Raw genomic sequence first — 562,691 nt, forward strand, 5'->3', positions numbered from 1 at the left:
GAAGGAAGCGTCGGAGGCCCTATAAAGTATATACATATATAAATGATCAGTATGTTGAACTGAGTCGATTTAACTATGTCCGTCTATCTGTCCGCCCGTCCGTCTGTCTGTATATATACGAACTAGTCCTTCAGTTTTTAAGATATCGTTTTGCATTTTTGCAGATGTTATTTTCTCTTCAAGAAGCTGCTCATTTGTCGGAACTGCCGATATCGGACCACTATACCATATAGCTGCCATACAAACCGAACGATCGGAATCAAGGGCTTGTATGGAAAATTTCCGCATTTTACTACATATCTTCACGAAATTTGGTGTGAGTTATTGCTCATAGAAATAATTTAATCTCCGAAAAAATTGTTCAGATCGATTCACTATAGCATTTAGCTGCCATACAAACCGAACGATCGGAATCAATGGCTTGTATGGAAAACTTCCGCATTTGACGTGGTATCTTCACGAAAATTGACATGGATTACTGCTTAAAGTAATAATATAATCTCCGAAGAAATTGTTCAGATCGGTTAACTATATAACCTTAATGTTTCTAGCAAACAACCCGACTAAAAAGAATTAGTAAAATGTTTTCTTTTTTTTTACTTACTTTTTCTTACGTCTTAAGATTTGCTTAAACACATAATTACTAAAAGAAATGCACCTGTGAAGGGTATATTAGCTTCGGTACAGCCGAAGTTAACGTTTTTTCTTGTTGGTACTGCCTTTGGTTCTTTTAGCCTCGTATGCCTGTAAAAGGATGGTTCTCTTTATTTGTGGAAATAGAAAAAAGTCACACGGAGTCATGGCTGACAATTGAACTCTACAAAACCGTGAATTTTTACAATTTATAATACTAAAATAAATAGACGAGTAAGAAGACTGGTCAATTAAGTGAGTATTTATTTTTTTAGTTAAAATTGTATAATATAAAAAAGCCTTCTATATTCACCGTCAGTCAGAAAAAATCATTTATTTGTAAAAGAATAAAAAAAAATTAAAATTAAAAATTAAATTAATAAAAAAATGGGAAGATTTTCCTACAGGGCATGACAGCGCTATATACTCATACACTCACTAATATAGAGTTTATTAATTTTAGTTGCCATAGTGAAATATGTCTTTGCACTTAAATTAACATAAATGTTGCCAAATTTTTTCTTACACGTGCCACGTGTTTCAACAGCCGATGTATTTAGAACGATATGCATATACTATATATATATATATCCACAAATTTTGCGCGTGTCATGCTACTCATGTAGAATCTTTTATTATTATTTTTATCTTTTTTTTAAGTTTTACATAGCGACAATTCTTTATGTGCAGTCATTTCACAAGTTCCCGCTTTTTAGTTGACGGAAAAACAGATATTTTCAAAGGTATATACATACATATTCATGCTATATGCTTTTAATGCCTGAAATATATAAATTTTTATTATTTGAAATATATTCAATGATCACAAGTTAGCCACAAACACTTTTAAAATTAATATATGTGCAGCTATCAAAGATTCTTGACCCTCACACGATGTGCCAAATTGCATTCAATATCAGCGTAAATGAAAGAAGGCGAAAGTAGTTGAGTAGTCATTAAGCCAATTAGCTTCAATGAATTTCTTTGGAATCGAAAGTCTAAAAAATTAGATGCAGACGTGACGTACTTGCTTATGATATACTTGGAATATGAGATATGTAAGGATGTTGTTTTATATAAGTATAATAATTAATGCATATTTCTGCACTTTATAGAACTGGATATAAGTTCAACTAATGCAATTGTCATTAATACGCAGTTATATATGCAACACTAAGAAATTGTATTTATCTATATAATGTGTAGGTGACTAGGTTCAGCAGTTTGTGCTTGCCTTGCCAAATTCAATTGACGCAAGAGACGTGCCTCCAAATTGTTGTTGTTGCAGCGCTGTGTTTTTGTGCTCTCTATTTTTAACTTTCAATACATATATTTCATTATTATATGTATTTCACATAAATTTGCGTATTGTTTCAATAATTTCGAAACCAAATTTGTACCACAACATCCCTCACTTGTTATTGTATATTTCGTTGTTTTTTTTGCGTAAAATTATTGTTTGGTAAAATGATTCTTAAGCAGATGATGGCGTGTTCTAGTTCGGGAAATACCGAAATACATAAATTTTGTTAGAAAATGATGTTCGAAAAATATTTTGAAAATATTTTTTGAAATCTAACATTAAAAATAAAATAATTTTCTTCAATGGTTATTGATCAAGTTTAAAGAATTATTGGTCATATTCAGATAATTGATTGATAAAGGTCTTCTTATGTACCATTGTGATGCAGTTAAATCGTATGTATATGTCGTTCTTGACTTATCTTGAATATTTAATAATCGATTAATGCTCATATTTATTTTGAAATGTATGCTGTCGATAACGGCAGTTCGCTCTTTGAAGAAAGATGCACGTTAAAGTAAACACGTACATATTTACTATATATACAAATATAAATATTTGGCTTCTTGCCCATTCTGAACATTTTGCCAACTCATAGTCATAGAGACACAAACAATCATGAATTATTAGCAAATAACAACATATGTTCAAAAAATAACGGGAATTTTAAGGAAAGGTAAGTTCGGGTGCAACTGAACATTTTATACTCTCGCAATTAATTGAAGAAATTTTATTAAGATAACACACAAATTTACCCATAAATTCGGCATAAAGTTACTTATACTACGAAAATCGTCATATATAGATAGAACCGATTTCATTAATTTTCACCAGCAAGGTAAACTATATCCAAGACTATACGCTCACTTAATTTTGCTGAGATAGCTCACATATTAACCATTACATATACATATGCGGAATAAAGCTCATCGTATTTTTGAAAAACCTATAATTAGGTATATGGGAACTAGGAGATGTTATGATCCGATTTTAATAATTTTTGAAACACAGACACACCATTAGAATAAACAATTTCCTCTGAATTACATTAAATTATCTGAGAGATTTACCCATATTTTCGGTTAAAATTTACCCTTAGGCTCTGAATTCAACATGTGGGGCCTTGAAAAGTTATAGTCCGTTTTCGACAATTTTTTCACAAGTGAAACCAGAGAGATGTGTAAAGTTTTATTTCGCTATCTTCATTGGTTCCTAATGTATATATTATAAAGTGAAGGAATCAGATGGAATTCAAAATTGAGTTATATGGGAAGTAGTCGTGGTTGTGAACCGATTTCGCCCATTTTTTATCCGTGTTATCAGGGTGTCAAAAAAATATTATATACCAAATTTCATAGAAATTTGTCGAGTAGTTCCTGAGATATTGTTGTTGAACCCATAAGTGGGCGATGCCACGCCCATTTGTCAATTTGTAAAAAACTCTGAGTGCCGTTTCATTCTGCTATTTCTTCTGTAAAATTTAGTGTTTCTGTGGTTTTTCGTTGGCAAGTTAACACAATTGTAGTAATTTTCAACATAACCTTTGTATGGGAGGTGGGCGTGGTTATTATCCGATTTCTTTCATTTTTGGGCTGTATAAGAAAATAGCTAAAAGAAACGACTACAGTTTGGTTTATATAGCTTAATTGGTTTGCAAGATATATACAAAAAACCACGCCCAATTGAAAAAAAATTACACCCAAATATGCCCCTCCATATTGATTCTCTGTTCCAAATTTTACTTCCGTAACTTGGCTTATGGCTTAGTTATGACACTTTATGTGTTTTCGGTTTTCGTCTGTGGGCGTGGCATCCATCCATCTTCGAAAGCAACCTCCTTAGGGCGCCAAGGAATATGTGTTCCAAGTTTCATTAAGATATCTCAATTTTTACTTGAACGGACAGAAAGACAGACAGACCGACGGACAGACATCCGGATTTGAACTTTTCTCGTCATCCTGATCATTTCTATATATATAACCCCATATCTAACTCTGGGTGATACAAACAACCGTTATGTAAACAAAACAATAATACTCTTGTGCAACATGTTGCGAGAGTATAAAAATAACGGGAATTTTAAAATTATTAAATTAAATTATTTTAAATTAATTAATATAATATTTTAAATTTTTAATTTATTTTAAATTAATTAATTTAATTTAAAAAATTATCCAAAATTCCAGCCTCTATATTCACCAGACATGACTCCGTGTGACTTTTTCCCATTTCCAAAAATAAAGTGATCTAAAGATCAAGAAATCACTGAAGAAGCCAATGGCTATTCCAAATATCGAATTGGAGAAGAGTTTTGACGATATGTGCATAATATCGAATGATGATTATTATGAAGTTTATTTTTCAAAAGCCAAAATTACCGTTATTTTTTGAACATTTTCTTATTCTCTTAGACACATACATATAAATCAGATGCAGGTAAATATAAGCGTAAAGAACAGGAAATCCATATATTCACTGACTTCTAATCTCTACATCTCTGAAAATATTTTGATTACAAATCTGAGGTTTCTACGAACTAATTTCGATAAGCATGTCTAATATGATTTATATAGTTTTAGCGCACTATTAATTACAACAAATGTTTAACTAAACCGTTATATACATTTAATCAGCTTATTGACATTTCTATCGTCGTTCCAAAACATTTGTGCTAAACACTTCCCTGTTTCCTTCTTTCTTTATTTATTTTTTCGTCATTTTATTTAATTGCTTATGCGCTTTTTTTGGTTTTATTTCTTGATTTGGCGTGTAATCCAGTATTTAAGCGTGTAATGTATTTAATTTCCAAGCGGATGAGAGTGAAATTTTTTGCACAACTATCTACTTATAGACAACAACAACAAAACTCGGCCCATAAACGTAACTACCAGAAGCATTGGTGTAAATGGAGGCCTATGTATGTGAGTAAGTGTGTCTCTGCAGCATATCAAGCTATGCGTCGTAATCACAACAAAAATTGAAAAAAAAAATGTGTTGAAAACTTTTATTTTCTTTTGGAAATGTTTAATTTTCATGGCTGAGAGCATCTGAGAGCTGCTGACTTTGAAAGTCGTACGCATTAAAATTTAAGTAATTCGAAAATAACGCCTTGGGAGCCCAAAGACTTTTATAGTGAGTGCGTGAAATAATGATTTTAATAAATACTAAATGCAACCTTGTTGTTGCTATTGGGAAATTCGAAAATACCTGAAATGGCAAACACGGCAGTTTACAACAAATATTTACACATTGGAGTGCCTAGAAATCATTTTTCTGATCAAATTTATATGGAACATGGCTGTGGAATGACGTTTGGACCAGTCTACAACCAAGTGAACTCTCCATTTGTGGGACTACGACAAGAGGGAGCTCATAAATTGTAAGAAAACTCCTTCTCATATATTGTTATTGTTGCTAATAATAAAATTTTCTATATATCAATTGCAGCTCTGACAAATCAAGTACCGTTTATCATCTTCAAATCGCACAATTTCCAAACACTGCTCTACCGCAATCCACAAAGTAGTCTAGTGTCAAATTCATAGTTTAGGTCGTCATACTTGAAAGCGCGTGCAGATGGCCCACAACCGAGGCAACCCATTACAGCCACCACACGCATGCGCACACACTAATCGCACACAATACACGTATTGTAAGCACGAGACCCTTGCTATGCACCAACTTATTTTGGAAGGCATTTAACAACATTTTTTTACGAGCGAATTTTTGAAAATTGCCGCAATTTTGGAAAAGCTCGAGGTTGCAGCGCCTACAACAACAACAACACTTATATGTAAACACTAAGCTTCCCACTAACTTAGCTTGGAGTGTCTCGCTGGCGTTTTGAGTGTTAAGCACTGAAGTGTGTCCATATCGCACACAACACTTGTAGACTAAGTTTGAAGACTGGCTCATTTGTGGCTCATTTTGTTTGCGGATTTCGTAAAAGCGGGAAGCCGCGCTGCACTAAAAACCATATGAAGACATGTATTCTTGTAATAATGGAAATGGAAAACGAAGCGTAAAAAGTGGAAGCTATCAAACACTCAGTTTCTTAGGCAATAACTGCGAAGAATTTCGAATCCATGGAACAGTCAGTGCGCGCAACTCAAACGTTGCAGTTGGAATTTTGTAAGTGAACTGAAAATAAGTGAAATAAGTGTCTAAACAAAGTTATAGAAGTGCTAAAAAAGGATATGTGACTGATGGAATGTGAAATAATATAAATAAAGTGAACTAACTGTGTTGCTGTAAAATAAAAAGTATTCAAATATGTGTTAAAAACTAACCTAAAATGCTGAAAGTGAAAGAAAAAATTTATGAGCTGTAAAATTTATGCAACCATATAATTATTACGATTTCTGTTGTAGTTTTCGCCTTTGTGACCTAAATAATTTTGTGTCTGCTGGTTTCATTAAGGAAAATGGAATATATAACTCCAAATGTGTGGGAGGGAAATTTTTGAATCCAGAAAGTGTTAAAAAAGTTGTTGGAATTGAAAATATAACATTTTTGTTTGAAAACTAATAATTTTAAAAATTTATTTTAAAAAGTGTTTTATAAGTTTAAGAGTTTTGAAATTAAGTAAGTTTCGAACTACTGCATCTAAAACTAAAAATTGAAGTTTCCAAAAGATACATCGGATTTGTGTGAATTTTTAAAATTTACCAGTGTTTATGAAAAGTAAGTTTTATGGTTTATAATTCAGCCAAAAAATTAAATTTAAAATTTGTCAACATATTTGTTTATAAATAATAAATAATAATGATAATGATATTTAAACAAAATGAAGAAAAAGGCAATTTGTTGGATATTAATCTAATAAAAATGGTGAATTCACTACAGTAAATCTTATAATAACAACAACAACAATAATAACAATAATGCAAGCTCCTTGATCCCTTTATCCTAATTGGTGAAGTGAATATTGACTCCGTTCAACTATAGCTCGTACTAAACTTAAAGTCAGCTCTAAACGGATGATATACGTGGTGTGTTCAAAAAATAACGGGAACTAAAATTCCACGAATTCGGAGAGTCCAATTGTAATTTTTATACTCTCGCAACAAAGTTGCTAAAGAGAGTATTACAGCAATAACCGAAAACATATAAAGAGCTATAACTAAGCCATAAATTAAGCTATTTAAGTAAAATTTGGTATGAACGATCGCATGATGAAGGGGCATATGTGAAAGTATTTTTTTTTTTGGAAGGGGGCGTGGTCCCGCCCACTACTAAGTTTTTTGTACATATCTCGCAAAATATTAAAGCTATACCAATGAAACTTTGTAGAGTCGTTTCTTTAAGGTACTACCTTATACAGTCTAAAAAATGGAAGAAATCGGATTATAATCACGCCCACCTCCCATACAAAGATTATGTTGAAAACTACTAAAAATACTTTAATTCAGTAAGGAAAACCACCAGAAATCTTAAATTTCATTATGAAGATGGTACAGAAGAGTCGCACTCAAAATGGTATACAAAATTTTAAAGAGGCGTGGTTCCGCCCACTTATGGGTCAAAAGCCATATCTCCGAAATTACTCGCTCAATTTCAATGAAATTCGGTTTATAATATCTTCATAGCTTTCCAGAAGCCAGAACTTTGAAGTCGATCTGAATCGTGAAGATATCGGAAATGAACTTTGCAAACTTACTGTATTTAAAGAGTGGCTTCGCCCTTCTAAATCGGTCAATAGGTTTTCAAGGCCCTATACATATATCGAATATGAGGACTTCAGCGCTTCTAACAAATTCTTTACAGAAAATATAGGAAAGTCCCTAAGATATTTTGAAGAAATTCAGAGGGAATATGTTTCTTCTAATAATACGTCTCCGTGCCAATCAGTCAAATCGGGTCATAACTTCCCCTATCCCCAAATATTCATTATATTAGGGTTTTCAAACTTTCAATGGACGGTTAAATTCAAGTGGACGTTTATTCCTTGCAGCCACTGACATATTGACCTCATTCTTCGATCGCTATTGATTTGTATACATTTGTTTATCTGCATCTATCTGTAGAAACTTATTTGCATGCATTCACTGCTTATTGAATCAATACCATCTACATTTACATACTTGCGAAACAATATACCACATACCATATCTCATACACACACACACATTCCAAGTCTTCAAGCAAAAATAAAAATGCGTTCAAATCGCTTATAACGTTTTCATCTAGTACAAACATATTGCCAACAGAGGAAGCTTAACTGATTGTGAAAGAGCTGGAAAATAACACACACACACATAAAAGTAGCAAAACAAAAACACATTGCCAACTGTGTGCAACAACAGTAAAAACTACAAGGCAACAAGGTACGCCTGCGCAATAATCGGTAGAAAAGCTAACAAAAAAAAAATAAACAACAACAAGCTTTACAAAAAAAAAAAAAACACAACAACATCAAGGCGTGCAACGAAACTGTTAACCGTTTTAGTTTTCCAAGATTTTGTAATAATTTTTTGAGCGTTTCCATTCACACATATTGCACCCCTTAGTCATGTATGTTTGCTATATGGCGTTTGTATGAGTGTGTGGTACATAAGCATGCATAATTGTTATGTTTTTAGTGACGCTTGTGGGTGAAATAGACACACGTACTTTGGGCTCAAGTAACGCACAGCCCCGCTTCATAGTCAAACACCTGCTTTGGTGTATGAAAACGCTATGATTGTGTTCATATACAAGCTCATCCATTAATATAGGAGCACTCGTACTATGTACGACAGCGATTACATCTAACGAACCTTGAAATTATTGTCGTCATATTCGCGTAATTTCTTCTGCAACGAAGTTTCTCCACACCGCTTTAAAGGGTTACACAATTACAGCTTTGGAATTAAAATGTTAATCAAAGTTATACCCTTGAGTTGTGTAGATGGTTTGTGTTTATATGAGAAGGTTCGGATATTACTTCAATTCATTTAGAGACTATGGTTCTTCTTCTTCTTCTTCTTGACTGGCATAGACACCACTTACGTGGTTATAGCCGAGTCCACAACAGCGCGCCACTCGCTCTTCCTTCTTGCTGTTTGGCGCCTATTGGTGATACCAAGTGAAGCCAGGTCCTTCCTTCTCCACCTGGTCTTTCCAACGAAGTGGAGGTTTTCCTCTTCCTCGGCTTCCACCAGCGGGTACTGCATCGAACACTTTCAGAGCTGGAGTGTTTTCGTCCATTCGGACAACATGAGCTAGCCAGCGTAGCCGCTGTCTTTTTATTCGCTGAACTATGTCAATGTCGTCGTATAAATCGTACAGCTCATCGTTTCATCGTCTGCGGTATTCGCCGTTGCCAATGTTCTGAGGACCATAAATCTTGCACAAAAAAATTTCACAAAAATTTACCGTCGTCCATCCAGTAGGAAGAGAATGATAAGGGACTCGTAGAGTTTGGTTTTTGTTCGTCGAGAGAGGACTTTGCTTTTCAATTGCCTACTCAGTCCAAAGTAGCACCAGTTGGCAAGAGTGATGCTGTATTGGATTTTCAGGCTGACATTGTTATTGGTCTTAATGCTGGTTCTCAGATAAACTATGGTTAGTTTCGTTAAAGTCGCTTAACATGAGCTACCATGTGTACTTATATACATGTGACAGCACTCCATCTGTTATCGCAAAGGACCAAAATCGGTATATGTGTGGGTCATTGGCCTACCGGATTATCCTAACCTAACCTAACCTACATACATATGAGACGATAAGGTCTCTCTTTATACGATTCGATAGGAAAAACTCATGAAAACATACTTAAGTATGTACATATATACATATAATATAGATATTCGGTATATTCACGCTGGAGAATACAGAAAATGGAATACTATTTTCATTTAATAATTGTTCAGAGTTCCGATAAGATCTCGTATATATAAAGATGTCCTTCAATGAATACATCTTAATCCGCACTAAAAGCCTATATATGGTTTAAGCCCTGCCTCATGAGATTCCAGCCTCGAAAAGTTCAATACATTTTTATGGGGACCTTTTTCTTCCCAGAAATACCTTTCTAAATATGAAATTATTTTTCAAGGATTCACATTGCGTCCGTACATCCTGAAGCCGATAATATTAGGTACGATATTTATTTCAAAAGAAAATTTCAAATCTCAAAATGTGAAACCCTGTATTTACTAAACCAAACTAAAGCCTTTTCTACAAAGATGATTATCAGTGCACCCGCAACCAAATGTAACTTATTGATGTAGCGTTTAAATGCCACAACGTCAATGCGCTTTAGCAGGTCGACAAAAAGTTCCGTAATAAAAATGTATCTGATACCTGAAACATTTAGAAAAAACCCGCATGTGTTTGTTGTTATGCTTACAACTGCTGCCAAATTCGGTACACTTAAATTCCACATATGAAGATTGTTATCAGCTCGACTGTCATTACTTTCTCGTCTTTCACCACTCTCTAACATTTTCTACGGTCTCCATTTTTATATAAAAACTAAATAAATTATGCCAATTAATTGCTTTAATTGTTTCATAAAACCGTTTTTCATATGCTTACTGAGCAATTTTAATTAGCGATTTACATAGATCTGTTTGTATATATGCTTATATAAAGCAAATATTTATTTCCATCTTTGCTTTTTAGTTTTATTCGTAACATGAACCTTTGTGGGTTATGGTTTTTGGAGAAGCTCGACTTTTTGTTGTTTAGCTAATCTCTAATTTTTGCCTGTTTCATCAATCTTATAGGACTATGAAGCCACAATAATTTGTATTTCTATATTCATGAAGCGATTCCTTAATGTAGCTATCTTATTCGGTAAAACTTTTAACCCAGTGACCTCACTAGATTTCCGGGTTTTCTCAGACATTGATCAGATCGTTACATTTTGCCTGAAATAGTAGACAAGACAGGCTTACTTCCAGACCTCCAGACCTCAAGTGATTCATTAGCCTACCGCTTTTGAATACATATGTGTCCTCCAAGAAAAATATCTTCCAGAACTTTGTCAGTTAATGAGTTCTGAGTTGAGAATATCCACCCAAATAGGTCCACATCGCATTACGGCCGCAACTTCTAGGTTATTTGCAAGGAAATTAATGTGAAGCAAAAATATAATTTTGGTTTCAGCTACATATTTCTAATTTCCATCCTTTTTTCTACGTTTTTCAAACTTCAGCATGTGACCTTTTGAACTCAACTCAAGCTGCATCTCCAACGCCATGAAGCGCAGACGTAGCATCAGAATACCGTGGACCGTTTTGGCGCCGCCGCAGAGAAAATATCTTAACTATAATTATACAACATATCGAAGTTTTAGCGTTAATCTAGTCCCCCTATTGCAACGCATGCTGCTATTATGGCTGATCATAGCCGCCGAAATGCTTGTGAGCGTGCAGTCCGAAGGTTGTCCGCCCTCAGAGGCCATATTGCCATGCCGTTGTTCGCTGCGCGGCAAAGAGATACAAATATGGTAAGGCAAAAGAGAATAATTGAAGAACTAACTAATCTTCAAAAATTTTCTATTTAACACTCCAGGTGCTCCCACAGCAATTTGCCGCAAATAATGGACGGCATTAAGGCGGTGGAACGTAACATTAAAAGTCCTATCGATGAGTTGGTGCTGGAGAATAATCAACTGCCCGCATTACCCGGCCGCTTTTTTGGCACACTGCAGATCGTGCGTCTTATGCTGCGCTATAACAGCATTGAACGCGTCTCCAACGGTTGGCTGAATGAGATGGAGAATCATTTGGTGGAAGTGTACATTGTGGAGCCACAACTGCGTAGCATACCGGTGGAGAGCTTGAATGGCATGATCAATATGATTGCGATCACTATACAATCCGATGAACTGAAGCATTTGCCAGACTTCTCGGGCCTGCTCAGTCTCACCTATTTGAGCGTGCAGAGTAAGTCGTTGACCGAGTTGCAGTCGCATTGGTTTCGCCATTTGCCGAAAGTACAAAATGTGCACATCAATGGTGGTCCGCATTTGACGCGGCTTGAGACGGGCACTTTCGATGGTTTGATCTCGCTGAAAAATATCGATCTTAGTCGCAATGCGTTGAATTGGATACATTTGCGCGCGCTCAGCCGTTTGCCGAACCTAGTGAGTCTAAAGATGTCTTACAACGATGTCAGCGATGTCGGTATGGTGGGAAGAATTGTCAAGGATTTGGAAAATCTGAAGAAATTACGTTTGGATCATAATATTATCAATATTGTGGAGGACGGTTCGTTCGTAGATCTGCCACACCTCTCAGAGTTGCATTTGAATGACAATCGTATCACGGAGATACAATATGGCGCCTTCCTACGCACACCTATGCTGAAGACAATATATCTGCATAATAACCATATAAGGCGCATACATCCTGAGTCATTTCTACAAGCCTCTGGCAGCGGTGTAGAGACGATTTACGCGTACAACAACGAAATCGAACAAGTCGGCGAGTTGCGTTCTTTGCTCGACGCTCTGCCATCGCTCAAATTTCTCGACATGAGCAACAACTATCTGACTGACATCCCCTTTGGCGCATTACGCGGTCACGGCACACTCGAACAACTGCATTTGAATAACAATCTGCTGCGCACACTCGAACGCGATGCGCTAATGGCAATGCCGGCTTTGCGTGAGCTGCGCATGCGCAACAACAGTTTATCCAACGAACTGCCAATGCCTTTTTGGAACTTACCCGGGCTTAAAGGGCTGGATTTGGCGGTAAACAATTTTCGTAGCGTTGACTCATTTCTACTAGCTGGCTTACCATCGCTACGACGTCTAGATCTAAGCGAGAATGGTTTAGTAAAATTGGAACCAAAAACCTTCATACACAACCCTATGCTGGAAACGCTGAATATTTCTTATAACGAGCTATCGAGCATACATACAGCGACACTTCGTAATTTGAATCGTCTCTTCGAGGTGGATGCAAGCTATAATCTACTCTCAAACATCATACCCGGTCTGCCGAAGATAGTCGAACGCGTCTCCATGCGCGGAAATGCTATTGCCACGCTACCTTTTTCCATTGGAAAGTCGCTGAGTCTGCCTAATTTACGTATGCTCGATCTGAGCGTGAATCGCTTGGAACAGCTACCGAAGTACAGTTTCCAGGGCATGCCACAACTGCGTGTGATCAGTTTGGCTAATAATCGACTGCGCTCGTTGGACGACACCGCTTTCATTGGTGCTACACGCTTGGAACTCTTACACCTGCAAGACAACGGCCTGTCACACCTCGATGAGCGTACGTTTCTACCACTTGCCGAATTGCGTAATCTCAACTTGCAAGGCAATAAGCTGGAAAGCGTTACCGACAATTTATTTTCAAACAATTCACGCTTGGAGCAACTCGACTTGTCTCGTAACCTAATACGCACTATAGCGCCATCGGCATTTGAGGCGCAGCGCTCTCTCGAGTACCTCGATTTGTCGAGCAATGCGTTGTCTGATATGTCGGTTAGTCTATCGAGTCTCGTAAATTTGCATGACATAGACTTGAGTTATAACCAGATCACACGCGTGCATGCAGATGTCGTCTCCTCATGGCGCAATGTTGTGGAAATACGTCTGGCCAATAACCTTATTGTCGAGTTGAAACATGGCACTTTCCGCAACTTGCCAAAACTACAGTATCTGGACTTGTCCAGCAATGAAATCAACTCGGTAGAGCCTGGTGCTTTGAAACACCTGCCAGATCTGCAGGAATTCGTTTTGGCCGACAACAAATTGGTGGAACTGAAGGATCATGTTTTCGAAGATCTGCCGAACTTGCTGGCCTCACATTTCCAATACAATACTTTACGGTACATATCACCAGACAGTTTCTTTAATTCGCCCTCCATGGTCTTCTTGAATTTGTCGAACAACAACTTCCACAACATGGAAAATATTGGACTGCGTGCAATGCGCAATCTGGAGGTATTGGATCTGTCTACAAACGGTGTGCGCATGGTCAATACGATGCCATTGAAATCGCTAAACTGGTTAGTGGAGCTCAAGATGGACAACAATCGCATATGCAAGATTCAAGTGAGTACAAATTGAATTTACTTAAATTCTCTGACTAAACTGTAGCGCTTTCTTTTTCCACTCTTAAGGGCGGCCCATTCGAAACCATGCCACGACTGCGTGTGCTCTCGATGCGCAACAACCAACTGCGCACCATCAAAGAGCGCACTTTCCGAAATTTACGCGGCAATATTGCCATTCTGGATGTGGATGGTAAGTGCATAAGTAAAGAAGATTCTGCAAAACCTTACTTCTTACTCCTTCTATTTCAGGCAACCCCATAAATTGCTCCTGTGAAATGCAGTGGCTCTCTGTGTGGCTGCAGGAGACGAATTTCCCATATCCCGGGCCGAAATGTCAAGATGGCCGTCTGCTGCGTGCGTCACGTATCGATCGCAGTCTCTGTGCCGGTTTTGAAGACACCAACCAACGCGGTGGCTCGGCGAGTGATAGCAGTTTCAGCAGCGATAATGCCAATCACTTGCCGCTCTTGAATGAGCATGGTGACATTTTCCAACGCGATTTGCAAGAGGAGTTCAGCGACGAATGTGAGGTTTATGACGTTTCGCCTGGAGAGCGTCCCTTGGCTGGTGAGAGTGAATATTTTTACGATCAATACGTCGACTATACACCCGCAAACGACACGAACTCGTATGTTAGTACCGATGCGCCGGTTTCACACACAAATATAGCAAGTAATGCAGTGCTAAGCACGCAGAAGAAACCGCCAATTAGCGCCAACATTGATCTGAACAACACCATATTGAACACTAATTACTTTAAAAGGCCACCGCCTTTGCCGGCGGGTGCGCAAACCAATTCCCCCTTCACATTCTTTGGCTACCCCATACCGTCGCTGAGTTTGGGACGCTTCTTCGGCGCTGGTCAGCGTGGACGTAAAGACCGTGGTGAGAAATCGAGCAGTGAGTCGACTACGCAAACGACTGCGAGCTCTACTGAAAGCGGCTTGGCACCAATGTCGGCCACACATCGCATGCACACGCCGCACGGCAAGGTGCGCATGTATCAACCGAACAGCGCCGAGTTCGAGAAGTATTTGAATCCGCCTGAATCGCAGTATCCCGATGTGTCGTCCAGAAATCGGCAAACTACCACGATGGCCGCAAGCGCTGACTCCAGTTCCGACGAGACGACGAGTAGTGAAACACCAATAAGCGTATTTAAAACCGCCTTCCGCGAGCCCACGAGTGTTGAACGTGGTGGTTTCCGCCCAATAATGCCAGAGCATGTCGGTGGCTTTATGCCCGTGCACGATCCGTCTAAGCGGCGCGGTGTAGTGGAACCCATACCAACGCCTACGAAATATGCGACGAAGCACACCGAGCGTGATTACATACCAATGGTACCGGTGCATGAAGATAGTAGCCATGGGCAATCTAGCAGGTTGAGCAATTTAAGACCCACAATTGCTTCCATACCCACCACAGCGTTAACAACTGAAGAGTCCGCCAGCGAGGAGTTTGAGTCGCAAACTTACTATGTGACCGAGAATCCAACGGAACTCACGACGACAGCACGTCGCATAACGCCACCGTACGTTGCAACAACTACACCAACAACCATTATGACTAAAATACCAACAACACCGAGCAGCACACGCAATTTGCCACGCACTGTAGCGACCATAGCCACCACACCCACACCTTTCCACACAACAACAATGCCAACTAGCATAACAACAACAACTACTACTACGACGCGCGCAACCACTGTAACCCAAGCGTCCACATATAATCTGGGCGAGAGTGACACTTTCGACACCGGCGAATACTACGATGACTTGGAGGCGCAATCGGTGGGCATGCTCAAGCCGCCACCACTCATACAAACCACCACAGCGGAGACTATACTATTAATACCACCGCCGGAGGAGCATGTCGAGCAGATTAAGCGTCACTCTTGGTTAATGAAGACCACAACAACAACGGAGGAAACACCAACTGCCAGTCACATTGATGCAACCGGTACAGGTAGTGGCAGCCTTGCCAGCGCAGAGCCACCCACTACACCACTAACCGCCACCAATGTTACACCACGTCAACCACGCCCATCAGGTGGTCGTTCCATAATCACCAAAGTCCAAACACCACAATCGCAGAATCAGTACCTACCCACAGCGGAGGAATATCATCGCACAACGCCGCATACACACAGCAGAGACCACACATTTTTGGACCCAAGCGCATTTGGTGATCAACAAGCTCTACAACAACAACAGCAACTGTTAACAGCTGTTCAGCAGAGTGACTACCACGGCGCCGAGGCTACGGACGCCGAATCGGTGGATACTGCGGCGAGCGCTTATCAGCAGGTGGAGCGTGCGAATCGAAAGGACGGCATGGATTGGTACTATGAGAGCTTCAAGAAACCGCGTCCGGACACAGCGGCCGGTAGTAGCTTGCGCAGCAGCGTGGACTTCGTTGCGAATGGTGGTTATGTAAGCAATGCGTGCAATTTCATGGTCTTATTAAGCTTGCTGGTGTTATTTTCGTGAGAACTATTTATTTTTCAATCCGTTTAAGGGGTCTCTTGTGTCGATATATTTAAAAACTATACATATATACCTTTCTAACTGTTATATTAAAGTATCTATAGTTACGCAAGTATATTGCAATATTGTATAGAAAAAGTTGTTACTTTATCCGCGGTTCGAATACTCACGCAAAAACTCTTAATTTTTAGCAATATTTATTTTAAAAACGGTTTTAAAAATGCACATATACTTAAAGTAATTTTAACATACAATAGTTTTAGTAAATAGTATAAGAAAATGAGAAAAATAATAAAATTATTAAAGGAAATAATTACGCATTAGGGTGTGTCGGTTTTTACACCAAATTCTTTTTTCGAAAAACTTTTTTTTAATTTTTTTTTTATTTTATTATTGAAAACTGTTGTATATCATAAGATTTAGCTCTTTCGTGATATTTACTTAGTATGTACAGTCATGTGAAGAAAAATCTACAGAACATTTTTATTTAAAACATGTATACTCATATTGCGTCACCCAAATTATCGAAAATATATTTTTAAAGATCTATCTATTGCTATAGTATGCCACGTAGTGTTGTAGCATCCTTTCCGTGAGAAATTATAGAAAAATATATTAAAAAAAAAAGAAGAAACGTTAACTTCGGCTGTAGCAAAGCTAATATACCCTTCACAGGTGCATTTCTTTTAGTAACTATGTGTTTAAGCAAATCTAAAGACGTAAGAAAAAGTAAGTAAAAAAAATTTCGTGAAGATATGTAGTAAAATGCGGAAGTTTTCCATACAAGCCCTTGATTCCGATCGTTCAGTTTGTATGGCAGCTATATGCTATAGTGAACCGATCTGAACAATTTTTTCGGAGATTAAATTATTTCTATGAGCAATAACTCACACAAAACTTCGTGAAGATATGTAGTAAAATGCGGAAGTTTTCCATACAAGCCCTTGATTCCGATCGTTCAGTTTGTATGGCAGCTATATGCTATAGTGAACCGATCTGAACAATTTTTTCGGAGATTAAATTATTTCTATGAACAATAACTCACACCAAATTTCTTGAAGATATGTAGTAAAATGCGGAAGTTTTCCATACAAGCCCTTGATTCCGATCGTTCAGTTTGTATGGCAGCTATATGCTATAGTGAACCGATCTGAACAATTTTTTCGGAGATTAAATTATTTCTATGAACAATAACTCACACCAAATTTCATGAAGATATGTACTAAAATGCGGAAGTTTTACATACAAGCCTTTGATTCCGATCGTTCAGTTTGTATGGCAGCTATATGATATAGTAAACCGATCTGAACAATTTTTTCGGAGATTAAATTATTTCTATGAACAATAACTCACACCAAATTTCATGAAGATATGTAGTAAAATGCGGAAGTTTTCCATACAAGCCCTTGATTCCGATCGTTCAGTTTGTATGGCAGCTATATGCTATAGTGAACCGATCTGAACAATTTTTTCGGAGATTAAATTATTTCTATGAGCAATAACTCACACCAAATTTCGTGAAGATATGTAGTAAAATGCGGAAGTTTTCCATACAAGCCCTTGATTCCGATCGTTCGGTTTGTATGGCAGCTATATGATATAGTGGTCCGATATCGGCAGTTCCGACAAATGAAAACGATATCTTAAAAACTGAAGGACTAGTTCGTATATATACAAACAGACAGACAGACAGGCGGACATGGCTAAATCGGCTCAGTTCAACATACTGATCATTTATATATATATACTTTATAGGGCCTCCGACGCTTCCTTCTGGGTGTTACAAACTTCGTGACAAACTTAATATACCCTGTTCGGAGTATAATCAATAGCAATCATCGTTCTTCGAAATTAAATGGCATTTCAAATAATTTGGATCACCCTAATAAGGAGACATTTTAACTAATTAAAAAATTAAAAGTCAGTTTTTATGTTTTCATTTCAATCATTATTTTCTCATTTTATTTTATATATATTTTTCATTAATTTTTTTCATACTTTCAATTTCATTTTCACCTTATCAACTATACATTTCAGTCCATTTTTTTTTCATGTTCATATACACTTTTCAGTCTTTCTAATTAATCAAAGTTTTTCATAATTTTAAAACAGCATTTTGCTGCTTTTTGGTTTAAATTCAAGTTAACCTAAAATTTAAACATTTAACATTTAGGAACAATACCGATTTTTCTACAACTAGCTTATAAAATACAAACAAAATATTAATATGCTGGATTTTAGGCTGAAAAGCAGCATTTTGTTGGATGTTTTCCACTAAGTGAAGATTTTGAAGATTTCCACGTCAATTCATGCATCAATTCTAGTGGAGTTTTTCGGATCAATCAGTGAAGTATTATTTGCTCATTTAGCACATTTTATCTGCAAAAAATTATAAAAAAAAATTATTTTTAATATTTTTTATGCAAAAAATGATAAATCATATTTTCTAAATCATTTCATATGAAAAACCGTTCAGATGGTAGTGCATGTGTATAAGAAATCAGCATTTTAGCTCAGTTTTGGGTATGAAAATGTCATCACTACAGTTTTTTCATATGATAAGTTTCTTTAAAAGTTTGGAAGTGCTTAGAAAATATATTACAGTTGAACTTCACTAACTCGAATCGGCATAATTCACAAAAAAACACGAGTTAGAGAGTCTTCAAGTTGTGGAATGTAGTTTGTATGAAATTTTACTTCTATTAGCAATTCAAGAGTTCGAGTTATGAAGAACTTCGAGTTATAGCAGTTCAACTATATATCTAGATACAAAAGTTAGCTTACCTTCATTTAGCAGCCTGAGCCGTAGTTAATAGTATTCATTGTGCAGCATCTGTAAGTAATATCAATTATTAATATATTTTATATTCATTAAATATGTATAAATCTCAAAATTAGCGTAATTAATATTTCAGATGGTAGTGCATGTGTATAAAAATTCAGCATTTTTGCTCAGTTGTGGGTATGAAATTGTCATCATATTAATTACGGGTTTTCTTAAAATTATGAAAAAACTATACTTTTAATTTTTAGCGAGATCTCAATTAAATTGTATTATTTATTAAATATTTAAAGCAATTTTCTGTAGTCAACAGAACACCCAGACACGCTTTGTTGTTTGCCTGCTACCTACCGACAAGTCTAACTAACACTCTAAAAATGTTGGAAATTTTAGGTTAGTGCCACACTAATGTGACGCTAGTGCCACGCATAAAGAGCTCTTTAATTGCATCTTTCCAATTTCTCTATTTCTCTTTACAATTTAAAATTATATTATGTTCTTAGCTATTGCTCTAATACTCGCTAATAAGCCACTCTAATTGATTTAACTTCCATTAATGCTAACTCTTAAGAAACCAATAATTGTTCACTAGTACTTACCTTAAATTTGAGTAAATTTATCCAGATTCGCTTAATATCTTCGTTTTTTTTTAACTATGCAGTATTTTATACGCTTTATTGTAAATTTATAGCAATTTTAAATCATTTTAGTAACTTTTATTCACGTAATTTGTCGGCGAAATTTGATGCGCGCCGCCCAATAGCTGATTAGTGAAAAGAAAATTATTTAGTAACCGGAAAGAAACGTGTAGGCAGGCAAAATTTGTAAAGAAAAATACTCACCACGTGGTTTAAATAGTGTGGTGTATTTAAGCTGAAATGCAACACTGTAGGGGATGAAATTAAGGCTTTGAGAACTAAATTACCCGCAATTAAAAAACAAATATTTTTTTTACAATTTAATCAACATTAAATAATTTATTATTAAAAAAGGAACAAAATTTTCTCTGTTTATGAAATTTCACTTCAGTTCAATATGGGTTCAATTAAAGTTCCATGGAAGTGTTCTTACAAGTTCATTCATAAAATTTGTCCAGTTCTTTGGCAAATATTTTTGAACATATTGAAATAATTTCCAGCACAGTTACAAGCCTTAAGGGGTTACATGGGTTTTGTCGCGTAAAAATGGCTTATTTTCAATATTTTTTTATGTGTGTAAACATTATTAAAAAAAAAAAAAATAAAAATGTCTGACAAATTTGCTTGACATTTTGTTTTTTTTTTTTAAATAGTTGTAATTGAAAAAAAAATCCTTCGTTCAAGCACGAGTAAATTGTATCTCGAACACCTGTGCAAAATCAATTACTTCAAGATCGGTTGAGTAGTTTTCGTGAAAATTTGACAACCGACTCTGAAAACAAGGTTCCGAGAAAAGGGCGTTTACAGTTTTGAGTAACAATAATACCAGACTTGAAGCGCACACCTTCCAAAGGCTGTAACTCCGAAACTATTATTCGAAACGAGTTGAAAATTTAGGATAATATTCTTGAAATGTTGTAGAAACAAAAAAAAAAACGATTTTTTTGAACCCACGAAACCCATGTAACCCCTTAAGCCCCCAGTATGTTTGTAGTATGAGAATTTGTCCCACAACAGTGCAGTTTTTGGAATCGATCGGAATTTATATTCGCCTAAAAACTGTTAGCATACCCAAAACTACTGATTTTAAATCTCTTTGGCGATAATACTGACAACAAACGCCCAACGTGTTCAGAATTATTTTCGAAAATCAAATTAGATTTCAAAAATTTAATATGAAGCTACTAAAGGCAGTAGTTTGCTTTACAGGCTTCAAAAAATCGATTTTTTTTGTTTTGTTTTAAATCTAAATCTCTTCCAAAACTATTCAAGAATATGTCTTTAAAATTCCAGAGGCCAATTCGACATATTTTCGAAGCTAGAGCAGTTTTAGTGGCCGAGCGTCGAGCAGGTGCGAATGCTCAGGCAGACCTTTAAAGCTCGATTTTTCATTTTCACAAGTGTTAGAAAACGGTGCCGGCGATAGCAAAAAGAATACATGTCCGATCGAAAAAAAAAACAAAATGATCTAGCTTCAGTATTAAATTATCTTCTATTTGAACTAGACAAAAGTAGTTGAAGTTGGACAAAAGTATTATTTAAACTACTCGTTTTGCAACTTAGTCATTTTTTTTTTCTTAAAAAAATGAATTTTTTTTCAAACTTCGAAAAAATTTGGAATTTTATAACTTCTTCGGTAATTTTTTAGTTCATGAACAAAAGAAACTTATAAAAATTAAAAAAAAAAATTTGGTTCGACTGACCTCCATCACCGGCACCGATTTACAAGTGCTGACTCCAGAAAGGCGCTCCAGAAAAATACTTAAAACTTTGAAAAAATTTCAATATTTTTTAATAATAAATATTGTTTTTTTAGCCTTAAATATAGTACACTATCGTCTTAAAATTCCGTTTACCGCAATCATTGCCTTCCCTTTCAAAAAAATTGAAATTTTTTCAGTTTCTAAAGCAGACTACTGCCTTAAAATGTTACCCGCATAGTCTATGGATACTAAGAATCTATGGGTAGAATGAGAACTATTCCCAAAACCGTGGAGTTTATAACCCATTTTACAACTAATTTCAGAATTTCCGGGTATTTATTTGACAGAATCTATTTATACAAGTATAACATACAAATGTTTTTTTTTTTTCAAAATTTCCAACGTTTTGGCACAAGAAATTTCGTCTGAAACACATATTTTTATCCATTTAAATCCGCCCAAGAACTCATAGCATTTTCGATACTATCGATTTGTGTTGTAGAACTGATCGAAAATGCAACTAGTTTACAAAATTATAACAATTAGTTAGTAAAATCCTTGAAATTTATCTCTCTTTTCTCTAAAATAATAATAATACTTTGCAAGCCTTCTCATTGGAACAAAATTGTCCATAAAAGTTTTCCCATAAAAAAATTCCACCAAAAGAATCAACAAAATTTAAATTAATTAAAATTGTAACATTTATTTAACTCTACAAACTTTCCAACTTAATTTATGGCGGCCATTTTTCTTTGTTTTTGAAACGACATCTATATATATAAATATTATTTTTTTTTTATTTGTTATCTACAATTAGCTGCAAGTTTTTATTTCCGAATTGCTTTAATAGGCCCCAAAGGATTTTATATAATATAAATTACAGGCGAGATAAGCTTATGAACTATTTTACAATTTTTGTTTGTTTGTTTGTTAAAACCCTAGTAACTTAAATGAGTTTATGTGCAAATTCTAAGTTTGTTAGAACAGAACATAACGGTTTTTTAGTGTACACACACATACAGTTTGAAGCATAAGATTAGAAAAAGCATACTTTTTATCCTTTTTACGAAAGTTGGTTGCAAAATTAAACACACAGACAGAATATCATCTTTACATATTACATATTTATGTACAATAAGTTCTCTTCTCTTGCTTTGCAAACTTTCATTAAAAAAAATAATAATTAAATAATGCACTTGTATATATGTAGCATATATATATGTGTTATGTACATTTACAAGAATCGTAGAGTGTAGTTACTTAATTAATGTTTACTAGATTGCATTATAAACTAAGTTTGCTAAAATTGATTATGTTTAAATAACGTTAAGTTTTTTTTGTTTTTCGATTTTTTGTTTTGTTTTTTACAAATGCCAATGCCGCTTTGAGTGTTTAAAATTTTTCACGCTTCTTAAAATTACGCTTCGATGCGCACCGCTGCAGTATGTCCGATATGTGCGATTTGTGGTCGAAAATTTTCATTATTTGACTTTGTGCTTCATGTATGCCGTCAACAATGATTTTGCTGCGCTGTATGTTGCCCTGTAGGGAGAGAATGGAGCGAAATCGAAAATTCATTAAAAATATTTATCGATAATCGAAATCGAAAATGCATTAAAAATATTTATCGATAATATTCGATTTTTCTTTTATTTGAAAGCAAACAAATTTACCTTCAGCAATTCGTTTATACGCTCAGTTTCGGGATTCTTTTCATGCGTCTCCATTTGCTTCAGCATATTATTCAGCTGATCCAGTCCGTGCGATTCGTTCTCACACTGTAAGAAAGAGTTAAAGAAAAGCAGAATGTAAATAACTAAAATAAACAACTGTTATTTAACATATACACTCACCAAATCCTCCATTTGCGAGCTCAAATGGTGTATTTTCCAGCCATTCAATTTGCCCATAACATTCGTCTGATTGGCCAAATCAATAACGGTGGGCCGGCGTTCTTCGCGCGGTTTAACATCTGAGTAACGCTGAAAATGATTGTTGGCCGTCTTCCAGCTTTGCTTATAGGTCTGTAAAGCAGGCACACAAAAAAAAAACATTTAAATTATCTATTTTCGAGAAATAATTTGATTTCAACTCACATGCAGCAGCGTAAAGTTACGCGGCCGTCGCAATGTAAACTCCGTCGGTTTGGCATTCTCCTTATTACCCGTGGTGGCTGGCAGATTGTTATTCTTATGATTGCTGGTGCTATTATGTGCAACATTGACATTGCCAGCAACATTGGCATTCGCATTGTTGCCGTCATATTGGTGTGCGGTCGTACCGCTAGCAGCGCCAGGCGCCATTGAGCCGTGTACTGGCGCTAATAGCATGCCACCGTTGCCAGTTGCGGAAGGCAATTCATAGTGACTATTGTTGCCGCTATTACTATTACTCATGTGACTGGCGGCGGCTGCGGCGGCAACCCCAGTTGCTGTTGGTGGTGGGAGCGTAAGTGAACTTTGACTGTGACTCGAAAGTTGACTGTCGTTGCTATAAGTATGACAAAAAGAAAAGAGAGGAGAATGAGAGAGAAAATTATTATCGTTTGCATTTTACGCCATTCTTCTACACATTCTTACGTTGAACGTCTGTTTCTTTTGCGCGACGAACATTCAGCGGGCGCACCATTGAGACGGGCAGTACTTGTTGCCACCGGCGCATGCAATTGCGGATGATGATCCAGCGAGGAAGTGCGTGAGCTGCTCGGTGTGACCGATATGCCGCTCATGAGTACGTTATGTTGCACGTTGACATTACCATGGTGGTTTACGTACATCTGTAAGGCATAAATAATAAAATTATTGCAAATTTTAGTTTATTATGTAAAATAAGAGACTTACCTCATTGATAGGATTAAAGTGTGTGGATTCGTTTGTACCCTGTGGCATATGATTTATCATCATCATATTGCCATCTTGCATCTGTTGCTCTACGCCCGGTGAAGAATTTGCCGACACCGTGGTGGAGCCATCCGACGAAGCGGGCGACTCGGCGCGCGCCACACGCTGTGCACCAATGGCACTACCAGACACTGATGCCTGCGCACGATCCTTCTTCGCCAATGCCTCCGTTGTGAGCGTTGACGACGTGGTCGTCTGTGACGAGGCCATTGAGGATGCGGATGAGGATGCCACCGACGTGATGCTGAATGCGCTACCCACCGAGGAGGCGGCTGGCGAGCACGTTACATTTGATAAAATGGCGGCACCGCCAACATTTCCACTACCGCTACCCATGGAGAGTAAGGTGGGTGCAAGATTTTTGGCAGCGCGTATAGGTGAACCATCTGCATCGCGTTTTCGTAAGAAATTAGAGACTACCGTTGAGCCAGCACCACCACCGGTCACTTTAATCGATGTCTGCAGCGGTATGACCACATGCTGACCCTGTGCGCCCGTTAGTGTTGCGGTGGTGGAGCTATTGCCAACATGATGTGCGCCCGATGCTACTGAAGCGGGTATTAGTAGCTGTTGGCCAGCTGTAACACCGCTGTGCTGCAACAATTGCTGCGTTGCCTGCGAGACGGAAATCGAATCCGCCGATATTGTATTGGTGGAACTGGCATTAACCACGCCCTGCGGCGCTGAAGGCAGTTGTGCGCTGAAACGCAGTGGCACCGCCTGTATTTGGGATCCTGTCGCGCTGGACACCGGTATTTGTAGTTGTCCAATCGAGCGCCCGCCTGTCGATGGCACTACCGTAAATGTGGCCGTTGAGTTGCCCGCGTGCGAAGCGGCGGATGCAGCGAAGGGCAATGATGAGATGGCCAAATTGGAGGCAGACACCGCATTCGCCAGCTGATTTTGCGTTATTGGCAAAGTGCTGCTCGTTGCAGTGGTGGTTGTGAGCGATAGCACGCCAGTGGACACTTGCACTGAGCTCGCCGGCACAGATTCATAATAAATAGTGCCGCCTGGTGGCAGAAAAGCACCACCTGAGGTGGGTATATTGCCACCACTACCACCACCACCGGTCGCTGTGAGCACCGTAGTATTGTTGCTTGACGCCGACGACGTCGCATGTAAATTGGTGGCACTTACGCTGACACTCGGTCCATGTGTGCGATGCGCTGTGTTCGCTTGATGTATGTACACACTCGGTGGTCCGGCGCTGCTTGTTATGATGCTAGCGCCACTTGGCACGCTATTGTTATCCAAATTGCTTGCATTCGATGCAGTCATCACTTTGCCCACTGTTATAGCGCCGGCATTTTTGAGTGGTGTTATGGTGCCCGTGAGAATATTGCTGCCGCGCGATGTTATGGCCAAGGGCAGTACAGTGGCGCCACCTCCAGCGCCAGATGACACTAAGTTCTGCGTGGTTAACAGTTGTCCAGCCTGTGAAACATTCACCAATTGTGCGGCGGACAGATTTGTAACACCGCCGCCACTTGATGTGGACGTACTCGTTGATAAAGCGGGCGAATTGTTACCACCACCACCGCCTAACGATGATTGTATGCTCGTCGTTACGTTCTGTTGTGGTGGTAAATTGACGCCCACTTGTGTTGCATTGCCGCCGCCGCCAGCGGGTAACTTACCCAAACCGAATGGTGTTATAGTCAGTGAGGGTTTGGCTGTCATCGAAACCGGTTGCCGTAGACCAGAAACTATTTAGAAAAACATTAAACACAAATGGAATTAGTTAAAGTGCTCTGTTACTATTTATGCTCGATTTACTTCATTAAAATAATAAACACTGCTTTGTTTTTGTTTTTGTAGTTATTGATATTACACACACATAAATTGAATTTGTTGCGATAAAAGTGCGAATAACAATTCACATTAACGTTACGTCTGGCAAATACAATATGTCACTAGTAATGCTGATTCAATGAAGTTATCTGTGTAACATACACCTCACACCGTCCGTAGTTTGTTGGTCAGACTACATTATTGCGACAGAATTTTATTAACGGCATAATACACACGCACAGAATAGACATTTGCAAATTCTATATTGTAAACACAGCCTTACATTTTAATTCACTTCAAATTAATCAACTTTTACTTTCATAATAGAGAAATATTGAACTTAAACCGAAAATTTGCGTGTCTCGTGTAACAATCAAAATAAGTATTTATTTTTGTTCAAAACCAGATTTAAATTCATTTAGTTACACATTTGAATTATTTCATCTCGTAAACTGCATTGAAATTGTGAAATTATTACAATAAAATATAAGATAATGTGCATATATGAGTTGTACAAACACACTCACCGAGTTTGCCCGTGCCTGATGTGTTGACAATAATGGGCTGGAACATGACATTGCCCGAAATGCGACCCGTTGAGCCAATAAGCGGTTGCGTAGAACTGCCCGGCTGTTGTTGCAGTTGTATTATACGGGTGGTGGGTAAATTCGATGTCGGCATGACATTGTTGCCAACACCTGTTGTTATGCCACTCATAGTTGTATTGCGTGGCGAATTATTAGAATTTGTATTGCCCTGGCCCACCACAGTATTAACACCGCTACCGACAACACCACCACCGACCGGTTGTATGGTTGATGTTATGTTTGGTGCACGTATACTTATGCTGGTCGTGTTCAACTTGGCGGCAGAGAAAGATTTCGGTATAGGTATAGGGCGTATTTGGCGTGATGTTGTACCTGCCACGGAAGTACCTGCGCCAGTTAGTTGTGTGGCCACAGCAAGTCGCTGGCCAGCTGCTAGTGTCGGATTGAATTGTTGCGTTTGCTGCGTAAGTGGCTGTGACGTTGCTGCCACATTCGATGAATAAACTAATGTGGCTTGATGTTGACGTGGTGGCAGCACAGTAGCTAAGGTTGCAACGTACGTTTGCTGTTGCTGTGACTGTGGCTGACTATGTGACACTCCAGCTGATGACACTGCTTGAATTGTAGCTATTGAAAAGTAAAAAAAAAAAGTTTAAATAAAAAAAAATTCTGAAATAATTTTTATGTTTAGACTTACATTGTTGCTGGTTTTGACCACCGCCTGCCGTCTGCACAACTGTCGGCGGCGTGGTAGCAAGCACTGTGCCGCTAACCGATGTTCCGAGACCACCGCCAATACCAGCGTTGTTGTAGGCGCCACTAGTTGTGGTCATGCCCTGTGCAGTGATTATACGTTTTTGTGCTGGCTGTGGTATGGTTCTTATAAGTTGTACTTGTCCGCCCGTGTTGGTTTGCATCCAAGTTGTACTAGTTGCCGGCGATATGACCGAAGTCGCTGGCGATGCTGTATTACGATTGACAGCGGCAGGACCACGCACAAAACTACCCGCTGTTGTTAGCCCCGTCACCGTTGCACCGGCACTCATTGTTCCGGTACCCGGGCCTGTACGTATTGGTGTTATAAGCCTTTGTCCAGCACCCACTGGTGTCATTTGTGTAGCCGTTACACCCGCACGCGGCAGATATGTGGTTTGTGTGACCGGTCTCGTTACAGTTATCGATGTATTGGATACAGTGCGCGAAGTGACGCCCGCAACGCCCGCTGGTAGTGCTGTGATCTGCGTACGGCCCACACCTGTGGCACCTTCGAATTGTTTGATCGGTATAATATTGGTGGGCATGACAACACGCACCTGTGTCGATTGTCCGCCCGCGCCAATAGTACGAATAGCTGAAGGCGATTGTGCTACATTAAGGGCAATAGGTGTGCCGCCAATAGATGTCGCTATAGCGCCACCAGCTGTAGTCATTTTTATAGCGCCAGCTGTTGAAACGCTGCTGGTCATTATAGTGCTAACGCCACTCACGACGTTATTTCCAATTTGTATATTTCCACCACCAGTTGAACTGGTGTTAATCATATTGCCGTGTGAAATTTTTGCTGAAACTGGATTAAAAGAATATGGATGGATTTGTGCTGTTTTAATAAACTGCAGGGGAGCATGATGAGTATGGTTTTGACTGTAAGAATGGGGCTGATTGTGTGAATGGGAATGTATATCACTGGTAGGTAGGTGTGCAGTGTGTACGGGTGAATGGATAGGGGGAGTTTGTAAATTATTTGCACTTGATGTTGTTGTATAGGGATTGGGTAAAATTGAAATATTGTGCGTTTGTTGTTGGTGTCTTGCAATTGAAGTTGTTGTAGTCGTAATAGTTGATGTCATTGGAGATTGGAGAGCGGACACTGTTGAATGCACTGTTGCCTGATGTTGTTCGTTTTGATGAATGAGGTTAGGTTGTATGAAATGGGTTTTTATGTTTTTTTGTGCTTCTGCGAAAGAATTATACAAGCAAAACAAAGATAACAAGTTGTAGAATTTGCGTGCTACTTTTAACAATACAACTACACTCATGGAACACTATATTTGGACATATATTATTTCGAATATCGAGTAATTCGAAATATGAAGAATTAATATGTGGAAAATGTCACACTTTAAATCTACATAATTATGATTTTTACAAGTTGTTGTTTTTATTATCAGAACAAGGATTACATACATATAACATGGGTACGCGGGAAATCAGTTTTTATGCTACAGTGAAGAAAAACATGTGAGCATTTCATTTAGAATACATAGCATTTTTGCTATCATATTTTTGTTAGTTTCGGAAAATTTTTATAACGCATATTTAAATTAATAAGTCGACAATAACAACAAGTATAACTATAATATACGTGTTTTTGTTACGCTCTATGAAGAAATTATATATATTTTTACATGACATTAGCCAAAATAATAAGAAATTTCAACGCCACGACAACACTGCAACGATAACACCAATTGGAATGGAGAGGAACGATGGGAATAAGTTTTGGTACAGAACGCGAATACATAAGCAAATGGAAAATAGCAAACGCACACACAAATATGCTATAAAAACTGCAATACATAAAGGCAATCGCAGTTCTTTATATACGTTGAGCGACGGATACAAATTATAACCAAACATGTGTAAGTTTGTGTCAAATACGTACATTTGGGGCTCTATTTTTTTAGATCCTAATATAAAATGTGTGAATTTTTGTCTGCACTCACCTCCCGTTGACTGCGTTGCTCCCATACCAGCCAAATTAGAGCCTAGAGTTCCACTTGAATTTCCACCTCCGGGTCCCCCGCCACTTCCTACACCACCGCCACCCCCTACACTGCTACCTCCTGGTCCAGGTGCTCCACCGCCACCAGTTCCACCACTCGCATCCACCGTACTCATTTTATTTAGAAACGCAGTATATTTATTGATAAAAATGCTAAAACAAATGTATTTTACTTAATTTATATTAATCGCACACACATTACGTTTATCAAAATTCGTATGTAGGTACATATATTTTTTTTACTAGTATCACTTTCAAATCACCACCCTATGGTTTATAAATGCGTACCAACCTTGCTTTTATTTAAACGTTTCAGAAAACGTTAATTTTACACTGTATTTGTTGAATTTTTTAATTTACACTGATTACTGAAATCTTAATTGGAAAATTTTTAGCTTTTCCCTCGTCTACATACGGTCACTTTTCTATGTGTGTACTTTGAAAATGTCTGCCGTATACTGAAACGAAACATACAAAGAGGAACGTGTGGTAAAAGTGGAATTTGCTAAAGAGTTGCCAGATTATGCATGCATAAGTATAAAAGTAAATTGAGTTCCTAACCTATGAAGTTGGGAGTCATTTTACAATGTTTACGTGAAAAGTAATATACAGCTATATATATGGTATTACAACTTCTTTATAAATTATTTAAAAACATATTTTTATGAAGGGTTTATATTAAATTATTCGCAATTGTAACCTTAAATGGCAATAAATGGCTTTGCAATTCCTGCTAACCCAAACAAACTATTGTGAATTATATTTGTAGTTGTTTACATTTTGTATAACCTCAGTACCCCATTCTATACATAAAATATTTATGTTTTGTTCTCTTTTTTATTGAAAATGTTAACGGTTCATTTATTAGACATCATTTTTATTAAACGTAGCTTAAAATTGTAAATGAATTGTTAACAACTTCCGTAGCAATCAACCATTTCCACTGCTGACGGGAGTTGTCTCCTCCTCTCACATGGGTGGTGGCGGTACCGGTAACACACCCATTGGCGGTGGTGGTGGTACTCCATTGAACATGTGGTGTGGGCGTGGTGGTCCGGGCATTGGGAAACCACCAGCAGGTCCAAGACCACGATGCATTTGTGGTGGCGGAGGTGGTATGATTTTTGGTTCAAATTTGAAGGAGAATTGTAAGAAGAATTGCTTTGTATCGCGATTCCAATGTGTCCAAAATTTACCCTCGGTTTTTTCAACTTCACGCGATGGCACCTTAAATGCAATAGTTTCATATGGCTCCGCAGCAAATAGCAAATATTGCCATTTACGATCTGGTGGTTCGATTTTTTGCTCATAAGCGGACATGAAACGATGACGAGGTATGATACCTTCGGTGATCTCAGGATAATCAATTTGGAAAAGTAAAGATTGTTGCCCATTACTGGGTTCACGTTGCTTAGTCACACGATAACCAGGGCGACCAATTTTAACGAATTTTTTCGGTTCAACTCGTGGTTTCTCCGGTGCTAGCATGGAGGGTGCTTCCTTGGCTTCCTTTGCAGCACGCCGCGCCAAGTTCTCTTGATGTTTTTTTCCCTGCGTATGTGCCAAATAACTGCCCTCATTGTTGTGAAGTGTTAGACAAAGTTTACATTCATATGAACCCAAATGATTTTTCATAAAATATGGATCCTTGTTCAAGTCAATTGTTTCCAACGCTACAGAAGAAAAAATAAAGTTGTAATTGATGAACTAGTAAAAGCATAAAAGAAATTGTCTCACCTAGTTGCCTTAGCCGCTCTTTGCGATCACGGTTTGTTTCCGACCATGATGCAACTCCACCGCTGCCGGTTTTTCCACCGGCTCTGTTTTGGAAATCCATTTTCTAAACTATTTCACACCAATAAGTAGACACTATAATATGTTTTCAAATACAGAAAAATTAATTCAATGTGCCTTCATATGTATAGTTTACAAAATTACAATGTCAAAAACTGATGTGGAACTGTCATTTATTATTTCGTTTCATTCCTGACACTTTAACAGCGTTGCCGAATGGAACTACAAACTTATGAATAATTGCTAAACGTTCAAAAATTCAAAATTTACACAGAAATTATAAAACAAAAATGAAAAAAAATAATTAAAATTTATATTTATATTTTAATTTGTTTCTTTGCATTTTATGATTCCTATATTATTATTTCTCGCATATGTGTAATTAAAATTTGTAACTGATTTTCGTTTATACACCCTGTGTTCTGGCCCATTCTCAAATACCTTCGCCGTAGTTTGTGACATTTGTAAGAATTTTTCTTCCGACAGTAGACAACGAGGTGCGCGTTAAAGCTTTAAAAATTAATTAATGAAGGTTTTTAAATATCATTGAGTACCTACTTAATATAATATAAAAGTGTTAAAAGTTTTCCATATATTTATGTGTTAAATTTGCGTGATTTCATAAGCACGTGCGTTTCATTTATTCGTGAATGTGCATATGCTCGTGTTTTTTTCGAAACCTCTATGAAATATTTCTGCAAGCGAAAAGATCAAAAAGGCGTAATTGTTTGAAGCATTTAGCTGATGTAATATATATGTATATAATGTAAAAATCAAAATTGCAAAACAAGTGGTTTAATAATTAAAGATGAGTGCTAGTGAGGCGTTAAATGTTGGTGTAACACCAAAAGTGTCTCTTACAGTGGACAATGTGATTACTATGAATAACCGAGCAGCAACAAATTTCAATGAGAGTGTCGATACTGCGGCTGATTGCGGTAGTGTTAATAATGCTCAATTATCTATCAGCTCAACTACAAATGATGTTGAATGTACGACAAATCCTGTGGACGAAAGTCAATCTCAAAATGCTAATATCGTTCAGCATTTGAACCAGACACAAGTTACGCATACTCCTACTACTTCAATGGATGCAACAGTCTCTAAGCAAAATCAAAATCCTAACGGTGGCAAACGTGTCATACGAAAAATTATGGTAATTGATCCGAAAAAATTGCAACAAGCTGGTTTAGATCGCAAATTGGCCGAAGCCATCGGTAGGCAAAAGCTAAAAGCATTGGCTAAGGAAAAGAAAAAGTCTACACAAACTAGTGTTGCTCCGAAATTGCAATTAAATAATACTTCAAATGAGTCCAAATCTCAGTTTAGTGCCAAACTGGCTAATACACCAATGCAAGCAGAAATTTCGTCATTAATTGCTACAACTGCACAAGCCGTCGTACCAGCAATCGCAACTACAACATACACTGCTACAAGCAATTCTACGCCAAATACAACTAATTCAACGCAACAAATATTTAATGCTATAAAACCGCTGGAATCATTGAAAAATTGTCTTTTAGTACCAGCTGCAACGGAAATAGTTGTTCCACCTATAATTAATGCTTCGCCAATGAATGCAACAATTGCAGCTCAAACGGGTAAGTAAGATCTTCATTATGACTAACAAAAACGTATATGTCCTAAACAAATTATGAGTCTTTAAATAATATATATCTAATATTCTGATTAAAAATCTATAGTATGGCAAACATTTATCCACAACATATTTCATGCACGCGTGGCTGAGTAGTTAGTGTTGTTGTTCGTTAAATTGTAGGTCGCGAGTTCGAGGCGTGGTTGCATTTGAGCACTTCATAGTTATATACAGTTTTTTTATTCGTTTTTTATACATCGTCATAAAACTTTTTTGCTCAAAAATAAAAAAATGCAATATGCGCTTGCTTTACTTTCTCTGCATAGTTGAGTCTGTGTCTAATTCCAGTGTCATTGTTATATGTATAATATTTTTAGTATATGTTTTATTTATAAACACTATTAGTATGCATTTTGTAGTTGTTGCTTAAAAATATGATTTATTGCACGTTGCATATTATTAGAGTGCTGCATTAGCTTAAATTCCAAAATTCTGTGAACTGTTTACATTCATAAATCCTTTGTGGATTTTTATTTTTGGAATTACGGACACAAGAAAATATTTTAAAATAGTTTTCTGTTGTTACAACACTAAAAACAAACACTTTTCAAACTGTTTTTAATATTTTGTCTTAAAAAAAAATCAATGCATTTTCGATGTAAATACATAGCTAAATTTTTGTTCCGAATTTGAAAAAAAAAAAAAATAATAATAATATGCATATAACCATGTTACCATATTAAGTGCTACATAAAATTTATGTTATGTTTAAAGCGTGCACCATAAAAGGGTAAATATTTTTTTTTATTACCTTTTTGTTAAAATAATTGCTAGATATGTGGCGTTTGTTCGGCATTTTTGGCATGCTTCGCTAGCTTAAGTATGAAATGCGGGGGTGTAATTAACGGTAGCTGTACTTAGGGTCATAGTTCGAATCCTGTTAATGGGTAGATAAATCTTCAAAATCTCAAGTTTATATTTTCAATAATATTTTTAAAAGGTAACAATTAAAAAAATGCGAAAAAAGAGTGAGAGTGAGGTTAAAAAATATGTATACAAATGTGTGCGAAAAAATGTAAAAAAAAAATAAAAAGAAAGCCTTTTAATATTTTTGAGACCATGCTTTATAAAATATATAATAGAATTCAAACAGAATTAACTCACTACTCACAAGTTAAATTCTGCTTAAAAGTGGTTTATAATATTTTTCTATATACAGAGAAGTGAATTAATCTAGTAATTTTTTTGCAGCTTCCAAGTCGCCTACAGTTGAACGGAAAGTTTTTGTTACACCAAAGATAACCATAACGCGACCCGGCGAAGAATCACCTACACTGCGTATAGTGCCCGAGCACCGCTTAGAAAATGTGAAATATATATTACAATGCAAGATTTTGAAACGACAGCAATTGGCAGCTATAAAGGCACCGCAATCACCAAGCGTTGCAAACGTCTCGAAGTCACCACATACTCCAACTACAACTGAAGTAATCTGTAATGAACCTAAGTCAGCAATGGAAGAGTTCATAAACATTTCGAAAGTGCAACAATCGAAGAAACCATCACCGGCTAAAACACCACAGGATATAGCACGTGTACTCGATTTTAGTGCTGATGCTGCTACTGCAAGTGCCACATCTTCCAATGCAAAAGAGAACAAAGTGGAAAAAGGGAACGCAAATAGTCCCTTACATATAAAGAACTACAGTTTCCATGCAGCCAAAGTGTCGTCCGTAAAGGAGGAAACTGCTGGCACACGTGCTGTTGATGTTGCGCGCTTAGTTGGACGCATTGGTAATGTAACAATGCGCAAAACCGTTGCACAGTCCCCAGACAAAGCGCTTAATACCACACAGTCAATGGAAATACCAAAAGCGACTATACGTTGCAAGAAACTACCAGTACAAAATAAGCAGAACCGAGCAGAGCTTATTCAAAAGGTCATAAAGCAAAGTCCAGAATCAAAAGAGAAAGCCAAAAGTGCGCCATTGATAACACATACAAATGTAGGTTTAACATCCGCAGAGAACACATCAAGCACGCTCTTTAAAGACCCACCAAAGAAGCCAACAGAAACGCTTCACGATACGGCCGCTACTGTTGCCACCACTGACAACCAAAACAATGAACATTCACAATTTAACAATTTCCCACTCTTTTCTCCGCTAAAACAACCATTTCCGGTGGTTACACACTCGCAAGATTTGCCTCTACCCACAATTTCAACATTCAAGACACCCTTCCCAACGACCCTGATTAAAGTCGGCCAAATGGGACAGCCGCAGAGCGATGCTGCAGAGAAAACAAACGAGAATTTCTTGAAAAACACCTATTTCGTAACACCTGCTGTTCCAATCCCCATTACACAAGCGCCAAAAAGTCTGATTGTATTGGAGAACAAAGTTCTATCACAAGATGAGAAGATTGATCTAACGGCTTTGGGTTTTGGTACACCGAAAATAGAGTCAACACCCGAAGTAACAATGGACACAAGTGAACCAAAGGCAACTACACAAAAAACGCAGGAAACAAGTTCAAGTCCAAGTTCCCAGACGAAAGTCTTGCCAAGCTCGTCTGTTTTGGTGAAAAATGTATTGCCACCAAAGGGGGCCAAATTTAATAATCGCACTATTGTCTCGATGGATAAATTGAAGTTGTCATCGGATAAGATAGCTGAGCTTGTCAAGGCCATACAGCTTAAGAATGCAAACTCAGCCAAACATTTTCTTGTCGTGCGTAAAACTGAAAATGCGACAAAGACCAGTGGAAATGCTGAGGAGTTGGGTAATGTAAGCATGAATGAAACCAGTAGTTCCCAAATTAATGTAGCAGCTCCAACCCTGATAAAACCACAAACAAATACAGCGAGTGTAGATTTCCCGGCACTTTACAATAATGCGGCGATTTCAATACAAAAACTAACCGAACCCCCCATAAACCAAACACCAAACATTCCCATGGCACCGTTATCAGAGTTTTACAAAGGTACTACAATACATAATGATAGTCCACAACAGCAGCTTTCAACAACAACAGTTGCCACGCCCTTCACAACCGATACCGCCACTGTAGTATACCCAGAAGCTAAAAATCTAGCGGTTCCACAATTCAAAAACCCCTTGCCGCCCAATCCGCAGAAGTTTGCTGATTCAGATCAAAATGCGCACAACAAATCTTCCGTTTGTCTGTTAGATAGTGGCGATGAATCGGATGCGCCGTTATCTGCTGTGGACTTCATTGCTTCGTTGGCGGCTGAGAATCCCATAACTGAGGATATGCAATTGGAACTCTCACCGGAAGAACTAAATTTGAATGCTTCGTTCGCAATGAATTTCTCACCTCTGCGTATTCCGTACCGCGATCGCACAGAGAGCGTGAAGAGTGAACTAATTGAGCAAGATATATATGATGCCTGTAATGTGCCAAATGCCGAAAACTTGCCCGAGTTATTTGAGCCCGAAATGGCTTCCGACGAAATGCAAATCGGTAAAATCATCACTATCAGCGAGGAGAATATTCTCAAGGCGGTTGCTGCTTCAAACAAATTGGAAATCAATAGTGAACAAACAAAAGTCGGCACTCAAGAAGTATTCAAACTCACAAAGAGCACCGAACGTCTTGACACGATACATGAGGAGACACAAGACGATAATATGGAAAATGTAAATAATCTAGATGTTGTAACAACGGATAGTTTAACGGAGTCAACAGTGGGTCCAATAATTGTTAAAAATATTGAAATTGGTGCAATCGATAGTTTTGAAGAAAGTAGCTCAACTGGAGTAATTGTGAAGAATATCGATAACGGTATGAGAGAATCTATTAGACAAATCGGTGAAACTGTTGGTGCTGTAGTTTCGGACACCAATCCAGTTCAAATACTACCCTTAGCGGATGCAGACTTGGCAAAAACAACTATCGTGACTGTGGAAGAAAATATTACCGATGCAGACAAAACTGAGAGCAAAACATCGGAGGAACCGTTAACTGTCAACGCAATAGAGACTAGTCAAGCAACAGCTTCAATACCGGATGTGGATCATAAACATACAGAAATCGTACCATCGGTCGAAGTCAACGCAAACGTTAACTCAGCAGCTGTGGAAGGAAAAAATATTGCTGAAGTACCTAGTCCTCATAAGCCCAAAATTTTAGGTGAAAGTGTGAAAGAGGTTGGTGGAACAACTAGCACCGAAGGTGACACTGGAAACACTCAAACGGAAGCTGAATGTCCAGGCGAGCCCACGGAAGTCTCCACATTGACTCCGGTTCCTAATAACCACTTGACTATTGAAAAGAATGTTGTATCCAGTGAAAATGTGAAGACTGCTGTTGGTGAAAATTCAAATGCTGCGCCAAGACGCCTACCACGCTTTAAGAAAGGCAAAATCAACTTGGTTCAACGCAAGAAGACAACCGCAAGTGTACCGGAAACGAAACGGGAAACAAAAGCGTTGCCTAAAAATACGAACGAGGCGTCTTCAGTTCAAAAATCAGATGAAAAAACTATCGAAGAGACAGTTATCACATCTGAATTGAACAGAGAGGCTAAGAAAGGCGAAGAAAAGCTGAATGAAGATTCAAAAGTAAATGAGAAAGAAGTTGTAAAGTCGGTATCCCAAGATATAAAAGAAGCGTCTTCCGACGGAATACTAAATGAGAAAGAAGTTGCTATCGAAGAGACTGTGGTCACATCTAAATTGAACAGAGAGACTAATGAAGATGTAGAAAAGGTGAATGAAGATCCAGAACTAAATGAGAATGATGCTCCTTCGATATCACAGAATATCAATGAGGTGTCTTCAGACGAAAAACTAAATGATAAAGTATCTAGTATAGAAGAGATAGATATCGCTGACCCATCTAGTCAGAACAGAGAGGCTAATGAAGGAGTTGAAAAGAAGAACGAAGATCTCAAAGTAAATGAGAAAGAAGCTACTATAGAAGCAAAGTCAGTATCTCAAAATATCAACGAAGCGTCGTCGGACCAAAAATTAAATAAGAATGAAGCTGTTGTAGAAGAGATCGCTATCCCATCTAGTCTGGACAAAGATACTAATGAGGAGGTAGAAAGTATTAATAAAAACACTGTACAAACTAAAGAAGTGAAAACCGTAGTCAAGGATTCAGAGACACTATCGCACACTTTGCCTGAAAATGTTGATGTAAACGTGAGTGCAGCTACCGGAGAAGTGCTAGTCGCCGAGAAGAATACTGTTTTACTTGCATCGGAAAGTGACCGATCAACTAGTGAAGCTGCCGCGTCTGACATTTCCGTACCAAATATGCCATCTAACAACGAAGCACCAATGAAATCAGGTGAATTAAAGCGTAAAACTGCGATAATATCCGAACTATTGCATCCACCTAAAATTCGCAAGCGAAAATCCATTGGTACGGATATCAAAGCTGATTTATTAGCTGACAAATCTTCTTCTACTGATAATCTACTTTTGAGTGCTGTAAAGGCAGCTGGAGAGGAAACTAAAGTAACTCCAGCCAAAAATCCATTTAAGAAGACCACAGTAGAGGCCATCGCTGATCAATTGTCTATAAAAGGAATAAATAATCTTTTGACTAAATTTAATAAAGATCAGAATACGAGTGAGCTTGAAAATGCTGATTCTGGTAAAACAAGTAAAGAGAAAGAAGAGGAAGTGGCGAGTGCAGAAGGAAATTTGAAGGAAAATAACACTGAAAAGAAGCTACCGGAAAATTGTGAGCAAAAGACTGACCGACTTGGCAATTTAGTACAACAGGAGGCACATGGTCCAAACATTGCGAACGGTAGTGAGTTGCAGTCCAATGCCAAGAATTCTGATGCTTCAGTAAGTTCTGCATTAACTGCGACAGCAGAAGTTCATGAGACTTCAAATAACTGTGATATTTTACATGTGATAACCGAAGAAAAGCCACAGGAACAAAATTCCACTGAAAAGGCGCCGAAAGCAGGCACTTCATTAGCTGAAGATGTTGCAAAACCTGGAAATGTGAAATCTGATTTTCTAGGTTTCAACCATAATTCGCCAAGTACACATAATATTGAGAATAATCTGCAGCATATACTCACAATAACCACCAGTGCTGAGAAGACGAAAACACGCGAAGTGAACTATAGCACTACGGAGCGTGAGAGCCCACACGTCTCACTAAGTGATAGCTCGGTGAAAAGCTCTTCCGCTACTGGCAAGACTACAACGAGAAAGTCAAAGCTTGCACAGGGACGAAAGTCAACGAACCGACGTGTGCCGTTAAAGAAGCGTTGGGGTGTGTTACATGAATCAGATGATGACATAAATATAACCGATGATACATCGCCGGCGGATGATGACGAGGAAGAAGACAATGAACCTGGTTTAACAGCATCAGATAAAGCTAAAGAGTCAGATATGAACAAAATTAAAAGTCCTAACAGTGATAGCGAAGGAAAAAACGTGGAAGTAGGGAAAGAAAAGGAAGGTTCAATAAAAGAAGCGATAGCCACAGCTACCAACGTAACAGATCAATTGTGTTCTGAGAGTAAGAAACGTAATAGATGCTCTGAAGATAGCACAGACACTGTAGAATATGCAGGTGATACTGTTATTGTTGCTGAGAGTACTACAACTGAAGATTCACAAGCGCCAAGTAAAAAGGTACGCTTGGATGTTAATTCTGAAAATGTAACTACATCGAAAACTGCTGAAAACCCAGATAGTGCTGCTGTAGAAACTGAAACAGAGGTATCCGAGAAGCCACAAGAAAATGTTTTGGAGCAAACCTTGCAAGACACTGCAGCAAATGAGGTCACACACGTTGTAAATAGTCCCAACACGAGTACACGTGCTTCGGTGGATTCTGTAATAAGTATTAAAGAAACAAAAGCAAGGCCTAGATCAAAGGGGGGACGTAAACATAAACCTAAAACACCCCTTATTGACTCAAGTCATGCGTCGGCTGTGGAAGAGAGCACAGAAACAACTAAATCTGTTGATAATAAAGATGTTTCCTTGCATGGAACTGCGACAGCAATTGAAGAAGATTTAACGAAGAAGAATGCAGTGGTTAATGAGAAATCTTCCGTGCGTGAAAGCCGTTCCAAAACACATGAAAACAAGAAAGCGGTAGCCAAAGAAGGCGAAACCGAGACTTTGCAAACTAAATCTGGTATAAAGAGCGGTAGGAAATTAAAAGTGAATGCTGCTGATACAACAACGCCAAAAGCAAGCCTGGTAGTTGAAAGTGAACTTGCCGAACCGACTGAAAACAGCATTGATTGTTCAATGAGCGAAAGTGTGAAAACGGCGACTAATGAAAGGAAAAAGCAGAAACGTGCCGTTCAACAAGAGTTTACAACCTCCACACCTACTATAGAACAGACACCGGAAGCAAGCACCAACAAGCGCGGTAGAAAGCGCAAGTTGGTAGAGGAACCAGTTGTGGAAGACAAAAACGAAACAGTGACAATTGCAGAAAGTACACCAGTGGTGCGTAAAAAGCGTGGACGCAAACCAAAATCATCGCTTCCTAATGACACCGAAGATGTGGTTTGTAACGGTGTTGCGGAAGCTGAGAAAACAATTGATATTACGCAGGAAAGCTGCCAGCAAGACTTGAACGAGACGCTATCTCAGACAAGTCTTAATATAACTGAAGCTGCGAATGCGACAACTGAGTTTGAGACACCTTTAAAAGTGCCAAAAAAACGTGGACGCAAGCCGAAAGCTCTACTGGCCACACCTCACATACCAGCGGACAGCGAATCGCCAAAACCAACTGAAAAATCGCAAGGCCGACGAGGAGAAGTGGTGGATCTTGAGACGCGCGGCACATTTAATGAACGCCTCCTGCTGATAACCAATCGCTCGCAGCTGGAGACAGACGAAGTGCTCACAGCAGAGTCCAAAGCAAAGAAGTCGAAAGCAAGTTGGATTAATTGTGGACTCTGCTTGCAAAAAATGGAACGCGATGCCTGGGCGAATCATTTGGCCACACATTACGGTGTTGGTTGGATAGTGGGCGAAATGACACCAATTGTGAGTACAACAAAAATAAATAAATTTTTAAAGATTTAAATTTTTAGTTTTAAATTTTTATCGTAAATTTTCCAGAATGTTACAATCCGCAACGAAGTCTTGAAAGCCATGACCGCTTTCTTGAAAGTAAACGCTGGCAAATATCCGCTGACCTGTCGCATGTGCCAGCGCACCTATCGCTCAGCTTTGGGCACCCTGTTGCACATTGAAGTTTGCGGTGCAACGGACGCGCGCGTACCCTGTGATTACTGCAAAAAAGAATACTCGAAGTTGAGTGTTGTTAGTCATATGCGTTTGTGCAGCAAGCGCGTGGAGGTTGAAGAACCTGCCGAAACTGCGACGGAGGCTAAAGAGGACGCAGATGTTAGCAAGAAAGCTGTTTTGAACAATGTGGGACGACTGAAGCGGGCTTCAGTGCAAAAGTAAGTTATTGTTGTTATTAAGGGTGTTTTGGTAGAGTGAGCGACTCTATATCATAGTCTGGGATATTTGAGATTTTAATACCGTTAGTTGTGGAACTTAGGTCCTTAAATCCATTTATGGTCGCCGGTACTTATCAAGGTTCTAATCCGACTTATATTTTTTTTATTCCAAAAAGGGCGGAGAAAATGCTGAAAGCTTTCGGTAGTGACTCGCAAAGTACGGGAATATTTTCGACCAAAGATGCCAAGAATGTGAGTACTGCTTGCTGTAAATACCTCGTATGTGTGCAGATTCTTATTTATTTCCATTTCGTAGCATGTTGAGTTCGTTGCCCCCGTGGAGCTGGAGAAATTGTTGGAAAAATGTGCGAAAGACTTAGAAACGACTGGATCGGCTAAATGTCCCGCACAGGGTTGTAAATTCACAGCCAAGGAGCTAAGCGCTATTAAAGCACACCTCGCAAGCTGTGAGTTAAAGGACACCATTACCAAAGGTGTTTATAACTGTAAGATTTGTGCGAAATCGTCAAAAACCTATCGTATCGCCAAATATGTGATAAAACACATTTTGCAACAGCATAAGAGCACAGTGGTCGATGAAGAGTTCGAAGCCGATGGCTCGGATTGCGGCATTAAAACCGATGATGAATCGAGCGGCGATGATGATGATGTGTCTTCAGGCGTAGATTCGAATGAGGAGAGTAATAATAATGATAATGAGAGTGATAATTCCTCGGAAGCGGGAGAAACGCGCAAAAATGTGAAGAAGAAGAAGACTGTGAAGAAGAGGGCAACAACAAGTGCGGTGTTGTCAAACGCCATAACGGCAGATAGACGTAAGTGTGGTTGATTTTTATGGTGAAATGTGGTGAATTCTTAATTTTTTTTTTATTATACAGTGCATCCACCGCGTGAATCGGATTATAGTGGCACCGCGCAACTGCTGTGGAAAGAATTGTAAGTTGCATTTGTTTTCTTTCTTGCAAACAATTTTCAATTTCATTACTTCTTATTATTATTATTTTTAGTTCTTCAGAGAATTATAGCGCGGTACCGTTATTTACCGATGTCGACGTGAAGTACAAGATTTGCGCACGCAGTGACTATGAGAGCTATATACCAGATATGGAAAGCTCCATGAAGTTCCATTATAAGTCCGACTTAAAGCTGAGCAAAGGCGCAACGAAAGTGTGTTTTGGCAAAGCAGCGGAACTGAATTGGTCGCAATTGCAGCTGCTTGAGACGATGTCCGTGAAGAGTAAGTAGTGAAGCGTTTCTTTTTGACTCCAATCCCTAACACACACAACATTTCAGATGAACAATTCACGTTTCTCGGTGAAGCCATAAACACCGTAACCTGGGTGCCCTTACCTGCGGATATCAAAGAGCAATATCTGCTCATAAGCACACGTCGCGCATATACACGCTTCAAGTGCCCGAAAGTAGACAACACCTTACTTTGGCTGTACAAAGTCACATCGGCAGAGCAGTCGAAATCATTCGACCTCCAACTACAATATGCCATCAATATACCGGATGGTCCCGTACACTGTTTGACTTTTCTGCCCAGTGGGGGTTATGATGCGCAGGCAAATCGTCTGGGTTTGGTGGCTGTGGGCACAGCAAAAAATACCATTGCAGTGTATGCGTTGCCTTTGTGTGTGGAAAATGAAATGTTAGATGAAGAAACTCCAGAGAATTCTACGCCTAAGTTCACAACGCTGCAATTGGAGCCAGCTTGGCGTTTGGCGTTAGATCTCTCCAAAAAAGACTTGAGCCAACATCCGTTTGTTGACACACAATGCACTGCGCTGTGTTGGTCTGAGGTGTGTAAATGCAATTCACCATTATTTTGAATTTTATTATACTTTTTTTTTCAAATATAATTTCAGTTTTCTGGCCATCTGCATATATTTGCGGGCTTCTCCAACGGCTGTGTCGCCTATTGGGATGTGAGCAATGATAGAAATCTAAATCGTTTGCTGATCGATGGCGTGCCACATTATGTACCGTTGAATTTCTTCTACACACGTGAGAAGAATGTGCGCGCCATGGCCTTGCATTATGACACCTCCGGTGTGCGTGTGATTGCAGTGATTGTTGCCCGACGCCTGCTGATTATGTACGATCTCTATCAGTTCACACAACCATTTGTTATGAAGGAGGAAATCACCAAAAACGAGGCGACAGACTTGGAATGGTCGCCCATTTGGCAGTCACTAGCGATCTCAATGGCCGATTCATTGCCCAACAGTGAGTACATACAAAGAAATATATATATATATGATGATATTTATAAATAATATCTATTCACAGATGGCCGCTGCATATATGCTGTAAACCCGACGAATATCGTCTTCAAGAATGAGACAATCGACAAAATGAACGCTGGCGTCAATAAGATACATTATAACCCCGTGCAGCATGTGCTCGCCAATGCCACCGACAATGGTGATGTGGTGTTGCTGGATATACGCGAGATGCACCTGAAAGATATTATGCGCGATTCGATGCGCAGTTCGCAAGCCGTTGCCATAATGGATATGAAATGCCTGAATGGCATGGATATACCGAAATTCGAGGCGAAGTCTGCAACGGCGGATTGGAGCTACAACGAGGAGGATTGCAATGAGAAATATGGACTCGTATTCGGTCCGGTGACAAGGGTGTGTATTATAGTTAATAAATAATAAATTTTTAGATATTATAATTGTTTCTTCTTCTACTTCTTATCTTCTTCTTCTTCTTTTTTTCTTTAGATTGATAAAACCCTCAAAGCGCAATATCTTAGCGAACAGCGTCGTGTGCCTGTACATTTGACGCCTTGCACGCGCATAAACACCATACATTGCAATATCAATAATCACGGCAAGCACTTGGTGGCCGCTGGCTATGAGAATGGTTTTCTGCGCGTATTCTACATCGATCGCAAGTCGTTTTTCTATTAATACTTAATATTAACTCATTAGTGTTTAGCTTGTATAGTAGTTATTGTTGTTGCGTGGATTTCTAATCTATACTTAGATCGATATGGAAGATGCATATGCAACCAGGTATCGATTCCTTATACAACAATCGTGTCGACAGAACTGTAACGTACCAAAATTTGTATTCGGTTAAGTATTGTAAACTCGTTAGTAGTCCTTAAAAGTACCTACAGCATGTTTTCTGCCGTTACAACAAAAACAACATGGATGCCTTTCACATTTCGACGAATATCAGTATCGTTTTTCTAAAAGCGACCGCACCTCAAAGGCGCATAAAATCCATTATTCGGCGAATTTATACAAAATGCGTGAAAAACCCCAAAAATACAGTTATGTAACTAACTTATAATTAAATTTACATATTGACATTAGTGCAGTGCAGCATCACGTGAGGCATGTAGATATAGATTTTTGAATATTATGTTATAACTATTAATCCTATATATGTATATGATATATGTATGTATGTAATATATTAAGGTTAGATTAGGTTAGTTTAGGTTACCTAACCTAATATATTAAATTAAATTAGAATTAATTGTTGAATTTCAAGTCATTAATCCTTGTTATGCCAAACTAATTTATAATATTTATTTTTAAATATTTCCTGTGTTAACGTGACCCTTTGAATTATTGCATTGAAAAGCTCTAGCTCTATGTATTTGGTTACATATTCAGCATAATTTATTCTATTTTTAAATACTGCTAATTACATTGTTAAGCTAAGCTAATTATTTAACGGGTATTGTGTATGCTTTTGCTTGAATTACTAAAGTGTATTTAATGCCGTAATCAAATATATATATGGTATATATAACTGTTTTATACACACTAACGGCTGTATAAATATTGTTTGAAATCAATTCCAAAAATTAATAAAATACAAAATAAATCACTAATTTAATTTAATTTGTTTGTGTGATTTCATTCGGCGGGCGGCGCTTCTTCTGTCGCTGCCTCTGCCGGCGCTTCAGCGTGTACTTCTGGTTCTGTTGGCGCTTCAGCGGTTGCTACTTCGCCACCCTCCGCTTCAGCGTGCTCTGCGGGCGGTGCTGGTGCCGCTTCCTCACCTGTTGCTGCTGCTGGTGGCGCTTCAGCGTCTGCCTGCGCCGCAATGCTGCCTTCCGGTAGTGCTTCACTGCCCTCCACAGCGGCTGACGCTTGTTCACCGTCTGCGGCGCTGTCGCCCAGTTGTGCGTCTGTGCCAAGGGTTTCGTCGCCATCGGGTGCAGTTGTTGGTCGACTCTCACCGCTCTCTTCAGCACTGGTGGCTGGTGCTTGATCGGCCTCGCCCTTGACGGAACGCTTTTGCTAGAGTGTTTATGAATGGAAAAATTAAGGTATTTAAAGCAAGAACAAATTTTGTCGCTTACCTTCTTCTTCTTTGGTTTCATAGATTCCCTTTCGGCTATTTCGACTGCCTCTTGTTCGGCGGTCTTATATGACTCGGGGAAGAATTTGAGCGCCTCCTCATGTCCGATCACAGCGTCCGGACTGACATAGCTCGGTCCATATGTGGCCAATGAGAGCATTGTGTGTGAGGTTTGCTTGTTAACCTTGAATACAATCTTGTCCGAGCTGTGTGGTGGAGGAAAATACAAATTACCGCACTTCAACCAAAAGTTGTACACAGTTTACTTACGGATTTTGTGGCAAGGCGGAATATTTCGATGCCGAATTGGCGATCAATTTAGCCTCATCGGCTTCGTCGCTTGTAAAGAAGCCGAAACGCGGCACATCGTCCTTCAGTCGCTCCATAACGCTTATTAGATCACGTTTCTTGTACGCGTCAAAGGCCATAATGATGTGTGGCGGTTCTGGCGGCGGATCGGGTGGTAGGAAACCGGATGTTTGTTGACGGAAGAAGACGTAAATGAGTGCCGCATGTGTGCGTGCATTGCCCGCTACCCAAATCGGTGGTATACGTATGATCTTCTTACGATAACGCTTCTGTACAATAATCTCAACCTCGGCCTCGGGTTCGGCTTCGTCTTCGCCCTCTTCACCGTCATCTAAATCAAAATCGAGATCGAATGGTTCCATTGGAAGATCTGGCATTTCGGGTCCTTCGCCCGCTTCGCCGCCTTCACCACCTTCATCGCCTTCGCTACCTTCTTCGCCTTCATCTTCTTCACCTTCAACGGGCTCGGGTGCAGCTGCAGCTGGTGCCGGCGATGGTGGTTCCTCTTTTTTGGCGTGCAACGTTTTCTTGTGCATCGGTGGGGGCTCCGGTTCCGGTTCTGGTTCATCCTCCCATTCTTCACCCTCTGCAAAAGGAGTATAAAGAAATTATATGTATATTGCGTCACTTAAGAAATGTTAGTGTTATTAACCTTGTAGCTCAATTTCAATTGTCAAATCCATCGGTACTATAATCGGCGGATGCACAATCTCCTCTTCAGTAAGATCGTCCACTTCATGTCGTTCCTTCGTCAGTTCGTGCGCATATTTATTCAACACCTCCGGTATGGGCCGACGATCATCTTCTGGCATTTTCCAAAAGCACATCATCAAATCCTTTTGATCCAATTGCTCGAGCACATCTTCGGACAGCGGGTTCGGGCAAGCATAGTTCACCACATCGAAATCGGCACGATTCACATTGATGACACGTCGATCTTTACACTGCAGTTTCATATTTTCCGCCGGCTCGATTAGCTTCTTATACATGTCGCGATTAACTTGCGGCCCAAAAACTGTCACACCCATATCGGGTATGTTCTCGATGATTATGTCTGTCATCATATTCAAATAATCATGTCGCTTCTTCTTCTTCGCCACCTTTTCTTTATTCACCGCTTCCGTCTGCGCGTCCAATTTCACTTTGCGACGGCGCTCCTCCTCCGGCTGTAGCTCGGTAATATCGTAGAATGTGCGCGGCTTGTTGAGCATGTCGAGCTCTTGGGCAATCAGTTTCATTAGCTTCGGTGTGTTGGAGCCGAATAGCAGATTGGTAGCTTTGCCTTTCTGTAAAATGAATATGAGAGTTATGACAGGAGATGGTCTAAAAGTTGAGCTCTCTCGTGGATAAGGGTATATTATTATCTTCTTTCTTTTTTTATAAATTAAACCGCTCACTTACAGTAACAAACATCCATGTTGGTTCGCTCTTCTTGCAGAAACGCTTCAAGTAAGAGATCGTATCCGATTTGCACTTTTGAGAATTAAAAAAAAAAATTAAAATTTATTTAATAATTTTTAATGTAGAGCTCCAACTCACAATCGCGAGATGTAAATTATCGCCACCGATTTCCAGTTTTATTTTACGCAAACTGCCAACCATACCAAGACACGGTCCACACCATTCTGAGTAGATATCCAACACTACACCAGCGAAGTAATCGAAAATGGAATGTGAAAAAAATATGAAAATTCTCTATTAGGCACCAATAACTGCTTACCCAATAGACCAGGTCGCTCGAGGAACTTCTCAAAGTCCTCATCGGTTTGTATGTCGGCCTGTAATTGTTGTACTCCACCCTTCTTCGCCATCTCGCGGCGTTATCACACCATTTAGCAATTTTATATTTCACTAAGATTTTATTGTTTTTTTTTTTCAAATACTGCGAATTTTTATCAAGAATTTTGCAAAGAAAGATTTTGCGATGGTTTAATATTATTATTTCTTTTTTTCTTATTTAAGTTTATGTTTTTTTTACGGAAAATTTTACACAAATTTAGAATTTTTTCAGACAATTTTTTTCTTAGTGTTTTTCTTATAAATATTAAAATATTTAAATTGTCATTTTCTAATTGCTTTCAATACTTTCAAGCATTGTTTTTGAATTTTTGTTTTGCTCTCAATATGGATTTGTTTATTTATCTGGAATGCCGTCTTGTCTCAATTATTATTTCGATCTGTTTAACCAATGTTTTATGACCATTGTTATCGATTTAACTTGTCTGGTTGCTAGAACAACATATTTTCTGGCGCTGCAAAAGAATTTATCAATTTATACTCTCGCAACATCACAGCTGATTCGTTCACTTCGTTCGGTAAGTTTCTATTGTTACATTATTATCTCGTTTGAGTTGAGTACACCAGTATTACAGTTGAGAAAATTCCCTTTCATATGACACCAAAATCTTCAAAATCGGTTGAGATTTACCGGAGTTATGAACAATCAACTCCACACTAGTCCTCTGGGGCACATATATGTATGGGTCAACGAATGCACCAAGGGCAACGGAAATGATCTTGGAGGATGTGATATCTCCGGAACCGTAAACCAATTCAAACTGTATATCGATTACCGAAAACGGAAATACCATAGCGAAAGCGAATATGTGACAAACGGATAAAGATAACACAATTCGACCATATATTCCATATATACGGCATAAAGTTCAATTGAATAACGAAAATCATCATAAATAGTATAAGGGGACTGAGGTAATTCCTAAACCGATTTCACTCGTTTTCACCGCCAAGATACAATATATCGAAGACTATACGCTCACTTAATTTTATATTACCTATAATTAGGTATATGTGATCTAGGGCAAGTTATGACCCGATTTTAAACATTTTTTGGTACAGAGACAAACTGTTATAAGAAAAAAAAATTAAAATATCTGAGAGATTTACCTATATTTTCGCTGAAAAAATATTCTTAGGCACTGAGTTCATCATGTTCGATATCTGGGGTTTTGAAAAGTTATAGTCCGATTTCAATTTTTCACAAGTGATGTCTCAGCTCAATTACAGTTTTTGTGTAAAGTTTTATTTCGCTATCTTCATTGGTTCCTAATGTATATATGTGACCTGGTCTACGGAAAGGGGGCTTAGGTGTCAAAAAATCAATTTTCACTTTTTAGTTGATTCGGATGGAAGATGAGATGCTTTTTCACGTGAGATGCTGTTTCCCAGAAAACTAGTTTTCGCACGTTAGCTCCCTTTTAGTCGACCAGGACACATATTATAAAGTGAAGGAATCAGATGAAATTCAAAATTGAGTTATATGGAAAGTAGACGTGATTGTGAACCTATTTCGCCCATTTTTTATGCGTGTTTGGTTTATACAGTTTTTTTTTTGTTTAACCGATTTGGGGGCGGGGCAATGGGCCGATTTCAAGGAATACGTGTTCGAAGTTTCGTTAAGATATCTCAATTTTTACTCAAGGAAATACTGTTTTTATTATAACTATTTTTAATAATTTTACTATTGTTGTTGTACTTCTGCAATACATACAAAGTTTATTGGATTTTTAAAATCTCATTTAAATTAAAATTATTATTATTATTTTTACACAAATTTACAAATTATATTTAATGCAAACAAAAAATTATAATAATGAAATTATTATTTCTTATATTAAAATCCAAAATGTTTAATGTCGATTTACTTAACGTTTGGCAATCATCATAAAGGAATGCATTTGGCGCTTTGTATTTGTGTTGTTATTACTAAGGAACGAAATGGTAATTGAAACTATAAAATAAGAATATTTTGTTATTGCAATGATATGCACTTACAGCCGCCTAGCTGGAATTGTAATCGCTGTTTACTTGGTACTGCTGATCGCCTGCACTCATGTGCGCCTGGTACTTCAGTGCAGTTTCGGTAGATTTTGTTTGTTTTTCTTTTTGCATACCGGGGGATCATCAGCTCTAATTTAATTTTTAAACTTAAACTTTTGGATAATTTCGCAAAATAAATAAATAAAAAATTAATTAAAAAAATAATGTTTGTACCTAGTTGCTCGGTATTAGCTAAGATCACTTATTGTTGATGTTGCTTGCTTTTACAGCGCGCTATACCTTATTTCATTAACGCCTAGTAATGTAAAATATTTTGTATACTGTATTTAGTATTAAATTATGCATTCATAACTATGTTTTTTCCTACATAATTGAGATAGGAAGATGAAAAAATAAAAACAACAATAATTGGTTTGCACAAGTATTTAATTAACAATTTATTTGGCATTTTAATATCTAATAATTTTCTGTATTTTGTCCTTCCTCATTACAGGGGGTTAAGTCTAATAATTTCTTATCAATAAACTTTTTTTTTATTTTTAAATAAAATAAACTAAATAAATATGTTACATACAACCACCTGCCATTGCACATATAATTTTTTGTTGCCATAAATCATAATATCACTGCTCAGGTGTCATATGTGCTACCACGATTTTTCATGAGCGCCTGGTAGTTCAGCGATCACTACGAAGCGATGTTGTTGTTCCCAGTGAAAATTTTTCAATAACTAATTGATATTTGGCAACCCTCGCTTGCATAGAAAGGAATGCAGGTCCCGTTTGCTATGCTAGTATATTTACTATAGAGACAATGTGGGAGAAACGAAACGAACTTCTGTTGTTGCCTACATTTAATGCAATGTGTGACGACGCCCACGTGCTTTTGTTGTTGCCCAACTTTATTTTCGTGACGTCAGCCACCGGCTGCTTGCTGCCTTCTGAGCAATTATGCGCGCCTGGTACATCAGGCCGCTGCAAGCATATGAAATTTTCGTAATTTTCACGGATTTTTTTATTTTGTTACAGGGGGACACGCATGCAATATTTTTTCTTCTTAAATTTTTTATAATTTCTAAATAATTGAACTAAATAATTATGTTTCATACAACCACCCTGTCATTGCAAATATAATTTGTATAATTTGTTGTTGCCATAAATCATAATATCACTGCTTAGGTGTCATATGTGCTACCTACTATTTTTCATGAGCGCCTGGTAGTTTAGCGATCACTTCGAAGCGATGTTGTTGTACCCTGTGTAAATTGTGCAATAATTTATTTATATTTGACAACTCTCGCTTGCATAGAAAGGAATGCAGGTCCCGTTTGCTATGTTAGTATGTTTACTATAGAGACAATGTGGGAGAAACGAAACGAACTTCTGTTGTTGCCTACATTTAATGCAAAGGGTGACTCCGCCCACGTGCTTTTGTTGTTGCCCAACTTTATTTTCGTGACGTCAGCCACCGGCTGCTTGCTGCCTTCTGAGCAATTATGCGTGCCTGGTGATTCAGTGCGCTGCACATATCATAAATTTTCCTCGTTTTCGCGGATTTTTTTTTGTTACAGGGGGACCCGTGTAAAATATTTTTCGTCGTTCGACTTTTTAGAAATTCTAAATAATTTAACTAAATGAATAATTTAATGAAATGAGTTAAAATAAATTAAAATAACTACTAAATTTAAATTAAAAATGCATTTTTATTATTGTCGTTGTCAATATTATTTAATATTTTATTAAATAAATAAAAATTATAAAAAACAAAACCCAAAGAAACCCACCTGTTTAAACAACATTTTCTTAAAGATTAAGATAAAGGTAAATTTGAAGAAAATGTATGCTCTAGCTGCTGATAAAATAAAACAATGCATTTTTTATTAGTTTTTTAAGTAAAATTGTAGTTTTGTTTATTTTTACTTAATATTTTTTATTTATTTTTATAAAAATTCATAATTAAACTTTATTAATAATAATAATGGAATTATTTTAATTTCATATTTTTTTATTTTTTTTTTTTCATTTATTTTTTTAATACAGTAATTTCTGAAATTATTAGGCATAGTTAAAAATATGTATATTGCAACATGTAGTGCAGAGTGTTGTCTTAAATAAATAATGTTGACAATCACTTCGAGCCGTATTCGAACCTGCGCTTTAAATGACTCTTACAAGTTTATAACCGTTGCGTTCCACTGCTTGACACGCACACTTACCCGCTCGTCCAAAACCGACTTGTGACGTCACGTGCCCTATGTGAAATTAGTGTTCTTCAGGGTTTTTTGCACCACGTATGTTTGTGTGTGGGAAGAATACACGCTCGGTTTTGGTTTCGGAAAAAAAAGTTTTACATATTCCATATTTTGATTTTTTTTTAGATTTTGAATTATTAAGTAAATTTTTTTTATAATTTTTTTTTTTTTTATTTTAGCACGACTAAAAACTCAAAAATTGGTCGTTTTTTGAGCGTAACAGTTTTTCCTGTATTTAGTTATAGAAACCTGTAGAATGGACTTCATATAAAAATAGCATTAGTTTTATCTGCTACAAGGTCCATAGTTGCTTACAGATCCTTTTTTCATGTAATCTTTTGGGAAGAAATTCAATTCATCCTATTGTACTGACTACCAAATGATGTGGTTTCGAAAGAAATGCGGTCGTAAATGCAACGGTAAAGAAGAGACTAGGACCTAGAATGTGAACGGAGTTGGATTACTTCGCGTCGAAACATTACTGAATGCGTAAATGTGTGACGCAGTATCTACTGGAAAGTAGTAGTACCTAAAAGAGCTATAAGACTACCAACTGATCTCAATAGAATGATTGTTTGTTTTCTTACGTGAAACGTCATCGCTTGAAGAATATCAGTTAGCAAAGTATATTTTATGTTTCTGTACACAATTTCTCTATTTTTTTAGACTTTGTTGAGAGATTTTATCGCAGTTCGTAAATCGTATAACAAGTGAACTTTCATGTAGAGTCGAAGAACTACAGGTCATAAAAGGGTTCTGTTATTTCTAATCTATTTAAATATCTGAGTATATTATTAGGTCTACAACTTTGCTTCCTCCGTTTCTTTGTAAATTTAAGGCTTTTTTCACTTAGGACAGCCTCACCGTACGTATCCGAAAGCATTCGATGAGCCTTAGCCGCACTTTTTTTGGAATCAAAAAAGAAGAAGCAAAATTTCCCGCAAATGTTGAGAACTCGGCTCAAAAAGTGACATTTTCAGTTGAGAATAAGTTTGGGATGCAAACAGATCTCTACAAAATTTTGTTGGGCTAATGTTGACACAAACGACCAAGATCGATATAAAACGATTTAATCGATTTAATCGACCAGTGCTTGACCCTAGAGACATCTATTGGAAAATGGCAGAAGCAAAGTTGTAGACCCAATATTAAAAAAATTCTAGCTATTCGTTAGGGGAACTCACGATATACTTACTTTAAAAACTTTAAAGTCTATTCAAGTTATACCGAAGGCTGTATGGATTTGCTGAAATCAACGTTATGCTCTTCAAAGGTGCTCTGTAATATATGGGCTGGTAAGAAGGAACTATTGTGAAGACATTCGTGTGACAAGTACGCTTATAGTTAGTTATCTACTTGCTGTTTTACTTACCACGCCATTAAAGTTCAATACAAACATTGTTTTTGTTGTTTTTAATTTTCATGTTTTTTATTTATTTTATTAATAGTTTTTTTGTTTTATTTATTTCATATTTAATACAGTTACAAGTACACATTTATCTCTGGCTAATTCTGCTTTTGCGGCAATTTGCTTCAACTAATGTTTTTTTTCATTTTATTTCATTTCTGCTCATCTTTTCTCTTTTATTCATTTTATTTTAATATATTTATATTCTGCATTATTTTTTGTTTTTGTTTTTTTTTGTTTTTGCCACTTAGAAACTAATTTTACTTCGTATGAAAAACAAAAAGTCGAAAGAATTGCTGAAAATATATATAAATTTGCTGTTTCGCTGCAAAAACAATGCGCTTGTGTAGCAAATACAAGTTGCTGCTTGCTTGTCGCGGCGTGAAATGAAAATTTTGCATTTATTTTTTTTTCAGATTTAGCACACAATTGCTATAAAGTGTTTTTTCGTTTTGTGTTTTTTTTTTCTTTTGCTTTGAAGTTGCTTACGCTTTATGAGTATGCGTGTGTTTATGCGCAATTTGCTTTAATATTAGTTTCTTCTTTTATGTGTTTCTTTCTTTCTTTTTCTTCATTTTCTTCCATTTTCCTTGTATCAGTCATAATTTTGGTATATTTTTTGCATTTTTTTTCTTTTGCGCATTTGCTTAATTTAATATTTGCTTATTTATTTTTTTTTGTTTATAACTAATTTTTTTTTATTCAAATTATTGCAATTTTTACAGTATAATTTTTGCTTAAATAACTAGTTTTTTTGTTTTTGTTTTTATAAGTAATATTAATTAATCTACAAGTTCTTGTTTTCTTTTAATTTACATTACACACCTTGTGGCATTTTTTGCTTTTCTATAATCTCAAACGTGGGGAACTGAGTTGCGCAAATGGATATCGTATATCTCAAACGCACTGCTCGGCCACTTTTGGTTCAAGGAAAAATTATTTTTTTTATTTTTATTATTTTAAGCAACTTCAACACACCTGTCTGTGTGTGTCTCCTCACCAATTGTCTTTTCTTAAAAAATATGCTTTTCATTTTGCTTGCTTGCAATTCGTTTTAAACAGTTTTGTAAATGATTTTGCTTCCATTTTTCTTTATTATTATTAAAATTACTAACATATTAGTCATTCACTATGTATTTTACACAGCAGTTTCACATCTTACATCTTCCTGGTTTACATGCAAATCTTCAATATATATACTATATATATGTATGTACGTACCACTTTTAATTTTTTATTTTTATTTTCATTTTTTATTTTTCATTTTCATTTATTGTTTTCCTTTATACTGGCAAATTGTTATGAATTTTGCATTTAACCTAAACACTTAGCACCTAATGGTAATCAAGTATATTTTTAGCGGGAGAGGGGGGAGGTGTTATATTTGTGCTATTTACAAAGTGTACTTATGTGCTAAATGTATGCATATATACTCGTATTATATATATGTATGTATGTATCTAAGTGTGTTTTATGTTTTTTTCTTCAATTTGATTCTCCTCTATACCTAATACCTAATAATTCCTTAATTGGATAACACTAGAGATGCGGTTAATCAATAGTCAATAATCATGTCATGCAATAATAATAATAATAATAAGAGCATTAATACAAAAATTTAAATATCGCAATAATTATCATACACATTGTAAACATAATTGTTAATAATTAATTAAAATTCGTTAATCATAAATACATATATGTAGATCGTTGAGAATATCGGTAGTAAGTATTGTATGTAGTTCGTTAGTTGTGAGCATAATTTATAATTTCATGAGTACATAAGTATTTTTTTTTATGAATTGAGGGAGTTAAATTGAAATATCTCGCTTGAAAAGTAATGTGTGCTTTCGCAAGCTTTTGTGCTTTCGTACGATTTGAGAAATGTAAGCATGCAAGGTTATGTTTGCTTTGAAAATCACTGAAGTGAGTTGAAATTTACTGAAATGAGTTGAGAAAGTGTTTGTGTGAAGTGATGAAAGCTTTAAAAAACTGTGAAAGTTTGCTTGAAGAGCTTTCATATGCTCAAAGAGCTTTTATATGCGCAAAGAGCTTTCACATGCCCAAAGAGCTTTCATATGCACAAAGAGCTTTCACATGTCTAGAGAGCTTTCATATACTCAAACAGCTTTCACATGCCCAAAGAGCTTTCATATGCTTGAAGAGCTTTCATATGCTCAAAGAGCTTTCACATGCCCAAAGAGCTTCAATATGTTCAAAGAGCTTTCATATGCACAAAGAGCTTTCACATCCACAAAGAACTTTCACATGTCCAGAGAGCTTTCATATGCTCAAAGAGCTTTCACATGTTCAGTTCAGCGAATTTTGTGACATATTAATTAAGGTAAATGCTTTATAAATGAAATTTTGACTTTATTATTTTTAAGTAATGCAACTTTCGTGGTTTTTAGAAACGCGTAAAGAAAGCTCTAAAAATTTGCAAAGGTTTTAAATGCTTTTAATCTAGTATAAAATATTGCGTTAATTTTCAATTAAAAAGCTTCATGTTTTATATAATAAAATGCAAAAAGTGAGAAAAAAATATATTTAAAGATAGTAAAAACAATAAAATAAGAATAAAAATAATTTTACTGTAATTTTATTTTAAAAATATTTATTAATACAAATGTTTAAAGCAAATATTTATACACTATTTATAACTATAATTTTCAAGTGTATTTAAATAAATAATCTACAATTTTAAACACTAATTATGCATTATAAAAATATGAAAAATTAAAAAAAATAAAAAACAATTAATAAAAAAAAAATAAACAAAAAAATTTAAAAAAATATTTAAAAAAATATAAAATTAAATAAAAAAAATTATGTAAAAAATTTGATTGTAAAAATTGTATGTGAAATTTGAAAAAATTATGCATAATTAACCAATACACTTGAAAATGCATATACAATCATACATACAAAAAATTAAAAATATTATTTAATTTTTATTTTTATATAGCGTTAAATATAATTAAAATATAAATGGCATTTGTCAGCGTTTAAACTATTTGTTTATTATTTTAGTTTTTTCTTAATAAAATAATTAATGTTTATTGCAAACCAATTTGAGAAAAAAAATTTAAAGCAAGTCTCAGTGTACAAATTAATGTCTGTCGTTTAATAAATGGTTTTTCCAATTGATTGTTGTATTCGATAAAATGTAGGTATATCACAATTTTTTTTAATATTCTTTTTTTTTTTAACGGTAACATGCAGTGTTTTTGTGAGTATTTGGCAAAGCGTCCATTTTGTGAGTCAATAATTGCATTGCGCGAGAGTCAGCAATTGAAATTGAGTTCAACAGTTTTAAAGCCACTATGTGCATGTCATTTAAGAATTGCTTAGGGAATGAGAGCGTTAATTTTGAGGTGAGAAGTGTTGAGAAGTAAGGTTTGATCGGTATACAGTTAGAAGTTTTGAACATTTTCTGTTAAAATTACTAGAAAGAAAGGGTTTTCAGTTGTCAAAAATGTGTAGAATCATGTATTACAGTCAGTATAACAGTTTAGCACAGTTCGTAGAAATATGATGAAAGCAAAATGCAATAAATTGTGTAATAATTGAAAAATTGAAATACAAAAATTCAAAAATTTTAAAATTTTGTTAAACATTAAAAAGATTATTTTAATTAAGATTAAAAAAAATTTTAATAATTTCGAAAAAAAAGCTCAAAAATATTTTGGTATAATTAAAAAAAAAAATACAAATAAAAACATTAATTAAATTTTAAAATTTAAATTTAAATTTAATTAATAATTAAAAAAAAATAAATTAATTAAATTAAAATTAAAAAAAAATAATTAAAAAAATTTAAAAAATTAATAATTTCGAAAAAACAAGCTCAAAAATATTTTAGTATAAATCAAAAAAAAATAAAAATAAATAAATTAAATTAAAATTAAAAAAAAATAATAATTTTAAAAATAAAAAAAAATAAATTAAATTAAAATTAAAAAAATATTATAATTTAAAAAAATTAAAAAAAAAAATAATTTTCCAAAAAACAAGCTCAAAAATAGTTTAGTATAATTTATAAAACAATAATAACACACTGCTAAGCAAAAAACAACAAAATTTCTACTACACAATGCCTGTTTATCAACATTTTTTCTTTTTTTTTCATTAAATTACATTTTTATTTGTTCTGCACCAAATAACTGTTAATTTCTTCTTAACCTTTCTTAACCTGCAATTATACAAAAACACTCAGTTTATACTAGGGTTCTTTCGTTTTTACTTCCACCTTTTTAATACTCATTTTCCTTACTGCTGCCTATTACAATACTTAATTAGCTAGTCTGTTATTACTGTATATGCACCACTTAAACGCTTAACGTTGTATGGCTTTCATTTAACTGTTTTTTTTCTTTTACTTTATACAAAAACTGAATATTCGTTGAAGTGTTGTATAACCTCAAAATGAAATATACAAGTGCTTGGCTTTTTCTCACTACTCTCTCTCTGTCTAACCTTACTTTTTCGCTGTGGCTTGCTGATTTCCAATTTCTTAACAATCATTTGCAGTTTGCTTTCACATGCTTTTATGTGTTCTTTCCTGTTTTTGAAATAACTTTTCGCACCAAATCTGACTACTTTCGCCGCTTAGCGCTTTCATTACTAAATACTTTTATTGTTTTTTTTATGCTAAATAATTTAGTTGACGTGTCTTCTTTCTCTTCTTCTTCTGCATTTACCCACACTTCTTAATTTTTTATAATTTTTTACAAATTTGCCATTTTCATGCATGCAAATATTGATTTTCAAATGTGTTTTTTTAGTTGTTGTTATTATGATTTTTTGTTTTTTTTTCTTTTGTTGTTTTCGTCACACATACCTACTCATAGTATTCTGTAATTAGTCGTACGTACTCACACATATTTTAATTTAATACCCACTAGATTCTTTAAATTTAATTTGCTTTTCAGTTTTTTTCTTCTTCTTATATATGTTTGTATGTAGTAGTATTGTTGTTGTTGGTTGTTTAATATAAGTCGTCTGTATCGGTGCCTTTGCTGCTGCGATAGTAGTGCTGATCGTAGTAGTTGTTATTATAATAGTATTCGTCGTGGTAGTACTCCACCTCCTCCTCCTCATTGCCGTTGCGGTTAGCTTCATTTACACCAATGAGTGCACGTACGTCCTTCGGCTGCGCGCCTTCAACTTCGTCATCGTCTTCGTCGTCGTCGTTGCTGTCGTTGTCGTCGTCCACACCATCATCACCGCTGCTATTGCTGTTGTTGTTGTCTAAATAGAGTGTGGTCTCAATGGTGTTCAGTTCATTTGCGTTTGCACCTGGTGCCCAGCTCGCGAGCCGTGCATAGGCATTAGCATAACTTCGTTTATTCTCCTCCTCTTCACTTTCACCATTTTCGATTTGCTCATTCACATTTGTCACAGTTGTTGCCACACGACTTCGCTTGTATGCTTCATCTTCGTTCGTCTCATCCACTCACGCACTCAAATCCATCACTCTCAATTGCTGTCGGCGCGATTTCGCTGTGCGGTGTCCGGCGCCGATCTTTCTTCGTTTGCGTTTGGCGTCACGCTGAAATGCTACATTGCCTGGATCGTCGGCCAGCTGTGGGTACTTGTGTATGCTGTGTATGTCGATGCCAATCCAGCCATCCACATCGCCGTGCGACACAAGCTCCTCCTTCTCCTCTTCAGTCCAGTCACCACGTCCTTGGAAGCCAGCGGCTACCAGCTGTTTCTCGAGCTCCCACGCGCGTTCGACGGCACGCTTGTGCGCATGTTTAAGTATGCGATGTCTTTCCTGCTCGGGATCGACACCATATTTGATTATCACCACAGCGTCGGGTCCGTGCAGGCGTAATTCCTTGGCAGCGCTGCCGCCATGATCGGTCACTTCGTGTGTTGATATGTTGAACATGCCACCGAGTCGTCGCAGTTCTTCGTTGTCGTCGCGCAGTTTGAGCACATTGTCCTTGACAAAGTAGAATACATCTTGATCGTGTATGCTAAAGTGCAGATCGAGGAAGTAGGAGTTGTTGAATACGGATGAGACCACATCCTGTACTACGCTATTCGAGCCGTCGACGACGCTGACTAATGCACGTCCGCCAATGCGCGAAAGCAGCACACCCTCGCCGAAGACGCCGCGTCGGTAGCTAATGCGTGGCAGCAGATTACGCATCTTTGGTTCCATCTTCAGCAGCGGTTTCGGCACGAAATCGAAATCACTGAATTTCTCATTGGTCTTTTCGACGATGCATTCCAAACCGGAAATCACACCGAATTCAGGTGCCAGCGTATTGGATTTAATGGAAATTTGTGGTACGTATTGTGCGTCTTTGGTGTACTTCGAGCTCTGCATGCTACGCAAATCATAGCCGAAGAGTTGCAACCACGACTCCAAGTCGATCATGTAGTTTTGTGGTTTGTTAGGATTGACAGGATCATTGTTGTGGTAACGGTAGATGAAGACGTCTGTTGGATTGGACATCTCGGTTGCCAACGTCTCCCATTTGGGTGTCATCCATTGTCCAACTGTGGGATCGTAGTGGCGTCCTTCGGTGTAGATTAATTTGGTGTTGGGATCTAGCAGACCACCATGGAAGTCGATCGGTATGAAGAAGTCTGGATTGGTATCCTTGATGATACGGCCGAATGGTGTGCGTCTTATATCTTTGATTATTATGCCGTTCGGGTCGAAGAAGGCCAATGGTGAACCATTTTGATCGGTGGCTACATAGTAACGCTGATCGCCGTTCTCCACAGCAATAAGCATATCACGATCGTCGTAGAAGAAGCGCAAAGTCTTGCCCACTTTGGGGAAGTGTACGTGTGTCAGCAGTTTTGGTGTTCTTGGGTTGGCATAGTAGTACTGTGTTACATTACCCTTACTATCGTGCCAAGCTATCAAACGGCTGCGGTCATCATAGTAATACCATGATTGGAAGCGATCTCTTTCGAAGGCGTGTATCAGCTGACCGCGATTGTTATAACGGTACTTCTGTTCACCACGTCGCACCACAAAACCGCGCGCATCGTAATTGTTGAATTCGATCTCACCGACTTGTATGACACGATCGCCAATATCATAACTGAGATTAATTTTCTCACCTTGATCTACAATGCCGACAGTGTTGCCATTCTCATCGTACAAGTACTTCCAATTGTTTGTGCCGAGCACTTCGATCACATGACCATCAGCGTTGTAATTGATTTTGTCGAAGGATGTTGAACGTCCCAGCGTGGTCTTCTGTGATTTGATGCGATTTCGCAGATCATAATCCAACTCAAGGCGGAATACATCGAAGCTCTTGATATTCATAAGCACACTCTTTACACGTCCATGCTGATCGTAATCGATGATCGTGAAGAATTGTTTAGCCGAGTCTTGTATAACGGTGCGATTGAAAGCGTTGCGTGTAATCTTCAGATCCTGTACGACTTCCAGTTGTCCTAGGTTTTGGCTGTACTTGTAACGTGCTGTGGGCACTTCCTTATCATCAATGGACATCTCAATGCTACTGAGACGCGCATTGCCATCGTAGAAGTACTTATAGTGTGCGGAAGCTAAAGAGTTCTTCGAGCCGAAACGTACCTTTTCATCCTTGAGAATGCCAGCGTGATACTTGAACTCGCGACGTAGCTCAAAGCCAGGCTCCTGCACCTCAACTGATTTGATGAGGCTCGTGGTGTCCTGATAAGTGTAGTGAGTGCTTGATAGCCCAGCCAGAATTGTCTCCAAACGGCCAGCGGAATCATGTACAAACGCCACTTTGCCTGACTGGTGTGGATGTATCTTGGCGAGTATCTGTCCTTCATCGTTGTACAGAATTTCGAATGGATGACGGTTGATCGGGGAGAAGTATTGGTATTTGAAGAAGCCGAGCGAGGTTTGCAGTGAGAATGAGTGTATATGGCCGCGTGGAGTAGTCAAACTTTGTAGCGCGCCAGCATCGTCGTACTGCAAGAGGTAGTCAGAACGACGTGGTGTGGTCACCTTCAGTGGCAGCGAGCCGAACATGTCTTTGAAGGCATAAACCATCGATGACCCGTCACCGTATTTAATTTCGTTTAAGCGTCCGTTGCGATCAAAGGTGTAAGCTTCTTGCAGCACACCCCACTTCCAGCTCACCAAACGACCAAAGCGATCGTATTCCAAGTCGACATCAGCATAGTCGCCCGATTGTGGACGGAAGCTTACGGGACGTGCTGTGCGGTCATAGGTCACATTCAGGAGTTCTTGTTTATCGTCCACGAGCACAACGACAGATTGCGCATCGCGGTCATACTCAAGCGTCAACACATTATCACCATTCACACGCAGCTTGCGTCCGACTTGTGAGACTGGGCGTGGTCCCTTACCTTGTTTGCCCTGTTGCATGCGACGCACGAAGTAACGCCATTCAAAGCGATTAGCCAGATCACCAGCGATTTCGGTGCGCTGCTTGGCGGGTACTGGATAGCTTTCACCAATGACAGGGTTGATTTCAGCCAAAATAGCGTACGGTACCACCTCCATTTGTACGGTGTGACCCCATGGTGTTAGACTTGTCATTGAACCGTCCATTTCTACAGATGTCTTCGATTCGGCGGCACCGTTGCGTACCATGACAGTTGAGCCTTGTATGAGCATCGATTGTTCCTTCTGTGCATTTTCGGATATCTTAACTTGTGCACCTTTAACGCTCAAATCGAACACCAAATCAATGACACGACCAGTTGGTGTAACAGCCGAAGTGAGACGACCAAATTCATCATAGTTGTAGACGTAAGAGCGACCAGTGGAATCGAGTTTCGTCTTTAGCAAGCCAGTTGGGCCGTGATATTCAAATGTCACATTGTAGTTGTCTGGTGTGCTCAGTTCGTGCAACATCTTCATGCGGGTCATGCGTAGACGACATTTCTGACCCTTCGTATTTTCAATCGAGTTCACCTGAGATGTGTAGTCGCGCAGTAGGAAGACCTTATTGCCCGCCGCATCGGTTACTGTACTCAATTTGCCGTTGGAAGTGTTGACATTGTAAGTGAAGACATACGTGGTTTCGCCGGTTAGAATATTCTTTGTGGAGACGTGTTGGCCGAATCGATTAAAGATGTAAATCTCTTGCATATCTGGTGCATAGATCTCATACTCGCGTGACACGCTGGCTTCGGGTATGCTGGACATAACCGAGCGTATGCGGTAATTCGCCTGATCAGCGATGTGCACATGACCATCGGGTGTAACTGAAAGTGCTGCAATAGTGTTAAACTTGGCGCTGGTTGCTAGGAAGTGCTCTGCCTCGAAACAGTCACAGCCACGTTCCAAACAATTGCATTTCGACTCGGCGCCGGCGAAAGGTGTAATGCGACCGTCGGTGCCAATGACGCGCACACGGTTGATGCGTTGCGAGTCGCTCTCTGCCACATAGAGCTCACCCATGGGACCAAAAGATATCGATTGTGGCATCACGAGCGTGGCATGTGTAGCCAAATCGGAGTCGTAAACAGTGGAGGTGGTGGCGCAATGTAGCGGACGTCCGGAGATGACGCGCACACGACCATCGGGTGTCATACGCAAAATCATATGATCATCGATGATATGCAGTGTATTGTCCAAGGGGCTAACGGCCAATTCGGTAGGCCAACGCAAATGCATCTCTTCCAACTTCAGTGTGCCCTCGCAAGGTATGGGCTTCCAGTGTGACTTGTGCATGTGATTGCCAATCAGCGTTGTGACGATGCCATCACGATCAACCATACGGATGTTTGTGCCATCTGCGAAGTATAAGATATTATCGCTGGAAATAGCGATGCCTTTGGGATATGCTAGTTTCGCGTCCTTCGCCAGTGCGCCATCACCACAATGTGCCTCATCGCCTGGTAGACAACGTTCACCTGAGCCTACAATGGGTTCCCAGTTCTTTTCCGGTTGCGAATAATCATTAGTGTCGCGTACGCGTATGATTTGATGTGACTCGGGATCGGATATATAAAGCGTGCCATCTAGTGGACTCAATGCCATGTGGTAGCGGTAGGAGACGCGTGTGGCATTCAACTTGACCACAGTGCGTATGGTGCCATCGGTCATAATGCGACGTATGTAGTTAAAATCGCCGACATATAAACTGCCATCGGGTGAGGCGGCTAAGGCGACAGGCGCAAGCAGACGTTGCTTGTATGCCAAACCCTCGCAATCGTTGCATTCGAGCGGACGTTGATGGCCATCACCCATGGTAGTGAGTATAACACGTGGTTTATTCTTCAGATAGATATTGGAGCCATCACCCTTCTGCAGTATGCCTTCATGGAAGTTGTAACGGTGGTGTATATCAAGATTCCAACCGCCGACCTCGGAGATGGACATGTCATGGCCAGAGAGCTTGGTGGTTTGTATATCCCAAATGATGTCCTTGCAGTCGGTGTACTGATAGCCAACCTTGACAATTGCTGTGGTCACGCCATAGACACGTTGACGGTAGATGTTCAAACGGTTCCATGCATAGGTGAATTTAATGCCCGGATCAGCCTCGAAAACACGCTCGAACAGTATACCCTCGATGGTTATGCGCAGATGTATCAGATGCAGTGAATCCGGTATAGTTTCAGGTGTCAACTGTAGTTTAATGGTTGAAAGATAGCCAGCGGCGCGTGAAGAGTGATACACCAAATTCAAACCAGTGCCAGGGATTTGCAGTGACTCCTGTATAACTTGAGATTCGGCTAAAATGGCGGAACGATCGGGGCAAGCGCCTTGGAAACCATGCTTCCACGAGGCCAACACAACCGGTTTCATGAGATCGTAGTCGTGTGAGAAGCACGTGTGCGGTATGGGTATCAAATTCTTCTCCTCCGACATGGACATAACCACCACATCGATGATGATCACCTCGTTCCAGGGTATTTGTACGATGCGTGACTGTGGACGGAATGGTGAGCGTCCGAATTGTAGTGTAACAGCGCCGCCACCATTTACCATCAGATCGAACCAACCGTCGTCGCGTGTAAGCGTGAAGCCTTCAAGTAGTGTCGTGGTGGAGACGCGCACACCCACCAAACCCATGCCGAGTGAGGTGACAACGCGACCGCGTATAACAGCGGAACGGCTGCAGGGGAAAGAGGCGGAAATGGTAGAGTATAAGTAAAGAGTTTGATAAAATGTTTTTGTGTGGCATAAAATACGAATTTCTTTATTTTTTCTGTAGAGAGTAAAATATATGCTAGCGAATAGTTAGGAAAAAACATAACTTACTAACAAGCAGTAGAAAAAACGTAAAATAAAAATTTATGCTAAAAAACGTATTGACATTTATAAATAAACTACTTAAACAAATAACGGTAAATTGCTAAATTAACGGCAAATAAGTTGAAATAAATTCATAAATTTACACACGCACATATAAACATAAATTAGACTTTCTTCATAACACATAAGACACAATTGAACGAAGTTTGAACGAGCGAAAGAGCGAACGAACGAACGAACGAACAAATGAACGAACGTACGTATGTTTACAAGGTGTTCGTAAGTTTTTTTTTTTTTTTTAGATGCTGCTCCTTTTTGGAGGTGTACATAACGGTAGTTTTTGAATTTTTTGAATTTTTTAAAAAAATTTTTTAATTTTTTTTAACTTTTGTTTTGGATTTTTTTGTATTTTTTTGCATTTTTTTTAATTTTTTTGTTATTTTTTTATTTTTTTTTTGTTTTTGCTATTGAAACTAAAACCTAAATTGTTTTGCAGTAGGGTTGCTACGGTTCATTTAATGCGCTTATATTTTGTAGAAGTGGCGCATCAATATTGTAACGGAAATCAAGTAATAATGAAGTGTTGTAAATTATGTGAGAGACAGCTGCACTGCTAAGCGCCTAAAATGGCGCTACATGGCGACACGAAGTCATTTCAAAATGATGATTTTATGTTAGACGTGAAGGGTTAAGTGAAAATGAAAATAAAAATTAACGAAAAAGGGTTAATGAAATGAAAAGTAAATGAAGTGATTGACGTGTAAGTAAGAAATTAGAAAAATTAACAGTTTAATTACGACAAATTAGTAAAATGAGCGAGTAAAAATATGTTAAATTATGAAAATGAATAGCTAACTAAGAAATCATTTTACCAAACAACCAACGAATCATTTTTTTTTTTCATTTTTTTCAAAAGAGTATTTAGGTTAGTTATTTTAGTTTGAGCGCTTTTGCTTTTGCTTACCTTGCATTGAAATAATTCCAAAAAATGCTGTTAGTGTTTAATGAATTTAGTTGTGATTTTTGATTTTTGCACGATTTGTTTGTTTTTGTAATGTTTTTTTGTGATTTTTTTCATTTTCGTATTTTTTTTGAACGAATTCAAAGTGCCGTAAGTTATGCATTTGGGCAAAATGTTAACATTTCGCAATCGTACAAATCGTATTAGATTAGTAATTATTGGTTATGTAACGCAGTGGTTGGTTATGTAGTAGTAGTGGTAGTGATGTTGGTAGTAGTAGTAGGTTAGTAGCAGTTTTAGGGCGCGCGTGTAAGAGAAGAGAAGAGAGTAGAGAAAATTAATTGCATTAGACGTTGAATACGTTGCATATATTCAAACTTATTTAAACTGTATTATTTTTTTAAATTTTCTTTCCAAAAAAAATGTCTTCAACGAAAGAAAAAAAAAAAAAACTGAAACTAAGACACGAGTCATTAGCTCATTACGAAAACTAGTTTTTGTTTGTTGTTGTAAGGCTGAGTAAATCTTAAATATTTTTTGTGTATTTTGCGTAGTCTCAGCACGCAGCGCACGCGCTTTTCATCATCAATTTGCTTCTCATAAAATTTTTTTTAATTTTCCTTTTTGTTTTGTTTTTCTGTTGCCTACATTTTGGGTGGTAGTTTTGGTGCAAAAACAAAGGACATATAGTGGGAGTTATATTTACATATGTTTTTTGGGGTTTTGTAGGGATATTTTTTTTTTTTTTTTGGGATGGGATATTTTTAGACGTGGGCACGATAACTTAAAAATATCAAAACGTAAGAACTTAAAAAAGGCAAACTAGTTGTCATTATGCATTATTAGTTTGTTGTTGCTTTTTTTGTTTTTCTCTTATTTTTTTGTAACAGGATATTTACATCCACTATACACACTAAAATATCAGCGTTTATGTAATGCAAAAAATTTTGTTGCTTTTTTTTATCAAATCAAAAAATTGTCTTTGTCACCAATTGTATGTTGCTTGTTTTGCTTTCAATATGCTTTTCAACATAGCTAAATTTTGTTCAAACTTAAAATATATACTAAAAAAAAGTGTAGGCATAAATTGGCAAACGCTTTGAACAAACCTTTCATTGAACGTCTCGAGTTTGGCGTAGTTCTGCAGACTGCTCTCGTCAATCAAGAATTTCATGCGTTCGAAGAACGAGGCCGTGATGGCTGGTGGTTGCTTGCGCAGCAAAACATCAATCGGTTTGGGTGCGGAGACGCACAGCTGTGATGTCTTGCACACATGACTGGCGCAGCACTCGGGATCCTCACAGTCGACGAGACCATCTGTTAAAAACCACAATTATTTATTATAAAATGTCAAAACTCAAATGTAGTGCCACCACTCACCCTTATCGTTGTCCTTGCTGTCGCCGCAATTCAACTCGAGCGCTATGCCGCAATCGGGCCCATCCCAGCCCTCGTAGCAGCGGCACTCCCACTGCCCCTCGCCGCTCACGCGACACTGTCCATGCGCCGAACAGCCATTCGGACAGCCCTCGATGGTGCAGTGCTTGCCATTCCAACCGGTCACGCAGAGACAGGTGCCATTCTTGCACTGACCATGCTCATTGCAGCGCGTATCGCAGAGTTTGGTGTTGCAGTATTCGCCGCCCCATTCGGCATCACAAGTGCAGGCATCGCCCACACAGCGTCCATGTTGTCCACAGTCCAAGTCGCAGAGCTCCTTCGAGCAGTCGTCGCCACTCCACTTCGGTTCGCAGGTGCAGGTCTGTGTGTCCACATCGAAGTTGCCGTGATTCGAGCAGTCTGGTAGGCATTGCAGCGCGTCTTTATCTACGGTCGCGCAATCGGTGCCCTTCCAGCCTTTCTTGCAGATGCAAGTGCCATCGGCGCAGAAGCCATGACCCGAGCAGTTGGGGTGTGGACAATCAACTGGGGTATAAAAGAAAAGTTATAAAATTAGTAAGTAATTTGGTTGGAGCTGTGATAATGTAAATATTTTTGGGACTCAGCACTTCCAAATCTAATTAATAATTCGTGAAAAAGCGCGCTTTCATTACCTTCCTCGCAGAATTTGCCTTTGTAGCCACGCATGCACTGGCACTTGCCGCTCACGCAGTGACCGTGTCCATTGCAGTCGGCCACTTCGCACTCATCGTGCCGCAACGAGCACTCTTTACCCTTCCAACCGGGATTACAAATACATTCGCCGTTAATATATTCACCATGCTGCGAGCACAGCACTGGGCAAACGCTCTCGCTGCAGTCGTCGCCACCAAAGCCGGGATTGCATTGACAATGCCCAAGCAGACACTGTCCGTTGCCGGAGCAACCATTCGGGCAATTCTGTGTCATATCCTCGGCAATGGCGGCATAGAAGGTGACCTCCTGTGCGTCACCATCGTCGTTATATAGCGAGACGAACCAGTGACCGGGTTCCATGTAACGTGTAACTTCGCGTGTTATCGATAACTGTACGAGTGATGGCCCGTAGAGCGATGAGAATGTGTCGTTGTGATGTTGATGTGTGTATGGAATGTGGAACATGGAATGCATAGTTGTGTGTATAGCGGTTTGTTTGATTTGATTTTGTGGTGTATTTGGGATGAGAAACAAGAAAAACACAGAGAAACAGTTCGGTTAATAAAGCATTAGTTGTACGTTAAACAGTTTGAAGCGACAAATAGTACGATATATATGATATACACTAACAATAACCACATATGATAAGCGTAATAACTTATAGCTACAACTACAAATACACGCTTAAGGCTTAGCAAAAATGAGAAAGCTACTCACGTGTGCCGCTCGCGCTGTCCTTGTGCTGGCGCTAAAGCCACTCAGCACCTCCTTAAAGTGATACTGTGTGTGTGTTGGCAATGCATTGCGACGTCCATAGACACCTATCGAGGCGCCGCGCGGTATAGTATAATCGAATTTCACATAAGCCGGTTCCGATTGATAGAATTGCATGTTCCAATAGCTATACGGTTGTATCTCCTTGGTAAGTTTCTGTCCCAATGTGATTTGTCCGAAGGTTGTGCCATCTGGTGGGAAACTGCGTGCCGGGAAAGTACGCGCTCCTACTCCATATCGTACGCATTGCATTTAAGAGTGCGCATCATGTTAAAGCAGGCATTCGATACGCAAGCGAGTTAATTTGTACGCGCAAAACGCAATGAGTGATGTGTGGTGGTGAGCGTGATGAGTGTACACAAAGAGAGCGTAACACAGACGCGAGTTGAGTGAGAAGAGAAAAAGGGAAAAAAGCGTACGGTTTTTAGACATGGAAATTAAATATTTTTTCTATTTAAACATTATTTATAAAACAAATTAGTTATACTAGAAAATTTACAAGTTCGTATGTAAATTTACAAGAGTCGAGTTTTTTTTCTTTACAGCCTGCAAATGCTTTACATTTTTGCAGTTTATAGTTTCAAAAATCAATGAGAAATGGAATGTTATGTTTTCTTATAATCGATCGTTTCTCTAATATACAGCATAATCCTGCAACACGGTTGTCAAAAAAGCAATCCAGCTATCTTATTGGTCACACAGTGTAATGCCTCCTAGCATTACTTCAGTAGAGAGAATAACACGTGCATTTGTTGCTGTTAATTTTATGTCGTTGAATAGGTGGGAGTGTCTCTCACACAGTACTCAGTTCACGCTGTTTAACATTTCGTTCAATCGCGCTTCTAATTCTCAACCGTATAGTTTTAAAAATTTCAGAGCGCTTTAGAAATCCATTTGATCGTTGTATGTAAAGTAGTATATTTTTTGTTGATGGCTTTGGAATGAGTTTTGAGTTGATGAATTAAATATTTAGAAAATATTTGTTTTCTAAAAATGGTATTTTTACAGCATTATTAACATAGAGTAAGAGTATCTTACATATTCTAATGATAATGAATTGTATTTTGCTTGTGATGTGATGTGTCTAAATTTTGCCCAGTGCCAAATTCTGTACTCAAGGTGATGTTGATGTTATTTATACAAGTTATGAAGAGGTTAGAATGATAATTTCTTATAAATATGATTATTTAATGAATATATAATTAATGGCTTAAGATAATTTGTCATTCATAGAGAATAATAGTATATTTATTCCAAAATGTTAGACTATTGTATTATTCTATAATTAGTATTCAAATACCATTCTTAATAAGTATATTTAAGTAAATATAAATATATTTATATATGCACAATTTACAAGCAATAGTTGCAGAAGTAACATAACACCTTTCAGGTTAGGACTTTACAGTCATGAGTGATGAGGTGTTAAAATTTCAACGGTTATATATGTATGAAGCTTTTTGTTGGTTAATTAAGTTTAATTCATAATTCAATTAATCAGTTTGTTAGTCTACCAGCAGGTCGAGGTGTGTGTGTGATGTTAGTACATTTTAGTCACCATAAACCATTTTAAAACAATCACCTTCAAGTATCAGAATAGGCATAACATCAGGACATGCAATTTTGCTGCCATCACCAGCAACAACAACATGATCATCAACACTGACAGCATGCGCTGCATCAACACCAAGCAAATTAGTAAATGTAGCAGTGGTAGTTGTTGAAATGAAAGATTCTTCAGTGGCATTAACAGTATTAGTTAGCAAAGATGCTGTGGTGGCAGCAATTGGTGAGTATGGTGGATGAATGAAATTGTCGGTAGTGTGCGGCGCGGTGGTCGTAGTGGTAGCGGCAGTGGCAGTGTCAATAAAGCTAGCTGTATCATCGCGATCCTCTAATGGCACGAAGTGTGCTTCGTTGTCAAAAGCGTCAACCGTTTCAGTTACCGTTAAGAAATCCGCGCACTTGCAAGGACACTCCGGTATGGGTGGCGGTGGTTCGGGTATGCAATAAGGACTCGGTTGTTCATCGGCATGTGTATTTGTTGGTGGCGCAGCCATTTCGTGCGACGGCGCTTTTATGCGTTCATGCGTAAGCACCTCTTGCACATCGTGCGACTGTCCACCGATGGGCACGGCCACATGTAGCGTATACACGGAGTTACTATCACCTTCGGTGGCTATTGAAACATTCACGAGTATGTGTTTGGTCGGCGCATCGTACGTTTCACTCACTATGGGCGGTTTCAGCGGATATGGCGGCAGCTTGTCGGCGTAACTGTTGGCGGTGTTTTCATCTACGCCACCTTTGAGCACTTCATTTTCTGCATGCGACGGATATCTGGGTGGCCGACTGGTGACAATTTCCTTACGCTTGCCATATGCATAACTCGGCTTCTCTTGCGCGCTGGTGTTGCGAACACCGTCACCAATGGTTTTATAGATCTCATCCTCACTCGAGTGTGTATTCTCCAGCTTGATGATATCAATGTCGTCCGCATTCGTTTCAGCAATGAAAGGCGGATAGTCATTAGTTGCGGCGTCAGCGTTGGAGTTTGTATTGAAATTACTATTGCTCTTGATTATGTTAGCGGGTGCGTTGTGGTTGCTGGCGTGTTTGTTGTTGTTGTGTTGGTGCGGCATTAAACCGTCATTAAGCATCAGCTCGTCTTCCGAGCTGCTTTCATCAACTACAGCTGTTGACGTATTTTTTTGCTTTCCGCTTAAATGGTTCGGTTGTATTGTTGTAGCATGCGCTGGCGCTTCATCTTCAGCAGACGCTTCCCTGGTTACATGATTGCTGTTTGGTTTTTGTGTTGCTTGTTCAAAGTCTGTTTCATCAGCTTGCTTGTCGCTCCTTTCTAGTGGCAGCAAATCTGCCACTGCTCCTTCCTTTTTACTTTCATAACCCAAAACCACTACATTACTTTTTTGTACATCTCTTCCGTCCGCTGCCGCTCTCAGTTGCTTGTCGCTTGCAACAGCTTCTTTGCTTGCCACTGACGCTCGCTCATTTATCTCCATCGTTTGTCGTTCATCAGCTGTTTTCATTAGTTTTGCTGTTGTTGTTGTTGTCTCAACACCAACTATTGCTGTGCTGTGTTTTTCAATCATTGCAGCACGTTCGTTTTGCATTTGACTTTCGTTTAGCTTAATTTCCAGTTCGCTTTCGCTCGCCGCACGCCCCGCTTGCCACGCGCCATCGCCAGCTCTTGTTGTCTCCGTGCGTGTCTCTACATCATCATATGCGGCGCGCTGCCACTCTTCTTGCTCATTCAATTCGGATTTATCAATTTTTATGACACTTGACGTGTCTGCGACCAGTGGTGTGGCTGGCGTTCGCGCGGTGTAGCCGACATCATCATAGCTGTCAACCAAATCACGCTCATTATTGTTATCATCAGTTGCAGCTTCGTCCGTATCGCTTTCACTATCACTCAACGCGTTGTCGCTTGTGCCATTATGACGATTGATTTGAGTATCATTTGCATCATCAAATTCTAGGTAGCGCGCTGTAGTTTCTTGCGCGTCCGCACTCAAATTATTTTTTGATTTTTTAGTCGCATTACCGTCCATTTTATTGTCATCACTTATGGCGTTGTTTTTGTCAATTGGCGCAGCGCCTATGACGGCGTTATTGCTGCTCAGTTTTTCCGGTTCGTTTCTTAGCACTGGTGGCCTGTCAATTTGATTATCATCATCAATAATCACATTGAGAAACTGCACTGCCGCTGACGCTGGCAAGACAGGTGCGTGTATTGGGCGCCCAAAGTGTTGTCTAAGCTTTTTAATATGTCTCGGCTCGTGCGCTTTACGTACACGCAAATTGCTTTTCAGCGGTTTATAGGCGGCCGTTTGTGCTTCTTCTTCAGCCACACCTTCGGCAGTCGCAGCGCGCGTTCTCGCTACATTTGCGCGCGGCGCCGCACCAGTTGTAATCGATATCTCATTAATTTCAGTCGCCGCTTTAAAAATATATTCCTCCGTGCCTTCGTCTTTGTTAAGAAACTCCGCATGCGAGTCACTTACTTCACGTTGCGTGTCACCTTCAACGTAATCAATATCACCATTAAATATATCACCAGCGTCGCTAGTCGTAAGGTCAACCTTTGGGTGCGACGCTGTGGGTGTTGGTGCTGTTGTAGACGCGTCTTCAATTGTATTCCCTTCCACCAACGCAGCAGAGTTTGCATCGCTAGCCGCGTGTGCGTTGCCACCATCATTTCCGTCGCTTGTCAAATTTACTACTTCATTATTTTTATCCCTAAAAGCCTTTGACAAAACTTTGGCAATTGTCGTCAATGTCGTCTCATACTGCTGCCCATCAGACACATCATCGGAGGTCTTCGCGGCAGCGACAATTTCAGCGTCAGACGTTTGTGCTGCCGCGCCTTCAACACCAGTCTCAGCGGCGTTGACGACGGCAGCGGCAGCCGTTTCTTTGTCATCATTAGAGTTTTGATTGAGATTTAATACGTTATTGATTTGCAAAGTTTGCGTCGCAGATACACTGTCGCGTCTTGGCATGCGGTTACTGTTGGGCGTGTTATTACCGTTATTCCTGTCATAATCAGTCGCAATATTTTCAAACTCCTTTGGCATTTCGAGCGCTTGATTGCCTAACGCGGCGGCAGCATTATTATTTGCCGGTTGTGTATTAGACAACGGCGGCGTTTGACATTTATGCAACGCGCTTGTTGCTGCGGTCTCAAGACAGCGCGTTTTGGGCTCCGTCGATTGTTTTGCTTCATTGGTCTCAACGCTTGTTGTAGGCCACGTTCGATGCGCAACCGTCGCTGTATTACTTTCCCTTAGCTCGTGCGCTTTCACCTCTTCAACCACCAAATTTGTTGGCTGCTCCTTTGTATCTAGCAGATTTCCCACACCTGCCGTTTGCGCCACCAACTCAATCACCTTGTCGTTAGTCAACTTCAACTCCATATCCTCCACATTTGCCATTGTCTTTTGAGTAACTTCAAAGCTGTCAGCGTTCGCGCTATTGCCAACAGTTAACAGTTCACTGTCGCCGCTGTCACTGTCGTCCTTTGCCTTATCAACACCGACGCCATTGCCATTCTCCAATTTATGTTCGCCATTATACTTGTTGTTTATAACATTGTCGTGCGCTTTCATTTCATCATCGCGCTTCGTATGCGCACTCGTAATTAAGTCGATGCTTTCGAAAGTTTGGTCTGTCATTAAACTTCGACGATAACGCTTCTTTCGTGCGCCATGTTGTTGCCAAATGGCGTTGAATGGCTTGTGGACTTTCAACAGCGTTTGCTGTTGGATTCGTTTTTGCTTTTGATATAACTTTTCCTGATAGTTCTTCCGCTGCCATTGTAGTTGTTGCTGTTTTTGTAGTTGTCGTCGTTTATACGCTTGTGTCTCGAATGACAGGCGCGTCCGCGCTGCAGCGCTATCCTTTGTTTGTTGTTGTCGCCATATTTGCTGTGTCCCGTATGTGTGGCCGCGCTCAAGGTATGAACCAGCGGCGGCTCTATCTAGCACCGATTGCACTTCGTTTCTAATGTCTGGAGACAACAGCGCATGGTTTTTTTAAACAATATTTCACAGTAATTAACCTAACATTTGCTTAATTCTCTACATTTATTACGATTTTTTTTTTTTTTAATTTTCTATTATGCTTTAAGTTGCGCTTTAATTAAATAAGAGCGCCTTTCTATATAACTTCTTATCGGCTTATGACACTAATGAATATTTCTTGTGCGCTCGCGCTTCGAATTACACAAATTATGCAAATGCTTTTAGACAGTGGTGGGGACGGAGGCGGGGGCTGCTGGCGCGTAAATTAAGTGTAAAATGTGTTTTTAATGCGATTTTACCAATGAGTGAATTGCCGCCGCCCACAAAATGGCGCGGTTGTAAGCATGAAAGGTGAAAGAAATCAAACGCGCGTCAAGGGAATCCAACGCGCCAGGGGTGGGCAAACGTTAAACGCACTAAATGTTGGCAATTGCTGACAGTGGCGCTTTTTTTTGGCTGAGAAAGAAAGCAATTTTTGTCTAATATGCTTAGACATTCATGCATTGTGGCTTAGGTTGTACTAATAATAATATATTCGTGATCTCTGTGTAACCAAGGGAGATTGTGGCTTTGCATATTCAATACGCGCTGATTGCACGCGTTTCAGTTTTGATTTAATTTGCTACGTTTTTACCTCTAATGACTTTGTCATTATAATTTATATTTTCGGCATTAATTTGAGTAATAACACGCGCGGGAGATAATATGCTGAATTTGAAAATTTCATTAAAAGCTTCTAAGTAACTGCGGTAGAGGGCGCTCTTGGTATAAATACTATAATTTATTAATTAAAGTTGAAAATTCTAGCACTAGGTAGGTATAAATAGCTCATAATCTACATCACTTTCAATCTCCTTTCAAATCTAACTATTTTCCAAAGCAAACTTTTGCGCTGCCCAACTACAATATATTTCCGCTATTGTGCTGTAATTACTTTTCCAATAGTGTGAACACGCCTTATACGCAAACATTTTCGCATGACTCACACAGTCATTACGTCAATGGGGGCGATTTGGCGAAATCTTCAATTAGCATTAAATTACGAAATTTCGGCGCTTTCAAATACAGAAAACTCATTTATTTTCAACACAGAAGAATTTAATTTCGAATTGGTGCAGAAGAAAACGTTAAGAAATGTGTAAGCAAAGTGCGTTCTCACTTTTGTCTACAGCTCAGCTCTTGCAGTCTCAACTTCCCGGCGTCAATTTCCGGCTAACAAAGTTGACCTGTAATTGCAGCGCTGCTGCATCCTGCCACATCCACAATATTTGTTGTATTTTGTACTTTACAACAACAACAATATATATTGCTTTTTTTTACTTTCTCCACTTTAGACGCCATTGTCGTGGTCTATTTATGGTTAAACAACTTTGTCGAAAGTGTCAACGGCAGACGGCGTTGAATAAATAAATAAAAATTAAAAGGCGAAAACAAATGAATCGAAGATTCAACGGTGGGGTATAAAACATAGAAAATAAGCATATTTTTTAAATTTTTTGGCTGCTGAATAACTGAAGCTTTGCCAACAATAATGAGAGTGTCAAGCGCGCTTTCAAACAGCAGACAGCGCCAGTCGGTTTGTAGCGCCGGGGTGAGCCGCACTCGGCGTTAGCTACCGACTCAAGCCAGCTCAAGTGACAATTTTATTCATTTGATTTTGCTTAAACTTTGAGCTGTCTGTGCCGTTTTTTGTTTTTGTTTTCACAACAGACAATGTCTACAAGCCCCCTACTCCACTCCTCACTGTCTATTGCTGTCTACTGCTATTCATTACACCGTTATTCGTTGATTTCTCTACACGCGACGCTTCAACGCCATACTTAGCGCCAGCAAGTGAAACTCATTTAAAAATAATTAAAACTTGAAAATAATTACCTCCATTATTGGCATTTGCCAGCGACGATGATGCGGGTGACGAGGCAACGGCTCCGGTCGTACCTATGGCAGCTACCGCCGATGACGCCGATGCTGGTGATTGGTAGGCAGTCGATGATGGTAAGGTGCCACCGCCACCGCCGTTGCCCAACAAGTCAGCGCTACCGCTGGCTGCCTGCGCCGCTGCCGCTTGTGATGCCGATATCGAGGAGAGTGATGAGGTTGCCGTTGATGCCGTGACCGTGGTGGGTTGTCCGAATTTCGTTAGATCTGTGTTAGTGCTTTTGGCGGCCGTCACTACGGATGCCTCGTTGCCGACTAGAATTGTGCGTGGTTCGTCCATGGATAAGTGTAATACACCGGATACTGTGTGAGGTTAGAGAGAACGAGAGTTAGAAAAAGAGAGTGAGAAGAAAAGTTGTAGTGAATGAATGCTTAGTAATTGAAGTTATTTTAATTAATGTACGATAAGTAAGTATAAGAAAAGCCTCAATGAAAATTAATTGATGCGCGTCTTACCATATAGAACTATGGAAATCAAGCCGAGTAACGCAAATACCGCCAAACAGATATTGAGCGCACATCGCCAGCGATGCCAGCGCGCCGCCAAACCCTTGCGGAAATTCATCGGTGTCGAGTAGTGATGCGCAGGCAGACCGCTCATAACGCTGCGCGGTGGAAGCACGGGTCCCATGCAATTATTCGTGCTGCGCTCGTAACCTTTGAGTGTGTCTTTTGTAGGTGTTGAGCAGGCTGAGCCGCTTTTATAATCGATGGGTGAACCTTTGTTGATATCTGCAAGTGAAAAATATTTCGAATGATTAATAAGGTGATTTATTACATTGGTAAGCTTTCGGATGAAAGCTTTTCAAAAAATAAAAATATTGAATGGCGAAATTCTTGTGGAAAATAAATAATAGAAAATAAATCGTGAAGCTTTCATCAGTATATGTAAGTAAAAGCTTTCGCTATTAAGCTTAAAGCTTTCAGGCGGTATCTCATACTTTTCGGTGGACTTAATTATGATTTTGATAGTTTTCAAACGGTGAACTGTCTTGTATGAAATCCTAAAACTGAATATTATTTTCTGGAATATATTTAAAGAATCTTTCAAAATTCCATCCTGTCTAAAATCGATCGATTTAAAGCTTTCATTAAATATACATTACGCTGCTATGCGATTACAATTTTTTATGGCATTAGCAATGCAAGTAGTGTCGTTTTACTTTGATGACGGGATTATAGTCAAACGCAAAAGAAACGAAATAAAAAAGGCATTAACTAAAATCAATTAAATCATTTGACCATGAAACACACCGTAAAAATGCCAACTTGTCGTAGTAATGCTAAAACCATAAAAAGTTGCCACACCAACAACAACGAAACAGCAAACAAAAGAGCCGAAAAATGTAGCAAATGTAATCAGAGGCCAGTGAAAAGTGAAGGGAGCCAAAAAAGGAAACTAAACGACAACTGTGGCGACCATTAAAATCACACCTAATTCGCCATTCTCGATTTCCTTAACGAACAAACTGGCCACAGCCACAGCCGAAACTGAATAGCCAAATAAGCAAAAAAAAAACTACTATAAAAAGGAAATACAAATGGCTGCAGAAAGAAAGTAAGGGATTAAAGGAAGTGAAAAAAATCGACTAAAGTCCTTGCGCTGCGTGTTAATGTCAGCGACAGGACAGCGTCCGCGTCAGCAGTTGGATTTGCAACTGATTTGCTTGCCTTGCCTTGTCATGAACTGCTGATTGAAGTTGTGCTTCTGGAACAAAAGGCAGCAGCAGCGGCGGAAGACAAGGCTGTGCGTTATAGATGTGTTACATTGGCTGCGTTTAGATGACAGCGACACTGCGTCAAACGGACCCCAAGCAAACGGCAGCGGGATTTTGGTATTCGTTTTTTCGGTGTGACATACCGACGACGACTGCTGCTGCTTATCGCCTTTTTGGCTCGAATTTCATTTGTATAAAAGGATTTGTGCAAAAGGATAAACGAACTGACAACGAACATAACCTCAACAGGAGAGTGTAGTGAGGGTGACATATACTCGTAAGTGTGTGTGTGTGTGTCGTATGTCAACTGGGTGTGCGTAAAAAGGCGAAATTGTATGCAAAAATTTGTCAAATGGAGCGCTCTATTTTTATGCGACCCCCACCCATACTCTAATATTATATATATATACTATATATACCACTACAAATCAAACGGATTTGCAATCAAACAAAAATCTCAACGGTGGTGGTGGAGCGTTGGTGGTGGAAAGCCACACTGGACACAGCTGTATAAAGCAAGAAAAAAATAAGAAAGTAAGGAGTGTCGGGCGATAGCAACAGAAAAAAAGAACCCCTGTATTCCCTGGATAATGTGGAAACAAATCATTTGTTGACGCCATGATGATAATTCGATTATGTGATGTATCCAACACTGCAAATCAAGCAGCACCAGCGCACTGGCTCGTGAGTTTGGCTGGCTGCGTGTAATGCCGACATTATGTTGGAGTAACCGACTAGCTATCTAACGGGTGATTTTTTTGAGGTTAGGATTTTCATTAGTATTTGACAGATCACGTGGGATTTCAGACATGGTGTCAAAGAGAAAGATGCTCAGTATGCTTTGACATTTCATCATGAATAGACTTACTAACGAGCAACGCTTGCAAATCATTGAATTTTATTACCAAAATCAGTGTTCGGTTCGAAATGTGTTTCGCGCTTTACGTCCGATTTATGGTCTACATAATCGACCAAGTGAGCAAACAATTAATGCGATTGTGACCAAGTTTCGCACTCAGTTTACTTTATTGGACATTAAACCAACCACACGAATGCGTACAGTGCGTACAGAAGAGAATATTGCGTCTGTTTCTGAGAGTGTGGCTGAAGACCGTGAAATGTCGATTCGTCGCCGTTCGCAGCAATTGGGTTTGTGTTATTCGACCACATGGAAGATTTTACGCAAAGATCTTGGTGTAAAACCGTATAAAATACAGCTCGTGCAAGAACTGAAGCCGAACGATCTGCCACAACGTCGAATTTTCAGTGAATGGGCCCTAGAAAAGTTGGCAGAAAATCCGCTTTTTTATCGACAAATTTTGTTCAGCGATGAGGCTCATTTCTGGTTGAATGGCTACGTAAATAAGCAAAATTGCCGCATTTGGGGTGAAGAGCAACCAGAAGCCGTTCAAGAACTGCCCATGCATCCCGAAAAATGCACTGTTTGGTGTGGTTTGTTCGCTGGTGGAATCATTGGACCGTATTTTTTCAAAGATGCTGTTGGACGCAACGTTACGGTGAATGGCGATCGCTATCGTTCGATGCTAACAAACTTTTTGTTGCCAAAAATGGAAGAACTGAACTTAGTTGACATGTGGTTTCAACAAGATGGCGCTACATGCCACACAGCTCGCGATTCTATGGCCATTTTGAGGGAAAACTTCGGAGAACAATTCATCTCAAGAAATGGACCCGTAAGTTGGCCACCAAGATCATGCGATTTAACGCCTTTAGACTATTTTTTGTGGGGCTACGTCAAGTCTAAAGTCTACAGAAATAAGCCAGCAACTATTCCAGCTTTGGAAGACAACATTTCCGAAGAAATTCGGGCTATTCCGGCCGAAATGCTCGAAAAAGTTGCCCAAAATTGGACTTTCCGAATGGACCACCTAAGACGCAGCCGCGGTCAACATTTAAATGAAATTATCTTCAAAAAGTAAATGTCATGAACCAATCTAACGTTTCAAATAAAGAACCGATGAAATTTTATGCGTTTTTTTTTTTTAAAAAGTTATCAAGCTCTTAAAAAATCACCCTTTATATAAAATACATACACATGTTAGTGACAAGCTGCTGGTTGGGCGGCGCTGTACACGCGCGCTGTCTGCCAATGTACAGACAAAAGACACGCAACACAACGGCAATCTGTCTGTCTGTCTGTCTGTCTCTACTGTCTTCAGCTTGTCTGCGTCTGTCTGTCTACTAGGCGTATGAGCGATCAAGTGGAAATTCAATATCGATAACATTTCATGCCAACTTATAATAGTTTAAATACATGTAATGTCGTGTGCAAGTCGTGGGGATGAGTGGACAGACACCAAGCGCATACACAATGGCTGTTTTATACTTGAATATGCCAAGCGCTGGTACTATTGTCTGTTGTGTGCGGTATGTGGCTACTGCTGGTTCATGGCAAGAGCAGTGATAGCAAAAGTTGCTGCTTATATGTATGTATGTACGAGTGAATGGTGTATGCGTGTTGCTATAAGCATAATTAAGTGTGGTTAATGAAATGAAAATGGCAATGCGTATGCGATGTTTAATAGCAGAAAAAAATGATAGTAAAAGTTTTTTTTTTGTTTTTTCGAGTGTTTTCATATAGTAGGCGGAGAGCTGTTAGTGGTTTGAAGTGATTGAAGTAAGCAAAGACAGTTGGTAAGGCAGAAAATATTATAATGCCAGACATTTAAAGGTTACAGATTGTTGTTAAGTAAGAGAAAATAAGGTGAAAATAAATAGGAAAGCTTTTTGAGTGCAGTATTCGAAAATATTAATATATTTCGAAAATATAAATATTAATATATTTTGTCTGACTGTCTCTCGGTAAATCAGAAGTTCAAATTCCAACTGAGAAAAGGCTTAAAATATTAAAGACAATTATTTCATAATATCAGTAGTACCCTAAAAAATAGGCAGGCACTGTTGAACTTTCAAAAAATACACTAATCCTCTAATCAAGCTCTAATAAGTTCGATAACAGTAGATTTTAGTACTTATAATCGACCTAGTGGTGGCCAAACTTAATGATTATTTAATTTTTGTGATTCTTTTTTATTATACACTGAACAGGGTATATTATGTTTGTCACGAAATTGTAACACCCAGAAGGAAGCGTCGGAGGCCCTATAAAGTATATATATAAATGATCAGTATGTTGTACTGAGTCGTTTTAGCCATGTCCGTCTGTCTGTATATATACGAACTAGTCCTTCAGTTTTTAAGATATCGTTTTGAAATTTTGCTGATGTTATTTTCTATTCAAGAAGCTACTCATTTGTCGGAACTGCCGATATCGGACCACTATATCATATAGCTGCCATACAAACCGAACGATCGGAATCAATGGCCTGTAGGGAAAACTTCCGCATTTTACAACATATCTTCACGAAATTTGGTGTGAGTTATTGCTCATAGAAATAATTTAATCTCCGAAAAAATTCTTCAGATCGGTTCACTATAGCATATAGCTGCCATACAAACTGAACGATCGAAATCAATGGCTTGTAGGGAAAACTTCCCCATTTTACTACATATCTTCACGAAATTTGGTGTGAGTTCTTTTTTCTTAATTTTCAAAAATGTTTGTATATTAATTAATACTTTCTGTGAACACATATAAAAATGTTACTCATACGTCATGGTGCCTCAACATTTTGTTATCAAGAATAATTAACAAATTTGTTTTAAATGTTTATTCAAAAACTATAATATTTAAAAGTAGAATTAAATATCACTATTAAAGCCACTGGAGTATAAAATATCAGTCGAAAATAATTATATTCTTCCTTTATAGTATATCATACCATCGCTGTGACAGCCAAACAATTGAGTGCTAGTAATATCTATAGCAATAAAGACAAAAGCAACTTAAGCTAGGGTTCAAAGCAGCCATTGACACACACATAATTCTATAAAAAAAAGAGCAAATACAATTTTTTTTTTTCACAATTTCATATGAATCATTTGCGTACTGACTCACACACATATATAGTTTACACAATATAAAAAATATAGACATATATGCATAGCTACATTTAAAGCAAGCAAATTTTCTATCAGCCAAATGCAATATCACCGCAATAACATGACTTTTACATTTACCAAAAAGCCACATTGCTATTGTATATATTTTGGGGGATTTTTACTGTCTGCTCAACATTATTGCCATTTTTGCTGCCAATGTCATGGTCTGCGGTCGCACTAAGCCCACAAATACAAGATATAACATATATATATATTATATATATTGCATAACTGCATTGCCAGACATTTAACTACTATTTTTTTCTATATACAAGTAATATATTTTATAGCATACACTGTATCATATTTTTTTCGATTTTTTTTTGTGTGAATTCATTGGCATACAAATAGTTTTTGGGTGCCGAGACAAAGTTTTATCGCACTTCGACCATAAGTCTACTCATATATTTCTATATGCAGCGCTTATATGCATATGTCGAGAGCGATAATACTTGATCCAAAATGCAAATAAAAAGTTCCTACATATTGTTGCTGCTGCTGTTGTTGTAGCGCTGGTGCGTCTTATTTGCCGTAGCAAGATTTTAAATAAGTGCAAAAGTGCGCATAAAATTCAAGTTGAGTTTCATTTAAGTGCAAACGCATTTGAATAGCTGTCTCACTGCCTCTCTGCCTCTCTGGCTGTCTGTCTGCTGTTTTCAGTAATTTTAAGCTTTTGTTCTTTTTTTTTGATTTTTGGGAGAAACTATGTATTTGCCTCTCATATCTATTTCGCACATTAAGTGTAGTGCCTTTTTTGTTTTTGTAACTTCTCAACTGTTGAAATTTTATTGCCGAAACGTGTTCAAGTTACTTATGCATGCGTGAATAATTAAAATCCTACAGCTTTGGCGCATTGCCACTGCAGTGGCTGTGTCTTTTTGTGTGCAACAGCGGTAGACGCACATACATATATATACATATACAGACATACATACATACATATATATATATACATATATAAATATACATATATATATATACACATATACTACATATATACTCATTCATGTATATATGCGTCTATAACTGTAAAATATACTAGCACTTCTGTCTACGCAATTACTTTGGTCTTCTCTGTGTCTGTGTGTGTGTGTAAGTGTGCGTTTCTGTGTCGGAATGTTGCATAGTTTTGGGCGCTCTTTAAAGTTCTAACGCTTACTTATGCACTATTTGTGTTTGCAAATAGTTCGGTAAGTACTTTTCACTTGAGGCTACATTTTTGCACTCGACAATTTTACACTTCAAAAATAAAAGGATTAGACAGCATAGCAGCGCTGCTTTTGAATATAAAATTTCTTTTTGTTGAAAATTAAAAACAAAAAATTAGAAAATATTTTTGGTTGAAATTAGGAAGAAATGCTAATAAACTGCTTAATAAAAAATAATTTAAAAAAAAATATATATATTTTTATAAAATATATTTTTTAAGATTAAAAAAAAATTAAAAAATAAAAAAATAAAAGAAATTTGAAAAATAAAAAGATATAAAAAATATAAAGAAATAAAAAGAATGTAAAAAAAATGTAAAAAGAATATATTTTTATAAAAATATTTTTTATAATATTTTATAATATATTTTTATAAAAATTTTTTATATTTTTATTTTTTATTTTTTTAAATTTTTTTATATTTTTATATTTTTATATTTTTATACTTTTTATTTTTTTAATTTTTGTTTATTTTTTTTTTAATTTTTTTATTTTTTTTTTATTTTTTTTTTAATTTTTTTATATATTTTAAATTAAAAAAAATTATATTTTTATTAACATTTATAAACATTTCTCTCTAATTTCCATTTATAAACATTTCTTTCTAATTTCCACCAAAAATGTTTTAATTTAATTTTTTTAATTTTCAAAAAAAAAAATATAATTAATAAAAAAATAATAATTTTATACTTTTTTGTACCTTTAATATATTTTTGGTTTAGAAAGAAATGGTAATAAATTGCTGAATAAAAAATATATTTTTATAAAAAATTGTTCTTATTTTATAATTTTTTTTATTTTTTATTTTTTTATATTTTTTTATAAAAATATATAATTTTTTTAACATTTATAAACATTTCTTTCTAATTTCCACAAAAAAATATATTAATTCAATTTTTTTTAATTTTCAACAAAAAAAATATATGTTTAAAAAAAATAAAAATTTTATACGTTTTTGTGTCTTTCGATTTTGGTAAGCCATGGCGTATGATTAACACGCAAGCAATCGATAACTTTCTTTCACAGTTAAAACTTTGCAAAAGTCAATTATTTCATAATTAACACTGTCATAATTTATTGCTTTAACACTCTCTCTCTCTTTTCTACTTCTTGGAAGAAGTGCAGCTTTCCAATCACACATTGCATGACCACTGTGGCCGGATCGCAATAATCAAAACTTTCACCAAGCACTGTTCGCACTGACACTTGGCACGCACGCAATAAGGTCAATCATTTTTTCATTGCAGCAGTCAATTAAAAACTTTTGAAAACTAATGACAAGTACCTGACTTCAAACGACAAACATTTGCTGTTGTTGTTCTTTTTTTTTCAAATATCAATATTTCATTTTCAAACACCGTCGCGATGAGTGAGAAGAAAGTTAGAGTTGTGAGAGAGACGTGCAAGTTTTTTAGCGACCAAAGCAGCAAGTGAAGAAAGAGTCAAGAAAATTGACAGCTGTCAGAATTTATGCAATTAACTTGGGTGCGAATGTAAAACCATTAAACTTGTTGTTGTTAGTCAGCAGTGTAGCGGTGTGTGGGTAATTAAAAACTATGATTGCGAAACCGCACTAAAAATATAAACTTTTCAAACTACAGTTAAGACAAAATCGCGGCAATATTTTCCACTTAACGCAGTACACACACACACACACACACATAAGCACTATAAGGTCTCATATAACTAACTTGAAATTATTTGTAGCGTGGCAAAAACAAAAAAAACTTTTTTTTCGCCTTAACTTTTGCAGCGAACACAACTTAAATTACTCATAAGTGTTGCTGGTGGGTGGTTGGTGAGCGGCAAGCGAAATTTGATTTACTACTTAGTCAGCAGTATTTGAGGCAGCCGCTTACTCGGCTGAATGCGCAATTTTGCAAGAATTGCAAGAAAATAAGGAGAATTTGTGGTTGTAACTCAACTTAACCGTTAAATGTTCGATTACCAGAAACCAAAAATACAAAAAAAAAAACAAGAAAACACTTGAGTTTTGCTTACTTTCGCTTAGTTTTGCTTGTTGTTGTAGCAAAGTTGTGCGAAAACTTTGCTGCGCCAGCAAATTAATTGCTCGATAACTGATAAAACGGCACTCAGTTGCGCTTAGATTGGCGGCAATTCACACTGCGAGCTTCTAAATAGTGGTGCTGGGCAGTGAAGCCTGAACTTTGGCGGTTTTGAAGGTCTAATTTCGGTAAAATATTTGCGAAATGAACATATGATGACTATTTGAATTTCACCCAGTTGGGAAAAAGCAGAAATTATTGCTTACAAGGCTTAAGCTAATCATATAAGGCATGTTCAAAAAATAACGGGAATTTTTTAATTTCGAATTTTTTGTGTTTTGGAGAGTGAATTTTCAGCTGTATCTTAAAAATAAAAATAAATTTAAAAAATAAAATTCCCGTTATTTTTTGAACACATGTCATATAGTGAAGAAGGCATGTTCAAAAAATAACGGGAATTTTTTAATTTCGAATTTTTTGTGTTTTGGAGAGTGAATTTTCAGCTGTATCTTAAAAATAAAAATAAATTGTAAAAATAAAATTCCCGTTATTTTTTGAACAAACGTCATATAGTGAAGAAGTGATGAAGAAATCATCTATGAAAATAAGGGTTAAAAAAATTACAAAATTTGCTGTTAATTAGTGCTCCTTTTCTCTTTGTTTCTTATAATTCACAGCTTTTTGCTTCACTCTATGCTCAGCCTTAATCTATTACTAAGGTAAACAAGATATGCTTCATTTATACACCTAAAATATTAATTTCCTTGCCTCAAAAATCACCAACAAACAGTACATCTAATAAAATATCACTTGGCAACCCTTTTAAAAATCCATCATTCTTCATAAAGCACCAAAACCCGCTCAGCACACTCACTTCGCTCGCTTGGCAATCCTACAGCTCGCCGTTATTTAATTGCAATTAAGGGCGTTTAGCAAACTCAATTGCACAGCAAAAGCAACAACAGCGCCACCAAATTATCTCGCTTTGAGCGCTAAAGACGTTTGCAGTGTGCAACGGAGCAGCTGACACTCAGACAACATCTGAGTAGTAGCGGTGGTAGCGATAGTAGTGGCAGTGGCAACACTCAGCCACAACTTTTCTGCCGCTAATGCTATCACTTCTAATGCCAGCGCTAATTGATGTGATTTGTGGTTAATTTCGAAACGATACGTTGCGATTCGATTGCTGCTGAGTTTTTGCTGGCAACTGCTTCCAGCTGTGACTGCAATGCCAAAAGAGAATCGCTAAATGGTGATGTTGTTGTTGCGGCTTGTGGCTGCGTTGCAATGCAATAACAGCATTAAATGTTCGATGCTTCGACGATTTGGCACTAATAAGGCGTTTAATTGAGCGACGCACATAATTTTCACTTTTACTATAGTTGCGTGCGCTTGAGGAGGTGGCTTGATGGTAATTAAATATCGTTAGACATTTTGTTGTTTATTTATTGATGTGCTGGCAGTTGTTTGGTGGTGTTTAAATGCAAGAAATATTTTTAGAAGTTTAAAAAAAATGTTTGAATAAAAAAAATATTAGATAAAAAAATTATTTCATAAAAAAATTTTTGAATCAAAAATAATTTTTTTTCTTAATTTTTAGCAAATATTTAAGTGTATAAACACAAAAAAAAATATTTTTTTCTTTTAATCTTATCTTCTGTTTCCTTTTTTATTAACTTCCTCCAATTCTCACTTTGTTTATTCTTCTCCTTCGAAATGTTCACCCATTAACAATAATTGCCTTTGCTGAGGCATCAAAATTTAAGCTGCTCATTCTTAAATATGGACCGAAAATGGGTAAATGCGGCAATAATCTTAATTAATTTGCTTTTGAGAACTGTTAGGAAAACACTTAGAGTGGGAAAAAGTGAAGCGAACCCACATTTTAATTAATTTTATGCCGCTTAGGCGCACAATTCTTATTGAATTCTTTCAAAGAAACGAAAAAAATATTTTTCATATTTTTCAAGCATTTTTTGTGGCAAAGTATGAGGCAAAAGCAATGAAATTTCAAACTTAGAACTGTTATTAAGCGCGCTGTCTTCGCTGAAATTTATATTAATTATAATTAATTAATAAATTTTGTGCTTGAAACAAATTTTTATGCAGTTGCCGCACTTGTGGTGCCATAAGCAAATTTTCGCCGCATAAGAAGTTTGCACTAAATACCGCAAGTTAAGCGCAAAACTTTGTAAATACTCGCGCTACTCGCTACTTTTATATGCGCTTGTTGCTGCTTGCCTGCTGTACTCACTCGTATAGTATTTGCTGAGGAAATAAAAATGCAGCGCCAACTTTAATGCGCTGCAAACTATTCGCAAGCGCTGCAGCAAAGATGAAAACTTAATGAAAAAGCGCAGAAAATGCGCTAACCAGAAAATAAAACTGAAATTAGTAATAGTTGTGCGAAATGATGAAATGAAATTGCGCTCGAAGCTGTTAAGCAGCGAACAGCAGCACTAGATGCCAAGCGCTTTGCTGGAAGAACGACGCGACGCGTCGCGCCGCGCCTCTCCTAGCAAGACTAATTAAATTAAAATCCTTACGCGCATTTGCCGCGCAAAATCAAGCGGGAAAATCGTAACAATTTTCCAAGTGCATGCTGGCATACGCGCTTTTATAAGTTTGCGTTTTCGGCTAAGTAACGCCGCAGAGAGAGGATGAAGTGTAGCGCCAAAGTGGTAGAAAAAAAAAGAATGAAAATGAAAATTTAACAAGCCGCGCGCAGAACAGCAAATCGCAATTAATTTCGACAGCAACGCGCTCGAAACTACACAAACACGCGCGCACACAAATCGCTCAACGCACAGCTGCGGCAATCAAATTGGCGAAGACTAACCAAATGGGCGCGCGCGCGCGGTAGTCAATAGTGAAGCGAAAACTATTTCGTGGTGCAACGGTTTAAGTACTTGGGCAAGTAGTATGGCAGTGGCAGACGAGGCGGTGCACATGTCGACAATAAAATCGCTGTCAAGCGTGCGAATAGTGATGATGAAGGAGGAGTAGTTAAGCGGAGTGAGAGTGCCAAGTGGTATGAGTTGGTAGTGGCAAGTAGTTAGGCGTACGCGCGCGCAGCTGTTGTGGGCGTGATCCGACACATACAAAGCCCATTACATGACGAATTAAAAGCACACTTTTAGGCGCTCAAGCAACAGACGCGAAACAGCAGCGAATGGCTGTGTGTGTGTGCTTGGCGCTCGTGTGCGCTCATGTATGCCGCGAATTGAGTTTTAATTTAATTTCCAATTGAATGCACATTTTTCTGTGCGCTTATGAAGAATAATTTCTACAAAATTTTACAAAAGCATAATGCCTGCTGCGCGCACACGCAACTGTAGCAAAAGAATTTCGAATATGCGCAAGAAGAAATTAAAAGCGCCGCACCAAGCAGCGCTAATTAAAGTAAGATTTTGAGGAGCGCTGGAGTGCGAAAGGTGTCTCTAAGAACAAAGCGCGGCAGACTGATATGCTTTTGCCACGGAAAACATTTGCTTTGTATAATCAATGAAGCTAACTGCCTGCCTGCCTGCCTTCCTGCCTGCCTCCCTGCCTGCCTCCCAGCTCGCTTGTGTTTGCTTGCGGCGCGCTGCTTCAATGGTGACATTATTATTTATTTTGCTCACTGAGCGCAAAATGTGTGAAAATTGTTATTAACATATTTTGTTGTAGCGCTGGCGGCTATGTGTTGCTACACGCATGTATATATACATATATATTTATATGTTTATATATATATACGTATATGTATGACAGTTGGTTAGGTGTTGGCAGTTATGCCAAGGTGTCTAGTTGTGTGGGAAAATTGTAAATTAAATGCCACAGGCGACAGTTGTTTCCAGCAAGTGTGAAATGAATTGTTGTATGCCTTTAGAAGCAGAAAAGCAGGAGGTGTCTTGTATATATTTAGAGCTTATATGCATATTTAATTAGCTATTTTTTCTTTAAAAATCCATAAAATACTTAATAAGAGGTATCTTTAGCAAAAGAATTGCGCAACTAAATATAAATGCGCCTGTGGATATGCTAAGTTTTTTATATTTTCTTGTTATTTAGTGAAATTTCTTTAAAGAAAAAAGTTCCATACATGAAAATATTTTTTGAAGTTGAACTCCAATTTCCTAATCAATTGCCTTGAAACACTTTCATCTCCGTTTTAGGAAAAAAATATACAAAAAAAGCAAAAAAAAAATTTTTTTTTTTTACCTAGTTCACCTTTATGAAAAAATTTAGGCAAAGCAATCAAAGCATCAAAGCTTTTCAACGGCACATTCACATAAAAAAATTTCAAAGCTTTGCCCTTTTGCTTATGCCACTAAATTTTTATGGCTCTGTTTGTGCTCGATATGAATTTACATGCTTCAACTCTCACTTTTCCAGCGTTACCGCGTGATTTTATGTACCGCTTTTATGTGAGTAGGCGCATAAATGTTTATCGTTTTAATGCAAAACAACAACAATAACAACATGAGCAGCGAAAAAAGTGTTAAATACAAGTATTGCTGTTAGAGCTCTTTACAATATCTTTTAGAACTATATATATACAAGTACTTGCAGCCTCTAACCGCTTCATACCGCTCAACTCGCCTTTACTTTTCTGCTGACGCGCGAAATTGCCACGACTAACTGTGAGTTGAGCTTTAGCTTGGCAATAAATTTAATTGATTTAAAGTGTTGTGCACATAATAATTTTGCACCCTTAAGGCAAGCGGGCGTACACGCTTTATGTGTCTGCGCCTACTATGCACATACACCAATACATACATACAAGCACCATATCGCCGCTCTGCGCTTTGACTGGCATTTTATGAGGCCATAAAACGCGTATGTGCCTCGCTATATTTTTCAATTAACCGCCGCCCGCTTATGTAAGTATTTTAAAATATTGCACTTTTACTGCTTCATAGCCCGGCAGTGAGTGTATGTTGCTGGGGGTGGCGGTAGTGTCTTTATGCTTATGACTTACTATGCGTTAATAAAACGTTAGATGCTTTGGTGTTAATATAGAGGCGATAATAAGTGTCTGGGAAATGTCTCATAAGCTTCATATTTAGTTGAGAAAATATTTTAAAATATTTTAATTTTTGTGTTGGAGTTGACTCCTTCAATTTTTCGTTAATTTTTTTTCTCTGAACTGTAATATTTGTGTTTAAATATTTCTTTTTAAAAATCTAATTTTCAACATAAACTCTAAAATTATTATTTTTTATGCTAAACTTGGCCACCTCGCTTCATTTTCAGTTAAACTGCTTATTTTTTTCTCTTAAGTGTTGTTTTTGTGTATAAATATTTCTTTTTAAAAATCTAATTTTCAACATAACCTCTAAAATTATTACTTTTCATGCTAAACTTGGCCATCTTGCTTTATTTTCAGTTAAAGTTCTTATTTTTTTCTCTTAAGTGTAGTTTTTGTGTTTAAATATTTCTTTTTTAAACACTACTTTTCAACATAACCTCTAAAATTATTACTTTTCATGCTAAACTTGGCCATCTCGCATCATTTTCAGTTTAACTTCTTATTTTTTTCTCTTAAGTGTAGTTTTTATAGTTTAAATAATTCTTTTTAAAAATCTAATTTTAAACATAACCTCTAAAATTATTTTTTTTCATGCCAAACTTTGCCATCTCGCTTCATTTTCAGTTGATGTTCTTTATATTTTCTCTCAAGTGTAGTTTTTTATTTAAATTCTTATTTGGTGTTTAACTTTTTCAACTTAACCTCAAAATTCCAGTTTCATTCAAGTCTCCTATCTATTTTTAAAATTTTCTCTCTAAAAATAACGTTTTTTGTCGCGCCAAGCGCTAAGCCCCTCATTAACATAACAACACTTTTGCAACACAATTTGATTTTTTTTTTTTTCATTTTATTTTGCAACAAATCACACCCATAGCTACCGCAACTGTCATTGATAGCCCAAAAACTCAGAGCTGGCTGTTAACCGCGCTCTGCTTACTACACCGAACTGAGCAGCGTCGGAGAAATATGAAGAAAAAAGTAAGAATATTAAGGTGAAATAAAATTTACATCAAAGTCTCAAGATTGATGAAAAGTCATTAAAAAGCACATAAATCAAGTGATTTCGTTAAGATCGCATACCGGAAAGTTTTTCTCCCAAAAAAAGGGCCGAATAAATGGCAATATAAAGGAGAAAAGCGAAAATGAGCTTAAAGTGCTGTGAGCATTGAGAAATGCCAAATAAAATAGTCGACAATCTAAATTACTCACAGACAGGAGGGTGCGGCAGGTGGCTAAAGAGGTGAACGATTGCTGAACGTAGCGCCAAAATGACTGCGAGAGACTTGTAAGCAGTAATGCTTTAAAGGCAAATGTGAGTGTGTATGAGAAAGAGAGTGTGAGAGAGTGTCTGCGCACAAAAAACTTTTCCACCTTTAGCGCGCTTTTTAGATTTCACAAAAACTTTGAAATGATTTGCATGCAAATTAATTGCCTGCTGTCTTAGGACTTCGACTGGCCTTAGCGGCAAGCGGCAAACAGCAACCGGCGCCAACACACAGCCAAGTGTGAGTAAGGTGCGAAGGCAGGGCGCTAAGTCGCACCGGAGGGCACAGCAAATACTTGCACACACTCCAGCTCCGCAGAGCCAGCGGCGGCGGGTGAAGCGGTGTTTAAGCGTTGCGGCAGCAAAAACCAAGGAGAAGTAGGAAAATTAAGCGCAAGAGATAAGTCGTATAAATTATAGCAATTTAATAAGTTCTAAATACACGCATCCGCCAACACACCACCCGCCACTAATGTCGGTTAGACAACACCAACCTCCCTGATAGCACAAGAAACTCGTCGCAAATGTTGCAGTGAAGATTGCGTACAAAGCGTGTAACAAATGCTGAACGCAGGAAGTTTAATGTTAACCTTTTTCATTTTGTGAATGGCAAAAACTTTGTGTGCATTTCCACAAGATTTCCACGCAGTGTCAATGATTTCTACGACTGTGCAACTTGCCATACTACAGATACAGCGAGCAAATTGGCTCCACTATAGCATATCTTAAGGCGCACGCAAGTAGAGAGTGTGTACACGTACACTGGGGAGCATAGAAAATCAAAAGTAAATGCACGAAGACACCAAGATACACAAGGGAATGTGCTGCTACCCCAAAAGAGTTTCCTAAGAGAAAAGCGCATTTAGTTGGGTCACCCTTTGCAGCAAACTTTCAAAAGTTCACTGGTGACTCTCGCTCAACTGTAGCTACTGGAAGCCAAACATTTTTCGACGATTAAAATTGTCGCTCGGACATTAATTTTATGTGTCATCGGTGGCCTTTGCAATAGCAACAATAGCAAAGACAACAACAATTGCGATAATAATAAACAACAAACAGGAAGCTGGCAATATGAATTAAGCGCACCGCTGAGGGGTATTAGAGTATGAGTCAATAACGGTTTTGGTTTGTGGAAACTGCAAGTTTCTTTGCGACAATTTCATTAGAGATTTGTGCAGGCAAGTGTAAAAATCGGCGTTAGTGTGAACTGGCTGCAATCATAATAAAGTGTGCTTGCAGTGTTCCTTTGAGTGTGAGTGCCGCTGAAGAGAAAAAAGTAAATCTTGAGTTTCGGCAGATTTTCCTAGCAACAACACTAGGAAAATATTTTGAAATTATTTGCCTTTGTTGCTGTTGTTGTTGCAACTACCTTTAACTTGTTTGTTTTTGTTTACCATTCAACGCGCCCCTTCAACCGCTTTGGGGTTACGCGGCTCATTAAGACGCACTGTATAAACAACGCTACATAATTACAAAGCACAGTTAATGAGAGTTGCAGGCAAGTGTTGGTCGATTGTCGAAGATTCACAATAACTCAAGCAGGCTTAATGAGTAGCACGGTTATTGGTAAATTAATAGTGAGAGGGTGGCGAATGTGTGTATGAGTTGCAGAAAGGAGGGTGGGCATAAGAGTGTGCAATTTGAAGTGAAGTATTTCCTTTCGTTTATATTTATATTGTTTAAATATGAAAATTATTACCTGAATTTCGCCAAAAATTAAAATTTTTTGATTTATTTGTTATATTTTTATCAGTTTGCTTACCTGTAAAGAGAAGAAAATATGAAAAAATTAGTGAATAGTTGAGTTATTGTATATGCTTTAAAAATATTTTTTTTTAATATTTTTTTTTTTTAATATTTTTTTTAAATAATTTTTTAAAATATTTTTTTTTTAATATTTTTTTTTATTATTTTTTTTTTTAAATTTTTTTTAAATAATTTTTTTTAATATCTCTTTAAATTATTTTTTTTTTAAATATGTTTTCTTAAATATTTTTTTTTCAAAATTTTTTTTAAATATTTAAAAAATAAATTTTTTTTTAAATATTTTTTTTTAAATATTTTTTTTTTAATTTTTTTTAATATTTTTTTTAAATATTTTTTTAAATTATTTTGTTTTTTTATTTTTTTAAATATTTTTTATATTTTTATTAAAATTATCTAAATTTTATTAAGAAAAAATTGATTGACGAAGTTCCGGGGTATGATTAGTTATGAAACCCCAAATTTTTTTTCTCACTAAGCTTGAAAATATAACAAAAAGTTGTTTCATATAACCACCATTACCACATTTTTTCTATTTTCCAAATGAAATTATTGCCAAAGAAACTAAATTTAGTGATTCAGTACATTTTTTAAGCTGAATGTGGGTTACTAAAATCTCTGGTATACGAACAAGGAATAATTATTTAATGCTCCTCAGCTCATTATACAGCTAAAGAGACACTTCCTTCAGTTTAAACAACATAATTTTTGTATAAGTAGTGAATTAAAAATTTACTCAAAATCACATTGCTTGAATTTTCAAACGAAAAATCATTCGAATATTGCCATAAAACCATTTGCGATTGTGAGAAAGTGTTAATATGATCTTTACGAATACATACACACTTGCCTTTTGGCATTTCTCACATATGACTGTCAGTAACAACAGCACCATTTATGGGAAATTGTATATAAATATTACTACAGTGAGTTGAATAAGTATGTAGACAACCAGGAATATGCTCGCAATCAATTTGAAACACATACAAATAAACATTGGTATATGTATGTATGTATATATGAAGCTGTTGAGCTCCTCACTGTAGCAACACACAACTGTGGTTGCCACTTTAATTTATTTATAAATACCAGCGCTTATTAGTACTGTATATAAATATAAAAGTTTGTAGATATGTTTGTATGTCTCTTGGTGTGCATTTAATTGCTAAAAATTGCAGATATCAAGCAAGAAGTGACTTGACAACATGACCCATAGCACAAATTAAACAGTTAATGCTTTGCCAACACACAGACATACACATAAATACTGGCATATATGTGAATGCTCACGTGCGTATGTGCGTTTGTCAGCCGGCTTGTGTCCACTGTGTGTCCTTTTGCGCTGACACTTAGGAAGGAGTGAATTTTTATTTAAAAAGTTTGTGCAACATTTCGGTTACATTTACGCTCTTTTTGTTGTTATTTGTATTTCCGTGCGCAAGTAAGTTTCCGCTTGTCACATACAAAAGGCAAGGAAACACACACACATAAATATATACAAATTCTTATATGTATGTATGTATATACGATTATATGTGGTTTTAAAAAATACTTATATTAAACGTGTGTGCTTTGCTTGTTTGCCTCTGTCCGTTTGCGGTTGATCTTGTTGCGATAGCCGTCGTATATTTATGTGCATGCATGTTGTTGTTGTTGCTGATTTTATTGAAAAACTTTCGCAAACAATTGTTTCACTACATTCTCATTCGTATTAAATTTTATTTTTATTTTTATTATATTTTGCCTTTATGCTTGTATAACAATTTATTTAAAAGTCGAAGTTTTCAGTTTCGATTTTTTCTTACTATATTTACTATTTAATTGCAGTGAAAATGTGTTTGTTGTTGTTTTTATGTTTGTATGCTTGTTAATAAACCCGTATTCACACACAATTTAGTGAAAAGTTAAAAAATAATGGAATTATAGTATATTAAAAGATGCTCAATGTAGTGACATGGCTTGCTTTTAGGCGCTTTGGAAATATTTATAAAGCTCAATGTAGTGATATGGTGTGCTTTTAGGCGCTTTGAAAATGTTTATAAAGCTTCAGATTTATAATTTTTTTTTAATTTGCATAATTTTTTCATATTTCATTTTAATTTAATTTAATTTTATTTTAATTTAATTTAATTTAATTTAATTTTATTTTAATTTTATTTAATTTTAATTTTAATTTTAATTCTAATTCTAATTCTAATTCTAATTCTAATTCTAATTCTAATTCTAATTCTAATTCTAATTCTAATTCTAATTCTAATTCTAATTCTGATTCTAATTCTGATTCTAATTTAATTTAATTTAATTTAATTTAATTTTTATTTTTTATTTTTGATTTTTAAATTTTTATTTTTATTTTTATTTTTATTTTTATTTTTATTTTTATTTTTATTTTAATTTTAATTTTAATTTTAATTTTAATTTTAATTTTAATTTTAATTTTAATTTTAATTTTAATTTTTATTTTTATTTTAATTTTAATTTTAATTTTAATTTTAATTTTAATTTTAATTTTAATTTTAATTTTAATTTTAATTTTAATTTTAATTTTAATTTTGATTTTAGTTTTAGTTTTAGTTTTAATTTTAATTTTAATTTTAATTTTAATTTTTATTTTAATTTTAATTTTTATTTTAATTTTAATTTTAATTTTAATTTGTATTTGATTTTGATTTTGAATTTGAATTTGAATTTGAATTTGAATTTGAATTTGAATTTGAATTGTAATTTTAATTTTAATTTTAATTTTAATTTTAATTTTAATTGTAATTTTAATTTTAATTTTAATTTTAATTTTAATTTTAAAAAATTGTATCAAATTTTTCTCATTTAACTCGCATCCTAATTCGAAAACTCTCTCTAAAAATCACTAAAAACTTCTTATTAATTTTTATATAATTTTTTTTTTAGTTACCAAAGTGATTATTTCCATATTTGTGCCGCCAAATTAAATTCGCACAAATTTTTTCCGCAACTATTTTGCCCAACTTTTGATAATCCTCAAAAATAGCAAAAAAATTCCCAAAAAATTTTGAGCATTTGCAGGGTTGCATTTAATGAAATTCTGACTTACTGAAATTCCATAAAACTACACCAACTTGCCGCGCGCTCCACATACGCGTACGGCTTCCATGAAAATCATTTAATAGCAAAATTTTAAATTAGTTTCCTATACATATATATTTAACAAGTAATAACAACAAAAATAAAACTTTTTAATTAACTCATTACAGTTGAGTGGCTACTATAGCATGCATTACGTAATTTTAGGTTTACAAAATTGCAAAAATTTCGCCACAAAATTGTTATGAATGCAACGCTGCAATAATTAACGCATGTCAGTCGTGTGTTTTTTTTTCTATTTGCTTTTTGTTTTATTGTTATTATTGTAATCATTATGTCATATTAATCATAGCGGTTTATAGGCGCGTAATTATGTAGCAAATATTTAATAATAATAGCACATTAAAATGTTAGCAACGCGAAAAATGCGCACAAGTGTCGCGCGCGCCTAAAAGTGCGCTACACACTTTTTATAATAAATATTTCACATGCGAAATGCTCGAAATGTCAATTAAGTCGATTGGTTGAATAATCACACATAATTGAATATGCGCATTAGTTAATTAAAGCCACAGCGGAAAAAAATGCCAAAATAAATAAATAAAAAATAAAAAGCAAATAAATTAAATATTAATTAGAAAATTAAACAAATACATTTTAGCGAAATTAGCTAATTTCTATTTATTTATTTTTTTGTGTAAATCATGCCTTTAATATCAAAATTGCACTGCTTTGTAATTAACTTTAGTGCAGTGTAAATTAAATGATTGCAAAGAGATGGCGAATGCGATGCGAATTAGCGAGATACGTACAAGTGAACTTTTGAAACAGCAGCGCGCTTAAGCGAATGAAAATCATACAACTGAACTTTTGAAACGCGCTTAAGTGGATGAAAATCATACAACTGTACTTTTGAAACAGCAACGCATCAAAGCTAATACTAATACAAATCGTACAAGTGAACTTTCGAAAACGCTTTTAATGCGCTGATCAGCACGTGAACTTGTGTAACTTCATTACGCAGAAATACGCTGGAAACTTGTGTAACATTCTCAATGCGCGCACAGTGAAATGCTGCTAATTAATTAACAGCTGTATGAAAGTTGAAACTAATCACATGAAGTTAGTTTTCTGTTTGATTCCAGCTAAATGCATTTATAAATGGCTACTAATTAATTAAATTAATGTGTTGATTTGCAGCATTTTTTTAGCGCGCTACTCGCTGGCGTTTTTTCAGATAGCGATAAATGCGCTACTTTTAATAGATTTTATGGAAATGCGTTTTTTCAAATATTATGTAACAAAAATTTTGTATTTTTTTCTTGAGCATTTGCGCATTTTGTTAGCAATATTTGGTTTTAATGGTGTTATGAAACTTTGTTAGTGTTGAAATTTGTTTTGTAAAATGATTGCATAAGCGTTTGTAATTAACATGGCTACAATGTATTGAACAAAAAACGAAAAATTACATGTTTTTTAGTTGAAAAAATTATCGTAATAGCCATAATATAAAAGATTTTTTTGTGAGGCGGAAAATTGCTAAATCTGCATTGATTATTTCTATATAGCGCATGAAATACTAGAAAGCAATTAATTTTTTTACTTTTTGACTGCTTTGTTTGCATAATAAATTAATGATTATAATCAATAAAATCATTATAACTATATAAATGACTGGCTAGCTTTGATGAAGGCAAGAGAAAATGGTAATGCAGGTGGGAGGTATCTTCTATTTATTGTGAAAGCTTTGGAAAATGGTTAAGCGAAATAAATTTTAGAAGTTCTCAGACTACAGAAAAGTCTATTTTGCTTAAAGATGCTCTAAATGGCTGTGAAATTACATGAAATTGATGCTGAAACTAATTCTAAGTGAAAGCTTGCTGGAAATTATGAAAGCTTATGCATCTAAGTGAAAGCTTTATGAAATACTATGCGAAACTTTATGGAAATTATGAAAGCTTGTGTTGCTAAGTGAAAGCTTTATGGAAATTATGAAAGCTTGTGTTGCTAAGTAAAAGCTTTTTGGCTGTTATGAAAGCTTATGGGTCTAAGTGAAAGCTTGTTGGAAATTATGAAAGCTTATGCGTCTAAGTGAAAGCTTTATGAAATACTATGCGAAAGCTTTATGCAAATTCTGAAACTTGTGTTGCTATGTGAAAGCTTTATTTAAACTATGAAAGCTTATGCGTCTAAGAGAGAACTTGATGGAAATTATGAAAGCTTGTGGTACTATGCGAAAGCTTTATGTAAATTTTGAAAGCTTTTGATTTCAAGTGAAAGCTTTATGGAAATTCTGGAAGATTATGCTTCTTATTAGAATTAGAAAAGCTTGTGATTGTGAAAGCTTTATGTAAATCATGAAAGCTTATAAGTCTTCTAAGTCAAAGCTTTGTGCAAATTAAGAAATTTATGGTTTTGAAAGTAAGTTTGGTGTAAATAGTGAAAACTTATGTATCTAAGTGAAAGCTTAATGAGAAATTATGAAAGCGTATGATAAAGTGAAAGCTTTATGGAAATTTAAAGGTTTTTGATGCGAAAATTTGTGGTTTTAGTCGAAAGCTGAGTAAAAATAAAAAAATATGGTTCTAAGGGTAAGCATGGTATAAATTATTAAAGCTTCATGCAAATTATCAAAGCTTTATGTAAATTGCGAAAGCTTTCAAATTTTTAAAAATATTTTTTTTTTCCAAAAGCGCATGCGCCGTCAATTATACAAAAAGTATGCAATAAAATCACAATAACAACCTCGGAGAAATACAAATGAAACCGTATGAATCTCGCGCCTGCGATTGACACCTTGTGAAGTAATTACAAATGTAAAATGCATAAACACTTAAGTAAGGAAATGTGCAACGATGCACGCAATCAGGACAATGAAGCACTCAGTGTGTGTGTGTGTGTGTGTGAGCAGCTATAAAGTGGCTGCGTAAGTGGGTGGCTTGAGAGGCACATTAAATGCGCGCGTACGCGTACCATTTAAGGCCCAAGCAGGCCGAGTCTGCACAGGCTTGTTGTGTGCGTGCGGTCAAGCTGTCATGAGCGACGCTGCAATCGGACGGACGGACGAACGAAACGCTTGCTGAGGGCAAAGTGCAGTGCCAGTTTTCACACGTTGCGTGTATGCTTGTGATTTTTGCACCTCGACGCAGCGCACGCACGCACGCACTCACGAAAGCTGACAGAAAGCTCACACTCACAAGCGAATAATAAACAAAAAGTTGCTGCGCAAGGCAAGGCTGCTGCTTCGACACTTGTGACAGCTGAATGGTCACTTTTTTTCGTTCGCCCACAATGCACGGAAGCTGTGCGTGTGTTGCTGCCTCTGTTGTTGTTTTGCGGCGGCAACAACTGTCAGTGTCATTTAAAATATTAAAATGTGTTGCGCTTTTAATGCAATTCAAATGCGAGCGGAAAAGTGGGGTCAGCAAAAAATGCGTGAAGTGTAATATATATTTGTGGGGCGTGCACTCAACTGACAGTTGTCATTTATGTCAGGCAATATGCGACGATGCGCTTTAATGAAATGAAAATTTGCGTGACAAATTCATGTGCGCGACATCTGCCCGCAAACGCTGCCTGCGACAGTAATTACGGCCTCATAAAAAGTAATTTATATTTAAATCAAACAGCTTATAATTTCATTATGTTAATAATAATAATACGTTTTTTGCGACCTGCCCAATTGCTATCGAAGTCAAGTGTTGATGCAGCACACTTTTTAAAGGCAATCACATATATATGGCGTGCCATTTTAATTTTATAGAAGTGTTTCATAAAAAAATTAAATGTAAAAATTCGTCATACATGCTGGCGACGACGCTGTCAACCAGCTGGTTAACTTTATGGCAATCACATGCCGGGAAAAACATTATACCAAATGGCAAAAACTGCAATTACTTGCCGCAAGCACCTGGCTGAAATGTGTTGGTGGAAAAGGATCGGCAGTAAGTCGAGTTAAAGTCAGAATAATAACGGAATATATGCAGCCAGATTGTCAACTGAACTTGTGAAACAGTTTGTTAGAAGAAAATAGTACAACTGAACTTGTGAAACAGTCTATAAAAGAATCAGTCAGATTATCAACTGAACTTGTGAAACAGTTTTTTAGAAGAAAAAAATATAGACGAGTGAAACAGTATTTATGAAGAAAATAGTACAGCTGAACTTGTGAAACAGTTTAATAACAAAACCGAATAGTAACGTATAGGTTCTTATGATCTGAAAATGTCGCCAGAAAGTTGAGTTACAATTAGAATAATAAAAAATATGCAGTCAGATAGTCAACTGAACTTGTGAAACAATCTGTAAGAAGAAATAAGCACAGCTGAACTTGTGAAACAGTCTTTATAAAGAAAATAGTACAGCTGAACTTGTGAAACTGTCTTAAAGTGGTTCAAAATACAGCTGAACTTGTGAAACTGTCTTAAAGTGTATAAAATTACAGTTGAACTTGTGAAACTGTCTTAAAGTGGATAAAAATACAGCTGAACTTGTGAAACAGTTTAATAACAAAACTGAATAGTAATCTATAGGTTAGAAAATTGAGTTAAAATCAAAATAATAAAAAAATTTGCAGTGAGATTATCACCTGAACTTGTGGAACAGTCTTTATCAAGAAACAAGTAAAGCTGAACTTGTGAAACAGTCTAAAAAAAAAGCATTCAGATTATCAACTGAACTTGTCAAACAGTTTTTATGGAGAAAAAGGTACAGTTGAACTTGTGAAACAGTTCTTAGAAAGAAATAAACACAGCTGAACTTGTTTTTATGGAGAAAAAGGTACAGCTGAACTTGTGAAACAGTCCGTGGAATGAATTAAACACAGCAGAACTTGTGAAACAGTTTCATAACAAAGCCGAATAGTACTCTAGCGGTTATTTTTCCTATACTATAAACATAATTTAAAGATCTAAGCATTAATATCATGTAAAATTGAACTTGTGAAACACTTAAATAAAACTTATTGTTATTAATATCACAATTTTTTGTACTTTGAACTTGTGAAACACCTGAAGCGCAGTGTATATATTACAAAATAGTTTTCATTACTCTTTTATCACAAAAGCTTTTGCTCATATTACCTTATCGCTGCTGTCGCTTTCAATGCTTTCATTACAAAAATGATTACCGGTTAGAGCAGGCACTTTTTCACAGCGTAATTAACTCATCTAGGCGTAACAGAAATTAACCGCAAAAAGCGTTTGTTTTTTGTCGCTCTCGCCCAATAATAAAGCGCGAGCATAAACATGCAGACAGGATATATGTACTGTATGCCACATAGGTGTTTTTAGTGTGTATTAATAACGGTTTTTCCCCGCAAACCAGTAGCTGCTTGTCAATTTACCGTGTGTGTTGCTAAATCAGGCATGCATTAAATTCAATTAAATTAACGCAGCAAATTTTATCATTTTTAATTAATTTTTATGACACAAAGCACAAATGAGTGGGTAAAAAAAAACTTTGCAATGTCAGATAGTTTTGTGTAAAAGTTGTTACTTGTTTTTTGTTGTTCCGCATTTATGTTAAATATTGTATTTTAATGCAATTATAGATAAGCACGACTGCAGTGGGCGTGGTAATTTTCAGCTGAGCGCCTATAATGGAGTGCATAAATTGTTGAAAATGCTGGCAAGTCTATAATTATAATGAGTGTTATGTGCTATGTGGCGGCATTGCGGGCGCGCGGTGTTGACTGTTGTTGAAGTTAAAATATTTATTTAACATTTTAATTACACACGTAGTTAAAATAGGCTTGTTATTTATTATTATTATTATATTTTTTTATTAACGCATTGTTGCTTATTGTATGTAATAAAGAGCTGCTTATTATGTTTTGAGTAATAATCAATTAAATTTTTTCGCAAAATTTTTGTGTAAATAATAAATAAAATTGCAATGAAATGCTGGCAAACACCTACCATTACTAAAAGGGTGCCTGTGGGTGTTAGTGGCTATATATTGCACAGATACACTTTAACGTAGTTATTTAATATTAAAAAGCGCGTTGAAGTATTAAAAATGCCTCGATTTGAATGAAAATTTTTCTATATTAAAAATTTTAATATTTTCATTAAAATGTTTATCCTCTTTTCTGCACTTCATTGCAAGTGTTAATTGCTTAATTGCTTTTCTAATCTATATACTCTAATCTGCATGCCACTTACAGACTAAACGCCCTGTGGCATGCAACACATTTGTGCAATTTTTATTTATTTTAACAAATTATCTGTGTTTAAGCTTTTTTTGATTGCCTTAAATGTATTAACGGTTGCATGTAAGTAATTAACATAATAAATTAGCAGTTAGTTGCATGTAATGTAGATTAGACACTTTGCTGATTATAATTAATATTTTAATCATATTAAAATACGGACATGAAGAGCTATAGGTACACAAAAAGTATAGTTAATCGAGGGGCATTCGATGGCGTCAAGGCATGAGTTACTGTCGGTGCAAATAATGAACTTGCCTCGGTGAAGCTTGGCATATGTGATGGCTTCGAGAATAGCGGAGACTTCAGCGGTAAACACGGAGCAAATCGGGTGGAGTAGGCCGTGCCGAATAATTTCTCCATTTTCTTTTGTTACTGCAAATGATGTGTTGTCGCGGGATTTAGAGCCATCCGTAAATAAGAAGTTCCATCCATTTTGGCTGTAAAAGTGCTTTTCTTTCGCATAAATTGCTCTGTATTTCTCTTGTGGTGTATTTGTTTTTGGAAATTGGAGTGTTTTAATTGTGTGAGGAATGTTGTTAATCAACCACTGTTGGCGGATAGTGGATACTCTAGGCCTTGAAGTATGCGGTATCTGAAGGTGTTTAAGGAATTTCAGTGGTCGACTGATTGCTGGCAAGAATCTTGGCTCCCGTTTTCTTGACATTGCGTTTTTTACGTCTCTTTTTAAAATATTGTTTGGAGTAAATAGCAGTTTAGGGAGTAAACGACGGCAGCTATCGATTGTTCTTTCAGCGATTGTAGGCAAGCCAGTTTCTGCAAAGAGGTTTTTTAGGGGTGTCGTAGGGAATGATCTTATGCTTCTCCGTATTGCTACGTGATAAGGCGTGGATATTTTGTTGATTGCAGATGCTGGACAGTTTCCATAGAGTGGAAGTGCGTATTCAACCTTTGAGAGTATTAAGGCTCTGGTTGCGTTGATAAGAGTGGCTGGGTGAATATGGCTTTTCTTAGATGTTAGATATTTTATTATATTTAATCTTGTCACAAGACAGTCTCTAACATATTTACAATGTGATTTAAAGTTATATTTAGAGTCTATTATTAATCCTAAAACTTTAAGTTCATTAACAATGCTAATATTAAGGTTAGTACAGAAGTTAGTTAGATTAGAGCAGTTCACTTTTTTGCAAATATGTAAAATTTTTGTTTTTTCTATTGATATTGTGATACCAGCAGTCAGGGACCATGAAGTTAACTCTGCTAGGACATTTTCGAAAATTTGAGTGACTTGAGCAAGATTGTTACACTTTGTGTAGAAGACTACATCATCGGCGTAGAGCTGACATTGGATGCCGCGGATATTTGTTGTTCGGAGAACAATTTCATCAAACGCGATTATGAAAAGAAATGCAGATAAGGGTGAACCTTGTGGGGTGCCATTATCTAAAGGAACACTGTTGGACAGAAATCTGTTTATTTTGACTCTACACTTTCTATGCTGGAGAAAATTTTTAACAAATTTTTTAATTTTTGGGCCCACTTTCCAAGCGTCAAGTTGTTTCAAAACTATGTGTATGCCGATTCTGTCGAATGCTTTTTGAAAGTCTATCGCTAATAAAGACACGTGGTTTTTGGAGGATAAAGCGTTTGAAATAAAGTAGTCTAGATGTAGGAGTGCATCCATGGTGCCAAATCCCTTTCTGTATGCAACTTGATTAGGGCTTATAAGGTTTTTCACTTCAGCATACCACGCTAAGCGATTGACAATAATCTTTTCTAATAATTTTCCAAGACATGATAGGAGCGAAATTGGTCTATAACTGTTTACATCAGAAGGGGGTTTGTTGGGTTTTAGTATTGGAACAATACATGCAGTTTTCCAAAATTGTGGGTAGGGTCCACTATCAAAAATGCAATTGTAAAGCTTGAGTAGTCTACTCCTGACTGAGTTTGGCAGGTTTTGAATTATGGGATATGTAATCTTGTCCAGGGATATTCATTTGTCAAATAATTTATTATTGTACAAATTTCTTAAAAATAAAAAAAAAAAAAAAATAAAATAAATAAATAGTTAATCGAAGAGTTAAACAGTTTTAATGTTGAGTATATAATACTGGGACTAAGAGCTATTTAATTCACTCTAAATATACCTTAAACTCAACAATTTATTTTTGAGTTTATGGTAGTAATTAATAGAATTATATGGATATATAAATAAAAAGATGGCAAATGCTTTAGAATCATGCTATAGAAGGTTCCACCATGTGCTTCTTAACTGCATCGTACACTTCTTACTCTTTCTTTAACTATGCAAATCATTCCAGACCTCACTTCAGTTAAATTTACCACTCTCAAGTATTGTCTCGCAACTTTAGGCAATCAAAAGCGTAATTACCTTAATAAATTAGGTGTGAATAAGTTCTAAAATTTCCAAAAATACATATTTATCACTGCCACACTGCAACAATTGCCACACTCATTACGCGGCGCGGTTATATGCTGGCCGTTAGCCATTTGATTGCCAGTTTTTACAACGTCACAGCTCATTATCTAACTGAAGGGGAAAAAACGTGCATATTATTACCTATAGCAATGGCGCTATCGCGCATTGTATGCGAGCTGCGAATTTCTCGATAATGGCCAAATTTATGGGCGCATACTTAATATTGGCGAGTCGAGAAACAATAAACGCCATTACACAATAATCAAAAGTGCCAAAAGAAACTGTATGACTTGTTATAAGAGAGTGTAAGTGAGAACGAGAGAGAGAGAGAGGAATAGTGTAAGTGAGAACGAGAGAGATAGAGGAAGAGAGTGAGAGAGTTAGAGGCAGAGTAGCGCAGCAATGGCTGTTTGACACATTATCGTGACTCCGCCGTCGTCTTGGCAATTTCATTGGCATGAAAATCGACTATCGAAAGCTATAACAAGCGGCACGTTGAGTAGCACCCAAAAAAGTTTGCGGTACTTCATTTTAACTTTTGAGCGCGACTCCAACCCGACTCGACGCAAATGGCCACAAAAATGTACTCGTATTGTATAAACAGTATGAAAGCGTTGAAGGAGCGGCGGCGCGCTTTGTGCCTTATCTACGAAATTGCGCTTTATTACCGGAATGACCCTTTTGCGAGCGTAGTAAAGCAATGGCGGAGCAGCGCGTCGAGGCGTTTGGCTCTTAGCGCCGTGCCTGAGCGCCAAGTGTGGGTGGTTTGCCATAAATGGGCTGTGCTAATGATAAGGCTAAGGAAAGTTATGGTCGTCGCAAGTAGTATCGTAAGTAGACTGTGCTAAGTGCTTCGCAGGTCATTCTTGAGCGTTTTTTCTGCTTTTTGTTTTATTTGCTGCCATAAAAGCGCTACTTTATTTATTTGTTTTGCGAGTGTTTACGGCAAGTATTTACGAAAATTTCTGTTTGATTTTCCCCACGTAAATTGTATAATATTTTGCTTTTTTTTTATACGCTCGCGATTGCTATATTTTTTTTTATGGCGCTAACTTAGCAAGGCGGCGTTGACCAAATGCATAAGCGACTGTAGTAAATTGTGGAATTGAACTTGTGAAACACAAAGCGGTGTGTGTAACTGTAGCAACAGCAGCCATGGTGGCATTGGTATTTGTAAACTTATGAAACAAAACAAAAACAGCAGCACATACATACAGCTGAACTTGTGAAACACTGCTTGTGTGCGTTTACTTGGCTGCTTTGTTTATGTGTTGTGTTGTTGTTTTGTTGTTCCGTTAGTTGTATTCGTTGAACTGTGCTTTGCTACCAAGCATTTTCATTCATTCATTCATACACTTCGCCGTTCATTCTTTGCTTTGCCTTAGTTTATTACTCAATTACAAAACCATCAAAATCTCAAAGATAAATGAAACTGATAAGTGTGTAATTTATGTTTGGATTTCGTTTTATTTTGTCATTAGCAACAAATGTATGGAATAGCGCAAAGCGCAAAACACAAAGCAAATGAAGTGAGTTGGTTGTGTGTATAGCAAAGAAAATGTGAAGAAGGTGGAAAGCAGGTTCTTGAAGCTACCAATCTAGTATAGAGTATACAATAAAAAGTGGTGTTGGTGGCACACTGAAGGGCTTGTATAATATTTATTTATGTTCAAATTTCGTTTTGTCTTAGATTTCGCATTTCATTTCACCAAATTTCTTTGTTGCCTTTAATTTATCAAATTGCAAAGTTTTACGAGCGTCAAAGGCCAAATCGCATGGGTGGCATATAAAATGTGGTGGAAAGGTATTACTACAGTGAATACTATAATATATACTATATTCTATACTATATAAATATACTTTTAATTTATTTTGTATTTGTTGCTTTTGTGTATTATGAAATTTGCCATGGGGAAATTATTTGCGATTTTGTAAATTAAATTTGACTCAGCAACTGTATTGATGACTGTGTCAATATTTTTAATTAAATTTCAGCTAAATGAAAGGACTAACGCATATGCAATTATTTGCAGAGCTTCACAGAAGCACTAGACCATGCCGCAGCGCTGTGTTTGAATCAGTATAAATATACTATATACATGTATATATAATAAGTAAATCTCTTTGGCGCTTACTGTCACATACACTACTGGCTCACACTACTTTGTGTGACACGCGCAAAAAATAAACGCTAAGTTCTCATTTGAGTTTACGGTTTAAAAGCGATGATTTTAATAGCATTAACCACTACAACGGCGGCCGCGGCACACACACACACACCGAATCGACCGACTGCATGCCGTTTGTTGCTGTTGGCGCTCAAGCGTTGCATTTGTCAAAACGGATATGAACGAGTCAATTTGTTGTTCTTTTGAAATGTGCGCCTAAAAATACGCTATTTAAATTAGATTTGTGCTTTTTTGATTGGTTAGGGCCGCAAGCGGAAATGAAATATATGTGCGTATATGTATAGCGTATATGAATGAGAAAGCGGTCGCAAGCGGTTGGCGCAAGTCACTCATACCACATGGCAGACGGAAACGGATATTACATTATGCGGTTGCGGTATGAAATTGACGTTTTACATTTTGCAGTTAATTTTTTTTGTTGTTTTAACTCGCGAAATATTATATGCTTTAGCGCTACTTTTGTTGTTGCTGTTTTTGCATTTTGCTCATTAACGCCATTTATTATTTTATATAATATGCAAGTCAATATTTTTTTCGTTTTTTTTTGTAATTTTAACTCCCTGTCATATATCATTTGCGCTGTCATAGTTATCGGAATTTTCTAATAAAATTCATGCAAATGCGTTTTTTTTTTTCATAAAAAAGCACAAGCCATTAAATACTGTCAGTGACATAAATTTTGCGATTAATCGAATTTGATAAGCACAATAACAACAACAAATAAGCGCTGCACTAGCATTTATTATTACTATTTTTAAGAGTGTGTGCGTGTGTGTTTGTGAAAATTTTTAAATTTATTTTCGTATTTATTTAATATTACCAAATATGTAGCTGGCATGGCCGGAAGTGAAAATTGAAAATGTCAGCAAATAATAGGCAGGAAATGCAATTAATGGCGGCAACATGTTGTTAGTGTGCAATGTTAGTGCGGCATAGAAAAGGCTTACGTTTGCAATTTGAGCACTAAAAAGGTAAGGTAATGGCCTAAAATGCATTTGAAGTTTATTTGGTTAAATTATTATTTTTTGAATAGCACATAAATTATTTTTGTTTTTTTGAGGGAAATGGTGCAAATTTAGTATTTTGATATATTCATATTTATGCGATATTTAATACTACAGTTAAATTTTTTTGATGCAGTAATATTTGGTAAATATTTTTTTTTTTTAATTTCCTTTAATATTTATAAAAAAATTGAAACAATTTTACAAAACTTTTTTTTTTTATTTTATATCAAAAGAAATTTAAAATATTTAGAAACAAAAAAAATATATATATATATACAAATTTGTTTCCAAATTAAAGAGTTATTAAAAAAATAATTAAATATTTTTTTTTAATTTTTATAATAAAGAATTTATAGAAAAAAATATTTTTATTAAACAAAATTAAAAAAAACATATTTTTTCGGTGCAGAAATATTTTGTAAATATTATTTTACTAATAATACCTATTTACTAAAAATTTTAAAAATTAAACAAAGTTTTTTTTATTTAATTAAAAAATTAAAAAAAAACTTTTTCTAGTTAACAAAATAATAAATAAAGAAATGTCTTAAAATATTTAGAAACAAAAATATATAATATAAAAAAATGTGTTTCCATAATAAAAAAATATATAAATTTTTTTTTTATTTTTATAATAAAGAATTTATAGAAAAAAATATTTTTATTAAACAAAATTTATAAAAAAAAATATTTTTTCGGTGCAGAAATATTTTGTAAATATTATTTTCTTTAATTTCTAATAATACCTATTTACTAAAAAATTTAAAACTTAAAAAATTTTTTTTTTATTTAATTAAAAAATTAAAAAAAAACTTTTTCTAGTTAACAAAATAATAAATAAAGAAATGTCTTAAAATATTTAGAAACAAAAATATATAATATAAAAAATGTGTTTCCATAATAAAAAAATATATAAATTTTTTTTTTATTTTTATAATAAAGAATTTATAGAAAAAAATATTTTTATTAAACAAAATTTATAAAAAAAAATATTTTTTCGGTGCAGAAATATTTTGTAAATATTATTTTCTTTAATTTCTAATAATACCTATTTACTAAAAAATTTAAAACTTAAAAATTTTTTTTTTTATTTAATTAAAAAAAAATTAGATAACTTTTTCTAGTTAACAAAATAATAAATAAAAAAAATTCCTAAAATATTTAGAAACAAAATTATATATGTATAAAAATTTGTTTCCAAATTAAAAAATTATTAAAATAATTATAAAAATATTTTTTTTTTATTTTTGTATTAAAGAATTTTTAGAAAAAAAAAAAATATTTTTATTAAACAAAATTTATTTAAAAAAATAATTAAAATTTTTTATATTATTTTTTATATTTTATTTAAAACAAAGTTAGGAAAAATATGTGTATTAAACAAAATAATAAACAAGTTTTTTATATTAATATCAATTTAAAATTAAAATTATTTAATTAAATTAAAAAAAAAATGTTTAAAAAGCTTATTGAGAGAAATTATATAATTTTTTTGTATTGAAAATATTTTTTATAAAAAAAATAGGAAAAATCATATTACTAAAGGAAATTAAACTTAAATTATATACATATTTTTTAATTTTATTTTTTATTAAAAAAATGGGGAAAAATGTTTGCAACAAAATGATAAAATAGTTTTTTATTAAAATTAATTTAAAAGTATAATTATTTAATTAAATTAAAAAAAATGTTTAAAAGGTTTATTAAAAAAAATATATAATTTTTGTTTATTACATATTTTTTATATTAAAAAAAATTAAAAATAAATCATTTTATTAAACTAAATTAAACGAAAATATTTGAATTTGTTTATAAAAAAAATTTTATTTTTATATAAAAAATATTTAATTTTTATATAAAAAATTATTTAATTTTTATATTAAAAAATAAGTTTTAATTTTTATAAAAAAAATATCTCAATTTTTAGACAAAAAATGCTTTTGTTTAATATAAAATTCTATAAAAACTTTTACATTAAGGTAAGTTCATCATTAAGCATAAAAATACCAAAAGTTTGACTGGCACAAAATCTATGAAACACTTAAAAACTGCACTAAAAATGGCCGCCATCGGCAAACTATAGCCGCCACAACACGGACACACTTACTTTAACGAACAATCACACAAACGTCTGCCATTAACAAGCCTGTATGCATTGATACTTCAGCCTTTGCATAAGCCTCAGATCGACTGAGTGTGTTTACAGTAGCAGCACAGCAGCAGCAGCAGTGGCAGCAGGCAGACATCATTAACAACTTCCGCAACTTTGCAATGAATGAATGAGAGACCGCCACACCACACACCGGCTGACCGTCTGCTGCCAAGCTGCCGAACTGCCAGAGTCTAGCGCAATAAACCAAATATGTGAAATATGTACTTGAGCACTTTTTTTTGCACATTATTTGATGTTGTTGTTGTTGTTGTGAACGCTGCAAAAATTGAACAAAATGAACAAACAAATGCGCGCTGCCACAACAAACCAGGCAGTCAAACAAGCAATTGAAGGCCAAAAGTAGTAGTGAAGTGCTTGTACAGTGTGGGAGAGGGGTATGCAATGCGGGATAATGTGGGATTGAAAGCGATAAAAGAGTGTTGCTACAATTTATTACATTACAAATTAATGTTGTCTGCTATCGTCGTACTGCACACACCCACCAGCCACTATTAAACCAAAAACAACAACAACATACAATATATATATACGCGTCAGGCATTTGCTAGAGTGCTTATAGAGCACAACCTTGCTTTATGGGGCTGTGTTGTTGGTGTGGGTCCTGAAAATTGTGGCGAATGCCAGTGCTGTGCTGTGCTACACTGACTGACTGACTACCGTGCGGCTTGAGTGTTGGTATGCCGTTGGCGCGCTTAATCCAAAAGCCAAAAGTAATTATATTAAGTAATTGATGAATGTGCAGCGCGCATGCAACAGTGCACGTGGATACAGGCAAACACACATACATATATATATACGCTGTGGCTTGCAACTATGAGCACTCAGTAGTTGAAATGATTACAAAGTGCTTGTTGTTGTTGTTGTTGGCGCTATCTTATTATTGCTATAACTACGTTTGTTGCTGTTGTTGGCATGTCAGCCATTAGTCGGATGTAAATTTTGCGTAATACGCCGCGCTGATCACTAAAATGCAAAGCGAAAAAAAATGTGTATGAAAAGTTGCGTATACGCCCTGTTGGCTGCCACCGTGTAATCACATGCGGACTAACGAGTTTCATTAATGCTAGCTGAGTGTGTGTGTGTGTGTGTTAGTAACAAATTTTCAAGTTCAAAGGCAGCAATATTCTGCCACTATAAATTCATGTTGCACGCGGCAAAAATATTGCCAACCGCGGCGTGGCTGTGAGTGTGAGTTGTGGCAGAAAATGGGCGCACTCGCTCGTTTTGTGTTTACATTTAGTGTTGTAAATTATCTATTTGCCGGCTGGCGCAAAGCAGCCGTTACGCACATGATGATATGTAAGCGTTGTTGTTGTTGTTGGAAATAAGTTGAAAAAAACAGCCGGCAAGTTGGCAACAGACTGGCAGCCGCCGACACTATAAATTTGCCGCTTACACACAATTTTAAATGTGAGCGGTTTTTATGCGTGGTTGGGGATATATAAGCATATAGAAGTGTATGTATAAGTGTATATATATACATAAATCTTAATTTATATATATATATTGGTGAAATGACCTTTTTGAAGTTGCATATGCGTGAATACCGTTACTCATATATGTATATATATATATAACGTAACGGCATTTACGCATATGCAACTTCAAAAAGGTCATTTCACCAACCAAAAGCATGGCAGCATGGCAAAGGCTAACAAAGTTAGTTGGATTGCAGCAAATGCGCGCGCTGTGTTGTTGTTGTTGGCTGTTGAAGTGCAAAATATGTTTTTTTTTTTCCTTAACATTATATATGAGTTGGCATACCACGCAGTTGCTGCTGCTGCAATATGCAATTTTAATTTTTTGCGCTTTTTAATGCATTGCGCTCGCTTCTGTGCGCTTATTTCTTATGTCTTTTGGCCACTTGGCGGTCATTGCACTTGGCAGTCTGTGAACTGAAGTGTGTAAAAAACACTGTAGATATGTATTTGAAGGATATATATGTGTGAGTGTATAGTGGTGGATGGGCGTAGGCTTTGCTGGGGCTTTTCAAACAGTTTTCACATACATATTATACTTGCCAGCGTAAACCATTTGTTTTTTATGTGGGTGCTTTTGCACATATAAACTCACATATTTTTTATATTCCCAACTGCTTCAGCAGCTCATTCCACGTTTGTGTTAAATTTGTTTTAAAATAAATTACTTGTTTAATGGATTTTTATGAATGGAAGCTGCATTTGCGTGCCGTGTGAATATAAAAAAGCAGCGCTCATAAGTGCAAAGTAAATATATTTAAATTTATTTCGTGAAATTTGCTTTGAAGCTTGCTTCTGTCTCTTAATTGGTAGTAGTAACTCGAGTTTAAAGTCTTGAGTTTATAATTTTTCTTGCAAGTGAGTATTGAAGGTGTTATTTAATACGAGTTAAATGAGCATTCTAAAGTAAAATCTGACTTTGTCGAGTGTTTAATACTAAACACAAAAAATTTAGAATAAACTCGAGTTTATGATGTTGAGTTGTGTTATAAATTCGAGTTTAAAATTTTGAGTTCATGATTTCGAATAAATATTAAACTCAAATTAATAATTTTGGATTGTTTTACAAACTCGAGTTTAAGGTTATGAGTTAATGCTTTTTGTTTCAACAAGCGAGTTAAATAATTTTTTTATATTAAACTCTGAGTTTAAGAAGTGTTTAACACTAAGCACTAACAATTTATAATAAACTCGAATTTAAGGTTATGAGTTAATGCTTTTTGTTTCAACAAGCGAGTTAAATAATTGTTTTATATTAAACTCTGAGTTTGAGAAGTGTTTAACAATAAACACTAAACATTTATAATAAACTCAAGTTTATAATTTCTGATAGTGTTACAAACTCGAGTTTATGTTTTTGGAATTTTTACAAACTCGAGTTTAAGGTTATGAGTTAATGCTTTTTGTTTCAACAAGCGAGTTAAATAATTTTTTTTATATTAAACTCTGAGTTTGAGAAGTGTTTAACACTAAGCACTAAAAATTTATAATATACTCGAATTTAAGGTTATGAGTTTATGCTTTTTGTTTCAACAGGCGAGTTCAATGATTTGTTTATATTAAACTCTGAGTTTGAGAAGTGTTTAACACTAAGCACTAAAAATTTATAAAAAACTCGAGTTTATAATTTTTTATAGTGTTACAAACTCGAGTTCATGCTTTCGAATTTTTAATGAACAATAAACTCGAGTTCATTATTTTAAATTATTTCGCAAACTCGAGTTTAAGGTTTTGAGTTTATGCTTTTTGTTTCAATAGGCGAGTTAAAGGGAAAGTTTTATAGTAAAGTAGGAGCTTGTAATGTTTTTAACACTAAACACTAAAAATTAATAATAAACTCGAGTTTAAGATTTTGAGTTTATACCTTTTGTTGCGAGTTAAATGATTTTTTTACATTAAACTCTGTCTTTGAGAAGTGTTTAACACTAACACAAAAATGAATAATAAACTCGAGTTTATGACTTTAGTAATTTCTAAAGCTTTTGACTAATTTTTCACTTAATTTGTTGTGCTTGCTTCTGATGGCGGATTATTCAAATTCATCATTATGATTTTGAGTTGTAACTAGTCTTGTCTAGGTTGAGTTGCGAGTGGATAAGTTGAAATTTAAAGCAATGGTATTTGAAATATTCCGGAATCTAGTAATTTTAAGATATATTTATATATAGATATATATAGACAATAAATTTACCACATCTTCATCTTCTTCGATTAAATGTAAGGTATTTAATATCCCAAAAAATCTACATAAAAACGTATATCATTTACCCTAATAAATTAGTGAATCTTTTTGCACCGAAAAAAAGAAAAAAGGAAAACAAAGAAGATTTCGCTTTTAAATTCGCATGAAACACAAGTAGACAGCATTATTTGACAGCTGAAAACGAGTGAGTATTTAGCGGCTGCCAGCAGGTGGTTGAAAGGTGCTTGAAGTGGTTGCTAATAAAGAAATACGAGCACCTGTGGGCCGACAGTGACTAAAAAGCTAGCTGATGAAAAAGGCAAGCAACACAGAGTGACTAGCTGACAGTGTGGGGTGACACGCATGTAATTAGCGTACACTTACTTAAGCAATAAGCCACTAATCCGATTCCACTGGGCTAAGATGAGAGTGCTATGGTGACGTACGGTGAGATTTATGCCATTCAAACGCGGCGGATTTACCACTGTGTGGAGCGGTGTGATTGCGTTCCTCGCCGACTTTTTGCGTATTTTAATTTGCAGACAATGTGGAGTTGCTGGCGTACATTTGCACGCATTTCACATATAAATAATCGTATTGCAGTGAAAAAAATAAGAATCTTAGAGGGGTTTGTACACAAGAAAAAAACGAAAGCTTTAAATGCAAATTTTTTTAAATTGAAAAGGCAGTAAGGTGGCGTGGGCGCAAGGTAGCTGAAGCGTAGTGAAAAATAAATGTAATTGAAAAATTGCGGGTGTGAGGCTGTAGAATTCGCAAAGCTGTTGAAGGCAGAGCAAGAGAAGGCAACTTCCGCCACAAAATAGCTCATTTACAGGTATACAAATACTAAGGAAAAGTATGAAGACTGCCTCCAAAGCTCAACCGCACACAGTTAAAGGTGCGTATATAAGCATTTGAGTATATAAATACGAATATTCCTGCTCGGGACATTGATGTGCGACAAAAAAATTAAACACCGCCTGCTAAAAGCAACTGAATACCGCTGACAATGGCTGTCAGCCTGAGTTAACTGTGTAATAATCAAACCAAAAGCCACGCGCTGTCGTTTACTTTCACCACACAAGCATATATATAAGTGTCTGCGTCTGTATTGTTGTGACTGACTGAAAAAAAAGCTCGTAAACCTGCAACAAATCGCTTTTAAATTAATCATTAGGCGCGTAAATGAAAGCTGGCAAAGAATGAAAATGAAAATAAATACAAAAAAACGCTGACAAACACTTGTGCGTGTGAATTTTTTAATTAAATTGAATTCTTTTTTGGTTACAGCACTTCACTAAGGTAACAAATCAAAGGCGCCTTGTGTTGGTGGCAGCGTAGTAGACTTGATTTTTTTATTTTTAACCAACGAAAAGTATTTGCTAAGAAAGCGTGTCAGGAGCTGAAAGTTAGCCAGAAATTAAGCGCTTAAGTGCGACTTAGACAACCGCGAGTCAACCTAATGTTGGTTGATAATATTTGAAAATTATTTAACGCTTACTCGAAGCTTACTTTTTGTATTATAGGCTTGTTAGACATATTTCAAAAGGATGCTGTTGACAAAAGAGGTGACAAATTATGGTTAAGGTATTTTTGGTGTGTTGTTAACTTGAGTTTAATTGCAAGTGAATTTCATAATTTATTGTTGCTTAATTATTATATTTTGCCTGTTTTTCTCTCCTTGTTAATTGTGAAAGTATTTTTTATATTTATTTTTGAGCACTGATTATACTTTGCATATCCATATTCCTTCATTTCTATACAAATTTTAACTTTAATAGTAAAATTTAAGTAACTTAAATTGGGTTCAATATGAAAAAGCCACAATTTTCTATGCCATACAATTAAAAAATCGCCTTTGCAAATATTTCTACGTAAAAATGCCTTTCCTTCCATGAAATATATGTATTTTTTCTCTTAAGTCATATTGCGCCTAAATGTATGCTGCGCAAATACACTTTTTTCCTTTCCATTCCGTTGCGTATTCTTAAAAGTTATTAATTTCGCTCATTTTTTTATTTGTGTTTGCGTATTTTTAATTAGATTTTAATTTCCGGTTCAAGCAGCAGCAATAATATATGTCTGTGAAATACGCCAACGCAATATTTCCGCCAAATTTGACAGCGCAAAAAAAGTAATTTCCCTTTTCAACAACCAAGGCAAGTCATTTGTATGCAAACAGCAAATAAAGAAATCAATAAAAAGAAAGAAAAGCAAGCAGGCAGGCACAGGTGAAATGCAGATATTGAAACTTTTATGAAAAAAAGATCAAGAAAAATTAAAATTTCTATAAAAGAAATTAATATTTTTTTCGCACAAATCCTTTCTATTTATTTATTTTTTTTTATTATTTTTATATTATTATTTTTTTATTATGAGTGTAGCGCTAAGAAAAGGATTACTGCTGCGTAGCTATTTATTCGCACAAAATAAATTTGACGAAATTAAAAATAAATTGCTATTGCTGTTGTTGGTGTGAGTATTTGTTTTACACATACCAATATGCATGCTTTTCCGCTCCATTTATTTTTAATTACCGTTTTAGAAAATTTGCCAAGAAGACAAATTAAAAAATTGAAATGAAATTCCTTATTTACACAAGCTTTGTTTGTCAAGCGCTTGCAGGCAAATCTTAATGACTTTGACGTCTTTGAAGAAGGTTGTATAAATATGTGTGTTTCTGAAGAATTTCATTTGAAAATGATTTTTTTTTTATTTTTGTTATTCAAAGAAAGACTTGTTGCAGCAATTTTGTGTTGATTTTGCCATAAAATTCTAATTTTTTGTATAGAAGGCTTATAATGTTTAACTGAACTACATATTGCACTCTATTGCTACCAATTTCTTGCTTCTTTTTGTGTTATTGATTTTAAAAAATATTCTAAAATAAATATGATCAATAAAATACTTTCTCTACGAGCGGAGATTTTGCTGCCACTTTCACTACCTTCAACCAGACACATAAATATTTCAAGTGATATCTCAAGTGGTCCATGGAGACTTTATGATTTGCATATACTATTTACATTTACACACACACATGGGTATTTTTAACTATTTATAACTACAAAAATATATTGAAATCGTTTTTGAGCTGTGTTTGACTTGCAGCCGCCATATGCGGTGTCAAATGACAGTAGGGGTGTACATAATGTGGCAGGATTTAATGTTAAATTTAGAAGCAAGGGTAAAAGAGATAATTTATGAAATTTAAATGGCTTGTGTGAAATTTTTGATGATAGAAAATTACGAAAATAGAAAAATTTCATATTAAAAAAAAATTCTTAATATTTCATATCAAATCGATATTGGTGAGAACAAAAAATCTTCGAATAATTTTTGTAAAATATAAGAAGGAGATTGTATTACATTTCCCAACCCTCTAAATTTTTCCAACCACAAAAATATTTATACTTATTTACATATTTCTCCCGCAAACTTCGCATTTCCATCAAATTCTAATAGAAATTTTGCATGTTCACTAAGCTGCCGAAATTCGACTGAGAAAACTAATTCCCACTTCCTACGCCACCGCTCACTCTACCCATTAGCTTTTCCACAACCCAAACTCATTGAAATAAAAAACTGTCTAATGACAGCAGTAAAGTTGGTGACCGTCACGCTTGCTAAACTAAAGTAGCTGAAATTATAAACGCTTGCAGCGAAATTTGCTGGCACTTACTTTTTTAAGACCCTAAAATTCTTGGATATTTTTTATTGCCACACAGCACTTTTATTTTTATTTAAATGCATTTTTTCTCGCTGGTTTTTATTTACCCAGCGCCAAACACGCAACACATTAGCGCCACAGAGTTGCATGCGAGCGGAGTGTACGCGTGTGGCAATGTAGTTATTATAATGACTATGGTAATTTTTTACGATATTTATTTTTGAAGTAGAAACACACACCGAAAACAACCTATGTGAACGAGGAAGTGGCGGAATGCACAAAAGTGTAATGAAATGTTGAGGAGAGTGAGTTAATAACAATAAATGTCGATAAGGCAGTGTTTGAGTGGGGAGAAGTTAGAGTAAAGAGTGGGAGAGAGCGCTGAAACGGGAGAGAGAGATCCAAAATGGCAGAGAGAGATCCAAAATGGGAGAGAGAGAGCCAAAATGAGAGAGTGAGAGTGTAAGAGAGCGGAAATTGAGTGCAATTCTCAATGGTGTGGTGAGTTTTGGGGAATTTCGGAGAAGTGTTAGTGCAAAAGTGAGCAGAGCGTGAGAAATTAAAAGAAAATGCTAAGACCGTTTTCACACAGGCAATTTTTGTCGCGGCAATTCTTAGTTTTATAGGAGAGGGGGCGACGAAGAGACGAGAATTTCTCTCTCTCTCGCTTCCCTTGGTCGCCCCCTCTCCTATAAAACTAAGAATTGCCGCGACAAAAATTGCCCGTGTGAAAACGGTCTAACAAATCTCTAGCAAGTTGATCTATACCTCTTGTATTGTAGCGGATTTTTTGAAGAATGCAGTACTAAAAACATATATTTCCCACATGTTGGTATTCTCCACATCAACTTATAAGCGGCGCCTTACTCACATAACCTTGAGACTGCTTTCTGCCGATTACAACGCGCTCTCAATCTATTTTCCACAACTATTTCAAGTATATGCGCTTCTAATGCACTCATTTTGCTCAAAACGAGTAGCTGCTGACAGGTAGAAGAACGTGCACCAGCAATAGTGATGGTGAAGAAATTGGTGCGGCCATTTAGCGGTGAGTTGAAACGGAAACGCGTTGTGAGGTCACTTCTTCAAGTTGTTTACCTACCTCAATAGCATTGCCCTTGCGTGGCTAGAAAAGCGACAAAGACACGCACACAACGCGCGAGCGTAAAAATAGTGTTAATAGGGAAATTATAATAAATATGAAATAAATTCGTGGTAACGACTTGACAGCGCAAATAGCAAACCAAAAGCGGTAAAGTAATGTAGTTAATTAAGGCAGGGAGTAAGGAAGTTTCATTTATATTTGCGGTAAATAAAGGGTGTTTAAGGAGTTGAGTTAACAATATTCATGCTAAGCAGATAATTTATATGGAAAGTATTTTTGGCAGCATTAGTTGTAGTTGATTTTAGTAGGAAAATTGGCGAAGAAAACTATTTTGTTTAATAAAATAAATATTATTTTTCATGAGCGTACACTTACTTCTACTTCTACGATTTGTATCATAATTGCGTCGCAGTTCGTAATATTCCGGAGACTCATAGTTTTGTATGCAATCGTAATTTTCATGTGTCTCATAGTTTTGTTGCGATTGATAGCTCCTGCGTGGATCATAATTCCTATGCACCTCGTAATTCAAGCGCGGCTCACGATTGCGTTGCATTTTGTATGCTTTTCTGTGTAATTTTAGGAACTATTTTTTTTTTATTTTATTTTTTTAGTACACTTATACTTATATTAATTGCCTATCACAGCCGTAATATTAATGTTGAGGCACTAAATGAAAACAAAACCAAATTTTTTCAAGCCAAATTGGCTGTCATGTCTTCACAATGAGATCAATATTATATGCAAATCAATGAGAAACATAAAAAATGTTGTTGAATCACATTTCTCTTGTAGTTGTTTTTATTATTGTAATTTTTTAATTCTTTTATTAATATTTTTAGTTTCAGTCACACGATTCCATGCATTCCAAAATGATTTTTTTTTTATATTTTAAAATTTTTTTTACTTTATCTTTCATTTTAGTCACACGATGCTATGCTTTCCATAATGTTTTTTTTATTTAAATTTTTTTTTTATTTTTAAATAATTTTTATTTTAATATTTCAAATATTTTTTTTTTTAATTTTGTCAATTTTTTTTTTATTTAAAAATATTTGTTTTTTAAATAATTTTATTTTTTATTTTTATTAATTCAAATATTTTTTTGAAATTTTGTCCAATTTTTTCTTTTCAAAATTCCTTCATCACTTGCTTGCAATCTTCATTTTTCACTTTTTCATATTTTTTCACCTTTTTCTCACACACTATTGTATCTTCACATGCGCCTGTGTTTGCATGTTTTAGCACATCGTCTTCAAACGCCTTCAACTTCTTCTTGCCAACTTGTGTGTGCGTGTTGCGCCTTTGTTAGGCCTCTTCAACAAACATTATTTGCATGCTAAATCACTTCTTTTGTACCAAACGCGCTAACACATACACCAACAACAAGCGCTTCTACGCTTGTACCTGCTACTCTATGCACCTATGCTGTCACACACACACCTCTGTATATGCGCGCTGAAGTGCTTATCGAATTCAGCATATCGCCTCAGCGACTCAACAACAACAAAAACAACGAGTCAAACGAGTCCATACACAGCACATATACGAACGACCGACCAAACGCACAAAACAACACTAACGCCAGCGACGGCGTTGGAAAACGATGCGAGCGCTTGGCTCGCAATAAGGATATTGGCATGATCAATGGCTCGAGAGAGCGGTGAGTGTAAGTGGTGGTGAGTTTTTAGAGTGGTGAGAGTCAATGCGGTGTTAGTTGACTCACTCAAATCGACTTGAGTTGCATGAGCAGGAGTATCTAGTGTGGCATGTTCTTTCAAAATTCTTATTTTTTCTTATTCTCCTTTATTTGTTTTTCTTTTTTTTATATTCCTCCGCATTTTCTTAGTGCAGCTAGTCTGCCTACCTGCTGCTCTAAGCACTGTTGCTTCACTGTATGTGCCGTGTGTTGTTGGAAAATTCTGCATTCGGCGCTTCATTCATTCATTCACTACCTTTTTGCCTTATTATTTTTAGAATTTTCTGTTTGTTTGTTTTGCTTTTAATTTTCATTTCAATTTTCCTCTCTAGCATATTGTCAACGTCGCTTTTCATATGCAATGCAATGCAGCAATTACTCAGCTTCATTATGGCAAAGTGTTGGACTGCGAATTGCTTTATGGCATTCAGTGCATATACTATTTCATGTCAGTGCTTTTATTGTTTTGAAAATGAAAAGGAAGTGGAACTCTTGTCTCTTATATCTCTACAATTTTCATAAATTTTTTTCACAACTTATTTTTTCCTGACTTTTTAAGCTTTTTTAAACAATTTTCAATTTTAATGCTATTTGAGGTACTTTTGTTGTACATCCACTAGAGACCAACCGATTAAGTGGCCTTGGTATCGGCATCGGCTACAAATTTGGTATCGCTCGAACACTAACTTCCACCTACATATCTACCAATGCAATCCTATGGCTTTCTAGTTAATTATGATGCTATTTTCAGTTATTTTAAATTAGAAAAATGAGTCCAGCAATACAAAAAAATATCAATCCCTCGCATCACACCTAATTAATCTCACTTTGCAAGCATAGTACGCAATTTATCAGCTTTAACAGCAACCCTTCTGTCTACTACTAAAAGTATTAGCGCCTTTTAAATTTGCTTATAATACACCCTTCGACAACACCCTTTAACGAACTGCGCAACACAAAGTTGAATAAAGCCTACTTGTGGCTTAGAAGTGGCATACTTTTTGGCGGATTTACTTAAAATCTGCGAAACACTGTCTTAAATGCAAATTTTTCTTCATTTCTATATTTTTAAAGATTTTTTTCGTTCTTCTTTTTAAAGTTCTGAATCTTTTTTGGGTTGTCTTCTCTTACCCAGTCGCTAAACATTTGACAAATCTCTTTGCAGGCCGCCATTTTCATTCCCAACGCCGCTTCATTAATGGTCTCCCCTTTTCTTGTGTTGTTACGTTCAAAGCATTTTTTTTTGTTGACACAACAACAAAGTAACAAAAGCTGCCCTCGCCAGTTGTTGATTCTATTCTTTACTGCTTTATTTCTTTTTTGGTAATTTTTCTTTATATTTTAAAATTTATGTGCATTTCTGTTTGTGTGTGTTTGTCTGTGTGCTTAGCCAACCCTCAAATCGCTTAATCTTTGTCAATCCTTTTCAGTCATTCAGTCATTTTTTCGCAAACAATTTAACTCGTACCATGACTTGTTGTAGCGACTGTTACTTTCTTTGTTTTCTATGCATTCTTTATGTGTATTGACAGGCGGCTTTTGTTTTTTGCTACTTCTTTTTTTGCTTAAAGAGTTCATTTTTTTCTGGTTCGCCTCATCACTTGCCCCTACAACATTTGACCAGTGCCATGTCGTTTGACCGCAAGTTCAAGGCGCTGTTGGTTGGGTAAAAAATGCAGAACTGTTGTATGTATTTTTTAGCTGAAATTAAAAATGCGCTAGTGGAGTGGGGTGGTGATCAATGCTCGTTTGTCATTTTTAATGAGTATGGTCTTTGGCATTTGTTTGAGGCAAGATTTTTGATAGTTTTGTGGGTGTGATTTGAAGGGTTTGCAAAGCGATGACTTGGTAAGTGATACATTTATGCTGAGTATAAATATCAAATTTCATTTTTTAAATATTTAAAAGTAGATTTTTGTATTAAAAAATAGATTTTTCTTTATCTTTCATTTCCTTAACCCTTATTTGACTTTTAATATTTTTTTTTTGATTTCTTTTTATTTTTTTATATTTTACTAATTTGTTTTTAAAAAAATTTAAATCTTGTTTAGATAATACTTTAATGCTATTAAAGCTTCAAATTGGCTTTCAAATTTGTTTAAAAAAATACTTAAATTTTCAAAAATCATATCCACATTAATAAATTCACTGCCAAATTGCCAAAAATCTTTAAATTAATTCCCGAAAATTGCTTATGAAAATGAAAATTATTGAAACAACAACAACAACAGCAATCATAAAATATGGCATAAATGTGCATTCAAATATGTAAATTTTGTGCAAAGTACCGTTATAGCGGCATTAAATATATTTGTACGCTTTAGAAACCCATATTTCTAAATTATTTGACTAAACTAACATAAATCACCAAAATTTAACTAAGTAAAAATGCACATAGCCAAAGTGTTGTGCAAAACGAAAAAAAACATAGAAATTTGGGAAAATTTACTTCAAAATATTTATAAAAGCCGAGCAGACAATAAATTGATGCAAATTTATGCAATGAGCGAAATATGAGAGGCGAAAGGCTGGAGCATAGATGCTTAACGTGCATACATATGTGGATATATATGGATTTGCGATATATAAAAAGGCAACAAAAGAGACCACTTGATTTATATCGAACAAGCTTCGGCTTTGTATATATACTTATATAGAATCAATATATTCAAATATATGTATATATATATGGATGCATGTATGTTTGTATGGCTTAGGCATTACCCTATCTAAATGTAGCTTTATGGTGTTTATTTTATATAACATTTATTTATAAATATATATGTAGGCAGGCATGCCTATGCACTTGCCAAACCAATTTTGTTTCTTGCAATGCAGTTTTGCTGCATATGCACAGTTTTGCATAAATTTGAGCGTTTCAATATAGAAATTGTTTTGAAGCGTTCATGAGCAAAGTGTTGCTGAATAGTGATGAACAAGCAGTGTATGTATTTTCATATAGATATAGGTATAATTAAATTCCAAATGAGTAAAATAAAAGTAACAAAAAATATATTGAAAAATTTCTATATGAGACTATATATATACACAGACATGCTTATACATATGTTAGACCTGCTTTCCCATAGACAATAAATTTAATATAAAAATTAACCTACATTTCGAATTATCAATAAAAAAGTGTAAAATTATATTTTAAATCGTCTAATAGACACTTTTCCATATAACGCGCCTTAAGGTATGCTACGATTTTTTTATATTAGAAGCTTAAGCAGAAAGCTGGTGATTGCAAAATTAACCTGCATTTCGAATTATCAATAAAAAAGTGTAAAATTATATTTTAAATCGTCTAATATAGACTTTACAATATAGCGCGCCTTAAGGTATGCTACGATTTTTTATATTAAAATTTTAAGCAGAAAGCTGGTGCTTGCAAAATTAGCCTGGATTTTGAATTATCAACAAAAAATTCTGGTATGCTGTTATAAGTAGTCTGATAGATAGTAGTCTTTCCAATATAAAGTATGTTACGATTTTTTATATAAGAAGCTTAAGCAGAAAACTGGTGCTTAAAAATTAGTCTGTATTACGAATTATCAACAAAACATACCGGTATGCTATTATAGATAGTCTAATAGACACTTTTCAATATAGCGCGCCTTGAGTTATGCTACGATTTTTTTTATACTAGAAGCTTAAGTAGAAAGCTGGTGCTTAAAAATTAGTCTGTATTACGAATTATCAACACAAGATTATACCATTATATTTTAAATAGTCTAATAAACACTTTTCAATACAACGCGCCTTAAGGTATGCTACAATTTTTTATATTTGGCACATAAGCGGCATTTGTTTTGAAATTTTTGAAATTTTTACACACAAATTCTAATTTTCTATACATTTTCACACATTGGAAATGGCCCACACCACGTAAAACCAGCTTTAAAAGCACAAATAAACACCTTCAGTTGTATGCCACCATATACCATTCAGTGAAATTTCTGCATAAAAGTTAAATTTTGTAAAATTTCTACACTTAAACAATTTGAAGTGCACATGTTTTGCGAGAGAAATGCAAATATGCGAAATTTACATATAAACACACACCAACATATAAGCGAGTCAAAATCTACTATGCAAACGCATATAATAACGCATATAATAATATAATAAGTAAGCAAGTTAGTATTTGCATGTGTGTAAATAGTCAACTTGTGTATTGGTAAATGGATGGATTTTGCGTTGACTGGGCGGTGGACCAGCATATATATTGTATATACAAATATATATCATATATGTATATGCTTATCAACACTAACGCTGTTCACTGCTGACTGCCTGACTGCTCGCAAATGTCAAATTGTCGAACTATTGCTTGGTTTGTACCACTACTTGTCTGCTACACGTTAGCCGTATCTGCTAATGCTCTATTTATATATGTATATATATATATGTTTATAGATATATATAATATTTGAACTTGTGTGCACTGTGTTGATCTGGCTGTCTTAGAGCATTTAACTCAACCAAACTACTATTAAACTGCCACTATTACTTACTTTACGGTCAGCACAGCCTACTGCCTACTGCCTGCTGCCATTTTAACTGTTTTTACTACTTGCCTGTTTGGTTATTGTTGGCATTCGATACACAGCATAATGCATATACATATAATTGTATATTAGTATATATGTATGTATATTTGAAGTTTGTGTGCCTGAGTGCTCGTATTTGCTTTGCATATGAAATCAAATGCAAATTGCATTAAGTGCTTGCAAATTTCCTGCAGTTGTGTGTGTGTGTGCAATCTGCATATTTAGCATTTAGCTTAGCATACATTTAGGCGCTACACATGTTTAATCTACGCTCTGTCGATTGTATTGGCAAACTGGAAAGCCACTAAATTAATATGTGTGTGTAGAATTTAGTGGAGAAATTAAATTTCAGAAAATACCTGCTAAATGAAGATTTTTTTCAACAAAAATAATTTATGGGATTAAGAAATTAATTGAGATTAATAAAAATTGAATTTTTTTTATAAATTAATTTTCGTTGAATTAAATCACACTTATGGAGAGATAAGAAATATTTTTGTGCATTTTCTAAATAAAAAATAGCTTAATTTCATAGACTTCTAGTGAATGTCAGGCATGTTGCAAGTTAAAATTTGTATAGAGGCATCAATGAAATGTATAATAGATGCCTCAGCAACGAATTTTATACCACCAAGTAAGCCTGAATATGCTTTACTATATGTATGTAAGCATACCGTTATACCTTTATATACCAGCAACAGCGTTTAAGTGCGAAACCGGAAGTAAACGACATGCTGCAAGCACAATGCAAGACAATTAAAGCAGCCAAAGTGTTGTGTATATATATTTCTGAGCATGTATATTGATATATGCGCTTGAATTTGCATTGCACTGCCGCATAGAGACGCATTTTAATGCGTCCCGTTAATGATAATGACGTAAACGCTGGCGCCTGTCATTCAGCCTGCTAGTGTGGTATATGCAACAATGCAACAACTCGTTGCACATACAAATGCACTCACTGTGGCACTTGCATTGCGTACGTGCAACAGCGTGGCAGCTTGGCAGCCATGACGGTTGTTGATGAGCGACGTGATTATTTTTATTAAAATGTACATAAATGCGTCAACTTGTTGCAAGTGCACTGGCATGCATACATACACATATCAAGAGAGTGGGGCATATGAGCGCTTGCGCTTAAAATAAATAATCTTTAGATGTGTGCAACTTGAGTGGTTTTGTGGCACTTTTTTGAAAGTTTTTTTCTTGTTGTTGCCGCTTTTGTATTGTCAGCTTTTCTTGGTAAGAATTTGCTGAATTTTATTGTATTTTACCCATCAAATCGAGAATTTTTAAATATTTTTGTAGCCAGATATATCATTTTACTGCAGACAAATGTCTAGTAAGTAGCTTGAAATCGTGTTGCAAGTATTTCATTGGTGCCACAATCGATTTTTTCTAATTTATACATTTTTTTTCAACAAATTTTCTACTTTTTTTCGAGCAAATGTAAAAAATTAAATACAACAACAACAAAAACATTTGACAACAACTTGCAACATTAGTTAATAATTTGTTGCAACAGCAAAAATATAATTATTCTACTGCTATGTTGTACACTTGTCTCTCTCTCTCTCTTTGCCCTTACTGGCATTTGTCAATGTTTGTCTGCCAACTTCTTGTTGTTGTTGTTGCTGTTGCTGTGCTGTGTGTGCAAGTAAATTTGGCATAATTGCTCATCTATTAACATAAATTAGCAAAAATATTTGTATGCGCACGATCAACAACACAGGCCAATTTGCATTTGCCACTTTAGGCTTAGCCCGAGTCGCAGCCAGAGCAGTCAAATGGTCAGCGCATGTGTTATGCTATATGCTGATGGAAAATTAATAAAAAAACAGCAACAACAACAACCAAATTATTCAATATTGCATATGTGTGTGTGTGTGCGTTTACCAATTTATACAATATGCATATTTACCAATGCAATTGTTTGTCATTGCTTGCATGTGTGTGTGTGTGTGTGTATTTGCATTGGCAATTTGTTGATTTTGCGCTTAAGCATACACATATACCTATGTATATATGCAAGTGTATTTGTTTTTATATACCTAAACATTTAGCGGGTCAATGTACACTTCCTAGCGTGTGCTGTCGCACGTTGCATGTCGCTGTTTTGTGGTTAGGCGTTCGGTTAGTCCATATATTTTGTTGCTAATTCTAGATTCACTAATTTATACTCGTACATGCACATGTGTGTGCGGCCGTGATTTATTTGATTGACATCGTAAAATTATCAGCGCGTTTAGCTAATTAGTCAAGCGGCGAATTTCGCATATAAAATATTTGTTGTTGTTTGGTTGGCGGTTGACGTTAAAAGCGAGAGCGGTTTTGTGGCATGTGTATACGCTTGAAATTGTGCTATTCAATGATTTTTGAAACGAACTTTATATTTTTTCGATCGAAATTTCAATTCAACTTCGAAATATTGTTATTTTTGTTTCGAAAAATTTATTTTTTCGAAAATATTTTCGAATTTGCAATATCAATTTTGAGGTTTCTAATATATTTTATGTCAAAAAGTCTTGCCGAGAGTATATTTCAAGCAAAAAAAAAAAAAAATTAGTATCCCTAAAGGTATGCTAAATTTTACTTATTTGCGCACAAATGTAGGCAAAATTATTTTTTAATTTTAATATTTTGGTACTGTTCTACTTTTGATAACTTCCTTTTATCATTCTTGACTCTTAACAAGCCTAAAAGTATGCTAACTTTTACTTATTTGCGCAGAAATGTAGGCAACAATATTAATTTATCAATGTTAATTTTAAAATTTTGTTTCGTTTACTTTCTTTTTTCTTTCTTTTTGTTGTTATTGATTAATTTTAATATTTTGGTACTGTTACGAGTTTTTACATTATTTTCTCTCTTTCTAGACTCTGATATACTCCTTTATAGTCTATTTTTTATAAAATTTAAAACTTAAAAATCCTGTGGTTTACAACGTTATTATGTAACTTTTCAAAGCATATTTTAAGGATTTTGAAAAATTGTTTTTTTGTTAAATAATTTTTAGTCGAAAAAATTTGCAACAATTTATCAATTGCTCACATATGTAGGCAACATATTTTTTCAATTTTAATATTTTGGTACTGTTATAGTTTTGATAACTTCCTGTTTTCTTTCTTGACACTTAGCAACCCTGAAAGTATGCTAAATTTGACATGTTTGCGCACAAATGTAGGCAACATAATTGTTTAATTTTAATATTTTGGTACTGTTATTGTTTTTACACTCGTTTATTCTCTTTCTAGACACTCATTTACTCCTTTATAGCCTATATTATATTTTATGCATAACCTAAAAGGTTTTCAGTATGCTTTACAAAGTTATTATGCAACTTCTCAAAGCGTATTTCAGAAAATTGAACAATTTTGTATTTGAACAATAATTCTTAGTAAAGAAATATTTGAAAATTCGTTAGAAAATATGCCTAATATATGTTTTCATACTTGCAACATTGCTTGTGCACAAATATTGCTTGAGCTGTCTTTGTTTGAGTATGAATGTGGTTACCTGCTTTATTTGCAGTATTTTTAATTAAAGTTGACTTACCTAGAAAGAGAAAAAGAAGAAGAAAATAGTTAATAAATATTGCAATAAACGCTCAGTGAGCATATGAATATATATTTGAGTGTCTCTTATGTCTCATATGTCTATTTTATAATAAAATATTGCCAGTAACGTTTTTGACACACCGCAAATTAAGTTTCGGCAAAATTACAATTTTAATAGATATTTATTAATAAATTGTCTTCGGCCAAAAATTCACACTAATCAATATTTATTATTTATTGAAATATTTTATTACAATTTCCACTTAGTTTCGCAGCAATAGCAATTTCTTAATAAACACGCCTATTAAAAGGTGCTACATTTTAAATTTTCTAATTGCCAATAATTTAATTTCGCTTAATTAATATGCTACACACACTCGCACGCACACATCTGCAGACATATGCTTTAATAGTTTTTTGGTAGCAATTTTCCAATTAAGCTGCACATCAAAGCTGAATTTCCTTGGAAATTCGAAATATTTGCTGAAATGCATATTAAAGAAATTTAATAAGCAAATATGCAACATTTCAATTAAATGCACGAGAAGACTACATTTGTGTGTCTGTAATATTTGTAAATTCTTATGAAATTTGACTTGTTGACACTTTTCTACAACAAAGATATATATAATAATAGATATTTGCACTGACTTAGCATACTTTGTGGCGCATTTGATAGGCAAATAGACACTGTGTGTGTACTGCAGTTGCAATGTATCTCTGATTACACTGTGTGTGTGTGTGTGTGTGGTAAGTGGTTGCAATTTGTTTTATTATGCAAAGGTAGACATCCTTTAGCTTTAAATGACTCCCAAAAGCCCACTAAGATATGTGTGTGTGCTGCGTATGTGTTGCATAACTGTCGGCATTTATGCAATTAAAAGCTTATTTGCGTATAACCAGCTTGGCCAGTCTGCTGTTGCATGGCTATATAAAATAATCGTTTCTAACCAAGCTAAGTACAGCAGGCTTAGTATGAATGTCTTCGTCTAGGCACGCTTAGCTGCTTAAATGAGTTGTCAATTGGCGATAAATTGACTCTTGCAGCCATGTCACTTGTCAGTTGCATTAAAATTTAGTTGTTAGTTTTGGCTTATGCGTGCTGCTAAGTACACACATTAAGCAGATTGTTGCATAATTTTGGGCTGTTAAGCTATATTTAGTTGGAAAAGCACACTGGCATACAAATATATTACGGTTCTCGAGGTAAATGGAGGCTGTGAACACTAAAGTGTTTACATAGCTAATATTTTTCTACTTACAGACTTTTAATGTGATATTTTAAGAATAATGCTAATTTTTTTATCAAAAGTGTACTAAGCTATTTTGAAAATTTGTGGTGTTAAGTAACTATTTTGCAATTAAAGTGCAGTAAGTATGTCTAGAATTGCTATATTCTGTTTATATAAGCATATTTATGAGATTTGTAGCATACCTTTAGGCGTAATATGAAAAAATTAAGATTTTGACTTAGTGAAGTAATCTTGAATGATAGCAAAAATACTAAAGTCTACTGTACTATCCAAAAAGCAATAAAAACTTTACATTATACATTTTTATTGCATATCTTTAGGCGTAATATGAAAAAAATCACGATTTTAACGTAGAAATTAATCTTGAATGATAGGAAATATACTGATGACTACTAAACTACCCAAAACGTATTAAAAACTTTACATTTAAAATTTTATTGCATATGTTTGGGCGTAATATGAAAAAAATCACGATTTTAACGTAGAAATTAATCTTGAATGATTGGAAATATACCAAAGACTAAATACGCTAAATACTATATACGCTAGTTAAATAATATTAAAAACTTTAAATTATACATTATTATAGCATACCTTTAGGCGCAATATGAAAAATTTAAGATATTAACTTAGAAACTCATTTTGAATGATAGGGAGTATACTAAAGATTACTAAGCTATTCAAATAATATTAAAAACTTTAATGTTTTCTTTTTTTATAGCATATCTTTAGGCGCAATATGAAAAAAATCAAGATTTTAACCTAGAAATTAGTTTTGATTGATATATAAATATGCTAAAGACTACTGAACTACCCAAAAAGCATTAAAAATTTCACATTATACATTTATATAGCATACCTTTAGGCGCAATACGAAAAAATCAAGATATTGACTTAGAAAGTAAACTTGAATGATAGGAAATATATTGAAGACTACTCAGCTACTCAAATAATATTAAAAACATACATATTTACATATTTCCTAACGGGAAACCTATTAGAAGTATCTCTTTTATTAAAATCACGTAGGAAAGTATTAATTTGAAGAAGAAGTTATGAAATGCAATTGCCGCCAATGAGCAGGCAATGATATTTCTGCAATTGCGTGGATAGAATCATAATAGAAGTGGTAGTTAGTCTATGTTAAAGCGCAGTAAAGTGTTAGAGTAACACTTTAAACTAACATAACCGTACAGATGTTAAGCAGCAAAGTCAAGTATCAATTTGGCCTGCAGCCAAACGAGTAATACCAAATACAAATCAAGCAACAACAACAAATGTGCAATAAATATATGCATATAAACGCGTGTTGCAAGTTGGTGAAGACACATTTACTTTGCATTAAAGTGCAATAAAAGCAACAGTAAACTAATAAACGATATGCATAACAGCAACAGCAGAAGCAACAACAATAAACAACTTGCCACACCAGCAAGGTAATAATAATAAATATGGAAATAAGCAAGAATTTAGTGCAACATTTAAGCCAAGGCTATGCGGTGGTGTTGTAACTATGGTAGTGAAGATGTGGAGACTGAAGTGTGAAGAAGGAGGTGAGTTGCAGTTGAAGGGAAATTGTTGCATTCATTGCAATAAAGAATGCTGCAATGGCCGACATTAAATGCACTAGAATGTGCATTGCTGCTGCAATTACAGACGCTTGAGAGGTTGAAGGGAAGAGAGAAGGAAGGAAGTCAGTGAGGCAATAACGAAAGCAATGTTGTTGTAATAATATGCATTATATTTGTTAGGTATTTTCTTGCAAATCGAAGGTGCCAGAGAAAATTGCTCAGCAAATCAGAGGTGAAAGGCAATTTGCGCTTGTGCGTTAGATAATTTGCAGGCAATGGTCAAGACAGGTACACCCACACACTCAAAGTATTAATGAAAACATGCAACTTGAAGCGCTGCCTGCCACTAAATTTGGTACTAAAGTGTGTATAGAGGCAGCAGCAAGTCTTTATCATACAGTAAATATGCATAGTTGAGTTCCTCTTTGCTTTGGTGCCGTTGTGCGTCGCCTTTTTCATTGGCATTTCGCACAATAGGCGATAATAATATTTGGAAAATGTGTAATGCAATATGCAAATTCATATTTAAATGCTACAATCACATGCTGGCAAGGACACACTGACATATGCCGGCTGGCATGTGTGTTTGCCTGTAATTATGCTTTGCTGGTTTATATAGCTGTTTACTTAAGCTGATGTTGCAAGCAATTTGTTGTTGTTGCAAGTTTATTTTACTGCATTTATATGCGCAGCCTTTATGAATGCAAGTGCATATTGCTTTGCTAATGTCTGTGTTTATACTTTTGTGCAGCGTAGCATACTAACAGGCGCACAAGTGGGTATATTTGAAGGGAGGAGGTATAGCAGTAAATTCCAAGCATTTCACTGGCAGTTATGAAAATTTATATTAGCAGAATATGTTATACACGTTTCAGTAATGTCACAACAGATATTTAGCTGAATATATTATTATATTATATATAATTGATATATATTGGTCTACAACTTTGCTTCCGCCGTTTTTTTTATAAATTTAAGTTTTGTTTTGTATAAAAACGGCTACAAATGTCGATGAGCCTCAGCCGCACATTTCTTGGAATTATAAAAGAAAAGCAAAATTTCCCGCAAATGTCGAGAATTTGGCTCAAAAAGTGATATTTTCAGTTGAGAATAAGTTTGGTATGCAAACAGCTCTCTACAAATATTTTGTTGCGTTAATGTTTTCACGTATGTCCAAGATCGATATAAAACGATTTAATCGATTTAATAGACGAGTGCTTGACCCGAGAGACATCTATTGGAAAACGGCGGAAGCAAAGTTGTAGGCCTAATATATTTTATAAAGTTACTTGATATCACTAAATAAAGTAAGTTGGAAGACTTTTATTAAAGAAAAATCAATAAAATTCAAGATTGAGTCTACGAAAAATAATTTTAATATTCAAATTGTCTGATTTTTTTTCGAAATATAAGCAATTTCTATAGCTTCATAGCTTTCTGAGTGACGTAATAGCAACAAAAAATGTTAAAGCTTCGCTACTCACTTCATTAAAGGTTTCAAAATAAATCACAGCGTATAAAAAATCACATTTCATCACCATTAAAGCCACTAAGAAAGTCAGCGTCGTACCGTTGACCATAGTGGCAGACTTAATTAAATAACTTCGAAGGTTCCACTGTATTTAATGATGTCCCAATGACCAGCAAAAACACAGAATTACTACTACTGAGACAGCCATAAGAACACACACACACACTTACACATACAATATCCATACAAACATGAGAGCAAGTAACCCGGTCTGCTTGTAAATCTCTTGCCAGGCATTCGAGAGGAGTGCCCCGCAAAGTGCCGGCGACACACACATAATAAGCTGGAAAATATTGCTGCTAATAAATTGCCAAACTACGAGCGCAACACATACCAACACATTTACCGTTACAATTGGTAGCGAGCGATACGTTCAAGGTAATAGGCTTGCTAAACCCTTTAGAGCACATGAACCTGCAATTTAGGCTGGACCAAAAGCAGAAATTGAATGCCAACACCGAAGCAAAATCCAAGCAAAAGCTGGCGAATGAGTATGCGATGGCGAAATGAATATCGATTTGCACTTCAAATTCGGACACAGACCGAGAATGAATTAAGCCATGGAATTGAAGAAGCACAAATTTGTGGCAAGGTAGAGAAGAAAAATTGCCGCCAAGGCGAGCTAATGAAAGCTGGCTAATGGAGAGAGCGAGGGAGTGAAAGGGTGTGAAAGGCTGAGTGAGAGTGTTATGAAGTGTTTGTTAGGTACTGTGTGTGATTGGGTGAGTGGGTGTAAGTGGCGTAAAGTAGCAGCAGAGTTACGTTTAAACTGCAAAATCACACCCATTTTACTACCCCTTAGTAAAACAACAACAATAGCAACAATAGCAAGCAATAGCTAGTTGCATACACACTAGTTGAGGATACGCAAAAGCAAATCGATTGCAATCGTCGTAATTTCATAAAGCTCATAACGGTATAAGTGTATATAACTTCAAATGCCAGTGTGTGTGTGTGTATGTAAGTGTGTTTGTTGGTGTGTGTGTGTGTGTTTGTCAAAACAACTGTAGCGCCTTTGCTTTATCAACGGGTAAATAATCTCGAAATGCTTGGCCTCAATTTAATGGCCTCGTTTCATTGTTTTAACGACAACAAACATGATGACGACGCTGACGCTGAGGCAACAGTAGCCAACACATCCTCAACATCCTCAACATCGTCGTCATTTTCGTTGTTGCTCGTTGCTTGTCGTCGTCGTCATCGTCATCGTCATCGTCATCGTCAATGCAATGCAATAACATTGTGCCAACAAAAATAACAAGCCAAACAATGGTGGCCTTCAAGCGTCTCCAAGCTACAACTATGAAATTTCGCCAGCCTCAGCTTGTGAAAACAAAGCAAGTCAACGAAAAGTAGCAGCGAGCTATACATACACAGACATATATATGTATGGGTGTATGTGTGTGAGAAGGTTGTATGTGTGTTTGTTTAGTGAAAAGTGAAAGGCAAGCAAAGCGAATCACAATACTTAAAAGCCTTTTGTTGAAGAAAATTAAATTTCTGGCGCTGCAAATTAATTGCAAGACGTTGGCTCGGCTTTATAAAGCACACTGTTTGAGCTGGTGTGTATGTGTTTGCTGTTGCTTTTCAAGCGTCCAAATCCATTTTCTCTTATTGCCCGCTTTGTTGGCATGGCTTTTGTGGCGCATACTCGTATGTTGGTTGGTTGGTTGTTCAAAAAAATTGTGTCAATATTTTGATTGACAAATACTGCACGAAAAGCGGAAATGTGTGCTCAAGCGCCAAGTGGCTTCAAGGACTGCCGCCGTGTGTTTTTTGTTGTAATCTTACTTGAGTGGTTGCAAATAGTGACTGGCAAACAAGAGTGTTGCATGTAAGCTTGCGCTAGCTGTATAAATTACTAGTGTTGCAGGCTTTATAAAAGCAGCTTTTAAGTGTTGTGGACATTATAGCTGAGTCCATAAGTGATAGTTTTCATTGCAGTGTGTACTGAAAATTAAATTTCGTGAAATTTATGCATATTGCTCTGTTGTTTTTAGTGCTGTTTATATAAATTTTCAACCTTAAAGCATCTTCTACAGACTGAGTTGGCATTTTAGTATTAAAATATTAAAATGTGAATATGCTTGTACCAGTAACTATAGCCTAACATATATATATATAGAAATAAGAAAACAATGAAAACGGTAATTAAAATAAATGTAGCTATATATTTTCGAAAATATTTGCTTTTCTTGTTATTTGAATTTAACGAAAGCTCATTAAGTTTAAGTATCTTCTTGCGGTAAGCGCAAAATTCCTTATAATAATAAATGTACTGCTTGTTGCTATAATTAGAAGCAAAACAGATAAATTTCGATGCGCTTTAATAAGAAAATTTGAATTTTCTAATGAAAAGCGCCTTACAGTAGACTTTAGACAAAGTGTTTAATTGGTTTTCTTGCAATGGAAGCCTCATAAGTGTAGAAATGCGCACAAAATAATATTGATAAAATTATAAAAGGTTTTTTTAGAGCGAGAAATGCACTAAAAGAAGTTGGACATTAAAAAAATTATATTTAAGTAAGTTGAGACTTTTTTGCGACTAGTCTGAAACTAGTTTATTTGTAACTAGTCACAAACAAAATATTAAAATTTACATGGTAAGCTGTAAAATTTAATTTCGGAACTTTAACTGAGACTTTTCTACGACTAGTGCGAAACTAGTCTCTTTGTAACTAGTCAAAAAAAAATGTTTAAATTTACTTGGTAAGCTTAAATATTTAATTTTTTAACTTTAAACGAGACTTTTGCGACTAGTCCGAAACTAGTTACTTTGTAACTAGTTACAGAAATAATGCTAAAATTTACTTGGTAAGCTTGAAAATTAAAGTTCTTAACTTTAACAGCTGTAACTAGTTACAAACTGGTACACAACTACGCCATTTGAAGCCAAATTAAAGTAGAAAAGTTAGTTACTTAAGCACAAAACATTTCAATTTAGTACAGAAAATCAGAAGTAGCGCAAAACACTTCCAACAAACCTTAAAACGTAAGCCATTTATCCCAGGAGCTTTGAATGCCAGCTCCAATTTTTTTTTTTTGCTTTACGCTAAATCAAACTTTGCTGGAAATTAAATGATTTTGAGGGACTAAAGGCGCCCAAATCGAGGCTTTAAGGGTTAAATACAACAAACAAGCATACATATGCACGTAGGGTATAACAAAAATAAACGCACACAAGCAAGAAGGTCACACTCCGTTTAGGGACACGCTGTGGATAGCAGTTATGGAGAGTGTCAAGGCAGCTTGGATAGTTTGAAAATCTCCAAGTAAATACTAGTCATTTAAAGCTCCGGTGATTTTTGAGATTTGTATTTGCTATGCGCACACACACAAAAGCTCTTGCTACAAAGAACACAAACCATTTTGGTGGCATAATTTTAGGGGCGCACAGCAATTTAGTTGCCTCCAAAACTGGCTAGTTGCGGTTAGGCTACAGCAATTTCATTTCAGTTGTTTTCTTGATTTCTGCGCTTTCGCTATACACAAAGTGTTACAGTTGAGCGGTTGGCAAGGCAGGGAGCTTGGCGATAACATGTTGTTGTATATTCTGTGTGTGTGTGGGTAGAGATATGCCGCGGTACATGAGCCTTGGCTGATGCTTATCGCTGTGACGGTCGTTATGCTCTGATTGTGCGGCTAAGCGCAATAATAGCGGATTTTCTGGTGATGCTGGCGGAATCGAAAAATCGTATAAGCTGTCACATACATATATATATACACACACATACTTATATAATATTTTTAGATATTTTTATATTTTTTTATATATTTTTTTTCTATATTTTAGAGACCTATTTATTGCGATTGACTTTCGTTTATGCGCCACGCTTTGTATATTTTCTACAAAATTTTATCATTTTTGTTGTTGTTGTTGCAATTTCCTTAGCAATTTCTGACTCTTTTTATTGCTTATATTCCGTTTGGCTTTTATATTGAAATGTGTGCGTTTGTGGTACATATAAATTTTTATGCAAATAACCAACGCTGCACTTTAAGCCTTTCTCCTCAAGCATGGCGTCATTGTTGTTAGCGCACTTGCTGAACAATCAACTTAATCTAAATGCTATCATTTAATAGTTAAACTTAACGATGCATTCGCCTACGCGACGCTACGTGCCACACCATGAGCCATACTTGTCGCTGACTACAGTGGCTTTTGTTGCTGCTTTTGTTGCTACTTTTCTTGCTTCCATTTTCTTTAGTTTTATTAAAATTTCTTTGCGAGTGCTGCGTACAACCGAAAACTGTTATAATAGTAAATTCAAATTTTACTGTTTTGCCAATTTGCTTGCGCAGCTTAGAAAGTTGCTTGTATTTGAGCTGGTATATCTGCCATATGCTTTCAAAGTTTTGCAGTTGAAACTTTTCATTTCATCTTCAACACATTTTCACCGATTTTTGTTGTTTTCATTTCATAATAATTTTACTCCCTCATTGTTGTTGTTGGCTTTTTATATGGGACAAGTGCGAAAATTGCGCAAAATTTCAGCAATTTCTTGCCGAAAAATATGCCAAACTCGCATAATTGACAGCAATCATTTGGGCAGGCAAGTCAAATGTGTTTACAGTTATTTGAATATGGTTGTAAAAAATATAATATTTGCTGTCGAAAATTTTAAAGCGACACACAGAGACATGTGTATATTAATGGAGGGAATTTTGTATTTTTTGTGCAGCTGTGTGTTTTTAGACTCAACTTTTAGTTGAAGTTGCCACAAATTACTTGAGGAAATTGCGCAATTTCTTAACATTTTTGAATATTTTTTCCTTATTTTTACAAAATTTTTTATTTTTTTGTCAAAATTTTCAATCAAATTTGTTGCAATTTTAGACAACAAATTTTATAAGCAGCGCCAGTTATTAAATAAATTGCAATTTTTAGCTCTCAAATGCTGTCAATTTGCAGTTTTTTTGGATGCAACTTGGCTGTGGTTGACACTTTATTATTAAAGAAATTGTAGTTTAAATCATTTTTGGGGAATATTGTCTTGAATATTGCCTAAAATTTTTATATTTAAACGTATATTGCTAAGAAATGACAGATTTAGCTGAAAATGTTAGGGTTAAATTGATAAAAAAAAACTTATTACAACAACAATTCTTAATTTTTTAATTAATTTTTTAATATTTTATTTTAGAATATTTTTTATAATATTTTATTTTTGAAAATACTTTTTTCCCATTTTTTTGTACCACAATTTTTTGAAGTTATACTTCTTATACGACTTCGGAAAAGGTTGCGACAATTGTTTTTGACGCTTCAGTAGAGCGGGAATAGCGTTGAACAATTAACGCGCGAGAGAGAGAGAGAGAGAGAGTGAATGAGAGTAGAGCAGAGAACTTAAAGCACTTGCCATGCTTATGCTATTTGAGCAATTCTTGTTTTTGTAGAACAATGTTTACATTTTTGGTTGGTGACATATTCACATGTGTACGCACATGTATGTTTGTATGCTTGTGCAATATTTGTTTTTCTTTCGTTTCTGTTTCATTTCTGCGAATTCTCAACTATTTTGTGTGACTTTTGGTTGAAATACTCTGCGTTGGCCGTTGAAAAGTTAAGACTATACTTCACAGGATCATTTCTGTAGTCAGCCTTCATTTACTTTCTTTGCAAATCGAAAGTATTAGCACCCGCGATGAGCAGGTATATCGTTTTATCTGACAGCGTGAGGTTTCTAATTTTCTCTTGTGGCATATTAGAAACGATGTCGGTACGCCTTGCGGGAGATTTCAATGTAAATTTCTCATTGCCAGCAGCTGAACCATTACTGGCATTGCTCAGAGAGAAATTTTCAGTTTTCATTTTCATTTCAAATGATTGATGGAAGAAATGATCCTACGACAAAAGGAGGCACGACTATTGATGCGCTATTCGCGAGAAATATAGATAAAATAGATGTAAGACATTTCATATCGTAATTTAGTTAACATAATCCAATTGTAAATATTATAGATATCAATCCGTCAGAAGCCAGAAATGATAATTGATTTGGACTTTGCTTTATAAAATGTGCATAATAAATTTATAAAATGTGAATTTAAGAAAGTGTTGGTCACTCCACTATATTTTTATCCTTCTCCTCTCGCTAGTTTTCTTTCATACAAAATGATATGCATTTTTTGGAATATCACTAAGAAGTATAACTTCTTCCGCGCGTAGGGACTCCACGCACTTTTTTTTGAATACAATTATTTTTTTTGTACCGAAATTTTTTTTTATATATTTTTTATATTATTTTTTTCCCAATTTTGCTTTTTTTTAGCAAAATCTACTTTGAATTCTATTTTGGATTAATTTCTCTCTTTGATATTAGTAACTAATTTTTTTGAGAATTTTGTTTCAATATATTTTTACCATTAAATATATTTTTTGAGCACTTTCTATAATATTTTCTATTTAAATGTCGTTCTACGCTTTTAAACACCGCTTTTAGTACCACAATCGAGCCAGATCAGCAACAATTTGCGCAAATTGCATTAAAAAATGGTGAAAAATTTCACCTTTAATACAACAAATTGAATGCTTTTAATGCCAACCCACTTCAAGCCAACTGTCAAATTGAGGTTATGTACACAGAAGTGCTGTAGTGCCAGCAAATACAAGCATACAAACGAGCATGCACTTTGAAAAATACAAAAAAAAAATTATATAAATGCACACACAGCTATATAATTATATACAAACACACATCTGGATACACAAAAAAAAAAAATCATGTGGACACACACACACAACCACACACAACAGTCACTTGTGAATGCACATGGCTCTTTGAGGTTACAACCGTCTGGTTGTGGAATGTCTGCATGCACCGCTTATAGCCAACGCCTCACACACACACAGACGCGCGCCGCTCACTGTTTGCACTACAGGCCGCTACAGATTTTTACATTAATTCCATTGCGAGATATAAGGATTTAACGATTTCATTGGCACTTTGTGTTTGAGCACTAACACACATACACGCATATGCTCATACATATGTACATATATATGTACAAACGCATATTGTTGTTGTTGTTGAATAAAAAAAATTATAAAAAAACGTTGGAAAAAGCTTATTGCAGCAGCGCGTAAAGGAAGTAAAGCAGTAAAGCCTTTTGGCCAAAAAGCAAATACGCATGAAATGCAGGTCTGAGAGGGTTTGAGTGGTGAGAGTGTGCTTGTGAAAAGGCTGGGAGTCTCATGCTGCTGTCCACACTACTGGTGTGAGGTTATACAACAAATACTTGCAGTTACAAATCGATCGAATTGGTTGCAAGTCATATATAGAGAAGTCTCTGTATATAGTTCTATACGTTCAAGTTGTTAAAAAAAAGTTATTTTTATCAGTATAAATATATATAAATAAATCTGTTTGTATTTGTTTCGACTTTGTCTTTCCATAAAGCGTATACTTCCGCTTACTGTCACAGTCGGCGACACACTCCACAGTCACTTAGTCACTCAGTCTCTCAGTCAGTCTCTCAGTCAGTCACTCAGTCAGTCAGTTATCCAGTCATCGAGTCACTCAGCGCTTAACATCCAGCGCTTCCTCGCGCTGAAATTGCCACTCGTCGACTGTCAGCATGCAATTGGTTGGTTTTAAGTAACCGAATCTACATATATAAAAAAGCGGTTACGGTGAAGTCAGCCGACTACATATACATATATACATGTACAGCCTACTTTTGTCACCCTTACGACGGCTTAAAGACACTTTTTTATTTGTATTTTCAAGGAATATGCCTACAATTAAAAATCGTTGCCTACTTTTAGGCGTTTAATATTATTTTTTTTTAACTTTACAGTTTTCGTAATAAACAAAAAATTTTAGAATTTCATTTGTCTTGCCTTCATTAAGCTCTCTTCTTCTTTGGACAAACACCAGATTTTAAAACGCAGAAAATTTTTTTTTAGTAAGTCGCTGAAATTGCTTACCAGCTATATTTCCGGTTTTCTTACTTTGTTAGGGGTAACTGCGTGAGTAAGCAACTACTAGACAAAGCTATTTAATGTTCTTAAGACAATTATTGTCCCTCTTATATTTTATTTTGTGCTATTTTCAATGAATATTCCAAAAACTAAAAATCGTTGCCTACTTTTAGGCGTTTAATATTAGTTTTTTTTTACTTTAAAGTTTTGTTTTTGAAACAAAAATATTTGAATTTCCTTTATCTTGCCTTCACTATGCGCTCTCCTTTTTCGATTCATATATATTTTCTTCATGGAAGCCTTGGCTTAGTAACCTTACTCAGTAGACCCAAACACACACACTCGAATACATGGCCATACAAGCAACCGAAATTCAGTATTTGACTTGCGGTGCTACAAAATCTTATTCAACTTCACTCTAATCTCCAGCGCTCCTACTCTGCCATCATACTACCACATACCCACCTGAGCTGCGGCATATACGCCACCACCCAACTTGAATACAGGCACACAACGGCAAACCTTCGGGGCTATATCCTTGGGGAACTGAACAAACATTTAACTGATTACATGATTGTATTGTAGTATTTGTATGCGTTCTATAGCATTGCTGAGCTGATTTGTATTTCGCCTCAAACTATGCACCAATGCGCAGTTGTTGGTTTGTATATATGTGTGTATAGCTGTGTGTGTTCGTGTATTATCGCATGGTTGATTTTTTGATTTGCAATACACCTGGGATTAGCTTTGTGGCAAGCAGCAGCAGCAGCAGCAGCACAATAGCATATATCTGAGTATACAGCTATATTTGCGCCAACCGACCGTTACGGCATTGAAGTGGCCGCCACAGTCAGTCGCAGCCTTCGGGAAAAGCAGCGCTCCTTAGCTGCCAAGGAAATAAATTGTCTGTGCGTGTAGTAATTGTAAATTACATTTATTTGTATATATGTATTGTGAATGTGTAGCTGAAAAGCAAGCGGGCGCCTGTAAGTATGCTACATGTTATACAAATAAGGGTTGCTATGGCATTTGGCATGCGCTAGATGTACGTCAAAGTTAATTGGTTGCATTGGGAAAACTCAAATTTAGCGGTTATCCATTGTACATATAGGTATATACCATCTATAAAATGTGAAATGTTATTGACACCTAAATGTATGCTAACTAATATGGCTGGTGTGTGCCGGCAATTGAGTAGGCCTCATGTCTGTTGCTGCAACTGAATTTTAAATCATGTCTAATGATTGTGGCATTGAAACAAAAGTTGTGGAAAACCGTTAATGCGCGCAGGCATGCGGCAACGGCGGAGTTGTGGCATAGCTATGCGGCATACCATCACAATGCTTACAGCCTTCGCTTTCACACTCTCCCTCACTCACTCTCTCTTGGTGTTTTTTGATGCGCTCATGATTTATGGCACACAATTTGCGTATAATTGATGCTCTTTGTGTTTTATGACTCCACACCGCCTATAAGTATGCTAGTTTAGATTTTCAAACCGCAAAAGAGGCTGGCGTTTTCTTCAAAAGCCGCAATTTCTTGTATTAACCTGCGAACTGAGCGGATAGTTTGCTTATTTGCTCTGCTCAGCCTGTCGGCCACGTGCTATATATTGTAGGCCATTAAAATATTTTATTTCATTTGTTGAAATTTAATGCCATTTTTGTGGTTTATATTTACTAATGTGTGTGTGTGTGTAACGTTGATTTATGGCACATAATTTTCTTGCACAAATTGTGGTTTTCAAATGTGTGTTTTATTGCTGGCAGGCAACGAAAAAGTGCGCACTGCATGCAGATTATGATGGAGATTTATAAAGCTTACTGTCTTGCATTGATAAAAATGTAATTTATGTTGCCTACATTTAGGCGCCTGAATGGAGATTAGCTTGAATTTTGTACTTTTCTTGATTTTCAGCAATAAAACAGTTCTTAAAATTAAACAAAAATGGCAACACAATCATACTAGCCATATTTGCAATAATTTTTTGCACGCCTTAAAGTATGCACCAACGGCAATAATTTAAATTTGCTACAATATATGGTTTAATATGGCTCTCTACACTTGTTTTATTTGTATTTTTCTTATATATATTTCCGTGTATATTATATTTTTCGTTTTACATATTATCTGAGAAACCCTAAAAGTATGCAATGCATAAATGACACTCGTAAATGTATACATATTACAGTAATATTGCATTGCCTACACTCAGCTCAATTCTTGGCAATAGCTTAAAAGTCATTTTGCGTTGACGCCTAAAAGCTTACTACATATCGATGTGCCTAAAAGTAGCACTCATCAAATGTTTGTGGCAAGTTACATGCAGACACACTCTCGTATCTACTACGTATGCAACGCATTGACTAGTCATGCCTTTACCTACATATTTACACAAATAACCAAAAATACATTTTCGAAATCACCTAAAAGTCGACCACATTTTTATCTGTGACAAATGCAAATATGTTCGCTGAGATTGTGAAAAATTGTTGTTTGCCTGTGTTGTTGTTGTGATTGTTGTTTGTTTTGTTAGCTTAGCAAAATTTGAGATTTAATAACAGTTCAACGTAAACACGCACATACATACAGACACACAGCGTATGTGAGCATATAGTAAACAAATACGCTTTGATTCATTGCTAAGCCTGCTTATAGATTTTTTTTGGTTGTTGTTGTTGTTTTGTGCTGAAAGCAAGTGTATTTGTCGTTGTGCATGCGTGCCTGCGATATTTCAAAGTCACCAAGCACATATGACATACTTAGTTTTTCAGGAAAATGAAAAATATTTTCGTAGCACACATATAGATACATACATACATACATATATCTATGTCTCTCATCTTATAAACATATATATACACATGTATTTATGCATATCGAACGCATATGGAGGCGAATTTTTGCATGACAGTAGCTGCTACAGCAAGGGTATATTGAAAAAACGTATATTCCTCCTGCGGAGAAGCATACTTTCAGGCGTTCTTAGCAGCATATACATGCCAAATGTTGATATGAAGTCATATTTCATTTTGCCTGCGCTTTATTTCGTACAAAGAGCGCTTGTATTGCCTTATTTTCATTTTCTGAGCATGCCTAGCTCGAAAGCGCCTAAAAGTAGGTAAAGTCAAAGCTATGCTTAATAAAAAAAGAAGAAAAAAAAAACAAGAAAAAAATCCAGTCGTATATGCAAAGCTCTGCATATGTAGTTTGTAAGGCAGCAACGAACAACATTAGCTATTTGGTGAACTGCCACAGGTGAGCTGCCACATTTTGTATACGCAGCTACTGGAAAGTGCGGCGTTATTGCGCGCGCTCAGTGATTTGACAGGCTGACTGATAGTCGCACACACACACACATGTATTCACTCACTTCAGTCACGCCGTTAGACGAGCATTCATTCACTCAATCATTCATTCCTTCAGTTATTCATTCATTCACTCTGGCAACCCAGCGTCATTCATATTGCCATTCCCATTCACATTGATTGCTGGCACGTTAGATTTGCTTTAGCGCTGCGTGATGGGCAACATTTCAGAAACCCGTTTGCAACCATTTTACTTGGCATGATTTCTCGTACGTGACGATCCCTTTCAATGTTGGCATTTTGAAGTGCAACAACAACAGCAACAACAACAATTCAAGCATATATACGAACCGCACGTCACGACACAGCGCTATCTGTTGGTGTGTGTGTGTTGGTTGTTGTTATGCTTGTTGTTGTTGCTACTTCCCTCGCCTGATTTAAGTCGTTTGCTGTGCGTACGCATAAATATCGGCACAATTCTAACGGTGCTTAGACGATATCTTCCGCTATACGCCTGCCTTTTCCTTCGTAGCTTCACCGCTGCTGTTGGTATGCGTGCTACTTTAAGGATTTTTATTACGTTGCTGCGTGACGTATGTGCCGTTATTCGCATTTATTTATCAACAAACACACACACACTTAAACACAGTAGCAAGTTGCTTGCATAGGCATGCCTATACCTGTCTCCGTGTGTGTTGTTGTTTGTATTGCGCTGTGGTTGCCATGCCAATAAAAGCATCGTTGCTGCTGCTGCCATCAGCTTTGGCAGCACGATTTTTATGTACTTGCCGTACCTGTAAACTTCACTTTCGTTACGCGCGCTGCGGCGCTTGTGTGGGTTCATCGATATGTGCGCGCCATAAATCAACCCTGATTCAGTGCTTCATCGGCGGTGCTACCGTTGAAATTTACGTTGCTCGCTTTCGCCAACGATTTTTTCGACATTGATTTCGATTGCCTTCTTTCAATACGGCGCTGTGTATGTAAGAAGTACCACACATTTCCTTTGATGTGTCTTCTTAATCAAAAAATCCATTTGTTGTTGTGAAAATTTGGCATTGCAATGAAGATTTGCCATTTTTTATTTAATATAATTCGTGGCAGGCGAGTTTTAAGTTTGAGATGCTCAAAAGAAAACCAACAACCCTAAAGGTATGCTTCAATTTTAGTATAACTCCTAAAGGTATGCTTTAATTTATGAGATTTCAAAGTTTTTATTGGCAAGTCTTACTGTTTAGTTCTTATTTTACTATCTCTGACCATGTGTATATAACTTTAATAATTTAAATGCAGAAAAATATTTTTTTTTTTTGGATCTTTGTGAACCACCCTAATGTCCATATAAGTGTTCTGGTAGTTATGTGTCAGTTGCATAGTGACGTTTGACATACAGCCAAGTTGGCAGGTGAATTTGGGGCAAAATAGTCGAGCATATGAGTGGTATATGTAGAACACTATATAGTGCGACTACACCAAAGTACCAAAATTTCAAATATATATTTCGGTAAAGCTTTAGTCATATAGGTTTAGGCATCAAATGTAGCATGTTCATAAGTACAAGTACTGCCAAAATCGACATTTCATTTAAGTTGCCAGGCGTCGTGCACTGTTGCGCTTAACTGCCTGCCACCAAACACGGGTACACAAGCACACATACACTCACACATATTCGAATACATCGCACAGTGTTACATTGTTGTTGTTGTTGGCTGTGCGCTATCCTCCAGCGAATTTCGACTGTTTCGGCAGTTTGTTGTTGTTTTCAATTGCGGTTGGCAATTTTGGCGCAAAACGTTGCGATTTTGCGATTTGCACCAATGCGCAGCTGACTTGCCAACACACACACCAACACACGCTGGTAGGCACTTTTGTATGTATGTAAGTTTGTGTCCAATTCCCGAAATACATAGTTACTCGCCCGCTCTTCGCGCTGCTGCATTTAATGGATTTGCCACATAGCTAGTTGGCTGACTGCGCTGCTGCTGTTGTTGTTGGCTTTCTGTTGAAAAAAAAAAAAATGGCGCAATATGCGAAAAATCGTGGATTTGCTTACGGCGTAAAGTTCGACATTTGGCTTTTTTCCTTCGCTTTTTCATCGCGTACTTTTTCTGCTACACCGCTTTATTTGGTCCCTGTTGTGTATTCGCCCACACACACGCACTCACACATACTCACATATATATGTGATAACTGTGCCCTGTGTTTTGCTTAGCAGCAGCTGTTATTGTAGCGCTACAGCTGGCGGGGTTCAGTAGACGCAGCAACGGCATTCAGCAGAAGTTGTGTTTGTGTAGCATGAGGGAGCTACCAAATTCCCGTCGGATTTGTTATGCTATGGTATGGAGCCAAGCAGTCAGCTTAGCACACACACACATACACTTAAGCGCCTAAAAGGCATACACACTCCCTCTTCTTTTGTTATTCCATATTTTTTTGCTGGCGGCTTCCATGTGTGTCTCTGTGTGTCGGCGTGCGCCAGTAACTGCAGTTGATGCAGTTAGCAGCGTTTTAGGCGGCGCTCAAATGTCACGCCTACGCTTTTATGATTTTTGGTTTGTATTATTTACTTTGAATGCCATGTTGTTGGTGTTGTTGTTTGTGATTTTTGTACTCTCTTATACGTATGTGTCGGTAGATAAAATAGAAATGCTAGTGAGTCACTATCTCAATTTTGCATTTATAAGAAAAAAGTGTTGCCTACATTTAGGCGTTCATGCTTTTTTGGATATTTTAATGCAATTTTATTTTTATTTTCTACTTCCTCGATGCATTTAAGTTCTTGAAAAGTATATATTAAAGCATATGCTTTTCCTTACAGTAAACATATTCCTCAAATCTCTATCCTTTCCCTACATTTTCATAATTTCTCACCGCATTCGGCTCATTATTCTCTCGCGCATTGTTGTTTGTGCCAACAGCATCTGCATTGACACTTCATAAATAACCCGAAATGCTATAATTTATTGCGCAAAATTACCAGACACAAAGGCTTGCCAAGTCATACCATACTCTCTAAGCATCCCTCCCTCAACCAGAGACAACAAAACTTACACAATCAGTTGCCATGACGTACAACAACCACATTCTTCTTACTCTAAAGTAACACCCACTAACTAAATCGTTGCTTTTCGCCGCTTCCGAGTGCCATTAGTGGCATGGTGTTGCCTACATTTGGGCACTATCATACTATTTTTAGGTTCCCATAGCGCGCTCGCACACACACTAATAAAAACGACCACCCAGCATATGCTGCTTACTCTTTCTTGGCGCTTGAGTGCCATTAGAGAATTGCGTTTTCTTTTTTTTTTTTTTTGGTACTAACTATAGTGTGCCAACAACAACAAGCAAATATCTCAATATTTTACGATTTCTGTAGTTTTGCAGTTCATTGAAATTGAGGTCAACAGTTTATTGCTTGACATTAATGTGCGAAATAATAACGGTAAATTACGTGCTGGCTCACAATCGTGTTGGGTGTGTGTGTGTGTTCTATTGTATTTTACTTGCAATTGAAGAGAAGCGTGCAATATTTCACTTTTATTCGTTTATCTATTAACAGTTAGTTGCTTTGATTCCCCTTTCGTAAATATGCGCCAAACGCCTTTTGTCGTAGCAGTTTCGTATTTCGTTGTAAGTAATTTGATTTCTTATTCGTTGCCTACATTTAGGTGCGCATGAAATTTATAACTTGGTTTTTGTATTTTCTACTACTCCGGTCGTTATTTATAGCATGCAGGCAGTTGATTGTGAGCATATTTTTCTGCATATTCCAATTCCTTTTTATAGTTCTTTACCTCTTATCCTCAATATCTCAACTTGAGCATTTGCGCCTAAACTCGATTCTGTCTAATTTGCTCTCCATATATACTGCAGGCTGTTAATTCAATTTATTAAAGTTTTAAAATCTATATTAAAGTATATTCCTACATAAATATTATAGTAGTGTTGCTGCGCTTAAATATACTCTATTGCAGAGACTCAGAAATCTCTAAAATTTTGGTTTACTTCTATAAAGTTTTACTTATTCCCCGATGCGTGCTGCTGACATTTTGACCCAATTAAATTGCGAACTTCAAGTTTTGCAAAATTAGTGCAAACTATAAGCTATCAGTATTATATATTTATATAGCTGCATGTGTATATTAACTTTTTGAACGAATTTTAGGAGTTTGAGTTTATTATTATTGGAATATATTATTGTATATGTAGTTAAAAGGCAAAATTCTACTATTATTTACCTTAATAAGTCGTAAAATAGCAGTAGGAACCGCACTAATATGAGTTTAGCACAATTTAAAGCAATATGCGCCTAAAGGTATGCTTCAGAAATTGATATTTTTGGCATATTAAGAGGAAATACGACAAAATTTTGATGACTCTCATTTTTTCTCTGTATAAAAAACATTTTCGGAGTGAGTTTAAATACTAAAAACAAACTATGTGTTATAAACACGGATATAACCTTACAAAGCAGACGCTTAACCAGCACAAAAAATTGATAAAATCTCATGACATACATAACAACTGACAATCAAAGAATTAAAAGCACGCAGAGTGCTGGCAAACAGCAGCAGGCTAATAACAACAACAACAATGACGGCAATCAAAAATGTAAACAAAAATCTACCAAAAATGATCTAGCATATGTGAGGGCTTCAACAGCAGCAACCCATCTGACTCACCTAAATTGGCCACTGTGGCGGCGGCGACATATGTGAGTAAGAAAGAAGAAGAACAAGACAGATATGAAACATGTGGCAACACACAAAATTTATCTAATGCGGGTTAATTTGTTACGCATATACAACAGTAACAAAAACAAAATGCCTGGTATCAGCAACAAAATGGCTACAAACAGAGCTACAAAATAACAGAGCGAAGAAATTTCGAGTTGGACTAATAAAAACAGTCGCAGGCAGCACGAAGTTGAGGCTGAGGCATTAACTTGAAGGTAGCAGACGACATGACATGAGCATAAATTTGTAGTTGTTGTTATTGGTGTGCGGGTAGACACAGCATAGACGACAAGACGACAAGACGGCAAGATGGTAAAGGGCAGAGCCAGCAAACGGCAAGCTGCAGGCGACAACCGACACGCGGTGCCAGACAGACAGTGAGCGACACAAAGAGTTTCACAGAACAGATGGTTAGACAGTGATAAGAGAAACTTTGGCTTTTTGGTTATGGAGGCTATGTGTGTCTACATGGAGGTGATTGGAGAGTTAGTTGAATTTCGAGCTTTGAAGGTATTCTTGAACTGTTGGTGGAGTTTAAGAGCATTTTAGATTTGTTGAATATTAAATTTGTGTTATGAATATACATTTTGGTTGATTTTGAAGACATTTTGTAGCATAGTTTTAGGGTTTATTGATTTTTTTTAATTTTTTCTATTAATAATTAAGCATTCTTGTTTAAAAAATTTAACCAACTCTATTACGCACCATTCTAAATTAGTTTTCGTCACAAAAAAAGAAAAAATTTAATATTTTTTGGTGAAGCATACTTTTAGGCGCCGAACATTTTTTCTTCTATTTAACTAGATTTTGTGCTAAATATTAAACTAAAATGCAAAAACAACAAAAATAACTGAAAATGCATATCTATACTATATATATTACACAAAATAAGTTTAAAAACTTGCAAAAAAATCCTCGAAATTCCCTTGTTTCAACATTTGTTTGCAATTAAATGTAAGCGCTTGTTTTTATAGCAGCACATGCTATTACGCGAATTTTCCAAATAACCAAAAATATTTACATAACCCAACTTTTGTTGCATTGTTAATACGCGATAAGCGCGCAGCAACACTCACGCATATTCTCTCTCACGCCCCAAAGGGATCATTTAAAACTCATTATTACAGCGAATGGGATTAGATAAATATTTTGCGTTTGCCAAATTACAAAACAAAGCAAAATTTAGTTAAAAGTTATAAGCGCAAAAATGTTGATATATGCGCGCTGCGCTGTTTATTAATGTTAATGCTGGCGCTTGCATGTTGTTTAGCCTCTTTTTTTTTTGGTGAAAATTGAAATTGTACATATGCAGTGTTTAAGCTAGCTGTGTGTTACTAATGGAAAAAATGCTTTTGTAGTAATAGTAATATAGTGTCGTAGCAATGTCTGGGGATTACATGCGCAATTTTTAGTAAAACAACACATTTATTAGTTATTAGCTAAGCACTAGTGCCATATTAATAAAATATGATTATAAATAGTGAAGTAGACACACAAATTATTGAAGGGATTAGAGGCATGTATGTATTTTAGAAAACCAATAAAATGTTCACTTTGCAGCTAGTAACCATATTAAATTATTTAAATAATATATTTCACTGTAATTGTAGTATATAATGGGTAGCCATGGCGTATGCGTAACATTTTTAGTGCTAACGAGCATGTGCTTATGTATACGATTTTTTTTTGAATTTTTTTAAATTAATTTCTGAAATATTTTTTGTCTCAAAACTCCTATTTTACAACACCAATTTCAGTTCTTTCCATGAAAATTTTTATATTTTGATTTATATATTTTCTTATGGACTCTTATATAGCATATAAAGGCGCTAATTGCTGATTTTTATAAGATTATCATAATTCATAAACTTGATTTTAGTGTCTGATATGATTTTCTATTTCAGTTATGTTAATATTCCAATTTTTTTTCTTAAAATATAGCTGAAACTTAAATTTTGTACTGACACCACTGCGTATACGTAACATTTTCATATGAATTAAAGTTTTAAATCGAGTCACTTACGCTAAAACATACTTCTTTATACTCATGATATGTATATATCTGAAATATTTCCTGTTTCCCATGTATGTGTGCGCTGTGGCGACAACTTTGCCTCAACACAAAGCATACAACACACTAATGAAGTTTATCATTGTTAACGAAGACACAAAGAATGCCTGTGTATGTGCGCGCGTGTGTGTGTGTGTGTGGCAACAAAACCACTTTTGTGTACGTTTATTCTTGCATTTTTTATGCCAAAACTATTTCGCACAAAGGCGTTGCCGTTGACGTACAAGCAACCATGGCAGCCATATGCAGTCGGCGTCAGCGACAGCCACCATGCCAATGGCAAAGTCAAAGCAATGCTAAAGTGCTGCTTAAACTATTGCAACAACAACAACAACAATGGCAGTTGTAAGAAAATACCATATAAATTACATAAAAGGCGAAAGAAAAAAGAAATAAAAAAATCATAGTTAATAGGTAAAGAAGAAGGTAAAATTGAAGCATGAAATGTGAGTGTGTACTAAAGTAGTTGAGAGCAGTTGAAGAGGGATTTGAGGAGGTGAGGTTGTTACTGATTTTAAAGTGACTTTATTATAAATAAACAAGAAAATTTTTGTGATTTTGAAAAATTTAAATAATATTGAAAAATTTAATAATTTTGAAAAATTTAAATAATTTTGAAAATTTTGAATAAATTTGAAAAATTTAATAATTTTGAAAATTTTTAATAATTTTAAAAAATTTAAAAGATTTTGAAATATTTAAATAATTTTTAAAAATTATTAAATTTTTCAAAATTTATTAAGTTTGAAAATACTAAATAATTTAAAAAAATTAAATAATTTTGAAAAATTTAATAATTTTTAAATATGTAATAAGTTTGAAAAATTTAAATAATTTTGAAAATACTAAATAATTTAAAAAAAATTAAATAATTTTGAAAAATTTAATAATTTTTAAATATTTAATAAGTTTGAAAAATTTAAATAATTTTGAAAATTGTTGAAAAATTTTTGAAAAATTTAAATAATTTAAAAAATTAAATAATTTTGAAAAATTTAACAATTTTGAAAAATTTAAATAATTTAAAAAAAAATAAATAATTTTGAAAAATTTAAATAATTTTAAAAAATTTAAATAATTTTGAAAATACTAAATAATTTTAAAAAAATTAAACAATTTTGAAAAATTTAATAATTTTGAAATTGAAATAATTTTGAAAATTTTTGAAAAATTTAACAATTTTGAAAAATTTAAATAATTTTAAAAAATTTAACAATTTTGAAAAATTTAATTAATTTAAAAAATTAAATAATTTTGCAAAATTTAAATAATTTTAAAAAATTTAAATAATTTTGAAAATATTAAATAATTTAAAAAAATTAAATAATTTTGAAAAATTTAATAATTTTTAAAAATTTAATAAGTTTGAAAAATTGAAATAATTTTGAAAATTTTTGCAAAATTTAACAATTATGAAAAATTTAAATAATTTAAAAAAATTAAATAATTTTGAAAAATTTATATAATTTTGAAAAAATTTAATAATTTTGAAAAATTTAATAATTCTGGAAAATTTAAAAATCTTGAAAAATTTAATGATTTTGAAAATTTAAATAATTTGGAAAAATTTTAATAATTTTGAAAAATTTTAATAATTTTGAGAAATTGAAATAATTTCGAAAAATTTAAATAATTTTGGAAAATTTAATAATTTTGAAAAGTTTAAATAATTTTAAAAATTTTAAATAATTTCGAAATTTCAAACCAAATTTTTGCTTTCCTTTTTTATATAATCTCAGAAGTCTCTCGTAGTACATACAAGTTTTGATATTTTTTGTTGATTATATGAGCATGTAAACCAGCATATATGCAACCATATGGTAACGCTCTACCTTTTACACTTTCATGTACATATATCTATAGTAAAGCGCGCATAAATTATATTAAAACGCTGCTGCAGACGGCGGCATGAAAACCGCAGCCGCTTCTACTACAGCCTTGCAGCCTTATATGCATACAATTTTAGTAGGAAAAAATTTCACAAAAACTTTTCATAATATTGTCGGTTGTATGTAGTTGTTGAGTTGTTGTTTTTGTGGCTGTCACATTTTGACATGTGTTTGCCAGCGGCTGCATTGTTGTTTAGTATAATTTCATTACTTGCAGCGCCATGTTGTTGCTGTGATTATTAAATACAAAGCTTTAAGCAAGAGAGAGCAAGCAAAAGTATTTATTTTAAAGTAATTGGAGGCTGAGAGCTTTAGAAAATTGTTAAAGTTTATGGAAAATATGAATTATAGACTTTAAATATACTATGCGCCTAAATGTATGCTACATTTTTTACATTTCTTGCAATTTCTTAATTTCGAGAATGAATGCTTAGAATGCTTTTATAACTAACTGTGCTTTATGTGCGTTAAAAACCGTTAGTTTTCGAAAAAATACATAATTGCTGCCTCCTCTGTTAGATTTAAAGCGCTTTTGGGGATATGCGAGCACTTTTACAGCTGTTGTAGACAACATCAACTGGTTTTCAACAACATTTTTTTACAGACAGATACATATATACAGTATATTTAGCTGCTGTTGTTGCCGCCCATGTGGGTGTTTTGCTATTGCTTCTGGCGGCATTTTGTTTATTTACATTTTCGGCTTAAGCTGTGGCGGGCGCGATCTTGCGTCGTCGCGTCAGGCTGTTGTGGTATGCGGCGTGAGTTGCAAAGTAAAAACAACACAATAATTTAAAAACAAAATTACCTAAAGCGTTTGGTGAAAAAGCGGATTTGCGCCACTTTTCGGCTGAAAGGCACAAAAGCAAAAAAAAAAAAAAACGAGAACGAAACTCTTTTGACTCCCTACAAACGGCAGCGACTCCAGCGTTTTTACAATTTTACACACATTTCCTTGTTGTTGTTGTTGCAGATTTGCGCTAACAATGCACGCCGGCGTTTGGGCGAGCGCCGCATTGCGAGCCTCAGGGAATTTAAGAACTTTTTCGACAGTAACATTTGTTTTAGAAAAGTGCTCTGCGTGTGTGTTGTTGCTGGTTTTTTATTTACATGCTGATTTCTTTGCAGTTAACGGTATACGCCCCAGCGCTGTAAAACTTTTGCTACCTTTATTTTGCTGTCACACCCCTTAGCGGTGGAGGTCTTCCCTTTAACGCAAAAGTTTATTTTGTTAGCGATTTTTTTTGTTGTTTTTGTTTTTTGTTAAATTTGTCCCCAACTGATAACAAAATTCGTGTGTAGTGTGTAAACAACGTATGGCATGTGGCATGTGGCACACACGATACAGGCAACTGCCTGTGTGTGGCGGCATGCCATCGCTTGTGTGTGTTTGTATTGCTGCTGTTGTATGCATTCGTGTATTTGCTGCGGATTTTCTACGCGTTTAAAATGCCGCGCTGGGAGTTGAACGAATTTAATTTTTAATTTTCGAAATAAAAGTTTTGTATTTGCACGAAGGTAAAAAGTTGCTACACTCATGTGAAATGTACGAAAATGCGTTATAGATTTTTTGAGGAGCAGCAGACAAGCTGGTTGGTAGCCTAAGTCTTCGTTTTTTATATAGACAGAAACATTTTTTAATTTTTTTTTTAATATTAAGGAGTTCGGTTTTCGAAAAAAAAATATTATTTCCTTATAATGTTTCAAATTTAATAATTTTTTTATATATTTCATTACATTTTGTATAAAAATTGTTCCAAGCAGTTTTCATCTTATTTATTATCTATCAAATAATTTTTGTGAGTCAAATCATCCATAATTTATTTACATATTCAATCGAAATCACTTCTAATACAATTTCAGTAGTCTACATTTAGGCGCTCGCTTGCTAACTTTGCGAAATTTTTGTTGTTATTCAACATTTGTTATGTCTTTTTATGCATATACATGCAGAAAACCACTTGAGACAGCGGCATACCATAACAGCCGCTTGCGAGTTGTTGTTGAACAAGCAGCAGCTACATGTCAAAGCATAAAAGGCGTAGCATACTGCTAGGCGCGCTTTGTATTTAATACAATGCAGCGCTATGCGTTTGTATATGGAAAAGTGATTTAAAAGCAAAGCCAATGATGAGCTACACAAGGCATAGAAAGCAGAAAAAGGAATGCAGGTCCTTGAGAGATTACATATATAGGTATAATGCATAGAGTATGTGTCATAGTGTATGTGTCAGTAGCAATACCGAAAATGAGGAAATGCATGAAATTGCATTTTTCATAATAATTTTGTTATTCGAATTCGGATTTTTTGAAATTGAGAAGGCGATAATACTAGAATAAACAGAAAATGATATTAAACGCCTAAAAGTGTGCAATTTATTTGACGTTTATTTGGAAAATATGCCACTTTTGGGCATCAAAAGCAGTAAAATTTAGAAATTATTCATGTAAATGAGTAAAAAATTAAGAAAATCCAAATACTATATTTATAGTCTACTAAATAGCATCTCGGGTTTATCGATAGCCTGTTTGATAAGAAATAATGAAAATAAGAAGTCTTTAGGACTAGCAGATTGCATTCCATTGATGTCAGAGCTTCTACATGCTACTCATAATTCAACAGCGCAACCATTTGTTGACACACACTGTATGTGCACCCCACACTCATCTACACCCCCTACTGCGCGCTCCAAAAAATTACCCTGCGACATAATTAAAATTGCAACGCATGCAGCCCGAGAGTGCGCGCCCACAATTGCAAGTTGTGGTATGCCTTCACGCTGCAACCTTTGCCATCACCACCACCCACATAGCATGCACAGTTATTTCACCTTGTGCCTTTGTGCTTTTCGCGCGCCGCTGTTGTTGTAATATGTTAATTAAAAGATGTCTTTACAGCAGTCGACAATTTTGTCGCACGCAGACAAAGGCACAATCATATATGTAGACGTAAGCGCAAGCAAGCATGCGACCAAATGCATTGGAAATCTTCATATGGCTTAAGATTATGTGACTTTTTGTGCAACAACAACAATAGCAACGCGTTCATTTGCACAGCTGGTCTTTTTTGTTGCATTGTGCTACGCGGCGACTTTGCTGTATTGGTTGCTTGGTGCGCTTGTGGCAAGTAGTCTGCGGTAGAATGACTTCCGTCAAGGGAAATGACTACCTGCCATGCATGAATTTCTTAAACAACAACGCACACAAGCTAAAGCATGTGGATTTATGTAAACGTGTGTGTATATATTTCTCCCTCTCACATCTACCAGCGCATTCGCGCATTATCCTTACTTTCATTAAATGCTCACCCTCAGCGGCGCGCTCACTTCATTGGTATGCTTATGCGTTGTCGACTCATTTGTGCACATAAAATAAATTAAAGATGATGAAAATGCATTTTCCGCCACAGAAGCGGGTTGGTATATATATATGATAAGTATAAGCCTTTAGTCCAATAGAAACATAGCATATATATACATATACATATATATATATTTATCTGTAAATAAATTTCTCCTCTTACACTAGCATGAGCATATCTAAGTATTTGTGCGCTTGTTTGCATAATTATGAACTTGAAAACTGCCGCTTACATGCATTCAACGCGTCCGCCGGGACGTATGAGTAACAGTGAAATCACTTCATATGTATATATATATATTGTATGAAAGCATAAAACAAAGCCGCAACGCTGCGCGCTCGTTGTGCAATGAAGCAGGAAGAAGTGAAAGAAGGAAGCACAACAGCAAAGGAAACAGGATAAGTAAAACCGGCGGTTGAGGGCGGAAAACGGAAAAGCATATTCACGGTTGCGTCTAAGTTAAGCTAAGCAAATAGAAAAATGCATGTGAAAGCATATATATTTTAAATATGTATTCATTATGTGTGCGCATAATGCAAATGAAAAGTAGTAGATTGCATAATTATTTAAATAAGGACACACAACATACATACATACATATGAGTCTTTTTTATATATTTTTTTTCAATGTCTCTTGCTGCTTTGTGTAGAGCTTTCATTATTTTACCTTATTATACTATATATATATATATATATATATATATGTATATGTAAATATGTCTGTAAACTTAGTAATTTTTTACGATTTTTGTCGAGACAGTGAAATGACTGCTAAATACAGGAAATGATGTAGCTTGATGTGGCATATGTGGTGGTGGATTTAATTAAAGCAGACTTTTGTTTGAGTGAAAGCTTAGTTTTTAAGATTTTAATGAAGCAAGTAAATGGTAATTGTGATATATAATGATAAAGCTAAAAATGTTATAATGCTAAATTTAGTAATCTTGCAGCAACAGACTGAAAATATTATGAAAAACGAGATTTTACAAAAGAAATTATTTTTAAAGCAACAAATGCTGTTGTAAGTACTAAGTATGATTTTTTCCTCTTTATGCAAGCTTTTCAAATCTTAAATAGTAATAAAAAAAAATTGAGAAGCCACAAAAAATGAATTTAAGCTTTTGTGGAGCTTTCGCAAAAAGCTTTGGTGAAAGCTTCAAGAGCTTTAAGGCTTTGGTGCTATAATAATAGCTTTCTATGCTATTCTCATGAAATTTAATAGCTGAAACCTTAAGGAGAAAACGTTCAGAAGCTTTAATGAAAGTTCTAAAAGTTTTTTGGTGAAAGCTCTGAAGGTTTTGAATCTCCGGAGCTGTAATAATAATTGAGTATGGTATTTCCAGCTCTTTTAAAATCTGAAAAATTAGGAAAAAGAGCATAACTTAAATAAATTATTTTTGAGGAAAAAATTGTAAGCTTTAGCATCACTTTGTACGATTTTTTGCTCATTGTGGAAGCATTTCAATTATAAAGAAGTAAACAACCATCAAAGCAAAACCACGCTAAATGCAATTGCAACTTTTCTAGAGCTTTCACAATAGAGTTTTGATGAAAACTCTAAAAGCTTTAAGGCTTTGAAGAAATAATAATTTCCAGCAAATTTAAGAGCTTTCACAAAAAGCTTTGGTGAAAGCTCTGAAAGCTTTGAATCTCTGTAGGTCTAATAATAACTTATTATGGTATTGTCAGCATATTTAAACGCTGAAAAAATGCGAAAGTGATTTTCTGAAGCTTTCAGAAAAAGTTTTGGTGAAAGCTACTAATGCTTTAAGGCTTTAAAGTTTTGAAGACATAATAATAGCTTTCTATGTTATTGCCAGTTTATTTAAAATCTAAAACCATGAAGAGCAGAAGCTCAGAAGCTTTAATGTAAGTTCTAAAAGCTTTTAATATGTTTAAATAATTGACAAGAAACCTTTTTGTTCTCAATTTACATGCAACTGTGTCTTTAAATTATTTTAAATCTATTTCTAACTCCATTTGGTTTTATTTGCTTTATCTAGAAGATTTATATAATACCTGAAGTGCACATAAATGTATCAATATTTGTAGATTGGGCTGTTGGGAAATAGTAGAGAGCAAATATTATATGAAATATTTTTTTTTAAGTGCAAAAAGGCCAAAAATATACACTCACATACACGAAGGCAATATAAAAAGCTTGAAATAGTAAATATATGTCTGCATTTATATATACGAAAAGTATATGCAAATACATCGGAATGCATTTAAGCATCAACTGGAGAGTATCACTGCATAAATAGCAGCGTGGCAATGCTTTTTAGCAAATGCAATTGTGTATGTATGAAATGCGCTTTCCGCCTATTAAAAAGAAAATAAATAAATAAAATGAAAATTATTTGACTCACAAACTATTGCGCCACAGCAGCAGCTGGGCGGCTTTTGTAGAAGCCGCCTCAGCTTCCATGCGCATTTCAAATATATTTTTGAAGTATTTTTTTTTTTTATTTTTTTGTTTATTTTTTTGTTTATAAAATTTCAATGCTCTTGAGCCTGACGGTATGCTACAAGTATTAGTAAATGCAAATACACACACACACACACACACACACATGCCACAGTGATCGCTGCTGCCTGCTGTGGCATGCATGTATGCTTGGCTGTTGACCTCAGCGCATGCTGTTGGTTGTTTGAGCGCAAAAGTCAAGCCTTTTGCAAACAAACTTCCGAGTGCCGTGTATGCAGTGAAATGCAGAGCGAATATTGGCATAAAATGAAATGCGAATTTTGTTGTCAGAAAAATATAAATAAATTGCGCATATTAAATAACGCAGCACAAACAACAACAATAACAACAACAACAACAGCAGTAGCGTATAAAGACAGCAAAGCTATGCAAATACAATTTTGCAGCTGCCAAATTTCACTGAATGTGCGCAAGTAAGAATACACACATGCTGGAGGAAAAAAAAATAGTGTAGCATACATCTGTGCGCGCCGTGCACTATAGTACTATGGTAAATGCGTTCCAAAGCGTTCCGACATGCATTTGGCACACAACAAATATGTAAGGCTGCACCAAAGTCGCCTGGCTGCCTGCCTGCCTGCCTGTCAGCTGTGTCTCACTCTGTTGGCTCGGCTCAGCGCTCAGGCTGTTGGCAGCTGTAATGCGCAACAAATACCAATGCAAATAAATATGATTACATGCATGATTATACACAAATACATCCATGTGCATATATAAGCCATATTTTTAGCAACAAATACATGTGTACATACATGTATGCCAACAGCTGTGGCTGCCAGTTTACAAGTATTGACTTTCACATTCATATATATCCAAAGCGTCTGGGGGTAAAAGACAAGCCTATATGCAGGCTGATAGCGCTGATAGACAGCTAGTCTGCGGCACTCTCTTGTGCAATAACTGGTGCGCAGACAAATATATATATATTTATAAAGACACACACATATGTATGTGAATGCAACAGCAATTGACGTTTGTTCGTGCGCACTTTGGTGCCAATATAGCCAATTTATAGCTGACAGACAAACGCCTATATATTCTCATACAAGTTATACATTCAAGCGCCTGCATATATGTATTTGCATGCGGCTCAGCGTGTGTTTATATTGGATATTTTTAAATATTTGTTGCTGCATTGACTCTGTGTGTGTGTGTAAATAGGCTTATTTGTGATTTAAGTGGCAGTGTGCGCCTGCAAATATGCAAAGCTGCGAATGTGCGGAGATGCGTATAAAAATGTGAACTTCAAAGAGTTCAAATATGTACTTTTTTAGTTTTTTTAATTTTTAGTTTATTTACGAAAAGCTTTCACAGAGCTTTCGAAAGTTTTCTCGATATTTAAAATACAATAAATATTTTAAACACATTTTGTATGGCTTTAAGCTGCAATACAAATAAAAAAATTATCTAAAATACTTTTCTAGACTTCGATTAGTGGAATGAGCGCCTACTGAGCTTTTTTGGTATTTTATGAATTCTATGGGTTATGTAAACTATATCAAAACTAATCAAGATTAAATATTATTCGTTGCTATATTAAGTCATAGCGCTATGAAATATTTTCTAGAACTTTTGAGAGCTTTTGGAAAGAGCCTTAAAGCTTTTTCGAGTTTCTGATTTTCATAACGAAGTTCGACATAGAATTTCAAAATGATTAATACTACTTGAGGCTATCTGTATTACCAGAGTGTAAAAGTTTTTTCAGCTTTTTTATTTTCTTCATTCCTACAAACAAACGATTTCCAAATGACTAATACTGTTTGAAAATCTATACAAAATATATTTTTGTAGCTCTAAAAGCTTTTTATAAGAGCTTGAAAGCTTTTTTGAGCTTTTTTTATTTTCATAATGAGGTTGGACATAGAATTTCAAAGTGATTAATACTACTTGAGACTCTCTACAAAATATTTTATTGTATTTTAAAAAGTTTTTAGAAGAACTTAAAAGCTTTTTTTGAGCTTTTTCATTTTCTGCATTCCGGCATACGATTTAAAATTACTAATACTCTTGAAACTCTCTACAAATTCTATTTAGTATCTTTAAAAGCTTTTACCAGAACTTGAAAGCTTTTTTGAACGTTTTCTTTTTATTTTACTAGCGACTAGTATTTTACTAGTAGTAGGTACTACAAAATATTTTTTGTAATTTTGAAAGCTTTTTACGAGAGCTTAAAGCTTTTTTGAGCTTTTTTTTATTTTTTCTAAAGAGGTTCGCCATACAATTTTCAAATTACTAATTTTTCATGAGACTTATTTTACTTAAATTGTTATCAAAATTTTTTACTTTGAATACTTCTGGGCGCCTAAAAGTATACCTTGCATTTAAAACTCACATAAAATGACATTAGTGTCTATGCGCTTTTTAAACTGATTTTCGAGGGAATCCAAGGAATAGTTGCACGCACATTTACTAATTGCTTGCTAACACTTAAACAACGCCAGCAGCAAATAAATGCGGGCGTGCAAATTTAATTAACAGCTCTATTTTGCAATTAATGAATATTTAAAATATAAAGTGAACTTTGAACTCAATGCTCACTATCTCACGCTCTCACGCTCTCTCACTATTGATCACATGCTTCTTACAACAAATTGCTTAGCGTAATTATTTACAACACTATATTGGAAGCAAATTTATTATTTATTGCTTACGTTAGCTACAACAACAACAATAGAGATATTGCTATACAAAAAGTAAGTCAATTTAATTTAGATTAATGTGTTTGCTAAATTTTAACAACTTTCCAGCAATTAAAAGCAACAGAACAACAAATCAAGCAGAGTTTGTGCTGTAAACTTCAATGACACGCCTTAAACTAGGCTGCCTTCCTCTCCGTCGCTGGCATATTCGTGTTTGCACTCGTGTTTGTGTGTTTTTGCATGCATTTAGCTAATTAGCAGCAAACATATCTGAACTAATTAATTCGCAACGAGGCGAAATGCAAAATTCTCTGCATACTTTCGCAGTGCCACACACACACACATATTACAATATTGATGAGTTTGATGTGCATTCTAATGTACGTAATACATATCGTGTGAACGTGGCGGCCCTGTGTGTTTGCGAAATTCATTGGAGAGAAGTTCAACAAAAGTGGTTCGAAATGGTAATAATCCACATGCACAACAACAAAACAAGCCAAAACAAACACACATACACCGGCGAACATATGCAGAAAAAGCATATACAGTTGTAAAATCAGTCAATCGAAGAAAGCAACATGCAAAAGGCAGTGACGCCTAACACTATGCAACGCCCATAAACACTGTGCGTTGGCTGCGTTGTTGCGTGCGTGTGTCGTTGTTGTTGTTTGGAATTTCGTGCATATGCAGGCAGAGAGAGCAAATTCAGTATCAATTTCGATTAGCATGACTATGCGTATGGCTGTTGTGGTGGGTCAATATACCAGCTAGAAAAGCATAAATACCTAAATGTATGCTTTGGCATGTGCTATTTCGCTGTGAAAATCAATATTTGTAGCTGCATATTGCAGAGTGTTGTTGCTCGTGTGTATATTTTCGAAGTATTTTTTATATGGAAATGCGAGCTTTTTCAAATTTGCGCTACTATTAGTGAAAAATCAGCTAAAAACTGACGACCCGACAAATTTGCTGCAATGCATGGTTATTAAGATATGTCGAATATGTTTGAAAATTGCGTTCAACTGGCGCTGAATACAAGTGAAGTGTGCTGAATTGAGTTATTTTGACTTTTACTGAAATTCAAATCAATAAAAATTGGCGCTGAATACAACTTGTGTTTGCTGAATGGAGCTGAATTAAATAATTTGGATTTTTACTGCTTTTTAGCCTTGAAAAACTGTCGCGGGGTATAGATAAAGTATGCTGAATGTAGCTGATTTGCATTATTTTGATTTTGGGTGCTTTCTAACTAAAAAAAATGTTGCTGAATATAAATAAAGTATATCGAATGAAGCTGAAATGCGTTATTTCGATGTAGGATGCTTTCGAACTCAAAATAAACTCTTGCTGACAAAACTTAAGTGTGCTGAATGGAGTTATTTTGACTTTAACTGAAATTCAAATCATTTAAAAATAGGCGCTGAATACAACTTAGGTGTGCTGAATTGAGCTGAATAGAGTTTTTTGGACTTGTACTGAATTTTAACGTAATAAAAATTGGCGTTGAATATAAATTAACATAATTCACGTGAGCTGAATGTAGTTGAATTGAATAATTTGGAATTTTACTGCTTTTTAGCCATGAAAAACTCTCGCTGAATATGATTAAAGTGTGCTGAATGCAGCTGAATTGCGTTATTTTGACGTAGGGTGCTTTCGAACTCAAAATAAGCTCTTGCTGACAAAATTGAAGTGTGCTGAATTGCGCTGAATTATAGCAAATGTAAATAAAAAAATGATTAAATCCTAAAAAAATGTTAAATAAATTAAATCAATCACGTGCTGACTAATTTTTATGATTTTTTACATAAGAGCTGGTTGTTTCTCAGGTTTCTATATAACTACGATAATATTCTATATATATTTTATAATATTGCCTCTTTACTTTTAACTAGCTGCTTTTTGGTGAGAAGTTTTCTAATTAATTTTACTTTTGCACTTTCTATTTTCCTCCCAAGTTTCTTATATTTCCAATTAATTTAGTCTTACACAACTTTCATTTTTTCTGCAGAACTTTTTACTCAGTTTTTAATTTAAAGAAATTTCACTCGAACTATCAAATTACAATTTCCTGCAGCTATGGCCTAATCGCATTCCAACAGTTATCTAAGTTCTTCCTCTGAATTATATCTTAAGCTTTTACACTACTTCTTTCTTCGTCTTTCTTCCTTCAGCCTTTATAGGTTTTACACTCGCAATATCCTTAGCTGGGCATTCAATTAAATATTTCAATTAACACTTTTAATTAACATTCGCTTCACCTACTTCATTGCTATATGGCACAGACACACATACACTCATACATACAGACACACAAACACATATTGCGCAACAGTCTGTAAAAGAAAACTCATAAAGTAATCGAATAATTGCCACAACAACAACAAGTGCATAGTTTGAGGCGCCAAGGCGTCGAAAGCAGCCTTCTTGCATTCTACAACTAACTTGCTAACTAAATTCGCTTGTACATGTGTGTGTGTGGTGGTACTTACTTAAATTTCCACTCGGAATGTAGACGTTGCCCGATGGTGTTCGCACCAAACACGATGGCTCGAAATCAACGCCCAAATCATTTGGGTTACCAGGGACTAAACGGCCATTATTCATGCGACTCATTGTTGGATTCCTTGGTGGGACATCCGGTGGTGCCGATGGCGTAACTCCTTCAAGGAGATAGCCTGTAAGTATGCAATGAAAAGAAACAAGAAGACAAAGTAAGAAAATTGAAATGAAATGAAATGAAGTTGGATATGAAAGCAAAGGCGACTAACAACTTTCGGAATTAAGGCACAAATTAAATGAGAAAAAACGAAAAAAAAAGAATGAAAAATGTAAAATGAAGGCAACGAATGAGAAATTAAAAGGAAAATGCAATGCAATTAAATTGTGAATACCAATGCGGCTCAAATAAAGCTGAACACCGAGGAAGTCAGTGTGTGGTGGGCGGAGGGAATACGTGGAGCTGGTACAAAGCATAATAGCGAGTGAGCGCAAAGTTTTGTAGGGAAAAGGCGGAGAGGCGTAGCAATAGCGTAAACAAAGCGAAAATTGCAATAATACAAAACAAAAAAACAAAAGCAAACACAAGAAACGCAAAAGTTAAACGCCGTTGAGGCGGTAAAGTTTAATTAAAAATGCTTTAAATAGTTGGCAAGGTGGCGCCCAGGCGACGGCACAAGACAGCGGTGCGCTGCAAAGGCGCTACATATGCGCCATATATTATACATAGCAGCCAACTGCCATTGGAGGTAAATGGCATCTTAATTACTTAATAATTATGCAGTTTTACGCCGCTAATGGCCGACGCGATAACACATTGTTATGACCCAGTAAGCGCTTTGTTTTTTTCCAGCAATATGTATATTTATATAGAGTCATATATAATTATTTGTATATGGAAAGGCAGCGCAAGACAGTTAAGATGGCATACGAGTAGATAGTCAAGCGACTATAAAGCATTAAAAGGCGCACAGAAGTCACTACACGACAAAAAGAAGAGTCCCACACCACACGACAAGCGCTGTACCTCCACTAAGTCATTTACCTCAAACAAAAGCAGTTAATAATAATTATTGCAGCAAACAATTTACACATTTGCTTGGCTGCCTCGGCAGAGGCAACACACGACAAGAGCAGGCACTTATTATTGCTTGCATATCGGCTTAATGCGCCAGCACGCCATAAAGTATGCAATACATATGCATAAGTACTCGCTTGACACATTTGCGCCCAACAATATGCAATGCTTTTCGTGATTGCAGTTATTTTTTGCCGTAATACTAGCAATTATAAATGAATTTCCTCATAGAGGGGGGAGAGCAGGTAAACACACTCGCGATAAAATGCCATTGGCGCAAATTGTGCAAGCTGGCAGCTGCTTTAGCGCCTAGAAGTAGGCAAGGAGTGTGCAAGAAAATATATACTTATAAATAAGTCACTGTGGCACGAAGCCAAATGTCGTGCAATGACCTTTCTTTCAAGATTGATTGACGTGTAGTAGTCGATTGCACACGTGGTTTAATTGTACAGTATATTATAAAGAGCCTTAAGCTGTCTGGCGACGGCTTAATTAAGACGTTGTTCGCAGGCGTTATAATTATAGAGCTTAGTATTGTTGAATTGCATAAATATTTTAGTATTTAGGAGCAGATTTTAAAGTTTTTTTGAGAAAATATTTTTATTTCATAGAATTTCTGGCGCTTGTTAAGGTTACAGTAATGATGAAGAATAAATTTCTAATTTTTGAAAACAGCGCCAAATAACTGCTGTGCGCTACACCATTTGCCATTAACTGACCTCCAACATTTTCTTCCCACCCACTTTGCTTCTAAATAATATTTAATGAAGCTGTGGTGGCGGAAAATTGAAATATACATACTAACAGCGCGCTCTTTAAACGCCAACTCACCCACACTACACTTTTCTGTTATTTCTGGAAATTCTGTGCAATAAAAGGGGCTAGTTTCGTCGCCGCCGCCCCTTGCAGCTATTTGCCTCAGCTGTTTTGCGCGCGCGCGCTTTAATGGCTATACTGTGCCGCCACATGCCATTCCAGCGCGCGGCACAAGCAAGCGCGTTGGGGTGACCGAAAATGTCATTTCGTTTACGCGCAACACTATTACAATGCGGTCGCCGCTATTCTTATTAAAACTACCGTTGCCACTGCTGTTGCCATTTGCTTTTGTTATTGCGCTGTGCTGTGTTGTCCTACTGTCCTGCGGCTTTGCTTCCGAAATGAAGATAAGCAGCTTATCGCGCCAGCATTTGGCTGCGCGCATTCGTCGCACCGTCAGCTGTGGGTACGGCGCTAATGTTGCAGGGACGCGCTGTGTGTGTATTAGTGCGAGCGCGCGTTTGTATTAGTCTATACATGTGTGTGTGTGGCCATTAGTAGTGGCGCTCGGACATTAAAGCGTAAAAGTGGCGCATTTGCTCGCTTGTCGCTGCGGTAGCTTTGGTATTTGTATTGCTTGTATTGGCTTCAGCTTTGCGTCCAGGCGCTTTGCATGTGCAGTTTAGTTGTGGTTCATTTGTTTGTTTGTTTTTGTGTAATTTTGCTTTCTTATATATAGTACACTATTTAATTTTTTTATTATTCGCTTTGGTTACTTGTTTCTTTTTATGATTTCTTACATGCCGCGCGCTGTGTGCTGTGACTGGCATTTCACGTTGCGCTTGCCACTTAAAATTTAGTGCTTGTTATTATTATGACTATTTTAGCTACTTTGTTGCAGCTGAGTCAATTTTTGCGGCTACACAGTGTAGCGCTTGAATACATAGAAGTTGCTGGAAGTTTTTACTGTTTACACAAACTTTGAATTTCTAAACTGAATTGATTTTATTTAGATTTTTATTATTTTCATTTAAATTTTTTTCTTCTAAATGCTTGAAAGCATGTTGAAACCTCAAAAATGTTGAAGTTTTCCTCGAAAATAGTGAAGCCACCTACCGATTGCTTTAGCAGAGACAACTACCACTCTTCTAACACTAGAAATTAATACAAATTTTCTGTAAATCTACGCTTTTAAAGTACTTTCGATCTGTTTCACCAATCAATATCTTCATTTTAGCATTAATATTACAAAAACACTTAACAGCGCACCCCAGCGTTGCAACAAATGGTCTCTCTTAAAAGGGGTACTTATGTAAATGCCTGCAAATAGCATGTGAGAGCAGTTACTAAAGTTTAAATGTGTGCGCCAAAGTATATACTTCAACAAAAACCTAACCCCACTGTTGTTGAAAGAGTTCTCAATAGCGACTTAACTACACTACACTACTATAGAAAGTGCCAGCTCAAATTTTATTTCGTATGCATTAAAATATACTTAGAATATATGGCAGCTAATGTGCGCCAAACGCAAGGGGGAAACTTTTTCCGCATTATAATGTAGTGAAATTGTGATTTCAACAAAAGCATGACCTACATTTAGGCGCATAATGTAATAATACAAATAGAAAGCGCACTAGCAATTTCATTGAAGCAACTCAACACAACTCATTAGTTATTCCCAAGCAATTTGTTAGCACTGACCTTGGTTTCACTAATTTTCGCTTACAACGCACCATATCCATATACTTTTAGGCGCTGCAAATTGCAGGCAATCGTGCGCGAAATGCCGGCACTACACTTTTAATGAATCAATTTAATTTCTATGCCGTGGGGAATTTCAACATTTATTATTACACAAAGGCAAGTTGGCGTACTGATTGCACAAGGCGCAAAGAAAGCGCGAGTGTTCGCAATGTGTATGCCGCGCCAAAAATTATGTGACGAAATTTCATTTGTGTCCATTTTCTTTATTTCTTTTTGTGCTGTGTTAGTCAGCAGTTAGCGCATGCCAAGAATTTGATGATGCTGACATTTGAAATTGGCAGCGCTACATACAGTTTGTTAGTTGGAACTATGGAATTTGTATACCAGGAGGGTACGTGCGCCTAAGCGTATGCAATGAAATAAATTAAGTTGAGAAAAAATGTAGATTTCTGCCGAAAAATATCATTACAAAAATTAGAATTGAACGCGAACGTAACAATTGAAGTGGAAAATTGAAAAAAAAAAAAACGAATCAGCAGTGAACTGAGGTGTGAATGCTGGAGAAGCGATAAATGCGCGTCGCATGCAAATCGGCCTAGCGCAGTTGGGCGCAAAATTAAAGAAGGCCAACGAAGACAGTGCCAGCATAATTCGGTGTAATATGTAGGCGGCGCGAATGACAAAAATGCCAATGCATGAAATGGAAACTGGAGAACTTGATATTGCTGCTGTTGTTGTGTGAGAGTGTGCGGCAATTCAATGCGCATATAAATTTTAACAACTCTATTTGATATTCAAATGCCGCTGCGGCAGACAGATGCTGATGCAGCCACAACTCGAATTTCTCAGCGGTCGAAGGCAGACATTTGTGGCATGAGAAATTCATATATGCGCCCGAAAGATACACAAAGTGCTGGTTGAAATTAAGAAAAGGCAGAAGCTGCAAGAAAAATGGCCAGCCAGCAAATTTGTTGGCTCAAATCACAATCAGTGTGAAATAATTTCACAGGCCACAACCGAATAATAACGAAAAAAGATTGGAGAAGGAAATAAGAAAGCGAAATGAAAATTAAAAAAATGAAAATAGAAGCCGACGAAACAAAAAAAATAATAAAAACGGCGCAGAATACGCCGGATAATAAATTCGACAAGCATTCACATAGAAAATTGTAAGCTCATTTATGGGCTTAAAAATTTCCTGCCTACGCGGCGAATAACTTTTTTTCATACAGAGCAAAAAAGGCACAGGCAAATAAGGTTGCATGCAAACGCCATAGGCGCGTCGCTGTGCCCGTTGAGGCGCGCTAAGCAATGATGAGAAGAAAGTGAGATTACTGACTGTGGCGGAAGCGTAATGAAAGATGAGATTTCACTTTGATGACAAGGACGACGGCGGTGGCCGCACACATAATGACTAGCGCAATGATTACGCTGCCTTTGATGATAATGACGTTGTGCGCGCCACATTATCACACACACACACACTCTCAAGCATATAGAAATACAAGCATTCCGTTAGCGCACATTTTCCATAGCGGCTTAGTAAGCAATCCGCTACCCTGGCAATCTGCAACAACAACCAACGTTCTTTTACTCATCCACCAGCTGCTTAATCGCATTGCCGTCAAACTTAAGCCGTCTTGTGGTTGATTATAGAGCGCCATAGATATATATACATATATATAAGAGTGTTTGCGCTACGCTTACGGTCAGTTTGCCGCGATCGCGCGCCTAAAAGGTGGCAATTTAAAGTTTTCCATTGTTGAAATGGAAACGTTGCAGCATTAAGCTGTGTAATGGTTTGCCGCGGTTGGTTTGAGGTTGGCTTAGAAAATGTGCAAATTCCGAAGTGCGCCGAAAACGAAATAATATATATATATATATATAAATATATTAGAAAATTGTAGCTGGAGCGAAAAAGAAGTCTGCGGAAATGACAGAGATTTGTGCAACTAAATACTATATGCGGTGTGATATAGCTGACTGTGAGACGGACTGTGTGGTATAAATATGTTTCTCTAAGGGATATTGAATATATAAACCTGTGCTCTCTTTAGTATTTAATATTTCTCTCTCAAAATTTAGTCGAACAATAAGTAGAAAAATTTCGCTAAAATGAAAATATTAAATTCCATGCCGTTCTGTTCCATTTCATTTCTTCTCATTTTACTTCCAGCCATTAAAAAATATTAATTTTCCGAATTTCATTAAAAATAATTTTTCATATATTCCATTCTCGTTCGTTCCATTCTCGTTCGTTCCATTGTTTTATTAAACTTTTTCGGTATCACTTTATACTATTCCATTCCACTTCATTTCGCAGGCATATTTGTTCTACATATTTCTCAAATTCCATTCGTTTCTTTACACCCGTTTCATTTCCACTTCATTCCATTAAGTTTTATATAATAAGATGTTCTCTCAGCAACTTTCAAAGATAAAATTATATTATTTATAATAGTTCCTTCGAAAAATATTTTCTTTTGTTCCTTGCATTTTAATTTATTGTTCCCCTTCCATTTCATGCCTCTAATTCCCTACAAAAATGTTTCATTTTTTCCTTTAATTTGAATTTATTGTTCCACTTCCATTTCATGCCTCTAATTCCCTACTATTTTTTCACATTTTGTTAATTTTTTTTTGCTTTGTTACCATTTAGTTCCATTTTAATTAATATTCCTTCACAGACACCAACAAATTTTCTTTTTATTGCAGAAATTAGAAACTTCTTTTTCCTGTCCACAGTCATGTATGCCACACTGTATAATCATCTATCTTTCCCACTCACTCTGCTGTTTCATCCAAAAAAAAATATTTTGTACTTGCTACAACAATCTGCTTTGCGTCACAAACACTTACCATACGCTTGAGTAAGAAGACTCAAACACTTGAAAGGCATTTGCACAACCCTTCTCCCTCACTGCGCTCTTTTTCCCACAAAAGCCATAGACAATGCCTTCAACCTTCTGCGTATATCTCTCTGAGAGTATGTGTGTGTTTGCTCGCACGATTTTCTGGCTTTTTCGGCATTTAAATTGTGTGTAATTATGAAATTTAATTCATTTTCGTAGGTCGTCGTCGTCGGAATGACATTCAGCAATTGAAATTTTACACCAGCCGCAATGCGAAGTATTTCGAGCGAATTTACAAGGATAAATAGCAGACATTTGTTTGTCGGTTTGTTGGCGTGTGGAAAGTGTGTCACATTGCCGAAATATTTGTGAAACTTGAGGTTTCTTCGCTGTGGATAATTGCGGTGAATTTGAAGCAGACCGTGCCAAGGATTTGTGTGGAAGTGAGATGAGTGATTGTTTGAGTATTTATGTGTGGCAGGCATACTTTTTTGGGTACAAATTGAACACACGGTTTAATAAATTGGATTTTTGAACATGAGAAAAATGTCACAACAATTATTATTTAAAATTTTTTTTATTTTTTTTTTAATTTTTTTTTTCGAAAATATTTTTTTGAAATTTTTTTATATTTTTTATATTTTTTTTAATATTTTATTTATTTTAATTTTTTATTTTTTATATTTTTTTTTAATCTTTTATTTATTTTAATATATTTTTTAAATTCAGTTTCAATTTAATTTCGCTTTACTTCCTTCTAATTTATCCCACCCGCCGTTCTTTTCAAAGCACCCTCGTTTCAATCACTTAAATTTGCACATTCACCCGGACGTTGCAAGCAAAATTGCTTGCTTGCAACAGCGCTCAACTTTGGCGGCTGTCAGTTGAAGTTGTATGTCAATATTTGGCGTGCGATACATCAGTGGCAGCAACAGTAATCACAACAACATTACTGTGAGGCATAAACAGTTATTCGTGTTGTTGTCGTTGTTATTGTTGGCGTTATTGTTGCAACGCTAACATTTGCGATTTCATTTGCAGTAATGAAAAGCCAATATGTGACGTCAGGCGTAACGTAAACAGCAACAGCAAGAGCGCGGGGGAGGGCATACAGACACTAATACACATACAAAAACAAATACAAACACACTCACACATATATGCCTGCATGTATGTGCATGACAACAATACAATATCAACACTGAAGTGTGACAACAATAATAATAATAACAATAATAATTGCGTATGTGTAACAACAACAACAACAACAACAGCACCAGCAAACGCTAAATAGCAAACAAACAAATAAACAGCGAGCGAGCGCAAGACAGTCAGGCAAGCTGGCTGCATGAAGATGTGTGAAGTAAGGTACTATTAGAGGGAAAGAATGAAGAAGAAACGCGCTTTTCAGCACAACGAATTGCAATTTATTGCGCCTGTATGTATGCAATACCACCTCGCTGGTGAGCATATGAGGAGTGAGGAGTGCTTTCGCTATTTATTCCATTGCTGCTTACTGCTTGCTGCCAGCGCGTGTGTTGGATATGTCAAAAATGTTTACAAAACCTTTTGACAAAGCAATCAATGAGCGCATGAATGAGTGAGTACAAACACCAACACACACACACACACACTTACATGTATAAGAAATAAGTAGGAAAGTGTATGAGTGCTTGTGAGAATGTGAGAATGTGTCAGTGATGGACTGCCTGCCTGTGTGAGTGTGCACCAAGCATTTCGCAAATGAAAATCACTCATGCCAGTCAAGTTGCCGTCATATAGTAGAAGCGCAAAAAGTGTTTTAAACAGCAATTCTGAATGTATATGTATGTATATATATGTGTATGTGTGTGTGTGTTCGTAATAATGCCGTCTTTGGCTGGCCACTATGGAGTGACGCGCTTCATTTCAGCTGTTGGTGCTGCGAGCAAATTCTCGTGTTTTGTATTAGAAATTTTATGGTTTTGTATATTTTATAGTTCTTCTATGTATGTGACTTGCAATTCCAGAGCTTTTACTTCCATTTTTTACATTTCCAAGTATGAGTTCTTCTTTTGCAATGTATACAAGCTGTCACTTGTTTGAAGTATTTAGCCATAAGTTGAGTGATTGCTTATAACTGTTTGTTTATATCTCTAAATATATACATATATATACAAATCTATGTATGTCTGCAATTTATAAGTAAAGCTTTAATTGTAAATATGCTGTCAAAATTGACAGCGTTAAGTTGGAAGTGAGACTGAGACTGTTGAAGTGTTGGCATTTGACTTGAAAATCGAAAAAATATTTAAGCAAAATTTTGAGTAATTTCTTTAAATATTTTTCTAAAAACTACATATTTGAAATTAAATTTTGTAATTAATTAACTAATTTTAATTAAAAATTAATAATTCAATTTTATATTGAAATAAAATCAATTAAAAATCTGCTTGCTAATAGAGAAAGCTTTCAAAAAGATATGAGGTGTGTTCAAAAAATAACGGGAATTTTCATTTTTTTTAATATTTCTTCATTCGTAAATTTTCAAAAAAAAAAAAAAAATGAAATGTGTTCAAAAAATAACGGGAATTTGCGTTTTCTAAAAATATATTTCTTCATTCGTCTCTAATAAGAGTAAATTTTCAAAAAACAAAAAAAAAAATTAAATGTGTTCAAAAAATAACGGGAATTTTCGTTTTCTAAAAATATATTTCTTCATTCGTCTCTAATAAAAGTAAATTAAAAAAATGAAATGTGTTCAAAAAATAACGGGAATTTGCGTTTTCTGAAGAAAATGGTAGATATTCATTCGTCCACATTAATGTTGTTGTCTTTAAAATAATTCGCAGTCGATATTATGCACTTATGCCAGCGTTTCTTCTAATCATCAAAAAAATTCTCAAACTCCATATTTGAGATAGAATTTGGCATTTTCAGCGATTTTTCGTATTGGGCTCTTCAAACTTGTGAAATTCCAATTTTTACAATTCCCGTTATTTTTTTAACACTTTTTAAAAACACGTGAAATTTTAATTTTTAGAAAATCCCGTTATTTTTGAACACTTTTCAAACTTGTGAAATTTTAATTTTCACAATTCCCGTTATTTTTTTAACACTCTTCAAACTCGTGAAATTTTAAATTTTACAATTCCCGTTATTTTTTGAACACACCACATAGTATATATTTTACAATATTTTTTTTTTGGATTTTAAATTTGTTAATAAATCGAAATTTCTATAATTTTTTAAGTATATATATGCACAACAACATTTTGACGGCCTAATCTCAGTTATACTTCCTTGTATACAACGTCTAGAAGCAAATACTTTAGCACAGAAGCCTTAAAGCTTAGCTCTCAAGTGTATGCTATAGTCATATTTCTCAACACACTTGCAATCGAGCATGTTTTAGCTTTTCTATGTGTGTTGTTATTTATGTATGTTATGTAAATTGTTGCAAATATTTTGCACACACTGTAGTTGACACTAACACTAACTAACAGTAAGCACTATAAACACAGCCAGAAACATCAACCAAAGCCTACATTAAGGCGCTATACGTGTATACTAAGTAGTAGAGAGCGAATTATGCAGCATATGAGCGGCAATGTAAGCACGCAACAACAACAACAGTAAACGGCTGTAAACAATATTTTGTATTATTAACAACAGAATTTCACACCACAATAACCGAAACATCGAAATACCGCAACTAATGCAGTCAACACCGCATTGATGCTGGTTTAGACGTACGGCCAGCCAAATGGGCTGCTAGGCTGACTGGCTGTTTGGCTATTTGGCTGTTCGGGCAACCGTAAATGGAACGAATTCAATTGTCTGCCATTACTAGTAGTATGGGTGTGTACCTGATGTGTTTTTGTTGTTGTAAGGCTGGTTGGTTGGTGGTAGACGGAGATGGAAGAGGAGGGTGTGCACAAGCTGTTTGGTGAACTATTCGGTTGGACGTGGCAGTTATGGTGGTGGCGAACTAAGCGCTTTGTCGGGCCAAACAAGCGTAAGCGCTGACATGTATTGTGCAGTTTATTAAATTTCGCAAGGCAAACAAACACATATATATGTATATCGGTATTGTTATATATACACAAGCATATATACTCTCATAGCTGATATTTGTATGTGTGTCTTTTATCATAAGCTTTGGCATATTTGTTATTGCAACAGGGAGAGTATTTTGTTGTATATTTTATGACAATCAATGGCAGCAGCTGACAGCCAGCTGACACCAATACCACCAACATTGGCCGTACAAGCAGCGTAGAATAGAGGTGGGCAGCGGCAGCGCAGCATGCAGCAAATACCGGCCGCATTATTTATTATGTGTCGAATGCCAGGCTAAATGTCATTTGTCATTTGCCGCAACGCAAAGCCACTGTGCGTTAGCAGTTGTGGATTGCGGCTGGCGGTGGGAGCACATTAGTATCAACACACACACAGACACTTACGTATATGTTTAACTGAAATTATGTAATTGCGCACAGTTATGAATGCATATTTAGCAAAGCGTTGGCTGGAATGAGCAGTTCACGCACATTGTTGTTGCATTAACGGCCAACAATAGCAACTTGCAACCAATAACTGTTTAAAGGTAGCTTTGGGTTGCATTAACTCCAAGCTTTAGTTGCTGTGTAGGTGTGTGAAATTATATTTTTATACTCTCGCAACAAAGTTGCTAAAGAGAGTATTATAGTTTTGTTCACATAACGATTGTTTGTAACACTCAAAACTAAACGAGTTAGATATAGGGTTATATATACCAAAGTGATCAGGGTGAATAGTGGAGCTTAAATCCGGATGTCTGTCCGTCCGTCCGTCCGTGCAACGGATAACTTGGGTCAAAATTGAGATATCGTAATGAACTTGGCACACTTTTTTTTGACACCATAGGAAGGTTGCTTTCGAAAATGGGCAAAATCGGACCACTGCCACGCCCACAAAATGGCGAAAACAGAAAACACTTTAGTGGCATAACTAAGCCATAAATAAAGCTACGGAAATAAAATTTTTACAAAGGATCGCGCTATGTAGGAGCATATGTGGATGTATTTTTTTTTTGGAAAAGTGGGCGTGGCGCCGCCTCTTACTAAGTTTTTTGTACACATCTCGTAAACTACTTAAGCTATATGAACCAAACTTTCTGGAATCGTTTCTAGAAAGGTACTACCTTGTACAGTCCAAAAATGGAGAAAATCGGATTATAACCACTCCCACCTCACATACAAAGGTTATGTTGAAAACGACTAAAAATGCTTAAATTCAGTAAGGGAAAACAGCAGAAACCTTAAATTTCATTAGAAAGAAGGTACAGAAGTTTAAGTGGGTCAAAAACCATATCTACAAAACTACTCGACCAATATCAATGAAACTTGGTTTGTAATATTTTCCTTGCATCCCAATAATATGTTGTATAAATAGACCAAATCGGTTAACTCCTATATACCTACTTCCTATATACAAGATCTTTGAAGTCTAATCAGATGGACAAATATGTAAAGTAAGCACTAGTGAAGATATCGGCGCAGAACTTTGCATAAATACAGCATTTAAAGAGTGGCATCGCCCTTCTAAAAATTGCCGAAATCGGACCATAGGTTTTTAAGACGCCATATATCGAACTAGAGGACCTCGGTGCTTCTAACCTAATATTAAGGTTTCCAACTATCAATGGACTTTATACCATATATAGTATATGACGAATATGTGGGTCAAATTGTCTATTATATAATATTAATAAAATTAAATCAATAAATTGCGAGAGTATAAAATGTGCGTTCACAACCGAACTTAGCCCTTCCTTACTTGTTGTTATTGTTGTTGTTGCACGCAAAAGTTAACTTTTTCATTGCATACTTTGTGGCGTTGGGCGGCGGTATTTGACTGACCAGCCAGCTAACAATATTATTTACGCGCATCTGTGTATGATTATTTATTAGCGAATTTGGCTGTCAGCGAAAAACAACAACAACAAAATTAGTAGCAACAACATAAAACATGCTTGCAACACATGACCGCAACATAATAAAGCAGCGTAAATTGTCAAACTATGCGCTGTCGCAAGCTGAATTTAAGCAAGCACAACAACAACAAACAACAACAACCATGAAAATAACATGACAACAACAACAACAAAACTTATAACTATGCGACGGCTTAAATATTTATGTCACGTTTATGTTATTATTATTTTTTTTTGTTTTTATTGTTGTTGTTGTTGTTGCTGCTGATTTTGTATGCCTTTGTTGTATTTTTTTGTTGCTTATTGCTTGTTAAAATTTGCTACGCTGCTTGTTAAGCACGCAGCGTATGTGATTTTCAGAGCTCATTTTGTTGCTTTTGTTGTTGGCTGCTGTGTGGCACAAACACATTATTTGACATGCCACACGAGCGCGCTACAAAGTTGGTCCACACCCATGCTGGCCAGGTGAACACAGTGCACAAAGTGAGTAATAGAAAGAAAGAAAAAAGTGTCGCCAACTAAGTTGCACAGTGCGGCATGTGGCAGCAATACAATGTGTGATTGTGAGTGTGTGCGTGTGGCATGTATTGAAATAATGTCAAACTGCCACAAAACAACACATATTTGCTCGCCAATAAGTTTATACAAAGTCATGCTGTTATTTGTTTGTTGCAATTGTTGTTGTTGCCGGCGTCATTGTGTTGCACACGACAGCGTACAACAAATGCTGTGCGGAATGTCAAACAGTTCATAAATAAGCGAAAATTGCAAAGAAAGAATTAAATAAAGCAGTGAAGTAGAGCAGAGCGGAGGGGGGAGGTGGTTAGTGCGCATGTGACACCTATATATGTATGTATGTGTGTGTGTGTGCGTGAAAAGTTTTTGCAAATAATCACGCTTCTCACTACATTGTCTCCTCTATACACTTAGTACTTTATTTATTTATTTTGCAGCGCTTTAATGTGGCCTGCATTTAGGCGCTAATCAAATTTAATGCGACCGCAATCCGACAAGCTTACACACACACACACACACACACATACCTTTTTCTATACTCTGCCGTTATTTACAAGGCTCTTACCTCAACCGCGACAAATCTCGTTAAAGCCATACGTCAGCGTTCGGTATAAATTCGCAAGCAAGCAGCTGGTGTGGCAAGCGCGTGTATGTCGACAAGTAATTACGTAGAAGAGATGGTGAGTGTGAATTAGAAAGCAAATAAATCAAAACAGTCAACAGTTTTAAATTAAGCCACAGCTTTTTGTATGTACTGTGTGTGATTTGAGGCGCCGACAGGCGTTTGCTCGCTAAGACGCTTAATTGATTTTGCGGTTGACATTTGGTGGCGCTCAAAAGTATGCTACGTGCTTGGGTGGAACTTTGCAAATAGTTGGATAGTGTCAAAAAAAAGTAATAAAATTAAGAGTGTAGGGTTTAAATAAGTATTATGTAACAAAATTTATAGAATTGACATTAAAATAAAACAGAAATTGTTGGTAGTTAAGGACTCAGAAAACCTTTGTAGACTAACCAAGACGAAAGCATGGAATTTTATATGAAAATTACTCAAATTATTTGAGGTGAAGGTATTAAAGAACATATTTATTTTAAAGCGGATGAAGATTTATCAGAAATTTATATATTTTGTACCAAAAAATTTTTATTTTTTTTTAAACCATCCGAGAATTACAGCTGAACTTGCGAAATGAAAGAAATACGCTTCAAATTATAAAAGAATGGCTTTAACAGCTGCAGTAGTTATTAACACCTTGACGTATATCCACGAGTCTGACTCGTGGTACAATTACTGTGCCTAACATGATAACCCCGACGATAATATAGAATTTTATATGAAAATAACTGATATTATTTGTGGTGACGGTCTTTAAAAACATATTTAGTCTAAAGCGGAAATCATGATCATTTATCAAAAATGTATATATTTTGTACCAAAAAAAATTTACTTTGCTTTTTTAAACTGTCTGAGAAGTACAGCTGAACTTGCGAAATGAAAGAAATACGCTTCAAATTATAACATAGTGTACAATTTCTGTGCCTAACATGACGAATCTGACTCGTGTTGTGTAGAAGTGTACATTTGATGAAAAGAGAATTAAAATTTTCCCGTTATTTCCGTGCACAACATCTAATCTAAAATAAATAGTTTTATTACATGCATTCACATTTCGTAAGTGATCAAAATTGGTTTGTTTAGTGCAAGTTGGAAGCGAGTTTCGTTGCGCTATTTGATACGTCAAGGGGTTTAAAAACCCTTTCCATGCAATTCACTGTTATATCAGTTTAAATACCGTTATGCAATCACCGACACTACTCACTTTTCCAAGCGCTTTATGCAAGCTTTCAAGTTATGAGACACTCTTCTTTTGGCAGCTTCCTTCGAAATCCACACAATTTGCCGAAATTTATTCTTAAGCACAACTTTCCCATTGACCCAGTTTTTCGGCGAATTCGAAAATTTTGCTTGTTTATGCCAACTTTCCTTCCATGTCATTTGCGTCGCACCATTTCCGTAGCATACGAACACACAAAATATCTTGAGAATTGCGCAAACAATTTGAGTTTTGAAATTTCATTCGTTATTTGTTTTTGGCGTTTTTTTTCTCATATTGCTGCCTTGCAGTGGCCAAGAAAATTATATAAGTGGGTGGCAAATAAAATCGAGCAAATAATGTGTTTTGTTTTTAGCAACAGCAACAACAACACTAGCAGCTTCGAAATAGTTCGGTACTTATCTGTCAGACACTCATAGCTGGCATATTTGTAGTGTTGCTATGCAAATAAGTTAGCGCTTGCCTGCCTGCCTGCCTGCCAATGCACATTTGGTTCGCATTTGTTAAGAATTTCGCTCAAAAGCTGTACAAATTTAGTTTTGCTGCAAAAGTTTTGCGAATGTGACGCAAATGGTGCGCGCGCGCCAGCAAATTTGTGGCGCGACCGTGGTTTGCTGTGGTGTGGTGTGTGGCAATGAATTGGCATGAAAATATGATGATTGTTGGGAAGTAGGCTAAAAGATGACAGGCATTCCGGTAGTAAATTAGTGTGTGGAAAATGAAGTTGGTACACTTTAGAAGTTGTAGCATTGCGTTAGAAGTGAGTTTATGTGTATGCGCCTAAAAGTGTGCTACATAATTTCAGTGGGCTTAAGTATAAATATGAAATTTGTATTTAGAATGTGAGCGCATGTGCTTATTTGGCATTTTCTGAGCTTAAAAAAATTTCTGAAAATCCAAAAATATACAAAAAATATTTTTTTTCATGCCTGAAAGTATTCTAAAATATTTTTAAATTATGCAAATTGAGATTATGTTAAGTATAAGTGGGAATTGTATTATAATTGACAATAATTATTGCATTAAAATATTAGTTTTTGAAGTGTCCTGCGACTTTTTATGATTTTAGCGCCTAAAAGTATGTTATGTTTTTAGAATTTTGCAAGTTTGGGGTATGTAAAATGTAAGCATGAAATTTTATACTAATTTTAGTATCAACATAATATTTTTTGAAGCGCTGTGTCGGTTTTTAAGAAACTGGCGCCTAAAACTGTGCTATTATTTTTTCAAAAATGCAAATAAGACACATATATGTAATATTAAATATGCTATAGCCTTATATAGATCATTTATAGTAATTTATAGGTATATAGGAGGACAGACTGAATCTGAGCTGAAGCATTTTCATTGAAGAAGCTGCTCATTTCGACTTTTTATAACAGTTTAAAATACAATAATTGTAAAAACCTCTCAGTTTGCAAGATTTTGTCAGCTCCATGGCAAACAGCAGGTGATTATTAGTTAGTGACACCGCATTTAATTTACAAGTAGCATTCCAGTAGCATACTTTGTGGCGACTAAGCGTAATCCTATTATATGAGGTTGATACTAAGAAACGAGTATAATGTGAAAATACACTGACACAACAACTCAAAATATTGAAATAAATTCAAGATAACAAGTAATCAAGCTTCACATTACAACAACAATAACTATACAATATATGAAACAACGCCACCGTTTGTTGCCTACTTACCGGCGTTGGAAATATTTGCGGTTTTTCGGTTGAACGAAGATTATTCACCCCTTTTTTGCATGGCTTAAACAAGCAAATATGGCAATATGTTTGTTTTAAACCATACACACCACCCACCCACCGCATGCTTATCATTATGCTTGCTTGTACTTATGTGTATCTATGTCAGGGCATATCTTAAGCGGAAACGCGCAATATGATATTGCGCCAAAGCAAAATATCAGCGCGCTTAATGAAAGACACAGCAAAGTCCAGCAAAACAATGAGTTGAAGTGTGACGAATAACGGCAGGTTAAGAATGAAGCTGGTGGTGGTGGCACAAAAACCGCTTTTTACTCGCTTAAACTGCCACTCTGAGGGGGCAACAAACTTGTAGACTGTTGTTGTTGCTGTTGCTTTTTCGCTTACTATGCAAATAAGCGACGCAAGAAAATGCCAAGCAGCGACCGGTGCGCCGTGCACAGCGTGTGTTTACATAAGTTACAGCCACAGATTTAATCACCGTTGGCAAACATGCAACACAGAGACACTCTTACATATGGTATGTAGAAGCATGTCTATGCCTGTTTTTCAGCTGAAGTGTCATGGCGAGCGGTTGATATTTGTAATCACATGAAGTTCTTCTGCGGTTGATACATAAATACATATTTTAAATTATTTATTTATTTATGCGCTTGTGTGTCTATGTGTGTGTGTAGGTTAGTCGGTCGTTGAACGCGCATTTTAAGATTAAAGCTCGGCACTTCACTTCCGTGTTTAAACTTATGTGTCTCCATATATAATATATACTAGATACACAGAGACAACTTATTTATAACTACTCAGCCAGTTTAAATACATTTCATGTATGTGTTGTTGTTGTTGTGTATGTGTGAAGACGCTTCATATACCCTTGCTTACCGCTGCTTGTATGCGTTCATGTAAACAGCGCATTATCACCTTAAGGTGCTCGGCTGGCTTTTTTGTTTTGCGTTAAGTTTCTTTGAACACGCGTTGATTTAAAGTTTAGCCCGCAGCTAACAGGAGTGAGTGTGAGGGAAGGTGATTAAGAAGAGCTTGAGTGGGGTGTTATGGGTTATATGTGTGTGCAGTTGTGCTAAGGTGACTGTACTCACAAAATAACACGCTGATAAATATTGCATTTTCTGCTTAAAAGGCTTAACGTTTGCTTGTGGTGGCGCAAAAGTTTTCGGTTTTTGATTATAAGTTGGGATTTGAGACATTGTTTGTCTTTTATTAAAAGATTAAGGTGGAGATAGGTAAGTTGTAATTATGGTTTGTACGATGTTTGTTGGAATTTTAGGGCGGGAAGTGAAGTCAGAAATTTAGTGAAATGCTTTGAAAAGAGTTTAAAATTTAAAAAAAATCAAAACATTTATTTTCAAAAAAAAAAAAATTAAATTAAATTAACCAGGTGGCAACTTTATAATAAAAATTTTGTTGCAAAAGCTTTAGCTTAAAACACGTATTGGGCTGATTGTGATGTAATTTCAAAATATAAATTAAATTTTTTTTAAATAAAATTTTGCCAGGTGGCAACTCTGTAACATAATTTTTGTTGCAAGTAAAATAGCTTCAATATTTTTTTGTCTGCTTGTAATGTTATTTCAAAAATAAAATTTTTAATTTTTTTTAATATAATTTTGCCAAGTGGCAACTCTGTAACTTAATTTTTGATGCAAGATTAATAGTTTCATCAAATAGCTGTATGTGGTGTAATATCAAAATATTAATTTTAAAATTTTTTAAATTAAAAATCAGATGGCAACTCTATAACATAAATTTTGTTGCAAAAACACTGGACAAATTTGAAATTTTAGCTGCTTGCGTTGTAATTTATCATAAATCTTTTATATTTGTATATTATTTATAGACCACGTAAATAGTAAATAGTTATTCTACAAATAGTTCAAAAAAATATTTCCAGCCTTAAATCGCGCGAGCTATCACTTCAACTGCAAAATATAGGCTAACTGCAATTTCACTGCAACTTTCGTCAAATTTTCATGCCAATTTGCTGGCTTTGCCACAACTTTCACGCCCTCAACTGAGTTGTGAATTTCACAAAACCAACTAAAAGTTTGCTGCCCGTGTCTGTGCTTTCACTTAAATTAGGTTAATTTATTTTACAAACAACTTGTTGTTGTTGTTGTTCTGGTAGCGCAAAGTAGGAAAGTTGCTGCCTAACGTTGAGTGTCAAAATGATGTCAGAGTAATTCTTTTTAGCACAACTCCTAATGCCAGTGCACAAAAGCGGGTGGAGGCAGGTACATATGTATACACATAACTGTAAATTTCCCGAATGCGGCAAGCGCATTGCATTGCAGCGCTGTGCCACTTCCAACAAACATACCTGCCTGCCTGCCACTTGAGGCACAGCAGTGTAACTTGGCGCGCTTTGTTATGGCGCTTGTAATGAGCGCGCGCAAAAGTAGGCAACACAAGCAAGCGCGCAAGTTAGCGCGCATCCGAAATGTAGGCAATGCATTTTTGTGCAACTTTTGTTGCATATTATTTTCTTTAGTGTGTCGCTAACGCTCATTATTTTGCGAAATTTCGCTGGCTGACTTACAGTTAGCGGCGGGTTCAACGAATTGTGTGCGGCGCTAACACAGATACTCCACTTTTTTGCACAATCATAATTTCGCTGCTTACCTTTGCCTTTGTCTAAATTTATGCTCCTCATTTCGCTTGCGGCGCCTGCTGCCTTACTATTGTTTAGCGTGCGCGTGCGGCGCCTAAAAATATGTGTTGAAATTCACACACTTAGTTATGCGAGTGTTTGTCGCGCGCCCACGTTATCACACCGACTATGACTACTTTCACTAACGGCTTCGCACCTTCCAAGTAGGCGCTGGAAAATGTAAATGGTGCCGCGCGCCTAAAACGCTGCTACAAGCATACTACTTGGCATGCCATAATTCACGTGGGTGGCAAGTGTTTGTGCGAAAAATATGACAGCCTCAAGCAGTTGGCGCGTTTGACTGTATCCAAAGCAGTGGCAATGGTTGAGGTATTACTGCGTTGACTATGAAACTATGACAACCAGCGTAGCTGCAACATGAGCAGCGTCTACTAATCTCAAGCAGTCACACCAACGTCTACTGCTGTACGCCGCACTGCAACAAAGTGTCAAGCGTACTTAACCTTCTTTGCCGGTGAAGAGGGCACAAAGTGGTTGTGTGTGTTTGAAAGTCTTAAGCTTGGAATTGTAATTTTTTGCTTGGCGTATATGTATGGGTATGTGTTTGTTAAGCGGCTTGACATTTTTGCGCCAAAACACGGAAGAAGGCAGTGGTTTAAGCAGATATTTCACCATTCAAAGGCACAATAATCATAGCCGAAGCCATTTTTTTTGCTATTCTAATACACACTAAGCTTTTGTGTTCATTTTCAGCAGTTAAAAAAACTCTAAAAATAAATAAATAAAAGTGAAAAACTGATTTATGCGCTTTAAACACCACATTCATTGCGCTGGCTAAACGTTTTTATCTCTCATGATCATTTCCATTATTTTAACTGAATTCACTATTTTACTGCCTCAACTCGTTCGCTGACTATTATTACGCTTCAGCTTATATAACAGTTCATACTGAGCACGATTGCTATTAATTTCCTGCTACAGCAGCAATAAAAGAAAAATTCTTAGTCTACTTCCAGGCGTTAAGCAGTTTAGTGTCTCTATTATCACTATTCCCAACTCGACTGTCGGCCATATTTATGCGCAGAATGGCAAGTGCAAGTGCAAACGAGCTAAGAGTCAAGCACTCGTGGGCATTGCACACATACACACACCCACACACGGTTGCATTTATATATGCATTTGTCGGTGCGCGCTTGTGCTTAACGCTTTGTTTGCACATTGCCTATTAATGAGCCGTAGGCCAAGTGCAAGCTTACTAGCATTTCGCAACTATTTTGCTGAACTTAGCACTAGCAACTAACACAGATACAATAACAAAGAGTCTATATGTATATGTATATGTAAGTAAATGAAAAAGTATAGAAAAATATAGCAAAGTTGGCGGCCTTCTGTGGAAATTAGAAAAATCAAGGCATTGTTCCGCAATCCCGTTGGTGCTCGAACTGTTTGCTATTGTTGTTGCTGCTTCTTTTCATTACTAACAAACCTCTACTTTGCTGCGCTGTGTGACTCAGTTTCTATTCATGCTTGTCTGCTTGCTGCAAATCACTTCCTCTCATGCGCTTCCTCGAACAAACCCCTGAGCCAATCCTCCAGCACACGCTCTATTCTTCACGCTAACCTACAAATAAGTTCTTTAGCTGCACTTGAAAGTGTTCGTCGGCTGTAAATATTTGCTGCCTTATCCTTTTGTGCGACGGCTTCAAACTCGATTGCATTCTCAAGCGCTCACAACTAAATAGCTAAACTATACAAATACTTATGCTATTTTTCACTTCGTTCGATTTACTACACACTTTGACTGCCGTTGGCGCTTATTGCTGCGACCTACAAGGCAAATCGATGATTTTTAAAAGCTTTGAGTTTACAAGTGGCTTAGTTGTTGTTGTGTGTGTGTATGCGCTAGAAATGCCACTTGAGCTGCTTTAGTTGCGCTCGAGTGCACTAGTCAGCGTCTGAGCGGTTGTAGAGGAGATTCTATAGAATATATAGAAAAGTATACTATAGAAAAGTAGTATTCGGTAGCTAGTTATTGGTATAGAAGAAGTTTGAAAGTAGTGAGTTCTATTTAAATATTTTTTATAATTTTCTTAAATTTTTTTTTTTTGGGAAAAATATGGTGTTTTATTAGAAAATTAATTATTAGAAGCCTCAACCAGTCCATTTTTATACAAATAAATTTAATCTGTAGCAAAATACGGATTTTAGTTCAGTTTTGACACTCAGCGCCTAAAGGTAGGCACCACTTTTTAAACTTATTTAGTTTCACTGAGCATTGCGGCCTTATTAGTGATATTTTAGGGAACATCCTCGACAAGATATAAGTCTAATGCGTAAGCGTTTAATAATTCGAAATGTTTCAAAAATTAGATACAGACTTTAGCTCATTTTGGATACTAAACACCTAAAGGTAGGCAACGCTTTTTTAATTTTTTTTTTTGGTTTCACGGATCGTTGTGAGTTTATTGGTGATATTTAGGGCATATTCTCGACAAGATATATGTGTAAGAGGTATAGCCTTTAATAATTCGAAATGTTTTAAATATAAAATACAGATTTTAGCTCATTTTGGTTACTCAGCGCCTAAAGGTAGGCAACGCTTTTTTAAACTTCTTTGGTTTCACTGATTATTGCTGCTTTATTAGGGATATTTTAGGTATTATACTCGCTAAGACATGTTTATAATGTGTATTACGCTTGATATTTTGAAATATTTTCAAAATAAAGAAAATTTTCGTAAGCAAAAATAAAAAAAATGTTTATTTATATAATACATTAGGGTAACATTTTAGACACTCGAAACATTTCAACAAAAAAGCAATGTTTTCACCAGCAAAAGCACGTAATTTCAATTTCATTAGCGCACTTCGTACAAAGAAAGCACTTAAACATACCGCTGCTGCAAACTACAAAGCACTAACTACCCCCTTAAAGTAGAAGAGCAAAAACAAAACTCACATCTTTGAGTCTCAAGCGCTTGGAGTTGAATTTAAAGCCAGCTGCAGGAGCAAAGGTATAATAGTAAAATGGAAGCACAAACAAATGAAAACAGCGATCAAAAGTTTTGTTTGTTTGAAAATACCACTAAAAGGGAGACGGCAAAAAAAGGCCGCACTCAAGTACTTGCTATATAACAACTAAGTGGGGAAGAAAATCTTAAAAAAGTTGTTACAAGAAAGAAAGAAAAAAATCTAAATTAAAGAAACGGAGTGAAACATTTCGTTTGTAATTGGATTTCTTATTAGGGAAGAAATGTTTTTTTTTTATATTTTTTTGTTGAATTTTAGTGGGCTGGCAACCTTGTTGCAGCTTTGTTATTTTTAGCAACAGTAAGTAGTGCTTTGTTTTAAAGCGCTGTGTAGATTTTTATAGTAAAATGCCGTTTCAGTCATTTATCATGTTGGGTTGTCTCAGTTGAGTTTTCACCGTGGTGTAGTTTTTGAGGCGGTTCATTAAGCAGAAGCTTACTTTTATAGCTGCTGTTGGTCTAAAATGTTGCACAAAGCGAGCCTGTATGCTGTGCTGAAGTTTAGATTTTATTATATTTTTTGTTTAACTAACTAATAACTAAACTTCAAATTTTGAAGCATACTTTTAGGCGGTTTATGTGTTTTTATGGTTTGAAAGCGCTTTTTTGTTAAGTTTATGTAAGTAATGTTGGAATATGTGCTTAGATAGAAAAATTTAATAATTTCAAAGGTAGTATTGGACATAAAAAATTTATTTTGGACCTATATCTCATATTTTTATATAGAAAAAATTTCCACTATTTACTTTCATATTTCACTTATTTCAACTAATTTACATTTTTTACTTTTTTTGCTTCTTTTTATTGTTAATTTTTTCCTTTTTTGGTATTTTTTTGATTTTGTTTTCTTTTTTTTTTTTTTGTTTTTAACTTATTGACTCATTCTTCTTTACTACCCAATGGAGTGTCGTAAAAGTCGCTGAAAAGTTATAAGAGTTTTTCAAGTGCGTAACTGAAGCTACAACTTACTATTCCAACAACTTGGTGCAGTGTTTCTAGAAAATGAAATAAAAAAGAGAAAACACCTCAAAAGAAGCGCTGCATAACTTTTTTTTTTGCCCGACAACTGCTTTTGCATATAGAAATACGCTTTAAAAGCGGGTAGTTACTTGTCATACACTTGCCACATACTTGCAACTCTATATGAACGACACAAACTTTCATTTTCTCACATTTTATTTGCCAGCAGCGGCTCTCAAAGGCCTTGTCTGCTCAACAACTACTTCACCCACGCGCTTTCCTTACCACACATACTGCTGCCTTGCCTCAGCGCTGTCATTATTATTGGTTAGAGAGTATGCGTAGCACTTTTTTCGAGAGTAAAAGTTATTTGCATAAATGCAAACGCACTTGTGGCACAAACACACACCTATACGAGAGTATTCATATGAAGGCACATACACTGTGTGTGAGCAAACAGTCATTCATATCTTCAGCGGCTGCAGTGACTTCAAGTAGTGCGCCAGCAAGTTTTTGTAATACAGCTGCGCTGCCACACATTTCTTTATATTTGCTCAGGCAAATAACAACACTCGAGTGCAAAAGAAATGTAGTAGTTTCTTCTTACAACTCCCTTGGGGTAACAAGTGTCTTGGTAACATATAACCAACACACACACATAATAAGAATTATTTTACAATTTGAAGGAAAAGTTTCTTTTATTTAGTGGCAGGCTCCCCAACCGCTGCCTGGCAGTAAAATATTTGCATTTGTGGAGCGTGAGTGCTGAAAAATGTAGGTTTGTTTGCTCGCTAATTATGTAGCCAAATTAAAGAAGTTTTCCTGCTAGCTGGTAGAAACTGTTTTTGAGGCAAACAAAAGCGAAAGAAAAAGTAGTTGAAAGGAAAAAAAAATTAATAAAAAAAATACAAAAAAAAATATTCGAACTTTTTTGAGGTTAAAATAAGTGAATATGAAGTTGAAGTGAAATTTTGAGAAAAAAATTCAGAATATTCAGAGAATAAAAAAAATAATTTTTTTTATTTTGCATGTGCCACAAATGTTGGGTTACATTAAATTTAAAAATTTTTTTCAGTTTAAAAATAAAAAAAATATTGAAATTTTTTGAGGTTAAAATAGGTTAAATATGCCACTGAAGTGAAATTTTGAAGGAAAAAGTGTAAAGAAAATTTAAGAAGAAAATATTCAAAAAAAAAAAAACATAATAATTTTTATGTTGCATGTGCCACAAATGTTTGGTTACTTTAAAGAAATATTAAAAAAAAAATAGAAATTCTCGCTGCATTTAAAAAATGATAAGAAATTTTCTGTGAAGGCTCTTTATTAATTAAAAAATAACAATAAAAAATAAAATCTCTTCATTCTTCATCAAAACCAAAAAAGAAAAAATCCCAACAACCACCCACAATTCCTTTGCGCTCCCGAAAACTTTTCACTTTTCGACATGCAACCTTGAGCTCATTTCAGCTTTGTTTCCACAGCCACATATACACATATGCACCGAGTTGCATTTGTTAAGTGTAAGCGGCAAGTTGTTGCTGCTGTTTAATTAAAAAGTTTTATTTTATTGAGTGTTGCATGCCACACAAAAGCAACTAACAAAAAAATTGGTTTACATGCTTGCACCCGCATACACAAGCAAACGCGCCTTCAGGCAAACTATTTGCCGCGCTACCAAACTTGGCAAGGTCACATTAATGCAACGCATGTACAGTGCGTCATAAAAGTAATCACTTCAGCTCAAAAAAAAAAAAAAGAAAAAATGGTGGCAAACAATACAAGGCGCTGCGCAACAAACATCGATTAAACAACTAAAAACGCCTATAAAGCGCAAATATTAATTTCAGTGCACAACTTGACCAACAAATGAGCGCCATTAAGTTGCAGTTACGCAAGTGTTACAAGGTTGCATTCAACACATAGCCTTGTGGCGCTCGTTCATTTGACGCGTAGGCAAATTGACTTTGCGAAATTTTTAAAATGCACATTGCAATTAAATTGTATGGCCGACACATTATTGTGTGGCGAACAAGAATACAAGAATTGTAATGAATATGCATGAGTGGCAGCAGGAACATGTAAAGTTATTGTTGAGCAAGCCACAACGACCCGAGGCGATGTTGAAAGTGGAAGAAGAAAGTTGCGCTAGTTGAAGTGGAGCAATGCATTGTTGACGATTTCGCTTGGGGGAGAGTCAACTTAGTTGTGCCTACTTTGGTGGAATGCTTGACTTTTGTGAGAGAACTTGAGCTTAGAGGCTATAGGCTAAGTTTTGGAGAAGAACTGTATAGAAGCACGGGAAATAAATATAAGCGCATAGTAAAATAAAGCTTTAGAACTTGAAACTTGCAATATAAAAGTGTGATATAAAAGCAAGTGAAACCTAATTATATGGTTTAAAAAAAATACTAACTACATACATATATCCGCCTAAAATATCACAAAATCGATAATTATTAAGCACATAACTGTTAACGGTCGATAACGGCTAAAAACTGATAAAACTATAGATTTGATATTAAAAAAGTCGAAATTAAAAATTAAAAGTCGATAACAATTTTAATCGATAGTTTTCAATAATCGATATTTATAAAGTATATAATTAGGAAAAGTCGATGATCACGCAAAACTGATAACTAACAAATAAATATCGATACATTTTAAAATCGATAACAATTTTAATCGATAATTTCCAACAATAATTTAATTTTTTTAATTTTCTGCCCAAAAATATACTTAAAAATCTTTCCGTAAAAATTTACCGCTTACAATACACAGCTGATATTTAAAAATTAAAAAAAATCGATAACAATTTTAATCGATAATTATAAAATATATAAACCGGAAAAATCTACGATCGCGCAAAACTGATAACATTATGAAATTTATCGTGAAAAATATCGACATTTTTCCGCAATCGATAACAATTTTAATCGATATTTTTTAGATATAATTTAATTTTTTTTTAATTTTCTGCACAAAAATGTACTTCAGAATCTTTCAGTAAAAATTTACCGCTTACAATACAGAGCTGATATTCAAAAATTACAAAAAAATTGATATAAATTTTAGTCGATAAATTTCGAAAATCGATAATTAAAAAGTATACTAGAAAAAATCGACGATCGCGCAAAACTGATAATATTATGAAATTTATAATAAAAGTTATCGATAAATTTTAAAATCGATAAAAAATTTAGTCGATATTTTTCAAATATAATTTAATTTTTTTAATTTTCTGCCCAAAAATATCCTTAAAAATATTTCGGTAAAAATGTAGCTCTAATATATTGCATTAAAATAGCGTTTACCAACACTGAAAATTACTCAGAAATTCAATTTCCAAGAATTTGTCGTCGTATAATTTTAGTTTTCGCTTTCTAATAACAAATAATTCACTATTCAACTTCTAAGCTTTCCTTATTTTGTTGTACCTTCCAAACAACACTATGTTTTACTAGCTGAGCTACAAAATTATTGTTTACCAACACTGCATTTTCACCTACACCACCGCCAGCTGACTTTAAGCACACAAGCTTCACTTCCCACAATTTTCAAATTTCTCAAATTGATGAAAGTCAACACTTTTGTCACTCTTCCACTTTGCTTTTCTCAAGAAATCCCTTAACAACACTGTATGCGCCAACAAAACTTAAATGCCACAGCAGCTGCTGACCACAATGTTAATAATAATAGAAAATTTCTCATTTTTTACTTCAGTGCATAGCATAATTTCTAGTTTTGTGCACCACAAAATGTAAACTTCTCAACCTTTTTTTTTGTGGAAATTTATTTTGCAGGAAATTGAATTCCTTACTGTGCCAAGTCCCAAAGGGACATGTTGTGCGGCCAACATTTACCCGCCGAAAGCGCAAGCCGGAAAAAATCATTGAACGCGCGCATTGTGCGGACAGTCAGCTGTAGCGTACAGCTGTTGGCCGACGGACAAGGGCTGAGTCGACAGTGTAGTGGCGATTTATTTTTAGAAATATTTTTTTAGGTTAGTTCAATTAATTTTGTTTGCAGTTTTTGCAACATTTTTGTGGCACATATTGAACGGCTGGCGGTGGTGGGGCAAATGCTCTAGAGACTAAAGTACAGCAGTTATTCTGGTCGTTGGCACAAATATTATACTACATGTGTCGTTGGGAGCAGCTGCTGGCTGACTGCTGACGCGTAAAAAATCGACAAATGTCAGTGTTGAGAAAGGGGCAGGAATTTGATTAGATGTTGAGGGAATAGTAGCGGCAGTCTGCTGGATATAGAAGAGTTTTGTTATACTTGGAGCTGTGGCTTACAAGTAGTTGTGGTATATGAGTTGTAGTTATCGATTATTGATTTTTTCAATATTTTTTTGTATGTTTTTGTATATATAGTACAGTACTTCACGAACGCATTATTTCAATAAGGAAACTATTTAACGGAAATAGAAAAGAAATAATGTTGAATATGTGAGTTAAGACAGCTTTTGGCGTTTCATAGTTAACAAAACTTGTCTTTTTAGTGAAAATTATTTTTATTACAACATTTGACGAACGCATTTTTGAACACTAAATGTGTTGCAATTAAATTTTTGAGTACTAGCAGCAGTTTAAAGCATTATTATGGTTATCGAGGTACTATAAAAATTAGAGGATTACACTTTGTATTAAAAATAGGGAACGATTACATCAAAAACTCGAACGCAGCACACTTAAATGATCACTGTACTAGCTCAGCTGTTAATTGCTAATCTATTCACTGACTATACTCTTTTGGAATGCCAAATTCAATGTCACATCCAGCCAATCCTCCGCTCAATTCACTCCACAAAATATTACATCAAAATCACGAACGCAACTCCACTCTCAATCCTTCGTAAAATTCGAAAATTTTAATCAATTGTCAATTTATTAATTTAAAATACACAAATACATGCCGTATTTGCACGCCACTCAGTTAATGCCGCACATTATCAAAATTGGAGCATCTCATCTATGTATGTATATTGTGAAGGGTTCAATGGATTTTCCAATTAATATTTATTCATGTGCGCATGCAATGACAATATTGACAACAAAATCAACACATTAAATGTGTTATAAGCCAAACATAATTGGATTTCGATAAACAGTTACATGTGCATTAATAACATAAATGTGTTATGATTATATAAATTATATGCAATGGACCTACTTAAATATGTATGTCTCCATATATATTTCTATATGTTTGTCGAATAATTATTGCAGCAAAGGTAAATTCAATGGCGTGACAGTGGCGGGACTGTATACAAAATGAAATAATATTAAATTCTATGAGTGTATATTCATTGCAAATAAACAGTGAATATATTGAAGGTAGACGCTCGAGCGCTTGAGCGCAATTAGCGCGTGGATGAGTAGGGTAGACAGTTGAGTGGATATTTTGAGTATATATAGATGCTTTAGATGGCTATTTTTACATGGCATTGATGTAAAATCAAGCTATACGCTAATACTTATGACGCTAAGTTGACTTAGTATGTACTGCCTAGAGACGCTTGACCGCTAAGCGCGCGGTTGAAAGGATAAATGCGCAATAATTAAAAGAAAAACTTGCAGTTAAGTAGCCAAGCCGCAGCTTGTGGGCACTAGTAGGTACTTATAGTAAGCTTAAGTACAGAAAAACATAGCACAACACAACATAGCATTGCATAGCACAGTACCATAGCCCATCACAGCTGCCACACCCGCATCAGCGTGCAGCAAGCTAAACTTATCTGATTTGCAAATCACAAAATGGAATTCATTTGCATTTTTAAGTGGCCTCCTGTACTGCCTGCTGCTTGTAGTATTGGCGCACGGCGAGAACGCGCATAGTCAGACTAACCGGGCTACTTAACCGCTAATCGCATACAAACTTAAGCAATTAATTAAGGACAATTAAAGGAAATCGCATTTGTTAAATACAAAATAAATGCAATAACAAAACAGTGTAAGTAAAAAATCAAAGCACTTCGAGGAGGAGCATGTAAATAAGCCAGCGGTAAGAATGAAGGAAGCAAAAGGAGAGAAGAAAAAAAATGAATCAAGCAGGCAAATTGCAAGCGATAAGAGGTAAAATGGCAATGAAGCAGCAACGGATGGGGCACAAACATATATGCTCTGAGTAAGCGCCATGACTTGTGGCAAGTATATATGTAAGCGCAAGTTGAAGGAAGTTGGTGCATAGTAAAGCTAAGACAAATTAAAAATTTTACCTTAATAAAGTGGCACTCGAGTGCTGTGTAAGTGGGTAAGTTAAGATTGCGCGAGTAGTCGTTGAATGAATTGAACGGAATGCTTGAGTGGATGGACGGATGGTTGGATAGCTGGATGAAATGAGTGGCAAGGAGTCAATGCAGCGCGGTGAAGACGTAGCTTTCTGGTTGTGCAGACGCCGCTGAGTGCTTAAGTGCATAACGTCCGATATCAAGTATGCAGACGATAGCCATTTTCATATGCCAAACATGTGCTTGAGTGCGAGGCAAACTATTGCAAAGCGCTGCTCGAAGGTGGTGGCTCTGTGTAGGTGGTGGCACATAAAAAAGGAAGCATTTAGACGATTTAGTAGCGGTAAATGCAATCAAAAATAGTGCATGGACAACAACAGCGGCAAGCAAGCGAAGTGTAGGGGCACGTCGGCAGCGCTGCCACACTGTGGTGATTTGTTGAAGTTGTGGGCACATAAACTGCAAACTAATTCATAGCCAGCAATTTCATTGCATTTCATTGCGATATATATTTTTTTTGTTGTTGTTATTGCATTGCGTTAGTTGTAGGTGTTGCTTCACAGTATAGTAAAAGCATGAGTCATGCTATCAAATGAGTGGCGCAGGATATGTGAGCAGCGTGTGTATTTGCAAACTACAGTTAGTTAAAGCGTAGGTGTTGGCTGCCCATGAAAGCGGGCGGAAGTGCTGCTTTTGTGGGTAAAAACACTGCAAAAATAGCTAAAAAATAAAATCTAAAAAATCTAAAAAAAAAAATAAAAATAAAAATCTGAAAAAAAAAATCTAAAAAATTTATTGCTGACCATTTCGCTTTTTACGTAGCCATTACTGCGCCAAACTTTATCTTAGCATAATGAGTTGGAGTAGCTATAAACTGCTAGCTGACTGACAATCAAATTGTATGCATTGAAAGCCACTTGCGCTACATGTAGAGCGCTTTTATGCAACATGATGCACTTGAGTTATGTGGCTTGATTGCCAATAAACGTAAATCATGTCAAAAGCAAGGCTCTACTTCCGAGGAAAATGGAAATAAAAATAAAAATCTGAAATGAAAATAAATAAGCTACACCTACGTACTTGCTAGAAGCTTGAGACTTATATATGCTTGCTACAACTTGTGTGTGTGTGGCATATGAATGTTGCTTTTGTTGCACATAAATTTTAAGCACTCCTATAATATCATATATATGTCTCTATAGCGTATGTGAAGCATGTGCAGATACTTATCGCAATGAAGGCGATTATTTTATTAGTACATTTAACGTGCAACATGCAACACACAACAGCTTATGGCAAAATAGAAGTTTACACGCCTTATCGCTACTCCCACATCGCCAGGCTATATGCTTGATTGCTTACAAGTAAACTTAAATAATAAGCATAGCTGCCATCATGTTGCCTATGGGCTGCATAGAGCCACAACGCACGAGCAAGAGTTAAATCTGTTCAACTTCATTTAATCCATTGAATTGTGACAGTAGATGGGCGCGTAAACAAGCTGATGGCAGTTAAAGCAATGATAAGCATAAAAGCAAGTATATATGTATGAATGTGAAGGTGATGAAGACGATGGTGAAGACGCTGGTGGCGTGAAGTTCGAGGCAAGCGCGCGGCGCTGCATTGAAACTTGGCAGTTGCAGTCAAGTAGATAGTGAAGTTAGCGAAGTTGTGCGCATTTGCCTTTTATCATATATAAATACATAAATGCTGCTTGTTGCACGCTAAATTAGCTAGAGCGCGTGATACGCACACATACACATGAACTCAATTATAGAAAGATATACACATAATAAACGTGCAACTGAAGTTAATAACAATAATAACCGGCGGCAACAACACTGAACACTGACAATCACTGGCAATAATGCATGCAACTGCCGCAACAACAACAATGAGCGCGCAACAATTGGCTGCCGCCATTCATTAAGATACGAAAAACGCCAGAAATTATATGAAATCAGAAAATTTGCATGTTAAACGAGTGCAAAGCACAATGCCACAGCCGAAAAGGATTGCAGTAAGAAAACAGAAAAAAAAAACAACAACAATAACAAAATTGCGAAAGATAGTTAACTGCGCACGTGTATGCTGTGTAGGTGGCGGAGGAAGATGAAGTAAGAATGCAAGACAATCAAGTCGCACCGTCGCGCCGCGTTGCGGCAGACATGTAGACCATGCCGCCGCCAAGCACAAGCGGTGAGCGCGTTCTTCGTAATCAGACAGAAACAATAAATTAAACTGTAGCCACGTACGTGTGTGTATAACGACGCTGAGATAAGCCAAACGAAATGTGCGCTATATTGCGGAACACGCTTGCCGCATGCAAAACATGCCACACACACAATACGCGCAGGCGCAAATGACGACGCGCTGAACGCTACACAGTCGCCAACGGTTGAAGGTGAAGGCAAGTGGCAGGAAATTGCAGACACAGTTGCCCCCCACGCGGAAGCGACGCAACGCTTTGCATACAAGACACACTCAAAACAAACGCGTAAGGCAAGACACAACACGAGCAACTACGGACAGGCGCGCAGTGAATGCAATTGTACCATTGCTTGGCTGCTGATTGCAAGTGTATCAACTGTTGCAAGCATGCAACTGCAACAACAACAATGATAACAGACAGTCACTGCTTCAAGAAAGTGTCTGCGGTTGAAACGTGTGGCCGCGCTGCGCGTTCTTCGCCGATTTTTTGATTACATTGTTTGCGGAGTTACGTGCCACCACCGACGCGCGCTGCCGCAAGTAGCAAGCGCGGACACACGTGCGTTGTTCGGTGTATTTGTGCTGCGGTCTGCTTTGGATTCAAAGATTTTTTATTTAATTTTTTGGCTTGCAAGTGTCTGCCTCACTGTATGTACATGTGTGTGCTTTTGTGCCACAATCGCGCGCGCGCGCTCACTTGTTGGCTGTCTTTGTGGCATGGCGCAATTTATGCGGCGGAGTTGAGCTCACCTACGGCTTGCGGCGACAGCAGCAACAATAACTGAAATTTCACATACTCAGTTTGTGGCATATACACATACGCGCACACATAAATACTATAATAATAAACAATCAACGAAAATATAAAGGAATTTTAAATATTATGCGATTGTAAAGCAGCACAATAACAACAACAACAACACAATGTATGACACAACAGCGCCGTGACTTTGCGCGCAACGAAAATTACAATAAAATGAAATAAAGTGGCATATATGAGATTGTTGCAAGCAGCAAAAATAATAAATATTAAAGTACAACAAGCGAGCATGCCACAAACCAACACACTTGCCACAACACTGTGTATGCGCGCGTTTGTTTATTATTACTGCATTAAGTTGCACACACACACTCACAATACACAGCCAGTCGACAAACAACACGCATGTTGCATGCAACATTTTTGTTGGCTTTATAGCGAATATGTTTTTTTTTCAGCTGAATTTTAACTCTCTCTCATCGTGCTTGTGCGCCTGCCTCAAAAGCCGCCGCAACTCATTATATTCTTTATCTGTTTGCATACATCTGTAGCGAAAATAAACAACGCGCGTTGAATGGTTGCTGCTGTTGCATTAGCCGCATATGCAACAAGCTAGCGCGCTTCTTTATTGTTGTTGTTTGCCTGCTTGAGTGATGCTGCAGTTTTGCCAATGCTACCGGGCATTGGCGCGCCGCTTAATTTGGTCACCGCGTAGGTGGACATGCAAATTGGCTGACTGCCTCTGCTGTCCGCGCGCTGCATTGCCACTTATTAAACAAAGTTTGCAATTTACTCTTGGCGAGAGTTGAAAATTGCTCGCGTAGTCTACGGCGTGCGGCGGCAGTTAAGGACTTACATTTACATATGTTGCAATTACCTGAACAAATGGAATTGGATTTCTTAAATTGCACTGCGGCATTACTCACCTGGAAGGAGAAGAAAGGGAAATGTGATTTATATTAAAAATTTTGTATTTATTTGTTTTTTAAGGTTATGGTAAGATAGATAATGTGAAATTTAAGCAATTTCTAGTATGATTTTTAAAATTAGTTATTTGTTTAAATTGAATGTTGTGACAACATATTTTTGTATGAAAAACTTTTTTAATTTTTTATAAAAAAATGAAATTTGTTTTATAAAAAATAACAGAAAATTAAGAAAAAAATTAAAAAAAATAAAAAACAAAATTTTTTTATGAAAAACTTTTTATAAAAAATGAAATTTTTTTTATAAAAAGTAAGAGAAAATTAAGAAGAAATTTATAAGAAATAAAAATAAAATATATTTTTATGAAAAAATCGTACAAAAACATAAAAAAGTATGAAAAAATAATTTTTTTATAAAAAATTCTTATAAAAATTATATCAAAAAACTTAATACGAAATTTAAAGTTAAAAAAAGAAAATTGAGAAATAATATATTACAAGTATTTTTTTTTTTAAATTCTAATAAAAATATAAAAAAAAATTTAAAAAATAAAATTATAATAAAAATTTTTTTTTTTATATAATAAATGCTTGTAAAAATTAAATAAAAAATTGTATAAGAAATTTAAAATTAAAAAAAAAAAAAATGTTTAAATAAAAAATAAAGAAGAAATTATAAAAAAAATTTTAAAAATATAATAAATTTTGTTTATAATAAAATTTTTTATAAAAAATTATTATTGATTTTATAAATAAATATAAAATTTTTTTAAACAAATATTGTTTTTTAAATTAATAATTATAACCATTCCTTTAATCTATTCTGCTATGCCAATCTTAACTATTTATTTATTTTTTATTGACAGTTTTTATTCACAAAGTACCGTTGTCAGCTTATGTAACGCCTTCCAATATGTAAAATTATATTTTCGTTGTCTACTCATTAACTGTACGGTAGAGAATTACATAAGCAGTTAATTTCATGCTAATTGCACACGGTTGCAACTTACCCCGCAGCTATACTAAATACAACAACTACTACTACTATGTGTTTATGAGTAGACATGCCAATAAAACTTACAACCATTGTAGAAGGAATTTTAAAGAGCTAATATTAATAATAATAAAAGTTTTAACAACCAGTAATTTTTCTTTAATATAAGCAAATGGTTAAACATGTTAATTTCACCAATTTTAAAGTACTGTATAAATTTAAATTAAAAAAAAACTTAAGAAGTCACTCTATGAAAATAATTAATTTTTTATTTGTTAAAATAATATTTCAAAAATATCTTTCATATTTTATTGATAATTAAAAATTTATTTAAATTATAAAAAAATGTAATTGAATTTAAAATTAAAAACTATTTTAATTTTAATTAAAAAAATGTTTTTGGAATTTTATTGATAATTAAAAATTTAAATAATGTATTAAAAATTTAATGGAGTTTATAATTAAAAATTATTTTAATTTTAAAAATTATTTCAATAAAAAAAAATTTAACAAAAATAATAATTTTTAAAAGTTTTAGAAATAAAAAATTTCACATGCTATTTTTTAAAATATTGTAACAATAAAAATGTAGTTCAATTAAAAAATAATTTGTTCATTTTTTTCAATGTTTTTGAGATAAAAAAAAATTTCATGAAATATTTTTTTATTTTTTTTTTTAAATCTCATGATATATTTATGAATTATTTCCTATATTAATTTTCCTAACTTTCAAAAAAATTAAAAAAAAAAATCTCATAATATATTTATTATTTCTTATATCAATTTTCCTAACTTAAAGAAGATAATATTAGAAGAATGTGATAGTATGGGAGTTACTTCCATCAAGATATAAATATTTTTTCAAATTAAATTCAGGGAATATACATATACTAATTTCACTATAAACACGATGTAATCTAACTTTACTTTAAGATTACAATAATTTCATTAGCTATTAAAATTTTTATTACAACAACTGCCAGTTATAAACTGAGCAAATTATTGTTATGAAGTCAAAAAGCAAGCATAATCGAAGCAAGATTAATGAAAACGGTCAAAAATTTAAAGCTGGTTTTAATGTCAGCGAACGCGCTAAGCTTATTAGACAAGAAAATTATACTTTGATATATTTTATAGATATATTGCATAATGTTAGCGACTTTCCCACAGCAGTTGCATGTAACAAAAATTTATAAAAAAATATTATTAAAATGAGAAAGTTACATCGTTAAGTAATATGTGTCTAAGCCCTTTTGTCCAGCTAAATTTGCATAGATTTAGACACTTCGATTTTTAGCTGATTTAAATGAAATGCAACGCTGACATTTAACAAAAAGCAGCTAGCGACTCGCCGCTTATCATATTTCACATTTAGTTTGTTATAATGCATAGAAATCTATATTTTATACTTTTGTATGTGAATATGTACGCTTGGTGCATGTTACTGCGAGTCCGCACATTTCAGCGCTGCTTAATTAGCGCATTGCATATGCAACATAACGCTCCGCACAATATTATACGACTGTCACCTGTCAGCTGTCATGTACGCTGACAACACTTGCGGCGCTGTTGGTGGTGCTGTTGCTGTTGCGGCACACTGAAGCTGTTGCAATTTAGCTAAGCTCAGTTTATAAATCAAATGCATACAAACAAACAACAACAACAATTTCATATAAACACGAATTTGGCTGTCTAACTGCATTGTTTGTTGCATATTTGTCCAAATCACTTTTAAATGAGCTGATAAAATTTTAATTTTGTTGCATTCAAACACTAACTACTACGTTGTTTCATTAGCATACGCTGGTATTTTTCTGCCGTCGCTTTCCACTACTTTCTTTCTAATCTTTCTTATTTTCCAACTAATTTGTAAGCAGTCACTCAGCGCGTTGTACTAATCAGCCAAACAAAATATTTAAATCAGTTAATATTGCTATTTGATATGACAGCGGCGGCGGCGGCGGCTGCATGCAACCATTGTTCAATTTCGATTTTTATGTAAGCAAATACAATAACAACATTTATGGTTTGTTGTCATTAATTTTTCGGGTTTTACATATGTGAAATGCAAGCGCAGCCAAACAATAGCCAGCTTATGAGCCGAGCGCGTGAGTGACATGCACAGCAGGGCGGCGCGCTCCCACTTTCACTTGCCGCCTAGTGTTAACAGGTGCCAAAAAAACAGTTTCAGTTTTAGGTGTGAAAATGCATATGTTTATTGCTGTTTATAGCTGTTTATCTGTGTGTTTTAGCGGCTCATTTCTAATCATCACAACATGAAAAATGAAACAACGGTACATGTTAGCTGCATATCATTTCAGCGTGTGATTTGATATGCAATTATGCTCGTTTAAATATACATACTTATACATATTAATGCACTTTTATTGCCGTTATTGTGTTGCGCTTGTGTAATAGCCGTCGTAAACAAGCTTAAACTGTTGTTAATGAATCGCTTGTGTTTTGGTCGCAATCAAAAATGCATAGCTAATAAGTGAAAATATGCGGGGAAATGGCCGCTGAATAACAGTGAAATTCATTTGTGATTTGCTGTTTAAATGGCATATGATGGCAGTAAAATTATTTTATTCCTTTATAATGATCTACATATATATGCTTAGTATGCGGTTTGTCAGTCAAACGCTTTGTGGCTTATATAATGACATGTTTGCTGACAACAAATCATATTTCATCATTTTGTGTGATTTTTAGAGTATTTTAAATATTTTAGTATCATATTTTAGGCTTCTTGTCATATTATGTTTGATATTTTTAATAAGTTCCATATAAAGCTTCACTCTTTAGTATGAATAGACACATTTTAGATCTAAAGAATGTGTTGATCATGCTAATTATAACTGCTTGACAGTCAATTTGACAGATTTCGTTGCTATAGTGACGTCACAATAGCCAATATTAATCAAAAAATCAGGTTTAGTACTCAAGGACTGTTGTAGTTAGCCATTATTGGTATATATATCAACCATTATGTCAGTTTTCTCTGAAAGGAGAGCTAGTCTGACGTCATAAAATGTTTATCAATATGAATAAAATCGGTCGCCGGTCCATTTGACAGATTTCGTTGCTATAGTGACGTCATAATAGTCACTATTAATGAAAAATAGGGTTTAGTCCTTAAACATTGTTGTATTTGACCATTTTTTTTTTGATATAGTTAGTTAATTAGTTTTCTCTGAGAGCAGCGCTAGCCTGACGTCATAAAAAGTGTGTCGAGTTGAAGCAAATCGACCTAATTTACCTTATAGGATAACTAATTATTTGAATTTTGCAGAAGAGCTGGGTTTTCAGAGGTTATATAAGGTCAGAGATTTGATATTGAGGTTTTAAAATTGTAAAAAAAAATAATCCGAGGAGCTTTTGCAGTGACCTTTAGATGACTCGGGATTGGTTTTTTAAAGTGGCTCCGAAAAAACCTTTATCATTCATCATTTTAGCCTTAGGCTCTCGATGTTATCGGAAATACTTCAGCTTTTTAGAAGAAAAATCTATTCTCTCAACTCAATTTGTTCAATTAAGCGCACTACTTTAAGATAGCCTTATACCAAATTTCCCATAATTCCACTCAACAAATATAGCTTAAGTTATCGATCAATTGAATATAACTGTATTATACATGCTCACCAAGTAAATAATTTACTTATTCTATTAAAAGTACTTTTAGAACTTATTAAACGCAGCAGCTTGAGTCAGCAAAAGTAGAATTTAGCAAAGCAGCTTGCGGTTGTTGTTGTGCTATATATGTATGAAGCACATATGTAATATTTGGGGGCAAAAAAAGTTAAGCTTACTATATTGGATGCGTGCAGAAATTGTTTTTGACAGCTGCAGAGTGAGTGAGTGTTAGTGGAATAAAGTGAGCGGAAAAAAGTTGGAGAAAAGCTGCAGCAAATAAAAGAAATCTCAAGCACCACACAATATGTTTGGGTCGGGAAGAAGTAAAGCAAAAACAAAAAAGAAAATCGAAATAAATATATATAGATAGAGTAACAAGAGGGTGCTGGCATGCGCCGCGTCTGCCTGTAATGCCTATAAATACTTTGCGTCTGGTAAATGCCACATAATACCTTCTAATGAGATGTCAGCTTTAGTCATAACTCAAATTGTGCGGTGCGCAGAGAGTCAGTCAGCTGACCGCATATAAGTCAGCGCTAGCTATCGAACATATTTATAAGAAAATATTTTTGGACATGAGACATACATATACAATGACTTATCTAACGAACAAAGCGTCCAATAAAAATATATGAGCAGCAATGCAAAAGCTCAAATACCGGCGCTTAGTAAAGAATCTATTAACGCTGCGGCAAAACTAATAGGGAAAATCAGACAGCCTGTGACTTACAAGCTTACATAAATGCGTAGAAAAAAGAGCGCAACATTAAATATGACAGACATTTATGAGATTTATGTGTGCGCTTGGGGGCAGAGAACCGGCGGGTCTGCGTTGAACATACATACACGTACTTGGCTGTCTATTTGGCAGCCTAGTTCCAAAAAAAGAAGAAAAGAAAATCAAGTGACAAGCGCATAAAATTGATAAGAACTTATTTTTGTTTAGTCCAACAACAGCTAGCTGAGTATACCGCCCCCTACCGTAGCTATCTTAAAGCTAAAATTACCAAAAGTGGATTTGCACAAGTTAAACTTAACTTTCGCTAATATTTCATGAATTTCCGTTGCTTATGGCATTTGACATGTGGAGTGCTGGTCGGCGCTCACTCGCTCTCTCACTCTATCTCTTTCACTTACACTCACTCACTCCCTTATTTCAGCGCACGCTTGCTGCTGCTATTGACAGTAAATGCAAGCATATTGGCTGCTATTCAAGTGACAGCCGCAGCACAAGCAATATATTATAGAGGGCAAACACTTCGAGCATATTCTTAATAGAATGCTGCATTGTTGTGTAAACTTTTTCGCATTTCTTTTGTCTATTTCTAGGGCACTTAAAGATAAATGGATGCTACGGCGAGCGGTCAAAACGATTGATGGTATTTTGAATGACTTGAAGAATTTTTTTTTGACTGCAAGCAGCGGGAGAGACACAAGGTTAAATGGCAAGCAAGTTTCTAACAACTTTTGAAAAATAATATTTTTTTTATTTCTTAGTATTTGAGCAAAATAAGCAGGTTTCAAGTTCTTTTTTTTTCAGAGAAACTGCTTCTCCATATTTTTGCACTTGAAAACTTGTAATGAGCGCGCCAAAATGTATATCATTAACAGCGCGGCCTTACATTTTTCTGCATATTTGATTGATGAAATGATAAATAGCTGCATATATTGGGTTGGGGGCGCTTCCTTTTTAGGCAGGCGTTGATCAAAAACTGGCGCCATTAAGCATAGCGGAAGTTTGGAGCTGAGTGCTATAGATATTTTTCGTGCAAAGCTGAACGAAATATTTAAATCCAAGACATTATGCTAGCTTTCAGTGCTGTTTAAGACAGCTAGTAGGGTTGCTTGCCACACACAGGCAATCGTGGCTTGCTGCAAAGCTGGTAAGGAAGGTAGTGGCATAGTAGTAAATCCCACTTAAAATCCTACGAAAAGTAATGATGATTAATTACCGCACAGTATCTAAATGTCTACGTATGTATGTGGTGCAGCAATAGAAACATCACTAAGTGGCAGTAAAGTTTATCCAACTGCCTAACCAAGCGCCGCAACTGCCACCCACACAGCTTGCCAACGAAGGATTTGTGTAGCTGCTGCTATACAGCCAGCTATCGTTGCTATTTTGCTTATCTCTTCGACGTTTATTACCCACCAACAACAACTTCACTCACCCACAGCGCCGCCTCGCCGCCTTGAGTGTGCATGTGTTGTTGGCAGTTGTTGTTTTTTTGGGTGCAGACGCTGCCATTGACATGCCATGCAGCGCTAAACTCATTAATATTATGCCTTTTTTCGATTTGCTTTGTAATTGAAGTTGGCTGCGGTAGCTTTGGTAGTGAGTACAAGCGTTCTATCGCAATGCTACAAAGCTGTTGTGCGCGCTGGAGGTGAGCGGTGTGAGCGTTGGTTGCTGTGTCAGTAACCGCATCTTTTCACAAGTATTTATTTAAATGTAATTACTATTTTAGCGCTAGTGCATACATTTGGTAATTTGTCATTTAATTTCAATATTTTTTTCTAATTCTAATTTCATTTTTAACTGTCTACCCTTTGCTGGCGTCTAATTTGCCGCCGACGCAGTCAGCGGGTTAATGTTGTAGTCGAAGTGACAATGACATAATGAGAAATAAATAGCGAAAATATAACTATTAGCGTGTAAGTGTGTCAAAAGTCGACAAATGACTCAGAGTGTTAATGAGTAATAAAGAGAGAGACAGATAGACAATTTGAAGTGGTAAGTAATAGCTAATTGAACTGTCAGTAGCTGTGGTTGGTTTGGTGGCTATTTGGTAGTTTACCATAACTAAATTTATAGAAATATTTAATTCAGAAGACCGTTTCTGGGCACAGTAGATAGATGAGTCCAACAGTAAAAGCTTTAGAGCGCTCTAACTCTATAAAAAATTCAAAAAAATTCAAAAACTAATTTTCTTAATTGTTATGTGTCTCAACTAAAAAAATCAAAATTGCGCCTGAATGTAGGCAACGTTTCAGTTTTATTTTTCGTTACTAGGGCTTTCCACAATATAGTGGCAATGGTAATACTAAATTTATAAAAATATTTAATTTAGAAGACTGTTTCGGGGTAGTGTGGATAGATGTGTTTCTAAAAATTCTATCATGAATTTTTTCTTAATTGGTATGAGTCTCAACTAAAAGATCAAAATTGCGCCTGTATGTAGGCAACATTTCAGTTTTATTCGCGACTCTTGATATTTTACTATACATAGACTATTATTATAATGATAACTAGTATTAGTTGACGAGTTTTTAAACTCTAACTCTCTAAAAATGCTACCATGAACTATTTTATTAATTGGTACGTGTCTCGATTAAAAAAAATCAGAACTGCGCCTGGATGTAGGCAACGTTTCAGTTATATTTTTCGTTACTAGAGCTTTTCACAATATAGTGGCAATGGTAATATTAAATTTATATAAATATTTAATTTAGAAGACTGTTTCTGGACAGAGTAGATAGATGAGTCCAACAGTAAAAGCTTTAGAGCGCTCTAACTCTCTAAAAATGCTATCATGAACTATTTTTTCTTAATTGCTATGTGTCTGAACTAAAAAAATTGAAATTGCGCCTGGATGTAGGCAACGTTTCAGTTATATTTTTCGTTAGTAGTGCGTTTCGCAATACAGTGACCATTGTTAGAATGGTTATTAGTAATATTTAAAGAGTTTTCAAATTGGAGAGGCATAGTAATGCCTAAAAATATTTTTTCTGTCGAAATTGGTTTGATTTTAGCTGTAAAATAGTTTCTTGTTGTACACAGCAGCTTTGAGTTTATACAAGAGCGAGTAATTTTAAGCTAATTTTATACTAAGAGCAAGAAATATTCCCTCAAAGCAAAAAAAAGTACTTTTAACTCTTTCCAGTTAATAAATAAATTTTAATTGCTCTACTCCTTACAGCTCGCCTTAAACCCATTATGAGTGAAATTGCCATTATTTTCAAATTCATTGTTTCTTTAGCGCGGAAAAAAGGCTTTTTATTATTAATTTATTTATTACACATATTTTTCAACGACTCACTTAAGCAGCGCTAATGCGATTTGTAACGCTTATGCTGGCGCGCAGCAAGTATTGGCTGCCGCTAATGCCGTACCGCAACAAATTGCGCGTGTGCGTGGTTGCCTTGGTTATATACTCACACATAGACACACAAAAATATATATAAACGAGTGTAGTTTATTGCTAATTTATTATTAATAAGCAACTTGAGGGCAGTCTGCGCCCGCAAGCTCCACCAAAAGTCGTGAATTTAAGTAAGCAATTTGATTGTTGCGAAGAGAGACAGCAGTGGTCAGCGCTTCAGTCGTACTTATTGAACTGCAGTTAACAGCCACGCGGCGCATAAAAATTCTATGCATAGTTAACTATATAACAACAATAGCAATTGGGGAAAAGCTTATAGAACCGCTTGCTTGTTTGTTGTGACTCTCCTTTCACCTTTCACCTACTCAGCGACTTCAACTGATATATTTTCAATTTATATTGTTTTCTGCTTATATCTTTCTACTGCCCTTTCTTTCCCTGCTTTCCGACGCACTTAAGCGCCTTACCCACTTCAACTCAGTCATCTTGCGTCTTCTGCTTGCCATCTTCAACTCATTTAGCCGGCAATTTAAGTCATTAATATTAATTTTAATAACATTTTTCGATTACTCTTATGCCATTCATGATTATTTATTTATTTGCTTGTTTTTGTCTGTTTGTTTCTACGCTATATTACAATGCTATTGTGTGTGGTTGTTGTTGTTGTTCTACTGCTTATTATTGCGGCCAATAGATACTTGAGTTGAATGTGTGTCTGAGCGAGTGTGTCGTTTGGATGCTATTCATATGCCAGCAGCGCCTTTGGATTATGCATAGTACACCCACTTTTGGCTTTTGTGCGTATTCTTTTCTTCGATTTTTTCTTTTTCTTTTCTATTTCATATTTGTTATTCTTTCTACACTTTAATTATATTTTTTTTTATTTTTGCTTTTGCTGCTACTTTTCTTGTTTTTTTTTTGGTATTTGTTGTATAGTAATTAACGTCCCCTTTTGTTGTTGTTGCTGCTGTTGTCATGTGTTAAAGTGTTAAGCTCTCTGTTCCATATTAAAAAGGCATTATCCGCACATTTTAGCTCGCAGTGCATACATACATATGTACATATATATGAAATATACTTTACATGCCACATAGTTTGCTTGTGTGTTTGTTGTGTTGCCTGTACTCAATTTTTGTTGTTTTTGCTATTTTTTTGGTCAACCAAAAATTTGGTAAAATTGTAGTTTCGTAAAATTGCATTACAAGCATGTCTTATTGTTGTTGCAAGTATATTTTATTGTTTTTGTTATTGTTGTTGCGGCAATTAGCGTAAAATGGTATTTTAATTGACAGCTGTGGTCTATGCTCATGCGCTCATGCAGCCCTTTTAGCTTTTTTTTTGGCTTACCATTGTAGCTTTTGTTAGTATGTCGCTTTTCTAAACATCGCTTTACAGCTACAGGCATACATATAGAACCACACAGTACACTTCAAATGAAGTAAATGTAAATGTATGTGTGGCGATAAACTGCTGTCTGTTTGCATTTCTGACAAGTCAATTTGTAGCAGCTGTACTACATGGCTGTATTATATATGTTGCATGCTTTAGGGCTATTGTTGTTGTGGTTGTTGCTTTTACATTTTGTTTTGCATTTAGCAAATTGTTAAATTTTTCTAAGAAATAAGAAATATAACAACCGAAACAAGTAAGGTCGCACACATACATACAAGCCTACATATGTACTACAGCCACTCAAGACCTGCAGGCTAACAAGCTGTTGCCAGCATCTTCATTACACGCTGAAGCTCTGAATGTGTGTGTGTTTAATTTATTTTTGCTTATAAAACTCTTTTGTAACGGAATTTTTGGTTTTTTTGGTTATTTATGTATGTCTATATGTCTCTGTGTGTCTGTGTCTGTGTGGCCTGCAGTTATTGTAACCATTCATTTGAAGCTTTTTGAAGTGATTGCTAAATGTTTTTTATGTACTTTACTTGCCTTTACTTGCGCACCAAGCAAGTCGAAATTCGATTTTCGTAAAAGCTTCGCTACACAATTTGTACGATTACTTTTATTGGTCGCTTTTGCATATTTCGTTCTTGCGCAAAATTTTAATTGCAATTGCATATTTGTTGCCTGCGGCCTGCTTGATTTGGCAAATTAAATTTCTTTTTGATATCGAAAAATGCCTCAAAGCTCAGTTGTATAATTATAAAGTAGCCAAAATGCTTTGTGTGTATGGAGCTTTTTTTGGTAGTTGTTAGTTTTGAAGAGCTGCTGAGATGAAGAAAATACATTTTAAAATACATACATACTATTCTACACATAAAAAAGAATTGCAAATAGTCGAGAAACCAAAAAAGAAATTTCGACGTTTGAGACTTTGAATTAATTTTTTTTACAATTTGAGCTTAAAGTTCACCAAAACAGTGCTTTAAAGCTCTTGTGTTCGTTATTGTGCTTTAAAACTAATAAAATAATTTATTTTGTGCTTAAGAGACAATCAGACTTCGTACGCTTGACTAAAACTCATATTTTAGCAACCAGCCTGAATGTATGCTACAGAATTTTTTTAGCATTTTCACTTTAATGTTATGAATACTCGTGAGTATAAGTTCTAATTACTCAAAGCAGCAAAGTTCTAGCTTATATATTTGCTTTAAAGTTTAGTTTCAAAGTTTCAATTTGCTTTTAGTATGCAGAAAACAACTAACTAGCTAAAGCATACATTTAGGAGCGAACATCAATAATTTTAGAAATTTTAGTAAAGTTGCTCCAAAGTTATGGAGATGCTTGAGAATCAACTTTTTAACTTTTTTTCATCAAAATTAAACTCTCAGGAAAATATGAGCTTTCAAGCTTCTCAAGTACAAAATATGGGTCTCAAGGTTGTTTAGAGACTTGGTTAATAAGCAAAGAAAGAACACCCAAGACAAGTTGCAATAAAATTTCACTTTCTTCTGGAATAAAAATATTAAAATATTGCCATGGAAAGCTTATTGATTCAATCGAAAGCTGCTGCGACGTTAAATTAGGCAAGCGAAATTAGAAATGTATTATATATAATTAACTCGGCAGCACTAATGCAAGAAAACAGAGGAGACAACTACCAAGGTAAATAAGTTGCGAAAGCCATAAGTATAATCGATTTTTTTCGAAGACACACACAAATAATTGAGATTAAATGAGAATGAGAAAATTGAAGCTATAATTAGCCAGCAATATATGGAGGCGATTATTTATAAATATATTTCCACATATAATTGCGTTTATTGACAAGGAAAGTCGCTTAACTTAATACCAGGCGGCAGATTGTTTTTGTCAGCTGAAAGCTTAGATTCCGAAGACACATGCACGGTACTTAGAAGGACTCATATATGGATGTGGGTGTACTTGGCAGCTGCGTGACCATATTTGCGGCTGACAACGGTTGACTGCCACAGATTGCTGTTTACGAATTTTCGGCGTTGCCATTCCCTTTGTTGCGCGCTACAACGCGGCGCGCTCTCGCATGTTGTGCGGGCGCGTCGCGCGCTACATGACACGCACGAAAAATCTACAACACGCGACACGAGATTTGCGTGCGTGCGTATGAGTGACATGCAGAAACGCGCAGACAGCGTACATGTGTGGCATACATTTAGGCGCACCAACCGACAATATATAATAAATAAATATATTATACTTTCTGCTTTCAATCGCATTCGTTTTTTTATTGAAAGCTGAATTATTAAAGCGCCACACAAATTGAAAACGCTAAGTCTTTCAATTCAATTTTATTATATAAAAGTACACAGAAATGTGAATAAGTCAAAATTGATAATAAGCAGTTGCCGTGTAGGCGGTGTGAGCATAAATGGCATGAAGTGGCAATGCTGATTGGCAGAGGAAGCGTTGGAGACAGTTGAAAATGTCGTGCTTTTTTTTGTAGTTTTGGTGATTGGGAATTGAGCAATGAAGTGTAGCATACATCCAGGCGAGTAGCATACATTTAGGAGCTGTGAAATTTAGAAAGGATACCAGTAGTAATACTAAAACAGAATTGCTTTGCTTTTGGCGGTATTTTGCAATGGTCTCAGTGCTTAGAAAGGATTTTTAATACCTAGAATTATTTGAGAAGATTTTCGATTGAAATTTTTCTCTGAAAAGAAGCTTCAAATCATTTTAAAAAAATTCTAAAATTTATATATTTTTATTTTATGTTTTAGATTCTGAAAAGGCACGGTATTTTCATCTGTAAAGAAAGATAACGCTTTTCTCTGCAGTAATTGATGCAAACTGTCGAATCTTCACGAATATCTCCACAAATTATTATATAAAAATCTTGAAAATATATATGAGTGTGGATATATTCCTACAGGGCGCTACTGATACACATTTTTTGTGTGTGTGAAGACATTTATCTCTGTCTGCTGAGCAAGCTTCCCACAATTTGGAAGACGCGTAACTGTTAATATACAATAAATGCCATTTAGAGGGCAAATATACACTGTGAGAAAGGAACTGGTAGGAGAAAAGTAAAGATATACTAGAGTATATAGAAAAAGACACTCGAAATCTTTAATATTTTTGAAGACAAAATTTAAAAAAAAATATATTCATAATGTCTGAACAACTGAAAAAAATGATTTCAAAATATATTTTTAACTGTTGAAAAGCTTTCTTCACCGTGTATATGAGTAATTTCAATGCCATAAACACCACAACCAAATAGCTGCACCTGCATATACAGACATATGTATACTCGTATGATAACATATGAGCGCTTTTAACAGACTCACGCGTAATAAAATATTTGAAAATATTTCCATATATCTATCTATATATAACAAACTTATATGTAGTATAGAGAATGAATAAGCTGAAGCAGATTAATCGACGGCAGCAACGCAAGGAGTTCGAGAGGAAATACAGCATAGTAGAAGATGCCATTAAACATACAAATTTACACATTTACAGACATATGAGGATACATACAGCACACAGTCTAAGGAGAGCACAGCATATGAGTACCAGCACAGCTAAGCGTCTGCTGCGCATTGACTTGGCGCGCGGCATAAGGCAGCACCATGAAGCGGCAAGAATTATGGTAGTCATAAGTAGTTGGTATTGATGTAAGGATATCGAAAATGTGCTTGTAGTTGTTCTTACTGTTGTTGCTACTCTACGCTACACAAGAGGATATAGAAAATTCTTTGAATATAATAAATAAGTGAAAATTCCAGCTAAATAACTGCTATTCATTGATAGTAATAATTTTGTGTTACCACGCGAGCAGCAGCAGCGCAGCATATACTGTTTAATAGAAAAATGTTGCTGTTGTTGCACCAAAGTAATCTGCTACGCTACACTTTTCCAGTAAATTGGGTATGCGTATTGATTGTAGAGCTGGTCTGCTTTTTTATTATAGATTTTTGTTGTTGCATTTATTCATTTTCCCAGCTATACACACGCACACCTCACACTCTGTTATAGCAAATATTAAGTTTGCTTGTCTGCGCGCCTGTATTGCTGCTACGTCAAGGTTGAAAATCGATTTTTATGATTGTATTTCAATTTGTAGCACGCAGCCGTTGGGTGGCAGCAAGGAATTGAGGCGTGTAACTGGAATCTGCTTCATGCCGCCAAAGCTGCTGGTATATGATTTTGTATATTATTGCAAATGTATGCGTGTCGTTGGGTGGTTGGGGGAGGAGGTGTACCAGCTAAGGTGTGTGTGGGGAAAAGAGATTAGATGAAGTACTTTAATGCTAAATTGAAATATATGAGCAGCAGTATGTTGCACGAATTCATATTTAGTGCTTTGAGCGTTTGGTTTAATAAATATGAAGTGAAATAACTGTCGATGGTTTGATTAAATTATTAGCTGGATTCAGTTTAAGCAGAGAAAATTTAATTTGGTAGCATTTTTTTAATAATTGCTAGAATACCTAGAAATTCTCGGCACTAATTTAATAAAAAAATTAATTAATTTAAATATTTATATTCTATTGAGATATTAGTTGAAGAAATAAATTAAATTGCAACTAAAATCGAAAAAATTATAAAAAGATATGTATATTTGAAATAAAAAAAAATTAAATTTTTTTATAAATAAAAAAAAATTAAATTTTTGTATAAATAAAATTTTTTTTTGAATATATTAAAATTAAATAAAATAAAAAAAATTTTAAGAATATATTACAATTTTTTTATAATTTTATATTCTATTGAGATATTAGTTGAAGATATTTTTTTTCTGAAATAAATTAAATTGAAACAAGATTCGAAAAAGTTATTAAAAAATATTAAAAATAAATTATAAAAAATTTATGCATATTTGGTAGAAAAAAAATCACAATTTTTTATAAAAAAAAAGAAATATTAAAAATATATTTTCATTTTTTTATAATTTTAAAAAATATCAATTTTTTTTTTGATATTGTAAAAATTTCTTATATTTGGTTTTAAAATTTATATCCAATTTATGTATTTAAAATTTTTTTCATAATATTAAAATACATTTAAAATTTTTTTTCAGTTGATTTTAATAAAATTTCTTAAAAAAAAATGAATTAAAATTTTTGTTAAATTTTTTTTTGATATGTATAAAATTTTTTTATCTTTTGGTTTAAAATTTATTTTAAATTTTGGTATTTAAAATTTTTTTTAATAATTTTAAAATATATTTCAAATTTTTTTGAGTTGATACAATTTCTTATTTTTAGTTAAAAAAATCCTCAATTTCACAATTAAGGTCGCAATAAGTTCTTCTAAGATTCTCAGAATAAACCCTGTCGTAACAAATATAAATAAAAAAATATAAAAGCCGTTCTCTCACTATAGCTATACGAATCTATTCATCTCCTCATCCTTCCTTTAATCAAATATAGCACACTAATGAGTTCCTTATTTACAGCAAATTACCTTTATTACTTATGCATTCAATCACACAATACCTACAACACAACCCTCCACTCCCAACGCAATCAATACATAATATGCTGTAATAATATCCTGTCAATGGCAGTATTATTGCGCTTGTAAAATGAAATGAAATCTACAAAAAGAAATTTGATTTACCGCTCCGCATTTGACTTCATTATCTGCATACACGAGTCTCCACATACACCTATTTATACAAATACAACGAGATTTTTGTAAAAGCGCTGGCTTTAACCTGCCTTTTGCATACACACACTCACGCACATGTGTGTGTACGCCTTTCATCCCAAACAATTTCGATTTAATAGCTTTTTTTTATGCATTATCCGATTTTGTCTCGATAGCGCTCAGAAAATACACACACAAGAAAGTTTTTTTTTTATATATTTTTGTTGTAGCCTGCATTTCCTTTTTAGCAAAGAAAAAAAATAAGAACTCTATTCATTTATACTTTCATCAAACAACACATCACCATCAACGTCAACATGTGCTTGACCATGCAACCCTCTCTCGTGCATGTACATATGTACTCCAGTCTTATAAAATAGTATTGACATTATTTTTGTGTACCTTTCGTAGCTTGTGCTGCAGCCGGAATGCTTATTTTCTTATTTTGAAAGAATTTGCAATTTTTTTCAACTAACTCTCATACAAGCCCTGAAGGAAATTTTTGGGTGAAATTGTAAATTATTGATTATTCTGCACTTACTCTCTATCTAGCGGCTTAATTTTCTAATTTTGAAAGAATTTGCAATCGTTTCACTGAAATCTCATACATGCCCTGTAAGAAATTTTTGAATTAAAATGAAAATTTTTATTTATATTGCATTTACTTGCTTATTTTTTAAATTTTAAAGAATTTACAATTTTTTCAAATAAATCTCATACATACCCTGTAGGAACTTTTTTGAAGAAATTGATTTTTTTTTAATTATTCTGCATTTAATCGCTATTTATCTGCTTATTTTCCAAATTTTCAAGAATTTAAAATTTTTTTTCAACTAAATCTTATACATGCCCTGTAGGAAATTTTTGGATGAAATTGAATTTTTTTAATTATTCTGCCACTAATCTCTATTTAGCTGCTTATTTACTGTTTTGAAAAAAAAAAAAAAATTATTTAAATCTCATACATGCCCTGTAGGAAATTTTTGGTGGAAATCGAATATTTTTGAATCATTTCGATTTACTCATTTTTATTGGCATTTTTTACTTTGCCGCACTTTTTTCCTAAAATATCAAATTTTTCCTACAGGGTTCACATATTCAAGTTGCATACAATAGCATAACACATAACAACCGTGTCAATTACTACACAACACACACACGCATACAAGCGCTCAAGTATTTGTGAATGGACATACGGTCACTTCAACATATTTATTGTGTCACCCTGTCTTGCATACATAGATGGTCCTGTAAAGCTTTTCAAACTCTTTACTTGCTAACAAAAATGTGATATTTGTTCATTTCATTGAAAATCAACCAGCCAAGCAAGCGTCTACCCACACTCATATAAATACACAAAGGTGCCATAAGCAAGCGACTGACCGGTAAGAAGTTGCATACACCAGCGGGCGAGCGGGTGGTTGGTGTGCGTCGGTTACATTTCATTGTCACAACAATAGACATTCAATTACCGGCTCACACCCCGCTGCCCACCATGTAAGTATATATAATAATCAGTGTTATAACAGCAGTAGTAGCAGCAGCTGCACACTTCAGCTGATTCCCTGACAACAACAATAAGAACAACTCTTGCCTCAATAAATAGCAGCACCCACACTCAGCTCAAATAAGTATACTCGTAAGTGTGTTCCTGTGTGTGTGTGTCTGTAAATACAATCAAAATCAGTCTTTCATTGAAAAGAATGTCATCAAAGCCTTCCTTTTATATGTGTGCCATTGCCACCCAGTCCATTATCAGCTGCTTACAATGGCTACATGGCTCACTGGTTAAGCTGGTTTTCGTATGTACGTTGAATGTGCTCTTAATGCTGCCATTTGTCCGTGCCACACGCGTGTCTATTGCGTGTGTATTGCTTGTGTATGATTTTGTTGTTAGCTTTTAGGCGCTTTTGATAAATACAATATATGGTACGTGTAGACTCATAGACAGGGGCTTGACAATACATATGAAGTGTATAGAAAACGAATAGAATGTGAGTGTGTGTTGTTGTTGAAGGACAAGCTAAGTTCCTTGGCCTTCGTTGAAGATACTTGCAATGTCTTCCTCTCACTCTCTCTTTTTTTTTTGTCTCCTTAGCTTCTTTACTTAGTTTGAGACAGTAAAACTTCAATTAGTTTGTATTTATTTTATATTATTTGTCATTTCTAAGCTTTAATCTTCAATTTCCTTGGAGCTTTTGCCGAAAGCTCTTAAGCATTTCTTCATTAATTAATCATTTTTAAAACTTTGTGAGTAGAAGTTCTTTACAAGTGTTTTACTATATTTTCTATATTTTTAATCTAAACGATCTCATCCTGTTCTCTACTAAAACTATATAAGTTACTTCTACGGAAGCTTTGCTATTTTCGAGCTTTTAATCAACAGTTACTTCCTATTTTCTTCCACCGACTACTGCGACTATTTATTTTCTTACTCTGCTGTCTATAAATATCTCTTCTTCATCCTATAACTACATTCCTGTTCCTTGCATTGCCCTCTCCTCATATTGTCCACCTCCCAGCCAAGTCACGTACACATAATTGCCCGTTCGTTGACCAGTTGTGCCCCACACACATTAACGGCAATAATCATGCGAATATGACGCGTACATGTGACGGCATGTCTTCGTGCAACAGTACCGAGCGCTATCGTGTCATTCAGTTATTGAGACAACAGCTGCTGGACGCTCTCACTCCACACCCACTCCGAAGTAACTGTGCTTGCTTTTACTGCCTTCCTTTCTTTCTCTTCCACACATTATCCTCTCCGTGTCTTCGCCGATGCGCCGCTATTTATTTGTCACAAAGTGTTAATGCAACGCCTGCTTGATTCAGTTTACTTTGCTGCCCACACCACACCTTCCCACGATCCCACGTCTGTTAAGCTATAGCTTTTATCTCTCTGAGCTTTATAATGCTCACTTTCTTACTTTTTTTTGTCTTTCTTGTTGCCTTCTCACATGCGTACGCGTCTTTTTAGCGCCCTCAGGGGTATTGTCTAAGTAACATTTAATAATAAAGCACCATTGTAGTTGGCCATTTTCTATAGTCCTTGCTGTTATTTATACGCTTGTAATCGCATTTGTTGTTGTTTTTTTTTAAGACTGTGTCATTGCTGGCTGCTTGTCTGCCGGGCTATTAGTAGCTGCGTTGCCATTTAGTTAGTCAGTGTGGGGGTATCTTTAGGTCAGGCTGGCCGTGTAATGTTTGAGAATTAACAGGCTCAGCTGGGGTTGATAGTTTTTTTAGCAGCTTAGCTTATTTTAGCAAGGATTTATATCAAGCACATGTGAGGGAATCTCTCATCATGTCTCTCTTTTTGTCAAGCTTAAGGCATCTAAAATGTGAGCTAAGCTCTCTAGTGTAACTATTTTTTACTTGAAACTAAAACGCTCATTTGTCGTGGCAACCTTCTTACAAATATTGAAATAACTAGTACCGTTATTTCTATAAATTTACCATTACTTTGAATTAAGCTTAACAATCTTACCAACTAAAACCGCTTTTAAATCGCTATGCTTGTTTAGATAATTCAGCTTACCTGCAAAGAGAGAAGAGAAGACGAAAAACGTTTAATTTATATAAGCTCAAATCACTTATTTTATATTGTTATTAACCTAATCAAATTACTTAATCTATACACTTCAAAAATTAAAAGTCAATTTCTTGCTGATTTTAGTGCTAAGCAATTTAGTTTCAAGCTATTATTAAAACAATGCTATTTAGCTGCACTTTAACGTCTTAATCTGCGACGCGACGTAGTCAAATTAAGAAAATTTTATGTTTTTGCTACGAGGTATGCCAACATAAAATTATATTCAACGTTTAATTGTCACTAACTAAGCGCTTAAAGCAAATTTTAGCGCGCTTTTATATAATTTAAGTGGCATAAAGCTTTTATGGCTTTGTGAAAAAACGATGAAAATACTTAAAAGCTACTTGGCAGCTAGTTTTTTATGAGCGTAAGCACTTAGCAATAAATATTTATATGCATATTATAAGGTAGCTGGTAGTTTGTTGAATAAATATTGTCAGAAAATATTTGAAGTTAAAGCTGCTAAGATTTTAGAAGCTTAAAAGCTCCAAAAAGCTTTAAAAAGCTTTAAAAGTACAGAAGACTTTTGTTTGAAAGCTTTCACATCTCTTTGGATATAAAATTTTTTTAATCACGATGATAAGTCATTCGTTTATAGGCCAATGAAGCTTAAAAGCTACTTGGGAGCTAGTTTTTTATGGACGTAACCGGTTAGCAACAAATGGCAAGTTATTGTTTAAATAAATATTTTTAAAAGATTTGATATTTTTTTGAAGTTAAAGCTCCTAAGATTTCAGCAGCTTAAAAAGCTCTAAAAAGCTTTAAAGCCTCGGAAGACATTTTTGTGTTATCTTTCTTATCTGTTTTGATTTAAGTATTAATGTCTATCTGTGACTATAAATTAATCTTCTAAAGGTCAATGAGGCTTAAAGCTACTTGGAAAATAGTTTTTTCTGAAATTCATCTGTTAAAATATATTTAAAATTGAAGCTCCTAAGATTTCAGAAGCTAAAAAAGCTTTAAAGCTTGAGAAAACTTTTGTGTATGATCTCTGAAAGCTTTTTTGTGATCAACATATTCTTCTAACGGTCCATTAAGCTTGAATTATTTATCGCCAGCATTAAAATCGCTTTACTGCAACTCGTACTGCATTTTAACGATTGCGACGACGTCTTCCGAAGCGCGCATCAATTATTTATTCAGCGCATTTTTGGACAAGCAATTCTCAATAGCTTTATGCCGTAGTTAAACAGTTAAGCGCGCATTAAGTGAATGAGCAAAAGTTTAAAATAAACTATTAATCTTAGTTTATTGCAAATAAATATGCAATTGTGATGCTACAATAAAGATAAGTTACAAATATTTGAGTATAAATTGTAGAAAAAAATATAAAAAAAATCTAAAAAATCATCTCAAGGCAAATAGAATTCCGGTAATTGCAGATTTAAGCTGCAATGACAATGACTTTTAGCGCTACATTTGGCGAAAGTAAGCGCGGCGTCGTGGCGCTATTTGCTAGAAAATGTCATAAAATAGCATGGCGACTGCAGTATGAAATGCATTGGAGCGCCACAAAGGCGAAAGAGATAAATGTATGATTTAAATTGTAATGCCAATCATAAAGTAAGGCAATCGATGGCGGATGGAGACAAGCGTACTTTCATTGAAGAATCAAGGTTTTAACGTCACTGTGCCATTAGATAAACGAGGTTGTTAGAGAAATGTTATTAAAATCCAAATTACGAGAGATAATGATGGGAGAAAATAGTGCTGGAAAATCTACAAGAGCATAATGATCATAAAAAATGTCGAATCAAAGAGTTGAAGGAGAAAATAAGAAGGCTTGCAGTGCTTTAGGGTGTTTTTCAAAGTAGAACTGCTGACAAGCTGGTACCAAAGCATTGCATTTGGCATAAATCTATTTGAAAAGTGAAGATAATAAAAATAAGAAATCATAATTTCTGCACAAGTTTTCATTTTCACACACTTGACTGCTCGCTTCACCACTCACCCCAGCAAATCTACTTGCTGTCTTGATAGTTGCGACAGTTATGCAAACAATTGTTGAAAATATGACGCCGCCATCGCCTCTGATAAACATTTGTTTTATGCCATTTGGCAATCGAATGCTTGCTGCGCCAGCGAACACTTGGCAGCAATTTGTAGCGTTTTTTCAATTTTCTTTTTTTGCTCTTTGCTGCCAAAGTTGTGGCAAGTGTTAGTTTTGCAATATTGTTTTACCGTTATGTTGAGTGTATTCATTTCCACTTCACTTGCCGGTTAGCACAAATTTGGGGCGCATTTGCTCAGTGCAAAGTTTTCGAGTTCTACATTTCTTCACTTATTATTATTATTGCTGGTATTTTTGGCATATTTCCTGAAAATCGCAAATCTTTGGCGCAGCGACAATGAGACACAAAACGTGAATTGTGCGGCAGTTCAAGTTGGCAAAGTGAAGAGTAGTAGTAAGTAGATATTTTATATTAAAAAATGGCAAGAGAGTGTAAAAGCTGTAAGGACTTATGCTTTGAAAGTAGAAAGAAGAAGAATGAAATGGCATGACAAATACTTAATAGTGTTATAATATGTAATTGCGCCTGAATGTAGGCAACATTATACTTATAAGTTGGAAATAAACTAAAACGTTGCCTACCTTTAGGCGCAATTTGCTTTAATTCTACTCTAGAACCTTTAACTGATACATAATGCATTTCAGATTTGTAGATGATTGTCGAAAACTCTCGAAAGGTCAACTCAAATCTTCAATTACGAGTAGTTAGCATATCTAAAAGCTCTAATAGGTCCACTTACAAGCATATATCACTCGTACAGCCCATTAAACCTCCTCAAAATGTTCATAACATAAACTCTAACTAACTGTATACTCTCTGGTTAACTCTCAAATGTACTCGCTCAGCTGCTGCCATATGCTTCTAATTACATTTTCGTAGTTCATTCAACGTTTGACTGCAAAGCTCTTAAAGCCATTGAAGTGCACTCTCGAACTCATATTATGCGCACATTAATATCTTTTTGATATCTGCTATATATCTATATCTGCTGCGTTTAAATGTATGCTACACTAAATGTGATCATCATCATTAACAACAACAGTCGCATTGAATGCAAATCCTACAACAACAACACTTCACGCGCATACAAATTTCAGCAATAATTCTACAGTTCTCCAGTAAGCTTCCTATAAGAGTATTGACTGTTGTATACTTTATATTTGTATACTGTATAACTGTATTTCTTTGTGTGTGTTGTGTAACCCACTTTGGCGTGCATAATCCGCATACGATTTTCCGATACGCCCCTCTCATAATAAGTACACATGCATGCATACACACACACCGTTATTTATACCGTTACGTGTATTTGAGTGTCTGCTCTTCTGTTGCTTTCTGCATTTGCCGTTGCATATTTTTACGCTCATCAACTGTTTGCAAAATTTATAAAATTTTCTACAAAATTCATCGAACAATTTTTCACTGCATTGCGCGAGTGCACTCGAGCTTTTGTCGGATCATCCGGTGCGCTGCACACCCAGTCACCGACCGCCCCGCGTTGCTTTTTGCGCGCATTTCTCGTCGGCAACAATGCGCATTTGCATTTTCCGCTGCTCGTTGCCCTGTCAATTCCCCACACACTGATAGTTTTTGGCGCTCGTATGCTATTGAGAGTGTTTGGGTGTGTGTATCATAGAGCTTTGGCGCTTTGGCGTTAGTGTTAGTGCAGTTTGCATTTGCTTATATGTGTGTGTGTGTGTGTGTGTGTTTTGTGCCATATTTGCTGCATCATCTATCAATTTTTATTATACACCAGAGTGTATCAATAACGGCGCACAATTTTAGAGTAAATTTTTTGTAGCACATACAACGCACAACAAAAGCAACAACAAGAACAGCAGCAAAGATGTGTATAAAAAATGCTAAATAAATAAAATGGCGAAACAAGTGTATTTTAGAAATATTTGTGAAGTGGGCGTTTGCGAATGTTTATATGTATGTGAATATAAATATATATCTAAATTGAAAAATATATATGTCTATATGTCTGTGAGTGCTTATAATCCCACTGCTTTAGCTCTTCGCCCTTTTCACTGCATTTTTTTGTACTTTCTACAAACGATTTTTGTTTTTGTTTTTATTGTTGTTATTGTTATTATTACTGTTGTTGCTCTTATTATTGTTGTTGCTATTATTATTGTTGTTGCTATTATTATTGTTGTTGCTATTATTATTGTTGTTGTTTTGTTGTTATTGTTTTGCTCTCTCTCTCTCTCTCTTTGGTATTAGCATATTTACAATTCGCATATCGTTTTTGCATAGTTTTTTTAGCAATAGCAACATGATGCATAGTCAGCAAACAGCTGGCAGAGTTGCCACATATACACACACGTGGCTCACACACACAATCAAGGCAACCCTGTGACACACACATATGAAAATTATAGAATTTATGCTAAATAAAGACATGCACGACAATTTTTGTTGTTGTAATATTTATACCCTGAACAGGGTATATTAAGTTTGTCACGAAGTTTGTAACACCCAGAAGGAAGCGTCGCAGGCCCTATAAAGTATATATATAAATGATCATTATGTTGAACTGAGTCGATTTAGCCATGTCCGTCTGTCCGTCTGTCTGTCTGTATACGAACTAGTCCTTCAGTTTTTCAGATATCGTTTTGAAATTTTGCAGATGTTATTTTCTCTTCAAGAAGCTGCTCATTTGTCGGAACTGCCGATATCGGACCACTATAGCATATAGCTGCCATACAAACTGAACGATCGGAATCAAGGGCTTGTATGGAAAACTTCCGCATTTTACTACATATCTTCACGAAATTTGGTGTGAGTTATTGCAGTTAAAAATAATTTAATTTCCGAAAAAATTGTTCAGATCGGTTCACTATAGTATATAGCTGCCATACAAACCGAACGATCGGAATCAAGGGCTTGTATGGAAAACTTCCGCATTTTAATACATATCTTCACGAAATTTGGTGTGAGTTATTGTTCATAGAAATAATTTTATCTCCGAAAAAATTGTTCAGATCGGTTCACTATAGCATATAGCTGCCATACAAACTGAACGATCGGAATCAAGGGCTTGTATGGAAAACTTCCGCATTTTACTACATATCTTCACGAAATTTGGTGTGAGTTATTGCAGATAGAAATAATTTAATCTCCGAAAAAATTGATCAGATCGGTTCACTATAGCATATAGCTGTCATACAAACCGAACGATCGGAATCAAGGGCTTGTATGGAAAACTTCCGCATTTTAATACATATCTACACGATATTTGACATGGATTACTGCTTAAGGTAATAATATAATCTCCAAAGAAATTGTTCAGATCGGTTAACTATATAACCTTAATGTTTCTAGCAAACAACCCGGCTAAAAAGAATTAGTAAAATGTTTACTTTTTTTACGTACTTTTTCTAACGTCTTTAGATTTGCTTAAACACATAAATACTAAATGAAATGCACCTGTGAAGGGTATATTAGCTACGGTACAGCCGAAGTTAACGTTTTTACATTTGTTATTGTTGTATTTTTCTCAAAATTTTTTGTTGTTAAATTTTATTTAACATTTGTTGTTGTTGCATTAAATACATATGTACGTATTTGCTTTAAATTCCAGCACACATACACATTGCTGCCACCAGCTGTCGCCAAAACTTATTTACAAACAAACAATAACAACAATTTCACTTGCTCAATATGTATAGCTTGTTTGTTGTTGTTTTCGACTAACTTGAATTATTGGCAATTTTACAGCGCATACATTCATATATTTATGTTTGTATGTGTGTATTCACAAGTATCGCTTGAAAAAAAAAGTTGCTTGCAAAGTCTCGTTGCAAGGACTTGTTGTTATTGTTATTGTCCGTTTATTCGTATGCATAAAGTCAATAGTCCGTAAAATGTCATAACGCAAATATTTATATATATTTACATACAAGCATCATAATATATCACCTATATGCAATTGGTGAGCATAAAAGTTTATTTAGCGCGAACAAATGTTGTGATTTATCGATGGAGCAAGCAAAAGTCTAAGTGGACGTATGAAATGCAATTTGTTGTATTTTTTGTTGTAATTTTTATTTGAAAAAAAAAAAAATGTTGTATATAGTATAAACATATATACTTCACTTTATCACGACCACAGCGTGGTTCAATGATGACTCGATAGTGTGGGGGATCTCAGTCCCAGTCGTATCATAATGGGTCTCTCAAAGTCCTAGTTGCATGGTTTGACAGCCACTTAACCTAACCTAAATATATGCCCATAGTTTCTAGCTGGAATATAGGCTCTATATAGTATACTGATGCATATTATGTAAGGCGTCTAGCAAACAGTTACATAATGTGAAGAGATTGTCAGGTTGTGGACATGAAATTACACGGAAGCGATGCTTTTTGTTGTCAAAAATGAGAATTTGAGTGTTTTTGAGTATAAATTTTTCAGCGTTGCCACCTTGTGATGTTGTCTGAATTAAAAAAAAAAAATTTCAATGATTCCTTCTCTTAAACGCTACTTTGGCTTTTATACCTTTATTTCTCTTGAATATTAAACCGTTGAGTGACCTTATAGAACCACTCACAGACATTCAAATATCAAATTGCTTAAAAAATACACTGAAAACAAAGAAAAAAACTTGTTTTCGCACGCATAATATATCTACCGGAGATCCATCAAAATTTTATAACCATAAATCCCGGCGTACAATGGCAAATAAAATCACAAAAACAACAGCAACAACAACAATGCGCCATAAACATGCAATAACATCGATCAAATGTCAAAGTGACAATTGTGGCAACAGCAAATCTGCTATAAGTTTACAGTAGAGCAAGCAAGTTGCAAGCATATAGAATCAAGAATCAAGAAAGCTTGAAGCGCTACAAAATGCTCACACGCTTCAGTCATGCGAGTTTGAGTGACGCACAAAAGAAATGATAAGCAGTAGATGAAGTGAAAAAAAGAATCAATAGCCACTACAACAACAAACAACGGCAACTGAAGAAGCTGCTGTCAGTTGAAGTTTTAAAAATTTGAAGTTACTTGCAACAACAACAACAATAGAGTAAGTGCTGTCAAATTTCGTAAATGACAATTAATTGCTGACCATTATGATGATGGACGGGCAGACAAAGCGGGCATTTTGGGTAAGAAAGAAAGTGAGACAAAGCATGGAATTATAAATGTTGGGGAAAGAATATTCGAGGAAAAAAGTTGTGAGGCGAAAAATAATGAACCGAAATTTATAGGCGGGTAGGCTAAACTCGCTTATGTTTCTTGTTTGTTGTTGGTTTTTTTTTTACATTTCGGCTTTTTAGTGGGTGAGTGCGTGACTCTACGGAAAGTTTGTAGGAGATTTTGTTAACAACTTGTAGTTTTGTAATTTACATGTGGAAACATAGATGAGTGGGTATTCATGGAGGCGGCTGTAGAAGCATAAAACAGTGTAACTGTTGAACTACATAACTTAAGGTGGTGTTCACACGTTGGATAATGTTTTCGAGACCATTATTTAAAAAGTTTATGTTACTATACTCACTATCTTTCTTATTATTTCTTGTAAAGAACGACGAATTGTCACGCCCTTCTAATGAAAATACGAACATTTACTGATTGAAGTGTGAACCCAGCATTATATTGAGTACTATTATGCTTCACGTTACCTCTGTGATGCCATTTTTTATATTCACCCAAGCATTTGCCGGCATTCAAGCCATGCAAACGCTGCCACGGTCATATAAAATAGCGGTACATGAAAAGGGCTGTTAGTTAAAAGAAAAAAAAATTAAAAGAAAAAAGGAAAATATAAAAACTGAAAAATAACTTCTAGCTGTTAAAGTAATGGCTAAAACTTGCTACTACCGTTAACGCTTCATTAAATTTTACTGTGAAACACGTTAGCCGAATTACGTTGAAAGAAAATTGAAAAAATCACAAAGCAACAAAAGCAAAAGAAAATTAAATGAAATTGCGTGCTAAGACAATGGCACAAAAGCACTGAGACAAGTAAAATGTTGAGGCTATCAACTATTAGTGTTGTGCAAAGCGGAAAATTTATTAAAAAGAAGTAATAAAAAAATTTTGGTTCATAAATTTTGAGAGGAAATTACAAAGAAAATTATTAAAAATTGGAAAAAATCACTAAAAAAATGTGGGAGGAGTTCTTGAGGAAAATGAGCGATTTGAAAAGGTGGGAACAGATTTGTAAGAATGGGAACAGTATATAGTTGCTTTTAAATTTCAATGAAAATCAGAAAAAATAAGTAAAAAGTCGGGGGAGGAGTTTTTGAGGAAAGGGAACGATTTGATAAGGTGGGTACAGATTTGTAATGCTGGGAACAGTTTCGAAAAATACAAAATTGTTATATATTTTCAATGCTCAGTCAGTTGGAATGCAAAATAACAGAAAATTCGAATAAATTGCATGTATTTTAAAGTGGGAACAGTTTTTTTTTCTTCAACATTTTTCAAACTTGTGTAGAAAAAACTTGTTTAAGTCTATAATATAATATGATAAGACATACATATTTGAAAATACCAGTGGTACTTGATGCGCGCCTCAGCGGTTCACTATATACTTGGCTTTCAACGGAAGTGATATAAATTTAACATTTTTTCAACGAAATTAATCATAAATTTATAAAGTCACTACTTAATTTTCCAAACGGCAAGCAGCAAATCACCGCTGCCACTTATAAAATGTATGAAAAAACTCATATGCGCTTCAAATTACCAGCATAAATAACACAAGTAATGCCATTTTTACACGCCACTCAGCGCCTAGGCGGCTAACGATCTACCGGCGGGCAATGCAGTCAACACAACACAGGTGGCGGCCGCAGCGCAGTGGCATGTAAGCACTCACTGCTGCATGGGTGTAAGTCAACGCAGCAGCCAGTAGTCAACAATCAACACTTGCTGCTTGTGTAGTATAGCGCTGCCTTCGGGAAGCTTATGTAATAGTTAGCTATCGAATTGCCCAACTGCACGCGCGCACCTCATGTTGTTGGCTGCCGGTTGCAGTGGCGCTCAAAGTCACGCTTAAATAAGCGGCAACGCGCAACAAATGGCAACAAATGCGCGCGACTCTATTACATGTGGGCATTAAGCGTGAAACTGCTACTTAAAAATATATATTTTTATACTTAAATATGTGTATTGCAACAACAACATAAGCGCGCTGTTGTTGTTGTGGTGTGAGCAGGCGCGCAATTTTAAAGCGCCCGCTTCAATGCCGTTTAATGAGCATTAAGGAAATTATATTTATTGTGTTGACATTGGCGGCGGTGGTGATGCTGATGGTGATGGTGGCGACAGCGACAGTAAGCGCAAGTGGTGTTAATTTCAATCGTTAACTGTGTGCGCGCCCGCTTATTTCGTAGAGTTTTCTAGGCTTTTTCGCGTCTTAAAGCCGTAATGAAAAGGCATTTAGTGGCAATTTATTATGTTGCAACATCTCGTGTGTGTCTGTGCTTGTGCGCGCTTGTCTATCGTGTGTTATAGGCTGTTATAGTCTGCAAAAATTCGCCTTAAGCACTGGCGCAGCAGCTCAGCCACTTAAATAGTACAAATGTGTGGGCTGCTACTAGTCTGCCATGCCAGCAGGCAGCTAAGCTATGCTCTGCCATGTAGTTATTGCACTCGTAAATCTCGATCAAGTTGACATTACCGTTTTTTAACTGAATTTAATTACTTGGCGAAATTTTTAGCGCGCACCCGCTTCACTAGCTACTAGTACTACATATTGTTGTTGTTGTTATCTGGGCGCTTAACGTTGGTATGTTTAAGTAGCAAGACGTGCGCCGTCTATACCGTTAAGTGTTACGGTTTCGGTTGATGGTAATTTAGTGCAGGGATTTGGGGTCGACGACTTAAAATTAATTTCAGCTAAGCTAGTTGTTAAGCGGAGAATTTATTACGGTAAGCTTTAAAATTAAAAAAAAAAATTGAATAACGTTTGTGAGTGTGTCTTAGTTGCAATAGAAGTGCTTTTAATGTGTAGAATTTTGTGTAATTTGATGGTGATTACTATAAAGTAAAGTACTAAGTTAATTTTTTTTGCGGGAAAACATAAATTATTTTTATTCTTCGTTAGTAAAAATAATTTTTTTCCCCTTCTCCACCTGTTTTTCTTATCGCCAGAAATCTCAAAGCATAATATTTTAAGCAGTCTTAAGTAACTAGAATATTTTTATTACATATTTTCGGCTTCTAGAAGAGCTTTTTAAGCGAGTTCAGGTAGCTAAAGTATTTTTAGAATATTTTATTTTTTCATATTTTTCGGGTACTAGAAGAGCTTTTTAAGCGAGTTCAGGTAGCTAAAGCACTTTTAGAATTTTTTTTTTCATATTTTTCGGGTACTAGAAGAGCTTTTTAAGCGAGTTTAGGTAGCTAAAGTATTTTTAGATTTTTTTTTTTCATATTTTTTGCTTACTAGAATAAATTTTCTAACTAAATACCAGTTTTGTAGATCAAAAAAGCTTTAAATTTGCCACTGAAGTTGAGTAAAAAAAATAATAATTCATTTTGAGCCACGTTTTCTATAATTTTTTGCCATTTTTTCGCTAATTTAAAGCTCTCATTACAATATTTATGCATTTTTCAAAATTTCATGAAATCAACTTATGCACTTTTTGCCAGAAACACCTCAAAAATAACTATAAATCAGCAAAATTACAGATCTTTTATTTACTGTGCATCTTCTAAGCCTCAACAGCGATAACTTAATCGTGTAGCATTTCCACGAAAACCCCCTACAACATAATTGCCCATAAAATTGAGCAGTTAAATCTACCTTCCATACAATTATTGCTCAAATCGCGTTGATATTTCACTTACACACAACAACTTTCTATGCTTTAATGCGTATATATAGCATATAAAACACACTTTTTTGCTGCGTCCGATATTGATCGGCCCCGAAAATGGAGTTTCTTTTGCTTTTGTCGAAGCGAACAGCGCTGAAAACCACACGGAAATGACGCGTTTGCTGTTGCCACAGGCCACAACGACAAACAATTACGGCAACCACAGACATTTTTCAAATATTATTTTACAATACAACAACAACTACAATGACAACAAAAACAAAGTACAACAACAACCAAGCGCGTGCAGACAACCAAACTTATCAGCAGCGATCTCCAGCTACACACCCAGCGCGTTGCTGTGAGTGCGGAGGAAGTCAAGTAGGCAAGCCAAAGCGCAATTGTAAGGAAACAACAACACCGAAAAGCAGTCGAAGGAAATACTATACAATGCCAGTTCGTAAAAGCAGTGTACAGTTTAACTGTCTCGAAAACTTGGCCTTTTGGCGTTTCGTTTGAGCGCCCGTCGTCTTCATTTCGTCGGTTTGGAGCGCTGTGCAACCACTACAGTGGTATATCAAATTCGCTGCTGCACAATGACATAGCAGCCAACAACTGCTGATTCTATTACAACAACAACTGTGCAACAACACTTTTTCCTTCGGTGTTCTTACATTTATTCTTTTTCATTTTGTGGTCACTTTGCTGACCGTTGCTGCACAGCGTTGACTTGAGTGGCAGCGCTGCAGACGAGTGTGGGTTCACGCGGTGTACAATATCAAGGCGTCGTGTTGCATTCAGCGGCCTAAAGTGTGTGTTTGACGCGTGCGCGCACACGAATATGTAGTTGTTGTTGTTATTTTTTTTTTTATTTTATTTACCTTACATTGCGCATTCATCGTGTAAATTGCATTTGGCATTGCGTTTAAAAAGCGTGAGATAGTAATTTAGAAATCTTAAAATAGCCACAGGCCACAGGAAGGTGATGAGCAGTCCACAGTGTGTGCGTGTCCAGCGCATTACAGCAGCTAAAATTACAGTTGCTGGTGTGGAAAGCAGAATTCTTTATTGCATTAGAAGAGCTGTAGACGCGTGTGTTATAAGACATTGGGTGTTATGTGTTGAGGTAAGCGGAGTTTAGCAGAGTAATGAGCTCATATGGCTTGAAATTTGTTTGGAAATTTGGTAGAAGGTAGTATAACGGTACTCGGCACTTAAAAAAAAAAAATATTAGAATTTGCTATGAAATCACTTTTATAACACCAACGCTTTTTTTATATGCTTCAAAGTTGTTTTAATTTTGAGATTTCGTTCAAAGGCTAAAATAGCTTATAATTCTCAATTGGTTTATAAAAAATATTTTATAAGTAATATGATATTTTATAAGCTGACATATTAGAGAGCTTGTTTAAAGCACTTTTCTAAAAAAAAAATTCAAATATTTAGTTTACAGTACTGTGCAAAATTTTGGCATACCAAAATTTTTTTTGCCAAATTCGATATAGTTTAATTATTTATCTTTTATTTAGCAGTTTTAATTTTAAAAATACTTGTTGTAATTTGTTTTCACATAAAACTATTCAGGCATAACTTTATGCTCATCACACAAAATACTTTACAACTGCGCTGCTTTAATTATATACGAACTATTTTTAAAACTATTCATTGAAAATCACAAATACATTTTTTCCAGCTCTCGCACATTTCCATTGTTATTTTAGCAACAATAGAAATCATTTTAATCACATCAACAATTTGTGTTGTTGCAACAAATTTGAATGCGCGCATTTCGATTAATTAAAATCTGTTGCTTCATTTCACTTTTCATAAGCCAATTAAATTTCGCTTTTAACACAATTTATATTTTCAATTTCCACGTCGACAAAAAAAAACTTTGCCCGGCAACCCTTTTCAATTAACAGCCAAACACACACACACAAAACAGCGCCATATTAATATGCGGAGTGTGGAAAACTGCAAAAAAATTGCAAATAATCAACAGCGTGTTGCATAAATTTTGGCGCTACAGCGTAATCAAAACTGCATTTTCACTCGCAGTACGCGCGCTGCTAACTTGAGCGCCATCGAGACCGCCAAAAATTAATTAAAACGCTGCATAATTTTTCTGAGCGCCAGCAGACGACGACAGCGTTGCCATATTTGCATATAAAAAAAAAAAAAAATTAAATGCAAACTTTTTGCGGCACTTGTGTATTGAACTATTACGTAAGCTAAAAAAAAAAGCAAAAACAACAAAAAAAAAATTATTAAATAATACAGCTACACAGCTGCTTTGTGGTCTGGGCTAGCACAAGCTACAATCCAGCGCAGCAACAACAACAACTGCAGTTGTTGGCAAAACGCTCCCCAGCTGTTGGCTGCTGCCTGCTGCATGCTGCTGCTGACCTCACTTAAAACATAAGTCAGAAATAATTTTGCGGTGCAGCAAAGTTTAACCAACGCCAGTTGGTCACACACATACAGACACATACAGACACAAACTTTTTGTATCATTTGCATTTCAGTCTATCCGCTATCAACTTAAAATATTTTTGCAGTCAGCGTAATCCAACATTTTCCAGTCACTATTATGTATGAATTATGTGTGTTGTTGTTGTAAAGTGAGTGAGTAGTTGGTTTCAGAGTAAAATATGTAGCAGGTGGTGCTGGAGTTTGTGGGAGAGTTAAATGTTTGTCTGCAGTTAGAGACAGTGGCAATGTCAGACGACAAGGACAAGCGGAAACGGATGTGCATGTGATATATATACATATAATCATATGTGGCTGTCTCTATATATAACAGAGTGACAGAGAGTTGCAATTGTGTTGGTTCTTCTGGTTCCAACACACACATAGGTCACTGTAGCGCAGTTTGCGACTGCTGTTGAGGCAAATTACTTGTAGAGTGGGTAGTGGAGAGGATTAATAAGAGTACAAAAAAGTAGTTGAGGACAATTTGAATGAGTAAATTTATTTTTGAAATAATTTTGAAAAGTAAATATGCATTTTGAGGTTAGAAAATATGATTTTTTTTTATATTAATTTTATTATATATTTTTTTATATTAAGATTTTATTTATATTAAGATTTCCATAATTTAAGAATATCCGTCGTATTTTTCAACAAATTATGGTTCTATTCGAAAAATTCCGGAGAAATTATACATCAAAAATTGAGTTATCAAAAAATATACCGTTAGCGACACAAGCTTCAAAGCAACACTGTAATAAAATCAGCTGTTAGCCGAAGTAGTAGTCAAAAGTACTGTAAAAACGAACGCGTATGCTATGCCGAGGTCTCTTGCCTACTCAAGGCTTACTTAGTTGAAATCAAAGTGGGGTCTAAAGGTTCTCAAGTGTCATACATAAGTTAAATAAAGTATATGGCAACTCCATTCGTACATATAACTCACACATACACCCTTAAAATAATATAATTTTCTTCTCTCATTTATTTTCCAACTCATTGTTTACACAGTTGCTGTTATTTATGCGCTTTCAAAGACTTCTTTAAGAGAAGTTGCATGCTTTTTCAATGCATTCAAATTGTTTTTACAAGCCCCATCGCTTCCTTTCAGAATGAATGCAGTTTGTCAATCAAAATGAAAGTGTCTGTCAGAGATTTTTCACTCACTTTCAGCTTTAAGCTTAAAATAATAGCAATAAATATGTATGCAGGCGCAATAATAATAAAATCTTGGAATTTGTGGCATGACAAGCAAACTTGAAATGAAGACAAGAAATTGAAAGTTGAATATAAAAACAAAAATTTCTAAATTTTAAGCTGAATGTTGTGTGTGGCATAAATTTGTTGGCCAAAGTTGTTGTTTGAGAATATTAATTAACAATAATTTTATGCAACTTTGTTGTATATATAATACATATATTTGCTTGCGGCACATATTTCCACATTCACAGCATATTTCTCTGTCTTTAATATATTAGTTCGATACAACTAATTATTAATATTTTTGTTTTTAATTTTTATTTTATTTCTACATATTTCTCTGTCTTTAATATATTAGTTCGATACAACTAATTATTAATATTTTTGTTTTTAATTTTTATTTTATTTAAATTTTTTTTTAATATTTTTATTTTTAGTTTTTTTTTATTTAATTTTATTTTAATTTATTTTTTTTTTTAATTTTATTTATATTTTTTTAATTTAATATTTTTTTTAAATATTTTTATTTTTGGTTTTTTGATTTAATTTTTAATTTTTTTTAATTTTATTTTTTTTTAATTTTTTTTTATTTAATTTAAAACTTTTTTTAAATATTTTTATTTTTGGTTTTTTTTTTAATTTTATTTTTACTTATTTTTTAATATATTTTTAAAATATTTTTTTTTTTAATTTTCTTTCTAATTTTTTTAATTTTATTTTAGTTTTTTTGTAATGTTTTTTAATTTTTATTCATTTTTTTTCATTAAAGAATTTTTCTTTTATTATTTCTTTCCCTACAATCTCTGACACATGACAAGCCATTGCTGTTGCAGTGACATTAGCAAGCACCGGGAGACATTAAGAGGCAAAACAAATAGCAGCCAAAGATCACAAGCATAAGCATAGTACTCTTATACACAAAAAAATGTCAGCTTATAGCGCATTCACAACGCCTGTAGCATTGTTGTTGCTGCCGCATTTGGTGGAAAATTAATTGTGGTTTTTATTGTGTGACATATTGAAATATCTCCACAGGCAAGCAAGTTTTTCTTTTATATTTTTATTTCGAAAATGCATTTAAAGTAGTCAGTTGTGCAGCAGAAACATTCATACGATGAATACAAATGCAAGTGATCAATTGCTTTCCATCTGCTTTAAGGAATGTAGGGCGTGCTGAGGTAAGATTTTTAGTAAAAAATAGTGGGGCGCAATAGCAACACTGTGTCAGCTACTGAGGCGATGCTTACTCCCTCCCTCTTCACTTTCTATTAAATAGTCGCTCTCTCTCTACCTTCTGTTATACACTCACATCATCTTTGTTTTGAAAGCCCGCTAGTATATTTTATCCCTCCTGCCACCAATTCCTCCTTTACAGCTACCCACCCACCCTCACTAATAGATTTTAGCTTTTATTTTTACAGTTGTCAACACAACACAACAAATGACAACAAACAGCCCAAATGGAAGTCATCGAATTGACACATAAAATGACTTTATTGACTTTACGTGCCTCAGCTCCCCACCGCACTTCAAGCGTACATAAAATGTATTCAATGCAATGCTGAATGGTGGGCAATAGCACTCAGCTTTTTCATGTCAGGCGACACATTAATACAATTTGACAATTAAAAGGAATTTGTTAATTAGCTGTTTAAGTCAATTACGCGCCTGTTTTGTTGGCGTTGCGACAGTCGATAACTTTGCCGAGGCGTAATATTTTAGGATTTGACAGATTGCATAATATATTTTAGAGGGGAGGTGGGAATCAGAGAGCGAAAAAAAATTTTAAATTTCTTATTATAATTTTTGGCGCATTTTTTAGCATTTTTTTATAAAAATAAAATTTATAAATAACTTTTTCATAATTTCTTTTTTTTAAATTTAATAAAAAAAATTTAATAAAAAAAATTTTATAAAAAAAAATTTAATAAAAAAAATTTTATAAAAAAAAAATTTATAAAAAAATTTTTATAAAGAAAAAATTTTTTTTCCTAATTTGGTATTAGTTTCAATAAATTCAAATATAAAAAATATTTTTTTTTATAAAATTTTTTCGCCTTCTCCACCATTTATTTTTAACAAAAACTATTTTTATCTCTCTTATATATCTCTCTCATGCCCCTCAATTGCACAAACAAAAACCCTTTCCACAGTGTTGTTCGCATTCCGCCAACTCTCATTGCTTATCGCACAAACTGTCAAAGTGTGTCGCCTGTCAGCCAACGCGCCACCAGAGTTGGCATGAACTTTAACGCTTTAACTTTTCCGTATGACTATCTCGTTCTAACGCGCCATAACTTTATATGGAATTTGGACACTCTTTTATTTTGGCCATGATAGAGAAATGTTTTTGCATACTTTTCAGCGCTGACCGTATGACAAAAACTCATTCCACGCTTTAAAGTTTGTCATTTGGTTTGGAAAATCAAAAAAAAAAAAAATAGAAAAGAGAAGAAACTTTTTTATTTTCGTGCACTATATTTTTGGTATGACAATTTTTGCAAATGTCAAAGTGACAACAATACTTTAATCTGCAACAAATTAACGGTATTAAAAAGTTTGCACTTTCGGGTTAGTGTGGACAGTCACAGCTATGATATATATACATAGTATAGTTTTAGTAGTGTGTGAATATGAGAATTGATTATATGGTTTTGGGTTGGAATTTTTGGGTGCTTTCACTCAAAAAGTTTATGAGCTTTTGTTGGGATTTTATTTGTAGTTCCAGTAATTTTGGAAACTTTCACTCAAAAAGCTCAAGTTGGTTAAGGGAGGTATTCTATTTACTGTTCTACCAAGCTTTCGATTTCATTACTGAAATTATTCGATCTTTTTCTTTGAATTCAAATAAATTTTTAATTCTCTTACTCTCAGTTAGCACTCTCATTCATCTTATATAACTCTCTCTCACTCTCTTTCTCTCTCACTATCACTGCTGCTCTCTTTTCTAACGTGTCACTCTTCATTTTTATCAAAAAAACTAGCTTACGATCTCCGTTATTTTTTTAGAAATACCTCTGCTGATTGGAAAAAAAAAGTTCTAAATTTTCCATCCAAAAGCTCTGCCCCTTGCATTTCATTCTCTCTTTTTGTAATTGACATGCAGGGTTGCATGCTTCGGTTTGCCACAACTTTTTTCCAGCTCATCCCTGACTATTTCATGCATTTTTTTCGTTTATTTGCTAGTTTTAATTTTCTCTGTGTCCACTACTTTTCGCAGCTTTAACACATATTTCACTTAACTGTGCGGCATTAAAAGTTCAGTTCAAACCAAAACATTAATCACTTTACAACAGACACACACACACACACATGGAAGCCAATAGCTCGGCTTTCGGGTCTTTGCTGGAGACATACTAGATCTTTTTTTGCTCGACAGTTAGCCTTGAGTGCTTGTCCAAAGTTCGAATTTGCTATTTCGGCCATTTTAGTTGCCCTGCAATTTTTTCTATTGTTGTTGCTATTATTGCAAGTTGCTGGCAGTGGCTTAAATTTTGTTTTCGTTGTGCTTTTTTTGTTGTATTTTCAAAAGATACTGCATTGTGTTGTGCATGGCGTGCGTTTGATAGTGTTGTGTGGATTTTGTGGAACTTTGATTTTAACTTAATTTGCATAAACCGAAATTAGTTTGGAGATTTGCTGAAATTTTTACAGGCATTGTTCATTAGTCGAGCTGGGAATGGCATTTCGGAGCGGTAAATAGTCGGTAGTAGAAGCTTAAAGCTTTACAAGGAGTGTGCTGTACAAAAGCTCGATATACCAAAGCACATCAAGCCTAAATGTAGGCAACGAAATAGAAAATTTTTTCGATTCGACTCAAAATTTTCCATAGATCGAGCTGTCTCAAGATTTATTTATAATTTAAGACTCTTCCACAATTAAATATAACTTTATTAGCTAGTTGATAATAGAAGCTTAGTACTGTACAAAAGCTCGATATACCAATTGACGTCACGCCAAAATGTAGGCAACGAAATAGCAAATTATTTCGCTTAAACTCAAAATTTTCCATAGATCGAGCTGTCACAACATTACTTTTAAATTAAGACTCTTCTACAATTAAATATAACTTTATTAGCTAGTTCATAATAGAAGCTTAGTACTGTACAAAAGCTCGAAATAACGAAGCACGTCACGCCAAAATGTAGGCAACGAAATGGAAAATTATTTCAATTAAACTCAAAAATTTCCATAGATCGAGCTGTCTCAACATTTATTTATAATTTAAGACTCTTCCACAATTAAATATAACTTGATTAGCATGGAGAAAGCTTTGACTCTATATAAAAATCACTCGCCACATGCCACACGTGAGTCCGGCAACCATATTAGCTGTTAGCTGTCAGCGGCGACGAGTGACAGCTTGGCAAATGCCGGGCGACAGGCGTGAAAATGTCAATTAGCAAGCTTCGCATATGTAGACATATAATTTATTTATTACCGTTAAGCTTTTAAATATGGAAATGTTTATGCAAACACATATCCGTTTTACCTTTTTACTTAGCGCCGGAGAAAAATAAAATAACAGACCGCAATTAACTTTGACTGGTGCAATTTCCTCTAACCGTTATACAGCTGTCAATTTTAATTAGAAACAAAATAAAAGCACACAAAATGCAGTTAGAAAAAACTTATTTTTGCGCTTTTGTTTTGGCACTTCTCTTCTCGCAACCTTCTACGATCACACAACTTGCATGTGGCATGAGTTTGATTCAGGGTCCATTTATAGTGCTAAATTTATTAACTTCCTGTGCCAGTATTGGGCGGTTGGTAGTTTGAGCGGCGTTAAGCGTGCGGCCATCAACACCTTTCCGGCTATTCATAGACGCTGTAACGGTAAACTCATTTTTCGCGTGTTGCCACATGCTCGCTAATATTTGCTTAGAATTTTGCGTGTTCCATGATGAGTTCTCAAAAGTGGAATTTGTGGTGTTTTGGCGGCGGCGGCTTTTATATATGCCATGGTTACCGTTAAAATGAAATAACAAAAATAGCATTAGCAACAGTGTGCGCGGTTAGTGATGGTAGAGCGGTATTTGTAGGTGTGCTGGTAGGTGGCATTGGCAAACAAATCACTCATAATGACAGTTAATGAACGCACCTGCCTTAATGGCGTTTAAAAGCGTTTTAGTGGTGCGCAAAAAGTGTAGGAAATAAAGTGAAAAATTGCTGACAATGAAAAGTGGCTAACAAAAAACATGCAACAAATTGTGGCAACAATAAGTCAAAATAACTACTTTTAGTGGAGTTTAATTAATTTGGTTTGGAAGTAATTTATATTTGGAGGTGTAGTGGAAAAATGTGTCTATAGAATAGGAGAGAGCTTTTTAAAGCTTTTCAAAAATTATGCTTTAGCAAAAAAACAAATTTAATAAGACATTTTTTATAATTATTGAATTCTGTACGAAAATAATTTATATTTTGAAGTTTATGCAAAAAAGCTTTCACGGAGCTTTTGCGAAAGCTTTTCAAAAAATTGTATTTCACAAAAAATATGTTTATTTCATGATTTGTACTCGAAAATAATTTATATTTTGAACTTTATGCAAAAAAGCTTTCATGGAGCTTTTGCGAAAGCTTTTCAAAAAATTATATTTCACAAAAAATATGTTTATTTCAAGATTTGTGCTCGAAAATAATTTATATTTTGAAGTTCATGCAAAAAAGCTTTCAGTGAGCTTTAGCGAAAGCTTTCCAAAAAAATTAATTTGACAAAAAATATGTTAATTTAATTAATTTCAGTCGAAAATTATTTTCATTTTGAATTAAATGCAAAAGAGCTTTCGGAGAGCTTTTATGAAAGCTTTTCAAAAAATTGTATTTCGCTAAAAACATGTTTATATTATGAATTATAGTCGAAAATCATTAAAATTTTGAAGTTTATGCGAAAGAGCTTTCAGAGAGCTTTAATGAAAGCTTTTCAAAAAATCTTGTTTTACAAAAAAGAATGTATTTTATTCATAATTCTGTTATTTTTCAAAATTTCTATTGAAATATTCTTAAAAAATATCATCCTGTGCCACTCTACTTCTAACTACCCACTCTATTCTATTTGGACTTCCCTTCAGTTATGCCGTACTCAACATCAACACGCTTAAATTTCGTGATGTAGCAATAATTTCTGGACACTTCGTCGACTCAACACACAGTCTGCGTGTGTGTGAATGTGCGTAGAAGAAGCCAAATTGAAAATTTACACAAAATATAATATAAAAAAACAAAAGCGAAAAAGCAAAGCATGAAAACTAAAAGTCACAATAGCAGTAGCCAACAAAGCTGCCCGTAATAGTGCTGCTGGTGGGTGTTGAGATTGTTTGTTGCAACATCAGCATGTTGGCTATAGTGTTGACGGTGACGCTTGATTTGTTGAAAATAGAGTTTCGAAACTTGTTTTTTATTTTTGTTTTTGTTTTGCTTTTTCTACTATTATTATTACTCTCTGTTGTGCGTACAACTTTTTCAACTCGTGCTTTCTTCGGCATGTCAGTCAAACAACACATTTAGCTTGTAATAATAATGTTGGTTGTTTGCTGTTGGTTGTTGTATTTGTGCTGACTGTTGCGGCAGCGACAATGAGTTGTTAGAAAAATATGCGCTGTCATAAATATGCATGGCATAGCAGTTTATATGTACTTATATAAAAGCGGTGTAATTGTAAAGTGTGGCAACAACAGTCTGTGGCGCAGCACAGCTCAGTTAAGCGTCGCAGTGCGAAGGTGTTCATTAAAAAATTTCAAATTCAATAGCAGATTGTTGTTATTATTAGAAATTTTAAGTTACACAAATTGCTGTGGCATGCAGCTAGTGCTCTTGTTGTTGTAGTTAATAATTGTAAATAATTGTAAATGGTGGGCGGACAGGCTAAATATGTGCGGCAGCATTTAAGTGCGCCGGCATATTTTTTTTTTTGTTTTTGCTGCATTGCTTTTTATAATTTGTGGACGCTATGTTCAATATTGCAGTTGTTGTTTCCTTAGAAATATTTTTTTTTTTAATTTTTTGATACCCATTTTCTATATTATTATAATTTACCACTTAGTAGTTGTTGTAGTTGATTTATTGTTGTTGTTGTATATGTGTTCTTATGAAACAACGCCTCCATTTTAAGTTGTTGCACCTTAATTATCATGCCACATATCAATTACATTGTATGTGAGGAAAGATTTCTATGAGAATTGAAAGCTGTTGCTTTTTTAACTGGGTCACTAAATAACGGTTATTAAGGTAGTAAATTTATAAGAAGATGGTTTATAGCTAACAGAATGTATGTTTCAGAAAAACCTTTTCATTTTATAAATTAAAAAAAAAAAATAATAATTTTAAAAAGCTTGAAGACGAAATTTGTCTATCAAGAATTATTTTATGAAATTTTTGAATTAAGTTATATGCAATAAAATAAATTTTTATTTTATTATTAAATATTAATTCAAATATAAATTTAATTTATTTTATTTTTTTTTATTTTAATTTATTTTATTTTATTTTATTTTATTTTATTTTATTTTATTTTATTTTTTTTTATTTTAATTTATTTTATTTTATTTTATTTTATTTTATTTTATTTTATTTTATTTTATTTTATTTTATTTTATTTTATTTTATTCTATTTTATTCTATTTTATTTTATTTTATTTTATTTTATTTTATTTTATTTTATTTTATTTTATTTTATTTTATTTTATTTTATTTTATTTTATTTTATTTTATTTTATTTTATTTTATTTTATTTTATTTTATTTTATTTTATTTTATTTTATTTTATTTTATTTTATTTTATTTTATTTTATTTTATTTTATTTTATTTTATTTTATTTTATTTTATTTTATTTTATTTTATTTTATTTTATTTTATTTTATTTTATTTTATTTTATTTTATTTTATTTTATTTTATTTTATTTTATTTTATTTTATTTTATTCTATTTTATTTTATTTTATTTTATTTTATTTTATTTTATTTTATTTTATTTTATTTTATTTTATTTTATTTTATTCTATTTTATTTTATTTTATTTTATTTTATTTTATTTTATTTTATTTTATTTTATTTTATTTTATTTTGTTTTGTTTAGGTTTATTTAATTTTATTATATTTTATTTTATTAATTTCAAATATTTTAGTTTTTGATTCAGTGTTGAAAACAATAAAATGCAGAGGACTCCCTACTAAATGCGGAAGTAGTCGCCATAAACATGTCATCTTACTGAAAGCAACAACCTAGCCGTAAAAAAGCAACAACTACTCAACAACAACACTCAAACACATAAACATTTATATATTTATTTATATTATATAAGACAGCGCTTCTAAACACCAAAACGCTTCCCTTGACTGACCGCAAGCTATGACTGACATAAATTGCTGCAAGACAATACAAATTTCCGACGTTTTATTGTTGTTTTATTTTTTAATTATCAACACGAAATGCAGTTAGAATGCCATGAAGGCGAAGCCGGTCTTCTGACTAAGCAGAAGACGCTAATAAAAAATACATAAAGGTAAAATGCTAATGTCTTCTCTACACTCTTTTTATTTTTGTTGTTGTACGAAGAAGAAAGGAATCGTCATTACAAAAATAAACAACAAAAAACACGAGGTAAAAGTAATAAAAATAGAAATCAGCAAATGAAAAATGTTAATGGTAAACGTATGCGTTATTCGACTGTTAAGGCTAAGTGGGTACTTGGTGAACAGAAACTGGAATTAAAATTTAATATAAAAATACACAAAAATAACGTTTGCGCAAGAAATTTCACGCTTGACATGCCACATTGTTGAATGCTTGTTTATTTACCTGCCAAAGTAAGGCAGTGTGACTATCAGACGGCTCTACAAACACACACTTACGCTTAGAGCGCGCAAATAGCGGAAAGTAGCAGAGAGAAGGTACTTGAGTGTGTGTTGCTTGTGTGCTCGCACGTCAAAGCGCGTATTTGACAGGCAACTGACATTTGACAAAACTGTCAAAGCGTTGGTCAACGCTGAGCGCTGTCAATGTGTGAATGTGTGGTCAGTCGGAGAGGATACAAGTATCATGGCTACTCAATATATATATATATATATATATATATATATATATATATACGAGTATCAAAGTATATATATGAGTACCAAAGAGGTGGAGAGACTACGCTAAACTAACAGAACAGACAAATAAGCACACTCACGCGTAAAAAGAAAACCAACGTGCCACAATGAGTGACATGTATATATCTCACAGGTAAATGTGTGTCTTTTGACCCCTATCTTTGACTACATATCTCTCTCTCCCCCCTCTACACTGCCAGCAAGTGTTGGCCAGTGAACAAGCTAATAATTTGACAGTAGTAGCATCAGCGGCTACTTTGTCTTTCGAAACTAATTATAGGTTAGCATAAGTGGCTTGATACCAAAAATAAAAAAAATAACAATAACAACAACAAATACAAGAGTACACAAGAATTTGTGGGTGTGCACTTGGCAACCCTCATTGTCGCAAGCAAATATATGCATAAGTTTTATTTCCAAAGCGTTTTATTACAACTAATTTCGCTTAGCGCTAGTTCTAGTCGCCGAGTATGTGACGACGTATAAATAGACACCCTCTATGCACACACACACACACACACCTGTATGTATGTATGTATGTGAGTGCATGTGAAATTAGCGCTAGCTCACATAAAAGGCAGCCACGCGTTAAGCGCTTGCGTGTAATAGACTAGAAAAACACTGGAAAATTTATGAGTCGCTGATACCGTGAATGTGTGGCAGCGAGCAAATAGAGGAAAAAAGGCTGGTAAAATAATAGTAGAAAAAAGAAACTGAGTAAATTAAACAAAAAAGCGTGTGCACACCTATTTATTCAATTTTCGTCATCGATATCACATGCCACAATCGCACACTTATCAATGTTGCAGCATAGCCAACCGGTTGGTTGCTTGGTGGCACGCAAACTGGACACGAATTGTGAACGAAAGTGGACAAATTCGATTAAATTTGCACTCACACTTACACTTGTTATTAATACTATGTGTGCTAACAAATATGAAATAAATGCTGAAACAACAACAACAATGGGCACAACATATGACAGTGACTTGCCACGATGACATGACTAATTCTGTTGGCACTCAGCCGCATTAACTGCAACATAACTGTTTGTTTTTTTTTTCGCTTTTATTTTGTTTAATAATTGTCTATTTGGCTTGACCAACTTGTGAACATGACTGATACGCGTATGTGGCAGCAATTATACGGTTATGCAAGGCAATTAGGTGTGGAGTTAAGCTTGCAGAGGAGTGAGTAGTGAAAGTGGGTAATTAGTTGCATGAGTGGAGCGTACTTGACTTCCTTTTGTTGCTGTTATTGTTAGTGATTGGTTAAATAACATTAAATAAAATAAATTAAATTAAATTAAATTAAATTAAATTAAATTAAATTAAATTAAATTAAATTAAATTAAATTAAATTAAATTAAATTAAATTAAATTAAATTAAATTAAATTAAATTAAAGTAAATTAAATTAAATTAAATTAAATTAAATTAAATTAAATTAAATTAAATTAAATTAAATTAAAGTAAATTAAATTAAATTAAATTAAATTAAATTAAATAACATAAAATAAAATAAAATAAAATAAAATAAAATAAAATAAAATAAAATAAAATAAAATAAAATAAAATAAAATAAAATAAAATTAAATTAAATTAAATAAAAAATAAAATAGAATACAATGAAATTAAATAAAATAATAAATTAAAATAAAATAATATAGAATAAAATAAAATAAAATAAAATAAATTAAATAATAAGCAAATAATATATAATAATTAATTTAAAAAAATTGAAATTATAAAAAATTAAATAAAATAAAAATGAAAATAATAATGAAAAATGAAAAAGAAAGAAAAGATAAAAAAATAAATTAAATAATTAAACAAATTAAAAAATATAAAAATAAAATAAAATAAAATAAAAGATTTAAATAATATATAAAAATTAAATTAAAAAAAAAATTAAAATTATAAAAAATAAAATAAAGTAATATCTAAAAATTAAATTTAAAAAAATTAAAATTATACAAAATAAAATAAAATGAATTAAATAAAAAATTAAAATAAATAATTTAAAAAAAATTAAGAAAATTAATTTAAATGAATTTAATTTAAATAATAGTAAATAATAATTGGATATTTAATTTAAAAAAAAATAAATTAAAATAAATAACAAAAATAAAATACAATAAATAAATAAAATGAACAAATACATAAAAAAATTAAGAAATTAATAAGAAAATTAATGTAAGTGAATTTAAAAATAAAAAAAAAATATATTTGTGAATTTGAATATATAAAAATTATATTTATTTTTTTAATTAAATAAAATTAATAAGAAAATTAATTTAAAAAATTAAAATTATAATTATTATAAAATAAAATAAAATTTCTTTCAAATGAGTTCTTGTGTTGCATAATGCAACTGCAAGACAGAGTCCTAACCAAATATGACTCCCAAAGTCACAAACTAAAAATCTAATTTTTCAATTTGAAGGAATTTTATAACGATCAATATCACTCAAGCATTCCAGAGACAGCGATATGAAATTACATGAACACATACAACAACAACAAGAAGAGCAAGCGACGACTGCTAATGAAAATTTAATGAACAAAAGGCGTCTGTTATGCGACTACAAGAAGAAGGTAACCAGAGCGGGAGAAAGAGAAAGAGGGGCAGTGAGACAGCAATTAAAAAATAAATGTCCAGTAAAATATAAAAATATTGATTACAGACAAGTTTTGACAAAGGCGAAAAATATTTTTGATATTTCTTTATATAGAATACTTGATTACTACGAAGAATTGACGCGCAAAGAAATGCTGGTGGTCATTTGGTGGTGGTGTGTAAGGATAATCGTGTTATACCCTCGTATATATGTATGTAACCGTAGTAGTTGGCGAAGCAATCAAGTGTGCAACCGCTGCCATGGACACTTAGCTGCCACAAAAAATAAGGACTAGATCGAATTACCGCCAGGCTTGGTGTGCTAACGAGCACAATCTACAACTACTTTTCGGGCTTACTTGTGCTTATAACCATAACTACGATTAATTTGCGGCAACCCTTGTGGCATATTTGGATTTGAAAATGGAGTCGGCTGCATTATTATTTGAGTAATCAAAAGAAAAAAACAACGAAGCAACGAGGCAACGCTGCGGGTAGTCTCGCTTTTTTAACCACGTGTGACACGCACGCAAAAATTTCATACATATATATATAGCAGCAACAACAACAAATATGGTATCCTTGAAGTAGAGGGGAATGTGTAAAAAGTGGTCTCATATCGGTTTCACTTTCAAGCCTCGCAAGAATTTCATATTTTTTTGAGCTTCACTTTTTTCATTCTTCTGCTTCGTCTTCTTCTTCTCTTTTAGTAGAACACAAGGAACTTTTCTATAGCGACAATATGATTATATCATGTTACACAATTATTAACACACACAGAGTGAGAGAGAGAGAGTGGGGTTATGTTGACTAAAACAACAATAACAAGCGTTCAGAATAGGCCACACAGCTCAAAATGTGGGTTAAAGCATAAACAGCGAGCGGAAAGGATCTCAAAGAGGGGTGACCAGCCGCTAGAGTGCGGCGAAAGTAAGCAAAATATAACCTAAAAATATAATAATATCAACTAAAGTGCTTTAAAGCAGTCACATATGCGTGAATGTGTGGCATATGTGGTATATACACTGCACGGCGCATAACACATTGTGTGTTGTTGCATATCGCAAATGACATATCACACACTTTTTTGTTCTTGCTTAAACCTTTTCAACACTGAAGAATTGTTGTTGTTGTTGTTGCAGTAGTGTGTTGTTGCACTCTATGCCATTGTCTGCTGGTCTGTCATGCTGTCAGTATCACTTTTCCCCAGCAGAGACTGAAGTGTAAGCAATTGTGTCAGTTGGATAACAAAGCCAACAACAACAACAATAATAACAACAACTCCAGCTAATGAAAATAATAATAAATGGTAAAAAAAATAAAAAATTGAAACGAACAAAGTGTGTTTTTAACTAAACAATAGCCAGCAGTACTAACAGCAACAACAACAACAAAGCGACCTACAACAGCTGCGTCTAAAGCTCGACGTCTGTAATCGAGCTCACAGCACTGAGTGATATCGGTCCGTTCGCACACACAGACACATACGCTGATTATCAGCAACTGTTTTATTGTGTCTGTTGTTGCTAATATTGAACAACAAGAATGTGTACAACAACACGACAGCAAGTAGACTACAGTATAACGCCCGTAGGTAGGCAGCTCATTATGTTATGATTTGATGTTGATATGACATGTCACCGCTGCTTGGTTGGCGGTGTGTTGACAACAATGGCAACAACAACAATAATGATAATATATAATGAAGGCAAAAAATTATTAGCAGCAAATCTGAAGGAATAAAAAAAGGCAGCAAAAATTGCAAACGAAAAATTGCATAACAGTAAATTAAAATTTATTTTTTTTATAAAATGTACGTTACAATTCGAGCTTAGCTTTAAACTGTATTTTCTATACATATTTAGAATTTGTAGCAGTTGATAAAAGTAAAGCAGTCAATAAAAAGTAAAAAAAATATAAAAAAATTTGAGTGATTTTACTTTTTTGAGTCAAAATTTTGAGTGATTTTTTAGTTTGTTCATTTAGAACTACTGTTTAATTATGAAAGTCGAGTTTATTGTTAATTTTACATAAATTAGTTGTTTGGAGATAACTCCGTAACTGAGTACGTTCATAAAAAATTGAGTGGAATCTCAGCTGCCAAGAAAATGTTCGTCTTTTCATTATACTTTTAGTTGTTGTGGTTTGTATAGTAAAAAATTTCAGCACTTTTCAAAAATCTGAAATTTTAGTTTGACTGAATTCGTAATTATTGAGTAAAATTTTGTGATTTCTCAATTACTTTATTTGGAACGTCCGTATTTTCTAAAAACTCAAGTTTATAGTTTATTTTACATAAAATAGTTGTTTGGAGACAACTCCGTAACTCAGAACGTTCATAAAAAATTGAGTGAAATCTCAGCTGCTAAGAAAATTTTCAAATTTTAGTTATATTTTTTAGTTTTTGCGATTTTGTAGACAAACAATTTCAGCGCTATGCAAAAATAAAAAATTTAAGTTTGAGTGAATTCATAATTATTGAGTAAAAATTGAGTGATTTCATAAATTCTGCATTTAGAACAACCATATTTTTAAAAACTCAAGTTTATAGTTTATTTTACATAAAATAGTTATTTGGAGATAACTCTGTAACTCAGAACGTTCATAAAAAATTGAGTGAAATCTCAGCTGCTAAGAAAATTTTCAAATTTTAGTTATATTTTTTAGTTTTTGCGATTTTGTAGACAAAAAATTTCAGCGCTATGCAAAAATTAAAAATTTAAGTTTGAGTGAATTCATAATTATTGAGTAAAAATTGAGTGATTTCTCAATTGTTTTATTTAAAACTACCGTTTAATTATGAACGTCGAGTTTATAGTTTCTTTTAAAGAAATTAGTTGTTTGGAGATAACTCCGTAACTCAGAACGTTCATAAAAAATTGAGTGAAATCTCAGCTGTTAAGTAAATTTTTACATTTTAGTTATATTTTTAATTTTTGTGGTTTTTATAGTCAAAAATTTCAACACTATGCAAAAGTTCAAAACTTAGGTTTGAGTGAATTCATAATTATTGAGTAAAAATTGAGTGATTTCTCAATTTCCTCATTTGGAACTGCCATAAATTATGAATAATTTAGTTTATAGTTTATTTTACGTAAATTTGTTCTATATAGACAATTCGGTAACTGAGGAAAAGCATAAAATGTTTGAGTGAATTTGAAAAAATGAGTGATTTTATTATGTTGGTTGAGTGGGTGTGAATGTTCATTTATTTTAGAAATCCTGTGATGTTGCTGTTGGTGTTGTTGTCAATTTTGTGACTGAGTAGCTGATTTTTATCATTTTTCGTAGCCATGGAATGAGTAATATGAATAATATGGAATATATTTTCTTACTAATAAAAAACATATATGTAATTCACATATGCCTCTCTAAATGTAATAATTACCATATATTTATATGTGAAACGCTTTTAAAAATCACCGCTTTGTTGACTAATCGCTGGCATGTGAATGTCACATCCGTTGGTATAGAAAATCTATAGGGAATCTGTGTGTGCTCAGTTGAAGTGTTTGCTACTAAGAGGAAATAATAATATAAATAAATATGTATAGGTGTATATACACAAATATTATGTGATATTATTAAATTTTATATCAACATTTACGTTAAAATTGACGGATATTTGTGCGCGAGCGAACAACAACAGCAAACCAGCGACGTGCTACATGCGAGCCAGCATCCTGTATGCACACACAAACACACAAGAGCTGATAAATGTTTATATATATTATAAATGCGTGATTAAAAACGCAGAAAAAGCACCAAACAAAAAAATATTTATTTTCATATGAATTCACTTGATAACCTACACAAATATGAATTTCCTGATTTACACAGGCGCATTTCAAATATGCGCTTTTAAATAAAAAATGCGGTGAAATTGTGGCGAAGAATGCTCTAGAAATGGTAAATATGCTGGAAATGCATGGCAAATATGTGTGCGTGTGTGTGTGTATGTGTGTGGCTTGTGTAAATACGCTGCATATGCGCTTGGTTGCCGCCGCATATCACTTGCAACCTAAAACAACAATGCCTGCAAACATTTGTGCATTTCCAAATATTTATAAATACGTATTTAGTTGTCACAAAAACAAAAAAAAAAAACAAATACATATATACGCTTGTAAATAATAACGCTGTCAAACTTTCCAGAAAAATTTGTTTTGAAAAAACTTTTTTTTTTTTTTGGATTTCATGAATTGTGGCAGTTGCAAATTTCACTGTCGCTTGTAAATTCGTGTGCGCGCGCTCACATTGACCTATTGACCTTCAGCGCATTTTCGTTGACTGCCAAAATTTTGCATAGTTGCATGCAATAGCTAAATTGGGCGACACACACACGCACACACAGAAATCAGTTGTGAGCGCTTGGAAAATGTAATCAAAATATTTTCGGTGAACTTCGTGGCGTTTGCGACTCTTGTAGGCACCGAAAAATGGCGCGCGGCAGTGGTGGCAAGTGTATGTTGAGTGCTGTTGCAACATGGATATTTCAGAGATGAAGAAGGAAAGTGGAAGCAAATGTAAGGCAACATTTTGAGGCAGCTACCTTAGTATGTGCAACGAGAGCGGCGCGCAATGCAAATGAGTTATCGCCGTATTGACTTTAGTCAACGCCAGATTGAGTTTGAGTTGCCATAGAACATATATACTTTACATCTTTGGCTGTGTGTAAACAAGGCATTTATTTATTTATTTTCATATTTTCAATGCTGCCACACACACAGGCACACAGACACTCGCGCGTTCAACAAATTTGTTTACATTTGTGCCACAAAAGCAATTCCCCACTGACACACATATGCATGCAACTATGGCATTTAGCTCTTGCCACATGCAGCGTTTAATATTTGTTTATATAGGCTGCAGCACACAATTTACATTTGCTTTGCTGCCACACTGACTGCCTACGCTGCGACTAACTGTAGGCTATGTGGCGGTGTGGCAGCAACCGTCAACTACCTGTTCTGCCATTAGCGCTTATTTGGTGGCATGTCCATGTGTGTGTGTGTGTGTTGCATGCATGCCGTTTGCATTCATGTGGCAAGTTCGTGTTGTCTTTATTTTGCATGCAAATATAACGTTTTTTTTCACAGCGCTCATTTTACATTTAGTTGTTGTTGTTGTTGGCTTGTGTGCGCCTACAGGCAAACCGTTTGTTGCAATTGAAAAATGTCAAGTGGCTTTTTAGGCGCACGACACGCTGTGGCAGCTGATGAGGGTGGCAGCGGTGGGTGACAAGCGGTTATTTGATGCGCGCCACTATTGCACCGATGGTGTTGCTGATTGCAACGTATGCTTGTTGCACGTTTACGTGGATGTGTGTCTGTTTTTATGACATTTTTTATAGTACAGACAAATAATTGCGGGTGTCGCGCACAAGTGCAGCGCTTGGGTTGCAAGTAGCAGATTTTTTTGTTGTTGTTGAAAAAATTGCCATTTAATAAGTGAAAGTAGAAAAAATGTACTGCTTGCATTGTATTTAAATGCTGTTCAACAGCTGCCACATGCATATTGAGTGCTTTTGTGGCAAGTTTTTTTGAAAAAATTTTATTTGCTGAGAATGGAAGTGGATTTTTGGGAATTTTTTTTTTTTTTTAAAAAATTTTTTTGGAAAAAAAATAGAATGAAAAAGAAAATAAAATAAATACAAATAAAATGGATTTTCGTGAAAATTTTTTTTGGAATTTTTCTTTTTTAAAAAATAGTGTTATTACACGTACTCAAAACAACTTTGAAATAAATTAAATTTTTTTTAAATAGTGTAAAAAAATATAAAGAAAAAGAAAATAAAATGCAAGTGGATTTTTGCGAAATTTTTTTTTTTTTTAATTTTTTTTTATGAAATTTTTTTTTTTTCGAAAAAAATTGTGTTTTTGCACGTACTCATAACTACTTTGACATGAAATTTAAGTCAAAAGACTATATTTCAACAAAAAAAAAATTAATTTATATTTAAAAAAATCTCAATATAAACTCATATATTTTATATAAAATGCCTTCTTTCTGACTTGTTCTTATCTCTAAGAAACGCCATCTTAATAAATAATTCAGTTCTCTAACTCGAAAATTTATAAAAAAAGCCTACTTCTTTGTCTTCTAAATAAGCTTATTCAATTTGAGACTATTATTTTATGAATAATATAAAATATGTTTCTGTTATTGTCTCACACTCAACACCGCTGCGCAGTGACCTTAAGCTTCTAAAAAACATTTGTTATAATTATATATATTGGAGCATAGCGTGTGGCCCGACCATCAGCAGCGCAACAACTGATGAGCTAATTTTTGGTGCTCAATGAGTTTGAGTTTGCGTAAGAGTGTATAAGCAACAAATTACAATTGTTACAAAATAAAACAGAAACAAAAAATCTAAAAAACTAAAAAAAAAATTAAAAAAAAAAATAAATTTAAAAATTTATAATAAACCTTAAAAAACAACAAAAATTAAAAAAAGTATATTAAAACAAAAAAAAGATAAATTAGTTCCGTTTTGTTATTTGGCTCTTCACGCACTATACATATATCCACTTAGTGCGCACAGTTTTTTGAAGCTTAATTCGAAGCCTAAGCTACTACGCACCCTTCACACATGACAGCTAATTTATGTCAAAAGCGTGAATTGTCATAAATGTCTGACTGGAGTTGAAGTGAAAAAATTCGATGATTTATGAGTTTTTTCTTTTGAAAGTAAATTTGACTGTAATAAATAAATAATTACTAAAAAAATAATCAGCGCTTTTCAAGCTAAGATTTCCTGCTATTTATATTTATTTATTCTGTGGTTTTATTAGAAATTTTTCTGGGTTCACTTTCGAGATGAAACAAATTGTGGTGAAATACACAGCAAAAATCACACTTTTGTTTTATATATTTTTAAAATTATTTCAAGTAAGAGCCGCATCAGCTTCAATAAAGCGTCATTTGAAGCCAAAAGCTTTTTTTCATAATACAATATTTTTTCCACAATAAAAATATTATGATTTTTTATTGTAATCTCGCTATAAGCCTTCATTCGACGCATGACGACATACCCTCGTAGGGTCACTTTGCTGAACTGTCGCTTATTTTTCTAATTAATAAGTATACAGTATTTGTTTTTGTTTTCGTTCTCCAGCACTATAAATAATTGGTGATTCGTAATTGGTTTGAGTATGACTGATTGTGCTGCTTTGTATTTCACTGTTTTGCTCGCGCTTTCCTGCTTATCTCTCTTTAATTTATTTGTATAAAATCGTATTTGGAAAGCGTTCGCATGTGACTTTTCAGAAAGCTTGTGCTAGTGCTCTACTCAATTGGGTTTAGAGGGCAAACTGATTGCTGCGCCCGAAATTAGGTCATCATCTAAGTATTTTAATAAAAAATATTAAAAATTATTTGTTGTCAGAAGCGCGTATAAAAATTTAGAGTAATGTCTGGGGAGATGCTATACTTGTGCAAAATCTACTCGAAGTTAGCATTGATACTATCAATAGACTGTCTATAATTGATATTTTATTTTATATTTTTTTTTATTTTTATTATAATTATTTTTTTAGTGTTTTGAACCGTTGATTTTGTTAAATATTTGCTGGAGTTTACGTGAGTACTATTCATTGTACGCAAATTAATATTATAATACTTTACCCTTCCTTATAAAAATTAATTTTAAAGTTCAAAGACATACCTGAAATGAGAAGAAGAAGAAATAAATTAGTTCTGATTTACATATTGGCATATTTGAACTAATTTAAACTGAACTCTAAAAATATTATATAATATATAGTTTAAAAAAAAAATAAAAAAAAATATTTTTGTTGCTGAAAATTGTTGTTGTAAATTTATAAAATTCTGTTTGCTATTTCATTGAAGAACACACTTAAAATTTAGCTGTTAAAATCATTTCAAATAACTCATTTGTTGCCATTTATATGATATGATACTTGTTAACAGAATATCATAAATCAGTTGAGTATTGCAGGTGATCAATATAAACGAACGAAATGATAGAAATTTAGTTATTAGAAAGCCAATAATTTTAAGGATTTTTGGGACTTTAAATCCTAAAAATGATTGGCTTACTTAGTAATATGAAAGTTTAAGGTCAAAGTTCAAATATTAAAAAAAATTAATACGAAAAATTTAAAAATTTGAGTTAAATTTTCAAAAATGTGTTTTATGGGTGTAAGGCGTTGGATTTTTTATAAAAATATTGACTGTTAAAACCTTTTAAAAAAATTTGAAGCCAATTTACATTATAAAAACTATAAATTTAAAGCCAGAAATTACTTAAAATTCGAAATTTACAACCAAATCACGTTTTCGAAAGTAAATTCAGGTCATTCTGAATGAAAAGCAACATTCAAGCAGCACACTAGGGACTCATTAGTCACGAATATCTTTCTGACAATAAACAACTACTTATAGTTAAGGAAAATATGAGGCAATTAATTAACGAGAGAGCAATGCATTAAGTGATCTTTAGACAGAGGGCGCTACATTTCGCCAGTGTCAAAGAAAGCGAGCGCGATAGTTGCAACACAAACTGACTAAGAGGTGACTATATGCCACTAATAAAAATTTAAAAATTATATTAACTTGAATTGCACAACATGTGGCGACATGATCACCGCCACCACCACTCCATCAGCGCGTAATGAGCGCATTGTCTGCGGGGTCGTCGCCTCCTCGTCTACTAGTTAATAGCGTTGACATAAAAAGAGTCTCTTAAATACAAAGTAGTGTAGCGAGCGCGGCAAGTGTTTGTAGAAACAAAAGTATTTTAATTAACATTTTTAGACTTCGTGCTTGAGTCAGATTTTAGTGTGTGTTATGAGTAGAGGAGTGCAAGAAGCTGCGTGTGTTGAAAGGTGTTGTGAAAAATCTGTTTTTTCATTTTTATTTTTTTGTTGTTGTTTTTCGTTTTTTTTTTATTGTGCCACACGCATGTGGATTGTAGGGACACCAATTTCTCAACAAGCACACATAAAAATTTAAATTAATTTAATACAAACATTTTCATTAATTGCTGCACGACACGCATTCCACTTAACAACTTAATAGGGGACAAGCGTGTACTCATAGTACCGAAGAGGCATTATAATGATATTATGTTTTATTGTTGTAATTTTTTTGTTTTAATTTTTTTTATTTTTCGGATTTTTTGTTGAATTTTTTTTTGTAATTTTTTTTATTTTTTTTTTGTAATGTTTTTTGTGTTTTTATTTTTTATTTATTTTTTATTTTTTTTTTTATTTTTTGGTTGTTTTTTTATTGAGTGCCTACAGTTGCATTTGACTGCCTTTGGCGCGCAATAACGCTGTTCTCACACAATATTAAAAGTTGCAGACATGGAAATATTATGTTTCTTACATCTATCTGTAAGTATGTATATATACATTTTTATTTATTTCCTAATTTGAGCATATTTTCGAAAGTGTAGAAAAAGCAATAAAGCTATCGAAAGAAACACGCCTCATCTTGCCTTAATTCGACAATATCATATAACACAGGCTGTCGCGACCTGTGTCTCGCTCTCCCTGGCTGTCTGTGCAACCTACGCGTGCGTCGCTTAATTTTCTTTTATTTCGAAATTGACACCGCTCGGGGCGTTGTGTATGTAAAGCATTGAATTGGAATGAATTTATTGAAATCGAGTAGCTCATCTGTGTGTTAAGGTGTGTGTTTTTGAGTTGGAGCAGTGCTCTTGCCACACGTATAGCACACTTTGCGCGCTGTGCGAGTGAGATTCTTCTTAAAGACTACATATTTTTACAGCTGTTTCATTTATCGCACGAAATATTTCTACAAAAGTGAGCAGAAAAACTTATGACTGCTGTGTGTGGCCAGGCGTCAGCAGCAAAGAAACAGCAAGAAGCAACAAATAAACACATGTGCCACATTGGTTATCGGTAACTTTTGTTTTTAAAATAAATGCAGTCAAAGTAAAAATAAAATAAAATTGCAACAACAACAACAAACAGCCATAAGTTTTTAGCTTTTCGTGGCGCACACTTACTTTTGTTGTAGTGTTGTTGTTGGTACAGCATATAGCTTCCGGTGGCGCGTCTGATAAACGCGCAATGTAATTTGTTGCAATTTCTCAAGCGCACCCGCGCGCATAAGAGCGCACATATGTTACAGCAAGTGCTTTCCAGATATATGTATATACTGTTATATATATATATATATATTTGTATTTATCGGCGCTTGTGATCGTGGAAAATATTCCACTTCGGTACAAATTGTAGTCGCAAGTTCAACTTCGGAAATAAATAGGCAGAGAAAGGAAGGAAGAAAGGCAAGCAAGACACAGGTCTTTCAAGGTAAAGCGGAAATTTGTGAGGGTGCGGTTTTAGGAAGATACAAACAACAGCAAACGAAAAATAGATATTTATCTAAAAAAAATAAAAAAAAAATAAATTAAAATATTTTTTTTTTTTTTTCAAATTTATTTATAAAATTATAGACCGGAAATAGACAGTGGATTGCTCTCTCTTCGTTATACCAGAGGAATGGCTACGAAATTTATTATAGAAAAAGCTTGGAAACTTTGTTTTGGAGAAAAACTATAACTATGTTGCACATCCCTAATCCAAAACTCCATAGAGATGATCTTTGAGTATTGAATTTTGTGAGTTAATCGAGTTTATTGTTCATTTTGGAGTTTTTAAAGTTAAACTCCACCCAAAAATATTGAGTTTATGAAACAAAATAACTTCATTTAATCTATCTCAAGTCTACACAAAAAAATAAACTCGAGTTTAAGACTAAATATGACAACGTGAGTCTCGATATTCTTTTCAATTTGCAGTGATCCTCAGGAGAACAAAATAAATTAAAAAAATATCACCTTTTATATGCAGTTTTGAGATTGTAAACTCGAGTTTACTATGGTGAACTTAATTAAATGAACATTAGGCGACGCAATTAACTAATTGACTCAATTAAAAATAATTCGTTTATCAATAAACATATATTTTCAATTATTCTAACTGAAGTCTACACAAAAGAATAAACTCGAGTTTAAGATTAAATATTACATCAGGAGTTACACAGATTCTTTACAATCTGAGCTGCTACTCAGGAGAACAACGTAAATTCAAACAATATTACTTTTTAAATACAATTTTGAGCTTGTAAACTCGAGTTTACTATGGCGAACTTAATTGAGTATCAATTAGTGTACGCAATTAACTAATTGACTCAATTAAAAATATTTCTGATACACTTACAACAAGTTTTCGCTAGTTAAGAAACATATAGGGAAGTACAAACACAAACTAGTGACCACACAAAATTTGGTTTCTACAGGTGACTCTACATTTTTAGGCAATAAAAAATTAATTTTCTACAAAAATTTGTAATATAATTGCCTCAAATTTTAAAGCAACTCATGCTACTAGCGTAAAATTAAAATTTTCAAACTCCCAAATCTTTTGTCATTATTTTCGCATTAACATTCTATTATGTGCCATATTAATGTGTTTATATTATTTTTTCGTCCATCTTTCATATTCATTAGGCATTTTTTCGGTTTAATTTTCGAGTCTTATTACTTTGCACAGACATGCTACAATGTCTGCAAGCTATCTTGAGTTCCCTCGCATAGTCGCTGCTATCATTTTGTCTTATTAAGCGCAATTATTATTTATTGTTTTATTGTTTGTTTTTAACTTTTTGTTGTAGATTATGCCGAGCAATGTTATTGATTTTTCGTCAAGTCGCCTATTTAATAAGGCGATATTACATATTTATGCAGTTTTTTGTATTATTTTTTCATTATTTTTGTTTTTTTGTTATTTCTGTTTTTTATATTGTCTGTTGCATTAGCTTGCCTTGTTATTTCGCAGACAAATTCATTTATTGGAATTTTATTTGTGTTTTTGTCTTGTTGTTGAGCTCGTCGAACAAACGCTTGGCCAAGCTGAAAGGCTCAATAAGACAACACGCAGTAGCCGCTGTCAGTTGATGGTGGTGGAGTAGGTTAGTGATGTTCTGGCCCAATTAATTTCGCATTTCTTAGTAAAGTAATTTAGTAGGTCTGTGTAATTCATTAGTGAGTCGGCTGCCATGTTGATTGAGTAAAAATATTTTTGTTGTTTTAATATATTTGTATTGAGAGTAAAGGACAAAGTGAAGATGGTTGGGTTGATTGTCTGACATTTGAGTTGGAATGGATTTTTTAAAATTAATTTTCTGATATTTTTGTATTTATTGAATTTTGAAAATTTTCTTTCATTTGGATTAATTGAAATTTCCATTTAAAGCTTCTAAAAGTTATTAATACCATATATAATTCGAGTATCTACTGTGCAGAACATTTAAATATACATCTCTTCAAGCATTTAAGTATCTGGGTTCCACTAAATACATACATCCCTGCTTCTCCTCCTTACACCCACACTAATCTTTATACAACAATATGGCCTGATATCTTCTAAAATATAACACCAAAGTCAATTTACTGTCTCCTCTCAACGTCTTCATTGTTTTGTGGCACACTACAATAGCTGGCCATGCAACAACACTCAAGCAATGACCTCAAGAACAATCAACAATACATCAAATATAAATGTTCATATGCAATATTTATCCCCACAACAACAACAAAAAATGACAAAATCAAGTGGCGTTGCTCTCGAGTACAAGGCATAGTAAATAAATATGCAGAGAGACTGAGACTTATGCCCAAAGAGACACTAGAGCAGTAAGTAACCAAGAAAACTGGGTAACCGGCCAATTTGCTTCTTCAACCCGCGCACTACAAGTATATGCACCACTGAGAGGAGGACAATTGATGCAATAAAAATGCCGTTACATGCATGTTGCATGCATGAGTAGAGTAGAGTAGAGCGCTGAAGTGGCAGGAGGGGTAGAGGGGTGGCATGCAACAATGCAAATAAAATAGTATGCAAAACAATGGCGCATAAGAAAGGCATGCACTGCACTTGGTGGCCTAGTCTCAGGCATGCATGAAGAGGCAGCTAAGAACTAAGAGCTTTGAACTTTATTGTTTTATTGCGGGCATTGTTTATGTACAATTTTTTTATTTTTATTTTTAAGTGAAATGTATGTGAAATGTATGAAAATAAAGAAAAATGTTAGGAAGTGCATGACAATAAGCGCTGAATGCTGAGAAAGTCATAAAAAGTAGAAGTAAAATAAAGCCGTTAGAATGTCAGCGCACAGCAAAGTAGCTTATAAAAGCTTTGCAGCGACGAGAGACAAAATTTAAATTTAAATTGCAAGGCAATAACAGTAAAGCAAAATTTATTTTCTTTCAACATTTTCGGGACCCTTCCGCCACTAAGGAACAACCGGCAGGTAGCCACTGAACACCTGACGCTTGACGACATTGGTTACATGCAACATTGATGAGTTTGGTTGGTGTTTTGGCGAAGCGTAGAAGCAGCTTGTGGCATAAAGAAGGGTAGTAAGCAGCACAAATGTTGAATAAGATAAGAAATGAAGGAAAAATTATAAAAAAATTTGGTAAAATTCTTATAAATTTGGTTGTTGTTTGTTTAAGTTTCTTTTCAAGTGTTCAAGAAGAATTAAAAACTGTAAAAAGAATATATATTTAAAGATTTCATGTCCGCTTTATGCCCATTGCAAGTGGCAATCATGCTTTTAGGCGCCGAAAAGTGGCCTCCCCCACAGCTTGTGGCACAGCAGGCAGCAACCGAAAATGTTTTATGGCAGCGCGCAGCAAATTCACACTGCCTCCACAAATATATATGAGTATTGTTTATTTATTTATTAAGCATTTAGCTTGACAACGCTGGCATGTGGTATTTATAGTCGTTTTGATTTTTATGTGATTTTTTTGAGTTTCTTGTAGCTTTAAGGCGATAGAAAGCGAAGAATATTGATTTTTTGCGTTGAAAATGGACTTTTTGAATAACATTTTGTTACACTTTGAGCTTTTTTGCGAGATTTTAGGCATTTTGAGCCACTTAGAGCCTTTTTGCGAGCTTTTAGGCATTTTGCGCCACTTTGAGCTTTTTTGCGAGCTTAGCATGTCCATATGTCGCTTATGGGCTGCTTCTGTAATTTATATATCTTCATCTTTAGTTCATCTCAGCTTTCATAGCGCTATTTAATTACTACTAAGCATTCTTGAGCTTTTTAAACCAATTTACTTGGCCTCAGCTGCTTACCGCCAAGCAAGTAGCTTTATTTTATAACCTAAAAACTGCCAAATCACTATTCTTCCGCCTTTTTATACTATTATATGCCTACTTCAGACCTGCCAAATCACTTTTCTATTTTATAAATGTACTTATAACATTATTTTCCTGCACAGACAGCTCACCAGCTTTACGACTTATTTATTTCATTAGCAAACTACATGAGTTTTAAATTAGACGGCACTACTTGCATACATACATTTAAAGACACATAGTGGAGGAGTACAAAGAGTACCAGCCCATGCTGTACAATGTCAATGTGACAGTTGTAGTGAAACGTCAACGGCAGTCACACAGACAGCCAAGCAGGCAGACAGATGACAGCCATTTGATGTAACTAAAATGTCATTCATCATTTTTTCCTTTGTTCATCATTAGGCCGCTGGCTGTGTGTGTGTGTGCGTGGCAGGGTTGCATACAATAATATTTTCCTGCGCTGTCTTCAAGCCAACATTTGTATGTGCCACATGTGAAAATGACATTTGTTTGTGTAGTGATACATATAAATATTTAAGTATGTATATATTTATGTATATTTTTTTATGCACTAAACGCCATTTGGTTAGACTCCTTTGTCAAAAATTTTTGTAAATAGCAGCTTATCACTTTTTTCCCGACAGCTTTTCTAGCGGAAGTGTCACTAGCAAAATGATGAACTACTTTTTTCGGCGGCTTCTAACAGGCATTTTGGTAGACATATGTGGATATAGAAGTAACAGCTGCTTAAAATTGCCAAAAATGCGCTTTAAAGCGCACCAATGCGGATATAACCACACTTTTTTTCTTTGGACAACCTTTGTAAGCAGCCGCAATTTCGCTTTCGGGACTACTTCACAAGCACTCCATCATTATTATTACTTTTGTTATAGAAAAAATCTATTTTTTCACTGCCCAAATTGTCTAGTTGCCGTCACCGCGTTGATTAATTGATTGATGAGCCCAAAATACTCGTCTATTAAGCAGCCTTAACCCTTAACACTGATTACATGCAAAAGTTTTGCCATATAAACTACAAAACTGCTGTCTCAATTCGCTATTGATTTCCCCTCCCGGCTTATTGTTATACTTTCTGCCTAACAAAGTGTCATTATCGCTCATTTTATTTTATTTTTTTTTTTCGATTTGATTAACACCAATAACCAGTCTGTTTCGCAATGAAATATTCATAAGGGTGGCAGGCAAGCAAGGTTGCCTTGCCGGTGGCGACGACGTAATGTCTCACTTGCCAGGGAAAAAATTTGCTGTAAAGCCGGGGCGAATTACGCCAGCGGCAACTCATTTGTTAGCACACAATACCGAGTTTATATATATATTTTATGTATCTAGATTCATTTATATCGCCATTGTTTGGCTACCAACCAACTACCTGTCATTAATATTTTGAAGGGCACACTTTCACTTGCCGGCACATATTTTTTTCATGACGATAATTAAAAGTGACTTTATTACGTATGTGTGTTTGGTTTGATTAAAGCAAAAACAACAACAATAAAACCGCAAGCAACAAGCCACTGGCAGGCCTCATACATTACACTGTCCGAGGGACAGACAGTTAGTTGGCCGGTTCTTTAACACTAGTGAGCGCAATTTTAGTTCAACACTCATATAAGTAACGTCAGCTGCTTTACGGACTGCCATTAACGTAACCATATGACAACTAATAACGCCACTTGCGATATCAATCGCTAGAGTTGACATTTGTGTGAAGCGCTGTTGACAGTTATTTTTTGTTGTTGTATTGTAGTTGATGTATTAGTTAACAACAATAATTACTCATCACTGCAGACATACAGACAAACATACATACATACATACATACACATATACATATATACTTCAGTAATAAAATGTGAAAGAATTTGGAAGCAACCGATTGCTGTCAAAGCCGTTGACAAAAATAATCAAAAAAAAAAACAGCTCTTTATTGTCGTAATGTATTGCCTATTATGAGCTGTTATACTTAGTTTTATGCTGTCAATTTTGATTATTTTGTAAAGTAGCGCAAAATGAAGGCGACAGTTTCGAAGGCAGCGGTTGGGTGTTGTAGTCATGCGGGTGCCCCTTTAGCATAATTAGAAGTAGTAAATGTCTATAAATGTGTGTGCGTTGATAAGTATATCGGGTAAGTAGCAGACTGGGACTCATGCATAATTGAAATGGAATTGCTGTGACAAGGTTAATGCGCGACGGCTGAGTAATGATAGGGCATTAAGGGTGAGCTCAGAGGCAAATTGGATAGTTTTTATTGGATTTTCTTGCGAAAAATGTGAGAAGTTTGAAAATGTAACATTTTTTAGACGCAAAATTAAAAAAAAAAATTTTAAAATAAATGAAATAAGTATAAATATGAAATATTATATAATAAAAAAATAATAATATTCAAAATTACAAAAAAAAAAAAAATAATAATAATAAAAATAATAAAAAATAAAAATTATAAAAAAAGAAAAAATAAAAAAATATAATTAAAAAAAATAAAAAAAAATATTAAAAAAAAACTTAACTTTATAAAATTATTTTAACAAAATTAATAATAAAAATAAATAAATAATAATAATAAAAGTATTAAAAAACTAATAAAAAAAAAAAATTTAAAAAATAAATAAAAAAAAAATATTTTAAAATAATAAAAGAAAAATAAAAAAATTTATTTAAAAAATAAAGAAATAATTAATTTTATTTTTCATTTTCTGTAATATTTTGAAACACTTTCCATTTCCAAATGAATATTATTTAAATTAAAAAAAAAATAAATAAATAATAATAATAAATATAATAAAAAATAAAAATAATAAAAAAATAAATAAAAAAAATTAACAATAAAATTAAAAAAAAAATAAATAAATTTATTTTAAAAAAATTATAAGAAATAAAAAAAAATATTTAATAATTTTTATTTTTAATTTTCTGTAATATTTTGAAACACTTTCCATTTGCATAAAATTAAACGAATATTACTTAAATTATTAAAAAAAAAAAAAATAAATAATAATAATGAAATTAATAAAAAAAAAAATTAATGACAACAATAAAAGTATTATAAAAATTATAAAAAAGTAAAAATAAATAATTTAAAAAAATAAATAAAAAAAATATTTCAAAATAATAAAATAAAAATTAAAAATTTATTAAAAATATAATTATTTTTATTTTTAATTTTCTGTAATATTTTGAAACATATTCCATTTGCATAAAATTAAACAAATATTATTTAAATAAAAAATAATAATAATAATAAAAAATAAAAGTAAAATAAAATTAAAAAAAGTATAAAAATTTATTTTTAATAAAGAAAAAATATTAAAAAGAAATAAAAAAAGAAACAAAATATTTAAAAAAAAATAATTTAATTTTTAATTTATTTTTAAAATTTTGAAACATTTTCCATTTGAACAAAATTAAACGAAACCATTTATTCAACTGGACCACACTAAAAAATATTTATAGAAGCAATATATTATGAACTCAGCTTTATGAAAAATATGTATATAATATGTGGAGAAATCCACTTATTTAATCATTAATATTAATAAAAACAGTAAATTATTTATGATTAGAAAGTGTTGAAAATTATGGCATCATTAAATGACGAGTTTTATTAGATAAACTCACACGAGATATCAGCACACCATATCAGCTTTCTCAACACCAAATCAAATCAATTTCATATGAATTATTATATTATTTGCTATTATTTCGTTTAGCACACAGACATATATTCACACACGCATAAAAATAAATTACACAAAATTCTCATATTTTCTCTCAGAAAATAATTGCCGACCGAAATCTATAATTGAGCTAAATTATCGTAAAAGCACAACTAAATTTGGACACATACTAAAGTAAATTTTTCAATGAAGACACACACATACAAATACACTCTGAGTTCCCAAGTGAGCGCTATTAAATTATTTACAGCCAGAAATCTGTCTATTTACCATATAGTAGTTGTGTAAAATATGAAACTGCGTAATTATTGAGCCGCAGCGTGTATATTTTCATTAATATTTTCTTTGTTTAGCAGCTGAAATTAATGAAGAGTCCAACAAATAAAAATTCCGAAAAAAATCATGATATCAAATTACATGGCCAAGCCTTGAAAATAGAAGAACCTAAGACAGAAATTACTAAGTGCAAATGTGAGCATAAATTATAAAGAAATATGAAAACATATTTAAAAAAATTGAAGAAAAACTGTAGAAACGCATTAAGCAGGAAGAAAGAGTGGAAAATGTGAAGGCTGGTGAAATGCGGCGCTGCAAATGGCAAGTCTAAGGGGAATGCATACATATTTTTTTTATATACGTGTGTATGTCTGCTGCTATTTTTGTTTGTGTATGCCATAGTATACATTACAGGCCTGCGTGCGTGATTAATTTTTTGAAATTTATATTTTGTTCCGCTTTTCCAAATATATGCATTACTGCCTTTTGGGATACGCTTGTTTAGTTTTCGTTAAATTTTCTTGCAACCAAGCATTTAAATTCCACTTGCTGGTAATTTGATATTTTTGGTGGTGCTAGGAGGAGGAGATATGTGTGTAAGTAAGTGCGTTTGGAAAAAAAAATATTTTGTTTGCGCTTGGTGTGACTTTGGAAAAATGTTTACTTTGAAAAATATTATAAACTAATATTATTAAAAAAAAACATTTTTTTATGAAATTGAAAAATATTTTATTTAATTTTAATTTAATTTAATTTAATTTGATTTAATTTAATTTTATTTTATTTTTTATTCTATTTTATTTAATTTTATTTTATTTTATTTAATTTTATTTTATTTTATTTTATTTTATTTTATTTTATTTTATTTTATTTTATTTTATTTTATTTTATTTTATTTTATTTTATTTTATTTTATTTTATTTTATTTTATTTTATTTTATTTTATTTTATTTTATTTTATTTTATTTCATTTTATTTTATTTTATTTTATTTTATTTTAATTTAATTTAATTTAATTTAATTTAATTTGATTCAATTTGATTTAATTTGATTAAATTTGATTTAATGTGATTTAATGTGATTTATTTTAATTTTAATTTTAATTTTAATTTTAATTTTAATTTTAATTTTAATTTTAATTTTAATTTTAATTTTAATTTTAATTTTAATTTTAATTTTAATTTTAATTTTAATTTTAATTTTAATTTTAATTTTAATTTTAATTTTAATTTTAATTTTAATTTTAATTTTAATTTTAATTTTAATTTTAATTTTAATTTTAATTTTAATTTTAATTTTAATTTTAATTTTAATTTTAATTTTAATTTTAATTTTAATTTTAATTTTAATTTTAATTTTAATTTTAATTTTAATTTTAATTTTAATTTTAATTTTAATTTTAATTTTAATTTTAATTTTAATTTTAATTTTAATTTTAATTTTAATTTTAATTTTAATTTTAATTTTAATTTTAATTTTAATTTTAATTTTAATTTTAATTTTAATTTTAATTTTAATTTTAATTTTAATTTTAATTTTAATTTTAATTTTAATTTTAATTTTAATTTTAATTTTAATTTTAATTTTAATTTTAATTTTAATTTTAATTTTAATTTTAATTTTAATTTTAATTTTAATTTTAATTTTAACTTTAACTTTAATTTTAATTTTAATTTTAATTTTAATTTTAATTTTAATTTTAATTTTAATTTTAATTTTAATTTTAATTTTAATTTTAATTTTAATTTTAATTTTAATTTTAATTTTAATTTTAATTGTAATTTTAATTTTAATTTTAATTTTAATTTTAATTTTAATTTTAACTTTAACTTTAATTTTAATTTTAATTTTAATTTTAATTTTAATTTTAATTTTAATTTTAATTTTAATTTTAATTTTAATTTTAATTTTAATTTTAATTTTAATTTTAATTTTAATTTTAATTTTAATTTTAATTTTTTTTTTTATTTTATTTTATTTTATTTAAAAAAAAAACAAAAATTATTTATAAATACACATAATTACAACTACAAAATTGTCCGCCTTGTAACTAATAAATTTCCAACTGTCAATAACTCAACAGCAAATACTCACATACACACTCTGAGGCAAACATTGAAGCATTATAAATAATAGCTTTTCAATTAAACGTCACAGTGCCGCGCCTACATGCGACTTGCCAGCACAAAATGCCACATGGAAAGCAAAAACAAAAATAAATAAATTACACAAAAATATGCATGTTAGCCGCACAAAAGCAAATAAATAAAGCTTGTGAGGCGAAGCCACGAAAAAAAACACAAATAAATTGCGCTAATGGTAAACCCTTTAAAGAAGCCATCAGTGTCAATTTAAAGCGGCATTTAGCTGCATATATTAGCAATTTTTAATATTTAAAGCAAATTAAGAAAATAAAAAAGACACAAAAAAGCAATGTATTTGCATAAATACATATGTATGTATGTCTAACTGTTTGTATATTAGCTTGTATGTATGTATGCATTGAGGTGTGTGCTTTGCAACGTCAAAAATATCCCACGCAAAAATGTAAATGAAATTGACGAGACAATGGCAGCCATTAAACGGCAGAGGTAAAATAGTTACAAAAAGCACTTAAAAATTAAAAAAAAAAATAGATTTAAAAATAAGAAAAAAATTTAAAACAAAATTTAAAATATAAAAAATCAATATTTTTCATACTAGAAAAATAATAAAATGCATTTAATGGGGAAAAAATGATAATTATGTTGGCTTAGCGCATAAGCTAAATAATGACAGTTAAGTGAGATTTATGAGCGTGTGAAACTAAATAAAAATGGTTATGACAAATTGCGGACATTTTAAAAAATTATAATAAAAAAAAATAAAAAATAATAAGAAAAAATATTTAAAAAAAATATTTAAAAAAATATGAAAAAATATATTTAATGAAAAATCAAAAAAACCAAAATTTAAAAAAATATTTCAAAAAATTAAAAAAAAAAAATATTTAATGAAAAATCATAAAAAAACAAAATTTAAAAAAATATTTAAAAAATTAAAAAAAAATATATTTAAAAAAAAATTATAAAAATATTTAATGAAAACTCATAAATTAAAAAAAAAAATTAAATAAAAAATAAATTTAAAAAAATTTGTCGCATCAAAGAACAAATTTGTATGCATAACTAATTTCATTTGATGTCACAGCTAGCAAAGCGGAAACAGCACGCTTAATTTTATCGCAATATTTTTTTTCAATTATTTTCAAAAAAATATTAAAAAAATATATTTCATAAACTCTGCTACATTTCGCATACATTCCACGTTTATCTAACTAAATACCGCAGAGATTATATTTTTTTATATATATTTTTTTTTTTTGCAAAAGCATGCCATAAAAGCACAAAAAACCCGCTGAAAAGCACAAATCCGAAAGGCGTTGATTGCATGACGAGCTAAGCTTATTGAACTAAAGCGAGTAAAAAATTGGCTAATGAGCGTGGAATTAGTGGCATAAATGAAAAAAAAGAAATAAAAAATGAACTAATTTATGAAGACATATACAGAAAAATTAAAGCAGCAACCAAGCTGAAGCGCTGAAAAATATGAAAAATGGAGCAAAGTAGACACGTCAATGAATAGGCAGCAAAACACGCATTATTTTAATTATATACATTTACATATGTACACAAGCATGTGCTGCAACTGCTTATGTGTTTATCTTTACATTATATACAAGCAAATGTGTGCTATCTATCTCCAAGCAGGCAGCAAAGGGTAAACGCCCAGGCCTCTGCTGAGATTGCCAACAAGCAATGAACTCAGTGTGTGTGTGTATGCAACAACTACTTGCAGCTAGTCTACTAGTGTACTACAAACTAAAATCTTCAAAACATATGTAGTTATGTATGTATATATGTATCTGAGGCATGGGCTTGCCCGGCAGCATACTGGAAGTGGAACTAATGAAGGGCGTTAATCAACTGTCAAATTTTCTGTGTTCAATACAAAATTTATGAGCTATAGAAGGCAGGCAGAAAACAATAACAAGTAAATGACTAAAAAAGCAACAACAACAAGTAAATGAGTAAACAACAACAAAAATACAAAAAAAACAAATTTGAAGTGAATTTTTTTTCGTTTGAAGTCTAAAAAAATCAAAAAAATATATGTGTATATAGCACTATACATATGCATGTCTCTGTATGTCTATGTATGTATGTATCCATGTAAATAAATCTAAAAAAAATTTCGTTCGACATTTAGCTGTACAGCTTACAATTCTATTTGAATTTTTCAGCTACTTTGCCATTGAGCTGGGATTTAAATTTTTGCTGCCTTTTCGTTTGTTTGTCGTAGAAATTCGAATTTCGAAATTTTATTTCACTCGTTGGTCGTTGGGAATTCAGTGGCGCGCAACAAATATGCACTAAGCGGATACTAGTTTTGAGGTGAAGGTTAGAGTAACTCATATGGTAGAAATTGTGTATATATAATGCAGCAAAAATGTTTGAAAAGCCAAAAAAGAACTAAAAATATAAAAGTAAAAAATAAAAAAATAAAAAAAAATAAAAATAAAAAAAAAAATAAAAAAAATATAAAAAAAAATTTAAAAAAATGTATAAAGCGCGTTATTGCCACAGCGGGACATAACTGTCTGACTCAGTTATACATTAGTACCGCTATTTAATTAATTTGAATTTTGACAGAAATAGTGCAAAATTTGTATGCAAATGTATACAAAAGAAAAACTGTTGTTGAAGACATTAGAAATATTTTTGTGCATTTGGCAAAGTAAATGTGCGAATTTCGAAAATTTTGGGTTCATATTTTTAATTATTTTTTATATATTTTTTTTTTAATTTTTTCTTTAATTTTTTTTCTTCTCTTTTACACGCCTTTACCGCTCTAAAAGCGCACAAAATGTAGTTCAATGCCATTTCTTACCAAAATTGGAGACCAACCCAGCGTTAATGACTTATATTATATAAGCTAAGTAACCATTCACATCAAACATTCACCAAGTCAAAGTTCATAGAGTTCAAACTAATTTCGAATTCCCGATTTAAATTATTTTTTCAGAATCAGAAGAATTAGAAAGTAGCGCCACTGCGCTACTTAGTTCACTAACTAATTTGCAAGAAAAAAAATATATTTTTCTTATAAGACAAAATCTAATTTGGACCATTGAATTGTAATTAGCGATTTTAGCACAAATGGCCTAAACTAGAGTGAAAGGTGCACAGCAGTTCCAGCTGCGTTATAGAGAGCAAAGTTCTTTATAATCATTAAAAACAGGGTAGGTGAAGGGATAACAGTAAAATAATTGAACTTTTAGAAAGAAGTCTTTGTAAAAAATATGACTTCTCAAAGGTTTTACAAAGTTGTTGAACTCTACAACACTAGTTATCATCCTAAGGACGTAAATAAAAAAAAAATAAATTAAAGTCGAACAAGAAAAATTATTTTAAGGTTATATTCATTACATCTTCCTCTATAAGACAAGTCGCTAAAGTAGAACATTTTCAGTTAGACTGAGTCTCTAACACCTTATATAACCTTATTCTTTAATATCTATAGTTCAAATTATTACTCTCAAACTCAAAAAATATACACCCAAAAACCACTTAGTACCTCACAAAGTGTCGCTCCGAAAACCCAGTTTAACGAGCGCCATTTCGGTCACCAGCTCGTAATATCAAAAGCACACAATAGCCAACTGCTGCTGCTGCTAGCTTTTTTATTGCTCGCGCGCGCGCTCTATTATTCACCAATGGCCCCAATGAGTTAACCCTCAAAGTGGCGCGCTTTAGCGGCGGTGGCAACAAAACTGCCAACAGCAATGGCAGCAGCAGTGCGCCAAATGCCTCAGCAACAACAACAAAAGTGGCTGATCCAACAGCAAAACAACAATAAAACGCGCAAGAGCCAGCTGTAGCGCCTGGGCAAACGGGCAAACAGGCAAGTGCGACGCGGTGCGGTGTAAGTGACGCAGGCGCTTTTGATGCAACAGCGCGCGCATTAATATTTCAATGAAAGCCATCAGCGGCAGCAAGTTGCCAAACAGCCAAGAAGACAAAAGTTATGCAAGCAACAATGAAAGCAAAGTGCAGCGCTCTCTTTATGGTGTGTGTTTGTTGCAATTGGCTGCCCCGCTGTGTTGTCGCAAGTTGCACATCAGCGAGTATAAACAAACTGCAGCAGACGAAAGCGGCGAGGCGACCAGAGGAAAACTGGGTGTAAAGAAGAAAATGTAAATAATAATAAAAAACAATAAAAACAACAACAACTGCGCTAAAAATGCAAAACATGAATGGAGGCAGCTTGCGTAGTATGCATGAGGGCGTGAGGTGGCTGTTGGGGCAGCGCGCTTTTATACTTTTACCACTCTTCTTGCGCGACTCACGGCTGTTGTCGACGCTTTCGCTAACACTTAGTGGCATAGATAATTTTAGTTGTCGCCGCCTGGTGTTGTTGCCGCTGTTGCTTAATCGCGCGCCATATTTATTGTTGCTTTTTGGCTTGCGCTTGGCCGCGTTGGCCAGCGCACCGGATGTTTATATTTTTATTGGCCACTAGTGCCGCGCCACAACCAATCCAAGCAAACCGAGCTGCCAGTATGTCACTCAGTCGCCTCAGTCGTCAGTCAGTCCGTTAAGTATTTCGCCACCACAAAAAGCAACTGGCTGGCATTTCTCCGTCAACTTCTTGGGCGATTGACCGCCGGCAACACTTTAACTACAGATATATATGTGCGCCGCGCTAAAAGTCTGATTACGAAATTGCACTACTTTTTCTGCCACTCAACTTTCCTCTTGCCTTATTTGCATTTCTCTCTGCATTCTAATGTACAGCGTGTTCTTATTTTAACGCAACTAACAGCAGCGCTGTATATGACCTCTACTTGCACTCCGCACGCGCCTCGCCGCTTGGCGGAATTTATATTTTTAGTCACTGTCAGCCGGCGCTATTCACTTCCGCCAACACAGCGTGTGTCTGCACTTTGTCGTCTACAGTGGCCGCATAGCCATGACTACACCCGTCCAGTTGGCGCAGGTCAAGCGACTGCTAAACATATTTCGCCGCGTCGTTGGTAGTTGTTGGCGGCGTTGGCGAGGCGAAGTGCTGAAAACAGCTGAGAATTTATATGCGCCAGCATAAATAGCTCTGTTGATATCTAGATTATTGAAAATTATTCAAGCGCTGCGCTGTGTCTGCTGGTGGCGTCTGCGGGTGGCGGGTACTTGGGGCGGCTGTTGGCCAGTGGCAGAAGGCGGAAATGAATGGCGCGCTGATATTGCGAATGGCAAAAGCGTTGTAAATAAAAATTGAAGGATTGAGCGCGTACGTAGTCTGATTGGCAAGTTTAAGTGGTGAATAAAAAATGTTGAAGTGTGAATGCTGGAGGGCATGTAATTAAGTAGTAAGGTCAATAGAGATGGATGGATGAAGAATACACAAATGTTGAAAATGGACTTTAGCATTGATTGAAAAATAAAGGAAAACACATTCTAGGAGTATTAATATTTTGTTTTTTCAGATTTTTTTAAATAAAAAAAAATTAAAAAAAAAATTAATTCATAAAAATAAAATTTTCTTTAGAAAAGTTATAAAAAAAATATAAAAAATAAATTTAGGTTTTTGATACAGTAAATGAGCCACGTAGCTTAGTCGAACGCGCCTTCCATAGATGTTAAAAAATATTAGTGGTTAGTTACTGGTTATCGGCTGACGCTAATGTTGCAACAACATTTCCTAACCGCGCGAACTAGCACACATTTAAAGAAAAAAAGAGAAAAATTAGAAGAACTAAAAATGAACACAAAACAAATGACGCGTCGGGCAAAGGAATTGCCTCCTTCACCACAGCGTAGCATACAAGCAGGCGCTACAACCCATCTCCTCAACTACTACAGGTGACATGCTGCTTTGTGCTGTTGTGTTGCACAGCAGGTGTTAAGTAGGCTATCGCGCTGCAGCGTTGTGTTGTCGCAGAAATTTATGTGGCGCGCGGCGCATGCAAATGAGGCAGAACGTCAAGCGCACAAGTCAAGCCAATGTAACGCGCGTTTATTTATATAATAGTTTGTGTGCTTTTACTTTAAGTTGGTGTATGTGTGTGCTTGTTGGAACATGCAGCAAATGTTAAGAGCTGACATAAATTAAAGCGCTGTGTTAGTTTGAAAATGTAAAAAGCTAGCGAGCGCGTTTAAAGAGAGGGTTGAAATTATAGGAAATTAAAGCTATTTTTGAGCGCGCTATATTTTTGACTTAATTATTATATAATAAACAAAATGAAGTCATTTGACATAGCTGAAAGCTTCAATTGCAATTTGACGAGTGAAAGCTCGCATGAGCTTTCAAGTTACTCATACGCAGCGTTGGTCAAAAATTAAAATTTTATATTATTTATTTGAACAAAAAATTAAAAGTAAAAACTTAAATTAATAAATAACATTATCTTAACTCAAATGCTCCTAAATTTATTAAAATTTTACTAAAAAATTCCAACAAAAAAATATTTAATTGCATAGCTGGCCTATATTGCAACAAAACGCTTACGAAAATAATTACTTTCAAGTGTTCCAGAGAGCGCACAAACACTAAATAATTAGAAAAAGGGCACATATCTACAAAATCTGCACGTCTGAAGTGCTTAAAAGTAGTGACACCAAGTGCTAGTGCACCCATAAATGGCACAAATATCATGTGGCAAGCTTTTATTTAAACTCAAAAATCTGTAAGTAAGCTGGCGTCCCTCTTTCAGTGTGCCCGGCAAGCATTTATAGAATTTTAGTTGCAGCAGAAATTCATGTTAAATGAATGAATGAACTCTTGAAGCAAAGAAAGAATTGCGCACAGGTATATATATATATATATATATATAACTACAAGAGTAGTTGCAGAAGTGTAAGTAATTGCAGAGTATGTGTGTGCTTTGTTTTTGTTGAATTGAGGAGCTTTTCAGAAACACATACATACATATATATACATATGTTTATATGAATGCTGCCTGCTTGCTTTAATGAAAGCTAGTTGTGGGGAGAGTATGAGTGCACCCTCTAGTAAATATAGTAAAAATATATATAACTGTGAAAATAGTATATGCTTGTGGTTATTTGCCTCCTCTCCAAATATGTAGTGGTGTGTGTGTACATTTGCATGTCAGCTTGAGTTCCAACATAGTTGGCATGAAAAGTTTGCACAAGTGGTGCGCCTTTGACTGCAGCACGTCATTTATAATATATATGAGAGTACCGTTATATATATATCTAGAACTAACTATGTATGGATGCTTAGTATAGTTGTTGCCCCAACAAATGCAACAACTTGCAGCAAACTCTACTAATAGCCACGTTAGCGCACAGCTTCAGCTTCAGCCGGCCTGCTTGTTGCACCAACAAATTATTTACTCACTACAAAACACATACAATTTACTTGCCACAAACACACACATATATATATATATATATATATATATATGTATACGCAACCTGATTGTGCGCGCATGTGTGCCTACTTGTCTTGCTCATAATTCGATTGAAATGCTGTCAGGCGCGTCCTTACACACTACACACTACACTCCAAACTATCCAAACGTCCTGTTTGCCGCACAACCTGCCACTCGCCTAATGGTAATCTGTTGGCTGGCTGGTGGCTGTGTGCTTTACATACAATCATCTATACTCCCATGCCGCACAGTTCTTGCATGCCACAACACTTGAAACTGCCGTGCCATTCATACTTTTCCGTGCCGAGCAATCTCAAACCTCAAGCTCAACCTCATTTTTCCGGCTGTGGCTGCTTTTCCGCTTGTTGCACAAATACAACTACACTTCAAGTACTTACATAAACACATATATACCGTTAGCTATAACTGTATATAGACTATAGTAGACACAGCTGCTGCTGCTTTACATACCTGCAATGAGAAGAAGAAGAAGAGAAGAAATGTCATTTGAGTAAACGATTATATGTATATATATACACATGTGTATTTATATATAGTTAGTGCTTGCAACTAGGTAAATGAGCACAAAAGCGCAATGCAAAAGCAACAACAAAAAATATATAAATATTTTTCTTTTTTCAATTCTACCCTCGCTTGCGCTGGCTTAAGTGCATATAAGTGTGTTGTAGTTGCAATTTTTATAGTTTAACATTCTCTTTTTTTTTTTGCTTAATTCATCTCTTTACCGTTATTTTCATTTTTTCCCTGCTTAACAAGAAATTGCAGCGCAAAGAATAAAAAGCAATGGTTTTTTTAGTTTAAATACCGCAAACATGTGCAAAAGCTTAAGTACACATGGTGGCGCATTAAGTTTTTCCCTACTTACATATATGCCGTTATGTGTGTGTAGAGTTTTTCTACAAAATTTAATTAAAGCGTAGCTTATATGAAGATAATAAACAGCAATGTGTATAACGGGAATGTTGCAATTGAGCTTAAGACTATGAGTTGAGTACTTAAAGTGAAATAGCAGCGAAAATTTGAATTTAAAATTGAATAAAGCTTTCACAAGAGCTTTCACATTTTTTATAAAGCTTTAATAACATTTTTAGGCATATTTTGATAGGCTTAATAATAATTCTACAGAAATTGACATGTTGATGTGTGATTAGGAAAGCTTTATTTATTATTTAAACTTTTGAAAGTGATTTGAGCTTTCACTTATTAGAATATACAACAAATACAATAGCAGAAACATTTAAAACGCCTTTATTGCACTAAAAATATAGAGAAGCTTCACTCGCGGAATATAAATATATAAAAGTATAAGCTTTCACTTATTCGGTAAGCTTTCCTACTTTTCCTTTGAAAAAAAATTTTGTATTTCAACAAAAATTGTTTTTAAAAATGCATGTCAGCGGAAAGTAGCGCTACATACATTTTTTCGTACATCGAGCTTTCGTTTTGTAGAATGAGCTTTCACAAAAAAATTATAATAATGAACAATATGTACTATTTGTAATGAAAATATATTTCAAATTTATTTTGAATAAATTAAGCTTTCATATTTCAGAGAGAGCTTTCACAAAAAAATTATTATGAATAATATGTGTTAATTATAATGTAAGTATACTTCAAATATAATTCTAATTTCTCTTACATCGAGTTTTCATATGGTAGAGTGAGCTTTCAGCTTTTAAACAGTAAGCTTTCACCAAAAACAAAGCTTTCATGCAAAAAAAAAATTGCATTTGAACAAAAATTGTTTTTAAAAATGTATACCAGCAGAATCTAGCGCTAAATGTATTTTTCCTTACATCGAGGTTTAATTTTTTAGAATGAGCTTTCACAAAAAAAAAATAAAATAGTGAGCAATATATATTTTTTGTAATAAAAATCTAACGAAAATATATTACTAATTTATTTTGAACTAAGCTTTCATATTTCAGAGAGAGCTTTCACAAAAATTTTTATGAGCAATATGTGTTGTTTGTAATGAAAGTATTCTTTGAATATACTACTAATTCCTCTTACATCGAGCTTTCATATAGTAGAGTGAGCTTTCAGCTTTTCAACAGTAAGCTTTCAACTTATAGAGTAAGCTTTCACCAAAAAAAGTTAAAAAATATTATTTCTGACTCTTTAAAAATTAATTTCACTTTAAATTTCACTACTTTTAAATAATACATATTCATTTCGTATTTATAAATGCAACGAAACACGCCTTTGTTTATTTCCAATCACCCGAGTGTGCTTTAATTTGTGTTTGACAAATGCATACAAACACGCTCAAGCGCACACAGTCAAAAAAAAAAAAAACGACCAAGCACAAAGGAGAAAATGCGGCAAAAGAGTGTAAGAGAGCGAAAAAATTAAATAAAAACATTAAAAGAGATTAATAAATAAATAAAGTTGTATAAATAGAGCAGCTTTTAAAAAGCCACACGCACTCATACAACAAAATGAACAAAATAAGCTCGAAAACAAGAATTGTTGCAGGTGATTTTCACGCAACACAAACAAAATGAAATTAAATCAACTCACAGCGTACAGGCCACATTAGGGCCGAAGCGGGAGCTATATACACACCCGCTCATTCATGAATTCATTTATGCATGTGTGTGTGTGTGTGTGTGTGTGAGCAAATACTGTGTGAAAAGCAGCAAAAATTACAGTCAACTGCCCGGCAGTCCGCAAAAAGGTCAACAGCTGACACACAATTCAGCAAGCACTCCACATCCGCACTCCGCACGTACCAACGCTTGAGGGCTTACGCATACAAACGCAGTGTTGAATACAACCCTGTATGCATGCGAGAGTGTGTGTGTTTGTACGAGTGTAAGTGAAAGCACTCACGCCAAAATTTAATTAAATTTATTTGGTTTGAGCTTTTTGTTTGTATCTACTTTACACTACTCACAGTGTTTCCATGCGTGTGTGTGCGGACCCAGCTGCTCGACGCTGCTCGGCACTTGTTATATAGGGTACTTTTCATACTTTTTTTTCTTTTGTTTTTGTGTTTTTTTACGAAGATTTAGTTATTATTGCTTTAGTGTGGCAAGCTGGTGTTGTTGTTGTTTCTTTTTTTGTTGTTATGCCCGAATTTTCCCATTCAGTCATTTAATTTAATTCAACTACAAATAACCTCAACGCATAACCCCACAAGCCTTTTCCACTCGTCGAAATATCCACCTTCACACACACCCACAGAGCTTTCACTTGTTTACGGCACACTACTGCTCGCTTTGTTTGCTTCTTCATTAAAGTTTTATGTTAATTGTTTTTGTTTTTTAAACAATTTTTGGAGGCATCTCCGACACCCCCTGGAAACTTGTTTGCCTATCCTTCGCTTCCTGTATGTGTCTTCCCCTTCACTCCACTCTCTTGGTTAACTCGATTTCTTTCACTTCCATTATTTGTGTGCTCGTATTTTCGTTGCCACAAAATTAGATTTGACCTTCGATTGTTTATAGCGCATGTGGCCGGCGGTTGTGGGCGTTGTGGGTCGGTTATTTATTGTAGTTGCTTTAGCTAGAGCTATTCTTGTAGCTTCTTTCCATTGTAAACTATTTATTTCTATTTTAGTTGTTGTACACCTTTTTCTCAATTTATTTTTGTATGAAATTGTCTTTCATTACTTTACAGTTATTGCCTGTAACTTGTTACCGTTGCAGCTGTGGTTCTACGATTGTATTGAAGCTTCTTCTTATCAGGTGTGTAAGAGTATTTATGTGTTAGATTTTCATGTGAAATTGAATTTGTGAATCATAAGTTGCGCTGTTGAGTTTTGGCGTTATAGAATACACTTTAGAGCAATGAAAGCTCTTAAGGTCACTGAAAATGTCTCGAAAGCTTTTGTTCAAAAACATGCGTAAAGATTCATATTCCTATTTAAAAAGATTTGTAGTTTTTGTAAAGCAGCTTTTTGTTTTAAAATCGGAGCTTTCACACGTAAATCGAGCTTTCACTGTTTTTCGAAAAAAATTAATGTAAAAAACTATGCATTCTTTATTGTTTTACATGCATATTAATTAGTTAGTTTTTGTAAAGCAACTTTTAGCTTAAAAATCACCGGAGCTTTCACACATCACCCGAGCTTTCACTGTTTTTCCTAAAACTGAATACAAAAAACTTTAAATTCTTTATAATTTTACTTGTGAATTTAATATTTTTATATTTTTTAGAGAAAGCTTTTTTAAAAGCTTTTGCTTTCCGAAAGAGCTTTTTAGAATTTTTTTTTTTAAACAAAGGTTAAAGCTTTCACTATTTTATGAAAAATTTCGAAATTGCTTGTTTGAACTTAAAGAGCTTTCATGATTGAAAGACTGATATGAAAAAACAAAGCTTTAAAGTCTTGAAACTGGAAAACTTTAGAATTCTATTTGAAGTAAATACCAAATGCCAAGTAATTACCAATTATAACTGCCAAACCCTGGCAATGTTGCCGTTTCCAGCTCCATGACCTAACTCAATATCAATGAACTTTCCTGAGCTTTTTTGACGTCTAACAACTACCAACGATGTGTGACGGTACGGCCAATTATTGGTCTACGAAATGGAAACAAAAAAGAAACGCCAAACATTAATTGCCACGCATCAAGCTGACTACACCGAATACGCCTGGGAACAAAGGGTGGGTTAACATTGTAAATGCCTGACAACAACAACGCCAAAACAAAAGCTTTGGCAAATGGAAAAAACGAAGTTGTTGTTCAGAAAAAACCGAATTAAATGCTATTCAATTATTTTACAATTCTATTACACAAAAGAATTGCAGCGGTAAAATAAATACATACAATGTTGCATGTTGCAACAAACCGCAAACATCGAGTTGCAGACACAAAATACAATAAAAAAAAAAAACAGAAAAAACGCTTAGAAAAAGTGCAGCGCGACGCGGATAGATAAACGACAAAAACCAAACAACAAATTGCCAGCAAGAAGGTTTTCGTTAGCGCGGCAGCAACAATCGATTGCCGTTGGAGGCACCGAATGCGAAGCGAGCATTGAACCACTCAGCAATGAGAATTGAGAATTGAACGTTTTGCCGCCGCAGCGCGACCATGTATACACAGGAGAATTTATGTTTGCCACAAATGTACGATTGTACGAGAACATGTGTCACTTATGCGCTGAGGGCCGTCGCTGAGTTGAGGACACGCGCGGCGGCGACGACGCTGAGCTGTGTGGACGTGCTGTTGACATGACCACAAATCGCGAGCGCGCTACTAACCGCATCCGCATGAAAACCAATGCGCGCACGCTTTGAGATTCTAGCCACAGAATAGTGGACACCAGCGGACGGACGGACGCTGCGGAGCTGCGCAAATCACAAGCAACAAATAACTAAGTGCTGCTGCCGGGGCTGTTGCTGTTGTCCTCGAACATGCACAATAATCACTCACGACAACGCCGCGGCAACAACAACAGCCAGTAAAACAATGCGTACGTGCGCTGTAGGAAATAAATAAATTATTGACATTAATGTCGGGTAACGCGCGAACACCTAAAGAGCCCGAGGACAGCGCGACGCCGCAAGCGCGTATAAAGTGCCGCGTTCAAGAAGGCTGCGTAGCATTGAAATCCATAAAAATCAAAATGACCAAGCTAATAATTGATTTCTGTAGCAAACATGTAGAAATATATAAATAAATATATATCTATATGGAGCTTTGTCGGAGCAGCTGTAGGAAGTCTTTGGAGCTCAGCGCTGCGAAAAAGCAATGACATTTAACTGGAGACAACTGGACAACTGTTTAAGGTAGCGCTGTTGGGAAAAAAGGCGGCATTGTGGCAGAAACACATGTGAAACAGCTGGATGTGGCAAGCGCCTGAGAACGAAGTCGGCACTAAAGCAGTTAGAGGGAGCGAGGATGGCAGAGGATGCCTGCGCACGGCGTAACAGGACAGATACTCATGTCATATCACTTGTGAACATGAAAGTAAACAAAAAGCTATTGTAATTGCAAACGAGCTAAGCGCAAAAAAAAAAAAGAAGAAACAAGAAACAATATACAAAGAGGAGAACGCAAAGCTGAAGTGGCATAAAAGCGCACGAACGTTAAGCACCTAAGTCATGTGATATAGAGGGCAGTTTAAGTGGACAATGTGTGTGAAGGAGCAATGGAAATTAAAGGATGCCGAAGACAAAAATACTGTTGATGAAAAGGAAAATGTTTTATAGAAGGCATGAGTGAAAGGGATAGGGACTGAGAAGTAGCGCGGAATATAGAAGAGTAGATGAGTAAATTTGTATGTAAAGTATGGTGAGGAATTTGAAGTAGCTGTGGAGATATCAAGCAGAAAAATCCGATTAAGTAAGCGCTTTGATAAACTTGAAGCCATCTCTCAAAACTCACCGCTTTTTATACGACTTAAAACTAGTATTGCATACATAGATCTGCGGAGGAGTTCAGGTGGTGTTTCTAGGTCATGTCTAAGAGGCTTAATATATGTCCTTAGACCTCAAGTTAAGTTTCTTGATGTTATTTGAGACTAATGAGGTCCTTAATTGGAGTTACTTACTATCAGTACTTCGAGATAATTTGACATAAGAACTTGAACTACGCCAAAAATGGTTCAAAGCGTTCTAAAAGAGAACCAGTTCTAGAACTAGATACCTTTAATGCCGAGTATACCTAGCTCAGGCGCATACTTCTACTTCAAAATGAAGCGCTAACCGTTTACTTTACTTCGTAGATATGAAGCCAGCCAGAAATCAACGAAGTTTACAAAAGTGAAAATCCGATGAAAGAAACAAGAACAGAGGGGAAAAAAATCTAGCAAATGCCAGGCGAACACTTCAAATTCCCATGTTCAATGTCAGTTTTCTATCACATGCCATTGCTGATGACAGCCTTGGCAGATTTGCGAAGAAGCAAAAAAAAAAAAATATTGCACCAAAAAGTTGATTGTTGTACATGCCACTGAAAGAGAGCGAATCCCGGACAGGCGGATGTGATTATGATTGTCGATAATGATGTTCGTACCAACCAATCGATGGTCATAAATTGAGTGGCTGATAGATAGGCTGTTAAACGCAGCAGTGGCACGTTTGCCTTGAAATGTAAAGTTGAAGTGAAGTCCAACGGAGAGAAGAGCAGAGAGAAGTGGTAAAAAAAAAGGATTTACGCTTTAAGGTGTTGAAGTGATTGGAGTGTATGTAATAAGAGTATCGCAAATGAGCGATACTTTTACTTAAGTTATTGCTAAGTAGATTTGAGCAGCTAAAGACATTAAGTGTCTCAAGTTTTTTGCACTTGAAATCAACTGAGTCAAGTATGAGGTCAAGCGTTATCGATGTTATCACGTTTCGGGCGAGATTGCTCTCATTCTAGACTTATTTCAATGAAGTTGCAAGTGAAATTACAAGTATCCGCTTAAAATTCGATGAAGGTAATGTGAACCTCGAAGTCGTTACTTGGTCTCATTCGGATTTTCGCCCCCAAGGGTTTTCATATGCTTCAGAAACTGGCAGCTTTCTTCGAGAGTTCTGTAACCTCACCATGATAGCTGTATGTAGAAGCGTCTTCATACTCTAAGCACTAGGAGACACTCTCTAGCATAGACAGATCATCCACAGGCCTTAACCACGCCCACACTTTTAACAAAAGCAAAAATCTAAAGTCATGTGGCAGCTTTAAATGACTGAATAACTTGCAACAAATAAAAAAAACTAGCGAAACTCAATCGCGCTTGAGCCTATTGTAAATCACAAGGAGTGCGTCCTACATGGCTTGGCCGCCGCGCTGTCGCTTATAGACTCACTGCTGTCAGGCATCATTTATGTGAGCAGCTGTCAAAGTTGTTGCATACGTGAGGCAAGCAGCAATAGCAATAATTGAAGGAATTAAATAAAGGCAAAGAAATAACGATTTTTAACGAACAAAAAGCGCTTAAGGCAATGCGCCACGAATAAATGGGCTGAAAACTGCATGCAACTCTGTGTTTGTGTGTGTGTGTGTTGCCAACAATAATAAAAAAGACGGCAAAGGGATCAACGAGCAATCACTTAAGAAAATCATCTGATAAAAATCTTAAAAAGGAAAATAATATTTATTTGCTGGCTGCACTTGCAACTTGCAACAAAAGGCAACAACAACAACTATGAGCTATTGTAGATATATTGTTGTTGTTGTGTGAAGAAAATCGTAGAACTGCAGAGCAGCAACAGCGCTGGTGCACTAACGCAGGCAGCCTCTAGCCATGCAGGGAAACATGTGGCAGCACAGAAAGTGCTTGCAACATATGGATTCTCTATATATTACTTGCGTACTTTTATTTGCTGGCCACTCCAAATGGCAAACATAATAAAAGAAATATACGAAAAATACAAAAAAAATACAACAATAACAAAAAAATCAAATTAAAGACGGACAGCCAGCATCACTGGCGGCAATTGAGTAGCATTGACGATTGCTGCAACTCGGCATATATGGTTGCAAGTTTTTGGCATTGCTACGAATGCGTGTATTCGCATAGAATGGATGCGCTCATTCCTCATGGCCATTATCAGTTGGACATTTATGGATGTGCTGCCGCAGCGCACAGTTACACAGTTACATAGTAGGTACCGGTACTCTTGTAGGCTGAGACATTGAGGCAGATGGAAGTCACAGACAGATAGAGATGCAAGCATGAAAGGCTAGCTAGGCGAACTGCGGCGCGTTGCAAGCACAACACAATGTGGCACATAAGCATAAGCCAGCCAGCCACAAAAGTACAGAAAAGGCCAAGATAAAATAGCAAAGCAAAAAAGAATGAGTGGAGAACAAATAAAAAATGAAAACCGGCAATAATAACATGTACATGCCACATGCCGCATGTATTCAGCATGAGCATGCCATAGGCCAAATGGGAGTTGCATGCTATAGAAACGAAACTCACATGTTTGTATGTTGCAGCAGGCAGTCGTACAAAAGGCCGAGCGTATAAACGTATTAGACATTGATCGGACAGTTTTTAAGTTATTTGAACGTTTTGTAGTCACAAGCGTACGCCGCGCCGCACTGCACTACAACACAAGACAACCAACCAACAATGTGGCAAGCAAGCAAGACGATTGCAGCAATTGCTGGCTGGCTGACTGAAGATGTTGTACACAGCACAGCACATTTCTTCGGCTTTATTGTTTTTGTTGTAGGCTTGATTGGTTTGATGACTCTGACTGCGAGGGGCTTCCATCGAGCGCTTAGCATGCATGCAACACAAAGGTCATCAACGGAAACTGATTATGCTGAGCTGTGCTAAAAACTGCTGCTGACAACACAAAATGCATACAACGGACGATGAAAATGATCGACAACAACAACAGCAACAACAACGACAACAGCAATAAATAGTAATACATTCTCATAGCAGTTAAAGGATTGTGGAAAATTGATTGACCAAGGAAGTGCTTAATGGTAGAAGAGAAATGGCCAAGAGATTGGCAAAAACAGATGCGCTGTGTTGCAAGTACAATTGATTGGCTGCATTTTCGATTGCTGAAAGATGAAGTTGGGCGGAAGAGCGAGAGGGGAAGGAAGAAGGGCGGAAGGTAGTTGAGAGGCTATGTTCGATGGTTGAGGTTGTGGGTCGAACGTTTAACAGCGCTTGTGCTGTTCAGCGATAATGAATTATTAAAAGCTGTGAAATTACATTTTTGCATTTGTTGTTGGAGGAAGCTGTTGAGGCAGGTTGTGTTTTTGAAAGTTATTTCTACAAAATAATCTTTTTTAAAAAGCTTTTTAGACTTGAAAGCGGTGTCTTTCACGAGCAATAAGCTTAAAGCTCAAGGGTCATTTTCAAAAGCTGTGCTTAAGTAACATTTTAGTTAAAAGTTCAGATAATATAAGGGACCACTAATACCATGGTCTCTCAATAGTTAGATTTTAGATATTTTTGGCATAAAATTGCTAAGTCATAACAAAAAAAAAGCTCAAAAACTTTCGAAAGCTCCTAAAAAGCTTAATGGTATTAGAAAAAATAGTTGATTTCTAGTAATTTTTGACTTACAATAGCAAATTCATTACAAAAAAGCTCAAAAGCTTTCGAAAGCTCTTAAAAAGCTCAACTAGTCTCTCAGTAGTTGTTTTCTATTAGTTTGTTATATATAAATGCTAAGTCATAACAAAAAAACTCAAAAGCTTTCGAAAACTCCTAAAAAGCTTAACTGTATTAGAAAAAGTAGTTTATTTATATTAAAAAATTTATATTCATTTTTGATATACAATAGCAAATTCATTTCAAGAAAGCTAAAAATCTTTCGAAAGCTCGTAAAAAGCTTAACTGCATTAGAAAAACTAATTGATTTCTCGTTATTTTTGGCATTTGGGCTCTCAGTAGTTAATTTCCAGTCATTTTTGACATACACTAGCAAAATCATCATAAAAAAGCTCAAAAGCTTTCGAAAGCTCCAAAAAAGCTTTACTGGCATAAAAAAACCAGTTGATTTCCAGTAATTTTTGGCATACAATTGCGTAAACATAAAAAAAAATATACTTTTGCAAGTTTGTTTTGCGAAAGCTTTTTTTCCGAAAGCTCCCCGAACAGCTTAACTAGATTAGAAAAACTTTCTGCAAAACTAGCAAAGACAATATCTTCCAATTAACTTTGCAAAACGAAATATCACAAAAAATGTTGCTCGTAACTGTCAAAAAAAGCTGAGTGACTGCTTGACAGTCAACTACAAACGAAAAATAAGTAAAATGTGAAAAGCTTCAAGCTGCAAAACTTTTCTATGAAAAAACATAACGGAAAGCAAAAATTTGCATAAAGCGAAATTGTGGAAAAATAGGATTTTTCAGTGAAAGTGAAGTGACATAGCGGTGAAATAGGGCATGACATGGCGTTCTCGCACTCGTTCTCTCTTTCTGCGTGTGTTTGTGTGAAAGCTATGCTTTGTATGCGATTGTTTGCGTCACGGATAACAAATGAAAGTAGGTGCAGTAAGCTGCTGCAGCAACAAAAACAACACAATTGTTAGCTAACAACTACAACAACAAAACTAGAATAACAACAACATACAGTATATGCAGTAGCAATAAACTAAGCAAACTGTTGTTAGCGCGCTAAATTCAGCAAAAACAACAGCAATAACAATAAGAAAGTGAATGAAATGCAAATCCAACAACAACAACAACAACAAATTCTAGCAGCGTAAGCCAAAGCTAACAACGCAAATTGTAATAAGCAAAGTACGCGCGCGCACGACTCACTCAGATTCCAAACTGTCTACAAAAAACAATAACAACAACAACAACAACACGTAGTAATAAAAGTTTAGCGCTAAAGTAAACGTGCAACGGCACGAGCGGGCAGCTGCGCTGAGCGACAGCCAGCAACTTCCGTACGTCAACATTTTGAAAAGTGGAGCAAAGCGTGTTTTTTGCTGATTTTATGTGTGATTCCATGTGGGAGTGTGTGGTGTGCGTGGGTGGTGCTGTTTTGGTTGTTTGTGTGCGCAAGCATGCGTGCCGCTGCATTGCTTTATACGCTACTTGGCCATAAGCAAATGTGGCATAAGCGTATGGGTGAAAAAAAGAAAAAAAAAATAATTTGTGGCAAGCAAAAAATAGCGGGATTTTGATAAATAGCATAGTTGCAGTTGTTGCAGGAGCTATAGTTTTCAAATGTAGGTTAGTTTTGTAGTTTTCTAAAGCCAGCAATTGCGATTGAAGTTGAGAAAACTCTTGTTGCAGCGCTTTTTTAACAAAATAAAAAATTTGAAGCATACTTTTAGGCGCACAATTGGTTATAAAGCAGCAATAATGCATAGAATTTACGTTTTTGTATAAAAAATAAGCTACTTATTTGATATTTTACTTCAAAAAAAATTTTAAAAATTTTGAAATCAGCATTTCTAGGTTAAAAAGTGTGCCTGCGCCTAGCAGTATGCAACTATTTTAGTTTAGTTTTCTAAAATAGTGTATCAAAACTAGCAATTAAACTAATTTCCACTGTATTTTGCTTAAAAAACGTTTCAAACACGCCATGCGCCTAAAAGTATGCTACGATTATTTTTATTTTGCCTTAAAATATTGTAAAAAAATCCAAAAAATAATCGTCAAAATGCACATTTTCACAGCTATTTAAAAGCTTTTAAGCCAGCAAGTACTTCAGCTATAGCAGTCGCTTTCTAGTGGCCAGAAAAATGGTAACCAACAACAAGCCACCGTGCATCAGGCACTAACATATGTAGGTTGCTCTGCACTTTTATTGCCACTCAGGCATTTCCATGCAATTTTAATTTCTGTTTGCACAACTCACATGTTTATTTTTCACATTTTCCATACAACTTGCTCGTTTGAGCGCGTATTTTTGTATATATTTATGCTCCTGTGTGATTGCGTGAAATATGAGTGCATATTTTTTTTTGTTGCATCTGAACAATTGCGTGCTTTATCGTCTTTGACTTGTTATTTGCGACAATGGAAATGTGAATCACGCATATATATATATATATAAAATTTATAAATACACACATTGGCTGCTACAAATACATGTAAATAAAATAAAATTGTGTGTGTGTGTGTGGCCTTTCAATTGCTGCACAAGTAATGGAAAATTGCATAAAATAAACAACGTTGCCATGCCACTGCACGCACGCACACACAGTAGTATAGTTGTTGTTGTAGTTACTGTGTACTCACACATACAAACACAGATGGAAAGCAAGTGCATTGTACAGATAAATTGTGCGCTCTTGGCCACAAGCAAATCAGTGTGTGTGATAAAGGTCATGAAAAAATATTGCAATAACGGTAAAAATATAAATATATATAACTGTGCATCTTCAACGGGCTTCATGCTTCACGTATTGTTGGCTTTATTGCAACTGTAAATGTTGTATTAACTGCCTAGTTGCACTTAAGCATAAATGTATAGTAGAGGAGTTCATTGATTTCTTAGAAAATTATATAATAGAAAGATAAAAACTGTGCTGATTTGAAATCATACAAGTTGAAATCATAAAATATCAATTTCGAAAGCTTAAAAGCTGGATATTAGAAAGTAATATGTTAATGCGCCTAAAAGTATGCAACATTTTTTGGCATGTCTTAAAAATTATTGAAAAATAATATATTTTTCTAAAAATTTAGTCATTATAGACACTCAAAACAGTTTTCTAAAATTTAGAAACTGCTTAACTAGCCCCTAATAAAATATTGAAAAATTCTTAGCATACTTTTAGGCCCATAAACCATATAATTTTAAAATTACGTGAAATATTTATAAGTTATTACTTATTTTGAGTCAAATCTTTTCAATAATAGCATAAAAAAACATGAAAAACAAAACAAAAAAATATAGCATACCTTTAGGCGCACGAAACATTATTTCTAAAATACCGAAAATATGTTGCAAGTGCGTAAACATTATTAAACGCGCTGTAAGTGTGTTAGAAATTCATATTTTACACAAAATGTAGTATACCATTAGGCGCCTGAAACAGTTATTGATTAAAAAAAGAGCTTTTCTTAGTTCAATTGCAACTTTTTATTCCTCCGCCAATGAACACACATATTTGTTGCTGCAATAATTTTTATTAGACAAAATATTAGCGACTAAAGTCAGCAGCGATTGCTGCAATATACGCTCACACTTTATTTATAGCGATTTTCTGCTTGCACCTACACATACAACACATTTTTTTTATGAATTCGAAATTCGCAAAGCCATAAAAAATATAAGTGAAATAGCATTTGCTATAGCTTATTTATGGCTTTGTATGCAACAGCAGCGGCAATTGTGTTCCGTTTGTTGGCAATTTTATATCTCCACTGCTGCCTTTCTCTTCGAGCTGCTGCTCAGGGAAGCTGCGCTGAGCTTACCTCGGCTGCTATTTGGCAAAGCTGTTATTTATTTGTGGATTCCTTGTTTTGTGTTTTTTCCTTTGCCTTGCGTTGCGTCTTAACCTGTCTATTTTATGTTATTTATGCATTTCTACAATACAAACAACAACAACACTATATAAGGAGGTGCTTTATATACCGCTACTATGTAGATATGTTTGTGTGTGTGTGGCAAGTCCGCTTACATATGCTTGTATTCACCTACATTTTACGCTGGCAGCTTGTGGTAATAGATTTTTCGCTAGAGCGCAATTTTTTTGGTTTTTTTTTCTCAGCTAGCTGTCGCTACTTTCTTCCGCTTTGGCAATTTTTAGCAATTTTCTCTCATTTTCAATTTTTTTCTGCTTCCCCTGCTTCTTCTTCGCTTGCAACAATTCCAATCTCTTTTATATTTTTCAATACTTTTTTTTTGTTTTCAACCAGAAAATATTACCGTTTCACCTCTTCGCACACACACACGCGCGGTTTTTATGGCAAACGCCATTTTCCTATACACATAAATTCGTAGTGATAGCATGCGCTGTTTTTGTTGTTGTTGCTGTGTGGGTGTTGTTGGATGCGCGCAAATAAAAATAAATTGAACGAGCAGCAAATTTCACAACAAATTCCGTTTGGCGAATTTTTATTGCAATTTGGAATTTAAAACCGAAAAATTTGTTTGCACAACAGCAAAGGGGGGGAAGGGGGGAATTGATAGCAATAATTGTTGTTGCTTGATTTTTGACTATTCACCTGGCGCTTGATGGCAGCAGAGTGAGTGAGAGAGAGAGAGAGAGGGGGCAGAGTTATAAAGTGGCGAGCAGTGTAGTTCATGGCAGCTGGTTTGCAGTTTTATAGCAACAACAATCAGCGTATAGCGCATCATAAGTTACTCTATATGTATGTGTGGATTACCGTTATATAAGCAAGCGCACTTTGTATATGCGTATATCTACTTTTATATATCTTAAATTTTAACTACACATTTTACACAGCCGTTTGTTAGTGCTTTTTATTTGATTTATTTGACTGTGTTTCGACATTTCTCTTTTATGGCTTGCCAATATTCATTTTAATTGAACGACTTTGCTTGCCACGAGTGGCACTGCTGAGGAAATTTTCGTTATACAAGAAGCAGTAAATTGGAGAGATGTTGGCAATAAATACCAATTGAAATCGACAATTTATTTTTGAATTTACAAAACCAAAAACAAAAAACGAAACAGCAGTTGAAAATCTGAGCAAAATATTTTTCGAAAAAATTTCTTCGAAAAATCAGGAAAAAGCGATTGAAAATCTGTGGAAAATTGCATAAGAAAAATTTCTTTAAAAAATTGCGCTTATTGTGGCAGCTGACTTGAGAATATAAGACAAGCCTAAAATCGCATAGTGACCAACAGTCCTTACATAAATATTTTCACTTCTCTTCATATAAACTCCTGCCTACATAGTGTATTTCCGCTGCTTAACAGCACTCATACCAATTTAACTCCCACTCCAGCGCAAAAGCTTTGTTCATAATAGCCGCCATTATCACCGTTATTATGGCAAACGATGTCGGCTGCAATACATTCTGTTGCAAAATGAAGATAAGTAGCGAGTAGTCTTTGCGCTAATGTAAGGCATACAGAGAGATGGAAATTTATGTGACGCCAGCAACGCCTAGAAATGTGCTAAGGATGTGTTTATATGGCTATTAAGCGCTGGCCGCTTAGTATAGTGTAGTGAAAGCTCTTATGTATACAAAATGTAGCAGAATATATTCAATTTAGTTTATAAATAAATGAATTTGCTGTAAAATTATGTGAGCTTTCGTGTTTTTGAAGCTTTCATCCAAGAAGCTTTTACGTTTTTAAGTTTAAAAACCATTATTTTAAATTGTAAATCGGAAAACTTCACTTTAGAAAAAATTTAAGCTTTCACACCAAAAATCTTTTGAGCTTTCATATAAAAAAGCTTTAGAGCTTTCATAAAACGAAGTTTTTGAGCATATTTTTTTGAGCATTTTAAATTGTTAATCGGAAAACGTCACAATAGGAAAATTTGAAGTTTTCATATCAAAAAGCTTTTGAGCTTTCATATAAAAAAGCTTTAGAGCTTTCATAAAACGAAGTTTAAATTGTTAATCGGAAAACTTCACTATAGGAAAATTTTAAGCTTTCATACCAAAAAGTTTTTGAGCTTTCATCTCTTTTAAATCAGAGCGATTTTATAAATTTTTGGACTTTCAGCAGCTTTTAGCTCTTAGCAAAAGTTACAAATATTATCAAAAAATATTTAATTTACTTTATAAGTAATAGAATTGGCTGTAAAATTATGTAAGCTTTCATTTTTTGAAGCTTTCGTCTAACGAAATTGTCCAGTTTTTAAGTTTAAAAATAATTTTTCGAACTGTTTTGTCAAAACACAACACTTTTGAAAATTTTAAGCTTTCGTACGAAAAAGCTTTTGAGCTTTCACATAAAAAAGCTTTAGAGCTTTCATAAAAAGAAGCTTTTGAGCTTTCACGTTTTTAAGATCTGCGATATTTTCAGCGTTTTTGAACTTTTCACTTCAGATTTGGTTATTCTAAGCGCTTACACTTTCAACAGCTTTGAGCTTTCAACTGCAAAAGTTATAAGCTTTCATCAAGGAATGAAGTTTTGAAAATGTTATTTAGGAAAGTGAGGAAAGTATGAAGTATTTGATGTAATATTTTTTATAATAATTGTTTAAACTAATCTTGATCAAATTTAAAGCTTTAAGCTTTTCATATTTCTACAAGAGTCAAGTAGACTCATGCCTACAATATCCCACACACTTGTTGAACGTACAAAAAAAATATATATATTGCCACATTGTTGCCTGCCACACTCCACATTAATGTTGCAACATCATTATGCTCACAAATTATGGCTTATTTGACCTGCAAGGCACAATTGTGTTAAGACAAGAGAACACGGAAAATGTCGAAAATAAACGAACAGCACAATGAATTTATGGAGATAAATAAAATACGTGAAACAACGCAATTCTTAAAGCGAAATAAAGGCATTTGCTATAGCAGCTGCATAGAGCTCCACATAGTAGTAGGAGCATAAAGCACTAAGAATTCTTTAAAAAAATATAAAAATAATTTGTTTTCATTTTTTTTTTTTGGCGTTGCACATATAGATACAACACCGCGTTTAATACACACGCACATCAAGTTACACATGAGTGTATGTATGTATGTATGTATGTACATACAGGCGGACAATCCTAAACATTTTCGTGTTGCCATTGGCGATTGACATGAGGAAAAAAATTACTGCAAAAATAACAACTCAAATTGACGCAAATACTCAACAGCAAAACAACGGCAAAAAAAGTATAAAATGAAGCAAGCGACACGATGACTCCTAACGCACGGCAGCGCAGCACCAAGAGGAGGACCAAACAACGCGTCAACGCGGCAACTCCACAGCGCCTTCACTTCCTAACTTTGCTGCCTTGCTGCATTTGGCGAACTCTACGTTGGCCGGCCTCTTTGTGCATACAAGCACGCATATGCTGCGGCAACCAAATGTGGCAGTGGCACCAACTTGGGGCATTTGTTGCAAAGCCAAATACGAGTATATGAGCGCAGATAGCGGACCCAACTTTGTTGCCGTATGTGCGCGCGTATGTTGCCACGCCAATTTGGTATCTACAACTAAATATGTTGTTGCTGCCACACAAACACACGCACACACTCACATGAAGCGCTGCTTGTGGAGTTCGCAACAAATGAGATTGCCATCATCATGCGGCATACGGTTTATATTCGTTATTTTTTTCAACTTCTTTTTCTCCTCTAAAACCATTTTGCGTTTTGGTCATTGCTTAGAGCAGCGGCTGCGACTCGTATTTCACATGCAAGTACCATGTGAAGGAGTGTGTGAGTCTGTATGGCTCGCATAGCGCACAGCATATTTGGTATGAGCGAATCCGTTAACTGATAAAAATCACCTTAAAGAGCTGAAATTTATCTATGACCCAGGTGAGTAGCCATTAAATGTTGCTTAGTTGAAAATGAGGCGGAAAGGTGGAAAGGTGGTAGAAATGGCACAGGCACTCGAGGGTTGCTGTGTTGCATACATGTGTAATAGATATGTGTGGTTGCCACGCAGTTTGACTTGATGGTCGGTAATTGGCGGGAATATATAATACTCAAGTGCTTACAGTTAAACATACACCATGGAAGTATTGCTTTCGAAGACACACAAATAGCAATAGCAATATGAGATATACGGTTGTGCATTTTATACCAAGATGTACAGACGTGATTTAGATTGCTAAGATACTAACGGTGTGCTTGACTGTAAGGAATTACTTTGAAAAATATTTTTTATAACGGTTTTTAGAAAAGGTACGCGCAATATTTGCACGAATAAAGAAAAAATATGAAAGCTCAAATGCTTAGAGCTTTCACTTAAAAAAGCTTTATGCCTAAAAAGCTTAATTGAATTTAAAATAATTAGAAAAATTACGTGCTCGCGCTCTGTTTACTATTAAAATGTGAGTTAGTGATTTTTTGAGCTTTCATTTGTAAGTATTACGTATAAAAGCTTTAGAATTATTTACAAAACCGAAACTAAAATCAATGTTTAATAATATGAAGTTTGGAATATATAAAGTACACTTTCATGCTTTTGGAAAGCTCAGTACTTCAAAGCTTTTATTTGTAAAAGCTTTCATCTAAAGCTTAGGTTAAAATAATTAGAAGCATTACCAAATCGCGTTCTGTTTACTATTAAAATGTGAGTTAGTGATTTTTTGAGCATTCATTTGTGAGTGTTACTTTTATAAGCTTTTGAATTATTTCATTTGTAAGTGTTACTTTTATAAAAGCTTTAGAATAATAGCTATCAAGCTAAAAATTAAATCGATGTTTAATTAAATGAACTTTTGCATATTTGTTTAGCTTTAACATTCATTAAAGCGCTGAACTTTTGAGCTTTCACTTGCGAAAGCTTTCACCTACGTTAGCTTATAAGCTTTCGCGCTTTTATTTAGTAGAAATTTGTAAAGATGAACAGAATTCAAAGCAAATTTTATTTTTTAAGCTCGGAAAGAAATCATATATGTGAAAGCTCAGTAAGAAGACTTTCAAAATAGAGCTTTCTGATTTTTTTCACTTATAAAAAACTTCTAGCTAAATAAAACACATGAGGTTTAAAACAGCTTTTAATTTCTCTTGAAATGCAATCCACTCTAACACTTCGTTCGACCTTTGCCCCCCTCGGAGGCGTTCACCATTTGCTAATACGTTCACCTATGCAGAATTTATCAACGTTTGCATGCGAAATTAGTGCAGCGCCATAAATAGAACTTAGAAAGCACCAATAGCTCAACGTCAGCAAAAGTTCCACGAACGCCAACAACAGCAACAACGATAAGGCGCGGCAGGTACACGTAAGTAAATGCAGCAAATAACTTTTCCAACTAATTTTGCATTGCATTTCACATGGAGTTCGGCGCGTGTGTGTGTTTGTGGCAAATACATTTGCAGGCGAGTTTACAAATTAAATGTTAAATTTAGAATTAATTTATGCAGTCGCACATGACGCACTTCCATATTCAACTTGCCACTTACGATTGCAAATGCAAACGTAAATACGGTAAACAGGCAGTGACTCCACGTGAGTGCCTGTGTATGTGTGTGGCGACATATTATGGTGACTGCATGCGATTTGCAAATATATTACGCGCATTGCATACAATTAACACACACACAGGCGCTCACATGCGGCATAACATACTTCGAGTAACACTTTTATTGATGGACGCTATTTGCATTTTGGGTCGCTTGCAAATTTCCGAAAACTCCACCTACAATCCATATTAACAACAAAAAACAGCAACAACCACACTAACTAAACTGCCCACCCGGCCAGCGAGGCGATAATTCCTTTTACGCCTGAAATATTTAAGTACAGCCTGGCCTTTTAGGCATTGTGCGGCAGCGTGTGGCACGAATTTATGTGGCAGTGGCATGTATGTGTGCGGCATGCAGTTTGACTGCAACAAATTGACGCGGCTGTAGGCGTTCGAGCGGCAGCGTGCAAACGAGCGCTAATGCAACCTGGCTGGATGGCTGAATGCCATCAATTCGCAAGTTGTCAGCGCATATGAAATGGCTGTTAAATTTAGCCAACGAATGGGCGAACTAACGAACCGGCGAATGCGCGAAATACTGGTTCAAACGAATGATGGTGGCGACACCTACGCGCGTCACGGCCTTGCAACGAACTAGCGAACTTAGCTGTAGCGCGCAATAAGCGTTGTAATGGCTGTTTATGTGCTATTTTGAGTGCGGCGCAATGGCAATGGGTAGGCTGAGGCGGTACAGAGTTGCCAGGGTTTTCAAAAATATGTATGACAATAATCAGAGCTGTTTGGATTAAGTATGAAAGCTCTAAAGTTCAAATGAAAGCTCTTAAGCTTAAGTGAAAGCTCAGAAGTTCAAATGAAAACTCTAAAATTCACATGAAAGCTTTAAAGTTGAAATGAAAGCTCAGATGTATTAAGCTTTCACTTTTAAAAGCTTTCAGCTTCGTTTAAGTGAGTTTAAAATAATTAGTAATATTACTAATTCGTTCTCAGCGGTTATTAAATAGTGAGCTGATGCCTTTTGGAGCTTTCATTTATAAGTGTTACTTTCACAAAAGCTTTAGATATTTGAATTATATGACAATAATCTATCTTGATTAAATAAGAAATCATGCTTAATGTGTTTATGCAACGTAAAAGCTCCTTAGCCTGCTTGAAACTTCTCTTTTCTGAAAGATATTGTATTATATGGCAACACTGCTCCTCACAACTACTCCGTTTTACTGCGTGTCCACTGCCAAATGTGTACTCCGCTTGTTGTTGACGTCAAATGGCGGCGCTATTGTTGTCGGCATTGTTGCATTTTCACTTCCAATGTCGTGTTTATTGCCATTGCATTTGCGCCAATACTTGTTTCCTATTTCTATTTTTATTATTATTAACTCGCACTACTATTTTTTTGATATTTATTGTGCGCATACCAATGCGTTGCCACGCTTTTTATTGCTGTTTTGATTTTTGCTACACGCAAATCAATTTGTCAAGATTTTTATGCGAATTTAAGTTGATGCTTTTTATAGCGCCAGCGATGGCGACGCAGATCCTCGGCGAAGGTGTTTGTTGTGAGTTTTTTATGAGGGATACTCATATATAGAAGTATTTTTGGACGCTTTATGGTGAAGTAAAGTGAAAGAAAGGAGCGGAAATGTTTTATTTGCGAAATATAATAACGGGAATATGCAATAAATCTGCAATAAATAATACATTTTATTTTAGTTTCACTTCTTTTTATTAAAGACGACGTTTGTTGTTTGGCAACACTGGCGAGGGAGAGTAAGAGAGGGAAGGCAGATTTTTGTGTTCTATTTTTTGAGAGTGTTTGTAAACAGCTGAGCGTTGTTTTTTGAGCTATTTCAAGTCGAATATTTCAGGAAAATAATAACAAAAATATTTTTAAATTTTTGAGAAATTATTTGACTCTTGAAATGAGAGAACGATGATTACCTTGGTATCAGTTCTAATGTGACTCTTAAAAATAAATATTATTTATGGCTTTTCCTGAGCTATTACTACTCTTTCAGGATTAAAAATATATAATTTATAACAGTCTTGAATTGGAAAAAATCCATGAAATCTGGAGGCATCAATCTCCCATAATTACTGACGCTCCTGAAGATTCTAATGAGGTCTTGAGAGGCCAATAAATATCAGAAATCAACTAAAAATCTCTTTATAATATAACTCAGCAAGAAATTGAAGAAAAAATCTGAAATTTAATGAAAGATAGAAAGCAGACCTGCCACCGCTTGCTGCCACTGGAAGGGGTGATTAGTTTGAATGACATAAAATCGAGAATATGTTGCAATTTATTTGTGGCAATCGGCCATGACTTTGCATATGTGAAAGCAGGCAAAAAGAGAACTGCAAAAACAACAACAAAAACAACTACAACAACAACAAACAGTAATGACAGACCAGCCGAGTAATGACAATATTTGCCTTCAGCAACGAAGTGCCGCTGAAAACATACAGCGACAAATTGTCAAAAAGAAACTTACAAGCAAAGAACTACCAAAGAAGAACGCTGGGGCAAAGAAATTAACGGTAACGCAAACAGCATGAATTTTGTATCAAGCCATGGCAATGAGGAACTGCTGAATATTGGCAAACTGACTGACTGCCTGACTGCCTGTTAGGCGAATGATGAAGGCAGTGTCTACATTTTGAGCGTTGCTGCCCTTGCGGTTAATTGAAGGAAATTAATTATTTATTTAAATTACGCAGCGCAACAACGCAATTTCGCCAAAGTAGCGTTATGTTGCACGCACGAGGAGAACGTGCAACATGCCAGCGGGCAGTAGCAGGAGACACATAAAAACCGTATAAAAATACTACATATGTTGTTGTACGAGTGGGTAAACAGTGAGTTTGTGGCAGGCAGGTGAAGTGTAGTGAAAGGCGGCAGTCGTAGTAGTAAGACAGTAGTGGAAGACTTTTTGTGGCTAAGCAACTACTTGCGGCATAATCACTGTTGTTCTTGTGGTTTTTGGCAATATATATTGTTTTTGTGTACAAGCAACATGCGTGCGGCTGCTGTGGCGTGCGAATTTTATGGTGTGGAACGGTAGACTGTGCCCATAGGGGCGCTGAGGTTGAAAGCCTGCAGAATTCAAAAGCAAATTTATAGAGATTTATATATGTATACAATATGTGGCAAGTAAGTGTGTAGCTTACTTTGCATGTGGCACAAACACTCTACACAGCAACTACTCAAACTGAGATTTTTATGTTCTTGCAACAAAACGCAAGTCGACTTGACCGCCATTCTATTTAATTATTCTGTTGTTCTTTTAATGTCTTGCCGAGATTTGTGCTAAAAACAGACAAAAAAATCGCGTGTGCTCAAGCAAATTGCGAAGAGTTGCGTCGGTGCGGCATGCAAATGGCGAGGCAAGTCGATCTACTAAGCTCCACGAGTGTAGACAATTAGTGCTACATATAGTAGTTAGAAGACGAGCAACACATAAGAATACATGTCTACAATTGTGTGGCTGCCAGGCGTGTGGGCGCGGCAAGTCGCGCTGCTAAAGGGTTTCCCATCTTTCGTCTTCACTTGCCACATACATATTATCTATCTTGCGCCTACGGCCGGTTTTACTCTATTGGTCAGCATGCACGCGATGCTGCCGTTTATCTTGGTAAACAGCTTGGCGCGCTGTCCATTCATTGCTTGCCTTATATGTTTCATTTTCTTTACTTTTTGCTTGTTATTTTATTGCTCAACACGCGTCGTCGGTTTTTTTTTGTTTTTGCTCCAACTCGACTGTGATTGTCTGCGGCCGCTGTGATTGCCATTGTTTTCGCTTGTTATCTGCGTTGTTTTCAAGCAGTTTAGTATGCTTAAGCGTCTACGTTTCATTGCGACTTGCACAAGCTTCATCCTTTGGAAGACTGCTTTTTTACTTTTTTCGCAGTTTCTTGTTGTGCCTTGTTTACTTGGGTTTGTATTTTTTTATTTTATTTTTGTTTTGTATGCTGTTTTATCTGTCTTGCTGCGTGTTTGCCTCCCACAGCAATTCACAGCCGCCATAGCTGCAGTTGGCAACGCTACAACGTTGCCGTTTCACAAGTTCACTGTACGTATGCTCATATAATGGCATTGCGTTGTGGTCGCGCATGCGTGGGCGTTCATGTATTGTATTTTCTGTTGCGTTGCATGTACAAATGTCGTATGTTGCAATTTGACATGACATGCAGTGGAGGAAAAATAAAAATACAGTGCAGGGAACAGCTTTTTCGCATGAGAAAAACATTTTTAAGATGCGCGCTAATTGAAAAGAGAAGAAATGGTTGAAGGAAATATGTGCGCACGTGGGTTAAAATCGATTGCATTAACTGGAAAAGGTGAAAATCTAAAAATTAAGATGTTTAAAGGTAAAATTTTCAAGATCTTCTGTGTCTGGAAAGCAAAATATTGATCGAACTATTGTAGAATTTCGGTTTACAAGCGACTTTTGAGAAGTTTTTTTTAAATATTATCCAGTATTTTTATAATATTTATAAGATTTTGTCTTGATAATGCATTTTTGCAATTATTTTCGAGTCACTCTTCCACACTACTTCCTTAAAAGATTTTCACTTTTCGCCCTCAACACGCAACATCAATTTACCATCACCTTGTCGTTAACGCTTAAGAGCTATGCGTAGGTGTGTTCTCTCTGTAGCATGCAACAATTTTTTAATGCATGCCACAGCGTAATAAACATGAAAACGAAGGGCAAGGCAAATTAACTAAACAACATGGCACTAATGTAGCTATACATATGTTGCTGCAACACGAAGAAAAATTTGTACGCTGATCTTGCGTGGCGATCGTCGCTGTTGCACGTACGTGAGGTGTGGCCAGCAACAGCCACAAGTCATTAAGTGAATTTAATACGGCTATCGAAGTAGTTAATTGATAAAGTTTCATTGAAAAATTGTTAAAAGCACTTCATTGCAAAAGGGTTAAATAAAATGCATATAAAAATTAAATTAATTGCAGAAATTATTTAATTTTTTTCCATACACAAGTTGCTTGAACTCAAGCCAAGCTTTTGTTGTAAATTTACAGCGCTATACGCCCACTTTTTAATTAAAGTTAAAGCCAAACGGTAAGACACAGCATCCATTCTGGCGCCAAGCATGCCAAGTCATAAGCGGCAACGCATAATCATCGCTGCTTAAGACATTGGGAAATTAAATGCATTACCATTTCCATATTAATGCAGCGATTTCTTAACAGCGCGGCGTTAACAAATGTCGACGATTTGTTGGCTGTACGTTGAGTCAAAGGAGGCGCAACAAGCCAAGCGTTAACTCGTTGGCGACGCACCCACCCGTAGCGACTGCGAGGAGAGATCAATGCAAACATGTTTGTGAAGTTTTGTAGTTTCTTCTACATCTACAGTGTGCCTCTGGTATGCATGGGTGCTGTCGCGCCATACCTGCACGCCGGCACTTGCGGATCTGCGATGCCAAAAACATGTTGGCTGGCAAAAGGGCACAGCGAAAATAGGCACAGTTCATTCTTGAGTATTTATTGAGTATGCACGCTTGGGTGCATGTGTGTCGCCGACGATGAAAAAAATTATGCTGAGACGCATCAACAGAGAAGCGCTCCAGCACGGGCAGACACAAATGAACACAAATGCACACAGTCGCCACACTGATAATGCGTGCGTTGCATTTAAAATTAGCCGCCAGTCAACAATTGTCAAACGAGCGACGACTCGCCAGCCGCGCGGTCACAAAGCAATGCCAAACGCGCGTTCAGTACGCCAAGCGATGACAAAAAGTCACAGCGCGCGTTTCGTGGAGTGAAGCGCCGCACCGCGCCGCGCGTTGTACAGACAGACGCGGCGCGCGTACGTTGCATATTAATGACAGCGGTAATGATGATGAGTAGTGTCATGGCAGAGTCAGAGTTGCAACAAATGAAGGCGCAGAGAGCAAAAACATGCAAAAGTGTTTATAAAAAGTCGTTCGCTAAAAAACTTAAGTAGCAGCAGCGCGCATAATAAAATAAGGCAGAAACGCGCAAAAATTAGAAAATGCGAATTTTAGCGCAGCTAGACGCCGCCAGCAAACAGCAGTGATTTTTTTGCACGGATTCTTGCAATCGCAATGTGCGAAGCGCGGACACGTTTTGCATGCCTAAGTACGTGTAAGCGATTTGTTGCTGCGGTTTTGCTTGCCGCTTCATTTTTTATTGCGCTCCGCATGTATTTCATTTTAAAAGCTATGCGGGCATTTTGTGTGCGAATTGCGGCAATTAATGTGCATGTCAATTGCTTAACTGACAGTTATTGACAATTGTAGTCGCCACAAAGTGCTGGTAGCGCTGTTGAGCGGTGGTGTGAGCGAGACCGCTTAAGTGGCGCGCATAAACTGAGTTAAAACTACTAGTTTTTCGTGTGATTGACGTTGCTGTAAGTATTCTTAATGTGCTGATTAAGTGTGCGCTGACAAGTGACAATGGCGGAAAAAATTTATAAAATTTATTACAATATTTTAAAGTAGTGTAAATGTTACTTAAGTGGCAGCGCCGCTATTTACGTGTGTGGGTGAAGCTTATAATTTGCAATTTATAAATATATAAAGAATGCGCATTAAAGCTGACAGTTGAGAGGTGTCAAGTTGAGTTGTTTTATGACAAAAAAAAAATGTGTAGAATAAAAGTGACAAAGAACTGCGAGCGCCAGTATATCAATGTGGCATTTTAATTGAAAAAATATGCTGATTATACATGATTATGCAGTTAATAATATTGCAGAGTTTCATTTTTATGAAAATTTATTTTTTAAGCGATTATATGTACTTAAACCAGTTGATAACTCAAAAAATAACCAAAATTCCAACAGTTTCCTTGAGCCCACACTTTGAGTCACGATTCCTCGAATCCACACACATCAGATCCACACGCACATCATCGGATCTGAAGCGCTTCACTGCTCTCAAGCCTTGATCCAAACGCGTTTGCTCACACACGCTTTATGCCTCTACTGTGCCGAGCATAGTGCGCCTGCCGCTTTAATCCAGTCGAGTTATTAATAATCATTTAAAATTCATAGCTTTATTTCAGCGTTGGTTTTTAATCTTTTCAGCCATTTTTTTCCAACTTTTCTACATTTCTGACTACTGGATATTACTCATGCGCCTTTTCAGTTGATTTTTAGCAATTCTTTTGTGTTGGCGCAGCAGCTCCCCAAAGTCTTTTACGACAAAGCATTGCATAGACGTGGAAAAATAGCATGGCAGTAATGGAATAGACTGCAGCTCCACTACATTCTCACGAACACACATTGTAGAATATGGCAGTAAATGCGGTAGTGAGGAAGAAATAATAAAGCGCTGAATAAATATCGCTCCCAAGTTGAAAATTTCAGCCACAAAAAGTGAAATAAAAAAATGAAAAAGAAAAATCGAAAAAATTGTAGAAACACGAAAGCCGTGTCGCTACTGGCGGTGGCAGTAGAGAAAGAAAGCAAAGGATTAAAATTAGAGGTCGTCCGCTGGCACTGAACCGCAACGAGTGCAGCACTGAACTTCACATTGACGCAGCCGCAGGGCAAAGAAAATGAACTCGGGAGCAAAAAGAAAGAAAAATCAACAAATGAAAAGTAAGAGAAATGAAGCAAAGAAAGTAAGTAGGAAATGCGCTGCGCTTACATACACGAAGTTTTGCTTTTTCACGAGACGTCGGCTGCTGAGGTAAGTGGTGAGGTAAGTGGCGCACCAACAGCCAGTTAATAATGAAATGTGTACGCTTGAGAGCGGCGACGGTATTGGTAGCTGTCGAAACGCTATCAACAAGGCCATATAAGCAATGAGTAGTCGCGTCTAAGCAGAGTGTGGCGGTGGCGCGCAAAAGTAGACTACAGTTTGCTATGCGGCAGCCTATGGAAATGCAATGCTGAATATTCTTTTTTATTGTATGCATGTATTTCTGTATATTTTTGACTTATTTTACTTTCAAGCATTTCATTCTAGTTTGCATTTTTATTTATTTTAAACTCAAAGTGCGCCAATTGAGCGTCTGGCAACAAACGGAGTTCAAGCAGCAAACGATTTTCTTGCATATGCCCAGCGACTTTACTATTTTCTAGGTGCATATATTTATATACCACTCATATCCTTTTTGTGCTGGGAATTGTGGCGCGCCAGACTACTTAAGGGGTAAGCGTTGGCGCGACCAAGAAAAAACTTACTTGTGTGTATATGGCAAGCAGTATGACGCATGAACTGCTGTGAACCGCTGCCATTGCTAAACTTAGTTTTTGGCATTTTAAAGCCAGTAAGTAGTTTTTAAATTTATTTCTACTCGCAATATTTTCATTTCAGTTTGCATTTCGCTGCTGTATTTGGCATGAATTTATTTTTAGCAATTTTTCGCAACGCCAACGCCCCGACGCCGCGCGCGCTGTGCACACTTTTTCCACCGCAGTTGTAAACTATAAGCTAAGAAAAGTGCAAAACAAAAACAAATTTGAGTAATGTTATATACTAATGAGTTGTTCTTGCCAAGCGCCAAGTGGCATTACAACGCCCATAAAAAAGTTGCAGCGAAATGTACGCTTACTTAAGCGTCTACTTATTACTTTTCTTAAGTTTTTTTATTGCACCTTTCGTGTTGTTGCGGTTGTTGTTGGCAGGCAATGTAAATAAATTCCCCACCTAATTTCGCGCGTTCACCGACTGCAATACGGCTGTGCATATATGCGCTGAATATGGAGTAAGCTGGCGCGGCGGTGTGTGCGCATAAAAGTGGATTTACGACTTGAGTGTATGCGCGCCGCTCACCGTGCGTTGCGCGCTCGGCGTTGTAGCGCTGCTTATGGAAGTGCATAAAATAATTTTTAAAGTGTTTAAGTGCGTGCCATAAAAATGTACAAAAGAAAGTCAAAAGTGTGTGCGTTTATGCTAATGCGGATTGATGTGTGTTAGAGGAATATAACATTAATGGTGGCTATATAGTGCGCGGGGAGGCGCGTTATAATTAAAGCTACTTTTAAATAAAATTTTTTTAAATAAGTTAGGAGCACGAATTTAATGTAACCCTAAAGCCAACATAGTATTGAACGCTTGCAGCTATTCTAGAATATCTGTAAGGTGTTGTAGGCTGCCAATACTTATTATTATAATATAATTAACCGTTTGAGAACTGTAGATTTTTGTGTCAAATGAACGAAATCGCTAGGTATTATGTTCTAGTATTTAAATTGTTCACATTTTTAATTCAATTCAACTCTTTATTAAGATTTTCATAATAATTAATGCAACAATAGACAAGTGTGATACCGCGCAGCCCCTCCTATATAGTTTTCAACAGATGCGCCGCGCCTTATTGCCGCTTTAAAGCGCGTCATAATTTGCAAGCAAATATAAATGAATTTATAATCTACCACTAGACTTAAGAGCATACTTAGGCAAATTAAGGGTACTAAAATGTTATACAAAATCCGTTCAACTTTCAAATGAGCGCAAATGGCACACATGGCGCGCGCTGCAAAAATCACGCACTACCACCGTAGACACCCAAAGTAGTAACTGAATTTTAAAATTGCGGCCTTTCGCCTGTTGTTTTTGAAACCACAGTTGTTGTTAATCGCGCGAGCTGTCACTTTGCGCTGAAATAAATCTAACTGTCTATTGTCTGTGCGCGCAGCAGAAATTTCAATTTGTCAACGCTTAAGCTGCGCTACAATTTTTATTATCCCTACTACCCCACACCCCTATTGATGCCACATTAATACATTTTTGTTGGTTTTTGAATTTTTGTTTGTGGCTTTAAGCCGCTCAAATTGTCATAATAATAAAAAGTATAATAGCAATAATGTTTATAATAATAACGCCTAGCGGTAGCATTATCCACTGACAACTGTCAACTGTCATTATATTACTTTTCTGACCACATGTCTTCATAATTAGTGCGCGCGCGCAAGTAATTCAATAAGAATTTTACAAATTCACTTATTATTGCACCCTCTTTCCACACATATTCACCCCTACTTGCAACAAGCGCAATGACATTTCACCACACCCCATAATGCGTGCAGCATCCGTGCTGTCATTGGGTATTATACACATATGGCGCTGTGTCAGTAGTGTCACCCCTTAGTAGCTGGTCGCTAGAGCGCTAAGCATTTGACAATAGTTTTGCCCTCCTACGAATTGCTTTTGTGTATGTCCCTCGTCAATTTATTTTTGCAACAACGCACTTTTCGTACTATTGACTTCAGCGCGGGCGCGCTTGTCATTTTAAATTTCCGTACAATAGCAACGTTTATTAATTGTTTTGTGAAATTTTTGTTGTACTACGGTGGCACACATAGCGGTTTGTGTATATGTAGCGCGTTGCATGTGAGGTCATCATCACATATGTTGCAATCTGTGCGCACCGTAATCGCATTGCGAAATGTGTCAAATGCAATTGTCACACGACTTTTGCGCGCCAGCGATGCTAGTTATTTTTATTGCAATTGCAATCTTTTTTATTGCTTTTAATGGTACTACAACACTCCCCGCGTTCGTGTTGCACTTTCGCTTGTCATTGCCTTGCATGTTGCATTGCCTTCCGTTGCACGCGCAAATGCAGCGCCGCGCTTCCGATACTGTCAAGCGATAATGTTACATATTCGAGTATATTTGTGTGCGGCAAAGTGCAGCGCCCCTGCCACCACGACCCTCTCCGCCTCGCTGGCAATTCGATACGAAAATTAACTTGCAGCATAATTTTTCTTTTTGACACTTGGCGCATTTTTTGACATAATTTCGCAATCGAGAGTGCCAACATTACAGCAGACAGCTGACAGTTGGCAAATGTGCGCCGCAATGTAAGTGAGAGTCGGTGTGCGAGCGCGTTGGAAAATAGTGCAAGTTGGCGTTTTTTTTTTTTTGTACACTTTTTACCACTTAACGTGGCACTTGGCAATCTGTGCGAGTGTCGTTGACAAATCATGGCACATTTTTATTATTGCCGCCCTGGACGCGTTGCGCGCGCGTTTGCTGAAGCGCATCCAATCACCGGCACTGCACGCCAGCCAACAATAAACACTCACTGCAGCGTGTTGTTGATGAGTTGAGCGGTGCCGTTACACACTATCAGCGCTGTCATACCGTAATCTGTTTACTATTTTACCCATTTTTCTGCGGCTAATGAACTGTAATGCCAGCGCTCTGCCAGTGCTTGTGGGCGCATAATTTTCTATTCTAACTCAGGCGCGGCGCGTAGTGTTGGTTATGACAATCGTATAAAGTGCGCTTACATTCATTTTTTACAGTCTTTTTTTTTTTTGTTTTCAAACGCCACAGGGTTGCTTCCTGTCACGCCAGACATTGTTTAGTGATTTAATAAGGCACAAAAAATATACTCAATTTAATAGAAAGTGATAGTTGACCATTAAACTGGAGCGTTATTGCGCCAGCTGCTTGGCTACCTTTTCGAGGCGATAATGTATTGAAAAAGCGTATATGTAACTGTTGTAAAACTGTCAATTGATTGCCTGTCATTAATAAAAATGTTGCACGCTAGCCAATGAGGCGTGTGCGGCCGAAAATGCTGTGAGTTATTGATTTCGGCGTGCATGTCCGAAAAAGGGTTGGCTCACAGGCGCATGTCTCTAATGTCATGTCATTATATAATGTTTAGTTGGTAATTGAATTGGGCCATTTAATGGTTGTACAAATTTATAAAATTGTATTTTAATGGTGGAATTTATTATTTTTGGTGTCAAGGAAATGAAGAAAAAAATTTAATTTTTTGTGATCTAATTAAATTTTTCTATTAATGCGAGTGTTATTAGAAATGTATTGATTAATGTGGCAGGCGGTTATTGGTGATTTGAGTGTAATGTTGAGAAAAATTGTATGGATTATAGAGCTGCTTTCGTGAATTTTGAAATAAATCTCAATTTTTTTTAATAATTATTCAACTTCTTCAATATTCTTCAATTTTTAAAATATTTTTAATATTTTTCGGCGCTTTATCAACTAGAAAAACTTACCGAATATAATATTTTCATTAAATTTTATAACCATTTTCCAAAAATATTGTCGAAATTGCTTACCTGCAAGAGAAAAAAAATATTTTATTTTAATAAAAATTATTTTTAAATTTTAATTTAATAAAAATTATTTTTTCAATAAATTTTTTTACTAAAATAAATATTATACCAATATTATTCCGAAGAAAAATGTTAAAAAAATTAATATTATATTTTTGACTAATTTTTAATCAATTTAAATTTTTTTCAAGAAGATCTGCGCTTGAAGCTATTGAATGTTTTGATTTAAACCAAAAAAATTATATTAAATAAATCCGAAATCTTTTAAAGCTCAAAAAATTCTATCTGAAAAAAAATCTAACCAACAGCTTTAATAAAAAATTCCTTTAATTTGGACAAAATTCCACAGCAGACAGTCGAATAGTCCGTCAGTCAGTCAATCTGCTCACTCAGCGGTAAATCAAAGTCGCCTCTAATTAAAAATAATTCGCTTTGATTATGCCTAAAAAAAGGAGGCAGCGCAACAAATTGGTCGCTAAAAAAGTAATGCCATAGTCCTGCTGCATTTTTTTCAGCAAACAACTTGTTTGTATGTGATTTGAGTGCTTAATAGCAAAAAAAAAAAAAGAACGAAAAAACCAAAATAACGGTACAGAGTTGATGAAATCACGGTTGTCTGCGCATCAAACAGGAGTTTCACTTTTATCTGCAGACTTGACTGATGAATATTTCACTATTGTGTAGGTAAGAGAGAGACTGCATAGAGACAGGAGAAGGACATAGAGTAGAATAAAGTATAGAAAAAAGATGTGAATGAAGTTGAATAAGACGAAAATGGAGCGTGAAAGAAAGAACAAGAAAATTTGCTGTAAAAATTGGAAGAAATTGCAGAGAAGCAAGGAATAGTGATATGAAGACGTGTAAGGTAAGTGGAGTACATAGCAGAGGTAGTAAAGAGATGAGATAAATAAGATACGAGATTTAGTATATATAGAGCGAGAAGAAGATAAAAAAGTGTAGAATTTAGAGCAGCAAAAGACTACTGTGGGTATAAAGCAAGAAAGTGAAGCAAGAATAATAGAAAATGGAACGCGATAGTGTATGTCAAGCTGTCAGCTGTTTGAGGAATGCAGATATGCGAAGAAACTATTTTGAAATGAAGGCAAGGAAACAGGAAACAAGAAGCGCAAAAAGATAGGAAAATGAAAATAAAAAATTACAAAATAAAATATATAAATTTCAATGAACTCATTATATGGCAGACTTGGCCGAAATAGAAAGGTCAGACTTGACCATCATTCAAAAACATCAAAAAATATAATAAATAAAGTTTATTAAAAAAAAAATAGTTATGCTTAACCAAGGTTCAATCAATATTAAAGACATCCTGAAATAACCGAAAATAAACAGTTTGCTCCCATATATTTAATAACTCTGCACTAAAAAAATCTATATATAAAACTAGATACATATATTTCTATATTGAGAGTATATCTCAACTCAACGCTTCCAAACCGCCGCCTTCACCCACAAAACTTTGCGCATAAACCTAACAAGCAATGTCATTAAAAGTTTCGCCACTGAATTTGGCACTAGTAAATTATCGCTTCCTTACCAACAACAACAGCAAATGGCAATGACTGCGCCCAAGTGTCAACGACATAATCGATGACATGCAGCAACAACAACAGACAGTCAGCAGGCGGCGCCCTAAAACTAACCTCGGCCAACGCAAAACCGCACTCAATCGTTTCGAGCTGCCAAATTTATTATATTTTACTCGAAAATCTATGCCTATGACTGCGACTTATGATTTGCATTATTATTATTATTTTTCTTCTTCTTCTTCAATTTATACTTTACACGCTGCCTATATTACTCGTTTTTGGGAACTTTATTGTTAATGACAATGCACATAAATCATTTTGCGTTTGTCATATTTGACAGCAACTTGCTAAGGCCGCCAGCGCACACATATACATACACATACACAGCTATGCTCAATCCAGTGTTATGCTTCGCTTTGTTGAAAACCCAACTAAAACGCTCGCTTCAAAAATTCATTTGCTCTGCATAATCATTCATTATCCATCCATCCTTGTGGCAGACAGGCGTACAGACGTGTAGGCGGGGTGCCTTTGTTGTTGTTGCGGTGGTGCATGTTTTAGTGTGGTCCAGCGTTATTGTAAATCAATATGTGTGTGTGTGTGTCTAGTAATATATAAAACCGCACGATTTCGCACATAAATTTTGGCAAATATTTTAAGAGCTCAACTTGTCCCAGTTGTCATTGCCATAGTTTCGTTGTAATCCATTTATATTAATACAAATTTCAACAGCTTGGCTTGAAATGCTGGTGTTGATGAGAAAAAAATTATCAAAGAAATTTTAATGATATTTATTTTTTTATTAAAAAAATTTTCTATCATCAATCAACTTAACAAAATTTATAAAAAGTAAAAAAAAATTTAAAAAATTCGAAAAAATTTTCATAAAAATAAAAAATTTTGAAAATAAATTTCGAAAAATTAAAAATAAAATATAAATTTTTTTTTATCTACACCAGAAAATATGTAAATAACAATTAATATAAAAACTAAAAAAAAATCGAAAAAATTAGAAAATAAATTTCGAAAAAATAAGAAAAAATATTAAAAAAAATTCATCTACACCAGATATCTATAAAAAATATATTGAAAATTTAAAAATTTTTCTATCATCAATCAACTTAACAAAATATATAAAAAGTAAAAAAATTTAAAACAAAGTTTAAAATAAATTTTGAAAAAATAAAAAAAAATATTTGAAATTTGTTCAACTACAACAAAAAACATGAAAATAAAAAAAATTAGAAAAAGTACCAAACAATTTTTTTAATAACAAAATATATTAAAAGTAAAAAAAAATCAAAAAGAAAATGCGAAAAAAATTTGAAAATAAATTTCGAAAAATTAAAAAAATTTTTCATCTGCACCAGAAAATATGAAAATAACAAAATATATAAAAAGAAAAAAAAAATCAAAAAAATTTCAAAAAAAATCGAAAAAAATTTTAAAATAAATTTCGAAATTTAAAATTTTTCTATCATCAATCAACTTAACAAAATATATAAAAAGTGAAAAAAATTCGAAAAATTAAAAAAAAAAATCAAAAATAAATTTCGAAAACATAAATTAAAAAAAATATTAAAATTTTTTTCATATACAACAGAAAAATTAAAATTAAAAAAAAAAATCGACAAAATTTCAAAAAAAATTCGAAAAAAATTTGAAAATAAATTTCGAAAATTCGAATTCGAAAAAAAATATTACAATTTTTTTCATCTACACCAGAAAATATATATGAAAAGTAAAAAAAAAAATCGAAAAGAATTTAAAAAAAATCGTAAAAAATTTGAAAATAATTTCGTAAATTAATAAAAAAAAATTCAAATTTTTCTATATATAAAAAGTATGAGTAAAAAAAATTGAAAATAAATTTCGAAAAATTAAAAATTTTTCATCTACATCAGAGAATATGAAAATATTTGCCTTAAAACCAACACTCAGCTAAGTGCTGACCTAATTCATGTGATTGCCTTGACTTGAAACACAGAAATTAAGGCAAATATTGTATCAACCAATTACACCACACAAAAGAAAGGCCTACTTCTGTGGCTGCAAATATACACGAGCAAACATATTTGGCTAATATTTGCCGCCTTAATTAGGTCATGACCTGGTCAAAATGCTGCCATACTTTATAATGTCAAAGCACAAACAAACACACCCAAAGCGAAAAAAGGACTAAACAACAACAAACACAATTTCCATTTTTGTGTTTCGCATTTTGTTGACTTGACGCTACCAAATCACTGCGGTCAATGCTTAGTTGCACAGCCAACACTTTCAGCTAGCGTACGCACACAACACTTGCCGCAAATGTCTAAGCAGTGAGTGAGTATAAGTCATTGAACTTGTGGAACACATAGGCAAATTTGAGCAAATTTGATAAAAACGCCAGCGTGCTGTCATAAACTGTACGCTGTGTGATGTGTTTGTGCGCTGTGAGAAATTGAAAGTGGCACGAGTAAGCATTTTGTAATTTGTAGCTGACATTCACTGGCCGGCAGTGCAGTCCCTCCTGCTGTGCTCATTTAATTAGCAAAGCAATTAAATTTGGCCCACTTCCATAATTTTTGCATTTTTCTTTCACTTTGCGGCAATTTTCTCCACTGCTACTGCCATACTTGACTACACCTTACTTACAACGCTGAGCTTTCATGCTTTTAAGCGTTTCTTCTACACTTCACTTCGTAGAACGTTGAAATTAGTTTACCATTTGAACATAATGTCCAGTCGCAGCAATCACTGCCAGGCGACGGCAAACTTGAAGGCGAGCGAGTACTTTTGTGTGTGTGTGTGTGGCATGTGGCAGCAAATGTAGCTGATGAAATTAGTACTTAGTAAGGGCGCTGTTGGCGTTGGCGCGCCATAAATGGCAGCAGCCAGTAGTTGGTAGTTGGCAGTGGCTGAATTTCCGCTGCCAGCTTGAAAATGTGGCAGAGCAATGTGCCGACATTTTTCATTTTTTTGCCACAATTTTTTTCTCAATTTTTCTTTTGCTTTTTGCTTTTGTTATTGTCAAATTTCATTACGGACTGCTGTCGTGAAAACACAAAGCTTTTGTTGTGCAAGTTGATTTGCTCTCCTTCTTGTTGTTGTTGTGATTATTTGTTGTAAGCTTGATTTTTGTGATATTTTCCGGCGCTGCTGCCTTGACTTGCCACATGAATGGTGTCGTCTGAAATGGTGGTTCAGTTATAAATGGTGAAGGGCAGTGAATGAGCGCGGAAGTTTGAAGCGACAAGGCAACAACAAAAACAACAGCAACAACAACAACAATGTATGTGTTTGTGTGTGCGCGCTCGAGTGTCATATAAAAATGTGAAATTTATGCGTAGTAAAAGAATTTTTTAATTAAAAACATTGCTGCTGCCACACACACACACACAAAGCGTAGGCAAAAATAACAACAACAACAATAACAACAAAAACCAAATTCTATAAAATCAAATAAAGTAGTGAAAAGAGCTTTTGTTGTCAGACGCATGTACCAGTGTCGCTGCGGCGTAGCCTTCAAATAACTGTATTTTGTTGTTGTAATGCTTTTTATTGTAATCCATAATAGTTTGTAAGTTGTTGTTGTTGTTGGCAGCAAACATATTTTTTATGAAAAATAAAAAATAAATTTAATTCTGACAAGTCATGTTTTTCCCAGCGCTTTCAGCCGCTGCTCCGCTATTGAGGTTATGTAGCGCCGCAGCAGGGTCTAATGAAAAATCGAGCGGGAGATGGATGACTGTGGCAACACATGTACAGCGCTGAGACGCTTGACAGCAACGGCACAACAACACAAAAATCAAGAGGAAAAAATTTAAAAAATCGAAAACAAAAAAAAAAACAACAACAACAAAAAAACATAACAAAAACAACAAAAATATTACAAAAACAAAAAATAAATAAAATTGAAAAAATGTGGCAAGTTGGAGTTATGCGATTTCAAATTGCCGATAAAACGCATAATTTTCGGTTACAACAACAAAAACAATGCATGTGACTATACAGACTTTATTAAAAAAAAGCATGTGCCACATGACTCACTTGGTGTTGCAAAAACAACACCAAAAAATATACAATAATTCACAGCTCATCATTTGTTTGCCGGCGATCACTACAAAAAGGGCGAGCGAGCGCTGGCTTGAAAAGCGATCTGTCTTTTTTGACATTTACATACAAGCAAGCATGTACAGTTGTTTCCATACATATGTGGCAAGCTTGCAATGTGGTACCGCCATGTATCTTCCGCTTAATTAGCCAACACCCTACCACCAACGCACATAAAGCGCTGCTGCTGCACACATTGTCATTTAGCATGCAACACATTTTGTTGCAAGTACAGCGCGTCTGCATTTGATTAAGCAAATCTGCTACAGTCGGGTAAATAGCATAAATCAAAAGCAGCTTCACTTGCATTTTTTTGAAAAAAAAAAAAAAAAACTTTACTTGCCACATTTGACATGCAACAAAATGTTGCAAGCATTGCGACTGTCAGTTGTTTTGTATGCTTTTGATTAACTAGCACATTTTGATTGTCTCCTCATATGCTTGCCACACTGCATCAAACAACATTACGCATTAAACGAAATAATGTGCTTGCAACATTGAGCGAGGGTGCAGCTAACTAACACCAAACCCATAAGCGTTATATTATTTGCTTTCAAGGCTAACACAGTATATGCATTGCCAAGGTGTGTTATTTTGAGTGACAGTCGCGTTCTTGCTACATTTGCATATGTTGCAAGTTACCCCCCAGCTATATGCAACATGCATAATATGTGACTTAATATGTGCAACGGTGTGCATTGGCGCATTTTGGTGCGTGACAAAATGCAAGTGATTCATCACGAACGCACACGCATGCCAGCGATTTTATTTTAATTTTTTTTTTGATTAACCTTTATCATTACTCTTCTGTGGCACAAACGCAGGCGCATTTCATTTAACCCCCACATAATGCAATTGCTCAACTGTAGTCTCATTTATAGTTACATCTGTTATGCATTTTTTGTATTTTGTATTTGTATTTTCTCAATAATCACGCTGTTGCACACATGAATAGTTCGGCTTTTGTTGCAATTCCGCAACGTCATTTTGTAAGTGGTTCCCTTCTGTGTCTCTTGAGTGAATGCTGTCATACGAAAAATTGATTTGTTTGCTTAGTCATTGCCAGCGCGCACGTTTCCTTTGTAGCTCCTTCCTGCAATTATTATTTGAGTTGATATCCGAAATTTATTACAGATTATCTATTACTCACGCCATTATCTTAATCTCATTCGATTATGGCTTTACTTTCAATGATAAATGTTGTAGAAACACGTATTTCACAACAAATAATGAAAGCTCTAAAAAAATATGAAAGCTCTATCAGAATTATGAAAGCTTTAAAGTTTTTGTGAAAGCTCCGAGTATATTATATTTTAATAATAAATATTGCAAAAAAGCATGTTCCGCTCTAAATAATGAAAGCTTTATTAAAATGATGAAAGCTCTATCAAAATTATGAAAGCTCCATCAAAATTATGAAAGTTTTAAAGCTTTTGTGAAAGCTCGGAATAAAATGATTCATTTAATAATAAATATTGCATTGGGAAAACATTTTCGACAATAAATTGTGAAAGCTCCATGAGAGCTTAAAAGCTTTTGTGAAAGCTCCAAATCAAATTAAGCAAGTAAAAAGCGTGGAATTAAAAAATAAATGAAAATAAACTTGTACCACAAGTTCATTAAAGTGTTTTACTCTTTATATCTCTTAATATAGACTTTCTAAGTTCACATAATTGTTTTCCTAACTTTTGAATATATTTTTCATTACCTCGAGACTTTGGTCCAATTCAATTTTGTAGTAAATTTTTTCTCAATGGTTCACAGAAATCTTCTTATACTCAAAAATTGAGTTGGAGCTTTACCGATGAACTTTTTTCAAAGCTTTCATAGCAGAATCGACCTAATATATAGCTTTCATTAGTCTCAACCTGCTGTTTTTTGTCGTTTTGTCGTCAATTCGCTCTTTAAAGTTCACTAAAATATTCTTCAGCTCCAAACTGGAGTTAAAGCTTTTTCTAATGACTTCTTCAAAGCTTTCATACTATAAATATGCAGCTTTCATCTTACTCAATCCGCTGTCCTTTCATAACACATTCATTTACCAGCTCATTTACCATCGTTTAATTTTAATCAACTTTAATATCAGCGCCAACACTAACAAACCGCATGTGAAATTCGTCATTCGCTAGTCGCCAAGTCATCAAAATGCCAGAGTTGCTTGCTGCTTCACAGTTTTACAGCTTGTGGCATTTATAATTTCTGTATATGTATGTATTTTTTTCTCGCGCGCTTTATCGTTTTAATTCACAGCGTCACGGTCATCGATCATTGTGTAATTTCTTCAATCGCGTAACGGAGCGAAATTTGTTACCCCTTCATTTGTGGCACAAAAAAAAAAAGAAAAAAACTTAAAGGTGGTAAGTAGCTATCCTCTTGCATATGAGAATAATTTTTAACGCTGCATTATTTGTTGTTGTTTTTCATTATTATTTTCTTGCTTTTTATCGCTACAACATTTACAATCAAGCGTAAAAGATGTGTTCTCTGCCAAAGTAATTGAAGAAACAAGAAGTGGCACAGGCAAATATTATTTTTTTATTTTTCTTGCTGTTTTTCAATTGCTGCTTTGGATATGCGCTGTTCACGCTTTAATCGCACTCTGACACAGCGTTGTATTGATGAGTACTCAAGTATTGATTACTTTGCCTCAATACTTCAAAATGTGATTTTTTCCGATTTTTTCAATTTTTTTTGGAATTTTTCTTGAATTTTTTTTGGAAAATTTTCTTTTAGATTTTTTTTTTCGAATTTTTCTTGAATTTTTTTTAATTCTTTTTTTAATTTCTTAAATTTTTTTTTTTAATTTTTCTTGATTTTTTTTAAATTTTTCTTGAATTTTTTTTTTTAATTTTCTTTTAGAATTTTTTTTTCGAATTTTTCTTGAATTTTTTTTAATTCTTTTTTTAGTTTTTTAATTTTTTTTTCGAATTTTTCTTGATTTTTTTTCAAATTTTTCTTGAATTTTTTGTATTTTTTTTTGAGTTTTTTTGTAATTTTTTCTTCTTCTTCATATAATCCACTAGCGTTTAAATATTCCTTTCTTGTTCACATGCTGGCTGCTCCATCCCTCAATGTTCATCATTTCTTTACTCTCCCGCTAGACGTGTTTCCTTTCAGCAGTCAATTGCCTGTGCTAAGCGGTGATCAATCACTGCTCCGCTGTCACTTCTGACACTTTAAACTGAGAATATATGCATTCATGTTTTCGGTTGAGCATGAATTTACCGATTTTCAATCCTTTTTAAGCGCAGCACAAGTATTTTTCGGCGAAAAAAAATTAATTATTTTCACTTTGATGAGTTCAACTTAAATTTTTTCCTTCGATTTTCAGCGAACAAATACACTTCAAACCGCAATTTGCACACTAAAGCATTTAATTAAATTTAAAATTTGCATAACCAACTACGATGAACTCTCACACGAGTATTGAAAAAATAGTGAATTTCGGTCATCCAGCAATAATGGCAAGCCAAAAAAATGTGCATACCCAAACGAAATTGCCGAACAAATTGTGGGCGCAAACAGTTGAATGAAAACCCAAAAAAATCATAAACATTTGCCACACGCTGTCATTGGCGCGGTGAAATGTCAACTGTCAAAAATGACAGATGGCAGATGGTAACCTAGGGAGCACATACACGTAAATAATAAAATAAATATGCACACATGTCGGACGAGTTAACCGACGAGCGGGAGTGGTTTGAGCATTTGGACACACCTTTCGAGAAAGAAATATGAAGACGAAGCGGCCAAAAAATATATTCACATGCTTGCCAATAAAATACAGTTAAAGTGTAATAAATGCCAAATATTGCCACAACAATGGCAAGACAATGTGCCAAATAGCGGTAGTTAACCTCTGTCGATGCGATAGGTTGGCGCGATAAATGTAAAACTAAATGGTGCAAAGCAAATATTTTCAGGGGTTAAAAGCCGCAAACGAAAACTACAAGACTTGCAACAAAGCGCGCACCTTGCCACAAAACAATAAATGGATAAATATAAATTTGTAAAAACAAAAAAAAATTGGCGCTGTCAATTTAATTTCCCCCAAATGCAACTCTAATTGACGCTGTCACCTGTGCGCCACTTGGCATTAACATTTCGTGCAGTGCGCATAATTTTACATAAATACCGTTTGCAGTTCAGTTCTGTTTTTTTTTGCCGTTACTTCATATTTGCTGTGCTGTTTTTTACGTCATGCTTTCATTTTTGTTGCAAGTGTAACGCGGCAAGTGGCTTTGGTGTTTTTTGTGGCGTTGACATATGCAACTGTCATGCTTGACGTTGACAGCTGTCAGCTGGCTTACCTTATACGCATGCACATAGTGCTATTAGTGCAAAATATGGGTTGCTCGCATTTATGTGTGCTTTTGCGGGGCGCACTACTTTCATTTTTCACTTGACCATATTTGGTTGCGTTGCATTTTGTATTACGAAAATATGAAATTCCTGCATAATTTATGTGCGACATTTTCGCAGAAATTGCGCAAATGTGTGTGTTACATGAAATCGATGTGAGTTTATGTGCTGGAAAGTGAGAGTTTTTGTTGAAGGAAATGTGCTTAAAGTGGGAGGATTACGTAAGAGACGGAAGAAGTAATGGATTAAGCTAAAAATTTCTTTACTAAAATAATTGAGAAGTTTTTAAAGCGGTTTTGTCAAGAATTTAAGCAAAATAATGAAAGCTCTGCAATATGATGAAAGTTGAAAGATTTTGTGAAAGCTCAAAATTAAAATAAAACACATAAAAAGCGTGAAATTGGACAAGAGTAAAAAAGAGTGAAAGCTCTTTCCAACTTATGAAAGCTTCAAAGCTTTTTTGAGAGTTCAAAACTAAAAAAAATATAAAAACCGTTTTACGTGTTTTTAAAGCAATTTTGTCACAAAATTATAAAAATAGTGAAAGCTCTGCAAAATTATGAAAGCTCTAAAGCTTTTGTGGAAGCTCAAAATTAAAAAAAAAATAAAAAAAACACGTTAAACCCGTGAAAGTAAAAAAAAATATAAAACAAATGTGAAGCTCTCTCGAATTCATGAAAGCTTTAAAGCTTTTGTGAAAGCCGCAAATTAAATTCAATACAAATATAAAATTGAAACTAAAATAAATAAATGCAAACAACCGTTAATTTAAATTTTCTTGAAAGCTCCACTCACATATAGAAATCACATAAATTAAATTAATACATTTAGTATGCATAAATTTCATCAGATATATGCTTTGCTTCACGCAAAATATACAATGCTTCAGCATTTGCTAAGCTTTCCTTGATTTTCGCACAAATTATTGGAAACAAAAAATTCACACGCAAGACCAACTTGACGCACAAATCTTAGAAGCCTCGCGGCAATGACCAACTACTACAACACTGCAACATGAAATTATGCATGCATGCAGAGTATGTATGTACGTGCAACATTTTCCCACAACGCTTGACTGGCCGCTGGACCAACGCCCGCAAGCCTTTAGCTCGCAGCCATTTTCATTAATACGAAAAATGCGTTTTGACGCAACGCAACGCGACGCGCCAAGTGTTGTTTAATTTATTATTTTACTACAAGCAACACGGTCGAACACACTGTCATATACAATGCAATGCTGCAACTGCATGTTAGGCAAAATATGTTTGCGCTTAGCTTAACGCACGCACACCCGCCACGCTGCAACGCAAGCGCAAGTTCATATCCGCTAATCGAGATGCGGCCACGCAAAATGCAATTACTATGGAAAATGTTGTTTATGCGCTCGTCTATGCCGCACTCGGGGGCATTAGTGACGCCAACAATGAGTTTGTGAAATACAACCAGGCGCATATGAGTTGACCGTAAAATTGCTGGTGCATCAGTTGGGGTAAAATTAAAAAAAAAAATGAAATTTGTGTGTGAAATATGCAACGATAGCGCCGCCGCCACAAGCTGACCATGAGCTATTGCAGCGAAGTTGGCTGCATGACATGGCTCGGCTTGGCGCTTTAATCACATGTTTAGACATTTGAGTTTTACCGTAGTGATGTGCGGTGCATACAGGTTAGAAAGCGACACACAAAACACATTTTCGAATACTGTTAGGTGGAGGCAATAAATTTGATGAAAAAAGCAACAAAAAAAAAAAAAAATTAGAAAAAAATAGCGGTAAACAAAGCTTAATAAAAATGTATTTGCTCTTGAGTGTAGCGCTAACGTTTTAATGTGCTTTTGTGCTGTTGTTGCGAGCGTTGTATTATTCTTACATGCCACATGAGGTCATGCCAAGGGTCAAGCATCATCATCATCAACATCAACAGCCAAAGTGAAACAGCATTTACAATTATAAAAAACAACAGCAACAACATGCGGCACAAGTCGCATTAGTTTTATTTGCTTGTGGGCAGCAAACAGCCAACAACACCAACCATCAGCAGCACCAACCCAACAGCGCGCTTAGTGTTCACTTGCCATTAACTCAAACACTGCAAATTTACAACAAGCAATTTTTCATTTTTCTGCAGTTAAAGCAACGCTGTTTTTTATGATTTTCCATTTTTAGCTACAAGTATTTATGCGCTTTGCCATGGCTAAACTTGCGCGCATAGCTGTTGTTTTAGCTATGCGCCAAGTAGTTGTAGTTAGCATATGTTTAGCCGTTCTGTTAGCAACGGTATTTATTATGCTCGTAAATAAGGACATATTTATATTTTGGCTCAAGCTTTAGTATGCTGATTTATGGCAGACGAAAAACATAAGGAAAATAGTTGTAATCCTTTTTTGGGTTGCTGCAGCGTTACGGTTTTGCAGTAAATTCTATAACCGTTAAGTGCTGAAAATTAATTAAGAAAGTTTCTGAATTTCATGGTCGTAAATTTGCTCATGGTTAGTTTGCAAGACAGCTCGAGAGTTCACAGAGTGAAGTTTTAAACAAATTTTTGAAAATTTTTAAATGTTTGAATGAAAGCTTTAAGTCATTTTTGATGAAAGCTCATCAAAATTTTTGTAAAATAAATAATACTTGTAGAATATGTGTTAGCGTTAAATAAAAACAAAATATTTGATGAAAGCTCTACAAAATTGGTGAAAGCTCGAAGGCTTTTATGAAAGCTCTACAGAATTGATGAAAGCTCGAAAGCTTTTATGAAAGCTTTCATGAATTTATTAATTTATATAACTTACTGAGTCGCTTAAAAATGCTGAAGCTAATAAAATCTTTCGAAGCTTTCAAAAATCTCAAGTCTTAGCTTTTATGAAAATTTAATTTCAAAGAAAATAAAAATGAAATGGCCAATAATAATTCCAAACCTTTTCTATTAAAGATTTTAATAGATTTCAAATTTTGTAAAATTTAAAATTGATGAAAGCTCAGGAAGAATTTATGAAAGCTTTAGGGGAATATTTGAAAGTTATTGTTTTGCGTATATACTTAAGTAAATAATTTTGTGTAATTTATCAGTAACTTCGAAGACCACCTCCGGCTACTTCTAGTCACTTCCACTGCATCACTTAGCTTCCGAGCACCTCAAGCGCTTTTGTAAGTTTCACCAAAATACAACAACAAAATTCACAACTACCAGGCTACAACAAATTAGTTTGCACTGCAAAAGTTTCAGCCACTGCGGCTAAGCGCACATTAATTTCCAGGCTGCACTACTTGCAACATGCAACATTTACTTCCATAGCGAAAAGCATAAATCCTTCGTAGTCTTGCAACAACCGCGAAAATGCTATGAGTTGCAAGTTTATAGTTTAGTTGCAAGTAGTTGCAGCACATTTTAAAGTACAAATGTGGCATGCAACATGCTTGTGGCATGACTTTAACCTACTATTAGCGACGTACATACAACAAGCCGCAGTTAGGTAAGCGCCGCGCGCCGATGGCGTTCAACTCATCTGCCAGCCAACGGCTGCTGACTAGTTGCTCCTTATCATGCGCATATATAATTTGTTGTTGAGTTATATATACCGCGCAAATGTTGCTGGTAGTAAGCGCAATGCGATGCCCCAAAATCGCGCTCCCTCCATGATTTCCTGCGCTGTTGCTGTTACCGGCTGCCGCTTCACCACCACTTAGTCACTGTCAATGCGTCAATGCCGCATGTTAGCCGGCCACATTATGGATGTGCCTCATCGGCAACCAACAGCAGCCGCAGTATCTTGAGAGCGCTGCCACTTACGCGCACAAACGCCATTGTTGCGACCGGAGCCGCAGCCGCAGCCAGAGCACTTGAGCGTCTGCCACTTTTCTGGCCGCTTGACTTCGCTATTTTTGGCTAATGATGTTGCTCGTAATGTCCATCATTCATTTTCATGTTTATTGACCGGCAATGGACACGCGTCAGCAGTGAGCGCGCACACACATTTGATGCCACATGCGGACAACAATGTATGAGAGTTATGCCGGTTGGCAAAGCGGCTGCCGCCGTGTGTTTATAAGCGCAGCTGCTTGTCTGCTTTCCCATACACACATTTGTTGTTGTTGTTTACTGCTTCCTTCACTGTATTTTGCTTACCAAACTGTCTGTCCATCTATTTGCGCTTCTGTCACTGCCACTTCTGTGTCCGGGTTCCCAGTGGCATTATGCGGCGCTGTATTTGTTGTTTGTGTTGTTGTTGGTTCGTTTATTTGGTCAAAACATTGACAGGCGTTTATTTGCAGCGTTCATTGTGCTGCTGCTGGTTGGTGCTTGCCTCTGCATACATAGGTGCGCTTGCAACACACATGCAACCGTGTGCCGCTCATCCGTGCGTTTGTACTCATCGCTACGCTGGTGCTCGGCTCTTTGTCGCTTGGCGCATATTATTTGCTTAAGTGCATTTACCATTTGCTAAATGACATTTACTGCTGATTAGCTGTCAGTTGCGTTTGCATTTGACAGTTTGAGCAATTGTCAGTGGTGCTGCCGCCGCCGCATCACATGACGTTTGTGGGGCGCGCTGTCTCGCTCTCTCTCTGTCTCGCTTTCTCTCAATATTTGACAGCAAATATTGGCTTAGCAGCGCTTAATGAGACACAAAGCAGTCGAGTTGAGCGCGCCACAAGATTGTGCGTTAATTGGAAATGTGGTAGGTGGTGCCGGTTATTAGCTGTTGTAGAGGTAGAGTTGCCAGTTGGTTTTTTATAGGTTTCATTGTAAAACTCTTTCAGTTCTGAATTTTTTATATTTTTTAGTGTTGAAAAAATTTTTTTTTCTAATAAAATTCTTTAGAAAGAGTATCAAATTAAATTCAATTTAAAAATTTATTAAATGCAAAACCCTTCCCTCACCAAAGCTCACCTTACAAACAGCAGTGTAATAAAATTATTTCAATAAAGTTATGCTTTCCAATTAACAATGCTAAACATAGAATGCTAGAAAAATGTCATAAAATGCCACAAAAACAACAATAACAACAACAAATGACACTTGAAAATCACGCTGTGAAAAGCATATTCTAATAAAAACAAGCTTTATGTAAATCATTCAATAGACAAATAAAATTAAAGTGCAACTGCATAAATAAATATGAATGAGACTGCATTGTTTCGCTTTTATTGTTGTAGTTGCTGGCAGCAAATGCATTTTTATATGCGCTCACATACATACAAACAAACACTGAAGGCGCTGCCAGCGCTTTAGTAGGAAGCCGAAATGATTGTGTGCAATAAAAAGCTCAGCGGGCGGCAATAAAAAATTTAACAAATAAGAAATTCAACAAATAAAAGAAAATTTAACGCATATAAAAATTTGATGGTATACAAAAATTTATTGAAAAAAAAAATTTGATAAAAAATGTATTGAATAAAAATTTTATTAAACAAAAAATTTTTTGAAACAAATTATTATTATAAATAATTATTATAAATAATTTTTTTTGAGAAAAAATTCTCAAATTGACTAAAAATTCTATTGTAAAAAAATCAAAAAAAAAAATATTAAATAAAGAATTGTATTGAAAAAAAAATTAAAAAAAAAAATTTTATTGAATAAAAATTTTACTAAGAAATGTCATGAAATAAATAATAATAAAATGTAAAAAAAAATTCTAGAAAAAATTAACTTTTTGCCCACAAGAGTGTATATTAAACTATGCGCTTATAATTTTCTAGCGAAAAAAATCCACACAATTTTTAAATTAAATTAAATATTAAAATAAGCTTTGAATACATCTATATCAAACCAAAAAATTCAGCTTTTTGCGGCTGCTGCAATGGCCAACAAAATAGCAGCGCTTTATTTAAATTTGCTCAATACAAATAAGTTTTATTTTCTTAAATATTTTTTATTAACTTGAAAGTCACTAAAAATCCGATAAATCGATGAAAATAAAATTTTATATTAAAAATATGTCAGCGCGCTAACGATGACTTTGAAAAACATGCAATTAAGTTTGACAAAAATTTATAAAGCCAAACAAATGGAAAGAAATGAATAAATATATACATATATAGATGTATATTTGTGTGCTTTTATTATTGCATTGCGTCGAAAAAAACTGTCAGATTATTAAGTCAAATTTTTAAATGCCAACGAAGCGTGTCGGCTTCACGTTTCAGCGATTTTAATCTTTAAAATAATAATTATTTTTTCAATCAAAAATATGTCATATTGCGCATATGCAAGTTTATTGCTAGCTTTTATAATTATTGGCGGCTGAAGAGCTTTCATGTTTTTTAAAAAGAAAATATAAATTTTTGTGAACAGAAAATATTAAACACTATTTTGCTTTTATTGAACGAAAAGTCATTTTGAAATACTGTAGATTTCATTGTTGTGAAAGCTCTTTGTGAAAGCTTTCGGTCAACTTTTAATGTTTTAATGGATTGTTCTTTTAAATTTTTAATTTAAGATAAAATAATGGTAACGCTAACAGAGCTCTCGCAACTATCAAAGCTTATTTAAGTAATATGAAAGCTGCTGGAATCACTTTTTTTCATTTTGAAATGCTGTTTACGAGTAGCTTTCATTTCTGTGAAAGCTCTTTGTGAAAGCTTTCGGTCAACTTCGAATTAATGTATTGTTTTTTTTTAAATTATCACTTAACTTAAAATAATAGTAACGCTAACAGAGCTTTCGCAACTATGAAAGCTTATTTAAGCAATAGGAAAGATGCTGAAATCACTTGTCGAAATTGCTATAGCATAAAGTTTAAACTATTTTCGATACAAGTGAAAGCTTACTGGAAGATCGCAGAGGCTATCGAAAGCTTTCACGAAAAATATATGAAAGCTTTTAATACAAAATGTGCGAGAGTATGGATATTGCGCTTTGCAAGCATGATTTCTCCTTAAAGCTGCAATTTATTGCCTAAAATTTACCAACGCACCAAAAAAGGCTGCAGATAAGTAGTTGAAATTACGTATGCTGATACCTAATACGCAATCAGTGTGGCAAAATAAGGAACGGGAGCGGCAATAAGCACTGTAAGCCGAATCTGAGCTTAGAAAGTATTAAATAAATGCAATTTATTGCAGAAAAAATTTTTGTTGTAAGCAGAAATTTACAGAATTTGGGCAAAAGACATTATCATACTAGAAAGGAGGGTAGACAAATTCCAGCTATTAAAATTAGAAAAGGCTTTAAGCTTGAAAAAAGACTGGAGCTTGGCAAAAAGCTTAAGAGAAAGACATTTCAAGCAGAGCAAATAATTCGATTTGGGTATTGCTACAAATGAGGCAATGTTGCCGTGGACTACGTAATCTACTAGACTCTCGATAAATGGCATACGATTTCCACTATGAATACGCTACGAATTCGCTTTGAATTCGCCTTATGTGTGTTGCGCACCGTTTGGATTTAAATGACTACGTTAGACGATTTACATTGTTATTGTTGTATGGTGGTGGGCATATTTTGTGTTTTTTTTTTCATTTGTGTTTTCCTTTTAATTTTATTAACGCTGCAGTTGGGCATGTAACGACATCGTTTGCCGTTGTTTTTGGTCAAAGGCTAATCAAATGCACAAATGCGTATCCGGCGCGCAAGCTCAATCGCCTTATATGGCGGCGCGGCGACATAAATACATGAGAATATATTGGGCGCTCAAGAAGGCAATTGCTATGCGGTGCAACAGCAATAGCAACAACAGTTGCTATAATAACAATTGCAACGAATGCCACAAAACAATTACAACAAATCGTGAACAACATAAACAAAGCAGGCAAGCCAAGCCGATCCAAGCCAATATATTGTTTGTTGCATTGCCGACGATGACTAGTTTTGCTGCTGCTGCTTGTTGTTGTAATGAGTCTACTTATCCATTTATGCACAACGATCGGCTCGCATGGCCTTTTATGTTCGTTTTCCAGCCAGCAATGAATGCGCTGTGGCACGCACATGCAGCTGCAACTATTTCACCAGCGAAGACGGCAACTTGGACTAGAAAGAGAGAGAGAGAGTGGAATGCAAGGGGGATGTGTAGCAAGCGCTGCATTGGGAGATGCGCTAAAAGTTGTTGCGAATCATTGTTGTTATTGCTATTGATTGTTGCTGTTTTTGTTGTTGTTGTTCTCAGCATTTAATAGCAAAAGGAAATGGGCTTTAGCGGCTGCTGTTGTGTATGTGTGCGTGTGCGAGTGGTCGTCACTGACATTAGTTTGACCGCATATGGGCATAAGTATAAAAATAACAACAACAACAATGGAGTTTTATATGCAATTGCCTACGTTGTGTAATATATTGCCGCTATGAGGTTGTAAAAAGTAGATGCATAAAATTCTCAAATAAAACAAATTACATTTGAGCGAGCGCTGAGAGACGAGCGCTACGGCTTAATTGGGGCAATGACCCAGGGTGCTGTACATATGCAGATATTTTTTTTTTATTAATAATTTTATTGTTAACTGTACTCAAATGTGTCAAAAATAATGGGAAGAAAAAATTTTTGATGAAAAAATATTACTTATTTTTTAAACAAAAAAAAAAAATAAAAAAAAATTAATTTTTTTACTTTGTTTTTGTTATTTTTATTAAGAATGGTAAATTTAAGTTTCTTTTATGATATTTTAAAAGATTGAAGTGAAAAAATTAAGAAATTCGCTATTTATGCTTAAAAGAGGGTATCTGCAATGCTATTGGTCAGTAGCTTTTGCGCTCTTTTTCTAGCTATACACGTCTCTAAGAGCGCGCAGAGTATGAGAGCGCACTAAGCGAAATTTATTAAAATAAATGGGATTGAAGTGGGTAATTTTAAATGATTCCTTAATACCTCTTGTGGGAAATCCGCGCTCCCTAAAAAATTATGGATTTAACAGTTTATTGAAATAAATATATGTATAAGTATTCACATTTATTTTTGATCGAAGGGCAAAACTAATCAACAAATCACAAGTAGAATCATCAACATTCAATAGGTAACCGAACTGGAGTGGAAATGAAATCGAAAAAAATGTGAAAAAAATTAAAAATTGATTAGCAGCAGCCGCAAAGGTTGTAAAACAACACAATACCGGCTACTAAGTGCTTGGGAAAGCGGTTGCTTGCAGCAAAGCGTGTCCAAAAAGAGATCGACAAGTCATTACAGCGAGTTCAAGAGCACACACACAAACGCACGCACGCGCGGCGGCAGCAAGTGCAACGCGCCGAATGAGACATACAAAAGCGAACAACGAATGATTGCCTATAACAAAAGCAACAAATCAAATCAATAAGCGAACAAAAACAACAATAATAATCAATGCGAAGTGATCAAAGCGGAGAGTACAACGATTGCGGCCGCACTGAGGTCAATGAAGCAAAAAAGTCATAAAAAATATAAAAAAGGCAACAAATTGAAGGAAAATTAAGCAGAAAAGGGAGTAAAAAATAGCAAGGGTACAAAAATAATAACAAAAAAGCGACGCGCCCAACAGCAAAATTCAATGAAATGAAGATTTTTTTGCAATTTGAAAAATTACGTTTTATCGTTCGATCGTTGTGTGCAATTGGCCAACGCAGGGCATGGCAATAAGAATAACAACAACAAAATTACCGCCATAGTAGCGGCGCATTGGAAATGTTAGCAACTTGTTGTTGCTGCTGTTGTTGCGCTTTGTGTTGTTGTTGTGCGAGTTCAATACAGGTCTGTCCATCAGCGACCAGCACTTTACAATTTAATAGCAAACAACAAGTAAAATAATAGTAATAATAAGTGCAGAGAATGCGGCTCAACCGCTGGACCAGACCGGACCCGTACGATCGAACCACAATAGAGCAAAGGGAAACAAATCGAAACACAGCAATAACAATAACAATACAAAAGCACAGCTCGCGCTTCGTTTGTTACTGCAACTCTTTGTATAGATCACTAGCTGTAGCTTCAAACGTCCATCCATCCAACGATCGATCGATCGAAAGCTCCGGCCAACGACACCGATCGCGCTTCGATTTCGCGCGGCTTCATTGTTTTATGGCGTTTTTTTCTTCTTTTATGCTTAGTAAATTCTTCTTGTTTTTTTTTATGAGGTTCTCGCTTGCTTCAATGCACAATTGCGCTGGGAAGCTTCAATGACGAGTTATCAGCCTGACAGTGGTGATTCTTATAGTTAGTATTCTTTTATTATTTCTTTTGCTTTTGTTGCTTTTCAATTATATTGTTTTAGCTTTTGTAATCATCAATTGTGTTTTTGTTGTTCCTTTTCTTAATTTTCTGTTGCGGTTTATTAGCAGCAAGCTTTATTATGTTGACGCTTCATCAGCTGCCACCGCTGGTTGCCGCTGTGGAGACTCCACTGCATTATAGCCACAGCGCTGTTCATTGATTTCAGTAAATGATTTCTTTTGCCAGCAATTTGTTGGTATTTTATGAAATTTATGCGCATTTGCCGCATGCCACAGACTTTTTGTCACTCCGCGCATTGTTTTAAATTTAATTTTAGCTTTTAATTTGTGTTTTAATATTTTTTTGTTTTTCGTTTCACTGCAACTATTCGCTTTTGCTTTTCATTGCGCTTTTGTGGTAAAAATTATATTTTTTTAATCGAAGAAGATTTGTGGTATCTCGCAACCGCGTTGCGTCCATCACTAGCGCTTGAAGCATATTTTTCTGCTACTCAAAAAGTAAAAAATCTTAAAAATTTTTTTATCCCCACATTACTTCGTTTTTCAAGATCGCATCGCCTTATTCGATGTTGATTGATGTTTTATTGATGTGCTAATTGACGCTCTTTTAAGGTATGGAAGCCATAAATAATAGTTTTTTTTGGGCGCAAATGATGAAGTGGCTAACGTTAAGCGCGTTTTCATATAAATTTTATTTTAGCTCTTCAGTAAATGATCCTCACTTAAGCGTAGGAACATAAAAACAGGCAGCCCTTCAATCTCGCCAGTCAGGAGAGTTAGTCGTTCAAACCGACTAATGCAACCCTCGCTCAACTACTCACCGTTTTTGTTTATGAGCGAGAAGTGAGAGCTACAGTTATTGAGAGTATAATTTCAACTCAACAGTTCAATGTAAGCAAGGTCATAATTTCATTCGCGCTGCTTACTAATTCTCAACCAGCTTATAAAATCGAATTTAAATGTTTCCGAAGGCGAGAAAAATGTTTTTCATCATTAAAATTGGAATTTATCTTCATATTAATGTCAATTTCACAGTTTGAAACAAAAAAATCTTTATTTTATCACTAAAACCTGAAATAAATTTTATACCTGAAATAAATTTTTCTTTTGAATTTTAAGTCTCTAAACCTTTTTTGAAAATAACTACAAGCGAATTTCAATAATTTTAAAGATTTTTAATAATCCCCTTTAATATTTTTCAAAACAAAAAGCTTTCAATATTAGCAAAAATCACAATAAATTCGACGAAATTAATTTTTAATAACAAATAAACCGAAAAACTAATGGAAAAATTGCCAAAAAATCTACTTAAATAATGTAAACAAATAATCTTCGAAAATAAAACGAAACAGAGGTGTGGAAAACAAAGAAAGATCAATCAAATCCAATTAACAAAACATATAATAGAAAATTAAAAAGAAAAAAATAAAAAAAACAACCGTCTACAAGCGCCAGCGAATTACTTAAATAAACTTAAGCAAAGCACCGTGAAGTGTGTTAAATCAGACAGAGGCGCGAAGAAGTGTTGAGCAATCGTGGCAAAAAAGTATAAAAAATCAGAAGAAAAATATAATAAATAATTCTAAAAAATAGAAAAAATAATAGAAAAATTGAAAAAAGTATAAAAGACAGGAAAAATATAAAAAAATGGGAAAAATTAAAAAAATATAGAAAAAAACTCAAAATGAATACACAAAAATGATGAATGTGAGAACATATTTCCGATTTTTAGCATTTCGTAAGAGATAATAATAATGTCTCAAGCGCTTGAGTTAACTAAAGAATTATGAACGGCAGATATCAAAGGCCACAGCAAAGTGTCGAGTAGAGATACATATGTAGAAGTGAGTGGCGAAAGAGCTGCCGTAGAAATTTATGCGTCACAGTGGCCGTGATGAGGGTGACAAAAATATATTTCAGATGTCTTCTGAAGCTTTTTGTTGCCTCTGCTATATAGAGTGCGGCACTTTGAGCGCGCCGCTTTCATAATTTCATAAAACAAGCAAGCAAATTACATTAAATCACAGCTGGTTAAGTGGTGGGCAGCGCAAGTGGAATAAAATTGAAAAAAGAGAAAAAAAAAATAAAGAAAAATAAAGAAAGAAAAGAATAAAAAATAAATAAAAATAGAAAAAAGAAAAGAATGAATAAAAAATAATAAAAATTAAAAAACAATATGGAAGCGCAATCATAAAACCCATAAACAAGCGCGTTCCAGTAGCGCGCGCGGCAATTGTTGATTGCGCGCGGGCGTCAAATAAATAAACCGTTGCGCGCAAGCCGATTGGGAAAAGTGTGAAGAAACATTGAACGCTGCTTGATTGTAAGGCAAACATATTGCGCGCTGCTTGCTGCTTATTTTCATTGAAAATTTTTCGTTTTTCTTGAAAACTATGCGCTGCAATAAAGAATTTACAAGCGCTTATGAAATTGAGTGCAATTAGCGGCAGTCGCGCGCGCATAAACTCAATAGGTTTATATGTATGTATGTATGTTTGTGTTTAGCATTGCAATAATAACAATTAAAGCCATTTATGCGTTCGGCAATTATTGACTTTTGCTACTGATGCATGCGATATGGCAGCGCGCTGACATAAGTGGGTGAGCGGTGGCTAAGCGCGCGCTGAGTGACGCTCAAGTTTTCAATGAGCGCGCTGCCTCGAAAGCATAGTTTCAATGAGATTTTCAACAAAGATGCACTATTTATAGCATTTCAACAATTATAGTTGTTGTTATTTTTATTTATATTTTTTAATTTTGAAAATTTTAATTCTGATTTTTTTTTATATAAAAATTCTTTTTCTAATAAAATTTTCGAAAAATATTTTTTTTTCAAAATAAAACATTGTTGTTGTTTTTTATTTTTATTTTTTTTTTACTTTTGAAAATTTAAATTTTGAAATTTTTTTTTTTTAACTTTTAAAAATTTTATTTTAATTTTTTTTTTAATTTTCAAATTTATTACAGACAAAACAAAAATAAAAATTAGTTTCAAAATAAAATAAAGCACTCACTTTTATGTGCTTCGCTTTCAATTTCCTGTTATTTTTTGTACAAGTATGGCATTGTTATTGTAAGACACATGTTCGGCCGCCACAATTTACACACAGATTTGTTTATTTATACAAGGCTTTTTCGCTACTAATTTTTTCAGACGCACTTTTTGATGCTTTTTGTAGTTTTTGTTGCTTTTTGGGCCAACAAAAATGATGTTTTGTTAATTTTGCGGTCTGCGCAGTTTTGTTGCTTGCCGGCCTGGCTGGCTGGCCAGCGGCACTTTAACAGGCGTTTTCACACTTCAATAAGCGCGCGGTGTGTAAATATACAAGAAAAAGTGCGGAGTACATATGTAGGTGTGTGTGTGTGTGTGGCACTACATATGAATGTGTTTATAGAAATTAAAAAGCGGCATGCATGATTGCGTGCAAATATCAACCCATGAAGCGCGCGGCGGCTGGCAAAATGTGTGATGCGTGATGCCAAATGATTAATTATTGCTAGAGCACATACATATGTGAGTATGTGTGTATGTATGACTATGTATCTACAGACACTTGCGGGCGCCTACAAACAGCTTATTTATAAGCACAAAATCAAATCAACCAGCGAGCGACCATAGCGAATGCGCGCAACACATATACATACATACTCATGTGCATAACTGTATTAGCACTCACATGTGGCAAATAAAGACATATCGCGCTGCCAGCTACACTTAATACTTAGCATTTATGCGATTTACTTTAGCCGCTGATTACTACAATTACTGGCCGTTGATAGCTGACAGTGTTGTTGTTCTTGTTATTATTGTTGGTTGCTGTGCTCATCATCAGCACATCATGCGCATCATCATCATCAGTGACAGACAGCAGTCGAGTTGCTTCAAATATGATGTGGCGTGGCAGCAATGTGACTTAGAACCAGTGTATGTGTGTGTTGTTGTTGTTGTAACAAGCATCTTCATTTGTGGCAGCTAATGCTTGCTGTGAGGCAGCTTTTGATTGCCGGAATGGCAGATTTTCCAACGAAATCGTCGACGAAATCTTTGGCAGCGCTAAACAGCTGTGCGTACTACACTTTGAGAGGGGGATTTTGGAGGGCGCGCAGACATATAAACATATATGCAAACATGTGAGCATACTAACGAGTAACACACTCGGTGGTTGTTACAAACAGTCTTGATGTTGAGTGGGTGTGTAAAAAAGTTAGAATATAGAAGTATGTAGAAGAGATATAGAAGTGTTAGAAGCACTGATTGAGTGCTCAAGTCAGAATGGTTTCAAAGCAGCTAAAAAAATTAATGACTTCTCACTTCTTTTCGCCATTAAATATTTTTATCTAAAATATTAATTTGGAATTTCTCCACACACACACACACACACAATAATAATTGCCAATTCAAACACTTTCCACATTTGTACTGTTTATCCAATGCTTATATCCATCTATGCGCTTAACTACTCAATGATTTATTGCTTGCCAATGTGTTACAGCTCAGTTTAATTCTTAAATTAGACAAACACGAAGATTCTTTAAATCGACTATGCCCGCTGGCGTGGCAATGACACAAAGCGCTTGCGTTTGCGTTTGCGTCTTCATTGATGTCAGTTTTTGATGGCTTAAAGCTCGTTGGCTAGAGACACACATACATATATAGATATAGACACACACATTTGTAGTTGTGCATGAAGCTTGAAGCCTAATCGTCTGGCTTAAGTGTTTATTCAACACGAGCATTAGTTGATTTTATTTCAACTTAATTCACAGCTTGAGGTTTATTTTCACTGCTAATTGCGATTTTAATCACTTACCATTTGAGAAATTTAATTAAGACGAACATTTTACTTGGAATGTTTTAGATTATATGGTTGGAAATAACACATACCTGCAAAGAGAAGAAGTTAAGAGAAGATTAGTAAGAAGAATTTTAGATCAGATTTAAAACGGATAAATCTTTGTATTTTTAGTTGTAAAATAACATTATTTATAGAAAACGTAATTTAAATTAAGTATTATGATCTTATTTGTGCATAATCTCTCAATTTGTTTGCCTATAGACTTATTGTGAGGTGCTAGATTGTCGTTTTTGCAGAATTTTACCTCGATTCATCAGTAATTATAACCATTTAGTATAAAAGGAGTAATTAATCTCAATTAATCTTAACTCGACTGAATAAAAAAAAATCATTGATTAATCGAAATACTTATGAATTAATCCGATTAATAAGTAATCTTCATTTAAATAATAAAAAACATCGTTTCATCAGAAATGTCAAAATTTCGTTCCAACGGTGTACATAATCTCAATTGAATTCGACTAATCTTTGATTTAACTAAATAAAAAATTATCAACTATTCAAATTGAATAAGCAAATTAATCCGATGAATCAGTAATCTTCCATTTAAGTAATAATTCATCAGTAATTATCACCATTTAACATAAACTGAATAATTAATCTAAATTAAACTCGATTAATCTTAACTCGACTAAATAAAGAATCATTGATTAATCGAAATTAACATTTAAATTAATCCAATTAATCATTTAATCATTTGAATAATAAAAAATATCAAATCATCAGAAATATCAGCAATTAGTCCCATTTGAGTTAATTTCAATTGTATTCGATTAACCTTTAATCAAACTAAATAAAAAATTATCAGCTGTTCAAAATTTATATGCAAATTAATCCGATTAATCATTAATCTTCGATTCAATTAATAAAATTTTTCGATTCATCAGAAATATCATAAATTAGTTCCAATTAAGTAATTAATTTCAATTGAAGTCGATAATCTTTAATTTAACTAACTAAAAAAGTATCTGTTAAAAGAAATTAATCAACAAATTAATCCGATTAATCATTCATTTTCGATTTGAGTAATAAAAAATGTCGACTCATCAGATATATTAGCAATTATTCGCAACTGAGTTGTTAATTACGATTAATTCGATTAATATGGAAATTAAATAGTTGAATAAAAATTATTCGATTAATCGAAATTAACATACAAATTAAACCGATTATACATTTATTCTCTAAACCTTTTAAAATTAAATAATAAAAATGTCGATTCATCAGATATGAGATCCAACTAAGTAATTAATCTCAAATAAATTTGTCTAATTAAATAAAACAATTGGATTAATTGTAATTCAAATACAAATTAATCCGATTAATCATTAATTTTAGATTTAAATTATAAAAATATAACGATTAATCAAAATTAATATACAGATTAATGTGGTTAATCATTAATCTTCGATTTAACTAATAAAAATAAAATATTCAAAATAAAAATTTTTTGCAAATGATTAATGAAATGTGAAACAAATTTCTATTTAAATAAATTTCTTTAAAAGTTAAAGCAACTTTCAATAAAAATATGAATTAATCTTAATATTTAGTAATCAAGTTAAATGATTTTTGAGGGACTTTATTTTATGGAGAGTATTATGAAAGCAATTGTAACTGTACTACTCTATTCTTAAAACAGAGTTCCGACTATTTAACGGTATTTCTAAGAAAAGAAATTTTGATTCAAAATCACAATGACTTTCATCCATTTATTTGGTGTGAAAAGAAAGCAAGCGCGGGCAATAATGAGTTTTATCTTCTTCTACTAAATAACCGCTTGTTACACTTCCGCAACACAAACACCCTACACTAGAACTGTTTACACCTCCTACCCCGCGCGCACAAACTGTTTTGCATACTTAAGTAAGACACAGATTTCTGGCCATTAATCAAATAACTCTTTGACGCGACAAACAACAATTTGACAGACTTTATATGCCTCAATGAATAGAGACCACACACACACACACTCGCATACACATACAAGGCGAGGCACTGCGAAGCTCACCCTCTCGTTGGCGGGAAATTGTATTTTAATGCCAAACTTTGGCAACTAAATTAAAATTCACTCAGTTCAGGAGTAAAAAGCGCGCAAGTGACACCACAGCGCTCTGGTAGAGAAAGGGGAGTGGAAGGCACATTAGAATTGCGTTACGCAGATTTGAAGATTTTGATAAAAGCAAGCGAGCAGCAACAACAACAACAGCACAGCGACAAGCATACTGTCAGCTTAGCTTAGCAATAAAGATAAAGTCTAATAACGAAGACACTTAAAAGTCAAATGAATGGCAAATGCAGCAGCAGCCGCAGCTCATCAAAATGCCAATACTTGAAGTGTAAAGCACACAGCAGTGCCCCATACAGCAACAGTAATACACTTGCTAACGGTATGTGGATGTAAGTAAGTGAGGCAAATGTATAAAAATTGGAGTAGAGAAAGCAAAAGCAAAGCAAACAACAACAACAAGAGCGGCGCTTGAGTTGAGCCGAAATTTTAAATTCTTAGCAACGACACATACAGCGCGTGTATGACACATATATATTCAACAAATACATTAGCAGCGCCGAGGAACAACAACAACCAGGATATCAGTATAGCACTTGCGCCCAATACATGCTTCTATATATACGAATATATGTAAGTGCAGCGTGGGTGTGAGTAAATCAGCAGCTTTCTGTGGCATCATCATTATAAACCCCTCCACCTCTTTGGGGTACATTTTAAAGCGACTTTCCGTTTGCCAACATCATCTCATCAGCGGTAACAACTTATTTGTCGATAGCATCAGGGGAATCAAGCAAAGTCAGTCAGTGAAGCCGACGCACGTAGCGCCGCAACAACAACCCCAAAATGCAAGTGAATCCTTGATTGCCACGTCAACACAGCACAGCCAGCCAGCGACGCAGCTAAAGTGTTTTCACTCACGATACACGCGACGCACAACACAAATTTGCACACGTCTCAGACAGCATGCATTGAATTGGTGTTGTTGTTGTGTTTTTATTGTTTTTTTTTTTTGTAAAATTTTTTCTTGTGGCAACAACGGCTTTAAAACGCTTGAGTGCAAAGCAATTTATAAGCAAAAATCTTTATTGAACGTGTTTGACAAACGCAATAACCCCATTGAGGGGGCGGGGAAGAAATACTCTTGTAGAAACAGAAACAGTAAAGGGTGCGTGGCAGCTGCTACCCCTTTTGTGCCACGCACACAGCAGCCTTTGCTACAGCGGCATCCCATGTAAAGACACGTTAATATCTTGACAAACTCATTGTGTAGGATTTTGCTTGATTTGTTTATCTGCGTCGGCGTTCAAGGTGTGAAAGCTCAAAAAAATATATATATTTATAGAGGTAACCATGCAAAGCTGGCACTTTAACGCAGCCTAAATATGTAAATCCAAAGACAAATGCCAGCAAACCTCGTGGAAATGGCGCTATCGAGTAGAGAAGGTGAGCAGAAAGGCATCAAAGTGGTAGTAAAGCACAAGTGGTGGATAAGAGAAATGTTTCTAAGAAGTGGTATGAAGATTACAACTGAAATAAAGTAAAATAAATATTTAAAAATAATGTTATACCATGCCGCAAGGTGGCGCTGTTGTCGATTTAGTTAGAAAAAGTTAATTTACAGCTCTATTTGGCGCATATTCTTAATCAAAAGTAACTAAATAGTTAGATAAGGTTTTATAGAGGCTTTTTAGAGCATATACTTCATAATAAACCGGATACTCGCCATAGCGTCCATATGGAGTGTTTTCCTTTACTTCATCGAGCAGAACTTCATTTTAAACTTTTTATTTTTTGTCCGTCTTTAAAGTCAACCCAGAGCAGGAGGAGGGTAGCACTGTCTAGCTGACAGTGTGGCCCCACTGGAGCACTTAACGCGCATATTTATGTATGTACGTGCAGCAATTGTCAGCGTCTGGCATCATGGCAAAGGTCTCATGCGTGCGCGCCTGAAATTATGCTGCTACATATTGCCGTTTATTTTATTTTATTGTTTTATTTTCTGGCTGGCGTTATTATTACAATCCCGTATTAAAATTTGCGACAAATAAAAATAGCACAGCAGGGAAATGAGGTGTCGCCAACAAAATGAAAGGAAATAAAGTGTTAGCTGGCAGACATACACTATTTTTTTGTTGTAACACTGGAAGGAGTGAGTTTTGAGCAGCGAAGCTAGTAAATTTTTATACAGAATGTACAAATATACTTCAATATAGTACGCGTTCTCATATTCACCAAAAAAAAAAAGAAAAAATAAATAAAATCCCGCGCGTTACCTGCCACGCCGCGTCCAATGCGTCAGCACAACTCAAAACGTATGTATTTGTTATTGGCTCAGCGCGACTCACATTGTTTACACAAGTGCATAATGAACGCCCACAACGCGCGGCTGTGCCAAGCTGTCTGTCGGCCGTTTAACGCGGTATTTGCAACATTTTCAATCTTACTTTCTGCGCGGCTTTTTTATTTTCGTTTTTCACCATTATCTCTACCTTTTTCATAAGACACAGCGTTGAGTTTTTCTTTCATGCGCTTTACATTTACCTGCGCTTCCTTTTCTGTGCAACGCGCTGCGCCTGTCGAGCCTGCGAATGTAAGGAAGACGAGTGAGAGGCGCAAAAGTAGAGCGGATGCCGCCATATTGGCTATTGTTTGTTTTCCTTTCAATGCGCCTTTCGTCAGCCTTTTTCAATACGCAGATATACCTATATTACATATCTACAGCTCACGCGCCTGTCAGCGCCTTCTTGTGGCAGCAACACTTCGTGTTTTATTGCTTGCTGTGCTGGCAGGCGCTTGTCTCTTTCTCCCACTCCCTTGCACACACACAATATCAATTTGCGCTAATGCCGCCCTTTTTGCATAAGCTCGGCCAACTAATAACGCCACTCACGCAGACGTTGCCATTCAATTGTGGATATATATATATATATATGTATGTGTGTGACGACATTTTCTTCTTGCCACAGTATACCGTTATATTCATATTTACAAAATTGTTTGTTTCGATTGTTTTTATAGCATTCACTGCTGTCATTGTTTACTTGCCACCCCACGAACAGCGTCGCGCCACACCCACTGCCGCCTGCCGGTTGGCGTTTCGAGAACGCACCATTAGTCTTCGAAAATGGCTTAGAGCAAAATTTACATTATTAAGCTTTACTTTACTTTGCTTTGCGTTTGTTTTTTCAGCGCTTACCAGGCCGCCAACGACGCGGCACAGCGCTGTGGCTCCGCTTATGCGCGCCCTCTCTTGCTGCCTCTACCTCGCTACTCTCCACCTCAGCCTCATTTCTGTCTACCTTCTTGTATGTGACACTGTTACGCGCCGCCTCAATAACGGTTTCACTTGTTTCCCTGCTGTCTGTCTGCGCGACTTCGAGTCTGCCAGTCGGCATTCAAGCCAAATCAAATGGCCTGGCAATTCATATTGTGTCAATTTATTTGCCGCCACAGCTTTGGCTGCCGCTGCCACTGTTGCGGCATTATTGCCAGCGCCCAGTGTAAATATTTCCTCTTGACAATTTGCCATTGCAAGGCAAAAATGGAAATAAAAAAATTGCCTGCCAGGTATGCAGAGCGCGAACGAGCTGCTGACTGCTTAAATCGTTGCTTAACAAATGCAAAGTCAGCGGCAATGGCTTTCGAATCGAAGTAATCTTCAATATTTAACTTTGCTGCTTGCATTTGAATGAGTGCGAAAGAGAGAGAAAGAGTGAGAGCTATTGCTTCCTCTCAAGTTTACTTAACATCTTAAAAGCATAAGCCACTGAAAGTTTGCTTTAATGAATTTGTATAAGTTTCCTCATTTTGTTGCGCGCGGCCGCCTCCTCTTCCTTCCTCTTCTTTTCTTCTTCTTCTTCATGTTCTTCATGCCGCGCAATGTCAATATTTTGACAAGATAATGATTTTTTTTCGACTTTCAATATTTTTATTTATTCTGCGCTCACCTGCGGCCTTTTCTTTCTTTTGCGCTTGTGCGTAATAATGTGGCAACGCTTAGACATAAGCAATCAAAAAGTTTGTTTACGCAAGCTTAGCACTTAAGCGAGCATAATTAGACGTGTAATTTGTGTTTGACTTATGTCATTTAAGTTGTTGCAATGTTTTCTTTAAACATTTTTGTTTTTTCACTTTGGAGCTTTCGGAAGGTAAACAAATTCACAGGAAAGTGAAAGAATGTGGCATAAAATGAAAGAAAATGTATGAAATGAATTTCAAATAAAAGTTAAAAGACTTTTTTATGTAAGATTCGGTATTTTTTGACGAAAATCACTCTAAAAGTGAATATGAAGTAAGCTTTCACTAAAAGCTCTGTAGCCATTGAATAACTTTTATATTAACCTGTAAATATAAGACACTTTTTGTGCTGTAAATCACTCAAACAAATGATTTTTTAGCAAGCTTTCACTTAAACCTCTGTAGCCATTATTTACCGTTAATCTTAATTTATAAATTTTTGATATTTTTTGTGGTCTAAACCACTCAAGTGCATTTTAAGCAAGCTTTCACTAAAAGCTCTGTAGCCATTATGTACCTTTTATATTAATTTAGATATTATATATTATTTATGCTGCAAATCACTCTAACAATGCATTCTGAGCAAGCTTTCACTAAAAGCTCTGTAGCCATTATTTACCGTTACTGAAAGTTTAGTGTAAGCTTTAAAGCTTCAACTGCAAACATCATGTAAGTGGTAAATTTGATCGATTTTCATTACTTCTAATACAATTGCTGTTTTTGAAAGCTTTTTAAGCACAGTAACTAGAACGCACTTATTTTCTTATGTGCATTTCTTGGAACTCGTTAAACGTAAACAAATATAAATACTGCGAACGAATGCTTAAAATTTAACTAATCACTTGTTAACGGCACTTCCAAGAACTCAAGCTACACCTTAATAATAAATATTGAAATTGAGGGCTTCCAAGAACGAGCAACGAGCACATAAGGTATTGAGCACAAATCGGCATAAAATAATTACACTGCATTGACATGCAAGTCAACGCCTTGACAAATGTGAATTAGGACGTACAACTGGCACATAGAATATGGTAGATGGCAGACAGAAGAGAGCGAGGAGAAAGCTTATGTAGGCATGTTGCATATGAATATGGGTTGTTTACATTATTGATTACTAAAAATACAGTTAGAGTTGAAAAATATTTTTTATGTTATGATATGAAAAATGAGAAGTAAAGAGCAATATAATCAGTTCTCTCTTAAGGTGAAAAGAGAGAGATGTGGTTAAGTATTGAAATATTGATCAATAAAAATATCACCGAAGTCTCAAGGGCAACTATTACCGATAAATACCACCCAAAAAACCTCAAAAAGTCACTCTCAAGTGAACCACCTCCAAACAAGCCTCCAAAACGTTACAAACTATAGCAAAACTGCATGCAACATGACAAAAAGTAGCCTTGCAACAAAAAAATTATACATGCCACAACAAGATAAGACAGCAAAAAGTGCAAAATAAGCACAATCACTTCATTTACTTTACTTGCCACATCGTACATAAGCACGTTGGTGGCGTTGGCGGTGGCATGTTGCAACAAGCAGTTGTTTCGTGAAAATTGTCTGCAAATTGTTGACGGCATAAAAATCAAAAACCTTACTAACAGACACTTTTCGACTGCCACAAATGACATGCCATGTACCGTTACAAGTACAGCGAAGAGGTGAGTAGAAAGCGGCCGAGAAATTGTAGACTTGCCACAACGACCGACAGTGGCATTACATGAAAATGTCTGTATATATGTATGTCGAGTGCCCATGAGCAGCACTTAGCTGTTGCTGTTGTTGTTGTTGCCAAGTTTTGTGTGGCATAGAAATCAAAATTGCAATAGACTTACGGAAGTCAAGAAGTTGGCAAATACCGTAAACGAAATGAAATCTGGGTGAAGATGAGTGGCTGCCACTCATACATATACAGAAGTATATGTGTGTTGCAAGCTGCTTGCAGTAAACGTTGTCGTTCGTGGGTGGTCAGCAGCGGCAGTAGCAATGGTGGTGGTGTTGCAGCATTGGCTGAATGACAGCGTTAGTGTGGTGCTACTGAAATTGCTAGCGCTTGAATGGTACTTGCCACCGCTACTGAGTTGCCATTACACTCAGTGCTGAGGTACTATTAATAGGCGTTATTTGCGCGCTGTAGTAGTACATGCAACACACACACATATGCACGAATGTGGCATGTCAACTGCCTGACTTACTTACTAGCTGACTGTTGCTGCAACATGCAACACTTAAGCACAAGGCTAGTATGTTGCAGCCTACATAAGAAAAAAATTGAAAAAAATACATTTTGTGGCACTTGCAACAAAAAAAAAATTTTACAACAAAAATGTGGCATGTAAGGAAATGGCAACAGTTTGCTACCGAAATGGGCGTTACGTAGCAGGCATTTAGTGCGCCAACACAACGACCATGGAATGCGGCCTAACTAACACGCGTGGCAAGCACTGCTTCTTGTGTTGCACATACAAACACCCATATACTTGCCACTTGCTTCTTTCTTCATAATAATGTCGTTGTTTGAGCTCAACTTTGCGTGCCTACTTCCACAAAGGCCCTTCGTTGGCGACGCTTCAGTTTCGTGACAAAGTAAAATTTGCTGCTTCACTGCCACAAGTTGCAAATTATCGCAATGACAGTGCTGTGTTGTTGGCTAATGGAAGGTGGTGTTGCTATGTGGTGGTAGAGGTAAATGAAGAAAAAACGACTTGCCGCAACAACAAAGTGGTGGACTGAGAGCTAAGCAACGTGTTGTTGCATGCATACGTGTGTGTTGCAAAGAGTTATTCATGTTGCATATGTGTGTGTTGCATATTTAAGTGCACTCTTTCTCTGCTTAATGCCTTACTATTTGCTAATATCTAGTTGTTAGAGTGAAAGTATGTCAATCAAGGCTAATGTTGCAACTTGTATAGAACTTTCACTTAGGCGGCCATTTTTCGTGCACAAGAACTTCATTTGCTCGCAAAGGTGTCTTAGAGCGCGCTTTAAGTGTACATGTGGAACAACTCTTGGCTTAAAAAGTGCCGAAAAGTAACGGTATTATGCTACTTTCATGTATGTTGCACATAAGTTGTAGTATAAAGCGCCTAAAAGCTTACTTAAATATTATAAAACTCATATTTTTAGTGTCAATCTGCATTCGAAGCTTTGTAAATATTTATTTAAGCCTTTATTTGCTTCTATATTTATCAGAAATCAGCACCCTTTATTAACACAAATTGTGGCGCTTGCTTTACACGCTTATTTGCCACACTTTTTTTATTGACAAACACACATATTTACATATTTACCTGACCGCTATTTACATACGCGTATGTGCTCACGCGTGTTTACTCAAAGCTTGTAATTGTCAATATTGTTAATGAATTTTATGACAGCTGACAATTAGCCGCACATATACATACGTATATACATATGCATACGCGGCGCTGATGTTTCAATTATTCTTTAGCTATATACGAGTTCACACATATGTGTAAGTATGTTTGTATGTATTTATGTTGTTTATCTGATAAATTATCATACCACGCTTGGATTTATTTGTTTATACGCGTGTTTATTTTGTTTAGTGTCGACTTTTTGTGTGGGCCAGTGGCACTTCAACGTTGTTTACCAATGATTTTTTTTCATATTTTCCATATTCTAAGATTCAGGTGTGCTTTTTGAAGGGGTATAAGTTACTAAGGATTGATTGAGCAGTTAAGATTATGTTGTTGTAGTAGTGTTAATATATCATTTTCGAGTTTAATTAATAATGGAAATATGCTAGATTGATTAAGATTTATGAAGAAGTTAGCGAGAAACTAACAATTTAATTAATAGAAAATTTAATTTAACTTAATTTAATTTAATTTAATTTAATTTAAAATATTTTAATTTATTTTAATTTTATTATTTTTTTATTTTTTTTTTTAATTAATTTTTTTTTTATTTTGTTTTGTTTTATTTTATTTTATTTTCTTTTCTTTTCTTTTAATTTACATTTTCATTTTATTCTGTTTTATTTTATTTTATTTTATTTTTTTATTTACATTTTTATTTTTTTTTTATTTTTTTTTATTTACATTTTTATTTTATTCTATTTTATTTTGTTTTGTTTTGTTTTGTTTTATTTTATTTTATTTTATTTTATTTTATTTTCTTTTATTTTATTTTCTTTTATTTTATTTTATTTTTTTTATTTACATTTTTATTTTATTCTATTTTATTTTATTTTATTTTTTTTATTTACATTTTTATTTTATTTTATTTTATTTTATTTTTTTTATTTACATTTTTATTTTATTTTATTTTATTTTATTTTATTTTATTTTATTTTATTTTTTTATTTACATTTTTTTTATTTACATTTTTATTTTATTCTATTTTATTTTGTTTTGTTTTGTTTTGTTTTGTTTTATTTTATTTTAATTTATTTTCTTTTATTTTATTTTTTTTATTTACATTTTTATTTTATTTTATTTTATTTTATTTTATTTTTATTTTTATTTACATTTTTATTTTATTCTATTTTATTTTGTTTTGTTTTGTTTTGTTTTATTTTATTTTATTTTATTTTATTTTCTTTTATTTTATTTTCTTTTATTTTATTTTATTTTTTTTTTATTTACATTTTTATTTTATTTTATTTATTTTTTATTTACATTTTTTTATTTACATTTTTATTTTATTCTATTCTATTTTATTTTATTCTATTTTATTTTATTTTTTTTATTTTTTTTATTTACATTTTTATTTTATTTTATTTTTTTTTTATTTACATTTTTATTTTATTCTATTTTATTTTATTTTATTTTTTTTATTTACATTTTTATTTTATTTTATTTTATTTTATTTTATTTTATTTTTTTTATTTACATTTTTATTTTATTTTATTTTATTTTATTTTATTTTATTTTTTTATTTACATTTTTTTTATTTACATTTTTATTTTATTCTATTTTATTTTGTTTTGTTTTGTTTTGTTTTATTTTATTTTATTTTATTTTCTTTTATTTTATTTTTTTTATTTACATTTTTATTTTATTCTATTTTATTTAATTTTTTTATTTACATTTTTATTTTATTTTATTTTTTTTATTTACATTTTTATTTTATTTTATTTTATTTTATTTTATTTTCTTTTATTTTATTTTTTTTTATTTACATTTTTATTTTATTTTATTTTCTTTTCTTTTCTTTTATTTTATTTTCTTTTATTTTATTTTATTTTTTTATTTACATTTTTATTTTATTTTATTTATTTTTTATTTACATTTTTTTATTTACATTTTTATTTTATTCTATTTTATTTTATTTTATTTTTTTTATTTACATTTTTATTTTATTTTATTTTATTTTATTTTTTTTATTTACATTTTTCTTTTATTTTATTTTATTTTGTTTTGTTTTATTTTATTTTATTTTTTTTTTATTTACATTTTTATTGTATTCTATTTTATTTTGTTTTGTTTTATTTTATTTTTTTTATTTACATTTTTATTTTATTTTCTTTTATTTTATTTTCTTTTATTTTATTTTATTATTAAAGCAGCTCACAATGTTGCAAGAACGAAATGTGGCAGCAACGTGGGCGTTATACATACTCTTGTACACATAACTCATAGCAGAGTTTGGGGAAACAACAAATTTTGTATCCGAAGTAGGCGGTTTTCGTAAGCATTTTTCGAATTCGGCTTTTTTAAGAAAATTAATGTGCACACACACGCCCAAACGCTGTTGCATGGCATAGCCACATATTGCTCAGCTGATGCTACAAGGCTAAACAGCAACAACAACTACAACAAGAGCCAGAATGCGTCACAGACAGCGCGGCGTGGAGTTTCATAAACAATGTTGTCGTAATTTTTCCACAACTGAGTGGTTGTTGTTGCTGTTGATGTTGCTTTTGCTGGCGCTGACAACGTTGTGGCCTCACTTTGATTTTATTTATGTGTCTTAAAGTTCAAGTATGCGAGGCAGCCATACATATGTATACTCATAAGTAAGTGTTTATTAATAACCAGTGTTGCTTGTGTGTGTTGCGCTGCCGCTCGGGGAGGTCCTCAGCGCAATGTGTAGAAAATCTAATTTTGTGCCACTTTTGTGAGTATTTGTTGTTATGTGTTTGTGTGTGTGTGTCACTTTTCGTGCTTTCTTAGCTATTCTACATGTTGTTCTTGTTTTGTTGTCGCCACTGTTTTGCTAGATTTGCTTTGTTTCAACAATATTTGTCGCCTTCCACATATATATTTTTCTAAATTTACACGCGCGTTGACATTCGGAATACAATTTTTTTCTGCTTGCAACAAAAACTTTGCCGCCACAGACACACATGCTTGTAGCGGTATTTATGTAACTAAATGCAAATAAATTTACATTTCTTTTATTTACAAATAAATATTTTCCGCTGTCTTGCGCGCGCTTTACGCGCCTACACATGCGTATGCTACGTCTATTCTACTTCGGCGCTGCTGCCGGCGCTGGTGCCGCGCCGCCCACTCTTACCACTTTTCAGCGCGCGCTTACTTGACAATGAAAATATTTGTTTACACGCTGTCGTCGTCGTCTTCGTCGGCGAAATGAAAGGATAATGTTTGAGAAAGTAATTTCACTCAACTGCCTGCCGACGGCCTAGTCTACTTCAAGGCGCACGGCGCATGTAGGCATATGATAAGTGAATTGCGGATTAGCTCTGCTTGTGTGTGTCTTCCTGCTCAGCATAACTGTCGCTTATTTGCACAGCTTTTGACTGTCTGTGTGTTTGGCGCCTACTTGCCACATCACAATTATTCAGCGCGCCTAACAAACTCCTTCTCTTACTCACTCACTTCCCACTTTTTTAAGCATATTTGCTGAGTTTGCTTGCTTGCTCGCTGTGATTCGTTTTGTTTAACATGTCAAAATCATAATATTTTCATAAAGTACCATTTATTATTTTGTTAAGCAGTCTGACAGTTTATTTGCCATTGAAATTGGATTAGTTCTTTTTTCTTTTTGGCTTTTCGCTCATTTTTCTCATTTCTACCGTCGGTATTTCCATGTAATCACATGCGCAAACAGTTATACCATGCCGCAGTGATTTTAATAGAAATGTTTTGTTGTAATTCGCATTGTGATTGCCGCTTGAGTTGGCATAAATGTCATTGGCTTGTCAATCGTTTGCCATACTTACACATCTCTTGAAGAGAGAGTGAGTGTCGACTTGTGTTGGTGGCAAGGCGCAGAAAGTCAGCGCTGGAGTGGAGTGGCTAGCGAAAAAGCAATTTACCATTAATCGCTTCGCTTGTGGTTCGTTCTTCCTTTTGGCCCGAGAATTTCTTTCTTTTCTTATGATTATTTATTGGAAATTAATTTTTATGGTTTTTCGTGGAAGTGTAGCAAGTAGTAGTTATAAGAAATAATAATATTTTGTGGCAGTTAATGGGATTTCTTGTGTACCGTTAGCTGTGGTATGAGTGATTGAGTGTCACTGTAATTGCTATTGAGTAATTATATTGAGTCGCATATGCTTACGGTGCATGCTTGAGCGGCGACAGCATAACGAGTAGCTGACGTCGGCAGCGCAGAGGCCACCTGTCTCTCTGGCGAGAAGTGGCGTAGCGCTTAGCATCGTTCAGTTGCTGTTTAGCGGTGTGGGTGTGAGGTTGAATTGAGTTTTGGGAACGCGAGTGCTGGTGTAAAGCAAAGCAAAGTGAAACCACATGCACATTTGAGGTTAGTATCGTTTTCTTGAGAAAAAATTCGAATTGCTGTTATGTTTTCTTTAATTAATTACTGATTTATTATTCAGGTTATGTTTATTATGAAGACATGGAGGCATTTGAAGGAAGAACAATCAAAAATTTTATTGAAAATGCTGAATCCAAAAATAAATGAAATAAAAAGAAAAAAATCTACGTGTTGTGTGTGAAGTATTAGAAGGTAAGGAACGAAAATATTTACAAAAAAAAGAAAAAGTAACCTTGAAAATAAAAATTTTGAGAAAAATTGAGACACACTTTTAGATAGTTGAATTTTTAAGAGAAGTGCATATTTTTTAAGATTTATTATTTGGTAAGTACATAGCATAATGAACAATTTAAGCTTAAATATTTTACTGAATTCTCTACTTTGTATCAACAAAAAGCTATGAACCCATCTGCAAGGTTGTTGAACTCCATTCAAGCGCTGTGTGGCAACAAAAAATCGCTACTTCAACCAACCGTACCTCATTCAAACCCTCCACAAGGCAAGTGGAATAAGTGAATTGTACAATAAAATCAATTTAATATTTATTAAAACGCCGTTATAGCTGCCACTGCAACAATCAATGAACTTTAAGCACAATAAGCAACTTGCAACATGTTGGCATTTTGTACTTTTTGCTTATATTTATTGTCTACTTTCATATTTAGTCTGCGCTTTTTCAATTTTCAGCACTCATGAAAAAGCAACGACCTTATAACGCAGCCAAAACAACTTTAATTAATGCTGAATTGTTAAGTAAAATCAATAATCCACAAACTTGAGGCAGGCGCCGCGGCAAGGATGTTGCAGCAAAAGGAAGCAGCGAGAATAAACCAATAACAAATATGCTTGCTGCTGCCTCGGCGTTTTTACGTTTATTAATATACAAGGAAATAAAATGAAACAAAAAGAAAAAAGTTACTCTTTTAGGGTGGCAGGCGTTGCAGGGTGCACAAGTTTATATGAAAAAAGAAATCGTAATAACCTAAACTTAATTTTTCTGCTGACAACACGCAAGCAACTTCAGCACAACCAGCTGGCGATGGTGGCGGCGCTGGCAGTTGGTCAACACGGAGTGGCGAAGCTTTATTGCCAGCGCGACGCAGCGCAATTTATGCGCGCTACCGTGTTTCGCATTATGGCAAGCCAATAAAATACAACAGTGGAAATAAGCCAAAAAGGAAAAAAGCATAAAAATAACAGTACACTGCACTGCTGCTGCTGCGCGCCTTATGGACGCAAGCGAGAAGTTTATACAATAAAAATTATGTCGAAGCGAGAATAGATGGCCGTGATTGGTGGCGCACTGCAGAGCGGGACGTGCGCGCACAAATTGCGTATAAAACTTAGCGAAACGCAAGACGCAAGTAATAACCGAAATAGAGTCGCGGCAGCAGCTGCACAAGTACTAAGTGCAGCGCACACATAAAAGTAGTGTGGCAAGAGCGTGAGAGTGTATGTATGTGCAACTTAAGACCAAATTGTACGCTACGTGTTTGTGGTGCAAATAAAGCAAATACTCTTAGTTATTGGACGAAAACAAAAGTTTTATATTACACTTGAAAAAGCAAGCAGTTAATGTGCAGTATTAGTTGCATGCAACGCCACACAGCTACTCATTAGAAAATTATTGTGGCGCTGGTGGTGGTAGCAAAGTTGACATTGCTCAAGAGTATTGCAGCGCTATTTGCGGAAGAAATTATATACTTTTCGCCAAGTGCCACAAACACTAGCGTGTCTTTTTTTCGATTTTCGTGGCACACAAGGCTGCATGCAATGACATAAACAAGGCAAGAATGCTGAGAAGAAATAGAAAAAAACAGAAAAACGCAAGAAAAGCTTTTCGAAATAAGAAAACGTGGCAACATCGCGTGCGCACATACTGCAACTTGCCACAGCGCCATGCAACATGAACATGCAACATATATTTGTGTGTGTGTTTTAAGCCAAATGAACTGTGTGGCGCGCAAACTATTTGACATTTTATTATTGTACGAGTGCAAGCTGCCACAAAGCAGGCAAATACTTGAAAATTGTACATTTATGAAAAAAAGCATAATAAAAACAGTCAATTGTTGTCAAAATAAATGCTTGCCAAGTTGAAGATGATTTGCTGACATTTGTGCCGTTTTTTTTTTCACTTGCGTTTGTTTTCATTTCATTTGTCAGTTTGTATGGGAAAACGTAATGAGAAATCTATTTTTCCACGTTTCGTTTTTTTTTTTTTTTGTTGCAACACAAACGTAATTCACAGAAGTTTTCATTTACTTTTATTATTTGCCTCTTCATCGAGACAAGTGCACGAAAACTTCGGTTTGTTTATATTTGCTTGGCCACTTTTGCCGTTGGCCATTGGCAAAAAGAAAAATTTTCAATTTCTATTTGATTTGTGCAACGTGTTTATTTAGACAGGCGTACATATCTACGCTATTGCTATTGGCACTAGATGTTATCGGAAAAGGGAGTTAGTGCAAAAAAAGATGGTGTGTTGGAGGGTGGCATGCCAAAAAATGCACAGAACTGGGTTAGCAATTTCAAGATAACAGTAAAAAATGATTTGTGGCAAGTATGCTAGATGTGGCTTAGGGGCGCGCTAGTAGCTAAAATTCAGAAAAAGGGAGTAGCAACTAATGCAGTGTGAATATTAGTAGCTTTTGAAGCAATTTAAGTAGAAACACATAAAATTAGGAATATATATTTTGGAAATTTTAAACCGGAAATTATGATTTTAAAATTATTTTATTTTAAAATTATTTTTTTTATTTTATTTTATTTTATTTTATTTTTTTTATGTTTTTAATATTTTTTTATTTTTTTTTTTTAATATTTTATTTTAATATATTTTAATATATTTTATTTTATTTTATTTTATTTTATTTTATTTTATTTTATTTTATTTTATTTTATTTTATTTTATTTTATTTTATTTTATTTTATTTTATATTTATTTTATTTTATTTTATTTTATTTTATTTTATTTTATTTTATTTTATTTTTTTTATTTTAATCTATATTTATTTTATTTTATTTTATTTTATTTTATTTTATTTTATTTTATTTTATTTTTTTTTATTTTATTTTATTTTATTTTATTTTATTTTATTTTATTTTATTTTATTTTATTTTATTTTATTTTATTTTATTTTATTTTATTTTATTTTATTTTATTTTATTTGCTTTTATTTTTGCTTTTGCATTCTTATTTTCATATTTCTATTATTTTCCACAATTTGCTGCTGCCCTGCATGCACAAGCTCTAACGGCAATTGTTATTCTAAAATTCTATTTTGTGTTTATTTTACTGTTTCAATTTATTTTTTGGCTGCAGCAATTGTTATTGCAAAGCGCAGTGCCAACTTCAAGTCAAATGCGGCAAAAGCAGGGTGTATGTGGCATGCAACACACACACATGGTTGCATTTGTGTGAGGAAGCTAGTAAAAAATGCTAGTCATTGCTGGCAGAAAAAGCTGTGAATTGTGAAAAATGCTGCATAGCGTCATTCCGAAAATATGTCGTTTACACGTTTTTCAAACGTTGCCACACGTAGCGTTCTGCACATGGAGTGTTGCCAATTGCCAATTTTCACAAGTTTGTCAAACAAACAAATGCATGCATTGCGATTGGTGTGTGTGTGTGTGGCAAGTTCTGCGTTGATTTTTTGGCTCATACGTTTTTTGCTGAAATCTTTTTTCACACACTCAACAACAACAATATACAAGTTTTGTTGTTGTTTGGTTTTTATTTCGTTTTGTGGAGTTTATTGTCTGCGTGTGAGTGTTTTTTTCTTAACAGGGTGGTATTCTAATATATTCGAAATTCATTTCTCATATACATTTCAGTTATTGATTGAAATATTGATTTAATCGCGCTTTTACCGTTATTTACTTTTGAGTTTAATGAAATCTAGAAATTATTATTATTAAAATTTATTTAAAATTTAAGAAAAATATTTATTTTTAATAAAACTGCTGTAAACTAACAAAAATGAAATTTTTCATTGGTTCATTTGCAATTCTCATACAGTTTATATAAATTTTATAATAAACTTTATGTCAACCAAGCAAATTTTTGTTGTCTAAATTGCATTTTGAGCGCACGTTGAGCATTAAATTCGCATTGTCATAAAAAATCTTCAAGAATTTCTAAGATTTTAGGTTTCATTTCGAATTTCTTATACAATTTATTGAACTAACCTCACTTTTGGCTTAGATAACCCTTAAATCCTCACAAAACGCCTATTAAAGTTGCCATAACTCAAGCAACCACACCTAATCCTAGCTGTATTCCTCATCCAACCTAAAGTGCTGACAACATGCCACACGCGCTTACCTCCACATATCTTCAATTTCCATATCAACATAAATCAACCCATCCCCTAAGCCCTGGCATTAGTGTGACCTGCGGCAAAGCAATTTCAATAATTTTTAAATATTAAATTGAATTTCATAACATAACCCACATTTCAATACAGCTTTGAAGGCATTTAATGTAGTAAAGCACACACACACTTGAACAAATATTGTCTACCACGCGGCAAGCTAGCGACTCAACGCTCCATGCTTAAGCACGAGCCGCCTGTACTAGAAATATTCCCATAAAATTCAAGACAACACTTTCAATTTCATTTCATTTTATAACCCCAAAGGTAATAAAAAAGTCTGCCAGAGTAACAACCGCAATGATGGTTAGAAGAGTGCAAAAACAAAGTCAAACGATGAGAGAGTAAAGCGTACTGGATGGAAACCAAGAAAATACAGCTAAGACTACAACATAACTGTAAATTCACACACCCATTTTGCGGCTAGGCGTTGAAGGCAAGGATTTCATAATGCAGCGATATTAAATAAACGTGCCACACACACACAGAGAGAGAGATATACAGTGAGGATAGGCAAAGTGGCAAGTGAGTGTGGCAAGCATATAGACGCTGCACGGATCATATGGCGAAATCCGTTAGAAGTATAGAAGGCAATCAAAACGACAAGTCTACTGTTAAATTACAACAAAACGGCGGTAACGGTATATGAAATGCAAGCATAAATATGGAGTTGAGAGTGAAAAGAGCAAAAACGAACACTGAAGAAAAAGAAAAAAGACTGAAGAAAGTGCAAAAAAGCTGAAAAAATGAAGAAACTCAAAAGTGGAAAAAATCAAAAAATATGAAAAATACTAGACCAAATCGCGCTATTGAGCCACCATCGACGCTAGGTGGCAAGGATGTCGCTCGACATTTAATGAGCGCAAACTTAACAGCTGGCAATAGACGGCGCAGATTGAAGCACAGCAACAGCGCTGGGGTCTTTCACGGCGCAAAAATTAAGAAAAAAGAAAATACACACATAGACTTCATAGGCTACAACAACACAAACAAACACATATTTTATTACAGCAAAGAAATTATGAATTCTGTACCAGTCAAGATGTCTGGAAGTTTGTACATAAACATTCCAACACACTCAGAGAAACACTTGTGCCACACAGAGGGGACTGCTACGACAAGTCTATATATACATGCACCTTGTATATGTATAACCTCAAAGTACGCACTCAAAATGACTCGACAAGTTGTAAAGTCTGCAAAAGGCTGTGAGTTATGCGAGAAGTTATGATGAAGGCTTGTGGCTTTCAAGGTAAACTTAAACAAATAGCAGAATTTTTATGAAAAAAACCGAAAAAAATAGAAAGAATGCCGACGGCAATGATTGTAAAAATATACGAGTACATTGCACAATGAAGTAGAAAAAGTTGTAAAGTAGAAAAGTTTTGAAGAGTCAATGAAGGCGCATAACGGTGCGGCTGGTAATGAAAAACTTGAGTGGGGACTGTATTAGTAGAGACTATTATTGGAGATTGATCAGATCGGTGGTGCTCAATTTGAGATCGTCTAGCATAACAGGCTTTTTAAATGACCTTATGAGAGGCTTAGTGTACAAGTGATGTACTCAAACCAAAGAATTGAAGTGAAGAGAGGTTAGGTGATGCCATAAAGATCAGTTTCGATCATTTAAAGATCATCGTTCATCGTTTAACGGGTTAGACCAAAGCATTGTAAGCATTTCGACAATCTTATTGTTGGTTAGTATGCAAGAGATGCTCTCAAACCTGAGAACTGATGTCATGGAACAAAATATGTACTCGCTGGCCTCTTAAAGATCAGTGTCGTTCGCTTCACGGGTTAAATGATCACATCACTCTCACTCTCAAAACTGATGTCAAGAGAACTTAAGTGAACCGAATAACTTCGATGAATATAAATATATACTCGCTGACTACTTAAAGATAAGTGTAGATCGTTTAAAGATCAATGTTGATCATTGGATAGGTTAGACGATCGCATTGTAAGCATGTCTACAACCTTATTGGGAACAAGAGATGCTCTCAAATATGAGAACTGATGTTGAGAGAGATTATGTGAGACCAATAGCCTGGATAAGTAAAAGTACGAACTCGATGTGTGGGTGGAAAGATCATCAAGATCAGTGCTGATCATTTGAGAGTCTTTTTTGAATTCGCGAAACCCCAACAACTACACTTCCGGGGCTATTAACAACCCTTTCTTCACAAATAATTATGTTTTACCCGTGTCAGTTTTAAATATTTGCTGTCGAGCATATGTTTAGCCTCAGAAGGATCTGGTGGCACAAGTGCGAATTCCTTGAATGTCTGCACCTGCCGAAAATGCCGCAAAATTAGTTGGTATTTGCGTAAGAGCGACACGGGCAGGGTTAAGACGACGCGCGCGAGGCGAAGAGTCAGTGAGACGCATGATGACTTGCTTCTGAAATTATGACGAAGTATGCAGACGACAAGGCACCAGCAGTATGAAATGAATGAATTCATAAAGGTGAGAGACAGCATATTTCACAGAGCTATACACACACACACACAACGAGCGAGCGCCGAGTAGCTGTTGTAAGACGAAGGTGCGCTGGCAGTCAGCCTGTCAAGCAGGCATTTAAGGAAAAATCCTGGTAAGAAATACCACTTGAACGCGCGCCTCAACTGACAGTCGCCCGAAGACTTTGTTTTATTGGCATGCTGTAGTATATTTTACTAGGAGGAGAGAGCGCGCCTTAGTCATCTACGCGGCTGGAGCGCCAACGACGCGCTGACAACGGCAAGCGGCACGTTGAAATTACAAAATCCACTGAACAAGCAAATGGAGGTGTTAAGCAATGAAAACGATTTCGTCGACGTACGGCAGACGGCGCTCGGTGGGTCGCTTGTTTGTCGGCTGTGGCGCGCACCTGTAGGTGAGTGAAGGAGTTGGCGTGGTAAGGCGTGGAGCGCGTTTGGGAAACGGAAAACAGAAAACGGCAAACGGAAAGAAAGCACAATAAGGAAAAAAACAACAACAATAACAAAAGCAAGGTAGCGCTGTCTTTAAGACGCCTACCTAAACTAAGCGACGGCTGAGCACAAGTGAAATGTGCAAAAGTTGTCGGAAATTATGAAAGTTTGAGTTGGAGTTTCGTGCACGGGAATGTGCACGTTTGGAAAAAGGTGTTGCTGGAATTTCATTAATATTTTATTACTTTCAGTTATTTTGGGTCGCTTGTGCATAATAAATGCCGGTGCCTAGGTGTTGCTGTTGTTGTTGTTGCAACACAAAAATACATAAACGTGAAAAAATGGCAACGGACATGCAACCCTTTAAGGATGTGTTAAGTATGCTGCTACTTTACAAGAAGATTTATCATATTTTTTACGACTTAATGCTATTTGAAGGATTATTAAATTATGCATAACCGTGTCGGGGTCAATGCTTGTAAGGCGCGCGCTCACTTTGGACATATATAAACAAAAATGGGTTAGATGGAAGGTGGGCGCAACTATGCGGCTGTTTTGGGGGCTTGAAATATGCAATCAATGTTATGAGTTTATTTCATTATGGAGTGTCGGATGATTGAGCGGCCGAGCAGTTGAAGCAAAACACTTGTTTTTGACATTGAAGATGGATTGCGGGTGTATCTAGGCCATTTTTGTTGCATGTTGCAGGTGAGTTGTTGAGAATTTACTTTTGAAAACTGTTTTGAACTTAATATTTTGCAGAATTTCTAATGAACTCTGAGACACCAAGCAGGGTTAGCGACGTACGATTTATCATTTCGACAACATACAACTGGCAAAAATGGCAAATGGCAGCACATTCTGGTGTGTGTTGCAAGTTGGCGCTGGCACACTTTTAAGCAATTTGTCAAAATGTTCAGTTGCTGCTGCCAAATGTAAGTCACGTCGCGGCCATGTGTACGCTAGGTATTAGAGAAATCTAAGAAGCGCGACACTTAACTTAAAAATTGCAAGCGGACGCTGAGTGGCAAGCGGCATGCGTTGCATAAATGTGGAAATGTGAAAATGTGAAAATGTTGAAATGTGGCAATGTGTATGAAATGTAATAAAAGCACAAACTGGCGCTCTCGAATATAAAAGAAATGTAGTTGAAATAAAAGAAAGTGGCAGCAAAAAGTTTATGAAGAGCGCGCTTGAAGGGGGAAAAAAGAACTCAAGAACTCATTTGCCAAATTTCAAAGTAAGAAAGCAAGAAAAGAAAGATAAATCTACACTTTTGTGTCACGCCGTATGCACCAAACTACCGTAATTGCGCGCTGTGCCAACATAAAAAAAAAAAAAACAAAAAAAGTGGCGTGTAGCGGCCATAAAAACTAAGAACTGTAGTAAAACACTGGCAAACGCAATGCAGTCGGCGGCCATTTATTACCGTTAGCAAACGCATACACACACACAAGTCGGCAAAGTGGCGAAACGAACAGGCACAACTGGGCAATTTGCACGCGCAATTGTTGCAACATGCCACAAATGCACGGCGCTAACACTTATAAAGCGCGTTGCTCTGCTTGTGGCACCGAAATGACAGCGGTGCGGTTTGTTGCGTGCGTCAAAATGTCAGCCACTTAGATTTTATGCGAGGTTTTAGTATAGTTTTGTTGTTGCTTTTTTCCGAAATAGTTTTTGGTTTTAATTGTTTTTGTTATTTGCTTACTTTTATTATGTTTGTTGTTGTTTTTATTATTTTTATTTTTTTGTTTTTGTTTTTTTTTTAATTTTGTTTTTATTTTTTAGTTTGTTTTTATTTTTTTCTTTTATTTATTTTTTTTTTTGATTTTTAGTGGCACGTTTAGTTGCCAAAGATTGCAGTGTGCCACAACATTGACTTGGCGTTGAGTGCTTGCAACATTTCTAGCACACAAACATGCATATGTGTACTTGCCACAGTAGTAACAACAACAATAACTGCGTAAAAAGCAAAAAAAAAAAATCAGCAAATATGAACTTTAATAGTGACAGCAGCGTCAGTAACCGTAATAGCAACTTGCCACATTATTGCCACTAAAGGGTGATTTTTTAAGAGCTTGATAACTTTTTAAAAAAAAAAACGCATAAAATTTGCAAAATCTCATCGGTTCTTTATTTGAAACGTTAGATTGGTTCATGACATTTACTTTTTGAAGATAATTTCATTTAAATGTTGACCGCGGCTGCGTCTTAGGTGGTCCATTCGGAAAGTCCAATTTTGGGCAACTTTTTCGAGCATTTCGGCCGGAATAGCCCGAATTTCTTCGGAAATGTTGTCTTCCAAAGCTGGAATAGTTGCTGGCTTATTTCTGTAGACTTTAGACTTGACGTAGCCCCACAAAAAATAGTCTAAAGGCGTTAAATCGCATGATCTTGGTGGCCAACTTACGGGTCCATTTCTTGAGATGAATTGTTCTCCGAAGTTTTCCCTCAAAATGGCCATAGAATCGCGAGCTGTGTGGCATGTAGCGCCATCTTGTTGAAACCACATGTCAACCAAGTTCAGTTCTTCCATTTTTGGCAACAAAAAGTTTGTTAGCATCGAACGATAGCGATCGCCATTCACCGTAACGTTGCGTCCAACAGCATCTTTGAAAAAATACGGTCCAATGATTCCACCAGCGTACAAACCACACCAAACAGTGCATTTTTCGGGATGCATGGGCAGTTCTTGAACGGCTTCTGGTTGCTCTTCACCCCAAATGCGGCAATTTTGCTTATTTACGTAGCCATTCAACCAGAAATGAGCCTCATCGCTGAACAAAATTTGTCGATAAAAAAGCGCGAAACACATTTCGAACCGAACACTGATTTTGGTAATAAAATTCAATAATTTGCAAGCGTTGCTCGTTAGTAAGTCTATTCATGATGAAATGTCAAAGCATACTGAGCATCTTTCTCTTTGACACCATGTCTGAAATCCCACGTGATCTGTCAAATACTAATGCATGAAAATCCTAACCTCAAAAAAATCACCCGTTACAACTGCTGCACCATTACTACTATAGAACGGCGCGCTTTGGCGACAACTACCACCACTACTACAACTCCTCAGCTTGCAGTCGCTTTTTGTGGCACGTGACGTGGACACCAGCCAAGCTTGCCTCGCTTACTGCTGACTTGCTGGCACGTCGTAATGAAAGTATGACCATTTCTAACTCAATATTATGAGCAACGTTTTACTGCAGTTTTCTTGCGTATTTCGCCAACAACAACAACAACAGCAGCAGCAGCAAAAAAAACATAACTTTTTTCCGCACTTACAACTCATGCTCGTAGTTTAATCAAAAAAAAAAAAGCAGCTCAAAGCGCACCAGTTGTGCATGCCAAAGCAGTGTGGCAAGCATAAAATATACCAAAGTTTCTTCATCGCCTACAACATAAATAACAATTCTTATGAAAAATTTATAGAAAACGTATTGATTTTTTCGAAAACTTCAGCACGCCCACACGCGCGCCTCACTATAGCGACAGCGCCGGCACAAAAACTTTGGTTTCACAAATTTACACACTTTGTTAAAGAATGTGAAAAGTTTGCATGATTTTTTTCTTGTTTTTGTTGTTTTTATATTAGTTTTCTTCTACTACTACTTTATTATATACAGTTATACTACAACTTTTTTGTACGTTTTGTTGCGGTAGTACTCGTATCTATTAAACCCTGGTCAGTGGCATCGCATATCCTACGGCTGGTCGTTCACTTGCCTGCCACAATGTACTGTTACTTTTTTTCTATGTAGCGCGTGCGAAGTGTCTTATGCCTCCGCCAATGCGGCACTACTTGGGCTTAATATTTAAAGTGTGAAACACGTACGCACATTTTTCTAGTGTATTAGTTGTGTGCCACTTTGGTGTATATTCTCATTTTTGCTCAGTAAATTTTCGGTTACGGTTGCTTAGCCGCCATGATTTAGTTTCGTGCAGGAAGGACAGACGAAATATATTGTAGACGGGTAAAAATTAAAAAAAGTTGGTGCGGACGAATTTTCAATATTTTGGGAAGTAGAATTAACCGTTAGCTGGTAAAATATGCCTCAAAGACTACTTGAAAGAATTCAAAGACAACTTGAACGAATTCAAAACATTTAAAAGTTATAGACTTCGAAAATGTATGAAAATAAGCTAGTATGACGTCACATTAGCGCTACTGGTTGACAATAATTAGATCAGGGTTATCTTTCATTAACAAATATTCAATTGAAGCTATATTTATGAGTTTGAATTATCAAATAACCGAAGTTCCAGCTTTTTGAAACAAAAAAATCAATAGTGAACTTGTGGAACAGTCGCTAAAATGACATCAACAACACAGTTTTTGATACAAATTTGAATGAAAAGTGCCGTTAAGGCATCTTGCAAGTCTTTTTGTGAGTTAAGTGTTGTTGTAGAAACGTTAAGAGACTGATACAGCTTGAATTGAAGATTATAACTCAAAGCTGAGTTGTATAGGTTGCTCTGGGAAGCAATGGAATTGCATACATAAGTTATTTCGAGCCTTATAGCGTTTTTAGACAGAAGCTAATTTATCAAACCACAGACCGCTGCTCGATTTAAACGTTTATTAAGAACGTTTTACCATACAAAATGAAAATCTACATTTATTTAAATTGAATTTCAAACGACTTGAAAATCAAATGCAACTCTGCGTCAAAGACGTACGATATAAGTGCTTTGTCTGCGCTTGGCTGAATTTTTTGTTAAAAAAAAGCTACGGTAGATGTCGCTGCTGAAAATAATAATCAGCTGATGAAACTTACCAACTTCTTATGAAAAGCAAAAACAAAAATTTATAACAGCTGATCGGTTATCGAGTAGCCGCAGTATAAAAGGCAAAAAAGGATTTTTCTATACAAATTTTGAGTGATCATTTAATTTGGCTATTAAAGTAATGTCAAAGGTGCATTTCCAATCCGATTAAGTCAAACTATGATAAAAATATTGTCAGGTAGGTTCGAGACTTACACAAATTGACTAAAATTTTGGGGGTTTCAAAGAAAATTATTTAATTTTTACAGCTTATATTCTCGAACTTACTTAAATATGATTGACGAAGGCTTCACAGTCTTATTTTAAAGTATTATTTGCACAATAGACTCACCAGCAAATATAATGAGAATTTTTTCCAAGAATATTGATAATAATTTTACATACCTGCAAATAGAAGAACATAATATTGTTTAATATAAAATTACCATTAAATAACACAATTTTACATAACAAGTGTGCTGCAGCGCCTAATCGCCAAGCCATACAAAGCTAATTATAAACGCAAGATTATGCCACACAATCAAGCAGTGCGCCATGCTAAGCTGCAGCTACAGCTACAACTTCAATTAAACGGAATTGTATAACCCGACAAACGGTACATATACAGTGTAATTGAATGACCTCATTTATAGCAGCGAAAGGAAGCAACAAAAGAATGCCATAGTGCTATAGTGCCAGGCAGTTATCGGCAATAGAGTTAGATAGAGGAGCTAGCTTATAAAATGTGTATATTTGTTTGTGTTGTTGTAAAAATATATATATATATAATATAGCTTGCTATCGCCCAACACCCTTGCCACCCGCTCCACACAGCAGCCATATGCTGATGCAACACTGCAGCGCTGCATTTTAGACGCGAGACCTCATAAATGCATGTAACAAAGCGCATTTATATGCAACTACAACTACAACAACAACTAGCAGCGCATCGACATCAATTTCAATTTGAGCTGTAATCAGCTGTAATGTAGGTTTTATTGCACTCAGCGCCATACATCTTAAAGAAATATATGTGTGTGTGTGTGTAGAGGCAGCGGCAACAATGCGCTAGTACTGTTCGCAGGCCCAGCAATGCAACGCTGGCCTCAGTGTGGTGTGGTGTATTGCACTGGTAGTGGTGCTGCTGGTGAATTTTAAAATGTCGCATTAAAATTTTATCAGTAACGGAAATGCGCAAACGAATGAATGCATGTAATTTACAGCTATGTAGTGGCTATGAATGGCTGGGCGTTGTGGCTGGGCTAAAAGTTGGCTGTTACTACTTTTTGTGGCATATAAAGCAGCCGCATTGTAGGTCATAACTCATAGACGCATGCGGCATGAGTACATATATTTTTCACATTTTTGTTTTTGTGCGTTTAACGGTATGCTAAAGCTATTGCTATTTAGCGAGCAAAAATATGCGGCTTTTGCCAAAAGTTGATGCCACAAATGCACACATAACAATAATACTTGCAACATGCGTCAAAAAGTGTTGTTGCAGCGCCTTTTCAGCCAAAAAAACTAAAAAACAAAGCGTTGCAAGTCGCTTTATGCCACATGCAACATGGCAAGTGTTGTAAAATGGCACAGCAATGTATTTAAAAAGCATAAATTCACAATGCATATATTACTTTTTGTGCTCTATTTCACTTTATATATGTATAAATATATATAATTTTTGTATAACGGTACTTTGTGCAACACAGCGAATTTTTACAAGCACTTTGTTATTTTACTTTGCAAGATTGCTTTTCCTTTATTTATTTTCACTATGTTTTTGTGCACAATATTTATTTATTGTTTACCCCGCAGCGCCTGCCGGTATGCAACACACACGCATACATGCCACACACATATACATATGCATGCAACAATAGCAGTAAGTGCAACACATTTCGACAATGCGCTCATGTTTATTTTTCATTCACTCGCTTATATGTTTGTGAGCGCTTTTGTTTCGCTCGCATTTACAAATTTATGAGGTCAACGAGTCGCGCTTGCCACCCACTCTTAGTGGCAGGAGCACTCACACACACACAACGACATTTTCGTACCGTTGTGCATGGTTTTTGCTCACTTCCGCTTGCCGCTATATATAGGTCACCAGTTCAATAGTTTGTTTTCCGAAAGTGAGTTCCTCCGCAGGCGGTTTCGGCATTGTTTTGTGTTGCCAGCGTTGCCACGTTTGCATTATGTGGCGTGAAAAAGTGTTTATAGCACACATACACTGCTTTTAAATATGTGTATATATGGTAGTGTGTGTGCCACATTCATCCAAACGGAACTTCGGTCAGTGTCGCTGGCATGTTGCCGCACACAAATGATTAATTGTCTGCAGTGTCAAAGTTCAGTAAAAATTAGTCAACAACAGTTAAAAAATGTGTTGTGGAACATAACAAGCACGTATTGACTGATAAAATGTTTGTTGTAAAAGTGTAGTGAAAATGTGGGCAGCGCGTGTTGTGGCTTTGTAAGCGGAAGAGGCAGTTGAATTTGTGTGGAAATTTTTTTAAGGTAAATTTTTATATATTTTTTGCGAAAATTGGAAATTATATATATTTATGCAGTTATTTACAACAACAACAACTGAAAATGTGCTTAAAATGCTAACAATTGTTAAAAAAATTAATGGAATCGCTTATATTAAATTTTTATATAAACCAGTTGAGAATTACAATTGAAAACGAACGAAATATACTCAAAATTTATAATAAATGTTGGTAAAAGACACTGTGCTGATTAACTTGCTTAAATTAAAGGAAAATAGAATGATTTTCATAAAAAACCAGAAATAAGTAGCTGGTTCTCTAACGAAGGGCTACTGGAGAAACCTCAACAGAGAGACGAAATGAGTGATATAATAACTTGTGATAGATTTTAATGCATTTTTTTAACGAAAAAGTTAAATAAAAGTAAATTAGGAAGCCCTAAGTCTTGGAAATAATTCACATGGTCAAATGGAGAGTTATTGGCAAGCAATTCCGAGAAAATTGATTAAGCAACCAAAGCTAAACTTGAGTTGAAGACATTCTTGAAACTGAAATCTCATATTTTTTAGAGCTTAATTCTAATATTTCCCGGAATTTCATAAATCCTAAATCCCAAACTTATCGCACACTTCAATTTCAGCACGCGTCGCCGAGAATCACCAAACGTCAACCGCCATGCCAAAAGTTAATCTGCAAAAATTTCACCACATTTCCGCTTAACAAGCATTAACAGCAAATTCCAGATTAAAAGCTTGAAAAAGTAAATAAAAACTGTTTATGCATCAAATCCACATTAAGCGACACAACAACACAACAGCATTGCGCTGAAGATGATAACAAGAGGAGAGCGCCTGGCAACGTAGCGACATACTCGTAGAGTTGCATGTCGGTAGATATGTGGGCCTCTCAGCTGGTTGGCAACGCCGAAAACAGTAACAGTAAATAGCTGCTGACATTACACAGCAAATGTGTGGAGGTGGCGTACGGAAAGTGACGATGCTTTAGAGGAACAAGGAAATGGCAATGAAAGGCGGTGAGAAAAAGGAGTATATATATGCCGAAAGGAGCGGAGGGTGAGCGACAAGATATGCGGTTAAAGTATGTAGGAGCGAAATGCGGTGCAAAGGTAAATTTGGCGACACAACGTGGAAGATAAAAGAAGGAGAAAGAATGAATTTGATAAGAAAAATGGTATGAGAAATTTATACAGTGTATTTAGGAGTTTGGGGTAAGTATAGCTGAGAGTAGAAACTGTGAGAAAAATCTAAAAAAATTAAGTGAGTCACGAAATATACGAAAATGCAAAGCGAAAAACGAAGCTGCAAGGAGTAGTGTTAGGAATCCATACACTAATATATGTATATACATATGTATGAAGTGGACAGTGGTAAAAGCTTATTGGTCAATTGAGAGAGGGTGCATACTAAAAAGGCACTTTCAGCATCAAATGCCAGCTGTTAAAAGGACATATGGCATGCGGAATATATATATTTCTAAGAGCCAAACACTCAACAATCATAACATAAGAATGAAATTCCAGCAAAAGCTGACACAAAAAGAGTCAACACCAAGGCACCAGCTCCACATACACCAACAGCTGGCAAGGATGTGCCTGCGAGCGCCTTTTCCTGCTTTTCTTTGTATGAGTGTATGTGTGTAGGTGTCAAGGCAACCAAACAAAATAATTTACGATATTCATATAAACACCAAATACATATGTATGAGCATTTGAACGGTGCTGGAGCGTCGGAGGCGAGCGTGGGTTGACCCAAAAAATCAGAATAATCATAGCGCACATAAAAAAAAATGGCGAAACAAATGTGTGAGTGCAAATGTAGCAAAATGCGTTAATGGAAGTTTTTATGATAGACGATGTGCATAAATTCCATTTCGTTTTTGATGGCCTTACGCAAAGTAACCCAAACACACAAAAAACGCACTAAGTGGTAAAGAGCTCTAGTAAAGGCGGCGGCGGCGGCGACAAAAAAACGTTGAAGGCAAACGAATTATTTGATGAAATTTTTGCACATTAAAGCAAAGTATGTGTTTTTTAATGCATTTGCTGATGGCTGGGAAGTCGTACTAAAGCTTAATGGGCGGGGAGTGTATGAAACGGTTAATGGCGTCAAAAAAACGACAACTATGATAAATAACTGAAATAATATTATTTTACAAGTCAATATACGTGTGAAGAGAGGTGGGGGTGAAGCGGTAATGCTTTTTCAGGTTACTATTTGACACATTTTTTCCAATTTTTTCTTGTGCGAAATTATTTTATTCGAATTTTTTATGTTCAAAAATTTTTTGTTTGAAATTTGTTTCTGTTTAAAGAAAGTTTTTTGTAGAAAACTTTTTTGTTCGAAAATTTTTTTAAGTTCGAAATTTTTTCTTTGAAAATTTTTTATGTTCGAAAATTTTTTGTTCCAAATTTTTTTCTGTTTAAAGACAGTTTTTTTTGTAGAAAATTTTTTTATGTTCGAAATTTTTTCTTTGAAAATTTTTTCATGTTCGAAATTTTTTTGTTCGAAATTTTTTCCTTATTCGAAATTTTTTTTTGTTCGAATCTTTTCTAATTTCAGATTTTTAGCTTCAAAAAAATTTCAATAGTGCGCATATCATTCAACTTCCAGCACTATATGCTTAATAATCACACTTTTTCATGCTGTTTCTTTACACTTTTTTGGGGCAACGCATCGTATTACCTCCATTGCAGGCATATAAGCTTAATATTAAGCAAATATTTTTTTATGTACACAAAACACACGCATATCGAATGTCGTGTTTTTAGAGCGAAATATAGTTGAATGCACGTGAGTAAGCCCACCCACGCCGGCTGTTGCTCCTGCTGCTAATGAAAGGGCGCATACACAACTCCGGTAGCAGCCTGTCTTTAGCGCAGCAAACAGCCTGCCTCCGCTCCTGCTCGGGTATTAGTAGAGCTGAACGTATGCATAGCCACAGGCACTATTCAACACCCTCTGTGTGTGTTTGTGGCATGTCCTTTGTCGTCCTGCAGAAGCGACTGTGCTTCCGTGTTGCTGTTTTGCCTACTTCATATTACCACTTCAAATCACTGCAGGAAATGTTTGTTGTTGTTGTTTCAGCTTATATTTTTTATGCATAACGCATTTCTATTTTAATTATTTTTTCCATTTTTTGTCAAAAGCCATTGTCGCAGGTGTTTGTGGCACCCGCGGAAATAGTCTGTTCTGAGAGATTACAGGCACTGAAAATAGTTATATGTGTAGTGTGGCATGCTAAATGAAAAGGCAACGCTTGAAATATATGCTTGTTGCACGCTCATAATAGACATTGAGCGCTTGGTCTCAAAACACAGCAGGTAGTCAGCGTTGCATTGCCGGCAGTTCAATGTACGCGCTCTCTGCCGCTTGGAAAGCAAGTGTTGCTTCATTATCTTTTCACGCTGTTCTGTGCGTGTGTGTGTGTGTAGTTGAAACTTAGCTTTGTTGTGCTGCAGTTGCTTGACCTACCCTCCGTCAGTGCTGCGGGGCAACTGATGACGTAAAGGTAAAGTATTTGAATAAGCCGCGCTGTGCAGCAACTAATCTCATTTCTTTGATTTGAGCTGCTGCGGCATCTGTGGCTTTGAACTTTTTTAAGCCGCTTCTGAGAAATTAAAGAAGAAACTAATTTGTTGCTATTTATTTTACTATTTCAGGGTAAGATTATGCTTGAGGAGAATAAGCAAAAGTGAGGCCAGTGAAGTTATAGAACAAGCTTTGTTGTGATTAAATAACAAAACAAATATTTATTGAAAGCTAGTTTCAATTCTAAAAATTTTCGAAACAACTAGTTACGAACTAGTATTTTTCGGACTAGTTTGTAAACAGCTTCTTAAGTTGTAAAAATCATGATTTCGATAAATTTGTATTTTTCAAACAACTAGTTACCAACTAGTGTCAAATGTAACTAGTTACAAACTAGTCATGCCTAAATATCATAAAAAAATTAAACACCGCTCAAATTTCCCTAATTTAAAACTAAAAATTTTCCCATTTTTCATTTAACACCAATAGTATTCCCCGCTAAATTATTACCTATGTGTGTCTACTCGTCAAAAATTAATGATTTTTCCTCGCTGATTAGCAGCGCACGCGTGGAAAATTTAAACACAAATTTTTGATTGAAATTTAATTAACAATTTATGTACAATTTGTAGTTTTTTTTTTTTTTTTTTGAGCTCCATAATATTTTTTCCAACACATTTTTAATGAGCTTGTTGTACAACGACAGTTATTTTGTGTGATACTCCTTCGGCAGTTCGTTTATTTTTCGACAATTTTCAACGGTGGCGGTGCGATTTGTGATTTATTAATGAGCATTCTAGTGCAATGAACTGCGTGTGAAGGCATAACGGTGTAACGTGAGCGGTATGTGAAGGCGCATATTGTTGAACAACAGTAGTAGCAGTCATTAATTATATGTTGTGTGGCAGCAATGAGCTGAGGAAAAAAATGCACACAAAGTTCAAGTTCAACAAGAAGCATTGTGTATGTGAAGTAATTAACAAGTAGGTGAGAGCGAAAAGGATCAAAGCGCGCGAGAAACGAAGAATTTAGAATAGAACACAGTGTGAAGTGAAAACAATAGAAATTAATTTAAGAAAATTGGAGAAATATTTGATTAAAAAAGAATTTGGAGACTGGAGAGTCTTACTGGAGCAGATATCTATCCACATATTGTTGATATTTCAGGTTAGTTCAGTATTTTAGACATATTTTTTCGAAACCAAGTGCCGTTAGTTATAATTTTGGAGCCTAGAATATCTTAGTTGTGAAGATATCGCAGATTTTTGAGATTTTTTCAGAAATTTAGGTAAATTTTTTCGAAACAAAGTACCGTTAGTTATAATTTGTGGAGCGGAGAACCATAGTTCAGAATATATCATTAATATTTGAGGTTAGTTCAGAATCTTAGACATATTTTTTTAAAACCATGTACCGTTATTTAGAATTTTAGAGACTAGAGGAACTTAGTTGAGAATATACCCTTGATATTTGAGGTTAGTTCAAAGCTTAGATATATTTTTTTCGAAACCAAGTACCGTAATTTAGAATTTGGAGACTTTAGAATATTTGTTGAGGTAATATCGTTGTTTTTCGACGATAGTTCGGAACCTTAGATATATTTTTTCGAAACCAAGTACCGTTATTTATAATTTTGGAGACTCGAGGATCTTATTGAGCATATATCGCTGATATTTGAGGTTAGTTCAGTATTTTAAACATATTTTTTCGAAACCAAGTACCGATATTTATAATTTTGGAGACTCGAGGATCTTATTGACAATATATCGCTGATATTTGAGGTTAGTTCAGTAATTTAGATTTATAATTTCGAAAACATGTACCGTTATTTAGAATTTTAGTGCTTAGTTGTGAACATATCGTTGATATTGGAGTTTAATTTAGAAACTTAGACAATTTTTTTGAAACCAAGTACCGTTATTTCATATTAAATGATAATTATAGAGCTTATAGTTGTATTTTGTCTACAATTAGACCATTCTTTCATTAAATTGCTGTGTAGAGTCCCCCAAAACAGCCAAAGAACGCTCAAAATGCCACACAAAAGTCACACTAACAACTTCAAGCCATCAAAAAGCTTACACAAATCATTTTGACACAAATTATCACTTGTTCGTCGGCACAAAAGGTGACCGACTGTCATTTTGTATTAAACGACGCTATTAAGAAACTAAATTGCCACATAACGCGTTTATTAAAAGTTGAACATATGTTCACAAATACACAATTTAAAATATGACGGTAAATGTATGGGGGTACAACACTCAAATCAGACTAAAAAGGATCTCACAACTGCATATGTCTGCTTATAATCATAATAAAGAAATTACCAATTCCACTACACACAGAGAGAGAGACACACAGTCAAACAAAAGGATGCTCATAAATCACACATATTTAATGTAAAGGTCACACTAATTTTGTACGTGGGCTGGCAACTCCTTTTCGAATATTTTTTGTTTTCGTGTGTCTCCTTTCATAATTTTGTCTTTGAGGCGCAGCATACAAAACGTAATATGGACTTAATGGATAATTTCGTTTACAAAATGCGCTATATCAAAATAACAAAAACAACAACAACAATAAGCGATGGAGGCTGTTTAGTGCAAAGGAAATGCATGAAGACCCTGAATGAGCCACATATAACCTCAATATATGCACACACACATACACACATACAAATGACATTAATGACACCATCAGCTGCGCTGACGCATATTTAATGTCACAACAACATGAATGCCACGCAACGGAATACTGAGTATGAGAAATGTTTAGTGAAGCGATAAAGGTTGTGAGGATGCAATCTTACAGGGAGGCTGCTGCTGGCAAGATAAATGCTGAATTACCTAATCTCTTTATAATATGTTTGTTTTGTTGTTTTTTGTGAGTTCCCAAGAATTTTTACTTTGCTACATGACAACAACAACAATGCATGGTTACATGGCAGTGAGTTGAAAGTAAGGAAAACAGTGAATTAGAGCAGGTCAGGTCAATACACTGCATTTTTTATAGGGTTACTGCGTGCAACATTAGCTGAAAACAACAACAACAAATTGATTGTAAGTATTTTATGTGTAACATTTTGCCTTTGTAGCGCAGTTGTAATGGCGCATAGTTTATAGTCGATTAGCGCGCTTTACATGTTTTCCTATGAAATTCTCGGGAATGACTGCATTTTGTGGCACATACAAGCGCAGGTTAGGTTATGCAACAACTGCTAATGGCATTTGCTGGTTGATTGGACTTGGTGTTGTTAATAAATTTTATTTTTATAACTATGTTGCATAGTATACTTGCACTTGGCGATTGCCATTTTTCAGAGTTTAATGTGAGTGTGTGTGTTTTTGTGACATTTTCCCGTGCGCACTGACGTGCAACATGCCGCACTTCCGCTATGCAAACGTTGCAACAAAGTGTGTGCGCGGAGATGCGCCCTTCGCTTCATGTGAGTGCCTCGCTTCTTTACTTTGTCTACCCAGGGGTGCCACAACTGTCAGTTTTTCTATATGTGCAACATAAGTGACCGTTTTTCTTTCATTTACGACAATTTTATCACTAAACTGACACACATGAAAATATAAAATATAAAAAAATATAAAAATAAATGTCAAGTATAGCTTTGATTTGCGTAGATTTTTACTACTGTCGATTTTCATTTCATTTCAACTTTTTTTTACCTTTCTGCGTTGCTTGCACTTTTTCGCGTGGCGTGCGTAGTGCGTTTTGACGCCTTACGTAGCATAGTTTTGACAGCTGTCAGTTGCGCAATAAGTCGCAATTTCGTATTCTTTGTAGAGCAAGTAAAGTAGCAACTGTGATTTTGTGTCTATTCAGTGCGCAACGCTGAGATTTTATGACAACTGCAGAAGGTGACGCGATTTTGCTGTTCGCAAGTTGCAATGTTGCCAAATTTCATGCCTAAGCATACTCAGAGGGGGCGTAAGGTGCCTGAATAGAGCTAACGATGCAATTTTGCTAATATATTTACAAATTTGTTTCATTTTTAATCGAACTCGTAAGAAATTATGAAAATAAAGCTGATTTATTGATTTTTATAAACCAGTTGAGAATTACAGATGTGATTGAATGAAATGATTGGTTATTAGACTGTTTATGACAGTGTGTATCTATCAGCATACATATAATTCTCTTTAAATGAGTTACATGAAGTATTTTCCTTTAAATTATGAAAGCAAACCAAGAGCGCTATGGTCTTTGGGGCCTCTACGCATCATATACAAATCTTTGATTGCAAAATTTAAACCCACATGCTTTCTAAAACAAAAGCTAAAAGCGCATATCATAAAACTGCGCTAAAGCTTTGGTGATTTTCAGTTTTATTTACCCCAGAATGACCATCTCCATTTAACCCACACTCTTACGCGCTACTTTCACAATTTGTTGCACTTCTCTATGTGTATACTTAAACTAACACCAACAATAAAAATCAAAACACAAATTTGTCATCATGCAGCACTTGTTTGTGCCACAAGCGCTTGCTAAGCTCCATTTTTACTATGCACTCTAAACTCTACTGATGTTATCTCTCTCTGGCGCGCGCATAGAGATTTGCTTTTACGAGTTTACCCTCTTAGAAAACTACTCAAATGTGTAGATTTATACTTTATCCTACTTCCGTCATTCCACAGCGGCCACTTCAATTTTTTGATAAGAAATTTTATTTTTATTTGACAAGCATGCGAGTCCATAATAAAAGAACAATGAAAGTTGTTGAGTTGAGGGAAGCGTAGAGTGATAGGAATTTAAACGAAAATCTTGCGATAAAAGTGGCAGTGCTGTGGAGCTGGCAAGGCTAGTGGTCACACAGTGTGTGGACGCCACTTATGTAGCAAAAAAAATAATTTTATTACTTTTCTAAAGCAATAAAAATGACAAAATGAAGAATTTTTTCGTTGGTGCAGAGTAGATTTGTTGCGGTTTTGCCCCAAAATATATTAACACAGTGTTGCTTTTGTAAAATAAATAAAAAAAATTTTACGTTTAAAAATATAAACAATGCCAGAAAATAATTTAATGCAAAAGTATAAAATTTCTAGTTTGCTTTATGGCATTTTAATTTCATTTTATGTCGCTTTAAGTATGCAAATCACGTGCGCAAAGGCTTGAATGGTTGATTGCTGAGGCAAATATAATATTTGTTGGACCGCTTAAGCTATTTCGTAACAAAATTTGCTATGCAAAAAAATTAGAATACTGTCTACCATATATACTCTCATATACATAGGTATATCTGTATCCATATACAGTATACTTGCCTTACCTAATTGACATGGGTTGACAAGCAAACTGGACACTCTCGCAGGTTTGCAAAAATACATTGTTGACAAAATTTTATGGCAAGTTTGTTGGCGCTTAAGGCCTCTAACACTTTCTTTCTTTCACACCTGCTGCAGTTCCAAAAATGGCAAACATTTGACAAATGTCAGCGGCACATGTGTGCTAGACATGCTAAAGTACGTATATTATAATAAAATAGATATTTTAATATTTCACTTTCTGTATTGTCTATGTAAATTAAGTTACAACGAAACTGCTTTAGATCGCTTTGAGCTAAGTATAACATTTCATTTGACATATGTCAGCAATGACAGAATTGTGAGATGAGGAAGTGTCCTTTTGAAGGAGAGCAGTGTTAATGCAATTTGAAATACGAGGTTGAGAAGTTTAAGTATTTTTCAGGTCAAGGAAGGAAAATTTCATCAGCGTTCGAGGTAAAATGGCTTCGATAACATTTCCGGTCGAAAAACTAGTAATTTTATCAAGTAAATCTAGCAAAAACTTAGAGCAAAGTCTCACCAATTATTCGAATGAGTTTTGGAGTCGGAAATCCAACAAATAATAACAAAATTCGTCAACTGAACTTGTGAAACACTTTCAAACAGTAACTAATACAATACAATTTCAGCTTTACTCTAACTACAAATAGTATAGTAGTAGTTTCTACCTTTTAAGATAATAACAAAGGGTTTTTAAGACAACTCTAATAAAAAAGACGTGAAGAAGGATCATTTTTATATAGAAAAGTACCATAAGTTCCTCTAAAATGGCTTATTTAAACCAAAATTTTCTTAATATGCGCATAAAATCTACACATTTTCGAATTCCAGCCACAACAAACGCGCCTGCAATCAATCATTTGCAATGCATGCCACAAATAATGACCTCACCCAATTGCAATGCGCACTTCCACGAAGCGTTTCGCCGCAATTCAATTATTGTTGTTTAATAAAAACTCAGAAAAAGAAGGCAAAAGTAATGAATGACTCACTTTCATTGATGCATAGAAGGTAATCAACGCAAAAGCAATAAACAGTATCCACACACAACCGCGCGCGCCCTCCGCTAAACTGAATCGACAGCGAGCGAATTGTCTAAAAATAGCGGCGAAAATTATTTATGAACGCTTCTTCGATTAAAGTTTACCAAATGGTTGTTTTTGTTTAGAAAATTAATGTTGTTGTTGTTTGGAAAATCATGCAGTCAGCCAGCCAACGCCAGCAGCTAAGTTAGTGAACAAAATTTATGCGGCGAAGGTGCGCGGCAAGCAATAACAGGCGAAGGATTTTGCAAAGTAAGCGTGGAAATTGGGAAATTTCTTTTTTTTTTTTTGTAAAACTTTTCATGATTTAATTGCAACAGTAACTCGGCGGAATGTTTCAGCTGGTTGCAAGTTGTTAGTTGTCTGAGCGCGTGTGGGTGTAGCATGATTGCTTTGAGTAGTGCGGTCTGGCATCAACGAAAAGTGGCAACGATTGCTGGCATTATGGGTCATAAATTAAGCTGAAATAACAAAACAAATGCCGTTAGCGTTGTAAACTAATCGCGCGCGCAATATGCAAACAACGAAATGCCAAAATGAGAAGGCGGAGCGCGAGCGCGAGCGCAGAGGGGGCACAAACAATGTGGCGTTGTGAATTGTAAGCGCACGCGGTTGAAGGCGCTGAATGCGCATGAAATTTAGGGGCGCGCAGAAGGTGACCTTGGCGTATTGGACTGCATGAGTAAGCGAGAGTGTTTGTTGGCAGCAAGTAAAATGTAAAATTTATATTGTATTGAATTATGCGCGCAGTGAAAATGAATTTTACAGCAAGCAATAGAAAGGAAGAAGAGTGGCGGAATGTAAATTGAAATAAAAGCGCTGAAAATAAACAAATAACAAATGAAATATCTAAACTAAACAAAGCAGCCAATATAAGTGACGCAAATTGCGCGGCGAAATATTACCGCGCGTCAGTATATACACAGGAAGCAAGTAGGTGGGCCAACGCAGGTGGCAACATGTACGCCAAAACGGATGCTTGCCGGTGTGGCGCGCAAGCAATTGCCACTCCGACTGACTTTTATGAGGTGTGAAGTGGCGTTTGCGTATTAAAAATCGCGCAGCGCGCGCACATACATACAAACACACGAGTGCGCGCGGCAACTACGCGCTGTAAGCAAATGTACGAAATTACCAAGCGCGCTTGTTGTTGTTGCTATTATGTTATTGTAGTGGAGCACACACAGCCATTGCTCAAGGGCAGCTGGCGCGTAAGTTAGCCCAGCAGCTGTGCTCATTGCCCCGTTACTTTTGCCAATTGTGCAGCGCGCGGTAGCCATTTGCAGCCACAATGCGTATGTTGCCACAAAGCTGACGTGCTGAGGTGTGTACGCCAGGCGTTGTTAAGTGTTGTATTAGGTGCGCTACCGCGCGCAGGCATACGTATGCAGTCTCTTAATATTATTGTTCGCAATTTTTACAAAATTTATTTTTAAGGCAACACTATGTGGCGCGCACTTGCCACTTACCACTTGCTAATGTTGCGCGCATATTTTGTTGTAATTGCTGTTGTTATTGTTTTTTTTTTTTGTTTTTTTGCTCACTTTTATTGATGTAATATTCTCTTGGCTGCCTACCGCAGCAACTTTTATGGACTCATGTGGCCAAATATTTGGTGAGTGTGTGGAGCGAGGGTGCTACATATACATAGTGGAGCCTGACGTACATACAGACATTTATATTTACAGACACATATGGAAAAAAAATAAATATATATGTAAATCATATTTGCATATTGCCACAAATTGTGTGCTTGCCACAACGCGCTTCACTTGCGCTCCAAACAATTTGTTTCTTACGGCTACTGCTGCTTCTTCCGCCTCATGTTGCCTGTTTAATACTTTGATGTAGTTGTTGTTATTTGTGTTTTTTTTTTGCCTCAATTTTCGACAATAAAATCGCATACTGCCATCTAATTTAGCTGGCCGCCAAAGTGCCAAACAAATGTGTGGCTTGTGGCTTTAGTGTTGTGTTGTACGCAGCGTCAGGTGCGGCGGCGGCGGCGGCGGCGGTAGGGGGCAACTCGCTTTTTATGTTGTAAATTTGTGCGCTTATTTTATTTTCAAAGTGTTTTTATATTGCTCGCTGGCGATGGCTTTGAGTGTGGCTATACGTTTTTGGCTGAAATTTACGAGCGTAACGAGATTTTTATGCGATTTTTTTTTGTTTTTATTTTTGTTGAATTTTTCTTTTTGGCAACAAATTTTCATTGCTGCGCCTTTGTAAGGTGGCAAGCTTGTTATTGTTGTTTTGTTTTTATAAAATGTGGATATGTGTTGGTTCGCTTAATTTCTGTTTTTATTATTTTATTTCGACTTTTGTACGCTTCAGCGGCAGTTATTGCGGAAGTTACGCTTTGTTGTTGTTTGCATATATTTTTTTGTTTTTGTTTTTTGTTTTCTTTTTTTCAATTTGACACATTGCGTCCCTGGCTTTCGTTTTATCGTGTGCCGTGCTTTTGTTAAGTGTTGCTTGTGCCTCTGCGCCTCATTTTGTTCGATTCGCTTTGTAACTGTATTTGGTAACTGTTTGCTGTTGTTGTCGTTGTTGCGTATTTTGCCAAATTTATTGCATTGAGTTTGTAAATTTATTGCCTTTTTTCCAGCGTCAGTCAGCGCGCTGTGTTTTGTCTTTGCAGCATTTCAAGTTCAGCTGCTCGATTTTGTCTGTCGCGTCGCTTCGTTTCTTGTTTTCGTACTCGGTTTTACAGTTGTAGTTGCGTATTCTACGTTGTTGTTTTTCACGTTTCAATTGCTTTGTGTCGTTTCGGATTGCGGGGGATGGGCGTCAATTCTTTCGTCTGTTTCATTTCTTATTGGAGACTCGAATTCAAACTAATTTATTAGCTTCGAGTTTTTGGGGGTGCGCTCTTTTGATTTGAATGTCAAATATAGAGGGTGAGGAAGGCAGTTTTGAAACTCAAAATTGATAAAAAAAAATAATCTTAAATTTCATTAAACTTAAGAAAATGCAAACTTTTTATACAAAGAGAGCAGCTATGTAAGAGAAAATCCAAAATTTTGAGGTTGGGTTAGTCTGGTAGGCCAATAGGTCACGCATAGAACAAGTATGGTCCCTAGCGAGGTTATGTCGTTCGAAAATATTTCGAAATTCTTCAATGCTGCCTGACTTAAATGAATAATTTCAAAATAGTTGTTGTAAAAATGACAGATCTTTCATAGAAATATATTGTTCTTATATTAATATGACAATTATCCAATCTAACCAAGAAACAGTCAGTCAAATTTGAAATCCAAACAACAACAAATCTTATAATTAGTCAGCTTATGACTCTCTCTTTTCTCTATCTCAACAATTCTTCAAAATCCAACTTCATAACAGCTAACTTCAAGCAAAACGCTTACGCAATGCCAGCTAACTAAAGAACTAAAGCAATTTAAGCTGTTTTTGACCTGAATTGCGCTCGTGTACCAATTTGTACGCTCATATTTTGACAGCTGAGCTGTCAGTACGCTTTTTTTTAAGTCAATGCACTCACTCAAATGCCATGACATATCAAAAAGATCATCTTAATAACTCTTTTTTGAACCTTTAAGCGCAAGCAGAGGCAGAGGACCTACAAAGTACCTACACAATCCATGTAATCTAACCTAATTTCCTTTAACAATGCAATAAGAGAAGAAACAACAACAACAGCAAATGAAAGGTAAGCCGGACAGCAGCGTGAAAGGGATGTTCAATCAAAAAATATGAGGAAAAACATTTTGAAAAAAAAAAAACAAAAAAAAAGTAAGAAAAGGGACACACTTCAAACTAATCAGTTTAGCCGTAACAATGCGCATTTTCGTTAGCCAGATTGACGCTGCTGAGACTGCTGCTAAAGGTTGCTTTTGTAGCCGCCTGTTTGGCTTGTCATAAGTCCGACGTCCTTTTTTGTTGGCGAAATTCATCGAAAATCCGACTTGTCAAATTTGGCTGTCAAAGTTAAAGCTGATTGCTTTCACTTGCAAGGTTCTTTCGTCGTTTGTTTGTTTGTGTGTGATTATAATAAGAAATACAAAATAAGCAACACAAAATAAAGAGTAAAAATATACAAGAGAAAAAAGGAAACAGAAAAAGGTCAAAAACGTCGTGAAAATCTGTAAAAGAAAGTGCCAACGAGTTGTTGATTGTACAGGAAAATCCTATCATACAAGCCTTGCACTGCTTGTGCGCCTGTCTACTCGAGCCGCACAGCAGGTTAAATTCAATTTTCTCAGACGCCAATTGAACGCGATCACAAAAGAATCGGCAGTGACGCGCCGAAGACGCTTGTGTGGATTCGTTAATTGCAATCTTTTTTGTGCAGATTTTGTGCGAATTTATATTACAGCGAAAATGCTATGAAAAAGTGAGAGAAAGAAAGCAAGCGCAGCGCAGGCATAATGAATGGGTGTCTTTTACCGACAATTGAAAAATTTGTCCTCAAGGCTTAAGCAAACGCAAGGCGCGCATACAGGATAAGGAGGAGGGAAGGAGGAAAGGCGCAGTTAAGCAGTTCCAGCAGCTGTAGGTTGAAAAGAATACTCATTTTCGGCTGAAAGAAAATGAAAATGCGCGCGCTGGCAGGCAGGATGAAGAGCTGTGCGCGGCGTAACGCGGTGGTAAATTGCTATGTGACACACAGCGGCGACTGGCAAATTTGTCAATGCGGCGCAGAAAAAAAATTAAAAAACATTGATGTAAGCGACTTGCCGCGGGCGATTTCAGTCGTCTTACAGGATTTTACGTCTTACGCGAGACAATTTGAAGAAGCGGTGATGCTGAAGGAGACGTTGATATATAGTATGATGAGGTGAGGCGGAGTGAGACAAAATGTTAAAGGATATAGTGAGAGCAGACTACATGAAAGCGCAGAATGAAATGTTGATGAAGATGAGGCAGTGAAAAATAAAAGTAAACGGTTATTGGTGGCAAGTGTACATGCAACATCGCTTATTAACATCAACTTTTGCTCTTCATTGACATCTTGAAGGCTGTCTCCACCGCCGCGTAGTCAACCTAACTGTCCGAAAAATGCTGAAAATTTGCAGCTATTACTTTGCTGTCTCTCCTTTACCTACTACAAGCGCCATGTTGCACGTTGCACATATGTGTAACCGCCGCAGCTGCAACAGCGCGTTATTAATAAAGCAAATAATGAAATGTTTGACTTTTCTGCGCACATTCTCCCCTTTCGCCCGGGCAACACTTTCACATCGGACGCATTGTCCTGCGGCTCACAGACATACATATATGCTTCAACTCGGGGTGCATTGTCGCCACATAATGAGGCTGTGTTGTGTTTTGTTGTTGTTGTTGTCTAAAGTCGACATTGTTTGCTGGCTGCTGCCGCTTTTTAGTACGATTTTGTTATATAATAATTTTTTTTTGGATTTTTTGATATGGCCTTTTTGTCTGATGGGCGCCCTCTGTATGTATGTGTGTGTTGTTGTTGGTGCAGCCAACTGGAAAAATCACAATTTAAAGTACGAAAACAATGGCAACAACAACACACAAAAGCAACTGAAATCGAAAATATTTCGGCAAGCAGTCACTATATACCGTTAGTTGTATAAAGTTCAGTTTGGTGGCAGCCATCAAGCGCTCAGCTGGCTAATTCTTTCAATCGAGCAAAAATTTTCGGTAATAGACACTCGGGCAAACATACAAATGAACATTTACTTGCCTACAATAGCAAGCTTTGACCGTGACTGGACCCTGAGCGGCTTAATTGTGAAATAAAAAAGTTTTTTGGGATTTATTTTGGAAGTTGCTATTTTTTCTACACACATTTGAGAGCGTGGCTGCGTGAGGGCATTTTTGTGCATTTGAGATTTACTGAATTGGAAGCGATTTTTGACTGTGAGCTTAGTAGTCTTTAGGATCATCAACACACAAACTCATCATATTCATCATCATCATCATCATCATCATCATCGTCGTGTACTACATTATTTCTACTCATCATGGCTTTAGCCTTTCACTGTTGTTCAAGTAGCCAGGGGTGAGTTATGGCAAGCGCTTTAAGCTTGCAACATATACATTTTCTAACATTCATAGGGTTGTTGCAAGCTACAGTATATATATATATCGAGTTTTCTATAGATTTTAATTTATGCAAAACGCAAAATTTGTACAAAAGTGAGATAAGCATAAATTCTCGGATTTTCAGCTAATTTTCAGCGCGTCTTCCGTACACTACTTCGCAGTTCAACTGCTGACTCAAGTAGCGAGAGTCAGTGGCGGTCTGATGACTTTTTAATTAAGCGCAAATCGGCTGCTGGTGGTATTAGTTAGTGCAAAGGGGTGTGAAATGTTGGGATTTATAACTGCAGGGTTGCAAACAAGACGATGCGAGGGGTTAACATATAATATAATATTGAATATTTGTGTATTGTGAATTATTGATGAATAAATTAGTTGGTGTTTTACATACACGAAAATTTAAGGTAGTTGTGGTATCGATCATGGATCGGAATTTTATGAAAAAAAAATAATAAGAATAAAAAAAAAATTTTGTTTTTTTTTATTTTCAATTAAAAAAAATAAAATTTTCCTTGTTAAAATTTAATTTTTTTAAATTGTCCAAAATGAATATTAAAAAAGAATTAAAAATCTATTTTTGTGCTAAAATCACTCGAAATTTTATAAAATTCAAGAGTAATTTATTTTTTATTCAGCCTAAAATTTTGCCTGACTCACTATTCACTTAATTCCCAAAAATTTCACGGTTTAATTTAAGAAAAAAAAAATCGGTTTTCTTATAACAACTAATTTTTCTCAAATTTCATGCGCATTGTTGTTGAATTACGTTCGAATACGAGCCACGCTGACTGTCAGCTCAGTCAAATATTGACTCAGCTGCTTTTTTTCTGTAGTTCCATGCATTCTCTTGCAATGCAACATTGCATACGGCCGCTACGCGTATCATATGACAACATGCAACGCACGCAAACACAGATGTTTGTGGCAAGCCGAGAATAGTGTACCTTTTTCTGCTGTTGTAGGTGGAAATATGAAATTTAATATGGAGAAGTGTTGGAAATGTGAAATAGAAGGGGAGATAGAATGAAGTTGAATATTGGAGAGGAATAAAAATGAGAAAAAAATTATAAAAAAGAAAAAAATTTAAATTTTTTAAAAAATTTAAGGTTAAGTGGTTGTGTCAAAAATTAGTAAAAAATTAATTTATATTTTATAAAAAAATAAAAATTGTTAATTAATGAAAAGGAAACACTAAAAAAGTTGATAGAAGCAAATTTTTTGGGTAGAAATAACACAAAATTTGTCATAAAAATGATTTTTTAAATTTTTAAACTGAACAGTGAAAGCTTTATTCATGAGTAAAAGCGCAGAAATATTAAAAAATTAAATTCTGATGACTTATATATATGCACATGCATATATTTATGTACTCATATCCAGTATAGGCAGTAGAATAATTAATGAAAATGTTTATGAATGCAATAAAAATAGAAAATGCTTTGATTTTCTGTGAATTATTTAAAAATGCATGCTTATTGTGACAAAAGCAAGGCAGGAAAACGAAAATTAGAATTCAATGCAACTGCATATATTAAAATAACAGTAAAAGTGGAAGAAAAATCGAACAAATTGAAAAGAGAAATGCAAAAAATACGAAATTTAAATTCAGTTGTGATTTTTAAAGTAAATATTATGCAATTTTAATTTTAAAATTTTTTTTCTAAAAATATTCAAAAAATCCAAAAAAAAAATTATTTAAAAAAATTTAAAAAAAATTCCAAAATATTTTATTTTATTTTTTAAAAATATTAAAAATAATTCAGGGTGCATTTCTTTATTTTTGGAAAATTGAAAAATATATAAATTTTTTTTTTTATTTTTTTTTTTTTGAAAAATTTAAATTGCTTTAAAAAACACAAATTTCCTCATATTTACATTCACTCAACTCATCGCTTAGTCCACTTACGCTCGAACAAAGCATAATATTTGCCACATTATCACATATTACTATTATTAATTTTGATTTGTGTGTGTTGCAACACACTTAAAAGGCAAACAAAAGCGCGCACAAACGAGCCAAAAACACCAAAATGGTGCAAATAAATAAATATAAATGAAACAAAAGCGCGAACAAAGACCACTTGAAGTATTGAAGACTGCGCAAAAAAGGACAACAATGTGCATGGCGAGCGTCCCGACAAAGGTGCCGAACGAATGAGTGTACAAGCAGACAGGTTGGCATGCGGACACGTACAACAGCAAGCTGCATGGCAAATGGCACTGGTGAGAAATATGGCAGGACACACTGCAGCAACACCTTTGGGTTTATAGACACTTGTATGTGTGTTTGTGTTTTTGTATTTATGTGGTTTGCAATCATGTGCCCGCCACAACAGGCCAATTAAGTGAAGAGGTCAACACTGTGTAACAAACGGTGGCGTTTGTAAAAGCCAAACGTTGTTGGTGTTGTTGTTAGTGTTCTGTTGGTATCAACGGTATCAACGCTGATTAAAACCGTACTCGAGAGTGTATATATATCTACTATATATAAATGTAGTGGAGTAGTTGCTGCGTTGCAAGTGTTAGAGAGTGAATCTACTGCAGACAGACCTTGTCTACCTGCCTTGGAGCGAGTCTGTGTGTGTGTGAGACAGGACGTGTTTTATTAGACACTACAGCTACGTGCGGCTGCTAGTTCCAGACTATTATCTAGTAGGATAGCAAGAGTAGTAGAGAAAAATCAAAACAAATAGTGCGAAAATTAAGCAGGAAGAGTTGGAGATTATGCGGGTATAGCATATAATTTAAGTTTAGAACATAAATTATATGGAGAGTTGAGGGTATACTTGTGTCAAAATGCCGTTATTTAAGGCATAACACCGCCAAATCTCAATAATTTTAACAAAAATTAAAATTTAATACAATTTTCGCCTAAAAGTATGCCTCAAGAAAAAATGTTGCATCTTCAGAACATGCAACACAGCTGTTTGTTGCAAGTACTTGATACAATTTTTAATGAAATGTACTCAGCTTGAGCTAGACAGAATAAATAAGAGGCAAATGCCTATAAAAGACAATCTAGTCATAGTTGAAGTCACAGCTTTGAACCACTATTTTAAACATTTCCCAGTCAAAAAAAATATAATAATTTAAAGAAAAAAATCACTTCAACTACTTGCCTGGTCTGCCGTGTGTATTACGCTGTGCCGTTGACATTCCAACGCTGTTGTTCGCTGCCGCTGCTGCTGCTGCTGCTGCGGCCAATTCACCAGCGCGATGTGGCAAATGTTGATATTCATAATCGTATGGTGATTGCTGTTGTTGCAGTTGATGTTGCTGTTGCAATTGTAAATTCTGTTGATTCTGATGTTGCAACGTATTCTGATGTGAATGTGTCGATGTTGGATTGTGACGCAGACTCATCATGCCACCAGCTATACCACCGCCACCATTTAGACCACCGCCGCCGCCGCCGCCGCCGCCACCACCGCTGACGGCGCGTGTATCCACATCGCGACAGTCCAGTGTCGTTTCATATTCATACGGATTCATCGTGGTGGACTCCAACGGGCATTCGTCGTCGTCAGTGTCGGTGCCACCGTCGTAGATGTTCTCGGTGTGACGGTATGCGTGATGATTTTGCTTTGAGAACTTAATTTTGATGGCTTTTTATACAAACAGCGGGACGAAGAAGTAGAAGTAGAAAGAAGTAAGCGTTGCTACCGCTGTTTGTATGTTGGGTGGTTGGTTGTTTGCTTGATTGCTGTTTCTTTAATTTGTTTGTTTGTTGGATTTCCTTAGAAAGTTTTGTTGTTAAATTTTTGTTTTGCTTGCGAAATTTCGCTAACTTTTAACATTTTTGTTGTTTGCACATTGTGGTTGTTTTGTAACTTTTTTTCAGCACTTCGTTGTTTCGTTATTACTTTTTCACTGTTTTATTCTGCTTCTTCTTTTTAAAATTTTATTATTTTTACTTTTTTTGTTTTAACACAGTCCTTTATTAATTTTTAACACTTTAAAATGGCTTCTCTTCGTTGAATGTGTGCGTAGTACTTTAAAAATCACTAACTGTAAGTATGGAATTTTGAAATTAATTTTTTACTATTTTTTTATTTGCTTCAAATTGAATACATTTAACTGTATATAAATCCGGCAATCGAAACTTGCATCAAAATTTTCAAAACATAAACTTTTTAGGCTAGAAATTTTGAAAACTTTGCACTACAGCTTGATTTTGACCTTTTTGCAGATTTTAAAATTTTGTATGTGCTTCAGAAATATAGTTTGATCAATTTTCTACCAAAATCTTGTCTGATACATATTTCAGAAAAAAATTAATGCGGAAACTGAACTCGTGAAACATATTTTTAAAGTCTAACATATCTTATTTTTTGTTTTTGGTATTATTTTTAGTCAATCAAGAATTTAAAATTAAAAAAAAACGAGTTTAGTTATTTTGAAATTTATAAAATTTCCAAAAAAAAATCTTAATTGAGTTTAATTTTATTTTTAATATATTTTTTTCAAGTCTTTCAAAAACAAATATTTCTTTGAAGCCGCATACAAATTTCAAGTATTCAATTTTCTAAAATTTCCATTGAGTATTTTTGAAATTAGTATAGTAACTAAATTTTTTTTGTTCTATAATTATTTGTAAACCCTTTTTCGAGACACTTAATTTTTCAAATATTTTTTTTTTTATTTTTTTCAAAGTTTTTAATTTTTTTTTGCATTTGAGCTGTTTTTTAATTTGCGAAGAAGTTTCAAATTTTTATTATTTTTTTATATTATATTAAATTATTGCATTTCTTGAATTTGCGTAGAAGTTTAAAATTTTTATCATTTTTTTATATAATATTAAACTTTTTTCATAAGTCAATTTCACTGTCTCTCTTAGTAAATTAAATTTTCATTTTTTTTTTCTAATTTTTCCAACCAATATTTTGAGTTTTCTGCATTAAACGCAAATGACTCTGCTTTAAAACATTTTATTTTCCATATAAGCTGCGCCTTCTCCTTGTTTGCCTACCGCGATACCCTTGCTTCTATACCCTAAGGCTGGCAATAAAATTTATTTAAAGTGCCTTTAGCCAACTTGCACCATACATACAGTATATTGAGGGCTTTGCCTATATATTTTATTTCATTTGCCTTCTATCGCGGCCGCTTGTTGTTGCTATTTTTTTTACAGCAGCTTTGCGTAAGTTGCGGCCTTTTGGCGTCTTTTTCGCTACTTTACGCATTAAATCCGTTTTTCCCATTGACCGCCTCGGTCATAAATTCCACACAGCCGAAAGGCTTTCCCAACCAACGTTTAATGCTTTCTTTTTTTTGGAAGGTTTTGCCTTGCCTGGTTTGCGTGCGGCTCAAAGTTTTATTTCTACTTCAGCGATTGCAATTTTTGCTTGAAGAACTTTTGCGCTAGCAAAGCGTTTTACTTGCTTGCTTTCCGGTGGAGCTGGTTTTATATACTTATATTCAGAGATATAAAGGAAGTTTGCTGTGAAAAGTTAAAGTATTTGACTTTTCATTTTTATAGTCCTCACTTTTAATGATTGTGATACTCCTGAATTTCTTGGAGGCTTTCAGTATTTTTCTGATTTTCTATTTTTTTAATATTTCTTCACTCCTCTTTGCTTCATATCATGCCTCCACTTGTTTTTGGTATCGCTTAAAGTATTTGCGGCACTTAAGCTTATCAGCATCCGCTTACTTAGTCACCAAGTGAATAGATTCCAATTGTAAGTGAATCTTAAAGTCCAGTCCTCTCATGATTTTCTTTCATATTGCCTCAACACTTTACTAATTTTTTGGGCGTTTCACAATATTTTGTATTTACTACTGCACTTCTGTCTTCCCAAATTCACTCAAAAAAAATTCGGTTCAACCAAATATTTACTAAAAAAACTAACCATTTGCCATTCACACTCCTTTTTCACGGCGTGCCTTAAACACTCCCATTAGACGATTTGATAAACAAATAAACAAATCTGCAAATCTCAGCGCGTAGGTTGGATAAATCACAAAGTTTCGCGTTCGTTTGCATACACGCATTCGTTGCTGCCTACGCTACGTTCGTGTGACTGTGCGTGTGCGTTTAGGTGCGAGCGTGAGTATTTTCTTAATGCTTTTAGCGAGTTCTGCTGCCGGCAGTAAACGCTGACTAGCCTGCTTGCCGCTTGCACAGCCTCACAGCCACAGCGATTTGTAGTACAACTACTGCTGGCACTTAAATAGCGAATTTTCAAACAATTTCGACATTTCTTCTTGCTCAATAACACAACACAGAATTTTCCAATTTTCCACTCACCACTATGTTTGCAAGTGTTTGCACATTGATTTTTTTCGGCTAAATTCGTGATTTCAATGTGATTTGCTACACAAACTCACACAACTATTACTTGCCAATTTTGCTATTTGATTTACTATTTTCGTTTGCTTTTACACACAAATTTCGTTGCTTTGTATTTGTATTGCTATTTTCTAGCTGGAATTTATTCAATACTATTTTCTTGCACTTCAGCACTCGCGCGTTTCGTATCGACTGGCTTTTGCTCGAATCAGAAAATATTTTTCTTATTTTTTTCCACGTCGTGTGTGTTGTGCAGCAGCACACGAGCTAACGTTATTGCACGGCGTATATATACAAGCGCTAATTCCGTCCGGTATCCGCACGTAATTTCCCAACGATTTCATTAGAGCGAGCGACCTTTAGAGACTGAATTTGAGTGTGTATCGCTGGTGACAAACCAGTCCAGTTCAGCCAGCCAGCAGCAGGCAGGCGAGCCAAAGCGCACAGCGGCGACGTCGGCAGCAGAGCGCGCGCTAGCGAGCTGATATACACAATTGAGCAAGAGAGCGCGCACTCGTATAATGAAAAGAGTTGGGGTGAGCGCACGCATAACTCTGTACTGGGAGTACTGGAGCGCGCTCACGCATGTAGCGCGAACAGTTTCTATGTTTGCTTGAGTGTTTGTGTGCAGACTGAACGAAAGGTTGCCTATGCTAGCAAGCGGAAGTGGAAGTCAGCAAGCGCGCTGCAAAATCCGCTAGGCAGCTGGTATGTATGAGTTTATTGCTGCTGCTGCTGTTGGCAGGACAATAATGAGAGCGCGCTGATTAGCAAGTGCTATAAAGCTAAAGCGCTGCTGCATGCCATACATTCAAGCGCACGCATTGTTATCAGCGCTAAGCTGCAGCACCTCAGTGGTGCGTTGCAGTAACGCAGAGCACAACGTTTGTTAGTAAACTTGCGCTCCACTAAGTCAATGCGCGCTCACTGTACATGCAGCAAAGCTTACAAACTTCATGTTTTTGGCCCCAGGGCGGCACTGGTCGAACGCGCGCTCATTGTTTTCCAACTCAGTGGCCCGCTGTTTCCTAACGCTTGCAGCGTCAAAAGTGCGTATGCGCATAATCTCTCAATAAACGTAAACTTGTGCAGCGCTAATCTGCATAGCACACCAAATAGCAAATTACTCAATTGGAGCGCCAGCGACTAGTTGGCAAGTTGGCGAGTAGTCAACGCAGCAGTTAGCGCTGCTGCTGAGGCATATTCTGGCCGCGGCAGCAGCTTGTGCGGGTGGTCAACAACAGCGCGCATGTGCCGGCAAACAACATATGCACGCTCTCGGCATATAAACATTGGCGCTCACAGCGCGCTCTGTTAGCAGCGCTGAGTGGTGCAGCGCGCTCTCTTGCAGCATATTTTCGTTAAGTTTATCTATATGTTTGTTGTTAATATATTTGGATATGTTATGCTCAGGTATTTATGCAACATTTCACTTAACGAGTGTTAACGTCTGACTTCCTGTTGACTTTTAAAGGTTAAATACCTTCAGACGCTGTAGATTACATGGACTGCTATTTATATAAATAATTTCTGTTATAGAAATAAATTTTAACAGCAGGAGAAATATTGTTGTTTGGACAGTCTTTCGTTAAGTTAACAGACCTACTTAGTGGGATAACGGCACTTAAGCGTCTTCGATTGCGCTGTTCAGGGTAACATGGAGCGGAAAAGCAAGTTTGCAGTAAACTTTTTACTTTGGTCAATTAGGGGAAAGTTAACAGGGGTACATTTATCTAAGGAAGAGTAAGAATTTGATTTTCTTTGATTTCCTTTACATTTTCTGTATCTTATATTCAAGGATTTCTATAAGGAAAATGTTTAGTTTAGGTACTTATACCCTTTAGGTTATCGTTTCCTTGTGGGTTTTACTTAGTTGTTGACAACTTTTGCTAAATTTTTGCTCATGACAAATGACAGCTATGACATAATAAGACTTGAGATGTGATTAAAGAGAAATATATTAATTTTCGTATAAAAAATATACTCCACATTCAAGATTAATGGGTCTGTTGTTAAAAATCGGATTGAATATTCGCGTGATAATATCAGAATACATTTAGGTTGACAATATATGTGACAAAACTATGACAGCCAGCTTGACAGATAAAAATTTAATAGCATAAATGTAAATTAGCGAGAGAATATCGACGAAAACCGGATGATTACGCGACAATGTCAGCAATCATCGAAAAAAAAGCTGCATTACTGACTCATCAATCGATTCATTCAATCACTCAATCAAAAATCAGATATTTTCTCAACAATGTACGTGGCAATTAAAGGCTTTATCTTGTTCACAACATTTTATGAATTCTATAATTTTTTTTCAGCATTTTAATTATGAAATAAGTCTATAAACTATACGAAATATATAAATAAAAATATAAAAAAAATATAGAAAATAAATCAAGTCCACAGTCAACCACACTACCCCTCTAACTGCCAAAAGCTCCTCCGAAAAATTTATGAAAACTCAATTTCCTTGCAACACGAGACAGTTGCAAGAAAAGTTAACGCTACGCGTTGGTGGATATGGCATCTGCAGATGACACTAACTCAACGCACTGCAACAACAACAACAACAAGGTAGACGTCGCAACGGCAAAAGCTAAAAAATCACTGTCAAAATTATATACAAGATTTTTAAAGTTTTTGAATTACTAGAAATATGGTGGGGCTGGAGTTACGGTACGCACTCAGTGACATGCACAAGATTATTGCATTACTTCTTTGCGTAAAATAGCTACCAGCGCTGCAAAAGCAAAAGCAAACGCAGCTTCAAGGAAATCTGCATACGCTGTCATGCAATTGCAACCCTGCCTTGTACTCGAGCACTTTTTTTTTTGGGGAAAATATGCGTTGACAGCTGTTATAAAAGTTGCAAACCAATTCATGACATTTATATGAAGGGAAAGCGTTGCAGGCAGGTGAAAGTTGCGGACGGCTAAAGGTGGTGGAACGGTGAAGGTGATTATAGATGAAGGAAAAAAATCTGAAAAAAGAGTTATGGACTAATGGATGAAAAAAAACATTGCTGTGTACAAGCTAGTGATAAGCCAATGAGCAGAGTTCACTGATGGGCCAGAACTGGGATCTATATGGAAAATTTTTAAGTAGTACAGACAGTTTTCAAATTTTCTATGGACATTTTTGTCTATTTAAGTAATTAAGGATGAAGAAAACCTCAATCTCTTTCACTCTCATTTCATCCATGAGTCGAAATATCGTATCTCGTGGTTCAGATTTGTATTGCTGTGTCCTTTTTCAGTGCCGAAAAGCTAAATATTGATACAGAGTGGTTCGTATAAATTATTTTCACCTTGAAAGGAGTATCTTAGGACTAATACAGAGCATACTTTTAACAAGAGAAAACTAGTCACACCATCTTTCTCCAAAATATGTGTGACGTCACCATACAAAAATTCTTAAAAGGAAAAATATCATTCTCAGCTTTTTTGTTGTTGGAAGAATTATTGCAATAAAACTTGACTTTAATTTGTATTTTTTTTTGTTGTTGTTGCTTTACATATATTTTCCACAACTTTAATTTGTAGCTGTTGCATGCCACTTGTGGTTTTCATGCCCTTTATTGCATGTTGCACATACACTTATAGATATATTTATATCTACCGTTAGAGCATGCTCGTGTCCGAATAATTACGAAATTAAAACTGTGTTTTGTATCGGCATGGAGCAAGTGAGAGTGAGTGAATGACGGCACCACGCAACGAGACAAAGGATGTTGCAGCAACGAAAATGAACAGCAAGTGAATGCAAGAAAAATTAAAAAAAAAAACAAATTTTTGCATGCAATAAGCTAGTTGTGACAATAACAACAACAAAAATAAAGAAATATTCTTGCTACACCAGTTGCACGTTGCAACACAGAGACATTCGTTTCGAAGTGTTTTCTAGCTGCTGTCTGTCTGCCTTACTGGCTTGCCGCTCGACCAGCACACAGCCGCAGTGTTGCAAGTTGGCATATGTAGTAGCACTAGCACAGTTATCGCTCTAATAGTTTTGTTGTTGTTGTTGCTGCACTGCCATGACGATTTATTATTGCATGCCAGCAACTACAATAACAACAATAATAACAAAAACAGCAGTAGACTCAGAGTCAGCAGCAAAGTTGAGTGTTGCACGAGCATTGGACAACGCCAGCGGTGATCTTAACACGAACAAAGTCATCCTCATACATATCTACATATACAGTTATATTGCAGTAAGTGTATGTGTGTCTGTGCCATCACTCGGTTATGCACAATTGTCCCGGTGGCTTGTAGGTAGCGATATGAAATTTAATTTTTCCTTCTTAACATTTATTTCTGCCAATGTATGCACAAGTGGCACTGCTTGTGTCCTCCTCTGTTGCATGCCACACTTCATATACATACATATATGCGGCCAACACACACAGCGTGCGTTACCTTTTGTCTGTGGCGCTATGCTCCTGTGTTGTGTTGTGCTGTTGCACTCGTATTGGTTGCTGTTTGTCAGCGCCTGTTTGTCACTTAAATCGAAGTTAATTTGTAGGGTTTTGTATACGTCGGTCATTTTGCCTTCGCCTCGCCCATTGTCTCGTGTACGCGAGTGTGTGTGCAACTCTCGTTTACTTTATACTGCACTGACGTCATTCTTTGTTGTTGTTGTTGCTGTTATCATTGTTCTTATTGTTGTTGTTGTTGCTGTTGCATGCCTTCATTGTATGTGTGAATTTTGTTGACAATTTGTAATTAATTTTTCGTACCACCCACTGCTCAATTTCGGTTTGGTTGCGCTGTTCATCGCCAGCGCGCTCACTCACTCTCTTTCTTTTGGTCTTATCCTGTGGTTTCCATGTTCACCAATTTTTGCGCTTTATCTTTGTTGTATTGCTGTTGTTGCATTGAGTTTGTGTAAGTATTTTGCATGCTGTATATTGTTGTTGTACATGTGTACAGTTAAAGTGAATTAAATTTTTGACATATGAAGGAATATATGGATGTCTGTGAGAGCACTCAAGTTTGTGGAATATGAAATTGGACTTTAACTCACTTTAAAGGGAAACGCTTAAACTGTATTTTTTATATATAAAAGTTGGACACCTCGACGGGACTGAACGTGAGTGTTGAGCCACGGAGTCAATCATAAATGAAAAGTTCCAGCCGAACTTCAATCTAACCTCGGCTTAACTGAAAATGTCAGTAGATTAAAAAAGACCATTATAGATCCCGCTTGTAATTTATCTACTAACTGTTCCTGCCTTAACCAGAATAAAAAAAAACTGGAATCTGGAACGAGTAAGGATTATGAAAGGAACCTCCGTTCTTCTAGCTGTGTTAGTATTGGTCTATGTAAGAGATGTATAAAATCCAAACTCTAGAAGCACCTTATAATTCCCGTCCTACTTTACGGTGCAGAAGCGTGGACGATGTCAATTGTTCAATTGTTAGGAATTTCCGAGAGAAAGGTTTTGCGGTCCCTTAAAAATTGGCAACGGCGAATACCGCAGACGATTGAATGATGAGCTCTACGATTTATACGACGACATCGACATACGCTGGCTAGGTCATGTTGTCAAATGGACGAGAGCGCTCCAGCTCTGAAAGAGTTCACTCGCTGGTGGAAGCCGAGGAAGCGGGAGACCTGCACTTCGATGGAAGGACCAGGTGAAGAAGGACCTGACTTCGCTTAGTATAACCAATTGATGCCAAACTGCCAAAAGGAGGGATGCGTGGCGCGCTGTTGTGGACCCGCGTAAGTGGTGTCTACGCGTGTCCAGAAGTAGAAGAAGAGATGTAATGAGGATGGTATGACTCTCGGATACCCATGAGACTGTCGGAGCTCTGCTACTCTAACATTCTCCATACTTTAGCTCTCTCAAGAGTTGTAACACTAAATTTGATTGAATATCCTAACTACTCAGAATGAATGTTACTTCAAAAAAGAATATTCCGCTGATTTTTTTGATAGAAAGAAACCCTGGAACCCAAACTGTGGAATTCGATGCGATTGAGGGTTGAAGTAGCGTAGTGAAGCAATCTTAGTCTTAGATTCTTAGATGGAAAGTATATTCGTCTTCGTATTGTCTATGGATTCCTTCAAGATTTGGAATCGTTCAGCAGAATTCACTTAACTTTGTTTAAGATGATGTTCGAATTGAGAAATGTATACTTGAAGGATTCTCACGACCGTAAAGGGTTGACAGAAGGTTCAAAAGAACGGATTGTAGTCTTGAAAGTCCTTTGGGAGCTCTCTTTTATTACTGGGATTTTTTTATTATCTGTTCCCACGACAACGACAGTCGGATCTACGTAATCGGAACGGACCCAGATTTTAACTCGGACAACGGTTGTCATCTCGATAGCATTACTCAAATCAATGGTAGAAAAATCTTATGTTTCGAGTCATCAGTTTCTTTAATCTCTTAAAAGAGGAAGAAATCGATGGAAGACTTCGATTTCTAGAATTTGGTCTGTAATTCTATAAAGCGGCATATATAGTACTTAAAGGGAAAGCGAGCTTTAAGTGTCAAGTTTGGAGTTAGGCGACAGGAAACGCCTGGGAAAGAGAGGCCTGGACCATAATATGAAGTATAGTATTTAAAAGGTATGGATCAGAAGTTCGAAAGCACTCTTTAACTATTTTTTGGCGTTATATCTATTACAAAAAGCCAACAAATCACAATCTCTTTATTACGGTTCTACTCCCATGTCTTTTACATATGGTTTTTTAAACTTAATCACATCATTCACTTTCACTACGCACAAATATTCAAATGAGATTGAAAATTTATTTCGTTAAACAAGCTGTTGAACAACAGCAAATTAATCTCTTTCACACTTCCTCACATGCCGCTCTGCCAGCACTCACATACATACATATGTACATCTGTATGTAAGTGAAGGTGTCTACAACTGCATATCGGTGCGGATTAATATGCATAAATGATTGATTGCGCTGCAAGTGAATGCAATTATTTTGAAATGAAATGAGCTTTGTTAACACGAAAAGCGCTTATTGTGAAGCTAGAAAGCCAAAAAAGAATTCAAAAATTCAAAAACACGAAAATCACTTTTTCAACGAAAAACGCTGGCAACAAAACAATTTGACTAACAAATAAATCTCAGCTACCGATAAAGCTGGAGACAATTTAATTTTTGTTGCTTTAAGAAGCAAGTGAAAATTTAAGTGAAAAAATGCGCTCAAACTTTCACTCAACTGTTTGACAACTGTATTTGGAGAATGAATGCAGGCCAGGCTATGCGGGCGCAGAGAGGCATGTGTGGAAGCTGGCTTGGGTTTATCAACAATCGATGGCAAACAATGCGACATTTTTTTTGTTATTGTTTTTTTTTGTTGTTTCTTTGGGGGTTAAGCCATGTTGCTGTGATATAAGAATGCTAGTTAGATAACAAAAAAAAAAACAACAAACAATAAAAGCGTGTTTTCCAAGCGTGAGTAGCGCAAATGCTATGCAACACGAAACAGCTGTGCGCCATAGTAGCAGCAACAATAACCAGCTTGCAACAGCGCAAAGCAGACAACAATTGAATATAAATATAAAATTAAAAAAAAAAACCACAACACTACAATAGTGCACAACAACAACAACAATTGCGGGCGAGAAGTGTTCAAGAAATTTATGCGCGCGTACATATGAGAATGTTGCAACAGCACAACAATAAATTGCATGCAATTCCAGTTGCAATCGCGTCACAAAAATCAGAAAAATAAAAATCTAACAAACAACAACAAAAATCTAACGGAAAAAATGCGAAACAAATAAATTTGAAATCATTTGTCATTGCTTGTGCAGCGTTTGTCCACTCAGCAACAACAACATAAAAAAACAGACATGCAGTCAAAGCGCTTGCCACAACGCGCAACCTCAGCGCGCCGCTGCAATATCGCTGTTATATATATAGAAATATGTCTGCCTTTTGAGCGCCACAAAATTTGTTTCGGTTCACAGCGGTCAGCGTTACAATTTCGTTTCGAGCTCCACTTTTACACCAAACACACACACACCGACACACACTTGCCACATACAAGTACATATCGACTCCCAAAATTGTTATCCAGCGCCGATTTTTTTCGGCTTCCTATTCATTATTTTTAGCTTCCAAAAACAATGGCGCTGGCGTTGGTTGTTAGATAAATTGACAAATCTCGACGCGATAATGTTGTTGTTTTGTGTGCTTTATTCGGGCTTAAGAGGAAATAGCTGTGACGGCAAAATGTTGCACGATAAAAATGTCAGAGCATTTAGTGTGGCGCTTTTTTGTTGTTGTATTTTTTTCTTATTTTTTATTTTCGTTTTTTTGGTCATACAAGGGTGTGGTGTCTCACATTGCAACTGACTGGTATGACAACTGAATTACTTTTGGTGGCAGAGAGCAATGTTTTTCGATGTCAACACATATAGTAATTGAAGTTTTTTGGATTCAAAAATCTGTTCAAAGCTGCGAAAGTCAACCGAGGTTTTGTTAGATTAAACCAAAATGAAGAGTGTAGTGTTGAAATATACAGGGGTTTCGAAAGAGTTTGGTAAAAAATTCTAAAAATAGTCAAGAACAGTTGCATTATTAGCCATAAATAAGCAATATTCAGTTGAAAAATATTTTTATGGAGACCATATACACCACTTCTTCAAATTATTCAACCAATTGTTGCTGGAAGACGTAATCGTATCGTATTAACTTCAAATCTGTTCAAATTGGTATAAAGAACTTAACTGTATAACACTGTGATCTAATATGGGATCACTTCAATATGAATACCAGGCTTTTGTACAAGTTCCGGATTCTTCCAGAAAGTATGACCTCATAATCCAGAAGTATATATTTATGATCTCTTAAATAGACTCATTTTGAATTTTGAGCTGAAAAATGAGATATATAAGGATGTCAAATATCTCCCTTCTGCCTTTTTGTCTTTTAAATTTCGCGACTATGTATAAAGCGCTACAGAGCTCGTATCTGGCAATACCATACATCTTTGAAAGGTCTTAGCATAACCTATGCATGATTAGTTTGGATATTGCGTTCAACAGTTATAGACGTGTAAACATGGAGTTCACAAACGCCGGAATTCGCGTTTTTTTTTTTTTTAGTTTTCCTACGTCATAGGCAAATCCGCTAGAGAAACGTTCCATGAGATTAATGGTGTTTTGGGAGATGGTACTCTATCACTTCAAACTGCGGAGGAATGGTTTCGACGATGCAGAGCGGCTGAAAACGACACTATGGATAAGCCAGCCGGCGGAAGACCAGTGACGACGAATACCGATCAAATCATGGAAAACGTCGAGTTAGACCGGCATGTGGCATCTCGTGACATCGCCTAGGAGATGGGAGTTAATCACCAAACCATTTTAAACCATGTGCAGAAGGCTGAATACACAAAAAAGCTTAATGTTTAGGTGCCGCATGATTGGACGCAAAAAAACCTTCTGGACCAAATCAACGCCTACGATATGCTGCTGAAACGGAACGAACTCGACCCATTTTTGAAGCGGATGGTGACTGGCGACGAAAAATGGATCACATACGACAATATCAAGCGAAAACGGTGGTGGTCGAAGGCCGGTGAATCGTCCCACACAGTGGCCAAGCCTGGATTGACTGCCAGTAAGACTGTTTGCTCTGTGTTTGGTGGGATTGGAAGGGAATCATCCACTACGAGCTGCTCCCATATGGTCAGACGCTTAATTCTACCATCTACTGCGAACAACTGGACCGCTTGAAGCAGGCGATCGACCAGAAGCGTACAGAATTGGCCAACAGGAAGGGTGTAGTGTTCCACCAGGACAACGATAGACCATACACTTCGTTGATGACTCGTCAGAAGCTAGGGGAGCTCGAATGGGAGGTTTTATCGCATCCACCATATAGTCCGGACATAGCGCCAAGTGATTACCACCTGCTCCTGTCCATGGCGAACGCCCTTGGTGGTGTAAAGTTGAACTCAAAAGAGGGTTGTGAAAAGTGGCTGTCCGAGTCCGGTGTCGGTTTTTTTCAAAATTCAAAATGACGGATAGAATATGGCACATTTTTTTAAATATGTCCACCACATTGGTGCGCAATTTTGAATTTTAGAAAAGTAACGTCAATTTCGTAATCAGCGACCCCTAAAGCATAAGGTATACATAGGTCAGGACAAACTTTTTGTTTTGGTGTGCCTATGTTATCTACCTTGATTCGAAGAAGCGTTGTTGAGATCGCGAGATCAAATAACAGATATCTTTGTATTTTGGTTCAATAAAGAAATTTTATTAATGGAAATTAAATGAAAATTCCTGATCGTTTGTGTTCTGTGATCTCTTGGTATATACCTTGATTCGAAAAATCGTTGTAAAGGTTATGAGATCTAATAAGAGATACCTTCGTATTTTTTATTTAATATATACATATTATTAATAGAAATTAAATGAAATTTCCTGCTTTAAGCCGATTTGTTCGTTCAGTGGTGCTTTGCTCCATCAAACCGAGTTTAGGAATGATTTTTAATAGGACTGATTCTATTCTAACTGGATCTATTCAAATTTATGAAAACGTATGATGCATACAATTTCAGTGAGTCACTAGAGAATCTAAGCTCAGCTCAGTGCACTACATCTTTTGAACTTTAACAACATGTGTTGAACAAAGCCATTTTCAGACAAGCTATGATAAATGGTAAGTCACTCATAGCTACAATAGGTATATGCTTATATGTGAGTAACTATAATGGCCTGTATGTTTGTATCTATATGCACCTTAAGACCCCCACTCGCTAATAGTTTAACGATTAGCGCAATAATTTGAAAAAAATGTCACTTTAAACAATGAAAGACCACTTTTGTTTAGTAAAAAATATAACAAAAGCGAACAAAGCATGATTATTAACAAATTTGGAGCAGTAATTGGGCGCACATGTGAGACAAGCAACAATTTGAAGTACTTAAAGCATTAAGGTAAGTGAATGTTAGGCGGATTTTGGGTGAGGAAAAAGAGCAAGATTTTTTTAATAGTAAGCGGAAAACAATGTGAATTTATATATAGAAAATGTATAGTATATAGATGATATACAGCTATGTGGGTATGCAAATGGGTATGATTACCAAACAATGTGGTTAGCCACTGGTTAGTGTATACAATTTTTGCTTTTGTTGTGCCGCTGCTTTATTATCTTGTTTTATTTATTTATTTTATTGATTTATCACGATTTTTAGCGGCGCTTAATTACTTAAATTTAAATTTTAATACAATTTGTTTACACATTTAATGCGCTTAATATAGTCGAAGAGCCACACAGACTGCCTATTTTTTGTATTTAAGCCAAAACTAACTAAATCCATTACTGTGAGCTCATAACGCTCTAAGCATTTGTACACTCGAGTTTTATTAACTAAATTCAATTTCGGTAAGCGCTTAGGCGATTTATGACACAACGCCACGCATTTATTACGGATTTATATGCAATTTGCGTTCGACGCGATAATTTGTCTGCGCGAAGTTTTTTGGTCGAACAAATCGATAGCGGCATAAATCAAAAAGAAAGAAGAAAATATTTGAAAAAAAAAAAAATTGAAAACAAAAAAAAACAACAACAACAATATGCCAACAAAAACATCATTAATACGGCGACGAGTGGCAATAAACAAAAATTGTTAACTTCGAACTATCAAAATCGCCGATAAAAAACTAAAAAAAAAAAATAAAATAAAATAAACAAAAACAACAAGAATGCAACGCATAAAAAATAAATTGAAAAAAACAACAAAAATTCAAAAAAAAATATTATAATATTGCTAGACGCGCGCCAAAGCTTTCATTTATATATAGCTGGCATGCATTTTGTTGTTGTTGCTTTTAAATACAATTTTGTTGTTGTTGTTATTGCATTTAATATTGTGACATGCATAATAAACGCGCATTGGCACAGCTGAATCACGACGAGTCACCAGCGCAGGCGCTGCACAGTCTATAAATCGTGGCCAAAGCAAAAAACAACAACAACACACACACACATACATATATGTATATTAGCTCTATATATATTAAAATCACATATGTATCTATGTATGCATATGTAATTGTGTGTGTGTGCTGCTAACTGAGCGCTACTTTGTCATGTCATTTCAGAGATAATTTATTCACAGCATAATATAACGGTGCATTGTTTGTTGTTATCACTAAAACTCCATTGGCCGGTTGATTGTTATTTATCGGCGAATTTTGTTATTGTTTACGAGTGCTTATGGTCATAAGAGGGCTCATATACAGGCATACAAACATATACATACATATATATACAGATACATATATGTATATATAGAGATCCAAATATTTGTTTGTTTGTGTGTTTGTGTGTAATCATGCCAAAAATCATATGCAAATGCGTGTGTATATGTATGTGTGTGTGTACGTCAAACGTGAAATGGCAAATGTCGCAAATGTTGTTTGTCAAATGAAAACAGTGGCAACAGTGGCATAATATTTGCAAAAACAATAACAACAACAACATGAAGTTGAAACCGAATGTGACTGATGCTAACTCGCAACACAGCAAAAAACAACAAAGTTCACGATACAGTACCTTGCTTATATACGCGCTGATATAAAGTAGACTGTGTATCATCAACTAACCCCACTTTTTAACTTAAATTGAACAGAGTGGCGCTTATTTGCGCTTTCCTTTCTAGTCCTAACTGAGCTATTGTTGAGTGAAAATGCTGGAGTAACTGTTTAAGGCTTCGTACAGTCTAGGATTTATCTCTTTAGTATGTATCTAGATTAACATAGATATAGCTCCTCCCCAATCCGGTCCCAATCACATAATTCATTCAAGGGTCATCTTGGGGTCCTTTCCGAAGGGACCTCTCTGAGAGATCTGTCATATCATCTCTAGTTCAGCTATCAAGATTACAGGTTTTAATAGTTCGAAATCTTATATAGGTTGGACTGAGATTGTCTGAGAGTAACTACGAATTCGATTCTGTGAGGATCGGGTCTAGATAGAATACGTTATCCCATACCCGGTTCCGGTAACATAACTTCTGATTCTGGTAACATCATTATCCTATATCCGGTTACCACACTTCCGGTTCCGGTTGTCTATATTCGGTCCCTGATGCCACCGGCCACCTCATTTCGTTAACATCATTTCCGGTCCAGGTGGCCCACATCCAGTCAGTCTATTCATAGTCCATATCCTGTCATCCCATGTCCGGTTACGGTAACATCTTATCCGGTTCCCATGCCACAGTTCCGACCAACTCATTTTCCAGTTCCGGTAGCACCATTTCCGGCTCCGGTTGTCCATATCCGGTCAGCCCATTTCCGGTTACCCGTACCATTACCCGTACTGGTCATCTCATTTCCGGCTCCTTTAACCCTATCCGGTTCCATAACATCATTTCCGGTAACCCGGCAGAGCAGAGAAGAACTTTAGTGTGGAGCACCACAACACTTTGAATAGTCATAACTCCGATTCCGATGGTCCGTACACGGATCAATAACCGATCAAGGACTTTCAACTTAGTAGGGTTCCTCAAAATTATTCGTTACAACAACAAAAAACACTGGGCGTTATACACTGACTGTAAAAGCTTTCGATTACTCAGAGAAGTTAAAACTTGAATGGTATACTGGAACAAAGTCGTTTTAATCTTCTTTTCCGAAGATCTGGTTACTTTTATTTGAATTAGTAAAACTATAGTATAGGGATCTGATTAGATCTGCTTACTTTTATTTGAATTAGTAAAACTATAGTATAGGGACCCCAATAATAGATCTCAGGATAATCGGTTATATACTAAGGTTCAGCCAAAAAGCCATTTCCGAAGCATGGCAAAACGATTAATATTGTACATATTGAACAGTGTTCGACCCCACAGAAAACGCTAAGCAGCCGCGAACTATCTTGACCAGGCTTTGACCGAACTCAGTTCTCAGAGCTAGTGGTCTTCAACAATATTTATGAAAAAGTATGTTAAGCGGAGGGAAAGCGCACATTACCAATGACAACCTAAAGTTTCCAGATGACTTTAGGACTGCAGAAAAACACATACCTCACACCTTTAGCTCACTGAGTAGATATTACCAATTTAACGAAGGAGATCTGCCACATTCCTGCCTATTTTTAGTTTTCTATATTTAATCTATTCTACAAGAAACAACAAAAAATGTTGCCAAGTGTCACCAAATTACAACGAAAGTCCAGATAATTTTCGCATTCGAATGAAACGCACTTAATTTGCCTTGGCTATCAAGCGAATTTCCACGCCGTTGGGCATGTGATAGGTATAAAAGTCAATTAGTAGACAGCTTTAATGCGAACATTTTATTAAACGAATTACCAGGATAATTTTAATAATGTCCTTTCTCGTGCGCTGTCACTTGACGGGCCTGCGCTTGACCGACAGCCAGCAGCGAGCAGACAATTAGAGTCACACACACACCCCCTCTCACCTACTACGCGCTACTGAGCGGCACAAAAGCGAATTGAGTGAAGACAAAGAAGCAGAAAATGTAAATGAAGAGTGAAGATAAAATTATGCTGAAGAAAATAGGAAGAAAAAAGCGCCAAATAAGAAGCACAAAATTAGTCGAAGACAAGTAGAATGAAGAGCGCGCAATGTCGCGTCGTTTGAAAAATGCAAATTTTAATTCAATTTCACTGCGCCGCTGCCGCTGCTTGTTGAAGGCACAAAGCGTTAGCTGAAGGATGTGGCAGCAAGGACAACACAAAATACTAGAGACGCGCTGAGGATTGCTGGTGCTTCGTGCAAAAAAATGTATAGCATAGCGCGACAAATGATGCGACGGTGCATGCAACAAGCTCAGGAGATTGAGCAGATATCATAAAAACTGTTGTGGAGGAAGCTGCATGGTCGCGCGGCTGTTAATGAAGCAGACAAATAAATCGAATTGCCGAGATTTTTGCGCTGCCTGCAGCCGCTCGAGGCAGCTAGAAATGACAGCAAATACAAAAACAACAAAAAAGGCGAAGAAAATAAGTGGCAACAGCCAACTGCGCGCTAATAAATATTCAATTATGTTTTCTTATTTATTTTTATATTCCGCTACGGTGCCGCTGCGTACCGCGTCGCCGCCAGCTGGCAGTCAACTGCATTATGAAGCTCATTGCTTTGCGCTGTGCCAAAAACAAAGCTGCGACACCCGCATCCATATTGTAGTGCTGCCAACTTCCGCTTTAGCTGCCACCCTCTCTCCTCCTGCGCCTTCCTTTGGCAGCACCACTTGAGCCGGAAGCACACACACATACACACAGAGTGGCGCCAGGAAGTGGCAAGTGACAGCAAAAATGGCTAAATCTCATTTACGCGCTTCAAATGTAATGAAGCGTGCTGTTGATGCCACTTGCAAGCAGCAATGCGGCACGTTATTCAGCGACAGTCGCGCCCGAGTGCTGGGCATGAGAGAATGCAGCCATTTTTTTCCAGCTTCCAAGTCTTAATGTCTAGTAGCGAATAGCTTTGGCACAAATGGTTTTGGCTGCTACGCGGCATTTCGCTTGGAGTAAGCTTAAAAGAACTTGTTGTTGTTGCTTTTACTTTCTTTGGCTTAGTTCGGACGAAACAACAGATTTTCCATCGACGCTTATTAAGTAGCTTCAATTAATTTGTCTACACGCCATTAATTAGTTGAAAGTAGTTGCTGTTTGAGCGAAAGTGGATTAAGCGCAGTGGAGGCAACTGGGAGCTCGGAGCTTTTTAAAAGTGTCGCAGTGTGCTTTTAGGCGACATAAGAATAAGGTTAGTTTTGCATCGAAAATATCACTTTCGACTTCCAGGCAATCCGGGTTTAAGAAGATCCTGCTTTCTAAGTAAATGCCACGTCTCCTGTCCCCAACTTTACCTACTATAAAGCTCTAGACAAGTACACATGTACCGTTACTTGTTCCAAGAACGAGGTCAAGACCAAGCTTTTCCTGTTCCCAAATAGAGACTTTTTGAAGCTCTGGACAAGTACATCCATCTTAGAATTAGTCTAAGCACCGAAACAAGGGTAAATGTACCGTTACTTGTTCCAGCAGATGTGTCCTGTAATGAAAAAGGTCAAGACTAAGCTTCGCTTGTTCCCAACTTGAGACTTTTTAAAGCTCTGGACAAGTTCATCCGCCTTAGAACTAGTCTAAACATGACATCACTCACGGACAGAGCTACTAGGGATGTGTATTCAATTAGTCAGTCTTTCTAAGTCTCTTATCATGGAACACTCCTAATTCGGTCTTTCTATAGAAAGAGAATTGTTTCCAGAAACTACTTTGGATAGATTTAGTGCAGGTTCCTATGCACTTCGCTTTAACATTACAAAATACTAATATGGTCAGTACGTATCTAAAATGTGGATTCATAATTCATAAAGCATTTGAGAATTGTAAGATCAAGCTGATGAAACGAATGTAAAAATCTCAAATTGTGGGCTGCCTAAAGGTATGCTTCGATATTAGCTTTATTAATAATACAAAAGGTCACGCTGTACTGATATTTTAGAATGCCATAGAATCTGTCTTCAGTTGTCAGCCAGAAGTCTTCGAAATAGCTCTTCCAGCTAAGTATATCAATTGTCATAGAGAGTCCATGACAACAGTTACCACCCTCCACATTGCAATATGCTTAGCTGCGCTTCCTTTGCAACTCTTCCGGTATCAATTTACCTACAGCAGTCAGTATACAGCTTCTTCATTTATCAAACAACGTAACGCCCCGACAATCCACCTGTTATCTTTAATCTCTAATCTCACTGACCCAATAATGTCCATTTCGTCGAGCATGACACTCGTTTCTCATTTCGTCTATTTGCTAAGGCATGAGCTTTGATTTTTTCCCCCACACCCGCCTCAACGCTCTACATCCACTACGTCCGCTTCGTCCACTTCGTCTTCTTCCTACTCCTCGTAGTAAGTCGTGTTTTTTTGCTGCACTTTTAACATAGCACAGCTCGTTTGTCTTGTGCAATTTATCCATTTTACATTTCGATACAGTGCAGAGAAAACTGAATTTGTACGTGCCAAAGTCGAGAGTGGACTTGGAGTGCAGTGAAAAGTGAGCACGGATTGAAAAGGATTGCTGGATTGCTAAGGAACGGCGGACTGTTAGACAGTCAATCCAACAGAGAGACAGACAGACAAACAGACAAATGGCGACAGCGCTGACAGTGGCGAGCGTGTAAAATGCAAGAAATGCTGAGTTCGTGAGTTCCCGCTTGGATGAGGATGAGGATGAGTAGAATGAGTATGCACTTGTTGTTGTGGATGCCAGGTGTGAAAGTTTGAATTTAATGCATGACAATAGTGTGACAGTGGCATGAAATCGCATGAAAAGAGCTGAGAAGCTGCCGCATTCAAATATAAAAGTCATTGCAACATTTTGTGGCAAGGTGAGAGGTGTGGGCGGAACGGCGGTGGAAATGCAAAAATAAAGAGAAAAAGCTTGAAAAAAAATAATGTAGCGGATCAGAAAAAACAAACAACAACAAAAAATGTGTCAACGGAAGCGCGGCAATGCAGAAAAATATGCAATATGTAAAGTGATATTGCATGATGGAGTGGGCGGAGCAGCAGGATAAGGAAAAGGAAATCAACTTACACTCACTCTCTCACACACCCGCGAATGCGCAGCAAATGGTAATAACGATGGCTGAGTGATGACGGCGTCGGAGTAGAGAAAAAAAAGTCGGAAGCGCGCAAGGATGAGTACGACAAACAGTTGAACGCCTGAGCAGACACACACACATAGAGAGAGAAGAAATGAAGGAAGAAGACCAGTCAATAATCGAAATGAGTTTGAAGACTCGAGCGCGCAGATTTAGCAGGCGAGAAGGCTACAGCTACAAGACATATCCGGCTAAAGATCTTGATGATGACGCGTACAAATGCATTGCCAAAGTAATGCTGAATTCATATGGTTGCATGCAACATGCAGACATACATGCCACATGCAAAGAGATACATATGGTAGATTGCGCTGGAAATGATAATGAAGCCGGCAAAGTGTATAAGGAAGTCTGACAGCGCTGAGTGTATGTATGTTGATTAAATGGCTACGAATGCATGATGCCAGTTTAGGTATGATACAAATAACTTGCAACAAAAATATACTTTAATACACACAAACACATGTAGCACACAGCTATAAGCACATACAGCGGAAATTGGTATGAATGACAAGACAAATTCGTATTTGTTTAGCTGGTGCAGAGGCAAAAGCTTCTTCAGCTTTCTTGCTTGCTTTCTTTCTACGTGTTAATGTATTCGTCTCTGTGCGCGGGTGGCATGAATGACAACACGAGATTGACCGTTCTGCTTGCGATATTATTCTTGATAACTGACACGTAGTAAATATTTGCATACGCTGAGTAGCCAGCCAGCTATGCAACTCTGCCTGTGTACATTTCTAACCTAACCGGAGGGTTGACGTGCATTTCAAGTATATTGAACTCGTTGTGAAATTGAGTTGTTTTCTGCAATATTTTAGTGATTTGAGTTGCTGATTTGCAGACACATGCGTTTTGTGCTTGTGTACGTGCTGCAGTTTGCTTGACTTCGTTGTAAATCTAAGTCAAGCGTTCCTGTGTTTGTTGCGATTTGTAATTTTCTTTTCTTCATCTGACTTATTTGCAGTTTTCTGCTGGTGCGGGTGTTGCTTGCAGTAAAATTAAATGAGATTAACACTTTGAGTGGTTAGGGAGTGCAAAAAAAAATATTTTTTTTAAAGACTTTTTTTAACAAAAATCTTCAAAAATCGAACAAAACTCGAGTTTATCAAAAATTTATTTACCATTAAGTACTTTTTCAATATACGGAGCTTATCATAAACAAAATTTTCGTTAACTCCTCTTAAACACCATTTTTGCCGAGTTTATGGAGATAAAATCTTTTTTCAAAATTGGAGTTTATGAAAAATTTATTCACAATTAAGTACATTTTTAACTTAAGAAGCTTATCATAAACAAATTTTTCCTTAACTCCTCTTAAACACCATTTTTTTCGAATTTCGAAATTTTTCTCTTACATTTTTTTGAATATTTGTTCTCACTTCTGCCGACTTTTTTCTATTTATTATTCATGTCAAGTCATTAACTCGAGTTTATTGATTTTAGAGTTTAACAAACACGATATTTCGAAACGTGTGGGATTTTTTTACTTAAATCATATCTCATTAGAATTTAGATTTCCGTCACAAGCTCGAGTTTATCAAAAATGTATTTACCATTAAGTACTTTTTCAACATACGGAGCTTATCATAAACAAAATTTTCTTTAACTCCTCTTAAACACCATTTTTGCCGAGTTTATGGAGATAAAATCTTTTTTCAAAATTGGAGTTTATGAAAAATTTATTCACAATTAAGTAAATTTTTAACTTAAGAAGCTTCTCATAAACAAATTTTTCTTTAACTCCTCTTAAACACCATTTTTTTCTAATTTCGAATTTCGAAATTTTTCTCATCAATTTTTTTAAGATTTGTTCTCACTTCTGCCGACTTTTTTTTTTATTTACTATTCATGTCAAGTCATAAACTCGAGTTTATTGAATATTCGAGTTTAACAAACACGATATTTCGAAACGTGTGGGATTTTTTTACTTAAATCATATCTCATTAGAATTTAGATTTCCGTCACAAGCTCGAGTTTATGAAAGATCTATTTATCTTTAGGTACTTTTTCAACATACGGAGCTTATCATAAACACATTTTTTTTAACTCCTCTTAAACACCATATTTGCCGAGTTTATGGAGATAAAATCTTTTTTCAAAACTCGAGTTTATGAAAAATTTATTCACATAACATTTATTCACAATTAAGTACATTTTTAACTTAAAAGCTTATGATGAACAAAATTTTGCTTCACTCTTCTTAAACACCCATTTTTTCGAATTTGTGCAGATAAAATTTTTCTCATTCTTTTTTTTTTTTTTGAATATTTGTTCTGACTTCTGAAGACTTTTTATTTATTTATTATTGATGTAAAGTCATAAACTCGAGTTTATTGATTATTGGAGTTTAACAAACTCGGTACTTCGAAAGTTGTGGGATTCTAAAAAAAGTTGTTTACTTATTTCTTTATTTAAATCTTATCTCTATCCCACATTAGTCTTTAGATTTCCGGCACAAACTCGAGTTTATCTACAATTTATTTAGCATTAGCATTAAGCACAAACATAAAAAGCTTATCATGCATGTTTTATTCTTAAACTCTCCTCAAGCACGAAATTTTCGAGTTTATGTAGAGAAAATCTATTTTCATTCTTACTTTTTTTTTAAGGTCACTCACTTTTGACTATTTTTATTTGTGATATTATTCATTATTCATGTCTGGTCATAAACTCGAGTTTATTGATTATTAGAGTTTTCATTTAACACTTTTAGCAAATTAAGAACTTCGAAAAGTTAAGGATTTTAAAAAGTAGTTTTATATTAAATCAGGATCTCATCCCATCGTGGTCTTCAGATTTACGACACAAACTCGTTTTTAACGAATATATATGTTAAGCACTTTCTTACCTCCTCTTAATCAAGTCAATGGAGAGTAACCTTCGTTCACTGTTGATGATTGGTTCTCCCTTTTATTCATGCTTCAAGTCCCGCCATAAGCTCGAGTTTATTGATTATTGATGGTTTCTTGTATCACTTTTAGCAAATAAAGAACTTCGTATGGTTAAGGATTATAAAAAACGTCAAAAACTCGAGTTTAACGAATATTTATTTAGTACTAAGAAGTTTCTCAAACACGATTTTCCCGAGTCTATGGAGAGAAACCTCTGAATTCTTTTTGAGAATTTGTTCTCTTTTAATCATGACATAAACTCGAGTTTACTTATCAAATACTTCACAAAAATACGAGTTTTCTATATAAAATCCTATAAAATATAATTTCCTATAATTCTCCTTAAACTCCTTTTTTCGAGTTTAAACACTTATGGCTTTGTTTAATTGACTCTCACTTAAGAAATAAAAATAATAATAAAATGAAACTATGAATTTCTTAAATTTACTAAGGAGAAGGTCTGAATTTAATTCTTTAACATGACATCTTAAACTCGAGTTAGTAGCTTCAACTCTGGAACTTAATCAAACTTCTGAATCATATGAGTGTCTATTACATTTTTAAATAGATATGGTCTCAAAGTCAGAATTGTTGAAGAGTATAAACTTTGACAAATTGTTTGTTCTAGATTTTCCAAACTTTTAAATGGGGCAAATCGAACATACAACTAGCATAACTACATTAGACAAACAGGGTCCAGGAAGTGTCTTTAACACATGTATAGCTTTGTTCTTGCTTTTATAAGTCATTTTAGTGCCAAGAGAGTTGAAAACAAACATACTGACCTAAGAAATGGCGAATCGAACGTGACTAGGAGCCAGAGAGATTTAAAGAGATTATGTACTCACCACAAGTTTTAGTATCCAAATCATATTCGCAAGCTCTTAGCATACATTTGATGGCTGCTGATATCAAGGGTTATCGATTTCGGTGGTATTTACTTTTTCTATTTGTACAGAAATCTCTTAAGTGTGCCTCCGTGGCTCATGAAACCGAGATATTAAACAATTTTTATTCACAAAACCTTTGGATACTTAATATTCAACGAGAATCTCTACTTAGATGTGTATCTGCTCCTTTGCTAAGCGCCACCAAACTGAAATTCATATGAAATACACACAACACTTCAACGCTTTAACAGCTTCCCTAAACCAACCAATAAAATAAGCCATCAGTTCGATTATGCACTGCGACTGCAATGGGAATGCGTCATCACCTGGCAATTAAAGAGCGCTACACAACGCCTATAACCGGCCATAATGGAAGCGATTAAAATTTCTCGCGCAGGTTAAACGATGCATGCAAACATTACGAACTGGCACAACAACAAATGAAACAACAAGAGTAAAGTAGAGATTTTAAAGTGCAACAAGCAACCAAAATGTTAATGACGTTGAACACCATTAAAATGACGCTATAAAAATTACCACCTATGTGGCATGCGGCATGTGGCAACAACAATGCGACACTGCAACAAAATGCATATAAACAATCAATGCGAGTAAATGAAATTGAGCTGCGCGCTGCGCTTGTTGAAAGCTATTCGCTGGCTGTTGCAGCTGCTGCGACACTTCTGAGTGACTAATTGAAAGAAATATTGCTTGCAACGCGGTGCAAGAGAGGGCGATTGTTAGGGCATAATAAAAATCAAAGTGAATTGATTCGATAATAAATTGTGTAGAGTGCTCGTGTGTCGTGCATAAATATGCAGAGATACTTGTGTGTAAGTGAGTGTGTGTGTGTATACATTAATTGTGGCGCAACAAATGTCTATGTAGACAACATGCAACATCAATCAACGCTGTGTTATTTTCGTTTGCCAATGACAAATGTATGGACGCCTGGCGATATGCTTATGTGCACGTCAAAATTTGTTCAGATTTTGTGGCATGTTGCATGTGTATGTGCATAGAGACGCATGCTAAAATGCTTAGCGCTGCCTTTCAGGTGCAGCGTACTGGGTTTAGGAGGCATGCTACAACTCACTATCAACTCAATAAAGTCTCTACAACACCCTGCAGCCTCAATATGCCGTCAGTTAGCGCCGCAGCTCCTCGTGTTGCAGCCACAACGCTAACCAATTAAATGGTATTGAAGTTGCAGCAACATTTTAGGGCTCGACCCGTCAAGGTGTTAATCGAATTATGACCCGACATGAGTGCAACAGACATATGCAACACACACGTACAGTACCGTTATACATGAATACCAACACAATTTTCACACTCACTGTGAGTATCCTCGCCAAGTGGCGAAAACGCAGCTGCTGGCGTTGAGAAGCGGAGTGGGGAACGAAATAAAAATGAGCTGACAAGTGAAGCGGCTGACGCGCGAACAGTAGCGACAACAAGGAGCTGCTGCTGCAAGCCAGTTATGCCGCTGCTGTGGCAAGGAGCCGCAACGCAAACGTCGCTATGGCTGACTGCAAGCAATTTTCGTAAAATTTCCATATTTTCCACGATTCTATTTTTGTAAACGAATGTTGGGTAGAAAAAATAAGGCGCAGAGTGCCGCAGGCCGCAGGCTACGCAGCAGACTCGCGTTGCACATACATACATGTGTAGTATGAGAGCATAATATATTTGAATGTGTCTGTGTGTGATTGTGCGCGCCCATTCATATGCATATTCTGCTCGTAGACAATCATTTATGCATATCCTTTTACTTCCACACACACACACACACAACTCCACTCTACTTGCAACGCAAATGTTGCATGGTGAATTGCTGCTGCCCCTCCAACGACATATGTTTTGTTGCATGCATGTGTGTGTTGCTGAGCCACCAAACACTTACCGCACAAACATCGTCAAATGCGACGCATGTGATGAGGCGTAAATTGAAACCCGTTAGTGTCAGCGTTTTGCCAATTTTGTGGGCGTTGCGGTTGTGCGCGGGAATTACATGCGAGCATCGGCGAAATGGTGTGTATGAGTGTGTCATAAAATGGCGTTCACGAGTTTGGTATGTGTGTAAAAGTGCTTGCCACAAGCAATAAGTTGGCTCCTAAGGATGTTTAAGCATTTCGAAAAGGATATTTTTGGAACTTAGAATATCGAATTTTGTTTAATTTTATGATTTTGACTTGGCTTGACTCGCAAATCAGCTCTAAAGAGTTGGATTTATGACATTTCGTTCATTTTGCAAAAAAATCTGTAATTCTCAACGGGTTTATAAAAAAAATTTTATAAGTAATACTGATTTTAAAGCTTCAAATCAATTAGTTTTCGATATATTTTTGATCTCAAACTCGATCAAATGTCATATATTCCTGCTTCACATTGTTTCAGTCTAAGAAAGGCTCTGATGATTCTACAAGAAGATATTATCTCTATGTACTAATATATAGACATCCTTAGGAATTTATATCCTTCTACACAGCATATAGTTGTTTCATAGGAGTAAAATTCGGCACCTTTTACGGTCAGAGAACGTATTAAAGGCTCGCAACAGTGGCTTGTAATTAAATTTCAGTACTAGCTCTGAACTCTAAAGACTTTTGTTTTTGCTCTAATTCAAGCCACTTTATAAACAAACCGAACTCTACAAAATCTCTCGCACTAATTCAGCGCTCATTTCCAAATTCCAAACTTCCTCGAGATAAGAGAGTTGCTGCAAAATTTTATTTTCCCTTTAGTTAATCTAACGAGTGTGCAGCTACCTAACTACTAAATTATCGCCAACTTTACTCTTTTTCGCCCACTTTTAGTAAGTGCTTACGCTCTATCTCTCACTTAAATGCGCTCATCAAGCGGTACGCTAAGCAAAAGTTTTTCGCAATAAATTACATTAGTTAATTAGGCCAAACCAAAAGCGGCACAGCAACCGAACTGCGAGCGACTACTCACTCACTCACTCGCAAGTGCTCACAAGTTAAATGTGCCAAAATAAAGTCCTTGAGCGTTGTATGCCTGAGCAACTTTGTCGCTGCCACACAGGCAAACCCACAGTTAGAACTGCAACGTCATTTGGTGCACACACTTTGGTGCTTTCGCAGCCCTTACCGGTTAGTTGTGGCAGTGTGTACGTCACTTGGTTGTGCCGGTGATTTGCTGGTTGCACCGGAAATGCTAATAAATCGCCGCCAGCAGCGCGCTCAGTTCCATTGAACAACTATGTAACTGTCACTCAGCAATTGGAGCATTCAATTCGGCAGCAGCGTTGTTGGTGGAGTTGAAGTGTGCGTCCTTTTGACTTTTTGTTTAAGCATTTTGTCCAAGCGTTAAGCATGATTATGGGTTGCTTTAATGAGTGAAGTTGGGATTTATTGGAGTGCTTGCGGGGTTGCATTAACTCGCGGTGATCTACTGGACTCCAGCAGAATTATTATGTAAATTTAAATAGAAAATTTTTAATATTTTAAGTTGCTCAACCTGAATTATAGGCTCCACAGAGTTATCTACATATTTTACTAGACGAATACCCATTGCAGTTAAGGTTTTCATTTGACGTCCCTTCCATTTTTCATCATCACATCGGGCTCTTGCGACCTTTAGATACTCAGTTCGGAGAATATTTTCGTCCTCAGTACATCCTTCGTGTTCAACTAAAAAATAGCCAAACTTCGGTGCCTTATATCTTTGAAAATATGAAAGCTCGTCAACTTGAGCTTTTTAAAACCATAAATACTCCTCAGATTGTATAATAAGACGGCAGGAAATATAAAATATTCCTAAGATCAGCTTTTTGTATAGCTAAAAGCTCAAAGCTCTGTGGTAAGTTACATAGATCTTGTGAAAGCTTTATGATGGTGGTATTTACTAACTGCATGATCTTGAAACAAGTTTAGAGGGTAAACCATGTAGTTTGATTTTAAGGTGTAAAAGCTTTACAAAAAGTATGAAAGCTTTTAAATCGACTCAAGGTAATTCCGCTTGAATTGTACTGGGCCGATGCTAGATATTAATTCGAAAAGTGAAATTTTAATGAAAAAATACATTTCTCGAGATTTGAGAGTGCAATGAAGTATAAATTGTGAGCTCATTAATCGATTTGATATTGTGAGTTAAGTAGCAGCTTTAGCGACAAGGGAAAACACATTTTAACCCTTTCCTTTTCACCTTTCCTAATCTGAATCAGATTCAGCTTAAAATTGGGGAAGCTGTGGACCACTCTGAGAGTTAGACTACTGACCGGAGACCCACTTTGTTTTATTAATGGCGGATAAAATGAAAGAGGGGTAGATTTTCGAAGTTTTCTTGCCTCCTACTATAAGAGTTACATCCAAGGTATTTTTGAGTACTACATATAGAGACCTTAGCAACTATAATTAGTACCTTAGCAACTTGAAGATCGAGTACAATCAAAATTCCTTTTGTGAGCAATTCATTCGGTGGCAATTAGAGCACAGAGAGAAATGTCTTTTGATATTGGAGAGACTTGTCAATATGGCAATTATGAAACAATTTTCAATAACGGTACAATTGCATAGATGGGTCTCGGCAGGCATTCACGTGATTTTAGCAATTTCAGAAAGGGCGGAGGATGAAGCAAACACACACATACAAATGTACATATGGAACTTGTCTTAAATATGCGCGCGCTACTTACTACTCTGGCCGGGAACTGGGTCCACTGAAACACTCGGAGAGTGAGTACAAGGGTGTCAACGGCATGTAGGTGTCATACGCCTTGTGGCATGTGTGATGTAGAAAGCGCCATTTATGTATTTTTGACACTGTGTGGCAAGGAAACCGAATGCAGATGTTGCATGCAACATGCAGACATATGTACAACCAGAGGTGCTTGCAACGCAAGTGACAAGTAAACAGCGAAAACCAAAGTGATAGTGATGTGTGCATTTTTATTGCCGTTGTTGTTGTTGCGTTTGTTGTTTGTCACTTTTGCTGTCGCTGTTGTTGTCGCTGCAGCTGTTGTCGTTGTTTTTGTTGTGGTTCTTGTTCTTGTTGTTGCTGTTGCTGCTATTCTTATTGCTGTTGTCACCATTGTCACTCGCTGTCAATTTTGCGCCACCCAAATAGGAATAAAATTATGCAGATGCAACGGCGACGACAACAACAACGACAACAACACAAACATATGCTTGTATGTGCGCTGTATGGCCTTTAGGCGCCTTTTATTTTCGTGTTGCGCTGTGGCACATTGAAACTTTGTCTCCTTTGCCACATTTGGTTGCCATTTTCAACACCTTCAACGAGTGCTTACGCTTCATTTGCATGTCAACGCATTCAGCCATCACCAATTGCCACACAGCGACGCCGAGGCAGCTGCTGATGGTCGCTCGGTTAGGCGCTGTTGCGCACACTGTATGACGGTGCGGCAAGGCACAAGACTACACGACACAGACGAAATGTGGCAAAGTGACAATTGAGCGACCGCACAGTGCGACCACCAGGCGGCTGGCTGGCAACGCAACACATATAAATGCGTGTGTGTGTGTATGTAGCACATGGCATGTAATAATAAGGCAGCAAACCTTGTTGTTGTTGTTGTTGTTGCCACCAAAGCTGTACTTGCGCTGGTGTGCATTGTTGTGGCAAGGTTGCTGGCGATTTTCTCTAGTTGTAAAACTGCCACTCGTCCAAAGGTGCATATGCAAAACGCGGCGCACGATAACGAAGGCGCATACACACACTAACACTCGTTGCCACACATACTTGCAACAGCGTGTAATATGCCATTTTGGTTGCATTCAACCAACCAGTTAGTGGGTGGGCAATTTAAACTTGCTGATACAATAGTTGACTAGCGACAAGCAACAAACTACAACAACAACAATAGCAATAACAAAACTGGTATTCATGTGAATTCTCAATCAGCCAGCGGTAATAGCTTGTTGCTGCAGACGCCGTTCGCTGAAAATTCTCTCTATGGTTGTTGCTAGTTGGATGCACAATCTAGTTTGCTGTTGTTGTTGCCAACGTTGATTGGTGTTGGCAACTGTCAACATTGCTGGCATAACTTTGACCGTTTTGTTGCTAATGAAATGCGGACAATTGCTGCAGCAACAAAAATGTAGTTGATGATCAAGTGTGGCTGCCACAGCGCTGCTTGCTGGTGTGTTGCACAGACATACATACAAACAACCATTTTAAGTGCTGTGTATAATTACAGCGCCGGCAATTTACGTCTGTCACTCTAAATGATTTCCAATGACATAAAAAATGCAAGTTATTAATGATTTGATTGACAGCGCGAAGCGCATAAGGAAGTAGCAGGCCAAGAACGGTATCGATTACTACATAAATTCTTTTTTGAGAGGACAGTGAACTAACCAGTAGTGACAACTTCTAGAGATTCTAGGGTTTAAAACCAAAACCAAAATTTTTGATAAATTACTTGTGAATCCCGATTTTACGGGACTGGAACAAAAAATTGCGTATCTGCGACCTCAAAACCCCCTTCGAGTAATGAGTTTCCAGCGATTCTGATGAATTTTTCAAAATAGCCTCCGCCATATTGGTTCCGCATTTTTAATTAAAAAAAAAAACCGACACCGGATTCGTGCTCGGCGACCTCGGAAACCCTCCGAGTAACGAGTTTAGAGCATTCAGATGAATTTTTCAAAATATCGTCCGCCATATTGGTTTCGCCATTTTGAATTTTTAAAGATCGGATTGAATTCGAGATCGGCGACCTTGAAAACCCCCGAGTAACGAGTTTCGAGCAATTCCGATGAATTTTTCAAAATAGCGTTCACTATATTGGTTCCGCCATTTTGAATTTTTAAAAACTGACACCGGATTCGTGATCGGCGACCTCGAAAACCTCCCAAGTAACAAGTTTCGAGTGATTCCGACGATTTTTCCAAAATAGCGTCTGCCATATTGGTTACGCCATTTCGAATTAAAAAAAACCGACATTGGATTCGAGATCGGCGACCTTGAAAACCCTTCCAGTAACGAGTTTCAAGCAATTCCGATGAATTTTTCAAAATAACGTCCACTATATTGGTTCCGCTATTTTGAATTTTTAAAAACCGACACCGGATTCGTGATCGGCGACCTCGGAAACCCTTCGAGTAACGAGTTTCAAGCGAATCCGATGTCCGCCATATTGATTTTCTAGGGTTATGTAAAAACCCTAATCTGTTGAGGTTAAATGGACCTCGGGTTTAGATTCAGCGACCCCAAAAACTTTTGTAACACATAGTAAGACCCTCAGTTCATGACAAAATGTTTTCTTTTTGTGTTGCTGTTATTAATTCCGTTTGCTCGAAGTTCTCTATATATCCCAATTTTTCGGAACATGAGCGTAATATTTCGGGATTTGTAAATTGTTAGAAATTGTTGATCTATTCGAAACTAATGGTTACTTTTCCAAATTTGTATTATTAGTAGTAAATTTTTGAGTATATTATTCGGGATCTCGAAAAATTTAAACCTTATATTCCTTAATATAAGGACGAAAGATAAGTCGAAGGTTTGGAAAGAAGATGAAATTCGATTTTCATGAACGATTCGTAGTTTTTTGAGCTTCCTTCAACTACTAGCTAGATCGAGTCGCACATTCTCAGTTATACTAAATATTCTAAGTCGTGAGTGTTTTTATGGATTTAAGTTCCGACACTGGATCGTCTAAGCTCACTACTTAACTCAATTAAACGAAATGTGTCCATAAAAATATCAAATAGAAAAGCAACACTGACTCATAGTCCACTTTGAGCAGTTTTACTAGAGTTCCCAATGCTTCGAGAGCACACCAATTGCGTTCGTAGGTATGCCGTTTATCCTAATCAGTACATAAAATGCGTCCATTCACATTTTCAAATTCAATACTGATTTTTGATGGCGCTCTCTCATACCCATGGATCCGCTTACCACACTAGCTCTAGCTGAGTTCTATTGGAACGTTGTGGTCATTGGCGCTGGCTTTGTGTGGCGACGGCGGCGGCGATTTGAGTTGGGTGGAACGCCAATGAAGTTGCGTTTTGTGGTTTTTTACGAGCTGCAGCATGAAGCGCACTAAAATGCTATAAAATCAACACACAGACACGAACACATACGAGTGTTGAAGGTTATCTAAGTGTCGTCAGCGCTCGAAGTTGAATATTTTTTTTTTGCTTTTTGTTTTTATCGCAGCATTTATGTTTTATCTTTCTTTCTTCCATTCAACAGTTCCTTTGCATACGTTTCGTATTTTATTATTATTATTTTATTATTTATAAACTTTGCTAGCAACATTTCATTTCATTGCTTCCTCAAGCCATCATCAACATCGGCGGCGACAAATACGAAATATAATTTTACTTGCGCCGTCCGGTTTTTTCATGCGTCTGTTTTATGACTTCGTGTCTGCTTATTGTTGTTGTTGTTGTCTTTTTTTGTTTACTTTACTTATCTCGCGCGTAAATGCGCGCTGATCGTTTGGCCGCCACCGCCACCGCCGCCATCGCCTAGAAGCTCGCCTAAACGTAGGTTATCAGTTTTATAGCTGCGAGGGTTAATGCGTTTAGCGCTTGAGATGCGTTCGATGGCGCAGCAGCCGCCGCAAAGACGCTTTACTGTGGTCGGGCTTGCCATAAGCAGGCGAAACAGACCCCAAAAGCAGAGGGAGTGGAGGAAAACAAAAAAAAAAAAAAAACAAAAAACGAAAATAATAAAAATAAAATCGACAAATTCGATAATTATAAGCACGAAAGTTCAATAAGAGCTCCCCCAAAAAACCAGTTCTCGCGCATTTGTATGACTAAGCGCTGTATGAAGGCGCGCAAGCGTCTTGCAAGGCGCACGCTTGCTACAACAACACTCACACCCAAACACTCGTGTTGACATACAGTTATATGTGTGTCAATGGCATGCATTTGTATGTTTTGCATTTTTATTACCTTCGTTTGCTGTCATCGATTGTGTGGCATGCAACAATTTTCGTGTACATTACGTATGCCAAACAAAAATAAAAAAAAACAAGAACAATAAAACTAAAAGAAATACACAACAACAATACTTAAACACAAACACATTCACTCGAATGACAACCGAAATTATTTGTTGTTTTTGTTGTAGTTGTGCGGCAGTCAACAAGCGGCAACATAAATATCCGTATATATATGTATGTAAATGCACGGGAAAACATTCACGTTACAACAATAATGACCAGCTAGTGAAATAATGCACGTAATAACGGTAAAAATGTCGAAAAGCGGCATGTCTCTCGAGACCCAGACAAGTCAATGACTCAGCTGCTTGCCGCTAGCGCTAATTTATTACTTAATTACGCGCTTAATTGAATTCAATTTGGTATGCACGAGTGTATTACAACAAATTAGCACATTTCAGAATTCGAATTCGAATTTCGGTAAAATACCGAGTAACTCTGGAAGAAAAATTATAAACAAGATACTTTGTAGATACTAGTTTGGAACTTAAAAACTAAAGAACCGTTACCTACGGTACCAATTTACTTACGAAATACTAATTAGATCTTCAAGCAATAGATAGATCAACTTCGACGGGTACATATCTCTCATAAAACATGAAAATCGTATATTTACCGATCCTTTATACTAATTTTTAGCGAATATTTCAGACACTGAGAATAGTAGTTAAGAAACATTGGAACCATCTAAATGCCTATTAGGAGGATATAACACCCAAAGATTCAAGCGCTTAATAAACCTCTCAAGGAGCAAACTAAGGGTATTGGTCGGTATATACACGGACCACTGCAAGCGCAGGAAACACCTTCATTATCATCGCAGACCTGCTGCTTCTGTGACATGGAGGATGAAGCTCTCCTACACATACTAGTGCAATGTGTAGTGCTTCACAGGAGCAGGAGCAAAATTTTGGCACATACTATCCCAACAGAGAGGCGCATCGGCTCCCTTACTCCAAGCACCATCCTGGAATTTGTCAGGGTACTGGGACTAAAGGAGTCGTTATAAACTTGGAGTGGTCACAATAGACCACTGGTCGTGGTGTTTTCCTCATCATCGATCTATTTATGTATCTAACATTGGAACCTCGACTTCTGAATTTACCACTTTTTTCAACATTTCAGTCACCGAGTCCTCTGGCTACTGAGTTTACCAAAATCGTGACAGATTAAGCCCTGAACTCTAAATAAATTGAGGTTAGGACTGGAAGAGACAACAGATGAGCCATCTTGGTACACATTTGTTTTAAGATTCGCCATATTCACAGCATCGAGTCGTCCTAATACCAGGAAAACAACGTCCACTATGGATCGGTCTACCAAACTCGGGTTCTCAGGATTGTATTACAAAATATCTCTGGAAAATATTATCCACATAGGTCACGAGTCTGCAAATCTTCTCTAGCAATGAGAACTAATGAGGTGAATTAGAGTTTTTATTAGCTCATGAACTTTAAGTGAATTGAGGTTTGGATTGGAAGGAATAACGGTTGAGGTATGTAGTATATTTTGTTACAAATTCTCATTTTGATTCGTTATATCCACATCTTAGAGTGGTCCTAATACCTGAAAGCAGTGATATATGGACCTACAACATTAAATTACGAATCGGTCTACCAAATTCTAGCATTCTCAATATAAAAAAATATAAAATATTTGCGAAAAATATAATCAATTCGAGTCTCCAAATATACTCTAGCAGAGAGAGTTCCTGAGATCAGATAGAGTTTTTAGTAACCAGAACTTTATGTAATTAAAGTCCCTCAACCTTCCCGTCCTACTTTATGGCGCAGAAGCGTGGACGATGTCAACATCTGATGAGACGACACTAGAAGTTTTCGAGATAAAGGTTTTGCGGAAGATTTACGGCCCCTTAAACATTGGCAACGGTTATTACCGCAGACGATGGAATGATGAGCTATATGAGGTATTCGACGACATAGACATAGTTCAGCTTGTTCGAATGTACGAAAGTGCTCCAGCTCTGAAAGTGTTCGATGCAGTACCCGCTGGTGGAAGCCGAGGAAAAGGGAGACCTGCACTCCTATGGAAGGACCTGGCTTCACTTAGTATTAGCAATTGGCGCCAAACTGTCGAAAGGAGAGATGCGTGACGCGATGTTGTGGACTCGGCTATACGGTGTCTACGCCAGTCAAGAAAAATAAGAACTTTATGTAAGTTAGGTAAGGATTAGAAGGCAAAACATATGGACTATGAGTCGTTTTAATACCGAAGAGGAGTAATATATCTACAACGTCCAATTATGGATCGATCGAATCGGCCTACTAAATTCGGGTTCCCAGTATTGGAATAGAAAATACCTGCGGAAAATATAATCCACTAGAGGTCATGAGTCTCCAAATCTTCTCTAGCAGGGAGATGTAATGATATCAGATAGATAATTTTAAAGCAGAAAAGCTGAATAATCGATATTAGAAAAAAATCGATAACTTGATAGTAATAATGAAAAATTATAGTTCCATGACGCTTTCGCTTTTAGTAATAATTATGGGGTTTTGCTATTATTTTCTCATTTTCACATATGAAGATAAGCACATCACCATATAAAAACCAACAAATAATTGAATTCTTTTTGGAAAACATCTACTCTCAACCCACACTTTTCTCACGCATTCTACAAATACCATTGACGCCAGCTACGAGAAACACTTCATCGATGACTATATACACAAACATTCAAGCGCCTCGCTAATATGGCAAAAATGGCCTAAAATGGTCAGTAATAACAGCAATCGGCAAGCACTGAGCGGAGTTGAAAGATAATTGCAACTTAAATTGCTCATTATAAGCCAACACTATCGGCCAAATAAAATCTCAAATACCAGGCTGGCGAAGGAGAAGCTCGTAAAACTGCAAATAAAAACAACAACAACACCTAAGAGTGTAAGGCAAAAATAAATAGCGAATTTGTGCTTAGCAGCAAACTGTGATGCGTGTGTTTGATAACAGTTGCTATTGTTGTTGTTTATGTGGATATGTGGATATGTGGTTGGCTATCAATTTTTGTAGGTAAAGTGTCTAAAGAACTTTTCTCGGAAATTGCTGAGAAAGTACATAAATACTCATGCTTATGGATGTAGGTATATATAGTAAGAGCGCCAGCGGCTGAGTGTTCACACGTTGTGGTCTTTTTGGTTTACTACCTAGTACTAGATACCTGTAAGTGTATATATATTCAGTCATACATATGTGGCTCTATTGGTCTTGACTATCTTCTTGTAATGTCCGCCGTTTTGCAACGCATTCGCGCTTCCTAGTCTCCATACCTCCACCACTTTAGTTACAGATAGCTTCTTCTTCTTTTTACTTTACTCATCGCTGTTTTTGTTTTGTTTTTGTAAACTGAAACCTGGAAGCCGCACCAATTTTCGCTCAAATGCGTGATCAAACAATCTACAGTTCTTTTGCTCGCGCTTCCTTTTGTTTTGCGCTCTTTTTCACGTTTCTTTTCGCTGGTTTTCAATTTCAATGCTTTTAGAATTGACCCTAGGTGCAGAACAAACAAGAATATATAGTGTCTCTATAGTTTTTGCAGGCATACAGTGGTCAATTTGGCTTGGAGACTTCAAAAACTGTATGTGAAGATGGAACAACTTGGTCCAAAGCTCTCTTCTGATCTAGGCGTTGTTCTTTCCTTATCCTTAATGATATATTATAGAGCCCTTGAAAAGGTATGTCTCTGATTTTGGATCCAGAGTCCCGAGTGTCACACAAAATAGTCGGTATATAGTCGGATCGGTTTTTTGGGAATATTCGTGTGCTTTTTGATACTTTTCTAGCTGTGAAGAGCTGGACTGAATATCTGAAAGCACTTGTTTTTTTCAGTAGCTATTCTCTGGACATAATGCTCGAGGACTGATCTTTCTGTCGATCCTTTCCGATCGTCAACCTTTCCAAACCCATAGATCCCAAATGTCATACAAAATAGTTAACGGAATCTATCTTTCGGGAAAATTCCCGAAACTTTTTGGTTCTAGATGTGATGAACTGGACGCCTTTCTTTAAGTAGTTATTGTCAGTGAGCATAATACTCAAGTACTGATATTTCTGTCGATCTTTTCCGATCGTCATCCTGTCCAAACCCACTGTTCCCTCGTTCAATTTCCAAAAAACTTGGCTCTTGACTTCGGTCGCCCAAGACATGCCAAGAACACTTCACTACACCAAACGTCAGCCAAACCAAGCCAAGCGTTTAAGCTGCCATTCAGACGAATGAGGCGATCATTCGTTCAAACGCCTACATATGAACTCGTCGCACGAACTGTATGAGCGCGCATAAGTTACGGCCGCACAATGCAGAGTTGCAGCAAGCCAAGCTGGGCACTGGACGCTTTGGCGCGCGAGACAGTCGCTAGTGCGCACAAATATGGCCAATAGACCACAGCTACAGAGATTAGACATCGTTGATCGCTTGATCGCGCAGCAATGAATACCAGCAGTTGTTGTTGTTGCTACGATTACTCACTGTTGTTCTTATTATTGACTTAAAGCCTCATTTAGGCGACCACTTAAGCCGGTTGGCCGGTTGGTTCGTACGTACATTCGTTGCATGTTGCACATTCAGCGAAATTCAAGCTGCTTGCCACGCGGTTCAATTGTCGCACTCGCCGCGCACCTTTCAGCGAATCGGTCATTGAGGTGGGCAGTTGAGTTGAGTTGCGGGCAGTTGGCTGGTTCGGTAGACGGCACCACATGGGTAATTGGTTTATCTCGGCAAGCTTTTGGGCGTTTATGTGTATATATAGTAGAATATATTTTCTATTGGCACTGTTTATCCCGCATATTTTGTATGTACCAAACATTTTGTCATTCAATTTTCGCGACTGCACACCCAATTCTGGTTTTTCGGCGCATAATTTTCCATACTGCAGCTGTGCGCAGGCGCATATCCGTCGGTTTTTGCTTGAAAATATTTCTTTTTGCCTTGCCTTTTGGTCTAACTATCATTGCAGCTAGTTTTGCCATTTGCATTGCAAATTCTCGTTTTTATTGTTGCTGTGGTCAAAACGGTTTTATTAAGTATGGCAGTTATTTATTATGTTCATTACGTCATTTGCTTGCAACAGTTCCCCACAGTGGTATGATTCCAAAGCGGCGTCTACTCAGTTACCAGCTGAGCGCGTTGTGTCTTATGATTCAACAGCTTGTTGAGCTGTGGCCAGTTGAGTTATGAATAACGCCGCACTTTGCATTTGTTTTTGGAGATCTCAATTTCAAATGGAATTGATTTCATGCTGAATTTTTCACGAGACAAAAGGTTCGGTTTTTAAATAGCTCGCCAGTTTGGTAATTGACTTAATGTGGAGTAATAAATTGATTGTGGCAAAATATTGTGCAATATCGATGTATATTAGGTTGGCAATATCTCTCTTCCGCCTTTTTGTCTTTGGAATTATAAAGCGCTACAGAGCTCGTATCTGACAAAACTATACATCTTTGAAAGGTCTTGACATAACCTACAAAACGACCCTATGCATGATTAGATATTGCGTTCAACAGTTATCTAATGCCGAAATCCGCGCTAATTTAAAGTTTTCCCTCGTTACAGGCAAATCTGCTAGAATGGGGGATGGTACTCTATCACTTCGAACTGCGCAGGAATGATTTCGACGATTCAGAGCGGGTGAAAAGGACACCATGGGTAAGCCAGCCGGCGGAAGACCTGTGACGCTGAATACCGATCAAATCATAGAAAACATCGAGTTAGACCGGCATGTGGCATCTCGTGACATCGCCCAGGAGATGGGAGTAAGTCACCAAACCATTTTAAACCATCTGCAGAAGGCTAGATATACAAAAAAGGTAGATGTTTGGGTGCCGGATGATTTGACGCAAAAACCCCTTCTGGACCGAATCAACGCCTGCAATATGCTGCTAAAACGGAACAAACTCGACCCATTTTTGAAGCGGATGGTGATTGGCGACGAAAAATGGATCACATACGACAATATCATGCGAAAACGGGTGTGGTCGAAGGCCGATGAATCATTCCAAATTGTGGCCAAGCCGGAATTGATGGCCAGGAAGGTTTTGCTGTGTGTTTGGTGGGATTGAAAGGGCATGAGCTGCTCCCATACGGCCAGACGCTTAATTCTACCATCTATTGCGATCAACTCGACCGCTTGAAGCAGGGAGATCGACTAGAAGCGTCAGGAAGTGTGTAGTGTTCCACCAGGACAACGCCAGACCACACACTTCGTTGATGATTCGCCAGAAGCTACGGGAGCTTGGATGGGAGGTTTTATCGCATCCACCATATAGCATAGACATAGGGCCAAGTGATTACCATCTGTTTCTATCCATGGCGAACGGCCTGGGTGTTGTAAAGTTGCACTCAAATGAGGCTTGTGAAAAGTGGCTGTCGGGTTCTTCGCAAATAAAGAGGGGACTTCTACGAGAGGAGTATTATGAAGTTGCCGTCTAGATGGAAACAGATTAACGAACGAAACGGTGCATATTTGGACTAAATCCGATCACTGTAACACTTTTTGGACAGAATCTATTCGTCGTTAGATAGAAAGTATTCGTCGAGGGTTTCTGCTTTTTAGTTCGAACACAGATGATGATTAATGTGAATATATATCTATTTATAGTCTCATGTATTATAAGATGCGTGCAAGTCATCTTGTTTCTGGCATTGTGGTGAAATCGAATAAATAAAAGTAACGATAGATAGCGTTCTCAAATTTTAATCATTTACCCGCTTCAAACTCGAAGACTATTAGTTTAAACAGCTAAATGATATTTTGTGAATGAATGCTTTATTGTTAAGACTATAGAGCCTATCAAGTCTGAGATCTTGAGAATGCATCATTTGATACCTTTATGTATTGAAGCTTCTTGGGATTAATTACTTCAAAATTCACTTCGTGAAGAGTTCCCACTACCATAACTTCAGAAGCCTAGTATTCGGGCAGTTGAAGCGCTCGACAGAAGTCGGTAAGTCACTGGTATATCATTTGATTTGACAACATTGACGTCAGCGCCATCTGTCTGCCACTATTTTAAGGAAGGATGAATTCATTTTCATAAAGTGTAGTTGCTGAGAAGCCAGTCAACAACCAGACGTACTAATTGTCTTCAAATAAAGTGACTTTGACTATCTTCTTAAACCATCCAAATGGAATCACCCTGTAACACAAGGTCATATTGCTCACAAACACCGTTATTATAAGTTTAAGGCATTTTCCAAAATATTCCATCCCATCACTTAAGGTGCCACAGTCATTATAAATGCTGTCATAACCTAAAATTGGATGCGACAAAACCACGTTCACAGCACGCAAACACTTCAAAAATTAATTTATGCTTAATTATTTAATGAAAATGTATTATGATTATGACGGCCAGCAGTGTATATAATATTTTCTATGAATTACAGTTATATGGAAATGTTAAGTAAATTTATTTACGCATTTTGTTGATGCAGAGTTGCAGTGTTGCAGTGTGGCAACCAATGCAGCCTATGGAAATAGAAATTTATTAAAGTGAACAAACAGCAGCTCAAACAAACACACACATACACTGATGAATATGTGTTTATGGAGTTGCATATATACATATAAACAATAATATATATTAGCGTTGAGCATGCTCAAGTGCGTGCGTGAGCTATTTGCTGCACTGCCAGTGCCAGTGTGTACGCTGATAGCTCGAGAATTTACGTAAATTAAAAGCAAATGCAATTAATTCGAAGTAAACAATTTGCTTAAATTAATTAATTGCATTTGGTTTGACCGAAGTACGAAGTCAAAATCGAAGTGCAATGTGAGTGAGTACCAAGCGAGAGCAATGAGTGAGTGTGTGAGTGTTAGAGAAAGAGTGTGTGTGTGTTTGTGATAATGATGAGTGCCTGAATGAGTGTGTATATTGAGGTGGAGCTGAGGGGGAGTGGACAAACTGTGCGTTTGCTGACGTGCTTATGGTATAACCATTGGTCATTGAGGCAGCCACCAACTTGTTGGTGGGAGTCCTTATATATATATATAAATATATATATATATATATATATATATATATATATATATGTGTGTGTGTGTGTGTGGATAATTTGAAGTGCTGCTCCCGCATCGAGTTGAGTAACTGCTGCCACAGCACTTAAATACTAACACAAGTAACACAAATATGTGGTGGCAAGTAGTATAGAAATACATATATAGATACCTATACACACATACATACATATGTACTCACACAGATAGATATATAAACACATACATACATATATATATATGCATTTATCTGCGCTTAAGTATATGAATTGCATTGAAGTTCGGTCTCGCAAAGTGCTGGCAATTCAAACTGGGCGCCAAAGCATGCTGGAATGTGCTAAAATGCTCAGCGAGTGGAGGATACTTCACTCCCCTCATATATATATATCAGCAGCGGTCAGTTATAAAAGCGTCTTACTGTTATAAATTTGAAGCACTACTCTTACTATTGTTGTTGTTGTTGTTGCTATTGCATTTTAATGTATTTGCTTAAAATACGCTTAAATAGCAAATCATCAGCAAATCAGTGCATTGTGTTTGTTTGCGATTGTCAGGCAGTGCCTGATTTGCTTTTGCCTACGCACTCACTCACTAACTCACCAACTCCAGTCGAGCCGCCGCCAGTGCGTATGAGTGATTTGCATTATGCAAATGCATTAAGTAAACCTTTTGTAAAGCTTGGCGCATACACAATAGCGTAGCTAGAAAATCAACTTGAAAATCAACAAGACACTGTAGTTTGCTACTTGAATGCTTAGAAAAATAAATACAACAACAACAAGCAGTTAGTGTCAACAAATGCAGTTACAAGACTCAAATGCAGTTGCAAGTTAAGCATAGATGCAATCAAGCCATGCAAATTCAATGTTTTTGTATTATCAGGCATCTTCTAGTTGTCTGCCACTTCATTTAGCACCAAATTATTGGTTATGGTTAGCCGACAAAGCACAAGCTTCAAGCATACTTAACAGATACTTAAGTGCAACTTTGCTGTTGTCTCTTGTCAAATTAAATTGAAACAACTGTTGTTTGCCCGGCGAGCAAGTCACTCAGGATAGCAGCATAATTAAGTGAACATGAAGTGAAACGAGTTGGGAATAGGGGTTTTCAGACAGCTGAGTATTCTATAATCTCTCTTTATAAGCAATTGTCTTTTGGAGGAGGGGTATATTTGTAATTAATTTGTTTTTAAGTGGGTGTGACCCCGCCCCAATATAGGTTTTTAGTATATATCTCGCAAAGCAATGAAGCTATATAAACCGAACTTCTGCAGTAGTTTCCCTTACGTACCCCATCACATACTATCAAAATAGGTGAAATCGACTCACAACCACGCCCACCTCCCATATAAAGGTTATGTTGAAAATTACTGAAAAATTTGGTTGACAAATATCTCCCGTCCGCTTTTTTGCTCTTTATTCAATGATCGGATTTAGTTCAAATATGCGTCGTTTCGTTCGATAATCCGACGGCAACTTCATAATACCCCCCTCGAAGAAGCCCCCCTCCTTATTTGCGAAGAACTGAGACAGCCACTTTTCACAAGTATCTTTTGAGTACAACTTTACACAACTAAGGGAGTTCACCATGGACAGGAACAGGTGGTAATCACTAGGCGCTATGTTCGGGCTATATGGTGGATGCGATAAAACATCACATCCGAGCTACCGTAGCTTCTGACGAGTCATTAACGAAGTGTGTGGTCTGGCGTGGTCCTGGTGGAACATTACACCCTTCCTGTTGGCCAATTCTGGACGCCTTTAGTCGATCGCCTGCTTCAAGCGGTCCGGTTGTTCGCAGTAGATGGTAGAATTAAGCGTCTGGTCTTATGGGAGCAACTCATAGTGGATGACTCTCTTCCAATCCCACCAAACACACAGCAAAGCTTTCCTGCCCGTCAATCCCGGCTTGACCACTGTTTGGGACGATTAACCGGCCTTCGACCACGACCGTTTTCGCTTGATATTGTCGTATGTGATCCATTTTTCGTCGCCAGTCCCCAACCGCTTCAAAAATGGGTCGAGTTCGTTCCGTTTCAGCAGCATATTGCAGGTGTGGATTCGGTCCAGTAGGTTTTTTGCGTCAAATCATACGGCACCCAAACATCAAGCTTTTTTGTGTATCCAGCCTTCTGCAGATGGTTTAAAATGGTTTGGTGACTAACTCCCATCCCCTGGGCGATGTCACGAGATGCCACATGCCGGTCTAACTCGATGTTTTCCATGATTTGATCGCTATTCATTGTCACAGGTCTTCCGCCGGCTGGCTTATCCATGGTGTCGTTTTCAACCACTCTGAATCGTCGAAACCATTCCTCCGCAGTTCGAAGAGAGTACCATCCACCAAAACAGAGTGAGATATCTTAGCAAAATTAAGTGTAGCATGTAGTCTTCGATATAGTGTATCTTGATGATGAAAATTAGTGAAATCGGTTCAGGAATTACCTCAGCCCCTCAATGGTAATAATTTTCTCTATCTTTATCTCGCTAATAATTTGGCAATAAATTCATTGAAAACAATAAGCGCATGCTATTTGAGAGCAATTTCATGCAACATAGAGGCAATTACACGCTCAAAATTACCAGCATCACTTATCGAAATGTAATAATAAAATGGATAAAGTAAATTGCGCCAGTTTAAAAGCAACAGACAACAGGTGAAAAACTTTGAGCTTTTGTGTATCAAAGGCTAAATGTGAAGCGCTCAAAAGGCAGTGGAATTATAAATAGGCGCATATTAAAATATCCTTTACGAAGAACAGTCGCTCTGTATGCTTAAACTGGCATAACAGCATTACAATCGCTTCAATTGTGTGCGGCCCAAGGCCTGGCTTGCAATATTTCTTCGGCAGTTTTAACTGCGGTGAGTTATGTGCTTTTTTCCACATTTCACAGCTACAAACTCGAGCGCTCTCTCCGTTTATTTGCTGCTGATGCTGCTGTCGACTTGCATTGCATTCAACTCAAAAGGAATTTGAAAATTTCAATTACGCGTGCAATGAAAATTACGAAAAGCCACAAAACTCATTTTTCTTGATCGATTCTTTTTTATTATTTGTGCTCATACGCAGAACGACAGACATACACATGGATGCGCTGTTGAAGGATTCAATAAACTTACGAACATAAAAGAGCGCCTTGAGGTGGCAAAAGGTGCCGCAAGGCAGGTTGAAGGCCAGCATAAAGGCTTACAATATACAGATAGATAGATAAAGAGTGAGAGAGAGAGAGACGAAGAGCGAAAGGGGAGAGAAAAAGAAAACTGAGTTGATTGCTGCGAAAAGAAAACCACAAATAAAAGCAGGCAGAGGGAAGGCACTAAAATAGACAGCTTTTGTTGTTAAGTTGTTGTTGCATAAGAGCCGGCGCTGAAGGGTGAAGAACTTAAGTAAAAAAGCAATTTTCAAACCGCCGAGAAATATCGAAATTCCAGGCTGGCACTGCACACAGCCAAGCGCAAATCAGCAAAGCGGGCAATATGTGGCATATCATATATGTATTTGGAAATATATGACTACAACAACAACAATAACAATCAGCTTACAAAATAATAATCGTAATGTCAATGAGCGCAGAAGGGGCTTATAGCTCATGGTAGCTGAAATACAACAATAATAAAAGCCGATTTTGCTCTTAAAGGCTTGATAGGAGTACACATAAAGCACTAGAGATCTGATCTACCTTTCAGAAAGAGTTCCATATAAGGTCCGGAGATGAGTAGCGAAGATGAAGACCCACGATATTCAGGTTCATATAAGTGAAATAGACTAAGATTGGTCAACTCGGATGATGTCACTCCAACTGATGGAGAATATTCTCAGCCTCTACAACAATAACCACATTCTGCAGAGCATTTCGTAAAATGGAGAATATTCTCATGCTGTACAACAAGAAACCTCTTTTTAAAGCAATATAGGGGGTTCCAAATACCATCAATATCAAAGAGACTCGTAGAGATAGAGCTTAGATGACTTAATCCTGAATAATTCGTAAAATAGGGAGATCCAGACTTTTCTGAAGAGATGCTGACTTCGAAATATAGATCCTAGACCACTATTTTAAAGTTCTAAACACAGTTCCAAGGGGATATGGAACCAGTTATTAAGTGCTTTAAGCTTAGCACGAAATTTTTCTGTCACCGGGGTACATTAAAGCAATATAGGGGGTCCCAAATACCATCAATATGAAAGAGACTCTTAGAGAAAGAGCTTAGATCCTTTAATCCTGAATAATTCGTAAAATAGGCAGATCCAGACTTTTCTGGAGAGATGCTGACTTCGAAATATAGATCCTAGACCACTATTTTAAAGGTCTAAACACAGTTCCAAGGGGATATGGAACCAGTTATTAAGAGCTGTAAGCTTAGCACGAAATTTTTCGGTCACCTGGGTACATTAAAGCAAAGCCAAAATGACAGCAAAAATATTAAAGAAGAAGCAAATGGATTGCAAACGGCAAATGAAGCTGGTATGAAAGCAACAACAACAACAACATGCGACAACAAACACATGGACAGTAGAAGGTGAGAAGGTGAGAAGGCGTTAAAGCGTTTGCTCAAGGCGAGAATTTATGTGTGAGCGCCGGCACACAACAACACATAACACACAAGCGCGTCTGAAAAGCGCACAAAGGATGTGAACACACACAGACGCAACAACAATAACAAAAAGAAAGTTGAAAAAAAGCAAAAGAATTGCTTGGAAAAGCAGTAGACAGCTAACAGGTGTGCCATGTATGAGGGTGTGTGTGTGTGTGCTATGTGTGTGGTGTTAGGCAGCCAAAGAGTCGAAGCGCTGAAGAGCTACCGCCTCAAGGACAAAAATGCACAAAAGCGCAAGAGTAGCGGGTGAAAAAAACCAACCAACCAACAAATGGTAGAATAAAATGCACAGCGAGCGAGCGCGCGCTGAACAAAAGCAAGCGGCGCTGCAGTCAGATTAACAAAACCAACAGCAGCAGCAGCAGCAACAACAATAAAAAGAATGAAATTAAAAAAAAAAACCTTTGTAAGTGCAACCTCAAGCGCATAACAAAGCCAGGACGTTGGTTGCGAACGAAGCGGCGCGGAGCAGTTGAGGAGTAATGCTGCGCTGTAAGCGTACAGTGCACAGCGCCGGATGTCAAGGTGGCAACGGAAGTCAGTCAGTGGCGCATCCAACAAACAGCATGGAGTACGCGCGCGCGCTTGAAGCGGTTGCGGTATTCGCATGGTGTGGAGGTTGCGCGGAAAATGCGAGGAAAATATGGTTGAAATGAATTTGAGGGCTTTAAAGAATATATATTTTTTAATTATTTTTTTTTTTTTTTTAATATTGAAGATTGGAGAAAGAAATAGGGGTCTCATAGCGGTGTAGAGGTGCTTCAAATCAAGTTGAGAGCAAAGGATTTGTTGCTGATTATTAAAAAATAGTCAAGTGACCGTGACCACGCCCACTTATCAAATCAACTATCTTATAAGTCACTTAAGCCGATAACCGACTATTTGATGCCTGAAATTGAAGCTCGTGATCTCGACTCCCGACTAAGGTTATATTCTACGATCATACAATTAGTAAAAAATCGTAGTTGGTTTCAAAGTGGACGGAATCGCGTAAGAATCACGCTCACATACCAAAGAAATCCTTACATAATCACATTAGCTTGACTGTAGATCACTTAAGAATCAATACAGTTATGTAAAAGGGACTCATATGTATACATGTGGCAACATTATACGAGATATGGCAACGCTCTTCCAAAAAGAAACGAGTTTCGTCCATATCAAGTTCACAGAAATACAATATAGTGATTTCTGAAACCTCGCTTGACTTTAAAGTGTTCCGTATCACAAAGGTTTAGTGGTCTTAAGATGTCCTCAGGTACTAATCGCATTAGATTAACTGTAGATCACTTAAGAATCAATACAGATATCGAAAAATGGGTATATACAACATACATGTGGCAACATTATCAGAGGTATGGCAACACTCTTCTAAAAATATGCGAAATTCGTCTATATCAAGCTCCCAGAAATATGATAGAATGATTTCTAGCTCCTTGCTTTACTTTGAGGTGTTTAGTATCACAGGGGTTTAACGGTCTTAAGAGGTCCTCAGAGTCGAAACCCGTTATTTTTTATAACACTCCGTTAGAGACAACAAATTCATATCAGGAATATATATTAACCGTTATATCCACGCATAATGCCACACACACGCAATAATAATAAGTGGCATGCGTCACATGACAATAACTGTAACGGCGCCCACAAACGAAGCATGGAATGGAAGGAGTAAAGTAGTAAAATAACACCAGATACAGATGAAAGAGCGGAGAAAATGACCTGCAGCGGCGACTATGAGCATACTACGAATTATGCACAATGAAAAGTCAGTAAAGCACCAAGCAACAGCGGTCGTTATGGCAACAATGAGCCGACACAGCATATGTGGGAAATACTAACTGTTTGTATATATATGTATGAGTGAATATACACACGAGAAAAATGCAAAAAGAATGCTTGCAGAATTCACGCTGGCCACTTGCAGCAGCTCAAGCAGCTGGCTTGCGTTGTCCTCTGGCAGCATATTAAGATTACAGCAAGTTTTTATTGTTGTTGTTGAGGCAAATAATGCAATTTTTTATTGTATTTACAGGGCATATTTTCAACGGAGCACAAAGAAAGTGCGAGAAATGCAAAAATATTAAGAGAAAATATGCAAACGGCAAATTGTGGCAGCGTTGCAATGGAAATGAGTGTGGAATTGTGAGAGAGAAAAAAAAAACAGTTCTTTATTTGTATTTGTAATGTCTACATATGCCAGCAAAGCAGCACATGCTTGAGTGCAATTGTGGCAAGGAAAGCTCAACAAGGTGTTGCACGCTCGATGAAGCGACAAAGCACTTGTCAGGCAAACACGCAAACACACACAAAAGCACATATAAACACAGTTATATATACAAATATATATGAAATCATAAAGCTCATGCTTGCCTGGCCTTCATTTGCCTTCCACAAGCGCTACAGCATACAGACTTGCAACACTTCAGCTTATATACATATACATACATATATTCCTGAATATCTCTACAGCAAGACTGCCGCTTTTCTTCTGAGAATATTCTTTTTTTTTCCTACTACTTGCTCGAAAATCTCATTGTGGCTTCGCTGCGAACTTTCATATATTTACAACACTCAACCACAATTTGCCGCATGTTGCAAGCGTACTACTACTACCACTACTACTATCGCAAACATATCCGGTAAAATACCTGTAACCGTAAGAATTTCTGCCACGCCACTACAAACGCCCTAAATTGGAATTATTGTGGAAGTGAAATGCGAAATTTTATTTCTTCTTAGAAGGCATACTTGCCAAGCAGAAGAAGAAAAATTAAATAAATATGAGTGAATATATTTATATTACTGAAAAGCTCTAAAGCTTGTATAAAGCAGCGTCTTTAAAAAGCTTTAAAGTTTGCATAAAACAATTTCTTTAAAAAGCTCTAAAGCCATTTCTTTAGAAAACCTTAAAGCTTGCAAATAACCGTTTCTTTAAAAAGCTCTAAAGCCACTTCTTTAAAAAGCTTTAAAGCTTGCATAAAACTTTTTCTTTAAAAAGTTCTAAAGCCATTTTTTTAAAAGCTTTAAAGCTTGCAAATAACCGTTTCTTTAAAAAGCTCTAAAGACATTTCTTTAAAAACCTTTATACCTTGCATAAAACCGTATCTTTAAAAAGCTCTAAAGCCATTTCTTTAAAAAGCTGCAAAGCTTGCATAAAACTTTTTCTTTAAAAAGCTCTAAAGCCATTTTTTTTTTAAAGCTTTAAAGCTTTCATAAAATCGTTTCTTTAAAAAGCTCTAAGGCCGTTTCCTTAAAAAGCTTTAAAGCTTTCATAAAACAATTTCTTTAAAAAGCTCTAAAGCCATTCCTTTAAAAAGCTTTAAACCTATTATAAAACCGTATCTCTAAAAAGCTCTAAAGCCATTTCTTTAAAAAGCTCTAAATCCATTTCTTTAAAATGCTTTAAAGCTTGCATAAATTCTTTAAAAGGCTCCAACAGACTTTAGACTTTTGTGTCTTTAAGAACCTTAAAAGTCTACATTAAACAGTATCTTTAAAGAACTTTATAGTCTGCATAAAGCTATATCCTTAGAAAGCTTAAAAGATCTCATAAAGTTGTTAAAATTGTTTCTTCGAAACTAATCGGATATAGTTTCTCCACTTCAATTTTATTTATTTTGTGATCTTTGTTGTTACTTCTAAAAGCTCAAAATTACTTACAAGTTACTTATTCTTCCTTTAAAGCACTAAGAAATAGTTTCTCTATTTTATCTTACTTTTTTTAACGATATCTGATGTTTGCTCAAAAAGCTCGACAGCTTTGCAAAAAGCTGATTCTTTAAAAAGCTCGAAAGCTCTTATAAAGTCACTTGTTCCTCTTAGAAACTAGCCGACTATAGTTTCTCCATATTCATTTCATTTCGTTTGTGATCTCTAATGTGCCTTTAAAAAGCTCAAAAGCTCTCATAAAGGAGATTGCTCTTCCTTTAAGGCACTAGGATACAGTTTCTCCTACTTTATTTTACTTCTTTAATGATCTCTGATTATTCTTTGAAAAGCTCAAAAGCTCTCAAAAAGTGATTATTTTCTCTAGAAAGCTCTGAGGCATATTTATAATTTCTTCTTTATCATTTGAGAAGTAGTTTTATATGAAAAAGTAAGATAAAAAAGAGCTTTTAACCTAGCCGTATAAGTTGAATTCAAAATGATCCTTAAATCTAAACTAAGCTCTCGATGCGTTACCACTGTTTACTTCAACTTTCCGAACCATTGCTTTCAACTAAAGTTCATAAATAATAAGAATTTATGCCACTGCAACAGCAACCATACACAGTTTTACTCTCAAAAAGTTCCAATATATGGCACAGATGTCGCTGTTACCTTGAGAAAGAAAGATTTGCTTCTTAGTTAACCGGAAAAGTTTTCTTAACATGCGGCCGCCTGCGCCGACCTGCTGCAATATAATAATTTAGCACAAGTAGTTTTGCCTGAGATTTACCATTTCAACAACGCCTTCACCGCTAACACCATGCAGGAGCTGCATGCGACTCTCAAGCAGTCAAATGTAACAACAATAACAACAGCATACGCTTGGCTTGACTTGCCTTAGCTTGGCTGGGATTGGGATTGGGTTTGTGATTGGGCTGGGCGCGCACATCATTTAGGATTTAATTTTATGTTGTCGTTGTGGGCTTTCCACTATGGCCACCTTGAGCTCAAACGGCTCAGCCAGCCAGGCCAACAAGGTCTTAGACTACCATGGCACACAAACACACACACACACACATACATTGCAAGCGATATGAAGGAGATTTTTTTTTGCGAAGCAGCTACAACAGCTGTAACGCCTGAATTATCCTTGTGCCCTCAACTAGTTTCACACAGAGAGCAAAGGTGTTGGTGTGAGTGCCGGTTTTGATGAGAAAATGCGAGGCTCGTGTGACATTTTCATTATCGTCGGTTATATGCCACACAGATAAGGTTACAAAATTATTAGTGGGATTTTTGTTGGGCGGCTTAGTCGCACTAGTGATATATCAAAGCTCGGTAACTTACTGGCGTACAGGATATCTCCTTGCACATATACATACATCTGCTCGGCTAGTTAACGGCAAAGGCTGCAGTGAGACACACTGTTTGTTGAAGCCGTGTTAAGCTAGTTTGTGTCGTTCAAATGCCAGCAGCGCTGTTCTAGCGAGTTTACGCAACGCTGCAGGCGGACCTACAACTACGACAAGGACTAACACGTTAGCTCACACGGAGTACTTGAGGATTTAAGCTCAATGGAAAGTTAAGTGTCTGCGCATCGTTTACACGTAATAATGAAAATTATTGGAGACACTTCTCGTGGAGAAATTAAGAGCAGGAATTATGGCGCGTTTTACTCGCACTTACAAGGTTTTAGGTCGTGTGTAGTTCTTTCATAGTTTTCATGTATTTAAAAATAAATTTTAATAATTTTGCTTTGATATATGGCGTTATGGACTCAAAAATACTTTAGTACTCACAGTAACTACTGCTCCATTGATATATTTATAGGGCACTTACCTAAAAAGAGAAGAAAAATATAATTAAAAATGGTCTCCGCAGATAATTTCTAGAATTGAGAGATTTATGAATAAGCGACTTATAAAAAATACTAGAAAAATATAAAGGAAGTTCTCCGGTAGCTGCAACTACATACCCAGCTTTTCAGAATTTATGGTATTCAGCGCTTATTCAGCTTCAAGAAATGAGAGCTGAATAAAGTGCTGAATCTAATTTCTACAAGCTGAATAAGTGCTGAATATCATTCCTCTAAGTTAAATAAGTGCTGAATGCGAAATCATATGGAAATCTTGGCATGATAGTTCAACTTCCGGACGAAGAAAGTGGTAAAGTCTTTCTATATGAAACGCCGACAAAACTCTCATTTTATATGAACTCTTTGAATATAGTGTTGGATCATCAGCTACCGCGTTAACTTTCGATATGGTCTTTCTTGACATGGAATGAGGGTTAGAGGTCAACTTACACACAAGTGAAATGTTTTGAGAGCTAAACCTACACGAAGACTGGCAAAAATTAACTAGCACTACTGGAAATGTGGACTTGAGGCCTCCCAGTTCTGAGTAATTGTTTCGTTAGCAAAGCGGGTGCTTACGACAAGAAATATTTATATTTTTCCAGACAGCCAAGCGGCTTTAAAAACACCTAAGGCGCGAATGATTTCCTCTAAGATAGTAAAAAAATGCCCTGAGCTAATAATGGAATTGACTACTTACTATACGATAAACTAGCAATGGGTTCCTGGACACAGTGATATTCCGGGTAACTGTGAAGCAGGCGAGCTAACCAGATAGGGCACAACTTTACAATTGGATTCCAGTAAAGATGGTATATGCATGCCGCTTGCCACTTGTAGACACTTAATCAATAAGCAGGTAATGGACTGGGCCGAATCCCAGTGAAAAGAATCTGTGACTTGCATAACTAGCAGGAGAACGTGGCCTGATTGGAATAAAGGCCGCACGTGACGGTTACTGAAATTTAAAAGGTAGGACATAAGAGCTCTGGTTGGAGTGTTAACTGCTCATTGTCTGATAGGAAGACATGTCGACAGACTGTGGTTACCAAACAATGACTACTGTAGGAGCTGCCAAGAAATAGAAGAAGAGGTGACTACGTTACATCTACATTGTAAAGGAAAAGAATCGCCACAATTGGACACGGGTTTCTCGACGATATCTCGGAGATTGCGAACATCAAACTGGTTGAGTTGCTCAAGTTCTTAAAAGCCACAGAGTGGCACAAAGACACATTGTGTGTATAGTGTAAGCGGATTTGAGTACCGGTGGATTCACAATGGGCCTTCTAAAGGCCTAGGTGCGTCAACTGACATCCACTTTACCTACCACCTACCTCTTCAAAGAGTACATTCTAGTGTAAGGGAATTTGAGTCCCGGTGGATTCACAATGGGCCTTCTAAAGGCCTAGGTGCGTCAACTGACATCCACTTTATCTACCATCTACCTATACAGCATCTAGCGAGTTGAAAAACTCTTCAAGAAGAGGGAAAGAACCAAGAATACTGAAGAGATATGTTTTTTAGAACAGGAACACTTTCTTTTACTGAACATTTTGGACACAAATATCTACATATCTCATGAGTCTTAGTCCTTACGCCGTCAATCATGGTAGATACTAACTGATGTTGATTTCCATTTTACTTACAAGAGTTTGCAATTTGGCAACATACAATTTTAGAGAAATGCTCAACTCTACACGTAGTTATGTATATGAGCCCGCCATTATTGAAAAAATATTTATGCAAAAATTTCAAAGGAAAAACCAAGAAATTTACGCCATTGATGCGCTTCAGTGCGCCATGAAGTATGTGAAGAATCGTTGCCACTTTGCCGCAATACTTTCAGTAGCATAAAGTTGCATACAAGACTTGAACACATACTTTTCGAAGACACTGTATGTGTGGAGTAAGCGGACCTGGTGCAAATGGCGAGCAAACAAATGCGAAATGAGCAGACAATGCGCACAGAAATGATGCCAAAATAGACAAGAATGGACAGGCAGACAAATGCAGCGGCGAGAAAAGCCCGAATTTCGACAGCAAAAACCGTTAGACTTGCAAGTACACGAAGAAGTGCTTGTGAAGTTTGCAAAAAGCGCGAAGAAAATCTTTTTACCATTTTCTAGTGTAGTTGTGTGTGTGGAAAGCGCTGATAAGTGTCTAAAGTTGCGCACAAACGCTTTTAGAATCAGCGTGTGGTGGAAGTGGAGTAACAGTCAGCGCATTGCAGGAATTGAAAACGTGTATTTTTCTTCCAAGAAACACACACACACAGACATTTGCACTTTAAAGCGTTGCAAAGTGAAAATGTTCAAGTGAAAGAAATCAAGCAAGGCAAGTCTTTCGCAAAGGCGGCGAGTAGTTTTCTACTAATAACGTGGTGTGGGGGCTAAAAAGAGACATGCAACGGCGCGCAAAAACTTCGAGTGCCTGCCGTGTGTCTGTGTGTTGGCGCCACTGGCCTTTAAGTTCGTTCTCCTACTTCCGCTTTTCCGCTTCTCTTTGCTGTTTTCTTATTTTTTTGTTCTCGTCATCTCGGCTTCGTTTCATTTCGTTTTAATACAATTCGATTCACGCTGAAGTGATATGTTGCCATATACACTTTCCGATTGATTTAACTTGTTCAGATTGCAGATAAACTTCACTAAGTGACGCTTCGATAGACGGATTGTACGGTTAAATGGTCAGCAGGTGTTTTGATTTGACAGATAGGTAGTGCCGTTCTTTCTCTGAATGTAGTGGGATTTTGCTGGAGCGGTCTAAGAATTGGTTGAAATGAAGGAAGTTGAACAAAAGCGCATGATAAGATTGAAATTCCTTTAAAGAAAAAAATATTTGCGAACAAAAATGAGAAAGGGTGTCAAATTTCAGGTGAGTCCTTAACCGGAACTCGAGCTTTCTCACTGATAATATTATGGAAAGATCTAAAGTAGCTTCATCGAACTAGATTTGGTTTAAGAGAGTTCTAACTAAATTCTATTAAGAGGAAATTGCTTGTAGCTCTTAAGCCATTCTCTGGTACTCTGGTCAGAATCCCTCCTCGCGCTTCAAGATGTTGTTATAAAACGAGAGATCACTGCACTAAACTCGAAGGAAGTTAAATATCTGCTTGAAGATAGGTTCAAGAAACATTGGTTCCTATCTGGAAAAAGTAAACCTCTCACAAAATGGAAAAGATGTCGACAAAAGCTTTATAAAGATTTTTGAGCACTCCAATTAGATTAGTCTGGGTTCTTAGTCACCTCGGAATCGCGGGGAATTGTAAGGCTGATGAGCTTGCAAGGTCAGGAACAACGGACTCACTATTAGAAGCATGGAAGCATGTAGGAGCACCGTTGTCCTATTGCGGTTTGCTAATGGACAGATGAGCCTCGGCTAAGCTGGGTAGGCGCTGGTCAGTTACCAACACATGCTTAGTCGCAAGATCCTTCTGGCCTAAGGTAAACCGCGTACTTTTCGCCCTCAATAAGCCTTACCTCTCCTTAGTCGTAGGGGTTCTTACTAGCCATTGTCACATCGGGTTCCACGTTGTAAGGTTAAAAATCTTACCGGACGCCAGCTGTAGAAGCTGTATGGTGGAGGATGAGGTGGAATCGTCTCATCACTTTCTTCTGGAATGTCCCGCCTTTGCGAGATCAAGAAAGAGATTTCTTGGATCTCACAGGCTCGCGAAATAGCGAATATGGAAGTTAAAAATCTCTATAGATTTGTAGTAGGTTCAGTAATTGCTAATCTAGGGGGGATCCAGGCTTCACAAAGGACTATATTTCAAAGTCTACGTGTGTTTCCTTTCGAAACAGCCTTAGAACCTAACCTAACCTAAAGGGTGATTTTTTAAGAGCTTGATAACTTTTTTAAAAAAAAAAACGCATAAAATTTGCAAAATCTCATCGGTTCTTTATTTGAAACGTTAGATTGGTTCATGACATTTACTTTTTGAAGATAATTTCATTTAAATGTTGACCGCGGCTGCGTCTTAGGTGGTCCATTCGGAAAGTCCAATTTTGGGCAACTTTTTCGAGCATTTCGGCCGGAATAGCCCGAATTTCTTCGGAAATGTTGTCTTCCAAAGCTGGAATAGTTGCTGGCTTATTTCTGTAGACTTTAGACTTGACGTAGCCCCACAAAAAATAGTCTAAAGGCGTTAAATCGCATGATCTTGGTGGCCAACTTACGGGTCCATTTCTTGAGATGAATTGTTCTCCGAAGTTTTCCCTCAAAATGGCCATAGAATCGCGAGCTGTGTGGCATGTAGCGCCATCTTGTTGAAACCACATGTCAACCAAGTTCAGTTCTTCCATTTTTGGCAACAAAAAGTTTGTTAGCATCGAACGATAGCGATCGCCATTCACCGTAACGTTGCGTCCAACAGCATCTTTGAAAAAATACGGTCCAATGATTCCACCAGCGTACAAACCACACCAAACAGTGCATTTTTCGGGATGCATGGGCAGTTCTTGAACGGCTTCTGGTTGCTCTTCACCCCAAATGCGGCAATTTTGCTTATTTACGTAGCCATTCAACCAGAAATGAGCCTCATCGCTGAACAAAATTTGTCGATAAACACATTTCGAACCGAACACTGATTTTGGTAATAAAATTCAATGATTTGCAAGCGTTGCTCGTTAGTAAGTCTATTCATGATGAAATGTCAAAGCATACTGAGCATCTTTCTCTTTGACACCATGTCTGAAATCCCACGTGATCTGTCAAATACTAATGCATGAAAATCCTAACCTCAAAAAAATCCCCCGTTACTTGTGACAGTGCTTGAAAAAGGCTACACTCCTCACTCTAGGATTCCAGCATCATCTAGAGAACCACTCATCCAAAACAAGTTCCGAATTATGGTCAAAGCGAAGCAAATGCAAAGTAAATTAATTGAGTTGTCATTCAATTATCGCTGCCATTTAATTTAATTATTTAATAACACTCAAGTGTTAATTAAATGAATTTCGAAATTTCCCATGCAAAAAAGTACAGCAAAACCACTTAAAAAAGGTTTAATTAAATAAGCGCTTAAAGTTGCCGCAAAAGTTTCTTGCGCAAGCTTTTAGGCGTGTGCTTTGCCAGGCATGACATTTCAAATTCAATAAAAATTCTATTCAATTGAATTCATTACAAATTCATTGTCTGCGCCTCTAATCCTTTTCAATGGACTACACAAAATTCAAGCGTATGCGAGGACATGCACCGTTATGTGCGGATGAGTGAAAGCGCAAAAAAAAAAATAAAAAATTAAATAAACAAATTGAATTGCGTAAAATGCCATTAATGAATATTTTCAATCAAAATTTTGTTGAATATTAAAATTAAAAATGGAGCGAGGAAGGAAAAACTTTTATTTGGAAATAAAAAGTGATTTTGATGAAAGAGTTTCTGAGTGCTGGAAATTGAATTAGAGAGCGCGCGAATGATAATGAAATGAATTAAACAAATGCAGACGGAAATATAAATTTGGTTTCATTAAACCTTATTTAAGACTTCACGGATATTTTGGGTGAAAATAATATGGGTTAGAGAGCTTTAAAAAGCTTTAGATAATTTTTATGGAAGTCTGTATGAGATTCTGTATAAAATTTAAGCTCAACTCCTAAATGTAGGCACCAGTGCATATTTTGCTTAAAGCTATAGATATAATGTATAAAACGTTGCCTACCTTTGGGCGCATTTTAATTTAATAAGCGAAGGCACATACCTTTTAAGGTGATACATAAATAAATTACGAACATTATGAACAGTTTGAACCATTAAAATTATTAAAATTTTGAAATATTTTAAAAGCTCTCCAAGGCTAACTAAGCACCCATTATTATTAGTTTCGATAGCGATTATCGTTGAGGTGCTTAGACGTGAAGGTATGCATGCTCTTCACGCAATTTATTTCCTTGCTACGACCAAATTTTGTTCCTCACGCTACTCTCTACGCCCTTCCACAACTTATTTTACCCCCCACGCACTTCCACATTAGCAACGCTTGCCACCAACCCTCTCCGCCTTCTTGAAACCACGCATTTTTTTTATTCTCCACTGAACTTTGGCTGTCACTTTTATCCTTTTTCGAATTGGGTGCTTCAGAAATCCTTAAGCATTCAATCGCGTATACCTTAAATGGATTAGGAGCGGTGAAAATCTCAAAACAAGCCAGAAAATGAATAAAAAAAAAACGAAAAAGTAAAAAGGAAAACAGAAAAAAACAAAGCTAAATCGAATCAAGTCAAAATAAAAATTTAAAAATAAATAACAAAAGGCCAAATAAATAAGTAATAAGCAAGTGGATGGGGTGATTGCGCGTATGTGTGGGCAGACGCATTGAAGAATGAAAGGGTGATAAGCGCGCCTATACCGGCAAAACGAAACCGGAAGGGATGCTTATCCTGCATAATGAAGAAGTTGCGCGCCTTAAAACTAAATTTGTTTGATTCGCATGATTCTTTTCGGCCCGAAAATAAAACATACCATAAACAATAAAGACGAAAACAAAAAATGGATACACCCACACCCCGCAGGTCTTTCTATCACCACTACTTTTCTAGTTTAAGTGGAAAAATTTAAAAAAGGTTGCCCCGTATGCGCAATATTACTGGCAAAGGGTGCGTGTAGCTTGGAGCAAGCAGTTCAACAAACGTTGATAAGCGTCTTAAATACAGGTTGATTTCTTTTATTTTGGATTTCCTTTCTTGTTTTGTAGGGCGCTAAGCTCGGTTAGTCGCGCACAATAGTTTGTGGATGCGCAAAAGGTGGCGTTAAAGGTGATGTTGAGCTCCAGCAGAGCAGCTACTCAAGAACTTGTTCAAATGCCTTTCACATTTGCTTGTTGAGTTAATCGAATATCGTTGTTATTTGAATAAAAGTGAAAGTTTGTATATTGGAGTATGAATGGGTTAGAAAGCTCGAAAGCTCAAAGGTTTTGAATGGCTTGAGGTGGTAGAAAAATTGAGTTTTTCTGTTTTTCGCATGAAATTAGTGAGATTACCAGGAACTAAAGTTTATTTATAGTTTAATCACATCAGAAAAAGTTAGCGAAAGCTACTTGGTTTAAGCTTTCACAGTTCTAAAGGTTTGTGAATGGCCTTCAATTAAATTTTTTTCGAAGTTTTCTCTCAAATTTTTTTTCGAAGCTCATTCGATCTAGATCGATTCCTTCATCCCCTGATTCTTTCTATCCTCTCTATACTATTTAGTAAAATACTGAACTTGAATCAGAGCTTTCGAAAAGTTTGCGAAAGCTACTTGGTTTAAGCTTCCACATTACTAAAGTGTTGCGAATGGTCTTCAATTAAATTTTTTCTTAGATCAATCGATCTAGATCGTTTATCTTCTTCCTTTATGCTTCCTATCCTCTCTTTATCTTATAAACTCTTTAGTAAACTACTTGAAATCAGAGCTTTCGGAGCTTTTTACGCTAAAGGGCTTTTCTTTATGCACTACATATACCTCTGCTCTTAACAAATTTTCCAAAATTCTTTAATTTCTTTTGTGTTCTTTATTTTCGTTGCTGTGCTTTGTCTCAGTTTTCCACTTTCTGCGCTTTGAACATGGAATGGATGTCCAAAATTCAATTATGAAAATGCAAGCAAAATGGCAATGAATATCGTCGCGACCAGACTCGCAACCCAGCTGCGCGTTTAAACCCCTCACTACCCATGACTGCCTTCATTCATTACTTGCCTTTGAACTTCCACCGGCTTGACTCGCTTTTAAGCGCATAAATCAGCTTGTACCCATTTGTCTAAAGACGCCTGACTGGGCTTATGCCTCTCAATTATTTTTACGAATTCTGTGAGCTTTTAAGCCTTTCTTTGTACGACTTTTTTTAAACAACAACAATAAACTTAAACAGAGCAAATTGTCTCGATTACGGCACAGTTTCTTTTTCTTACTTTCTCTTTTACTTAAGCTTCTTCATGGACAATTTTGTGCTTCTGTTTTACTCTTTTGTTTCTTCCGCGGCGATTTCGCTACAATTTCGGCGACCTAGTTTTCAGTGACTTAATCCTTTTCGAAATTGATTTACTTTGAGCAAATTTTTTTATTGCCGACTTTTAGGCGCTTTGGAAATACTGAATACTAAATTTTAAGTTGAAACGAGAATTCTCTATATTCAAAATGTAGGAACGATGCAAATACATATCGTTTTAAAGAGATCGCTTAATACTTGCAAGCAAATATTATCACTGGAAAGTTTAAGGAAATCTGGTCTGATTGCCACATTTCCATTGATGTATGTATGTATGTGATTGGCGTTGCAACCGTTTAGCCGGTGATAGCCGAATCGACGATAGTCCGCCACTTCTATTTTTCCTTCGTAGTTCGGCGCCAGTTAGAGATTCCAAGTGTAACCAGGTAGCTCTCCACCTGGTCCCTCCAACGGAGTGGAGGCCTTCCCCTTCCTCGGCTTCCTCCGGCGGGTACTGCATCGAACACTTTCAAAGCTGGAGTGTTTTCTTCCATCCGTACAACATGACCTAGCCAGCGTAGCCGCTGTTTTTTTATTCGCTGAACTATGTCAATGTCGTCGTATAAATCGTACAGCTCATCGTTCCATCGTCTGCGGTATTCGCCGTTGCCAATGTTTAGAGGACCATAAATCTTGCGCAAAACCTTTCTCTCGAAAACCCCAAGAGTCGTCTCATCTGATGTTGACATCGTCCAAGCTTCTGCACCATAAAGGAGGACGGGAATGATAAGCGACTTGTAGAGTTTGATTTTGGTTCGTCGAGAGAGGACTTTACTGTTCAATTGCCTACTCAGTCCAAAGTAGCATCTGTTGGCAAGAGTGATTCTACGCTGGATTTCGAGGCTGACATTGTTGGTGTTGTTGATGCTGGTTCCCAGGTATACGAAATTATCTACGACTTCGAAGTTATGACTGCCAACAGTGACGTGGGGGCCAAGACGTGAATGCGCTTCGCTTCGCTTCCTTATCCAGGCGGGAAAAAGCAGAACTAACGGCGCGGGTGTTGTTTCCAATGATATCGATATCATCGGCTTACGCCAGTAGCTGTATACTCTTATAGAAGATTGTACCTTCTCTATTTAGCTCTGCAGCTCGTATTATTTTCTCCAGCATCAAGTTAAAGAAGTGGCACGATAGTGAGTCACCTAGTCTGAAACCTCGTTTTGTATCGAACGGCTCGGAGAGGTCCTTCCCAATCATGGCGGAGCTTTTGGTGTTGCTCAACGCCAACCTACACAGCCGTATTAGTTTTGCGAGGATACCAAATTCAGACATCGCGGCCTTTGCGTGCTGTCGAAAGCAGCCTTAAAATCGACAACAAGGTGGTGTGTGTCGATCCTCTTTTCACGGGTCTTCTCCAAGATTTAGCGCATGGTGAATATCGAGTCAGTTGTGGATTCCAATGAGTTGCGGTTCCCAATGATACCGCCAGAATATACTACATTACTCTACAGAAACCTTCAGACTATAGAAACAGCCTCCAATATACAGTCAGGCACCTTTTTCAACCAACTGTCTACAAAAGACGCCACCAAAAGCCATTAAGCAAACACATTATTACATTTTTTGGCCTCCATGTGCTTGTATGTATGTGTGTATGACTTCAATAACATTTAAATTTACTGCCGAAATGCAGTCATACGCAACGGCAAATGTTATTACGTCACCCACACCATGCACTCCATACAATACTAGTTGACATGTACGTATGCACAGCGCAGCGCAGCGCCTGGCGTTATGCTTCATTTCTTTTTACGTTGATCATTGTTGCTGTTGTTTTCTTAATTTTTGCGCAATTTACATTTTATATGTGTGTATGTATGTGTGCGCAATGCAACAACAACAACAAGAATAAAGTTACAGCTTTTGTTGCATGCATATGTGTGGCATGTGTGCCTGGCTCAGCGCGGCAATAAAGTCATCATACGACATGCTGGCCGGGCATGCAGCCACTACCAACGGACCGTCGGCCAAAGTGTCTTTTAATAGCGACGGCAGTTCGATTTTGTTTTGTTGTTTTCTTTCACTTCACTTTTTTGGTGAAAGTTTATGCACTTGTTGTTGTTGTATGTGCGCCTTTGTATCTTGTGCCGTCTGCTTGACTGTCGCTCGACTGTCGGATGTTGTAGGCGCTGCAGGCGACGGCTACACCAATAACACCAACGAGATTTCTTTGTGTGTGTTGCAGTTTGTCTGCTGTTGCAACTTCAAGCTTGCCACTGCCGCCAACTCCACACTTCCTGCTGGCCGAGCCTCCTCTTTACCTACTTTAATTCCCAAACTCTACTCAGCGCAGCTTCACAGTCTCTCTGTTGCCACTTCCTGTTGGTTGTTGCCGATTTTTCCACTTCTTTTTGCTGTGTATTACTGCAGCATCTGTCTGCCTGCCCTTCACTGTTGCACATCATTTGCGTTGTCGCCGCCGTTGGCACGCAGTCGCTACTGTCTCGGCAGCCGTTTGTGGCTGCGCGCCTTTGGGCGTCCGTTTGTCAGCCAGCCAGCCAAGCAGTCAGTCGGCAGCCGCGCTCTTGTTGTTGTTGTTGCGCTTTTCTCTCAGCTTTTTTTTTTTTTTTTTTTTTTTTTTTTTTGTTTGGTTGGAGCGCCTACAGTGAGTTGTGTCCTTTCATTTCATTTCGTTTCCTTTGTTTGTTATGCGACTTCACTCACATGCAAGGCAAACAGTTTCCACTTCATCGCTTTGTTTTTTCGCTCTCATTTTGTCATTCGCACTCACACACTCACACACATATTCTCCATTTTTGCTCGCATATCCAACTTTTTTCCAGACTCTTACTACAGTTGCTGCATTTTTTTGGCTTTTTTCATAACAACTTTTTGCTGTTGTTGTTTGTTTGCATTTCCTTTTTCGTTACTTTGCTGAATTTCCATTTCCATTTCGCTTTCATTTCATTCACTATGTGCGATTTTATTTTCTTAAAAATTGGCAAACAGCAGACAAAAGTGAAGTGTAATGGCGGAGAAAGGTTGGCCGGCGGCAGCGCTGCCATCAGTGAGTGACTGAAGCAGGCAAAAAATCTTTCACAGTGCAGTGCATCATAGTGAAGTGCCGCCGAAATTGCAGAAAAGACAATAAAGTGTCAAAAAGTATGGAGGACGAGGAAAAAAGAAAAAAGTCGTGATCATAAAGTAAAATTGCATTTTTCATTTGTTGGTCAATTGAGTTTCGAGTGCAGCGAAATGGCAATAAAATAGAGTATACGAGAGATAATTGAACTTTTAGGGGAAGGGTCGGAGACGAAGCGCAGTCTGTGATCGTTAATGCGTAGACTCGGTGCGCTAAAGCAATAAGCGAGAAGATTTATTTCTAAAAAGGATTTAAAAGTCATAAAGTGTCTCTATAGACTATTACATAAATTAGTTGAGAATTTCAAGTTTCACGAGCGAAAAAAAACAGTTTCAAAGCGCTTCATGTGAATGAAAGAATGAATAGCTAGAAGACTTATTTTAATAAGAGCTTTAACTTGTTTGGACTTACAGATAGAAATGATTGGATAGGCACTTTGTGGTACTACTTACTCCTAGTAATGTAGGTACTTTGTGGTACTACTTTACAGCGATATTGTGGCAGCAGACATCGGTAATTTTGGTCTAACAATCATATACCAATAGCTAGCCTCACCGTACTTGGATCCATATGTAACCTCGTTGGACCCTATTTTGATCTCATTTGATATCAAGTTTGACCTAGCGTGAACCGGAATTTATCTTTGACTTGACCTCGGATGACACTCGCTTAATTCTCAGATTGATCTTGCCTGGACCCTTGTTACGGCCTCGCTTTACTACTATCTTGCTTCCATTCAGTTTAACCTCATTTGATCTCAAGCTTAATCTCGCATGACTCCTAACTTTATCTCGCTGAACACCTAGCCTGGCCTTGCTTGGACATTATCTTTCTGCGACCTCGCTTGATCTCTACTTTGACTTTTGGTGTACCTTATGGATTATGACTCGCATGACTCCTAACTTAATTTCGCTGAACACCTAGCCTGGCCTTGCTTGAACCTTATCTTTCTGTGACCTCGCTTGATCGCTAGTTTGACTTCGGGTGTACCTTATCGATTATGACTAGATTCATATCGAAAATATCGATAAATTTTAAGTACTTTAATGAAACTAAGTGGGAGACTTCTCGCTGTATGCCTAACCTGACCTCACATAGACCTTTCGTTGACCTCGTTTGATCTCTAATTTGATTATTACTTGATTCTTATCGAAAATATCGATCAATTTCGAGTACTTTAATAAAATTAAGTGGGAGATTTCTCAGACCATAATATTGGATTTTGCTAAAAATGAAAATAATGTGTCGTCAAATATGTTGGTTGAAAAAAAATTTTTTTGAACACATCTTTGTTGTTGTTTTTTGCCGTTACTTGCATTATTTTGTTGTTTTTATACCCTGAACAGGGTATATTAAATTTGTCACGAAGTTCGTAACACCCAGAAGGAAGCGTCGGTGGCAATAAAGTATATATATAAATGATCATTATGTTGAACTGAGTCGATTTAGCCATGTCCGTCTGTCCGTCTGTCTGTCTGTATACGAACTAGTCCTTCAGTTTTTAAGATATCGTTTAGAAATTTTGCAGATGTTATTTTCTCTTCAAGAAGCTGCTCATTTGTCGGAGCTGCCGATATCGGTCCACTATAGCATATAGCTGCCATACAAACCGAACGATCGGAATCAATGGCTTGTATGGAAAACTTCCGCATTTTACTACATATCTTCACAAAATTTGGTGTGAGTTATTGCTCATAGAAATAATTTAATCTCCGAAAAAATTGTTCAGATCGGTTCACTATAGCATATAGCTGTCATACGAACCGAACGATCGGAATCAATGGCTTGTATGGAAAACTTCCGCATTTTACTACATATCTTCACGAAATTTGGTGTGAGTTATTGCTCATAGAAATAATTTAATCTCCGAAAAAATTGTTCAGATCGGTTCACTATAGCATATAGCTGCCATACAAACTGAACCATCGGAATCAAGTGTTTGTATGGAAAACTTCCGCAGTTTACTACATATCTTCACGAAATTTGGTGTGAGTTATTGCTCATAGAAATAATTTAATCTCCGAAAAAATTGTTCAGATCGGTTCACTATAGCATATAGCTGCCATACAAACTGAACCATTGGAATCAAGTGTTTGTATGGAAAACTTCCGCATTTTACTACATATCTTCACGAAATTTGGTGTGAGTTATTGCTCATAGAAATAATTTAATCTCCAAAAAAATTGTTCACATCGGTTCACTATAGCATATAGCTGCCATACAAACCGAACGATCGGAATCAAGGGCTTGTATGGAAAACTTCCGCATTTTACTACATATCTTCACGAAATTTGGTGTGAGTTATTGCTCATAGAAATAATTTAATCTCCGCGAAAATTGTTCAGATCGGTTCACTATAGCATATAGCTGTCATACAAACCGAACGATCGGAATCAATGGCTTGTATGGAATATTTTCGCATTTGACGTGGTAACTTCACGAAATTTGACATGGATTGCTGCTTAAGGTAATAATATAATCTCCGAAAAAATTGTTCAGATCGGTTAACTATATAACCTTAATGTTTCTAGCAAACAACCCAGCTAAAAAGAATTAGTAAAATGTTTTATTTTTTTGTACTTACTTTTTCTTACATCTTTAGATCTGTTTAAACACATAGTTACTAAAAGAAATGCACCTGTGAAGGGTATATTAGCTTCGGTACAGCCGAAGTTAACGTTTCTTCTTGTTATATATTCATGTTTTTTTTTCTATTCGAAGTCAATTAAGGCATTTTCAACATTCTATACAAATTTAGCATAACTATTTTCGGAAATTTCAATCAATTATATAATTAAGCAATTTACGCAAGTTTTTGTATAAAAAAAATTACACAAAAGCACCAAATAAGCAATCCAACACATTGCCACAAATCACCGCAGTGCACTACAAAACATTTAAATAAGTCGCCGTTAATAGGTTTAAATGAACCCCGAACAATTGGGGAAAACAAACCAAAAAAAAAAAAACAAAATTTCGAATATTTATGTTTTTGTTTTTGCGAAAAATATTTATTATTATGTATGCAGCCGCTTTGGAGTGTATGGCAATTTGGAAATTACTATTTTAATGGCAACCGCATATTAATAAATATTTTAACAACCAAAAACTCATTATACAAAATATGCGACGCACAACACAACACAACAGTCATAACCATAAATATGCATACCAACAACAAAGACAACAACAAATCATCATTGTAAATTCAAACATAAAACATAAAAAATTAGAGAAATGCGAAAATCGTTTATTAGTTGGTAGAGTGCGTGTGCATGAGTGTTGGTGTGTGCAACACATCATAAATAAATAAATGAAGCAGTGTGCCCTAACGGTGGCGGTATTTGGGGGTGCAACATAAAATGGCAATAACGACGCAATAATAATCGAAATAATGAAAAGTGCCGCAAATTAAAGCCAAATAATTATTTGACAACCGCCAACTACAGGCAACAACAACAAGCAACGAAAGAAACAAATATGGCTGGCACAAATGATGTTGCAACAACAACAACAATACAATGGCGGCAGGTTATGTTGCCGGAAAATGCGATTGCAAACTCATTTCGGCAATTCGACCATTAAAAAGTGGTAAAAAGTTGCGTCATAATGCAACAACAATAACAACAACAACAGCATATATTTATATAGAAACATAAAAGCAGTTAACTGTATGTACATATTTTTGGAAGCCGTGGCAGGAAAATGTGGCAGGAGTTCACAGGGCGCCAAAGTGGGGCGCACGAAAACTTTGCCAGCATTCCTGTCAAAATATGTACAACAACAGCAAACAGTTGTGCTTGCAACACACACACATATAGACGACACATGCTAGCAGGCACCCCGCAGCTTTTTCGGGGATCACGGCAAAACATTTATGAGTCACACAATTCAACGTAAATGACTCAACAATTGTTGCCGAAACTGTCAACTGCGCGGCAGACAACAACAAAAATAAATAAATTTTACAACAACAAAAATATATTGCATGTGGAAAAAACAACAAAATATATAAAATTAGAGTTGCCAAATATGCGCGCGACACACACCAGCACACGAGTATACCACGTCTAACGGTACTAAGCATATGCGACAATTGACAGCCGCAGTGTGGGTATTTGCTGGAAAAATTAAAGCGACAAAAAGTTGTCAAATATTTTCGCTAACAATAGCTGTCAGCGCGTAGTCACGGGCTTGTTTACAGTTAGAATACTTACAAATATACATATGTGAAAAAGTACGAGGGTTGCTGTTTTAGAGTCCTAACTACTCGTTTGATAAGCTCGATAAGCTTTATTTATATAACTCTCTCAGTTTGATCTACTAACTCGAGTTTATGAGAAATTTTGGAGTCTAGCATTAAACACTCTTCTCTTATAAGGTGTTTACCAAGCAAATATTTGCTTTAACTTTGCCTTGAACACCATTTATTTTACTATTTAAGTAGTCATAACTCGTGTTTTCGAAAAAAGAATTGAGAATTTTCGAGAAACTCGACAATACTGGTGGTGATTTCAGAGTCCTTTAACTTATATTTACACAAGGAAAACTGCTTATTCAACTCAGAGTTTCTTAAACACTCTTATAAATACATAAACTCGAGTTTTACAGATAAAAAAGCACTTTTTAAATAGCCCAGTGCAAGCATTTGATATACTTTAAATATAAAAACCTTTAACTCAAGTTTGGGGTCTCTTAAATACTGTAATGGGATTTACTTTAGAGTTCTTTATAAACAAAAAACCTTAAACTCGGGTTTATTGAAATTTTGGTGTTTACCATTAAGCATTAACTGCATATGGATAGTTTCAATCAAATATTCAAATTAACTTTGCCTTAAACACCATTTATTTTAGTGTTTAAGTAGATATAACTCGTGTTTTCGAAAAAATTGAGAATTTTCCTCTGATATCTGATTTGACAGTTCATTAAGTTATATGTACACAAAGAAAATTACTATTAAACTCAGAGTTTCTTAAACATTACAATAAATACTTAAACTCGAGTTTTTCAGATAAAAAAGAACTTCTTAAATAGCCCAGTGCAAGCATTTGATATATTTTAAATATAAAAACCTTTAACTCAAGTTTAGGGTCTCTTAAACACCGTAATTAAATTTACTTTAGAGTTCTTCTTAAACAAAAAACCTTAAACTCGAGTTTGAGGCTTAAAAGAACATTCTTGAATAGCTCAGTGAAAACATTTGAAATTTTTTTAGTCTAAAAATCTTAAACTTAAGTTAATAGCGGACTGAAGGTCCCTCAAACACTGTAATAGGATTTCCTTTAGTGTTTTTTATAAACAAAAATCCTTAAACTCGAGTTGGAGGCTTAAAAGGACATTATTCAGTAGTCCAATTAATACATTTGATAGTTTTTCCTGTAAACTAAAAACTTTAAACTCGAGAGTTCCTTAAACATATAAGATGAGAGTTCTTTATAATAAAAAGCACTCGAGTGTATGAGTGACGAAAACATATTAACACTACACTTTCCAGTATGAGAGAATACCTTGTGATGGCATTTCGTTCATGGTTACCAGCGATAGTTTATTACATCTCTGGAAAAGTATTGGTTTATTCTATATAGCTGGAGACTAAACTCGAATCAGTTTAGTTGAAATCTTTTTAATTAATATTACCCACATTTGAAATGCCAACAGAATCAAAAGAACAGAGTATGGTACTTCAGGATGCCGACAGTAAAGCTAGAAGTTGAAGTTTGACTTGATCTAAACTACAATATTTGGAGTGTGTTAGAGATCTACTAAATTGTATTTCATATTAAAGGCTTTACCGATCATGAATCCCACGTCCAAAAATAAAAACAAGCACAAATTAAGAATTTTCGCGAATTCTGAAAAGCTTTGCCACAAAAATTGTCCGCATTAATTAAGCAACTTCGCCCAGCCATCAACAGTTTATATTTTGCATATTTTACTCACTGCTCTATTTCGTTAATAAAAAAGACATACTCCAATTTGTACACACACATATATATCCACGAAACATGCTTAATTATTGTATTATGTAAGCACAGTGCTGCAATTTCAACGTTGACAAGCAGCAACAAGGACAAAGTTTATTGCTGCGGCATTCAACAGTCAAAAAGTATATAATTCATGCAACTTTTTTCATGCATTCCAGCATTTATATGAGCTTTGAGCAGAAAGAAAAAAATATAAAAAATATAAATAAATTTTAAATAAAATCGTAATAGAAAGCAACAACAAAATGGCACTCGTAATTAGAGTGGAAAGTTGGTCAAAAAAGCAAAGAGAGAGGTATTTTTGAGTAAATGTATGGAAAAATTGAGGTTTTTCCGGTAGAGAGGGTTTGAATGAGTCGAGATAAATACAGGTCTGTAACTAGAACTGCTTCTGGTCTAAAATTTAATTAGTCGGTCGTCTTTGGATTTATATCAATATTTTGTAAAGTTGGTACTAAAGAGAGCAGCGCTATGTCTCAGACAAACACTCCAATGAAAACCCTTGAGAGTTGCTTATAAACAAGTAAACTTAAACTCGAGTGTGAGGCGTAAAAAATGCTATTTTAAAGGACTCCAAGAGAATGCTTGATTGTTCTGTATAATCTAGATCTTGGAGTTTAACCAATTTGTGGTGTGTTGAGAGTTCCGTAAACAGCAAATGGTGTCTTCTCGGGAGTTTTTTAAACAAAACATCGTAAACTCGAGTTTGTGGCATAAAAAAGGCTATTTTAAAGGGCTCCAAGAGAACTCTTGATAGTTTTGTACAAGCTGGAATCCTTAAACTCAAGTTTGTTACGAGTTGAGAGCTCTTTATATAATTCAAAGGGGTTTTCACCCGAATTCCTTATTAACTCGAGTTTGTGGCGAAAAAATACTATTTTAAAGAGCTCAATGAGCCCTTTTGATATTTTTTTTTTATAATCTGGAAAGTTATAATTCAAGTTTGTAACGCGTTAAGATTTTCTTAAATACACCAATAGGATTTTGTCGGGATTCCTTTGTAAACAATATTCCTTAAACTCGAGTTTGTGGCGTAAAAGGGCTACAAGAAAACTTTTGATAGTCGTGTATAATCTAGAAACTTTAAACTTAAATTTGTGTTGTATTCAGAGTTCCTTAAATAACCCAATGGGGGTTTCTCGGTTTTTATTAACAAAAATCCCTAAACACGAGTTTATGAGCGACGAAAACTTATAAATTGAACTAGTCAGTTAAAAAATGTTTTGAACTCATTTATTTGTAATTCTAGATGCATTTCTGTCCTAAATCTGACGTTAGTTGGGACCTCAAATGACAGTTGGTGGCGTTGAGAGTTCCTTAAATACCACAAAGGGGTTTTATCACTTTTTTTTATAAACAAAAAACCTTTAACTCGAGTTTCTGGGCGAAAAAAACATATACATTGAACTAGTCAATTAAAAATCTGTTTTGAATTAGTTTGAGATTAGTATATTTCTCTCTTAAAACTGACATTTGAGCTTACTTGGTAGCTTAAAGGAGAGTTGGTGGCATAGAAAAGTGTCAGTCCGCAGACTAGTTGGGTATATTGACCATTGTAGTTGGAAAGTAGATCAAAAATAGTTGATTTCACTACAGGGTGTATATATTTTGGATGATTATTTTAAATTGGAATGCCAAAATTTGTGGTTCTCGGAACTTACCGTAATAAAATAAATTAGTTTGCTAACATTAAATAGTTTCAAAATTATATGCAAATATATATTTCTATGAAATCACAGAAAAATATTTTTGTTTTAATTTTTACATATACATTTTATTGGAAAATTTTGAGATTTCAATGACACAGCAGCAATCACAGCAAATTGCTGTGCAAAGCAAATGGTTTCATGAAGGCTGCGGTTGTCATAGAGCTAGATACTATTATAAACTATTATAACTAACATATCTACATAGTATATATATATGTTCATTATGGCAGATATTTAAAATTGCACAAAATTTGTGGCTACAATTAATTTCATATTAATGAAAACACTTGTCTACTTAGTTTTGCGGTTGCTGCCGCAAAATCACGAATTTCATTTGACAGTGATGAATGCAAGTAAAACTATTATAAAAGCAAAAACAAAAAGAAAATAAAAAAACACAAACAACAAAACAACTTTTACCAACACTACCACCGCAGCACTGCAACAACAGCGCCGCCAGCGAATCCCTGCGGCACTTGCAGTCCCTGCGACAATCGGTGTAATATTACACCGAAATGCGGGCGCAACAACAACAACAGCAAATCGTGCGCAAATCCACTCGACATTTTACTATCGACTGTCGGCTCTCAAGCGCTTCCTTTTGCTTAAACAAAATGTGTTTATCTTGTTTACTTGCCTTGGCCTTGGCAGCGCAGCGGAAGAGAGAAACTGCGAGACGGAGTCTCGACGAGCTCAAGTTCAAGTGGATTTTTTCGACTGCTACGATTGTGTTTCATTTCGGCTCATCCTTTTTCGGGTTTGCATATCAGTGAAGTGCGGATTCTCCAGTTGCCTGCTTCACTTCATTTATTATCATTCTACTGCACTTTGCACTGGCTTCCACTGCCTCTATAGCTGTTGTTGTTTTATTGTTTGGCAAAGTACTTGAAATTGTTGTGGTTGTGGGCTTATGCGTTTTAATTTATAGCATTCGACAAATGTGTTTACGAGACACTGTAGCTATATAATTCATCATTGCGGCCGTAGGCTTGTGGTGATAAAAATGAGTGAGGTTTTATTGGCAGTAAAGATTGTTTTTGCTGGTTTCAGCCTGATATGCTGGTAATAGTTTGATATATGACTGCATTTATTTTGTTTTATTCGTAAAGAATTTACGAATTTAATGTGGAGCAGTTGGTGATAAGATCTTCGGTTTGGGAAGACTTCAAGGTTTGTTTACTGTGATAGATTTGAGCGGGATTCATTAAGAACGGACTGTCACTTTCAAAGTTACTTAAAAGGTTTATATAATATTCCTAAGAAATCATTTATGGGGAAAAGCATTCTTGAAGAACAATTGAATCCATAGATATGGCTTCACAGTGTCCATAAAATCTGTCGCAAATATCCGGCTGAAGAATCGGACATCAGTTGATAGAGAACGTTTAGAAACTCACAAAAATTAATGACCTTGTGGTATCTTCGTTCCGAATCTGTAAAGAGCGGATTTCCTTAACGAGTACCGGGACTGTCGCAACTTCGTACAGTTACAGTTACAGTGAGAAAGATGGGTTATGTTTGAAATATGGACTTCTTCTTTTGGTTTCTTATATTGGAGGTGATCTCAAATCACTACTTCTAAGCCATTCTAATTAAGTTAGCCTAAGAATGCACAGAGCTTGGCTTCTTCTTCTTCTTCTACTTTCAATTGCAGGGTAGTCACGTAATGTCGTGCCGTTTCGCCTCAAGTTAGCAGAACCGACCGTATTTGTTAAGGTATCTTATGGTGGATCCCAGTTCCTTTAGTACATTCCTCCACGTTTTTTCTTAGTCTTTCTCTCCGACTCTTCTTCAATGAACTTAAAATTAAATGACTGATATTGTGTTACTGTATAGGTAGAACCTCCTTGCATGTAAATCTTGGAATGTCCAAAGGACTTCACATTTCGTCGTTGAGCTCGTTTTAAGGAAGTCTTGCTCCTCAACAAATTCTACATCTCAAGAGATCTTGTGGTGAGTCTCTTGATCCTTGGAATCTTTCATAGATATGAATACTCTGCCAGTTGGTGTCGATTGAAGTCAATTTCAATATGCTGCAGATTAGCCTAATTTGAGATCCATGACCTTTCGAAACGAAATGCTATAAGATTCTTCCGAACCACCGTCTATCGAAAAACGATCTATCATATAACGAGTAAAAAAGTGTCGGCGACCTTGAGAATTCAAATCATTTATCTCACTTGTCTTTCGATAATCCTTTCAACTGCCGAAGGATATTAGCTCCATTTCTTATTTGCATGCAACTCAGCCGCCGCCACTAAAGTCATTAGCACACACCGTACGGCAGTCATTATTATCCACACATCTCAGGATCATCAGTTTCTACAGTTGCCATGCCAACTGTCGTTACACAAATGCATTAGCAATGATAGCTCCCAAATCGGGGACACAAATACAAGACAAGAGCGTCATTATTGGGTTTGTACACACAGCAACAACAACAGAAACCACTTTCGAAACCCAAAATTTCACACACAAGTGCCACCAATTCAACGCTCAACGCTCAACACAAAGCATATCCACTTTATGATAATGTCCTTGCTGCCGCGGCGGCGTTGTAGGTGGTCGGCGCTTCGAATGCGAGTGTGTGTGCGTCAAACAGGCACTCAAGAAGACTCAAGGCGTGGATGAGCGAACGCGGCGGTGTGCGGCTCTTAAGAAGTTTTGCGCGCCCTGTGGCGGTATGAAAGATCTAATAGCGTCAGAGCTATGAGTGTATTCCCATGGAGCAGGAAGACTGTTTATACATATGCATAAGGATGCCACTCACGCGGGCTCTTAAGCGCACTGACAGCAGCGCCGCTCATTCATCCATTCACTCTTTCATCCATTTGCTCATTCAATCAGCCAAATGCTCCGCCGCAGAGTCTCATCGTCTGTCGGCAAAACCATTGAGAAATTTATGCGCCGCAAAGTTTTGGGCGAAAGTGATTTATGACTGCGAAATCCGCAAAATACAGTGCATGGCAAAAGTTGATGCGTTCCGTTACGTTTCGGCGCTCATCTCTAGCGCTGGCGCATTGCAATATGACGCGCACTATTGGATTATCTGCCGCCATTTACTCCGTTATGTTTTACAGTTTTCGGCAGCGTAAATGACTGCTTTCATTCCACCAACTGCTGCAGCTGGATTTTTTTCTCTTCATATTTTCTTTCGTTCGTTGTTTATGACCGATTGTTATGCTTTTATTGAGCGATAAATTGGAAAATTGATTTTTGACTGCAACTATTCGCCATGTCATTTTGAATAGAAATGTTGCCGCTAAAATGCTGCCATTCACGCTTGATGGTCGAAGAATTATATGGAAGTGGAATGGTTGTAAAGAAGCTGCGATTTGTTTTTATTTGCGAGCATAGAATATTTAATACTGATTTTTATTAGAACATCTCAAAAATTATCGGCGAAGTATAAAATATCGTCGATTCTTCCGCTTCAGTGCATCTACAGTGCCCTCAGCCATGTTTGCTCGACTTCGGAAGTCTTGTTAACTGCCGCTATGTCGGTTTCTTGAGTTTTACTGTAGCGTTATCAACATCCCTGTCGTTCTTATAGCTCACCCACCTCTATGTCGCGTAGGTCAAGTTAGATTATGACCGATTGATCTCAGCTGATGGATAGTGCAAGCTATATACCGATCTAACTGGGTCTCCATTGATGGTACCACGTCGGATATTTGACGATAAGGGCGGAAAATAATATAGAACAATAACTTTTCATCTCTCCTGTGGTGTTACTTCCTTTGATGTGGTCACCAGTCAAGTCCACACCCTCACCCAACTCGATCTGTACGAAATATCATTCGGAGAACAAGTTTTAACGGATCCGTCAAAATCAAGCTGTCATTGGAAGGGAAAAGCTTCGAAGTTATATAGTTTACAGAAGTCAATTGACATATTGGACGGTATGCCTCGACCTACGAATGTCCTCAGCGGGAAATCTCGTGGATTGGACCACAGTTAAATCAGTCGAACTTTGGGATCTCACAGAGTGTGTGAGTGAATAACGGTCAAATTCCAAACGGGAGGATCATTTCATTAACATTATTTATTTCCGATGACTCAAAAAGAAAGATTAGGATACTTGCCTTTGGATTTGACTTGCCTTTCTTGCAAAACGAAGTAATTTCTTATAGGCTACAGTGCAGCCGGCCGTAATGTTTCGTAAACAAGAATATCTATTAAAAAGCAAAAATAAAAATGCTTATCGACCTTCCACCACAACCACCGAACCCACCCACCACACAAATGAACGAGTGATAAGAACGCTTCAATAAATCAAATTAATGGCCTAATTAAATCAAAATTAATTAAGCATCGCATTTTTCCACAACAATACATTTCGAGATTGGCTGTTGAAAGCGCACAATTTCGAATACGAAATATGAGATACATTTACTAAAGTAAGAAGCGCTATATGTGTGTCTAACCCCAACTCTCCAGCATAAACGAGAAAAAAAGAACAAAATTTATTTATTTGTCGACATAAGGCACAATTGAATTGAGTAAAATTTGCTTATCAGCAGAAGAAACGCGCCATTAACGGCTAGCAGAGCGCTGAAAATTAAAACAAAGCCAATTGAACTTTCGACGAGGTCAGCATAATTTTTCAACGTCCGCAGTTATTGTGAAAAAATGTAATAAAATCCATACGAATTAGAAATCGAATAAAGATAATATTGCGGTTAATTAATGGCTTGAAGACGCCCCCAAAAATATTGGTTTCTTATTGCAGCTGAATTGAGCGAACACATCAGATAAGCGGATAAGAGGCTGTTGGGCTGAGTACATAGAAGAGTATGTGTATAGATGAGAAGAGTACAAGATAACGGCTGTATGCGAAGCAGCGAATAAAGGCAGCTCTTTCAGGGGTGATTTTAGAGGGCGTACTTACTGATGTGTGTATGTAGTGAAGTTAACGGTTTTCGATCAACTTTTTGTTGTAGATTTTTATGCATGAGTGTGACAAGCTGAAGTATACTTTGTTGGTCATCAATTGGTATATCGTTGATGATTCGGTTGACATATAAAATTGATTACATAGTGACGCTGAGCAAAAAGGGTGGAGTTTTTGTGATAAGAATGAAGAGAAGTAAAATGAAACAAAATGCTGGACAAAATGTCGAGTTAATCTGCCTCACAGTAAATGTATTATAAGGAAATGATAAGTTGTTTTCACTCCCCAATACGAGAGATCCACTTCAGAGACAAGGGACAAGAGGTTGAAATCAATATGAAGATTATTTGGAGGTTAGGTGAAAGTGGAAACTATAATAATTGTATTCAGATGATGATTATTACGATACCAAGTTTATCAAGGAATCTGTGATTGCTTAATAAGGAACCATACGATATATGTGTATGGGGTATTCCGGGAAGATATAGACTGATTGCGACCATTCTCGGAAGAAAATTCTTATATAAAAGGTTGTCAAATAACCGATCAAATCATGGAAAACATCGAGATAACCGGCATCTCGTGACATCGCCCAGAAGATGGGAGTTAGTTACCAAACGATCTGCAGAGGACTGGATACACAAAAAAGCTTGCTGTTTGGGTGCCGCTTGATTTGACGAAAAAAAACCTTCTGGACCGAATCAACGCCTGCGATATGGTGCTGAAATGGAATGAACTCGAACCATTCTTGAAGCGGTTGGGGACTGGCGACGAAAAATGGATCACATACGGCAATATCAAGCGAAAGCGGTCATGATCGAAATCCGGTGAGTCCCAAACAGTGGCCTAGCCGGGATTGACTGCCAGTAAGACTGTTTGCTCTATCTACTGCGAACAACTGGATCGCTTGAAGCAGGAGATCGACCAGAAGCGTCCAGAATTGGCCAACAGGAAGGGTGTAGTGTTCCACCAGAACAACGCCACACCACACACTTCGTTGCTGACTCGTCAGAAGCTACGGGAGCTTGGATGGGAGGTTTCATCGCATCCACCATATAGGCCGGACATAGCGCCAAGTGATTACCACATGTTCCTGTCCATGGCGAACGCCCTTGGTAGTGTAAAGTTGAACTCAAAAGGGGCTTCTGAAAAGTGGCTGTCTGAGTGGGGGCCGAAAACATAATTTTATTGAAATTCAAATTCCTATGTTTAAGATATTCGCTATAGGGACTGTGCAAGTGTAGATTAATTTCAGTCCATATTTATGATGTATTTTATGGAAACATTTTTATAGAATGCCTTGAAATATTGTATGAAAAGCTTATTATGCCAAAAAATCTCAATTTTTTGTTAAATTTATGTAGGAAGACGCACCTCAAGATTAAAGAAATGGACTTTTTAAAAGAAATTAGAACCAAAAATGTTGATCTTCTCGATAGGTGCGGAATCCAAGGTATAACTGTATGCATAAAACATTACACTATTATGAAAGCCCTAGAGATGTATATTTATATGCAAACATATGTCAGTGGGTCCCTACATTCCATTATGAACTGCATGGTTGCATGCTAATGAAGCACAAAGTTCAACATTTTTCTAGCTGTCACGCTTGTATACGCTTCTTCTTCCCTTTTTCTTCTCCACAACAACAACAGCAAGAGCACTATGTTGCTGATAAAAATAATTCTGCTGTGCGATATGAATATTGACTTGACTTGAACTTGTAAACAAGCGCTGGGAATTTTCGAATTTCTTCGAGTGAAATTTTCGACAATTTCCATGTCGCGCTGACAGCTAATCACCGAGACAGCAAAACGCTGGCAGCCAGTAAGTGGCACGGCTGCGCAAGCGATAAGAAAATATTTATGCCGCGCAACATACACATTTACATTTACATATATTAATGAATGAATGTATATCTCCAATGCAATTGCGAGCTCATACAAATACACTTAAGACGACAAGCCAATGGCATTGTGACCGAGAATTGTACCGAAAAGCGTTCTGAAGTGCCTTGCTTGCAATGCTTGTGGCGACATTAACGGCAATGACGACGCTGGAACTAGCGCACGGTTGCATGGTTGCATAGCGCGATGCATCAGCCAAATGTCACTGATGTTGTATGCGTCATGTCGCCTGTCAAACGCATGTCATTGCCATGTCCATGTGTGTATAGAATCTTTATGCATTCTCCACTGCTATAATTCTTGCTTTTTGTGCTCTTTCGTGCTCATTATTATTCGAACTCATTTATGTTTCCGTTATGATTTTCCATTACGTGCATTATTTTGACGCGCACGAAGTCGTGAGTGATTTTCATATTTGAACGTTTTTTGTTTTTTTTTTATATTTATTTTTAATGTTAAATGTCAAAATTTGTGTTCGGGAATTCGGCACGGCGTTCACGTTGATAATTCGATTTCGAAATTTATTTATTTTTTTTTTCATTTTATCTTTATGCACTTATGCTTTCAGTGGAAATAAAATTTGAAAATTTTCTGATAATTTTAATAGTTGGCATTAGCCCGTTTTGAGTGCATTGGAATTATGACAAGTCATAACATTTTGGAATTTACTATCAAGGAGACATCATATTATCAGGGGTTTTCAGAAGAAGACATATCGAACATATATAACATATCGAAAAATCGGCCGCTTTTTTATTGCAGACTGGCTTCGTAGGTTTGATTAAGATGTGGATCCAAAACTTCAGCTCATTCTGATCTTATATATCACTATATCTATATAGCAGAATATGCAGAATCCAAATGCTTAATAGCTGATTAAGAGCCTTCGGTGTATGAGAGAAAAATATTCTTCTCATGAGCTTCCGAGATTATTATCTGAGCTCAAGATTGTTATCAGTTTGCTTTGACTGCTCCAAATAACTGTATATGACCACAAATATGATCGAAATACTACGTTAGAGCAGATTCACCGATTCACTAGCCGTCAATACTTTTGACAACACGATGATCTCTTGTTTGGTGAGCTTGGAAGACCAGAGAAATGATTTGAACAAGATTCAAACCTAAGGTATACACAGTTATGGATTCTTGAATTATATACGGCTCTTTAGATATAATTCAAGAACCGCTTTCTGTTAGTCCGCATCTAAAAAATGTATCAAGGAATATCGAAGAGACATCACACCAACAATAATCTCAAAAGCCACATTCTTATCAATAGAGACTTCATGAATCGATTAGTTTGGCCATGTTCATGCCACAAATGAAGAGTTCATAGTCAGTTTCTATTATCATAAAGGTAGCTAAAGCGGTTAGACCATCGCCAAAATCAGATTAGAAACTTGTCTTATAAGATCTGTATTATTATTGAAGACTAGATACCCGGATTTGTCCATTTTTAACTTCTATATCTTCTTCTACTGAAGAATTTTGTCGATCTAAGTTATCAAAAACGATTACTTAGATGACAATCCGAGCTTCGAGCCTCCGGGAATAGTCCCAGTGAACATGGTCTCTACTCGGGCCGACTGAGTTGGAAATCTAACTGCTTTTATTTTACTGCGATATGTTCTCTTCGAGCAGAGCATAAATCACCCAACCTCTAAACCAAGTACGGTCAGTTGATACACCAACAACAACCACTGCAGCAAGAATTTACGAACTACGTAGAAGGTTAACAATATTTTTTAGGATTTTACACAGCTGCACATAATAAAGTTTTCGCGCAGAGCGTTCCTTCGCCACTTTATTGAAAACTTTTCCAGCTACGACTGAAACTTCACACCTAAAGCTGCAGCGTTCGCACTTTTAGTATTGAGTATATTCCATATAAGTATGATTTATGACTTCATAAAGTATTAATTACTAAAAATTTAATAGCAAAATGCATTGCAGTTACGCAGCGTAGTGTTAAACTATGGACAATATTAATATGAGTACGCTTGTGTGTAACAGTTGTTGTTGTTGGCTGTTGTTTCATATGAAAACACATAAATCCATTTAAGTCCGAAAATGACATTTACGGCTACTAATATGTGCATATATTTCACACGTTTCGAGCATAAATAGTTAATATGTGCGTGGCGCAGTTCCATTTGGACGTGTGTTCATGTGTCAGGCTGCGTTTATTTTGAGCCAGCGCTTGACGGTTGCCATTTCTGCACACTCGCAGGCCGTTGAAGTAAATCTAAGCTGGCATTTACAACACGCATCCAATATATGTGTGTGTGTACATATATATTCTATGTGGCATCCACATGAACTTAAACGTAAGGCGGTTGAAGGCCAAAAGCCGCCACTTAACGACTCATTGCATTTTTAATAGCTCAAAAATAAAGAAATGAGTAGAAACTTACAAGCAGCCTCAAGTTACCCCATTGCGGTGCTTATGAACTCTCTTGCTTTGCAACTGAATATGTGCTACTTGGTGGAGTTTTCATGCAACAAACGTAGTTTCTGTCATATGTCCTATCAATGGAGACTCGAGATAAGATATGAAAATTATTTTAAATTTTCAGTTGTCCAGTTTGGCAACAGTTCACGACAGTATTTAGTATCAGAGTAATATAGAAGCGTGTTTTAATGAATTATTAATATTTTTAAAGTCAAAATGTAGACCTGTTGCACGTTGTGGATAGAAGATCTGTAATAGAGTGTAACAAGAGCTTTATGATGTTCTCTCTCGGCTTATGCAAATTTATTTAGAGTTGAAAGTAAATTAGATAACTATTCAGAGCCTTCTTGTGACTCAAGAGTCTTATTAATGTCAGAATGTTCGATAAAGGAGCCATTATATCTCCATTGAGTATGTTAGGTTAGGTTAGGTCTGCAGAGATTTTTAACCTATATATTCGCTATTTCGCGAGCCTGTTCTAAAAACTGAGATCCAAGAAATCTCTTTCTTGATCTCGCAAAGGCGGGACATTCCAGAAGAAAGTGATGAGACGATTCCATCTCATCCTCCTCCATGCAGCTTCTACAGCTAGCATCCGGTAAGATTTTTAACCTTACAGCGTGGATCCCAATGGGGCAATGGCTAGTAAAAACCCCTACCCTAACCCTAAAGAGAGGTAAGGTTTACTTAGGGCGAAAAGTTCAGTAGACCTACCGCGGTTAACCTTACGCCAGAAGGATCTTGCGACTAAGCATGTGTTGGTAACTGACCAGCGCCTACCCAGCTCAGCCACCGACAGTGAGGATAGGCATTCCTTAACCAACCCTGAGCGCATAGTCAATGAACTCAGAGTTAGTATCGCCGCTCTACTATCCGAGTGGATCACCACCTCCCTAAAGGTTGTTGCTCTTCGAAACAGTATATCCGTAGCTTTAATAATAGCCACTTCCGCTTGAAAAACGCTGCAGTATTCGGGAAGCCTGAAACTAAGGTTCATGCGAAGCTCCCGACAGTAATTGAGTATGTGACTTAGATAAAAATATGATATTTAAAAATTTAAAAAATATTTAGAAAAAATATTTATTCAGATTTTAAGAAATATTATGCTCGTTTTCCGAAATAATGTGAGAAATTGTTTAAAAAGGTCATTTACTTCATTTTGAAGCCACTAGAAGTGTGACTTCGCTCAAATTGCTGAATTTGCGCCTCAATGTATACTTGTAAAAGTATATTGAAGCATACATTTAGGGAGGTGCATACTAATATTAATTTTAAATGAACGGATGAGGGTCTATCACTTCCAAAGGTACATGTTTGATACTATCAATCGTACTTTTGAAGCTTTTCAAGCTTCAAAGCTTTAAAGCTGAAGTTTCAAACCCAAATAGAATATATTGTTTTTATGGAAGAAAGACAAACAAGTCATTATATTTCTACCTAAAACAATTTTCTTTCGTCCTAAAAAGAAGTATGAGGTTTACTTCCACACAGAATTATTATTTAATTTGCATGTAGAATTAGTTTTCAAATTTTGGTAACGGTAAGAGATATTAAATCTACTTTTGAAAGTTTTTTGAAGACAAACTTCCTAATTAATATGGGTTTTCCACTCAGTCGCTTACGGTCTTATTAAATCATCGGCTTTGATAGAAGAAAATTTATAATTTCACAAAAAGGCTTTAGTTATGGTAACCCCGCTCAAATTTGTTAACTCGAATGGTTTTAAAATGATGCAAATGAAAGCTTAAATATATTTATTTTACAAAAATCGAGACTCGAGGCCGCGAACTCAAACTGAGCTGAAACTGCTGCTAAAATTCCTCTCATAGTCCGTCCAACTGGAGTTCATTGCTCTTCACTGCAGTTAGATGAGCTCACCACAGCCCTAGTGTGACTTGAGTAAGTGTAATTTGTAGTCCAGGAGCCCTCGCGTAGGAGTTTCCAACAACAAGAAAAAGCAATTACTGTAAAAACAATAACATTCATATACTGTGCTACAACAACAGCAAATGTCACTACAACACCGTTACCGCAACTAAAACGTATAAAGCATTTTAATAGTTTTCTTCTAAGCCTGGCTTGCGCTCGGCCTACACGTACATTTCTGCTTTGTATGCTACAGTGCTAAGCAGCTTTTGGTCGGCTTGTCGGCACATTTGTATGTCACTGTTTCGCTTTTGTTGTTGTTGTTTTTGTGCGGTGCATCTCTTGTGTCGCTGTCATCATTGACTTTGACTTTGACATTCATTGGAGATACAGCGACTCAGCCCAGCCGACAGACAATAGCTAGCGCTATGTTGCAACTCAAAGCTAGCTTGTGTGTGTGTAAAATTTTAATACAAAAACAAATTTGCTTAGACGGCTACTACGGCTGCGTCCAATCTAACGTAAATCAAGTGATGTTGCATGTTCTACACACTAACCGTCTTGTTTAACTTATACATAAAGAACCATATGAGCTCTCTCTTCCATTGTTATTGCTGTTTTTGTTATGCGTCTGCTTGTTGCATGTTGTTGTCATTTGTTGTATTATAAGAGTTATCAACATTATGTTCTGTGTCACATCGCATGCGGCATTTGTTGTTTTATAGTTTTCATTTTTTATTTATTTCCTTCGGGTTGTTGTTGTTGTTGTGCTGGTTTTCTATTTTCTGCTATTTGAACCCACATATGTATGTACGCTTCCCATGCAACTTGAACTTGTCCGACCGGCGCATAGCTCTCTGACTTGTCTCAAGTCATGCTCAGCGCGTCCATTGAGTGACATGCAACATGGCTTTCCACAATTTCCATCCAAATATTATTGCCACATAAAGTGAAATCTACATATGAGGTTTCTTCACACAAAAAAAAATGTGTGCGGGGGTGTGAAGTTGTTGTTACCGAAGGCGTTGTAAACATTAAAAAGCACTAAAATAAATTGAACACTTTCTATAACAGTGGTGAGTCGAACATTATTTCGGGTTCCAGCTCTTTCTTTAGGAATAACACAACTTCAATACTTGGAAGTCCAATTCTTCCCAATTTTCCCCAAATAAAGAGCTTCTAGTCTTCTTCTCAGGCATTTAGTTCACATTAATAGCGTTTTTACACAGCCAAATTAATTGATCAATCAAAACCTTTTTCTGCCTTTTACACTGCCGGCTACTCGGTAACCGATCAGCTGTTCAACATTTTTGTTTTTGCTTTCAATAAGAAGTTGGTAAGTTTCATCAGCTGATTGATATTTTTAGCAGCGACATCTATCGTAGCTTTTTTAAATCAAAAAATACAGCCAATCGCAGACAAAGAACGTATACAAAAATGCGGTATTTGCCGCAGAGTTGCATTTCATTTTCAAGTTGATTAAAATTCAATTAAAAACTAATAATAAGCGTTTTAATCGAGCTGAGGCCGGTTAATTGATCAATTAGTTTCTGTGTAAAAAGGCTATAAGGGGTCTTCGATCACATCGTCGAATAGGCAAGACAATTTATTGATATTTTAGAGACTAACGGCTGGTATAGCCTGTTCCATTCGCTACTCTTTTAAGTTTGGCAAATTGAGTACAGCTAGTTTGAACTATTTTCTACCTGAAAAGTTTGTAGAGAGGGTAAAACCGTTATCCACACTTTGTAGAACCTAAAGAGAGAACGCTAATATAAAAGAAGAAAAAAAAAACGATTTAGCAAAAAATGTCTGGTACAAAGACTGGACTTTCCAAAATGAGAGATGATGCAGCTCATGTGGTTTTGAAGATGGAATCAACAAAGGAGAATTACGATAAGATCTTTATAGCCGCCTTTGTCTTTTCAAGCTCAACCTTTTCAGAATAAGTAGGCCTCTCAGGAATATAGAGAATTTTGATATTGAACCCTTTGAGACCACTTAAGAGATTTGGTGAAGAAAAGAAAGCGAAACTCAAAATATGATCAAGAAAAGCGTCAATTTCTTATAAGCGAGGGTGTTCCGACCGCAGAACATGAACAAACTTTACCTAATAACATCGCGGTAGATTATTGACCGGTTAAAGAAGAAAGCCTAATATACAATTCTTTGTATTTTGATTCATAAATATAAGATAAGACTTTTGAATGATCTAAGTGAAGAATGTTGTGTTGACTTAACCGAATTGTATCAAAATGTGTATTCGAAGAAGGACTGTCATCACATCAAGTGTCTCTTAGTGTGTTCTGGATTGATTTTTGACACTACAACAACAATAATAATGCATAGGTATCGATGAAATTACTTAAACGATGAGAGTAATCGATGCCCAAAGGGAGCTTTATGGAATACTCTAGAAGGTTGATTTTTTCAAACGAAGCGAGGAGATATAGTAAGCCGTAAGAGTGAAGAGCTCGAGATATTTTCTCATAGAAGTGATGTCGGATATTCAAGTTCTTTATTATTAGCGAAATACATTAGATCTAAAATCCGTTAGAAATATCTGTCAAATTGAGAAACAGAGCAACTCAATTGTGTAAAATACCTTATAACCTTCCTTGGTGTTCCCACAGCTGTATAATTTTTGAATTTATCAATATTATTATATGTTTAAATATCAATTAGTTGATTTCTCATACTTCTACAAAACAATTAATAATTTATGAACACTTTTAGATTACCATTTAATAATCTTAACAGCATCATCTTCATAAACGACCGACATTTATGTTAATGAGATACGATTTCGGACAGAGAGTCTTCACCAAAGCAAAACACATGAATTCTCACATTTGTGTTACGCAATTTCAAGTAAATCACACATAATTTAACAACCCATTTCAATATGAAAACAAACAAACACAGCTGGATTCGGTGAATTGGAATTGAATGACAGTATGGACTACCTGAAAATTGAATGAGGTGAAAAAACAAACAACGCAACTAAAAAGGCAAGCGAGCAAGCAGAAAAATGCAAATTACGAAACACTTGAGATGTCAACTAGATGATAAAGATGAGAGGAGAGCGGACTCAACACAAATGGAGGTAAATAAAGGAGTATAATTGAATGCTGTCGAAGAAGCTATGGTAGTTAGTATGCTTGGTAGATGAGTTGAAAGGCGTTGCTGGAGGGGTGCACAGACGTCAATATATAGAGGAACACAGCTGAGCTGCCGACTTAACCCAACTGTAATGGAGCGAATCTTGGAAAAACGATCTTAAATAGGCTGTGATCGATGGCATGGTTGTTGTTGTTCTCGGTAAACGATTGCTCATACAGCGTTAGGCATATGTGCTGCATTCTATATATGAACCATTTGAGCAATTATACATACATATACAAATACAAGAGTTCTTTTTTCCAAAAAAAAAAAAAAAAAAAAAAAAAAATATTTCTAACTGCACTTCCAGATATCCATCTTCTCTGGCTACTGTACTGTAAGTTATTTGTCAGCAGTGGAGGTTTGCTTTAACGGTGTTTTCAATTCCGAAGAATACGAGGGCACAAATCAATCGAGGCAAACTCCACTGGGACAATGCTACAAGCGCACAAAACAAAAACAAAATTCAAAAGAAGTCAAAAAAAGAAAGCAAGCAAGGAGCAAGCGTAGACTAAATAGCCGACGTGAATATATGAAGAGCACACACACATTTCTGCATACAAACAAAACTAATTTACATGCTTCCACTGTTTATTGATGAGCGCATAGAAATATGGTTGCGCCTGCGCAGTAGTCGATTCTAGGTATGTATGACGAGTCGCTTGAAGAATCGTGACCAAATGTGATGTATGCAGCAGTCAAGCAGTCAAAAGTGAAAAACCAACAACAACTGCAACGCATAAATTTCATTCTATGCTCTGCTATGTGACCGCACAGTCATAATAGGCGCACATTCCATATTTTGCCTGTGGAAAGATTGTTACAAATGAATTCCAAAAAAAATATTGCTTGGTGTGTGGCAGCGTCGTTGGAAAAATATGTTTTTGGCTTTACTGTCGCATTTCAATTAGAATATTTAGATTTCCATCGACGGTTCAAAGTGACGAATGCGAAATGGTGGGCTAGTTAAGGCAGCGTACCACAAATGGTATGGGTGTACCGAGAAAAATGTTTGGACAGAAAATTGTCATAAAAAGGAATGAAATTATGGAAAAATATAAATGTTACTAAATGTTACTTTCAGTTTTGGTATCGTAGAACTACTGGTTGATAGTACTAACAGAGTTAAAGAGAGAAAGAAGATCGATAGAGAGAGGGAGGGAGAAAGAGACAAGTATTTCTAAAAGAGAAAGAGAGACAAATATAGATATAGAGAAAGAGGCAAGTATATCTAAGAGAAAAAGAGAGACAGATATAGGTAGAGAGAGAAATAGATGGATAGAGAGAGAAAGAAAGAGACAGATAATGCTACCAAAGCCTATCTGAAAGAGACTATAAAACTCTACATCGTTTCCAGCCATGAACTATCATTTAAGAAAAATTATGAAAACGGATTAGCAAACGATATCTGGTACGAAGACTAGACTTTCCGAAATGAGAGATAATAAAACTCAAGTGGACTTGAAGATGAAATCAACACAAAGAACGGCGATAATATCTCCATAGCTCACCCACCCGCATTTTTCTTTTCAAGCTTAACTTATTTGGAATAAGTGTCCTCTCTGGAATATGGGGAATTTTGATATTGAAACCTTTGAGATCACTTAAGAGATCTGAAAAGTCAAAATATGTTCAAGAAAAGTGTCTAATTCTGAAATTCAATGAAATTCTTCAGAGCTAACGAAGGTGAAGATAAACTTTACCTAATAACTTCAAGGTAGGTTATTGACAGGTTGAAGATTAAAGGCTGATATCATCTTCTTTGTTTTCCAATGTGAGTCCTCTACATACCGGGTAATAAAGGCGATCTATTTTGTAAGAAAATCAACTGCAAAACAGATGCAAATGATGGCAGGACTTTATGGCCCTCATGGCGTGTTCGATTCAACGCACTTCAAGCCTTATATGGACGCGAACTAAGCTCACATTTTCTGTTCCTTAAACTATTATTATTTTACACCCTAAACGCGGCTGAATCATAGCCATTGTTAAGCATACACAACTATTCACAACAATTTCGCTTATTTATTTATTTGCAAACGCGGCGTTTTGCCTACGCATGCAATACAATGGCACATCCGCACGAGTGGTCATAGGCGCGCAACTCGTCACCGCCGCCGCCATTCCAATTGTCGCTGCACTATATAATTTACATTTTGACAGTTTTGACTGATTTATCGATGCGACAAGATGTGCGTCAGTCAGGCGGTACAACAGCGCTGCGACTGGAGAGTTTATCTATTCACATCACTCATGCGGCAATGGACGCGCCAATGTGACGCCAGAAAACAACGCCAACGCGCGCGCGTACCTAAACGCCAACATTGTGTACGCGCGCTTATAGGCGCTTGCGGGCGGACAGTAGGGCAGGCGGTGTGGGCGTGTTGTGCGCGCAGGACACGCGCAGCTACAAGCGCGCTGCATAATTTTATTGCTGTTACTATTTCGGTGGGTTTTCGCTCTTATTTGCTCGCTTTGGCGAGTTTTTCTTTCGCTGCGCGCACACGTCTGCGCAATTGTTTTGTCACCAATTGTTTTGTCCAGTCGCCAATGCCGCGCCGCCCCATAGCTTTCACCATTAACTGTGAGGCGCGCTCATTTGGCTCCTTTGCTGCAATTATTGTTGTCAGGGAATTGTATTGCTTTCGGCTGCCGCTGCCACTGCTGTTGGTGTGCTGCCAGCCTTGTTTAGTGGCGAATTGTTTTGTTTTGCTTTGTTTGTGTTTTGCTTTCATTTGCCTGCGTTTGTTTTGCTTTGCGTATTCACTCGACGACGATCGCCCGCGTTGCATGCAAATTTGCCGCGGTTTGTTGTTATTGTTTTATTTATTTTGTGTAACGCAGTCGTAGTTGTGCATACAAGCAGAACAACAACAATCACAATAACAACTGCAATTGCAACAAGTTATGGGCTGCCACTGACATTTGACGTGACAATTGACATTTTACTGCGCCGCGCCACAATGCCACGCTGTCAATGCTGTGAATAGTCGCTCTAATATATGCCTCCCAACACACTGTGGTTCTTTTGTGCGTCCGCGTGAGTCATGCGTACAATTTATATCCTGGTTAGCACTTAGAATAATAGATCACAGATAACGTGTGGGTTGGCATTACCAAAAATGGAAGAGTTCAAAGAAGAGATATGAGAAAAATTTGCATAAATAAGATTTATTTTGTGCGTGGGTTAACTGAAAGTGGCGAAATATGGTAATAAACTACGAGGGATATTGTTTTCTTTATTTATTTATACTGGTAAGGAAATACGGCTTTACTAGAGGCGAGTAGCAGTCCTCGAACTATTCCTGATTTATTTCTCTTTTTCTCAATCTCAATCTCAATCTCAGTCTCTATCTCTATCTCTATCTCTATCTCTATCTCTATCTATATCTATATCTCTATCTCTATCTCTATCTCTATCTCTATCTCTATCTCTATCTCTATCTCTATCTCTATCTCTATCTCTATCTCTATCTCTATCTCTATCTCTATCTCTATCTCTATCTCTATCTCTATCTCTATCTCTATCTCTACTCTATCTCTATCTCTATCTCTATCTCTATCTCTATCTCTATCTCTATCTCTATCTCTATCTCTATCTCTATCTCTATCTCTATCTCTATCTCTATCTCTATCTCTATCTCTATCTCTATCTCTATCTCTATCTCTATCTCTATCTCTATCTCTATCTCTATCTCTATCGCTATCTCTATCTCTATCTCTATCTCTATCTCTATCTCTATCTCTATCTCCATCTCTATCTCTATCACTGTCTCTATTTCCTTCTCTTCCTCTAATTCTAACTCTATCGTTATCTTAATTTAAGATCCGCGTTCATGTGAAAGATCCCAGTTACTCTTCTGCATAGCTTTGTCGTCTCTTCTAATTGTGGTACCAGTTGATACAGAGGGCGTTTCTTCGACTCAGTTTTTGACTGAAATCGATACCTTTCATGGGAAATATGTTCAGTATTATACGTTGGATAGACATACAGCATACTCAGAGCCAAAGAAGACCCACGTGAACCTATCTACATGACTAAGAAATCAAAAATATAAATAAATGAATAATAATTAAATCTATTTTGATATAGAAATCATGTTGTGAAATTTAAAAGCAAGCTGTTTATGCCTACAACCCTTGAAGACTATAATTCTCACGGACAGTTTAAGCGCTTGCTTGCGCCAAATATTAGTCAATAAGTCTTCTACACAGTTCGCCTTACTATTAAACCTTTGTTGGGACATTGGCGCTGTCAATTTTTATTAAACAAGCGTGGCGCTGTAACTGAATACCGTAAGATCGTCTACATCACGCAGGAAGCATGCGCAAAGACGCAATGGGTAAACGAGGCAGTAATACACAAAATGTATGTGGAATATTTCTAAATATTTCTGAATATGATTAATGTTCGTTTTGATCATTTTGCTTTCCCCTCTTTACATTTCAATTGTCTACATGATTAGTAGTGAAAATGACTGCGAAGCCTAAAAGTATTTGAAGTACAAATTCAAGCAGCTTGTGTAGGTGTTCTTACATATGTATATATGTATTTTAGAGCGCATTCAATTGGGGTTGCAAATGAAGCGTATCGTTGCAATGAGTTTCCAAATGGAATCAATTAAAAATGCTTGAAATTGGAAATGAAACAAATACTAAAAAATATTGGCTGGGAAGAAACTATCCTGATTACTTGTGTAATAAAGTAAAATCATATAAAAATTATAAAATTGAAGAGTAAAGTGTCTTTGTTGTATCTACAATGAATATACAATAAAAGTTGTAATATGCTTTTAGGCGCTTAAACGCTTTATGGCGCTATTGAAAGCAGCGCACGGCAAAAAGACACTTTGAATATATATTTTTACTAATTAAACAATAATGAATTCATATAAAATGTAAAATACCGTTAGAAATGCATATTCTAGGGTTATGAGCGCTCCCATCCAGCTTTATAATTTTTAGAGCTTTTAGAAAATGAGCAACAAAAAAATTTTAAACAACTTTTCGAACATAAAATTTTATTTCGAAAACATAAAAATGAAGTACTTAAAATTTTATAGTTTAAAATTTACAGTGTGGGTAAAAATAAATGAATTTTTGCGTATAACAAAATTCATGCTTCATCCTTCTATCCACATATCCTTCCTCTCATACATTTATTCGCACATGTTCCTTGCTGATTTCAAATTAAGCATACGCGATTTTTATAATTGCGCACAACTCACATATATTTAACCCATTAAGCGCCAATTTAAAAATAAGTGAGCAAAAGCAACGGTATCGAGCGCAAGCATGAAAAGCTTGAAAAGCACCAAAAATTAAAAAAAAAATATGAAAAAACCCAAACAGCGACAAGCGCCATAAATTCACACAGTTTATATGTTACGTTGCTTTTTATGTGTGCATTTTAGCGCAGAATTATACGCAATTATGCAGTGTCCTTTCGTGAGCGCACACTTGCATACACACACTCAGATATGCAGGAGTGTTAGCATCCTTGCAACTTCGCGCGCTCCCCAGCATTTTGGCATTCATTGCCATCCAGCTACACCTGCTGTGGCACGTACGCGCGTTTATCAAAATTTTCTTTATTGTTGTTGTACTTAATTTTATTGCAACAAGCATGTGTAATTTAGCAGCAGCACACACACACAGACACACAAGGAACTTTCGTATTGCCGAAAAAAGCAGACTCAATGAAAGCGAAAAGACACATAAATTAAGGCGCCGCAACCCGACAAAGCGCACGGAGCGCCAAGCAAACGTACAAATGAGCAAATGAACCGTTGTGTACGTGCGCGGTGTACACCCACACACATGCAACGCATACATGCTCCTCGTAAGTTGCTTTTAATGTCTCCGTTGCTGCTGCAAATGCTAGAGTGTAGCAACAACAACAATGACACGACGACAGTCGTCTCACCTCTTCATCATCGTCGCACAAATTCCGTGCAATTATCGTGATTACGGGTATTTAATGGGGTGTTGCAGCCACAGACACATTTGTGCTGCCACACAACAGGTACACGCGTGTTGGCGCAAGCTCCTCGTTGCACAGGCTCCTCGCCACCGCCACAGCCACCGCCAGCGTCTCTGCGTCAAAGCTGCTTTCCTTTACGTATTTTGTTGCCGAAATTGTCGCATTTCAACTGGAATTTATGGCGCTTGCACGCAGCATACGTGGGAATATTTTTATTAGTCTACGCTGGCGCGAGAGGGATTCGTGAATTAAATGCAATTAAACATTTTAGTATTTAATTTTTTTCTCTAATTTTAAAAATTATTATAAAAACAACTCTTTATAGTATAATATATTAAATATAATGGTATTTTATGTAAAATTATATACCCTTTATTCATCGCTTTATAAAAAGTGTAACAATGATCTGATTTAATTGAGATATGTGCCGTTTCTTCGATAATCTCTTTCTATATAGAGAGCAACTTCATAAAAAACCCCTCGTAGAAGCCCCCCTCCTTATTTGCGAAGAACTCGGACAGCCACTTTTCACAAGCCTCTTTTGAGTTCAACTTTACACCACCAAGGTCGTTCGCCATGGACAGGAACAGGTGGTAATCACTTGGCGCTATGTCTGGGCTATATGGTGGATGCGATAAAACCTCCCATCCGAGCTCCCGTAGCTTCTGACGAGTCATCAACAAAGTGTGTGGTCTGGCGTTGTCCTGGTGGAACACTACACCCTTCCTGTTGGCCAATTCTGGACGCTTCTGGTCCAGAAGCGCCTGCTTCCAGCGGTCCAGTTGTTCGCAGTAGATGGTAGAATTAAGCGTCTGGTCAAATGGGAGCAGCTCATAGTGGATGATTTCCTTTCAATCCCACCAAACACACTGAAAAACCTTTATAACCGCAAATCCCGGCTTGGCCACTTTGTGGGATGATTCAGCGGCATTCGACCACGACGTTTTTTTTTGCATATTGTCGTATGTGATCCATTTTTTGTCGCCAGTCACCATCCACTTCAAAATGGGTCGAGTTCGTTCCGTTTCAGCAGCACATCACAGGCGTTTATTTGGTTCAGAAGGGGTTTTTGCGTCCAATCATGCGGCACCCAAACATCAAGCTTTTTTGTGTATGCAGACTTCTACAGATGGTTTAAAATGGTTTGGTGACTAACTCCCATCTCCTGGGCGTTGTTACGAGATGCCACATGCCGGTCTAACTCGATGTTTTCCATGATTTTAACTTAAACTTGTTGCGCCTCTTGATATCCCTACTGTAGTCTTGTCTATATCATCTCTCCCATGAACTTGTTTTCAATATGAGACCTCACTTAGATGGATGGTACTGATTCACAAACTATTTGTCTCTTCATATATGCCAAACTATTTTTCGCTGTATTAGGTTAGGTAAGGTTTGTACGTAGATCTCTGCATTTTTTTCGAAGGAAATCTTTTGTTTGCTGAAGAAAATAGATCCAAAATCCCTTTTTATAAAACTGACCTGAACTGATCATAAATACCTCAGTTTGTTTGACTTTAGTTATATCCCAAAAATTGGCACAACTTCGCTGAGAACCTTTAAATTTGGGAGAGTTCAGATGTAACGACCTGTTAAGATTCTCCAGCTCTGATCTCATATCTTTCGATTAAGGTCTTTATAGATCATTTGATTCTCAAGATTAAATACTATGACCAAACTAATCTTAATAATGGATATAGAAGCAGCCTTGGGACTGATACATAATAATCAGAATCATATAATATCTTCATAAAAATTGAAAGGTCTGAACATTTCCAATAATTGGGAACATTTGAAAGCATAAACGATGAATGAAATGAAATATGAGATTCTATAAAAGAAGAGACAAGATACGATGGAAAATACTAACAGAACATTAAAATTCAATACAAAAATCGTCAAAATCTCAAAAAAAAAAAAAAAAGGACAACAATAGCAATCAAGCAGACACCAAACCCTGACATCAAGTCACCCAAATTGACAATGGCACAAAAAACATACGCAAATAAAGACAACACTCGAAAAAAAGAAGAAACCTAACAAAGCCAACAAGACAAAATAAACAACAATAAAATGAAATAAAAAAACAACAAAACTAGCTAATAATGTAGTGTCACCAAAGTACATCAATCGACACCACAAGCACCATAAATAAAATGCAACGCAGTCAGAGGGTAATTGCGGCAAACGTTGCAAGGGTGGCTGGCTGACGCAGCAGAAACCCGTCGAACTGCCAATCAGTCAACACAAATCATTAATGCATTTATTGTACAACAAACAGCTGGTGGCATGGAAAACGGTGGAGAGAAAAGTAGAGAACAATTGAAAACAAGGAAATGCAATGGACTTGAAAATTTGAAATTTTCGGAAAAGTGAAAAACCATTAAAGACATTTTCATAATAAACGAATGAAAGCAGTGTGCTGCTGCTGCAACACTTGATGTGTAAATTGGGGTGCTGCTTCTTCGCCTTGTGCGCTTTGTTTTGTAATGGTAATATCATGTAACCAATATCAAGCTGGAAAATTTTCAAATTTTGAATTGTGGGGAATGTGAAGCAATAGAATTTTATTTTCTATACTAAGTTTTATGCGTATACTAAGTTGTTTTGTATGTCTGTTTGTATTTATGAGTTTGGATATGTAGTTTGAATTATTTGATATCTGCCGAATTTGATCGAATATTTGTCTGGCGTAAGGAAATCAACATTAATCATTTCTCAAGTGGTTGCAGTGGAGAGAGATAGAGTAGGGAGCATAAAAATGTATATAGATAATGTTAGGGTGCCTCTAATACGAAATTTTTATGTTTCTTTCTAGGTTTTAGATCTGAATCGATAACACAATCTTTAAAAATGGCCAGCTGTAGGAGTGATTAGCCTACGACGCCTCAAAACGAAAACCAATGAGAGAAAATCTAGTACCCAACCTCGATTGTGATAGTCTGAAGCCCTCAAACTGAAGACGAGGTTTATGGGAATGAATTCAAAATAGTTGAAAAGTAAATTTTTGGGGAATTTGCTGAATTTATAGAACCCTAAAACACCGAATTGATCACTAAAACTTCGAAAAGTAACTAAAAATAGTGTTGCCGCCTTATTGAAAATAATAATTATTACTATTATTAATACAAATATTTACCAGAAAGGCCACACTCGATAAGCAGCTGGAGCGTGTCCAGAGAGCGGCTCTCATTTGAATCTGCGGAGCATTGAGAACAACATTGTACCCGTGGATGTAGCAGGCCGGTGCATTGCAGCTGAGGTCGCTATCAGACTCAGAGAGGCTGGGTACATGAAGGGTCCGAAACACGGACATTCTGAAATCCTCTGTCACTTATCGTGCATCCCTGATCTAGACCACTGCAACGCGGAACCGTCCCCCAGAGGTTTCTTCACTGCGCACATACCTTCAGTAGCTATGTGGGAGGGGAGAAGCCGATGGCGAAGTGGCGCAGTGAGCTTTTTCACAGATGGTTCGATGCTCAGGGGGAAGGTAGAGGGAGGAGTCTTCTGTCGGAAGCTCTCAATTAACTCCAGTTTTCGGCTGCCGGATCATTGCAGCGTTTTCCAGGCAGAGGTGGCAGCCGGCGATACTATCCTTGAATTCGACGCTCTAAGATATTAAGGGAGAGTGTCTAACATTGTTATCAGTAGTTTCAAACGACTTTGTAATCCGACTTGTGTGGGTACACGGCCAACGCGGAATTGTTGGAAACTGTAATGCGGATCAGCTTGCAAGAGAGGATACCCTAGCAACATTGGCGCCGGAGTGGAAACGAGTGGGTAGTCCATGGTCCACCTGTGCTAGAGCACTGGATTCACTGCAACCAGCACCTGTGCAGTAGCAAGGTCTTTCTGGACTGCAGTGGATCAAAAGCGGTCCTTCCAGCTGCTGTCGCTTAGTAAGGCTAATCTCTCGGCAATCATTTGTGTGCTTATTGGTCATTTTCCAATAGGCACACACGCGGTGAGGCTTGGCATCAAGTCAGACGCTAGTTGCCAAATCTGTTTAGAGGAAGGCCAAGAGGAATCATCCAAGCACTTCCGCCTTCAATGTCCAGCATTCGTCAGACTTAAGTTAAAGCACCTCGGTTGGCATATCTGCGGCGAACCCAGTGAAGTGTTTGGAATCGAAATTAGCCGACTTAAGAACTTTATAATAGAGTCCAAGCGCTTTGTCGTATCATAAGGGTCTTAGAGATACGTCCGTAGAGTATCCGTGTAACACAAGGGACAGTCGAATCTGTTCAAGTGAGATTCTCTGCAGAAAAGTCAGTAGAAACTTGTAATCTGTATACTCCAAAACTGAAATATTTTATTTTAATAATTTCTAATCATTTTACAACTTTTTCTAGCTCAAAACACTTCGACCACTTCCTGCTGCAAGAAAATCTGGTAACACAAGTGCAACAATTAAGCGCAACCACATCCTTTGCCAACAGACAAAACATAAAACGCCCTCAACAGCAAATAACATAAAAAATATCAAAACAAACAACTTCATTTTTTAATAGCGCAACAACAATAAAAACACAACACATATTCTGGGAGAAAACAATAGAAAATTATGTGAAAATTGCCAAACTACACATCCGCTTCATGGGAGTCATAAAAATTCTAGTGTGTAATAAAAATTTTGATAAATACAACAGCGCAAAGTTGTGAAATGGTGGAGATTATAGGAGAATCAGCGACAATTTCAAGTGTGTTTGAGATTGCATAAAAGTGTTTGCGGTACTTATGTAGATGGGCAGGAAACATTTGCGGTTGTAAGGAGGAAACATTAAGAATGAGTGAATGAAAGCAGATAAGTAGAATAAGTGATCTACAAAAATTGAGAAAAAATAAATTTTGTGGAAAGTGTTCCACAAGTTCATATAATTTAAAGTGTGTGGAACCAGGTGATTTTGGCCAATTAGAACAAGTGATCTACAAAAATTGCCTTTAAAATTGTAGTGAAGGGTTTGTTTGAGGGTGAAATAAAAAGTGTTCCACAAGTTCATAAAATTTAATTTTTGTGGAATCAGGTGATTTGGACCAATTAGAAAAAGTGATCTACAAAAATGGATAAAAAAATTGAGTGAAGGGTTTGTATGAGGGCGAAATAAAGAAGTGTTCCACAAGTTCATAAAATTTAAAATCTCTGGAACCAGGTGATTTGGACCAATTTGTCGAAGATTTTAAATTTAATCTAGACCTTGGCTTAAAGACTTCTTATTATAGATTTATGAGTACTCCACTGAAGACCAGAAACGCACTCAAAATCCCCTTCGCCTCCACTCAACTAATCATTAAGTGTTTGCAGCGTGGCCTTGTGGTTATATGCTTCACTAAATGTAAATATAAATAGCTACATTGTTGTTGTAATTTGAGGTTTTTGCTGTAGAGCCATTAGCGTATGATTTGTCTTAACACAGTTAAATGCGAAGAACAGACAGCTCCATATACACAAAAACAACAACTCATGTGGTTGGCGGTATCGCTACGTGCCACAGATTTGCCGGTGCAAGCGCACTCAATGCCATGTGCAGCATACACTTGCTTGCTAACTGCTAATGCTTCAGCTCTTCATGTGTATTTTTTTTTGCTGTTGTGGCCTTCTGTGGCACGTACATTAAACACATGTTCGCATGGCAATCATAAATTAATGTACTAGTTGTTGCATGCTCACCTTCGAATTTTGTATGTTTTTATGGTTCGCTTTTATGATTTAATTGTATGGTTGCTTCTTTGCTTTCTTTCCAACCAGGTGCTCGCATGAGTTCTGCTATTGAACCGGCATTACCCATAGCACACATTTGAAGTGTACTTGTAAACATTATTCTCCGTTCTAAATAGCTAGCTTTCTTTCACGGTAATCATTACAAAATTCTTGAGTCTTTTATCTTCATAGAAGTGCGCACTTCACCTTACTCATTGGCACTTGACTTTAAAACAAATAATTTTTGAGAGATTTTTATTGCGTTTAATTGCTTTATGAGGCACTTTTGTTGACTGCTAACTTAATGGATTCCTAATTTTGGAATACTTGTTTTACACATGAAGACAGCATAGCTTCTGGGTAAAGAAATTAATGTGAGAATGATTTTGGTAGAACTTTTTCTGTAGAACATGAAGTTGTAAATGATTTTCCATAATTCGTCATGTAATGTATTGGTAATGGTAATGTATTGGTATTGTAATGTAATGTATCAGTATTTTAATAATTTTGTTAAAGTAATAAAAATTGCATTGTAGTTCTATAATAAATGTGAACAGTGCGAGTCATTAAGAATGTAATGGTATTGGTAATGGTAATGCTTTTTACAATATTAATTAAAACAGTAATTCCATTAAACTGCTGATAAAAATAATTTTAAGAACTTATAATATCAACAATATAATCACAAAGGTAATGGTAATCATAAGAAAAAGTAATCTTAAGGCTAAAAGTAATGATTACTTATTGAGAATTTCGTTAAAAAATATGATATCAATGCCAAAGGCATTGTATGCGTGTAGTACTGATAATGGTAATGAACATTGTATTTGCGATAATAAAAGTAATTGGAAGGTATTTATACTACTTTGGACTTACTTGAGTAGGTTGTAGTAGGCATGTATTTACTTTTTATGAGGCTTACCTGAAAAGAAACAATAAAAATTAGTAAATAATTTAAACTATTTTTTGAAATAAAATAAGTTACAGAAAGACAGATACTGACAGGCTTAAATTACTCCCTGAACTTCAAGCATTGCTTATTTCTCCAAGTAAATTGTCGCTTTCTTCTACCACATTTACACTCACATCCTATCTAACTGTTTTCCGATAATTTCCATATTTTTTTCATTAAAAATTAATATCCGCTTTTTCAGTCACCACGAACCTGACATTGATGACCTGATTTTGCCAGCGCCAAATTCACATTGGCGAAAAAAAAGAAAACCCCCAAAACAGCAAAGACAGAAGACAAAATCTCAAAGCAAACACAACCTGAAGAGCTGTAACGATGCTGATGTTGACGATGGGCGACGATTATCAGCGCCGATCATTATTCAAATTTCCGCAAAAATATTTTCATATTCACGCAGTGAACGTTGCCACCAAAACACGACAAGGCAATTTGACCTCCTTATTTCTGCCGTTGACTTCAAGTCGAAAGACGGTTGTGCGTGATTGCGGCTGCTAGCGGGTGTTTGCGGGCGCAAAGACCGTGACTAAGTTGGAGGCATGAAGGCGATAGATAGCCTCGGTTATAGGCCAATAATATTTTTGATGCCACCAACGGTTCAGTTAAGTAAATTAGATGCGCGGCAGTTGAGCATAACGACAGCGACACTGGCGACGGTGGCTGCGAAAATAAGACTTGTATTTGGGTGAAAGAAGAAGCTGTCGATCGCGCTCATGTATTCTTTCGAGCACTGCAAAGGTCATTACTAGCGAAATCGTTGCAACTGGCTTTTTGTGACACACTTACACACATATTTGGTTGGTTATTAATAGCTTATGCAAATCTCATTGCTGATCATGTTGCAAATATGGTAATTAGATATGGAGACTTCATAGTCATATGGAGACTTCGAGTCATATTAAAGTTTATGATAGTAAATACAAGCAACGTGCAACAGCTGAGTAATTTGAGTATATAAGGTGAGCAGTTGTGTGTAGTGTTCGCGCAAAAGCTCCATAAAATCATATATTATTTACTTAAGCGCTTAGTTACTTGGCATGTAAATGTGTCAATGACAACACGATGATGCGAATGACGGAAATGACTGTTTATGATTTTGTGAAAAAGGGTAAAACATCGAGGTTGCCAAGCGAAGAGCTTGACTTCTTGCTTCCTAATTATGTTTGTGCTCATAAAAAGTGTTGGCGCATGCGCTGCACGATCGCTGAAGATGAAAATCAGAATTTTTATAAGAATGACATTTTGTCTTAAAATTTATATAGAGAAGAGATAAGCCGCATGATTTGCATAGTTTTCATATGAAAATAAATGAGTACAAAGATAGAATATTGAAAGCTTCATAAGCTACTTTTCGAAATGATTTCTTTGAAAGACGATATATATTGCTTTAAAATTGATTGATTTTAAATATTTTATTTAAAAAATCGAAGTTTAAAGCTTTATTAAAGTTTGCTATAATGAAAGCTTGATTGTGTGAAAGCTCAAAGCTCAAATGATATACTATAGAATTCAATATGAAAACTATACCTTTCAAAAAATATAATTAATGATTGATTAAGTGAAAGCTTAAAGCTATATCAAACACTAAAGCTTTCAAAACAAAAACTATAGCTTTCAAAAAAAAATTATTGATGTTACTAGAAGCTCGATTATATGAAAGTTCGGATTTTGTGATATACTATAGACTTCGATATAACAACTTTAGCTTTAAAAAAATATGAATAGCAATGAAAGCTTGATTGCGTGAAAGCTCAAAGCTTTATAACGCTTTTGATATAAAAACTATACTTTTTTCAGGAAAAAAATGTTTTTTTCAATATTAATGAAAGCTTTATTAAATGACAGCTCAGAGCTTTAGAATGTATTAAAGCTTTTAGTATGAAAACTATTGCTTTCAAAGAAATATTGATATCGAAGAAAGTTTGTTGGCATGAAACCTAAGACCTTTTTGATTTACATTAGCTTTAAGATAAAAACTCTAGCTTCAGAAAAACAATATTAATATCAATGAAAACTTGATTGTGTGAAAGCTCAAAGCTTTGTGAGATACTTCAGCACACATAATTCAACAAGCTTTCAATATAAAAACTATAGCTTTCAGACAAAAAATAATATCAATATTAATGAAAACTTAATTGTGTGAAAGCTTAGAGCTTTGGAGCTTTATTAAAGCTTTTCATACAAAAATTATAGCTTTAAAAAAGAAAAAGTATTAATATTAGCCAAAATTTACTTAATTTTTTTAAGAATTTATATATTCTCAGGCCTTATAAAATAATATACAATTTTAACTTATTGTTTTCTTCAGCAAGGAATTTTTTACGCTTCCAAATTATTTATTCCACATTTTATAACCGTCTGGCGACTTTTATCAGGCAAAGTTTGTTACAAAATTTTATTTTTTATGAACATACTTTCTAATTTTAATGCCATGTGGCAATAATATTTTTATTGCCATTCTTGCAACATTTTCAGGACCATGTACAATAGCATCGTCATGGCAATAAATATGAAAAGTGTAAATGGAATGAAGTCACGGTGCAAAAATCATAATAAATAGTAAAAAAACTACACAAAGCAACAACAAAGATATTATTTTAAAAATCATAAACATATGTTGCAAGAACAAAAAAGTAATCAAAGTTGGCAAAATATACTAAAGAATCTATAGATTGCTGCTTACTGCATAGCAACAAAAAATACAGAAATTTATGGTGCAACATTGTAAACTATTGCCACAACAAAAATGCCACCTACACCGTGCAACAAATGCAATAACACTTAAAGCATTACGCTAAATTAAAGACTATGAGGCGTCTTTGAGCCGTGTCTTTGACGTAAAGAAAACTCTAAAGAGTAATGTTGAATCCAGAAACAAACAATGAGTTTTTACTTTTTTTGAGGCACAAAAGACCTGAAGACTCCGCGACCGCAACACCTTTGACTCAGCAGCCGCTTGAAAAAGTGGTTATTAATTTTTTCCTTTTCAAATTTTCAATATTTTTTTCGATGCTTTCCATGCCACCGCAACTAAGCGTCTTGGTGACCGCTGCGCCGCCGCCGTCGCTGCTAAAGCGAAGAACGTGCGATGTTGCCTGCTGGTGATGCGCGCCACGATGATGCGCTGATGGCCATGATTATTGTAATCGTCAACGAAAACGTGGCCAATAGCGTGGCGGTAATTGTAAAGTTGGCTGCCACGGCGCAACATCATGACATTGCGCAGGCGTAGCATGCCACATTCGCCAAACGAATTATTGCTTAGCATTTATTATTGTTGTAATTGCAATTGTTTGTGCTACTTGTTGCGAACTTTTGAATTGCTGCTGCCACATTTTGAGTGTCAAAGTCGGTGTCAAATGTGGCAAATGCATTGCACCTGCTTGCCACACGCTTTCATTAATGCAATAAAATAATAATAACAACAACAAAAACAACAGCAATTGTTGCTGGCATTAAAAGCATGCTTTAGAAAGTTGGCTGCCATCATATAACAACAAAAATAAAATTGTTGTAATATTTAAAATGTGTGCTGTGTGTGTGGGTGCATGTGGCAGCCAACAGGCTGTTGCAGTTAAGAAATTTTATTGAATTTAATTTTCGCTAAAAACGTGAGCATCCGCAATGTCTTCGTTGCGGTCGTGGCGGCGTGGCATGACAACACTGTGTGTGTGCAACCCACATGCTGTGCCACAGCAGCAGCAACGCTTATGTTGCAACATCTATTGTAAACCAGCTTAGCTGCAACAAGCTGCTGCTGCTGCTTGGCCTACGTTTGTTGCACATAAACGAATTTATATTTCTTTTTTATTGTTGTTGTTGTCGGCGATTGTTGCACGCTTGCTTGCCGGTAAGTAGGTAAATAGCGTTTTAGTTACGTTCTGCGGCATGCACCTGATGAGAATGTGGAAAAACTTTCGTTAAGGCGGCTGGTACGTGCTTATATGTGTGTGTGTGGGCACATGCTTGTCGCTGAGCTCATATGTTGCAAGCACTCGCTTGTTGCATATTGCGCTGTGTAGGCGCATATGAATTTTGTGGCAAAGGTTATTATGCCAACTGGTAAATATTTATGTAAATATTATATATGAGTACGCGAAGCATATGTGCCACTTAAGTGTGTTCTTGTTGTTGTTGCAAGCCGCAATATGCGCATATCTCTATATTATATTGTTGGGAAGAACTTTGTTGAGCACAGCTTAGACTTTAAGTGATAACACGTAATGGGAAGGTTTAATTAGGATTGTTGCAAGTATACAAAACTGTGAGTGTGGGGCAGATTCACTTTGAGGTGTCTCAGATAAGTAATTAGGTAATTGTATGGAGCTAGACTCACTTTATACATACAAATTTATCGATTATTTTCTATAACCGATAACAATGACCATTCATCGAATATTTTCTGTAACCGATAACAATGATAATTTATCGATTCTTTTTTATAAAAGATAACAATAAAAATATATCGATTATTTTCGATGACCGATACAATATTTTATCGATTATTAAAAATAACTGAAAACATTTTTTATTTATCGATTTTTGGATAATCAGAAAATTGCAATTTATCGATTAATTTCGATAACCGATAAGAATAATACTTATTTATCGATAATTATCGATTTTTCAGATTATTGAGGTAAATCAGCGTTTGGTTGAAGCTAAAAATTGCAGCAAAATACAAATAAATATCTTGATATGAGGCTAAAAAAGTCACTCTTCACTTCACAACAACAAAAAAACGAAGAAATTCGAATTGAAATCCGCTTAAAATGCCATTTATTTCGAGTTCGCGACATTTATGTTGTTTCGAGTTTTTCTCAAATTCCACAGTGTTGTTGTTTTTGTTACTGCTGATTATTGTCATTTGGTTATTTTTGCAAAGGACATTTGTACTTTTTTGCCACATTTTGTTCCACTTATTGTTGTTGTTGCTATTTATTATGCCTCAGAGCATTTTATTGTTGCTGGCTTACAGCATTTTATGTAGTTGAGCGTGTTATTATTGTTGCAATATACGCCAACTGGAGTGGATGCGCCGCTGCTGCTGCTTTATAGTCTTCTGCTGCCGCCATAAACACACGCGCCAACTGCTGCTGACCGCAGAAGCGGTGGCAGCAATAAAAAAGAGCACAGCAATTGCTGCCTTGAAGCTTTACATTGAGTATTTCTTTAGTATTATTGTTGTTGTTGTTGCCATGTTCTACAAATTGCTTATGTGTCCTTCTTACAACTACAGCTGTTAAGCGCTTGTTATTGTTGCTGATGCTATTGCTTTTGCTTTTGCGGTCAACCGAAATGGACAGCAGCAGCGCCAGCTGAGGGGAAATGCTGAATAAGCGGAAAATGCCGATTGGTTATTGTTATGGTTCTGCACTTGTTGTTGTTGCATTTATCTATTTGCTTTTGGCTGAATGTAAGACCGAAGAGTTCTTGTGAATTTTCGCCAAGAAATGTGCGTGTCTCTTCATTCTATATAAAAAATATCGAAAATCTCGAAAATATCGAAATAATAGCAAATCACGATTTTCTTTTTTCCTTCTTTCTTGTCAAATCGTCTGCAATTTGCTTGCTGCAACTTTGTTCATACTTCAATAATTCTATGTACACATCTATTTGCTGCTTCTTCTTACACCCTATCGGCCACTACAAACTCAATTTAAATCAAATCTGTGAGAAAACAGTAAAACCAAAGAAAAGTAAGATTTCAAAAAAGAAAGAAATCGAAAATGGAAAATTTTCAGTCAAGTTTTGCAGCGTTCGTGCTGTGGCAGTCGGATTTCTTTTGTTTTTGCCAAATGTGGCACCCCATTTTGATAACAGTAACAGCAACTTAAACATCAGCAACAACAACAACAGCAGCAGCAATCAGCATTCGCATCCAACTTACAGACTTGTCAATTTGTGTCTGTCGTGCAATTTGGAAATTTCAACGTCAACTTAAATTTGCTGACTGAAGAGGAAAAGCTGCAAGAAATGTCAAAAAAAATTGAGAGAGGACAGAATCAAAAAGAATGACACCAAAGCGTTGTCGATTTAAAGGCGTAAAATACATTGAATGACTTTTGGGAAATCTAAAAACCATTGGTTTAAGTCTACAGCTTAATATAATAGATATGTCCTTAGTTTAGCCTCTTCAGAAGTAACCAATTCGCCTTCATGATCACTTTCTTTATAAAAAAAAATTTATAAACCGAGTGAGAATTACAGACCAATTGAAATCAACGAACGAAATCAATTGAAAAATGTGGAGACACGCTTCAGCTCCATATGTATGGGGCTAAAGGAAAAGTGGTTGAACAAAAAACTAGTTTCCCGACCTCTATAGGGCTCTTTAAAGTACATTCCCAACCAAAAAATATTAGGCATCAACACTTTTAACTCTAACAAAAACAATAAATACTTCTAGTTCCGTCTATGCTACTCCACAACTTGCCACATAATATAAAAATGCAACACGTTGAAAGTAAAACTTGCAATTTGCGCACTCGATATTTCTAAAATTTACTATATGCCCACACATAACTCAGCCAGCAATAAATCATGCGAGACTTTACGCTCACGCAACTCAAGCAGCATTGAAAGAACGCATAAAAGCAGCGCTGCGCATAATTCTTGCAACATTATCGGCGTCTCAGCAAAGGGCAATGCATTGAGATCCCTTTTCGTTCATCATACATGCGGCAGATTCTATGTGGCACGTTGCCACTGATCTGAAGCGATCCGTGTGGATCTTAGCGAACTTGACTTTGGTTCTTGCTGTTGCCAGCGCGGTTTCCACACTTGCAGTAACCGCCCGCTGCTGTTTTAGTTATTACTTTTGTGAAAGCCAAGTAGATTTATTGTACGACGAACGACGTCGTGGAGCAAAGCGAAGTCGTTGCGAATGGAATATACAGCACTTTGGTACTCTCACTCTGCAGTCCCATTAATTTCTGCGTACTTATTTATTTCAATTACCACAAATTCTTACGTCTGGGAACGGTCTTAAATTAGAGTGGCATAAACATGCCGCAAACAAGTTGGCTGTTTTTTTTACTAAATTTGTAAGATCTTATTTAGCGAGCTTCGGTTCAGTAGAAGGGTTATAAAGATTATTTGTACTGGTAGATTTTGGAGGCAAGCAAAAGTTTAGGTCTAAAGAGGGTCTAAGAGGTCAGAGAGAATTTTGGAGAGGGAAACATTCTTTGGGATAAAATCCAAGGACGGGAGATCTCATAATTGACATTTGAGGTCGCGAAGTCTGCTAATTTGGTCGGCATTGGCTGGGACATAAGAGACTGTGAAGTTATCGCTGAGAAGTGGAGATACCACATCAGTGACGGATGGAACAATGAGCTTTCTACCTTTGGACATTCCTCACCTTTATGTAGACCAAAAAAACGGTCAAAGAAACTTACGAAATTGCAGAATTGAACCATAGTGGAGGCCGTTGGCGTAGTATCGAAAAGTAATATGTCTCAATCTCATCTTACAACCTAACCTAGTACACTTATCTTTCGAGAAGCCTTCTCATTACAATTAAAGTCTTCACAAATTAAAAAAAAAAAATAGTTTCAGCGTTTCTATGAGGATCCAAAGATGAAAATCAGCAAAATTTCTGGAACTTTTGAAAAGTCCATATTGCAGAGGATATGCTAGAGAGTATATTAAAAGTAATTAAGAACATAATTAAGAGATCTAAAATATATTTGAGCTTTTCTGACGCAGCTCCTTTCAATCTTCAAAAATTCTATTCTACTACCCTTTCAGTCTTCTCACACTTCCCAAAAACGTGGAGCAAAGTAAACAAATTTTAAGTAGCTTTTCCTCGCCAGTAAGCAAAGGTCACTCCCAAGACATTTGAACCCAACAAATCGGCTCAGTAAATAAACACTTTTGGACGCATTTATTTTCGAACGCTTAATACGCGCTCCTCCCCCGCTACCTTATCCCGTGCGACTTAAAACAGCTTAAATTTGTTTGTGTTGCTCCGTCTTTAGCGCTTTATGTGCGCACATCTGCCTATTGTTTTTGAATTTGAAGACTTTAGCACCTCAAAAACAAAAAGCAGCTAACGTATCAAAGGCGTTGAAAGCATAATAAACCAAAAGAAACAACAAATGTAGCAAATGAAGGAGTTGTTATTTAAAATAAACCTCGAAAAAAAGTGCGCATCAAAGCCTTGAAGAACGTCTTCGAAAAAGCAATAAAATGGAGCTTAAGCCGCTTGCTTGCCGCCACGCTTAATCCACTGCCCGCGTGCGCGCGCTCTGCCGTCAAACACCCACAAGCGTTCTACTCGCCTAACACGTCAGTCAGCCCGCCAGCTGCCTGACTGTCGATTAACACTTTCATTTGCCATTTGCCACACAGCCAGCGGCAGTCAAAGGCTTTTGAATGGAGTTTAATGTTCATTGCCAAGGATTTCCAACACTTTATTTTGCTTTTATGGTGTCGTGCGTCGCTCCTCGCGCCTCGCTTTTGTTGTGTTTTATGTACTTGCTGTGTTTGTTGTTGTTGCTCTTGCCACGACCATGATGATTATTGTTATTAAGTATTATTTTTGTAGCTCTCTGTCAATGGCATTTAAATCCAAATTTAATCCGAACATAAAGTTTCTCACCTCTCTGCGAAGAAAGACAGCAACTGCAGTCTTCAGCTGTGGCGCGCTTGGCTAGCGGTCTTTGATTACTTGAAAGTACTTGCTTTTTAAGCGCCTATGGCATACATTAAATGCGCTTTCTTTGTCGGGGTTAATAAAATTCCCGACCACAATGCAGTTTTATGAGCAATAGACAGGCATACAAACAGCAATATAGTGAGCGCTGGCGTTTCAGCAGCGCGTCTTACCTAAATTTACGCTTCATTACACAGCGCGTTGTACATTGTTGTTGTAATTTTCATTTTGTAGATTTGTAGTTTTAATACGTTTGCAGAGGTCGTCATCAAAATTGAGGTTCCTTATCCGAGGCTGTTGTTTCCTGTTCATTGGTAATTCGTTTTATGTGGTGGGTCCCAAACTTTACGCACAACAGCAAAAGCGGGATTCGCCTTCTCAAACAGCTCGCCTCCAAACAGATGTCTGTTAGCTACCCAGAGGATACTTGGTCTAAGACGAAGTCGTTGGCTGCTCGAGCCACATGCAAAAGAATCGTTTCTGGCCACTCCCAAGTGAATGACAGTCAACAATTTTCCTCACTTACGTGAACTTCTACACATGACTCCATCCTCCAAGGACAAGACGAAATATCTGCTGTCATCAAACAAACAGTCAGCACACTCGCGTCTTGGCTCCCACGTCACTGTTAACAGTCATAACTTTGAAGTCGTATATAATTTCGTTTATCTGGGAACCAGCATTAACAACAGCAACAATGTCAGCCTTAAAATCCAACGCAGAATCACTCTTGCCAACAGGTGCTACTTTGGACTGAGTAGGCAATTGAAAAGTGAAGTCCTCTCTCGACGAACAAAAACCAAACTCTACAAGTCCCTCATCATTCCCGTACTTCTTTATGGTGCAGAAGCGTGGGCGATGTCAACAACCGCTGAGACGGCACTAGGAGTTTTCGAGAGAAAGGTTTTGCGGAAGATTTATGGTCCCTTAAACCTTGTCAACGGCGAATTCCGCAGACGATGGAACGGTGAGCTGTATGTGTTATTCGATGACATATACATAGTTCAGCGAATAAAAAGACAGCGGCTACACTGGCTAGGTCATGTTGTTCGAATGGACGAAAGTGCTCCAGCTCTGAAAGTGTTCGGTACCCGCTGGTGGAAGCCGAGGAAGAGGGAGACCTCCACTCCGATGGAAGGACCAGGTGGGGAAGGACCTATCTTCACTTGGTATTACCAATTGGCGCCATACTGCCAACAGGAGAGATGCGTGGCGCGCTGTTGTAGACTCGGCTATAACGCGTAAGTGGTATCTACGCCAGTCAAGAAGAAGAATATTTGTTGTTTTTGTACATTTATGCTCTATAAATCCACAATCTTCAGCTTTATACAATATTAGTAAACATTGTTTAATCCATAAAATGTTTACACCTTTCAAAAAATATTGATTGCTCTAGAGACAGCTTCAACCTCAGCGCCCGCTTGCGTTTTCAAGGTTGCAAGCGGAAATGCCTTCGGATATCATTGGCGACGCGTCGAGTCATCAAAAGTGTTTTACCCGCTGTTGTTGTTGTTGTCCACGCTCTAAACTTTTACGCGTTTCTTGTGGTTTTCTTTACTCTAGCCTCTACCTCACGGACTCCCCCTCCACGCTTTGTTCTCGCACCATTAAAGTTATGTGTCGTTTAGGCTTAGTCGCTGTATTCTTTCTCCATCATAAATAGTTTTGTATAGCTTATATGCCACAAAAATTTATTTTATCCGGTACTTTTCGAGGTACACACACACAGGCACTCTCTCTCTTGTTCTTATCAGCATTACTATGCCGCTCGTGTGCTTGCCGCTTGCGCTGTAAACGGTCTCTTCTTGCATATAAATAAATCTGATCGTGTATGCGTTTCTTTATTCTTTCTTTCTCCTTTTTGTGTGCGTGTTTTATGACATTTTTTGTTGTTATATCTACTATTACAGCAAATGCTTATTCCTTTGCATTTTCGTTAATGAAGCGATTGGCTTTCGGTGATTTGTCTTTCGTGTACGTTCTATTGCGTCTCCTCCATACAAACACTCAACCAAACATTTAAATAAAGTTATTAATATTTTTTTTTACATTTTTTGCTTTAATATATTTTGGTATTCTCTTCCATAATACTCATTGTACTCAGTGAAAAGCCATAAACGTTTTGTGGTCAATAATTTCCAGTGTGACAAGCTTTCATATTTTTTATGTAATTTTCCTCGAATACAAATGATTATTTGCTCCAATGCTTAATGAGTTGATTTTATTCTCCGCTCATTACTCCAGCTTAAATGATCAATGCTTGCGCTTACGATTTGAATATTTGATTATTGAAAGCGGCGATATTATTATGCCGTATAAAAACTTAATATTCTTTGCCAATAGCCAGTGCGCTGATTCATCGATAATAATTTTAATGACATTCAACGCAGAGGCCAAAGCTGAGCTCGAGACACTGTACAATGGCTTAGTTGTTGGTGTTTTTGAGTACTACTTATTGACTGCATTAAGTGTGACATGCATTGCGAAAATTTGGTGATAACGCTTAATACTTGTACTTGTATTTCTCATTAAATTTTGGGATCCAAATCCATAATCCCGAATTTCAAAAACTTGCATTTCGGGATTCCGAAATATTCCATTACACTATTTCAAATTTATAATACTTAGAATTTCACATTAAATTGCCGAGAAATTTATAGTATCGATTTTTTCGGGATTCAAAAAGTTGCATTTCGGGATCCCGAAAACTTCCATTACACTTTTTCAAGTGCATTATAATTATATGAGAAGTATTTCCCATAAAATTGTTCAAAATTCCAAAATTCCGATTTTTTCGGGATTCAAAAATTTACATTTCGGGATCCCGAATACCTCAAACAAACTATTTCATACTTATAATACTTATATGTGAAGTATTTTACATTAAATTGCCGAGAAATCTATATACCCAATTTTTTCGGGATTCAAAAATTTACATTTCGGAATCCCTAAAACCACCATTACACTGTTTCAAATTCATAATACTTATATGTGAAATATTTTATATTAAATTGCCGAGAAATCTATAATTCCGAAAAAATTCAAATTCGGGATCCCGAAAATTGCATCATACTAGTTGGAATATTAATGTTAATAATTTGAGAAATTGTATGAAAATTAATTAAATTATTGAGTTAGAGGTGCATTAATGCTTCAATTTCGAGATTCTGGAGTTCTAACATCGTGATTTCTGAGTTTTCAACTTTATCGCATTACATTTCTACCGAAATGGATTAGTCCAAAAGTCCTTAATATATTACCTCCACTTTTATTAATATGTGGGGAGCTCTAGAACATTAGATTTGTTTCATGTATTCTTAGAAAATGTCAGAGAGTGGGATCTTGGGAAATATTTCATTCAGGAAAAAGGTCTTCACAATACAGCTGAACTTCCTAACTCGAAATTCTCCATAACTCAAACTCTTTAATTAGCAATATAAGTAAAATTTCATACAGATTACCTTCCGAAACTCGGAAGTCTGTCTAACTTGAAGTTTTTTGTAGAATATGATGATTCGAGTTAGGGAAGTTCAACTGTATAGTTGCATAGAACAGAGAAGAAGTGTTAAATTTCTATTAAAATAAGATTACAAGACAGACAGTCGGTTGATTTCAAAATAGAAGTTGATATATGTTCTCAGAGTATATCTACTTGAGCTTTCAATCCCACCAAGAAACAACTCTAAATGCCACAAAGGGATCACTGAAGGTTTAAGTACTACACTTATCGTCGATAAATGTTTTTCAAAACACTTGTTCCAATTGGGGGTTTCTAAAGACTTTTTCTTTCAGAATTTTCGGCAAACTTAAAGCATAATCTACTTCGCATACGTATGATCTCATTAATTAAATATATATAAATACTTGAGTACCACTCCCAGACTGGAGCAAATGGAAATTGTTCTATGAATAAAGAAAGACGCAAAGACAAATCGATTGCCAGAACTCCAGCGTCGAACTCCCTCATCAAAGTAACGCAGCGACAGTATCTCCGCACAACTGCTAGGGAGGCTGGAGACTGGAAATGGAAGACCTGGCAGCAGGAAGCGAAATAATTTCGCAAAAGCGCTGAGCCAGAACATACGAGTACAACGAATAGCGAGTACACCTCACGCACTGCAAAAAAAGAAGTAGCAGTGCGAGTGAATGGGGAGAAGAATGAAGTATGCAAAGCAAAAATAACAAAAACAACAAAAAATACGCAAGAAAGATGAATTAATTTTTCATATACTTGAAATGTCTCGACGCGTAAGCCCTACACTGGGGGCAGCAAGCAGCAGCACATTTGTAAGGCGATTGGGTGCTGGGTGGATGAAGGCACAAAAGATGGCACAAAAGACAGCAAAGACGCATGCAATGTTGAAAAATGGCATAAAGACTTGGCTGAGCGGCGCGGTTGGTTGCGCCTAAAAAACATTTAGCAGCACATCAACGCAGTACGCGCCCACTTACATATGTGTTTCTTCTATAGTAGGCGGGTATGTATGTGTGTGACTGGTAGGGGGCGGCGAAAAACGCATTCAAGCAACGCATGAATTCCGCTGGTTGCACGCATGCAGTCAGGGCTGTGGAGAAATTTATGTGGAAGCAAGGGCAGCGCAAGCTCAGACGGGGTACCACCTCGCGCGTATTTCAGTGAGGCCTCATGCACGTGGCCACAACCTACGACCTGTGAATGCCAATGCAAAGGAAACCAAAAACAACAGAGACAAATGCTTCAAGCGCTGCCAGCGAAGAAGTAGAATAATGTCAACGAAATGTGCCGCCTGCCTGCTGGTGGTAGGAGGATGTCTCCACTGACTCAGGCTGCTGCAGCTACATAACTTCATATGTGTCATGACGTAGGCCAGTAGGAGCATTTACGCAAATATTAAGCTACGTGAAACGTTTGCTAAAAATACGAAATAAGAGCATAGGGAATCTCTAGTGACTGTCAAAACCCTGATGCGCCCACTCCACAGCCGCATGTGTGTGTGTGTGTGAGTGTGTGTGGCATGGCAATGATGGGGATTTGTCGACGCGCCCTACGAATGATTTACGTGAATTCCGCTGTCGTACTGAAATTATTCATATTAAAAATTCTTGATTTCAATGGCAAAGCGGTGATATATATATATATATGTGGACATGTGTGTGCGACACTCGATTGCGCCACAGACATGCGAATGCCGCCGCAAGTGCTTACAACACACATTGATCCGGGGGAACAAAGCAGCACATAACGGCGATATGTGAACCTATCCAGTGGGACACAAGGCTCTCATAAAGCCTCCACATATAGATATATGTGTGTAACGGCACTTGAACCTGCACGCGGCACATTGGCATTGCATGGCAGCATTGACTTTTGCACTTGCTATTGTTGTTGGCTTTTTTGCCTTGCCTTCTCAACATAATCTATTTGTAAATTGATGATTCTCCACTACACTCTACGCGCTGATGAAAATTCAATGGAAAATTCTGTGTAAAATTTCAATGGAAAATGCAATCATTAAACGAAGATGTGCGCACAAAGGAGCGAAAGTATTTTTGACTGGCGTGCAGTTGAGTCGTGCGACGTGCGTAGACAACGCTCGGGTGAAGGATATTATTGACACGTTATATTGATAGACAAAGCGGATTTTATTGAACTGCATTTAATCCAAATTGTATGGAGATTGTGGAGAGTCGGGAGCGTCTAGTGGTGTGCGCGTTCGTAAAGGTCATGGTTTAAATGAAGAGCGTAAGCTTGACTGTTGGGGAAGGTTATAAACGCGCTCAAGGATGGTAGACTAGTGTTAAACAGTGATATCTATGTGTATATGAAAAATCATATATTCTGTGCAATTCTCTAAAAGCTTTAGGAAATACACACCACAGTTACTTTAGACCACTTCATATGAGCTTTTATAAATTTGTTTATCATTTGTTGATTTCTTGCAGCCATCTGTACCCACCCTTTCCCTTAGCCTATCCTATTTGGCCTTTCCAGTTATCATAGTAAACCTTCTAACCCCGTCACGTTAAGAAACCTAAACAGTGTTCCAGAGCTAATGGATGCGAAAGTAACTCTTTGGAGGATACAGAGCCCCAATTGTCTGACTACATTTCTTCGCGATCGCTGGGCAGTCAGGGAGTAAGTGCTCAGGTGTCTCCGCTACCAAATTGCAGAATCGGCAAAAATCCGACGAGTAGATTTCCAGTTTGTGCAGATGACACCTTAGTCTGCAGTGGCCAGTATAGGGTGCCACAAGTTGTCTCAGCTTATTACTGGGGAGCGCAATCAACTGTTTGCATCTTTTCAGAATGTATTCTTCGAGAAACAATTTGAAGTGGTGAAGTCCCTGCATATGCAGCCAACAGCGATTTCTGCTTGCCAGTTCCGCTTCTTGTAATCGGCTACAAAGAACATGCCGCCCAACTACGATGAAGGACTCCGGCCCTACCGTCCTGATAGCCGCAGCCTTTATTGGCAGTTGGTCCGCAAATTATTACCTGGTAAACCATTATGTCCTCGAACACAAATCAAGGTTATGCTGTTGTTGTTAAAAATGTTGTTTAGTTTGTCAATGCAGTCCATAACTAGCGCCGAATCTACTTTAAAGTGTGATATTACCCGCAGAGCTGCTTGACTATCACTGATGATGACACTTGATTCTAGGTGAAGTGCGATTGCATAAGTTCTAGACTAGTGCAAACATACTGACAAGTGCAGCATCACTTCTAAAAACAATCACAACATCAAGCGACTTCGACCGATATTCATTTCAACAGTCTCTCAGGTTATTACTAGCTCTTCGTCAAAGACCATCTCTACCAAAAGCTGAACATAATTTTTTTCGAAAAGCCTTTAGTACGATCCTTCACTCCGAAAGACACTCTAAAAGCAATCGACCAAGATTCGCTTCAACAGTCTCTTCTCAGATTATTACCGACTCTTCGTTAAATCTACCAAGAGCTGGACATAAATTTTTCGTAAAGCTTTTATTACGATCCTTCACTCCGAAAGACACTCTAAAAGCAATCACAACATCAAGCGAATTCGACCAAGATTCGCTTCAACAGTTTCTTCTTAGGTTATTACCAGCTCTTTGTTAAAGACCAGTCTCTACCAAAAGCTGGACATCAATTTTTCGTAAAGCCTTTTTTACGATCCTTTACTACGAATAATAAGAGTTGACATAAAGCCATTCCTTAAGAAGGACTAACTTTTTACTGACCTTATGAGTTCCAAAAACGAAGAAGTTGATAATAAATGTATATAATATAGAGGCTTTCGAGATCTTTTTCGGGAACTTCGCCCAACTTTATACAATGTTTCGTCATAGTAACTAGAACTATCTTAAAGAGATCCCTACAGACTCGGTGAGCTTTATTATGCAATTATGTGAGCTTTTCTAGGACGTTCGATCTTTGGCATCATAGATAAAAAGAAATAGATAGTAGATTACTCAATTCAAAATGACACTGAATGTTGAGTGTACTTGGTGACCAACATGAGAAAAACGTTTTCAAAAACACCTCTTCTTCGACAATTTAAGATTTAGTCTCTCACACTGTTCTTCTTTCAACTTCTCCGTCATGGTATTAAGACTCAAAAATATAAGAAACATTGTCTTTAATATTAAAAACCAGTACAGAAACATCCTGTATAACCTCACACTTGAGACGCATACCCATCATAAAGCAATGTGATTGCGTATTCAATTCAATAACCAAAGTTTTCACGTCAAACACAAAAAAAATACATGGAAAAAGGAATAAATCCAATAAAATATCAAATTCAATATTATTAAGAAGAGGACAGAAAATAAAAACAAAAAAAAACTACAGAGGAAGAACTAGAAAACACAAATAAGTACAAGTGAATTACATTGTCGCCGATGACGCTGGCAACACGCGCGCACAAAAACCATAGATTTGCACCGAAACATGTCTTATGATAAGTAAGAAACGCCAACAAACTTCTGGAACATAATAATTTATAAAACAAATGCAAAAACAAAGAAACAAATCTCGAATAAAAGAAATGAGAAAAACATGAATACAATAATCATAAAAATACGGGAAAGTAGTAGTTGTGGACATAAAATAAATGAAATGAAAATGTAGTGGATAATAAGAGAAAAAGAAAAATGAATAGTGGGATGCAAAACTTCAAAAACAATGCACGAAGAAAAACCAAAAAAAATGATAAAAACAAAAAAAAACAACTTGTGTGTTGCCACGAAGGGAACACCTTGCCAGACAGCAGCCACAGCAACGGAAAGTAAGCACTGGCAACACAGTTGAAAATATACACTGAAGAGAAGCTGCAAAAGACGCACAAAAGTTTGTGAAACTTCCAAAAAGAACACATACAAAGTGTGCGTAGAAGAAGGGCAAAAGAGAAAAAATTAAAAAAGTCGCCGAGAAGTTGAAAAAATGCTAAGAAAAAGTTCTGCAGTCATCTTCCCCCCCCGAAAAAAAACTTGGTACATGTGTATATTGTATGTCTGAAGTTGGGAGAACAGCAGAAATCTGACAACTTGTGTCAATAAATTATGAGAAACAAATCGCAGAACATAGCACACGCCGGCACGGACGGTTAGTTGATTGGTTAGCTGGTGGGAATGTGGAGTTCAAAGCCTGGACGGACGTGTGGACACACCTTTTGTGCTGCATGTGTGCTTACACGCCGTATTTGCGTTTGCCGAACTGACGCGTCTTTTTTAACTATATACGGCTGAAGCTCACTTCCCACACCGATTTCCTTTAAGCAAAAAGTCAACATTTCGGTCTGCTGATTCTATTGACTGTCTAGCCGATGCGCTGTTTGTTAGCTGTCTGTTAATCCGCTGACCTTAACGTGTTGTGTGCTCTGAGATAAGGAACAGCTTAGAAGATAAAAATTGTGTGTAATAATTTTGTACTCTCGCAATATGATGAGCGGTTTATAATAGTTTTATTCACCTAACGGTTGTTTGTAATATCAAACTGATGAATCATTTCAATGTCTGATTCTTAAACATTCTTCTATAAAGCCACATCAGTCCTATCACACCCCTAATGATATAATTCCTCAAGGCATCCGGATGATACATAACTCTACAATTGATATTCTCAGCCAAGTTCACTTATAATTATCTCGAGTTTTCTTTGCGATGACTATTTCAAAAACGCTAAAATATAACATGATCTTGCTTGAATCTAACATTGACCATCTGAGCTCACTAGTTTCACCTCCCGGACCAACACCTCGACCACCGCTGATTATCTGCCTGACCTCTCGTAATCCATATCTTTAGCTTCATCTCGACTGAAAATCTGCTCTCCTCCCTAACCCCCATCTATATTCGTCAGATTGCAATCAAGCTGGTCTTAACTTATTCTATCTATATCCTGATCTTACTGAACACCTCTAATTATAAACAAATCTCACTTTAAATGTGAACTAAAATAACCTTCCGCCTCTTCAAAAAGTAAAGAAACTTATTTGACGTAAAATCCCAAAATGTTGCGAAACTTGACTTGACGAAACCTTTCTAAATAAAAGCAAACCTAACTATCGAAATATAAACAATTCATACCTCACGTGACCTCCCAAAATGTAAACAAACCTGACATCACGTGACCCTACAAAATGTTAACAAACATGAGATCACTTGACCTCAAAAAATGTAAACAAACATGACATCACGTGACCTCACAAAATGTAAACAAACTTGACATCACGTGACCTCAAAAAATGTAAACAAAGAGGTCATTGACCTTTGGCCGAGTTTGTTTACCTTTTGGCTGGAGGTCATTGACCTTTGGCTGGGTTTGTTTACCTTTTGGGTGGAGATCATTGACCTTTGGCCAGGGTTTGTTTACCTTTTGGGTGGAGGTCATTGACCTTTGACCAGGGTTTGGTTACCTTTTGGATGTAGGTCATTGACCTTTGGCCGGGTTTGTTTACCTTTTGGGTGGAGGTCATTGACCTTTGGCCGGGTTTGTTTACCTTTTGGTTGGAGGTCATTGACCTTTGGCCAGGGTTTGTTTCTATTTTGAATATTCACGAGATTTTTTTTGGTTTGTTTATAGTTTGAGGGATCGTAAGCTTGAATTTGTTAAAAAATTTAAAAAGTAAGTAAGGTTATGTTAGATTGTATTTGTAGGGTCAAGTTAGGTAAGATTCGTTTATAGATTGGAGGATAAGGTGAGCTCAGATAATTTTTAATTTTGAGCGTCATGTGAGTTAAGATTGTATATATTGGGAGGGGTTAGGTTAGGAAGAGGTTATGTCAATTAAAGTTTTGGGTATCAGGTTGGTTAGTTGAAAGGTTACGTGAGTTAATGTCTGTTATGCGAGATCAAGATTGTTTATATCAGTCGGGTTTTTATGGAGTCGTGAGCTATTTGGAAGTAAGGTTAAGCTTGTGTACGGTAGGAGATGTTACGTGGACACAGGTTGGTTTGTATTTTCAAGCGTTATGTAAAGGCAAGTTTCTTAATATTTTGAATTGTCATGTGAGGTAAGGATAGTTTATAGTTTATGGGTTACGTGAGCTCAGGTTTGTGTTTGCGTTTTTGAAAGTCACATAAAGTCATGTTTTTGAAATGTTGTAAGCTTACTTATTTAGAGGTCAATTGAGATCGGGTTTCTTTACGGTTCTTGGGGTTTTTTCTTCAAATTTTTGTTGAAATTAAAACATGTTGAAGATTACGAGTTCAGGCAAATTGGTGAATTCTATTAATTATTTGGTTGACTGTAATCAATTCAGAATTTCATCAAAACAGAGAGTGTAACTAAAGTTCGGTTATATGTCTGAATGATTACCCATTTTTTGCTCCTAGTCTGGTCTTAGTCATGTTATTTACCATAATATATTTTTTATCTTAGTCTAAGTTAGGTTTTTTCTTGATTTTACTGTAATAATTAGCTCTTACAAAAGTGTTGATCCCAAGCACATAGCTCGAGTGTAAAACCCTAATTATTATTAATATTCTTTTAGTGTTGCCATCCGCACGAAGCATTCTCTTTTAAAGGAACTTGCGAATGTATGTAAATCCATCAGGATGCGGCGTCCTAAGTAACTCATATATCACATCATGTGAAGGTACTTATAGACATAGGCTCATAAAGCCGCTTAGTGCGAGTGTTAATGCTGATGAAGACACAATTTACGACTATACACAATTGCGATGCCTTCATTTTTTGTTGTTGTACATATACTTGTAATTATTAAAAAGAAACGGTTCTACTTGTTGGCGAGTTTCATTATGCTTGCCGTTGTCTCACATTATTAATGAACCTTTTTACGATTTTTAGCGTGGCAAGTGATCATAACTCATTTCGCACATAAAACAGACGCAATAACGAATGGCTGAGAATTGCAACAGCAAAATAAGAATAATACAGTGCGATTTGCAGTTAATAAAGCGGAGCTTAAGAAGAGTAGAGTGGAAGTAGAGAAGAGTTAAGCTGAAGCGATTGCGAGGGTGAGGAAGGGCGGTTGCGCTGCGCATGCGTAAATGGACTACAAGACGGCTAATGCATTTCGTGGCTGTTTATTCTTATTGTTGTTTGTTGAATTGCAATTTATGCAGTATTGCAGCTTATTAAGACGTTGTTGTTGTTACTTTGGCTTTTGACTCTCGTCTTTGGTGGTTGGTTTTTCGATTATCACAATTTTTAATTTCCTGCCTTCGAGCCTACACATGCGCCATGTATGAGCTGCACTGAAGTTAAAAGAGAAATAAGGTATCTAAAGCGTTTGTACCCACATCAAGTTGTTTTGAGTTTTTTCAATTTCGAAATGTAGCTTTTGAAGAATTTTTTGCGATGTACTGCCGAAAAAACAACGAAATTGAATTCTTCCAGCTTAACAAATAAATTTTCAAAGTCAGGATTAACAATTTTGACACTAAATTTTTACGTGTCTTACGGAATTCCACTAGCGGCTGGCAAATAAGAGCCGGTAGGCATTTGGCGAGCCGTCGCCAAAGCCGCTGAACGTCATCTTCGGCGGCGGTGGGCTTAAAAAGCAATTAATTCGTTTATTGTTGTGGTTGCTATTGTTATTGTTGTTGGTTTTTGTATACATCTTCACTTCTCTTCGGCTTATACCACCTCTTCTTCATCTTCATCACTCTCCATTTACTTACTGACAGCTGTTGGCTTCATGCGTTTCATGCTCATGCCGTCTCGCTGAGTTTTCTAAGAAATCGCGCTGCATAGACGCTTATTTCGCGCATATTTATGAATAAATTTTATGAATTCTTTATTTTCAATTTATTTCACTGCGCGCTCTGCTTCAACTTCAATTTTACGATATCTTTTTTATTAGTATACTTATATAAGCTTCGCAGACGATTTTTATTTCACTAATTTCCATACGGCAGTAAATTAAAATGGTTCACGTATGTCCGCTTTGCATTGTTGTCTACTTTATGGGCGTTTTGTGACTTGTTTTATGCCCGACAAAGTCGATTTATGTGAAATTGGCAATTAATATTGGTATTCGTGGTCATTGGCTGCGCTCTTTTTTCTCTCTGATTTTTCTGATTTGCTGTGCGAAATTTATTGAAAGATGCGTTGCGGCTTTGTGTGAGTCATCGTTGACGGGAATCACTTCTACGTGAGTTTATTACGAAAATCTGATTTAGCCAATTTTAGTTTATTAGCTTCAATGATTTCACTTTTGATTTATTTGTTGTGTTTTATTTACATATTTGAAATGTAAGACAATTTTATTCAATAAAGTATAGGTAATATCAATTTTGAGTATAAAAATCTAAAGAAAGGGTCAAATAAGTAAGGAAGTCTTAATTTTCATAGATAGATTATTGTACATAGCTCGTATCAGGCAAAAATATTTATCTTTAAAAGGTCTTGACATAACCTACAAAACGAAATTATGCATCAACAGTTATAGACGTGTAAACATGGACTCCTGGACCGAATCAACGCCTGCGATATGCTGGCTCGACCCATTTTTGAAGCGGATGGTGACTGGCGACGAAAAATGGATCACATACGAGAATATCAAATGAAAACGGTCGTGATCGAAGGCCGGTGAATCGTCCCAAACAGTGGCCAAGCCAGGATTGACGGCCAGAAAGGTTTTGCTGTGTGTTTGGTGGGATCGGAAGGGAATCATCCACTATGAGCTGCTCCCATATGGCCAGACGCTTAATTCTATCATCTACTGCGAACAACTGCAACTCTTGAAGCAAGCGATCGACCAGAAGCGTCCAGAATTGGACAACAGGAAGGGTGTAGTGTTCCACCAGGACAACGCCAGACCACACACTTCATTGATGACTCGTCAGAAGCTACGGGAGCTCGGATGGGAGGTTTTATCGCTTCCACCATATAGCCCGGACATAGCGCCAAGTGATTACCAACTGTTCTTGTCCATGGCGAACGCCTTTGGTGATGTAAAGTTGAACTCAAAAGAGACATGAGAAAAGTGGCTGTCCGAGTGCTTCGCAAATAAGGAGGAGGGCTTCTACGAGGTGGATATTATGAAGTTGCCGTCTAGATGGAAACAGATTATCGAACGAAACGGCGCATATTTGAACTAACCGATCGCTGTAACACTTTTTATAAAACATTGAATAAAGAACAAAAAAGCGGAAGGGAGATTTTTGACAACCTAAGATATTCTGCCATTTATGACCTATTGTGTAAACCACAAGTGGTTTTATTATATCCCTAGGGAAGTGGTTAAACCTGTCTGAGCCTTTTCAAACTATACACTCCAGGAAACTGCTTGGGTTTGAGAATTGCAAAGGTATCGGCACTTTACATTATTGTCCCTTCACAGAGCTCTACAGGGTTACGTGGATCCGCTATGCAGACCGATACTGGAACTACGAGTATAGGTTTATTTCCAATTCTGTAGTTATTGAAAGATATGAACCGATTTCCTCGATTTAACGATGTTAGACCGTCTTAGTCATATTTCATATATTAAATTGAAGGAGGATTTCACTGATTTGAAAGTGGACTTTTTTATTCAGAATAAGAATTGAGATTCAAGAGATTTATTGAGAATGTTAGTAATAAAAGGAGCTTATCGGAGGGAATTTGAAAGCAAAGTTTTGTTCTAAATATCTTAATATGAATATCGAGATTGTCTGAGCTCAAAAAATCACTTTATTTGACTGTGTAAATCCACCATTTAATAGACTCCACTGCCCATTTCATTTCTGCTATGTACCTTTTACTGTTGTTGTCATTAAAAAATTATGGAAAATTTAATATTCGATAAATGAAGTCTGAAAAAAATTAATCAGCAAAAAATAAATAAAAAGGAGCAGGTTGAAAAATGGCACACAAACGATGTAGAAGAGGAAGAGGCATTGAAAAAAAACATCCAAGTGGATACAACTCTGACATTGTTGGTATGTTTATTAAGGTGAGCCGTTGGTGAACACGATTTTAGTATAAATTTCTTATATGAGATCGATGGGATTTTCGAGAAATATTAAATTTTATACATTTCTTAGCAAAAAGGTTTCGATAAATAGTTTTTATATTTTTTTTTTAATTAATGCAACCTTGTCACTCTAGAAAATGTAAATTTTGCACATATAATTGTGTCTGCATCACCGTCTTGCTGGACATTTACTGTCGCTCCGAGAATGTCAATTGCTGCTGTTGGTAGCTGTTATTGCTAGCTGTTGCACAAACACATACGAAAGCCAGCACATGCAGGAGTCACCTTCTGCGTGGCAACATCAAAAGTCACCTGTGGTGCGTTCAAATGGACAGCACTGCGGAGACACCGTTGTTGCCACTTCCGGCAACCAACTGTGGATACACGCACACAGGTATCGGCTACAGCTGTTGTGTTATAGAGCAAAGCGAGTACAACAATGCAAGAACTGAGAGGTAAGCGATTTGGAAACCCAACACTTGCTGCCTTACCTATGTTGGACGAAAAGCCCCTGCAATGGATGCCTTGCGCTGGCAAATGGAAAATGGCAAAAGCCAAATTGCTGCGTTCAAGCAACATCAAAGGCGACCGGGGTGTTCGCTGCAAGGGGAGCAAGTGGTGTCAGTAAGTGAGTTCGCCAGCTGACCATTTGAGCTGGTTGACTGTGTGTGTTTCTGAGTGTGGCTGGTTGCAATCGAAATAACGGTCTGGGGATAAGGTTGGGTACCGTTTTTTTAGTGGTGTTGCTGTGTGTCTTTGTGGTCGAGTGTTGCAGCTTATGCATTAAGTACGAAATTTAATAAAGTTTACTCCTAATATATCTTGCATTATATCCGGTTCCCACTCTCTGCAATTTCAACTTCTCTCCTTACAAATTCAATAGCGCAGCGCACTCTGGCATTCACCACTCGATACACCCTATTTGGCTTGGCCTGCAATTAATCACTGCATATGTGGAAATGCATGCACCAGCGTTGAGCGCCTGCTTGTATGCAATGCGATATGCAAAATTGGCGCTGCAAACTGCAGTTTGCATGATTTCAGCGTTTGGAAAGTATTGAATTGTATATTGTGCGGAGTCCATTTCTAAGCGCTGTGCAAATATAAATAAATTATCACTAACCGTTAATAGCCAAAGCTCACACTTAAACACATATGCAACACCACTCCGTTGTTTGAGTGCCACTGTCCAGCTGCATTTTGGCACGCCATTTCGCTAGACTTTAGCACCCCAACACCGCAAATGTAAATGTGCACAGCCCTTGCGCGCTGGTCAACGCCTAAGCACGATCGCCTGCCAGTAGCCACCACCAGCAACCCCCGGCCGGCCGACCGTTCGAACGCTGCCAAATGCGTTAATTTATTTTGCATTTACAGGTTATAAATTTTATTTGATGTGCTTTGGCTGACTAACGGACCCCTTTAAGCAGCGCTGCATTTTGCACCCAATAAACGCCCAAGTACTTCAACTGTTAACGCTGCCCGGTGGGGCCTGTTTGATAGCTTGAAATTAACTTCGAACTTTTATTGCGAGTGGAACGGAAAATTAGCTTTTTGCCAAGGAGGTAGGCAAATTAAATTTCCATGTTGTTTATTAACCCCTTTTTTCAAGTAGCGACGCCGTGTATTATGAGTTTGGCTGCGCAGCGTGATAGTAAAATGAGTCCCCAGCGAAAAGTTTTGAAATTAATTTACTTTGCTTTAAATAAATCTCATTTTTGTTTAGAGATAATTCGAAGTTTACGATGTCATAGAGCAGAAGCTTAATAGGGTCCATCGTTAAGAAATCTATTACAGAGGTCCGTCCATTTCAAAGACAGTTTCGAGATTCTGTGGTCTTCTTTTCTTAGTCCGGTTACATTAACCTATGAATTTCAAGATATTTTATCTGTTTAAACTCCGAAGGTAACCAGATTTATAAGGTTTCCAGTTTAATTAGAAACTTGTTGATTATTGGAATACAGAGATCATGAGTCTATATAATCTGGATATCAGGATGCGACTGCTCTAAAGTTCTTCTTTGCTTTTTCATATCTTTAGGGTGGAATGTTGAAGGGATCATCTCAAATTACTATCTGAGCCTTCTGAATCACTGATTGATGTTTCTAAATTCGTGCTGGGTTAGGGTTTCAACGAACGGACGTAATTACCCCAATTTTTTTTACGTTTACCCTACCAAGCTTAGAATGTAGTAGATAGTTTAATACCATTTAGGTTAGGTTAGGGGTTAGGTTAGGTAAAGGGGTAGATCTCCACAACTGCAGAGAGTCCCATTTAGACAGCTTCGACTGTCCTGTATGTCACCCAAAAACTCCTGAAGGATCAACTACCGACTGACTTGATCTCTAACCTCGCCGCATGTGTGCCTAGTGGATAATGACCAGTAATCACGTGATGAGCCTTCCTAAGGAATAGCAGCTAAAAGACCGTTTTCGATATACCGCGGGCCAGAACTACTCCACAGGTGCTGGTTGCTGTCCAGCGAGACCATATCTGGTCTGCAGATTTTAGAAGTATAAGGGAACTTGGATTGTTAGTAATGATATGTAATGATATATAAGGTTTTATGGAGGAACATGAATTAGTATTCGAAAAGACTTTGGTACTACTTAGGTTGCGTACAGCTCGAGACCTTCGGCCGCGGACGTTTGGAGTCGGTAAGAGTGCGCAAATGATTTATCGAGCTTTGCAGAGCAGGCGAAATGGAACGGTCAACTACGTTCACTGATCTTATTTGCTTTCGAGATGTTCAACAAACCCTCCCTTAAATAAAGAATGCTAAAAGGCTTAAAACCCCTATATCTTTGGATGAACCACAAGGTTGGATATGATTTGTAACAAGACTTTACTGGAACGTTCGGACTTTATCAGGAACGACGGACTCACTATTAAAAGCATTAAAAGCATCATGTAGGACCACCATTGTCCAGTTACCAATACATGCGTAGTCGCAAGATGCTTCTGGCCTAAGTCAAAACGCGGTAGGTCTATCGAACTTTTCGCCCTCAGTAAACCATACGTCTCCTTAGTCGTAGGGGTTCTTACTGGCCATTGCCCCATTGGGATCCACGCTGTAAGGTTAAAAATCTTACCGGATGCTAGCTGTAGAAGCTGCATGAAGGAGGATGCGGTGGAATCGTCTCATCACTTTCTTCTGGGATGTCCCGCCTTTGCGAGATCAAGAAAGAGATTTCTTGGCTCTCACTTTTTAGAGCATAGAATATAGAAGTTAAAAATCTCTGCAGATTTGTAGTAGGTTCAGGGTGCTTTATCGACTCCTAATTCTTAATCTAGGGGGGATCCAGGCTTTACAAAGGACTATATTTTAAAGTCTACGTGTTTTTCCCTTTGGGAAACAGCCTTACAACCTAACCTAACGTAACCTTAGTTAGAGAAGAATCAGCGCTGTCAGCTCCTGTCTCAGACATCATATGGCGTTTCTTGCAGTAAACCACTGTGGTAGAGATGAAAGACCTTTGAAGCTGGCATTAACCACTTCTCTTTCAAAATAAATAATATAAATGCTGTAGCAATTGTAATTCACTTCAATTTCCTATTCCCACTCCAGTACGTGATTTTGAAATCACATCAAATATGCTCACTTTTAAGCTTCAAACGTCAGCCGCAACCATATTCAAGCTACGCACATTAAGGTCTCTTGCTTTCCCACCACCACAACGGTCAAATACCTCCACGAGCGGCATAATTCAATTAAACTAATAAATTTTCCATTATCCTTATCGAAGCTGAAGCATCGTAGAGCACTGCGGGTAAATGCTATTACCCCCAGAACTATGCTACGCAAAGCCATAGACCAGCGCTGCAATCAGCAATCAGACGCAATTAAAAAAATTAAATACGAAGGCAAAGAGCAACAACAACAAAGCAAGGAGTTGTGGAGGCGGGCGGAGTGAATTTGTAAATGCGGACTTAAATAAATATTAGCACATGCAAGTAAATAACAACAAAGACAAAGTTAACAAAAAAAATGCTGCAACAACAACAACAACAACAGCAAATGGGAAACATTAATAGTAGAGGTGGATGACAGCAAAACCACTACAGAGCAACTACACGCCGGAGAACTTCGTGCAATTACACTCTCTCACACACATACGAGTGTTCGCTCTTGTTGGTTACAACAAAAAATTTGCATATATTTAAAGTTTAATGCGACGCGTAGACGCAGCGCCGTTGATGAGCTGTAAAATGAAGCTACAAAGTAGTGTGAGTATGGGTTTTGGTGGTCAGCGGCGGGCGGCAGGCAGATGAGCGCACGAGATAAGAGCGGCGGCCGAGTGCAGTGATAGTGTGTCGAGTGGACAAAGCAAATGTTGAAGCACAACAACCGTTGGTTAATGGTTGATGAGGATGCTTGGGTGAGGTGATAGAGGCGGTGGCGTCAACGCTGCTTACAAATTGAAAAATCTTTTAAGCACACACTCTCAAGTACACAACTACAGTGGAGAAAAACATACGCATGTCAGGCAAATTGACAAAATAAACACAGTGGCACACGAAGAAAAACACAAGCGCACATGTGTGTGCAAAAAAGAAGCAGAGGAGCACTTGTTGGGGATACAAAAAGGATTTAAGCAGAGTAAATGAGTGTCAAAAAGAAAATGCAACCACAAGCGGTGGAGAAGCGGTTGCTGTGCTTATGTGCTCTTTATGAATATAGGGTGTATTTGTAGGAGGTATAGAGCTTCGGAGACATTTATGTACAGGATGCTGAAGAAACACTCCAAGATCTCGTGTATCTTCCTATATATATTTGGCGTAGGAATCACTTTAAGCGATTATAACCACGAGGCCACTCATTCCTCATTTTTGCTTTTTGGCGCCTCGACTGGAAACACCAAGTGAAGCCAGGTCACTTTCCACTTGGTCTTTCCACCGGAGTGGAGGTCGTCCTCTTCCGCGGCTTCCTCCAGCGGGTAATGCATCGAACACTTTCAGAGCTGGAGTGTTTTCATCCATTTGTACAACATGACCTAGCTCAGTGTGGCCGCTGTCTCTTTATTCAGTGAACAATGTCAATGTCGTAGTATAACTCGTACAGCTCATCGTTCCATCGTTTGCGGTATTCGCCGTTGCCAATGTTTAGACCATAAATCTTGCGTAAAACCTTTCTCCCCAAGAGTCGTCTCATCGGATGTTGTTATCGTCCTCTACATCAGGAGGGGAATAATGGGTGACTTGTAGAGTTTGGTTTTGGTTCGTCGAGAGAGAAGACTTTACTTTTCAATTGCCTTCTCAGTCCAAAGTAACAACTGTTGGCATGAGTGATTCTGCGTTGGATTTCGAGGCTGACATTGTTGGTGTTGTTCCCAAGTAGACGAAAGTATCTACAACTTCAAAGTTATGACTGTCAACAGTGATGTGGGAGCCCAGACGCGAGTGCGCGGTCTGTTTGTTTGATGACAGGAGGTATTTCGTCTTGTCCTCATTCACCCATCCAGAACCATCGCTTCGCATATCTTTACATCCATAAATAATCACTTTCGAGGTCTGGAGTGTATAATATCAAGAGATGCTTTCGTAAATCGGAGACTTAGTTTATAATATTTGAATGTGTTAGATTATGTTTAGTGAGGTTATATCCAATAAATGGACCATGCTGAAAACCCAGCTCGAACTGATCGATTGGGAACCAATATTACACGAGCTTGGAGGAGCTATGTCTTAAATTGTGGCTTCTAGACCTTCGATGTGGTCTTAATAATGCTTCAACTTATGTTCAAATGACATAATGACTTCTAGAATTTTCTTGTATTTTTTTAAATAAAGTTCTGGAACTCTAACGAAAGCACCCTCTATATGTCCACACATGTTTGTGTACATAAAATAAAGCATATCCCTCTTTAAGCATCCTTAAGAGCCATTCTTACTTCGTATTCTTATTTTTTTAATATCATTTCTGTTGTTGTTGTTGTGCACTTTAAAATTTTCAGCAACACAGATTGCATTAACGGTGCTTATTACATAAAAATACATACGACATATGTGTCTTGGTAAAGATCGAGTGGAGAGTATGTTTGAGTTACTTAAAAATAATTGAATATTTTTATAACTGTGAAAATAATATGGACTGATGCTTTGGAAGCAAGAAGCTGAAAAGGTGGCTTCCACTATGTGGTCACCCTTTTGGTTCGTAGATACTTCAGGTTCAATAAAATCACTACATTAAATTAAAATTAAATCGGAAACTGACGAAGTTTGTTGAACTTTCAGAAGAGCAATGAGATTACAGTTGGTTCACCGAGTATGTGAGACCCTTTAACAAGGATAAATACAAGCAAGGATAGGCTTTATAACTAAATCTTTGGAGATAACTTTGAATATCCTTTGGAGATATCTCGAAAAACCAAATGAGGTCCGGTGATTTTTAAGTTTTTACTGCCTCTGTATTTCATCTGCCTTCGTCCCATACTTAAATAGAAGCCTCGAGTAGAATCTTCATTTCTTCGTGTAGGGTATAAAGAGTAAATAATATGAGTTCTCTGGCAGCAGGAAAATCAAAACTTTTACAAGCAAGCAAGCAGCACATCCTTTTGTAGGCTTCCAACGCTTGAGAGCTTGGCTTCCTCTTTGCATACACAAAAGCAGAGTACCAAACAAAAACAACAGTCCCAACAACAACAACACCGGCAGTGAAGAGGAAAACCAACAAGCCGCACTAAAAGTAAATAAACAGCAGCCACTCCGATACAGCTGCAACCGGCAACCGGCAAGCAGCGTTGCAACAACGAGTTAAGTATGCAAAAGTGCAAGGACCTGCATCACACACACAAATGCAGCAGCAACTGTCATTACGCGCCCTGACCAAGCACCTCAAATCAGCTAGGCTGTTACCCTGAACCCACACACACACACATGTTTGTTGAGCTCCGGCATCTACGACTGGAGTCCTAGTGATGCCTTACGCCTTTGGGTCATGGATGACACATGACACACATATATGTATGTGGAAGACTGTGTTTCAAGTGGAGATGTGTACGTGTGTGTGCGTGGACTGTGGTCGCAAAAATTTCTTTGTTAAGCACGCTGGTTGTTGTTGTTGTTATTGTTTATATTGCCTTTACACTACACCCACACTGTTGTTGCGGCCGCCTCAGCAAACACGTAAATTAATCTGACAAGTGATACTTTTGGCCTGAAGCTGCAAGCCTGTCTGGCTGGCTGGCTGGCAAGCAGTCCTGGCCTGCCTGTTTGACTGTACGGTTGTCGGTCCGCTGGCTTGTTTCTCATGCCGTCACATTTCGACCAAACACACACGTCGAAATGCGCGCGCTACAATGACGGCTGGCCAACAAAAACCGCAACTTCCGTCTGAGCCCGACAGCGACAGCGGCAGTGCGTGGGTGCGTGTCACTTTGACCTGCAGCAATAAAATAGATGCGTCACAGAAAGCCACTGGCTGACATTATGGCTACTTTGATGGGTCGTCATGACAAGAGAGCGAAAGTCCCTTGTCTTTGTCGAGGTCATTCGCTTGGTCAGGAGCTCTTGTACTATTTCTCAGTATCTGTTAGATGGAGAACTGATAGGAATGTGTTTGTAGGGTCCATCGAGCTCTCTTGGCTTCAGTACAAGTGATATCAGGGCTCTTAATGTAGTCTCTTATCGGAAGTTATTGCTGAACTGTTCTTAGAGTTCTCTAGATTAATAAGTACGCGGACTCTCAAATGGAGCATAAAACAATAGAACTAGACGAGGGGTTCTGGAGCTTAAGCGTACAGACAGGAAGGCTTAACAACACTGGGGAGAGAATCTTGTTTGATTTTTTAGATCAACACTGTCTAAAGGGCTTCAACCAAGTCCATCCAAAAACTTTCTCTTTCTGTTGACCGGTGGAGAATGCCTATAGCTCTTTAATCAAAAAATCTATATTCAGAAAGTCCAGACAATTTGTGACTGTAAGTGAAACTCCATCTAGTTTCCAAAATACCTGCAGCAGTACGAGCACTTTGAAGTCAATCCGTAAGACAGCTTGCAGTTCAATGAAAACCTCCAAACGCATACATTCCTTTGTCCGTTCCAATCAACTGGCTATCACTTTGGTTAAAGCAATTCTCTCTTGCTGCCGCTGCCACTGCTGTTGGCAGCTTAAAACTGTCCACCGATACCGCACCACCATTCTGCGCAAAGTGATAGCGCATGAGCTCGAAAGGGTCATGAACTCCGTACAACCGCATACGCTTGGTGTCCACTAAATGTCTCCAGCTCGAGTATGTGGGGTGGCTGGAGAAGTCCCTAGAGGCGCGCTGTTGCAACACCCTTGCAGCGTGTGACACTACGATATCCGATTAGGCTTGCAGCAGCAGCTGGTGTCGGAGCGACTGCGGCCAAAAATTGGGGTCAACGCCAAAAATAACAACACGCACTGGACTGGGGGATGGCGACTAAAGGCAGTTCAACGTTGGTGCTGTATGCTCTTCATTTTAGGAAGGTTGACGGAAGAGTATACGGTGGGTTGTAGTAGATATTTAGCTGCCATTCAACGGTTTCTAAAATCTTTTTGTGCGTTGCTATTAGTTGAGCGGAGCCAAAATTGCGTATGAGTAATTTTTGTACCCCTCCACTGGTTGTCCGAAAATTTTGAAAGGTCGTGCAATTACGGGTAGCCGTTACACACAGTCACTTACATGTGAAATGCTTGCATTGTCTTCTTTAAAGCTTGTCTTGTTAGCTGGAATAACGTATATCACTGCCAGTCAGCCTGTCTCGGTTGAGGTTGAGGTCTCGGTCTCGTTCTCACACTCGTTCTCCGCCTCATCGACCGACTCAGTCGTGCGTTGCAGTTTTCTTTATTGGTATCCATGTTTTATGGCCCTCGAAAAATGCCTCTAACCTCCTCGGACCGCTCCTAAACACAATGTAAATGTCCTGGCCGTTGACTCGGCATCCGTTGATACGCAAGTTTGTGTGTCGCTGCGCTCCGACACTGCCAACAGCGCTTGACAAGAGCCGTAGCTGTAGCTTGCGAAACTGCAAAACTAACTGACCCTCGTGACAGTTTGGTTTGGGCATTTACGAAAATTAATTGCTTTAAAATAAGTAATTTTAGCTGACAACGGTATACGTTTAACACAAGTATGCGAAGCTGGTTTGGAAATGGTACTCGAAATATTACAATTTTCTGCTGCACTGCAACAAAAAGTTAATATGGTTTGACTAAAGGAATTTAATAAAACTACGTCATTATGGACTTGGAGCTCTAAATGAGCTTAGTGCTTAAGTAGATGACTATAAATTAGTTTGGGTTAATGTAGCTCAAATGTTAGTCTTATATATATAGATGAAGTTATGGAAGCTCATTTTATTCATGCTCCGCCTATCGATTTGGGAGATATCGTGAAGTTCCGACTTCATCCCGAAGTCACTTATAAAGCCATCACTTACTTCTGACCTCTAGAAGGCTATGCATAAAGAGGATTGAGTTCCTTCACAAGCCTTCGTCATTCGGATTTTTTACACAATTTTAAAGCGCTGGTTCTCAGCTCATATACATATGTATAAAATCGGATTTCGGACTTAAAGTACATTTGCATCAGCTTCGAATCACCAAGAACTCTCGATGCAACATAGTCAGTTTAAACTAACGCTCTTCCTGGCTACGCTGTCGGCAAATTAACGCTAATAAAATTCTCATATGTCCGTCGCGCAGTCCAATGAAATGTCACAACAAATTGGTTACTGACTATGCAAATTGGATTGGAGTGGTTTAATGGGTCAACTAAGTTGATGCTAAATTTGTTGTTGCCTGGGCTTTCTGCATACATAAGTATTTTTTTACTGGTTTTAAATTTTTTTTTCTTCATTGCTCGAATGCAAATGGCACAGTTCGCCTGAAATATGTTTTATCCAGCGCATCCAATGCGAATTCGCCTTTGTGCGCATAAATATTTAATTGGAAAAAAATTGCGATTTGAAAGTGGCGAACTGGGTACAAATAAATCAGATCAATTATAGAGGCATTTTTTCTAATTCTGCAAATCTCTTTGGTGAATGCCAATGTGGATGGTTGAATGAAATTGTTTTTAAATAAATATTTTCAAAATCGAGAAAGTCAATTTTTCAGGAAAATGAATCTTATTTTTTATCTATAAATATATATATAGCTTTCAATCCTTTTAGTTATTAAAAAATACGTTTTCCAATCTAAGAAGGTTTGAATTCTAAATTATTTTTCCAAAAAAATTCGAATACTAATGTAGTTTTGAAGCTTTTAGCTTTATGGTTGAGAATTACAAGTCAAAATAGTCAGACGAATGAAATTCAACAAAAATGATGCATCAGTTGAAAATATTTTGCACTTTCGAGTATGTGTTGTGAAATAATTACTGAGAGCCTCCATATAAGAGGTCTTCTTTCGTCACCTCTCTCCCTCTGTCTACTCATTTTTGTCAAAATTGAAATTTCTCTACAAACTAAATAATTTCACAAACTCCATAAGACACTTCATGTTAAATTCAATTATTCATTTAGTCAATTATTTTTATTGTTATTGTTTTCTACTCTTCAACTCCCTGTACTTTCCTGCTACTGCTTCTCTGACTATTTGGCGTCACAAATGTCGCCTGTGGCAACAATTGACGTCTCGTTTCGGCACAACCCTTGATTGCTGTTGTGGTTATTATTATTGTTGTTGTTAGTGTTGTAAACAATTAATGTTGTTGTTGTTGCTGTAAACAATTTTTGTTTTTGTTGTTGCTGTTAACAATTAATGTTTTTGTTCTGTTTGTTGTACCTGTTGTGTGACACAATATAAATCCGCAAGCGATAATGTGTCATATGCCAATTTGTAAATGACAAGCAACGCCAATTGATTAAGACATCACGTAGTCATTTGTTGTTGTTTTAGTGCACAAAGGCAGACTGCAGGCAGTCAACGCTCTTTCTTTCAGGCATTATTAACATGTATGTAAAGGAAGAATTGAAGTTGCATGCTATTAAGAAAGGTTGGTACAGACAGTAGCTGAAGTTTAATGAAGACATAAGAAAATAATGCAGTCCCTTTGACTGACAGTCTTTAGAAATATTTTTGGAACGTTCAAATTGAGAGAAACTGTCTGAGAAATGAATATAGTATGGGAGCGTAGAAACAATGATTTAAGGTAATGAACAAAGAGATATTCTTTGAAATCTGGAGAGATTCGAAGCAAATTTTACCGTTATTGCGATATATATGTGTAATGAGAATGCTGCTTCAACAGTAAAATCCACAAAATTATTCACTAACGGTACTTTGCACTCACGTACTTTTCATTTTACACACCTTTTCGCTCTCTACCGATTATTTATTGCCGCCTTGATAACTTGTTTTTATCTTCCACATGAGTTATTGTTGTGCAATCATAAGTTTTGCGGTGCTTTACGGTATATTCGAAATTAATCATGCGTTGCAATGTGCATTTGGATATTTTTCAAAGAAATACCACAATGAAGTATGAGGTGACAATGTGACGGTAAGCTTACGAATGCACCAAAAGAGGAGGAGTTGATAATTTATATCGGCCCAGATGCGGCTACTGGTGTGAAATGTTAAAGAATATGTTGCAAAATGCAGAAAAAGTATGAAATACGATGCAAAAGTAAAGCAGAATAATCGCTTGCAAAGGTTTGAAAAAAAAAATAAGGTTATATTCGCCTAACCTTTCCACTTTCAAGTCGCCAGTTGTGTCTCACTGACCTAACTTATTATTGGTACCTTAAAAGAGATATTAGGCGCCTCCATTAAACCTACTTTATAACAATATAAATAGACAACAAATAACAGACCCACTCATAAGTATGCATTGCGAAATAATGTTGGTATAAATTAGCGCCTCAGGTGCATAGAAAGTCGACCGATTGCCACAACGTCGTTTAGAAATAAACCACAAGCCGGCATAAATACGGCCACCATATTTGCAACACGACCACCGGCGTATTTCCGTTGCGTCGGTCTAATTTAAAAATATTGGTTACGTGTGTGCTTTGCAAATTAGCGAAAATATAACGAGGTTCGCCAGAAAGGAAGCAGTGCCGAAGTTGGCAATAAATTGAATAAGGCAATAAAAGGAAAGCAAGGAAGAAGAAGAGGAGAGTTGTGATGAAGAAGTGCGAGAGTGTGTGTGAAAAGAAGCATGAAATATAAAGTTTGAGTATTTATATTGGAGCGGAATAAAATGTTGTATGATTTTTATATCATATGATGTGATCTGATGTGAAACAGCTTGTGATACCTGAAACGTGTGTGATGTGACGTTAAAACATGTTTTTGATAAAATAAAATGTAATGCAAACAGATTAGACGCTTTTCAAATTCATAGTGATGTGTCAGATATGATGTGATGTGATGTCATACGTAGATGTGATATATTGTCATTAGATATAATAAAATTTGTTTTGATTTTTTCATTATTTGATGTGATGATAATTATTGTGATAGAAAGCTATGTCATATGATGTGAAAAGATAAACGTTTCATCAAGCAGATGTGATGTGATCTTGCTATCATATGATCATGCGACTTTAAGTGAAATGATATTAAATGATTTAATTTGTACTAATGTGATGTAAAGACATATCTAATCATAGAAGATTGTGATTGGATTGCAAGTGATAGGGTATTTCTTTCAAGTACTCTGTGCTGCGATGTGATCTCAAATGATGAGATATAAAGTAAAAAAATCACAGAAAATCTGAACTTCTTGTCAGCTAGTGATGTAAGTTTATGATCTTTATTAATAAGCCCAGTGATGGGAAATTAAGCCAAAAGATGATGGAGATTGAAGTGAGCATTTATCACATGATCATATGATTTAAAGTAAAATGATATGATGTGATCGTAAGCGATCAGATGTGATGTATTTTAATATAAAGTGAATTGTAGTCTAGTATCTGATGTAATGTGATATAGTGTATTAAGCATTTTCAGTTAATATCTGATATAATGTTTTACATGCCTTGATGAGATGTGATCTGATTTAATATGGCTTGAAATTAAGTCATGTGACGAAGCGTATTAAAATCTGAAGTGAAATTATTAAAAAATATGTGTTAAAAAAATGTGTTAAAATATAAAATTTGGTGTAAAATGAGTTCAAGTGATAGCGAAACGATTCGATGTGATGCGATCTCAGTTGTTTTTCTATCAAGTTCTGATGTGATGTGATATGGTTTCATGGGTAGTGATGTGATATATTTTTATGTGATCTGATATGCTGTTTTATTGAATTTCTCTGGTAAGAGCGTCAATAAATATATTCCGATTCCAATAAACTCATTGAAAAGTATTATTTTTATATAAAAATATATAAAGTGTAGTGATGTGATATCTTGTAAACGTAGTGCTTTCAAACACCAAGAGATTTATTAACAAAATAGCTTATTCTTTCGATAAAAAAAGAAATATTTTTATGGCCAAGGTCTCTCAAACCTTTAAAATTTTCAAATTTCATTTGCTTGTGGTTAACAGCTTCTCGCCACTAACAGTCTACTTAACAGAGCGCGCCTAACAGCGAGTAACTACACTCGCTCAATCACAGCTGAGTGCGATCGTGTGCTCTATCGATCGTTAACTATCATTCTTAAGTAGCTGTCAGCTGTTATTGAGTTATACAATGGATCGCGCTGTTTTCGTTGCATACTTTTAGGCAGATCAGTAGCGTACATAATGAAAAGTAAAATAAAGAAGCGCTAGTGCTTTTGTAAAGATTAGGTAAATTGTAGATAACTAAAGAGTTAAAAGCTTATTATTCATGGTTGGAAATCGAACGTAAGTGATTACAATACACAAGTGTATGTATAATTGTTGTAGGCTTGTGTAGTAATAAAGCATTGAACTTGTTTATCTATAACTGTTTATCGCTGGCATTTTAAAGTAATCGACGCAACTTATATATAGATTTTGTACGCTGTAGCCAGTAGGTGGTGAAATATTTTTCTTTTACAAATAATTATATTATGAAAATATAGCGCTTATCAGCTAACGGAAATTAATTGCAAAACGGTGGAATTTAATGGGGAATTCTATTTTACTTATGAATGAGTAAATGCATGAAGAATGCTTGAGTATTACGTTTGCATTGAATCTGTTGTGCGTAAGTGCTGATAAGCGTTAGGGAAACTGAAGAGGACTCGTATTTAAATTAATGGAAATTATTTAAAAAAACCAAGCGAAAATTGGATAAGATATTTAGAAAATGTAGCCAATAGGTGGCGCTGAAGGTTCTGTTTTTATACCCTGAACAGGGTATATTAAGTTTGTCACGAAGTTTGTAACACACAGAAGAAAGCGTCGTAGGTCCCATAACGTATATATATAAATGATCAGTATGTTGAACTGAGCCGATTAAGCCATGTCCGCATAGTCCTTCAGTTTTTAAGATATCGTTTTGAAATTTTGCAGATGTTATTTTCTCTTCAAGAAGCTGCTCATTTGTCGGAACTGCCGATATCGGACCACTATATTATATAGCTGCCATACAAACTGGACGATCGGAATCAAGGGCTTGTATGGAAAACTTCCGCATTTTACTACATATCTTCACGAAAATTGGTGTGAGTTATTGCTCATAGAAATAATTTAATCTCCGAAAAAATTGTTCAGATCGATTCACTATATCATATAGCTGCCATACAAACCGAACGATCGGAATCAATGGCTTGTATGGAAAATTTTCGCATTTGACGTGGGATCTTCACGAAATTTGACATGGATTACTGCTTTAGGTAATAATATAATCTCCGAAGAAATTGTTCAGATCGGTTAACTATATAACCTTAATGTTTCTAGCAAACAACCCGGCTAAAAAGAATTAGTAAAATGTTTTCTTTTTTTTACTTACTTTTTCTTACGTCTTTAGATTTGCTTAAACACATAGTTACTAAAAGAAATGCACCAGTGAAGGGTATAATAGCTTCGGTACAGCCGAAGTTAACATTTTTTCTTGTTTTATTTTGATATTATGAATGAATCTGGTTATATTCCTCGTAGTTATTAGAGAATAAACAACTTTAATTCCTGACCTCTATGGCTTTTCTCAACTTAAACGCCATTTAATAGCGACTAAGCCACTCTACAACATTATATACACACTTTAACCCAACAACAACCAAAACACATTCGGACTTCTGCGACGCAACTTATGCGATTTACCAAAATGCTGTCAAGTGCATAACGCAAAAGTCATTCCCAAATGGCAAAGTAACGGAAATGAATTGGCAATTGTGTGTACACAGCGAAACGAACACGCCAATACACACAAGTACACAGATACAACGATGTACAAATGTATATAAGTGTAAGTAACTAATCGATCGGGTGTCCATGACAGCTGTCAGGCATGCATGCTCAGCATATAGACGCTCAAGTACAACGAAAGACAGCACGACAGCACGAGAAATATCCATATAAATGTACTTTTACGCCACGCAATACATGGCAGGCAATCACGAGGCGCTTTCGGCTGTAGTGACAGGAAGCAGCGCGAAAACGACGACGCTGTTATGGCTTGAGCGGAGCGAGCGACAACGACTACACGGAGCGACTGTCATATGCCAATAGTGGCTAGGAAAAGCCATCTCTAGTAAATATATAGTCCGGAGCATATAACAGCAAAATTGTAAGTAAATACTATCTGCAGACGCTTGTGAAGCGCCAAACTGTAAGTAAAATCACATGACTTATACGTGCTGCTTCGGTCTAATGGCAGGCAGATGAGCGTATGATGTGCGCTGAACATACGCAGTCAGTAGCCTATGTACTCAGCCATGCCACGATTGCTGACAAGCTCTAAGCGCGTCTGACAGGATTTCCTTGGCAGCGCTGCTGTCAGCTGAGCGGCGAAAGGCTTGCGAATAGTACGAAGCTGTCGGCAAATGGTAATGCGTGAATGCGGCTGAAGATTATGTTTGACGATTGTATTTTTATTTTTATTTTTGGTATGCAAATTATGTAATCAAAAATATGCATATGCTTAACGCGTCGGGAGCTTTTGTAGTGCAATGTTGCTAGCATACATGGCGTATGAGCGACTCAAGCTGATCCTGTTTGGTGTTCTGGGTGTTTTTACTATACTAGCTTTCTTGCTTGAAATCTGTAGCTTAATTTTAAAAATTTTTCAGAAACTTTGACTCTCATTTTCATTTAAAAATATATTAAAATACAAAAATATATAAAGCTGAAGTTTTGAGTACCTTGAAGGTACTGGACTAAGAAGACCGATAGGTGCTCCAAAATTAAACATTTTCTTAAATATATTAGGTTGTCAAATATCTCCCTTCTGCATTTTTGAGATTAATGGTGTTTTGGGGGATAGGGGATTCTATTACTTCGAAGTGCAGAGGAATGGTTTCGACGATTCAGAGCGGGTGAAAACGACACCATGGATAAGCCAGCCGGCGGAAGTCCTCTGACGACGAATACCGATCAAATCGCCCAGGATATGAGAGTTAGTCACCAAACCATTTTAAACCATCTGCAGAAGTCTTCTTCTTCTTGACTGGCGTAGACACCGCTTACGCGGTTATAGCGGAGTCCAAAATAGCGCGCCACGTATCCCTCCTTCTGGCAGTTTGGCGCCAATTGGTTATACCAAGCGAAGCCAGGTCTCTCTCCACCTGGTCCTTCCATCGGAGTGGAGGTCTCCTTCTTCCTCGGCTTCCACCAGCGGGTACTGCATCGAATACATGTGGCTCAAGCAGCTCACGACTTCCGGTCTTAGACCAAGTATCCTCTGTGTAGCCAACAGACATCCGTTTGGAGGCGAGCTAAAGTGAGACGACGAAACCCGCTTATGCGGTTGTGCGTAAGGTTTGGGACCCACCACATAAAAACACCCCCCAATGAAAAGGAAGAAACAGCCTCGGATGAGAGACCCCAATTTTTATGACGACCACTGCAAACGTTTAAAGGACTACGAATTAAGAGCATGCACCTGGAATGTCCGGACCCTTAATTGGGAAGGTGCCACTGACCAGGTGGTTGATGTCTGCAGAAGTCTGCATACATCATGGGTGCCGCATGATTTGACTCAAAAAAACCTTCTGGACCAAATCAACGCCTGCGGTATGCTGCTAAAACGGAACGAACTCGACCCATTTTTGAAGCGGATGGTGACAGGCGACAAAAAATGGATCACATGCGACGATATCAAGCGAAAACGGTTGTGATCGAAGGCCCGTTAATCGTCCCAAACAGTGGCCAGGCCGGGATTGACGGCCTGGAAGATTTTGCTGTATATTATGTGAGATTGGAAGGAAATCATCCACTAGGGGTTGCTAGTGGGCCAGACGCTTAACTCTACCATCTACTGCGAACAACAGGACCGCTTGAAGCAGACGATCGACCAGAAGTGTCCAGAATTGGCCAACAGGAAGGGTGTAGTGTGCCACCAGGACAACGCCAGACCACACACTTCGTTGATGACTCTTCAGAAGCCACGGGTGCTCGGATGGGAGGTTTTATCACATCCACTATATAGCCCGGACATAGCGCCAAGTGATTACCACCTGTTTCTGTCCATGTCGAACGCCCTTGGTGGTGTAAAATTGAACTTAAAAGAGGCTTGTGAAAAGTGGCTGTCCGAGTTCTTCGCAAATAAGGAAGGGGACTTTTTTTGTGAATATCAATTTTAAATTAATGGCAATTTAAAATTGATATTCTATTACTATTACCTCCATACATATATTTCCACCTTTTGTTTTCTGCATGCTTATGCAAAATCCATTACTCTGCGCTCCCAAATGTAGGCAACAAAAAATTTTTGAACCAATTTTTTACAGCAGCACATGTAGTTATCTCCATATAAGCATATATATAGAAATATTTCTGATAACAAGCATGGCATACAAAGCAGAGCATAGAAAAAAATCAGCCCCAAGTCAATGGCTCGATATTTCTTGCAGGAAAATGCTTACATCCCACCCACTCACTTGTACATTCACTTATGCTTGCGGTCAATCGAGTTATTTATGTTTATTGCAAATTAAATTTATCTGCCAATGAATTATGTTGTTTTCCAATTGGTTTGGCACACATGCGCGTACCTTACCTACGTGCTTATATGCATATTTATAGCGTTTTCACACACACAGCCACACAGACAAATGTGCATATATTTTATAAAATTATTCAACCCTGGTTTTCCAATAATTTTTACTGAAGACTTACAACAGCCGTTTACCCCCTCCACCGCCGCTTGTGCGCATATAAAATCTTCTAACCCACATTTTTGCTGCTCCTTTATGTCGGCCTACTTAATAAATATTTATGCATACGAGTCTGTGTGTACTTGTAAGTCTCTAATCCTTCGCCATATAAATCCTTTTATGTTTGCTTGTTGTTGTTGTGCGCTTTCGCAACGCATTTAAATCATTATGCCTCGCCTACACGCATTGTGGCCTATTTCTTTAAGTTTTGTGTGTTCTCGACGCCTGATTAATCATAAAAAGGTTGAATCTTGTGTGCAATTTAAATTTACGGTTGACCATTAGTTTTTAAAGTGAATTATTATATTATATATGTATATGTGGGACCCAAACAATTCCATATATGAAATTGATGGCATCATTTTTGTAATAAATGTGCTTGTATGTGCGACTGCATGTAGATGAGTGTGGACTGCTTTGAATAGGTAGCCATTTAGTGCTTCTTTGGGTTAACTGTTTTAGGCAGGATATCCAACTTATGAGTATACTCGTTGCTCATTTGCAAACAAAGTGAGCAGAAGTCTTTAAGATTGGCTGATATGCTGATATATTGTATAGTATAGATGATATGAATGAGCAATATCAGAGAAGTGACCCTTACTTGAAGCACTAATTGTAGTAGAAACTTATAGGTCTTTATTTAGAGTACTTCAAGCTATGTCAAAAAGGTATTGACTATTAGAAATTAGTAACTAAATATTCTCAGTTTAAAAACTATTTAGAAGTGTTAACTCCTAAAGACAGAATTTTAACTGAAATTTTGCATGAAATATTGCATTTCGCCTAAAGGTATGCCACACATTGAATATAACTAGCCTCAAATTTATGATTTTCGCTTTGTCTGACATAGTTTTACTCTTGATATATTATCGATTTATTCTGAGTAAAGAACAAAAGTGGGAATGTCTAAAAGTGGGCTTTTGGCTGAAATATTGCATTTTGCCTAAAGGTATACTACACTTTCTAAAGAACTATATTTAAATCTACTTAATAGACAAAATTTTATGATTTTCGATTCCTCTGACAAATCTCGGCATATTTTACATTGCTTAAAGCATACTCTTGACATATTATCGAATTATTCTGAGTGAAGAACTTAAAGTGGGAACGCTTAAGGGTAGACTACAGTCTGAAATTTGACATATCGCCTTAAGGTATGTTACACTTTTATTCTAAATGTACTTAATAGAAATAAATTATTACTTTTTGAATCCTTGAGCATATTTGCGCTTAAATAAACTCGAGAAATTGCTGATATGAAGATTTCAAAATTTTTTTTTTTTATAAATTTGAATATTATAATGGAAGCTCAAGCACCATTATCGCCTAAAGGTATGCTACATTTTTAATATAAATATACATAATAGAAGTAATTTAATTATTTTGTGTTGCTCATGCATACTTTCACTTAAATATAACCGATAAATTGCTGATAAAAAGATTTAAACAATTTTGGATTAATATGAATATCACAATGGCAGCTCAAGCTGCATTAGGAATTGAAACGGGTGTTTTATGATTTTGCTAAGGTCTTTAATATATTGTATATTTATCTATCAACAAAGAGATCTTGTTGAAGCTAAGTCTTTAGATGCAGGAATGCTTTTAATACAATTTAATTAAAATTATAATAAAATGTATACCTTACAAATCACCTAGAAATATAGAAGCAACGCCACTTACCTGAAAATAGAGAATGAAATGGTTTAGATTAGTAAAAAGGAAAACATACTAATAAGATATTTGATAAAAAAAATGAATATTATAATAATAAAATATAACAAGAAAAAACGTTAACTTCGGCTGTACCGAAACTAATACGAGTATACCCTTCACAAGTGCATTTCTTTTAGTAACTATGTGTTTAAGCAAATCTAAATATGTAAGTAAAAAAAAGAAAACATTTTACTAATCCATGTCAAATTTCGTGAAGCTACCACGTCAAATGCGAAACATTTTCCATACAAGCCCTTGATTCCGATCGTTCAGTTTGTATGGCAGCTATATGCTATAGTGAACCGAACTGAACAATTTTTTCGGAGATTAAATTATTTCTATGAACAATAACTCACACCAAATTTCGTGAAGATATGTAGTAAAATGCGGAAGTTTTCCATACAAGCCCTTGATTCCGATCGTTCAGTTTGTATGGCAGCTATATGATATAGTGGTCCGATATCGGCAGTTCCGACATATGAGCAGCTTCTTGAAGAGAAAATAAGATCTGCAAAACGATATCTTAAATACTGAACGACTAATTCGTATATATACAGACAGACGGACAGACAGACAGTCATGGCTAAATCGACTCAGCTCAACATACTGATCATTTATATATATACTTTATAGGGTCTCCGACGCTTCCTTCTTCCTTCCTTCTTGTCCTTCCTGTCTGTTCAGGGTATAATAACATCACTTGATTGACCAACTCATGTGATACCTCAAGCCTGCTTTAAGTGGGAGAAAGTCAACTAAATGTTTATTAAACCCATTATTGATCAGAAACTGCTATTATTGCCGAAAAAGGTTGAGGTTTGGTCAGTAAAATTAGCCTTATAAGCTAAAAATTCTGTTTAAATACGAAATTCAATAAATTTTGCAAAGAAATAAAGACAAAATATTACTAATAACTACAATATTCTGTGATTTATTTGCAAAATAGTTCATACGCCTCCAAAAACACACAACTTAATATAAAAATTCAACCATCCATTCACCAAAATATTTAAATTTATTTCAGCGAAGCATTTAAAAAACTCTCGAATGCATTGGTGTATTAAATTATTTCCACAACTGCCAACAACTCCACAATTTCGCTTATTAAGTTGTGGTGGCCTTTCCACTCGCCGTAATTATAATATATTTCCATTAGCCAAAAATGCTGTGAGACCATATAAAATTACAAATAGCAGCTGACCAGCAAATAGAAAAAAATATGAAATTCTTGGAAATTTACCAAATGAAATTTGACAGCTTTTGGCTTTAAAGAGCTGGCGGCAGGCATGGCTGCATGCTGGCTGGCTTAAATACATACATATTTTTATACAGTTAGTTAGCAATGAGTGTGTGTTTGTATGCTGACTATTTTGCTGCAAAACGAATAAAATGCATTGAAGCAAATCATATTTGACATGAGTATAATATATAAATAGTTTATATACATACATATCTATAATATATAATATTACATACTTAACATATGTTTGTGGATATTTATGTATGTATTTAAGTATATATATATTTATAAAAGTTGTATACTGCCATTTATGCACGTACATTAAAAGTCACATACTTTCCCCACACACACACACACACAGTCACAACCACTCTCGAGTCGCCTGCAATTATGCTCGCTTCCGCACTGTTTGGCACATTTGCCAAAATGTGGTCACTTCATTATTAGCAGTCGAGAGCAGTATGTGTGGAGAGTGCATGCGTGCGGCAGCATGGCGTATGAGTATCAAGTGAAGTATGCTGGCGCAGGCACGCACACTTGGACAGGTTATACACACAAATACATACGCAGTATGTGGCTACTGATTGCTTGGGTGTCTGTATGTGTGTTGCATGTTTAGGTGTGATGTGTGTGTCGCAGCCTGAGGATATGTACAGTCAACAGTGTTGAAATTACAAATACACACAAGCACGATTGAAGGTAGAGGAACCCAGTGAGAAGGATTTTGAGGGAATAAAGAGTATGAAATTTACTTGAATATACTTTTAGAGATAAAATTTAGCTTGAGTTTAAAAATTGAAGCAATAAATTTAATAAGACCGTATTAAATTAAAAATTTCTTCAACAAATATAGTACATATTAAAAATATCTTGAACTATTTCTTGAACTTCTAAATTAAAAATTTCGCTTACTGTCAAATTTTAATTATTTTTTAATATTTTTTTTAATTTTTAACGCATCCAAAACTCATTACTTTTGGCTCAAACTTGTAACTAGTTACATTTGGTTGCAAAAATTAACCACTTTACAATCGAACAATATCACATACAGAAACTACTCATCCAAATTTATCTATTTTATTTTTTCAACTCATCCCAAACTTATTATTTTTGGTTCAAACTTGTAACTAGAATACAAAAATTAACCAGTTTGCGTTTGATATTATATATTTCGAACACTGTATATCCATTTCGGTATTTTTTGCTTCTTTAACTACTCCGAAACTCATTACTTTAGGTTCAAACTTGTAACTAGTTACATTTCGATACAAAAAATGAACCACTTTACATTCGAATAATACAGAAACTGTACATTCACCTTTATCTATTTTAAATTGACCAGTTTTCTTTTGGTTTACATCCATACAGAAACTGTGCATCAATCTTTCTCTATTTGGTTTCATCAACTCATCTCAAATTATTTATTTTTGGCTCATACTTGTAGCTAGTTACATTTGGATAAAAAATTAACCAGTTTGCTTTGTGATATTATATATTCTGTATACAGTAAATATAGCATTATACTTTTTGTTTCTTCAACTCATCCCAAAACCAAAATTTTCGATTAAAAAGTGCAACTAGTTACATTTTGATACACAAATGCACCACTTTGCATTGGGATAATATTTATGAAGTAATTTTCCACCTGTCTTTATCTCATTTGTGTCTCTTGTCCATCCTAAACTAAAAAAAAATTATTCAAAACTGCAACTAGTTACATTTGGATACAAAAATGAACCAGTTTGTATTGCAATATTATATATTAAATACACTGTACATTCATCTTTATCTTTTTTGTTTTATTAACTCATTCGAAACTCATTATTTTCGCTTAAAAAGTGCAACTAGTTACATTTGGATACAAAAACGGACCAGTTTCCATTGCAACAAACTTTTTACATACACTCTACCCCCACATACGACAACACACACTTTTAGCTAACAGCTTCATTAGCTCGCACATACACTAATGAGTGTGTGAATTCCTAAACATACAACAACACAGACACAAACATATGTTTAAGGATCTATGCATATTTACAGCGGACATATGCTTCAACTACCACTGATTATAGTCAACTAGTCGTTGGAAAAAAAGAAGTCAACTTCAACACTTGTACACGTACACATGTTGACAAAATGGTTTTCTTAATTTGTGTGCCACGTCGTTTTTGGGTTTGAATGCCACAAGCTGGACTGTGGCCGACCATAGAAAACACCTCAAAATTCATAGCTAAGAATTTAGGTTAGAGCATAAAGCATAAATACATAGAGGAGTTTGTGGCAATGTGTGTGTGTGTGTGTATTTCGGTATTTCACGTGCGCATATTATTAAACACATATATTTGACTTTCCATAAGCGCTCTTCGTTGTGTTGATTTTTGGCTTCAGTGTCTCATATGTCCATTCTTGCAGCAAAATTCAGAAAAGCTGCAGATTTTGTGTATTTTCTTTACATATTTTTGTAAACTATAGATATATGTACATATATTCAAGCAGAGGAATAATAACTCTGACGACCACCTTCTTGGAAGCATACTTTCAGGCGCGCTCTTACATTGGAATTTGTTAGTAGGGCTTGAAAGCTCAACTTGGAGACTGAGTAAGACTTCAATATGTTTATTCGTTTTTATTATTATATTATATTTTGCTCCTACTCTTGTTGTTGTTTACTGTGAATACCGTTATTTATAAATCATAGAGCCCGTTAACTTGTTTATCACTTGACTGATAAGCGCGCAATAAATTAAATTTCGCTGGCGTCGGCTTTTAACTGCTAGTCTTCCAAATATTTTTTACTTTTATAGATTAAAGATAGCAATTAATAGCAAAAAATACAAAAACAAAAACAAATAATAGCAACAAAAAGTGAAACAAACATGGGAGCAAAAGTGTTATTTCTGACTTACTTGAAATATTTGCGTTATCTAATGAAATTCCATTTCTACGAAATGCTTATCACAACGGCGTTAATTTCTTTGTTTTGCTAGAGTTTACATGCGCAATTTAGCAATTGGCTTTAATGGTCTTAAGTATAAAAAATATTATATATATTATACCTACAGACTCATATAGACATATACATACATACATACATATATAGTATATAAACCGACTTAACTATTAAATTTTTATAGATAATTTTGCAGATATTAGAGCGTCTAATCTATGTTTAAAATTCCACAAAACTAATTTTTTAATTTTCAGAATTCCTTTTTTTGACAATGAGGACTCACTCTTTTCCCTTTTAAGTGAACCTTGGCATCTGCGGTATATTTAAATCATGAAATTACTACCCAAATGACTTTCTGTAGCAGGAAATTGATTTCAATTGCGTATTTTATTTATACTCACTCACAAATGTGACACAGACTTTCTTTCTGCGAAAAGCAGAATGGCTTTGACTTTCAATGAAATTTCTCATTATATTATATATTTAGAAACCAGGGCTTTCCGGTTAATAAGTATAAAATGGATTTGCTATGTTATAGAAATCCATAATTATCCAGATGTTTTTTCCATATTTTGTAATCAATATTTATTATTAATAAGGCTTAAGCGTAAAATTGCATAAGGCGGCAGATGGCTGGAAGAGCTTTGGCTAAAAGCTTAATAGAAATAAAATATCAAAAATATGCAGAAAAGGTTGCAAGAAACATGATTTTATAAATGAATGAATATTAAAAAATATTATATTTACAAGACTATTTCCAAATAGAGTTGCCAGCATTTTTAATAAAATATTTAATTTTTTTTTATTTTTCATTTTTTTTTTAATTGTTTTTTTTCCAAAGAAGCACTGTACAAAATAAATTTTTAATAATACAAAAAATGAAATTCATGATAGTATTTTCAAACAGAGTTGCCACCACTTTTAACTAAAATTAAGTTAAAATAAAAATTGTGTTAAATTTTTTGCGAAAAAATTTCCTGGCACTGTAAAGCAAATACTTAAATTTTCAAAGAAAAACGTTGTATAATCCATTACAACAACTGTGAGTATGCTGAAACGCAACTTATGACCAGAATACAGCTTTCAAATGGTGGAAGATAAGACATTTCTATATGTTACTGTCAATATTTCCAAAGAAAAATATTCCAAAATTTATAAAAATTAATTTTTCTATCAATTCTTAATAAAATATAATTAAAATGGCAATTTTATGTCGAAAATTGTTGCCACCTCTTTATAAATAATAAATTAAATTCAATAAAAAAGTTGTAATATGAAATTGCAGCGGTATTTTTATAAGCTAAAACTTATTATTAATAAAAATTCAAACAGATAAAGTTGCCATATCGCTAAAAAAAAAACAAAAACATGAAAAAGTGGGTTAAATAAAATTTAAAAAAATATTTAAAGCAATTTATATTACTTATTATGAGCACAAAGAATATTTAAAATTATAAAAAAAAAAATTCCAAATAAAAAATGTATAAACAATTATTTTTACATATGGCAATCCGTTTAACTATAATAATATTGCCAGATGTAAATAAAATATTATTTTAAATTTATATATGTATTATTAACGAAAGTTAAAAATCCTTTGCAAAATACAAAAAAAAATACACTTTTTGTTGAAAAGTGTTGCCACCTGTTTATAAATAATAAATTAATTTAATAAAAAATATTTAATATGCACTTGGTACTGAATTTTGAAAGAATAAAAATACAAATAGACAAATGTTGCCAGATAAAATAAATATAAAAAAAATAAAATTTGGTAAAATAAAATTTTAAAAAATATTTTAAGCATTTATATTGCTAATTATGAGTACAAAGAATATTTAAAATTATAAAAAATAATAATTTCAAATAAAAAAATATCAAATATTATTTTTACATATGGCAATCTGGTTAACTATAACAATATTGCCAGATGTAAATAAAATATTCTTTTAAATTTATATATGTATTATTAACGAAAGTTATAGGCCCTTTGCAAAATACAAATAAAATTACACTTTTTGTTGAAAAGTGTTGCCACCTGTTTATAAATAATAAATTAAATTCAATAAAAAATAAGTTAAATTGCAATAGTATGCTATTTTGAAAGCTAAATTTTTTTACTAATAAAAATACAAATAGACAAATGTTGCCAGATTACTAAAATAAATACCAAAAATAAAAACGGGGGTGAATAAAATTTAAAAAAATATTTTAAAAAATTAATATTGCTCATTAAGAGCACAAAGTATATTTAAAATTACAAAAAAAATAACTTCAAATAAAAAATATATAAAATATTATTTTAACATATGGCAAACCGGTTAACTATAACAATATTGCCAGATATAAATAAAAAATGCTTTAAGATTTTCAAAAATTATCAACGTATTTAAGCATATATGAAGCATATTAATATTGGTGAATTAAATTAACTATAACTGTACAGAGTTCCCACCTATAAATTAAGTCAAACAAAATTATTAGCAGCCAAATGGTTTCAAAATCACTACAATCAAAACAATGAAAAAACTGACATGCAGTACAGGAGTAAAACGAATTTTCAACCACAACCTTGGGCCGAGGAAGGAAAGGCTACACCCCAGCTTTTGCACTGTACCAAGAAACAATTTGCACACCTTTTTAATTTATGCAATCTCACTTTGTGCAACAAACTTCGGCATAAAAGTGAATTTTCGCAAGTGACTTTGCAAACTAGTTTGGCAACTTTTCGAACTCGTTACCCACGCGACTTGTGCCCTTTGTGCTAACCAAAATTGCTAAACACAGCGACCGATTCATGGTATTCATAAAAACAGAGAAGAAGAACAACAACAATAAAAAGCGGGAATTCAATTTCATTTCACATTTGCCACCTACAACTAATTCAATAGTGCAACACTAGCTGTGCCGCCAACACTTCCGGACTACCTGCCGATTCTCCTCACTTGCTCACTCTCTCTACCACCTCGCGCTTCTTCTATACAACAGCACAGCCGAACAATGCGTTTGGTGGGCCGAAACTTTTCGAAGTCAGCGTGAAAGACACTCGCACAAATTCTATAACCGAAAATCTTTAGCAGCAAAGATTCTTAGCTGAAACCCCTCAACTGCCCCGGCAAGCCAACGCACGTGCGCTCACATTCACTCCTATTTTTGTATGTAGGTATTTGTCGTGACGTTGTTGGCAACCTAAGTCAGTTGGTTATCCTAACTTTCGCCAACACCAACTACAACTACCTTCCTTGAACTATTGTAGCTGTTGTTGTCCGGGTGATTTTATTATTCCATTCAACAATGGTACACTGCATGCTTCAATTATCGTATTTCATGATTCGTTAAATTCACATTCTTCAAAATAGCGCGTACTCACACACACACACCCATTCATGTATTTGCGTATGTGTAGTAAACAGACACACATACACAAACAGTTCCAAATGCATTTAGGCAAATCAAATACAATGGCAGACGTTGCTCGTTGTACGTGTCTATGCGAAGTAGAACGCTTACTTTTTGCCAAAAAGGTTGCCTTACAAACAAAGGCGCAAATATCTATAGATACATATATATACATATAGATCCAGTATATAGATATGCGTGTCTTTCCAATCGCTTTATGTTCGTCCATATCTTTATGTCTACCTAAAGCATTTTCATCTTAAACATAGGCAATTCACTGATTTGTTGTTGGCATAGAGACAATAACAAATCAAGCGGTTACACCACTACGACACACATGAACGCACACATAACTGCTTTCAGCATATATACATATATTTATAGATATATATTTATGTATATTTGTAGATACCTATAGAAGTAATACATAGGAAATTCAAAAAAAAGTCAAGCCTCTAGTAATGACAAAAGTCGAAACTGTAGCTTTCTTACATGAAGTCCCTGTAGGAAAACAAACACGTTCTCCTCTTCTTAAAAATATTTTTCCTAAATACATCCTGACATAGCTACCATCCTAACATAGCTACCTTCCCGTTTGTGAATTTCAAGTTGAACTCTTCATCTATCTTTGTTGAAATTAGTGGCTTAGGACTAACATCGAATATCAATATCAAAAAAATCACTAGCTAGATAGATCACTAGACCACTGATGAATTACTAGGTAGTTTCCTTACTTAGAAATGTCTTCTTAGTTCCATAGAATATATAACTTCCACAAGGACTTACATGTTTTTGAACTTTATCATATTATACATACAGCCGTGCTGGACTCCCTGATGTATATTTGATCTTCTGAATGCAGTGAGAGCCTAAGCTATTGGCGTCTGCGTACTTCCGACCGTACGCTAAAATTTTCTTCCTATGGCTTAGCCAGTTTGGTTTCAGAAATTAAATGAATCGGAGTCTAACCTGTTCCGTATAGCACAAAGTTCATATAACTAATTATTCTGTTGTTTATAGAAATCGCTGTTTCACAAGTTCATAAAAATGAAAATTCTGTTGTTTATAGAAATCACTGTTTCACAAGTTCATAAACGAGCAACAAGTGTTTCAAAAGTTCACACAATGAAAATTATTGTTTCATCAGTTCATAAAATTAATACTAAGTGGTGACTTGAAAACCATTACCTTTTTAAACCAACCTCGGATGTTTAGTTAGCAAGATATCAATCAAGTTATTTCCTACAGAGCCTTTTAACAGCCTTTGCAAGCGCGTCTGTGCTCAACACACGTTTCGCTCTATGACTGATTGGAAAATTAAAAAAAAAATTACCAAAAATTATTGACTGCATTTAAATCAAATATATGTATGTGTAAAAAATAAATTCAAGTTTGTACCTTCAAGTATATAGCTTCATAATAAAGTCAAAATAGTAATAACGGAAAAAGCTGTGCTGAGTACAGCGGGACTAGGTGACATTGAGGAGAACTATGCGAGATAATATCTATTGGATTAGATTAGGACACGCAAATAAGCTTGTGGTTTACAAATTAGGATACGACGATGGGATTGCTTATGGATGAGCAGTTTTCAATGTACTACTACAAATATGATTGACGAAGATTAAGCCAAATTTGCAAAAGGAGGGCAAAAAAAATAAAAGAGGCTTAAAATTGTTTCCTCTTTTTTCAAACTGCCTTAAAAAAAATTCAATCACTTTAAAGCCATATAGTCCCTTCAAAGCTGCCTTTATGCCGCGATGTCTGAATTTGGTATCCCCGCAAAACTAATACGGCTGTGTAAATTGACGTTGAGCAACACCAAAAGCTCCGTCATGATTGGGTGACTCACTATCGTGCGACTTCTTTAACCTGATGCTGGAAAAAATTATAAGAGCTGCAGAGCTAAACCGAGAAGGTACAATCTTCTACAAGAGTGTACAGCTCCTGGCGTACGCCGATGATATTGATATCATCGGTAGCAACAACCGCGCCGTTTGTTCTGCTTTTTCCCGCATGGATAAGGAGGCGAAGCGAATGGGTCTGGTGGTGAACGAGGACAAGACGAAATATCTCCTGTCATCAAACAAACAGTCAGCGCATTCGCGTCTTGGCTCCCACGTCACTGTTGACAGTCATAACTTTGAAGTTGTAGATAATTTCGTATACCTAGGAACCAACATTAACACCGATAATAATGTCAGCCTTGAAATCCAACGCAGAATCACTCTTGCCAACAGGTGCTACTATGGACTGAGTAGGCAATTGAAAAGTAAAGTCCTCTCTCGACGAACAAAAACTAAACTCTACAAGTCCCTCATCATTCCCGTCCTACTTTATGGTGCAGAAGCGTGGACGGTGTCAACATCCGATGAGACGGCACTAGGAGTTTTCGAGAGAAAGGTTTTGCGGAAGATTTACGGTCCCTTAAACATTGGCAACGGCGAATACCGCAGAAGATGGAATGATGAGCTGTATGTGTTGTTCGACGATATAGACATAGTCCAGCGAATAAAAAGACAGCGGCTACGCTGGCTGGGTCATGTTGTTCGAATGGATGAAAGTGCCCCAGCTCTGAAAGTTTTCGATGCAGTACCCGCTGGTGGAAGCCGAGGAAGAGGGAGACCTCCACTCCGGTGGAAGGACCAGGTGGAGAAGGACCTGTCTTCACTTGGTATTACCAATTGGCGCCAAACCGCCAAAAGGAGAGATGCGTGGCGCACTGTTGTGGACTCGGCTATAACCGCGTAAGCGGTTTCTACGCCAGTTAAGAAGAAGAAGAGTCCCTTCAAACATTCAATCAGATCAGTTTTCCATAGAAAATATTTCAGCAGAGGCTCTCTTATAGCCTTTTTAGAGCTAATTTATTAATTTATTTAAACGCTTATTAAGATCGATTTACCATACAAAATACAAATCTACATTTATTTCAAATTGAATTTAAATCGACTTGAAAATCAAATGCAACTCTACGACAAAGACATACGATATACGTGCTTTGTCTGCGATTGGCTGAATTTTTTTGATAAAAAATAGCTACGGTAGATGTCGCTGCTGAAAAATATTAATCTGCTGACGAAACTTACCAACTTCTTGTGAAAAGCAACAACAAAAATGTATAATAGCTGATCGGTTATCGAGTAGCCGGCAGTGTGAAGGGAAAAAACTGGTTTCAAAATCAAAATTTTAATTGATCAATTTATTTGGCTGTCTAAAAACGCTATTAATCAAGGAATTCGGATTTAGAGATTGCAATATCTCAACCTAAAGTGATAGATTATTAGTAATAACAGATAATTACTAATTTCTTAGCATATTGGAGAGGAAAGTAAATACAGTTGAACTTCCATAACTCGCACTCCTATAACTCGAAATTCTACATAACTCGAACTCTCGAATTGACAATAGAATTCAAATTTCATACAAATTACCTTCCGTAACTCCGAAGTCTCTCTAACTAGCAGTTTTTTGTGGATTATGGTGATTCGAGTTAGGGAAGTTCAACTGTATAAGAAGCTGCTGTAAAGTATTTGATGATAGAGATATAGTGATGAATAGGTTAAGTTAGGTTACTCTGGTAGGCTAAAAACCACATATTTTTGGTCCTTTGCGATACCATATGGAGTGCCGTCACTTAGTTAATGAGGAGTAATCATCCTTTAGGATACCTTGTTGCGAATTTCAAAAGGCTTTATGGCTTCACCAACGAAATCTCTTTCAGATTTTAGTGATGAATAAAGGGAGAGAGAAAAATATGAGAATATTTTGAGAATATCTGATTGGAATATGAGTCAATTAAATTGAAACTACAATATAATAATGATGATTTAAGATATTGGTCTTGGAGAATAAAATCACTACCAAAAATGGAGAGTTCCACGGATCTTTTAAAATCTGTTCTGTAAATTTGTGAGTGGTTTTAGTTCTATAGTGTAGTGTAAAGACTGTTAGACGTTTTCACTTAAGCATAAGCTGACTCATAGCGTATATTTTCAGCTGACCTCCAAGTCCACAATATATCATAATACATACCTTTATAACAAGCGTTCCAAGTAGAAATAAATAAATACATAAAATTTTTATTATTTTTCACATTTCCTTTAATTTTTTTTTAAGTTTTTTTTTCTTCAAATCAAAGTAAGTACAATTTTTACTACATTTTTGTTAATTTATGCAGCTGAAGAATTGTGTCTTTTTCCTATATTTATTGCATAACACATACACTAAATTTATGCTTATCTACTTAGAGATACATACATACATTGGTGCCTGTGGCTGATTGTTAGCGAGCGCTTAAAGGAAGTCAAGGTACTTAAGTAGTTTAGCGTATAAGTTATGAGGATATAATTCATTTAAATTTATATGTTCGCGTTGATTGAGCGATTGATTGATGGCTAAGTGGGAGTGTACATACATACACACATATATACATACTTACATATATACATACATACATATTTACATACAGATAGCTTTATATGTGGTTATGTATGTATGTATGTGTGTATGGTTGCAAAATGTGCTGCTTAAAAATAGACAAAGTACAATTGGCATACAAATGCTACTAAACTTAAGCTACACTTATACAATATATGCAGACATACATATATAGGCACATATATGGTAGTGTATATAGTAAAAAAGCTGCGCTTTGGCAGCTGCCTCATTACTGCAAGTGTTTCCTACAAACACACATGCCTACAGACACAGATTAACTATTACAAAACTACAATTTTCTCTTCGTTTTTTTAATTTTCATTTGCGCCTCCGTTGAACGCTGACGCCGCTTGATTGTCAGTCTTAACTGATATCGTTGTTGTTATTCGCACTTATAAGCGCGCGCTGCGCTAGACTTTTGTTCCTTATTGTTGCTCATTTGTTGTTATTGTTTAGCTACTGCAGTTGCCGCTACTTATTTTCATATATATATGTTGTTGTTGCCGCACCACAGCCAAAGGCGAACAAACTCCAGCAGCGCGCTCCTCATACATATATATATATATAACGGAGTATGCCGCCACACACACATACTGAGGCACTTGCATGATCAGTTACATCTATTATTCGCTTTTTGAAGCCATCGTTTGGTGACTCATTGGCATCTAAAGCGTGGTTGCGGCATGCCACCGAAAGGTATGCGGCCACTGCCAACACTTCGGCGCTGCTGTCACGCTTGCCAATGTTGCCATAGTCAGCACAGTCGAATTTACGCTTGTCTCACTTAGTCAATTGTTGCATTACCATTTTTGTTGTTTGTTGTGCGATTTTGCCACTTTTTGTTGCACAATAGTGCATTTTTGCCTTTTGGTGGAAATTATACGCTTTTTTCGTTATTGTTGTTGTTGTTCGGTAAGTTAGTTGCATGGCCAATAATTACGTACAGGTACTGCCAGGCTATATTATTGCTGTTTAATGTTGTTGTTGTGCTTGTATTACATATGATGAGCGCGCTTTTTGTGTTGCAGTGCGCAGTGGTGGCGTGTTTGAGGGGGGTCTGTGGGGTAGTAAGGCGCCGCGCGTAATATATTACATAAGAGTGTCCACTATCTTCACAATTATGGGTATCTTGAAGCCTCTTGTCGCCATAAAAATATTAAAAAGTAGGCCGATTTGCTTAAGGGGTACCAAAACCCCTTCATAACCCTCCAATCTTTTAAACGAACATCGAAGAAATTATCCAAAGTGTTCACCTCACTTTATACAAAATGTTTTTCTAGCACATTGAGTTCTCAGTTCATCAGTTTTCTTCGCTTCTCTTTTCTGCTCCCCCACCCCTCTTCAACAAACTGCACGCGCACTATGCGGCAGCGTTTCACTCTTTTCTTAACACCGACAAGTGTGATGTGTTTACAGATTTGTTCCGCCGTCAACTTTAACGTAGCACTCCTTCCTCATTCCAGCGCGTGCTTGCGCTCTTGCTCCCATGGCGTATGGCGCCGCAAATTACGTTGGCAATACAACCGCCTGTAGCTTCCACTCACAATCACCGCCGGTGCCGCCATCGACACCACCAATACTGCCGCGCTCAATTAAATGCTCTTTAACGACTTGCTCGTGCAACTGTTGCTTCTCCAGATCCTCGTGCGCCGGTGGCAACAACTGCTGTTGTTGCAAATTGCTGACACTACCGCTTGCGGCCACCAGCAACATGCGTCCGCCGCGCGCATCATGTTGCGCTAGCCGATGTTGCGACGCAGACAGCGGATGCGGATTGTGATGATGGTGCGTGTGCGCCAGCGGATTCACCTGTTGCTTGCCGCCCAACTTATATTGATGCTTCTTATGCTTATGCGGGGAGGCGGCATCGGCGAAGCCTGGACGCAACATGCGTCCTACATACACCGCCGTCAATATGGCGTATACGATACCGAGCAGCGCGCCGGCCAACACATCCGACCAGTGATGCCAGTAGTCACGCACGCGACTCAACGCTATATAGCAGGCGAGCAGCAGCAACAGGAACTGTAGTATGTGACGCAAGACGCGCGTAGTACCGCGTCCGCGCCAGACCGCGTGCAAGTAGAAGCACAGCACCAGCATAGCGTAGAATGAGAGCGATGAGTGCGCGCTCGGAAAGGACACGTGCAGTTCGCGCAGCTGTCGCGCGCTTAAATTGCGATTCGAGCAGTAGTAGTGCTCCACATAAACGCCACCACCGACCAGCTGTTCATACGCGCTCTCACAGGAGCTGCCATCGGACAAGCGCGGTTGGCACGCCGTGTAGAAATGTGGACGCAAGCGGCCCACCACATTCTTCGCCAGCTCCGCCGTCAGGTAGGTGGCGATGAAACCGAAACTGAAGATGGCCAAACTGCGCGCCAAATTCGTGATATATTTGCGCAGTCGAAAGCACTTGCAAATGCGCATAATCTCCACAACGCTGATGAAGAGCATCGGCAGCAGTAGCGTGTAGATCAACAGCATCGGTATGGTGATCGTGCACTCGCGGTACGGATAGCGCAGCGACAGATCCGAGCAGAAGAAGCCGCGTTGGAAGGCGCGCATGTTGTGTGATTTTTAATTCTAAAATTTAATTTGAATTCGGTAACTGTTTAGTGTTTATGCTCTGCTGCTCGATTTTTTTTTAAGGACAGCTGAGCGCTGGTGATTTTAATAGCGATCGATGCAAATTTTGTTTTTTATTTATGTTTATATTTTTTTTGTGTTTTTATTGTTTCTTCCGGCTTTGCAAATCTCTGTCGGTTTGCGTGGTCCGGCTTTGCTATCAGCTTTTTCTGTTTATTGGCGCGGAATGAATTGACAATTTTCTCCGCTACTTTGTATTGGCTTGACAGATCGTAGCCGGCGATTAGCGGCTTTAGTTCTCTTTCTTATTCAGTTTTGTTTAGAATAGAAAAATAAGCACGTCTGTATACACATACATATATGCAAAGCACTGTTCTGCTTATTACACTTTTATTTTGCTTTAAGTGCTTATTATTTGTTGTTAATTTGCTCATTCAATTGTTCACTTTTGCTGTACTTTGACACTCGATCGACTATATTTTTATTTGCAAATTATGAGCGCTTATTTAATATATTATTGGCTTATAAGAGTTTCTCTGGAATGTTTAGTTTTTCTTTGGCGGTGAATTTAAGTCACTTTCTGCAATCGCAAGTGTATTTATTAAATATATTATGTGCACTTGTGTAATTTATTCATAATAAATTCTGCGAATTATTGTTTATATAAATTAGTGTTTATTTAAAAAAAAAAATGTTGGCTATAATTTTAATACTGCCAAGGTCGTAGGTTATCATCATTAGGTTATCGTGATTTAAAATTTTTACTATTTTTATGGAATTTAATTCTTAAAAATATTAATAAAAAATTATTTCATGATATTTATGATTTTTTATATAAAAAATTGCATGCAATAGTTTTTTAATATTTCTTTAATTTAATGAAAATATTATTTAAACTTAAACTCTTTGAAAATAGTTAGTAGAGTTAAAGATATTTTTTTTGTTTTTAAAATTATACTCATTTTTTTTTTAATTTTTTTAATTGTTAATATAATATTATCTTTATATATTTATTTTTATTTATTTATTATTAAACCAATAAATATTTTTTGCAAATTTTTTTCATAAAATATTTTTTTTATAAAAACTAATCATAATAATTCATAAAAAAGTTAAAGAAAAATATATATAAAAATTGGAAAAACAAATTTACGAATTAAAATGACTAAACATAACAAATTATCGATAATTATATATAATAAATTATCAAAAAAAAAAAATTAAAATAATTATTTTATTTTATTTGATATTTTATTTCATTTCATTTCATTTTATTTTATTTTATTTTATTTTATTTTATTTTATTTTATTTTATTTTATTTTATTTTATTTTATTTTATTTTATTTTATTTTATTTTATTTTATTTTATTTTATTTTATTTTATTTTATTTTATTCTATTTTATTTTATTTTATTTTATTTTATTTTATTTTAGTTTAGTTTATATTAGTTTAAATGTAAAAACAAAAAAAAATGAATTTAATTTTGAGACTCACTCATAATTTAAGCTGTGCTTCGCTATAAAATACTGATTTTGCTCTATGATTAACATAAGTGTGCCTATACACCCTTCAAATTTGGAATTCTAAGATAATACATTTTTTATAAGAGTCAGCTTTTTATTAACAATATTTAAAAATAAAAAAATCACAAAAATTCATAAAATAAATATTTTTTTTATTTTAAACTAGGTGTAACATAAATAAAAATAATTTTTTTTTGTTTTTTTTTTTAATTTGTTTTAATTTTTTTTTACTTTTTAAGGCTGAAAAGTATTATTTTTTAATTAAAATTTTTTTTAGTTTATTTCTCTATCAAACTTTATACAAAAAATCTTAATATTCATGAATTAAAATATAAATAATTGAATTACATTGTTTTGTGTTAGTTTTTGTTATAGTCAGACTTTTTTAAAATATTTTTATATAATCATATTTTTTTATTGATATGAAAAAAAATATTTTTTTTAAATAATAAAAATATACTTTTTTTAATATTTTTTTATCTATTTTTTTTTTCTTCATCTAATGTTTTCACACAAAATATTTTTTTATAATTTTTCCGTGAACTAAAAATTTTATTCAAATTTTAATTTATCAGTTTTCATAGTTCCGATCTCATTTCTTTGCTTTTGCACATGTATTTTTGTATATTAATCCTTAACACTTCAAATATTTCGGATTTAAACTTTATTGTCCAATTCGATTCACTCTCCATTCATTGAATTGTATTTTCTTTCAAATTCTAACCGCCACTTTTCATCCCATTTTCCACACAGTGGCACTTCCTTAATAAATTATTTAAACCGTTGTAAACTCTTTACACCGGCGCGCGCCGCTGACAACAAACAAAGTCTGCTTGTAATTTCGTTTGTCGTACTATTTATATTTAGAAAATTTTTCGTTTTTTTCGCACGCCAAATGATCATCGCACGCGCGTGTTCACGCTCAGCAACTGACTGCTGATTGTCAAAGCACTTTACTAGCGATCTAGCCGTTGGACTAGAGCAGTAACTGACACAGCAGGCGGTCGCGCGCCGCGACGCCGAATGCGCGGCGCAACCGCTACGTCACAGTAGCCGACAGCGCCGCGACTAACCACATTTAAGGCGACACCGCCACCGCCGCCGCTGCCGCTGTCACTGCGGTTGCCGCTGCACACACCTAAAACAAGCGAAACGTGGTAACAAAGCGCACACTGTTTGGTGTGAAAAGGAATTGTGTTTTGTAAAACAAAAACAAAAGAAAAACAACAGACAAACAGCGACAAATCAAACACTTTGTAAGTATCGAACACTTATTGCCGCCGTTGTTGTCGTTTCTGCTGCTTCTTCTTCGTTGTTTTCCAACAATCACTTCACTTTTCGCGGCGCACAGTGAGAACGCTTACATTAATGTTATTAAGTTTCAAATAGCTGACTGCCGCCAAGTATGGAAGAAGAGTTCTTATCAAGCACAGCGCGCGCTGCAGCTTAAGGCGACGCTAGCAGCGCCAGCGACCGCGTCGTCTATTGCGCTGCGCTGATGACACTTCGACGCTTGCTTAAGCTGGCGCGTTGAAGCTGTTGGTGATGGGCTGGCGCTTCTGCACGACTTTCAAATAAATGTTTATTTGTGTGCGCGTACATGAGCGCATACATACGTACATGTGTAACTGTATGTATTTATTGATATGTATTTCTGTTTATTTGTTGCGCTTAGATAACGTAAGTATGTGTATATTATTGCTCTCATATTAGACTTAATCAGTTGCGCCCGTACGCGCTAGTGACGCGCACCTCGTGTTAAGTAAATCGTGAGAATTGCATCGCGCCGGCAAGTGGGTGGGCCACAACAAGCGCACCTTTTTCCTGCTTAATCAGCAGAAGGAAATTATAAATGTCTGCGATTGTTGGGAGTACATACTGTATTTCGAGGGTAGATAAAGCAACTGAAATTATATTTAGATTGCTGACTGAGTACTTATCAATATACAATTTGCATTTCGTTCAATAAATATTTTCACATATAATTCTCAACCGATTTATTTCAATACATACAAATAGCATTCTTAAATTCTTGGATCAATTAAATATCGATAATCTATTACATTTATTTTAGAAACATAAAGATCACTCGATTTATCTTTCACAGTGTTGGAGGACCTGGAAGTACTTCATTTTTTCAGTTATAATTCTAAATGGTCTGATCACCAGCAGTTAACTCGGGGCGTGAGTCTTTTCTATCTATCGGAAGTCTCGAACTAGAGAATTTCCAATCATGACTTGGTAATAGAAATTATCCAGCGGGTCTCAGCAAAATAAGACATTGCTTAAAGAACAGGGACTACTTTAATACATCTTTCAGCGAAGTTTTGGTAATTTATATAGAATCTCGTGTTTTTATTTGGCTTTATCAGAACTATGAAGAAGATTACCCAAAGCTTTTGCTTATGAGTTGGCTTGGTACACACAGATTTTTTGTAAAATTGAGTATCGTTCGGATTCTTCAGATTTCAAGTATGGAATTTCTAAACATTTTAACTCAATTTAAGTGAGATTCAGACTGAGGAACTCTTGCTTTTCTTATCGTAATTGAAGATGACTCAGAACTCAGGAAACCTAACATAAGAAAAGCTACAGAGACCAACAAAACTGCTTCGAAAAATAATAGGTTAGGTTAGAGGGCTGAACATTTCGTTTGAGGTCGCAGTGGATCACACTTGGACAGCTATAAATACTGGTTCTTTGTGATGCAAATACTCTTAGTCCTGGTTTTTGATGAGATTTTTCAGTGAGATCAGTGTGTTGTATTCTAGACATTGGCGAAGAAAGCGTCTAGATGATTCCACCTCGTCTTCCTCTATAGAGCTAAGGCAGCTTTCGGGCAAGATCTTTATTCGAAGGACCTCTTACGCTCTACTGTGGAACAGAAAGATCTCACAACCGCAAGAGTGTTGGTTGTTGTCCAGCGATTTCTAGACTCAAGTGAGCTCGAGTGGGTCACGGACTACCGAATTATTTCCAATTTTATGACACGCCAGCAGACTGGGGATACCTTTCAATGATCACTGTAGAAGCTGTCAAGAAGAAGAAGAAACGATAACACACCTTCTATGCGGATGTAAGGCTCTGTATAGGAAAATAATCGCAACTATTGGACGCGGTTTCCTCGATAATGTGAGCGAAGTTGCACATATCAAATTATCAAGACAGGGCGGTTCAAAGATGAATCAATAGTGTGAGGGATCACAGTACCAGTGGTGTCACAATGGGCCTACCAAAAACCTAGGTGCGTCGTTTGACAACCTTATGACTATGAGGTTGGAGTGCTTTCTCTTGCAAGCTTATCGGCTTTTGTTTCCGGCGATTCCGCTGACACCAGAGCACCGAATAATAGGGATAACGAAGTAGCTTAAAGCTAAATATGTCGGACACTCATCGCCTAACATTGGGCGTGTCGATATCAAAAACTAATAAAAATTCTAGAAATTGTCTGTTATGACTGAAGCGGATCTGCTGATCTATTTCTTTAAAAACAAATTTCGAAATTACCAAAACAGCACGTTCTAATGCATTCCTGGCACGTACTAGCTTGCAATGACATATTTCTTTTGATAAAAAAAAAAAAACATGAAAAAGACACTTTCAGTCTGCTTTGAAATGATTGCCGATTTTTAATAAACGTTTTATAAATTCATATGAATTTTTAATGCGACTTTTATGTGTGATTTTTATGATTATCACATTTAACGCGTTAAAAAAACATAAATGCCTTCATGTGAGTGTGACAGTATGTGTGTCTGTATGTATGAACAGGTGCGGAAACCATGTGAATTTTTAGGAATCTATAAAATTTATAGCGGTTTATACGAGCTCGTGCCACAACGGATACATAGACATAGTAGCTGAAAACAGTGCTGTTCAAATGTGTGTGGGTGTGCGTGTGTGTGACATCCTCCAATCTGACCCACATGACTTTGCATGGCAATTAATGGATTACCGCACAATTTGATTGTTTTCAATTGCAATTGGAATAAATGCTAATATAATAATACGTTAATGCAAACGCTAGCACTTCCAATTGGCATTGTGGCAAAATGCATACATAAATGCAAGTGTTGCATGCTTCATGTGTGCAGTTAATATTTACAGTTGTAATATTGGTAATAGATTAAACGAATGTGTGTTAAACGAGAAGTAATTGTAAAAACTGTGACACACACACACACCCGCACTTAAATGCCTGCAGCGATTTATGCAACAATGTTGTAAATTTTGCATTTTGCAACAAAAAACTCGGAGTTTTGTATGAATTTCATACTTTAATCATTACTAACGATGTAATTGATAGATAATCTGTAATTATATAACACTGAAATATAAATAAGCAACTGTTTGCTTTGTACTTTTTAATGAAGTTAACAACTAAGTTGATTGAATTTCACTTTTATTATCAGCAATATGAAATTTCCATATTTTCTTTTACTAAATTTTGAATTTTATACCAAAAGAGATAAATAATTACTAAGGTCTAAACAGTAAATTATGTAATTAAATAATTAAAAAGTCAGGCTGAAGCATATTGGGTCATTAAACTTCAATTCAATTAATTAAATCCATTTCGCATTCCGCTCAGCGTTGGTGTTCGAAAAAGGCTCAACATTCACTTCGAATCGAAGTTAATAGTTTTCTTAACATTTTATCGATTTATTAACAATTTATTTTAAGATCGCACGGCCTATTAATAGTGTAGTAATAATGTATTCAGATAGAGAACTAACAATTTAACGGTATTTTATCATATTCGAATATAACCTCAAATAATCAACAACTATCAGGTATGAGAGATCCTTAGAGCACATTCAATATATAGTCATCGTCACAGATCTCGGTCGGAGGAAGGAGACATCACTTATTAAAATATCTCTCAACACCAGTTCATGAGTATCCACTCCGATATCAGGGCCCTGAGCTCGCTGAATGTGTGCTCTAAACTAGTTAAGGAGAGCCTTAGGTCATTATCGATAGCGTCAAGCTATTTCACTATCAGACTCGTCTGAGTGCCGGGTCACAGCGGAATCGCTGGGAACTGCAGAGTGGATGAGCTCGAAAGAAAAGGTACACGTCATCCTATTTCACTAGGCTGGGAACCAGACAGGGCTTCACTATCTTATTATGCTCTAGCAATGGATCAATGGAATTCTCGCGAGCTTGGTAAACGCTGGTTAGCAACTAAAGTCGGCTCGGTTACGAGAACCTTTTGGCCCAAAGTAGAACGTAAGAGGTCGACAGAACTACATGCAAAATTTTGACATTGCCGCAATAATGGGAATACACACTGAACACTGCGGATCGGGCATACAACCGATGAGGCTAGGATTCTTGCCGGATGTAAACTGCCATAGCTGTATGGCGGAAGGCGATGTGGAAACACCATGTCATTTCTGAGATATACTGAGATTGGAATATCTCGGTAGCTATAATTTGGGCGAACCATTTGAACTTGCCGGAATAGACATTAGCTGCCTCATAATATTTGTGATAGTCTCAAAGCGCTTCGGAGATGTGTACGAGTGTTCTTTGTGATATGTATTTAAGAGTCTTTTGGCATCACAATGGACCGGCTCCTTCAGCTGTCCAAGTGGGATCCATTGAAAATGGTTTAATAAGGAAATCTTGAAATATATTGAACTGTCCTAACGTAGCTGTAGGGGAGACGAAAATAATTATCTAATTAATTATCTAGAAATTTAATTACTAGTATCATAAGGTAAATTGGTGCTCGAAGTAGTAATTCCGATCTCTCGATCTAACAAGCTTCTCAAAAATAGAGGTTTTTGTGGTCCATGGTAATCCGACCACGATAACATCATAATCCGGAAATAGACTAAGGATTCTATAGTGTCGTAAAGACGTCAAATATGTACTTAAAGTGAAGATCTCGTTGAGATACATGGCACTAATCGTCTTGAAGTTCTCAGTGAGAAAATGAAGCTGAAATGGGTTCTAGAGCTAAAGCGGGTTCGCTGGGGATCCAACCATCTGTTGGAAAGTAGAGTCCAAACGGTTAGTTAAAATTATGGTAATTTCAATGTAAAAAGTTCGTGAATTCTGTTCTGATCCAACTATCATAGAAATGGTTTCATGAAAGCTCACTGAGAGCACCAAGCATATATCTGCAAAGAAGATCGCGTGTTCGCTACTGAACTCTTATAGGAATAGCTCTCTCACGAAAGGCTCTCTGAGAACTTTAAACCCATATCTCTCTCAAAATATACCACATCTGATTAATAGAGCACCTTAAAAAACCTTTAAAGCAAGATCAGCTAAAAATGGCTGACATCACACATTTTTAATTATCAATAACTCAAAATTAACAGGAAACCAAATAAATCAAACAAAAAAATAGCTTAAAAGTCACAGAGACAGACTATTATCAAACATCTTTGACAACGACGACAACTGATTGCCAGGTTGACTTGGCGCCTAGCTATCTGAGCAAATATTTGTACAGACACAGAGTGCTGATTTGAACAAAATATTAATTCAAAGAGCACACCTTTTAAATCCTACTAAGACACAATCTTTCAATGTTTTCAGGATATCATCTACAAGGACAATTTTTTACCAGTTGTAAACATACAACCTTTCGAACAGCTGCCTTTCTGTGTTGCACAGTGTACAAATATTTATTAATACCAACTTATTTGTCTTTGCATTAACTGCCGTTTTGGCAGACAATAAATTTACATGTGTTCTACACAACGGTACGTGCCGATAGCGCGGATTTCGTTGGCATTAATCCACTGTGGATGTGGATGGATTACGTCAATAACTGCAATGAAGCAATGAACTATTTCAAGTTCAAGACGCGCTGAAGTGGAAAGCGAAATTAAGGAACAAAAAAAGAAAATTATTTTATGGCAACAAGTGACGAATGCGCTCGCTTATCGAATAGTGTATAGTGAAGTGCGCTCGCATTTACAATCGTAACAAAGCATTAAATGTTTACTGTAATATCACGATGGCTTGAGCGGCAGACCGCAGCACGCGCCATTGCAAGCGATCTGGCGACGTGTGGCTGTAAAGAATTTCTAAGGTTTCTGGTTTGCCGATACAAAATGTGCACTCGTAATGTGGGTAATATAATACAACAACACAGGCATATCGGCTTATATAAACAGTTAGAAATCGTATTTGCTTGCTAAGTGATGGAGTGCGAAGGAGGACTCACACTTGTGATGCGCGATCGCTAGGGATCACTTCATTTTCAAGTGCGATCTAATTTTACAAAAACAGAGTGTTTGTTGTTTTTGTTGTTGCTATTTAATAACTATTTTTCTCTTATTATCAAATATACATACACCAAATTAAGTCTACATACTCACTATTAACTATACACCCCAAAATATATAGAAATTCAATATAAAAGACATAACTCCAAAATAAAAAAAATATTTTTATATAAGATTGTGAACCCAGAAAATTATTTCGTCAAATATTTTATGACAATTTTCGATAGCTGACAGTTTTTTGTACTTTTTGTTGTTGTAATCTAATATATTGTTGTTGCACAACATAATATTTGTTGTTGTTGTTGTTAATCCGCACTTTGTACTTGCTATGTAGATCGGCTGTAAAATGATTTTTATTGAACGAAAGGGCGGCGTTTTGAGAGATACATAGCCACACAAGCGTTGACATTGCGGTCACCGAGATCAGTTTTATAAGCCACTCTCAGGGTGTGTGTGTGTGTTGATATACGCACGCTTCATTGAAATAAATAATGAGTGTCAATGAGTAGTCAAGTAGTCAAGTGTCGACCGCAATAGCGCACCAGCGAACTAAGTTGGGTTTGAAAATTTTTAATTTTATATAAAATATGGGTAATTTTAGGCGGTTAGAGTTGCCATGTGGAAAAAATTTACTTGAATTTGTGTTATTATTTTTTTATTCTAATAATAGAAAATTTTAACTATCTTTATTTGAAATTCAATGAGCTCATAAGCTTCATAATATAAAATACCAATGATAGGGTTGCCATATAGAAAAATTTTATAAAATATTTTTTAGGAAAGACATTTTTAATATACGATTTGACAGCACAATAACCTCACATATTCTTTTAAGTTAATAATAAAAATAGGGTTGCCATATTGCTTAAAAAATTTTGGCAAAAAAGTTTGAAAATATTTCAAAATGGCTGCAAATACTATAATACGAAATAATTTTAATTTTTTATTGCAAAATATCTAATTTTTTATTATTTAAATATTGTAATATAACGGGTGATTTTTTTGAGGTTAGGATTTTCATGCATTAGTATTTGACAGATCACGTGGGATTTCAGACATGGTGTCAAAGAGAAAGATGCTCAGTATGCTTTGACATTTCATCATGAATAGACTTACTAACGAGCAACGCTTGCAAATCATTGAATTTTATTACCAAAATCAGTGTTCGGTTCGAAATGTGTTTATCGACAAATTTTGTTCAGCGATGAGGCTCATTTCTGGTTGAATGGCTACGTAAATAAGCAAAATTGCCGCATTTGGGGTGAAGAGCAACCAGAAGCCGTTCAAGAACTGCCCATGCATCCCGAAAAATGCACTGTTTGGTGTGGTTTGTACGCTGGTGGAATCATTGGACCGTATTTTTTCAAAGATGCTGTTGGACGCAACGTTACGGTGAATGGCGATCGCTATCGTTCGATGCTAACAAACTTTTTGTTGCCAAAAATGGAAGAACTGAACTTGGTTGACATGTGGTTTCAACAAGATGGCGCTACATGCCACACAGCTCGCGATTCTATGGCCATTTTGAGGGAAAACTTCGGAGAACAATTCATCTCAAGAAATGGACCCGTAAGTTGGCCACCAAGATCATGCGATTTAACGCCTTTAGACTATTTTTTGTGGGGCTACGTCAAGTCTAAAGTCTACAGAAATAAGCCAGCAACTATTCCAGCTTTGGAAGACAACATTTCCGAAGAAATTCGGGCTATTCCGGCCGAAATGCTCGAAAAAGTTGCCCAAAATTGGACTTTCCGAATGGACCACCTAAGACGCAGCCGCGGTCAACATTTAAATGAAATTATCTTCAAAAAGTAAATGTCATGAACCAATCTAACGTTTCAAATAAAGAACCGATGAGATTTTGCAAATTTTATGCGTTTTTTTTTTAAAGTTATCAAGCTCTTAAAAAATCACCCTTTACCAAAGATAGGGTTGCCATGTGGAGTAAATTTTATAGAAACTTTTTTGTAAGATAGTAATTTTTGTTACAGAATTTTTGAGCTCAACGATTTCATATGTTTTTTAAGATAAAAATAAAAATAGGGTTGCCATATTGTTAAAAAAATATATGGCAAGCAATTTTGAGAAAAATTCAAATTGGCTAAAAGATGAAAAAATTTTAATTTTTTAATGCAAAATAAATAATTTTTTATAACATAAATAATATAATATGCATACCAAAGATAGAGTTGCCAGGGGCGAAAAATTTTATAGAATTTTTTTTGACAGAAATTTTTGTTAGACGATTTTCGAGCTCAATGATAATATATTTATTTATAATATTTTTTAAGATAATAATAAAAAAGTGTTGCCATACTGTTAAAAAATATTTTTGACAAAAAAAATTAAAATATTTCGAAAATAACTGCAAATGATTTCTGATACAAATACATTATTATGAGGAAAAAAATAATTTTTTTATTGCAAAATAAATATTGTTATAAAAAAGATAGGGTTGCCATGTGAAGTAAATTTAATGGAATATTATTTTAGATAGAATTTTTTGTTACAGAATTTTCGAGCTCAATATATATTTTCAAGACAAAAATAAAAAAGTGTTGCCATATTGTTAAAAAAAAAATTAAAAATATTTTAATTAAATTTCCGCGAAAGTTGCTTTTAAAATATAATAGTTTTTTACATTTTTTTTATTTATTTTTTATAATTAAATTTTTTGTAACACTTTCCCCTGGAGTTGCCCCTTCTTGCTTTTCTATTGTAATTTAATTTTTTTTCTGTCTACGAAATACCAATGCAATTCGTAGCTTTAATTCAATTTAAGTGTCATTCTCGCGTACATCAATTATTGAATGTCACAGTATAATCTTGCAGCATAGAAAAAAAATTACACAACAACAAGAAAAAAGCAAAAATAAGCGAACAACAAGACATGTACATAAGAAACAAATGTAACTGCTGCTTCTACATACAACACATTAGCTGCGGTTATTGTTGTTGTTGCTGGTGGTTTTTGGCTCATTACTTATAGTTGTTGTTGTTGTTTGTGTTGCTTGAACTGCAATTGCGCGTCACAGCGAGGAAAAAGCAACATTTCCATAAATGTATTTACATAAATTTTGTAGACACACACTTGCATTTGCATGTATGTAAATACGCTTATTTGTTGTTGTTGTTGTTGCATGGCATGTCCATTTGTACGTTGTACGCTCGCTTGCATCGCCAAGTGTGAGTCGGTCTGTCAATATTGACCTTTTCACTTCAAAACCACTCAGCGGCGTCGCCACGCACACACACACACACACACACACACACACACACACACACACACACACACACAGCCAACGAAAGCAATCACGCTGCGTACATTAAGCTGACAGCGCGCAGCAAGCGTCGACAGCGCTGTGGACGCCAGCAGCAACAGCAGCGCCAGTGTCTAACTGCCATGTTATAACACTCAGCGACACATGTAAGCGTGTGAGCATGTTGCAAGTGCACGCTGCATAAGCAGATACTTTATTATTATTACTTTTTCACATTTTTTTCGCTCGCATGTGTATTTACAGTTAGCTTACTTCCATATCCGTTAGTTAGTGCAGTGACACTTTGACTTCGCCACATCTCCGCGGCAGATACGCGAGAAATTTGCTAATGCACTTACAAATACTGTAGTTGTTGTTGTTTTTTCTTATTATTGTTGTTGTAATACATACGCTACAGTATACATATGTATGCTTAAGTACTTAACTGTCTATTAGAAAGCATACATATGTAGTATCTACTTTGTGCACCTCAACGCTGTGATGTGAATGTGTTGGTGAAGGTGTGTGTGAGTTTGAGTGTGTGTGTGTGTCTTCACAATTGTCAATTGACAATCAATCAAATGAGTAAATGAGCTGCAGGAATGCACAAACACAAATATTACTTTGAGCTTTATTGGCATTTCCAATTTTCAGGGTCTAGGTAAATTATGCTCATTCAGTTGCTAGGAAAATATTTATTTGTCAATAGATTATATTAAGCAGTTATCTAACTGTTTATTGCCTTAGCTGGTTAAGGTGTTGATTGATTGATTTGTCACAACATAAAGTTATTTATTAAACACGATCGCTATGGGCGAACTGAAAGCACCCACGCAAGCCGACGATTGAAGTTTGATTAAAACTCCTAAGGGTGCACACGCAGTGCAGCAGAGTTCTGATTCAGAAACTACTTAGCAATTAGTATAAATCAATGAAAGCGAATAAGTTCACCGTTCTTCAATTTTAATGAGGCAAATCCGCTAGAGAAACGATACGTGAGATTAACGGTGTTTCGGGAGATGGTACTCTGCCACTTCGAACTGCGGAGGAATGGTTTCGACGTTTCAGCGCGGATGAAAACGACACCATGGATAAGCCAGCCGGCGGAAGTCCTCTGACGACGAATACCTATCAAATCATGGAAAACAATGAGTTAGACCAGCATCTCGTGACATCACCCAGGAGATGGAGATTAGGAGATTAGTCACCAAACCATTTTGAACCATCTACAGAAGGCTGGATACACAAAAAAGCCTAATGTTTGGGTGCCGCATGATTGGATGCAAAAAAAAACCTTCTGGACCGAATCAACGCCGATTGCTGAAATGGTGACTGACAACGAAAAATGGATCACATACGGCAATATCAAGTGAAAAAGGTCGTGGTCGAAAGCCGGTAAATCATCCCAAACTGTGGCCAAGCCGGGATTGACGGTCAGAAAGGTTTTGCTGTGTGTTTGATGGGATTGGAAGGGAATCATCCACTATGAGCTGCCCCAAATGGCCAGACGCTTAATTCTACCATCTAGATGGGGACATATTATCGAACGAAACGGCGCATATTTGAGCTAAAATATTTATCCTTCTCTTCTTCTTCTTCTTCTTCTTCTTCTGTCGTTACTTTGCCTACAGCTGCCATATGTGCTTAGCCTAATCATGACCTATTTTTGGGTGTTTTTTTTCAAAGTCTCAGTCTACTATTTATTTAATAAATACTCTATAGATCTCGAGAACTGTGGTGTTCAAAATGTATCGAGAATCTAGACATAAGAAAGAATGCAATCAAGATCCAAAACAAAATGAAACCATAATAAAGTGAGGAAGACGTAATTCGGAGAGAGACTACAGAAGTAGTAATAGTAATGGTTGGAGCTACAAGTCGAATCAATCTCAGAGTTCTGACAGTTTCAATATTCAGTCTGTACTTGGATTACCTAGAGTGTACTATGATCCAACCAGCAAATTATATATTGATCTCTTAAACGACAGAAACTGGATAATACAATAGTCCGTTTTCCCATTTAGAACATTTCAATGATAAAGAGTCCTGAGAGTGGAGATAAGGTTCTGAATTTCACTTGATCCATTATTTAGATCCCGATATTTGCACCATAAACCAGCGATAATATGTAACTATGGGTAATTTTGCATAATTTTACTAAAGAAAACGAATAATTTAAGCTCTGTCGCCAGTCTTCGTCATCTTTCCGTAAAAATTAAGATTTATGTTCCAAAAAAAAATATCTGAGAAACGGTAAATCATAGGTTACAGTAATCGAATTGGAAGTATGAACCGAGTTTGAATTATCATAGTCCCAAGCAAAACTTTCCTAAAAACAGTATTCTCTCCGAGAACAAATAAAAATTAAGAAAGCTAACAGATATTGTTGGGTTAACTACTATATAGAGAGATTTCAGACGATTTTATAGAAAACGGCAAGTTTAAACTTTTGTTCGAAAAAATATATCTGAGAAATGGTAATCTACATGTTAAAATAATTTTTTTTGGAAAGAGTAAAAACCAAATTTGGATTCAACAAGCTTTTTATTAGATTCTATGACGATCTGTTAGTTCTGCCAGTTTCCAAGATGTTTCAAGGGCTTCCAGTGTCGTATAACCTCAGGAGTAATCTTCCGAATAACAGTTTTCTTTCTGAGAAGAAGAAAAATGAAGAAAGCTAACAGCTTTAGTTGGATTAACTACTATATAGACAGTTCTCAAACCATTCATCGATGACTCGTCAGGTCCTCCAATATTCCGAGATGTTTCAAAGGCTTCTAGTGTGGTATAGTCCCAAGCAAAACCTTCCTAAGAACAGTATTCTCTTTGAGAACAAAAAACAAAATGAAGAAAGCTAACAGATATTGTTGGGTTAACTACTATATAGAGAGATTTCAGACGCTTCTAGAGAAAACGGCTAGTTTAAACTCTGTCGCCAGTCTGTCGTCATCTCTCCGTATGAATGAAGATTTTTGTTCGAAAAAATATATCTGAGAAATGGTAATCTACATGTTAAAATAATTTTTTTTCGAAAGAGTAAAAACCGAATTTGGATTCCACAAGCTTCTGTACTATTTTAAGACGGTCTGTTAAGTTTTTCAAGATTCCAAGATGTTTCAAGGGCTTCCAGTGTGGTATAACCGCAGAGCTAATCTTCCGAAAAACAGTTTTCTCTCTGAGAAGAAGTAAAATTAAAAAGGCTAACAGCTTTTGTTGGATTAACTACTATATAGAGAGATCTCAAACCATTCATCGATGACACGTCAGGTTCATAAACCTGCTGAGAATTGCCAGTTCACTGCTATTGTACACCAACAAAAAAAGTAATGAATTAATTTTCATTTGCCACTTTATGCAGATAAATGAAATCTGTACAATCGTGTTATACAGCCCACACACCTCCACTGAGAGACACAGGAATTTGCTGGCATATTTGCGATATGATTTATGTTCGAAATCACTCGCAATTTCGCACAATTGAGTTGTCTCTGTGGCCATTGTGTCATTGTCGACGAAATTTAGTGATTATTGCTGTTGTTGTTGTTGCAATATAAGTAAATGTAAAATATGTTTGTTGTTGTTGTTGCTGTTGCAGTGATAATCATTTTAGTTAAGTGAGGAATGTCTGTCGCTGCGAAATTGTAATTACGGTTGTTGTTGTATATTTTCGTTTGCTTGGCTGTATGCCCGCCAATTGCTTTAAAATGCTCGCTCGCTACCGCATCTACTCTTCCAGTCATCAGCATGAAAGTTCATTGTGTTAAAATTCTATTCAATTTACCAAATGTAATTAAATAATTCAAACAACTCGGCTGTCGACGTCAACAGCGCTGTGGCGGTTGCTCGTTGCTCGTGCGCTTTGCAGCTATTCTTGCTTGGCGCTGCTGCTCTTATAGTTCACTAGACTGCCTACTAAGTATTAGCGCGCTGTTGTTGCATGTCTAGCAAAGCTATTTCTAAGTGTTGTTCTTCTGCTGATAAGCCGCTCAGGTCTTCTAGAGTACTCATATGTGTTCAAGAACTTCAAAGTGCGCATTTCTTTTGTATTTATCGTGCCAAAGGGATTAGTGCGCATATGTTGCACCTGCATTGATGGCGACATAAACAAATAACAGCGTTCAGCTTTACAAGAGTAAACAAGCGAAGTGCGGGTGTTGAACAGGCTGCGAGTGGTACTAAATATATGCACGCAGCTGTATGCCATACGCCAGAACTTCTAAAACAATTAACGGTGTTTTACAATTAAATGCATTTTTGGCTATCAAAGCGGGTAGTGAATTTAGGTCGAATTATTTTTTAGTTATTTGTTGTTGTTTTTCCGCCACGAATTTCTCAAGGTAGCCGAGGCACTTTAAGTTGCAGCTACTAATTTATATTGTTTACCAGCGCCGATAATAATGCCGTACGGCCAATTCATTACGTTCGCTGACACTGCCATTGGCAATCGCTGACATTTGATATGAATGGGTTGGGGAAGCGGATAAAAATCGTGTGAACGAGCGCACAAGGGGCCACCATGTAACCCTGCCCATAGTATGTATGTATGTATGTGTTTTTCAAGATAAGTACCCAGATGATAATAATAAGTGCGAGCGAGCATTCAAGTGCATAATAATATTTCGTAAGACGCTGTCGATAATTCTATGCCGGCGGCTAATGAGCTTGAGTCAATAAGCAGACCAACACACAACAACAACACACATATTTTTTTTTTTTTTTTTTTAAAGGAAAATTGGAACAAAAAGTAGGCCACTCAATTTGCGGCAAATTACTTGTAAGTTCTTCATGCAGATATGCAAGCAGATAGCCGCAAATAAATGCTGCTTAGCATACAGCCACACACACACATGAGCGCAGCACCGGTTGTCCACTGTCCACTCAGCGCTCAACATTCGAGCGCTCGCAGCTCGCAGCCGCAGCTCGTAGCATAAAAGCAATCGCGCCGCCATTGTCAGATAACTGTGCACATTAAAAGTATAAACAAAAGTGGCAATAAACAAGCGGGTGTCTGCTTGTGCCCCCCCCCTCACCTTGCTTGTCTTCTTGCCTTCCTTTCTTCACTTCTGTTTTTATTTTATTGCATTTGTAGCTTCATTCGTGACGCTTGAGTGGCTATTGCAACTGTCAATCGCGCTTTGCGAAACTTCTGATATCGAATGTATGTGTAATGAAGTGCTTTTGTCACACAAGCGTCACAACTTTGTTGTATTTTGTTTGCATACGAGAGACCCAGCAGGAAATTAATGTATGAAAATGATTTGAGTATGGGTATCTAAAGAATATATACAGTTCTACAGCAAAAGGGACTAAATAACAGCTTCTAGAAACCGGCATCAACATCAATCAGCCTTGTCAGCCTAGAAATCCAAGGCAGAATCACGCTTGCCCACAGGTACTACTTTAGACTGAGTAGGCAATTGAAAAGTAAAGTCCTTTCTCGACGAACAAAAATCAAACTCTACAAGTCCCTCATCATTCCCGTACTACTTTATGGTGCAGAACGTGGGCGATGTCAACAACCGCTGAGACGACACTAAGAGTTTTTGAGAGAAAGGTTTGCGAAAGATTTAGAGTCCCTTAAACATTGGCAACGGCGAATACGACTTATACGACGACATTGACATAGTTCAGCGAATAAAAAGACAGCGGCTACGCTGGCTAGGTCATGTTGTTCAAATGGACGAAATTGCTCCAGCTCTGAAAGTGTTCGATGCAGTACCCGCTGGTGGAAACCGAGGAAGACTAAGACCTCCACACTGTTGGAAAGACCCGATGATGAAGGACCTGGCTTCACTTGGTATCAGTTCGAGGCAAACTGTCAAAAGGAAGAATTAATGGCGCGCTGTTGTAAACTCGGCTGTAGCCGCTTAAACGATGTTCACGCCAGTCAAGAAGAGAAAACAATATTGGTTGTTAGAACTTAGAACTATTATAGAAGAACTGGATAATTCTTCTCAGTTTCAGAGAGCAGCAGTATCAGTAGGTTTGTTATTGGGGTATTGTTCTAAGTTTTATTTTGGTTGGATTTAGCAGGGACCTTGAGAGTATTTCTGCAGATATATACATTTTCGAGAACAACTTGACTTTAGAAAAATATTACTAATGTCAGAGAAATCTCTCGTAGTAGCATCGAATAATAATCTGATCAGTTATGACTAAACGCGACACATATTTTCGGTTGTATTATTTTTCGAACTCGAAGGTAACAGCGGGAAACCAGGAGCTTGTAAATATTGTGTAACCCTATGAAAAACATTTTTTTGTGTTTTGTGAATACTCACTGACCATTTCTCATTACATGGAGTACCAAACTCAGAGCTCCGGAATACTACGATTAATAGCGATTCTATGAGACATTTTTGTGATTTTTAATTTTTTCTAAATTTATTCTTAACTTCGAAATAACTCCCAATAGCTTAGGGTTGCTGTTGCTCTTGGATGAAAAAATAAAAAATATTTAAATTCTCTTAGTCTAAAATTTCCTACAGGGTAGTCTGATTTTATTTTTCTTATTCTTAATGTCAATGTTATGCGATATGCATGCTTCACTCAACTTTTTTTTTGTATCACTGATGAGCTACTTGTATGAAAATGCATTTAATTACACATACAAATGAACTTGCAACAAATGTAAGGAGGTGTGTGGTTGTACATATATGATATAACTATAGATATTGTAATGAAATCTGTTTATTTTGCATCATACGCTTGATTTAATGGAGTAAACGGGCGTTTAAAGAGAGATACATATATACACATCAGATTCAAGAACCAGAAAAAATACATAAGTTTGGTCATTATGTATAAAATTTATCGGATTTTAAGCAATAAAATTTTCTTTCGATAATTTTTTATGGAAATTTACAAGCACAATTCTTGCGTAATGTATGTCATATACATATGAATATACATTTTTAAAACTCGCATACATACGTTCATACATATATCTAGATAATGATATCCATCGACTTACATATGTATTTCCCCCCTAAATATGCTTGAGGTCAAGCAGTTACTCAACCAGTTATCCAACCATATTTAATGAAAAATCTCATTTAATTACTTCGTTACATTTTAAATTGTTTACGAGTGTTCGGCAAACACTTGAGCATAATTTTTTAAATATTTAATTACAGATTGGTGTTGTAATATCTTACAAACAGAAGTCAAATTGCGATAATTGATAAGGTGATGCAGTTAATTTAGTCATATCTAAATATTTGAAGGTCAAGTATGTAGGTAGCAACGAGCCTTATATCTATGGTCTGGATAAATTAATATTTCTAAAAATTATTTAAATTAAATTTGATAAAAATTAAAAAAAAAAAATAAAAAATATTAATGAAAGATAAATAAGATTGGAAAATAAATTAAAAATAAATAATTTAATTATTTTTATAAATTTTGAATTTTGAGTTTTATAAAAAAAGTCGGGTTTTCATTATTAGTAAAATTTAATTTAATTGCTAATTAGTAAAAATTAAAAATATATTTTTTAAAGAAGATGAGTATTTAATAATATTTACTTAAATTAAAAAATAATTATTAATTAATCATTATTAAATAACAAAATTTTAATTAAATTATATTTTATAAAAATAAAGAAAAATAATATTTTTTAATAAAAAACCGACTTTTTTATAAAACTCAAAATTCAAAAAAAAAAAAAAATGAATTTAATTATTTATATTTAAGTTTTTTCAATATTTATCTCTATAAAATAAGCCCTCTTTAAACACTTAGTGTAATTACTCACATAATTATCGACCAATTAATATTAGTCACAGCTTATTTATAGGAATTTTTCTTACGCTAATGAAAATTCAAACACGTAAATAAATACAAAGTTATCAATATTGACTCATAATGAGTACTACAAGTGCTATAATTAGTTTCCAAGTTGCAATAATACAATTTTGAAAGCTCTACTACACAAAATACTGAAATATTTACCAATGAATCTGGAACTTAACAGATATTTTAGTCTAATAGAAATTTTCTGAGAACAAAGCTTGTCACTAAGCACATCACATCAAAATCAAGACTGCAGAATATTATACAATAAACACCAAAAAATTCTAAAAAATTCTCTAAGTAGGTTACTCTCTAATAGCCTTTTCACACAGCCAAATTAATTGATCAATTAAAATTTTGATTGAGTAACCAGTTTTTGCACTTCCTACTGCCGGCTACTCAATAACCAATCAGCTGTTATAGATTTTTGCTTTTCCTTTTCATAAGAAGTTGGTAAGTTTCAGCAGTCGATTTATATTTTTTTATCAGCGACATCTACCGTAGCATTTTTTAACAAAAAATTCAGCCAATCGCAGCCAAAGAACGTATATATCGTACGTCTTTCTGGCAGAGTTGCATTTGATTTTCAAGTCGATTAAAATTCAATTAAAAATAAATTTCGATTTTACTTTGTATGGTAAATCGATCTTAATAAGTCTTTTAATCGAGCAGACGTCGGTTAATTGAACAATTTGCTCCTGTCCACAAATGCTATAACGTCATCTACTTCTGCTACTACTAATGCTTCATACAACGAAAGATCCGTTAGAAAGCTTAGATATTTGAAAATCACTCAAAGCTTTCAAATAACAATAATCAAACTGTAGTCATTATTTACACTAAAAGCTCTAATATTTTCTAATGAAAGCTCAAGTAATGTAACCGAGCTAACAAGAGTAATTCCCCTGCCAATACAACGAAGCGTATAACTGCATATTTAGTAAAGCTTCGCTGTGCAGTTATAAAAAAATACAGTACTCAATGCTAGTAAAAAAGGGGGTTTGTCACGTACTTATATCGATATTTCACAAAAACTGTGATGAAATTAAAGCTTTAGTGGAAATTATTGTGTAAGAAAAAAATTTCACACTTCTTTATCAGAACTTAAATATACCAACGGCAATCTAATAATAACCACATTTCACAAAGTTTGCGTTGGAATTCCCGCACCGCAAAAGTATGAATGAATGAATGTGACTATGCCCATACTTGGGTATTACTTAATCAGCAAGTTTGGTATTTACTCGCGCTTTATGACTATTGCCGCTGCTGTGCGGCGGCGGGAATGCACATTCGATTGTTTGTATGTTTGTATATAATTTTTATGAAATGATTTCGAATCATAAAATATGTTTTTTGTTTGCTTTGTAGGATTTTTCTAAAAAAAAAATATATTTTTCAAAACTGCTTCTTAACCACAATATAAAAATCTTAAAAAAATATTAACTATGTTTGAAAAAAATTATAAATAATATTAAAAAAAAAAAAAATATTTTTTAAATAAAATTAAAAAAAATTAAATAAAATTTTATTAAAAAAAAATCGAAATTTTTTTTGAAAAAAAATATTTTAAAAATTTTCATAAAAAAATTGCTAATTTTCTTTAAAATTTTTATAAAATTTAATCAAAAAAATTTTTAATTTTATAAAAAAATATTTTTTTTTTAAATTAATTTTATCAAAAAAAAATATTTTTTTTACAAATTAATTTTATCAAAAAAAATACTTAAAAAAAATTGAAAAATAAATAAATAAAAATTTATATTGTTTTATTAAATTAAATTTAAAAAAAATATTTAAAAAAAATATTTTTAAAATTAAAGTTTATATTTTTTTATTAAAGATTTTTTATTAAAAATAAAATTTTATTTTAAAAATATTTTTGTATTAAAAAAAATAAAATTTTATTTTAAAAATATTGTTTTGATAAAATTAATAAAAAAAATAAAAAATAATTTTTTTTTATAAAATAATTTTTTTGTTTTATCAAATTTTATAAAAATTACAAAGAATATTAGCAAAAAACATTTTTATCAAATTTTTTTTAAATATTTTTTTCAAAAAATAAATTTTCGAAATTCATATATTTAGTTTCTACCCTTTTCAATCTAAATCAATCTTCCCATCGACAGCACAACCACTTTCCAGACCAGTGAACCCACTCTATCCACCACTGGGTTGCCTCAAATTATGCACCAACGAATTGTGTTTGACTCGCATAGCAATGGAAAGTTATCATTGTGCAAGTAAAACTTGGCGATCCACGGGATATCCCTCACTTTGGTGGAAGCTTTTCAATTGTTGTACAAATATTTCACATTTGTTGTTGTATATATGTGTGTGTGTGCCAGACGACATGCCAGAATTCGTAAAGTTCGCGATATTTTTAAATTACCTGATAAAAGCGGCAATGCAGCAACGAAAAACAGTAAAAACAACAAAGAGGTAAATAAACTTTGTGAAATGTTTGAGCGTCTGTTAGTATACTTGGGAAAAAATACTTGGAAAAAATGGAAAAAAAATAAGCGCTTTAATCGAATGAAAATTTGTATCGTGAATCATAGTACTTGAGTTAGCTCTGGGAAATTATATGATTGTTTTCTAGCGGTTCTGTGGAAAGTCTAAGATGTGTTACTATGAAAAATTACACCAAACACTTCCTGATGAGCAAATGTACTCGGTAGTAGTCGAATATGAGTGCTTAGTAATAATAACTATAAGTAAATTTGTTCAAAAAAATCATTTTCTATATAGAAGAAATCGGACATATTTTCGATATACCAATCTACAGACGTTTTTAAGAAATTTTAGAAATCATTTTTCTTTAAATTTTCTTAATTATTTTTAGTATTTCATTATAGAACGAAAATACTTGACATTTAGTCTTCAATCATCGAAAAAAGAAGTGTTCCACTTGTTCATATTTTGACTTTTTAAATTTTTTTGGTTACAATTAAACAGTTCTGAGAAAGGAAATTTATTTTCGTGGTCTTGTAGCAGCATTTTTTTGTTTAAGAAACCAAAAAGTCGAAGTCAATCTATTCGAGAGACTGGTTGCTACTAAAGCTCTGATAACTACAGAGACATGCATTGACGTCACTTGTAACCAAATTCGATTAAATTTGATTTATTATTTTTAGCCTTTCCTTATAAAACGAACAGGCTTTCCATATAAAAATTAATTACGGAAAGAGCAAGTGTTCCACATGTTCATATTTCCATTAAATGTTGCTTCTTCGAATATTCGTTCAAAATAAAATAGTTCTGAGAAAGGAAATTGTTTATCAGGGGATTACATAATATATTTTTTGTTGTAAGTGCCCAGCAACTCAAAACCAAGAGCTGAAACTCGATTACTAGCTCTTAATATATCTATAATATTCCAGATATGGTTATAAAACATTGATAAATCGAGACCATAGGAAACTGAGTTCCAGGTTCTTTATTTAATATTTCTTGGATATCGTGATGAATATTCTTTTTAAAAAGAGTTTCTGCTGATACCTGTGCTGGAAAATGCTTTTTTCGATATTTGAAATAGAAATATGTTTTATAGCGTTTTTAGACAGGCGCTAATTGATCAATTAACCGGCCACTGCTCAATTAAAACGCTTATTAAAATCGATTAGCCATACAAAATAAAATCTACATTTATTTCAAATTGAAATTTAATCGACTTGAAAATCAAATGCAAACGATAGATGTCGCTGCTAAAAATATCAATCAGCTGTTGAAACTTACCAACTTTTTATGAAAAGCAAGAATAAAAATGTATAACAGCTGATCGGTTATCGAGTAGCCGGCAGTGTGAAGGGCAAAAACTGGTTTCTCCATCAAAATTTTAATTGATCAATTAATTTGGCTGTGTGAAAAGGCTATTAGATTTGTCTATTCGATATACATACATATAGGTTAGTTTTTTACTCAATGTTTCTTGGATATTTCGGTGAAAAATCTTTTTAAAAGAGTTCCTGAAGATACTTGTGATTGAAAATATGTACATATGTTGTTGTTTGAAACCAGAAAGTACTTTTCAAGATCACCCATGAAATTCAGTAAATAATTGAGAAAAGTTGATTTCCTGGGCGTCTCAAGTGTTCTAATCGAATAATAGTCATTCAATTGCTGCTAAAACTGAACACTAAGATAAAATTTGAGTGTAAGACCTAAACTGGAATAATTTCAAGACATGAATAACCTTTCGACAGGCACTATTTGGTGGCTGCATAGTACCTAACTGATGAAACTGATGCCCTAACTGAAAACATAAAACGAGTTGTTACTGTCAGCCCAACCGTTTTTCTGTTTGATTTGACAAGTTTGATTGAGATTGAGACAAGTGACTTTATTTGACTAGTGCTTTAAGCAACTCTCGTGAATTTCGTAAACTCACAGTACAATTTCTCTCAGTGTACGAGAAATTAAAGTACCTGACAAAATGTTTGCACACCATTGACATATATCGTAGAAATTCTGTAAATTCTTGCATTTGTTTGCGAAGACTCGCAGTCTGTGTGAAAGTACATAGATGTGACGTGAAGGTTCAACTCAACACATACTGAGGCTTCGCCGTTGATTGGCAGAGAAATTGTGTGTGTGTGAACAGTTGGCAACAGGTAAACACAGCCACGACTGGTGTCGCGAACTGTTAAATGTGGATGATCGCGTCAAAGTGTTGAATCGAACGAGTGAATGGGGTGAATGCGCAGAGTCAAAGGGAGAATTGCTAAAAACAAAACATATTTCTTTCTTTCTTATTTTGACATTTCAAGCTTTTTCACATAAAAATGTGGTACTCATTGAGTTTTACAAACACGACGCGACGGGTAATTGTTAAGCGCTTGCGTGAGTGTGTTGATTTTTGGTTAACAGCTTGTGTGCGCAAATTGACAGCGCGCAGCGGAGACTGAGGAAACCGGTGAGCGCGACGACAAGTGAAGAAGCTGCGCGGAGGTAGAGGTGCGCAGCAAGAACAGCTGAGTTGAGTTGCTGTTGGTGTTGGTGTTGCGGAGGCCATACTGAAGCTGCCAAGTAAATATATGAAGGTAAGAATAACAACAACAGCATTAACTTGTTGTTGTTGGTTTCTGTTGTGATTTTTTTGTTTTTGCTGTGTTTTTGTTTTTTTTTTGTTGTTTTACATTAATGTTTCGCTGGCATGCCAACTGCAGCAGTAAAGGCGCTGCCAACAAATACAATAGCAGCAACAACAACAACATCAATTACAGACGTAGTACAACATATAACAAAAACCATAATGAAGCATAACAATGAAGCATCGAAACCTGCTGCTTGGCTGGCTGGCTAGCTGACTGGCTGACTGGCTTTGCGCACCAACCGGTGTTTCCGCCGCACTAGGCACCAGATTCAATTTGTATTTACATTCACGCCGATCGGTTAGTCAGTTTTTAAGCGTGGTCTGAGCGTGTTGTGCGGCGCGGCAAAAATTCGTGAGCGAATATCTCCAGCAATAGTAATAGCAATAGCAATAACAGTGCCAATAAGCTGACCGCTTTGTGCAGTTGGCGAACGACAGTTGAGTGCAGCTGTTGGCGATTGTGGCATACTAATTTTTACGCGCATTAAAAACAACAGTTATCCAAGTGGCAAGTGCGTGGCATACGAAAGGTTGCGAAAAAAATCTAACGAAACGAACGAAACGCGTAGCTTATGGGATATAAAGCTGATGCAGTTAGTTTCAAATACCAGTTGATTCGAAATTATATATGCAGTTTATTGAGAAAATCAGTAAAAATTCAGATGAATACAGTGGCGATTTGTGCTAAAAGTAACTTGAAACGGTGATGTGCACAACAGCAATAACAGCAGACAATAAGAAAACCATAAAAAGGTGTCAGGTGCAAGGTTGTGAATATATTAAACGCCAGTAGAATTTGTTCAGCTGGTTTCAATAAGTGTATAATGCAAATTTATGTGTAGAAAAATTGTTTTGTGTCACAAAATACGTCATACAGCCAAAATAACGAAAATTTAAAAAGTCTCCAAACTCTACAAAGTCTAAAAAACGCTTGAAATTTACTTAAATTTTGTCTCTAATGCTTTAATAAGCTAACTGAAGTGTAAAAATTAATTTTTAAAACTCTACACAAAAGTCTACAAAAACTAAAAACGCTTGAAATTCACATAAAAATTGTCATAAATGCTTTAACAAGTTAACTAACGTGCACAAATTGAATTTTCAAACTCTACACAAAAGTCTACAAAGTCACAAAAACTAAAATAACAAATAACAACATTACAACACAAATTTTGTAAAAAATTGCAAATACCGACGACGCAAACACGATATTGGTCTACGAAAACCTGAATTTTTTATAAATAAAACTTTACAAAATACGAAAATCAAATATTCCAACACTTTGTGAATATTTAAGAGTGTCATTAACCTCATATTAACCCATTAAAACCTTTTAATAAAATGTCTGCAATGGTAGCTTTGCGTCGCTTCATCGATCTACTACTCTTCGTAATACTGATTGCTGTCGAAATCGCTTTGCGTCAATGGATGCCGCCACAAAAGCGCGGTTTCTTTTGCGGCGACGAATCGTTACAATATCCTTACAGCAGCACACAAACGATTGGAATGGCAGCGCTCTGCATTATCGTGTTGGGCATACCATTCTTCGTCATATTCGTTGTGGAACTCTTTCGTCAATTATCACATAGTCGCGGCAAGAAGCAGCATGCAACACAAGATGCCGCCAACAAGTCGTGTCACTGTGGGCGTCGTTGGAAGAATATTTACGCACAAATCGGCTACTATTTGCTCGGCTTACTGATGACAGTAGTCGCTACCGAGATAGGGAAGCGTGCGATCGGCCGTTTGCGTCCGTACTTCTTTAGCATCTGCAAGCCGCGCCTGAGCGACGGCACCAATTGCGACTTCGAACAGAATCAAGGTCACTACTTCACCGATTACAAGTGCGAAAGCGATGTTGGTCAAAAGATGATGGCCGAAATGGCAATGTCCTTTCCCAGCGGACACTCTTCGACCATCTTCTATGCCATGGTCTATATAGCGCTCTACTTGCAAGTGGCGCTCAGCACACGCGGCTCCAAGCTACTCAAGCATTTACTGCAATTCAGCTTTGTGATGTTGGCTTGGTATGTGGCGTTGACACGCATCAACGATCACTGGCACCACTGGTCCGATGTGCTGGTGGGTACATTGCTGGGCGCCATGTTCGCTTGGCTGGTGGCACGTTATGTGGCCAAGTTTTTCGAGGGCCGTTGCTCAACGTCGGCGGCGGCGACGTCTAAAATCTTAGTGCACTCCGGTTTGGCGGCCGCGTCAGCGCAATCGGCGACGCCAGTCTTGCCTGCGTACACATTTGGCAGTATGCCGTATCTGCAGCACCACGGACCGAATCACGCCGCCTACGGTCAGACATACCACAACTATGGTTACGTGCCGTAAAGCGGTGCGCACTGGCGGTGGCGGTGGAGAAATGGAAAAATGTAATGCAACGCACACATGTGGTGTGGCAGAAAGCGGTGGCAGCGGGTAGAAATACAAAAACAAGCAACTGCAGAAATGTCTGGAAATGCAGTTGAGCTGCAGTGAAAGCCATTGCAATTTTGTTATTGTTTTTTTTTTTAATTTTTTGTTTTTTTGTTTTAAATTTAAGCTTGCCAATGCACGCATGTGGCATTGGAATTCGTGTAGCAAAGAGAAAATCTGCAAGCCCATACATATGTGTCTATATGTATATGTATTTCGCAGTTGAATGATTTTCGTTGAGGTCTGCAACTGCTTAGTCAAACGCTAATTGTTGCTAATTGCCAACATCAGCACTAATCACTTACTTGTCTTAAGTAGCGCAAATGCATGCCTGTAAATGTGCGCTCCACATAATAGTTTTAAAAAAAAGAATAACAGCAAATTTGTCTAAATTCGCCGCTACTTAATGCATATATGCTTATGGTCTAATTAAAAGTTCAATTAAAATCTTAAAAAGTCTTGCAACGAATGTCTACAATTGTTGCATTAGCACTTAAGATTTGATTTGAAATGAAATTTGTACTAATAAATCATTTAGATGTTTAAAAAATCGAAATTTGTAATGTCTCCAAAAGGCTCCAAATTTTTTTTTTTATAAAAAATAACGAAATTTTAGTGATTTCAAGTGAAATTTGTACTAATAAATCATTTAGATGTTTAAAAAATCGAAATTTGTAATGTCTCCAAAAGTCTCCAAATTTTATGTTTATGAAAAATGACAAATTTTAGCGTTTTTGTGTATATAGACTATTTGAAAGTTTATAAGTAGCATTTTTTGAAGTCTCCAAAAAAGTCTCCAAAGTCTACAACACAACTAATCATTTAAATTTAAGTCAAACACAGCTTAGCAAGTCATAAAATGTCTAGAAAACTTAAATTAAAAAGTCTCCAAAAATTATAAATTGGTGAAAGTGCGCAGCTTAGCAAATTTTGTACAAACATTTTTTGGAAAATTTAATTATAAATGTGAAATCTAGCAAATTGGCAATTATTTATAATAAATAAAAAATATATACGTAAAAAATTGAATTTATATGATATTGTATACTTAGTAAGCTATCGAAAATTGTTTCTTATTTTTATAAATTTACAATTGTAATTTCATAAATTTATTTTTAAAGCTTTTGTTTTATATTATTATATCTCTTCATGTCATCAATCTATCTAATTTACATGTATTTATATCTTTAAAGAAAAGGTTGTATATATCAGTCTCTTTATGCGGCTCTACAAATGTATGAATTTATATATAAATATACATATTTATTTTAAAACTGTTTTGTAGCGGTAAAGTTCAGCTTGAAGAACTTCAACAATTTTATTAATTTTTAATAAAAAGTACAATTATTGTTATATCATCACAAAACAATTATGTTTTTTATTTCTCCCATGGCAATACTTGTAGCTAATTGGAGTGTCTTTTTTTAATTTTTTTTTTTTAATTTTAGATAATCAAATTATTCTTTAATTTGTTGAAAATCAATTTGGCGTAAAATTTGCTGTCATTTTAATTTCACAAGCGAAATTGTTGGAAATTTCAGGCTATTTATAAATTTAGAAAAAATTGTTCATAAGTCTATCACCAGAACATACTCAAATTATCAAAATAAAACATAAATTTAAAATTTGTTAAAATTTTCCTGAATTTTAGAGAATTTTATGATCCACAGTGAGGCATTAAAAGAAGAACTAAATGTATTTTCAAAAATGCCACAATAATTTTATAAGTTCTTGTTTCGAAACATTCAAGATCTTCTGAAGATCACATAACCTCAATATTTGGCGTTTCAAATTTGTTTTTTTTTAATTTTTTTTTAGCTCTCGATCTTCTTCTGAAGATCGCATAACCTCAATATTTGGTATTTCATATTTTTTATGCTTTTAAGTTCTCGTTTCGAAACATTAAAGATCTTCTAAAGATCACAAAACCTCAATATCTAGTGTTTAAAATTTTTAAGTTTTTAAGTTCTCGTTTCGAAACATTAAAGATCTTCTGAAGATCACATAACTTCAATATTTGGTGTTTCAAAACCTTTATGTTTTTATGTTCTCGTTTAGAAACATTCAAGATCTTCTGAAGATATGTTGTTATAAGAAATAGCTATATCCAATTGGTCTCTGCTGGAATTAAACACCATTTCTCAGCAGGTTGTTGCATCAGCTTGAATATTCTCTTAATAAGCTGCTGATATCTTTGAGAGTCATTGAGCGAAACTATCCAACGCAAATGCAATTCGTTACGGATCTTTTGTTTATAAATCGGTTTACCTGTGTTCTTTGCACGCAATGTGTCAAGTTCACTTCACAGCGTTCACAAGTATTTGGAAAATACACTATCATCTTTTGAGAAACCCCCACAGCTAAACTCACAACATGGTGAAAAGATGGTGGAGTGTATTTTCCTACTTGTCTCAGCAGGTATACAGTGCAATATGGAATGACAAAAGATGTTAATGTTTTAAGGATGCTATTATGGGAACGTTGAATAAATGTTAATAGAATTCTATAAGGTCTAATAAATCTTCTTTCTTCGTACAATTGAGTAGGATAGCTGCTGATTTTGGCTTGGTGCGTTCAGAGATTAGTAGGAAACTGTAGTGTAGGACATAGGAGTCTCAATGAAACGGTCGATCGGCGCCATTTTCTGTTATAACATTCAAGTAGTTATAGACTCATTTCTATGAACCAATAAAGTCGAAGATTCTCTCTGAATTGATTTTTCTAGCTGATGTGGGATGGTATTATGTCTTAAAGCCTTTTTGAAATCAACTTGGGTCTCCAACTAGATCATCAGTATAACTTGTTGAGTAAAAGTACCCTTTAGTGGAATTGACTGATACCCAAAAGGCTTCTTTAACTAATTTCTGGTGAGCTCTAATGAGTAACATTTTCTGTTATAGCATTCAAGTAGTTATAGATTCATTTCTATGGACCAATAAAGTCGAAGATTTTCTCTGAATTGATTTTTCTGGCTGATGTGGGATGGTATTATGTCTTGAGGCATTTTTGAAATCAAGTTGGGTCTCTAACTAGATCATCGGCATCGCTAGTGAGTAAAAATAGCCTTTAGTGGGATTGGATGTTACCCAAAAGACTTCCTTAACTAATTTTTGGTGAGCTCTAGTAAGCATTACAGAAAAAGATGGAAGTGCTGTGAACGCAGAAGATCTCTATAGATTAAATCACTCATTATTTTGGGATTTTTTACCGCTTGTATGTTAAATGTGATAAATTCAAACTTCTCTTGACTGTGAGTCATTCAACATTATCGAAAGCTAATAACGTTAATGATTGTTGAATTTCGGTGCTTCACAGAGAGTATCTTAGTAATTTCTGTGGATTAATACTCAAAAAAAGCAAAAAAGCAACAAAGATAACTGCAGATTGTTTGAAGACAACTGCGCTAGAACCAAAATTAAAATATTCAGTGGTATATGAAGAGAATGAAACCTGTTTATTCTGTTAACCAAAGCACTTCTTCTGTTCTGTTTCCAAGAAATTTTTGAACAAAAAAAAAAAAATTTATATTAAAATATAATAATAAAATTTAGAAGAATTCTCTCTATTTTGCACCTCAAAATTCACTCAGATGTGTCTGTTCTTTTTCCCAACAACCGTTTCCCACAGCTTTTTCACAAGTGTTTTCTCCGAGTTATTACTCAATCAATTTGCACATTCAGCACTTTGCATTCATAAATGGAAATTATAGCGAGTGACAAGAGTACGGAAAAAAAGAACACCGTTAAATTGTATTACTTAATTATTTTATTTTGCCCGTGCAAACCAATTGAATAAATAGAAATGAGAAAGGGAAAAAAGTGCGCAGCGCACTTTTTTTGCTGTTGCTGCTAGTTAATATTGAATTAACAGACAAAAGCAGCAGGAAAAAGCGTTTTGCAGTTAAGTTTACATTACGTCCGCGTATGTATGTGTTAGTGCCTGTAACAGGTATGGTTAAGTAATCCCCATTGCCGTTTTATCGCCGCAGCTACTATATAGCCACAGCTTAACTAAACATGATTGCTTTGATTATTTGCTGTGTTATTATTATTTTTTTTTCATTGCCTCACGCTTGACTAAGAACGGCGCGCTGTTTTGCGTTTCAATATTCGCACACTTGCACAGACAGACAAACAGACAAACAAACACATGTACTTGCTGCTACAATATTTAGTTTGACATTGTCATATTCAATGGAACGGCTGGAACAGCGGCTAAAAATACGATTAAGTAAGTAAGTAAGCAACGGGGCACCGCTTACAAAAGGCACGTGTCACGCGGCGCATGATGCGAGCGGGCGAAATAAATATTACGACATTTATAGCGGCATAAAAGTTGCGAGGCAAAATGCAAAAATACAAGTAAGCAATTAAGCTTCTTTATTGCAAAGATAATGTTGAAAAATATTCAAAAATGGAACTCACTAATTAGGTTTTTTTTTCAAAAGCTGAAAGGTCGTGAGTGTATAGAATTAGTTTTTGTAAAGGGAGAAAACAAATAAAGCAATTTTAGAAAGAAAAATCAATTAGTAGTAAAAAAATCGTGAACTTTCAAACAATAAAATTTTCAAAATTCGAAAAAATATTGAAATAACTTTTCAAAAACACGAATATGTTTTAAAACATTAATTACAATATTTTTTTTTTTGAAATATTAGGTTGGCCTTCCGCCTTTTTGCCCTTTATTCAATGCTTTATAAAAATTATTGCAGTGACCGGATTTAGTTCAAATATGTGCCTTTTCGTTCGATAATCTGTTTTCATCTTGATGGCAACTTCATAATACCCCCTCGTAGAAGACCTCCTCCTTATTTGCACAGCCACTTTTCTCAAGCCTCTTTTCAACTTTACACCACCAAGAGCGTTCGCCATGGAAAGGAACAGGTGGTAATCACTTGGCGCTATGTCCGGGCTATATGGTGGATGCGATAAAACCCCCCAACCGAGCTCCCGTGGCTTCTGACGAGTCATCAACGAAGTGTGTGGTCTGGCGTTGTCCTGGTGGAGCACTACACCCTTCTTGTTGGCCAATTCTGGACGCTTCTGGTTGATCACCAGCTTCAAGTGGGCCAGTTGTACGCAGTAGATGGTAGAATTAGGCGTCTGGCTGTCAATCCCGGCTTGGCCACTGTGTGGGACGATTCACCGGCATTCTTCCACGATCGTTTTCGCTTGATATTGTCGTATGTGATCCATTTTTCGTCACCAGGCACCATCCGCTTCAAAAATGGGTCGAGTTCATTCCGTTTCAGCAGGCGTTATCGCAGGCGTTGATTCAGTCCAGAAGGTTTTTTGCGTCAAATCATAAGGCACCCACGCATCAAGCTGTTTCGTGTATCCAGTCTACTACAGATGTTTTAAAATGGTTTGGTGACCAACTCCCATCTCCTGGGCGATGTCACGAGATGCCACATGTCGGTCTAACTCGATGTTTTCCATGATTTGATCGGTATTCGTTCGTCATAGGTCTTCCGCCGGCTGGCTTATCTATGGTGTCGTTTTCATCCGCTCTGAATCGTCGAAACCATTCCTCCGAAGTTCGAAGTGATAGAGTACCATCCCCCAAAACACCATTAATCTCACGGAACGTTTCTCTAACGGATTTGCCTTTAACGAAGGAAAACTTTAAAATAGCGCGAATTCCGGCGTTAGTGTACTCCATGTTTACACGTCTATAACTATTGAACGCAATATCCAAACTAATCAGGCATAGTGTCGTTTTGTAGGTTATGTCAAGACCGTTCAAAGATGTATAGTATTACCAGATACCAGTTCTGTCGCGCTTTATACATAGCCGCGAAATTCAAAAAAAAAGGCGGAAGGGATATTTCCCAACCTAATATTATAGAGACTAAAAAAATAATTGAAAATTTTAATACGACTTAAAAATCTCTGGAATCTCTTGAAATCGCTAACAAATTTTCGAATATCGAAAAAATTTCTCGTTTACATTTGTAACTTGTTCCAGCTACAGCTAGAGTTATATTAAATAGGTATAGGACTACATTTATATGTCGAGCTGCTCATATTGAGTTTCACGGAAAGGATAATTTGAATAAAAATTCAGACATAGTGATGAAATTGTATATTCGTATATTTCAGAACATTCCTTAAAACTCGGATGAGTGAGGCATATTAGGAGATGGAAGTATTGCCACGCCCACGGTAAAACAGATCTAGTAGATGAACTTCATTTGTGCGCAGTATCCCAAAATACTATGAAATCTATTAAAGAAGGATACTAAGCGAATATTTTTATATGAAATAATGAGGATCTCAGTACGTACAGTTGACCTTATACTGAAAATAATGAACAATATGACAATTCAAGAGTTAAATGATTCAGCGTATTGAGAATATAATAAAATTGATCAAATAAGTAGTATCTTGATCTTGAACACCTATTGGAATAACTATCAGCCCTCACGTTGACTTTATCTTCAAATATTGGATAATACGTAAGATAGCTTAATAGCAGCTTTCTTACTTTTAATGAGTGATTTCGATTAAAATCTTCCCAGATCTCTAATCATAATGACGAATATGATAGTTTCTATGAATGAACCTGACCTTGAATACAATTTTCGAATACTGAGGAAGCTATCTTAATGGAACTAAGTGATGAGCGAATGCATTCTCTAGCATTTCAAATGATAATTTTCCAGAAAAATTCTAATCCTAAAACGGTCTTATTTACGTTCCCTGAACTTGCAACTTGCGCTTAATCAAAGTCAATCAAATAACATGTTCACTGATTTCACTTGAAATTCAACAAACCAAAATCTGTTTAGTACAAGTTCTTTA

At 35.8% G+C, this 562,691-nt stretch overlaps 8 protein-coding genes, 2 long non-coding RNA genes, 2 other non-coding genes and 1 pseudogene across 23 annotated transcripts; 5 read left to right on the forward strand and 8 right to left on the reverse strand.

Moving 5' to 3' along the window:
• The first annotated feature begins 5,776 nt into the window (after window positions 1-5,776).
• On the forward strand, window positions 5,777-16,617 carry LOC105220468 (protein artichoke). 2 transcript variants are annotated; one of them, XM_011197001.3, is made up of 5 exons: window positions 5,777-6,619; window positions 11,079-11,372; window positions 11,438-13,937; window positions 14,006-14,129; window positions 14,189-16,617. In XM_011197001.3, the coding sequence occupies exons 2-5, from the start codon at window positions 11,122-11,124 to the stop codon at window positions 16,429-16,431; spliced, it is 5,118 nt and encodes a 1,705-aa protein (XP_011195303.2). In that variant the 5' UTR covers window positions 5,777-6,619; window positions 11,079-11,121; the 3' UTR covers window positions 16,432-16,617. The 2 variants fall into 2 exon arrangements, with proteins under 2 accessions (XP_011195303.2, XP_054086328.1); XM_054230353.1 differs by having other exon boundaries at window positions 5,777-6,067.
• A 1,736-nt stretch (window positions 16,618-18,353) lies between these two features.
• On the reverse strand, window positions 18,354-20,014 carry LOC105220673 (uncharacterized). The gene is made up of 3 exons (XR_852367.3): window positions 19,810-20,014; window positions 19,213-19,261; window positions 18,354-18,807 (listed from the first exon to the last, which is right to left on the reverse strand). It is a non-coding gene; the product is annotated as an uncharacterized LOC105220673 (long non-coding RNA).
• LOC114803779 (small nucleolar RNA Me18S-Um1356) lies at window positions 18,893-18,978 on the reverse strand. The gene has a single exon (XR_003752200.1). It is a non-coding gene; the product is annotated as a small nucleolar RNA Me18S-Um1356 (small nucleolar RNA).
• LOC114803783 (small nucleolar RNA Me18S-Um1356) lies at window positions 19,332-19,416 on the reverse strand. Its single transcript, XR_003752202.1, has one exon. It is a non-coding gene; the product is annotated as a small nucleolar RNA Me18S-Um1356 (small nucleolar RNA).
• Window positions 20,015-22,228: 2,214 nt separating the features above from the next.
• On the reverse strand, window positions 22,229-30,023 carry LOC105220680 (mucin-19). Of its 2 annotated transcripts, none has more exons than XM_011197136.3 (10): window positions 29,868-30,023; window positions 29,517-29,728; window positions 27,491-28,360; window positions 26,773-27,420; window positions 24,392-26,160; window positions 24,131-24,327; window positions 23,648-24,041; window positions 23,405-23,575; window positions 23,225-23,329; window positions 22,229-23,093 (listed from the first exon to the last, which is right to left on the reverse strand). In XM_011197136.3, exons 2-10 carry the CDS (start codon window positions 29,689-29,691, stop codon window positions 22,944-22,946), a joined length of 4,479 nt encoding a protein of 1,492 aa, XP_011195438.1. In that variant the 5' UTR covers window positions 29,692-29,728; window positions 29,868-30,023; the 3' UTR covers window positions 22,229-22,943. The 2 variants fall into 2 exon arrangements, with proteins under 2 accessions (XP_011195438.1, XP_011195429.1); XM_011197127.2 differs by having other exon boundaries at window positions 27,491-28,747.
• LOC128921835 (uncharacterized) lies at window positions 28,743-30,020 on the forward strand. The gene is made up of 2 exons (XR_008471142.1): window positions 28,743-29,432; window positions 29,971-30,020. It is a non-coding gene; the product is annotated as an uncharacterized LOC128921835 (long non-coding RNA).
• Window positions 30,024-30,392: 369 nt separating the features above from the next.
• Window positions 30,393-31,526, reverse strand: LOC105220695 (splicing factor 3A subunit 2). Its single transcript, XM_011197147.3, has 2 exons — window positions 31,313-31,526; window positions 30,393-31,248 (listed from the first exon to the last, which is right to left on the reverse strand). The coding sequence occupies exons 1-2, from the start codon at window positions 31,410-31,412 to the stop codon at window positions 30,545-30,547; spliced, it is 804 nt and encodes a 267-aa protein (XP_011195449.1). The 5' UTR covers window positions 31,413-31,526; the 3' UTR covers window positions 30,393-30,544.
• Window positions 31,527-31,821: 295 nt separating this feature from the next.
• LOC105220704 (microtubule-associated protein futsch) lies at window positions 31,822-44,871 on the forward strand. Its single transcript, XM_011197158.3, has 11 exons — window positions 31,822-32,970; window positions 34,218-40,981; window positions 41,057-41,403; window positions 41,580-41,655; window positions 41,720-42,239; window positions 42,303-42,360; window positions 42,432-42,661; window positions 42,718-43,229; window positions 43,296-43,656; window positions 43,720-44,069; window positions 44,163-44,871. Exons 1-11 carry the CDS (start codon window positions 32,178-32,180, stop codon window positions 44,349-44,351), a joined length of 10,200 nt encoding a protein of 3,399 aa, XP_011195460.1. The 5' UTR covers window positions 31,822-32,177; the 3' UTR covers window positions 44,352-44,871.
• A 172-nt stretch (window positions 44,872-45,043) lies between these two features.
• On the reverse strand, window positions 45,044-48,125 carry LOC105220710 (fibrous sheath CABYR-binding protein). The gene is made up of 7 exons (XM_011197172.3): window positions 47,792-48,125; window positions 47,611-47,714; window positions 47,473-47,544; window positions 46,724-47,357; window positions 46,033-46,657; window positions 45,764-45,968; window positions 45,044-45,701 (listed from the first exon to the last, which is right to left on the reverse strand). The coding sequence occupies exons 1-7, from the start codon at window positions 47,880-47,882 to the stop codon at window positions 45,315-45,317; spliced, it is 2,118 nt and encodes a 705-aa protein (XP_011195474.1). The 5' UTR covers window positions 47,883-48,125; the 3' UTR covers window positions 45,044-45,314.
• A 10,157-nt stretch (window positions 48,126-58,282) lies between these two features.
• On the reverse strand, window positions 58,283-377,433 carry LOC105220773 (teneurin-m). 6 transcript variants are annotated; one of them, XM_029043495.2, is made up of 12 exons: window positions 376,342-377,433; window positions 373,609-374,497; window positions 163,587-163,772; window positions 76,486-76,761; window positions 75,967-76,332; window positions 70,128-74,078; window positions 68,489-68,772; window positions 67,750-68,161; window positions 67,076-67,621; window positions 66,805-67,012; window positions 65,699-65,725; window positions 58,283-64,594 (listed from the first exon to the last, which is right to left on the reverse strand). In XM_029043495.2, exons 2-12 carry the CDS (start codon window positions 373,979-373,981, stop codon window positions 58,987-58,989), a joined length of 12,237 nt encoding a protein of 4,078 aa, XP_028899328.2. In that variant the 5' UTR covers window positions 373,982-374,497; window positions 376,342-377,433; the 3' UTR covers window positions 58,283-58,986. The 6 variants fall into 6 exon arrangements, with proteins under 6 accessions (XP_028899328.2, XP_028899346.2, XP_054085510.1 ...); XM_029043513.2 differs by having other exon boundaries at window positions 376,740-377,432; XM_054229535.1 differs by lacking the exon at window positions 65,699-65,725 and having other exon boundaries at window positions 376,342-377,431.
• Window positions 138,242-138,409, forward strand: LOC114803786 (small nucleolar RNA U3; annotated as a pseudogene).
• A 148,669-nt stretch (window positions 377,434-526,102) lies between the features above and the next one.
• Window positions 526,103-531,023, reverse strand: LOC105220757 (putative phosphatidate phosphatase). Of its 5 annotated transcripts, none has more exons than XM_029043754.2 (2): window positions 530,844-531,023; window positions 526,103-529,117 (listed from the first exon to the last, which is right to left on the reverse strand). In XM_029043754.2, exon 2 carries the CDS (start codon window positions 528,514-528,516, stop codon window positions 527,455-527,457), a length of 1,062 nt encoding a protein of 353 aa, XP_028899587.1. In that variant the 5' UTR covers window positions 528,517-529,117; window positions 530,844-531,023; the 3' UTR covers window positions 526,103-527,454. The 5 variants fall into 5 exon arrangements, with proteins under 5 accessions (XP_028899587.1, XP_054085514.1, XP_054085513.1 ...); XM_054229539.1 differs by having other exon boundaries at window positions 530,787-531,023; XM_054229538.1 differs by having other exon boundaries at window positions 530,523-531,023.
• A 22,705-nt stretch (window positions 531,024-553,728) lies between these two features.
• Window positions 553,729-556,595, forward strand: LOC105220739 (putative phosphatidate phosphatase). The gene has a single exon (XM_054229542.1). The coding sequence runs from the start codon at window positions 554,806-554,808 to the stop codon at window positions 555,802-555,804; it is 999 nt and encodes a 332-aa protein (XP_054085517.1). The 5' UTR covers window positions 553,729-554,805; the 3' UTR covers window positions 555,805-556,595.
• Window positions 556,596-562,691: the final 6,096 nt, after the last annotated feature.

This window comes from Zeugodacus cucurbitae, chromosome 4 (genome assembly GCF_028554725.1).
Source record: "Zeugodacus cucurbitae isolate PBARC_wt_2022May chromosome 4, idZeuCucr1.2, whole genome shotgun sequence".
Lineage (NCBI taxonomy): Eukaryota > Metazoa > Arthropoda > Insecta > Diptera > Tephritidae > Zeugodacus > Zeugodacus cucurbitae.

Bases quoted from the DNA above. Each gene is read 5' to 3' on its own strand.
- LOC105220468 (XM_011197001.3), top strand. From the start codon at position 11,122: ATGAAGCGCAGACGTAGCATCAGAATACCGTGGACCGTTTTGGCGCCG. The intron at 11,373-11,437 runs GTAAGGCAAAAG...TTAACACTCCAG, and splicing joins GGCAAAGAGATACAAATATG to GTGCTCCCACAGCAATTTGC. The intron at 14,130-14,188 runs GTAAGTGCATAA...CTTCTATTTCAG, and splicing joins TGCCATTCTGGATGTGGATG to GCAACCCCATAAATTGCTCC.
- LOC105220757 (XM_029043754.2), bottom strand. From the start codon at position 528,516: ATGCGCGCCTTCCAACGCGGCTTCTTCTGCTCGGATCTGTCGCTGCGC.
- LOC105220773 (XM_029043495.2), bottom strand. From the start codon at position 373,981: ATGAATCCGTATGAATATGAAACGACACTGGACTGTCGCGATGTGGAT. The intron at 163,773-373,608 runs GCAAGTAGTTGA...GCATACTTACAG, and splicing joins TAATACACACGGCAGACCAG to GCTATCTCCTTGAAGGAGTT. The intron at 76,762-163,586 runs GTAAGTACCACC...TTTCACTTGCAG, and splicing joins CATTCCGAGTGGAAATTTAA to ATATCAACAAAGGTTCACCC.
- LOC105220695 (XM_011197147.3), bottom strand. From the start codon at position 31,412: ATGGATTTCCAAAACAGAGCCGGTGGAAAAACCGGCAGCGGTGGAGTT. The intron at 31,249-31,312 runs GTGAGACAATTT...TTTCTTCTGTAG, and splicing joins AGAGCGGCTAAGGCAACTAG to CGTTGGAAACAATTGACTTG.
- LOC105220739 (XM_054229542.1), top strand. From the start codon at position 554,806: ATGTCTGCAATGGTAGCTTTGCGTCGCTTCATCGATCTACTACTCTTC.
- LOC105220704 (XM_011197158.3), top strand. From the start codon at position 32,178: ATGAGTGCTAGTGAGGCGTTAAATGTTGGTGTAACACCAAAAGTGTCT. The intron at 32,971-34,217 runs GTAAGTAAGATC...ATTTTTTTGCAG, and splicing joins AACAATTGCAGCTCAAACGG to CTTCCAAGTCGCCTACAGTT. The intron at 42,240-42,302 runs GTAAGTGTGGTT...TTTATTATACAG, and splicing joins CGCCATAACGGCAGATAGAC to TGCATCCACCGCGTGAATCG.
- LOC105220680 (XM_011197127.2), bottom strand. From the start codon at position 29,691: ATGAGTACGGTGGATGCGAGTGGTGGAACTGGTGGCGGTGGAGCACCT. The intron at 28,748-29,516 runs GTGAGTGCAGAC...ATTCTTTCGCAG, and splicing joins AGCAACGCAGTCAACGGGAG to AAGCACAAAAAAACATAAAA. The intron at 24,328-24,391 runs GTAAGTCTCTTA...TATGCCTTACAG, and splicing joins ACTTTAATCCTATCAATGAG to ATGTACGTAAACCACCATGG.
- LOC105220710 (XM_011197172.3), bottom strand. From the start codon at position 47,882: ATGGCGAAGAAGGGTGGAGTACAACAATTACAGGCCGACATACAAACC. The intron at 47,545-47,610 runs GTGAGTTGGAGC...AATTCTCAAAAG, and splicing joins ATAATTTACATCTCGCGATT to TGCAAATCGGATACGATCTC. The intron at 46,658-46,723 runs GTTAATAACACT...CTCCTTTTGCAG, and splicing joins AATTGAAATTGAGCTACAAG to AGGGTGAAGAATGGGAGGAT.